The 512,550-nt window shown below is 38.3% G+C and overlaps 29 protein-coding genes, 4 long non-coding RNA genes and 1 pseudogene across 42 annotated transcripts; 18 read left to right on the plus strand and 16 right to left on the minus strand.

The window, feature by feature from the left end:
• The first annotated feature begins 1,384 nt into the window (after nt 1-1,384).
• On the plus strand, nt 1,385-5,318 carry LOC119693362 (putative 1-phosphatidylinositol 3-phosphate 5-kinase). Its single transcript, XM_048631864.1, has 6 exons — nt 1,385-1,828; nt 1,966-2,134; nt 2,555-2,685; nt 2,998-3,161; nt 4,135-4,218; nt 4,727-5,318. The coding sequence occupies exons 1-6, from the start codon at nt 1,520-1,522 to the stop codon at nt 4,920-4,922; spliced, it is 1,053 nt and encodes a 350-aa protein (XP_048487821.1). The 5' UTR covers nt 1,385-1,519; the 3' UTR covers nt 4,923-5,318.
• Nucleotides 5,319-5,787: 469 nt separating this feature from the next.
• LOC105388239 (putative 1-phosphatidylinositol 3-phosphate 5-kinase) lies at nt 5,788-38,422 on the plus strand. The gene is made up of 8 exons (XM_048631748.1): nt 5,788-5,993; nt 19,522-19,626; nt 19,992-20,054; nt 27,815-27,976; nt 28,979-29,099; nt 30,804-30,912; nt 31,114-31,224; nt 38,276-38,422. The coding sequence occupies exons 1-8, from the start codon at nt 5,912-5,914 to the stop codon at nt 38,420-38,422; spliced, it is 900 nt and encodes a 299-aa protein (XP_048487705.1). The 5' UTR covers nt 5,788-5,911.
• A 740-nt stretch (nt 38,423-39,162) lies between these two features.
• LOC125488462 (putative 1-phosphatidylinositol 3-phosphate 5-kinase) lies at nt 39,163-63,684 on the plus strand. The gene is made up of 23 exons (XM_048631752.1): nt 39,163-39,406; nt 46,643-47,171; nt 47,520-47,715; nt 48,152-48,269; nt 50,330-50,531; nt 50,946-51,084; nt 51,834-51,950; nt 52,951-53,150; nt 53,918-54,036; nt 54,376-54,498; nt 54,985-55,101; nt 55,374-55,436; nt 55,544-55,576; nt 55,754-55,839; nt 56,276-56,397; nt 57,935-58,052; nt 58,672-58,834; nt 59,208-59,315; nt 59,718-59,837; nt 60,417-60,587; nt 60,904-61,035; nt 61,368-61,523; nt 63,428-63,684. The coding sequence occupies exons 2-23, from the start codon at nt 46,660-46,662 to the stop codon at nt 63,625-63,627; spliced, it is 3,315 nt and encodes a 1,104-aa protein (XP_048487709.1). The 5' UTR covers nt 39,163-39,406; nt 46,643-46,659; the 3' UTR covers nt 63,628-63,684.
• LOC125491027 (putative nuclease HARBI1) lies at nt 41,934-44,384 on the plus strand. Its single transcript, XM_048631863.1, has 6 exons — nt 41,934-42,236; nt 42,329-42,562; nt 42,826-43,022; nt 43,125-43,257; nt 43,637-43,778; nt 43,859-44,384. The coding sequence occupies exons 2-6, from the start codon at nt 42,329-42,331 to the stop codon at nt 44,290-44,292; spliced, it is 1,140 nt and encodes a 379-aa protein (XP_048487820.1). The 5' UTR covers nt 41,934-42,236; the 3' UTR covers nt 44,293-44,384.
• Nucleotides 43,289-46,267, minus strand: LOC105383566. Of its 3 annotated transcripts, XM_011553635.3 has the most exons (8): nt 46,088-46,267; nt 45,765-45,978; nt 45,462-45,674; nt 45,173-45,311; nt 45,019-45,084; nt 44,594-44,784; nt 44,379-44,415; nt 43,289-44,295 (listed from the first exon to the last, which is right to left on the minus strand). In XM_011553635.3, the coding sequence occupies exons 2-7, from the start codon at nt 45,972-45,974 to the stop codon at nt 44,386-44,388; spliced, it is 849 nt and encodes a 282-aa protein (XP_011551937.1). In that variant the 5' UTR covers nt 45,975-45,978; nt 46,088-46,267; the 3' UTR covers nt 43,289-44,295; nt 44,379-44,385. The 3 variants fall into 3 exon arrangements, with proteins under 3 accessions (XP_011551937.1, XP_011551936.1, XP_048487823.1); XM_011553634.3 differs by lacking the exon at nt 46,088-46,267 and having other exon boundaries at nt 45,765-46,062; XM_048631866.1 differs by lacking the exons at nt 43,289-44,295; nt 44,379-44,415; nt 46,088-46,267 and having other exon boundaries at nt 44,447-44,784; nt 45,765-46,062.
• A 1,055-nt stretch (nt 63,685-64,739) lies between the features above and the next one.
• LOC119694281 lies at nt 64,740-73,230 on the minus strand. The gene is made up of 7 exons (XM_048631857.1): nt 73,019-73,230; nt 72,145-72,942; nt 68,539-68,659; nt 67,457-67,592; nt 66,919-66,981; nt 65,611-65,717; nt 64,740-64,883 (listed from the first exon to the last, which is right to left on the minus strand). The coding sequence occupies exons 1-7, from the start codon at nt 73,197-73,199 to the stop codon at nt 64,823-64,825; spliced, it is 1,467 nt and encodes a 488-aa protein (XP_048487814.1). The 5' UTR covers nt 73,200-73,230; the 3' UTR covers nt 64,740-64,822.
• Nucleotides 73,231-73,545: 315 nt separating this feature from the next.
• On the plus strand, nt 73,546-76,871 carry LOC105394912 (ER membrane protein complex subunit 8/9 homolog). The gene is made up of 4 exons (XM_011566833.3): nt 73,546-73,837; nt 74,014-74,163; nt 74,322-74,427; nt 76,261-76,871. The coding sequence occupies exons 1-4, from the start codon at nt 73,622-73,624 to the stop codon at nt 76,440-76,442; spliced, it is 654 nt and encodes a 217-aa protein (XP_011565135.3). The 5' UTR covers nt 73,546-73,621; the 3' UTR covers nt 76,443-76,871.
• Nucleotides 76,656-83,154, minus strand: LOC105394913 (alanine--glyoxylate aminotransferase 2, mitochondrial). The gene is made up of 17 exons (XM_011566834.3): nt 83,003-83,154; nt 82,788-82,867; nt 82,395-82,579; nt 81,947-82,070; nt 81,652-81,840; nt 81,388-81,516; nt 81,128-81,280; nt 80,806-81,027; nt 80,433-80,678; nt 80,088-80,129; nt 79,133-79,261; nt 78,756-78,915; nt 78,310-78,524; nt 78,066-78,172; nt 77,849-77,989; nt 77,284-77,598; nt 76,656-77,192 (listed from the first exon to the last, which is right to left on the minus strand). Exons 1-17 carry the CDS (start codon nt 83,013-83,015, stop codon nt 77,066-77,068), a joined length of 2,577 nt encoding a protein of 858 aa, XP_011565136.3. The 5' UTR covers nt 83,016-83,154; the 3' UTR covers nt 76,656-77,065.
• A 1,110-nt stretch (nt 83,155-84,264) lies between these two features.
• On the plus strand, nt 84,265-87,167 carry LOC105394914 (translocon-associated protein subunit alpha). Its single transcript, XM_011566835.3, has 5 exons — nt 84,265-84,464; nt 85,147-85,341; nt 85,666-85,943; nt 86,335-86,575; nt 86,797-87,167. Exons 1-5 carry the CDS (start codon nt 84,404-84,406, stop codon nt 86,865-86,867), a joined length of 846 nt encoding a protein of 281 aa, XP_011565137.1. The 5' UTR covers nt 84,265-84,403; the 3' UTR covers nt 86,868-87,167.
• A 1,021-nt stretch (nt 87,168-88,188) lies between these two features.
• On the plus strand, nt 88,189-88,922 carry LOC105394915 (40S ribosomal protein S28). The gene is made up of 2 exons (XM_011566836.3): nt 88,189-88,475; nt 88,796-88,922. Exon 1 carries the CDS (start codon nt 88,275-88,277, stop codon nt 88,470-88,472), a length of 198 nt encoding a protein of 65 aa, XP_011565138.1. The 5' UTR covers nt 88,189-88,274; the 3' UTR covers nt 88,473-88,475; nt 88,796-88,922.
• Nucleotides 88,923-89,785: 863 nt separating this feature from the next.
• LOC105394916 (bladder cancer-associated protein) lies at nt 89,786-90,732 on the minus strand. Its single transcript, XM_011566837.3, has one exon. The coding sequence runs from the start codon at nt 90,519-90,521 to the stop codon at nt 90,282-90,284; it is 240 nt and encodes a 79-aa protein (XP_011565139.1). The 5' UTR covers nt 90,522-90,732; the 3' UTR covers nt 89,786-90,281.
• Nucleotides 90,733-92,628: 1,896 nt separating this feature from the next.
• Nucleotides 92,629-119,463, plus strand: LOC105394920 (sodium-dependent neutral amino acid transporter B(0)AT3). The gene is made up of 6 exons (XM_038117381.2): nt 92,629-93,731; nt 112,670-113,341; nt 114,265-114,626; nt 117,070-117,233; nt 117,692-117,791; nt 118,562-119,463. Exons 1-6 carry the CDS (start codon nt 93,051-93,053, stop codon nt 118,746-118,748), a joined length of 2,166 nt encoding a protein of 721 aa, XP_037973309.2. The 5' UTR covers nt 92,629-93,050; the 3' UTR covers nt 118,749-119,463.
• Nucleotides 119,464-122,005: 2,542 nt separating this feature from the next.
• LOC105394917 (sperm-associated antigen 7 homolog) lies at nt 122,006-125,694 on the minus strand. Of its 2 annotated transcripts, XM_011566839.3 has the most exons (4): nt 125,380-125,694; nt 125,182-125,292; nt 124,945-125,041; nt 122,006-124,760 (listed from the first exon to the last, which is right to left on the minus strand). In XM_011566839.3, the coding sequence occupies exon 4, from the start codon at nt 124,672-124,674 to the stop codon at nt 123,979-123,981; it is 696 nt and encodes a 231-aa protein (XP_011565141.3). In that variant the 5' UTR covers nt 124,675-124,760; nt 124,945-125,041; nt 125,182-125,292; nt 125,380-125,694; the 3' UTR covers nt 122,006-123,978. The 2 variants fall into 2 exon arrangements, with proteins under 2 accessions (XP_011565141.3, XP_011565140.3); XM_011566838.3 differs by having other exon boundaries at nt 122,006-125,041.
• A 245-nt stretch (nt 125,695-125,939) lies between these two features.
• Nucleotides 125,940-150,431, plus strand: LOC105394921 (lysophosphatidylcholine acyltransferase). Its single transcript, XM_048631681.1, has 11 exons — nt 125,940-126,508; nt 128,220-128,365; nt 131,906-132,132; nt 143,699-143,811; nt 144,728-144,882; nt 145,274-145,411; nt 145,671-145,796; nt 146,232-146,373; nt 146,846-146,947; nt 147,552-147,693; nt 149,268-150,431. Exons 1-11 carry the CDS (start codon nt 126,386-126,388, stop codon nt 149,357-149,359), a joined length of 1,506 nt encoding a protein of 501 aa, XP_048487638.1. The 5' UTR covers nt 125,940-126,385; the 3' UTR covers nt 149,360-150,431.
• An 11,849-nt stretch (nt 150,432-162,280) lies between these two features.
• Nucleotides 162,281-164,040, minus strand: LOC105382094. The gene is made up of 4 exons (XR_007268013.1): nt 163,899-164,040; nt 163,429-163,562; nt 162,938-162,997; nt 162,281-162,598 (listed from the first exon to the last, which is right to left on the minus strand). It is a non-coding gene; the product is annotated as an uncharacterized LOC105382094 (long non-coding RNA).
• LOC105384198 lies at nt 162,598-163,719 on the plus strand. Of its 2 annotated transcripts, none has more exons than XR_005254368.2 (2): nt 162,598-163,207; nt 163,607-163,719. It is a non-coding gene; the product is annotated as an uncharacterized LOC105384198 (long non-coding RNA). The 2 variants fall into 2 exon arrangements; XR_005254369.2 differs by having other exon boundaries at nt 162,598-163,072.
• Nucleotides 164,041-177,956: 13,916 nt separating the features above from the next.
• Nucleotides 177,957-384,433, plus strand: LOC105385314. The gene is made up of 31 exons (XM_048631541.1): nt 177,957-178,211; nt 213,628-214,140; nt 248,895-249,405; nt 283,141-283,208; nt 286,328-287,207; nt 287,817-287,917; nt 295,644-295,829; nt 308,709-308,904; nt 342,992-343,100; nt 345,926-346,148; nt 367,351-367,445; nt 369,610-369,867; nt 370,414-370,555; nt 371,829-371,980; nt 372,375-372,484; nt 373,004-373,164; nt 373,479-373,745; nt 373,929-374,146; nt 374,332-374,515; nt 374,614-374,754; nt 374,847-375,087; nt 375,323-375,513; nt 376,192-376,359; nt 377,561-378,116; nt 378,259-378,499; nt 378,582-378,911; nt 379,057-380,187; nt 380,273-380,464; nt 380,775-380,837; nt 381,723-381,820; nt 382,131-384,433. The coding sequence occupies exons 2-31, from the start codon at nt 213,687-213,689 to the stop codon at nt 382,393-382,395; spliced, it is 7,932 nt and encodes a 2,643-aa protein (XP_048487498.1). The 5' UTR covers nt 177,957-178,211; nt 213,628-213,686; the 3' UTR covers nt 382,396-384,433.
• LOC125490968 lies at nt 249,793-256,481 on the minus strand (annotated as a pseudogene).
• A 1,957-nt stretch (nt 384,434-386,390) lies between the features above and the next one.
• On the minus strand, nt 386,391-397,804 carry LOC105385315 (N-acetylneuraminate 9-O-acetyltransferase). Its single transcript, XM_048631500.1, has 13 exons — nt 397,484-397,804; nt 397,306-397,402; nt 396,986-397,089; nt 396,121-396,277; nt 394,522-394,783; nt 393,910-394,139; nt 393,252-393,539; nt 392,983-393,049; nt 392,245-392,372; nt 389,931-390,045; nt 388,823-388,963; nt 387,978-388,078; nt 386,391-387,519 (listed from the first exon to the last, which is right to left on the minus strand). Exons 1-13 carry the CDS (start codon nt 397,614-397,616, stop codon nt 386,952-386,954), a joined length of 2,391 nt encoding a protein of 796 aa, XP_048487457.1. The 5' UTR covers nt 397,617-397,804; the 3' UTR covers nt 386,391-386,951.
• A 215-nt stretch (nt 397,805-398,019) lies between these two features.
• On the plus strand, nt 398,020-399,501 carry LOC105381929. Of its 3 annotated transcripts, none has more exons than XR_007268000.1 (2): nt 398,020-398,366; nt 398,770-399,501. It is a non-coding gene; the product is annotated as an uncharacterized LOC105381929 (long non-coding RNA). The 3 variants fall into 3 exon arrangements; XR_007268002.1 differs by lacking the exon at nt 398,020-398,366 and adding an exon at nt 398,510-398,521; XR_007268001.1 differs by lacking the exon at nt 398,020-398,366 and adding an exon at nt 398,581-398,672.
• On the minus strand, nt 399,230-399,841 carry LOC125490955. The gene is made up of 2 exons (XR_007268003.1): nt 399,686-399,841; nt 399,230-399,585 (listed from the first exon to the last, which is right to left on the minus strand). It is a non-coding gene; the product is annotated as an uncharacterized LOC125490955 (long non-coding RNA).
• An 848-nt stretch (nt 399,842-400,689) lies between these two features.
• Nucleotides 400,690-407,333, plus strand: LOC105396699 (ubiquitin-conjugating enzyme E2 W). Of its 2 annotated transcripts, XM_048631499.1 has the most exons (7): nt 400,691-400,814; nt 401,037-401,128; nt 402,178-402,280; nt 404,196-404,252; nt 404,703-404,801; nt 405,356-405,431; nt 405,557-407,333. In XM_048631499.1, exons 1-7 carry the CDS (start codon nt 400,791-400,793, stop codon nt 405,568-405,570), a joined length of 465 nt encoding a protein of 154 aa, XP_048487456.1. In that variant the 5' UTR covers nt 400,691-400,790; the 3' UTR covers nt 405,571-407,333. The 2 variants fall into 2 exon arrangements, with proteins under 2 accessions (XP_048487455.1, XP_048487456.1); XM_048631498.1 differs by lacking the exons at nt 404,703-404,801; nt 405,356-405,431; nt 405,557-407,333 and having other exon boundaries at nt 400,690-400,814; nt 404,196-404,570.
• A 62-nt stretch (nt 407,334-407,395) lies between these two features.
• Nucleotides 407,396-409,568, minus strand: LOC105396700 (inositol monophosphatase 3). The gene is made up of 3 exons (XM_011568707.3): nt 408,986-409,568; nt 408,588-408,736; nt 407,396-408,255 (listed from the first exon to the last, which is right to left on the minus strand). The coding sequence occupies exons 1-3, from the start codon at nt 409,485-409,487 to the stop codon at nt 407,878-407,880; spliced, it is 1,029 nt and encodes a 342-aa protein (XP_011567009.3). The 5' UTR covers nt 409,488-409,568; the 3' UTR covers nt 407,396-407,877.
• A 114-nt stretch (nt 409,569-409,682) lies between these two features.
• Nucleotides 409,683-414,816, plus strand: LOC105385317 (serine palmitoyltransferase 1). Its single transcript, XM_038115958.2, has 6 exons — nt 409,683-409,878; nt 409,960-410,414; nt 410,531-410,798; nt 411,722-411,881; nt 412,277-412,400; nt 413,144-414,816. The coding sequence occupies exons 1-6, from the start codon at nt 409,852-409,854 to the stop codon at nt 413,460-413,462; spliced, it is 1,353 nt and encodes a 450-aa protein (XP_037971886.2). The 5' UTR covers nt 409,683-409,851; the 3' UTR covers nt 413,463-414,816.
• Nucleotides 414,817-414,963: 147 nt separating this feature from the next.
• Nucleotides 414,964-419,190, minus strand: LOC105385318 (tektin-2). The gene is made up of 6 exons (XM_048631753.1): nt 419,035-419,190; nt 417,548-417,709; nt 416,869-417,083; nt 416,337-416,559; nt 415,870-416,093; nt 414,964-415,519 (listed from the first exon to the last, which is right to left on the minus strand). The coding sequence occupies exons 1-6, from the start codon at nt 419,188-419,190 to the stop codon at nt 415,333-415,335; spliced, it is 1,167 nt and encodes a 388-aa protein (XP_048487710.1). The 3' UTR covers nt 414,964-415,332.
• Nucleotides 419,191-419,418: 228 nt separating this feature from the next.
• LOC125491001 (tektin-2-like) lies at nt 419,419-420,160 on the minus strand. Its single transcript, XM_048631754.1, has 2 exons — nt 419,952-420,160; nt 419,419-419,650 (listed from the first exon to the last, which is right to left on the minus strand). Exons 1-2 carry the CDS (start codon nt 420,158-420,160, stop codon nt 419,419-419,421), a joined length of 441 nt encoding a protein of 146 aa, XP_048487711.1.
• Nucleotides 420,161-420,702: 542 nt separating this feature from the next.
• LOC105385285 (ATP-dependent RNA helicase dbp2) lies at nt 420,703-431,356 on the plus strand. 2 transcript variants are annotated; one of them, XM_048631660.1, is made up of 11 exons: nt 420,703-420,883; nt 420,963-421,641; nt 421,826-421,888; nt 422,307-422,454; nt 422,595-422,713; nt 423,006-423,242; nt 424,962-425,118; nt 427,772-427,911; nt 428,439-428,538; nt 429,003-429,170; nt 430,109-431,356. In XM_048631660.1, coding segments are annotated over exons 1-11 (2,058 nt in total). In that variant the 5' UTR covers nt 420,703-420,881; the 3' UTR covers nt 430,354-431,356. The 2 variants fall into 2 exon arrangements, with proteins under 2 accessions (XP_048487617.1, XP_048487618.1); XM_048631661.1 differs by lacking the exon at nt 421,826-421,888 and having other exon boundaries at nt 420,704-420,883.
• A 717-nt stretch (nt 431,357-432,073) lies between these two features.
• Nucleotides 432,074-433,047, minus strand: LOC105385286 (ATP synthase subunit d, mitochondrial). The gene is given in 3 exon segments (NM_001305492.1): nt 432,074-432,419; nt 432,546-432,764; nt 432,841-433,047. Coding segments are annotated over 3 exon segments (525 nt in total). The 5' UTR covers nt 432,960-433,047; the 3' UTR covers nt 432,074-432,232.
• Nucleotides 433,048-435,861: 2,814 nt separating this feature from the next.
• On the minus strand, nt 435,862-455,086 carry LOC105385287 (protein trapped in endoderm-1). Of its 2 annotated transcripts, none has more exons than XM_038119421.2 (6): nt 454,943-455,086; nt 448,281-448,542; nt 441,221-441,467; nt 438,246-438,348; nt 436,773-436,975; nt 435,862-436,359 (listed from the first exon to the last, which is right to left on the minus strand). In XM_038119421.2, exons 2-6 carry the CDS (start codon nt 448,378-448,380, stop codon nt 435,978-435,980), a joined length of 1,035 nt encoding a protein of 344 aa, XP_037975349.2. In that variant the 5' UTR covers nt 448,381-448,542; nt 454,943-455,086; the 3' UTR covers nt 435,862-435,977. The 2 variants fall into 2 exon arrangements, with proteins under 2 accessions (XP_037975349.2, XP_037975343.2); XM_038119415.2 differs by having other exon boundaries at nt 436,761-436,975.
• A 2,799-nt stretch (nt 455,087-457,885) lies between these two features.
• Nucleotides 457,886-459,492, plus strand: LOC105385319 (lipase 3-like). The gene has a single exon (XM_011555680.3). It carries the CDS (start codon nt 458,070-458,072, stop codon nt 459,345-459,347), a length of 1,278 nt encoding a protein of 425 aa, XP_011553982.3. The 5' UTR covers nt 457,886-458,069; the 3' UTR covers nt 459,348-459,492.
• A 442-nt stretch (nt 459,493-459,934) lies between these two features.
• Nucleotides 459,935-462,174, minus strand: LOC105385288. Its single transcript, XM_011555646.3, has 5 exons — nt 461,866-462,174; nt 461,594-461,794; nt 461,028-461,174; nt 460,694-460,805; nt 459,935-460,538 (listed from the first exon to the last, which is right to left on the minus strand). The coding sequence occupies exons 1-5, from the start codon at nt 462,022-462,024 to the stop codon at nt 460,162-460,164; spliced, it is 996 nt and encodes a 331-aa protein (XP_011553948.3). The 5' UTR covers nt 462,025-462,174; the 3' UTR covers nt 459,935-460,161.
• A 145-nt stretch (nt 462,175-462,319) lies between these two features.
• On the plus strand, nt 462,320-471,690 carry LOC105385289 (threonylcarbamoyladenosine tRNA methylthiotransferase). The gene is made up of 8 exons (XM_048631560.1): nt 462,320-462,534; nt 462,720-462,894; nt 463,392-463,549; nt 463,798-464,064; nt 464,302-464,467; nt 466,784-466,891; nt 468,420-468,585; nt 471,272-471,690. Exons 1-8 carry the CDS (start codon nt 462,360-462,362, stop codon nt 471,683-471,685), a joined length of 1,629 nt encoding a protein of 542 aa, XP_048487517.1. The 5' UTR covers nt 462,320-462,359; the 3' UTR covers nt 471,686-471,690.
• A 131-nt stretch (nt 471,691-471,821) lies between these two features.
• On the plus strand, nt 471,822-477,486 carry LOC105385290 (xylose isomerase). Its single transcript, XM_011555648.3, has 8 exons — nt 471,822-472,267; nt 472,605-472,748; nt 473,237-473,516; nt 474,210-474,644; nt 474,963-475,056; nt 475,337-475,504; nt 476,762-476,847; nt 477,072-477,486. The coding sequence occupies exons 1-8, from the start codon at nt 472,183-472,185 to the stop codon at nt 477,166-477,168; spliced, it is 1,389 nt and encodes a 462-aa protein (XP_011553950.3). The 5' UTR covers nt 471,822-472,182; the 3' UTR covers nt 477,169-477,486.
• A 1,543-nt stretch (nt 477,487-479,029) lies between these two features.
• Nucleotides 479,030-490,642, minus strand: LOC105385291 (uridine-cytidine kinase-like 1). Its single transcript, XM_048631561.1, has 13 exons — nt 490,469-490,642; nt 488,347-488,474; nt 486,244-486,423; nt 485,513-485,619; nt 485,008-485,178; nt 484,275-484,411; nt 483,493-483,631; nt 483,213-483,260; nt 482,923-483,012; nt 482,455-482,614; nt 481,787-481,932; nt 481,016-481,213; nt 479,030-480,371 (listed from the first exon to the last, which is right to left on the minus strand). The coding sequence occupies exons 1-13, from the start codon at nt 490,519-490,521 to the stop codon at nt 480,255-480,257; spliced, it is 1,674 nt and encodes a 557-aa protein (XP_048487518.1). The 5' UTR covers nt 490,522-490,642; the 3' UTR covers nt 479,030-480,254.
• Between the last annotated feature and the right edge of the window lie 21,908 nt (nt 490,643-512,550).

Genomic DNA, 512,550 nt, shown 5'->3' on the forward strand with positions numbered 1-512,550 from the left:
CTAAGTATAATACCTGCTAATAATAGAGGGTAGGTCATCATACTCATCATTGAAGTAACTAGTTAATTAAGTAGGTATGTAAGTAATGTTACTTATGAGGTAGGCATAGACAAGTAAACCACTATCTCTGGAGGTAGGCAGTGCAGTACGAGAGTACACTGATTGAAGACTTTTCCGAGGTGAATGTGTGGAGCCATAGAACAATGCGGACTCGGCATGTGTGTGGAGCCGACACCCAAGTCCCATATAATATTGTTAATAAGATATTTTTTATTTCTACCTAGTTACTTTCGAAGATATAGTTTCAGAACTAAAGGTCAGGTGGTCGCGTCGTGTGTGTGAGTTGTGAGATGTCCCTGTTGGTCTTAAGGGCCCGTACAGGGTGACGTGCCGCGCCAATTTTGGGTTTTCAATGCTCTTCACACAGCACACGCAGTGACACGCACACATGTAAGTTTGCACAGTGGGTCGATAAACTTTTACTCGCCAACTTTATTGACAATTATGTTCAAGTACATTTTGGGTGATTTTAGGGTAAGTAAGTATAATTCTTACTTACACTGGTAGGCACCAGGAAAGAGTAGAAATTAATAGGGGTGCCACTTTACTCTATACTCGGAACCCGCTTAGCTTTCTCAAACAAATGTGGTATTTACTTGTAGAAAGGTAACTACAAGTATTAAAGTGTAGATAATAAGTTTCGGGCATTCTCCAGCCAACTGAACCCCGACGACAAAGCAAAGTAAATACATAGTGTCGCAAAAGGGCTATACTAAGCCAAAAGGGGATGACTCAAGGTGTCATTATGAACAACTTTTGTTCTACGAGATTTGCAAATTCGCGAAAAAAAATATTCGTATTGAAGGTATTTAAATAACAACACCAAAATTATTGAAATAAAAAATGATCATGAACTACTGACGTAAAATTTCATAAAATAAAAACAACTAAAAAGTTACAAATAAAAAAATACAATTATAAACAAACGAAAAACCCGACTGTACCCCCTTAAACTCCGGCTGAAGCAGTTTCTTCCAGAATGATTTGGGGGCTTTTACACGACATAGCTCACCGATAAATAATGTACTCTGTGGTTAGTAAGCTTAAATGGCAGTGAGCTGGTCACATCTGTCAAAGAACCGATAACCGATGGGGTAATAGGGTAATAGTGTTCTGGAGTGGAGACCGCGACTAGGCATATGTAGTGGTGGAGCGCCCTCGACGGGTGGCGACTTGCGAAAGGAGGCTGTTTATGATTGGATGCGAAAAGCTATGTATAAAACCTATAAGCTGATGATGATGATGACACGACGATGGACTAGGTCCAATTATTATTCTGAGTTTTCATAGCCAAGTTTGACGTTTGACAGTTGTTTGGGTCTGCGACACTTTTGACAGGTGTCAGATATAAGTTTTGTTATTGTAAAATCTGCGAATTTTGTTAGTATTTTCTTCAATTTCTCTATTTAATGAATCTTTTACAAGGAAAATAAGCTACGGTGCTGTACTGTACATCAAGATGGACAAGTACGATACATCCCAGCTCACAGAGTTCCCGCGCTTCGAGTCCGAATCGTCACAAAGTGGAGTTTCAACTTTCTTCAACAAAATCTGGAAGCTGCCTCTGTTTTCGCCCAGTGAAAGCAGTGAGAATCTTCAAACTAAGGCCCAGGGTGAGGGCAAGGGGCAAAGCCAGCCGGCGGATGATCAGAATAGCCAAGAATATGAGGAAAAGACCGAGACTGGAACTTACGCGGTTGAGTTTGAAGGGCGGAGTTTGCCTAATGTTTTGAAGAGAATCAGCAGCCTGGTGGCACTAGGGTCAGGGGTAAGAATGTTCTCTCATTACCTATCTAATTGATTCTCAAAGAATTTATCATGTGAAAGATTAAATATGAATCAAACTTCCCTAAGCTAACAAAAAGGATGAATTCATGTTTTGTGACTTCATGTTTACCTCACCAGGGTGGCACCCGCTATGCGGACACCGAGTTGGCTCGCTACTGGATGCCGGACGACATCTCCCGCGAGTGCTACGAGTGTGCAGCGAGGTTCTCCACTCTGCGTCGCCGCCACCACTGCCGAGTCTGCGGACAGATCTTCTGCTCCCGCTGCTGTAGCCAGAGAGTGCCTGGTACGTTAAACTCATCAGTATCAAGCCATGAGGATCCCTAATCCTGGACAGATAGTCTTTCTCTGGTCCACTGATTAACATTCTTTCATTAATGTGCACTGACCGATAGTATGGTAGTTTTCCTCGTTGCATTTGCTATAAAGTTTATAATAAAAAAGGGAAACCTTTTATGAGCCACTGCTGTGATGAGCAGACCCAGAGTTTTTGTCTTTTGCAAAGCTGTTTTCTACTGTTCAGAAATGTTATACATATACATGTATAACATTAACAATATCTATCATTTCTTGGATATGCATCTGTTCCATTTGTCTGTTGCACGCAGCCAAGGTCCTTAAGGCTTATTTCTTCATCATCATCAGGTTCTGGGATCCCTAATCAGGGACATAGGGCTCGAAGTGTAGAAGGCTTATTTGGTTGCAGGTCAAATATTTGGTTGTGCGGGTGGGCTGCGGGTCTGCACATACTGCTGCAACATCGTGCTCAGCTACCTGCGCGAGAACGACATGTGTGGAGACTCACCTGATCTTAGGACTCTGCAAGAAAATCTGCAGGTATTTTTCAACAATATAAACATGGACATGTTTTGTGTTTGTATGTTTATGATGGCATACTCTTACACTAGAGACTAATTATAATAAATTTTAACTAACTTAGTGAGAGTAATATCTCATATTTTAAACTATGAATGTTAATTAACTAAGACTCCCAAGGCATTTAAGTGTGTACACAATAACTGTGAGAGCTCAGCAAATTATAGTCTTTATTTCCCTACCCTATAACAATGTAACCCTTTTCATTTGTAACCTGTGTACCAGCCATAACAACAACCAACCAAATTAATCTCACCTATTTTCTTCACCAAGGGAAAGTTCCAAGACAACAAGTCCACCAGCCAGACCAACACTCGAGACAACTTCATGTTCGCTACGGACCAGGAGGATCGCTGCGAGTCACGCACCTCCTCGAAGGAGGCGCTACAGGATGTGTTCAAGCAGCTGGTGTTCACGCTGCCCACTCAGCAACACAGGTGGGGTTGAGTGTGATGTGTGCGGTAATGGATTTGTAGCAAGTGTTAAGTTTGGAGTTTATATGTATTTTGTCTTGGAATGTCTTTAAAGAGCTTTTGTAATAGTGATATCATAGTGTGAATGTTATATGTCCAGAAATGGATTTATGGGCAGTGTTTGGTGTTGATTCGTAATTAATTTTGACTTGGAATGACATGATAAAGCTTTCTTACTAATATATTATAATAATTATAGTATTGATAGCGTAATAATGTTAAACCATATAAGAAAGCAACATGTTTGACAAAAGTTATCAAATCACTTAACAAAGTTAACTAAGCTAACTTAAAGCAGTCAGTACATTTCGAAATGGTTTCAGGTCTTTGAAGAAGATTTGGGAGAGAATGGCGTGAGTCTTTCATGTCACGCCTCGATGTTACATTCACTAGATAAAGTCTAACCTCAGATTTGAATAAGAAATAAGTGTTTTCAAATTGTTATATCACATCTCTGGTTATAAATATAAATGCCAGTTCATTCACATCACATGAAATATGAGGAAAGACAGAGAAATAAATATCTTAATCATAAAAAACTGGCTAACTGTTAGTCTAAAGTAAAAGTAGTCACTCAACTGTAAATAACTAATAATAATGTTTTAAATTTTTTTTTTATTTTCACGTTGACACACATTACACTTGCTAGTCAAGTAGATGCAATTCCTTTTTAATTCAATACTAAATTTTATGATAAATACAAAATTAAGATAATGCTACACTTTGACAAATCAGTTAAATGCCATCGTATCCTCATACTTGTATGCTACATACATAAAGTTTACATTCCTTGAATAAACTTATAATATGCTCTCGGTGTTTCATTAAATCAATAGTCTGCCGGTGCTATTTATACATCATGTAATGTATGTATTTACTTAAAAAATAAATTAGTATTATAACAATAACATAAACTTACCTCTATTTTATGTTGCAGATACCGTTTAGTGAGATACAACGGAGTATGGCGGGGCTGCGACGTATTGCAATGGGTCATGGATAACACTAAGAACAAAACCAGGTACATAATTGCTTATTGTTTTCGTCCTTTTAAATTGTATATTTAGTTACCTGCAGCGGTTTATCATGCCAAGTATCATTTATAGGAAATGGGTTTTTACAGTTAACTTTAATCACGAATTGTTTTACACGAACACTCACACATTGCAGTGCCCTGGGCAGTCAGCTAATGACAACTTATCTGACTGGCTCACCCTTTCACCATAAATACCAGTCCAGCTGCAGTATTTGTCACAGATATGCTAAGTGGAAGGGGATCAGAACCCAGCTAGGGTACTCGGCACAACAGTCCGAGTCACTATCCTCCGACTATCCCGTCACCCGCACACAATTTTTGTAATCAGTTATTTTTACTCACATTAGTGTAGCTTCACCGACCGTCAGTGCGTACGTCATGTATGGAAAATCATAAACCGTACAGTGCTACACCAACCATACGCACGCGTATTTTGCTACGCCCCGCGTACGAGGACCGTCCTTATTATATTTTTATTTTTTTCCCCCACCAGGGTGCAGGCGACAGCGGTGTGCCAGCAGCTGCTGACAGCCGGCTACATGGAGTGCAGCACGGAGCTGCCGCACTTCGCCGACTACGCGCTGTACAAGCCGAGCCCGCCCGCCGACTACCCTAGTGAAGGTGTGACTACCGTGACTACCTACTCCCCACCAGGGTGCAGGCGACAGCGGTGTGCCAGCAGCTGCTGACAGCCGGCTACATGGAGTGCAGCACGGAGCTGCCGCACTTCGCCGACTACGCGCTGTACAAGCCGAGCCCGCCCGCCGACTACCCTAGTGAAGGTGTGACTACCGTGACTACCTACTCCCCACCAGGGTGCAGGCGACAGCGGTGTGCCAGCAGCTGCTGACAGCCGGCTACATGGAGTGCAGCACGGAGCTGCCGCACTTCGCCGACTACGCGCTGTACAAGCCGAGCCCGCCCGCCGACTACCCTAGTGAAGGTGTGACTACCGTGACTACCTACTCCCCACCAGGGTGCAGGCGACAGCGGTGTGCCAGCAGCTGCTGACAGCCGGCTACATGGAGTGCAGCACGGAGCTGCCGCACTTCGCCGACTACGCGCTGTACAAGCCGAGCCCTCCCGCCGACTACCCTAGTGAAGGTGTGACTACCATGACTACCTAAGTACCTACTACCCCACCAGGGTGCAGGCGACAGCGGTGTGCCAGCAGCTGCTGACAGCCGGCTACATGGAGTGCAGCACGGAGCTGCCGCACTTCGCCGACTACGCGCTGTACAAGCCGAGCCCTCCCGCCGACTACCCTAGTGAAGGTGTGACTACCATGACTACCTAAGTACCTACTACCCCACCAGGGTGCAGGCGACAGCGGTGTGCCAGCAGCTGCTGACAGCCGGCTACATGGAGTGCAGCACGGAGCTGCCGCACTTCGCCGACTACGCGCTGTACAAGCCGAGCCCTCCCGCCGACTACCCTAGTGAAGGTGTGACTACCATGACTACCTAAGTACCTACTACCCCACCAGGGTGCAGGCGACAGCGGTGTGCCAGCAGCTGCTGACAGCCGGCTACATGGAGTGCAGCACGGAGCTGCCGCACTTCGCCGACTACTTGCTGTACAAGCCGAGCCCGCCCGCCGACTACCCTAGTGAAGGTGTGACTACCATGACTACCTACTCCCGACAGCGGTGTGCCAGCAGCTGCTGACAGCCGGCTACATGGAGTGCAGCACGGAGCTGCCGCACTTCGCCGACTACGCGCTGTACAAGCCGAGCCCGCCCGCCGACTACCCTAGTGAAGGTGTGACTAACGTGACTACCTACTCCCGACTAGGTGGTGTGCCAGCAGCCGCCGACTACCCTAGTGAAGGTGTGACTACCATGACTACCTACTTACTCACCACCAGGGTGCAAGCAGCCGCCGACTACCCTGGTGAAGGTGTGACTACCTAGTACAGGCGACATCAGAGTGCCAGTAGCCGCCGACTACCCTAGTGAAGGTGTGACTACCATGACTACCTACTCCCCACCAGGGTGCCAGACTGCCAGCAGTCGCCGACTACCCTAGTGAAGGTGTGACTACCATGTCTACCTACTCCCCAGCAGCCGCCGAGTACCCTAGTGAAGGTTTGACTACCATGACTACCTACTCCCAAGCAGCCGCCGCGCCGACTACCCTAGTGAAGGTGTGACTACCGTGACTACCTACTCCCCACCAGGGTGCAGGCGACAGCGGTGTGCCAGCAGCGTCTAACTACCCTAGTGAAGGTGTGACTACCATGACTACCTACTCCCCACCAGCGTGCAGGTGACAGCGGTGTGCCAGCAGCGTCTAACTACCCTAGTGAAGGTGTGACTACCATGACTACCTACTCCCCACCAGCGTGCAGGCGACAGCGGTGTGCCAGCAGCGTCTAACTACCCTAGTGAAGGTGTGACTACCATGACTACCTACTCCCCACCAGCGTGCAGGCGACAGCGGTGTGCCAGCAGCGTCTAACTACCCTAGTGAAGGTGTGACTACCATGACTACCTACTCCCCACCAGGGTGCAGGCGACAGCGGTGTGCCGGAAGCCTCTGACTACCCTAGTGAAGGTGTGACTACCATGACTACCTACTCCCCACCAGGGTGCAGGCGACAGCGGTGTGCCAGCAGCGTCTAACTACCCTAGTGAAGGTGTGACTACCATGACTACCTACTCCCCACCAGGGTGCAGGCGACAGCGGTGTGCCGGAAGCCTCTGACTACCCTAGTTCACTAGGGTCTGGTATGACTGAATAAAGAAATATAATGTTAATGGCGGCCGTTACTGAAGTAGGTGAATAGAACGTGCGAGATTTAGGCACATGTTTACTACTAGCTACATTGTGGCATGCCGCAAAGGTTTATGTAAGTAACTAGATAGCCTATATTTATATGCCCTTTGAAAAATCCATTATAATCATCATCGTCGCCCTTTGTACACTTATTTATATGTATGTTTGTGGAATAAACAAATAAATAAATATATACGTTTATGGAGTGTTTCTATAATCGTTTGCAATAGAATCCAAAAATCATGTAAACAAAACAAATTTTCACGATTACTCCGTAATAGGGTTTCTGATTTCTCGACCTGTTTTCGTTCTCGAGCTTCGAGAATTCTCGAGCCCAAATTCTCGAGTCTTCTCGAGTCTCGAGCCTTTCTAAGAAGACCTTAAAAAAAAGCCTTAATTTAAATAAAAAGACACATAATCTCTTTTTTTTACTTTGTCAACTAAATCACAAAGAAAATACTCTACTAATACTAATAATTAGCTGTCTAACTAGCTACTTATTACTAGTACTTACAAGGTGGGCCAAAAGTAACCACCTTGTTGGAAGTTGCTCTCATTTGTGCAAATGGCCGCCAATTTGAAATCAGTTTTGATATTGGTGGACTAGATAAATGCAGAATACAAGTTCAGAAGCCGTGGAGTGATATACTCCCCAAGAACGTGGAATAATTTTGATTATTCAGTTTTCGAGTCGCCTTTTTTTCGTTTTATCTGTAATTTTTCCCAGCAATATTTAACCGTTTCAAACAGTTTTTCTGGGGTTTTTTGGAATCCCTGTTTATGTGAATAAGCTTATGTCTCTGGAAGCCCTTAAGGGCAACATTCGACACGAGTGCGAGAATATCTCGCCCGAAGTTCTCGCTCAAGTGATGAGAAATGCCATAAAACGAGCCCGTATGGCAATCAATTGTGACGGCGCCCATTTGGCCGAAATCATCTTCTCGACTTTACCAATAAAATTGTAAAGGTTCAAATAAACATAATCAAGAAACAGAATCGAAGTATTACATTTAGAAAAAAAATGAGAGCCAAACCACATCGGATGACTTCTTTTGGTCCACCTGAACTAAGAAACAGTACGTAACTATTACTACGTTATCTTTTAATCATTCATGGGTATTATCAGTACAGCACTAGCTTAAATGGATAATTAAACATAATACACGCGCATGGTATGCGTGTGTGTTGTAAAACGGCGCAGGAAAATTCGAATTTAATATTCTTAATTTTTATCTCAAGGCTCGAGAAATTCTCGAGTCTTCAGATTTTTTTCTCGTCTCGAAATAAGCCAAATTTCTCGAATCTTCTCGAGCTCGAGAATTCTCGAGCAGAAACCCTACTCCGTAATCACATACATTTGACGATCAATTATGAACATAGTCTGATTTCAACGAACGCACCATTGTTTTCGCATTATCTTCAACACGATTTAACTTGTATTTATAAGTTAAATTTGTTAAAACATTTGCAACGTAAAAATTTCGAAGTATTTGACAAGCTGTCATCTTAGTTTTTTACTCATCGAACTCTATAAGTCATTGAAAAGTTAGTGTTGTTCGTAATCTGAAGTTATCTTTTATTTTTAATTTAATATTATTTGAATACAATTATATTTTTTTTCAAGAGCTTAATATAATTAACCAAAACGAAAAAAGGAAGAGGAAGAAATGAAAAAGCTCGACGGCATTTTAGACACGGCAAGCGATGACACAGTGGTTCCATTTATAATTACGGTCACCGGCGACACTTCTGATAGTGATGATGACGAAGACAAAGATTTAAATTTGTTTTAATAAACACTTTTTTTATATTATTATACCTATAATCAGTTTTATTTTATAGTCTATGGCTTATATACTTAATCTAATTAGAATACTATGACATCACTATGGGCATAAACAATACGCTGTCAATGTCAGTCCGCCATATTTGTTTACATGATTGTTGGATTCTATTGCAAACGATTATAGGCTATCTACTTGATTGGGATAAACGGGATAAATTATAACGATTTATGGCTTATCAAGTAACTTAAGTAATAACCGCAATACTGCACAGTTTTGCACCGGTATAATGTAGCCTTTTGTAGACTGTAATGCTCAAAATAATGTAATTCTATGTCACGATGTAACTTTTAATTACGTTCTGTTAAGGGTCGGCAAGGGGGAATCGAGGGTTGGCATTGTCATAGAATTATGTAGTAAACGATGCTCTACAACCTTGAAAAAAATCACACAGGTAGTCGAAGAGTCTATCTAGGTGCTGAATGATTCGAATTTAAGTAAATAATTATGGATAACTGTAAATAAAATTCAGAATATCACGAAAAACCAGAAAATCACACTCCCGTATTGTAACAACTGTTTCGTAATTATTAAGAATTTTCATATGATTATTATCATATTATAAAGTTAAAGGCTTGGACTAGGCGCTAAATACCTTGTTTTTTAATAAACACACACTTATTTTGTGTAAATTAATCCCAGGCTTGAGCAATTTTTTTCCCTCAAATCTTCATACAAATATCTATGGCGGCTTTCTGTGTTATAAAATCATAAACACAAGTGACGTTTGACTCAGTTGGCCGCTGGCCTCCAAAGAAGGGTCACGTCGGTTTAGGCAGCACTGACAGCTCGCGATCTTATCGTGTACAGATACAAAATCACTGCACATTGGTTGTCATTGCACTTTTTCAACTTTTATGACACCAACAGAATTTGAATTGAAATTGAGGAACCATAATTCATCCAGTATATTCAATGTTGTTGTTGCTGTCCTATGGTACCCCGGTGGTACAGAGGGCCTTTACAAGCGTGCGCCACGCCGTTCTGTCCTCAGCAACCGATCTGGCCTCCGTCCAGCTCAGGCCTTGCGCTCGCAGCTCGCCGTCCACTGTGCGCCGCCATGTGTGCACGGGGCGACCGCGTCTGCGGTGGCCGCCAGGCGGTTTCCATTCGAAGGCAATGCTCGCTTTGCTCTCGGCTCCTTTTCTGATTGTGTGGCCAATCCATCTCCATTTTCGCAATGCGATTTCTTGTTCGATGGAGGTCTGCTTACACACGTTCCACAGGTCAACGTTCCGGATTGTGTTCGGCCAGAAGATGCGGAGGATCGACCTCAGGGATTTGTTGACGAACACTTGTAGTTTGTTCATCAATCCCTTAGTCACTCTCCACGTTTCACAACCGAACAGCAGAACCGATTTGACGACGGAGTTGAAAAGGGAGATTTTCACGCGACGCTTGAGCACGTTGGAGTCCCACACTGGTCTTAGTTGTGCGAAGGCAGCTTTCGCCTTATTTATTCTTGCTGCAACGTCTTCGTCCGTCCCACCTTGGTTGGTGACTGTACTGCCGAGATACACAAAACGGGATACTGTCTGTAGGCTTTCATTTTCCAGTACAAGTGGGCCGGTGACAGTCGACTTTACGCGCATGTCCACTGTTTTTCGACGGTTAATTCGCAGGCCCATCTGGTCAGCAGTGTCTCGCAGTTTCTCCAACTTTGCTTCCAGTTGGGCTAATGTTGGCGATATCAGTACAATGTCATCCGCGTAGTCGAGGTCCTCCAGAACTCTTGTACCCCAACTGATGCCTTGGACATTTGTTGTCACCTCGCGCATGACGTCATCCAGCACAATAATAAATAGTAGCGGGGACAAGAGGCAACCCTGTTTTACACCGGCGGTGATATTTATTGGTAAGCCCGGCTCTTTTTCATGTATCACCCTACACGTGCTTCCCTCGTACAGGGACTGGACAATTCGGACTATGGCGCTCGGTATCCCTCTTCGGTACAGGCTGGACCACAGCGCGCTCCACTTCACGGTGTCGAAGGCTTTCTCAAAATCTACGAACGCGAGATATAGTTCGGATTGCCATTCGACACACTGTTCTATCAGGATGCGCAGGGTGTTGGTGTGGTCAGCGCAGGAGCGGCCGGGGCGGAATCCGGCTTGCTCTTCTCTGAGCGTGGGAGATACTTTGTCCAGTATGCGGTTGAGCAATATTTTTGCTAACACTTTAGCGGCAGAAGGAAGCAGGGTGATGCCGCGCCAGTTGTCGCACTGGGATAAATCACCTTTCTTAGGGACTTTCACTAAAAGGCCTTGCTTCCATTCGGCAGGCACCAGTCCAGTTTCCCAGATTCGGGTCAGAAGGGGGTAGAGTAGTGAAGCAGTTGTCGGGGCGTCAGCTTTCAGCATGTCCACATGGATATTGTCTATGCCTGGAGCTTTACCGCTCTTCAGCTGCTTAACTGCTACGACTATTTCGGTAAAACTAGGCGGAGTCGTAGCAATATCCAGTAGTTTATCCCCTCCGCTGACGTCCCCTCCAGGTGATGGCTCTGTCTGGGTGCGGTCCAATACTGTTTTAAAGTGCTCTGTCCACCGGCTCAGTTGCTCTCCAGAAGTGCACAGGAGTCTGCCATTTCGGTCCTTGAGCGGCTTTTTCGGTGTTCGGGAACCTTGGCCACTGATGCGTTTGGTGATTCCGTAGAGTTCACGCATGTCTTTCCTGTAGTGTGGCAACACTTCCCCCTACCAATAAACGTCATTCTAACATCATACTTGGGTTTGATTGCGCGCGTCCTTACATGGCGATCCTGCCAGCCGGCCTGCCTCCGTGGCAGTGCCGGCGGACCACATAATAAATTAAAAATATATAAAAATAAAAATGAACTAAAGTGGTAAAAAGTGATAATGTGGAAAATGGACAATGAAAATACGTAAAGGACTAAATATAATATAAGTACCTATAATCATGAGTTAATTATATCAATATACCAAGAAAATAAACATACCTACATAATTATAAATTTAAAAAACCAAATTCGATCTACAAAATAAATAAAAATGGATGGCGCCGGGAGAAAAATTGGCTGCTGAGGAGAAGGCGCTGGGAGTGTGCGAGTCGGGTAGCAGAGGATGTTCTCCGAGCTACAGCTGCGAGGCTGGAGGAGGATGCTGCTGCCTGATGCTGCCCAGAGGGACGCGAGGAGCTGGACGCGCCCACAGTTGGACCCCCGCATGTTCTGCCGCCGCGCCACCCAGATGAGAAATTTATATTCTTTCGGAACATTACTTATTTCCACAATCAAAAAACTATTGTATTTTATCAGTATAATTACATATTTTTAAAATAACGTAACGTTATCATTATAAGGATTTTTCTTGTATTAGATTATTTAGATTTTACCTCGTGCAGTCATAAAGAGATATACTTACCTATATATGCCATAGTTTCGTAACGCTAAAATATATTTCTTTCCATTTACCCCATTATCTTAAACGAATATCCCATAGAAAAGATAGCAATGGGTGTACTTATCATACCTATTCTTATAAACACGTACCTATCAAAGTTCAATTACAGATTTGGAGCGATGTTTAGCTTTATTCTTTGAATCCATATAACAAAAACATACTTCTCAGTTCATCTACTAAAATGGTCACACGCTCGACAGATATCGTATTTCGATCCGCCGCGCATGCAGTGAGGAATCTGATGATCATGCATATTGGGAAACCATGTCATGTCTCGATGCAACATTTAAGCTATAGTTATAACAGGTCTAAATTAAAGTTATTATTTTTGAATTTTATTATGTTTAGGACATCATTCATTGGTAGTATAAAATAGAATCACAAAATAGAAACAGAAATATGCAGTAGTCAAAAATTCAACGCGTGAGATAATTAAATTTAATATATAAAAATAAAAACTGATGATAAAAATACATACGTGCTTAAGTACAGTTAGATTCAGAGAAACCTGACCACCTGTTCAAATTTCAAAAAATAAAATAATTTAGAAGTCGGCATTTGTAATTTTTTAATTAAATATCTCAATAGTTTAATGAAGTTCCAGTATCAACATAAATTTCAACACGTATTATTAAAATGTACAGTATCTCGAAAAGACACGTACGTCACTACAGAATATAGATAAATAAATAATAAATAAATTTAGTAAACTAATAAAAATATAACTACATACCAGATTTAGATTACGAAAAATTATTTTGAAAAATAGTTACTGATTTTAAACTTAGGTACCCATAAATAAAAATTATGACGTTTGGAATGTAAATAATAAAAATATAATAAATAAATATTAGATATTGTTACGTAAACATTATGGTTTAAAAAGAAAACAAAATCGTAATAGAAGAAAGATAAGTAAAATATAAAGTTTATTTTGCGAGCAAAGACACGGCTAGATGTAGTATTAAAGATCTTTTTGTCGTTCCTAGAAATGATGATTAGGTACGAATCGTCTTGTCGTCGTCGTATGTAGATAAGCGAAGGGTATAGGTATCGATGTTTATGTATAAAGCTTGGTTAGTACTCGTTTGAGACTAGGGATTGATTAGTTTTGTTAATTGAATGAAGATGCATGTATTATAGTGAAAATGATTATGAGTAAGCAATGATAAATAATATTAGGTAATGTATGAAAGTTCAGTAGCTCATGTGCACGTGAGAAATGTATGGTTGAGGATACTTTGGTCTCTAAGACGTTGATAAACAATTGGACTGATCACCCAAGCGTTAACAATATTTTATTGGCCGAAGGATTCTAAAGGACATGAGTAATATAAAGAAGGTAATACGAGTAAGGGACATACAGAGCGCAATTACCAAGATAATTAGCGATTACGTATGGTCAGAGGACTAAAATAGATAAAAAAGTAAATAGCAAAGTCATCGAAGGTACATATGGTAGGGTACAACAAGGTGTCACGTCCTTATTTCTGATCATAGTGCGGTCGAGAACCCTCCGTGAAGAATTTTGGAATTGCCTAAGAGTAGAGCTAGTTTAAATGTGCCCTTGTAATATTTATGGAACATGTGTTTTTTTATATTATAATTATTAAAGAGTCGACTCTCGTTGTTTTGCGTACCCTACAGATAAATATATAAATAAATAATGAAGACCAGCGCTGGCCCACCAAAGAGTGGAAATAATTATATGTACCTTTCGTAAATGTATGTGTGTGAAATGAAATAAAAGTATAAATAAATAATAAAAAGATGACTTTGAAAATAAAAGAATATGAATGATGAAATATATACGCAAAATAAATGAAATAAAGTATAAATAAATGATTAAAGGTAATTTTGAAAATAAACGAATATGAATGATGATAAATATACGCAAAATAAATAAAATATAGTAAATGTCAAAAGAAGTATTTAAAAAAGGAAATATGTATAGGAAGAAACATTATAATTATTTGAATTAATAAAACTTTATCTTATCTTCTTTTTTATATATTAAACTGACGTAGTTTAATATATAAAAAAGAAGATAAGATAAAGTTTTAATCATAATGTAGTAAATAAATCATATAAACTAATAATTTACATTTAAATATATTTACAAGTACAGTCAAGGACAAATCCTTCTATAATCATTAGATAATTTTGAATTTTAGTTGGACACAACTTGTGTTAAATGAGTTTCTTGTAGAACAAGTTTTAATAATATTGAAACTAAATAACTTGAAATAATTAATATAAATACTTATTGAAATTTTATTATGAAATCTAATAATATGTTTGGAGTATACATTTTAAGGGTACCTATACAGCTATAAAGATGTAATAAAATAAAAGATTTTTAAATAATAAATACATTAATTAATTATATTTGGGTAATAAATTATCAATAAGCGAGTCGTCAACAATGCGTCAACATTACGTTATAAGTAGTTCTAAGTTACAAATGTATAATCATTCGTATATTTTATATATTCTTAATTAGATGATGTTTTAAGCTGTGCTTGCTTCTGATTATGACTTCCTTCATTCAACATGATGAATATCTAATAATAATAACATACATATTTTTAAATATTTTTCATTTATTGGTTTCAAATGTCATACGAAAATAGGTACTGTTGAGGTACTGTGTATCACCTAATTTGAGTTGTTAAAAGATAAAGTAGCAGATAAATATTTGACTACGAAAGTAGTACAAACTTAATCATCCTATAGTGCCTAAGTACATATCTATAGATAAAATATATTAAAGTTATCAATATATTAAAAAAAAAAAAAACTTATGATGTCAAGATTGTCAAGTATAGGTAAAATTGTTTTGTGTCTTCAGTGCTACAAAAACCGAACTTCTCTATCTTTATTATTATAAATTTTAGGTTTTCTGAATATTATACAATTCATAAGTAAGTATTTCTGTATAAGCAATAGATATTAGTTACCTTGGTGAAAGAACGAAATTTAAATTAAACTTGGTATGCATTAGGATATAAATAACTAAAATTGTATTCAAAATAAAATATTCATCCTCAGAAAATTATACTATACTTGTTACTATATTGCATACTTAAATTCATTATAATATTATGTAAACTTTTAGCAAAATTATAGTTTCTTGTTGTTTTGGCTCTATATAATGGTATACCTACTATAAAATATTTTAAATTACCACAGTGTTATCGATATGTATGAAATCATAGTTATTTTGGTAATAATATTGTATTAACTTGTACACTATAAATATAACTAAAATTATCTTGACGTTATTCACACTTAAATGCATCATATATATACTTTTAATAACCTTTAATGTTTAAGCCATGAATATTGCTGTAAGTAAATTTAACTATAACCATGTTTGTCTATGTATATTATTTTAAATTTGGTTTTTTTTTCACAAGACTTAAGTAGTAGAACAAATTTTTAAATAGAAAATTAAAAAATGATTTATGTAACATTTTTTTTCGAAAAGGGGGAAGGTGTAGTGTGGCAACACTTCCCCCTACCAATAAACGTCATTCTAACATCATACTTGGGTTTGATTGCGCGCGTCCTTACATTCCGATTTGCAGCAGAGTTCGCTCGATCGGCCAGTTCATCGTAAGCTCTTCTGCGGTCTCGTCGTGCCAATTTTCGTATCGATGAGCGCAGTGATCGATACCGTTCTAGCAGCTCTGTAGGACATGCTCCAGGATGGGGCAGCATTTGGGCTTTGATGAGCGTTCTGGTGTTAATGGCTTGCCATAACTCTGCAGACATCCACTCCTCTCTCCTCCGGTTTGAGTAACCAAGCACTTCTTCGCCAGCTTTGGTGAACGCCGTGCGGATGCGGCTCCAAGACTCTTCCATCTGTTCGTCTTCGAGTTCCTCTAGTAATTCGAATTGGTTCCGAAGGGATAGACGAAACTCCTCCCTGTATACCGGGTCTCTTAGTTTTTCCACTTCGAAACGTCTGGCGGTTTTTTCAGACTTTCGCGACGGGATAGCCAGTCTCAGGCGCACCTCACCCAGAACAAGATGGTGGTCGCTGTCGATTTCAGCTCCTCGGCGGTTACGAACATCCAACAGAGATGATCTCCAGGTGCGGCTGATCGCAATATGATCAATCTGATTGCGTGTTACACCGTCTGGAGATATCCAGGTGACTTTGTGACACTCCTTGTGTTGGAACAGCGTTCCGCCGATAACAAGCCCGTGATTTGAACATAGCTCACCGAAGAGTTCTCCGTTCTCGTTTATTTCTCCGATGGCTCCAAAAGGACCCATGTAGTGTGTCCGATCGACACAGTTTGAGCCCATTTTCGCGTTCATATCACCCATGACAATAACAATATCCTGCTTGCGAACACACTTCAGGGTCGCTTCTAGTGAGTCGTAAAATTTAGACTTGGTTTCGTCTGCAGCTGCGTTGGTAGGGGCATAGCACTGGACAACCGTCACCTTGCGAACGCGCGAGGCAAATCGTGCCACTATGATGTGTTCTGATATGGGCTTCCAATCCAGCAGACTATTCTTCGCACTGCGGCTAAGGAGTAGACCCACTCCATACTCCTTGCTCGCGCCCTCGTCTTCCTTGCCGCTGTACAGAAGTGTGGTTCCATAGTCTGCAGACTCTTCTCCGAAGCCGTTCCATCTCGTCTCGCTTAAACCTAAGATTTGAATGTTGTAGTCCCTCATGATTTTTGCCACTTGTGGTAGTGCTTCAGGGCGAGTCATGGTTCTGACATTCCAACATCCAATCCGTGTCCGTTGTTTCATGCCAAAAGTCGTCGTTGAGGGAGTCCGGTTATTTTCGCTTCTTGTGAAAGGTTTCATAATCGGTTGAAGTTTAAGGGTGTGCAGGTGATTAGCCCACAGCACCCCGATCACGACGATGGGGCTGCCATCTGTGCGTCCGTGCCCGCAGAGCCAGTCTGTTTAGGGGGTACCCCAAGGCTTCTGGCAGCCTGAGTGGTTTCATACGGAGTGTCCTTCTCCGGCCTGTTGGTCCGCGGGAACTATTTTATTTCATTCCTACCCTGCTACAGAAGTAGACGGGCGTGCCCCTATCCGCCACCTGGGGACGCGTCTCCTAGGAGTGAGGCTCTCCCGAAGATAGATCTCTATATTCAATACATTAAATTAAATTAGATAGTGTGCAATATTCTCGTGACATTACAGTCTCGTAAAGGTCTGATGAGGAGCAGGAATATAGCGAATGGATCTAAGTGGTGACAATACGCACGAACATTAGGTTAGGGATCAAAAATACAGTCTCTTGGTGCTGGTTGAGGTATGGTCTCGTGAGGATCTGATGAGGGCAGTAACACGGTGGTGGCTCAATTTTATTTCAAAGATGTTTATAGCTAAAAGCATCGAGTTTGGGCTATTAAGTATGTTTTTCAGAGAGAGAGAAAGAGATTTTATTTTTCCTCTGGATGTGTTAGGTTTACTGGGTTTACTAAGTTCATTCTGTTAATGGCATCAAGTTGTTATGTGTTCATAAGTAATAATTATTTATTAACAAAATGCTGTTGGTTCTCCACGAAAATGTAAAAATAAAAATAAAATAAATAAAAATAAATTCGTAACGTAAAATTCTCAGTGACGGAATTTCTTCTATAGACAGTAGCCACAAAAAAAACAAACGATAGATGGCGTGATTTGAAGATAAAGATACATTTATTCGACACATAGACAGCAACAACAAAAAAATACAGATTTAAAGATTAGAAACACATACTTATACAAAACAACAAAGAAAAAAAGGATAGGTACACATCAAAATAACTGGAAAAAATATAAGCCCCAATTTACTTGTGTGGGACAGGGAGTACCATGATATTTTTTTTGGGGTACTCCCCATCTATGCGAAATATCAGCTTGATATCTTTACCCGTTTCTGAGAAAAAGGGCGGTGACAGACAGTCAGTCAGACAGACGGACAACAAAGAGATCCTATAACGGTTGCTTTTTTCAATAAAAATATTATGCTGCTACCAAAAAATGTACTTACAGGAATTGAAAAAGCGGTATATAGTACTAATCAAATTATAAACAAACAAAAAACCCGACTGCACGCTAAAAAGATGAAAACAAGTCCCAATGTTAATGAAAAGTATCGTAGGCGGGGACCAGCAGAGGGTTCACCATTTAGCTGAATGTTACTTAGAAAACGGCCTTGAGTGGCGGTCAAGTTTTTTTATTTGTAACTTTTTAGTTGTTTTTATTTTATGAAATTTTACGTCAGTAGTTCATGATCATTTTTTATTTCAATAATTTTGGTGTTGTTATTTAAATACCTTCAATATGCATATTTTTGTAATGTGAAAATCAAGCCTTTTCATTTGATACCTTACACGGCAAAGTTGAATAATTTTTTCGATCATCACGTTATGTCCTCTATGAGGGCGCTATGTACGTACATTTTAATGGAACGTCACATAGCCTATAACCATTGCGCCATCAATACGCTTCTAACAATACCTCATACATCAAAATCTATCAAGCCGTTTAGGCTACAGGAGGGAACAAAGAAACAGACAAACATACATACATACAATCAAAAAACATTACCCTCCTCCTTCGGCAGTCGGGTAAAAAGGAGTAAGACAGGGGGTCATTCTGAACTTTTGCTGTACGAGTTTTGGAAATTAACAAAAAAAAACCTTTTTCATAGAAACTTTGTTGGACATGTGACTTTTTACCATGGAAAACGAATATATTTTTTCGCGAATTTGCAAATCTGGTAGAACAAAAGTTGTTCAGAATGAGCCCTTGAGTCATCCCCTTTTGGCTTAGTATAGCCCTTTTGCGACACTATGTATTTACTTTGCTTTGTCGTCGGGGTTCAGTTGGCTGGAGGATGTCCGAAACTTATTATCTACACTTTAATACTTTTAGTTACCTTTCTACAAGTAAATACCACATTTGTTTGAGAAAGCTAATCGGGTACCGAGTATAGAGTAAAGTGGCACCTCTATTAATTTCTACTCTTTCCTGGTGCCTACCAGTGTAAGTAAGAATTATACTTACTTACCCTAAAATCACCCAAAATGTACTTGAACATAATTGTCAATAAAGTTGGCGAGTAAAAGTTTATCGACCCACTGTGCAAACTTACATGTGTGCGTGTCACTGCGTGTGCTGTGTGAAGAGCATTGAAAACCCAAAATTGGCGCGGCACGTCACCCTGTACGGGCCCTTAATATAATGTAAATAATTAAATTTGTTGTTTCTTATCTACAGCGGAGTCAGAAGAACGCACCCGTCTCACCGAGAGCGTGTCGTCGTACTGCCTCGACCTCAACCTGGGGGAGAGCTCGGCCAGGCTCACCAGGACGCAGAAAACTGGTAAAGTTACTATATAGGATATAGAATTATAATAAGTATAAGGGCCTGTTTCACAATGAGTGACAGCATGTCTTTTATAACACGGGTAGCCACTATCCAGACACTGTGAAACTGGCCCTAAGCATAAGCAAGCAAAAGAGATGAGTTTCCATAGTGCATATACTGAAATTGATATGATCGATACTATACTAATAGTCGCTTTATAAATATTCCTAAATTGTATACAATAAAGATCAACACAGTTTCAAATCCTTTTAAAAGTATTTCAGATTATGGAACAGATAACATCCCAGAAACGTTCATTTTAAATGAATAGATGCATTGTGTAAGTTACACAAGTAATAACAACGTGTTTGTAATTGCAGAAACTAAGCCATCCGCGTCACCGACCAGTGAAGAAGAAAACCCGATTTTAGATGAAGCCGAAGGTAAGAACCCTTTTCTAAACTAAATATTTACTTATCACACTCACAGTTAAAGGACCTATTTGAAAATGACGGACGCACCCATGCTATCACGTCCTATTCGCATAACTGTCAAAATTTATGGCAGCCATTTTCATAACACTTGAAAATGCTTTTAATTGATTGTACATTATTACTAGTGTAAATTATGCAATAAAGTATTAATAAAATAAAATAAACACTTATCTGCGCGCGTTATGTACATAGGTACCTATCAAGAATTCTTAGTATAATAAACAAAACGCATAATAAAGAGGTCAGTTCATCACTTTCCAATGGGGACTACCGTTTTTTTGCTCACCAGTTGGCGCCACTGTCGACTGAGGTAAAGAGGTACCATAGCTGTCAAATTTATCAAAGGCGACTTTATCAAATTGGCGCCAAATAAAGTTTTTAAATCTTGAATCTTATAAGCTTATTAATTATAAAATAACTATCATCATATCGAGTTACTATGCTGCAATGTTGTTCAGATCCGTTATATTGGGAAAGAAAAGGAGGACATATGTTACCAAGTGATAAAACTGTTCTAAAACAGTGGCTTGTGAAATAATTATTATCCGATAATCTCGTGTTTGTGAAAATCATTATAACCAATTTCAGAAAGAACATAATGTAAATAAGGATTAGGCATTTAATAAATACACTAAAAATAAAAGAATTACACACTGATTTAACTTTTATTTATCCTCTCCGTTTAAACACACTGCTATACAAAAAATATAACACATTAGTAATCCACACAATGAATGCTGGTTGAGTTGTTAGTTGAAACTTAATAATGGTAGTATAGTATACTAAGTATTCTATTATTTGTGGGGGTGTCAGTACCTGCACCTAGCTCACTCGAATGGAGCCTTTGTCCATGTCCGCCTTAAGGTCTAAACTCCACTCCTAAGCTTGGACCATTTCCTACCACACTGGTCCTCTGCAGGTTGGTGGGTTCGAAAATTTAGATATGCAGGTTTTATCACGATGTTTTCATTCACCGTAAGAGCGATGGTATGTACGGTGGCCTGCGCCTAAAAGTATACAGGCGGCGATTTTAAAATAGCGATCTCAAGCTCACATGCTGCTCAAGCACATCCACATAAACACCACTGCTACACACATCACACACAACACATCCCCGGATTTATAACAGATGTAGCTGGTCCCTTCATCATCAGGGATCGCTATTTTAAAAACTCCGCCTGTATACTTTTAGGCGCAGGCCACCGTACACTGTACATAAATTCCAAAGTAGTTACTCATTGGTGACAATATCTAGATCTGGAGTTTCATTTTTAGTGTTTACACTGCTATACAAAGTTTCTTAAGGCCACTCAACAGTATACACTGAATCATTTTGTTGTATGATGCTGTCCTCTACGTTAACAACCAAGTTACTGTTACGGTCATAGTCTTGGTGTCTGTAAAAAGCAAAAACATAGCTGTTACCTAAGCAAACAAAAATTCAAATTCAAATTCAAATTCAAATGGTTTAATCGACGTAAAATTTTACAATTATTTGTCGATAGTCATCTACCACCATTTCACAAAGGCCCCGTCATTGAGAAGGAAAGAAATGGCGAAAGAAACTCCTCGAGCATCTTTTCAACTTTTTCCTTATATCTATTACAATTTTTACTTATATCTAGTACCTACAATTTTACTTAAGTACCTATATCCATTTCATTTTTTCAATAGCCTTAGCTGAGGTGGACAAGACCACGCGTTTTTGTCGTTTAAATAATCATTTATACTATAGTAAGCTTTACTACATAATGTAGCTTTAACATAATTCTTAAATTTTTGCTCAGTAAGATTTATTGCTTCATTTGATAATTTATTATAAAAACGTATACAGTTCCCCATGAATGATGTGTTTGTTTTCGAAAGTCTGAGTGTGGGGAAAAGCAACTTATTTTTGTTTCTGGTCTCAATACCGTGAGTGGCTCCTACTTTACTAAATGAATTTAAGTTTTTACGAACATACATAATATTTTCATAGATATATTGGCATGGAACAGTTAGTATACCTATTTCCTTAAACGTATCTCTTAATGAAATTCTAGACCCTAATACATATATGGCTCGAATTGCTCGTTTTTGCAGAACAAAGATTTGATTAATGTCAGCCGCTCGTCCCCACAATAGAATTCCGTAAGACATAACACTATGAAAATAACTAAAATACACAAGCCTGGCTGTATCTACATCTGTTAACTGTCTAATGGTTCTAACCGCATAAGCTGCAGAACTCAATCTACCGGCTATCCTCTCAATATGGGGTCCCCATTGCAACTTTGAGTCAATTGTAATACCCAGGAATACCGTTTCATTTACTAACTCTAGCTTATCGTTATTCAATGTCAAATATGTATCTACTTGTCTTACATTAGGCAAAGTGAATTTAATACATTTTGTTTTCTTGGAGTTAAGAGCTAAATTATTTACAGTGAACCAATTAGCAACTATGGAAAGAGCACTGTTTGCATTGTCAAAATTGACTTCTTGTCGCTTCAACTTAAATATAAGTGAAGTATCATCAGCAAACAGTACTATCTCACATAATTTATCTACCAAAAACGGTAAATCGTTAACATATACAAGAAACAAGAATGGTCCTAAAATCGAGCCTTGGGGAACACCCATACTGACAGGACAGCCAGCCGAACGCACTCCATTTATGTCAACTAGTTGAGTTCTGTTGCTCAAGTATGATTCCAATAATGTAAGAGCTTTGCCAGTTAGCCCATAATATTTAAGTTTCATAAGTAGAGTGGCATGATCCACACAATCAAATGCTTTCGATAGATCGCAAAATACACCCACAGCATCAAGACGCTCCTCCCAAGCACTAAATATGTGTTTGACCAACGCGACACCAGCGTCAGTTGTAGATCGACCTTTGGTGAAACCAAACTGTTGGTTATGGAGAAGGCCGTGAATACTAAAGTGCGAAAGCATTTGATGCAGCATAATTTTTTCAAATATTTTACTCAGTACTGGCAAAACTGATACAGGCCTAAAATTATTGGGATCATTTTTCTCACCAGATTTAAAAAGCGGTATTAGTTTACTAAGTTTCATCAAATCGGGGAATACACCGACCTCAATGCATCTGTTAAAAAGATTAGCCAAGTGGGGTGCTAGGATATCAATAACATGACTAATAACTTTAACGGACATGCCCCATAAATCTTCGGTCATTTTTAAATTTAATTCTTTATAAGTGCTAATTATAGTCTGTGTATTTATACCATGAAATTGAAAGTCGAGATCGCAAGGCGGTGCATTCCCTCTTAGCAAACGTTCAGCTTCAGCGCAAGATGAATCAAGGTTCTCAGTTGTAGCTATCGGTATACTACGGAAAAAATCTTCAAAGACGGAAGCCACTTCTTCACTAGATGAAACAATTTTATCATTAATTTTAAGTTCAAAATTTAAATCACGTGGTTTATTCTTCCCGGTTTCAGTATTAATGATATTCCATACGGTTTTAATCTTGTTATTAGAGTTTTTAATCTTTCTATTTATATAATCTGATTTAGCTTGGTGGCAAACGGCTTTGAATATCTTTGTATATTTCTTTACATAATCTCTAAAGTTATCGTCATGAGTAAATGTACGCTGTTCATAGAGATCATATAATTTACGTCTGCTCTTATAAATTCCCGATGTTGCCCAGTCATTAAGACTTAGTTTACAATTAACATCTACTTCTTTCTTAGTGAACACGTTTTCAAATTCTCGAGACAAACCTTGAAATATTTCCTTAAAGGCATCATTGGGATTTCTTTCAGAGCTTCTACAGTAGTCAAGTTTACTGTTCAATCGAGATTTAAACTTATCAATTCTGTATGATGTTACTGGTCTGAACTTGAAAGTGGCTGACTTACGTTCAAAAGTACAAGGAAACGTAATAATTTGCCCACTGTGGTCGGATGGTAAACAATTGATTACAGAATTATTAGTAAAATCACAATTACAGTAAATATTATCAATACAAGTCGCTGAGGTGGGAGTAATTCTGGTTGGTTCCAGGAAAACATTACTTAAATTAAATGACTTAAACAAGTTAACTATAGAACATTTCATAGAAGTCTCAACTAATAAATCAATATTAAAATCTCCCACCACGACCACTTGTTTTGAGCTCCTAGATAAGATGGTAAGACTATCCTCCATCACTTTCTCAAATACTTTATAGTCAGTAGATGGGGGCCTGTACACGCTTACAATTATATACTTGTCCATCTCAACACAGGCTAGTTCAGCTATTCTTTCGACTGATAATTTTACAATATCTTTCCTTTCCTTACATTTTAAATTGTTCTTTACAAATATTAATGATCCTCCTTTGTCTAACGATTTCCTATTAAATGAGCTAATAACATTGTAATTTTTTACATTAAAATTCATGTCATCATTTTTTAGGTGATGTTCAGTAATACAAATTATGTCTACGTCGTATTGTTCTAAAAATAATTCTAACATTAGAAGTTTGCGAGAAAGCCCCTGAATGTTCTGGTGTACAACTCTCAGTTGCTCATCTCTTGTCGTACCTGGCAGTTTAAATTTACATTAGTATTACTACTAACTATCGTATCAGTTGGTCCTACTTCTGTTATACAACTTATAACAGGGTCATAAATATTGTAAGCTAACAACTTAGCTATCTGTCGCTTATAAAATTTAGGTACAAATAATGTACTCCTGGTCAAAATAAAATTATTAATAAATTTATTTGTATCGAAATACATCGTTTTCTCTCGGTCACCAAAGGTCATGTTAAATAATAACATATTTAAATCATGAATATAGCTGTTCTGCTTTGTGGTCCGTGAAGCGGAGTAGGGGAACGCACAAATTATGGTTTTCGTAACATTCATGTCAGAAAGTGCGTCATAACACTGAATTAGGTCCTCCTTCGTTACATCTATGCTATTTCCTACTAGTACTACTATTGTAGTGTTCAAGCTGTATTGCCCTGATACTATCCTATCCACAATTTGCTTAAATGTGGCGCCTGGCATACATATGTTAACTACATTTTGCCTGAGATAGTCATTCAGCATATGACCCATCTTGCTACCTAGCTTATCAGAGAAAACAATTGTCTCATAAGGAGCTTCTCGAAGCAGGCCGGTACACGGTGTTGAAGATAGGGCAATCTCGGGCTGGTCACACGGTGACGGGCTGGTCGTTTGGACGGCTGTCTCGTCGTTGCAGACTGTAGTAGGCTGGTTCTCATGAAGATTGCAGGCTGGTGGCAGCTGAGCGTCAGGTGGTAGGACACTACTCGTCTCGACGACGGACTCGTCGTTGCAGATTGTGGTAGTTGGATGGACATCAGCAGGGGGGCAGGCTGGTGGCAGCTGAGCGTCAGGTGGTAGGACACTACTCGTCTCGACGACGGACTCGTCGTTGCAGATTGTGGTAGTTGGATGGACATCAGCAGGGGGGCAGGCTGGTGGCAGCTGAGCGTCAGGTGGTAGGACACTACTCGTCTCGACGACGGACTCGTCGTTGCAGATTGTGGTAGTTGGATGGACATCAGCAGGGGGGCAGGCAGGTGGCAGCTGAGCGTCTGTTGGTAGGACACTGTCTGCTGGCTGCTCAGGTGATGCTGACATCTGGGGACTGGTGGTTATATCCCCAGAATATGGCACCCGGGTACTGTTAAGGGCAGACTCTAAGTTGACTAGTCTGCGTTGCAACATTGCCATGTTCATCTCATAATAAGTGTTGCATTCTGAAAGCTCCTGCCTATGGACTAAGATTTCATTTTCGTACTTATGGACCAGTAGTCCAAGTCTAACATTTTCTTCATTAATGGACTTCATATGGTGATGTGAGCTTTTTTGGATCTTTCTCACTGTATGTTGGCTTCTCTTTATAAATCTGTTGATTTTACAGTATTTTTTCCGTTTATTCGCACCAATAATCTTAGTTGTCACTTTGTGTTCGCAGGGCTCTTTGCAAGGTGTAGTGAGGTCTATGGTAGGTACTGCTTTACATTGTGAGTTGACCAGTTCCTCATACAAAGCGATGGTTTTGTCATTTTCATCCCGCTCTTTCTCCTCATTCCGTCTTTGGAGGTCTCCGTTGGCTTCAGCCAGCTGTTGTTCCAGGCTGTGGATCTGAGACAAAGCAGCTTCATGGATGTTCTGGCACTGATGATATGACCTCAGTAGACCATTGAGCTCATCACACTTGCCTTGCAGGTCTTGGTACAGGATATCCTGTTCGCACATTTCATTCTTTAGCACTGTGTTCTTTTGTAATAGGCACTCAAATTCTTTTTCATTTTCCTCCCGTTCCTTCATGAGTTGGTCTGTCAGTTCACGGGATGCTTTGAGGTCCTCCAAGGTTGTCCTCAGTCGGAGTTCCAAGTCACGGGTCTGTGCCTTGCTTCGGGACATCATCTTGGTTTTGTCTGAAAAAACACGGGGTGCTACGGTAGTATATCGGTATAGGATAAGGGGTGAATAGTCAGAGAACCTCAGATAGGCTTCTTATCAAGTTTAGATACAAAACAGTAAAGACTCTTTAACTACTAAAAATACTGATAATTTGAAGTTTAATTAAGTAGTATATTTTAAATTATAACCTATTTTCACTAAAGAAATATTACTCTATTCATTTATAAAAAAAAAAAAAAAAAACTTAGTAAATAATAAATAAATAATAGTTTCAATAAGCTAAAGATACAATGAAAGGTTGTTTTGTTAGTTATCTATGTAACAAGTACAGGCATTCAAATTCACTTCCACATATAAGTCAAGTGAACCGAGCACACGAGTCATAGAAGGATTTAATTCCCTATTCCTAAACCAGGACTACCTACAAGACTACAGGGATGGGGAACAGGTTATGTTAGAAGGGAATTACTGAATAAAATTTGTTGTTTTTTACTATTAAACCTAGTGTGTATTGTGGTAAAATTTGAAATTAAACGATGAGAGGGGACAGGGAGACTACAGTTTTTGTATAGGATAAGTAAAGTTACTAGATTTGTGGAATAAATTGGGGTTGAAAAGAAAAGAAAACAAAGTCAAATATATTACCTACTTATTAGAGCAAAGGGAAAGTAAAACGGCAAAGAAAGTTAGAATATTTAGATAGTTATGGCTTAAGGCTGAAAGGGAGGGAAGTCTAGATAATTTAACACAATACTCGCCTGATAATTCGTTGGAAATTTGAAGTTTGACAGGTTACAGGTGGGTCCAATTTCAACCTCATCAATTTGTTTAAAACCAAGTCGTGAGGCTCAAACTTCACTTTTTACACAATTATTGGAACTATATCTATACAATTACACTAATTTTAAGCTAATTAACTAGTATTTAATCAATTAAATGTATTTAAAACTAAGCAGCTGTTTCATTGACAGCTATTCGTCAGGGTTGCCAGACGAAAAAACAAGCATACATTTCGTAAAAAATAAGTTTGTAAACAGTAAACAACCTCTGAATTAGCTGCTCTTTGAGACCGCTTATTTATGCGCCTCTTTTCCTTAATTCAGCTTTCAAAGCGTGCACATTCATCGATAAATAATCCATATTTGCGATAATTTCGCGAAAAGAGATCACTTTTCAACAGGGAAATGAACGAAAATATAATTTATCACGAAGCCCGCCAAACAAATTATATGAAAAGTAAAATGTCACTTAACCTCAGTCGACACCAGCGCCCCTAGCGGCAAATTCACACGCGTTACTCCCCATTATCCGCAGGTTCCCCCGAAGCGACAAACATCAACCCCTTGCTCTCGACCCTCGGCTCGGAACACCTGGTGCTGCTAGCACGGCAGTGCCTCGCGCGCGCGGGGCTGGCGGCCGCGTGGCTGCCCGTGCTGTGCCCGCTGTGCCGCCGCGCCGCCGACACCATCGTGCCCGGTGAGACTAGATAAAGATGAAGATGAAAATTCTTTATTTGGTGTCTTGCACCACACACCAAAAATACACAAGAAAATACAAAACAAAAAAAACTTATGTAGTGTAAACTTATTAGTAACTAGCTGTTCCCGCGCGCTTCGCTTCGCCTTAAAAAGTTTTCCCGTGGGAATTCCGGGATAAAAAGTAGCCTATGTTCTTTCCCAGGGTCTAGACCGTATATATACCAAATTTCATTCAAATCCGTTCCGTAGTTTTGGCGTGAAAGAGTAACAGACAGACAGACAGACACAGTTACTTTCGCATTTATAATATTAGTTAGGATAAATAGTATTTTCCACCAACATCAACCCCTTGCTATCTACCCTCGGTTCGGAACACCTGGTGCTGCTAGCACGGCAGTGCCTCGCGCGCGCGGGGCTGGCGGCCGCGTGGCTGCCCGTGCTGGGCCCGCTGTGCCGCCGCCGACACCATCGTGCCCGGTGAGACTAGATAAAGATAAAGATTCTTTATTCGGTGTCCAGCACCACACACCAAAAATAGACAGATATCTAGGTGTACAATCTACATACTAGCGACTAGCGGCCGCCGATACCATCGTGCCCGGTGAGACTACACTGGTGGTCATGATAGCAAACTAATGACAACAAATCACATCAAAATAGCTGCGCTCATGTCTACAGGGTGTTGCATAAAGGGTATAGTTACTAAGTCGAACCCTGCATGTGCAGCATGTTATATCTAAGCCCGAAAATGAAATCAGAATTTTCATAGAAACTTTGTTGGTCACGTGACTTTTTACTATGGGGAATAATAAATTTTTTCGCGAATTTTGAAATTCTGATTTAATTTTCGAGCTTAGATATAACATGCTGCACATGTAGGTTTCCGTTTAGTATACCCATTTTCCTACACCCTGTATAGCGGCTATCTTAGAACACGTATATATATCACATCAACCCTATCAGCTAGAATTGTATTTAATTGTTATCTATCTATTTACAGACGTGTTCAGCAACGACATAGACATCCGCAACTACGTGCAAGTGAAGCGGCTGCCGGGCGGCGTCGCCGGCGACAGTCGCGTGCTGCCCGGCGTCGTCACCGGCAAGAACGTCGCTCACAGGTACAGTCAGCAAGAACGTCGCTCACAGGTACAGTCAGCAAGAATGTCGCTCACAGGTACAGTCAGCAAGAACGTCGCTCACAGGTACAGTCAGCAAGAACGTCGCTCACAGGTACAGTCAGCAAGAACGTCGCTCACAGGTACAGTCAGCAAGAACGTCGCTCACAGGTACAGTCAGCAAGAACGTCGCTCACAGGTACAGTCAGCAAGAACGTCGCTCACAGGTACAGTCAGCAAGAACGTCGCTCACAGGTACAGTCAGCAAGAACGTCGCTCACAGGTACAGTCAGCAAGAATGTCGCTCACAGGTACAGTCAGCAAGAACGTCGCTCACAGGTACAGTCAGCAAGAACGTCGCTCACAGGTACAGTCAGCAAGAACGTCGCTCACAGGTACAGTCAGCAAGAACGTCGCTACAGGTGCAGTCAGCAACGACATAGACATGTGCAAGTGAAGCGGCGACGCCACAGGTACAGTCAGCAACGACATAGACATGTGCAAGTGAAGCGGCGACAGTCGCGTGCTGCCCGGCGTCGTCACCGGCAAGAACGTCGCTCACAGGTACAGTCAGCAAGAACGTCGCTCACAGGTACAGTTAGCAAGAATGTCGCTCACAGGTACAGTCAGCAAGAACGTCGCTCACAGGTACAGTCAGCAAGAACGTCGCTCACAGGTACAGTCAGCAAGAACGTCGCTACAGGTGCAGTCAGCAACGACATAGACATGTGCAAGTGAAGCGGCGACAGTCGCGTGCTGCCCGGCGTCGTCACCGGCAAGAACGTCGCTCACAGGTACAGTCAGCAAGAACGTCGCGCACAGGTACAGTTAGCAAGAATGTCGCTCACAGGTACAGTCAGCAAGAACGTCGCTCACAGGTACAGTCAGCAAGAACGTCGCTACAGGTGCAGTCAGCAACGACATAGACATGTGCAAGTGAAGCGGCGACGCCACAGGTACAGTCAGCAACGACATAGACATGTGCAAGTGAAGCGGCGACAGTCGCGTGCTGCCCGGCGTCGTCACCGGCAAGAACGTCGCTCACAGGTACAGTCAGCAAGAACGTCGCTCACAGGTACAGTTAGCAAGAATGTCGCTCACAGGTACAGTCAGCAAGAACGTCGCTCACAGGTACAGTCAGCAAGAACGTCGCTCACCGGTACAGTCAGCAAGAACGTCGCTCACAGGTACAGTCAGCAAGAACGTCGCTCACAGGTACAGTCAGCAAGAACGTCGCTCACAGGTACAGTCAGCAAGAACGTCGCTACAGGTGCAGTCAGCAACGACATAGACATGTGCAAGTGAAGCGGCGACAGTCGCGTGCTGCCCGGCGTCGTCACCGGCAAGAACGTCGCTCACAGGTACAGTCAGCAAGAACGTCGCGCACAGGTAGACTGTACCTACTTAATAATACGAGTAGTAGTACACTTTGAACCTTGTCACACTCACAAACTCCCTTTTAGCGCTTCTACAATCATGCACAATATGATGCCGCAACCAAGCCGTGAAAGTATAATGCTGCCGTTCCACTATACTGGAGTCAGTAAGATCGTATGTGACACACAAGCAAAGAAAATTTAAATTACGCAGCATTTCACATTGATATGTACATTTTTTATTTCATTGCGAGTTATACCATGTATAACACTGACAATCGTTTTTTTTTTTTTTTGTGGGCACATCTCACTCAATCGTTTTATTTCACAGGGGCATGCCACAAGAGATAGCCAACCCGTCGATATTGCTTCTGGACTGTTCTATAGCGTACCAGAGAGTTGAAGGAAAACTCACCAGTTTAGAACCGGTGCTGTTACAGGTAAGTTCTTATTGACTTCATTGTATAATTTTCGATTTGTTGCATTTACTTATCTACTTCTACACTAATATTATAAAGAGAGATATAGAAAGAGAATAGGCTTCGAAAGTACTTCACTGATTTAAAAGCGGAGCTGTTATTATTCTGAGGAATAACATTATTTGTCTTTGAATTTTACCCTTGTAATAATTTTTTTCCCAGGAGAAAGAGTACCTCCTCCGTTGCGCGGCGCGGATCACCGCTCTCCGTCCGAAGGTGGTGCTGGTGAGAGGGACGGCCGCGCGGGCCGTGCAGGATGTCTTGAGGAATGAGGTGAGGAGGGAAGATAGATAGATAGATTATTCTTTATTTGTACACACACACACATAAAAGAGCCTTACATAACTTAAATACTATAAACTATGTACAAAAATGGCGGTCCTATCGCTTAAAGCGATTTTTTCAAGACAACCTTAGGGTGGAAGGATATTTTGATTAAAGTGAAGAGTTTATAGTTATGTCTATCGTCTGATGTGTTTTGAGGTGATCAATGCATGAAGATATTGAGTGGAGGGGATGTCGTGTACGGTAACCTACATGTCTAGCTCTAGGAACCATGTAACTTGACAAATGTGCTCGCGAGACACTTTTAAGCTCCAATGGAATGTGTCAAAACCGCGCAACGCCATTGGTACGAGCTATGCCGCTCGGCTGCTATTCGTCTATTAGGCATAATATGTGCTCTGAATCCTCTCTTATATTTTTTCCAAATATGCAACAAGCAATCGCTGCCATTTTGATCTTCTTATTACTCATCCTCTCTTGACGACCGAATGGCGTAGTGGTTAGTGACCTGACTACTGAGCCGATGGTCCCGGGTTCGATTCCCGGCTGGGGCAGATATTTGTTTAAACACAGATATTTGTTCTCGGGTCTTGGATGTGCCCGAAAAATGGCAATAGGCCCGCCCCCTATTACATTGGGACTAACATAACACTCTGGCGAAAAGTGGGTGCAGCAATGCACCTCTGCCTACCCCGCAAGGGAGTACATTAGTACAAGGCGTGAGTGCGTGTTTTTTTTTTTTTTTTTTTTTTTTTCATCCTCTCTTATAATTGGTCTAAATTACCAATGCCATTTTGTTCTTCTTATTACTGATATCTAAACCTAACACGTAGAGAGGGCGCTGGTGTGCTCATGTAAACAAACTCTCAGTGCAAAAATTACAGTTTTTCTAAGTTTTATTGGAGATTCCTACTCAAAAAAGTATCCAATCCGTCTAGAAAGTGCCAAAACAAAAGGATTATTGTTAGCAGCCGATTACATTGGGAATTAAGTACGAAAAGTGCAAATAAATGTGAAAAGACCGTTATAGACCGTTACTTTGAATGCAGTCATCTTTTTCAAAGAATTCGTGCTGGACGAGGATAAAAAGGTTAGTCTGTTGATTAGTACTCAAATAAGTGTCTGAAAACCAACTATTTTCAACATTTGTTGTTTTTATAACCTACAAAGAATTACTCAGCAAGTACACGAAACCATACATTTAACAGCGCCATCTAATAACAAGTAGCCAAACTACATCAACAACATAAAAGAGTTCTAACTAGCTAATCAAGAAGTGCAGCTACTCAACGCTAGAGGGCACTAAAACCTACAAAATGGATGAAATGATGAAAATACTTAAAAAAATCCAAGAAGACCTAGCAACATAAAAATTAGAAATGAAGAATATGGAGGAGAACATAAAACAGGCTATTACTCACAAAATAGACGAAAAATTTAACGCTATGGAATCGAAAACCATTGAACTTGAGAAAAAAATTGAATTGCAAGAAATAACTATTGAGCAAATGAATAGGCAGATGCGGCGAAAGAACTTAATTATCTTTGGACTCAATGAGTCGGAGCACAGCTACGAAGAACTACAAGATATGATTCTGGAAATTATAAACTCTTCTATGAAAGTTCCCTGTAATAAATCGGAAATCGAATCCGTGCGCCGACTGGGGAAAAAAAGCGATAAAATAAGACCTGTTATTCTGTCAGTTACAACATTGGGGAAAAAAATTGAAATACTTAAGCACAAAAAATACCTAAAAGACTCACAGATATACATTAATGAAGATTATACTCAAAAGGCACTCCAAGAACGTCAAGTACTAAAAAAGGAATTAGACCGTCAAAGAGAGCTAGGTAATAGAGCCATTATCCGATCTGGAAAAATAATTACTCTACCAAAGAAACCAAATGAAGACCAAATGCGACAGGATGGGCAAATCAGAAATAAAAGGACCTTATCGCAGTCCCCGGAGATAGTAAATAGCTCGGACACTGATTCTGAAAGACAACAAGAAGGAAAAGAAAAGAAAATCCAACCTAAAAAGAAAAACAGACCAGATATTAAAAGCTATTTAACACCGAACTCTAAACAAAAGACAAACGAAGATTAACAATCATTGGCCACCTCCTCTCAACCCAATAACCATATTAAAACAGCAAAAACCATGGCAGATACCTCTCCCAATACGGCTGGTCACCGCGGGAGTAGTAGACCAAAACCCTCCACCATAATTTCTACGAAATCAAAGGAAAGTGACTTGTACCTGGGAACCTTCAACGTAAGAAGTTTAGTTGATCCGCACCGAAATTACCTGTTAGATCATGCCTTAAATAACATTAAGTGGGACATTCTAGGATTGTCGGAAGTAAAAAAGAAGGATACACATATACTAGAAAAAGAAGAGTACATATTTATGTATCATGGAGAGAAAAGCGGAACAAATGGAATAGGATTCATGATCAAAAAGAAACTGAAGGAAAATATAATTGATTTTAAACCAATCTCAGATAGAGTCGCGAGACTAAGTCTTAAAATCGGAGCGTCTCAAAATATGAACTTAATTCAAGTATATTTTCCTACCGGCCGAGCCCCTTTAGAAGAGATAGAGAATATTTACACTGAAATAACAAGCGCTATGGAGGAATGCGAAGGGTCAGTAATAATTTTGGGTGATTTTAATGCCAAGATAGGGTTCCCAATGGCAGAAGATAAAAATACTATGGGCCCATGGGGCTACGGGAAAAGAAATGAAAGAGGCACTCGGCTACTTGAATTTTGTAGAGAAAACCAACTATACATCTGGAACACACATTTCAAAAAGAACCCAAAGCAAAGATGGACCTGGAGGTCTCCAGATCAAGTTACACGTAACGAGATAGATTTTGTCATAGCTAAGAAAAACGAAGAAATTCAAAACATACAAGTCATGAATACCCTCTACCCGAGCGACCACAGACTACTACGATGTAGATACTCAATAAACATGAAGCAAAATAAAAAAAGTAGAAAATCATTCACAACGAAAAAGTCTAAGTTCTCACCACTAGAAGCAGAGTCCATGAAAAATATTTTCCGTCTCCTGACAGAAAATATTGATAAATCTACTACAATACAACAACGCTACGATGAAATCATTTCAAAAATCACGAAAGCACTATCAATGTTACCAAAGGTGTCAAGCGAAAACGTCAAATTACACTTTATAACAACCGAGATCGAAAACTTAATTCAGGAAAGGGTTGAACTGCAAAACAAACAAGGTAAAACCAAGCATGAAAAACAGCAACTAAGTAAGCTCTACATCGAAATTAAGAATAAAGTAAAGAAGAATATAAGACAATACAAACTAAATATTTTAGAAGAAAATTTAGAGAAGAGAGGATCAACTAAGCAAGCGAGGAAACAACTACAAACATTCAGATCATGGATACCGGCACTCAGAAATAAAGAGGGGTGCAGCTCTACTAATCGGGTTGACCTAGTAGAAATAGCGTCAGAATTCTACAAACAACTGTATAAAAGCACAGATAGGACACTGCCCCACTTAGTACTATCAAACTCGGCAGATGATGACGCACCACCACCCTTTTTACAGCGAGAAGTTAATCATGCCATACTTTCACTTGCATCTTCAAAGAGTCCAGGGGAAGATGGAATCACAAACGAAATGTTGAAAGCAGTTGTAGAGCCAATAACACCATTATTAACCTCCTTGTTCAATGATATAATAACACAAAAGTTAGTGCCTGAGCAATGGGAAACAGCGATGATTAGCCTGCTCTATAAGAAAGGTGATCCGAAAGAAATCGGTAACTATAGGCCAATTAGCCTTCTTCAGACTATGTACAAGTTATTTACCCAGTTAATACTTAGAAGAATTACACCAACACTTGACTTTAATCAACCAAGAGAGCAGGCAGGATTCAGAGCTCATTTTTCGACAGTCGATCACATGTTCACATTGACTCAAATAATTGAAAAATACTCAGAGTTCAACAAAACAATATACATCGCATTTGTTGATTACTTAAGGCGTTTGATTCGGTACTGCATGCTCCCTTATGGGCGGCTCTTAAAGAACAAGGAGTTTGCCGACAATACATAGATATCCTCAAAGAAATCTACAGTAAGAGCAAGGCCACATTGAAATTAGAAAGGAAGAGTGACCCATTTAGTATCGAACGAGGAGTGAGACAAGGAGATCCCGTCTCACCAAAACTCTTTACGGCTCTACTTGAACACATCTTTAGAAAGTTAGAATGGGACTCTATTGGCTTGAACATCAATGGAGAGCGGCTAAGCAACCTGAGATTCGCAGATGATATTGTTCTACTAAGTGAAAATCATGATGAGTTACAATACATGCTTCGTACCTTAGATGAACAAAGTAGAGAGTGCGGTCTAGCAATGAACCCCGAAAAGACTTGTATACTCACAAACGGAGAACAGAAAGACATAGTGATTCAAGGAACTAAAATGAGCTATGTCAGTGACTATATATACCTTGGCCAAAATATTACTATGCAAGGCTGGGCCATCAAAGAAGTGGAAAGAAGGGTAGCAAAAGCTTGGAACAAATACTGGTCGCTAAAAGATGTTTTTAAATCAAAATTACCACTGAGGCTAAAAAAGAAAGCTTTCGACTCTGTGGTTCTCCCTACACTGCTCTACGGCTGCCAGACTTGGCCGTTAACAAAGCTTATCATCAACAAGTTGAAAGTATTTCAAAGATCCGCAGAACGAAGCATGTTGGGGTTAAAACTAACAGACAGAGTAAGAGCTGTAGACATCAGACGAAAAACCAATTTAATTGACGCCGTAAAGATGGCATGTAGTCTGAAATGGAGATGGGCCGGACACATATCACGAGTACGCGACGGACGCTGGAGCGAGAGGGTGCTGCACTGGCAGGTGCGAGACGCGCGGCGCGGGCGCGGCCGGCCGCGGCGGCGCTGGGCGGACGACCTGGTGCAGCTGGCGGGCAGCACCTGGACGCGGCTGGCGGGAGACAGGGACAAATGGAAACGGATGGAGGAGGCCTACGTCCAACTATGGACGTCCCAAACCATAGAATTGTAAATATATATTTAATAGATATAGAAAAATACATAGTCATAATATTTAGGAAATGAAATCTATACAGGGTGTTAACTAGAATGCGTTTAAGCGGGAAATGGGGGTTAGTATTAGTCTAACCAAGCACGTTTCTAAGAAAAAAAACATCAGAATCTTGAATATTTATGTTTAAAGTCTAAAGTAAAGTGGAAAGTTTTACCTTAATCAAAAACATGGTCACCCTACACAAACACATAACCAATGAGACATTCGATTGCAAAAGAACACACACTGTAAATTTGTTATCAACTTCACTTTTCATAATTTATTTGATGTAACTATGATTGTAATTAATTACACAGTAGGTAATAACAATTATTAAATAAAATTGAAATTATTCATGGTGATTAATGACATACTAATCAACAATTAAACAGCTGATGTGCATAAAGTTTCATAGATCGTACAGAATATAATTTATGACTTTCTAGGAGCTCAGAACAATAATTAAACCTTTTTACTCAGAATAAGGTAAGCGTTTAGTATTCACCCTTGATACTCACCACGTTTTATTTTTCTTTTATTACCTAAAGATGCGTACAGACCCAACGGACGCCCACCGATGGACATTTATCATACATAATACAGGGGCAGATTGAGCAACGAAGGTCAACAAAACCCGTTCGTTGGCGTTCGTTTGGCCGGTCTGTACGCAGCTAAAGATAAAAGACCACAATGCATAACAGGATGATAACAGGGTCTACTTCAATGACGAATTGGTTTACTTACACTCGCTCATCTCGATTTGTGTTGTGTACTTGCGATTGAGACGTCTTTGATGACGAATAGTACGGAAATCCTCATAATAAGTATGGCCTCACTTTGAATACCAGTAGAATAATAACAATCTCGCGTATCATAACCATCGAGTATTTATGATAGTCATTACCTTCTCTGTGGATCTAGTCTGTCAGTCAGTCATTGTTGTTTACTTGTTTACAATCATTTTTTACAATTAAGTATTACCTAAAAGGGAAAAGGTACCTACAATTCTATCTTTTGATTACCAAGCCTTGTTCCTCATTTCGTTTTATGTTGTGCTGTGCTGTGAATACGTGTGACCTATGTTATGAAGCATAAAATGAAAATGTTCTGTATTCATAAAAGATAATTGTGTATCAATAAAGTGATACTTATGGAGTAAAATGAAATGTCTACAATGGATTGGTTGGGTACTTTGAGTACCCAAAATCTCGGTAGGTACCTTGACGATGTAGCTCCACGAGTGTGGTGCAGATGCACGCATACTTTTTTATTGACCTTGGCTTTGAATTGTTTGGCCTTGATCTTGGCTTTCAAGTTCATGGTCATTCTGTCAAACGTACCTAAACCTGAATAGGGTGACTATGAAATTTTAAAATGTACTAAATAAAACTGTTTTATGTTGGTCAGCTTAAAGCAAATAAAATACGTTTTTTAATGTCTTATCGTGTTCAGTATCATCAGCTGTATCTACCATTTCCCGCTCCAACGCAATTAAGTTAACACCCTGTATAAATTATTAATGAAATTGAAGTTATTATTAGGTATATGAATGAAATGTAATTATTAATAAGTAGTAATATGATTAAGAACTAAGCTAGGCTAATTAAATTTATATTGATTTAATTTATTATTTATTAATGAAATGTGATTTAAATATTTAAATGATTAGAAATTAGTAATTATGAATAAGTAGTAATATGATTAAGAACTAAGCTAGGTATTTATAAAGAAGATTGATATGTTGAAATTTATATTGATTTAATTTATTATTTATTAATGAAATGTTATTTAAAATATTTAAATGATTAGAAATTATTATTAGGTTGCATGAAATGTCTATGTAAAATTATGTCATGTTTATGTAAACAGTTATTTCAATTTGGGAAATAAAGGCTATAATAATAATAATAATAATAAAACCTAACACAATCTCATCTACAGGGTGTAGCGCTAGCCACGTGCGTGCGCGAGCGTGCGCTCGCGCGCACAGCGCGGTGCACGGGCGCGGACATCGCGACCAGCATCGACGCGCGCATCGTGCGCCCTCGCTTGGGGACCTGCCGGTCGTTCCGGGTTGAGACACGTTAGTATACCACGACTATAATAAACATAAAGATAAAATACTCTTTATTGCACACAAAGCTAGATTCACATAGGTACATAGAACAGAAAATAAACAGCATAATCAGCGGTCTTATTAGGTACTTAAAGTAATCTTTACCAGACAACCACACAGATAGGTTAAATAAAGTTTAGAAAATGAACAAGTATGTACATATAATAGTACAGTCCGTAAAAGGTATGAATGCCACCCGAGCGCAAACAGTTTGATCCAAAAGCAGATGAATCAAATAATACTTATTGCAAAATACAATCTCTGTAGTATCTGTATTGTCCATGTCGTGTCCGAATCTAGGTATACTTAAGGTTAGTATCGCGTATAGACACAGTCTGACTGAGTGGTCTACTCGCGCGCACAGCGCGTTGCACGGGCGCGGACATCGCGACCAGCATCGACGCGCGCATCGTGCGCCCTCGTCTGGGGACCTGTCGGTCGTTCCGCGTTGAGACACGTTAGTACACCACAACTATATCCCATTCCACGGAGAAAGAGATCTGATACAAACAAAAACTACCCTTATTCGAATGTAATGAGGGTTCTGTCAGTCAGGAAAATATATGTGTGCCATCCCAAGATAAACAGTTTGATCCTAAGGCTGCGTCCACGATGCCAGCGGGCAAAGCGGCGTCACCGACTACATTATTTACTCTATGGCGGAAATTTGTATGTGATTCTCCGCCATAGAGTAAATTCTACAGCGGCCTAAGGCTTATGGGTGGACGATAAAAGAATCGAAGAATATTTTATCGCTACATTCAATCCGTTTTTCATGTAATTTCCTGTAAGAATCTAGGTATACTTAAGGTTAGTATCGCGTATAGACACAGTCTGACTGAGTGGTCGACTCGCGCGCACAGCGCGGTGCACGGGCGCGGACATCGCGACCAGCATCGACGCGCGCATCGTGCTCCCTCGTCTGGGGACCTGCCGGTCGTTCCGCGTTGAGACACGTTAGTATACGTACCACTGTAATAGTATAGTCGGTGAAATATATGTGTGCCATCCCAGGACAAACAATTTTTTTTTTTTTTTTTCAAGATTTTATTATCACTCCACAGACTTTATGTCCGTGCCTTTTTGAGAGATCAATATATTGTGAGAGTTTGGTTGTTTTTTGTCTTCATCTTTTAACTACTCACTACTCAATGTGGAAGCTTATAATATATATATTTTATCTTTTATATATATATACCTATATATTATTAATATTTTTTTTTTATTTTTATTTTTTGCACTCCTGGAGGAAAATCTACACAGACACCTGGGAAGGGGACCCAGGTAGTGTCGGCCTTTAACCGACTAAAAACCCCCAGTTGTGCATTTCTTGTTTTTTTTTTCTTTGTTTCACACAGTCACACTTACAATTATAATGGCAACAAACATTTGAAGGGTAGGGCCAGTGTCAGCTGTCTTCAGAGAACTTAACAGACGCCTGTCAGTGGCCACACACTCCTTTTGTCATCGCTGTTGTTTTGCCTGGTGTTAATGTGTGACAGTGTTCTTAAAACTATCTTAATTTTATTGGTTAGTTCTTATACAGATAATATTAATTCATGATATACTATACAATACCTACATATCAAAACTATACAATACATGCTATATACTATACATAACAAAACTATAAAATACATGCAACACGGTTTGGCCGTCAATATAAAATTAAAATCAAAATTCTCCTATTCCGCTCCATTTTGCGTTGCCAAAAGCCTTGATTGCTGGGCAACGACCTCTTTGTCCCGATTTTTTATTGCCATCTTTAGGTTGTACTCGAGGATCCGTTTCTTCGGTGCTGTTATTGCCGTTCTAGCGAGGTTGCCGATAGCGTCCTCGGTGTCATCCGCATAGTAGGTGCAGGCGGAGGTGTGCCTCGACAGCGCCACTACTGCGTGAGGTATGCTATCGTGCAACTTTATTTTATCTTTTGTTTTTATGATAATGACGGATTCGTACGTCACTGTGCTTCGTGTATGGTTAAGACGCGTGATCCCGTTCCTTCTCCAAACCCTTGGCTGGTCAGGGTCTCTTTTTCTTCCTGTGTATGCGTCAGGAATAGAGTGTTGGTTTGGGATTTTGGAATTGCTGCGTCTGTAAACCTTTTCAGCTGCAGGGATTGGATACGCGTTGTGGCTGCGTATATGCCTGAGTATACTTCTCTTAGGGCGTATGCAACATCCATGGGGTTTCTGTATGAGCACAACAGCTCCTGGGTGATGTTTGCTACCAGTGTTGGGCGACTGTACCTTAGTTCGAATAGGTTCTCTCTGTCTATGTACGGTAGCTGGTTGATGTCTCCGATTAGAGCAATATCACTGGCACGGGACAGGCGGGCGGCAATTACGATTGCCCCGAAATGGTTCATCAGGGCCTCGTCAATTATCAGGCGTTGGCATCCGACATGTTCTCTAAAGCCGTTTACTAGGACTGATGCCATCGTACGTACCCTAGTTCTAACCATGTCCCCGATCCTATGCGCTAGCCTGTTTCGTATATCGACGGCCGCCTCAGTTGTCGTGGTGATAATGGTGTCTTTGCTCACATCGAAGTTATTTACCACCCAGGTTGTCTTCCCACATCCAGGTACCCCGTTCACCCAAGCGATGGTGGGCATCGTCCAGCTATTCCAGGTAGCGTTAATGGTTTCCGCTTTTGCTAGGATTTTGTCTTGGACAAACAATTTGATCCTTAGGATCCCCGATGCCAGAGGGCGGAGCGGCGTCACCGACGTGATTCTCCGCCATAGAGTACTAGTTCGTGGCGATTAAAGTTGATAATACTAAGTGCCAATTTCTCCATAGTCGATTAGAGATAGGTTGACTTTTGACACATCTGTCAAGATTTTCCCTGGTTACGATCTAACCGACTATGGAGAGATTGGCGCTAAGGCTTATAGGTGGAAGATAGAACAATCAAAAATATTTTATTGCTACATACATCTCCATTCCATAGGATCAGTATTGTTCATGTAATTTCCGTAAGCGCTCGCGCGCACAGCGCGTTGCACGGGCGCGGTCATCGCGACCAGCATCGACGCGCGCATCGTGCGCCCGCGCTTGGGGACCTGCCGGTCGTTCCGCGTTGAGACACGTTAGTATAGTGATACACCCTTTACATCATCGGTAGGTTTATTAACGATCTTGACCTTGAGACTGTTATTTGACCTATAATCTGTTTAATGTTTACTCATTCAAGAGAGTCAGAGTGGCATCTACAGATGTTTAAGGTCGCAGTGACAAATTGGCACTGGTTGGCCTCCCCTTTTCATTAACTATTGATGTCTGAATCTACCTCGTCTGTTGAAGAATATAATTTTATAATGCCACTACAATTAAACTTACAAAAACATACTTACTAACACAAACGAACAAAAAGTAGCCTAGTTATGTCATCCTAATTTAGCCGTGTTCCACATGATATCTGGAGCGTGATTCGTGTCACAAAAAACCCCGTCGCTTTCATCTCGTTTTCAGATTTTTACGAACGAGGTATCAAATTGCGATTCACATGGCACTAAAACCCAAGCTACATAGTAAGATCGTTTTGAGTTCGCAAAATGAATGAACGGAATGGAGAATGACGCGATTCATGTCATTTTTGTTGAACTTTTTGATATCGCTTATCTGTCATATTTTGACGTTTATGCGATTTTAAACTTTCGAAGAAAAGGGTGAAATTGTTAGATCGTTTTCAGAAAAAATACTGCAAAAAACTGTGAAATTGACCTTGTTATCTCTCCAAGATCTTCAAGCCATTTTTCAGCCGGACAGCCGTCCCTACGAGGTACGTTTCCATCTTTACCGAATTCGTAATTTTCCCTTATGTATTTGTTATATATTGCGAAATAATTAATGTAACCATTTTATTCATTTAAGATGTGGCGGATTCAAAGAATCCTGCGTCTTCTGGATGCAGCTCACCGGGTGGATGTCGATAATCGCCGCCGTCAGCTGCGCCATATGAGAGAGAGGAATGACCCCTTCGATGTGCCCGATGCGGAGTTTGTCGCCACATACAGGCTTCCGAAGGAGACTGTCCTCTCTCTTATAGAGGAGTTAACTCCCTTTTTAAACCGCCCCGACCCAAGAGATATATCAGTGGCAAGAAAGGTAAATATTTTGTATATAAACTTATAACTTCTTGTGGCATAACGGATAAGGTCCCAAGGTCCAGTCCAATCCTGGCATGTGCCAATGTTTTTTTTCAACTAACATGTGAGGAAATCTGCACATTTAGATGTGTACAGTGAAAAGTCGGTGACTGTCTGACTATCCCCTCTGGGATTATAGTCATGACTATATATGTTTATGTAATGGATGGATATATGTTTTTGTTATGAAGTAAATAAGCATTAATAACGTTCATGTTTTAGGTCTTAATTGCGCTTGGCTTTTTTGCTGCTGGGTCATACCAGAGAGGAGTCGGGCAAGGTGCTACACACGGTGTGTGCCAGCCCACTGTGTCGAGGGCTATAGCTGAAGTGACGGATGCACTTAACCATCCTCAAATATTAACCAAATATATTGTGTTTCCTAGAACACCAGAAGCTAGGAACACTGTAAAACGAAGGTAAGCATTAAGCATATAATAAATTTTACCGTCTGGGTATGTCCCTACCCTTGTGCTTTAGGCTTATCTGGATATGTTGCTGAAGTGGTTTTTTTATTACAGATTTTTTGAGGTATATAATTTCCCCGGGATTGTGGGCTGCATAGATGGCACTCATGTCTGCATCCTGAGGCCCGCGCAGAATGAGGAAGAATATTTCAACCGAAAACATACACATTCCCTCAATGTGCAAATTGTAAGTTACTAATGAATTAAACACATTGTAATACATGTATTTTTTATTTATTGATAGAATAAATTCTATGAATTATGACTAATACAAAAAAATATAGGTAGTAATTAGGTCCCTTTACCACTTAATAAAGCTACAGATAATGGCAATCAAAGAGTAAAGTCTTATTTTCTCTCCTATAGGTTGACTGGTACAAAATGCTTTTAGCCTTTTGTATAATTATTAATACTTATATAATACAATATTTTGTTAACAATTATTAAACTATGAATGGAAATAGGAACTTAGGTAATCACAGTTAGTAATTATTTTAATTAAGTACTTATATTAAATATAGTCTATAAAAACATAACAATTTAGGAACTATATTGGTTTGTTACAGATATGTGACGCAGATCTTATTATTTTAAGTGTCGATGCCAGCCACGGCGGGGCTACTCACGACTCCGCTGTTTGGAATGGTCACCCTCTGAAAGAATACCTGCAGGGTCTATACGACCAAGGGGAAGCTGTGTGGCTCTTAGGTAACAATAACACAATACAAACATAATCATTCTTATTACAATTAAACTAAAAAATAATGCAACTAAATTGTTTGTTCAAGGTGACTCAGGATATGCTCAGCGGGTGATAATGATGACCCCTATTGTGGATGCCACCCCAGGAACTCGCGAGGCCTTATACACCGACATGCACGTCAAGACACGTAACTGTGTTGAGCGGTGCATCGGTGTATTGAAGGCACGTTGGCGGTGCTTGCTTGCAGCTCGAATGTTGCACTACAAGCCGGAGAAGGCGGCCCGCATAGTCAACGCATGTGTGGTGTTGCACAATGTGGCGCGCAAAACAGGTGCTCCTCTGTTGGAATTGACGCCTGAAGAAGAGGAAGAAGAGAGGCGTGAGGCCATTGAAGGCCAGGCGCATGCGCAGGGACGGGATCCTCCCGCGCAGCAGCCGCAGCAGCGCCGCGTGGACCGCGCGCTCCACGCCGGGCGCGAAGCCAGAGCTTCACTGGTCGCGCAACTGCGTCGCCGCTAAAATCTGTGGATCAATTTATAGTAAAAACATATACAAAAATTGTTTTTATTCCGATATAAATTATGTTTGTATGTATTATACCTTACCTTTACTTTAAGTGTCTTCATTGCTCCTTTCATTAGCCTAGAAAAGACAAAATAAAAAGTTCAGTATGATATTGGTCTAAAAAATTACAGACAGACACTAACAAAACTACACAGTAACATAAATATTCAACACCAGTTTTCCTAACACATTATTGGGGTAACAATAAAGTTAAATTCTATTCTATTATTTAGCCAAACATTTAGGAATAACCTACCTTTTTCCATATGAGGAGCCCCTCCTCAAGAAGCCTGCATTGCCTCTCATTCACTGCAGCCTGACGGTTCATGGCTTCAGCTATCATTGTGAGGGCTGAAGCCGTGGCCCTCTCACAGCGCAGTTGTTCTTGTTGCAAGTTGAGTACATCGGCTTTGGCTTCAGCCAATGCACTTCTGGGTGTTGAAATACCTGAAATTATAAAGGAAATAACTATACATATTTAATAGCACTCAGACACAAGAGTTAGCACTTGGATCACTTGACCATCTGTTTCTTTCATTAAAAGACTTATTGGCCTTTAAAAACACACACACACACGCCTTGTCCTAATGGACTCCCTTGTGGGGTAAGCAGATGTGCATTGCTGCTCCCACTTTTCGCCAGTGTTGTGGTTTATATAAATATTGTAAAGTAAATACTCACGCTGCCGTTTCATTTTGATCCTTTTGATAGGTGTAGAGCTTCCATGCTCATCATTATCAGTGGCATCTGAATTAAAAAAAAACATAGTTCTATGTTTAGCCAAAGACTGATGGAGTATAACACTTTCATACATTTAATCAATATACACACTTACATGAAATATTAGGCTCAGGTTTTTCATATAAGCCACTATGACTAGTAGTAGCAGTATTGCCACCACTAGTCACAGTGGCTGTTGTGGCAGGTGGCGGTGGTGGTGGTGGCGGACAGTTTTCGTCTCCAAAGGGAAGCACCTGTAATTTATTATATTATATATTTTTCTAAAAAATACTGGTATTCTTACTTTATTTAACTGTTTCATTGTGTGTTGTGTATAAAATATAGAGTTAAAATCAATAAATAAATAAAATAGAAAGTCTTAGTATAAACAATTAGATACTTACCACACAACAACCTTCATTTAAATTGAGAGGGGGCAGCGGGTCAACCTGTACATTTTTTATGTTTTTTCCAAATTGGGGACCCATTATCCCCACTGCCCGCTCCTCTATTGCAGACAGAGGAGGGCCTAGTGCTCCCCCTCCTCCAGTCCCAGTGTGGGACTTGTTGAGGGACCTCACCCGCGCCTTCAATTTATTCTTATAGTCGCTCCAGTACTACAAAATATACAAATCAAATAAATATGCATACATCTTGTAAACTGATAGCAAAACTAAATATTTTTTTTATAGACATTGTTTTCATACTTTAGACCACCCTTTCGCGGTCTTAATTGACCCCCCGCCTATGCAGTTGAGAGTGATCCCGAGTTCCTCCCATAGCTTTTGGCTTTTGTGCCGGGCTTCCGTTGATCTTAGGAACCCGGCAGCCAGTTCCCGGTGCTCCTCCATAAAAGCAAGCAGAGCCTCCAACTGCGAGTAGGAGACTCTGCTGCTGCTAGTATTCGTCTCGTTCATGATTCTAAAACAATTCAAAACAGAAATTGGATACATCGTAAATTACAATACCTTCTTGACTACAACCGGTAACATTTATATTTAAAAAAATAGGTTAATACATTGATACTTACATGTCTCAGTCGTTTTTCTCTAAATTAATTTCCTTTCTTCTTATTTCCTAGGTACGTTGACTCGAAACCCACAAAGAAAATCAAAGTTTTTATGAATTAAACATGGCGGCTGTCAAAAGTGCCACAGGTTATGAATTTCTTCAACGTTGAATTAAAAAGCAGTTTCTTGATACTTGCTATCTACACTAATTCCAACAAAATATATTGTAGGAACATAATTATTTAAAACAATTAGTGGTAGTATTTATTATTTTTGCATGGCAATTAAAAAATTATAGTTTCATTCATTTCACTCAAGCGATCCAAATACGAACTAGCGATATGAAAACGAGGTCAAAGTATGTGTGTTATGAATCGCGTTTTTGAACATTGCGGATTTCATCTCGTAACTCGTTCGTATCGCTTTACAAATATTTCGGTTGAGATGTGAATCGCGCCCCTGCAACTATTTATCTGTACTAAATACTAACTATCTCATACAAATTTTCAATGTATGGCTGTTTGTCTTCCCTAATAAATAAAAATAAAATAAAATAACTATTCATCTTGTTACAGACGCCAACAAAACTCTAATGATACTAGAGAACTGCGCCGAACCCAACTTAGGCTGCTGCATACTCTTGCGCGGGGGCTCCCTAGCAGAACTAACCAAAGTGAAGAAAGTCGTCAAATTCCTCCTCCTAGCCTATTACAACTGGAAACTAGAGAGGGCATTCCTACACGACATCGAAACTGTCCTCCCTGAGCCAGGGATGAACTTTGATGACCTTGACGATGAAGAAACAAAAGATAAAACAACCAATGATGAAGATAACAAATCTGCCAAACTAGAAACTGATAATCAGAATGATCCTACGGAGAAAAAATCTGTGAAACTAGAAACTGATCAGAAAGTTGAAGACAAAGATGATCCGTTGCAAAAGAAACCGTTTGTGAGGAAAGTGGAAAGTGATAAGAATTTAAGTTGTGGCGTCCCGATTAGAGACTTCAGTGATCCGTTGAGAGCTTCGCAGATGGGTAGTGATGATGAGGTTTTTGCGCCAGTTGAAGAGGCCTCTCTGAAGGCTGATAGTCTAAATGACAGGTAATTATTGTTAAGCCATTTTAGTAGGTCACTTTTCACAGTTGTGAAAAATGTAATAATCACTTTGAAATTTTAAAATTATTCTTCCATTGAATCCAATGCCAAGTTTTTAATAAAATCAGGACACGTTTGACAACTTGACGCAATATCACTTGTATTAATTACCTCCAATTCTCAAATACATGACCTAATGATGCGATTGCGTGCAAAAAATAAACTTTTGTTCAGCCAAAATTAATGAAACTTAAGTTATCGCTGGGCAAAAATTCGCATGTGTAGAATAGATTAATCGTTAGTAGGTTCTGGTCAAAGTGTCCATTAAGTTAATCTCCTTTTCAACACCCCCAGATGGTCAACAGACGACGTAGTCCTCTCCATGTCGCCCAACATCGTGGTGAACCCGCCCTACCTACAGACAGAAGTGGGACGCGCGTGCCCGCTGCGGCGCTACTACCCCGAACAGCTGTTCCCGCCGCCGCCCGCCCTCGCGCCGCCGCCCGCCCACGCGCAGCCGGTGGTGCAAGCTGACGAGCTGAGGCTTAAGGTGATAATTATAATGACAAACAGCGCATGCTTTAAAGGACAACGATGTTGCTTTCGACTATTAAATAGTTACGATTGAACCTCACATACTTTTATATTACTTACTATGTATATTTAGAATGACACATAGCACATTCATAGTATTGCCGTCCCCGTCGGCCATATCAGCAGAAAAACACATGCCATGGTTACATTCATTTGGCATTACAAGTCAGCTTACAGTTAACAAGTCGTATTTTAAGTTAGCACAGCGTATTTACTGAAAGCTCTCATGCTTTCATTATTGATAATGACAAACAGTGCACCTATCCTGAAGATCTCTAAGTTTTACACTGGAGAAAACCGGTACCACCACTGTACCTACGTCCTGCGTTCCATTCCTATTACGACAACTATAGTATTAAACAACAATAAACCCTCTTTCCTTTCATCACCAGGAGCTCCACCCGTTCCTCACACAAACCATCACAGCGCCGGCGGACGACAACACACTCCGGGCCTCGCTCGCTCACTACCGCGCCACGGGCTGCCGGCTCGCCGACAACGATCATACACGTGAGTAACTGAGTATATACAGGATGTTGCAAAATTGGTATACTAAGCCAGCGAACAAGCGAACAATTATAATATAACAATTTTGTTTTCACGAATTTCCAAATTCTGATTTTAGTTTCGGGCTTAGATATAACATGCTGCACATGTAGGTTTCGGCTAAGTATACCCTTTTTGCAACACCCTGTATAGACAAAGATTATACACGTGAGTCACAGAGTATATAGACAACGATCATACACGAGAGTCACAGAGTTGACTATACCGTATTCTTGGTGAATGAACGACTATACAGGGTATTGAACGTCTATAAACGTGACCAACAAAGTTTCCATGGAAAACGATATATTTTTTTCGCGAATTTTGAAATTCTGATTTAATTTTCGGGCCTATATGTAACATGATGCACATGTAGGTTTCGGTTTAGTATATATACCCGTTACAGAGTATATAGACGTTCATCACTCAGACCATAACCGCGCCGGCGGACGACAACACACTTCGGGCCTCGCTCGCGCACTACCGCGCCACGGGCTGCCGGCTCGCCGACAACGATCATACACGTGAGTATAGGCGGCAAAAGAGATATGTGTCCACCCCAGCGCAAATACGTAAATTTTACATTCTAGTCACGAGTAGGTCACATGAAAATTTTTAAATAAGTAGGGGTTTTATATAAAGGGTTTTTCAATAAGGGCGGGTAGATTTTGAAACGAAATAAAACAAGCTGCGTATGAGGTATCAACAATTTTTTTTATTTATTTAAAAGGCCCATATATGCCATTAAGTATGGAAGATGACATCATTCAAATGCCCGTCTCGGCTTCTCACAGTGGCACGGATCCGAGTGGTCTAATTTTCAATGACTTTTCCGCCATCCTGCTGAAACCACACAGGTGTGGGTTGATCGATTAACGAACCGGTTGTTTCAAATTTGGCCACCAAACGCTGAAGAGTCGACTGTGAAGGGCCACCACGTCTACCGTTAAATGGGCGCAATGCACGCAACGTTTGCACTAACGAACACTTATTTTGATAATAAAGTTTTATCATTTGTACGCGCTGTTCAATCGTGTAACCTGCCATGGTGATTTGGCATAAGCAACTGAATAATAAGCAAAAGATTTGACAATTGTCACCAAAACCAAATGGCCGCCACGGGCCGCCAAAATCTACCCGCGCCAATTGAAAAACCCTTTACGTTGGTATGGATGTTATACTAAGCCATACTTTTAACAGTATGAGTGTATGAATAATATACTCAAGGATACAATACAGGGTGTTGCAAAAAGGGTATACTAAGCCGAAACCTACATGTGCAGCATGGTATATCTAAGCCCGAAACTGAAATCAGAATTTGAAAATTCGCGATTTTTTTTTTCATTTTCCATAGAAACTTTGTTGGTCACGTGACTTTTACTATGGAAAAAAATTTTTTTTTCGCGAATTTCCTAATTCTGATTTTAGTTTTGGGCTTAGATATACCATGCTGCACATGTAGGTTTCGGCTTAGTATACCCTTTTTGCAACACCCTGTATAGACAACGATTATACACGTGAGTCACAGAGTATATAGACAACGATCATACACGTGAGTATAGGCGGCAAAAGAGAAATGTGACGAGTAGGTCACATGAAAAATATTTAATAAGTATAGCTTTTTTTTCTGAACGTTAAGCCGTGGGTCCCGGTTGCTGCTTCGGCGGCAGTATTGAAGCTAGCAAGAGGGTCGAGAGTCGCATTCGGGCAGCTTGAAAATCAGTGGGCTACCCGACTGACAGTCGGGTAGCCCACCGATTACTCTCTCAGCACAAACTTCACAAGCTTGCTTGTGTTGGGGTCCACAAACCTGCACTAGGCCAGCGTGGTGGACTAGTCCTAAAATCCTTACAATCCTTACAACCTTATAATCCTTACAACCTTAAAATTTCAATATACTCAAGTGTGCAACTTGTATGAATGTGTCCACTTTCCAGATCTATTTGAACCAAATTTCTATAATATTAGAAATTTAACATTTTTAGCCATATTACTTGAAATTAAACCGCCTATTTGTATTACAGTAAGCTGCCCAATGTTCAACCCGTCTATACTGAAGAAAGAGGCGCAGAAAGAGACACAAGTAGACACTACCAGTGAGAAAGACAAGGACAAGAGTACCTACCTCGACCCACTTGCACCGGAAAACCACCAAGTTCTGAGTCTGCTGTTCTACAGTTTCAGCAACAAGTCCGCTAATGTGCCCGACTTTTGTGTCAACCCTTGGTAATTATACAAGTTTTGTGTCAACCTTTGGTAATTATACAACTTTTGTGTCAACCCTTGGTAATTATATGACTTTTGTGTCAACCCTTGACAATTATGCGACTTTTGTGGCAACCCTTGGTAACTGTATGAGTGGAGGCCTTCATCTTTATATTCTTTCTTTATGAGCATGCGTTATACCCACCAATACACCGACCGATGTGTACATACATCGTAACATTATGTGGCATTTATTAACAAATGATAAAAAACAATCAGCTACCTAGCTAATTGATGACTTAGCGGACGCGGTTTTGTCAAATTTCACATTCTAATCGCGCACCACCCCTTTCAAAAAAATATTCTATACAAATTAGTCAAGTTACGTGGCATGTAGGTACACTACGTTTATATTAAAATGTTATTTCCCTCCAGGATAATGAACATAGACCTGTACGGCCGGCGAGACATCACTCTGGGAGCGTTTCTGGAGAAGTATTGCTTCAACGGGGAGACCAAGTGTCCGTCGACTAACTGCCAAGTGCCGATGAACCAACATGTGCGAAGGTACTGTGTATTTTTGCGGCTATTCTTGTTTGTTAATCTAAATTATGATTTCTTGTTGAAGTAACTAGAATAAATAACTATTGATTGATACTTTAAGACTGAGTCCGTAAATCTCATTTTCAATATTCAATATTCTAAATTGAAGTTAATAACAAAAACCGGCCAAGTGCGAGTCGGGCTCGCGCACAAAGGGTTCCGTAGCAGCAAATCAAAATTACAGTTAAATCAACCTATCTCAAAAACTATAAGAGATACTTTGATCAAACCAAAAATCGTTGAAAGAGTTAATTAGCATGCATCACCTCTATTTTTTTTAGAATTTTATACCCCGTAGTTATAAAAATAGAGGGGGGGGGACATACTTTTTACGACTTTGAGAGCTGATATCTCAAAAACCGTTCACTTTAAGAAAAATGTTTTTTAGAAAACTTTATATCATTTTAAAAGACCTTTCCATTGATACCCCACACGGGTATGTACATCGAAAAAAAAAATTTCATCCCTCAGTTACATGTATGGGGGGCCCCACCCCCAATTCTTTTTTTTACTATTTAGTGTCATATTTTTGTAGCGGTTTATACAACACATATTCCCATCAAATTTCATCACTGTAGTACTTATAGTTTCCGAGTAAATCGGCTGTGACAGACGGACAGACGGACAGACGGACAGACGGACATGACGAAACTATAAGGGTTCCGTTTTTGCCATTTTGGCTACGGAACCCTAAAAATGTGCCTTTGTGAATACTGTGAGTATACACATATCTGTTTTACTTGCAGATTCGTCCATGAGGATGTGTGTATACAAATCACTTGCAACACCATCGGTCACAGCAACGTCGATAAAGTCACCGATGACAAGAATAATCAGGTATACTTTAACCAATTTGGTACCTACATCATCTTATAACGAATAATTAATCGTAGATCAATTCAAACTCTAAAAGATTTCTCTACCATCTCGCTTACTCTGACCAGAAGTGTAGAACATTCGACTCTTACTCTGATCGTCTTCGGTACTACAAAATGTCGCCACTAAATACTCGTCGAAAGTTATTGGACATATGCTTTCTTTTTAAAATAATTCATGGGCATTTTAATTGTCCTGAATTACTACAGAGAGTAAATTTTTCAATTCCTCGCTCAAGCAGCCGCCTCCAAAACCGCAAAACATTCAGCCTCCCTCATTATACGATAGACGTAGTGCAAATACATTTTAGTCCCCAGAGTGAAAGATAGGGCTCCCTAAGGACCGCTGGGGCCAAGTGCATATGTCATGTCCTTAGCGTCAATTCACACGTACCACAACCACACCACGTCGCAGCGACATAATGTGGTCAAGCTGTGGTTACGTGTGAATAGTGTGACAGCGGCTTTTTGCAGTTGCGTTGTGGCAGCGACAAAATGTCGATGTGGTTGCGTTGTCGCTGTCATTGCGATGCGGTAACCACGTCGTCGTGTGCAGTTAATACGGAGAACAGGTTGCCGCGGCGTTGCCGTTGCGATGTGGTTGCGATGTGGTCGTATTACACAGGTGGTCGATAACAACGGCAAAATGTGGCACGTGTGAATTGGATTATTCATTGTCAATACAAAATATACGCCCGACCACACGGCGTGGTTGTGGCTGTGGTGTGGTTGTGGTACGTCTGAATTGACCCTTACTGGAATGTTATCGTAAAGATTCTATGTTAATGTAAGGGTTGGATATTTCATTCTATTCTAAGAGGGGGCGAAGTTCCTAACGTGTCTCTCTCGAGTTTCCTTTGTACATATCCCCTTAATTTCAGCTCAGCCAGCCTAGCTCTCGAGTCAACTGGAGCAGCAAGCCTGGATATTTCATTCCTAACCCTGATGTTACACCGTTACAGGTGATGTTCTGGTCGCGTTGCACGTCCTGCGGGCGGGCGGCGCGCGCGCGGCGTCTCTCCTCACTAGCTCGTTCCCTCTCGCTCGCTCAGTACATATCGTTACGCGCGCGCGCCCCGCGCCTGCTGCGCGCCGCCTGCGAGCATCCCGCGCAACGACACGACCATTACTTCGCTACGAGGCTCACTACTGCGTGTTTCAAGTGAGTGTTTTTTAGATTATAAACCATTTGGTAACAAAATTTACATAAAAGTTTGCCGCGTGTCCTGAAAATCGTCTCATAAGCCATGCTTACTCTTTTCACTCATTGAGGGTATGCAGAAAAAACGCATGTCTAAACTATGTCGATAAATAGCGACAACCGCGCCTCACTGGCTCTATACATATTACTATGAATGCGAGACCCTACAGCTATCTCGCTTGCTCTCGCTCGCTCAGTACATATCGTTACGCGCGCGCCCCGCGCCTGCTGCGCGCCGCCTGCGAGCATCCCGCGCAACGACACGATCATTACTTCGCTACGAGGCTCACTACTGCTTGTTTCAAGTGAGACTTTATAGATTATTTACTTTATGTTGGATCTAAATCGGATCTCCTATTGTAAACATTGGTGTTATAAGTTTTACATACATAAATACACACATACATATTATTATGCTCACGACTCCTCGAGGGGGTAGTCGGAGGTAACTAACAAGCGAGTCACTCACGTGATAGGTTTATTGTTTGTTTATTGTTCATTTATTTATAATAATTCTTAATAATACATGCAGTGCTCTTAAACCTATTAAGGTTTGAATGGGCACTCATCACTCGATTGCGAGCCGTATCGCCATTTTTGAATGAATACAATGTACTTCACAGATTCTAGATGTGTATCCTAAGTGCATTGTATAAGTTTTAAGTGTGTATCAGTGTGTCTAAAGAACCGATTCGAATAATAATATTGAATAATGCTCTTATTCACAGATATAGCAAGATCACAATGTGGGACATCTCGCTGCCGCCCGCCGTGGTCTCGACGCGCTACGACACGCGAGTCATGCGGGACGCGTTGGTGGGCCAACTCAACGAACTCATGCTGAAAGGTATACTTCTTAAATAATTAATTATGTATTTTTATTTACTTTTGTAGATGCTGCATTGACGAGGGACGTCATTGACTCGCTATAGGCTTGAAACCAAAACTACGATTCAACATGGCATCGCAAACACGGGCATCACGTGACGTTGTACACGTGCCGATTCACTGTTGTACTTACGGACTCTATGCCGTTCGGTCATCTCTTGTCATTGATTACTTATGTAGGAATTCTCTTTACCTTGAATTTACCTCTTATCTTTTACCTTTTTCATACATTCATAACGCAGATTGAAACAGAAGAGACTGATTAATTTTGTTACTAACGTTACTGCTTTTTCTCCAGCTCACGAAACATTCAGCGCACTGCCAGCCGGCGCGGCGGCCGAACTGGGCGGGTTCAAGCAACTCACCGAGACGCTGCAACTGTCGCTGGCCTCGCCCAGTCTGCACCCGCTGACCACGCCCGGTGAGCGAACAAACATTAAGATGTGTACTGACCAACGTTACGGACTGTAATGTAACATTCCCAGCGAGCATTTTACGCAATGGTGGGTTCTAAAATGCGGCTCGTTGCTCGCTGGTTTCCCCGTAACACTACGTGCTGACTGCACAAATGCTCGCTGTGTAACATGTTACATTACACCTCGTAACGTTGGTCAGTATGCACCTTTATACGAATGATGTAGGGTTTAGTAACTCTGACTCCTTGCCAAATGTAGGCCGAATAATAATGTATGAACGGCTTATTTACTACACAACTTTACTTTTAATATAATCTATTGCTGTTAGCTAATCTCGCTAAAACTTGAAAACGGCTAACTATTTGTGGACTCCAGGGAAGTTTTCACAGGTTTTTGATTTGATTCCGAAAATTCTAGGCGTAAATCTTGAACCATCAAGCGCAAAACTTTACGAATAACTTTATCAAATAACAAACCCTTCTCCTCCCCAGGCGTAGTGCGCCATCTGTGGAGCGTGTCGGACAAGATCATAGCGGGCGAGAAGATGGTGCGGGACCTGCAGGAGAAGTGGGCCAGCCCCGCCAAGCCTGTCAAGGCTCAGGATATAGGTGAGAATGAGAAAAAATATGTCACTGACACTTTACTGCATAGTATAGTAAATGGTCGCTTCCTGCCTCTGTCTGTATCTATGTATGCTTAGGTGTTTAGAACTACACAAAAGATTTTGATGATGTAATTGTTTTTGAAAGAATGATTTAAGATTATGGTCTTAATTTCTTTTTATACCTGGTTCCCACGGGGAAACCTTCTATGGCGCAGCGAAGCTTGTTAATAAAATACGGTTATTTCTTGAATTTCAACATGTCATTGTGTTTTTCAGTGGATGAAAAGTCATCGGATCTAGAAGACTCGGGTGCCGGCGAGACCAGCCATGAAAAAACTGGTGAGTGTCCATTACCTTATCATTAAGTAGAACTTATTTTATTTGAAATACTAATTATAACTTTATAATATTAAATTAAACAAACATAATTTCATCGTGTGTTGCAGATTTAGTGGCCAAAGATGAAACAGATCGACCAGGTAAAACTTTTTTATTTCTTTATATAATGTATGTCCTATTTTACAAATTCTAAATAAGGCTGCCTAATCTGCCTATCCACCAGTGAGTTTTGAGATTGGACAGAACTTTTATCTCCAAGATATTTTATCACCAGCTCTTTATATTCGCAATACTTGAATTATATTTGTGTTTACCAGGTGAAGAAGATGAAGAGAAAGGAGATAAGAAAACTGTGAGACAAATCCTAGCGCAGCTTCTGTCGAACAACCAACCCTGCAATCAGGTAATTAATAAAATTGATCATATTTCTACAGCTCTCTAATTTTCCTGCAATGACTGTGTTAGAATCTGCTGCTCTAAAATATTGCATCACCTAGTCTGTTACCAATATAATGTCTTAGTCAATGAATCAACGCTTTTAATACGCGTAGAGTCCAGTAACGATAACCTATATTTATTTCATCATCATCAGCCAATAAACGCACCATCTAACCAATAAATGCTTATAAAATTTGGCATGTAGTAAGCAAACACACTGGATTAACAAAAACTTTACTTTTTATACCGGAATTCCCTTGGGTAGGTACACCTTTAAAGGCGAGGCAAAGCTCGGGGGCAACCGTCAGCAATATTATCTCATATCTTCTTTTTTCTTTTTCTTATTTAGGTTCGGCTTTGTGCGTCATGTCATTTTATAACATAACGTGTGTATATTCCAGGCGGGCATGATAATATCCCACGGGCTGCTGCCGGTGGTGGTGTTCGCGGGGGAGATCGGCTCCGTGATCGCGGCCGCGCTCGCCTCCGTCACCTACCAGCGCTCGCTGCACACTGCGCTCAGGTGACTACATGCAACAACACGTACCTATTGCGCAGGCCACATGATAATAATATAATAATATGTAGGGACATGTCACACACGGCCTCCGACCCCAAGCTAGGCAGAACCTGTGTTATGGGTGTCGGACAGCTGATATATCTACACAAATACATAGATATATTCTAGTGTTTAACAATATAGATATTAAACAAAATTAAACTGTCCTCATTGTCTTTCGCACTACCTATCACTTTCTCCACAACGCCCAAGGTTAACTGGTAGAGAATGCTTTTAGCATTAAGTTCGCCTATGTACAAAATTAATTTATGTGCAATAAAGAATTTAATAATAATAATAATAATAGATAGATAGATACTAAATATAAATATCAACACCCAAGACCCGAGTACAAATATCTGCCTTTAAACAAATATCTGCCCCAGCCGGGAATCGAACCCGGAACCTTCGGCATAGCAGTCAGGGCCACTAACCACTACGCCATTCGGTCGTCGATCTCACGGGCTGCTGCCGGTGGTGGTGTTACATCATCACGACCCATCACGTCCCCACTGCTGGGGCACGGGTCTCCTTCCAATGAAGGAAGGGTTTTTAGGCCTAGTCCACCACGCTGGCCTAGTGCGGGTTGGTGGACCCCAACACAAGCAAGCTTGTGCTCCAAGAGTTGTCAGGTAAGTGGGCAACCCGACTGTCAGATGTTTTCAAGCTGCCCGAAGGCCTCTGACTAGGCTAGGTAACTGCATACATCATCACAACATGTACCTATTGCGCAGGCCACATGATAATATCCCACGGGCTGCTGCCGGTGGTGGTGTTCGCGGGAGAGATCGTACCTCATCATGCTATGTACAAATCCAAGCCGTTAAGTTTGGTCGAAGTGATACGCAATGCCTACGCCGTCGAAACGTCGTTGATTGATACTATTAGTCAATAATAATGGTTATAATTGCTTGCTGAACCTACGACCTGAGACGGGTAGCCGCTAATGGATCGATAAGACTACATACATCATCACGACCCACCACGTCCCCACTGCTGGGGCACGGGTCTCCTTCCAATGAAGGAAGGGTTTAATCCTAGTCCATCACGCTGGCCTAGTGCGGATTGGTGGACCCCAACACAAGCAAGCTTGTACTGAGATAGTTGTCGGGTAAGAGGGTAACGCGACAGTCAGATGTTTTCAAGCTGCCCGAAGGCCTCTGACTAGTCTAGGTAACTACGTACATCAACACAACATGTACCTATTGCGCAGGCCACATGATAATAACTCACGGGTTCTACACGTAACATCTTCATGCTAAAGATTAGTATATACTGCGCTCAGATATGTACAGCCTGTAAATAAACCCAGCGAAAGTGTCAATACTACTAAAAGGGTGAGAGAGAGACGGCTATTTAAGCGAATACACATAGAAAGATTGCTACCAGCGCTGATAAGCTCGTAATAAGTATATAATTACTGCCAGCACGTGCATATAATAAGCCCTAAAGTCATTGAAGAAGTTCACTAAATAATGACCCAAGAATTTTCTATTTATAGTCAACACCCAGATCAAGAGGAGTCTGACGTGACCAGCTCCGGGAAAGAAGACAAGAAGACCGACAGCGAGAAGACCAAGGCGGCCAAGACCAACGACCACATCGAAGTGCAGTTGAAGGTAAAATTAATTATCTTCTTATTTTATAGTTATACATTTTAAAATACCTAGGCAGATAAATGCTAATTATATCTGTGATGGAACGTGCATTAGACTAGTTTATCTAGTTACATAGATAAAGATGCCATGTCACAAGCGTCCCATATTTACAAAAAAAAACGCAACCTTCTTCACGTTTGACTATCCTTACAATATTCAAACCCCTAACCTATGCCAGGACAGTCCCACAAGCTGCGCCACATGCTACTAGCGCCACTGACTAGCAACCCGGATATCGCGGACCAGTTCTCCCGTCATTATTTATGTACTTGTAGATAAAATATACTATATTGCATTGTTCTTTATAGACGAAGGTGTGATTGGTGGCGCGAGCATTAGACGAGTTTATCTAAGTATGTAAATATGGTGTGCCTCGGGCTAAATCGTGCCATATTTACTGAAATTCTTGCAACCTACGTCACGTAACCACATAATTCCAAAACTTCCACAATCAAACCATTATCTTCTGACAGGAAGGTCGGTTTTGCAGTATGTAGGTACTGCTCGATGGAATTCCAAAATCTACAATATTTAAAAAAAACCTAGTCCTCAATCAAAACTAGCCCGTTTTTTCTCACAGGACGGTCTCCTCTGCCGCGTGTACTACGCGAAGCAGTTCCACAAGCTGCGCCACATGCTACTAGCGCCGCTCACTAGCAACCCGGACATTGTGGACGAGTTCTCGCGCGCCCCGCCGAGCAAGGCAGAAGTGGAGAGGTGTTGCACCGATGAGGCGAAAGAGGGTGAGTTGTCCTCCAAAAGTTTAGTGGTAGACATTGCTATAAGCGTAGGTGTATTGTATTGTAAGTTTTATATTGTCACTAGCTGTTCTTTCTCAGGGTCTCTAGACCATATGTATACCAAACATTCAAATCCGTTCAGTAGTTTTGGCGTAAAAGAGTAACAGACAGACAAAATGGGGAGAAAAAGTAAAAGCTAATTACAGATGGCGCCTTAGGCGACTGTGCCCGATTCCCTAGTTCTAATTGGTTGGTTCAGTCGCAATTTTTTCTCCCTAATAATGTAAATGGTCAAAACCTGAAAGGCCCACTCGATTGTGCCAAACTTGGTTTTCTTCCCCATTGTACCGTCTATGTTGTGTATTTCCTGTTGCAGTGAAGACGCTATGCGACATAGAAGAGGGTTTCATCAGGTCACTGGCTCACTGCGTGCCGTGGGCCGCGCTCGGGGGCAAGTCGGGGTCTACATTCTGTAAAACTAAAGGTCAGTAACAGAAGCTTGTACCCCATTGCTACATTATATTATGGAGAAAGTGGCGCCATCTAACCCTCTACCGGACCAGACATAAACGCTGTACGCTCGCAAGCAATTAAAAAGCTCCACATGTCATTAGGTCATTACAGTTCCATATGTGGCTGGAACTGTTGAATTGCTCGCGAGTATACCTATAATCTGAAAACCAGCGCTGTAACGTTGGCCACAACTTACAGCAGATGCTGAGATTGTTCCATTTTGCCATTTTTTTATTCAAATATACTTTTAATTTTGTTGCATGATTTTTTTTGGCAAATAAATGAATTTTCTTTCTTTCTTTCTACTTCTAATGACGAAAATAAACACAATCCACTCTAAGTAATAAAGTATATGTATTGTGTATGATTCCAGATGACCGATACGTATTGAAAGAGATGACGAAACCAGAGTGGCAACAGTTCCTGGAGTTCGCACCGCACTACTTCAACCACGTCATACACGCGCACCAGAACACGCTGCCTACCCTGCTAGGTGAGTCATTCACACTGCCTACCCTGCTAGGGATATCACTCATATTGCCATGCCGCGCACCAGAACACGCTACCTACCCTGCTAGGAGAGTCACTCATACTGTCTACCCTGCTAGGTGAGTCATTCATATTGCGTACCCTGCTAGGTGAGTCATTCGTACTGCCTACCCTGCTAGGTGAGACCACTCATGCTGCCTACCCTGCTAGGGGAGTCACTCGTACCGCCTACCCTGTTAGGGAAATAGTACTAGGTTATATCGTTTTCGCCATGAAAAATGAGTCATGATCATAATCAGCTTTTATACTCGTAATAGGAGACCTCCCCAAAAAAGCGTCACAGCAGTCTTACTTCAGAGTTACAACTAAAACGGTGATCGAATTTCATAGCATCGTAAAACGGCACTGCGACTTTTATTAGTCCCAGAAGAAGCAATAGCTGTCATTTGTTTATTTCACTTTTTTTAATTCTTATCTATTTGGCTCTCTAATTACACTCTTTCTCAGCCCAAGCGATGGCTGCCATTTCAGAATTCACCGTTTTTTTAAATTCTCATCCTAAATTATTCCACTCTTTCCTCAGCCCGAATCCTCGGAGTATTCAGCGTCGGCGGCGCCGGCAACGGAGTCCTCGTAATGGAGAACCTTCTCTATGGTTGTCCACCTCAAACCCGCCGCTTCGACCTGAAGGGGTCGTCGCGGCCGCAGCGCGAGCCCGAGCCCGCCGTCATGCAGGACCACTATCTGCTGCGAGGTGAGTAGCAAACCTCGTTTTGCCGCCATCTAGCCTCGTTTAAGTAGTGTGGAGGGACGCCGCTAGATGGCGGTAAATCAAGTTTTGATAAAATCGTGCTGTTTTTTATACTAACACACCAGAACCGAGCATAATTACAATGAATACGAGTACGCTGGTTATTCCAGCCATACTTTTTGAATACCTACAGGTTTTTTACATAATTTGGATGCGAAATCAATAAGTATTCAAATACCAATAATCACCGATTGTAGATTCTAGAGCGTGTAGACGCCTAGTGAGTACAAGCTCTTAGTAGGTTAAGGATCCGGTCAAGACACTAGTAATATCCACTCGTGTGTACTCTATGGTTGTCCGCCTCAAACCCGCCGCTTCGACCTGAAGGGGTCGTCGCGGCCGCAGCGGGAGCCCGAGCCCGCTGTGATGCAGGACCACTATCTGCTGCGAGGTGAGAAGTTAAGACGGGTTCCGCTAGATGGCGCTAAAACGAGTTTTGTTAGAAACTAGCCGCTAGATGGCGGTAAAACGAGTTTTGTTAATAACGATTTTTAGGCGAGCGGATAGATTTGGGCATACCTATTACAATGAAAACGCTGGTTAATTCAGCTAGACTTTTTAAAATACCTATGCTGTGTTTGATCTACGCTTCGAGAGTGCAGACCGATTACGATTGTTGTCCATTGTTCAAAATGTAAGGAAAGCTATCTTTGCCCAAACGTCGCAACTCCAACCCAATTTGTAACAACTAAAAGCATAATCCCTCATATTTCCTATCCGCAGTCCGCTGGGAAACCCAATTCTACGTGTACACGCACGCGGCCCGCGTCCTTTTCGCGTGCATCGAGCGAGACGCCGCCTTCCTCGCCACGCACTGCGTGATGGACTACTCCTTGCTGCTTGGAGTCACGCACAGCGAGCTGCTGCTCGGACTCATCGGTAACTAAAGCAAGCACAGAGAAAATCGAACGTTGACCCTTGCGTATAGATGCCTGCCGCCGGCCATCATGTTGGTAATATAATATATATGTGGGGACATCTCACACACGGCCATCCGACCCCAAGCTAGGCAGAGCCTGTGTTATGGGTATCGGACAGCTGATATATCTACACAAATACATAGATAGATAGATACTAAATATAAATATCAACACCCAAGACCCGAGTACAAATATTTGTCTTTAAACAAATATCTGCCCCAGCCGGGAATCGAACCCGGGACCTTCGGCATAGCAGTCAGGGCAACTAACCACTACGCCATTCGACCGTCATCGGTAACTATACTGTGTACTCTTGCTCACTATACTGTGTACAGCCTTCCTCGCGTCGCACAACATCGGTAACTAAAGGCCGGTCGGCAAGCACAGAGAAAATCGAACGTTGACCTTTGCATGTAGAATTGTAGATGCCTGCCGCCGGCCATCATGGTTACTGTGCGGGCGTGAGGGCACTATTACTGTGCGCGTACGACAGATTAATTAAAAGGTCAATGCCCGGTTTTCGCTGTGTTTAGAGACCGTGCTTTATACTGTGTACTCTTGCTCACTATACTGTGTACAGCCTTCCTCGCGACCCACTGCGTCATGGACTACTCAATGTAAAGGGGCAGTCTGAAAACCAGCGTTGTGTTGTTGTTACACAACTCGCAACATGTCTGAGACTGTTCCTTTTGTCACTATATGCCTAGATTACTAATTAGTTAAGTAACCTAATTTAATTTTGTATTATTGTATTTCGGTGTGCATTTAGTGGCAATAAATACCTTTTGAATTTGAAAAAAAATTGAATTTGAATGTTGCTCGGAGTCACGCACAGCGAGCTGCTGCTCGGACTCATCGGTAACTATACAGGGTGTTGCAAAATTGGTATACTAAGCCGAAACCTACATGTGCAGCATGTTATATCTAAGCCCGAAACTGAAATCAGAATTTGGAAATTCGCGAAAAAAATAATTAATTTTCCATAGTAAAAAGTCACGTGACCAATAAAGTTTCTATGGAAATTGAATTTTTTTTTTCGCGAATTTTCAATTTCTGATTTCAGTTTCAGGCTTAGATATACCATGCTGCACATGTAGGTTTCGGCTTAGTATACCCTTTTTGCAACACCCTGTACTGTGTACTCTTGCTCACTATACTGTGTACAGCCTTCCTCGCGACGTAACTAACGTCGGTAACTAAAGGCCGGTCGGCAGGCACAGAGAAAATCGAACGTTCAACTTTGCATGTAGATTAACTGCCACTTTCTATAACTCTATCTATCTATAACTGGTAGTTACTTTCATACGATTTTGACAGATTGTTACTTTTGATTATATCAAAATCGTATGAAAGTAACGACCAGTTATGGATAGATAGAGATATATAAACTGGCAGTTAGTAGATGCCTGCCGCCGGCCATCATGGTAACTGTGCGGGCGTGAGGGCACTATTACTGTGCGTGTGCGACAGAGACAATGAGACAAATTTAAAAAGGCCAATGCCCGTTTTTCGCTGTGTTTAGCGACCATGCTTTATACTGTGTTGTGTACACTTGCTCACTATACAGGGTGTTGCAAAAAAAAGTTATTCTTCATAGTTAAAAGTCACGTGACCGTACGTAGTTTTGATTTTTGATTTTAATAATTATTTTTTTTGCGAATTTAGAAATTCTGATTTCAGTTTCGGGCTTATACCTATAAATACTATGCTACACATGTAGGTTTCGGCTTAGTATACCCTTTTTGCAACACCTTGTATAATATCTGTAATAAATGAAAGGACCGTCTCCATGTCACCATCTCACAGATCAATCAATCACAACAAATTTATTTTTTAACTATTTCCGTATTAATTTGTTTGCAGACTACATCCGAACGTTCACGTGGGACAAAAAGCTCGAGCATTACGTCAAGAAAAACCTCCGCTCCGGACAGCCTACAGTGGTGTCCCCCGAGCAGTACCGGCGGAGGTTCCTCGCCGCCATGCGCAAGTACTTCATGCAGTGCCCCGACCACTGGGACCGGTTCTACACTCAGCCCGTGATTGACTCCGTTTCATTTTAAATAGCAGTGCGAAGAAGGAAGAAAGAGTAGATATTATTACATAATCAACGTTGAAAACCGCCGTCATATGATCCAACACTATTTTTTAGACAGTGTTTAACAGATGTTTAGCGGTGTCAAACGCTTAATCTACCATACGCCGTTTTAAACACTTCTTAAACAGCTTTTTAAGTTTTTTGTGGTTAAGAACACTTGAGGTGTGTAATGTCACCTATATGACCCTAAAAAACGAAATTAAAATCAGTTTAGCCGTTTAGAAGCTACGACAGATACACAGACACGTTAAACTCATAGCACCCTTCTTCCGTCGTGGGTTAAAAAGGCACTAGGAGAAGGCTCGCCTCGCTCCGGACAGCCTACAGTGGTGTCCCCCGAGCAGTACCGGCGGAGGTTCCTCGCCGCCATGCGCAAGTACTTCATGCAGTGCCCCGACCACTGGGACCGGTTCTACACTCAGCCCGTGATTGACTCCGTTTCATTTTAAATTAATGTTTAATTGGCGGTTTAGATACCAGTACCGTATACGGTATGTGTACATTGATTGAACTCCATACTGCCGAATCAAAGCATAGGACTAAACGGACTACTGTGTAAAAGAGCTGTTAGTAAAAATTACTATAAAATGGACCACTAATCAATCGGATCGGACTGTTAAGATACAGGCTGGCCGTTTCTTCACAGTTATTCAAAATTATTTACCTAAAATTAATAATAAAATTATATAGTTTATATCACAAGTATTATTTTAAGAACTGAATTATGTTTTAAGTTTTGTAATCTCACAATTCATACCATTCCTATTACAAGTTGTATACTTATGTAAAATTGTATATTTATGTAAATAACATAGTTTAAATAAAGATTTATGAAATCAATTTACTTGTATCGCAGCTTTTATTCTATTCCTCCACTTAAAATCCAAAACAAATATCATCAATATTTATTTAAGTTTAACTCGTAACCGGCCATGGTTACTCAAATATTTTTTACTGATTTTCGCCCTTAAGTCCCCTTGACTTAAAGTCAAAAACAAGGTGGGATCCATGTATTAATTTATAGCCCATTATTAGCCCAAAGACCAACCAAACAAAGGTTAAAATAAAATGAACGTGAAAGGCGTACATATAGGAATAATATATTATCGATAAAAAACGCGAGATTTCATTTAAAACAACACAAAAGCTCTTCCTCATCGTCACGGCGGGTCCAGGGCCGAGCTCAGGGACTTCAGTTGTTCTAGACCGGATAGCAGCTCTCTGGAATTAGATACAAGAGAGATTAGTAGCGGTTTTTACCCGACTACGGCGAGGCAAAAGAGGTTTATGCACTTTTGTAGTTGAAAACGGCGGAAAAATGTTTATAATTTGATTTGATTTAATCATACACGCAGGACTGCCGGCATGCGTGACATCCTCCAGTGTTCTTTTGATACATGTATTACTTAATAAAATTGTAATGAGTCGAATATACACGCAGGACCCAAGAAAATGGCGCGCAATCCGCGAGCGTAATCAAATCCGCACGTTATTAAAAACATCCTTACAGATGAAAGCTTAGAGGCCTTAGATCCATTCGTTCGGTAATTGCGTTCAGTAATGTAGGCAGTAAATACACTCACGGACAATGAAAAGGTTCCACAGAGAAAAGCACCAAATTACGTCTGAACGGAAAAGGCTAGATTAATGCCGTCTTCTGCAACATAGAAGTACATTTATCAGAGCATCAGGATATTACCAACTAAAATCGGTAATATTGTGTTCCAATTTTAATTGAAATCTTTGAAAAAATTGGGGTCGTTTGTTGTCGGCAATTTTGTGATTGAAACTTTTTCATTGCCCGGCAGTGTATTATATAAAGTGTGTATACCTAAGCGAGGTCTCAGCCACGGCGGAGGCCTGGCGCAGGTCGCGCGCCGCCCGCGCCTGCGACGCCGCCAGCTCCTCCTGAGAATACTATACATAATAAAGTATATAATGTGCATACCTAAGCGAGGTCTCGGCCACGGCGGAGGCCTGCCGCAGGTCGCGCGCCGCCCGCGCCTGCCCGCCGCGCAGCGCGCGCGCCTCCGCCTGCGAGGCTGCTAGCTCTTCCTGAGAATAATGACAGTGTTGTGTGAGATTTGTAATCTGTTTATTTGTTGGAAAACAGACACACTTAATAAATAGAATAAAGAATATATGACCACCAGACGGCATGGCAAGGTATTTTAATTTTTACTAATGGACATTCAACCAATGTTACATAAATAGGGGAACCCGGGGTAAGACGGGGTCGCTAAGGGAAAATTAAAAAAACAACAGGTATTTATAACCACAACGTTATCAATTATTTATGGCTCATTAGGAACTTAATGACGAACACTTTGGCACAGCTTTTGCCAAAAAAGTAATCATGACAATTGACTTATTTTAAGAAATGTAAAAAATGGGAAATAAACCATCTTGCCTCATGTACGGGGTATGATGGGGTACGTATACTATGTGGGGCACAAAACAGACAAACAACACTCCTTCTGTGATTGTATTGTCAACACCAGCACCTGCAGTGTGAGCCCAACGCCTGCACCTTTGAAATCCGACCCACTTTTCCTTAGATTTAAAGTAGGACTGTTGATATCCTCAAGTAGAGGTAGACACAGTCATCTTCGTTGTTATTCTTCTTCGTAGGCAGTATCTGCTTTGTCTTTTTAGCCACCTTCCCTGTAGCCCTTTTAGAGCCCTTCTACAATGTCAAATATCGGGTTGGAGAAAAAAATAACTTAACCAAGCTAGATCCGTACCCTATCTTGCCCCTCCAAAAATACCCCGTCTTGCCTCACGTTATATTTTTTATAAAAATAATTCATAAAAAAAATATTATCAATATTAAAGTGATTTTGCACATATTTAGACAAAGCGTACCAAACCTTAAATAAAAAGACACAATTACCAAAAATGCCACTGTTTTACTTACTGTGTTGTGACGTTGTTTCTACCGGTCAAAAATAACATGGACACTACGCAAAAACAAACAATTGAGCTTACACAAAAAACGCATGCGCTCACACCTGCTGTCACTGGCGCACTAAAGGTCAATCATTTAAGCCTTTCTATTGGCTCATTACTCAGATTCCTAAGATGTATAGTTTTGCATATATGTGGGGGGACCCGTCTTACCCCGTGACCCCATCTTACCCCGGGTTCCCCTACGACATAAATTGCTATGCGTTAAAATGGTGCCGTGGCATTGAAAGGGATTTTTCACCTTATACGTCCGGATAAAATGAAGTTGAGTTATTCATAAAGTTCTTACCTTTAATTTTTTTATTTGGTTCTTTAATCTACTGATTGTTGATTCTGCTTCGGACGCTCCAACCTGCAAAGAAACAGTAAATTTTAAATAATTTAAATTATTGAAATTCACAAAACACTAATGGAATCAGTTTTTATCGATATCTCCGCGTGGGGCCGAAGCCATGAAATGTGACACTAACCGACGATTTTCCCTGTGAAAACTATTATTATTATTACCTGTGCGGTGTCGTGTCCCCCCTCCGCCCCCCGCTGCCGCCGCCGCCTCGCCCAGCGAGAGCGGGCCCGCGCGGCGCCCGCGCTCTATGAACAGCTGATCTGTAGTGTAGAGGCTATGTGACGTCACCTGTGCAGCGTCGTGTCCCCCCGCTGCCGGCGCAGATTGTGATTGGTTGTAGATGCAAAGGTCAACGTTCGATTTTCGCTTGCCGACCAGCCTTTAGTAACTGACACGCTAAGAACTAAGCTGCCTATAAGCCGTTGGCATACAATGCTTAGCCGCCGGCATGTGTGTATGCTTAAGAATTAATGCAGTATACCTGTGCAGCGTCGTGTCCCCCCTCCGCCCCCCGCTGCCGGCGCAGCTCGGCCCGCAGCGCGGCCGCCGCGTCGCGCGCCGCCGCCGCCTCGCCCTCCAGCCGCGAGCGACGCCCGCGCTCTATGAATAGCTCTGATCTGTGGGGTAGAGGGGATTGGATGTTAGTGTTAGACAGAAAGAGCCCCTTATCCAAACGGAGACTAGGTAGTTTGTAAAAATTTACGTTAATAAGAAAAAAAAATATTTATACGATGAATAAAAACATTTTACTTTGACTTTGATGGTTAAAGTTAACGTGATAACAGTGTGAGAGATCGGACGCTAGTTGTAACGTTCATAGACGTGATAGAGGACCAATCAGTTAAACTTTATTCGATTCTATGAGCATATCTCTTACAATTTACTGCGTCGACTTCGTTCTACATATAAATCCTATCCAACTTGCGTTGCGTTGCCGTCCGTTACTTCAATGGATCGTGTGGTAAGTCTTTCAGATTTAGGGTGCTTTTCCACCAGAGATGTGCTATGCTACGATGCTATGGATGCGTTTGATATCCACCAATCATATTAATTGGTGCACATAGCTTAGCACTGGTGGAAACGGATTCAACTAAGATATGTTTTTTGTATGGAATGATGCGTGTTATGGATATGTGCTATGGATGCGTGCTATGGATATGTGCTATGGACCATCGCAAGTGGTGTAGCTATGTATGTGCAGAGCAGACCTACAGTATGCCCGCGTTTTTCTCGCATCTTTCTCGCACAGCTACTTTGCGGCGGCGCATCTTCGTAGCGCATCTTCCTCGCACAGCTACCTAGCGTAGTATTGGTGGAAACGGTCACATATTTTCGTAGCGTAGATATCACATCTTCGCAGCATAGCTGCATAGCACATCTCTGGTGGAAAAGCACCCTTAAAAGTACAACAACAGAGCTCAGTGCATAAGACTATCAACCCAAATTCTATTCCATTCTCAATGGACTTTTATTATTAGTGCCTGCACCTTTTCACTGAAATGGGAACCTTATACAGATCCTTCTTAGACCTAAACTGCCTTGTGTAGTGTATAACCACAGTACCTGGCCTGCTCCAACTCCTCAAGCAGTTGCTCGTGCTGGTCGCGCGGGGAGGCGCGGCCGGCGGGCGAGCTGCGGCCCCCGTGCAGCGGCAGGAAGTCCGGCAGCCGCATCGCCTCCGCCGCTGCGAGTGGAAGATGAGGGTGTTAGGGTACTGACATGACAATGGGATACGGAGATGACAATGGGGTAAAGACATGCCAACGGGGTATAGATATGAAAACGGGGTTTCGGAAAAAAGTTGAGTAAAAAGATATGTTTAGCCCCAGTTTCAGCATACTCGGTGAGATCATAACAAGGGATTAGTTCATCAATTATATGTCATCTTCATTATAATTCTTGACAGATGTGTCAAAAGTCAACAACTAATCCCTGGTTATGATCTAACTGACAATGATGAAACGGGGGCTTAGTGCTGTTATGCATCAGTTAAACTGCTACATCTATACACTTAACATAGGGTGCAAAGCGCGCAGGGCAATATGTGGCCAAATATAATGAAAGTAATGATGATGATGATGATGATGAAATCCTCTTATCCCTCATCAGGGACATAGGGCTCGAAGGAAGGATTTCCACTTCTCCCGATCCTGCGCGGCCGCTTCCAGGTCGTCCCAGTCGAGACCAGTTGATGCAGCCTCCTTTTCAACTGACCGCCTCCAGGTGGTACGGGGGCGGCCCGGCCTTCTCTTCCCCTTCGCTTGCCATTTCAACCCTTGTTTGGACAGGTGATTGTCTGGTCTCCGCAGCACATGCCCAATCCAGCGCCATTTCCTGAGTAGGATCTCCTTGTCAATGGGTGTCTGGTCAGTCATCTCCCACAGTCTTGCGTTAGATATGGTTCGTGGCCAGTAGATCCCCAGTATGCGCCTCAGACATTTGTTCACGAACACCTGAAGTCTACTGGTTACTTCATTCTTAACGAGCCATGTCTCGCACCCGTACAGGAGGACCGACTTGACATTGGAGTTAAAAACTCTGATCTTGGTACGCCCAGTGATGATGCGAGACGTCCAAACAGGCTTCAGTTGCGCATATGCAGCTCGGGCTTTGTTGATGCGTGCTTCTACATCCGCCTCCGCTCCGCCCAGTGGGTCCACGACGCTCCCCAGGTAGGTAAAACGCTGCACTTGTTCGACAATGTCGCCGTGAAAGTAATGGATTTTAAATTTCTTTTGTGAAGGCATAAATTATATAATTGATTTATCTTTAAATATGCATGCAATATCTGTTGATAAAGATTCTAGTCATTTAGTGATCCAAAATGGAAGCACAAAAAACTATACAAATACAATAAAACTAGAAGTAATTCAATGAACCAATGACCCCTTCTCGCATTCCTAGGCCATTTACATAAGTACAAACTCTGACAACAATTGCTTTTCATGTTAATAAGTCATAGTCCCATTTTTTATAGCCTAGAAAAACTCCAAAGAATAGGACTCATGGACATAGGAGGTGTCATCACATAAAAAAACAACACTAATGCTTTAAAACCTTTTCTTATGTGGTAGAACAGTGAATACAATTTCCCATTACCTGAAAATTTGTTTCAAGTGCATGTACATGTAGTACATGGTAGTGATGTAACGAATATTCGCATTCGCATTCGCATTCGCGAATATTCGCACTTTTTTAGATATTCGCATTCGCATTCGCATTCGCAAAATTTTGTGCGAATATTTTGCGAATGTCAGTATTAGTTAGAAAAAAACTATTTGAAAATAATGGTACGTTAACAAAATCAAAATCCATTCGTTTATAACCTTTTTATTACAAGTAACCTTCTTAATCACATTATCTGATATTTATAATGAAAAATCTGTCGGATGAGATTCGTATCCGCTCGGCAAATCTCGGAATAAAATTGAGACTGCGTTCCGATACGCACTGAAATCTATTAAATCACCCGTAGGTAATCGTGTTCAGTGTCTTATTATTATATTTTGTGAGAACCGTTACACACTCAGAAACTGTAAGTACCGCTCACAGTCGCAATATGTTGTAACAATTACGGGGCTAAATAAAGTGTCAACAACATCTTCAACACGACCCATCATGTCCCCGGCCACGGGTCTCCTTCCAATGAAGGAAGGGGTTTAGGCCTAGTATACCACGCTGGCCTAGTGCGGGTTGGTGGACCCCAGCACAACAAGCTTGTGCTGAGAAAGTTGTCGGGTGTAAGTATAGTATGTAAGTGGGCAACCCGACTGTCAGATGTTTTCAAGCTGCCCGAAGGCCTCTGACAAGGCTTAACGACTGCTGCCGAAGCAGCAACCTGGACCCACGGCCTAATGTGCCGTCCGAAGCAAAAAAACGTTAAGAAAAAAAACACTTGAAATCGGTCACCCATCCAATCACTGACCGTGCCATGTGTTGCTTAACCTCAGTGATCAGTTACAATCACTGAAGCTAGTTCGACTACGGAATCTTCAAAAAGTGTAACTACTTAAAAAAACTGCGTCTAGTATTGGCTGGGAGTGGCCAAAATACTTAGGTTGTACGATCACTGACACAAACACAAGGGAGCATCGACATCCGAGTACAAAACACCCTCCGATGCAGCGCTGCTCTTCATAAAGTGCTAGTGTCAAAGCTTCTCAGCAGGAAAACCAAGATCCGAATTTATAAAACCGTAATCCGGCCGATCTTGATGTATGGCTCTGAGGCTTGGACACTCACTCTCAAGGAAGAGACTAAACTTCTGGTTGCGGAAAGAAAGGTGATGAGGAAAATGCTTGGACCAACGAGGAGGGAAGATGGTAGCTGGAGAGTACGGAAGAAATAGGAAATCGAAGACCTGATTTCCGAGCCAAACATCATTGGTCAAATTAAATCCCAGCGACTCCGTTGGCTTGGTCATCTGCAAAGGATGGGGGAGGATCGCGCTGCCAAGAGGGCCTACCTTGGAGTACCAAGCGGTCGTAGACCAGTTGGCCGTCCCAAATATCACTGGAGCGATGAAGTCGGCAAGGACCTGCGCCAACTACAGGCAGGCGACTGGAGAGCGACTGCGCAGGATAGAGACCAGCGGCGACTTCTTGTGTCTGAGGCCAAGATCCACTTCGGGTCGCTGAGCCAGCGGAGTAAGTAAGTAAGTATTGGCTAGTCTGATTCGGAATGCGCCTAGAACAGCAAACCATACAAATGGCGCCAAATTTGAACACAAACTGAATATTCGCATTCGCATTCGCATTCGCGAATATCGATATCAGATATTCGCATTCGCATTCGCATTCGCGAATGTTCAAAAACACACATTCGTTACATCACTAGTACATGGTCATATATTTTCACCAGTTCATAATTATGTTTCTAAACACACAATTACTACTAGCAAGGCCTACTATTAACATTGTTATGCTGCATAGATGTAGCTGCATTACATCATGCTTATTGAAACCTAATTAGTTATTACCGATGCCACTTTCTACCTACACACATTTCAAATACATAGCAATTTCTGATTATATTTATTGATGATATTAGGAGCTAAGAAGGATACTGTTGGCAAAGCAAAATGTATTTCTCTTTGTCATTAGATGGCACATTACAATTTAATTATTTTCATTCAAATGTAAAAGTAAGGAATTCATTACAATTATATACCTGCATTCGGTGGGAGGTCCAATGGATGATCCATGGGATTTCTAGGTGAGTTGTTCCTTCTGTCGGCCGGGTTCACAGACTCGGTGAGGTCGAGGTTGAGGTGCGGGGGCAGGTCCAGGGGCAGCGGCGCCGCGGCCGCCTCCAGCCCCTCCGACAGCCGTCCGGAGGGACCCGACTCTGATGTCGAAGCTGCACCATACGCATCATAGTCATAATTCCTACTACCACTATATCCACTATTATTACGACGCCCCAAACTTGAGGAACCCGAATTGAAATTTGTGTTAAACGTAAAATCTGGTAAATTGTCCAAATCAAGGGATATAGGACCATTAGAGTTCAGGTAAGCTTGCTCCACTAGAATATGGTCTTGCACAAAATCTGGTAAAGATGGCATCCCTAGCGGTTCCGAGGCCAAATTAGGTCTATGATAAAATGATGACTCTGAATTGTCAATAAACAAGTTTTGCTTTGAATCAGAACTGTCCACTACACTAAACGGTGCTTCGGTTGAACTACTGGAGGCGGCGGTATCACTTATTTGATGGCTGTCGCCATCTCTATTCTTTTCTTTGGTTTGCGAGAGTGAGCGCGCCTTGTCGCGGCGCGGGTCGGGCGCGGCGGCCCCGGCTGGCGGCGCGGCGGCCCGGGACGGTGAGTGCTGCACGGTGCTAGCATAGACCTTGGGCCGCGCGCCCGTGTTCTCATATGTTGAGTTGCTCGGCAACGACAAATCTCTCTTCAGGAAGTGGCGAAACGAGAACGGATTCTCCTCTTTACGGACCGCACCACTTGCCTCTGAAAGAAAAACAAGCATACAATCAGGAATGTCTTTATATTTAGCCGACAAAAAACAACTTCCTAAAACACTTACTGGACGCTGAACTTTTCGCTTCTTCGGACGAACTGTGGTGATTTTCACTAATATTATAGTTTGCTTCTTCTATACCTAAGTCTGGTTTTTGAGTATTTTGTTCGGAGTCTTCGGAAATCCCTTCATTATTGGGTTTTTCATAAGATTTTCTATTCGAAACACCATCTTCGTCCTCCGCCATGATCGTCAAATTGACATTTGTGATAGCGTTCGGAAAATCTAAATTTATTTAGAGTTATATAGCGTGTTCGTCCGGTACCTTCGATGGTATTCTAGGAGACAGCGCAGAGTTCCTGGCTAGTAGCATCTCGAGGTTAGCAGAAAAAGATCTTGAATATGATTATTGAGTATGATTATTATTTTATTATGCTTACAAAGTATTTTGTTACATTTTATAAAATCCTTCTGAATTTATTATTCTGATAATTACTGAATGACTTGCCTCACAGAATAAAAATACTGTGGTGCCATTTTCAAATTTTACAGGATAGGACTGTCACGGCTGTCAGTGTCAATTTTAATTTCTTAAATTCTTAGCCAATTTAGTCCATGGTATACAAGAAAATTTAAATTATTTCAAATTAATACGCTTTTCTATTGAATATGAGTGATACGGTTACAATAGAAACCAAGGCTTTTGCTAAGTTGGTCTTACATGCTGCAAAGTATCCCCACTGCGCTGTAAACGGGGTGCTTATTGCGGACGCATCCAAAATCAAAGACGGCAACAGGAACCAGGACCTGGAGGTTGTGGACGCAATCCCACTCTTCCACCACAGCCACTATGTCACTCCGATGGCTGAGGTTGCGTTGACCCAGGTATTACCATTCTTTATTTTAAAAAAATACCTTTTGTTCTTTAGAAAAACATAACCCTGCTAGCTGAAGTAACCAGTCAATTTCAACAGCTCTTAAATGATCCACTATTTAAAGTTCACATAAATAGTGTTTGATTTTTTTTCAAGTTTTGTATTTATGAGTGTTCTGTATTGCAGATTGACAATATGGTACAAGCAGAAAACCAAGTAGTGGTTGGATACTATGCAGCCTGTGAGAACTTCAATGACAACAGCATTGAAGACTGTCCCGGACAAAAAATTGCTGAGAAAATAGCAGAAATGTTCCCTGGTGCAATATTTATAGTGGTAAATTCTATAAGAATACATTTATTAAACATGCTCAATTTACATTCATACTAGCTGTTCCCATTTATAATATTAGTTAAGTTTGTTAGGATATAGTTAGGATGCTCAATTTATATTCATTAATATGTATAGCAGCTAATTAATTATTATTTTGGTAGATTGACAACAAGAAGTTGGTCCAGCAATTGGACTCCGCACCGGTGAAGCTGCACAAGTGGAATGATGGCAAATGGAAACCCAAGCCTGCTAACAGTATAGATTTCCGTAAGTTTACTCAGGGCCTCCATAATACAACCATGTGTTAAAGCTTTTTATACTTACTATTTTCACAGACGTCTGATGCCTAGCCAGGGTGTCCACTCGGAATGCTCCAAAAAATTCCCTGACTTTTCCCTGACTTTCCCTGACCGTTTAGAAAATTTCCCTGACCAAATATCAAGAAATAAACCAAATTTAAGTAATTTGAAGACAAAATCTTGATTTCAAAGTTTTACATTCATTTGTTTCACACTTATTATAAGTTGACTGCGTAAAATATGTATACAGGGTCGGCAAAAATGGTATATTAATAGGGAAGTAAAGCACTTAACACACACTAACGTTGTTCTACTTCTAAATATTATCTAATCTCCATGATTTTTTAGGATATTAACGACACAATAAATTAGTAGGTTTATAGTTATTTCTGTTCTCTAAATTTGCTATAGATTCAAACTTATAGGCACCTCAAGCATCAAGCAACGCAATTTTTGTGATCAAAACTGCGCCGAATCATGCCGTTGTTAAACAAAAACGATGTATTTTTTAAAGGCGAAACCTACCTTCTAGAATATATTATGCTGAAACGATTAACATCAAAATCAAAAAAAATTGTTGATATTTACTTGGTGATACGATTTCCCCTGAAATTTTATCAAGGAAAGTACCTATGTTTGTCACGAGCTACATTTATCTCTATAGCACCCGAGCCCCGGGGCATGAGTGCACAAACGATAGCAAACGTTTTCCTAAATACCTATTTCTCGAGGTTCCCTCTTGAGCCTTAGGAGGTCATTCTAAACAACTTTTGCTGTGTGAGTATTGAAAATTTCAGAAAAAAATCATCATCCGCATCCGCTTTGCAGCTTCCTTAGTCCAAGCTGCTATATTGCCTAGTTTAATAGTCTGACCAAAATTTGACTGATTACCTACCATAAAAGTAGAAATTGAAATCTAAATAGAAATTGAAACAGAACCATTTTTTGTATGGCTCTCTCCTGCCTGAGTTGTTACTTAGTTGTGTTTTATGAACTTTGATTATAAACATGTAGTACAAAATAGAATAAATTTTTGCTCTGCTAAATTAGTAAAAAAATAGATTATTGATTAATAGACGCAGCGAGGAGGCAGCGTATGCGATCTCGCTGACGTATAAAATAATTAGCGAATTGAGAACCTCCTCCTTTTTTCCAAGTCAGTTAATGGCTGCAGCACGTCTGCACCAACAAAATGACGTTTTTATCACAAACTTCTAAAAGTCTTTAAACCAAATTTATTTTGAATGGTGAGATGACCCTCTTTTGCATCAACCTGTATATATACGAGCTGAGTCTGGGATCTAGCTAATCTTTTAGAATTCCTACTATTTTTTACAACTCATATTTTATTAAATGACGTAGATTTAAAAAACATAATTGTATAAGTAATTATTATAGTATAATAGTAAGGATCAGTCAAAAATATTCCAAAACAAAACAAGATTTTATTTTATGACTTATGTATTTCGCGTAAAAAAGAAGTATTACTACTAAAGGAAAGTACCTACTAACCATTTTGCTAGAAAAAGGTCATTTTTCCCTGACCACCTAGAGCTTCCCTGACTTTTCCCTGACTTTCCCTGACCACCTAGAGCTTCCCTGACTTTTCCCTGACTTTCCAGATAGTGGACACCCTGCTAGCATATCATTAAACTAGCTACTATTAAACTTTAATGTTTTACACATATTATAATAAAATTGTATTCTGTATTACTAATGAACTAGAATAGTACAGTACAGAATATTGACCTGAAAACTTACATATGTAGTTTACCTGCTCAAAGTATTATTATCATTCCAGAAACTCCATATGCTTTGGAGACTGTCTCCCATCTGCTTCAGCGAGGGGTTCAGAAAGACTTGGTGGACTTTGACAACTATCTGGATGACCTTACAATGGACTGGACCAACCTCGGAATTGAGAAGTTAGTGGCTAGTCTCAATGCATCCAACTCTGTTGACTTTATGGATAAGAATTTCTAGGATGGTTAACATGGGGATGGTAAGTATTGATTGTATTTTAAGAATGGTAAGGTGTAAAACTATGAAATAATTTATTGTGAGTGTGAGGTGTACCTCAAAACTAAATGCAACTTTGTATAATACATATGGATAGTAAATTATGTATTGATATGTGTAATATATGATGATATAAATCTTAACAAGTGGATTGTTGCAGATAAAAGATTAGGAGTTTGAATGTAATTAATATATTCATGAACCAAAGTGCATTTTTAAAACTATTCTATGAACTCAAAATATAACTTGTTTTGTTCTAGAATAAACAAATATCATTTTTTTTGTTGTGATTTAAGTATATCATTGATTATTTATGTTTATGTTAATAATCACTATAGATTACTTGTATGTGTACCTATCTATAAATTACAGACTTATTTAACAAATACAAAACTGGTTTTTATGAATATCATTATCACACAGCACCACAATTCAAACAAGTGCAATATTGCACATATTGCAAAAGAAGCAAGATGGTAACAAAATATATTACAAAAAAAAATGCCAAGGTTCTAATGCCCTATAATAAAATCTGTAACTATAAATAACTTATTTGTAGAAGCAAAGAAATATAACTGAAGATGTTTTTATTGCAAATTATTGAAGTAGTCTTCAATCAGCTTCTTGCATTTATTGATACCACTCAAATCTCCAGCTTTTCCTTGGAATTTCCCATTTTTGAATGCACCTTTTCCTTTTAATACTTCTGTAATCCTGGAAATGCAAAAAAAAAACTTAAGTAAACGAATTCTGATATATAAATAATTAATGACTTTCTACCATATTTTGGTAAATTGATACTCACTGGCTTCCTAAAGCATTGCAGTGTGCCTCTGGCCCTTGAATGATAATCTGACCTTCTTTAGGCTTGTCTTGTTCCTCTGAAGCCAGGAATAGGAAGATTCCCTCTCCATCTAGACCTTTACATATCGCCCTGTTGAAGTCTGGTGTAGCTTCTTTTTTAAACATGAACACATATTTTGGTTTTTCAGCCATGTTTTTTATCTTCTCTATTTCATACTGTGCCAACTCATTCAGGGTGTTTTGTAAGTTTTTATTGGTTAATTTAAGGTTCTTCTGTAGTTTTTGAACAAGGTCTTCATGTTTACTTGGCTCATTTCTGTAAAAAAAAGAAACTACTATTACATTTATGTTGTTGAGACATTTTAATACTATAAAAAAATATAATATTTACAATTATTTGATCTTGATGAAGATCTCAAACTGAGTTGCTGAAAGGTACTTTAAGCTAATATCAACATTAAATCTCTGTCTACCTCTTTCTGTCCTAATACTGCCAATGCAAGACAGCAAGATTTAATGCGGACATTAGCTTAAAGTTCCTTTGTGCAAGTGTTATTCTCACTTACTTCAGTAAACCAGTCAATGCCTTTTCTCTTTCCAACATTGTTTGCAGTGTCTTTGTCACTCTGTTTCCTACGAGAAACCTGAGGTTGGTTTTACCTTTCTTGCCAGGCTCTGCTCCTAATAACTTTATTACTTGTAACTGGCTGTAAAATAAAAACCCATTAAGTACCACAATTTAATTATATCATTAAACATATTGTGATATTATGAATTAGTTACCTCAGATTTGAAACATGTGTGCCACAACACATATTCTCATCAACGCCTTTTATATTGATCACTCTTAATATTTCTGTACAATCCTTTGGCAATCCTCTAGTGTGGGCCTAAAACAATGAAATCATAATGTGAAAAGTATAAGATAAATGTTATTATTCCCAAATATACATACTTAGAAACGATTATACATGCATTTAATTTCAAACAATAATAATAGAATGACAAGTACTGTTGGCACACATACCTCATTCAAATCTGGATCATCAGCCTTACAGAACTTGACAGTGACAGGCAGAGCTTGCCGGATGAGGTCATTGCATCTGTCCTCAACCCTCTGGACCACATCATCAGCCACCTTCACGGAGTCCAGCTCCACAAAGGACTCATCAGCACCGAGCCACCAGCTTGTCGTTGGCAGGTTGTATTCATTCTCCAATATTGCTGAGAGCAGATGCTGACCTGAAAGAATATTAAAGTTTTTTTTACTATCTGTCTCCTGCAAGCTTGACTTTGCCATAAATTGTTTTCCTACAAAGTAGCTTAGAGATGTAATACCATGTGTCAGCTTCTTACACACAAAAATCATATATTATCATAATTTTTTGTGTGATAGACTTTAGATTTTATAATGTCAGTTAATACCTTTTTAGCTACTACTTGAAATTGTGAAGTGTTATTTGGAGATTATACCTGAATGCTGCTGCATGTGGTCGAATCTCCTCTCCCAGTTGATTGTTTGTGACACCACGGAGCCAACTTCCAGGGGCACCTTCACGAAGTGTAGAGCCTCAGACCCTTTACGGAGGACCTGCAGCACCGGCTCATCGTTCAAGTAGCCTGTGTCATGAGGCTGAAAGTGGAGAAAATAGTGTTGTAAGCTACATCATAGCTTATATATACAAAAACAAATAAGAGCTCAGTGGTATAAGAGGGGTGTTATTTGTCGAGACTTGTCTTTGGCAATGACACTCCATTTTGTTTGTAAATTGTTAATCTACGAATTTAATTAAGTTAATCTACGTGTACAAAGTTTTGTTTTAAACAACAACTTGAAACAATTACCTTACCTGTCCCCCGCCGGCGGGGAAAAGTATTGTGTTCTCAAGAACTACTTGGAATCCTTCAAAGGGTGATACTTTGCCATATTCAACAATAGGTTCCTTGGTTTCTTCGCATCTTAAAACTTTTGATTCAAACTGTGAACAGGGTTAGGTTATTTTTGGTACAATAATAAAATATGTACAAAGTATATAGATTTAAAGATCGGTAAATATACCATCATGTACCTGTTTTAAAAAGCTGTTTTCTTGGCATTTAAACACCATTTCGACGAGTAAAATTGTAAATAGATCTCCTTCCTTTGCGGTATATGAAAATGACAGGAGTGACAGTTTGAGTAGTCTGACAGTGACAGTTGAAGATATGAGATGACAGTTGACCGTGCACAGACACAGACCTACGCTACGGTCACAGTAATGAACACGCGCGTGAGGCTGTTAATATTCTGAGCCTCAGTTTCATCTTTCAAATATATTAACCGGTTTTTACCGCATATTATAAAAAAAAAAAACAAAAATTATAGAATTTTATTTTATCGTAATGTAGGTTGGAAAAAAAGTGAGCCTTATCCGTAAAAAGGAAGAAAATCTACCATAATAAAAGACAGTACCTACAGTTCAACTATAAAGTCCTGATATTAAAGAGTGCTTTTTTAAAAGACTATCATTATCAGTTATTTACTTAAAATACATTTAAAAAATAAAATACCGTTTGGCCATGGATTTTTAACGGATTTGTCCTTTAATAAATAAAATACATCGATTAAATACGGTAGGATCGACTCCGTTTTCAGGACTTTATAGTTTTACTTTACTTACTTATATATTTTTTCCAATTATGTATAATTTACTACCTGCATATTAAAATAATACATTGCATATTAGTAACAACAATAGTATGAATTTATTTGGTTTGTGAATACATTTTAATTGCTTTGTCCAGAACATGAATGGTGAAGTCAACGTCCTCTTTACATATGCACATCGGTGGCTTGATACGCAGCACCTGGGAAAGATTAATAAAAATAAGTATTAGGTAGGTACCTATACTTTTTTTTTTTATGCAGCCTGTATAGGTGTATAGTGTCCCACTGCTGGGCAAAGGCCTCCTTATGAATTGACCACCGTTCCCGATCATGTGCTTCCTTCGGCCATTGAGGCAAAAACCTGCCGAGGTCATCCCGCCATCTCCGTCTGGGTCTTCCGCGACGCCGACGTCCATCACTGGGCATATGGGCAGTGATGGACTTATACTTAGTACTATAAAATGACCACATGACTCATATAGTGAAACTGAAGTAATAATTACATTGTTTCTCTTGCCGCCACGACCTATAAGAATTCCCATGTCCTTTATTAGCTCATGTATCTCAGATACATCAGCAACCGAAAGCGGAGTCTTTGTTCCGGGAACTACAAATTCTATGCCAAGCATAAGCCCTTTGCCACGAACATCTCCAATAAATGAGTGTGTGGATTGCAACTGCTTCAGTTGCTGCACAAAGTATTCACCCATATGTTTGCTGTTTTCTTGAAGTTTTTCTTCCTCTATTACCTAAAATGTATTATAATCCGTTAAAATTATATACATATGATCTCTCTTTAAGAATATCGTATCAATAATATCAATCGGTCATGCATAATGTCGTAGCATTGTATATGTAAGAAAATTTGGAACTCACTTCTAATACGGCCTTCCCCACAGCTGATGCCAAAGGATTGCCCCCAAACGTATTGAAATATGTGGCTCGCATATGAGCGTCTGCAATTTCCTTCGTTGTTACAACTGCTGCTAGAGGGAATCCGTTTCCGATACCTTTAGCCATCGTCACAATATCTGGGATAACACCATGTCCTTCAAAGCCCCAGAAATGATCACCGGTACGACCAAATCCTGTTTGTACCTAAAATGTGATTTATGTAATAGCGGGTAATTCAGGTACTTAACTACAATAATATGAGCCTCAGGATGTTGTCATCTCAGTAATACGTAGACATACTTACCTCATCTGCAACATAAATGCCTCCATTTTTCTTTATCAACGCTTGAGCTTTTTTTAAATAACCCTTTGGAAATTGCACTGCCCCATTGACTCCTTGAATTGACTCTGCAAAAAACGCTGCTACCTTTCCGGCGGGAATTGAATTTTGTAGTAGCTGGAAAAGCACAGGATATTTAAATAAAGATAATATATATTATGTAATACTTAATGATTATAAAAATATTCAAATGTACTCATAAAAAAGTGGCAAAAAATAAATACGTCGTCCAGTAGCTCGATGTATTTGTCTGAAGATACACAGTCTTCAGGGCATTCACAGGATCCTGGTACTTGGGACAATGAGTCCCTGCAACCTCCAAAAATTCCTCTCATAGGATCTGGTAGACAAGCCTGTGAAACAAAATGGGACAAAATATTATGCACTTTAACAATGGGGAACATCGTTTACAGACTTGTTATCGGTGTTAGCAGAACCAAAATAAGCTAATGCACCGACTTCACTTCTATGTGTAAACAGTAACTTACATGAAGAAATCCAGCCGGTACGGGCATTGGCATACGATAGCACTGAGAAGCTGTAAGACCCATCAAGGAGCTGGAATAACCATGATAACTTCCTTGTAGGGAAATAATTTCATGGTTCCCAGTATACGCTTTGGCCAATAAACAGGCTAGGTCATTTGCTTCGCTGCCGCTATTTACTAAGTATACAACCTGGAAAAAATATTAAGAATACGTAAAGGTGTGACCTTTAAATGGGTACCTAATTACTACCTATTAACTGTAAAGTATTAGGTACTGCCAAATAATTAAATCCAACCTTTAAATCACCGGGCATTTTAGAGGTCAATTTCTCGACATATTCGTATATTTTAGGATGTCTGTATATATTTGTCGTATGCCACAATAAATTGGATTGTTCGTTTAGTGCCGAAACAACTTTTCTGGAAAATATAGATATAATTTTAGTTTTGTTGAATTGAGAACTACAGTCAAAGTATAAAGTCCTGACTCCTGACGATATAGAGTGCGATTTTGCTAAGACTTTTATCTTTGTCAGTTATTTACTTACTTTTAGATAGGTACATTTAAAAAACAAAATGCTGATTGACAATGGCTTTTTAACGATTTTGTCCTTAAATAAATATAAAGGTTCGTTTAAATAAGAATTTTAACAGTTAGTTAGAATCCACTTCCGTTTGCAGGACTTTATAGTTTTACTGTACCTACATGGATTTAAGAGATAGGTACTGTAGATTATAACTTACGGATGACAGTGCCCAACAGAAACAGTAACTATTCCTCCAAATAAATCAAGGAATCTTTGTCCATTTGCATCGTAGAGCCATTGCATGTGCCCTTGATGTAGAAGGATAGGCTTCTTATAAATATTGTACACTGCTGGAGCTATGTGATTAGATTTTATTTGATCTGTATCTTTAAACGATGGTCCCTGAAATAAATAACAAAAAATAATTACCTCTTTACAATGTTATTTCATATTTAAATAATATACTAAAATTTTGAAAAAAAATGTTGTTATCTAAGTAATTAGATTTTGCGTGAATAAATTTCTTTGGGATGGTACACACAACTTTTACTGGCTGTACTTATCATTCCGTCCCAACTCCCATACAAAAGAGTAACTACCGGGCGCTTACCGAATATTTATTTGGTGTAAAACTGCAATCAGGCAGTTTCGAAACACTACTATATTTCCTCCTTACGGAGCACATAAGCACTGAAACAAAATACTTTTTTAAAGTAAGTATACCTACTTTCTTTTCATATTTTACTTAAGTATACAAAATATTATGTTTTCCTAAGGTCCTACAAGGTTAGTTTATTTATTGATAATATGGTCCTAACTATATACCTCTGTATGCCATCTTAACGGCAGGCGTCGGTGGCGGTACGAATACTCAGGAGACACACCCAATACTGAATATTGTGTTAATTCCTGTGCATAATCAGGTTGACCATTGACATCAGACAGAATAAATAATTAATTAGGACCACCAATATTATGGTTTCTTATACTTACTTACTAAGTATGTATTTAATTTTCACGTTTTCTTGTAAGCATCGTGTATGTAGACACTTATATAGGTACTTACCTAACATATTTATAATGTTACCATCTGTATTAGGTAGGTCAAGTTAACGTCCGGTGTTTCAAATATTCGCGCCATTTTTATTATTTGATCGTGGATGGCATAGAGAAAATATGGAGCATTAAAGAGAGCATTACAGTGCCACAAACTTATCTGTTTATATATGTCGCAGGCAACTGGTTTAATCTCCTGTTTGATTGAACCACTAGCCCGTTCATTGGATGGCGCTATTCAGTTGTATGACTAAAGGACAACTCGTCAAGTCGTTGATTGAAACGTTCGACGTCTTGACTGAACGTCATTCAGCGAAGTCGTTGAATGGGATATAGTATAGCAACTTTGTAATGTCTGGTTAGGGTGAACATAACCAGACAAGAGTCAACAAAAAGACTATGTTACAAAGCTCTTATCTCACAAATGAACTAAACATTAACAATAAACGTACCTTCATATTGTTGTTCATAATAATCCAGTTTCACCACTTTTTTTCTTTGAAACTATCCGCCCGCGGCGTAATAATAGGTAAATCCATGTTGTCACACTACTTTAACACAAATAACGCACTTTAAAGCTAATTTATTTGCAAAAAACTAACAATATAGGTGCTTTTTGTATCAGCTGTTAGCTGTTAGACGCCATATTTGTTTTATTCACCACCTGACTGATTTTAAGTCAGCTAACTAGTTGGACGTTTTGTGACGCTTGTACAATCAACGTTCGGCCTAGTCATACAACTGAACAGCGCCATCCAATGAACGGGCTAGTGGTTCAATCAAACAGAAGATTAAACCAGTTGCCTGCGACATATATACATCTGTGGCACTGTACTGTGATGTGAGCTGCTTGAGTAAGTTATTTTTTTTTAGAGGATATTCATGTATACCTGTAGATACAAGATTTTGATAAATAAAAAATCATAATATGACAAGTCCACAAGTTCACATGAAATGCGAATCGGTAATTTGTAAAACGAAATGATTGTATCCCCATCACTAGTGACAAAATTCTCCACGTCAATCGAGTTGGAAAGCAAATTGGCATTTTGGCCGGAATTTCTTCAAGTGTTGAGCCGTCTGCCGGACAAAAGTGAATGGCCTATATTCTGCTGTGACATTCGTCTTCTTATTTTCAAGAATTAATCATAGTTTAATTTATAAATCAAAATGAAACTCATCTATTTAACCCTACTGGTACTTCCAGCGGCACTCCTCTGCTTTCAAAATGGTAAGTTTCGCCGCTAATATATATTTATTTCTTAGATAACTGTTCAGCACTGGGACGTGGCATGATTGTTTATCCAAATCCTCAGGGTTTAATAAAGGTTAAAGTTAAGGAATACGTATATTCTTAGAGTTTCCACTGTGTAAATTTCCGTATAGGTTGTCGCCTATTCTTATTGAGATTTTGTAGTCAAATCCCTGATTGAATCTATTTATAAATAGCGATTTAGATCCTTGCTTGCAAGATATTAATGCAACACAGTTTTGTATTTCATTTACCCATAATTATACAAATAATGTTCTGCAAATTTGTGTAAATTCTGCTTTACTCTCTGCAGATAAGGGAGAATTATCCTTTCTCTTAGTTTATCATTATTATTTATCATAAATTTTGTATTTGACTGATGAATACTATGTATTATACATTGCCTGATAAGATAAAGCTTTGGAAATAATTAAAACATTATTTATAGTCTAGTGTAGGTCCCCATATGGTAAACATCCAATTAGGTTAATAGAACCCAAGTGATGCATATAACTTACAATAAGAATAATCTAAAGTCAATATTACTAGGCAAAATTTTATTTTTACCATCCATATTTTTCCATAGTTTCTTAGATTGCTTACACATAATCTTTTTATCATCTGTAAAAGAGATTAAACATTTCAAAAAACCTGTTCACAGCCAACTCAATCCTAGCCCGTGCTGAAGAAGACGAGCTAGATGATGATGTAGTGGACATTGAAGGAGAAGACAACCAGGTGGTCGGTGATGATGCACTCGGAGACGATGACGAAGGTGTCGTGAAGTCCTCACAAGATGTAGACACTACCATTCTGTTCACCAAGCCCGTCACTAGCCTAGGAGATGCTGTTTTCGGTAATTAAATTATTTATGCATTTTGTCTTTTAATATTTGTAGGAAGTAGCTTGCCTCTAGATGTCATTGTCAACTTTTCTACATACATCTTGGTATTAAGTTATTTTAAATTCTTATAAAGTACCCAGTTGTTTGATTTGGGATTTTACTATCCATGCATACTTGTAATAATGGCATCTTTAATCACTTTCAAATTGGTATTGTAATGACTAATTACTTCATCAGATAATGATTATGAGCTTAAAATGCAAATATTTTTTTAATTTAAAATTACAGTGAACACTTAGAAACTATACTAAACAACTTTTAACATGCATTTTCCAGACCTGCTAGCCGGCAGCCCTGTGGAATTCCTCGTTGGTTTCATCAACAAGGGTGCTGAAGATTATGTTGTGGAATCCATGGAGGCTTCCTTCCGTTACCCAATGGACTACACCTACTACATCCAGAACTTCACCGCGCTGCCTTACAACAAGGAGGTCAAGCCCAAGCAGGAGGCCACCTTCGCATACTCCTTCATCCCCAACGAGGCCTTCGCTGGCAGACCCTTCGGACTCAACATCCAGCTTAACTACAGGGATGCCAGCGGCAACTACTACCAGGTACGGTTCAGCTTGCAACAGTGTTCTCTATACCCGCTTTCTTATCTGCCATAGATATTCAATCTTTTTCAGATGTTATATTCTTTTTATCCCTTAGTTGTATGTATCCCTTTGGGGGATGGTCCAGGTAACTTGTAATAGTGGCTATAATCATATCATACCATAAAAATATTATTTGTTTGCTGATTGTTGGAATGTGACTTTAAAGTACTAGTGTAGTAATGAAGCTAGCAATTAGCAATCCCATAAAGAATACAAGTATTAATCCAACTAGAAACTATTAAGGCTAGGTCAAAAAAGCACTCCCAAAAACAAGTATTCCATAAAGAAAAAATATCAAAGAAGCTATCATCAGAGTCAAAATACTAACCAACAACCTTCCCACCTCCAGGAGGCCGTGTACAACCAAACCATCAACATCGTAGAAATCTCCGAAGGCCTCGACGGAGAGACGTTCTTCCTCTACGTGTTCCTCGGAGCCGCCTGTGTGTTGGCACTCGTTCTGGGCCAACAGGCGCTGGCGTCGCTCGCCCGCCGCCGCTCCCCGCGGTCCGCGCCCAAGCCCCTCGAGACTGGCACGGCCAATGATGTCGACTACGACTGGCTGCCTAAGGAAGTTGTCGCGCAGCTTAGTAAGTTTAGCTAGTTAAAAGATATTAAATTTGATATGTTGAATAGAATAGTTAATATGTAGGTGGACTGTGATTTGTTTAATTGAATTCCAATTTATTTAGTAAGCTCATTAATCTAGGCAATCTAATTTACTATATCTGTACACCTGAATTTATGATAGTTAAGTTTGATAATATTAGTAAACAGTACAATATATTAACCCTATGATTGTTTTTTACAGAGAAATCTCCCAAGACGCCCAAACAGTCTCCTCGCTTGAGGAAAGCAAAGAGATCAGCTGGAGACGATTAAATATAAGTTAGAATTTCAAACAGAGAACATCAAGCACAAGAAGTGTGCGTGCGCCGTGAAACACTAAAGTAAGAATAGGCCGTTACAAAACGCCCAAGAAAAAAATGCTCAAGAGTCCAGTTCTATGCCAGTTCGCGCGCTTATTCTTAATTTAGTCGGGACAATACTGAATGTGTGTTGTTTTTAGTTGCTAAGAGTGTTGTGAGAGTAAATTATGGAACAAACAGTGTGAGAGAATTTTTCATTTCGCGCGCGATTAAGAAAATGAAGACATTTATTTAATAAAATGTTATCTTTTTAGATTTTGTATTTTTTATAGCCTTGGTTTTATTATATTTAGCCCTATTTACTCAACATCTAGGTATTATCTAGAATGTACGAAAGAAGCCTGCTTGAGTGACAGTATCACACAACTGGCGCGCTCTGGGTAATCGGCGACTGACTTATCTGCCTGGCCAATCCATTCTTCACTGAGATAGAGGGTTTGTCCCTTAGCATATGAAAATAGGCTAGTAGCTACCGAGACTATACACTATACTGTTTTCTTACTGTTTTACATGACGCAACCCTCCATATTCAAGAATCAATATCAAAACCCAAAAACCATATTCAACCCCAAGATCCTAGGTAAAACCATAGAATAATTATTCGGCCGGCTGGTGTAGTGGTTAGTGGCCCTGACTGCTAAGCCGATGTTCCCGGGTTCGATTCCCGGCTGGGACAGATATTTGTTTAAAAACAGATATTTGTACTCGGGTCTTGGGTGTCGATATTTATATTTAATATGTATCTATCTACGTATTTGTGTAGATATATCAGCTGTCCGATACCTATAATATGCAGAGCTTGGGGTCGGTTGGATGGCCGTGTGTGAGATGTCTCCACATATTTATTATTATTTTTATTTATTAGGTTGGGTCAAATGAGTTTTAACTTAAAATAATGATTATAGTACACAGTGTTATTATCGCTACCGCCAACTAAAGTTAATATCGCAACATTCGCAACGCATCCTTTTACCGATTCAAAGATATTTGAGACATCACTATTTTCCGGTAGAAAATGTTAGTGCTGCCAGTCTACACTAGGCATACACTAGGTACTTGTATCGTAGTTTATATTTTCTCTATGGGTACTTGTTATTCATGGATTCAAAACCTATTTCGAATCCTTATTTATATTGATGAGAAATGGTTTCAAAAATGTCATATTGTCATGGATTTGTTAAAATGTTAAGCAAAATGGGAGAATTACGATAGTGTTAGTGGGATATGGTAGAAAATCTTTATTCATGATAGCAACACCAAAATCTAATATCCGGTAGCCCATCTGTCAAAATTCTTTCCCGTGCACGCTATTTTGCGATACACGTGTATTAGCGTTTTTCGCTTCTAAAACTCAGCCAAAATGGACAAACCCAACGTACTCGCCCGCGTCGTCAAGGTTTTGGGCCGCACCGGCTCCCAGGGACAGTGTACCCAGGTGAAGGTGGAGTTCATCGGAGAGACCAGCCGTCAGATCATCAGGAACGTGAAGGGACCCGTGAGGGACGGAGACATCCTGACCCTGCTCGAGTCTGAGCGTGAAGCCAGGAGGCTGAGATAAATGGTGAGTCTTTTGTCATGTAGCGTCTAAATAACTTGATGAAACAGTCGTTGTATCGTTTGTTGTGGTGTCATTTCCGAAGCCGATTGTAACCTCAAAATATTAGAAAACAAGAGTGATACTGTTAAGGAAGCCTATTCCAGTTATATGAAAGGACCGAATAGACCTGTGTATGATGCTGAATTTTATGATTAAAGCAGCAAGGTCTGTCAAAATGATTATAATCTGGAAGGAGTATGGATGAGCATGATTGCTCTATAATTTTCATATTCTAATGAATTTAAATAACATGTTACTTATATTATTTTGTTTTATTGTTTCAGGTCAAGCTCGATGTAACTTAGGTTTAAGATTTGTGGAAGAACATCATCCAAAGTCAGTGTATTTACTTTACTACAACAACCGTCAAAGTACTATCTCCATTTAACAATAAACTACTTGTAAAACCAATATTTTGTTCTTATTTTGCCTATTACCTTTCAGTTTATCATTAAGCCACTGCTTATAGCCTGTATATCAGTTTTTGATGTGCAATAGAGGAACATGCTCAAGTGACATGTATGTATGCATCCTTTGTAGTCAGCAGCTGAGCACTAATCCTTAAGCTGCAGTGGCAAATTATAGTCCAAAAGCTCTATACATTTGGTCATGTAAGAAGAAGAATAATAGAGTTATTATGAGGTAAACTACAGGATATTTAACTGATGCTACCCAATTTAGACTTTGTTAGTTTGAACACAATAAAATTATACACAATATTATGTTAAATAGATCAGTAATGTAAGTAACATACCTTTGACTAGAGTATGTATAGCCTTTGTGGTACAATAGTCTATAGTTGATTCCAAATATTATATTCATAGTTTTCCCGTAGGAATTCTGGATAGAAAGTAACTCATGTTCTTTCACAGGGTCTAGAACTAGAATGTCTGTATACCAAATTTCATTCAAATTGGTTCAGTAGTTTTGGCGTGAAAGATTAACAGACAGACACAGTTACTTTCGCATTTATAATATTAGGATTAGGATGAAGTCCAAGGGTAGGTGTTCAATGTGTATCAGAGCCACATGAATTACTCAGTAGCAGTAAGTTTTTTAAAACTTATTACTGAACATAGGATAGGATAGCATCAATATGCTATATCTCTAATTCAATTCAAGTTTAGTTGTATAGTTAGTTGAAAAAAAGTATCTTGTTATTGCAGTAAAAAAGCTTAAAGTTTGATGTTATTTTGAGCACATCCTAATGTTGGTATTTTTATAACAAGAAACTGACAAAAATAAACTAAAACTAAATTCAAATAACAAAACACTTATATTCCCAAATTATATTTCACAAAATGTAATATTTATAATTAATCACTAACAATAACTGTACAATCATATCAATTCATCACATATAAACAGTAAAACATAACAATTAAAATACATAAGTACAGATCGGCACTAATGTTTCATTTCATTCAGGACATTTTTCCCAATCTACTATGCCTACTTAAAATAGCAAAACAAACCGTTGTATTTACAAAAATGTACATAAAAATTATTTGGCTAGATGATAATGATAACATTACAGTCTAATATAAAAACGCCTCACTCTTGGGTTTCTGGTGTGATCACACTTGAGCAGTCTAGACGCTGTGTCAGGTAACTTCAGGAAGCGCCGCGGCGGGGACTAGGGGCCCATACACAAAACTGCGAACTGGCGCGATGCGAGCTCGTAATGCGCGTCCCGCTCTCTCCTATGGAACACCTGCGAGTTAGAAGAAGACGTTGCGATGCGATGCGAACCCGCAGTTATGTTGAGCCCTAGGTGTCGTACTTGTCGGTCTCGCACTGACTGCCCCAGAACAGGCAGTTGCCAATGCCGCTATAACAGATGAGGAACACGGCCGCTAGGAACACGAAGCTGCAGACTGTGCACGGCTTGCGCTCCAGGAAGAAGCCGATCAGGTACAGCACCATGAACATGACCTGCGTGTTCACCAGCGCCGGGTTCACGGGCTTCGGGATCAACAACACGGGGATCAGCCATTGCAAACAATACATTTCGACTCCGACACGCACTATTGACCACCCGTTTACGGCAAGAAACACTCATTTACGATCAACACGTACACCGTAATCGACATAGCTTGTACGATATCATGTTATCTCGTTGATTGCGTGCTGGAAATTAAGTTGGGAGTTGTTTTACTCGTCGAAATAATATCGTCACAGAGAGGATTTGCGAACTAAAATTTGACACGCACGTCACGCACGGTCAAGTCACAGACTCACGTTGACAGATGACAGTACAAACAGAGTAGAGATAAAGTTTGAGAGTGTGTGTGGTGATGGTGTGGTGCGACACTGTGAAGTTATTATTCTGAGGAAATGCTTTATTTACGTAATACTTCAGGCATCTTCCAAGATAAATAATCAAGGAACATGCGTAATTATCATCACGTTCAGCGAGTAAATATTAATCGTTGTAGGATCTCTCACTGGAAGCGCTACAACGGCAACCCGAGTCCTCGGCCGGCCCTCCTTCAAGCATCCAGCCACGTACCTACCTGCAGGGTCACTTATTAATAACACAAAGGACTACATACATAGGGGTAATTTACTCTATGATAAATTAAATTATAAGATTAGGTACTTATAGGTAAACCTGTACTTTACCACGAATACCTACTGCAATGTTTTTGCTCTACTTTCTTATGAGTTAAATTATGAGTAGGTACAGTGGTGGTCGACCCTGCCCCCGTATCCTAGATGTAGCTAACTAAATACCTACAGGAGTTACTAAAAGTATAGATCAAACAAAACAGGGTGATACCTAACTACAGAATTATTTTCAGCACCCGATTCTACTACAGCCCAGCATCAGCTAAACCACAAAAAATACTTAATAAAATAAAATAAATGTGGTTTTCTCTTGTGTTACTTGTAAAGTTTTCCAAAAAAAATATTTAAAAAAATTGAATTTTACATCGCGATCATTTACAACTTACCGTTTCCGAAGACCCTGTATGGTGGTATTTTCCACTTCTACGTAATGCCCGTGGTAATACCAACCTATATACGGTGCCTGCATGCATACCTATATACATAGGCAGATACATATTAAACCAACGTAGGATTAGAACTGTGGTGTACCCTCTGAATATGTACTTCTCTCCGAGAGGAGTGTGGGGTAACAGAAATACCGTCTGTAAGCTGGCTCCGAGCCAAGACAGCTGAAAGTGTCAAGGTTCTTTTCCCCCGAACAACCCTTTAACGGCTTTACCCCACTGACCTTAATGAAATGTTTAAAATGTGCGTGGGTCGTAAGACTCGTAAGTACTGAGTGTATATTTGGATTAGCTCATTGTATTTAAGTATCTAGGGAGGCTGTTACGTGCTGTATTTAGAATTTACTTTGATTTAAAGCTTTTAAATAACTACAAATTCCCTTTTGGTATGGCGTGGTGCATCTCTTGATTTTCTTGCTAAAGTTGTACCTAAGTATACTAAGCCAAAAGAGGGTGACTCAGGGGGTCAATATGAACAACTTTTTAATCTACTTACAACTTTTGAAAATGCGTAAAAAAAGGAACAAACGGTTACTCAAAAACTTTTGCCTTTACAACAGCTCTATTCGAAACTATTAATTATGTGCCCCGCCCGGGAATCGAAGGCGGGACCTTCAGCAGTTTTGCAGAGTCAGCGTTAGCGTTATTAACTGTAAGTAAATTCCTAGACCATAGGCTAATCTCAGACCTTTATTATCGTGAACGTTAATTTAATAACACCTGAGACATTAGCTTAAACCTACTGATACTGTTACTCTTCATTGTCTTCATATTTCGATAGACCATTCATAGAGCATCGATATTATGTGGTAGTAAATTATATACCTATTTACTTTCATTAAAAAACATCAGTATGTCTTGTATTATTATGTAGTAGGTACGATAAAAGTGCTCAGGGAACACTTATTTATTTAGAATGTGGATGGATGTGACGTGCTATAATCGCTCACTTCGGGATTACATAACCCAACAATTTTACACAGTACCTTTTTGCAAGCGTATTTGGTCTCAAAAACTATCCCTATACGGTTGGGCCCGCACGGGAAGGCTCCTTGGGATCGAAAGGTTCGATATACGCATGCGCAGTGGGTCGGCTGTTCCCCCCATTTCGGGACGTTTTCCCGCCAGTGTGCACCGCCACCGCCGCGGCAGCCGTCGCCGCCCACACCCTTCCAACACAAATAAAAAAGGGCATCTTTTTGGGCACTCAATAATTATAACAAAAAACTAATCATATAATTTTGAGAGATCTTTAATATTAATGATTAAATAAATAAGAAGTGTTGCCGTGAAAATTGAAACAAGAAAATGAATAGTCAATCGATAGGAATATCATTAAGGTCGGCTTTAAACATAATGAGAGCGGTGTCAATATCATTCACGTGTTACCTATTGACGCTCATATCATGCCACGACGCTGAGGACGACTCGCGCTAAAAGCTCTTCCATCTACACGGAGACAATAAATAGTTACCGAGACAATAATTTAGGATAATTAAATAGACTAAGAAAACGGTGCAAAATGGCGAACACAGCTCACTTGATGCGTAGACAGAGCTCGCGGGACCTCTACGCCCAGCGCAGCATCGACCGAATGGAGATGAAGGAGCTCCGCGGCCGGCTGGTGACCCTCGAGAACGGGCTGCCCTCGGCGCGCGCGCCCATCATGTACGGAGCCACCAACGAGGCCTTCGAGGACACCAGCCCCAACCGCCGCTCCTCCGACACGCCCACCAGCAAGGCCAGTACCGTCGAAGACCGCGCCGCGAAGCCAGAAGGCGTGGAAAGAGAATCCTGGGATAGCAAGCTGACTTTTCTGTTAGCGACCGTCGGCTACGCTGTCGGGCTAGGAAACGTGTGGAGGTTTCCTTACCTAGCGCAAAAAAACGGGGGCGGAGCGTTTCTGATTCCTTACTTCGTCATGTTGGCGATTGAGGGGATCCCGATATTCTACTTGGAGCTGGCGATCGGGCAGCGTCTGCGGAAGGGAGCTATCGGCGTGTGGCACCAGGTGTCGCCGTACCTGGGCGGTATCGGCATCAGCTCGGCCGTGGTGTCGTTCAACGTGGCGTTGTACTACAACTCCATCATCGCGTGGTGCCTGTTCTACTTCGCTCAGAGCTTCCAGGCGGAGCTGCCGTGGGCCGAGTGCCCCAAGAAGTATTTCCCGAACGGATCCTACACCACTGAGCCGGAATGTGCCGTGAGTAACCTATACACTATAGTTTAAAGTTCTCATAGATGGCTTATAGTTTAGTATGTTCATGAAAAGCCCCATTTAATGATCTATCGATAGCACATACTTAGTACGGTGATTTATGTGAAAGCATGCACCTTCTTGATTACATTTTAGGAAATGTAATAGTTACGCGAAACCACATACTCGTAGTAAAACATAAACTTAACTACGAAAAAACTGTGATTGCAATTGCAAGGCATACAGTTTCTCTACGTAAGTATCGAACGTCTGTGTGCTAGAGGTATAAATGTTCTTCAGTGGGGTATAATAGATGACCCTCCTAGAAACGGTCACTTTCATTAATTTCACCGACTTTTATTACGCAACTTGCTTCGATTATTTCCTTTCATGACCGTAAATAGAACAAGATTTCAGCGTTCCTTTGTTATGTTACAATCAAAGTTGGTACACAATCACTTCAGCTATGTCTTTGACGAACGGATTAAGTTATTCGAACTTGGTTGATACTTACATAGTTGATAGATACCAGTAGTTTTTAATACTTTGCCTATATCTAGGCATTGAAATAGCTGCATAGGTTTATAGACTTCGGTCATCATGAAAATCTGTCTAAACTATCTTCTCAGACCAACTAAATGTTGATCTGAGCGTATCTACCTATATATTTTGTAACCACTGACTCAAGAAATGGTGTTGACTGTGAAGCTGTAAATATAATGCTGTAAAATCGGCTTAAATAATTGTACCAATCCGTTTTGCTGTATTATTATCATATCAGTACCTAAGTATCTAAGGAGTATCTAAGATATTATATTTTCTAGCATATAGCAGGTACGCACATGATATGTCCGTAATTACTCCTCATTCAATCATGGCGAACATTGTTGATTCAATTTAGATGATAGTGGGTACGACATGCTTGTTGCATAACAATGCCCGGCCATAGGTAGGTACAGAATATAATACAAAGTTATGTAAAGGCAGTAAGTAGGAACAGTAAAAAAACACTGCGACAAACAAAATTTCCATAGAAAAGCCATGGCAGTAATAAGTACTTACTGTACAACACGTAAGTAGATACATAGATAGAATATTCTTTATGTAAGTACTTCTTACTTCCATGAGAAAAGCCTATTTTATAGTCGTGTCCATATGCATGTATAATAAGAATAGATATACAGATAGGTACTAGTAATTTCCATACTTTAGAAACGTGTGATGTCATTCTAGATCCATTAATCATTCGATATACAAAATGGTGTAGTGGGGCGTCTTGCAGCTACGTCTCTATGTTTCTGCCAGTCGACTCTTTAAGGCTTAAGGGTGGTAGTCACTATCAGCTGCATGCGGCCCACAATCTCTCACCAGTGGCTCCAAGTAGCTGTAGTGCATACAGCGGCCACACTCCGGCAAACCGCGTCGACTCGCGGGCTAAACCTGGTTGAGGGGACCTGATGCTTTAGCAGATGGGTTAATCCGCGGACACCTCCCGCGCTATGCACTAAGTCTGCTTCGGCGAGAAAGGCAACCCACCGCAGATATGCAAGAGGGCATGGCTGTCTCGGCGAGGTAGCAAGGCAAGGTGGATGGCCTAGGGCGACGGTAGAGGGCATTAGCAATCGTCGGCCAGACACATCATCCAAACCTCTCCCCGGTCGTAGCGGTTCTCCGTTCCATCGGATACAGAGAGGGGGGGACGAGTGTGTGCACTTGTGTTTGCGCGTACATCTGTGCACCTTAATATATCCTGCGTACCTGACTGCTTCCATATAAAAGGACTCCGTTTACGTCTGAAAGTCCTGTGGCGATGGACCGAGGTAGAGAGGTCCGGTTTGATGCAAATCGGGCTTTGTCTGAAGTCTGCACACAGGCGGCTCTGGGGGTGTCTATAACGCCGTGGTCGCTTTTGCACTGCATTGGGGTGACAGTGCGAATTCGGCAGCACCCAGAGTGACAGAGCAGCCCTATTCAGGGAGGCCCTGCTCTCTCCACATGGGGAAGGGGCTAGAAAAGGTGCCCTAAAAAAGGCTTACCCCTAAATTCAGGATGGTAGCAACCGCGGCTGCCTCCGCATCAACAAAAATCGCGGTCGAAGTAACAAAAATAAACTGTACCAAAAAAAAACACCGGTTATGACTTTTGGGGCGTGGAATGTGAGGACGCTTCTTGATCGCAATGACAACGCCTGTCCAGAGCGTAAGACCGCTATTGTAGCAAGAGAACTCCGGCGCTTCAACATCGATGTAGCGGCCCTCAGTGAAACACATCTTGCTGATGAGGGGGAGCTTACGGAACACGGCGGGGGTTACACTTTCTTTTGGAAAGGTACCACAGCCGCTGAACCTAGACGGTCAGGCGTTGGATTTGCGATCAAAAATCATCTTGTCAGGAAACTGGGGGAGTTCCCAGTCCATATCTCTGACCGCATCACCACATTACGCTTGCACCTATTAAACAACAACTTCCTTAATATCATCAGTGTCTATGCACCTACGCTGGATAAAGCTGATGATATTAAGGACCAATTCTACGAGGAATTGACACAGTGTCTCAATGGCGTGCGCCCTAGAGACCAAGTCCTTCTCATGGGCGATTTCAATGCCAGAGTAGGACAGGACTACGAGGCATGGCCTGGGGTCTTGGGTAGACACGGAGTCGGTAACATGAACAACAATGGACAGTTGCTGCTGAGTCTTTGTGCCCAGTTTGACCTTGCGATAACGAACACCATGTTCAGACTTCCCGCTAAGCACAAGACTACGTGGATGCACCCAAGATCCAAGCACTGGCACCTGATTGACTACGCTATCGTTAGACGAAGCGACGTTTCCCGTTTCCTGTGTCCAGATAACTCGCGTCATGCGCAGTGCACACTGTTGGACCGACCACCGCCTGGTTGTCACCAAGATGCATATCCGTCTCTCTCCTCCACGAAGGTCTCAGAAAGCGAAATGCTCACGTCTTAACGTAGACAAACTGACCAGTCTTCAAGTGAGAAAGAGTTACAGCGAAGCCTTAGCTAAGAAACTACCGTCACCGCGTGAACAGACAGGTGACATTGATGCTGACTGGAGTGTTTTGACATCTCGTATCCTGGATTCAGCTACTACCGTCTTGGGTCTAAAGGTTCGAAAGAACGAGGATTGGTATGACGAGAACGACGGAATGCTCACAGAAGCGATCGATAAACACCGACACCTGTTGCGGAACCAAAAGGATCGAAATTCGGCGGAAATAAAAGAGAGTAGCCAGGCACTCAGAAGAATATCTCGGGAAACTAAAGATAGGTGGTGGCTCAAAAAAGCCAACTATATCCAGTGGCTTTCTGAAACAAAACAGCTCGGGGAGTTCCACGCCGAGGTACGTAAGCTGGTCGGCACATCGTCTCACATAAAGGTACCATTGCGATCCTTAGATGGGCAACACCTTCTTACAAGTAGAGATGATGTGTTAAACAGATGGGCACAACATTTTGAAACACTGTTGAATGTAGATCGAACAGCCGATCTACGACATATTAGCTTACTGCCGCAACTTCCAGTCTGTGAGAAGCTGAATAGGCCACTGGCACGCGAGGAAGTTGTCCTTGCTATTAAACAGCTCCACAACAAGCGCGCGGTGGGCATCGACTGCATACCAGCGGAGTTGTTGAGGTACGGCGGTGAGGAGTTACACACGCAGGTATGGGAGCTCTTTGTTCGTATGTGGGAGCTGAGGCGAGTCCCAAATGACTTTCTAGTGTCACGCATCAGCACTCTCTACAAGAGCAAGGGCGATCGCTCTGACCATGACTCTTATCGCGGTATCTCTCTTCTCTCAGTCTGTGGAAAAGTCTTTGCCCGAATACTTTTAAACCGCCTTATGACATTATCCGAACAATTCCTGCCAGAAACCCAGTTCGGCTTCCGACCAGACCGAGGGACGTGCGAGGCAATTTTTGCAATCCGCCAACTACAGGAGAAGAGCAGGGAACAGGGTCAAAACCTATACCTTTGCTTCGTAGACCTGGAGAAGGCCTTTGACAGTGTCCCTCGTGAAGCCCTCTGGCTGGTGTTGCAGAAGGTGGGATGCACGGAGGATTTCGTAGAGCTTCTCAGACTACTACATGACAACATGCAATGCTGTGTCACAGTGGATGGCGAGCAGTCAAATTTCTTTCCCGTCACCTGTGGGGTGAAACAAGGTTGTGTTATTGCACCCACACTGTTCGCCATATACTTTGCCGTAGTTGTCCAGGAGGTTCTGCGGAGTTGTTCCCAAGGTGTCCATATAAGGTTCCGCACAGACGGGAAATTGTTCAACCTGGCTAGACTCAAGGCATCTACGAAAGTGTCGTACGCTATGGTTACTGAGGTCATGTATGCAGACGATCTTAGCTTTGCAGCAGATTCCCCAGATGGCCTGCAACAACTAATGACTGCTTTCCACTCTTCGTGCAGTAAATTCGGCCTGAAAGTCAGTGTTAAAAAGACAGAAGTGATGTCCTTGGACATGCACGGTCACGAAACACTGGCAATACATATCGGCGAAGATTTGTTGAAGCAGGTCGATAAATTTCGTTATCTGGGGAGCACTATTTCATCCAAGTGCGACCTTGACGCTGAAATTAACAGTAGGATCGGGGCTGCTGCCGCAGCATTCGGCAAGCTGAGTTCCAGGGTCTTCTGCTCACATGACTTGAGACTGGCCACAAAAATTTCGGTGTACATGGCTATCGTGCTGCCGAATCTGCTGTACTCCTCCGAGACGTGGTGCGTGTATCGTCACCACATTCGCACGCTAGATCGATTCCACCTTAAATGTCTAAGAAGTATTATGAACATCCAATGGTCTGATCGCGTGCGAAACACCGAAGTACTGCGCCGAGCTAATGTTGGTGGCTTGGAGTCGTACCTAATGCGGCGACAACTTCGGTGGTGTGGCCACGTGGCACGTATGGCGGAGGAGCGGGTCGCGAAACGCATCTTGTACTCGGAGCTGAAAGAGGGCAAACGTAAGGTCGGTGGTCAGCTCTTGAGGTACAAGGATGTCCTGAAAAGGCACCTCAAAAGATGCGATATCGAACCCGCACATTGGGAGAGTTTGGCAGCACGACGTCCCGAGTGGAGACGATTGGTGAAGGCTAGGGTGGCTGGTTACGAGGAGCGCCGCAAAAAAGAATTAAATGCAAAGCGTGATGCACTGCGAGACCGGCCACCTGCGGCCATCATCTACAATTATGAACGCGGTGTTCTTACTTGTCCACACTGTGCGAGGAAGTTCACCGCCAAAATTGGCTATATTAGCCATCTTAAGGTGCACCAGCGCCAGAATTAGGTCTTGGCGCTGGTGCGCCTCAGGCGTCACAGTAAGTTAGGAGTCGATGGCAGTCGCCATGGCCGAAATCGGTCGGAAGGTCATCATACAAAATGGTAAAGCTCTGTGATTCTAAAAGTTTTTGGTTCGTAAATGGATTTTGCTTATCAAGGGACAATATTTCGCTACAAATTATAAATTACAAGAGTAGGTATATTTATAAAAATAAAATAATAATCGTTTCGCTTTCTTCCGTCTAATGCAGGTTTCCTCACGATGTTTTCCTTCACCATAAGAGCGATGGTATACCTACATTGTACTTAAATTTAAAGAACTCATTGGATCCGTGCATAGTAAATCGTTATTTAACTGACTTCGAAAAAAGGAGGAGGTTCTCAAATTGTCTAATTGTTTTGTACCAACATCGAACCAATAAACTATACAGCTTAGCTTATGGCTAGGCCAGAGAGGCTATAAGCTTTCCTTGCCATTTCTGCGACATAAATAACCTAATATGTCCGCGAACAACCATTCTAACCATTTTTTCTGCTCTTGACCTTTAAAAGGGCAGCTGGGACCTAGAATATACATTTTATCACAAACATTTTCCAGATGGTAAGATTGCGTCGAGATGCGATTAGGGGTTGACGACAAAGGCGGTCGGGTTCCCGCCCGTCCGCTGCGGGGTTAATGCCGAGGGCAATCTCAGGGGCAGACGGGCACACTTCCAAACATTAAATAAATGGTTTCACGGACCGAAACTTCAAAGCTAAACCACTATCTTTTTGCTCACTCGTCTGAAATATTAGATAAGATCTGTCTAAAAGGTTTCGTTAATGACTTTCTAGAATTACTCAAATAGACTCCTATTATTAAATTCTTCCATTTGTCACCGACGTTTCTACTATTGATTCAATTGAATTGTTCTCGTTTAATTATGTAGGCATTAACGAAGTTACCAGTACTATTAGCTATTGTTCTATTCGACAGAAACCAACAATTGGCAGTTTTAATTAACTCCACCAATATCGTAGTTTTACTAGTACACGTGTGACTTTCTACCTAGTAGAAAATAGCCCGAGACTTACAATGAGCTAAAATCGTAGGAGAGAAAAGCAATGCCACTCAAGCGTTGTAAGTGCGTTACAAGGCGGTAAGTACCGGCGACTCTGAAAAACATTCTACACGATACCTACGTTGCGTTATTTCTACTTCAACTGCCATTGAAGTATTGAAGGTCAAAAGTCGTTGCTCCCACCCTCTGCCTACGCTATTGCAAAGGTTGCAACAGTGGCATCAATTTCCTATCCTGCACTAATTTAGTCGTGACCTATGACCTTTAATTACAAAACATTAAAGCTGATAATCCAGTAAGCTGTTCGGCACGTACCAAACATAGTCAAGCGTATAATTTTACACAAACTGCTTGGAAATTACTGTCTGTGTCTGCAACTCTGTAACAGACGTGAAGCTTGGATTTTAACTCTTATGAAGTTCATATTAAGAACGATCCTTAGAATACTGCGTGGGCAGTCAGCTACGGTCAACCTTGTTTGGGTTTAAAGGAAAATTATTTATAGATAGACTGGGAAAAGGGACGCAATATGCCAGAACGGGATGTATAAATGATATTGGAATAGCGGGACACATCAATATCGAATGCCTACTCGTGCAGGGACCATTGAAAGGGTTTTGCCAACTTGCTTTGAGACTCGGACGTTATAGGTATGAAATGTTATTAGATTGCTACACCTGAAAAAGGTTACTAAGTTGTAAGTGCCTAGTGTTAAGAATATTCACACTTAGTATGCAATAAATCATTTGAATTTGAATTAGATAGAATCTACATCTTGAAAATGTTTATATATTTTCAGAATCATGGCTCCATGTGCTTTTCTACTTAAAATAGAATTGATCGGAAAATTGGAAACAAAACGTATAAGTAAGTAATGTTCAAGCGCAACTAGGACGAGTGCTACAAAATAAAAGGCAAAGAACTTAACATAAAAATGTACTTATTATCGTTCAGTTTTTAAATCTTGGTGAAAAATCTCATCCGAAAACACACAGTTTTCTCATTCTGAATTTATTAAAAGGGTTTTAAATAGCTCTCCACTTACTACATTAAGCAAAACAAGCCATTAAAGAAACCATTAAAACCTAACTTACTTTTCCCAAAAAACATTCGAGTTGGAAACATAAATGAATCTCATGTTTTTTCTGAGTTCCTAAAAACAATATGACGAAGGCCAGCCCTTTTTGACAAAGTATTTAGAGACGAAGTTTTAAGAATTTTGCGAAAGTTACAGCTTCAGAACATTTCATGAAACTTTTTTTATTGGTAAATTGAGTAGAAGCGGAAAATCGAGGCGCGAACGAGCTGTGAAGAACGTTTTTATTGCATTTTCACTGAATGTTCTGATCTGAAAGCCGCGCCATTCGAGTGACGGAGATACCACTTTGATCCGTTGGGTAAGTTTGAAAGACTTGGTACACTCCAATAGGTACGTATTTTTGTTATTTAGTTCTTTATAAACATAAAAGATTACTGTTGGTAAAAATCATTTTGCATGTTACAGCATATTAAAATATTATTGTTTACGAATAAGTACCAGTATCACCATCTGTAAGTAGTATGATGTAGAACTAAGAACTAAGTAGAAGACAACAGATAACCAAACATATTTATTTAATATTAATTAATACAGTATAATGTTGTATGTTTCTACACAGCTGTGCTTCATACAATACCGTTACATACTATATAACAAGACTACGCCGCGCCGTAGCCACCTCGTAGCATGCCTACGCCGCTTCGTAGCCACTTCGTAGCGTGCTACGCCGCGTCGTAGCCTCCTCGTAGCATGCCTACGCCGCGGCGTAGCACGCCTACGTAATCCGTAGCCGTAGTTTCAATTTGTATCGATAGAATTTAAGTTGTGTGTCTCATGTAAGGTTCCATTTAACACGAATATACTTACTGGAGAATGTAAGAAGTACAACACGCTCAAGTTATTTTCGTTAGCGTCGTCAGATAAGCGCTAATGCCATTATCTTGTTATTGTCGAAAGCTAATATCCACTGAAGCTCCTGTTGTTTGCCTGATCGATGAACCTAACTCGATAACGTGTATCGAGCATGTTACGTGTCTTGTATAATAGGATTTTAGCTGATTCTACCAGATTTCATATTTTTAGTTTACGTTAAAGTTTGCTGCCTTTAGTTACTAGCTAATCATTTTTTGAAGTTTATACGATGTTTATTTATACTATGTGATTCCACTTAACTTATGTAAATTCAGATGAATATTGAATATATATAAGTACCCAAACTACCTCTATTCATGTCTTCTCAATATTATTTTATAGTAGATAGGTATTTCCTATCCATGACTGAAAATTTACTTCAAAATGTATGTGGAAACGGTAATTAAATTAAAGCCCAATATTTCCTTGTAACATAATATTTAGTAATTCTCACTTTATTTCCTACACAACAAGGTTCTAATTTCAACGAATACGATCCGGGCTCACCAATATTGTGTCTATAAATGGCACTGAAATACATTTTAATCTAAAATGGACTATATTCCCGGTCGTTAGAAGCTGACATTGGAAAGCAGCGTCCTATGAATGTTGATCACTGCGAGCGTACCGTGCTTTGAATATGAAACATTTTAGTTTTTTTGCTCTAAATGTTAAATAAAAAGTAAATAAAAACCAACTAATGAAAAAATTTGCTCTGCTTAAAAAGTAATAAAAACCAACTGAAAAGGTCAACCATCAGAGTGATTATTTTATTCTATTTTTATACACCTTATACGGAGTGTTGCAAAAATTCGCGAATTTTGAAATTCTGCTTTCAGTTTCGGGCTTAGATATACCAAAGCCCGAAAATGCTGCACATGTAGGTTTCGGCTTAGTATAGCCCTTTTTGCAACACCCTGTATACATTTAGAATAATGAGAATCCGATCTAGTTACTGCTTAGCAACATACATCCTGATCCTCTAATTTTGATAAAAAAAAAAAAAAAATTTAAACTGTTTATTTCAAGAAAATAAGTAATTTTTGAATTACAAGATCCAAGGACTTAATCTACTTACTAGGTGAGATTATAATAGCCTTAGATTGTTACCCTAGAACAGCGTATAAGTAAAAAAAAAAATTATAAATTAACATTATACTTAGTTATAAAAAGTTATTTCAGTAGCAGCGTTAAGTGCAAAAAACAAAAACAATACCAGAAAACAACCTAGTTATGCACCTACACACACCATGCAAGTTAGTATTACGTTGGTAGATGTATGCAGGTACATACGGTAAGTTTAGCTAAGGATTGTACATACATAAATGTTTTAAGTAAACATTTATGTATGTATAAGTAGGTAAGTACAAGTACAAGTACCTAGGAACACTTATTAATTTAGACATCAAGATCCGTCATGACGTAGACAAACATACAAACAACAGAAGAAAGAATGCGTGGAATTCTCTTTCTTTGAGATCTCTGTTGTGAAATAATTTTTCCGTCAACGAAGGGATTTGCTTATTTAAATATTTAGCCATCAAAGAGATGGAATTTTCGTCGATATTTCATTCCTTGCCAATTCATATTCATCTCGAAGTAAATAAAAAAGCAATTTCAAAATACATTTATGCCTCGGAAGTGTGATTTATTTTGTGACATTTTCAGTGGATGGTACAGATTTATTTCAAGAGAATATAGGTGCTTTCTCCATTTTCACCAGAGAATTCGTACTTATGTAATAAAAATAACATGCATAAAATTTTACCTACTTTTGATCTGAAGTGGTTGGGGACCGGTTATGGTCTTAGGACCGCATATCGTTAGGGTAGGGTTAGGACCACAGGCAGGCACATACACAAGTAGTGTAGGACGTCCTTCAGAATGCTGATCCGAAAACAGGTACCCGGTGGTGTAGGGTGTTCAAAAATTCGCGAAAAACTTTTATCATTTTCCATAGAAACTATGTTGGTCACGTGACTTTTTAATATGGAGAATGACTTTTTTTTCGCAAATTTTGATATTCTGATTTCATTTTCGGGCTTAGATATACCATGCTGCACATGTAGGTTTCGGCTTAGTATTACCCTTTTTGCAACAACCTGCAGCTGGAAACGCCCTAGGACAAAGTCATGCGGCGCTCCTTGGGAGAGGAATAATGTCCAGCTATTCTACTAACTTAACAGCTAAGTGGGAAAACATTTCCACTGGTCATGAGCACGAAACCAAATCTCAATATTATCTCCGGTATAGCCAGATTTGAGCCCTCTCCGCCTCTCCATATCTTTGTGTCCCGCCTTCCGTTTCCTCGTACGGTCGAGAACGTTCTTGACTCAATCAGCACAATATCCGGTGAGTCTCGTCCGTTTCCGATTTTCTTCCGACCGGCGTATTGTAAAAATATTTCAAAAGGAACGCTTTGATTGCGCCGCTTACTTAGGGTGGGTTGCATCAACATCCCGGTTATCGTAATAGTTAAGGTTAAACTTAGCAATGACAGAGTCGTTACAGTTAACATTTTACTCCAACGTGTTGCACCATCAAATCGTCGGTCATTGTTAATGTTATTAGGGTTGCTAATCGTTTGAGACATAATTTTCCCCAAAGTTATTGTGGGAAACGTTTTTATGTAAGGCAATACCAAATCTAGCTGTCGGACTGAAGCCGTCACAGAGTACATTGTAGCCGTCATTCTCTGTCAAAGCACTCAAAGTCAACATGTCATAGGACCTAAGTCGTTGTTCCTCCAAATATTGACCAAAAGATTCATATACCAAAAGATCATCAATAAAACCCGCGACAAAGTAGACTCTAATAAGCCTTTATTAAGAGCGGTGGTAGCTCAGTCGGGTAAGCGCCCGCTTCTCACGCCAGAGATGCGGGTTCGATCCCGGCGCTAACATGTACCAATGAGTTCTTTTAACATAAGTACCTACAATGTATACCATCGCTCTTACGGTGAGGAAAACATCGTGAGGAAACCTGCATATCTAGATTTAGCACATCTAGATATGTGAACCCACCAACCCGCAGTGTACCAGCGTGGTGGAGAAATGGTCCAAGCTTTGGAAGGCAGTTTAGCCCTTGGGGATATGCACAAAGGTTCCATTCGAGAGAGCCAGGTGCAGGTACTTACACCCCCAGAAAATAGAATAGAATAGAAGCCTTTATTATTAATTATCTTATTAATTAATTCTTAACAAGTTGAAATTAAAACTAACGATGTAATCTATTAAAATAATAATTTATTGACATCCTTCGATCATGCTCATCATTCCTGTTAACTGCATAGACAGGTTCCTCTTCATCAGATGATGAATCATCATAAAAAACCTAGCTGGTGGTATAGGACAGGGTCTTTATTTTGTTAACATAATATATTATGCAGGTATGCCGTAGCCACTATAATGGGTGCAGTCTTCTTAGTTCTGTCCTTATTTTCATTGATATATTTCTGTATTTGAGTGATTGCAAAATTTCTGAAAACAAGTTTATTCAATTAAAGAGTTACGTAGGTTACTTTGATATTAGATTGCTGCGCTGGACCGGCAACCGGCAGGTAGCCGGTAGTGGCTGGATAAGGAAGGCCGAGGGCACAGTGTTGTTTCGCTCCTTGGAAGAGCCCATGGCTAGAAGTGGACGCTTATTTGGTGGTGAAGATGATCATTACACCTACAACATAATAATAGGTGCACTTACTTCGTCATTGGAGGCAGTAAGAAAGGTTCTAGTTTTAAAGCCAACACACGAGCCACATTTTTGAGACCTGGAACCTGCGAATCAGTTCTCTGAAAGTACACCTTTCTCTTCATATTTCGTAAGTTCCGTACTTACTGCACCTCAATCTCAATTTCTGAGGAACTTGTTTCAAGCGCTATTTCACGTAGAAGCCACATGATAAGAATTATTTAATATTAATATTTGTACGTAATACTGTTATTTTGAGGTTATACAATACGTTTGACAGCTACCTGACTTTAACAAAAGCAGTAACCGGCCAACATTGGGTGGTTATGGTTATCGTTAAAGTTATGACGTCATTTTAACCATAGTTGAATGGTGCAACCAATTTTTCGCTTAACCGATGCTTTGACAGATGATGTGACGTTTGTAATAGTTAAAGTTAAATGGTGCAACGCACCCTTAGGGTGGGTTGCATCAACATCCCGGTTATCGTAATAGTTAAGGTTAAACTTAGCAATGACAGAGTCGTTACAGTTAACATTTTACTGCAACGTGTTGCACCATCAAATCGTCGGTCATTGTTAATGTTATTAGGGTTGCTATTCGTTTGAGACATAATTATCCCCAAAGTTATTGTGGGAAACGTTTTTATGTAAGGCAATACCAAATCTAGCTGTCGGACTGAAGCCGTCACAGAGTACATTGTAGCCGTCATTCTCTGTCAAAGCACTCAAAGTCAACATGTCATAGGAACTAAGTCTGTTGTTCCTCCAAATATTGACCAAAAGAATATCATCAATAAAACCCGCGACAAAGTAGACTCTAATAAGCCTTTATTAAGAGCGGTGGTAGCTCAGTCGGGTAAGCGCCCGCTTCTCACGCCAGAGATGCGGGTCCGATCCCGGCGCTGACATGTGCCAATGAGTTCTTTTAACATAAGTACAATGTATACCATCGCTCTTACGGTGAGGAAAACATATCTAGATTTAGCACATCTAGATATGTGAACCCACCAACCCGCAGTGTACCAGCGTAGTGGAGAAATGGTCCAAGCTTTGGAAGGCAGTTTAGACCTTGGGGATATGCACAAAGGTTCCATTCGAGAGAGCCAGGTGCAGGTACTTACACCCCCAGAGAATAGAATAGAAGCCTTTATTGTTAATTATCTTATTAATTAATTCTTAACAAGTTGAAATAAAAACTAACGATGTAATCTATTAAAATAATTATTTATTGACATCCTTCGATTATGCTCATCATTCCTGTTAACTGCATAGACAGGTTCCTCTTCATCAGATGATGAATCATCATAAAAAACCTAGCTGGTGGTACAGCACAGGGTCTTTATTTTTTTTACATAATGTATTATGCAGCTATGCCGTAGCCACAATAATGGGCTGCACTCTTCTTAGTTCTGTCCTTATTTTCATTGATATATTTCTGTATTTGAGTGATTGCAAAATTTCTGAAAACAAGGTAAAAAGAGTAAACTCAATTAAAGAGTTACGTAGGTTACTTTGATATTAGATTGCTGCGCTGGACCGGCAACCGGCAGGTAGCCGGTAGTGGCTGGATAAGGAAGGCCGAGGGCACAGTGTTGTTTCGCTCCTTGGAAGAGCCCATGGCTAGAAGTGGACGCTTATTTGGTGGTGAAGATGATCATTACACCTACAACATAATAATAGGTGCACTTACTTCGTCGTTGGAGGCAGTAAGAAAGGTTCTAGTTTTAAAGCCAACACACGAGCCACATTTTTGAGACCTGGAACCTGCGAATCAGTTCTCTGAAAGTACAACTTTCTCTTCATATTTCGTAAGTTCCGTACTTACTCCACCTCAATCTCAATTTCTGAGGAACTTTTTTCAAGCGCTTTTTCACGTAGAAGCGACATGATAAGAATTATTGAATATTAATATTTGTACGTAATACTGTTACTTTGAGGTTATACAACGGGTTTGACAGCTACCTGACTTTAACTTTAACAGTAACCGGCCAACATGGGGTGGTTATGGTTATCGTTAAAGTTATGACGTCATTTTAACCATAGTTGAATGGTGCAACCAATTTTTCGCTTAACCGATGCTTTGACAGACGATGTGACGTTTGTAATAGTTAAAGTTAAATGGTGCAACGCACCCTTAGACTCGTTTTTTTAATCAGACCAAGATGATAATGATGAGATTTTTAGGAATAATATTAATAATTTTTGCGTTTCGTTGGCTTTGGCTACTTACATTTTGTATCTTTTATTACATATTCTTGACAATATGTATTTCCAAAATACACTCACCGGCAATGAAAACTCTCAAAATTCCGACACCAAAAGAACCCAATTTTTTCAAAGACTTAATTAAAAAAATTAACAAAATATTATCGTTTTTCGTTGGTAATATCCTGATGATCTGTTAAATGTACTTTAATGTTGCAGAAGGCGTTATTAAGCTAGCCTTTTTTTCAGTGGAACCATTTCATTGCCCGTGAGTTTATTTTTTTACCAATGCATGCAGCATTTACCATATAGGTAGTTACTAAATTTTAAATACGCATTCTTGTACAAAACCTTACCTACAATATAATCTTATCTTGGGGAACTTAACAACAAGTTTCAAGCCGTGGCTGACAATATGATAATACTGTATGGTAATGAATGAGTCAAAGTTTGATAGTTTCAAATAATGAAGTCTAAAGTTATGATCTTATACCGTCCTTCGATACTGATAATGAGATTTGTGGGGTGCAGGGGCGTATTTACCCTAGGGCTAAAAGGGCTACAGCCCGGGGCGGCAGGCGGCGAAGGGCGCCCCAGGGGCGGCCGGTAGGCCGCCCTTGGGCTTTAGGTTGGCGGATTAAAAAAGTATTGATCGTATTCACGTAAAAAAAAAGGTTTTTTCTGGATAGACGAGTACACTTTAGAACGTTTATAAATAAACTTGTGCAGGGCGACAGACATTTTTTTTTCTTTAGATTTCCTTCAAAAAATACCGAAGCGGAAAAATATTAGACTATTCCACCGGTTCAGAAAAGAACAAGGGCGGCTTTTATACTTTAAATTAAATTTCTTAAGACTTGAAATCAACATGTGGAAAGATGACTCAGGGCGGTTCTAGGCTTACGTTCTAAAATATTGTTCTGTACTTTTTTAATCCGCCAACCTAAAGCCCAGGGGCGGCAGGCAGCGAAGGGCGGCCCAGGGGCGGCCGGCAGGCAGGCAATGTCTATGGTTTTGGTAAGAGGGTATCTTAAAAAGTTGAACAGCCAAAAAAATGGGCATCACCGTTTTCGTTATATCTTTTGAAATATCGTAATTAATTTATACCACTGGAAAGCTAAGATTCCAAAGAACAGATTTAAATGAAGATTAAGAGATTAGATTTCAAAGAACAGTATGACATTGTGGGGGTAAGAGGGGGGCTATCGCCATTTTGAGATCATTTTGCCGACCCAGATTTGTAATCAGTGTAACTTTTGACACGGATAAAGTATTGATGTAGGTTTTAATCGTGAGCTGTAGTCAAAATCTATCGACTACAATAAAAAAAATACTAAAAAATACCAAAAATGAAAAAAAACGGTTTAAAGTATTGAAAAACAAGTGCGTATTTTTAAATCCGCCTATTACGATATTAAAAACTCAAGTAGAAATTGAAATTCAATGGATTGTTAGAACGCCTATTTCAAGGAGAATCGAATGGTATACAGAGTGCTTGCAACAACCTGTAGATAGCTGAGTGAAACGATGCAATACAAACCTAACCGGTATTTCCCTAACGGTAAAGAGCGTAAAAGCCATTACATCTCCAAGCTTTAGGAAATAGCTTGGAGAGCCGAGCGTAGCGAGTCAATCCTAACCTTACCGGCATTTTCTAAACCCTAAAAAGCGAAGCGAGGCCACATAAACCAACCCTGCATTTCCTTAACCCTTGAGAGCCGAGCGAAGCGAGGCAATACAAACTTAACCGTAAAGAGCCGAGCGAAGGGAGGCCATACACTTCAACCCAGCATTCCCCAAAGCCTAACCTTATTGGCATTTCCTTAACCCTAAAGAACCGAGCGAAGCGAGGCCATTCAAACCAACCCTGTATATCCTAAAACCTAGAGAGACGAGCGAAGCGAGGCAGCGTAAACATAACCAGGATTCCCTAAAGTGTAAAGTGCCGAGCGAAGCGATGCCATACATTCCAACCCTGCATACCCTCATGTTTTGACAACCGAGCGAAGCGAGGCAATACAAAGTTAACCGGTATTTTCTAAACCGTAAAGAGCCGAGTGAAGCGAAGCCATACATCTCATGCCAGCATTCCCTAAAGCCTAACCTTATCGGCATTTTCTAAACTCTAAAGAGCCGAGCGAAGCGAGGTCATACATACTTAACTGGAATTTCCTCAACAATAAAGAACCGAGCGAAGCGAGGCCATTCATCTCAATCCAGCATTCTCTAAAGCCTAACCTTATCGGCATTTTCTAAATCCTAAAGAGCCGAGCGAAGCGAGGTCATTCACACCAACCCCGTATTTCTAAAACCTAGAGTGACGAGCGAAGCGAGGTAGCGCAAACCTAACTGGGATTCCCTAAAGTGTAAAAAGTCGAGCGAAGCGAGGCCATACATCTCAATACTGCTTACTAGGGAATGCAATCTCGTCTCGCCGAGATCTCGATCTCGAGATACGAGATCGAGAAATGCAGCGTGACGACGTGTTTTTCATGCAAAATATGTGTTTTTTGACAAGCCATTTTCAGACAAACTAACTTGCCTTTCCGTACCTTGATAACTTCATCTTCTACTTTAAACTTATTGTATTTGATTAATACGATCTCAAAACATTTATTTCAAACTTGTGAAGTTAAATTTTTGTTTTTATTTATTAACAGTAATGTTGTATTACTCTTAATTATTGAAACTAAAGCAATACTTAATATAGATCATTATTTTGTTACCAATATTGTATGAATTTGAACTTATTAGCTACAGTAGGGACTTATAGTAATTAGGTATAGACATAAACAAATGTTATTAGAGTTAGAGAAAAATAATAAGTACTCTGCTGTTTATTTTTAAAAGAAACTTACATTATTTTAATAACTAACAACGAAGTTACTATTTAATTACAAATCATGTCAGTTACTAGTTCCTAATACAAGCATTTGCATAATGTTTTTATTCACATTCTCCCAATCTCGCGAGATCTCGCTAGGTGGAAATCTCGTACGAGATTGCATTCCCTACGGCCTACTGCATACCCTGAAGCTTAGAAAATAGACTGAAGCGAAGAAATAACGAAATTGCGAAGCGTATACAGTAAAACTATAAAGTCGTGAAAACGGAAGTGGATTCTAACTAATTGTTAAAGACCGTATGAAACTATTATATTTATTTAAGGACAAATCCGTTAAAAAGCCATTATCAATCGGTATTTTATTTTTAAAACATATGTACATAGGTAAGTAAATATCTGATGATTTTGCTAAAAAGTCTCAGCAAAATCACACTCTTTATTGTCATGACTTTATAGTTGGACTGTAATTCTTAGAACTGCAGTGCAGAACGCTCATTTTCAGTTTTAAAAAGAATAAAAAACTATTTAAGATCGAGTCTTATCAAAGAATGGCTGAATAATTTGGCAATTTTTAACATTGAAGCTGATTTAACTAATAAAATTGATTACGTACCTAATGATGTAATAATCAAGTTGTTACAAATTTTGTACACAGAAAAAAAAAATGAAAAATATACATTTTTGTTTTCTTTTATTGCTTGATGGGGCGGAAAACTACAGGAGCCCAGGGCGCGCAATTTTTAAATACGCCCCTGGTGGGGTGGTTATACCTACGACGATAGATATACGACTATAGAATCTTAACAATAAGCAAGGATTATTTTATGTAGGTACTTTAATATTTCTGTTAAATTACAGGAGAAAACTATAGGTATGTATCCAACCGCTTGCCACAAACGTGCAAGAAACGAGTGCTTAGCCTTTGTTCCAAGCTTTGTGACAGTAGAAAGAATTTTTGCAGAAAGCTCAAAGAATAGGTATTGTGTTTATGTGTATATTTACGTAAGTTGTAGACGAACACAGCAACGAAGCATTCTTATTGTATATGTAACACTTAGCTACATATAGAGGTCTTAAATATTGTAGGATTGTAGCTTAAGGATTAGCTTTCAATACATCTTCGAACTAAGATTATCTTGGTTCCACATACATATAAACAGGGTTTGTGTTAGAAAATCCCATTTGGTTTCCAAAACAAATTACCTTTAACGATCGCTATTTTATCACCGGGGATAAATCGCTAGGGAATTTTTATACAAAATGCGTAGGCTGATTTTATTTATACGTATATTTTAACGTACGACGGATATAGCCTAGGGACCACTTTTTCGAGTCAATTCGAGATTTCGCCAATACCCTATTGAGCTAAAATTTTAGGATGTGTGTTAGTTTTTATTTTTAACTGTATTTAACTGTACGAAACTAAATGGATTTTAAACCAAACTTTATTCTTCCTACCTTTACTATAATATTATGTAGTTTCCAATTCACTCGGGAGCTAGGCTGGTTGACCTGAAATTAAGGGGATATGTAAAAAGGTTCCACTCGAGAGAGCCACGTACAAGAACTTCACCCCCTGTCAGAATAGAATAGAATAAAATACACTCACAGGCAATGAAAAAGTTCCACTCACAAAATGCTGACACCAAACCCAATTTTTTCAAACATTCAATTTAAAATTTGAATTAAGTATTTTCGTTTTGGGTGGTGATATTCTGATTCTCTGTTATATGTAGGTTCTTCAATGTAGCAGAAGGCGTCATTACGCTAGTCTTTTCCGTTTAGGAGTAAATTGGTGCTTTTCTTAGTGGAACCTTTTTATTGCCCGTGACTGTAGTATCGATTCTCAGCGCGACTAAACCCTCCACATCCTTGTTGCAGGTGAGCAGCCCCACGCAGTACTTCTGGTACCGCACCACATTGCAGATCTCCGAGGACATCAACTACCCCGAGACCTTCAACTACAAGATCGCCATGGCGCTGGTGGTGGCCTGGATCCTCGTCTACATGTGCATGATCAAGGGCATCGCCTCCTCCGGCAAGGTGGTCTATGTCACGGCCACCTTCCCCTACATCGTGCTCGTCATCTTCTTCTTCAGAGGGATAACCCTCAAAGGCATGGGCGACGGTTTAGCTCACTTATTCACCCCCAAGTGGCACACAATCCTCGACCCGGTCGTCTGGCTTGAAGCCGGAACGCAGATATTCTTCTCCCTCGGCTTAGCGTTCGGCGGTCTCATAGCGTTCTCCTCCTACAACCCTGTCGACAACAACTGCTACAGAGACGCCATAATGGTCTCCATGACGAACTGTTTAACATCAATGTTCGCTGGGATAGTGGTGTTCTCGATCATAGGGTTCAAAGCCACGATGGTGTATGAGAAATGCCTGGAGGAGCGAAACGCGACGCTTCTGGCGGTGTTCGGGTCGTCGTACCGCTCGCTGGTGCTGCCTGAAGCGGGGGAACAAGTGGACGTGAACCTCCACGGCAACTGGACCAAGATCATTATGCCGCTGCTGCCGGAGTGTGATCTACAGAAGGAGTTGGATAATGTGAGTGATGAATTTGTTTACTAGCTCTTTGTTTGCACTGAAGCCTCGTATAGTGCCACAAACTTATCTGTTCCGGTGACAGCTCACGTAAATGTGTAATATTTCTTCATTTTATAAGATTTTAAGTTTGCCAGTAGTGGTAATTCGCTCTTGCGGTGTTAATAAACCCATCTTATCTTTTACAATATACAATTCATTAGTAAGTAATGAGATATGGATCAATTTAGTTCGCTCTCACCGGAACAGATAAGTTTGTCGCACTGTACAAAGTACAATCGATCATTATCTATGAAAATGACCAAAATTGATTTAGTCGTTACATAGTACGAAAGTGTGTAGGTTTTTGAGACGATAGATTAGAAAGTGACTTAATTAAGCCGCTATAGAAATACTAGGCAGATACAGAAAAATCCACGTTCGAAGCAAAACTAGCAGGAAAAGCTAGGCACAATAGTAAAATAAGCTGGAGAGTTAGATATATTTCTGACAGAGTTGTAAAACACCAAGATTCCCGAACCTTTTAATATAAATATGCGAGGAGGAAATGGGAATTTTATATGGCAGATTCTTTATTCGATATTCTCGCGCTCGCACTTCTCGGAAATCTAATTGAACGGGGAAAACAATTTATGAAAACAGTGAGACTTCACACTTCACTGAGGCTGTAATTGGCAATAAAATATTTTGGTTAAATGATTGTAAGAGATATTTCATTTATCGAATTCAATGAATACTTATATTTCAATAAAACAGTCCTTAGGTTAGCACATCCGGATGTGCACCAACGCGCAGTGAACCAGCGTTGTGCGTTTAGACCTTTGGCTTTGGGATATGGGGTTTCATTCAAGACAGCCAGGTACTTACATCGCCACAGATAATAGAGTAGTCCTTAGATGAGTAAACTATCGTATCCTCCTTTCCAGACTGCCTCAGGCACCGGCCTAGCCTTCATCATCTTCACGGAAGCTATCAACCAGTTCCCCGGGGCGCAATTCTGGTCGGTGCTATTCTTCCTGATGCTGTTCACCCTCGGAATAGACTCCCAGTTCGGGACCTTGGAAGGAGTCGTCACCTCTATAGTGGACATGAAGTTATTTCCGAACTTGAGGAAGGAGTATTTGACCGGAGGTCTATGCCTGATGTGCTGCGTGTTGTCTATGGCCTTCGCTCACGGCGCGGGAAGCTATATTTTTCTGCTGTTTGACATGTACAGTGGCAATTTCCCACTTCTGATTATTGCGTTGATGGAGTGCATTGGGATCTCTTACGTCTACGGTGTTAAAAGGTGAGTGAATTCATAAGTAATATCTATCTATTAATAGATAGTAGGTTAAAATCACGGTATACAATTTAGTCTAAAAGTTTTTCAACTGGGGACGCAGTCGTAGACACTAGACAAGACAGCTGAAATTCTTAAAAAAATATGTTCTAATCTGTTAAAGCAATAATATAAAGATATATAAAATTTTATTAAATTATGTATCCATTTTAGGAACGAGCTATCCTTCGCTTATAGCTCCTATCCTTTCACGATACAAAAAGCTCTAAACTGCAGTGCTAGGAAAATCTCTTACAGAGTATGAAATCTTAATCTCAAAGAATCTCGCTCCACGGCTAAATCGAGCAGGCTCCGACCGACGGCAGATGGTGTCTATCAGATATTCATAAGCGCATAAAATGTTCCATGGATGAAACACAATATCCTGGAAACGTGAAAGCTGAAGAATATAAAGTTGTGTAGAAAAAACCTTAATATTGGGATGTTTTAAATTACTTAATTTACTTATGTATTTAACTATAGCGATAATGTGCTCGTATTTAACGATCCCTTTAAAATTAACTTCTTTCATTTGTTGGTTACTAACGAAATATAAATATTTTGACTGCAAAATCCTCCTTTATTTGTGAATACAGAACCGAGCCTGTTAACGATAACGTATAGGAACGAATGCCAATAAAAAGACAATGTATTTTTAACGAGCAACAAACAGATGAAACTGGATACTGCGAATTATCACGAGCACCAGGAGAGTACTCTAGCTTAACAAAAAACGAACAAACGAGAACTAAAATGCAATCGGAAAAAGTACTTTTAATACAACAGAGATACAGTCGTGGTTAGCGCAAAGGCGCCCCAAAACTTCGATTTACAAATGCTAAAGTGACCCCTATGGACCGCCTTTATGGACGGGCGGAGGATATTATCGTAAAATCATGTTCTTAAACGAGAGATAAATTATTTAATTTACCTAGTAGTACCTACTCATATTTTTCTTAATTGCCGTAGGAATAAGTGTGGTTTAGAATCGATGAGAATATTGTTAGTAGCGTTAAGCATTAGATATAGGTACCTACCTATCTAATGCTTAACACTAGATATAGGTATCTAAAATCGAATATGCCACCAAGGGGCTTTCCGGTCACTGGGCAGATGGGACGCGTTGACCTCACGCTTTTGATATCCTAACCAATTCAATTTCCCTCCATAAATCACTCTAGGTATGGGCGTAAGACGTGACAATATACCCACCTTATTCTCAGATCCATATAATGTTATTTACATATGTATAAGGGCTGATTTTTCAATAGTCGTGTAGTATTATCTGAGGAATAAAATTGTTGCTGTTGCATCTGAATGTTTGTATAACAGTGACAGCAACAATTTTATTCTTCAGACAACACTTATCTGACTATTGAAAAATCAGCCCTAAGTATATAATACTACATTATATACTTAGAGAGAGCTTCGTACATTAATTTTATTAGAAGGAATAGATTTTTTCATGTAGAAAAGACTTATCTATTTTCGGTCTGACCTAACCGAATTGGGTAAATAGATATTTCCTAATAAGAAAATATCCAGTCGTATTTAGGTATCACAAGCTTTTATTCAACACAAAAGGTTCTTATCTTCGAGAGGATCACAAACAAGAACCTTAGTATTGATGTTGAAATGGATTTGATCAAGGGTATTAGTGCCCTCTGAGGCATAAGCTGTCCTGACATATTTTCTGTCGCCCAAAACCTAACATTCGTGGATTAATCTTGGAAGCTGGAACACTAATTACTTAGTAACAAAACAACGAGTCTCAGAGATATTACTGAAAGCGTGGGAGGATGATTTGTAGGAGCTATAACGTATCTATAGTTAGGCCTCTAGATGTATCAACTACTGGCAACTACTTTTGTAAGCCGTCTTTGTTGATTGCGAAACAAATAATGATTCTCTACGAAGTTTTTAGTTTGTGTAGAAAAGACTTTGAGAATCTTCGAATCAGAACTAAGCAATTTCATTTAGACAGGAAATTAAATCAAAGTTTTTAATTTTTAATACCCTGTATAGTTTACAGTAAAAGACCAGACTTTACAGGATAGTCAATAGTGAAAACAAAGGCAGGTCTTCCAAATTGGAGTCTTACAATATACATGCATTGTAAATGACCCCACTGTTTTCACATATTTTTTAAGGTAACGACACTTCTGTGCTTCTACCGAGTAGTGATAGAAGCAAGTGTTATATGAAAAAAACAATGACGATTGGAAAAAACAATTCGATATGGTTCAATTTCTTATGATTTGTATTTAGAACAACATTACGGTGGTGGGGTTACCAAAAAAAATATTATGTGAACTACACCACAGTGTGGTTTAGTGGTGTCGTTTATAATACATGTTCCAATAATCCTTCCAAAACAATACGTTCAAACTCCACTCACCCGTCATTCCAGGTTCGCGGACGACATAGAGCTGATGACGGGTCAGCGGCCGGGCATCTACTGGCTGATCTGCTGGAAGTACCTGTCGCCCCTCGCCATGATCTCCATCCTGGTGGCCTCGTTCATAGAGATCGCTGTGGACGGCTCTGGCTATGACGCGTGGATACCCTCGGAAGGTATTGTGTTTGTTGCTTGACGTAGTCTTTTGTTGTGTTCGAGAACCTTTGTACCCTAAACCACTATCTTAGACTTATAAGTTTATAAAACATGCGTTACTCCATTAGAAATTATACTCACGCGGTCTTACCAAAACTATTTTTCAGCCACACTAATTATTGTTCCAAATGAAGCAACAACTCCAGATTTTCATTAAAATACACTCACGAGTCACGAGCAATGAAAAAGTTCACTCCCACAATGTCTACTTGTGGAATTTGATAAAAATATTGATGTTTGTAGTTGGTAATATTCTTTTGCTTCAATAAGTATTGCAGACGGCGTCATTACCTTGTAGTTTTTATCGTTTCGGAGTGATTTGGTGTTATTGTCACTGCAACTTTTTCATTGCTCGTAAGAGTCGTAAGTGAGTGTATTAATAAATAAATATGCTTATAACCCCGGTTTCCGTTTCCAGGAGACACGGAGAAGAAGTCGTGGCCGGCGTGGTCGGTGATCCTGATGCTGGTGCTGATCCTGGCCTCCGTGCTGTGGATCCCGGGCGTCGCCATCGCTAGGTGAGCACATCATCATCATCAGCCAATAATCACCCACTGCTGGACATAGGCCTCTACCAAGGTCGTCAGTCCAGCGGGCAGGAGGGCGTCCTCGAGAACGACCGGATCGCAGTGTGACGCATTAAAACATAAGTACTTTTAAATGAACAGTCGTATCGGTAACATATTAACTACTACGTAACTTATTACGTACGTAAGTAACTACTTTGCGTCATTGACTCATAAATAGCAAAAGTAAATTTCAGTTTCCATTGATTACGAAGTTACCGCTGCCGTACACATACCTATACGTATAAAGGTGCCCTTAGAGCTAGATTCAATGTAGGCCGACGTAACTGTAACTTCATTTACAGTGTGGGTTTAACTTTGAAGGGTCGCAAAGTTCTGTTTGCTCTACTCGCCACAGGGTTAGAGTTTCAGAGTTAGTTTCTCCTATCGATATTTGTCAGTGACTAGCATATGTGCTTGTTATTAATTGCGTGCTCGCTTTGTGAATGGAACTTTAGGTATTCGGTAACACAGCTACGTAATCAAAGTTCTACATTCAATAATTATGACAAAATGAGCGGATAACATAGATTTCGAATTTTGAAAGCTAATAAATCATTTTTTTGTCTCAAAACATTAATTCTGGAATCTGTAATTCCAACTATAAGTTTATTTAAGCTTACATAACACCCCAAATTTTCACAACGCCAAACAACCAGGGAACCCTGACCATAAACAACATTACCTACGTCCTTGTAAAAACCCATCTCCCGTCTCCGCAGATACTTCGGCATCCCCATAGTAGAGGACGAGGAGCGAGCGTGGTTCCCGGCCGATGACCTCCGTGACTTCCACGGCATAGAGCCGCGAGCAGTATCCAAGGCAGAGACACTGCTGTTCTGCACCCGGCCCGATGGAAGCGAGGGCTGCTGCTGGCCCGGCTGCTGCGAAACCGACGACGAGGAGTAAGGAGGTCGCGATTAAAAAGTATAAACTGGTACGGAACTCTTCGCAGGAACCGGAACTTTTTGTTGGTTGCCAATCTTCGCGGTTGAAACCTTTTTGGAGACCGCGTGTGAGTCTATTTTCAAAAATGGAACGGGGATAAAGAATCATTTGTTTTTGTTCAGTTTTCGCTAAGTTATTTCAAATTTAAAGGAAGAACGATTTTTTTCTTTCTTTTCGCAGTGGAAAGACTGATGAAGAGAGATCAAGTAGTTTTTGTTACATGTTACCAGCGAAACAGAAGTTATTATGCGAATCTCTAGAGGCAGTTAGTTACAGTCAGAGGATTTAACTAAGTATCAATAATGTAGAGTCCGATTTCTATTACTACTGAGCCCAAAAAGAGACATAATATGACAATAAATAATAGATGAATGAATTGACTAAGTCACATCCGAGATTTATATTTATCTCGTCTACTTGTAGGCTATAGGAAAAATAAGATATTGATGAATGATAGAAAAACATTTTTGATTATATCCAAGCTTTCATAATCAGCTTTTTGTAGAGGAAAAGCTATGTATATTCGTTGAAATTTGTAACGATGACTGTACTGGTCATAAGAATATAGAAATAATACTACTGTACAAAACATATTGATTTTACATATCTTGAATTGAAACAGTAAATATCATTAAAAAAACTAATTGTGAAATTGTTGCAAAATAAGTAGTTTTTATCTTTTTAATAAAATTATATTGAAGACAGGTCTTACTAGTTGACCAGAAAATATACCTAGCACTATCTAGGTAGGTAAACTAGAGTAATACCTACAAAAAGGACTTCAGTACCTATATACCTACCTAGTTGGTGGGAAAGTTAAACGTCCAAGAAATATATACTTAGAACGAAGAAATGTAATTGGCCTTTTATGGTGGAAATAAGCTTAGTGAACAGGTCCGTATCTCTGTAAGTCTTTAAAAGGTCAAGGGCAAATTAAAGGCAGCTATTTTATCAGTAGATGTAGTATTCAGTTTGAGTTGCTTGAGAGTATACTCTGCTACGGATTATTTACAGTTTTACTAATTTTATCTTTGATATTAAACCTTTATATATTTTTAAAATATCTAAATATGTTTTTAAATGTGTAACTAAAGACTCTACAGTAAACAATCAATGACAATAAATGAAAACCCTATGAAGGTATACTTGACAATAATAAGTACCTACGTTATAAGGTTTAGTTTAACTAAAATTCATAAATATAAAGTTATACAAAATAATAACATTAAGTAATTCATTTATTATATGTACTATATCGTATTTTGTATGATTCGATGTGATAAATATAGAAAGAGTTGTAATTGTTGTTAACTTTTATAAATAACTATTCCTGTTTTAGATTGTATCGTCTATATACCTAATAGTATACATATATCTTGTTGTTATTTATAACGCTAGTTGTTAAACCATGTAAGATAAATAATTTAAATCAAATGAAGTATTAACGTAATGTGGTAACGAAATAAAAATAACGTAACGTGGAAATAACAACGCACACAGCTGGTTTACTGTTGGATAAATGGCAAAGGGGAAAATATATTTCCACTGAAAGACAGCATATCTACACTACAGTTAGTGGCCCTATATAGATCCTCGGTTTTATACTAAAACCCATAGAGAAGTAAGCCACGGAAATGACCCATTATCTAACGTATATGTATACTTAGATACAGTTTTTAGTAATAAATGGACTGGTTGCTAAGGTAGTTTGCTGCATAAAACATATTTTAAATAATCTTTTTTTGTCCGACTCGCGTATGCAACTGCATTTCAGAACAGCTCTTAAATTTATTTAAGATGTGATAAGATTTTCTCTTCCACTATTCGAATGACACCCAGTGCCTACAAAAATCTGTAGGTATCTAATATGTATAATACTGACATGATTATGAATATTAATTAGTGATTAAAAAAAAAAAAAACACGCACTCACGCCTTGTACTAATGTACTCCCTTGCGGGGTAGGCAGAATTAGTGATTAGTTTATTACAAATAATAATACTTATACCTATGTATAACATGCTACTGTACGCACATAATTTTAATAGACAATGATAGATTTGCTATGATAGGAACTTGATATCTCACTTTCTTCAGTTTCTATTGTGTACAAATTAAGGTCAATTAAAATCATCATCCGTCGAAGTTTTCGGAAAACATCTCATTTTGCATTTAACTTTACAACATTCTCCCTAAAGTGGACTTACATCAATTTTAAACATGTTTAGCCGCGTCCTTCCTGTCTTGTTTAATTTTTATCGAAAATGAATTAACCCATATCATAAATGAAGTAAAACATATCACACTTCTGCGTATCTGCAATTTCATGAACATATCCGAAAGAAAATTATGGTTTGTAATAAGTAGTTTCAGAAATAAAACACCAATATCTTTGTTGTATCTTACTTAGAATTAAATTGCGATGAGTGATATTATTATCGATTATTAAAGTTTTTGCTATAGACTGATTTATGTTTACTTTGGTTAAACAGCACATTTTAGAGAATAAGTAGCTACTTACATCTATATGTATAAGACAATAATAAAATCAGAACAATAAAGTTACAAATATTATTTATCAAAGTCATTTTGTGACCTAGGTAGTTTCTTAGGTTTAGAAAAAAAACACCTTTATAAATGGTGCGCAGTGTGTGAACCGCTAGGTGGCCACTCATTCGTTTTGCAAAAAGATCTTCCTACATCTGACGCAAGTACTTAAATGTATCTAGGTTTGTATTGACAATATTCATTATTATTGTGACAATTTTGTGGCCTAAGAATGTAAGAATTCGATATTAAGTTTTACTCGTATCGTAATTAAGTTTTTATTATGAGGGTTTAAATTTTACTTTTATAATGGTTTGATTTAAGCATGATTGAAGACAATAGTATTCTGACATGGCTGAAAATACTCTAGACAATAATGAAATTGATGAATCATGTTCCGTAATCGATAACTGACTTGTTGTTTCTATGTATAAATATCTATACTTACTTATTAACGTGTTGATGGTAATAAATTCTTAAAAATTATAACATGTTTTTAATTTTTTTATCCAACACTTTATGAAAATGAATGAATTTTTTTCTTTAACTATTTAATTACCTACCTATGTAGAATTTAAATTTAATAAAGGTTAAGATTATAATTTCTATAACTATCCTTTCAAATAAGTAAGGTGTAGTAGGGTAGTAAGGTAAGTAAGTATAAAAAAGGGTTTGTTTTTTATGAAGTCCTTTATTTTGTACCATGAAAATTAAAAGTTATTTCACATATGTTCGTATGATTTACATTGTTTAATGTGAAAAACACATGAAGAAACCTAGCCAATAATATAGCGACCCTAAGTACTTAACCGAGGTTTACAATGGCAATGAAAATTATAGATATCGTCTAATTAAAAAAAACTTTCAGAGATATGCTTGCCACTGTTGCCACACATGTTTACACCCTTGCACTATATGGGTATATAACGCTTAAGAACTTAGGATTAACAAATAAGTCAAAGGTACATTTGTACACAAGGTGAGATAGTTAATTGATACCTACACAAAAACCATAGCCAATATGGTAACAAAAACATGAACCTAAAGGCACTCTCAGAATCCAAAGTAGGTACAGCTAAATATACAAACATTTCATACATTCAAGGATGATTTGATTATAATTTACATATTGCTAGAAAGTTAGCAGAAAAGTGGTATAGTAGTAAGCGGAAAGGCGGTGTCAGAGGCTCATTCTGAACAACTTTTGGGGAATTCACGTTTTTTTTGCTTCTCCATACAATATTAAATTTGATGGTCACGTGACTTTGAGTATGAGAATACACCTTCTTTCGGCTTACTTACTACTTATCCCAATTTTGCAACAGTGTATTTCGATAACATGATTCGACTTATTTCGTTATTCCTAATACAGTAGGGTCGTTATTGCTATATTTTTGCGATTTAACAATAAAACATAGCACACTAGTAAATATTAAAGCTCTTTGTATTTGTTTTTTGTTGTAGCGATACTGCAGACAGGTCTGTGAATGCCCTGCGTAGATCTGGCATCTTGGCAGCAACAACCAAACGTCACCGCTTAGGGTGCTTACATAGAGACTCGGGTTCCGTGTATATGTAACCTGATTATGCGAAAGCGCTCACTCACGGAGCATTTCCCGGATTTTTAAATGTCATGAGCGCTTTCGCATAATCAGGTTACCGGTACAGGTAGATACACAGGGAACCCGATTGTCTATGTAAGCACTCGTAGGTCCGACCACCGCCCAAATGCGGTGGAATCACCAGAGCTGAAAGACATCTCGCTCTTCTCATCTCTGCTTAGCACATGTCGGAATCGTATGATTGTCGTGAAATCATTGTATATTATCAGCTATGTTTTCATCACTAACCTGAACAGCCATAGTGTACAGAGGGGTGCTATCGTTGATTTAGGACATAAGTGCCTACACACATACCTACATGAGTTATAGAAAATATACAAACTAATCTGAAAACCTAACATCTTTACACCAGTCTTGTCTTCAGTATCTATTCTAACTAAGCTTAGCAGTTCATTTAAAATTAACTATTAAGTAGGTATTGCTATTTGAATATTGATAGTTACTCTGAAGGCACTCATTTGAAACTTAGCATTGGCAAAACGTAAAATTACTCGTTCGAAATTTAACTTTATGATTGTCTGCCTCTAATCTTATTTTCCATATTACAAGTTTAAGTTTTGACACTGCTAAAATTTACTTCAGAATCGCCTCGATTTTATTGGTATGCTAGCCTAGAAGTCAAAAAAACTAATTCATTTTTATAATAAAGAAGAAGAAGGTATACCGGTATACGTAATGGTTTGTTCGTTGTGATAAATGTATCACAACCGAATACTTACATAATTTCAGTTTTATTTGAGTCAGCTAAATCAATTTCATATAAAAAATATGTAGCAATAGTTACAGCAAAATTCCTGAACTCAAAGGACAAACAACTTCATTCAAGAAAAAAAAACATATTCTTGTAGTACATTGTAAAAGTATGTAGGTAGTATCAGTATTTATATCAGTTTACACTTTACAGACTCAAATAAAAAGATACCTTTCATGTATTTAATTGATGATTACAAAGTATTCTAGGCATAGTTACAACCAACAGATATGGTTGCTGGAGTATTAAAATTAATTACAAGAAACTTATACTATGTTTGAACACTCTCAACATCTTCCTCAGTTTTCTTCAGCTTTTTTGCTTTTATATCAGCCATTGTTTGTTCTATCGAACGCAAATCCTTTTTATTTTCACTTGAAACTTCTCCATAGCTTTTATTCATGATAGTTTTCTGTGCAGCATCAATAGCTGCTTCTTGTCCAATCAGATGAGCATATTTCTGCTTGTAGAACGTTCCACTAAGTTCCTCGGGGCCTCGTTTGCGTTTCCTGTTCTCTTCCTCAGAATCTAGAACCGCTTGTCTTTTGTTTTCAATACGCTGCAATGCCATTTCTACAGCTTTTTCTTCATCCCACACGCCGCCCGCGCGCCGGACGGCCAGCTCGTCCTCCGAGGGCCCCTGGTCTTTGCTGTATACAACTGCATAGCGGTCAATACCTTCTTGGCCAAAGGAGAACACCTGAGCCCCAGCAGTCTCAGCCACATCTCGGATGATGGCTCTGTACATATGGTCCATTGGGTCAAACTGGAGGTATGGCAGCGTTCCATCTTTGATGAAGTCACTAACTTTATCTTCAACTTTCTTTCGGAAACGGTTCAGCATCTCTTTCTCTTGTTTATGTTTCTTTTCAATTGCCTCTTTCTGCTTTTTGATGGCATTCTTTTGAGCTTCGCTTGCTGATGGTGGTTTTTGCATTGAATTCAAAATGTTGTCAAGAAAATCCATGGTGGAAAAGGTTTTTGCAATTTATGGTCAAGTTTATTTTTTTGTGTCTCTAGTAAAACTAGATGTGTATGTCACTATCTCCTTAGCTGAAAGAGTTATAACCCGCGGTATAACAAAGCTATCTGCTGGTAGCTCACAGTCCGTACCAAACAGAGCAAATGAGTTTAGAGATGTTTCAAATATTGAACAGATGTGGGCACCAAATTTAATTGTATAATTAGCATAAACCAGAAGTGTTTTTAGAGCTGGTTGGAAGGGGGATCCTCTTACCAAGGGTGTGTTTGCGCTGAAGTCAATATCCTTGCACTTTAAAATTAAATCTTTCTTTTTGGTGTAGAGCTCTTCAAACAGAGTTGATAGTTGTAAACTGTAAAATAAAATATTTTATAGTTTAGTACAGTCGAATATGGAGTTTGCTCTAATAAAGATGAGATAAAATTAAATCTTCAGGTAATAAGTACCTACCTATAGTATTTTTTGATAACAAAACTGATGGTTAGTACTTACGAATATTGTTGAATTGTCACTACTCTATCCGAGATACGATCATGTAGTTTAGATAGTAGCTTCGATTGTATATCTTTGTATTCTTCTAAAGGGGTCCTACTAATGTCAGCCCTGGTGAAACACAAAATAGGTTAGTAAAATTAAACAAAATTTAATACTTACTAAAGTACCTTACAGTAAGTATAAATATTAACTAACGCTGCTATTTCTCTGCATGTGCTGATATTGCTATTGATAGAATCGGCTATTGCTCGACACTGTAACAAGTTTTTGGTAGCAGCTCGATAAAATTCCTCGAAATCACAAAAATAATCAACGATTTGTTTTTGCAGTTTAGTTTCCATCATCGGAACTTCAGTATAGGCGACATTTCACTTATTTTGAAAATCTTTAATTTTATTTATTTACGGTTAACGGCGTGTTTTACTTTCAGAATAGAAGTCAATTTTATTCCAAACAACAAAAATTAGTCGCAACTCGCATTGAAAACTCGAAAGGACACAGACAGAAATAGAAATGTCAATGTGAACTAGATGTCAAATTTGACATAAGCGGTACGTCTGTTGTGCGTATTAAATTAAATAACGTTTGTTTTATTAGTATAATACTTGAGAGAAATCTAATTAGATTATTAATATATTAATTATGTGTCATGGCCAAATTTTAATAAATATTATTAGTTTTTACTATACGGCACTACAATCATTAACATTCTTTGTAAATGTTCTCTATGACAAGTGTTCGATAGTGACAGTTAGTGATGTCCTTTTGATCTTAACAAAAAACCGAAACTTTTTTGTTTATTTTATAAATGTGGTGTAAATTAAAATTAAAACACTTTCTTCTTATAAAGAATATAATATTGTAGAATCTTGGTAGAACCCGAATACATAATTTACTTAAAGAACGCATTCACAGCGTTAACGAACAGCTGTCAAATGATGCTGACCTATACGATTGCATTAAAATGAACGGTATAAACTACAACTCTCTCCCTTTCAATATTGCGGTTAGTTTAGCTCAGACGAGTGTGCTATGTAAACGTATTGATGTGGCGCATTTTTTATTTGGATGTAAACACGTCGCAGATTGTTAAAAAACGTGAAGTGAATACTTAGTAATTATGTGTTCCGATGAAAATGTTATGTGTTTAAAGTGTGCTGTAATTTAATGGGTCAACCAAATCTTTCACTTCTGTGTGAAAATGAATGGTAAAATGCATAGTGAGACCGGCAGTGGCGCTTTCACATCCGACGGCATGCGCGCCGAAATATTGAACCCCTTCGTCCACAAATTGGAATTAGATAACACATATGACAAAATAAAGGTACAGTTTTTGGGAACATAATAATATGAATATTATAATTTTGATAAAATAAGCGAAGACATCGAGATAATTGCAGGATTAGGTAACTTTGCCCAGGTTCCTATATAAAAAAATATATTAGGGTATTATCCATCTATTTTTTGACAATGATAGATAGATTTTCAGTGTTTACACAATATTTTATCTCACATCCTACATCAAACCTACCGACTTCCATATTTGAATAATTATTTTAATTATGTTGGTACTAAAGCAGGTACCTACCTACTTTTTCTTATTTTAATTATATAAAAAAAAGACATTCAAGTAGTATTCCCATAGATTATTAATTTACCTGCTTACACGCAGGTAAAAAAATAAAAACGATGCTGCAGTAGTATTTAATGCATTATACTTAACGTTTTCCAAAGATCCTAATTGCTTATTAAGTAGGTATAATGTGTCCCTTGTTGGGCGCCATAAAAATGTCATGTGCATTGTAAAACATTATGCCACAAACTTATCTGTTCTATAGCCTGTAGGGGTAATTCAACCTTGCAGTTTACTAATAATCTAAGTATATGAATATTTAATTCATAGGTAAGTTATGAGACATGGATCAATTGAGTTCGCTCTCACCGGAAAAGATAAGTTTGTCGCACTATACCTATTGTTATAATTAAATACCTAACTATCAAAACAATGAATATTTATAGTAATAACTTGTTACAATATTCTTAGATAAAAAAAAAATTATCATGAAAAAATATACTTATTTAAACAATACAGTTTGACTTATTAATTTGAAATTAGGATGATGTTTATTTTTTATATTTTATTCATAAACTGTACTAACATAAGGTACCTACTTATAAATCAAAGATACAGTTTACATACACTTAGGGCTAAAAAAACCTATCACCAAATAAATATATGAAACTGAAAGCAGTGTTTGTATACACAATTTTGGAGTTATAATTCTCATATAGGTTGGTACCATATAAATTATAATGTAAGCCCCGAATTCAATTAAAAAAGTGGTATTATTTAATTTCTATTGCATGTCATCGCTTTGTCTCTTTCATCTGCTTCTTCTCTGGCATAGATGATTTAATGTTGTACTTATGTACCTCGGAAGAGTATGGTTTTATAATAACATCGTATCAGTACCGAAAACATTTAGTAGTCTTCAGATAGTTGTTGTAGACAATAGTCAGTAAGTACCAAAATTATCTTCTTGCTTAATGTATTAAGCAAATATTGCAATGAGAAGATATTTTATAAAAATCTTAACTAGGTTAAAATACCTATGAACTTATAGTACCGAGTAGTGCATGGCACAATAAGCGAAATATTGGTCTAAGCAGTGAGTGACTGCAATAAAACCATCACAGTTTCATCATGAGACATGTTGAGATTACAATAAGTAGCACGGCACTTACCTCACAAATGGTTTACCAACACTGTAGTAGGTACCTACCAAAACTAATAGAAACTTTATCTCGTGCACTGTAAAGGACTTGTAGCTTGCTTAGATTCTGTAAAAAATGTTAACTATTTACATATTTATATTTAACTAGTCCTCTAAGTCTTGGTGTAGCAAAATTTTTAAAATAAACATAATGTTATAAAATAATTATGAAATTGATGAAATGTAAAACCATTTTTTTTACGATACGACAGTGACAATTAAATTAACCGTAAATTAAATGTTGTATTTTCTTTGTTACAGACCGCCATATTCACCATAATATTGTTGCCTTTTCGAGTAATAGTTATATGTTACTTGATCGTCACAGCGTGGTTCCTGGCGTGTATAGGACTTTATGGTCTAACTGAAGATGATCTCAGAAGAGCACCTATGACAGGATGGAGAAGGTATGCTATAATTAAATAATATATGGTGCCTATAACGGAAAACTTGAAAAAACTAATTAAGTTCAAAAAAATAATAGAAATTCAACAGTAACTCCCTACCTATTTCATTTGAAAATCACATGAATAGAAGCTTTCAAAGAAGCAGTGTAAGCAAAGGCAGGTGTAAAATAGTAAAGAATAGATTCGATAGGTACCTACCTACCCATTGAAAAACATTGAAGGTTATGCCTTTGTTAGGCTTTAGGTTTTCAAGTTTAGAACATCGGTATGACTGATTTACCATGAAGGCTACGGCTTTTCATTACTGAATGTGACACGGTCTTCAAAAATAATCGTCTTTGCCCCAGTTTTTTTTTGTTCATTAACATTCAGTTTATTTCATTAGCAAATTATAATATTAGTCGTACCTACGTATTATAGTAATAACCAATTGAAAAAAACAAGATAATACGAATTTACATAACTACTTACCATACATCATTTTATATTTTATTGTGAGATTTAAAAAGCGAACGCAAATAAATAGGTCACGTTTGGGCGGATACATAGGTACCATGTCTTTTTCCCGGTCTCTGACCTTGATGACGTTCCGTGATTCCGCCGAGGCCGTAGAGCAGTGAAGCCAGGCTAATGTTGACATCGATTGGACACGGTGTCTGCTAATAATTGACATCTTCATGCTTTCTCTACAAACAGTAATACGTACTATACATTAGGCGTACTTAATATCTATGAATATTAGAGTCTTTTAGAGTCTACTCTATTAAAAAATTATAATGTACAAGTTGGTACAATTTCAACACACTAAACTATGGCATAGCCGTACACATAAGAATAATACTACAGTATAATAAAAAATAATAATAGTTACTAATAAGGATATATAAAAAAATATATCTGATTTTGGCAAATTTCGGTAATAACCGGTTTTAATAGGGAAGCCCTAATCGATTTGCGTGTGCGCCTTTTTTAAAATATTTTTTCCCTTTGTTTTTCTTTATCTCTTTCTCTTTTGATTTTTCTGATTCTTATCAATGGTGTTGTTGGTTTTGAATAACTACGTTTTGGTTTTAATGAAATAGGATAGGTACTTAAGTACCTGCTATAAATGGCGGAGTTTTATGTAAGTTTTACTTGTTTTAATTTACTTTCAGTCAGTTTATATAGGTATTAAAATTAATTTAATAATAATGACATCAGCAATGATTTCAAAAGGAAGGATAGGCCCTTCAGAACATTTTACTCAAACCTTCTTCATACAAGCAAAATAACTTTTATCTGTCATAATTTTTTTGAACTATGTCAGTGCCTAGCAACTATCTTGACGACGTAACCTTGTACGTGCGTTAATAATTTACCATCCCGGACATTGTTTTATTATTTACAGGCGCCATATCAATCATTTAAGACAAATCCAACTACTAAAATTAAAACTGTTTTGGGCTGTAGACCTGTAGAGCGTCCCGTACAAATGGACTAAAAATCACGCTCCATAACGTAAGTGTGTGCAACAAGAAAATGTTCTCGGGGGATAGTCAACAAAAAATGACGTCCGCACAAGGTTACAGCGCGCGGCCATTGTAGACTTTGGTAGTAAAATAATTATCACTTTATAATGTGTTTATTACTTAATTTAATGGTAATTACCGATGATACGATATTCGGTGTTTCTTTTTGACCTTCGTATAATGGTTTTTGCAGCCTTTCAGAACACAACTACATATTTATCACAAGATTCACAAGACCATCTCTCGGCCACAGACAACTGTCGACTGAGGAGCGTTGGCCCTAAAATTACGATTTTAGGGCCAACGCGCGGGTGCCATTTTTTTTAGTGGGAGGCCCTGTCCTTACGCTAGTAATATATATGTCAATGGACATCAGTTAGTTTATATAGTTATCTAAAAGTCTAATGTAGTTATGAATTAGGTCTAAAACTAAAAGATTATTTCGTTTCTTATACTTATCCAGATCACTAACGAATTAACTAAGTACCTACTTATCTTATTCATCACTATAAATTCATCATTATTCTTACTTATAAGTATATTAATTAGTAGGCTATCTATCTACATAGACATTCTGATAAGGTAGCTGAATGTGTATAGGAGGTACAGAGATTACAGAGTTACACACATGAACACATTACACCTAAGTTGCAGAAATATCCAACAATGTAAGAAGAATATAACACTGCAGATAAATATTTCACAACTCAGTGTCGAGGCAATAAACAACGATTCACATGAAGATGTTTTTATTAGGTACCTATGTGCAGCCAGCGGCCGCCTAGCGGTACTCAGGTCAACCATCTAGAAAGCCTAGAAAGTAACACTTTATAACTTCGCCCGCAGAGATAAACTTTAGTCATAAATCGCTTAAAATCTGAAGACAACAGTAAGTTATAGGGTGATAATTTATGAATGAGTCAGCAGTATCTAGTAACGGTTATGTTCGTATGTATGCCAGTTTTGCGTCAAAGATCTGTTGACCTACTGTCTCATTTTTACTGGTCATTCAACTTTTAGAGATGTGTTTATTTTAGCATTCTTGTTTTTTTTGCTACCTATTGTTGTTGTTTTTAATCATGTGGAGAAAGATAACGATGATTTTAAGTTAGAAGCCTAATAGTCTTATTTTTTTATTAGATAAATGATCGTTATTATATTCGCCAGCTAATTTCAATGGATATTATGTTAGAGTAAGGATTCCCTAACATTGCCCAGTCAGCCTAGCAAACTAACGCGACTTTCTGAGGCGTCGAAAACAAATTGCAATGGATGGAAGGGCGTCACAAAGATAGTACGGTTAGCTACATAAGTATCTATCTATCTACGAAGTAGTTCGTAGTAGCTATAAACTTTTACACCTTGTCAAACTAACCAACTGTAAATTTTGATTTCAAATAAATAGGCGGTTTGTGAGTATGATAACATAGTGATCATTAAGTTATAGATACTAATGAAGCTGACTATACATAGTACCTACACTATTTACACATCACTGTAACCTGTGTTCTCTTGCTTGGGTATTTGTACTACCAAGTTGAGATTGTTATTAAAACTAGATGCGTACCTACCTTACTAGAAAATTTTACAATAACGATTTACTTATCGCCGTTTCATAGTGTAGATTAAGTGCCAATTTCACCATTCTCGGTTATCTAACCGACAGGGATTGATTTATAAATTAAACGTCATCTCCATATAAAATTCATGACAGATGTGTCAAAAGTTAACCACTACTCCCTGGTTATGCTCTAACCGAGAATGGAGAAATTGGCACTAAACTAGGTACTAGGTATTTGCCAATCAACCGAGAAAGCTCAATTAGCAAAGTAATCAAAACCAAACTGTATTCAGATTGATCACAAAATGAGCTATTCCTAAACAGCTAACAACCTCATTTCAACACAATACTCTTACGTACTTTCATTACAAGTACAAAGCATAAAAATGGCGCCTGGTAGATTCCAATCCAGTCCAGGCATGGCGACATATTGCCACGTATTTTGACACAGGCGCTCTCCACACTCCACAGCAAGCTTCGCCACTCCATCCTATGGTGCGTGCGGCTTGTGGTCCTCGCGTCTGGTTTCCACCGGGTGAAGATCAAGGGGAAGAAGAACATGGTGGGCAGCTCCCGGGAAGCCCCGGTGCTGGTGATAGCCCCCCACTCGTCGTTCTTCGACGCGGTGGCGATAGTCTGTCTGGGCGCGCCCAGCGTGGTCGCCAGGGCTGATACAGCGAAGATACCGTTTATAGGACGTATGTGGTTGAGTTGGCGTTTGGCTTGTTTGTAGAGCTTGCGTAGGAGTCTGGTCACTAGACCGCTGAATTTAAGTATTTATAGCTTAGTTTCCAATTATTTTACGATTTCTTTAATATAAGTTATTTCATCTGTATGACGATATGTATGCTAATTATAATTTTACTATGAATGGTATTGTTCATTTTAACGTTCAAGAGCTTTGAATTTAGGTTAGAGTGTGTATCTATTTGAACAGAATTCCCACAATAGTGTCAACGGAACTTTTTGCAAATTAAAGTCACGTTGTTATGACGTTTGAATATTTTCTCATTAATTATTTATGGATTTGGTTGTCCAGTTACCAGATAAGCTAGATTTAAAAAAAAGTATAATAATACTCCCCGCAAGGGAGTACATTAGTACAAGGCGTGAGTGCGTGTATGTGTGTGTGTATATGAATGACAGTAATTGTCAGGGGCGTATTTAAAGATTGCGCGCCCTGGGCTCCTGTAGTTTTCCGCCCCATCAAGGAATGAAAGAAAAAATAAAAAACCGACTTTAAAAAACCACCAAAAAGTAAGAAATAATTTAAGGTTTAGACCAATCCTAGGTGATAGTACAAATAGACCTAAGCAGGTACTGCCACCTAAGATTGGTTTTAACCTTAAATTATTTCTTACTTTTTGGTGGTTTTTTGAAGTCGGTTTTTTTATTTTTTTTTAATTATTATTTTATTTTATTATTTTTAGATTATTTGCAATAATTATCAATCAAAAGAAAGAAAGAAAGAAAGAAAGAAAGAAACATTTATTTGACGCACTGAACAATAAAAACAGAAACAAAAAGAACAAAAGAATACAACAAAAAATATATAAGAAAAAACACAAAATAATACAATATAAACAAACAAGGTTGCTGTCCAGAGCGTCAAAAAGGCACCAGCTCAGCGTGTGCTATGGCCAGAGAGGCCACAGCGCTGGTTTTCAGCTGGCCCTTAGTGTTGTGACCTCAGTCACGAACGCGAGGTATATTAACTAGGATGGGTTGTGTTGTGTTGTGTTGTGTGTATGTGTGTATGTGTGTATGTGTGTATGTGTGGAATGTGTGTATATTTGAGTAAGCTAGGTAGGTGTATAAGTAGATATAAGTAAGTAGGTACATTAAGCCCCTGTTTCACAATGTCTGGCTAGTCAAAAGTAAGATGCAAATGACACCAATAAGTCCTACTTCTCAATACGCATCATTCAAGCCTAAACACGAGGTAGTTGCTATATACCGTTGAGGAGTTCCCTTGACTGCCGTCCGTTTCCATCATCAGATCAGCTCAAGGTCACCATGATACTTTTTTTGTTATAAGAACTATATTTACGTTCTAAATTTCATTAGAATCGGTTGATAAGTGCTTAAAACGGAAATTTATACCCCTGTTTTACACCTTTACCTTGTTTTTTTGTTTTACCCTTGGGGGTGGAATAAAATTCTGAAAAAAATGGGACCACCCCTGAGCTCAACCCAATACATCAAAAAAAGAATTTTCAAAATCGGTCCATAAATGGCTGAGTAATCGATGAACATACATAAAAAATACATACATACAGACGAATTGAGAACCTCATCCTTTTTTCGAAGTCGGTTAAAAAAAAAAGAGCAGTCTAGTATGTGTATAGTACCTAGTACCTACCGACCTACATAATATGTATAAGAACATTGTGGTGATACATTTACATAGATAATAATATCTTCCGAAAAAATAAAGATTTTTCTGGATAGACGAGAACATTTTAGAACGTTTAGAAATAAACTTTGGCAACTGAGTGAGGCAATTTTTTTTTCTTTAGATTTCCGTAAAAAAATACAGAGGTTGAAAAAAATATGATTATTCCACCGGCACCGGTTCAGAAAAGAAGAGGCCGGCTTTCATACTTAAAAAATCCAGCACTGCTCGTCACCAAAATACCTCAAAGTGACCCTGGATAGATCTCTCACGTACAAAACTCACTTCCAAAACACCAAGATGAAAAGCTCCCGAAACAACCTTCTGCGACGGCTTACGTCTACCAGCTGGGGCGCCTCTCCGCAAGTTCTACGAATAAGTAACTTAGCACTCTGCTTCTCAGCCGAATTTGCCTGCCCTATATGGGTAAGATTTCCATTCCTCAGAGCCAGAAGACAAAAGTCTTCAACCAGTGCGTCCTGACAGTGATGACGTATGGTGCAGAGACGTGGACACTGACGGTAGGACTGGTCTACCGATTTAAAGTCGCTCAGCTTGCTATGGAGACAGCTATGCTTGGGGTTTCTCTGCTGCATCATATCAGAAATGAGGTTATCTGTCAGAGGACAACAAAAATAAGCAAGCTGAAGTGGCAGTGGGCTGGTCATATCTGCCAAAGTACCGATAACCGTTGGGGTAGACGAGTTCTCGAGTGCAGACCACGAACGAGGCAAACGCAGCGTGGGACGCCCTCCTGCCCGCTGGACTGACGACCTTTGGAGCCGGTATTGGTTGGATGAGGAAGGCCGAGGACCGAGTGTTGTGGCGCTCCTTGGATGATTATTGCCTGATGATGATATGGGCAAGGTCCGCGCATGCTAGAGAAGTAGATTTTGCTCTTAACGACACAGTTCGTATAGTAACGGGATGCCTCAAACCGACACCGCTCTACAAAGTCTACTCTCTGGCTGGGATAGCACCCCCTAGCATACGGCGAAAAGTGGCATGTTCTGTTGAGAAGGGCAAACAAAGACTCCAGACATACACTTTACTCACATACTGCAGCACCTTCCCGCCTTAAGAGCCGCAAAGCGTTCCTAAATAGTGAGGTGTCCTTAACGGATGAAAACCCACAAAACGCAAGGCTAAGGCTCTGGGAAGAAAAGAAGCCTCAGGATCCTTTCCTACCTCAGGATTCTTGCTCCCATCAGTCTCCCCTGGCACATTTCGAATACACTAAATCGGTTGCGAGCAGAGGTAGGCTGCTGCAAGGACAATCTTTGCAAGTGGGACTATACTGTTGGTACCAACCTATGCGACTGTGGTAGGTACCGCCCCCCTGACTATGGAGCATTTACTCTAAAAAAATAGACTATTCACCGACCGGTTCAGCAAAAAAAAGGAAGGCGGCTCTCATAATTTAAATAATATTTCTTAAGACATGAAATCAACATTTGGAAAGATGGCTCAGGGCCGTTCTAGGCTTACGTCCTAAAATATTGTTCTGTACTTTTTTACTCCTCTAACCTAAAGCCCAAGGGCGGCCTGCCGGCCGCCCCTGGGCCGCCCTTCGGCGCCTTCCACCCCGGGCTGTAGCCCTTTTAGCCCTAGGGTAAATACGCCCCTGGTAATTGTGCATAAATAAAAGGTAAGCAAGTAAGCAAATATCTATTGGTTAGTTGCTTCTATGTTTTTTTTTTGTTTTTGTATATTGTGTTAGAAACTAGGAAGAACACCTAATAAGCTAGGAATAGGAACACAAATTTATGATGTAAGTAATAAGTATTATTTTTGTAGTTAGTAGCTCGTTAGCAGTGATCCACTATTTGCATATTATGCATTTAAATTTTGCACGTTTTTGCGAATTTACGTAGACATAAGGAAGCGATGATTCTTGATCAAGTTTATTTCTGTACGATTTTTGCTTGTATTTTTTACTTGTTATTCAGGAAGTCTGTAAGTTACATCATTTTATTGGTGAATATGATACCTACTTATTATGTTCTTCTATAAGTACTATATAAAACTCTTTGTTGGTATTAAATTAGGTATATTACGGATAAGGTTACGAGTGATGTGAAGATAAGGTTAGGATTAACCGACTTAAATTAAGTTTAACCGGGAGCAGAAGTTTTGATGATGGTCAAGAGTTTATCTCAACAACTTTTTAATGTCCTGGATAGGAACATCTAACATTACAAAAAGTTAAACATAAAAAAATATTCAACTTAAATGATGAAGTTAACATGTTTATAAATAAATTATACGAATGTATACGGCTACGTATGTTGATATATTTTCATAAGTACCTACCTACCTATTTCAGGTTAGGATCTTCGATTCTAACTAGAAATTGATAACGTGGTAATATCAAAATCTCTACCATTTGAAGTGTGTTGCTTCACTCTACATAGTGTAGTGCTATTATTTGCATAATTACATAAATACACGTAACATACTTAGGAAGGTACCACTTTCTTTTTTATACTTACTTATGTTGTTCTACATAGGTTAGGCTAGGTTAGGTATACCGTATACCGCATACAAAAGCGGTTTGCGTGGCTGCTATAATAAAACTTGGCGTTCTTTAAATACACTGAACCGCGAATAAAAGGCCTCGCTTATAGCTATGAGTTGCGAGCTATGTACTCGAGCTACGTACGAGTACATTTTTCCTAGTCTGTTCACAACATAGAATTTGTACACCACCTCCACCTACTATCACATACAATACATAATGTAATTACATAAAAACTTTTTAGATGGTATTTCTGCGCATTTTTAAATAGTTTAATAAAGCTATAAAAGTTATCCAATTAAAATAGGTAAACTTACTGATTTAGGAAACTTTATTCGTTAAGTATAAGTGTACACTGTACAGTGTACGTAAAATGGTCTTACATAATTCGTGTTACTCAGCTGTTAGCTTGAACTAACTGTAAAAGTTTGTTGGAGATAGGAGGTAATTTCATTTTGAATGAATAATAGAGGCAATTACTACGATGCCGGCATTTTTGTTGTATACCTAGTAAAGGTATATCTATGTATTTAATTGATATTGTTACGTTATATTATACGTACTTATACTTACGTATTATATTGTATGTCCTTCCCTTTTTTTACGATATGCATAGGTAAAATCTATAGTTTTGAAAAAATCATTCTTCTAACTCTACGATAAACAGTAAAATTCTAGTCATAGATTAAACCTTGTTATTCTACGTAACTAGAGTGTCCAAAGTTACATTCTACTATATCCTTTTGAAACACTGCACGATTTATCAGTCTATGTTATAGGAATGTCAGATCAACCACTGGTCGATTTTTACTCACATCATCATCAGCCAATAATCTCTTCTGGATATAGACTCTCTCCTATGGAGAAAACAACACTGCAACAACTCTATCCACACTCACTACCTCTATCCACCACGACCACCACTACTGGCTATCTATCAAAGGCCATCTGTCCACCTAAGGTTTAGTAATAGCTTCTTCTTACCCCATTTCTAAAGTGCGATTCTCTGCTCGCAGGTCTCTCAAACCGCTCATATGTTTCATCGGTAAGATGTCATACCTAGCCGGGGGCATGGCGATCTCGGTGCGAGGCAGACAGGCCTCCCGCAGCGAAGCCCCGATACTCGTGGTAGCCCCACACTCGTCGTTCCTCGACAGTTGCATAGTCTATGCCACTAGGATGTCCTCAGTTATCGTGCGGAAGGAAAGCATGGATAACTATGTCGGAAGTTAGTTTCAGATTGTTTTGGTTTATCGGTGGTGGTTTGGCTGGGTTGAGGGTGCTCTGTGCATGTCTAATCTAATCTAATAATACCTAATAACAGGTGGTGGCGGAATGAGTTTTGTTTGGTGTTTTGGGTTGACGTTACTAACAATATTACTAAGGCCTTGGTCTCCTATTTACGCCGTAGATCGCGTCCAGCGTCACGCCGTAGGCCGCGTCATGATGCTCACTATAGAAATGTACTGATGCGGTCTCCCTCACACGCCGACGTTGGCGCGTAGACATAATGAGCATTGTGACGCGGTCTACGGCGGTGACACTTGACGCGACCTACGGAGTAAATAGGAGACCCGGGCCTAAGGTACTAACAATGTTTGGAATTAAAGTGAAAGCGTAGCGTGAAATTAAAAAGGCGTATGTTGCGTGCGTAAACGTAACCACACAAGGCGTACATAGGCCGTTTTTCGAAATTTTATGCTTGAATAGATAAGTGCCTGTACAATAACACTTAAGTACGTGATTCTGCCTACGTTGCAGAATTAATTTACACTCTTGAGCTTTAAATCGTGAATTGCATTATGTCTTTATTTGTTACCTACTTGCAAATTAACTTCGAGAATTACTGACATTGACGGTACTATGCTAAATTCATGTTTTGGTAGTGCAAGTGCATAATATTATTTCGACAAGGCTGTGGGTTGTCAGTTTGTCAGTCATCATTATCCATAGCGAAAGCCTTGCTATTGTCGTTCATACCTACATATGTTTTGAAGGTGAATATACTGCGATTTTGTTTTGAACTAAATTACAAACTCCATGAACATTTAAGTAAGTGCTACACCTATTTTGTTGAGATCAGTCATATGCTTGCAGGAAGTAAAGTTGAAACAGATCTTCTACTATATTAGACCATAGAAGCAGTTGCAGATAGAGATATTTTATTATGTAGGTAACTATATGTAACCTAAATTATAAAATATATCGCATATTTTATAGTCCATCCAAAGTATTCCAAAGGTTATCAAGAGGACCACCATTTTTAGATTAAAATTTCTATAGGCTTTCTATAGCTATTTATTTTCCACTTACGATGAGCTTACAAGTACAGCAGTGTTCTCACAATTCGGTATTCTTGGTATAGTGCTTACCTATTCCGTCATTAATAACATCACATACAATCTCTAACACTTCGAAGTGATAATGAATTCATACAAAAGCCATTGATAATGCGTTTTCTTTGGCCCATTGTTGGGCTGAGTTGAATAGTCGGTATGTTCAGTCTTCACTGTTCACGCATGACTTTTGAGTATTTTCTCGCATTACTCTATAATAGAATACAATTTGAGGTTTAACTAATATACCTACTGTACCTACAGTTTTTTTAAAGACTATTTTTATTTGGATACAATGTCGTAAACGCATCTGACCTTTATTATAATAACTAAGAATGATTCAAAGAAGTTTCGAATTCATTATATACCTACTAAAGATAATAGATACGTACTTGCATACAATGCTTTTGTGTTGATGGCATTTGATGGGGTCAAGAAGATTTTCTAATGAAATATTTCTCTTGTTCACCATATAATAATGTACCAATCTTCTAACGTGAATTGCAAACAACGTACCTAGAAACTAATTAATTATACATCCTAAAACTAATATTATAAATGCGAAAGTAACTGTGTCTGTCTGTCTGTTAGTCTTTCACGCCAAAACTACTAAACGGATTTGAATGAAATTTGGTACACAAATGGTCTAGACCCTGGGAAAGAACATAGGCTACTTTTTATCCCGGAATTCCCACGGGAAAACTTTTTATGGCGAAGCGAAGCTTGCGGGAACAGCTAGTTAAGTATAAAACATACAGTAAAACTTTACTGCACTCTATAGGTACTACCTATACGATTACTTTTCCAATAATAAACTGATTAAAAATGATTTATTAATTACTTAAGATCCTATATGAAACTTAATCCAATGTTTATTTATTATAGGTTCATTGACCCTTACACAACCATCATTTAAACCCTAATTAATTACTTAAGTATGATTTTAAAATTACAGAAATTCACCTTCAACAATATAATTAAAATCCGGAACAAAAACTGAGTGCTTTAAAAGTTAAAGGAAGTAGGAAGAGAGAATCAATTAACTTTCAGTTTTATTTTTAAACATAAGTAAGTAGGTATTATTTATTATATTCACTACCGTTTAAAAAAAAACAGACCAAAAAGATAAATAGAAGCACTTACCTACTAAATAACATTACACTACATAAGTAGAAGTCGCGAGAATCCATATAAACGCTTTGCAACACCTTCAGGTTTTCAGCCACAGAAACTAGGCCTTAGTACACATCTAAATACCTAAACCTAATCTAATCGAAGGTCTGGTCGATCACGAAAGTCTATACCTACATATTATGTCATGCCATTGGTTATGTTGGTAAACCAGTTTCTTTGACCTTGAACTTGAAACCTTATTTTGAGTAGGACATTGCTGCGGTTTTGGTACAGCTAGTAAGGTCAGCTAACTGGTTTCAGATTTTATAACATACCTACTTTATTGTATCCTGCACCTGGCTCTCTCGAATGGAACCTTTGTGCAACCTTAAGGTTTAAACTGCATTCTTATATTAGACCATTTCCCACCACGCTGGTCCACTGCGGATTGGTGGGTTCACACATCCAGATGTGCTAAATCTATGTTACTTAGGATGATAGGATCCATCACCATCTCCACAGAGTTAAGCACAGTCCATTAAGCTATGATTATAATCATTCGTTGCAACAACACACAATATCGAAAAAGATTGGTAGCAAAACCGCGAAAGCACCGTTGATTGACAAGCTTTTAGTCTCATTCAATCGTAAACAGTTATTAACTAACTCTTTGGTCGGCCACCCGGTGTGAACAGTCACTCATGTGTGGGTAATTGTAATCGAGTATAGGATATGGCTTTTAGACATGATAAAGTAGGTCTAATCGATTAATTAACAGTTAGTAACTATAGCTTGTTTCGAGAATCAGTTTTGTGATTGTTTTTTACTGACAGTTGTTTCTTTAGAGCTTTATTTTGAAAGCGGAATTCACAGGCATAAAAATAATATTTCTTTTCATTTCACTATTTATCTACAGTTTATTCACACTATTTAGGTACTCGTACATCTACCGTTGAGTTTAATGTAGTTAGTAAGTACTTCTTACTAAACTCAATGAGGAAAACAAGACACAGCAACATAATTGTGTCTGGTCAGCATTAGGACCATCTGGTTTCCGTCAGACCGCATTAGAGAGAGTAACATGAATAGGTACTTTAATTATAGTCCAATAATTGAATATATATAGATAGATGGAATATTTTTTATTTGAACAGACATAAGAAAGTAAGTCGTTAAGTTACAAGGCGTATTTTTGTATCTATGTGTACTCGTATACACATAAACATAGATACAAAAATGGCGGTCTTATAACTAAAAGCGATAGAATTATACTTATTGTGGCGACGACAAATTCCATGCACACAGTTATGCAAGAGAATGGTCACTAAACCGCTTTGCTGCTATGCCAGTTGCCTCGTAATGTTTACCTTTACTGTTAGCGCGATGAGTTTACATTTCGTAGATAAAATACACACCAACTTGAGCAGGTTCCGTGTTTATTTAATAAAGTTTTCTTTGCGAAGAGATTTTGAGTTTGAGTTTCACTCGTAATTTAGTCAAATAATAAAATAGCTTCAGGTACGTAAGTACTTCTGGTTGCGAACACAGATCTGTTCTTTAGAGATTCCAGATCATACAGAAGTGTTGATCTAATGTTGAGTGGGATTTTACCGTTCAGTATGTAGAGAGAGATGCAGTGCGAACGACAGAGTAAATGCACGACATTGTGAGTGGGCTCAACCGCGTCATTGCAACAGTCGATTTCTATTTATTTATTTATTGGCATCACACAACAGGTACATAACACAGCATTCATAAGAACATATAAATTCAAGCTTAAAACTAGTAATGCACCCTAATGTTATTTTGGCAGCATTCTAAGTCATGAAGTTATTATAATATTCTATGGTTGATATTGCCTGATAGACCTGTTAAAGGCAAAAAATACAAGTCGCCTTTTGATACCTACAAAAAATTTACCATCGTAGTAGTTTCAATTCTTTTCTTTTGACTTGGAAATTGAAAAAGCAGGTTGATGATACGACCAATATTTTACCGGAATTTATTGCTAAAATATGTAAGTACTAACTTATAGGTACCTACCTACTTAAGACAAATTAAGTTGTTTTTATAACCGAAGTTACATTTACCTCTATTAATTCCATACATTGAAATTATTATTAAAAAGTACAGTGGCGGTCAATGCTAAAATTATCTGCAATAAAAACTCGAGAGATTTATTACAATGCCGCTAAAAATAAGTGGGACCTTTGAACTATTGTCTATTTTTTAAATGAAGTATTCAAAACTTGTGTATTGTGTTTGTTAGGTAATACTGGCTACCTACGTAGAACTTATGCTTAGATTTTACGTGCAAAATTGTTCTTAATTTTTACTTTCAAGACTAACGACTCTCGCATACAGCCATAATGATGGTCAGTTCCATGAACGTACAGTCAGCAAAATAATTCAGTATCAACTTTCCCCTTTGCATTCGTATTAAAATCTATTGATTGAAGCTGAATCAAAGAGCTGCCATTTCCTAGATCTTATGACCATGTAGCCAGAGTATATAATCTAATAGTTGTTTTTCAACTGAATTTTAATTTGAGAAATATATTTTTTGTTGACTGTACCTTCAAGTGTGTAGTAACTATATAGGGCGCCTATTGGTAGATATTGCTGATGTAAAGATGATGACTTAATAGGAATAGCTACATATTTCCATATTTCAATAAAAACATCTGAAATCTTGTAGGTATGTACGCTAGGGTCATATATGTTTTAAAATTTAACAGCAGCAACAACGTAAATCAGGTTTAGTGAAACAATTTGTTTCTAAATAGGTACATGTACGCTAATTAAATTATGGATGCTGATATCTTTTTCTTCTTCAAGTGCCTCTCCACTATTGGAGGTTGGCAGTCAGCTCCGTATACTATTTTCTTTCTCTTGTCCATTCCCTGATCACTTTCGGAGCCACGACTTCCTTCTCCTTCCAGCACTCCTTTTACCCTCCATGCTGATATAAGAATACAAATTGAAATATGTAGTAAAACTAATAAAGTCATAGAATTAGGTAATAAAGTAATAAACTGAGGTAAAGTACATAGGTACTTTCGTAAACATTCCACTTTCTATTCACATAAAGTGTACCTAGTGCTCATATTGCATCTATACATCTGTAGAACAACGCGGACTCGGGTGTACCCACTTATATATTGTCTTTCAGTCTGTCAACAGAAAGTGAGAGACGAATTAGCCATGGGCTGCTAAAGTTGCTAAAATAGCGTGTGTCTATTTATACTCGAATTACACCACGAGTTGGGTTCCCGCCTAATATACGAAAATGACTAACACTGTGGCCGCACCTTTACAATTACTTTGACCATCGATCGCTAGAATCACACATGTATGGCATGTTTAAGGCTTTGCACTGCACTGCGCAATTCTTAGTTATACATATTTTTATTTACATTTGTAGTCGCGTCACGCTTTTTGTGTAATGTGAATAAATGAGTGTATAGCCATGCTTTCTCTGCGATGTTATACGTTATACTATAGCTATAGGTACAGTGTAATGAGTGTACAGTATCTAAGAAGAAATGCATGCGCTAGGTTAGAAATAGAAATGTTAGTTTGAATTAATTTGGTTACTGTTTTACCAGTGTGTATACCAAGGTATTAATTTAAGGTACTTACTTATGCGTTAGGTTTTTGATAGCGCTGATATCTGTGTGTGAAAACTTTAAACAACTTCTAACGGAGGTGTTTAGAATGATATTTAACGGATTTATAAGCCACTTGACTGCGATAGACATCTGTCGATAGCCTTCCTTACTAAACGCAGCCTATCAAGAGGTTTTCGCCTTCCGAATTTGTAATATTTAAAGAAACACCCCCTAAACTGGCCACTACATAATGTATGTATTCTAATCTGTATATCTCTGCAACAATTCCAGAGTTAATAAACTACACGCAGCCGGTGTACGTGTGGCGAGATGACCCCAACTCACGACAGAACACCATCAAGGAGATCATCGCCAGAGCCACGTCGAAGGAAGACTGGCCACAGGTAAGTGTGTGTTCATCACAACCCATCAGGTCCCCACTACTGGGGCACGGGTCTCCTTCCAATAATGAAGGAAGGGTTTTAGGGCTAGTCCACCCCACTGGCATGGGTCAGATTTGGTCATTCTTCTTTATTCGGAATGTTATTTGTGCCTATACTTACTAATATATTTTATGTTGAGTGCAGGTTGAGTGTTATGGAAACATTGTTTTACATTATTAGCAAAGATATATATTTTAAGTCACATAACGGCAAAACGATTTTCAAACGATAAGTAGTTTGATGTTGTTGTATGAAACAAGTGAAAGCAATTCGTTACAAAAGTGGACACTTATTTTTCAATCATATTTTACGTAAGTAATTGATTGTTTGTTAAGTACATGCCTATTAAGTATACTATCTAAACGTTATTATAACCAAGTGGCCATCGTGATGACCGCTATCTATAATAGATACATCGGTTAAATGAGTAGATGCTTATTGTGAAAAAATATATATAATATAATATGGCCTTTATTTGTCTATTGCGGTAATAGAACGCGGTCCGAATGCAACATATGTAGATGTTCACTATTTTCATGATACTATGTACTAAGTGGGCTGTATCAGGCAAGTGAAAGAGAGGGCGGACAATAACCGCATGTTGTACTGTAATGCAGGAGGCATTTGCCCTCAACATGAGCTAGCACGAAGTCAAAAGCGTGACACAGAATCGGAAATCTACTCTTCGTCCCCTGTATCCCTGATTAGGGGATCCCAGGCAGGGCCCGATAATTATGTACTAACCAATATTCTTCTTTCAAGCCTTATTCTTATTTGGCTTTATACGTCACGGCATTTTTGATGTGACGATGCATCAACCAATCTGCCAATTATATTCAAATAAAAACATTTCAAATCAAATAATCCTTCATTCCAGGTGCTAATCTTCCCCGAAGGCACGTGCACGAACCGCTCCTGTCTCATCACGTTCAAGCCGGGCGGGTTCTACCCGGGCGTGCCCGTGCAGCCCGTCACCATCCGCTACCCGAACTCGCTGGACACCGTCACGTGGACCTGGGAGGGGCCTGGCGCGTGAGTGCTATTGTACCCTGTGTGTATGTGTGTAGAGTTCAATTCATGTTGGTGAAGGTGAAGGCATTTATATGTCCTCTTGAAGGTGCGATGTCGTTGGCGCGCGCTATGTCGCACGGATACGATTGTGAGCCTATGAACGGGCCAATGTTCATGGGCCGCTCTTCAGCCATCGCTGGAACTATGACCTTAGACAAGCTTGGTAGTATGAGGAAGGCCGAGGACTCCTTACGAGAAGCGTATGTCGTTCAGTGAAATTTACGAGCTGACAGTATAAATTCACAATTAATTATGGTATCGAAAGTACCCATCGCAATTTAGTAACGAATTTATTTTCAGCTCAGTATGAGTCCTACTTAAACCTAAATCAACATACCATTTCTTCTTCCAGCCTCAAGCTGCTATGGCTGACGCTGACCCAGGTGCACAGCGCGTGTGAGATCGAGTTCCTGCCGGTGTACCACCCCAGTGAAGAGGAGAAGAGGGATCCCAAGCTATATGCCAGGAACGTCAGAGATGTTATGGCTAAGTGAGTGATACTGTAGCAGGAGATATTGCCACAAATATATTTGGTTTCGGTCTTAGTGCTGTTTGATAGCATTATCAACGAAACCAGGTAATGATGTCGATTCTGAAGATACCAATTCTTATTTTAACGCAGAATCTTAAATTCTTTTTTTTATGGTGTGAGTGTTATTATAGCTGGATTGATTCGAAGGTGAATTTACTAACTATAGTATTTGTAAGGTTACTTTAAAATATAAAAAGTCATTTCCTTCCCCTTCCAGAGCTTTAGGCGTGCCAGTCCTAGACTACACATACGACGACTGCCGCCTCATAGCGCGGGCCAAGCAGCTGGGCATCCCCGCGGCACCCGCCTGCCGTGAGGTGCAGCAGATTAGGCAGGCTCTAGGGTGAGTTACGTAGGAGTCACTACATGACACTACTGTCATACATCATTTACGATACTATCAGCTCTAAACCATTTAGCTGAAAAGTCCTGACAATGTGTGTTATTCGCGAAACAACTGTCGTAAAATAGTGCCTTCAGCGAGTCGCCGCAAAACACGAAACAAGGGATGGAAAAAGGTTTATTCACTATATCAAAGCCGCGTCTCTTGTGCCGTTTAGTGCCCCTGTGTTACTAGGAACCCCTTTTATTGTGAGTATGAAGTTTTCTACTTATTGCATAGTCTCATGCTGCTGTAATGATGAATTGCCATTGTCTATTGACAAGGCAGATTGTTAAACACTCCAGACTGTTGTGAGATCACAAACTTTCTAAAAGTTCTCCCCTTTGATTGAAACTTAAAGATTTGTTATTAATAAAAACTTTCAAAATGTTCCAGGCTGGAGAAGTCTCAACTAGAGCTGCACATCTGCGGCTCTGTGGGCGCGGACCGCTGGGTGGACGCAGCTCAGTTCACACGCAGGCTCGGCGTCCAGCCCGCATCCAGCCACGCCGCGCGCCTGTACCAGATATTCCAACAGGTGCGTACTATCTGCACTAGTGTAATAGGGCTAATTTAGGCCATGATTGACTTATATTATGATCACGACTGTAATCCCCGAAGTATCCCTTCGCTGTACTAACATAATTAATTGTACTCACGTGATAGGTCGCGAGTGGCGTCGTCTTTTTTGGAATGAGCAAATGAGCAATGCTATCTATAAATTTATAAAGCCACCCCGTTTCGGCTAGTGTTTTGCAACATACTGTTGATGTGCAGGTTACCTCACGATGTTTTCCTTCACTGTAAGATACGTAGATAACCAGTTACATAATGAACCGACTTATATGAGAATAACCTAAAAGCTCCTCTCAGAATATCAAGCCATAGGTACTGTAGTGTCGTGCCTGATACCACAATATTGCCCGTGGTACCTTCAATACCCTTACAAACAAAAAAGTACTCTCTCTGCATTATAGTTACCATTATTTATGCAATGCCGTTTGTTTCAGAAGTCGAGCGGGCTAGTCTACTTCCCCGACTACCTGCTGTGTGCCGCCTTCCTGTCGCTGCAGCACGAGCCGCTCTCTCACTTGCTAGCTTATGCGTATAAAGTAAGTGTCCTCTTTAGGGTTAACATTATTATGGCCGAAAAAGTGGGGGTTAAGTTTGACGAGTGTGTCTTCGCGTGTGGCCTCTAAAAAGGAAGCATATGAAAAATCACCATCATTTCATAAGTCATTACAGCCTGAATTGAACAATTATGAAAAATTTAAGGAAGCCCGAAGAGCTTTTCGAATGTTGGTTCTTAGATTTTGAACCCGTTGCACAGCATAGGTATTTATCTAGTAGGTAGGGCTATAGTAAGGCTGGTACGGGGCGCATTTAAGACGTGACAAAAGTTCTCCATCGCACTCGCTCTTGAGGCTGGGCGATGTGAGTGAGCGCCATGCAAAACTTATGTCACTTCTTAAATGCGCCCCGTGCTACTAGAGCTGTAGAGCTAGCTTGTGCCCAGGTACAAGAGCTGTAGGTACATTATCTTGCACGTCCAGCTATCACTAAAGTTAGACTTTGTCGATCTACGTAATATGCTTTTCTACATAAAAGAAAACCTCCAGAGAGTGAGCGCGACGGAAAACTTTTGCGACCTCACGTCGTCATCCGTGCTTTGTAAACTGTTTATATTATAACCTATCAAACTACTTCTCCTTCCAGTTATACTCCTCCAACGGCTCAGGCCGGCTAACCCAAGCGCAGTTCGTGGAGGCGGCGGGCAAGTGCCTCGCGCTGTGCCAGGAGGACGCCGCCAACACCTTCCAGCAAGCTGACGTGGAGGAGAGAGGAACACTCAGCTACGGTACCACTCTTTACTAACAGTTACTATATACCCAGTTACATTCTATGTAAACCTGACGTCAATATAGTCATGTCAGCGCTCTATACCCGCTGCGCGGGACTGTTATGGACGTAGATAAACGTCACTATATCGCCATTCGCCATAAATACGGCTCTTACATTTATGGTCGGTTATGCATGTTTTGCATACCATACTAGAGCGCCGACATGACGGTAGGCTCCGTGGCATTTGTATATTATCGACGTCGATAAACTAGTCTAATGATCTTTTCACTTATCCCACCGCCTTATTTATGGCGAATTGCGATATAGTGTCGTTTAACCGTGCAATGAGGGCTGATATGGTGTGCAAAACAGGCAACACGCAGCCAAAGATGCTGACCTTAGAACCTCACTGGTCTAAAGACACCGGGTAGTATAGTCCACTAGGGGTCGGGTCGCCTCACGCAAGCGCAGTTCGTGGAGGCGGCGGGCAAGTGCCTCGCGCTGTGCCAGGAGGACGCCGCCAACACCTTCCAGCAAGCTGACGTGGAGGAGAGAGGGACACTCACCTACGGTACCTTTACTTACTGTTTAATTCTAGATAGATATATAGATGGCATAAATAACGTCCTATATGTGCTCTATCCCCGCTGCACGGATCCGCTATCGATGTGTCTAAATGTTACTATATCGCGATTTGCCATAAATACGGCGCTGTGATTGGTGGAACGTTTATTTAACGAGTTTATTGAAGCCAATAAAATTATTATATCGCGATTCACCAACAGACGTGGAGGAGAGAGGGACGCTCAACTATGGTGAGATAAGTTACTTTGCAGTACATTAGGACGAGGCCCCATTGGTGCATAGCACTGCGTGGCGTCTTCGTAGCGTCGGCGCAGCACACATTTTTTATGGTTCCATTAGACTCTGCGTCCTCGCAGCACAATGAACTAGGGTAGTCTTACCATTAAGACGGCGACTGACCTGTTACATTTTATCGTAACGTAACGTTACGTACATTACGCACGATTTTCACAGGTCAGTAGAGCGAGCCGATCCTATCGCCGAAAAAATGGTGTTAAAATAAATATACGGCAAATTCTCAAGTCATCATGATCATCATAGTCATCATGTGCGGTGATGAGTGATCATGAGGATGTTTCGCACTGTGCCAGTGTATTTATCTACCCTACGTGATTCGTATTATATATATATATGAAGAGCTTTGATGACTATTATTATTAAATACTTTATTGCACAATACTAAATATGTACATAGGCGAACTTAATGCTAACAGCATTCTCTTCCAGCTAACCTTGGGTGTTGTGGAGAAAGTTATAGGTAGTGCGAAAGACTGAGAGGAAAAAGACAATTTGTTAAAATACCTATAAACACTAGAATATACTTGTATATAATACATATATAATAAATATATACCTATAAGTTACATACATATACAATAAATAAACCTAATACATATATTATCATCGTCACACTTACATACTACTTACAACAAAACATGTGTATTATATCGCAGTTAAGCTGATATGACTATCAACGCTAACTAACATATTATATTTATCTTGCAGATGAATTCATGCAATTCGCATCCAAGAAGGCTGAGTTTGCGTTCTTATCGACCACCGACGGCGCCGTGGGGACCAAACCGAAGAGCCAGTGAGACGAGCCCATTCACATCCCCACCGTCAGCAGCCGTGTTTGAGATTCATCCAAATCAGTCTATCAGTCATACCCATGAAAATCATTCTTAGTGCCCGCGGCACGAATCCGTTATCGACGTAGAAAAAAGTATGTAACTTTATCGAGATTCGCCATAAATACGCGGTGATTGGTGGCGGTGACGAGTTTATTGACGTCGATAATTGACCCGTGCAGCGAGGACAGGTGTCGTTATAAGTCATGTTTAGATGTGTCGACTAGTTATCATCTTTTATGGTAGATAAAATTCAAAGATACTGAGATAGTTTTGTTAAAAAACACACTTTAAGCTAGATGCTTTTTGACACAACAAAATACGAAAGTAAATTACAAAATATTTTTGAAGCTGAAGGTACTAAAGTTGATTTGCTAAAATCAATAGAAAGCTGCGGAAAGAGGATTGTGAATGTGAATGCTTGCAATTTGTACATTTCTGTGAATAAACATTATTTATGCTTCGTATTTTATAAGTGTGATAACGCTATATTACATAGTATTTTGTCATATAAGTACTTTAAGTATTTACCTACTAGTAAATAGTGTATCCGCACGTACGGTCAGCTGCATAAGTAGCTATACACTTTTGTACCTTGTCAAACTACCTACATCAACCAAATTTCAATGTTTGAATAGACAGTTTGTGAGTTCGATAAGGTACAAATGTGTAGTATGTGTACGGCTACTTATGCAGCTGACTGTAAATTTGTAAAAATTGTGCGGTTAGGGACAAATGACTCCATAATTTCCACGTCTCACCCATGTACAATGAAACATTCCTTTTGGCTTTTATTAATTAAGTATACGTAATCTTGTCTTCTTGTATAGAATAATTGTAGATTACTCTTGTAGGCAGCGTATTCTGAAGTGCACTTTCAATTACGCGATCTCTGAAGTTAAGCATATACCTTTTAGCATCGTACGTAACGGACGCATCTTTTCATTCTTTGTATAGTATGAATTTACACAAGTGCGTCCACTTCAGCGCCATTTCCCCATACCCCTATAAAAATGCGTTTCTCCCGTGCGACCTTAACTATTTCTGGGCACAGTCGATTAACATACGCAATATCCTTTACTGTAATCTAATTAAGTATTATTTCAGATTAAAAAGCAAGAAGATTCTCTATGAGAGACCTGATGAATTCATGATGTGTTTTATCCAGATAAGTACAAAAAACATGTAGATCTTTCTTTAAGTTTCATTATTATGAGATTATCTTTTAGTTTTTATTAATGTTGCAATATGAATAAATACATAAGTACAATGTGTGACTAGTAAAAAATTAACTATGTAAAAAGAAAAAAAAACAACACGGACCAATTTTGTGTTAATCTTTTTTTTACATTTTAAATCATTCCCATAAAATCGGCAATAAGTAATAAAGCTAATTACTTAGAACCGGTGTATTACCAATCTAATAGTACTGATACATTATGTATAGCATAGGTACTTTGTTCGGTATTCTTTTATCAGTGAGCGGGCATTGATAAACTCTGACCCCGACTGGTAAACTCATAATATTAAGCTTGCATAACATACAGGACGACTTTTTGGCATACATATATTCTTAGAACTTAGCAGCCACTTCACCATAACGAAACAAAATATATTTCATTGGAAAATTATTTTTGCACTACACCTACCTAACACTTTTATAATGGTGCATGGTCAACTATTGGTCGACCCTGTAAATAAAATATTGACAAGGCACTGGCTAGTGGCTAAATATTTCATACTATTATTGGTTATTAAGCTATTATATTAGAACTGAACTACTTTATCTTTATTGCTTAAATTGTTATACTATGTATTTTATTTATTGTATCGTTTCAGATTAGCTACCGTTATAACTAGTTTTTACAGTGATTTTGAAGATTTTAGACTATGTAGAATAACTAAACTACTATCTATGTCTGCTGAAGTGGCTTCATACTTTATATATTTCATAAATTAACTCCTCGAATGGTATCCATAATTAATAATAATGTAATAAGTACTTGTAATAATTTACCTATTTCCATTGTGAAAATGTGTGTAGACCTATGTATGGCTATACATATAACATGTACTTACATAGTTATTAATATTATATATTTATTTTCTTCCATTTTTAAATAACCTATGACGTGTAGAATAAATTTCATTTTTTAATAGGCGGTTTTCACACCTGTCCTGTATCTTGCTGCGTGAATTCTATTAACGCATAACGCACGTAGATGCGTTTTCTGTGTCTGATTGCGGGTGTTTTCTATACAAAACGGAGATACTCACAAGCAACGTTTAGACACGCATTAACGCAACATACGGAGTGATCAGTGGCAATGGGGAAGAAAAGCAAGTGAAACTTTGGCAGCACCAGCGAGTGTGCCTTTCTGATTCTGATTCTGACGTTGTAGGGGAGAAATTATTGCGAGTGAACCAACCAATTAGAACTGTGGAATTAGGCACAGTCGCCTAAGGCGCCATCTGTAATTAGCTTTTAGTTTTTCTCCCCATTCTCTCACTGAGAGATCTACCATACTCAGTAAAGATCTTCTAGAATCTTCTTCCATGGAAACAAGTCTTACCTCTCTATTCATTTTCATAGTTCAGAATATATATTTTACTTTATTTGTAGAATAATATTTATATTTTTTATGGCACATGGAGCTTTTTCGCCATAAATGACTTTATTGAATTAACGTTTGTGATAATACTCACACAGTATTTTTTTGTTAAATATTTTTAATTATAATATAATAGTTTTATTGGAGCTTTCAAAGCGTAACATCGTGTACAAAGGTTTTATTTAAGGAAATAAGTTATTAAGTTGAAATTTTATTACATATTAATTTTGCTAGGATGTTTACGTTTTAAAATAGTTTACATATTAATTTCCGTAAATTCATTATTATGTAGTCTGAGCCTATCTGAAACCTAGTTAAACATTGTGAGATATGGCGTTTCGACTTTCTCCGTGTTCGGCATCATAAGGGTCACAGTGACAGTTAAATAAAGTCCATTTTTCTCTCCACCTTTAATTTGCAAGGTGCGGGTGCCTATATAAATAGAGTGAGTCGCCCGCGCGCCTCAGTTGGTTTTTGATTTTTGAAGTGAACACTTCGGCAAAATGGCTCAATGTAGCCACGGTTCTCGTCGGCTTCGCTCCGACGGGGAAAAATATAATATTGAATTTGCGGAGTCCTCGCTGCCGGGAGCTGTAGCGTGATGCGGACCAGGCGGCGCGGGGCCTGCCGGCTGCTGCGCACGCAGCCATTGCTGAGGATTTCGCAACGAAGGTTTGAGTTGATAAGCCGTGAGTAAAATGCTATTATTTACTGCTTTTAAAAGCTCAGCCACTGGTCATAATGCTCCGGCGCTTGGGGTTTTTATCCCACGCAGTAGGGTCCGATTCAATAGTCGTGGTCATGATTGATCACATATTCCGGTCCTACTAGTGGCGCTTGAGCTAGATACTTACATTAATTACCGCTTTAAGTAAAGCATATGTTAATTTTATACAGGAAAAAATAATAAAAATATATTTTTCTACCCTCAATTTCTAATATTTTTAGAAAACAGTTGATAAAAACTTTGCTATTACAATAATGCACTTGATTATAGCTTATGTAAGGCTTTACAAACAGGAGCTTTCCAGGAACGTCATAGGATTTTTTACAGGAAGCACGTGGCTCCGAGTTTCAGTATGTTGGGACATTGTGGCATGTGCGGCGAGTAATGTGATTCGGTGAAATTGAAGTTTCGTGTAACCTGCACCCGGCCCTGTGCTGCGCTGGCCGCCGTCTTGTGGCACCTGCATCGCAGCGTACACCCGGCCCTGCGCTCCTGCCCTGGCCACCGGTTCGTGCCACCTGCATCGAAGCATACACCCGGCCCTGTGTCCTGCGCTGGCCGCCGTCTCGTGCCACCTGCATCGCAGCGTACACCCGGTCCTGGCCCTGGCCACCGGTTTGTGGTACCTGCATCGCTGCATAGACCCAGCCATGCACTCCTGCCCTGGCGGCTGTACACCCGGTCCTGGCCCTGGCCACCGTTTTGTGCCACCTGCATCGCAGCGTACACCCGGTCCTGGCCCTGGCCACCGGTTTGTGCTACCTGCATCGCTGCATAGATCCAGCCATGCACTCCTGCCCTGGCGGCTGTGTTGTCCCACCTGCATCGCTGCGCACACCTGGCACTCCTGTTCTGGTTGCCAGATCCAAACGCCCCCTGTCTGGGACGAGATTTTATGCTCAGTGGAACCGCCTGCACTATTGCTAGTACGGTCATCATCATCATCAGCCATCATTATGAGTGACTTATTTAGAAGGTATCGAGTAACGTGCGCTATTCATCAGTGATTTTGGCATATGCAGACGAACGTTTACTGCCAAGGTTGGTCATGTTAGCCATACAAGGGCACACCAAGGAAGCCTGAGTAACCACCTGCAGTCGCCGTAGCCGCGTCGGCATGGCTGACGACAAATCGGGTAACGTGCACCGCTTCTAAAAGTGTTATAGCACTTCAATTTGATGCCTCCGCTGAGGTAGGGTATTCTATTAAAGCAGCTTTCTTCTGAACTGCCCAAAGTGACCTGTAGACTGCTCCTTGGGATAGTTGTGCAATCATTTTTTTATTTCGATGTCTCTGCTGAAGAAACTGTCTAATGCAGCTTTTGTTCTAAACTGCCTAAAGATCATTGGACTGCTCATGGGAATGGTGACGCACGGTAAGTACAGGAGCGTTACTCTATACTGATGAGAAACGAACGAACGAGAGCTGTCGTGCAATCGGCACGTTTAATACATATAAACAGATAGAGCGGCTGGCGCCGCAGTGCACTGAAAGTTCGTTTTTCGTCATATAAAGTGACCCCCCAGACACTACCTTAAGTGTCATGACACATCGGCAGATTCCAGCTTTGAGTCTTTTCTTTTCTCGGCTGTGAGCAAAGTGACTCCCACCGGCGAGTGTTCAACCTAAAAGCACTGAGCTAATTCCTGATTTCGTGAAAGTCGCTGTTGCTATACCATACCGCTTCACAAGTTACCAAATTTATTATGATCCTACTGTCGGGTGATCATGATCGGAGTGTCATCGCGGTTTCTGAGTGGCACCATATTAGCTGTCTTCCTTATGTCCCAGTGGATTGTGAGTGTGTATCCGAGCTCTTTGTTGAAAAATGCGTGAACCTCCTACGCAGCAGCTGTCTACTAGTTGTGTATCGAATAAATCGAGTAACAGTGCTCTTGCACGAGACGACTACCTTTTGGTAAAATTATAACTTCCACTATTCTGGGAACATGCATATACCTACTGTGTACTGTGTAACACATCACGTGTAGCCGCAGCCCTACTCAATGTACGGGGCTAGATAATAAACAATGGCAGTCGTCATTAAATTTCTATGAATTTCGAAGGTCATCATTTGGAGCACAATCCAAAGGGTGAAAGTACCTATTCACGCCTAAACGGCTTCTCTAATGAAAATGTATTTTTAATTCGATTCTGGCGCAAACGTTTCATAACTATTTTTCAACACTGTATCTGCTGAAACTACTTAGACTGACTGGTTAAGATGCAGACGTGCCGTTTTCACAATTCCATTTTGAGTAATCCTCAACTGTTTTATGGATCTTTCAGTTAGTTACGTAACTAGTTACCAAGTAAAAAAAAAAAAAAAAAAAAAATAATACTTGTGTCATGCTCGTACTCGCATCTCATTTAGGAGCTCTCTGGCCTCTAGCTGAAGGCTAAAACTGGTATATATATCTACTAAGCTAGTACAGAGTTATAACCGGGCAGCGGTGACATGGTAGCTGCTTGATTTATTAGAGTTTGCTGAAAACTTTCTAAATAAGTAATAATTATTAGTCATAATATTAACTCTTCGCAGTTCTTTCAGAATGCAATACCAGGTCGCTGAAGTAGGTAACCTTCCTTAGCTGGACAACAACAAGCCTTTTTGTTTTAAAGAGTGTCACAGTTATTCGCCGTTCCACTGTCATATCGATGTCCAAGGACTTTTTCTTGGGTAAGTATAGCTAACTACCTAAGTTTACCTATAGATAGCCGCAAGCTATCTGCTGTTGGCGAACTGTCAGTTCTGATTGATAAGTCAGGCTCGAGGTGGCTCGTCCAACTGTCCATGTTCCCGCCACCATGATTGTTGCTTCCACAGATTAGAGAGTCTATGTTGGGCATGTTGGCTGTCGTTGTCAGGTCTGATCAGGTACAACTAACATCTTTACGTACCATCTTTATTTAATCGAGCTATTTTATTTTGTTTTATCTAGGTTGACTTAATGGTTTTAAAATCGAACCTACAACAATGTAAGTAGGTACCTATCTACGTACCTTTGAAGTTGCAACAAGGCGAAGCCTTAAGGTTTTGGCCGAGACCTGCCCTTAGTGTTGACGAACATACCTAAAGGTAACCTTGTTAATGTTTTTCATATGAAGTAGGTACTGAACATTTTACTTATCCTGGTGGCATGACTGATCATTTACTTACCCAGCTAAGACATGTTAGCCGGGTTTCATTTGTCAACTATTACAATTGTTATTGTTGTGTTAATCAATCTTTATTAATTGATGTCATCTACCAAGGAATGCTGCCAGAGCTCATAATATTCACACATGATGATACAGAATGATAGTAGCCCACAAAATCGGTGCAAAGGCTTATAAAATAACTTTCCTTCCTAGTAGGAACACTTCACAGGAACTCGTTAACCGCCGAGTTAGTTAGAATACAAAATTAGACTGTGTGTTACTTGTCAATCTAGAATATGAATATAGTGACCTGCATCATGTTTTGAAAAACTGAATACTTAGTTATCCGCCAGTGTCACAGCCTTCATCTAATCTTTTCCAGTAGCTGATGAGGCTGAGATATTTAGTAAAATTATCTTCCCTTCAAGCACCACTCCTCGTTCCAAGGACTAGATGCCGCGCCAGGTGTTGCAGGCCTTGTCGTCGTACAGGGCTGACTGAGCAGGTCCTCGAGGCTCCAGGGTCGGCTGCTGATTTTCTGAGGTCAGTCCAGAATTACATACCCTAGTCAGCATGTGTTGACCTGAGCCCCAGCGGCCTGGATCGATATTCTACATTTTACAGCTTTTAAATATTGTTGCAAAGTATTTCACTGGTTCCATCCATTCGGCTAGTGTATGTTAAAAATATTGCCTTGACAATAACAAGATTTTGATCAATAATTACTTATAAGTATTGCTTTCGAAGAGGCACTGTGTGTGTCCATATGTATAAATACCTACCTATATGTATAGGTACATACCTTCCATAACTTTCTGACAAGTCAGGAATAATAAGGAAGTACTTAAGTCTTATGTATACTTATACCTTTCTTTTTAGTATATCTATTACCTAGAAATCTATGCATTATAAATTTATAGATTCAAATATTTATCTACTGATATACTCATCAGTAGCTTATGGGTCACAGTTGGTTTTCTCTCCACCATGCGATAATAAACACATCTCACAATGTTTAACTAGGTTTCAGATAGGCTCAGACTACATAATAGACGCATTTTTCCTGAAATAAAAATGACATATTATGTATCTAGCCTATCTGAAACCTAGTCATTTCTGCATGGTGATATTACAACTGAGGCGCGCGGGCGACTCACTCTATTTATATAGGCACCCGCACCTTGCAAATTAAAGGTGGAGAGAAAAATGGACTTTATTTAACTGTCACTGTGACCCTTATGATGCCGAACACGGAGAAAGTCGAAACGCCATATCTCACAATGTTTAACTAGGTTTCAGATAGGCTAGATACATAATATGTCATTTTTATTTCAGGAAAAATGCGTCTATTGTTATGTTTATAATATTCATTTCCGTAAAATTAAACATACATAGAATGTCAATTTGTACTTATAATAAACAATACAACAATTAAATCTACTTGTGTTGATGTTATTTACCAAAACATTCCTGTCCTATCTATCTTATTTTTATGGGGTATGTACATTTTAGGTCTTTACTTGGCATACCCATGCATACCTAACTATGTGCAAAACACTTAAATACCTACATATAAGGATTTAAGTTCACAGTCATACATAATTAATTCTAGCTGTAGCTTCACAATTAATTATCGTTTAATTACAAATACGACCACTCGAAGTAACAAGTAAAAACCAGTACAGTATAAAGTATTATTTTAAAGTTAAATTCAATTGGTAAATAAATGTAAATTGAAAGTCTACAGCATACTTATAAACGCTTTGAAAGTTCAAAAAGAGTATTGACAAAGACAAATAAAACTACAAACTTAAACATAAAGTAAACCTACTTAATTTGAAATTAATGATGGAAATTCTCGCCGGCGATCGAGTTCGGATTTACTTTAAGTACCTACTTGCTACAGGGTGTTGCAAATATGCACGAAAGAGTCTCTTGTAAACTTTGCCACACAAAACTACACTCGCGAAAAATGAAAAAGTGACATAATGGAACGGCGATGGCAGGTGGATTTTTTTAATTGCTCGCGAGTTTATTAGTCCAGTCAAGGAATGAGGTGTAGAGTGCGCGAGCAGGTAACTCAGCGATTCCTTCAGAAACTTGTTCAGGGGGCTTAGGTTGTTAACATACCAAAAGTCCTGACTCCTAGGTGATGAGCGGGGGGAGGAGGGGGGGATAAAGATACGAATTTTTGGTTTTTTGCTTATATCTCAAAAACGGTGCATCGGAGACAAATATTATAAACTACTAAAATGGAGGTCTTAAAATTATCTAAAACTTTTATATCATATGTTTTTTTCTAATTACTAACCGTTTTCGAGCTATTACCCTCGGAAAAAATTGAAATTTACAAGAAAAAGTATTCATGTCAAAAAATTCATAAACATTGCATCATATTGTCTTAACCAATTCATAAACGAAAAAAATGAAGAGGAAAGAAGTTGTAGATTTTTTTATTCCCTTTTAGAATATATTACATATGCTGGTCAATGTCCAACCCGCCTAAAGTTAGAGCTATTTTAAACTTGCATTTTGGTAAAGTCACTGACATAGCTCACCGAATTAGTAAGGTTAAGTGTGAGTAAAATAGCTGTACCTTTAGGTGGGTTGGACATTAACCAGCATATGTATATATATATTCTAAAAGGGAATTTAAAAATCTACAACTTCTTTTCCATTAATTTTTTTCATTTATCAATAGGTTTAGACAATATGATGCAATGTTTATGAATGTTTTGACATGAATACATTTTTCTTGAAAATTTCAACTTATTCCGAGGGTAATAGCTCGAAAACGGTTAGGAAATAGAAAAAAAAATGATATAAAAGTTTTAGATAATTTTAAGAACTTTATTTCATTAGTTGAAAATATTTCTCTCCGATGCACCGTTTTCGAGATATAAGCTAAAAACCAAAAATTCGTACCTTTATCCCCCCCTCCTCCCCCCCGCTCATCACCTAGGAGTCAGGACTTTTGGTATGTTAACAACCTAAGCCCCCTGAACAAGTTTCTGAAGGAATCGCTTAGTTACCTGCTCACGCACTCTACACCTAATTTTGAGACATTTATTGACTGGACTATATGTGGTTCTTTTCAAATATTATGTCAGTTACTATTTAAAGTCGGTAAGTAGTTTTTATCTCTAAAATAACTGCTATGACTATATTTTGTAGTAATGCTAGACGAAGAAGAAATATAAGACTTAAGTACTGAATAACATCTGCTTGTGGATCACTGATAAAGTGATATAATTAGAGGCTGTTAAAATAAGGGCAAGCTGAAAGAAGTTGACCCTATCCCATAGGGTCATTCTGGACATCTATTGTTATCATTATATTTAAAGTATATTTTATTTCTATGTTTCAATTATATTTATCGTGCACATTTTTATAGTCTCGTGAAAAAAGCACAATGATTTCAGCTTACTTTACCTTTAAAACTACCTTTACAACCCCTTTTATATATTTTACTAGATATTTTATTAATATTCCCATCCTGTAGAGAAAGGTAAGTATACTCAGACTACGTAGCAGGTATACATAAGTTCAATATAATTTAAAGTTACCTTCGAAGCTGGTAAAAGTTGCTCAGTAACAGTATGAATTCTTTAGCAATTTTTCTTGGCAAAGTCGAGCTTCCGACGTAAACTTTCACAACAAAGTATAATGTGAAACGTGCTATGACAGTACCTGTAGATACCGATACGTGTGTAGAAATACCTGCCCCCGTATTTTGTAACTTTTTGAGAGTTAGCAACCGGTGATAATTGGTATCAACTTAGAGACTTATTAACCGAAAACACCAAAAATCTTAGTGAAAGAAATATGCAAGAAGCCTACCAATATATCCTTACATTCAACATAAACGTTTGTGAAATGAGATAAGTCAGTAAAAAGTTATTAATTAATAATGTTCTAAGTTGTCAGCCATTTTATACCAGCCAACCCCACTCGGAGTTACATAATACGGGGGCTGAAGTTAGTACCTATACAGTTTACAAAACGCGTTACTTGTCAGCTTGCTACCCTCAGAGTGAGTAAATATAGAGTACATGCATGTTTTCATATTGGTGGTACTAAAATTAAATTATGAAATACTGTTTCCATTTTCGGGCTTAGATATAAAATGTTGCACGTGTAGGTTTCGGTTTAGTATACCCTTTTTGCAACACCCTGTTGAGTATTACTAATATTGCTGCTACGTTCCTGCTACCGCCGTGAACATAGCAGCAGAAGCAAATTTTTTGTATGAGTGAATTTGTTTTCATGATCATGAAGAAATAAGAAAAAGTAGCAAAATTCTGTTATCACTACATGCTAGGGGATGCTGCAATGAACCTATATACATATTACACATTTAACAGTGTGCTCGAAATTAGTCAAAATTATTAATTATAAGGACACTCAATACGGCCAAATATTATTCATGATTATGAAGAAATAAGAAAAAGTAGCAAAATTCTGTTATCACTACATGCTAGGGGATGCTGCAATTAACTTACTAACTACTATTACACCATTCAGAGTGCTCCGGCAGATTAATTACATTACAAGTTAACGTCACTCATTAAAAAAAAAATTACAACTAAATCTACCCACATGAGTGTGTAAATAACGGATAGACGATGGTAAATACATTATAAATCTATATATGTCATCTTTGTGTTTGCTCAATTGACTTCAAAATAATCAATCAAAGAGAAAGCGCCTGAATACATTGTACAGCAAATTGCGCAAAGAAGCCGTAAATTTATCGTGGTGTAATTAATCTCTCGGAGCACGTTGGTAAATGTGATATATGTCTATAAGTTCATTGAAATATTCTCTAGCATCTAGTGCTAACAGAATTTGGGTAGATTTGCTTGTTCTTCAAAATCATGAAAAAATTGTCGCTATATTATGTTATGTTAATCAAGTTAAACCTTGATAAGAACTAAATCTACCACTCATCGAGTGTATGTAATGGATAGACGATGGTATATAGATCGTAGCAATAACTACTTTATGTACGTATATGGTCAAGGGACTTCAAAATAATGAAAAGTGTAAGCATCTGAAATATGTATTAAGTAAGTTGTCGGCTAGGGAAGAAAGTGAAGGAATTTTTCACTAAAACAATTATCAGCACCTCAGCCCAGTTGGTTACAGCCTCGAACTAGATCCTTGTGGTCTGTGGATCGAATCTAACTAAAGCAACTAAAGATCTTTTTTCTTTTTTTTATTTTAATGATGGTTACTTTTAAAAATACATACAGTAATGAATGTAACCAGTTATATTACAGACTTATTTTGGGTTCTTAATATGTAGGTAAATAAAAGATGCCAAGACAAATTTATTTTATTTTAAGTATACAAATCCACATTAGAAACTACATCAACACAATCATGTTAAATTATTTTATATTGTTATAAGTAGGTATGATTAAAATCACAATGATATTTCTAAATTTATTATTTATCAATCAGAATATGGATACAACAGTTAAAATCGATAGCTTGAATTATATCATAGCTCTTTTAAGTAAGAGCATACTTTATTAAATAAAACCGAATAAAATGTGATCTACTAATAAACCTAAACTTAAATAGAACCTATAAATATTAAAATATATATAAATAATATAATTGTTACGTTCACTTCACTCTCACTGCACTAACTCATTGTTACTACTACTCGACAACAGGTGTCGCTATTATTACCGCTACTCGGCAACAGATGGCGCCATGTGTCCAAAGAGTTAAAATAAATACAGCTGTTTTCATTTTTATAAACATACGTATTCTTTAGGGTTTTAATTTCTGTCTTGTTAAATATTCTGCTAATTCAATTATTAAACTACAATATTGGAAATAATTAGTGCACATGGCATTAATGAAGGTCAATGCGCATAGTCAAAACATTGCGCATTCGCATTCGAGTCGATCGACCTGCGAACGGAACGGAACTGTCAGTGCTAACAAGAGCCTCTTCGTTTCGTTGTGCTGTTTTTGGTGCTGAGTGTTTGTAAAAAGTTACTAGCTTTTGGTTTTGTTTTGGTGCTTGTGTACAATAGAATTACAGGTAAGTCAATACAAAACTTAATAGATAATATCCAATTTTTACATAGCATTGATAAGATCTTTGTAATTTCCCCCGGTTTAATTTTTGAGAAATGCCACATCAGTTTCGGCTATTGTGGTTATAAACAGTCATTCCCTTTCTTATATGACTGTCTCTGAATATGTAGGACTTGAGATATGTGTAGGAATTTGTTTACCTACGTTGTAAATGCTCCATCAATTCTGACTGTCCCTTTTAATTCCGTGCCTTATCATTAGCAAGCAATTTGTTCACCAACTATAAATACAGGCTACTCCCACTATTGTACCCATAGGTAGAAATACATTATAACAATAACATGCAATGATAAAAGATAGATAAATTATTTTTCATTATTACTTGCCTTATCTGGTAACCTGTATGATATATTTTGTTGATTATGTTTCTACCATTTCTTTTGGGATAGGTGTTGGTTTGTTTTATTTAACATGCTCTCGGTTTTATTTTCTAGTAACTGTTAAAATAAAACTTAGAGCTAAAAAGTTTTCTGGTAGTGATTCTAGGATTTTTAAAAAGTTGCCTATCCAGGTTGTCTGTTGATCAAAATCCATTTAGTAGTTTTGTCGTCACATTCGCTGGGTACTTCGACATGTCGATGTTGCATCGTCATCTTCACCCAGGTGATCTGTTGGCAAGAAACGATACATTAATAAATAGGCGTGCCAAATAAATAACATTGCTGTGTGAACTAAAAACTATAAAAGTTTCAGTTTTCTCGCATACAAAGTGGCGCCTCTAGCGGAAACTATCATGAAACTTTTGACAGATAATCTATGCAGGTGACAGAAGAAAACAAAAAAATTTTCGTTTACGTAAATTGCAAAACCCGTACTAGAGGCCCTGATACAGGATGTGCTGCACCATGATTTTATTTATTTGGCTTTCCTATGCATTATGCTGGTCTTCAGTTTCAATATCATTTAAATGACTTTATTGTTTTAAAATAATGTATTTCTACACTTACCTTCTCATTATAGAGGCATGGCCCGGGGGCAGCGGCGGTATTCCCGAAAAAATAGGAAAGCTGAAATTTAGAAGAAAAAAAATATTAAATAAAGATATAAGAAGAGATGTAAGAAGGCAAGCTGACAATGGGATGGTATGTCTGCAAAGCCAATCATAAAGAACCAAATAAACTGCTTATGGGCTTATGGTTATATTAAACCGATTGCATGTATCTATATACTCTAAGCATGTATCATATTTGTTTTCTCAGCCTCACACTTTAACTCAGGTAAGTTCTGAAGCACATTTACTGATTCTACACTATGTTTGAATTCAGTTTCATGAAATTGATTATTCAGTAGACTGTGAGGATCTACACCTCTTGACAGACAGTCAGCTGGATTTAATTCAGTAGGAATATAGTTCCCTTTTTCAGGTACCTGCTCACATTCCCAGAACATATCTATTTTCCTATTTAAAGACTCTGTTGAGACAGCCTCAGATACTGACTTGCAAAAGTTACTTGGTAGTGATGAACATCCCTCGCTGTTCAATGGTGCAGTGCCAGCAACAATGTAGCTGAACTGAGTGTTGTGTAGAAACAGCTGACCTGGTATCACTGGCAGTCTCTCACGCAGTAGGATCTGAAACATGATGTCACACCCAAGTAAAATATCTATATTTCTAGGTTCGCTGAAGCATCGGCAAGCTGAATGTGAGATGGTATGTTGATGTCCTGTACATTGACACGGAAATGAGGCATTGAAGATGTTATGTTGGGGACAATGCATGATAGAACAGTGAGTTTATAATCACTGTTGGCTGACTGGATAGCAAATCCAAAGTTTGAAATGTGATGAATTGATGATTAGAGATGAGAAAGCGTTTAAACTGAATAATGGTTAATTGATAAAGGATAATATGAAATATTATAATCATTATATCAAGATTTATAGTCATCAACAAAAACTAGGAAATACCTGGATCCTCCAATCTCCGTTGGCCCACAGACATCGGCATGTTTATTACATCCAGGGGTCCACTGCTCCTTGCACCGTTGTGACCAAATGGCAGACGAGACTGCTTTCCTTCACAGAATACAGGCATAATAATAAGGCATTAGTTTTCTTCACTTGATGCCAACTGATGATCTGCTTCGCCGCCATCTTGCCGCTATGATGGCATTTTTATGGCAATCTGTCGGGTGTGCCAACAATTTCTGCCAGTATCATGTAATGACATTGCATGTGTATTTATTTATATTGTAAATATTGATACCCCTGTTCTTGAAAACTTTACGAAATGTTATATTTAAGCTGTGAATTTTATTCTTAGCAGTGCTGCAAACCTTATATTGTTGACTGTGCTACTCTCTGCTCAAAAAAGCACTTCCTAGCTCGGTACTATTGTAGTTTACTGCAAGATCTATCAACTTTGTCTTCACTACGTCATAATGTACTCTGTAACTACGTCACCCGTAATGGTGATTCCCGAATTTTCTATTACCATTATCATAGGGAAGTATTTTTTGGCAAACCCGCTAGTATTAGGCATCCAATCCACTCGTCATCCACTTTAAAACCTGTTCCAGACAATTTCTACGCCGCGCCGTTTCCATTATTAGATTAGCGTCACATAACTAATTCATAATTAATAAATAAGGTTGTCTGGTAGAGATTGCTATAAGCAATAAGGCCGCCTTTTTAATCTGTTTTTATTTTTAAGTTTAATTTTGTATGTTGATCTATTTTGGTGCAAATAAAGAGTATTGTATTGTATTGTATAATTCGTCATTGACTCGCTGGTGTCCAGACGAATTGATTTCAGGTTTCGCTTCGCAATAAAGTTATTCTTCGAGAGAATCCGGAATCGTCGAACATAGTTCTCGACATCAGAACCATTAGGGCCGATGTAAAATTTTTGCGAAAATCACTTTTTTAAAGATCCTTCTTTCTTTTAGTCTAACACACGTATCTCTATCTCTTTTTGTTCAAAACTTCATTTTCCTAAAAGTGGTCGCATATCCACAGTACACTGGAACCATACGGACTTTTTATAATTTCAGACGTTATGGCTGTACAAATATGAAAATAATGTTATTTTATATACGGTCGGTTGTAAACAACAGTTCAAAAATACCTGCAAATAGTTCGTCCCATATCAATAACGTACCCTTTTGTCCAACTAAATATTACTTATATGCGGTCAAATTTTCACGTCAGACCTTATGGTTCGAAACACATTCAGTTAAGTTCATACAACCCCGAACGGCCCTCAGAGTCAGGTTCTGCTGTAGCTGGAGCTTCTTGCAGTTGGTCATCGAGCATAGTGCGTACCACGCCGGAGCAGCGTAGGTAATACGGAAACGCATGTATGTTTTAAAGATCCTCAGCTTCTTGCGCAGGGGGAGTCGGGAAGCCAACATGGGACAGAGCATAGCCCGTGCGGCCTTCGCCTAGTAGACTGAGTTGACCGCTTGCACACTCATGGTGAGCGTGCGCTCGATCGCCACCCCCAGGTACTTGACTGAGACGAAATGACTTCGGAGTTGCAGCTTCTTAGCCAGGTGCGGCGGACAACATCTCGGTGCCCACGTTGCCCACCACTTTTCCAGCCATTCCGGCAGGTGATCCAGTTTTGATACGGCCAGGTTTTCGCCGCCTTCTTGTTTTCCGAGTTTCGCATTAAAGTCTCCCATCACCACCGTGAAATTAGTAGTGAACTTACGCAGGGCAGACGATACGTCTTCATACGCAAGTTCGACCTCATCATCGGTGTGCTTAGATGTGGGTGCGTAAACCTGTATGACCTTCATTGAGTATCGTTTAGATATTCTCAGGATGAGGTACGCAACCCGTGTCGACACACTTCCGATTTCAACGATGTTGTTGACGAGGGACTTGTTGACGATGAACCCGACACCCCCCTGGGACAGTTGGTCGCCCTCCCGGTGGTACAGCACGTTTCCGGACTGGAGAATTTCCGTATCCTCTCCCTCTCGTCGGACTTCGGATAACCCTATAATGTCCCATTTTAATTTGCTGATTACCTCTTCCAGCTCCTCTATCTTCACGTCTTCCCTCAGTGTCCGTGCGTTATATGTTGCCTGCAAGGGTCGGTTGGGCTGGTAGCCGACTCTCTGCCGGAGATTCTTCGCACCCCCTGCCCCGCCGTTACCGTAACCGCTACCGGAGTCCGGGATAGCGGGGCTGCCGGAGACTGGGGGCCGGGGCTTTGTTTGTTCCATCATAAGGAGGTGTGTTTGCCATAATCACCGCGCTTGGCAGGCGTGTTGGTGATTCTCCTTTTTTACGGCGGGAGATCGCCGCCTCTGCTAGGAGAGGAGGTCGGGTCGATTTACCGCCGCCCGACATTCGGCGTTGTCACTCGTTAGCACCACCCAGGGGACACGTGTAGGGTAACTAGGGTTTGTACCTACGGACGTGAGCGACAAGCCCCCCTATGTAGACATACACAAGCCAAAATTCAACTTGAATACTATTTTCCCCGAACCATACAGTCTGTTGTTATAATAGGTATACGCATTTTTTAAAGTTAATTTTATTTTCTTGACCAAAAGGTCCGATGTTAACAAAAGCCTTGCCTTTTAGTCTAAAATCTATACAGCCGTAAAGTCTTTTATTGACGTGAGCCTCTAAGTTACTATTTATATTTATAGTCGAAAAATGGGGCTGATATCCATACTCAAAGATACAAAACTAGATTTTTTCGCTAATATTGCATAAATATTGTCTTCAAATGAAACGATTTTGTATTTTCATTAACTAGCCGAGCGAAATAATGTAGGTATTTCGACTCCATAACAAACATCTTTGTTTGTTTTAACGGTGGTAAAAGTTTATTTTGGCTCTACTGAAAAGTTTCAAAAATGGACATCGGCCCTCTTGGTTCTGATGTCAAGAGTTTGTAGTTTCTTTCACAAATCCTTCCCTTCGTACTCGTAGCACTTTTGATGTGGATATACAATGACGGGTCGATCATTAAAATTAACTTGGCGTTGGTGTAGGTATAGGTACAATGTACAATGGGGGTCGCTAAACTTATCACTTTGGACTTATTTCGTTCGTTAAATAAATAGATCACCAATCGCATCACAAGATTTTTTATATATTATATACCTATGAATATGGTCACTACAAGCTTATGTTGAGTTAAGGTTTTTTCATTACTTAAAATAGGAGAACCCTTTAGTAGGTAGAAACAGAAAAAAGAAACCGACTTTTTTACGTTTGGGAGACTTGGCATTTTTTACAAGTTAGGTATGTTTTTGTTTTGATGGCATTATGCTTTGTCCCGCTCATACTCTGTGGCCGTCTCTTTTTAACTCGGTTACCGCGCTATCGTTGTGTAAGTGAGCCTGACTATGTGTGCGTGGGCTGCGTGGCTATCGCGCGCCGCCGCCGCCGCCGCCACCACCGCGCCGCGCCGCCGCGCAGACAATGTATTTTGCCGAAATACCTACCTACCTACTTTGTAGTTGGTCTGAGCTTCCTACCTATTTGATTTCGAGAAATTTGACAGTAAGAGAGTGAAAAGTAATATATGTTTGATTTTGTTTTAATTATAATATGACCTACGTAAGTACCGAAGTTCAGCAATTTCGTGAAAAAATATTCAGCTCATCCCTACTTTCAATAGTACTCACATATCTACCTACCTGTAAATTAATAGGTTCCTTCATTAACATACCTACTTAACTAGAATAGAACCGTAAGTATTTATTTTAAAGTAGGTACATCAGCATGGTCATTATGTATGTCGTTGATAACTCTTTTCACCGTAAGCAGACTGTCAAAAAGCAAATTTTGATACTATTTGCATTATGTAAGTCCGGTTGGTTGCCAATAATGACGTCATCATGGGTATAGACTTCAATCCCCACCGGCCGCCATCTTGTTAAAATTATATAACGACTGCAGCAATTAACATCGTCGTAAGTGAAAAATCGCTACTTTACAGTAGAGCCGTTTAAAGTTTTAAATATGACTAAAATAGTTCTAAATTTAACATTACTCCATCTATCTTAACAAAATTCGGCATGGTGACTTAGTTTTAAATGTGCCACAAGGTAGTAAGATCAAAAGTTAGTATTTTTAATAGGAAAGGTGAAAAAAGGCACATGTGACTTTATTAACCGTCAAATCCCAGATTAACTTTGTCGGAAGAGTTAGATCCAACAATGTTAACTGGACTTAGTATTGTAAATTTTGTTGGTAGTGGGAGATTCAACAATGTTCACTGAACTTAGTACTGTAGATTTTGTCGGAAGTGGGAAATCCTGCTATTTTAAGTGGACTTCATAGTCTTTACGATGTCGTATTTATGCTTTCCTGAATCAATTTTTCTATGAAAATTGTAAGTTTCCATTATTTTGTTTCTATTTTACTAAGATTAATTTTAGTTATCAATTATAATAATGCAAAGATCATCTGATTATAGTTTTGATGAACGGGAAATTCGGGAAACTTCGTCACATATTCTCCTCGGCCATTCCTCAGAGTCTGAAGACAAAAGGTCCATCAGTCCGTCCTGCCAGTGATGACGTATAGTGCAGACACGTGGACACTGACGGTAGGACTGGTCCACCGATTTAAAGACTCTCAGCGTGCTACGGAGAAAGCTATGCTTGGGGTTTCTCTGATGGATCGTATCAGAAATGAGGTTATCCGTCAGAAGACTAAGGTCACCGACATAGTGGTCAAAATATGGAAGCTGAAGTGGCAGTGGGCTGGTCATATCTGCCGAAGAACCGATAACCGATGGGGTAGAGACGCCTTCCTGTCCGCTGGACTGACGACCTTAGGCGGGTAGGTGGTAGTGGTTGGATGAGGAAGGCCGAGGACCGAGTGTTGTGGTGCTCCTTGGGAGAGGATGCAACGGAGATTTACCAACTCCTCAATGAGTGCTGGTGTTGCGGTACAGTGCCAGGTGACTGGAGCGGAGCGGTCATAGTTCCTTTGCATAAAGACAAAGGCTCTCTCCAGGTCCGCAATATTCACCGTGGCATCAGACTCTTAAGTATTGTTGATTCTGTATGCAAAAATATTGATTGAAAGGGTAGATAGGGGGACAGAGAAGAAAAAATCTTGGATGTGTGGGAATGGTATTTGAAGAAAGGGAATGGGATTTGTGGATCACGATCTGAAGGGCTAGTACGGGGCGCATTTAAGACGTGACAAGAGTTTTGCATCGCGCGCACTCACATCGCGCAGCCTCAAGAGCGAGCGCGACGGAGAACTTTTGTCACGTCTTAATAGCGCCCCGTACTAGCCCTCCTGTTCACTACGAAATATCACAGAAAGGTCTTGGCTTAAGAGTTCTGTGTCTTCTTAGATTTAGGAAAGGCTTTTATAGTAAAGAGGAATGATTTGTGGGACACAATGTCCGTTTATGGAGTGGACAGCCAATTGATGCGGTGACTGGGATCCCTTTAGGGACTTATGCTTGCGTTAGGATAAAAAGAGCCTACACTGACTGGTTTAGCATCCATAGGGGTGTTAAGCCCTGCTTCATGTGTGCTTCGCCTTGGTTGTTTAATCTATTTACTTGCTTGACAGTTGTAGGGTATGTTAGGGATATGAAAGATGATAAAAGAGGATTGTGAATGGGAAAATTACTTCTTAATTGTACGCTATATGCTGACAATTAAGGCTTACTATCATCGTCGGCAGAACAGCTGCAACAATAAGTAACTCTCCGGTATGGTTGTTTAAAAATGAAGGAAATGAAAGACGAAAGTAATGATGTTTGAAAGAGTAGAAAAAGTGGGAAATCAGATAAATTTATTGGAGCCCAGAACTCTGTCATGAGGAGTCAGAAAGTGTCTCAAAAAGCTCGTTTAGATGTTCATGAGAGAGTGTTGTTCCCTACGCTGATGTAATTTATTATTTTTATCACTAAGGATCTAGCATATCTTGCAGCTGTACAGTAAGAGGCCTGCAGCTTACAGTGCACGTGTCTGCACTAGTTCATCTTCAAATCCATTAGGAATTTTATTGACGGTTGTTATCCGAAAAACAACAAATAAATAATAAAATGTTGGTACCTATAAACATATAGAATGGTCCTGAAATCCTTAACAAAGTGGTAAACTTTTTCAGTTGGACTGAAGCCAACTGAAAAAGTTTGACTAAGGGACATATCTTTGCAAATAAACTTTTTTTTCAGTTTACCATACTGAATTGATACTCTGGAATGTTATGTATGGGATATCGAAAGATGTGAGTGTTAAATTAAAGTAAAATATTTTTGCAGATACCAGAGCTTTTAACTGTTTTTGAAAAATCTGCCTTTTACTGTAAAGTTATTAAACTTTACAGTCAGAGGCCGGTATCCAAGCAGTTCATATGGATATGTATGGTATTAGCGACGATGCAATACCGTCGCCAAGTGAGTTAGGTACCATACATTTCAATGCTTACAGCTTGGATAAATTGCTGGTAATGCGATCAATGAGGTTCTAGTGAGGCTGGGCTCTAACTTTTACAGAGGGCCTATGGGGATTTTACAACGTTTACAGAAAATAATGTTACATTGTACCACATCCAACTCAACTGTTTAACATTATGTACAAATAACAAGGTTGGTTCTTCCATATCCGACAATCACAAGGGAAAGAAGAACAAATAATAAAGTCGGTAATACCATATACAACAGTAGTACTTGAAACGCAAGCAAGTAATAATGTGGGATGTGGTACATCCGACTCAAAATTAAAATTATGCGCCGTTAATACTGTTGGATGTGCCATTTGCTACAATGTTACCTGTTCAGTACAGTTTATACACCTTCCATACGAAAATTTTATTAAAATATTAAATTTTAGAAAAATACACTGTATTAAGCAAGCATGTTAATGTGAGATAATATAAAAATATATATTTGTTATTAAAAGCATTCTATCGTTACCTTAATCGACTTTAGATTTGAATATGTCATTTTAAAGCTTATAAATTGAATATGTTTTTAAGCTGTAGTGCCTGAAAAATTTTCAGATAAAATTCTTTTTTAATTTAGCATTTTTGTTTTCACCTTTCGCTACATTTTCTTAATGTTTCAACTATTTTGAAGCACTTTGTCTTAATTAAGTTGAATATTCCGCATTTAATGATTATAATTAGTTGGCTAAGGTGTCACCAATGCAAAACAATAAAAAAAGTATTAAAAAAATGGTTAGTTTTTTTAAATATTTTGCTTTTAAACATACATTTTGGCAAAAACCTAAAAAAACTTAAAACTTAAATAACTCAGAAATGGTTGACTTTCGGATAATGCATTATGGGGTTCAATCGACTGGAAATGCCTTCGTCTATAACCCATTTGAAGGAATACATTGACTTACCAATCACCCTGTATAATAAATGTCCCAGAGCATGCCCCGGCCTACATAGCTGAAAAATTTTGGGGTATATTATATTTATTTTAAAATAGTAATATATTATGAATTCAATTATGCTTGACTTTAATGCTTAGTAAAAATATTATTTCATGATAAGTATTTTTTTATCATCAGAAATATCAATGTCACACTTTTTTGTCATTTGAAAATGACCCATTTGTTGGTTGGCACGTAAACAAAGTTTATGTCACTTGTCAGTTGTCAGTGTCATTAATGTTTTTTTTTTCGAGACTAAGGCAAAGGACTAAAATCGAAATTGAGCCTAAAATGCCTACGTCACTTCCGGTTTTAAAATAATAAAGTTTAAAGTTAAATATAACATGGAAAAATAAATGTACATGAAAAATAAAAAAATACAGGTCCTCTAATTTTTAACAAACTTTCCGAATAGCTAATAAAAATATAGGGTAAAAAATGAAATGTTGTCCATTGAAATAAAATAATAACACAATTATTGATTGTGTGTTATACTTATTTATCAATTCATTATGACTGACAAGATATTTATCAACTATCTACCTACACACAAAATCTACACATCCGCAGTGAATTAACTATGATCAACACATAACTGTCAGCGGTCAACATTTATTATTTTCAACATTTATTCGCCATTTCTAACTAAATAATGCGGCAAATTAAAAAGCCCTAATGTCAGTACTTGTAGTTTGAAGTGAAATGAAGTTGTCATTTAGTCGGTTAACCAAATCACAGAATATTTTCATAAAAATTTTTCAACCTCTAGTCTAGTGTATCGATAAATCTCATACCTATTATTCGTTTAGTGATCATGACCGAGATAGCCGATGCCAAAAAATGGTTAGAAACCCATCATAGATTTATACGGTTAGTAATCGCGAATCTTTGACACCCGAGTTACATAATGGCCCGGCTGTTACCTATTATTCGTTTAGTGATCATGACCGAGTTAGCCGATACCAAAAGACGGTTAGAAATCCATCATAGATTTATACGGCAAGTATTCGAGAATAGTTGACACCCGAGTTAGATAATGTGGGTGCAGGCATAGGCACGTTGAAATGAAATCTCATCATAAAAATTGCCATGCGTAAAAAATCAATATCTACCATTAATTTTATCGCATTTTATGATTATAAAAGCAGTTCTTTACGAATCATTGGGTTTTATTTTTATTGATAAATAGGTACGAGAATTTTATCGATATTATAATAAATAAATGAAAATTTCAATAAACCAATTTATTCCAACAACTTATTTTGTGGGATTTAAAATCGATATTAATCTTATCAAGTATCGAGGAACGACTTTTTTATTCAACGTTGAAGAAAAAAACCATGTATGTGTGTAAGTCTTGTCACTTTTGACAGTTACTATTTTCTTTTTTCTGTTGAAAACTTTAGCCTGAACTGTTTGAACTTTTGAACTGAAAAAGTCTCAAGAAGTTTCTTTTAAGTATCCAAAGTAAGAAAAATGTTGAGGATAAGTTGGGTCCATAAAGTGACGAACGAAGAAGTTCTGCGACGCGTCGGAAGATCCCGAGAACTCACCTTGACCATAAAACTGAAGAAGACAAGCTATCTTGGACATGTGCTCAGACACGATCGATACAGACTTCTTCAGGTCATTGTGATGGGCAAGGTAGAGGGGAAAAGACGTGTGGGCAGAAGGAGAAAGTCGTGGCTCCGTAACGTAAGAGAATGGACGGGAGTGGCCAGCGTAGAACAGCTGATGCGCTTGGCGAAGAATAGAGAGGAGTATGCAGAGCTGACTGCCAACCTCCAGTAGTGGAGAGGCACTAAAAGAAGAAGAAGATCCAAAGTAAGTATCAATATACCTAGATGGTTTGAATATAAAGATTGCAATACTCAGAAGGTATTGTACCTAATATGAAATTTATTTATCTATATTCATAGAAATTAAAAAGTACATTATAGAATACCTATATCCATTAAACATCTTTCAAAATTTCAGGAACTCCCAGCGCAGAGGCTGAAGCCAAAGGAGACATGATGGTTTTGCAGCGCGAGCAGATACAATGCGATAGCAAGAAGGCGGACACCATGGAAATGGTAGCTGCAGCAAGAAATACACAAACTGCTGTAAATTAGGCCCACAATGCCAGATGAATGGCATTCATAGAAGCAGGACTTGAGTTGTGGAAAAATGTAGATAGTATTCCTAATCGTAATTCATTAATGAATCCTACTTAATATAACAAAAACATGTCTTTAAATGCATCAATATGGTACCTAAGTTATATACTTTTTTCTAGGCTCTTGAGAAAAAGGAGGAATAGTTCTAATTATGTAATAACTTGATTGTTACTGAATGATTATGAGAATACTCAAAGACTTATATGGGAAATAAGGCTTTTATCATTAATATTATTAGTTTTATTAAAGCTTTGTTGTTTTCCAAGATGATTTAGTCAGCAGTGGATATCTGACTTTAGAGAACATATACTTAGGTAATTTGGTTATTCTAGGAAAGAGACTTAAATAAACAAACTGTGATTAATTTGTTGTTTAAATAAATATAAAGTGAATGTGTATAAAATGTGTTTAATTTAACAACTTACAATTTGAGGGATGTTGAAGGAATGTGCAAGTATATGTTTGCTTTCGATTCATCATGCAATACACCCTTATATCTCTGACTACACTTAGGGTGGGTTGCACGTCAACTCAAATCCCTTGAAGATTGGTCTCTCTCGTCGAGAAGTAAATATCTCTAAATACACCATTTACGATACCAGTAACGCCATCTGTTGGTCAGTAGCGTGCAACAACACTCATCGCAATAAAATAAAAATAATTTAATATGCTGATGTAGTTTCTAATGTGGATTTGAACAATATAAAAACATTTTGTCTCGGTAACTTTTATTTACATACACTGATAAATAAAATTATTTTAACTAGCTACTGGATCAAAGTAAGTTGTCATTCGGTATAGTTGATTTATGATGTTTATTGATACACTTAGTAGTTCATAGCATCATGATGCGTCATCAATTCATAATCAAATACGTAGGTTAGGCCTAATGCTAATTATCATTGCGTCTGCGTCATTTTACACACAATATGTATTAAAGAGTACAAGATAGTTAATTAAAATGTATATAGATGGCGCTTTTATGAGATGTGTCACCTATAAGTTATACTTAATATATAATTATGTTTGTACACACCCAGCTTGCTGATTTTTATTCTTATCAAGGTTTAACTTTATTTACAAAACATAATATATTTTCCTATCTGCACCCATTAGCAAAATTAAATTTAATGTTGAGCAGTTTAACATGTCGAACATCCATCAAAAACATTAAACGTTAAATCCCAAAACACTGCACACTATCAAAATAAAATAAAAGAAGAAAAACGCTTTACACTATCAAAATAAATAAAATACAAAAAGAAAAACGCTTCACACTAATAACATAAAACAAAAGAAAGATCCGCGGTGTGTCGCGAACCAACGACTGTTAAGGACAAACGTATAGATCTCTTAACCAACTAGACCACGGTACTGATAATTGATTCAGTGAAAAACTCCTTGACATTCTTTCCTAGCCTGACTATTTTTCAGTTACTTACAATTTAATTCATTATTTTGAAGTCCCTTGACCATGTACGTATGTAAAGTAGTTATTGCTACGATCTATATACCATCGTCTATCCATTACATACACTCGGTGAGTGGTAGATTTAGTTCTTATCAAGTTTTAACTTGATTAACATAAAATTTTCCTATATGGGCGACTATTTTTTCATAATTATTAAGAAAAATACCAATTCTACACGATACGCTTAGCACTACATGATAGAGGACACTGCAATGAACTTATGGGCATACAAAACATTTAACAGCGTGCTCCCGGAGATTAATTACATTACAATTACTTCGGCGTTATTAAAATCGCTGCCAGCCAGCAGCGATTTTGGATGACATGACGTCATCGTCACACACCCGCGCCTTAGGACACGCAGCTAGCAGTTTAGCAAAACTGGTAACTGCTGCTAGCTGCACTTTATAAGGCGCACGCCACGCCGTAAAGTAATTGTGACGTAATTAATCTCCCGGAGCACGTTGGTAAATGTGATATATGTCTATAAGTTCATTGATATATTCTCTAGCATGTAGTGCTAACAGAATTCTGCTAAAATTGCCTTTTTTTGGCCATACAAAAATTGCTGCTAGTTTCTGCTGCTAAATTCACAGACCTCGTTCCTGCTATGACACGGCTACGTCGCTACGTCCCTGCTACGACGCCGCTACGAGGTCGCTACGACGATGCTACGTGTAGGGAAAGTTGTGTACTTATGTTGTGTGTTATATACTTACCTAAAGTAGGTGTATAAAGAAAGTTAATCAGAAGACCTTTTCATGTTAGAATAATAATAATTACTTTTTTCCGGGTGGGGGCGGTTTTATAGCAGCCCCCTTAACAGTTGGCGAACTCCTTTTATTGTACAAGTATTGTGTTATTATCGCAATAACCGAACATTCATGCACAACTGGACATACGCTTCTCAAAGCTGAACCGATGGAGCGCCACTTCTCCACAGAACTCTGACCTCGGTTTTCTTAATATATTGGCTATCTAACTAATGCCACTGGACTAGAGCATCCCACGGCGTCCCATACCACGCTATGTTATTCTCGTCGGTAAAAAATATTGTTTGTTCAAAGTCTCTGGGTGGATATTTCTACAAAGAAAATAGAGTTTAAAGTCTCAATTTTACTGTTTTCATCCCACCGTTACTTGCGAGCTCGACTGTCCAATACGAAATTTTGTTGTCTTTTCATTCAGAGAGCGGACATCTTAAAATAGCAATGGCGAGCGGCGCGCAAACAAGTTGACTGGCGAAGTTCAGAGATAACAATGTTATGTCGTACTGTTTTCCATCAGCGGTCCGTTGACCGCTGATGGAAAACAGTACGAAAAAAAAGTTCAAACTTTTTCGTTTTAACTTTTTGTTATATAAGATCAAAAATGAAAAATAGTAAGTTTTGTCATCAAGAAACGATATGCAACATGTAAAGTATATTTTTTTTGGCAAGAGTGTATTTATTCCTCTATCTCCATGACCCATTTACCTGAGGATTTTGATTGCAAGTACAGTCAAACTATAAAGTCATGAAAACGGAAGTGGATCGTAACTAATTGTTAAAGACCGTAGGTATTTAATAGACCTATTAAAAGTATGTAAATTATGTAAAAGTAAGTAAATAACTGTTATTGTTGTTGTTCCTATGGCACCCTAGAGGTGAAGAGGGTCTCCACTAACGTCCGCCACTTCTGCTGGTAAATAACTGACAGTGATAAAATGTCTTACTGCCGGTTTCTATAACTCTATCTATCCATAACTGGTAGTTACTTTCATACGATTTTGACATAATGAACAGTTACAATCTGTCAAAATCGTATGAAAGTAACTACCAGTTATAGATGGATAGAGTTATAGAAACTGGCAGTTAGTAAAATCGCACTATTTATTGTCAGGACTTTATAGTTCGACTGTATGTATCAACATTAACTCATTAATCTACAATCGTCCTCTGCTGGAAGAAGGTCTTCTCTCCCAAGGAGTTTCAACGTCAACCCTCAGCTTACCGCAAGTTAGATCAAAGATAAAAAGTCATCAGAGATTTATTGCTTTAGATGTTAAATAAATTTTGAGCCAACTACCTAATACGTTGTGTACACAAGGTGCGCCATTTCTAAAATTCTAACAGTCAGCTTTTCCTTATATAAAAATAGCATTTACAGGATAAAGCAATATTGTATGAGATTACATTTACCGATAAGTTTCTAGTTTGTATCTAGGCATAAATAACTGTCTTATATTGTGTAACTTTTAAAGAAACGGCACAATAAAGTACGAGTAACTAAACATTTTTTTAAGAATATTCAATTGTAGCCATGTTATTTATCATATGAAATATTAGGTATATAAGGGACCCAGTTGTACAAGGTACCAAAACCACCTATATCATACAGAATTCCAACTGAAAGAAAACTTGGGCAAACACGGCGCCCGTCGATAGGTTTGTAACCCCGTCTCGCTCAAAGCCTACTTTTATCTTCCGTCCCGCTCGCACCTTTCAGGCTTCAGGCTTGCACGGGCAAAGATTAGCTGAGGGTAGAAATGTTTCAGTTAACAGTTTAGAAATGTATTTTAGATTTAAGTAAAGTTGATTATAGAGTAAAGTCTGGGTCTCGACAAACATAGCGTGGGAAGTTTAACCGACGATCACAGAAAGGTAGCCTGTAGTGTTTGGACGAGGAAAGGCAATTAAGAGCGAAGTGTTGAAGCTATACTTGCGAGAGGTTTATGTTTAGAAGTGTAAAGTTAGTTTGACCCACTGATACGATTCGATTTGATACAACGTAGTGTAAATATAGGTACAGTATACCTATTACCTAGTATACTCACTAATTTTCAAACCTAAAAAGGCATTAGTTTCCATTTACTAATCAATTTACAATACGGCGGTATTTGTACCAATTCAATACAATACAATTGTACTTATAGAAACACCACCGAGTGATCTTTGAAAAGAAAATACAGCTGAAAACCTTTTCAGGTGTTCTTAATCTTTGGCTACAACTCGCATAGGAGTGTAGGGGTTTACTACCCGGCCGCAGTGAAGCGAGGTACGCAGACCCGACACGTCGCAGCCCCGGACACAAACAAATACGTGAAAAATGTAGGCGAGTCATCAGGCGGCGTGATATCCGAACGCACGCAATGTCATGCCCCCAAAGTTCTCGTTTTATTGTCCCGGATTCATAATGACAGTTTGTGCATAAGTTCGCCGTTGTGTGTGTTTGTTAGACACCTGTATCGAGCCTCTCAGTGCAGGGAGTGTGAACACATTTAAACGGGGTAAGTATTTTTAAATTGGTTTGTTAATTTGTGTAAGTCCCAGAGGTGTTCTTTTCAGGCAGAGGTACCTTTTTATAAAATATTTATTTAATGATCACGTCGTCGGCAGTTCTGTAGCGCTTTAAAACGAAATATATAATTGTGTAGCTTTATTTTTAGTGTGTCTTAAAAGGTTTGTCGTGTTTTTATCAAGGAAAGGACAGGTATACCTACCTACCTTCTATGTGTTTACTACACTTAACTACTTAACGAAGGCATGGTACTAAATAATTGGGATTATTAATACGTAGATACATAAACTACTGTTTAGATTTTTCAGGGAAGTTTGCTTCTTACAGTTTTAATGAAGGTTAACATAATTATTGTAAATACACACAAAAGCGTCCGTAGTCGAGCGGGCCTCAGTCATCGTAACTGATCGCTGAGGTTAAGCAACAACTGACACGGTCAGCCATTGGATGGGTGACCAATTTCAAGTGGTGCTTTTCTGGACGCTTCCGTGCTTCGGACGGCACGTTAAGCCGTGGGTCCCGGTTGCTGCTTCGGCAGCAGTCGTTAAGCCTAGTCAGAGGCCTTCGGGCGGCTTGAAAACATCTGACAGTCGGGTTGCCCACTTACCCGACCACTCTCTCAGCACAAGCTTGCTTGTGTTGGGGTCCACCAACCCGCACTTGGCCAGCGTGGTGGACTAGGCCTAAACCCTTCCTTCATTGGAAGGAGACCCGTGCCCCAGCAGTGGGGACGTAATGGGTCGTGATGACACACAAAAACCATTACTAATACTTGTACCTGACCCTTTGTTTTGAAAAATACCTAACTTAGTAATATATTTTATTAAGTACATCAATGGCCGAGCATTTACGGGCAGTTCCCATGCCACAGAGTAAGTAATTTAAACTCAATATTGCAATCGAATCGTTGGCTTGCCTCGAATAAAGCAACACCCGTACTAGTCTATTGTACACTGTACAGTTTCCCTCCACTTCATTCCTCCCGAATTAGTTTTCCTTCCTGTATATGCTTCATCATGGATGGCAAAGATGCCATTCCTACAAGACTAGAATGGAAAAGAATAGAATACTACTTTAATGACTAATTAGAATACAAAAAACAATTTATAGTGGATATAACGCAGTAGGCGGCCTTATCGCTAAAAGCGAGCTCTTCCAGGCAACCTTTAGGTGGAGGAAAAGTGACTTAAAGAATTAAGAACTACAAGGGCAGTCAAATCCATAAATTATACTTAACTTTGTCTATTTTTAACTTATTTTATACTTTGTAGCTTTTGGCACCAGGCCAACAAATGAATTGACAATATTTGCATATAATACCCACTTTATTTTACTCGCCATTACTTATTTATTTCGCTAAGTAAACTAATTCCAGCAAAAGACTTAGCTCTGAAAAAGTGATACCAAGTAAGCATTCCCCAAACAACTACGAAATTCTTCTCGAAAACATAAACCGATATTTAACCTAGATAATATAAACCTATAAACACATAAAAGGTAATGTTCCTTGAAGGAATGGCCCCTCGAAGTTAATAGAGACTAGAAACGGCTTCCAATTATCAGATCTCGCTTGATACAAACCCATTTAACTGTTCCATTATGTATACTGTGGTGAAAACGCAATGAACTAGGTTTCTTCAAATAATATGATAAATTCTGCCTGAAGTAGTCTAATTTATTAACATAATACTTAAAGTACTTAAGCGGCAGGAAGTATTATTATGACAAAGAGGCTTATGGCAGCGAAAATCTTGTGAAAAATGAGCGTAGTTTAGCAGGTACGTATTAAATATCCACAATTGATGGGGAAATTTACTTAGGACTTAGGTATAAATTCAAATGTATTTATAAAATGTTGGAAGTTAGTTAGTTCTTACAGAAATAGCTTTTCAACCTGGATATTTTTACGCTATTCCAAGGAATCGAGCATTTTTATTTTAGGCCCGTTAAGCAATTAATTGAAGTTACCGTACTGTTCCAAGTTCACGTGAATAATACTGAAAATAAGTGAATGCTAATGTTATTTCCAGTTTAAGCCTTTAGTAAATAGATATACAAACCGTGAGCTTTTAATATATGACTCTGCAGTTGTCGGGTAAAATATTGATCACGGTGTTCCTATAATAATAATATGTATAAGAAAGAAAATCTTTGTAAAAGTATAAATAATTACAAAAGCTAATGTACGTAATATAAAGTCTATCTGTGGAATCATTGTTTTAAAATAAATGAATCATTTATCTTTCATCATCGGTTAATTAAACTCTTTATAAACTATATATCTAATTGGTATAAAAACGTTATTCACACTGGTTGGGGGTTCAAAAGTTAAGCAAGACGTACTTAATAATTGGTATACAGGTGTATTTGTATTAATATGTGTACGTCTACACAACTGAGGTAGTACACGACACATACATTATAAAATTATAATATACCAACTGAAGCCGAGGCAAGGAACCAACGTGATTGGCACGTGGCAAGCTACCCGAAACTTTCAGACTTAAGCTTTCTGTGTACGCACGGCAGTGAGCATATTGGAACTTGCCGTTTTTCCGAGCTTGTTTTTTATACATTGTGAAAACGATCTTAGGATCGGCTTTTTGATCCCTAGTTCATTCAACTATTGGCCAGTCACGCACGTGAAGCAAACATATGAATCAAAGCATATGAATTTTGTTGGTTTTTAATTAGTACCATTTAGTTCCATGGTTTCTAAGCCCTTAGCCGGTGAAAGCAAGAAGCCTCAATATTTCTTACTACGGCTGTACTTTATTACCTTTATTTCTTCCTATAGTAAGCTTTTCCTTTTTAATTTTTGACATAAAATAAACTTTTGTTTTGGGCGTGGAGGTAGTCACAAGCAAAACTTATGGATATAATTTTTTGCACAGGTTAGGGGTGAACTGGATTGTTGCTACACTAGTTACTTTAGTGCTTAGTTACGATAATGATTTAGGTATATGAGTATTATCAATTAATAAGGTCGATTATTTACTGGTGAGGCGAGTAAGAGCACGCAGAGAAATATCTGGCTACCTAAACGAGAAAAAAACCGGCCAAGTGCGAGTCGGGCTCGCGCACAAAGGGTTCCGTAGTAAGCACAATAACTTAACCAAAATTACAGTTAAATCAACCTATCTCAAAAACTATAAGAGATACTTTGATCAAACCAAAAATCGTTGAAAGAGTTAATTAGCATGCATCACCTCTATTTTTTTTAGAATTTTATACCCCGTAGTTATAAAAATAGAGGGGGGGGGACATACTTTTTACGACTTTGAGAGCTGATATCTCAAAAACCGTTCACTTTAAGAAAAATGTTTTTTAGAAAACTTTATATCATTTTAAAAGACCTTTCCATTGATACCCCACACGGGTATGTACATTGAAAAAAAAAATTTCATCCCTCAGTTACATGTATGGGGGGCCCCACCCCCAATTCTTTTTTTTACTATTTAGTGTCATATTTTTGTAGCGGTTCATACAACACATATTCCCATCAAATTTCATCACTGTAGTACTTATAGTTTCCGAGTAAATCGGCTGTGACAGACGGACAGACGGACAGACGGACAGACGGACATGACGAAACTATAAGGGTTCCGTTTTTGCCATTTTGGCTACGGAACCCTAAAAACGCTACTGTAACTAGAACTTCTGTTTGCAAACGTGACAGCAAGACTCGCGAAGTTAACTTTACAAAAACGATTCTGTTATTATTTTACCTGTCGGTTTATTAATAACAACTAGATGTTTAGTGTAACCGACCAAACAATTTAATACTAACTACAAGTTAACTTACGCTCCTGTTACAATACCAATGTAATTGTAACCATACGTCAAGTAAAGATTACTAGATCGATTGTTAGGACTACTATGCAATCTGGTAACCATTAACACTTTTTTTCTTTGGGTTTACTAAATACTTTGCTGTATCTACTAATGAATTTGTGTAATATAACTACTCGAACTTTAATGATTACTGTTCGTATTGCAACGCTAGCTGTATGTTTATTGTAACAAGTACAATACACATAGTAATACTAGCATCCTAGATATTGTTACAGCTACTATTTTGTATGCAGTACCTACTGGTTGAGGGGTCGGCGCAGACAGACAACGGAAAGATCACACACACACACACACGCACTCACGCCTTGTACTAATGTACTCCCTTGCGGGGTAGGCAGAGGTGCATTGCTGCACCCACTTTTCGCCAGAGTGTTATGTTAGTCCCAATGTAATAGGGGGCGGGCCTATTGCCATTTTACGGGCACATCCAAGACCTGAGAACAAATATCTGTGTTTAAACAAATATCTGCCCCAGCCGGGAATCGAACCCGGGACCATCGGCTCAGTAGTCAGGCCGGAAAGATCCTCGCGGAAATTATTGCGATCATTGAAAAAAACCATGTCACCATAGCTTAAATTACAAAATATATCTAAAAATGGTGACATAGTTAATTTTCAATTACCTCGAAATTTCCGCGGGGATTTTTCCGTTGTCTGTCTGCACCGACCCCTAAACCAGTAGGTACAGGCATACGAAATAGTAGCTCTCTGGAATCAAAAATAAAAATATGGAGTACATAGAAAAATGACATTTATTTTATATTCTTAATTCTTCTCAATAGAATCATCTGGGTTGTATTGTAATTGTAACCACTTGATTTATTATAATTATCTTAAAATGAGATCAATTAAATATCCTTTTTTTCTTAGCTTTGGATGGTCGCCATAATTGTTTTTTCGTCCTGCATGTTTCCCAGAAACCATTATTATATTGACTCCATTTCCTCGTAATATAATACATACCTTATAATATAACCATAATGTAGTCATAATGTAGTGTAATGAAGTCGTACATTTTATTACCACACACACACACACACACACACTCACGCCTTGTACTAATGTACTCCCTTGCGGGGTAGGCAGAGGTGCATTGCTGCACCCACTTTTCGCCAGAGTGTTAAGTATGTTAGTCCCAATGTAATAGGGGGCGGGCCTATTGTCATTTTACGGGCACATCCAAAACCTGAGAACAAATATCTGTGTTTAAACAAATATCTGCCCCAGCCGGGAATCGAACCCGGGACCTTCGGCTCAGTAGTCAGGGTCACTAACCACTACGCCATTCGGTTGTCCTGATTTTATTACCAATCAAAAAAATACAATCAAATCACTAATATTTATAAGTAGAGGTACAAACTTACTTTGAAACGTATCAATATACTGAGGTAAACCCCACTGCTGCAACAGCTGTGGGATATCTCCGTCAACGTCATCGGACATCACGCACAAAATCACGTCAAATTTAGCGTAAAATACACAAAAAAAAAAAAATTATAATCAGTGAGCGCTAGGTGAGCGTGGTCAAAAACACAATGGCGGCCAAACAGTATTTATGATGGCTTATATGATGATTTACAAAACATAATATAAACAGATCAAGATACTTAGCTATGAATACCACCTCGATTGTTATTGTAACATTATTATTTTAAATAATCTAAAACAAGCTAACAGAATAGCACGCATTAATACATACATTGTACCGTTTACTATTTCCGGGGTGGTTTTTACTATAATATTCTTGTTAGGCAAAACCACTACATAAAAAGTAAACCAAATTAAACACAAATTATACGACACTTAGAACGATTATGTACTGCAAACAATAAGTTAGTTGTAATAAAAAGATTATTGTTTTGATTACAGACACACTCGTAGTCCACCAGTAACATTCTAAATCATTAACCGGAACTAGATCATTCAGTGACTGTGAATCCCTGTTTCTTAATACACACAATTAATTATTATACATACTAACATAATTATTGTTTAGGATGCAATAATTATTGATGTTTTAGTTCAATAATATTTTTTGTGTGCTACATAAATGAAATAATATAACGAAACATACCATTAGTAAGAGTGAATAATTAGTCGTAGAGATAACAAGGACACAGTATTTCAAACTAGAAAAGTTGTAACCTAATTCAACTAATCGATTTAGTAGTTCTGTTTGTCACCAATTTCTCTGCGTGAGATATCACTCAACACAAACATTCAACGTAGCGTTGTTTGTAATATTCTGATTCGCGGGTTTGCCTTTAAACAAATACTAACACGGCACAGCGTATACTTAAATTACTATAGTATATGGGCACAAGGGTCATCGGATAAGGAATGGAGGGCCACAATAGCAATTTAAATGTTATTCGCTGAGTCATCACATCAATAGGCACTATGGGCGCAAAAACCTGACCCAAATAACTGCAAAAACAGGGTTTAACTCGAAACTCAGAGCTCGCGCCTGCGGACAGCCGATGCGGATGTTTTGGCAGCACCCTGTAGTTACGCAGGTATATGTTAATGATTTTGGGACACCCTGTGCGTGTTTGTTAATGTTTATTTATTCGGTTGTGGTTAATGGTTATGTCTGTCCGCTTAATGAAAGTGCAACGTTAAATAAGAGAGATACTTTTTATTCAATAATGGACAAACAGAAACATCGAGTTAAATTTTATATTTGAAATAAAACGACAGATTAATATGTTTATTCTCACACAAAAGCATTGGAAAATTAGCGTTTATTCTGTAAATTATATTCAAAAGAAAAAACAAGAGCGACCGTATCTGCAAATTGCTAAATTGACATCCATTAAATAACTCTCTGCATATGAAATTGGAGCAATTTTCGCAGCGTCCATATTTTATATATTGAAATTTTCACAAATTTTCTTTTGAATATATTTATTTTTATCTGATGCTTGTGATGGATGCAAAATATGGACAAATGCTTTTCGCGAGGAAGACTTTTTAATAAGGTTTATTTAACAAAGAACTTTACTAAAACCACGGTACCAGTATAACTATTTCAAATCAAATGAATACACCAAACACTGTGATAACATAAAATTTAAACTATCATGCTATAGTCTGCATTTGCAGTAGGTATCACGAACAATCCAATGAAATAGAAATGTCCAGAACCAACCTACCGGCTAGTTTGCATACACATTACACAGCTGCATTCTGAAGTACTTTACACAACTCAACATGTGAACTCGAGTAGTGAAACTATTAGAGTAGGTTTATTTTAATTGTTGTAACTGGTTGAAACTGCTAGTTAGCGTAACTATGCGCCTGATTGCAGAGAATAGGTAAAGAAGTCTGTGATTACGCAGTTACGTATGACAAAAATAAATGCTAAAAAAAATTATTTGTCATTGATATTCAAGATTGGCATTTTTTTATATCGACTTTCTCGCCAAAAGCAAAACTTTCGCACAAAAGCCTACAAAATGTTGCAAATGTGAACTACGATATCTGAAACCCGTATATTCAGTCTCCTCGAAATGCTTTCAGTCAGTGTCCACATCCAAATGAAAATACTAAATATTAGTATTTCAGATGTGTTTGTTATTCAGATTGTATTCGTACATCGCAGTGTGTGCGGTGTATTTCGTTACGTACGAAACAATTAGTGACGGATAATCCAGTAATATATTACTCATGGGTTCAGATTGATGAGTGGATTAACGGTATTAGCTAGAATTTACAGCATATTAACACTACACTTAAGCCGTAACTTCATAGTCACGTTATAATCGATTAGTTTTTACGTGGTTTTTACAACAGTTGATATTATGATAATATATGTATCTGTAGTTTTTTGCTCAGTTGTTATACGAATAGGTATTATAATAGACATAGAGATATATAATAAATTACATTTTTAACGGTATCGAAACATTATATTTTTGACGTAAACAACGTAACGTTTCGGAAACGTAAAAAAACTACGAAAAATATAACCATTTTTGAGCCAACTCTTGTGGCACGTGCAGCTAATGCTATAAACAACATCGGATGTCACCATTCATTTAACAAGATCCTATAAAAAAACCTTCTTACATTCAACACCCGACATCACCACGTGACTTATTCTCAGAACCCACCGTTTACATAAGCACAAAACTTAGCGGTATGTTTCGGAATTAACATTTCAACCTATACATTTGCTGAACGACGAAACAGTACACCGTATATTATAGACAATACTACACATCATCCATAGGTTTACACTGAATTATTTGCGGTGTAGCCTTGTCGAGTAATCAGGGCTTGATATAATGGGCGAAGTTTGCCGGGACACATTTGTAATTTATGCGGAAAGTTGCTATAATCGAGTGGAATGTTGTATTGTGAACTCGCGTGACGAAGTTACTTCGAGGGCACGGATTTTTACCGACAAGGCGGAAACAGGGAGGAAAATCCAAGGCTATATAATATACTATAAGGTAGATACTCCATAATCCTGCAGGAAAATAATAATAAATAATAATAATAATATGTGGGGACACCTTCACACACGGCCATCCGACCCCAAGCTAGGCAGAGCCTGTGTTATGGGTATCGGAAAGCTGATATATATACACAAATACATAGATAGATAGATATTAAATATAAATATCAACACCCAAGACCCGAGTACAAATATTTGTCTTTAAACAAATATCTGCCCCAGCCGGGAATCGACCTCTGGACCTTCGGCATAGCAGTCAGGGCCACTAACCACTACGCCATTCGACCGTCCAAATTGAAATAATATATTTGTAAGCCTACAAGTCCTAAGGTTAACTTAAGTAAACATTGGAAACTATAAAAAGCAGTTATACATATTCTATAATAGAAATACTATTCTCTTTTTATTATCCGAGGAAAACCTTAGCCATCTAAGAGCCAGTTTGATATTCGTATAGTATATTATGAAGTCAATATTCTAACAGACATACACTGCCGGGCAATGAAATAGTTCCACTGATATAACATCAAATTACTCCTAAACGGTAAATGCTAGCTTAATGACGCCTTCTGCAATATTGAAGAATATTTAATTGCGCATCAGAATATTCCCATGTAAAAACTTAAATATTGTAATAAAAATTTAAATTAAATGTTTTTCAAAAAATGGGGCATTTGGCAAATAAAACAAAATCTCTAATTATGCGTTTATTCGGTGTAAACGTGGTATTTTGATAACTCAGTACTTGGTGTTACCTCCATGTGCTCTCAATACAGCTTCTACGCGATTGGGCATGCTGAATACCAGATTCCTCAGCATATGCTGAGGAATGTTCTCCCATTCTTTGATGAGCGCGTCTTTCAAGCCACGAAGTGTAATTGGAGGTGGAACTCGGTCTCTCACAGTTCTATCGAGCTCGTCCCAAGCAAGCTCAATGGGATTCAAACCGGGGCTCCTTGCAGGCCACTCCATTTTGTGGATTCCTACGTCATGAAGATACTCATTTACAACTTGAGCAGTGTGCGCCCGTGTATTATCGTTCATGAACATTGCATTCTCGCCCATATTGGCCAAAAACGGACCAGCATGTTCATTGAGGACCTCATTGATGTATCTCACAGTAGTTAGGTTCCCGTTCTCGATTGGAACTAACGCTGTTGGACCCTCTGCAGAGATGCCCGCCCGCACGCGAAAGCTGCTTCCGACGTGTGCCACTTTTTCTTCAAAACATACTTGTGAAAAATGTTCTCCTGGTTGTCGGTATACTCTTTTCCTCCCATCACGATGGTATAGCATGAATTATGACTCATCTGAGAACATCACTCTGCCCCATTCGTCCTCACCTCATTCTGTATGATTACGGGCGTATCGCAATCGGGCAACTTTATGATGCCGTTCCAGTTTTGGGCCATTTGCTGGCTTGTAATGCTTTAATCTTCTTTCGGCAAGACGTCTCCTGACTGTCCACTCGCTTATTGGCTCCCTTCGAGCTTGTAGAAGTTGTTGTTGAACGGCTACTCCCGTCTGATGTCGATTTCTTAACATGATTTCCGCAGTGAATCGATCTTTTCGGACTGTTGTGCACCTTGGCATGCCAGTACCTGGTCTTCTCAGGTTTAGTCCAGTCTCCCTAAACCTTTAGATCACTCGTCGTACAGTAGTATGAGTCACGCCCATTATTCTGGCCGCATTTCTTTGGCTGGTTCCCATGTCCACCATGGTGATGATTTTCGCACAATCCTTGCGTGATACAGGCATGATTTATGGGTACGAGAGCCGCAAGACTTAACAATTTCATAATTATTTCACAACGACAAAAAAAAGAATGAAATAAAAAGCAAAACTAAAAACGAAGCAAATGTTTTCCTAAACTTTCAAACCCGAAAATTTTGCTTCTTATCTTTTTTTATCCATGGCTTCGAAAATAACACTATTAAAAAGAGTTTGCATTTAAAAATGTTTGCATAATAAACTATATTTCATTAAACTTTTTAATTCATGAAGCTAGGTTCTATATCTTGGGAGATATTAAGGTGTTTGTCGGCATTTTGTGGGTGGAACTATTTCATTGCCCGGCAGTGTATTTATGTATTTCAAATTGCATTTTAGTATTCTAGAACTTTCCATGTATTGTATCGAATTACTGAATTTGATATAGTCGCTAGTCGTCTAAAATACGGTACAATGGATAAATGTTTTCTTATCCCAAAGTAATATATCGGTTGGACGAAAGCATTTGTTAAAATGGGGTATCAAATGACTGTGAAGTTTGAACTGATGCATGCCCGCCTCCGAGGGTCACTGGAGATTGGATCATTTGTCTAAGATTTTTACACATAAATTCTGAATTGTATTTTTTTGCGATTTCAGCTAACGACTTCAAATAAAAACTGGTAATGCGGCGTATCATTTCTAATGTTAAGATTTTACTTTGGATAAAAATAACGTTGTTAGTACGATTAAGACCCAGTTTCTGCCTTGAGTAAATCTACCGAAGCGAGAAATGACATGGGATCGCAGCCACTACTCACTTGATATGATCCTCAGGGTTCCTTTCGTGCACCCCCGATATTGTATAATTACTTAGTTATTCTCGTTGATATCATTTTGTATCTACTTAATTCTTTTCTCACCAAAAAATCACTGGAAAGTCTTTAGCACAAAGGACCCTTTTCGCTTGTAATTCCCAAGGCGAAACCTTTTAAAGCAAAGCGAAGCTCAGTGCCGCGATAAGAAAATGACTCGTACAATATTACAAAATACTTTAAGCGTGGGACGCCCTACACTCAATTCCACAGGCTGCACAATAGGTAACACTAATTACATGAAGCTTCTACCTTTTATACGGTTTTTTGCCGGAGCACTCTGCATTGTAAGCACTAATGGATTTCCGTGAGTCGCCGTCCGGTCCGGCGGCAAACAGATGCCGATCGGTGTGTCGGGTCGAGACTACATTATTGTGAAATCTTCGTAACACAGTTTTCATTTTTCCAAAAACAAATAAATTGTTTAGTTGTTGGGTCAAAATTGAGGGTGTTTAACTTTGTACATTAAACAATAGATACATCTACGCATGAGGGAAGGGACTATAGGACAATAAGCTATTCTTTTAAAATATTCTGTCCTTGAATGTGCTAAACTGTGCTACATTAACGTTGCCTGTACAGTATACTATATCGTGTAATATTTCACTGCGAAAAGCTTACAGCATGCACTTAAGAAATCTGCCAAGACAAATGCGATCCGATGTCGGGCCAAGATAGACAAAGAATTACTGCCAAGAAAGCTATAATGTATCTTATACCACCATCAACCATTTTTTAAATGCAAAATTTTAGTTTTTAAGTACCTTACATATAAAAATTATTTTTGCAGGAGTTTTGTAATCAAACCGTTCTAAGTCATGGAGTAGAAATAATGTAAAAAAATGGTGGCAAGAATTTATTACAGTTACTTTAAACCAGCAGCCAACCAGCCTTTTAAGTCGACTATTGTTAGAATTGATAGAAAAATTTACACTATTATATTTGGATTAGTCACATAGCCAGCGTGACCCATCAGAGCCGCTGGTTCTCAAACTTTTTCAACTACAGATAGTTTATGTTACCTGCTTGTTGAACTGTGGCCTGTGACACGGTACGAATTGAAAACAGAAGGCTGAAAGTGGGCTGGTTCACGAAGTAGTTATTGCAGCGAGGGTTGGTCGCGTTGATATTGAAACTTCAGGAGCGCATCCACACTGAAATTCTGTAAAACTTAGTACCCATACAGCCTGTTGCAATTCAACTTGCACAGGTATTTTGTTGGTAGCTTCTGTTGAGCAGTGACAAACTATAGATATTTTATACTGTCTGATTGAATTTAAAATATAATCGTGTTTTTTTTGTACACCGACGTTAGATAAGCGGATTGGAAAAGGCCAAACATAAATATGCATTATTATTATTATCACCATTATAAGCGTAATAATTACTTAACCAGTAACTTTAAATACATTCTTCCTTAATCCCATTACATCTAAATTATGTAAACATTATAAACATAACGTATAATATTTATTTTATAGGTAGCAAAATATTACTTGTTCGCAGTATTTTGCTGGTGAGACTTGAGAGGTCATGGACCCGTATTTGATACTTTAGCATCGATGTCACGTTCGTAGCTATCGTTACACGGAATGTACCCACACGAACCTATATGTTCCCTAATGTAGCCCACATGACCAGTTTGACCTGACGTGTGGGTATTACTACCCTATGAATATAGGTAACTTATATTTTCAATTGAAGTTTTTATGGGTGCTACTCGTGTTTACTTTTTTTTCTTTCATACGTACTTATTAAGCTTTGTTGTATTGTTAATTCAACGAATCGAGGTAAATACCCGTTCACAATCTTTAAAAAAAACAATTCTATATGCATATGTTTTATTCACTTTTTAGTCATAAGTATTGCAGCATATCATATACATTCTGTGTAAAAAGTATCGGGACTTTATCAATAAAACACAAAATGTTTGTTATTCATCCAAATTTATTTTATTACCTTCAAAGTATGCTATTTTAGAATCGATACATATATGCATACAAATTATCCAATCGTCACATTTTTTTTTATAAGCTGTTTCCAGAGTTATGTTTAGCGCATGTTACATAAATGTATTCTTTTTCTTTCTTCTTGACATGGTTGTTTTTATGAAAACAAAAAAATAACTAACACAACAAGTAAGTTGACAAAAATAAATGCAAGTCAACAAAAAGGTGGCAAAGCGCTGGAGGAAAAAGAACCTTTTCGTAATTTGGGTCAATTTAGAATGTATTTAATTACCGAACAAAATTGGCACTGCACCAGTTTTTTATTGTGACCCGGACTGCTACTTACAATGTTTAAAATTCAATGCACGCCTTTTTTACAGTATTCTAGTAGTTATTATCTCCAACCCGCCTACCAACTCATGGTTTATTACTGGCTTTGTGTATTTAATTTTTTTTTAGTTTATTGTTCTAGATTGATATCTGATCAGCTTTCAGAGGGAATTTTAAAATGTATGAATTTCGTGACGTTCACTTTTAAAACTCCACCCTGTGTGAGTATTAATACGCACAGAATATATCCATTTATTCTTCTGACTCTACGTCGTTCTGGGTAAAGTGGTTTGTTCCACTTAACGTTTACATTAATGTAAATGTTGCAGGGTGTCCCACAATAAGTACAATTAGGTCAGGAGCTGTCCATGATATACGGTAATGGCATGCATCCTGTCCCTCCCTTAATTATGGAGGATTATTCCACCCTTTTTAGTCCACCGATGTGTTTGACCTCATTACAATAAATACGAAGCTAAGAAAGTATCATCGGTGATATTTGTCTGTGGGACATAGGCGACATAGCGCACCTTGAGTATCATCATCATCATCATCATCATCCACTGCTGGCCATAGGTTTCCCAAGGAGCGCCACAAAATTCGGTCTTCGGCCTTCCTCATCCAGCCACTACCGGCTACCCGCCTAAGGCCGTCGGTCTAGCGGGTAGGAGGGCGTCACACGCTGCGTTTACCTGTTCGTGGTCTCCACTCGAAAACTAGTCCTTCGTTGTCGTCCAGAACCTTGAGTATATTTCAACTAAATAGTTTGGGAAAGTTTGGTTTTAAACCAACTACAGCGGCTAAATACTACATCCTCAGACTTCCTCACTCAACTGATACTACCGGTAGTTCGTTGAAATCGCTTATTGTACGCAGTTTTTATGATTAAAGTATTTTAAAAAGGTTATCATAAGACGTAACCTAGAGTCCGCGGTGTTCTATGGTAACCTATAACCTTTTAATCTAGAGCAGACTTCAAACGACTTATTATGCAACTAAAATAACGCGATCAATTTAGTTATTTTCGACTCTGGCTACATTCAACCAAAGGTTAACCCATATAATTGTAACTGTTCTATGTGTTTTCTATAGATTTAAAATGAACTGGAAAATAAGTAAGTATATTCTGATTTGGTTCGGTATTTAATTATAATATAAACTTGGTTTTTGTCGAGCCTCAGCCGACGCCTCAGAGAGCGAGGCCAAGACCGACGCTCGGGATCGTATCTGGCTCAAAGAGTCTCTCTGGCTATACAGCGAGGCAATGCAGCCAGCATTATGGGAACCTTTGAGCCAGGTACGATAAGAGGAGGTCTTTTTGATTAGGTTAAGTAGTTTGTAATTTGCATGTTTATTTATTTGTTACTAAATATTTTGATATAAACTTTTCTACTTTTCATAATCCACAGTGCCTTGTCATTAATAACCTAACATATTATTCTATACAATAAGACTTATGTTTGTTTGTGTGTGGTGTTATCAATTACTTATATCGATTTCAAGTAAACAACCGCTATTATATGACCTGAAATGAACCGCTGTCCATTACATAAGTACTTTCGTAGCCTACTACGCCGTAGCCGCGGGCTACGAGGCGGCGTAGCACTTTCCCGGAATCGGCTACGAAGGTAAATTATAACGGAATACTCGTAATTTTCATAGATTTCAGGCTAATGCTTGTCATTATGGGCGTCTATGATGGATTGTAGACGCGGGTTGGTGCCTCGCTTCTTCAGTATTATAACCATTTCAAAAAAAAGTTGTAATTTCTCAGATATGGTGTGTTACTGAAGTTGCTATTCTTTTTGAATAATAATTGTAAACGTTTAAAATAGAGACTTAGTTCAATTTTTTTTTACATGTAATCAATTTCTACACGCGCATGTAGAAACAAATATAATAATCCATATGCGCTTATGGATTATTATACTGGGTATTTGCAAAGCAGTATACCATGACGAAGGGTGGTGGTCGAAATTATCTCTCGTGGCGGAGATAAAAATTTAAAGTGTTACAATATATTTTTTCGCTTTGCTTGTATTAACTGTAAATTGTGATCTATTTGACATTTGTCAACCATGATAATTTTACTTTATACACTCACGGGCAATGAAAAAGTTCCACTCACAAAATGCCGGCACCGAACAACCCCAATTTTTTCAAACATTTCAAACTTAAAATTTAAGGAAAACACTATCGTTTTTAGTCGGTTACATCTACTGTACCCGTATCATGAAAATTCGAGCTAACGTATAGAATCGAATGCGAGTGCGACAACTGTCAATTTTATAGGTAAAAAGTGTTCGAAAGTGCTGTCAAGTTGCCACTATAATGTGGCAAGTTACTTGGCGACCTCCTTGCGGGGTGAAAGAAGTGGCGGGGGCGAGGTTGCACGACATGCTACACACGTAGAAAAGTGTGCCCGGATTAATCTCGCGATAGCTTGTAACTATTTCTGACGTAAGTAAAATTTTATTCTATGAGTGTTCCCGTAAATGTCATATTTAGCTTAAAATTTATAGTTTGACAGCATTAAAATTTGTGTTAACCTTCAGAATATCTACCAATTTGAATTTATTTATGTAAAAGTGTTTTATTTTATAAATCAATTTCCATGTCACTTTCATGTTCACTCTCTGTTTGAACTTGTTCATCGTCGTCGTCATCCCCATCTTCATTATCGTTTTCATTAACTTCAATTATAAATCTAAGACAAAAACCAAAAAACATTATACCTACTTTGAAGTATAATGTACTAGAGTACGCCAGTCATATTAGTTCAGTGTACACCTATAATATTTTATGTTTAATTTAAATTAAATTATAAATAAACAATAACATACCTGTCCAATACATCGTCAAATACTCTATCAGATCTATAATATTCGTCTTAATTTTTTATGACAAGTGGAAGTGGAGAAATTGTGACGACCAGTCACAATTTCTCCACTTTTCAGGCGAATAATTAGAGAAAAGCAACTCTATGTCTTTTATCTCTTTATCTAAGTTAGAGTCAATCGACGTTCTTGCGAGCTCGCCTTTCACGTACCGCGACACAAGTTCAATAGGATTTAATTCCGGGTGGTATGGGGGTAGGCGAAGCACGATATGACCATTTTCTTTCAAAATTTCATCAATTTTGTAATTTTTCTCTGTGTTTTGCTCATTAATTACTTTCATTAAATCACATAAATTATGGTCGCTTACCTAGTTAAAAGAACCGACAACTGACGCACTGTCATATGGACTCTACGTCTTTGTTGTTTACTTTTTCGTATCTGACTGCGCAGTACCAACCTTTAGCCGCGTAGCGTGACTGATCCGGTACGCTGTTCTACAAGAAGCCCCTATATTGAGACATTATACGAATTGTTGTTTTTAACGTTATTTTGTTGACGAATTATAGATACCTAATAATAATGTTATGATAATATTAAAAAGGCCTCAACACTCATCCTAAGACTAATGGTCTCAGGATCAATGATCTCATGTGGGTCGCACTCAAATTATGACAGACTATATAAGACATGTGGCCGCCTCGGCTGCGCGGCCGAGACTGCCGTAACAATGACATGCAGTGCACGCGTTGCCCTTCCCCGCTACCCTCCCGCTACCCGCTGTCGTCTTGGGTACCTCGTCCCCTCCGCGTCTTTCACCCCGCAAGGAGGGTCGCCAAGCAACTTGCCAATCTATAGTCGCACTCGCATTCGATTCTATATTGTTCGTGATCGCCCTGCAGCTCTGTTAAATGTACTTCAATGTTGCGGAAGGCGTCATTAAGCTAGCCTTTTCCGTTAAGGAGTAATTTGGTGTTTTTCTCAGTGGAACCTTTTCATTGCCCGTGAGTGTACTTCGTCATTATGTCTCACAACACCTTCACACATTCCTAGTCGAGTGATTCACGCGCGCTACTCCACTTGCAGATATTCGCAATATGAAGCGGGTTCCAGCTCGCTCGTGAATTTACAAACCATTGTTAGATTCGGGATCGTGACATTTGCCAGTAATGGCCGACGGTGCCGGTGACATAGAGTACAGTTGGGTGACTACCATCGACACGTTAACTAATTACCCATCATAAGCAACGCTTATCTGTCAATCACCTGTAAGATCTATAGAAATTATGTTAGTTTTGTCAGATAGGCAATATTACCGCAAAGGTAGAAGGCCAGCTACTTTATTCAGTCCCCGTTGCGATCTGATAACAACCGGTTGTGCGTGTGCGACATTAGCGGTGTCTCGCGGCTAGTCCGCTGTGCGCTATGGCTAATATAATAATAAACGAATTTCTGACTTTCGTGCAAAATAAAATTCACGACTTGGATGAGCTCAGCATCATTCAAATATGTAGCTCTAATTTCAATGACAAGGAGATCGAAGACGGAAAATCTCTGCTGTTTACCTCTGTTCCTGGTGGAGCCCGCCTGATCTCGAGGAAAGGTGAGGATAAAAAGAAAAATAATATAAGGGACGTCATCAAAAGGTTAAAGGAGACCGAACTGACTGAACAACCTACTTTTGTTGCGAGGGACCTGGACAAATTACCGCCCGTATCATTTGACCATGTAGACGTGTGCCGTCTACTAAAAGACATAGCCGAACTTAAGGCGGAAATACATTCTATTCGGTCCACCTGTGTCTCCAAGACGGAAATACAAGAATTTCAATCGAATCTGCACAGTGAGATAGCTGAATTACGCACATCAGTTAATCAAGCGGTAACTGTAGTATCAAATAAAGACAAAAGTAATGAGTCTAAAAACATGAGCAAGCGTAAACAAATCAATAAGGATTCGTTGGACAAATTAAATAAATACGGTAACATTGCGGCAGTAAACATCGGCTGCGATCGCACTCCAACCGGTTCTCAAGCGAGCATCGCCACGGCAGCGGCGAGTGATAGCGCGGCCCCGCTGGTGTCCGATACCTACGCGGGCGGTGACGTCACACGCCGGCCCAGCTACAGGGACATCACACTGACGATCCCCGCAGCGCGGCCTACGAGTGATGATTATGACAACAGGAGCGTCATTGATGACTTTACTTTAGTCACAAAAAAAAGGAAATCGACTAAACTGAGAAATACACGGGGTACTTTAGATTATAAGGGCAGCCGAATTGAAGTGGCCGAATCATTTTCGTCAATTTATGTATCGCGTTTTAAGAAACATACAACCGTAGACGATATAAAATCATACATAGAAGAAATGAATGAGTCATGCACCAGTGTTGAGTTATTGGAGCAAAGCAAACCGACTACATTTAACTCCTACAAGATTATTATTCCCTCCTCGAAAGTTGGTAGGTTTTTGAGCGGTGACTTTTGGCCGGTAGGTCTGGTGTTCCGCCGGTACCGTGAGCGCCGTGGCGCGCCCGTCGAAACGCAACCTAAACAACTTTAATGGATAATACACCCGTACGGATAACAATGGTATCGTTTAATTGTAAATCGATTAAACGATCTGTCAATCATATACGATCATTGTGTAAAGATGCCGACATTATAGCACTGCAGGAGACTTGGCTGCTACCTCATGACCTACACTTTATGAACGGAATACATGAAGATTTTGCTTCATTTGCGAAGTCTTCGGTGGACACCTCGGCGGGAGTGCTCCGAGGCCGGCCATTCGGTGGTTTATCTATAATGTGGAGAAAGTCCCTGTTCACGAGAGTGTCTGTGGTTGACTGTACTAGCGATCGACTGGCGGCTGTGCGAATTGAGTTCGGACAGCGGCAGTTCCTTGTGATAAATACCTACATGCCTACGGACTCGATCGAGAACCTGCCTGATTTTACGGATATTCTCGCGAGTATTTACGCTATAATAGATGATAGCGACACCGAAGTGACCTATGTGCTTGGTGATTTTAACTCCCATCCGGGTGAGACTTTTTGTGATGAATTGGTTACGTTTTGTGACGATCAGCAAATGGTGTGTGCGGACTTTAGTTATTTAGGTATTGAGTCTGATAGTTATACATTTTTAAGTGATGCTCACGGCACGACAAGGTGGTTAGACCACTGCATTACTACTAAAGCTGCGTACGCCACGATACTATCGATAAAAATTAACTATGATGTACAGTGGTCCGACCATCTACCGTTGTATGTATATTGTAGCTGGCAGGGTACTGTAAATAAGCAATATGTAAATAATAGCTGTGATAATACTAATAAGATACGTTGGGGAACAAGGAATCTCGAACAGATTAATGAGTATGGACATTATTGTAATTCCAAACTTATTCAACTGAAAAATAAAATCGACTTAGACTATTGTGACACTGTGATAAAACCAAAAGACTGTATAATTAGATGTAATGTATGTTTAGATGTTAAATGTAGATGCAATTTGTACCTAATAGACAATTTATATACAGAATTAATCTAAATTTTACAAGAAGGGGCAATTTTAAGTTTTAAGTCCCAACACGATGCACAGAAAAAACGTAGGTATGTTCCGGGGTGGAACTATCATGTACAGAGTAGCCACCAGGTAGCGAGGATGCACTATAGGCATTGGTTAGAATGTGGTAGACCTAGGTCTGGTCCTTCTTATGACCTAATGTGTACATCTCGGCGAAATTTCAAGAATAAATTAAAGTGGTGTCAGTCAAATGAGGACAAAATTAAGATGGACATTCTAGCCGTTAGCAGGAAAAGTAAAAACTTCTCACAGTTTTGGACAGCCACAAAGAAAATGAGTCACAGATCATCTGTCCCGGTAAGTGTAGACAAGTGTGATAGTCCCAGTGAAATAGCTCAACTGTTCGCAGATCACTTCAAGGTAAATCCGTTACCAACGAAGAGCGTGGAGAGTGTGCCCGACACTGAGAGCCGAAGTGATCAACCGAACATCAGTTTTACTAGTAAGGAGATAGCACTAGTGGTAAGGAACATGGTCCGTGGAAAATCACCCGGGATAGACGGGCTCAGTGTTGAGCACATCCTCTACGCAGGTGATCACATCTACACTGTACTGAGTGCGCTGTTCAACAGATGCATTGCCAACGGCTATCTCCCGGAGCAGTTGATGAAAACTGTCGTAGTGCCGGTGCCTAAAAATAAAACTGGAGACCTTTCAAGTATCAGTAACTACAGGCCGATATCACTGGGTACTATCCTCGGCAAGGTGCTGGAGCGGCTTCTGCAGCCTGAGCTGGTGGGCCAGTTAAGAATAGATGATTCTCAGTTTGGTTTCCGTCCCGGTCTCTCAACGGATTCTGCCATCCTGGCATTAAAACATACAGTAAAATACTATACGGAACGTGAAACAACCGTCTACGCATGTTTTCTGGACTTAAGCCGGGCTTTTGACTTAGTAAATTACAATTTACTATGGAGAAAACTTTACGAGGCAAATGTCAACAGTCAAGTGGTGGATCTGTTGAGATACTGGTACGGAAACCAAACGAATCACATTAGATGGGGCGACACCATGTCTAGCGAGTATAGGCTAGAATGTGGTGTGCGTCAGGGTGGACTTACTTCTCCCGATCTGTTCAACCTTTATGTGAATGACTTGATTGTGGAGCTGAGGAGCACCAGAATTGGCTGCCACATAGGTGATGTTTACATAAACAACCTGAGTTATGCTGATGATATGGTGCTCCTCAGCCCCTCAATTGAGGGTCTTCGTAGGCTTTTGGACACATGTGCTCGTTATGCTGAAGCGCATGGTCTAAGGTATAACGAGAAGAAAACGGAGATGATGGTATTCAGATCGGGGAAGGGTCCTGAGAGAGTACTTCCACTCTTTTTAAGGGGGGCGCCAGTTCGGGTTGTGGAGACATTCAGATACCTGGGACACGTGCTCACGTCAGATCTACGTGATGATGCAGACCTGGAGAGGGAGCGCAGGGCCCTGGCCGTCCGCTGCAACATGCTCGCGAGGCGGTTTGCTCGTTGTACTGAGCAAGTAAAAGTAACTCTGTTTAGAGCGTACTGCCAGAGCTTTTATACTTGTCAGCTCTGGCTAAACTACTCGAAACGCGCATACTCGACTCTTAGGGTTCAGTACAACGATGCATTCCGTATACTTCTAAAGCATCCTCGTTTCTGCAGTGCGTCAGGCATGTTTGCGGAGGCTGGGGTCCCTGACTTTTTTGCAATAATGAGGTCACGTGTTGCGGGCTTCTGGGACCGAGTGCGCTCCTCCAGCAATACCATACTGCAAGTGGTGAGTGACGACTTGAATGGTCCATTCTTTAGGCACTGGCTAGCTGTGCATCGTGGTGGGAACGTTAAATGACATGAACTTTATCCAAAGTGAAATCTTATTATATACATATATATTAATATTGTCTTTAAACTTAAACTTTAACTTTAATGATATTTACTTTTGTATCTTTTAATTTTAATTTTATAAATGTAAATGTAATTAGGATATGATATGGGCTTTTTACACCTGAAATAAAGATATATTATTATTATTATTATTATTATTATTATTATTATTTTTTTTTCTTTTTGTTGTTGTGCTGTCTATGTGTCGAAAAAATGTATCCTTATCTTTATTTTTAATTGCTTCTTCTTGTAAATAGTTTGACAAAATAGGGCTTTAATGATATAAAATATAAGTAAAGTGACCAAGAAAATATTTGAGATTATTATTTAAAGTTGTATCAACGTAATACTGACATAATTATGTATTTTATATTTCTTCGTACGGTGGAGCTTTGTTACTGCACTCTCGTTATTTAGTGACCTTACCTCGAAATATTAGCGCCGCCATAACGACAACTATACCATGTCAAATCGATCGCTACCTTACATTCAAGGAAACTATGCAGGTTTGCAACATAAATGAAAATATACAGGTTGTTGTACACATAGCAAAAGTTAACCCGAAACTGTTGTACTGTTTCAGCTCATAATTTTAAACAAATTTGGTGTACGAGTTTTAGAAATTCACGAAAAATACCCATGGCTAATACTTCTTCATAGTCTATTCTATTCTATTCGCTGTAGGGGTGTAAGTACCTGCACCTGACTCTCTCGAGTGGAACCTTTGTGCATATCCCCAAGGTCTAAACTGCCTTCCTAAGCTTGGACCATTTCCCACCACGCTGGTCCGCTGCGGGTTGGTGGGTTCACATACCTAGATGTTCTAAATCTAGATATGCAGGTTTCCTCACGATGTTTCCCTTCACCGTAAGAGCGATGGTATACATTGTACTTAAATTCAAAGAACTCATTGGTACATGTCAGCGCCGGGATTCGAACGATTCACATAAACGAGGCGCTTACCCGACTGAGCTACCACCGCTCTGATATCTTCTCTTATTCATATTCTGACGAACAAAGTTTCTATGGGGAAGTAACATTATTATTCGTGAACATTTAAAAGGCGTACAACAAAAGCTGCCCAATGGCTCTCTTAGTCCTCCTCCTTTATAATCTGTAGGTGGCGCCGGATATTGGCACTATCGGCGGCCAGTCGTTTAAAACGCGCTTTTATAAACGCAAAGAGACTAGAGAAGCAGCATAAATGTTATGGTCCCCCTGTTTATGGGTAGCTTTACTTAGTTACGTTTACATGTTGTTTTGCATTGTGTATTATCTGTGTCTTTTTTTTTAAATCTTAATAAAGTATGTAAATAAATATTTTACAATAATTAGTATTGATTTATTTCTTAAGATAGCTAATGCTTTTATTCAATTCGAGTTTGCATCAATTTAATTCCTTTTTTGATAATGTCTCTTTATACTCCTACAAGTTACAATAGTTATCTTTACCTACCCCTTACTTTGGTGGCGGTGAGATGTTCCTACTCTCGACTCTGCTCTAGTGAAGGGTTCTCGAGAGGCTTTCAGGCTGAAGTTTCACTCGATGTGGCCCTCAAGGGCTACTGAGCAAATGAGCGTTTTCTAAATAAGTTACGTTTTATCAGCCGACTCGACTGGCGCGACGGACGTCTTCGCTGAGTTTCTTGAAGTAAACCGTGTAAATATTTTAACCAGAACCGCTACATAATAATGTAACTGTAATTACCGTTTATGGCTTTTTAGATCAAGATTTATAGGGATTTTGACAGCCTCTAGCGCTTAGCAATTGAGGTATTAGTCAATCCGCGTCGGTGTTTTAGAATAATCATTCAAAAAAATGTAGGTAATTTAAGTACCTACCGCTTGCAAGTGGTACTGTGTCAAAATATCTTTTATCGTGACTTATTTGAATACATAATTACATTATACAATTATTACTAGATTCTTCAGTACGAACGCGCAAGTTTGTAAAGGGCCATACACATTTAATACTTTATCAATAGCGATGAGTGATAAACCTTATAGTTACGATAATTTTTAACCCAAATACGTACTTACAAAATACTTGCTTCTCGTGAAATTTTGGAATAAAAAATATCTAGATTTCCATTGACAAAATTGATTCTGTAACAAAAAAAAACAAATAAAATAATCGATTTAGGTTTTACGAGTTATCTTTAGAATTCAATTAAATATTCCTTACTCCTGTTAAAGAGGTAAGTAATTTTGTACAAAGTTTGTGCCAAGTTGGCATTGAAACAATAGTAAAGTGATAAAACTTCAGCTCAAAAAGTTTCGTCGTTGCCGGTGAAATTCTGAACGCTAAGAATTCATCCGCTTTTCGTAACATCTTTATAAAAGGATCAATATCTGATAAAATATACTTTTTACTCATTTTTTGATACTTATCAAAAAACGATTTTTATTTCCCTTTAGTAGAAGTTGATAGTTCACTTTTCCTTGTTATGTTCCAGTTTATATAACACTTTAATGATATTTTTTATTCAAAACAAGTTCATTAATGTTGAAAACTCGACTGTATAAACTATCAACGATCAGATACGTGTGTGAATGCGACACATCTATTATTTATAATACGTATAGCATACCTAGTTACTCACTAGAATATGTATATACCGTTCGTCAATTATTTCCACTCATTTCACAATTGCCCAATCCCGCCCAGCTTTTCTTAGGTTCATACAGCTAATATCCAATCAGGCGTTTATAAATAAAAGATGAAGTGAAATGGGGCCCGGTAGGAACCAAATAAATTGAAATTGATTTCGGTGCGCGAAGACACCGCGTGTCCTGATTGGCTGCTCCAGGCTCCAGCACAACCTGGCGCGGCTATTTAACTTTAACTAAGACCCAGTGTCGAGAAATTACTTTCGAAACTTGGAATAAAATGCATTTTGTGGCTGGCGAGTATAGAAAATACAGAAAATGGAAGCTATTTAACATACGACTATGCTGCAAATTTACCAACACGCAAACTTTTCTACTTGGAAGAGTGAATGCTATATGTACAGTTTTTCTACAAGGAAATTTTAAACAAATGACAGTTGTCACTCAATCGGGACATTTAATGCAAATTTAGTTTTCGCTAAATATCGGAGTCCTGCTGTGCTTCTGTGCTAACCACGACTCTATCTAATTGTATTAAGCGTACCGATTGCATGACAGATCACGTCCGTCCGTGCGTTCGTTCGATTTCATTTACATATCACCGATTCCCCAGTGTACTTACAAAATACTAAAGTAATCCTTACTTTATATTAATATTATAAATGCGAAATTAACTGTGTCTGTCTGTCTGTTACTCTTTCACGCAAAAACTACTGAACGGATTTGAATGAAATTTGGTATACATATGGTCTAGACACTGAGAAAGAACATAGGCTACTTTTTATCCCGGGATTCCCACGGGAAAACTTTTTAAGGCGAAGCGAAGCTTGCGGAAACTGCTAGTTGTATATAAACAAACATTGGGAATGACAACTCTCGAAATAACACAAACACTCAACGCTGAGTGGCCATTGTAATGCCAATTATTGTCAAAAGCGTTTTTAATTAATGAAGGCCTTGAAAAATATGAAGTGCTTAACGTTGCTAATGCCTTCGGTAATTAAAATTAGGGCCTCGTTTCTAAGAAATACGATATTGTTCTCTCGCTTTGATGCCAGCATTCACGTGTCTATCATATTATTGTTCTTACAGTTAAAGTTTACACTTTTATGTGATGTTTGTAGCAAAAGATGCGTGTGTGTGGGTGCTACGGGTTGATAATGATGAAAGGAACAGAGCTAACGATTGCATTTTCATGGATCGTGCTATGATTGGAGTTTCTCTAGTGGGTTATCTATTATACAGGGTGTTGCAAAATTGGTATACTAAGCCGAAACCTACATGTGCAGCATGTTATATCTAAGCCCGAAACTGAAATCAGAATTTGGAAATTCGCGAAAAAAAATAATTTTATTTTATTATAGTAGTTCCATAGTCACGTGACCAACAAAGTTTCTATGGAAAATGAAATTTTTTTTTCGCGAATTTTCAAATTCTGATTTCAGTTTCGGGCTTAGATATAACATGCTGCACATGTAGGTTTCGGCTTAGTATACCCTTTTTGCAACACCCTGTATATATTATAATACACTCACGGGCAATGACTATCAAGGTGTCAGCAGGAGTAATGAAAAAGTTCCAGTGACATATGGAACGACAATGGCAGGTGGAACTTTTACATTGCTCACGAGTGTAAACATATAGTATTATACATACTAATGAACATTTCACTATATAGTAGGCTGGACCGACACCACAGCCTGTGTTATTTTAGTATTGCCTGCAAACTATAGCTACACACATCAGTCTTTTAAATATAGTTAAGTAACATAGTGAATATATCCTTTTCAAGAATGAAAGCCACTAATGTGCATTAATGATGGATGATGTAAAACCTTTGGTACCTCTATCGTATCTATACAAAATTATATATTTTTATGAGGTAGTTTATTCGAGGTTGTTCAGCGGCCTTGTCCCATAAAGACACTCTGAAATATAACAACTTCTGTTCCGTTGTCACAAGAGTGATGTATTGCTTGTTTTGTTTCTGAGCCATTTTTGCCCCAAATTGTTTAGGTGCGTTTTTTGTCATTAACTTTGTGAATTATACTAACTTTATTTATATTAAATTTACCTATTGTCTGCTTCCGATATTTGTATCCGATTAAATAATAAAATATCGGTTTATTAAACTAGGTTTAATTTTTACAGCGGAGCAATGTTTTACTAAAAACACCAACTTTAAAAAGGTTTTACTATAAGTAAATAATTAATCAGGTCGTCGAAATAGATAGGTAAGTATAATTTGTACACATGAAATAACTTTAGTGTAATTACAAAATACAAAAAAAACAAAAATATTTATTTCAGTACCACAAATTTCAAAAATAGGAGTTGGCTGACCTGTACCAGAAGACCCCTCTCCTTAACATCCATCGCGTAATGGTAAAATACTAAACATATTTAACTTATGGATAATACTAAAGATCTAGTAGTAGTTAGTATGAAACACTAAATTGACTAGAAGCACAAAAGCTAATGTTACCTTACCTGGTTTTTACCAGCAAGTAGGACTCTCAAAGGAAACACGAGTAAAACCGAAAGAGGGACTTGTCTAAACATTTGCCCACTACTTCCGCTAGCGAAAATATTATCTTACTGGCTCCGGCTTTACGTAAAACGGTCCTCCGTACCGCAAACATACCCCTGGAAATACATAATTGAAACTATCATTAATTTGTAACGGTTTAAACTTTTCAGTAATACACTCACGGGCAATGAAAAGGTTCCACTTAGAAAAGCACCAATTTACTCCTAAACAGAAAAGGCTAGCTTAATGACGGTTTCTGTAACATTTTAGAGCATCAGGATATTACCAACTAAAAACGGTAATATTTTGTTGAAATTTTAAATGAAATGTGTGTAAGACTTGAGGTCGTTTGGTGTCGGCATTTTGTGAGTGGAACTATTTCATTGCCCGCAAGTGTAAACTTATAACTGTATGTAACATACGTCTTTGAGTATAACTTCTGATTCTTCTCCACAGTGTGTATAGGATTGTTTGTAAAGAATTCGAGGAAATAAATAGAGAAACCTACTGTTAATACGTCACTCGGCGAGGTTCCGCCATAAATACTGCAACACTATCAACCAAAGCGTAAACTACAGTTTTAAAATTATATTTTTGTTTTAGTTTATTTACCTTATTAATGTTTGTTTTTTTACTAATCGTCCTCTTCGTCTATATGACCCCCAAGAGACCGCTGTTCTGAGCAACTTGGCGTGTAGTCAGAAACTTGGCTTGTCTCAAAAACTCTGGATTACGCCCTGAATAATGTATTTGGCGGTTAATTGCATATGTAAACTTCGTTGTTGCCAAGTTTGAGACAACGATAGGTGCAGCTCGGCTTTCTTGGAGTTTAAAGTTGTGTAATGCCTAAATTTTATTTTGGTATCAATGTACCCCTTCGGTATTAAATTAGTTGTTGCTAGCGATTATGCAAAGAATAATTTTAAAAAAATGTTAGTTTGATAAAAAAGTAACCTACTTCTATGAGTAACAAAAAGTAATTAACTTACTTTTATAAGTCTACGAGGTAGTAGACAGATAATTATTACAGTTAGATAGTATCTACTTGAAAATGTAACGTAGTATACATACAATATGCACTTCAATACCTAAAAATTCAAATACATCCATCCTCTGAAAGGCTTATGTTTATTATTGTCTGACAAAAGTCACTTTGTTTCAATGCCTCAATATCACTAAGGTCTATTTTCCGCTAATTCGCCTGAAACACTGCTAAAAGTTTCATCTGTTTTATATTCTAAAGGTCATTGTTGTACCTTTTAACTGAGCGGAGTGCCGGAGGGCATGACATTTAAATGGAAATGTTTTTATGAAAGTAATTGTATGATATGTTATTGCTAAAATTACATAATAATCTAGACTACTACTTATTCTGAATCATTATAAATAATCATTAGGTATCTAGTTATGATGAATTTACATAATTTATAAATTCAATACAATACGGGTACCTTACCGTCCTTGAGAATAGCATAATTATTTGCATGGTTTTATCTATCATAGCTCTCCAGATAAAACCATTAATATCAGGTAAATTGTGCTACAGTTTAATTAGTCTATTTACATTTTATGAAATCTTATGTAGTTACATAAAAACAAACTGGTTGCTTCGCTCTCCTTATTTTGCGAAAACATACGTTAGATTAGTGATTGGTCCATAAAAGCACTGCACATTACATTTAAGTGTCGTCATAAAACTGAGTACGAGCTTGCCCTGACATGAGTTTGAGTATCTAATCGAATCCGATCGTACACTTCCACGTTTTAAAGTCGACCTAATTGAGTTAAATTTAAAGTGTTTTATTCATTGTAGGTAGTTTAGTTTAGCGTGCGTTGATTTCGGTAGTGTTGGGTTTGAAGTAACCTTGGGCATATCGACCGGTTAGCTAACATTCTATGCTTGCTTTAGATATTACTGTTTTAAAGATAAAGTCATGTTTTCAATTAGAATTAGGGTTAGAATTTCATTACATATTTTAAGCGACGAGGACGGATAGTTATTTAGTACTTACCTATTACCTTACACATGAGTTAGATCACACAATATTATACTGACCTAATTTGAAGCAGATATACAGTTAAAATCTCAAACTCGGTTTGTTTGTTGGTTTATATATTTTAATGCAATTAAAATCGAAATAGAAAAATATTATTTAGCTGTCTGTCAACTGAGTGTGTGTTGGTGTGGCGAAGTTGGTTGTTTCGCTGTTCTTTTGAGAGATAAATGGCTAAATGATAGCTGGTATTACTATAAAGCACCTCGATCGATCTACGTTCGTGTTAGCACTATTTCCCCAGTGTGTGATAGAGTGTGTTTTAATATATTTCTGTTTCACTAATATTTCATGTAACAAATTTTTCACATATTCTACTACTAGTTACTATTAACATATTACTCTGAGTAACACGGATACGTAAGGTCGATTTAAGTGTTACGAATAATAAGGATTTTTTATACTCTTATCTCTATTCTTAATTGAAATCCTTTGTCCACCAGTGGGCAATTACTATAATATACTACCTATCGTCTTGTCGTGACTGTCCGGCCATCAGTCAAACCGCAACCAATGAGAGCTCTCCATTTAACGACCTCACTATACCATAGACTAGTCTATTTTACGACACGCAATAGATCTTTGCTCTTGTGAACGTTATGCTGAGTGACTATATGTAGGTGTGTATTGAACAAAAATGAGCCGTGTAGGTAATACCTTGTTTCACATGAAACATCCCAGACCTTTAGGAAAGTTCGTTTCTTTTCTCCATTAATACTTTGTTGGTCAGATGCCTTTATACTGTTTTATTTTACAAATTTTCTAAATTCGCAATACATAAGTTGTTTCAAATGAGTTTCGTCCCTTTCGTCTTACTATACCATTTTTGCAACACTCTGTATACAACACGCCTGAGTCAGAATACGTAGGTACATAGCTACAGTAAAAAGCTACCTCTTTCTCAGTGTGAAGTGCGTGCGGGCGGCACAAAGGTACCTACTCACAGGATGACCCGGGGGTGTGACGCGACGGTCGATCGCAACCTTCACACAACTGGTCATATATCACCATGTATATATATTTTTAGAATAGATTAAACTTTGCAGCTGCCTAAAGTCATTACCGGTTGTTTTCTGTCAAATTAAAACAATTGAAATCATTTTATTAAAACTATCTACTTGAATATACTATTTTATTGGCTTAGTCAGTTAAAACTATATACCTCTAGTATGAGTTCTTAATATCCTGCGCATCTTAAGACCTACCACAACAAACAACTTGTTTCTCTCTACTCAATTGCTGTAAATATTCATTTTACATGCAAGTGTGGTGAACCATTTCTCCGCTAGGTGGCAAACACCGGTGCACATAAAGAATGTACTTTACGATTGGCTAGCGAAAAAGCTCACACTCGGTATGCTGATCACGTAACCTATGGCTTGAACCCACAGACTTATAACATGAAAGACAGTGCATCAACAAACATCACTTACTAAAGTTAACTTGCACTAAATATTTAAATAACTCGCTGCCGGGCGGGGTGAGAGACAGGTAGTCTTGTTTTAATCAGATAGTTCAAAGTCTAATTTTTAAAGATCATAACTATCGAATATACCAAATGCAGTGTGCCGGGGGGCCACTCATATAGACATTAGACAATATAAATTTCGATAATGAGTGATACACATTGCTGAAATCAACGAATCTTTCCACGTCCGTAATTATTTTTTTTGGAAAATTAATCTCTCCTTTGACCGTTGATATGCTAAATAAAGCACAACATATTTACCCAACCTTACAGTCTCTATGCTAAATAAATTATATCTGTTCCAAAGCGCTGTCTATACAGGGTGTGGTCTGCGCTTGAACCCGGTGCCACGTGCAAGCGTCACCTCTGCCCTTCTGCCTGTCGCATGCGATGTAACCGCCCCCTAATCGCCACTGAAAACCGCAACCGAAAATTACTGAGTTTATTATGCAATATGAGTAATTGTAGCTTTGAAATTGACGCAATAATTTGAATCGGTTTCTGTTCGATAGTGAATAGTCAGGTGAGACTGAATTGTTATATTAATACGGAATCGGGTAGTTTAAGCGCATTGTTAGTAGAAGTTCAAAATTTACTGGTACTTACTGTTAATATTCCCGCAATATTATTTGTAAATGGATGCAGTCATATTTAAGACACATTCAAAACTGCAGATTTTTACTATTCATTTATTTCAGTTGGCTATAAATTAGGTAAGTTATTGCAAAGAATAAGTTTACACGACATGTTTTTTTGTAGGTTTTGTGCCAAGAGATAAAGCTCTGGGCCTACCGTGGCTTCACGGATGCGAAGTGTAGGGCCTAGACTATGCCAACCAGGACTCTATCACGTTATATTAGAAGTTACAGTTGTGTGGCAGAGCATCAAAACGTAGAATTTATAAAAGAGTAGTACCCCAGCTCTTTTATGGTACTATTACGTTATTCTATCATCTGATTTTCTTTACTAAATGGATACTTAGATACATCGTCACTTAGGAAAAAGAAGTTACCCCAATTTTGTGACAAAAGTTGTAGCTTAAGCAAAAAAAAAGATAAGAGGACTAAGTATTCATGCAAAAAGGTCAAAATGTATCCGTTTTATTGAAACTGTTAGGGTCCCATTATACAAATGGACCCTAGTACATTTCTTCAGTTATATAAATAACCTAAAATGTTTCCACATCTATTAAAATACATTGTTTCAATCTAATAATCAATTACATTGAAATTTACAGTGACGAAATTAACAAACACACCTAAATTATACTACCTAAATTATACATATACAGGGTGATAAAGAATGGTTATAGTATATTTTTCGTCTAGATATAGCACAAAATAATAACTGATATAAGCAGTAAGGAACTAAAAGTAAAAGACTCATCACGGGCTCACCATAAACCACTTTTGTTATCTAACTTAATTTAAAAAAAAAACATATACTGCTCTGGAATGCTCTTCCTGAGGACATAAGACGTGCACCTTCTGCAGCTTCCTTCAAAGAAAGGGTTAAGAGGCACTACCTAAATTCACTGCCTTAGTTGAATATATATTATTATTGCTGTATATCATTATGTATTATTGTATGTAAGTATAGGTATAATAATATATATTATGTATTTATTTATTTATTTTCTTGCTGTATTTATTTATTTAGTGTATGTAGTGTTTAAGTAGTGTATTATACACTTGCACCTCAGCTACCTCTAATTCTATTTCTATTTTCTTTTATAACTCTCTTCCATCCAAAGGTTGTCTGGTAGAGATTGCTATAAGCAATAAGGCCGCCTTTTTGTACTGTTTTTATTTTTAAGTTTTTTTTTGTATGTTCTATTTTGGTGCAAATAAAGAGTATTGTATTGTATTGTATATTTTTTCCTTTTTATACTATAAAATCTTGTATTTTCCACGACTCACCCCCTCCTTCCTACTAACCAATTCCTACTACAAATTATTAAGAACTGCGAGCCAAGTCAACAGACATAAACATTATTGTTTACATCACACAATTTTTCGTCACCACCGTTCGCTTACATATATGCAACATCCTGTATATTAGAAGTTCATATTTAGTTGTCTGGATAGCATCGACATTAGTATAATTGGTGAGAAACCAGCCATTAGAGCGCCAGAGCGCAGGGACATCCCTTTGGTACTTGTAATTCTATTTACTCGCATGTCCATACATTAAACTTTAATTGTTGCTAATTTGTTCTGTATAATTAATATGATAATAATATGTATTTTGTCTCTAATTCTTGTTTCACGTTAGTTGTTGACGTATTATGAAATATAAATGATTAAAATTACGCAACCTAAGTGAAAACAAAACGTGACGCGACTCAAAAGCTGAAAGTATCAGAGATAACGATGCAACAGTAACAGCAAGCTGACACATTTAAATGTAGATACTCTTACTTTACTTACTTATTCCTAGTTTAGGTTGAAAAGTAGTGTATTATTTATTATTAGGCTTAAGTTATTATATTTAGTATTTCATTAATTTGCCTACTTTGTATATTAAACATAATTTTCAAAACTCTTACTTACATAAAATTCGTTTTTAGGGTCCAATACCTGAATGAAAAAAAAAACTTATACGTATAATTATCATGTCTTTTTGTCAGTCTCTCAAATCGAAACTTAATGAATTAGGTATAATTACGGGTATTATGTAAGCTGCTAACTGTTTTCCATTTTTAATATAAAAAGGGTTGGCTGAAAATACTTTTTCATCACAGCTATATACCTACATATATTATAGTCGTGTGGGTTTAGTTCGTTTGCACTTAGCAGTCCTCCTTTCAATTGTAACCCTTACAGCACGGAGTTAAAAGCGTTAAACTATCGCAGTGTTACTCTTGATGGGGCCTCATTAGATCCGACTTAGATCTCGATTCTCGATTTTTAAATGCGTTAGCTTTTTTCTTTTTTTGAGCGCAAAAAATGTGGCCAGCAGCAAAAAACTGTGATTCGATAAAAAGCTTTCTAACGTGAATCCTTTTTGCTGCATGCACTGACCGTATCGCTTCTGGCCGGTGATAAATGTTGCGATACCGACACAAAATAGGTTTCTAGGACACCACTTAAGCCTCGGCGTTCAGGATGAGTGGGGGATGCTCTCGTGTGTTGTGAACTGCGCGAAATAAGATTTTCCACGTACAGTCAGATTCATTAGTTGCTTTTGTACCTTGTCAAACTCTCAAACCGTGTGTGTATTTATTGACTTTATTATAAAAATTGACTTTATAATAGTTTAAACAGTGTTCAAAGTGTATTTCATACATTATATGATGATTTTGAATCTGTTTAACAGCTTTGAACTACATCAGTTTTACTATTGTCTAGATTTGTATTAAAACCCTCACGGTTTGAGAGTTAGACGAGGTATGAAAGTGTATGATTTAGCAGCAGTTAAGAGGTTAAGGTTTCTATTAACTATCTATGACTATCGATGCATCGACTTACTAAAATGAACCAATAAAATAAAAGGACAACGATAAAAGTAAAGCCATTTTTTATCGCTCTCATAAAAATATAATCAAAAGTAGTTTACAACTTGATCCAACCCATTTATTTATTTGTATAAAGTTATATTTATTACGCAATAAATTTTTGATTTTATAAACGTTGTTTGCACATGGAAATGATTATTGGTTTTCATCGCTGGATATCACGTAGTATGTAGTACATGATAGATTATTGGTACTTAAATTGGTTCTAGGTTTATTTATAATTTATATGATTGCTTAATAATTAAAAGGCATGGATCGATTAAATCCTCTCATGTTAATATTTTATTTAAAAATCATAATTTATTCAAAAATAAAATGTGGATTCAAACATAGATATAGATACTCATATAAAATCATACGTTATCTCGCATTCAAATTTAAATGACCGAAACGTAATTACGAGTTTAACTGTAATAAATTGCACCTGCTGCCTCTTGCTATTTGGCGAAAAGCAGCAGATGTAACTTTTCTCGTCAAGATAGCACAGAGCAAAATTAACTGCCCGGAACTGCTTCAAAAGATACATCTGTCAATACCCCGTAGAAGTTTGCGTAAGTCTGTCCTCCTATATGTACCATTTGCTCGCACCGATTATAGGCAAAACTCATTTCTTCTGAGAGCATCCAGCGGTTTTAACGAGTTGTCAAATGCAAATGTTAATTTATAGGGTCACTTGCAGAAACATATTAAATCTAGATTTAGTATAAAATCTCGATTTAGTGTCAAATTTTATATGGACTGACGTTTCTTAAATCGAGATTTGACACTAAATCTAGATTTAATATGTTTCTTCAAGTGACCCTTAGATTTATTTTGTCAAGTCAAGTAGGGTTAATAAACTATAGTTTTACGGAGAGTTTTAGCTCATCTGTTTTGTTTAGAGAATAATTTGTGCGAGCTGTATTTTTGCTCAATAAGAACTTATTTTTACTAACATATGTGTGAAAACTTTTAATTCTCTATGTATTATTAATCGCATTTTCTTATGTATAATGTTTAGCTGTAAGTTTTCCTATGAATAAATAAATAAGAGAAGTTAATTAAATTTGTTTGAGTTAATTCGCGTGATCAGGAAAAAATATTATTTACAGAACTGAGGAAAACGTTTCCACCCTCGTCGAAAACATGTTTTTAAGAGATTTACTTTAGATGTAAGTACTTGCCAAAACTCCTATTATAAGGGAATAATACGCGAATAGGCTTAAGAAAAAACGATTCAAGTCAGTGATTAACAACACTTTCTGGGCGTTTTCCTAATGGTACTGCCACAACTTTTCCAAGGCCAGAACATTGACTTTATAAGCTGCTTTTCTATTTGATGTGTTGAGATTGTTTAAACGACGGTTTCCAATATTATTCCTTTCTTTTGTATTAGTTTATTCCTCGTATTAATAGAACTTAGAAAGGATTTGGTAAAATCGGCATTATCGGCAATAAACACACGTGTTTTTTAAATTTTGAACTCTTTGTGTTAGTCCAAAAAAACTAATTTCGGCATTACAAGCCTCTTCTAAACTGAAATCAGTTCAAGGAATACGAGAGTAAGCCGAACCGTGATCTGACCAACTCCTTCACTTCTGTGTCAAACCCCTGACCAAACGCTAAGAACTTTTTATTAGCTTCATAATGGCCAAAAAGAAAAAACCTCTACTAAAACTACATTATGTGTGTGTGTACAAATAAAGAATATTCCATCTATCTATCTATCTACATTGTAATAAAGAAGCATTTATTTATTACTGTTTGTTCGTTTCAGATGCCGAACCAAACACTGATCCCAACAATCACACTACCGATGGCAGACTAGACTCCACAATGCATCAACCCCTCGAGCGCTCCTTACCAACCACCAAAGATAAACCGACCAAAATGAAAACCCAGAGATTCTCAGTGCGTTTCATAACCAGCATCATCATTTTGGCTGCGTTGCCTTATAGCAAGTCTTTGAGCTTGCCTAGCGGGGACCCTGCGCCTGGCAGATCTCCGGGGCCACCCGAAATCGATCCCTACGACCTGAGTGATAAGGATGTCCTGATATCGGTGAATACGGATAGAAGTGTAGACTATGAAGAGACAACAAGTTCTAGTGTAGTGACGGAGTTGAGTACAGTCAGTGAAGTGAGTGGGGGGCCGGGGGGGGACGCGTGTGCGTACGCGCGCGCGGGGGAGGGGGTGGTCACGCTGGGGGTGAAGGAGAGCAATATCAACCTGTCTCTCTCGCACTCGGTGTTTGAGACCGAAGAGCTGGTGCGAGGCGTCGTTTATGAAGGTGAGTCATTAACATTTATTATATAATATGTAATATATATTATTTACCTATTATAAGAATTTGTTGGTTTTACACTCTGTGTACCTCTAAAGAAATGTTTTGATATTCAAAAGTAGACTGTACTTTTGAATATCAAATCTTTAAAACATTTATGTCACGAAATTCCTAACCTTCGTACTTCGAACATTATATCTATGTGAAACCTTAAATTAATTACAAAAATTAGTTTACAAACTCAACGTATAATAAAATATCCGTCTTTCACAAGGCAAACCCGTTGGGATATTTTCAATTACAGTCGCCGCCTGACACCGGCGGAGGCTGTCACGGCGACGTGTGGCGACGGCACTGGGGGGGGGGGGGGGGGTTACTCTACATGACGAAAAACCAAGTTTCGGAGCGCTTTAGCGCGACCCACGACTCTATCTCATTGTTAAACGTGCCAATTGCAAGATAGCTCCTGTTCGTACGTTTTTTTTAAAGTATAGAGTAACCCTCATGGCCTGGCTTCGCTAATGAAACCAACTATTCTGGCACTTTACCGATAATTTATGGCAGTGAAAAATACTCTGAAGAATTTAATATGCTACGTTTTATTGGACAAAAAAGTAGGTTTCATTGAACTACTTACGTTAAAAGATTAATTTAAGGCTTTCAAATCATTTCGCACAGAAACTTGTAGAAGGTAACTTTTAGTACCTAATATGGCGTATCATTTTATCCTGATAAAAGGAAGGCCAAGAAATTTCATACACTTATTTGAACCTTTTGCCAATAATGATTAAATCGTTCGTCAGAAATTATAACGTTCGGAACGAAAGTACAATTTAAAATAGGTACTTACTTACGTGTAGAGGTTTACCTGACTGACGATAAAATATTATACATATATGTCTATCAAACAACTCTTGGTCAGTTTGGTATACGAGTATAACTCCAAATGCGGCAATCCAGTGATAGAGAAGTGTGATGATATTAAAATAGCAGACTCACACCCAGTTCGTATGCCCATAACACCAAAATACACAATATTATAGAGAAAGTAGGAGTGGTGATATTTGATGGGTGGGCCGTAGCAAAAGTTAGAACAAAATGTGTGGCCTCGCAATTTGTTATAATTTAATTAGGTATCTGTTTAATCATTGTTTTTATGACACGATAGAATATGTTGTGCGATCTAGAGAATTTAAACCATATTTATATTGTGGATTCAAGAATGTAATAGTAACATATTCCATTTATCTTTGAGTCGAATTAACCTCATCCTTTCAGCCTAGTCGTACTTAATAAAAAATGGATTTTCGACCTTTTATCTTAGTCCTTAGGACTTTTAATGATTTCGCCAAAAGAGTATATTATTGTTTTGAAATTCAGTTTTGTGAATGGTATTTTCGCTCATATTATAAGCTACGGTATTGTAATACTTACCCGTCGTTTGTAAGGTCAAAGGTAACAAAAAAATAACACATCTAAATACCCGGGTATGCCAAATATGCGGGTAATGCTTTTGTCCGAGTGAAGTTGGAATGAAGGCAATGTGGCTGCTATGTCGCTGGCAACATTTACATTAAGTATACATAATTATGTACACATTACTAAAGCCCCCTGAGAATAACGAGGAATGGGTTGCCTGAGAATAACGAGGAATGGGTTGCCAAATATAAGAAAGTCCAAACGGAAGCTAGAACGATCATTAAGAGAGCCAAAAGACAGCATCTGGACAACATCGTAAGAGGGATGGAGACACTCCTCAGAGCTAACGAGTCACGGAAATTCTATAAGGAAGTAAGCTCCTGCAAGAAAGGCTACCAACCCACGGCTCAGTTCCTTGAAGACGATGATGGAAACCTGATATCGGACAGAGATACTATCATGACCTGCTGGCGCGACTATTTCCAGCAACTGCTCAACTGCCAACCACTCGAGGAACAAGTACCCCGCTCTATGGAACACAATAGCGAAATCGTGGAACCCCCGACCTTTGAAGAAGTCCGTGAAGCCATAATGAGACTCAAAAACCACAAAGCACCGGGCATTGACGATTTACCCTCCGAATTGTGGAAATACGGCGGGGGTCGAGTACAGTCGGAACTATTCCAGTTACTGTGCAAGATCTGGGAAGAGGAAAAGCAGCCAAAGGAATGGAACCTAGGAGTGATCTGCCCCGTACACAAAAAAGGGTCCAAAAAGAAGTGTACCAACTATCGTGGCATTGCGTTGCTCCCGACAGCGTATAAGGTCCTGTCCTACGTGTTGCTCAAGCGATTGGAGCCATACACGGAAAAAATCCTTGGTGATTATCAGTGTGGCTTTAGACGCAACCGTAGTACAGTCGATCAGATCTTCCTCCTGAAGCAGCTTATGGAGAAGAAATGGGAATACGCGCAGAGCATCCATTCACTTTTCGTGGACTTTACTAAGGCGTACGACAGCATTGATCGAGAAGCGCTGTTCACTATCCTACGCAACTTTAAAATACCGGCAAAAATAGTGAGCATGGTTGAGGTTGCCACAAAGGAGAGTAGGATGAAGGTTCGTGTTGGAGGAGAACTGACGGATGAGTTCGCGGTGGTCACCGGTCTAAAGCAGGGGGATGCCCTATCGCCTATGCTTTTCAACCTAGCCCTGGAGCATGTTCTCAGAGGAGTTTTAGAACTTGACTTCGGGCTACAACTCAATGGAAAGCACAAGGTGATTGGCTATGCCGATGACCTAGCGGTGCTGGGCAAAACAGCTGAAGAGGTTCGGAAAGCTGCGAAACTCCTTGATACAGAAGCCGGAAAAATTGGTTTAAGAATAAACCGCGGAAAATCCGAATATCTCCACATGAAGCGCTACAAGGACAAGTCCGTTCGCAGACAAGACCTGCATGTTGGAGATGTGACGTACAAAGGGGTCTCCCGGTTTAAATACCTAGGTTGCACTGTCACGGATACGAACACTCGCGACGAGGAAATCGATACCCGCATCCAAAGCTTCCTGCGCTGCAGTGCCGCTTTGCATAAAGTGTTGACGTCTAGGCTTCTGAGCAGAAACACCAAACTCAGAATTTACAAAACGGTAATAAGACCGATACTGATGTACGGGTGTGAGGCCTGGACGTTAACGCAGAAAGAAGAGAGCAAACTGCTGGTGGCGGAACGGAAGGTCCTAAGGAAGATCTTTGGCCCAAGACAGAGACCCGATGGAAGCTGGAGAGTCCTGAAAAACGCCGAACTGGAAGATCTGATGGCGGGGGCTAACATAGTGGGAGAAACAAAAGCCCACAGACTTCGCTGGCTAGGCCATCTCCAGAGAATGGGAGAAGATCGTAGCGCAAAAAGAGCCTACATGGGCCGTCCGACGGGGCGCCGACCGGTGGGCCGGCCCAGGTACCGCTGGAGTGACGCGGTGGAGGCGGACCTGCGCGAGCTACAAGTCGTTGACTGGCGGGAGACTGCACTGGACCGTCAGAAGTGGCGATCTCTTGTATCGGAGGCCAAGACTCACTTTGGGTCGCTGAGCCAGCGGAGTAAGTAAGTAAGTAACTAAAGCCCAGCTACCCTATTCACAGCACAAAAGTTCGCTCGTTTTGATATCGTTACGATCTAAATAAAATATTGCGATTGGTGTCAGAACTCGATTTCCCAACGTATTTTTAAAATATCAAGTGTAGAAAATAATAAATGTAATGAAAAAAATCGTAAAGATACCAAGCCGAGCGAACTTTTGTGATGTCAATTGGGTAGCAGTTGCCCGAGCACAGGATTCGAAACCTCCGTTTACGTTGCGTATCGTCAAATGTCACTGTCTAAATGTAAGGCAAATTTGTTAGTTCCAAAAGTGGCATTTGTTTTTTCCATGTTAGGTGCAATTTCACCAAACGATAAACGTATTTAGTAGCCTGTCATACGTCTGTCAGTTGGTACAAAATGTATTTAAAATTTGATTTAAATACGTTTCGCGCTTGGTAAAAGCGACCCTTCGTGTAGATTCGAAAATAGTATCGAATCCTATGCTCGCGCCTCTGGTTCCTTATACTTGATAACTTAGCGATTTGAAAGCGATACCAGTTGTTTTTGTCATCACACGATATTATTCTTATTTAGAAGAATCATGTTAAGTATTTCCTTGTGTACACCTATATCTTTTTGATATCTATTTGTCGTGTGTATAAATTAGTGATATTTTTTATGCTAGCTTTGTCGTAATCTTGACCTAGATTTTGAAAAGCTTGTTGATATTGACTTGACCTGGGTTAACTTACATACCTGTGACACAAAGGTCTGAGCTAGTGGGAAGCAACAGCTGGCTGACCTCTGAAACCCGAACTTCAAGTTCTCAGATACAGCCTTTATTAGGTTAAGGCGTGGCCTGAGAACAATATCTTATTTACCTTTATTGAGGTAACAAAATACGATATTATAATATAACTATATTCCTTCCGTATACAACCACCATAATTTAGCAACCAAATGTAAACCAGGTAAAACAAACTTAAATAATAATAAAAATTAAATAAAATTTCAAGTTTCACTACCTAGGTAACTCTGGGTAATGAATTAAGTACATCAATCAAAGTTTATCTGCAAATATCAAAATGTTGTTATTTATAAGCACTTAAGAACATGTTACTACTAAATTATTTAAATACTCTTAAATAAAAAAAAATAAGTTCTTTAGGAATCCCAAATACAACGGATAGACGTACGCAGTAACTTAATTTAGTCGGTATCAATTCATTTAATTATACAGGGTGTTTCAAAAGGGGTATACTAAGCCGAAACCTACATGTGCAGCATCGTATCTAAGCCCGAAACTGAAATGAGAATTTCAAAATTCGCGAAAAAAAAACCATATGTTTCGGCTTAGTATACCTTTTTGCAACACCCTATATAAGTATTTCAAATAATCATTTCATCCGTTGCTTATTGTTATACCAATATTAAATATAATTATGTCATAGATTAGCATTAATTTGAATAGCAGTGAATTAGGCATGTACAAATGATTTGATTTCAATTTGATTGTTCAACAGTCATGTTTTACACCAGCAGGTATTGATTTAGTTGTGCCAGCTTAATCATTTATTAATGCGGAAACATTAGGTATTATGTATGTATTATCGAGCTGGTTATATTAAACGGACTGAGTAAACTAACCCAGATAATGTGTATCTACAATATGCGCATTGATCTCTGTTGGATACATTAACCTGGATTCAAATAATAATTGACAAAAAAGTAACACAGGTAACAAAACTACCGTAAAACAATGTTAAAAGTAGGTCTAAAAAGAATAAATATATTTATAACATGAATAAGTACCTTAATAACAAAATCTTTCCTTTTGACCCGAAACCAATAATATTGAAACTGCCTCTTTGGGAAGTTCAAAACATTTGCCCTCTTGTTTTCCTTTGTAATAAATAACTTGTGTTCCCAACTATTTACTCTAACCGCCTTGTTGACAAGATTTAAAATACCACAAGAGAGAGCAAGATATTAATGTTTTGTCTCATGATTTAGGAGGGTGCTACGGCACTACGCCGTAGTAAATGCTACGAGATCTCGTAGCCATTGCGTAGCATATCAAATAACGGTAATCAAAATTTTATTGTTATCCTTAGAAAATTTCACTGGCAATTCAAGTATTAATAAACATATAATGTGTTATATTGCTTTATTAGTAATACCGAATCGCTTGATCGAACTTTTCCCGTAAATAATTCCTTTTAAACAATTAAGCTCCCTAAATCCCCAAGTTATCATCACTGGGTTACTAGAGGTAATAGTTTCAAAAACTTTTCACGGTACTATTCAACTAATCTACATTTCAATTCACATAATAAACTTAGCCGGATCAAAGCCGGTAAGTAATTCACTGTAAAGTGTTCAGTTGGCGGGAGAACGACATGAGTTAGGAATAGTCGACGACGTGTCATATCTCACAACGTGTCCATAGGGTAACGTATTAGACGACTTACCGTAATTAAATGAGAATGGCCAAATTTGACCCGCATTGCAGCCAACCTATTTTTATTCAATGATAAAGGTCTTCAAATGAGGGAAAAATAATTAATAAAATCTTAACCACTTAAAAAAAAACTTAGTATGACGGAATCATCAAATCTGTACAAAGACTTGATCTTTCAGCACCTATATCTTCGTTCTCCCATGCCTCATAATAATGACCGTTCTCCTTTATATGCGTTATATAACATTAAAAGATTACTGACATGGGCTCTTATCATGACCTCAGGGGCCGTCTCTTTTCCCCCCTCCCCCTGGTGATATTTGGTGAGGTTTGGGTTTGTTCCTTTATATTTATATCGACGTGTCTTTAAGCGTCATAGTGTCGCTAACCGCCAAATTAATTCCATAGAAAATACATAGGTACTATCTGCCGCACATTACGTCTGTCGCAACTTCATGTAGTCAGCCACCAATTGGCACCCTAATTTCGGTGTAAAGCGACCCATCTTGTTGTTTCACCGCGGGAGCGCTTGGGACGATCCACAAAGCTGTTTTGACAGTTAAAGGAGCGTAAAGGATGACTCGCTTACTCGCTTCATTGCATCTCGCTCAGTCTACATCAGCCGGCCTCAGTTTACGCCACTTTTCTCTTATAATAATATTATGTGAAATTTAGTAGTAGTGTCTAGATACACTGCTGTATTGCTGCATACACTTTTTTGATATTTTGGGTCCTGTTCTGGTGTATTTGGGTCAGTGAATGAGTTCCTACTATGCCATCGGCTAGATAACATTTGTAATATCAACATCAGCATGGTTATTACAACAGATCTGTAACAATATGTATATAATATGGGGTTACATTTCACCCCTCGTAACCCGACCCCAAACTAGGTTGATCCTGTAATATGTGTATTGAACAGCTGATCATCTACATAAACATATTATTATACATAGTCTTATCATGTATGCTCATACGAATATTGTCCTGAGCGGGATTCGAACCCGCGGCCCCCAGCTCTGGAAGCAACTTCACTTCATTTAGTAAACTCACTTTAGTCATTTATTATTCTAATCTTATCATGCAGATCATACTAGAGCCACATTTAATACAATACCTAACTTGGTTCCACGTCGTAACCGCCACTTTCATAATTAGTTTACTTTTGTTTAATTGTTTTACGTCTAAAACATATTAGGGTTAGAAATAATAATTTATAACCGAGATGAATTTACGGGTGCCTCGGGATTTTCATAACAATTTGCGGTGAAGCCGAATACAAGGATTATAGTTATGAAATATGGAATATTTTGCTGAAACTTCATGGAATATTTTACGAAAAATTAACTTAACTTTATTGAAGCTGACAAAGCTTTGAAGTTGAGATAAAATAATACCTGCTAAGATCAAGCCTGCTGTTTTCCTGAAATGATTGACATTATTGTTTAAAATATAAAAAAACCTAGTTGACGAACCATTTTTAAAGGCTGGCTTCTAAAATTCATTAATTTATTTCTTACAGTAAAATCAATGGAACCTTGTGACTTGAATTAGTAATTATAGGTTAGAATAGTCTTTGCCCTTCAGTCGGCGTATCGGCCTATCACAAAAGAGCTAATTAACTTGTTTTATTCATGAATGCTGACCTATGGCTTTATTAGAGCCTATTGAATCGGTTTTACATTTATACCGGGGTTTAAATAAGTTTTTGTAGTATACTAAATTATGTGAGTTCTCTTATGGATACCATTATAGTGTTAAGAGTTTTAAGATGATGATGATATTGATATTCGTTTTTTTGTCGTTGTAGATAAAAACTTCAGTCACTTTCAGAAATGAACCATTTACTCTTACAAGCACACAAGATATATCATAAATACGAAAAATATACAATAATAATATAATGTATCTTATTGTACAATATTGGACTCTCCTAGGCAATAAAATTAAGTATGTTTCGAGAGCGCCACTCAATCATCCATTCTATCGAATTGGCCAAACATTGGCCAAATTGGACAGACGTTGATACATTAAATAAACTTGCTTTCAGTGCTACAACTTGCTACTACACAATACGATACACATTAATTGCACCAAAATCAAAAATCACAAAACAAAAACAAAAAAAGAAAACAGTACAAAGAGCGTACGGCCTTATTGCTTACAGCAATCTCTACCTGACATTCATTAGATGGAAGAGAGTAAGTTTCCTTAAAAATCCTATACTGTCGTTATATTTAATTTGGAAATCACACACCTAAAAGCAGATAGGGTCACCTCTCACTAACATAACAGTCATGGTCAATATCATTATTGTCAAACAATCAAATTTTAATAGATCTATCGTCAGCAACAAAAAAATATATAAAGCAAAATGGGGAAGCGGGGATATTTAAATTTGTGTCCTATGTAGATTATGCAACATTTATTACGAAGCAAATTTCATGTCCCTAAAAGTACCTAATTTATGAACATTTCGAAGCTAGAGTGAAACTACTGCTATGAGTACACCGTTGCCAGCAAGTTGTTAGTAAGTGATCCATCTTCCAAAGCAAACGGATGGGGGTCGCCTCGGCTGTTGACGAAAATATCGATTTGTCGCGGTCACGACATTGTTTTTGCCGCCAAGTTACTAACCCGAGTAGAGCCTAATGACTGTACCTACTATATACTTTCACATACCTAGCTTTTCATTTTACTGAGAATATATTTGGTTCCCTGCTGAGGGACGTCAGGATGGATGTATGTATGTATGTATATTTGGTTTCAGATTATTTTATGAAGGTAATTTGTGATGTGTACTATCACAGATTATGCCAGTTAAAAACCAGGACGATTTGCCATCATACAGGAAACTTTTATACTTATTTTACAAATTAGATATGTTTGTAAAAGATACACACAAAATACTTAGAACAAATGGTCTATACGCTTATATATTTGGTACTTATATTTAGTTTTAAAATCGTACGCAAAATATAAATTAGGTGTACCTACTTAAAAGAAAACGGGAAAATTTAGTAAAAAGCAACATAGTACTTATTTTCAGTAGAAACATGGCGTGTTGCGTGCAAGAGCACACCACAACTACAAATAATAGCGGCCACGCTTATCACTGCTCGATAATCACGGCATTGTTAAAGTTAACTTTGCTTTATTATTTTTGAGAAATATCACGACGAGCTCAGACTATGGTTTTTTATGGTCGATAATGGAACAACCATGAATGTAGTCTTTCAATCATCACCATCATCACGACCCATTACGTCCCCACTGAGACCACTGAGAGTTGTCGGGTAAGTGGGCAACCCGACTGTCAGATGTTTTCAAGCCGCCCGAAGGCCTCTGACTAGGCTTAACGACTGCTGCCGAAGCAGCAACCGGGACCCACGGCTTAACGTGCCGTCCGAAGCACGGAAGCGTCCAGAAAAGCACCACTTGAAATTGGTCACCCATCCAATGGCTGACCGTGTCAGTTGTTGCTTAACCTCAGCGATCAGTTACGATCACTGAGGCCCGCTCGACTACGGACGCTTCCTAATAATCATTGAATGATGTCATTAATCTCTCCCAAGGGGAGCCACAAAACTATGTTCCAATCACGTAGTATTTTTTTTACTTAGTGTTCCAATCCTTCATCCAACCGCTGTCTACCAGCAACAAAACACATAAATAAACAGTAAGTGAAATCAATAGTTTTAATGCCGACATTAGTTTAAAGTCCTCTTAAAAGCTTTCTGCAATCTCGATGTAAGAGTAATGAAAACTGAAGCTACCAGCATATACGCTATACATAAAGGTATCGTAGATTAAATTCATGATTAAAATGAAGGCTGTATAAACAGAGTGTAATTTATAGCCGTCATATATTTTGGGCTCGTAATGAAAGAGCGGCACCGCGTATTATGTGAATAATCGAGTTTATATGTCGTCGTCATCTTGTGCTGAAATCGCAGCGCTAATGGCTTTTTAGTTCCGGGTGGCCGATTCTGGAGGCTGATCCTAACTTTAGGCGGTTTTAACATAGAAGAATCAAAATTACGAGGGCTCACCCGATTTCGATATACTTTATCATTGTAACTTTCGCGATTCATAGCTGACACATAGGTATTGATGGAAGAATAATGATCCGATATATTTGGTTTGACATTAACTCTACATGACTAGTGTGAACTCGTCTTTACCAAAATTAGGGTTTGCCGAGACATTAGCTTCAGATACCTGGCCATGAATATGAAATCACATTTTCACACTACATTTGACGAAATCTCTTCATGGAGTGTTTGTAGTTTGGTGTCAGCGACACACGTCAGCGATTTCGAGATATTTTAAAATATTCTAAGGAATATTTTTTTATTTATTTAATAAAACGTACTCCTATTAAGAAACATTGCACTTTTTTAATTTCACAAAATCAATTTAATAAATTTTACTTGGCGAAGTATCCATCTTTCGGCGGTTTTGCTACTTATTATACGTATGACAATAATATTCAAAGGTAAATGCATCGTACAGACGTAGGTATATTAAAGACCGTAGCTTTTACCTTGCGCCACCGCGTAGTCATAAGATTGAGGGCCTAACAAAGCCGCGTCTGATCGCGGCTTTATTCCTGTCTTTCAGTGAACATTGGTGTCGTGAGGGTTAGGGTGCCAATTGGCAGCTAGCGACATGTCGCTCGACTACACGCTGACTTGACTCTTCAGTAACCTCATGTCGTCTGCTACCAAATAACACCTTAAATCTTACTTGAAGAAATGCGAAGTTTCAGAAGCCTGTTAATCAATATGTACTTTTAATTCAATGAAATAGAGTCGTAGTTAGAGCAGCAGCGTCCCTATAATTTGTATTTCTTCAAGCATGAGAAACCCTCCTGTCCCTACTGTACTGTATAATAGAAAATGATATACCTTCAGAAGAGTGCCGTAAACTTATTATAAGAACCCTCCGACGCTAAAACACCGCGGTTTGCTCACGTTTCTTTTTGAAGTTTCAGTAAATCTTAAAGTGTAGATATAATATTTAAGCGAAAGGGTTTGTAAACATCTTTTGCTCTATGATTTAAATTATTAACATGTAACTAGAACTTTTATGAACGTATGCAATATGCATCAATTGTTGTCATTATCGTCAGCCCGCAATCATCTGCTGGATGCTGCTGGACATAGACATCTCCCAAGGAACTCCACGACCATATGTGATGATGTTGTCTCCGGCCTTCCTCATCCAGCCACCGCTATACTGGCCTCCTGTGGTCGTCCATTCATCGATCAAAAAAAAATTAATAGTTATAAGCAACGATATGACTTCTAAAAGATTTATACGTAAAAAGCTTTCACCTTCATCACGACCCATTCCCATTACGTCCCCACTGCTGGGGCACGGGTCTCCTTCCAATGAAGGAAGGGTTTAGGCCTAGTCCACCACGCTGGCCAAGTGCGGGTTGGTGGACCCCAACACAAGCAAGCTTGTGCTGAGAGAGTTGTCGGGTAAGTGGGCAACCCGACTGTCAGATGTTTTCAAGCCACCCAAAGGCCTCTGACTAGGTTTAACGACTGCTGCCGAAGCAGCAACCGGGACCCACGGCTTAACGTGCCGTCCGGAGCACGGATGCGTCCAGAAAAGCACCACTTGAAATTGGTCACCCATCCAATGGCTGACCGTGTCAGTTGTTGCTTAACCTCAGCGATCAGTTACGATCACTGAGGCCCGCTCGACTACGGACGCTTCACCGTAAAAAGCTTTCACCTTATGAAAACATTATTACGTGAATATTAAGAAGGGCCCACGCGAAGCATATTTCACACAATGTGAGTATTACGAGGGGAAATCTCGCACAATGAAGATTAGCTTTCGTTTTTCTTTTAAACATTATCACGTGGATTGTTACCTTGAGCACAGTGGGGCGATGTTACAGTGGAGTTACTACATGTCATAACTGAAAATTATCGTAGTTATTTTATAATAATACACTCACGAGCAAGGAAAAAGTTCCCATGACATTTAGACCCCCGCAGACTGCAGACTTTTAGTCCGCCGATAGTTTGGTCGGGCTCTTAATCAATATGGAGATGTATAGTAGTGCGCATATTCAACGATTATGTATCGGCCGATACTCCATACTGATTAAGAGCCTGACCAAACTATCGGCGGACTAAAAGTCTGCAGTCTGCGGGGGTCTTATGGAACGTCAAATGGCAGGTGGTTTCATTGCACGTGAGCTGTGGGGGTGTACCGTAGCACAGTGGTGGGATTACCTATCCATATGGATAGAAGCTATACATTTTTATTCTACCATAAAGTCAACTGAATGTGTAGAAACAATGACACATATAGTGCCACAAACTTATCTGTTCCGGTGACAGCTCTTGTAAATGTGTAATATTTCTTCATTCTATAAGATTTTCAGTTTGCCAGTAGTGGTAATTCGCTCTTGTGGTTTCAATAAACCCATCTAATCTATATCAATATATAATTCATTAGTAAATAATGAGATATGGATCAATTTAGTTCGCTCTCACCGGAACAGATAAGTTTGTGGCACTGTACATTGAACTACAGGGTACTTTCATTGAAAGGCGCGAACCATTTTGCGTCATAGTTTTCAGGTTCAACGAAAAATTCTTCGTTTCTACTGTAGTTCGTTAATTGAGGCTCGCAGCAGAAAATCAATTTACACCATCCATTGTCGGCCCTGAATCGTGAAGCATGCTCCATTGTCTGTCTGATGGATCGCTGTGCTCACTTAGGGTTCCGCGACACAACTTGAGAAACCAATACCTTTTCAGAATAAAAAAATATAATTATAAACAAACAAAAAACCCGACTGCGAATAGACCGCCACACAAGGTATCTACCTAGTTGTATCTAAGATTCAGCTAAATCTAAATGGTGAACCCTCTACTGGTCCCCGCCTACGATACTTTCCATTAACATTGGGGCTTGTTTTCATCTTTTTAGCGTGCAGTCCGGTTTTTTGTTTGTTTATAATTATATTTTTTTATTTTTAACTTTCAGAACAACAACAACAACAACCTTAATAAAAGACAATTTTCATGATTTTTGTTTCAATATACCCGACCGACCATCATCTCAAGAGCTGCCCCCCCCTAGCTGAAATCCTGGGTACGCCCTTGCTATGCCATGTGGGGTATCAAATGAAAGGGCTTGATATGCAAATTATAAAAATATGCATATTGTAGGTATTTAAATCACAACACTAATATTATTGAAATAAAAAATGTTCATAAACTAAAACCCGACTACTGACATAAAATTTCCTAAAACAAAAGCAACTAAAAAGTTAAAAATAAAAAAATATAATTATAAACAAACAAAAAACCCGACTGCGAATAGACCGCCACACAAGGTATCTACCTAGTTGTATCTAAGATTCAGCTAAATCTAAATGGTGAACCCTCTACTGGTCCCCGCCTACGATACTTTCCATTAACATTGGGGCTTGTTTTCATCTTTTTAGCGTGCAGTCCGGTTTTTTGTTTGTTTATAATTATATTTTTTTATTTTTAACTTTTTAGTTGCTTTTGTTTTAGGAAATTTTATGTCAGTAGTCGGGTTTTAGTTTATGAACATTTTTTATTTCAATAATATTAGTGTTGTGATTTAAATACCTACAATATGCATATTTTTATAATTTGCATATCAAGCCCTTTCATTTGATACCCCACATGGCATGGCATAGTTGGAAAAATATTATTTTTTCGATCATCACTTATTACTTCATCACTTATGTCCTCTAGAGGGCGCTATATACATTTTAATATAACGTCACATAGCCTATAACCATTGCGCAATCAATACTCTTCTAACGACACCTCATACATCAATATCTGTCAAGCCGTTTAGGCTACAGGAGGGAACAAAGAAACAGACAAACATACATACATACATACATACATACAAACATACAATCGAAAAACATTACCCTCCTCCTTCGGCAGTCGGGTAAAAATCATTTGTGATTGGTTTTATTTAGATTTGCCGCTGGAGTACTAGAGTTCGCACCACCACTGAATTTAATAGCCACGCACGGCGGCTGCGCTGTACTCATAGGGTCAACGCCTACTTTCGGCATAGGCAGGCATAAGGATTTTAGGATATAATACATAAAGTCATGGCAATATAGTAGAATTTTCTATGATAATATGGACGTAGTAACAATAATACCGCTTCAGCATGGATTAAGGCAATTTCTACTTTATTGTACGAAGTTAATGTATTCTGCTATTTATCACTTATTCCAAAAATCATGATTCCTGCCGATGCCGATAATGGATTTCAGAAAGGTGTGTGTTCTATGAATAAGTAGTTTAGATCCAGTGTTTATCGTAAGACTTCAGCGATGGCGCGCACTCTATCTACTAAGATTGAGAAGTGACAGTTTTAAGGTCTTCGCACATTATAACAACTCTCCGGCGACTCGACTCTATGCTAGACATTGATATTAAAGCCTGTGTCATATGTTCAAGGTTTAATTTTTAAAAAATGATTATAAAGTAGTGTACAACGAGTGGCCTACGCATCGTACACTAAATGTCATTTTTTATCAATGTCTAGCATAGAGTCGAGTCGCCGGTGAGTTGTTATAATGTGCGAAGACCTTTATGTCTAGGTGAAATCAAATACTTTCTGGGCGTACCTCAACCTGCCCTTTATTTTATTTGTGACTGTAGTGCCTTTCCGGGCTGAGGTCTCTCATGCCCAGCTGTAAATACTTTATACGACCGAATGGCGTAGTGCTTAGTGACCCTGACTACTGAGCCGATGGTCCCGGGTTCGATTCCCGGCTGGGGCAGATATTTGTTTAAACACAGATATTTGTTCTCGGGTCTTGGATGTGGCCGTAAAATGGAAATAGGCCCGCGACCTATTACATTGGGACTAACATAACGCTCTGGCGAAAAGTGGGTGCAGCAATGCACCTCTGCCTACCCCGCAAGGGAGTACATTAGTACAATGCGTGAGCGTTTGTTTATGTTGTTTTGTGTTGTGTTTGTGTGGAGAACTATACAAATTCTTGCCACCTACATTGTATGTGGAGGTTTGTAGCCAATACTACTCGTGAACTCATATAAATCTTCAGATAGCCCTTAAATATAGAATAAGTATATAAAATGTATTCCAATTCTTCTAGCGTATTTGAGTTCTACGAGTTGTCACCGTGGTGATAGAAATATTCATGTACATATGTAGTTAGATTAATTGTTATTCGCTGATTACCTATATAGGGTGGACTGGGCGTATACAATGTAAGTTGTTACGTCACTCAGAGTGGCTCCTCTCGTGCACCCTGTATTATTAGAAAAACCACTGTTCTAATGTGTTGCTACCACGACTCTAGGACGCATTGGGCAACAAAACCGTTGCGTAATATACGCGTCTTTACATGTTTCATGTCTTATTCCTGCCCCGACCTTGACAAAAAAATATCTGGCATGCATCCAAACTTGGGTATTGATTGGTGTACTGGATGTAGCTTTCAGTTTGTATGGTTATGTCCTCCCAGAAATATGTATATCTTCCTTTATTGCTTAGTTGGGATAATGTTGAGTTTGATATGTCTGGCCTGTGATGATGTGATGCCCTAGAATAAAAGGTTTTCAGAATGACCTCCTGAATCACTCCTTTTTGGGTTCTATACCCTTTTATAACATCCTTTATATGATTACAAATTTCATAACATGTCATTACATAACATTACCGGTTTACTGTTCATATTAAAATATAGTTTATGTGTTAAATAGGTATGCAGTTAAGTAATTAGGCTTAATATAATTCAAACATGTTTGATCACATAATATTAGCAATAGGTTTAATAGCATTTTACTTAATATTAATGTTTAATGCATTATCGAACAATGTCATTAATATTGAGATATTGCTAGCACAATTTCAGATAAGTACATTTAATGTGGTTTTCATTTTAATGAAATTTGCTACTTAGTGGAAATAATATAATATTCATATTGTTATACGTAAAACTACCTCAGACAAACGCAAAAATCAGAAAGTTTCAAAAATTTCCACATTCTTACGAGAAAAAATGGGAAAGCAATGCTTAAATTAAAAAAAAAATAACCATAGAATCAGGGTCAGTGTAAGAAAAAACAGACCGTAATACCTTAAAAGATTCAATAGGCACATATCAGGTCCCTGTTGACCCTTTCTAAGTGGACATTTCTGGTCTATTTCACCGCATATTTTAAGCCTCAATACTCAATAGTTAAATACGGAAATTTAGGTATGCAAAAGCCTGCGAATTTTTTGCAATCTAGATGTCTCTTTTCACTGTTTCTTGAATAAAAAGATTTTACACTCACGAGAGTCACGAGCAATGAAAGTGGCACTGACAAAATGTCGATACCAAATGACACCATTTAAAAAAAAAAAGTTTTTAGTTGGTGATTATGCGCTGTTAATGTACTTTAATATAGCAGACGGCGTCATTCAGCTAGTCTTTTCCGTTTAGGAATTTGTTGCTATTGTAACTGGAACTGTTTTTTTGCTGGTGAGTGTAGCATAATGATTCCACTATTTATAGGTTGCTGCAAAACTGTATTGCAGAAAGTTACAATTATACTTATACTTAGTTATCATTTTTGAAGATCATCTATAAATGAGCATAATAATGGGGTCATTTACATGTAGAATAAGGTCATCTAGATGGCACTATGGTCTACCCGGAACAACGATGGAGTGTCAGATAACATGTTGACAGTAAATAAAATGCGGATAGTTTTTCGTTATATTTTTGTGTACGACATTTCATCTTGTTCGCATATTTTTAATCTAAGGGTCATCTAGATAGCGCTATGGTCTGCCAGGAACCGTACGGAGCGAGTTGAACGACCCAAATAGAGTTAATACACCTCAAACTCAATCGATGCCGGGAGTGACGACCGAGCAAACGTGTTCACGAGGTAACTCTACACTGACGAAAAACGAACGAACGGCAGCTGTCGTGCAAACGGCACGTTTAAAGGTCACCGCATATAATATGTAATGTGTTAACGTTGGAAAGCTAATGAACAAAATGCGCCCGTTTGGTAGCCCAACATAATTTCTGTCGGGAAGGATTTATGCGACCGAAATTACGCGACTCACAACTCACAAAATTACGCTTGTGCGGCCTCACCCTTATAAGCGTAACGTAAAAGGATCGCCTCATTTTCTTCTGTCGTGCTGTAGAACGCGATAGATCACGAACGCCTGAAGAAAAAAGGTGATCTCTTAAAGGTGGGTACTGACCAACGTTACCTGGTGTTATGTAACATGTTACACAGCGAGCATTCGTGCAGTCTGTATGTAGTGTTACGGGGAAACCAGCGAGCAACGAGCCGATTTTAGAAAGCATCAACAGCGTAACATGCTCGCTGGGAATGTTACATTACAGTCCGTAACGTTGGTCAGTACCCACCTTTACGTTACGCTTATATGTGCTGAGACCCTAATACAAGGAAATAGAGTTGTGGCTCGCGTAGCAGCGCGATTGATTAACGAAAGTTGATTTTTCGTCATATAGAGTGCCCCCCCCAGGACTAAAATGTGCAAGTTATTTAGGTCGAGTATCGCGCCCTGTCTCTACGTGGATAAGGGTGTGTTTGCAATGACATATGGAGCTGGTAAAAACGTATTTCACGTGAGCACTTAAACGCTGGAGAGATAAATGTAGGTACTTAGCTGACAGGGTGATAGGTGATAGCTGTGTATTTTAATTTCTGGTATGGTATATTCAATGATTTCAAAAGGAAGGATAGGCCCTTCAGAACATTTTACTCAAACCTTCTTCATACAAGCAAAATAACTGTTATCTGTCATAATTTGTTTGAACTATGTCAGTGCCTAGCAACTATCTTGACGACGTAACCTTGTACGTGCGTTAATAATTTACCATCCCGGACATTGTTTTATTATTTGCAGGCGCCATATCAATAATTTAAGACAAATCCAACTACTAAAATTAAAACTGTTTTGGGCGGGTAAGTAATACGAGGTATAAAAACGCATGGTATAACATTCACAAGGTATACGCCCATATGATATAAATTTATTAAGTATAACGATCACTGTGCATAACAAACGAAAGGCATAATTACTAAATACATAATTTTGTAAAGAATAACGTTCAAAAAGTATAATTTCAATTGATATATCGATTAAAATATATAACGTTTATAACATATATTGTTCACCGTATATAATAACATTATATATAATGAACAAAAAAATATATTATTATTGGAGCTATGTTGGGAGACGCTCCGCTTTGCTTTTAACAAACATGTGCACCTAACACGCTCCTCCTCGCTTTGCTCGTCGTCGCACCTATCTTTAGGTTTTGGTACTAGGGGTTTTCACAGCATTATTATTATTGAAGCTATGTTGGGAGACGCTCCGCTCCGCTTCGCTGCGCTCCGCTTTGGTTTCGACGAACATGTGCACCTAACACGCTCCTCCTCGCTTTGCTCGTCGTCGCACCTATCTTTAGGTTTTGGTGCTAGGGGGTTTGACGGCGTTGGGTAATTAAACACAGATTATGCGATATGAGAAGAACTTTATACAAAATTATAGTATATATTTTAATTGATATACGTAATGTATGTTATACGAATCGATATTAGTCCTCGTGAGTGTTAGTTATTTTGATATTATATGAAATGTACGATATACCAATTGAATCTTATACCTTATGAAAATATAGATTTTGTTGTTATACGTAACGTTCATTATATGTTGTGAACGTTATTAATGTGAAATTATACATTTCGTTTTTATACGTCGCAATACGCACCCGTTTTGGGCTGTAGACCTGTAGAGCGTCCCGTACAAATGGACTTAAAGTCACGCTCCAAAACGTAAGTGTGTGCAACAAGAAAATGTTCTCGGAGGATAGTCAACAAAAAATGACGTCCGCACAAGGTTACAGCGCGCGGCCATTGTAGACTTTGGTATTAAAATAATTATCACTTTATAATGTGTTTATTACTTAATTTAATGGTAATTACCGATGATACGATATTCGATGTTTCTTTTTGACCTTCGTATAATGGTTTTTGCAGCCTTTCACAACACAACTACATATTTATCACAAGATTCACAAGACCATCTCTCGGCCACAGACAACTGTCGACTGAGGAGCGTTGCCCCAAAATTACGATTTTAGGGCCAACGCGCGGGTGCCATTTTTTTGAGTGGGAGGCCCTGTCCTTACGCTAGTAATATATATGTCAATGGGTATATTAGTTTTGGTTCAGGTAAGTTGTATAAAAAATTATTGGAGGGGCCTATCTTACCAATTTGATTAGCGACAGTGGCGAGAAGATAAATCGTGTCTCAAATCTAATCCTTTTTTGCTGCAAGGCTATGTTCACCATTAAATAGTTAATTTAATTAAATGATTATGTTTAAAGTAAATAAAGCAACGTAAAACTTATTTTACCATGACATAAACACATTCTTTTTTCTTAATAAATCTTGGAAACTTATTTATTCAACAGTTTGGAAACTAACGAAATTAACATCCAATTTAACAATCAATCATTCTGGACTGGTTCGATTACCAACTTTACCTATAAACAGATTACAGGGGAACGCCCGTAAACCAAACATCAGCTCTTTTTATTGGCAGCAAGCTGAAGAAAAGTTCTCGAATTTACGTCTAACTTTACAGGCCCGTAAGGGAACGTTGAAAAGGTTTTTTTCTAAAAACCAATATAGAAGTTCTGTCGATTTGATAAGAAGTTCTATTTGATTTAGCTCGGCCTTGAAACCCTCAAGAAAGGTCCATGCAAACTCTCTAGTCGGTACCTCGGTAATTCGTTTTCTATAACATGTCATAATTAATTCACAAAACTAGATCCAAGTTATAGTTATAATGAGTATGTTACGGACGAAATATGCACTATGGAAATTAATGTTATTCTTTTACAGTTTCGAAACTCATAAAAGGACGCAGACTCGGGTGTAATTCTACGAGAATTACTTGATAATTTATAATCACTAACCATTGCTAATTGAGGTTTGCAAAAACCGCGTTTCGCAGAGTTGTGATAATCATGAAACTTACAGGTACAAATCCTCACGCCGCGCCGTTGCTAACAAACGTAAATAAAATATTAAAATTGTTAGCAACGCGGCTTACAATGGGATTAAAGTAAAACAAAATGAAAAAGCATCTGGTTTTACAGTACGGCCATGACACAAGCGCATTATTAACCTAACTAAAGTTTTTCTCAACTTTTGAACGCTGGAATAAAGCATTTCGGTGAACCTTACGCTTCGGTGAACGTTTTACTTCGATTAAATTACTTCTTTAACACTCCCTTTTCGTCGTCCGAAAGTTAAAATAGCAAACCAAATAACGCAAGAAGTTAAATGTGTGAAACTTATATGAAATTCCAATAGATTTTATTTTACATAAAACTTAAAGCATTATAGTAATTATAATAAAGAATTATTTTATCTACGATTGCGTATATCTTATTTATGCGTCTTTCCCTTATTATAAACTTAAAACGTCGCGTATTTCCTGACCCGTTGTCCAGCCAGGTTGGTAAATTTCGTTTTATATTCAAAGGATTTCACAAAAACCCCAGCGTCATGCTGCAGTGACATCTGAATATTATGGAAATGTTGGTCCAACGGTGGCCATTGGACCTAGAATTAGGCGCTCAGCACACTACTAGAGTTGAGGCGGAGTCGCGGTAGCATATCCTCTATCCTAGTTCCTAAACGTCGTTCGTACGGAAAGTTTACAAACCGGGACAGAAATAACAGTGTTATATTTATAGAGGTACCTTGTATCTGACTGATTGGAATGCGTTACAAAGTTTATATTTTTTGTGATTTGCTTTCATCAAGCGTTTTTATGAACTACAACCATCTCTGTCTACTCTCTATGTATTGTAATGTTTTAAAGTAAGTAACTAGGTACTCTCATATCTGAGAGGAACACTGAACTAAATTCAAAATGGACGCTTACAACAGCCAGTAATTGAGCTGTCGAGAACAAACACGCTACCTCGAATGTTAATAAAATACAGGAAAATGAAACTTTTCAGAATTTCGGGGTATTTCTCATATTTATGTAGTTTAGTTGCTGACAGTTGGTTTCCGACATTTGGAAAATCATGTTTAATTAGCAACTTATCTCCTGGACCCACTAAAATGCAATTACGACCTAATTTACATGCCAGCGCTGGCTGGATATTTAAGCCATATAAACAGTTTTTAGCGTCGCTGACGATAATATTGCTACTACAGTCGTCAAAATATAATAGGCCCGTGACCCGTTTAGACAGCTACACAAATTTGCTATTTACTCTTGATTTACTTGATGTAATACATAAAAACACACATAATCTGGCTTATTATTTAACGGCCGAAAAAAAAACTTAAAGCACCAACAATTACTTATTGTATAGATTTTTCATGATTTACGTTTTGACACCAGCTGTCATCCCATACATTTTAAAGCTGTCCAAACGGGCCTATATTTCGACGACTGTACATAGACTGATATTATGTCTAAAGCAGGGTTCATACGAAGCCAGTAAACCAGTCACTGGCTAGATATATTTTTAGAGCCAGTGACTATGTATGTAGGTAGGCAGGTATCATGATCACAACCCATCACGTCGAAACTTCTGGGGCCGGGTCTCTTTCCAATGAAGGAAGGGTTTAGGCCTCGTCCACCACGCGGGCCCATTGCGAATTGGTGAACTTTGGATCCCAAATAAAATTTTCAGTAAAATAAAAATAAATGCATAACAATTTTTATTTCCGATTTGATGAAAATTGCAAATTGAAAAATACGAGTAGGTACTTCCCACAGTTGCACATTTCAAGTTTGAAATATTAATCCATTTTAAATTAAAATTCGTAGTCGAAGCGGCCATTTCGAATTTATTATGAATAGTATTTAAAAGTTGTGACCTGAATATCAATTAGCTACTTCAGTTTTAAATAAGATATTTTTGAGTTAAACTCATAGAAGTTATTAGTATATCTACTAAGGTTTACCAAGATAAAACATTTTTTTTTATGTAGCCTGTATCGTGTCCCACTGCTGGGCAAAGGCCTCCTTATAATATGACCACCGTTCCCGATTCTGTGCTTCTTTCGGCCATTGAGGCAAAAACCTGTCGAGGTCGTCCCGCCATCTCCGTCTGGGTCGACGACGTCCATCACTGGGCACCCACTCGGTGACAATTCTGTCACCGATAAAACAATACATCACAAAATAGAACGGAGGTTAGTAATTTGTATACTTACTGACTGACTAAAATGTTGAAGAGAAAAACTAATAACAATTTGGTGGCGTTGGTAAAAGATTCTATACTAAAAACACTTCTTCACTTTGCTTAATTTTTACACCTTTCAACGGCTGTTCCATTACTGTAATTCTTTTAAAACAGGGCCGTTGCACTCAAAGCAGGAAAACATTTGTATGCTAAGTACCGCTTTTCGTGACCACGTACTAGTTACAACTATTGCGGATACAAGGGTTGCCATTTTATTGTTTTTCTAGCTTTCCTGCATGAGCTTTTCTGCATCGTCTTATAGGTTGTTCAAAATTGCCTATAGAATCTACGGATAAAAAAATACTTTTGAAATCGGTTGGTTAAAGTTTGTGCTCATTCATAAGTCCATAAAAGAATTTTTGACAAGTCATATTTGACAGTCTTACAGAATCACAAAGCTGTGAAAATAACCCTTTTCTCGACACGCTATTTCAGTTCCACTCTCCTACCCTAGTACCTACTTACTCGGTGGTATTATGTAACTCACACCCGGGCAGGCAGCCCTAGATGTCACATTATACCGTGCAGCGGTCGGTCAGTGACCCCTCGTGAGGCGCCTTCAGTGCACTCGCGTTGCATTTTGTTCTACACAGTTGTTCTATGTTGCATTGTGCTAGGCGGCCTAACAATATGTTGATGGATTAAGGTTTTAAAATGCTTCTACTTCTATAAGAATAATTTATATAACCAATCCTGCAAGTTTCAGGTTCATGAAAGCTGCCTTAATTAGGTATATAATCGGTGCCCTGGACGGGCCTACAAAAACAATACAACATTGAAATAAACTCTTACAAATTAGCTTAGTAGGTATTTGTAATTTAACAAAGTTACTTAAACCATAACATGGACCTAACTGTAAACTCCACAGCAAGTAAAATGTCCTTTAACCACCGTTAACTACTTAACTTTTCCTATTACACAGTTTTACTATCGCCCACTATTGGAAAATGCTAATGCAATGTGCTTTAGAGCAAGTCACTGGAAGTTTGCATAACCTCACACTGCCAGACCAGCGGGGTATAATCATCTACCACATGCTTAGATTAAGTATAATATACGAACTAGATGAACTAGATATAGTTAATCACGACCCATCACGTCCCCACTGCTGAGGCACGGGTCTCCTTCCAAAGAAGTAAGGGTTTTAGGCCTAGTAGTAGTACTAGTAGTAGAACTACTAGATATAGGTAGTATCACATACAAAACAAAGCTTAAGTCCCAGTTTCACCATACTCTGTTAAATCATATTGATGACAATACAATGTAACAGGGGTGTTAATGATCTAACGGACTATGCTGAAGCTAGGCATAGGACTTTCCGTGTCCGCATTTTGTTTACTGTCAAACCGTTTTAAGTTCAACCTAATGACAACCATTGTACCAATGAATAAAGTAACAAATCTTCTAACCGAACTAAAAAATAAGACCGCAGAACTAGAAGTGAAGTGTAATTTTTCGAGACGTTTCTTTTGCATTGACACTCCATTTAGTTCGTATTCAAATATCGTTGACCTTCTTCTTCTTCTTCTTCTGGTGCCGTCTCCTATCGAAGGTTGGCAATCATCCTGCTGATTTCCGTCTTGGAGGCCGCCGCACGGAACAATTCTCCAGTGCTCAGCTGGAACCACTGGCGTAGATTTTGCAGCCATGATGTCATTGGCCGCCCAGGCCTCCTCCTGCCTTGTATCGTTGACCACTCGCCTTTAAATTCATCTGTCAGTGGCACTTTATAAACATAAATAAATATCGCATATAAATTAGATTAAAATGCACGCTAAGCAAAATTAGATACAATTCACCATATTTACTGACATCACTTTTTTTTATTATTATTTATTTATTTATAGGTAAAATACATAAGAAAAAGACAAGCTTAAGGATACTACAATAATCCTCGCAGGATTGTGCGCAGCACCTTCATTCTGCGTTATAATTTATATACAATTAACAACTTGTGTCTATTAGTAGGTATCTATTTGAAAGTTTGTATGTATAACATTTATGATTCACTATAGCTAAGTATGTAAGTAAAATTTTAAATACATTTTGTACCAACTGACAAACGTTTGACAGACTACTAAATACGTTTAGCGTTTGGTGAAATTCCACCTTAGTCTGACAGGAGCTGTCATTTCTTTAGATTGGAATCTGTTACTACTGTGTCTTAGTTACCTATTGATGTTGGTTTACTTTATACCAGCTTCAAAGCCATATCGATAGCAGGAGAATAAGACAATACAGGTCCAGTATAGGCCAACTTCGAACATATTGGAAAGCCATTCCGCACAGTTCGGAATTTAATACTGCTTCGTTCAAGGTCTTTTAAAACACAAAGTTGTAACAAAAAAAGTGTTTACTGAAGGCCTACAACTGTTTTAGCGTCTTCTAAGCCATAAGTGATATGGTAAATAATACAATATGGTATTATTTTGTACCTATCATTTGATGACCTCCCTGCACTCTCTAACCAGGTGATGCTGATTACTGTGACATCTACAAAGAACCATATCCATCTAAGCCTATCCATTTAAAACATCAATCGAAGAGCTATTTGTATTCACAAAGCCTTGTCCTATATTGGCACTGGTCCCGGCTGCAGAAAGGCATAAAAACGAACCAACCATTGGCCCGACAGCTCCCCTGGCGATATTGGACATGATTCTTCTACCGTTACGATAAAGGGTATATTTGTTTGACGTTCCGTAGTGTCACGGGACACATTAATGTGAATGATCTGTAGCAGTGGTACTGGAAAGCATCCAAAACGGTTACTTGGCTGATGTTCTAACGAATACCCGACTTGACGGTGAGATAACATTATACGAATGTTTGAAATTAACATGACAATATTTAAATGTAAATGATACGCTCACGATCAATTTAATCATAATATTATGTGATCAACTGAACAACATTTGATTAGAAGCCACATTTTTTTTTGTTTTTATTGGGGGTGCTTTATATCTCAGTTTATACCACTACTTGGCTTGATTACAAAATCAAAACAACATGTCTATTTTCATTAATAAATTATAATAAAATCATCCATATAGATAACTTACTGACTTGATTAAATTTACTTGTTTCACGTAAAACTTTAGCATACAAGACATTTATAACAAAAGTTTCAGAATTTAGATAGACTAGTTACAAACAATTTTCTGCGCCTTCCATTTAAGTTTGCAAAACAAACTGTTATATTGCGAGAACTTGGGTGCAGTAAAATGTACAATTACGTCCCTTATGTGGTGCATGCAGCAAGTTATAATAATAAAACCTGTTGTTTAGTAAGCCATGTATTTTATTAATGTTGAATCGGCTTCTATGTTTAAAAAAATAAAATTCTATCAAATCTCCACTCATCCAGTTTTATTGACCGATTATTGCCACACACACCCTTCTCTCAGGTGGACAGACGCCTTACGCACAGGCTACTTTTTATCCCAGAATTTTCACGGAAGGCCTATAAAGGCGAAGCGCAGCTCGTTAGAAAATCTAGATTAATATAATAAAGTCTCACCCGAATCGCTAACACCACCACGTGCATATCAACCGCACATAAATTTTGCAACACTACTAGCAATACAAACCGGTGGTATTTCACGTACCTAAATTAATTATTGTCGGTGCTGAGATGGCCACAACCCACCGTTGGTGCAGCGCAATAACTTGGAGCCGCTGCATAATATATGCAACCTTCTTGTTTAATTTAATCCCTTGCATAGTCGAGACGTTTTAGCATTTCTTTGTGCAGTGTCTGGAGTAATGAAGAACGTATGTAGCTGTTGGATTAAAGGTAGTTCGGGTTGTGGCGGCTAGATTGCTTGGCGGACGGCTTAGGCTAACTTTGATAATTGCATGACCTTTTCAGGAGAATAATATGAAAAACTATTGATATAAACAAATCATAAACAAAGGTCAAAGTTGTAATTCGCAATTATGACCTGTCATAAATTTATACATATGTGTACTACGTATGTTGAAAATATTTTGCTGCATTCAGCAACTTTCATTCAACTTTTTCTTGTGGTTTCCACAAGAAAAAGTTGACTGACTGAATTTTAAAACAGACAGTTGCTAGTTGTTAACTATATTAAACAATTCATAAACTAATAAAGTTATAACACTAATAACCTATGAATAATACTCAGAGAAATGTTTTTTTCTCATTTTCGTATTCGATTTCATTATACCCTATTTATTAATAATAATATGTACAATGTTTTGAGACCACGTTGAGTTATGAAGTTAGAAGCCAGTAGCCACCTGCTTAGCAACAATGCAAGGCTCGGCACAGAGTGAGACCTCAGATATTGTTGTCTTGCTCATCGCGTGGCTCTCTCGGCCTTGACATTTGTGGGTGAGCTAAACAGTCTCAGCTTTCAGCCACTCCCGTCCAATCACCGCTCATTTATTCACCACCGACGAAGGAAGCTTAGTAGAGAAACTTCTAGAAGCAGGTTTGTTTACTAAGTACTTACCTGTTATAGTTGTTAGTACACGAATAAAGGTAAGGGTTCACTTTTTGGCATCGCACGCAACGGACGCATCGAATTCAGTATTATTTTGTTTAGAAATTCACTCAAGTGCGTCCACTTCATCGACATTGCCCTCGCCGTTTGTCCATATACACTTATGAAAATCCGTTTGGTCCGATACTTTCGATACCGATAGATGGTCGCTAGTCTTAATAGGAGAGGATCTTCAACATACTACTTACTAAATACCATTATTTGTACACACGGAAGTAATAAGTACTGTTGTACTTAAGTACTTATTACTTCCATGTTTTTAAATGAACACTGAAAAAAATTGTGTAAATCCCATCATATACATTTAGCACAAAAAAACCTTAAAAAAGTATAAGACACTATTGATAATTAAGGTTGTCTGATAGAGATCGCTTTAAGCAATAAGACCGCCTTTTTTGTATTTTTTATATATAAGTTGTGATAATGTAATGTTTTCTTTAATGGTGGTAAATAAAGAGTATTCTATTCTATTTTATAACACAAAGTACAAGAAACGGTGTTACCGCAAAAATAAGTATATTTCAGCCCACTCCGAAGATAGTAGATCCAGCTGAATTTCAGCCCAGACAGGAGCAGGCCGAAACACCTTTGACAAAAGCGTCGTCAAAAGGCAGAGTGTGTCGGAAGCGTTCATTCGCTTTGCTGACACCTCCGTCACATTGTACCATTCTTTCACTTTCTATACGTGAGTGTGGGAGGAGCCCAAGAACCATTAGCATTGTCTAAGATTTCCTATTTTTCTTTTCCTTGAAGACTATTTCTATAATGTATACAGAGAGGAATTACCTTTGACTTTCTGTTGTTGGCTTGTTTAATATATTTAACGTATGGCTTTATTCACTGGTTACAAAAAATATATATTAAAATACAGTAAAATACCACCTCTGACTATGGGTGTCCAAATTTGCAAGTTACTGTCTCGCATCACATTAGCTGTTGGCTTGTGAGTACGCGACGTACAGAGCAACTCTCACTATCACTGGAGCTCTGAAAAGAGTACAAAGCAATAATTATCTTGCTATGTAAGTCAGATACTTTCAGCTGCAAACGGAAACCATTATATAGGTATAGTATGTACAGCTTAACAAGTATAAATTAAAGATAAAGTTTAGAATTAAATTAAAACTATGTACCTGTCCTCTAATCAACAACTGAAAACACTGGTGTATGCTACGAAACGTAGACGTCTACTACGAACCGCCTACTAGCTTGTTATGAAGTGCTACGTCGTAGTACGCGTGCTACGCCGCGACGTCGTAGCGAATCGTTTCGGTTTCGTTTGTAATAATAACATAAATGATTACTGTCGTTTTTAATTGAAATCTCTATTTTAATTTAAAACAAATACAGCACGTGATTGGAAGCAATATTAGTTAGAATAAATGTTTATTATGAAATATTTTGTAAATACATATTAGTTAAGTAGGTAATTAATAATAACACAAAATAATATTGTTATTTAAATACAAATAAATACACTAGACTGTAAGAATAAGTGCCACACTTTGGGTCTTAGCACAAAAACTTAGACAGTATTTAACAAATGTTTAGCGCTGTCAAGCGCCTACAAAATCTGTCAAATTTTGTTTTAAACACTGTTTACAGTGTTTAAAGTTTTTTTGTGTTAGCACAGTTTATGTTCAAAATATTATTAACAAAAACTTTTGTAGTATTGCATAATATTTGAATGTTCATGAACCCACCTACCCCAGTCTAATGCAACAGCTTATACCAACACGTAGTATAATGTTAGGACGTGACAACGTAAGTCTTGTCTAGGACTTAGTTCTGGTGCACGCCGGAAGCCTGGTATTAGAACCTAATTCTCACGAGCACCCTGTATCGTATTACTAAGAGCTCAATAGTCGTGACGGCAGTGGGTTCAGAGTAAATTCTGTGTGTGATGAAAACGAAGGAAGAAAGAAGTAAAGTAAAAAAGTGGTGAGGCCGTAACAAGTTTGTATTGTTTTTAAAATAAAAATAAAGACTCCTTTCAGTAAAATTCCAAAGTTTCAATATTTAAGGTTCCTCCTTCGTGATGCATCCTGTATACAGGGTGTTACAAAATGGGTAAACTAAGCCGAAACCTACATGAGCACCATGTTTTATCTAAGCCTAGTATACCCCTTTTGCAACACCCTGTATACCTGTTTTTTTTTGTTCCATAATCCCCTCTGCACCATTTATGGATAAAAGCCTAATCGTCGTGTTCAAACAACAAAATAGGAATGTAATAAAAGTTAAAAATTTAAAACAAATATTTTTAAAAAAGACTGCGTTGTTACCGGTTCGTTTTTCCAGGAAAATTTTTCAGTATGTACGTTGCGGCTTTAACCGTTAGTAGGATATTAAAAACACTATTCATGGGATTAAAAACTTTTATACAGGTTTGGGGCATGATGAAAATTACCTATATAGCACGTCAGTTTCTACTATACTTTTACTTATGGGCTAGATTTTTATACCTAATTCCAAAAGTCGTCGTCAATCTAGCTTTTGTAGTCGTAACTGATTACTGAGGTTCAGAAATACATGGCACCGATTTAAAGTGGTTGTTTACTGGACGCTTCCGTGCTTTGGACGGCACATTAAGCCGTGGGTCCCCCTTTCAGATTACTACACCACTTTTGACAACATCCTGTATATGTAGGAAGGTAACGTACGGTATACAAAAGCAGACAAGACATTTCTCCTCGACAACACAATGGCTCGTTCCAATCTCTCATTTATTCAACAGCCGGCCGAAGCCCGCTTGGCGTCAGGCCAATGACCATTTGTGCATGCTCTTTGCTGGTTATAAACTTTTTTTGATAATTAAGTTTCGAAAACCGTTTGTTGACCCCGGCTTCGCACTTGGGGTGGTCGTAATCGTTGACTTTAGTGTTGTTAGACCGCTTCGGTCGGTTAATAGTGGGTAAGTTGACGCGTCCTTATTACGAGAAATAACATTTGAAAGTAAGTAAGAAGAATAAGCATATGTGTACCTATTACTTCCATGGTGTGACCATCAATATTCGATAAAAAAATAGACTTTTTACTTTTTTTTTGTAATTATATTAAGTATAGACTGAAATAAAATTACATGAACAGTCATATTACTATTTCAATGGTTGTGCAATGCAAATTATGGCGAGACGTATTATTTTACGTAAAACGTTACGTTTACGTACGTAAAAAATAATACCAATCAGAAAAAGTAATAGTTTGTTAGTAACTAAAACATGCTTTAACACATACCCTTTTTGCAACTTACTGTATATAATTATGTAACAGTTCTTATAAATTGTGAATATTTATCTAAAAATGCTAAGAAAAAACAGCTTCTACAGATACTGACGTTACTAGTTTGAAAATAGGTCATACTAATTAACTTTTATTTTGAATTAATCCTTAAACTAACAACAGTTGCTCTAGATAACCAGGAGAACAAACATCAAATCGAAACGCGGCTATAAATTGTGCAAGGCTACAAAAAGTGTGTTTTTTTCGTTATTTTCTTTATTCAGAGTTGTTCGTTTTCTGGCGGTCTGCCAAACGATGCAGTTGTAACCAAGATATGGTAATATTTGCAGTTTAACTACCAGTATCTTCATAATGTCCTCTTTGTACAAATTTTAGTGTTCGAGCTATCGTTACGATTTTAAGTTTAGCTTTTTGGTAAATAAAATATCAATAGATATAAATACGTGTCTATTATTATGTGCAAGGCGATGACTATAAAAAAATTTAAAGACTGTAAATTCACAATAAGTATTTATTTTTATTAATAGGTATATAGGGCATAACATTTCCTTACTCCGTTATAGCGGTATTATAACTACAATTGTGTACGTTACGTAAGCGCCTCCTACCAATTTTTACCGCGCAAAGAAAATACGAGTACCTAAGTGGTACAATCTGGAACCATTCCAATGAACGCGAAGATACTTTAACACGAGTTACTAAAATAATGATGTACCGTGCCTTTTGTGTGAAGAGTGTCTTGTTTTTGCCTGAAGATAACACCTCGGAGATCTGTGAAGCCTAAAGGCAGATGCTAATCTGACTGGGCTATCCTTCCAACACAAAACCCAGCTCTTGTGCTTGTCACACAAGTGTATATGTTAGAAAAAATAAATATTGACTTCGGAGAGCCTATCACAGGATTCGATGCTATTATAAAAACTACACAAACATATGGAAAAAGATACCTGTTCTGCCAACTGTCACTATCAAAATGTAAGGCAAATTTGTTAGTTCCAAAAGTGACATTTGTTTTTTCCATATGTTTGTGTAGTTTCGAAAATAGTATCGAATCCTGGCTATGTAATCGATGTTCTATCGAAAAGCAGTATGATAAAATTCGTATCCCTTCGGATCAATCGTTGATAACATCCCTTCCTATTGTATAAATACAATCGCAGGCAATGAAAAGGCTCCAGTGACTATAGCATCAAATAACTGAAAATACTCCTAAACTTTGGTTAGCTAATGAGACCTTCTTCAATATTGAAGTACATTTAACAGCGCATCAGAATATTGTCAACTACAAACGTAATATTGTGTTAAATTTTTTAAATGAAACGTTTTAAAAATTCAGTCTGTTTGGTGTCGGCAGGTGAAACTTTATCATTGCTCGCGACTTTTTAATAATAACTCAATTAATTTACTTCACATCCTTTCACTTCGGAAATTCGAGGTCTTTCCCCGATCGGCGGAGTACGTGATGGAAATTCAGTATGGACTTGAGACAACTGGTGGAAGCTACTCCCGGGGAGTGTATCAATGTCGGCCGACGGAGGGGGGCATTGGGGGGGGGGGCCACTGAAACAACTCAATTGCCATAAACAAGAGCTGTTAGAATTATTTTTATTGGAATACATTTACAGTGTGCCTTTTTTCCGGAGCGATCAAAACCGATAAGAAACAATTAGGTATGTTTCATAAATTTTATGATTAGATTATGGAATACTGAACGACTCGTGATAAAATTCCTTTAAATACCTAATAGGATAAAATAATCAATCAATTAGAGCAATAATTTCAGCAATTCAATTAACATGCATGCAATTGAAATACAAAATTCATTTCCAAACAAATCATTGAAATTAAGTTATGCGATGAAATTGTGAACATTTTAATGATGAAACTCGGGCGTCCACACAAAATGACATATTTATTTACTCTCCCAGAGAAATATGGACGCAATTTGTCCTCCAAATTAAATTAATTGACACTCAAACAAAGAAAAACGGTTTTCGCCAGCAAAAATATCCATTTCGCTAATGAAAACTCAGGAGACATGAAGAGCAGTGATTAATGGTCAAGTGGTATCCAAATTCCCCCCAAGCTGGGAGCCGTTATAACTGGAGCTGGCAACACTAACAAATTGGATAGAACCTACTTTAGGACGGTAAAATAACTTTAGAGGCAGCAAGCTTCAAAGTTTTATTTAGTTCAGGACTGTGGCAGTCTCGGCGCCGTTTTATGTGTAGCGGCCAAGTTACTAGTTACTTCCAACACCTTTTTAAACAGTTATGAATTACTAGCTTTTCCCGCGAGCTTTGCGCTTTATAAGGTTATCCCGTGGATATTTCAGGTAAAAGCATACCTATGTGTTAGCCTGGTTTAACACATAGGTATGCTTTTACCTGAAATATCCACGGCCACAAGTCATCTTCTTTCATAACAAAAATCGAAATTGGTTTTGACATTTCCTAAAGGTGAGCACTGGGGATTTTTGTAGCATGACTTTTTGTGACTTGCTATTCATACAATTTCTCCGTGATTTTTTTATCGCAATGTAGGTACGTACCAATTTCGTACCGACATACAAACTTATATAATGTTATATTCTCTGTGGAGGTATATGGTAAGTAGGTATACCTGGCTCTATCGAATGAAACGTGTGTGCATATCCTCAAGGTCTAAACTGCCTTCCTAAGCTTAAAATCCATGTATCGAGAAACATACACAACAAATAAAACACTATACGGATTAAGAACATCCCAAAAAGAAAGATGTGAAAAGGTGACAAAAACGGGTTCTAGAACTCATGAAAAAAACACGAAATGCATTTACGGAGAGGTTTTCCATATTTCTGTGAAATCCGATACGTTCATCGCACGCCGGGTCAACACGCCGCCGCCACCGCCGCCGCCGGATTATGACATACGTTCGTATGCAAAAGGAACATTTGGAAGTGTATTTACTATGTAAATAGCATGTTTAAAGCGAGAGCGCCGCGTCGGCAACATTTTCATTTATTTCGTGTTGCCACAAAGAATTTCGCATAATCTGCCAATTTGCAGAGAGACCCAAAGGCTTTGAAACGCCAAATTTGGAAACACAAATTGTAGTTATTGAGTTCTTATATGGTGTCTTTGTGCTTTCTGCTTGTTAACAGTCATTTGCTTTCTTTTCATATAAACTTGGTTGTGCTTTTATCTTTTAAGCTGGATTATAGAATATTAAAACTACTTTTTACGGTTTTCTATTTTATAATTATAAGAAAACCGTAAAAAATTTACTGTCAAAGCTTAGCGAGAATATAAGTTTGTAATTTAAGTCAGCTTTCGCAAATTAGCCAAGAGTGTTATTAGCTAATTAAAAAGGGTTCATTAATCTTCATTACACGGAAGGCTTTCAAAATAGGCGCTGGAAAATTGCCTACCGTGTTATTAAGTAGAAAACTTTGTTTGTTTTTAAGTTCAACTAGATTATTCCAAAGATTTTCGTATATATATTGTTTTAGTTGTTAATTAATGACAGGGTGTTGTTTAAAGTACCACTAAGTAATAATAAATCGGAGTCTTTGTACACATGTATACATGGTTTCTTCTTAAGTAAATACATGGTTAAGCCGTAAAGTTTTTTCGTACAAATTACAAATAATTACATAGTATCATTAATAATTATTACAAAAAACAAACCTTTATAAATTTCAATAAGCTTTAAGTAGGTACTGCTAAGTTGGTTTGTTCTCGAAATAATGAAGGTTTCTGTACAAAAGTTAAATATAAAGTTTGAAAAAGTGAATGCTTGTTTCTAAACTCAATAGGCTGACTGATTTCATAAAAGAAAATTAACCTTTGTTCTTAATTTACAGTTACAGTTTCTTTTTTTTTAAATCAATAAATACAGTGAAGACTCGCCCCCAAGTTCATAGAGCTTTTTCAAACTTTACAATCGGTTTAAAATTGACGTTGTGATATACGAATTTTAACTTTTGGACTGACTGACTTTAACCTTGTTGTAAATTTAGAATACGGTCTATGAATTTGAGGGTTTGTTTCTGCATTATACATTTACTTCGCATCTCACTTCGATCTTCATTCTCCCTTCACCTTTCACTTCACTTTCGAACAGTAATGACATTATATCATCATCTCATACATTATTTGTCAAAATCTCGAAATTGCTTTAGTTCTACTCACTTCCAACCTTGTCTACGGAAATTACAGAATGCCAATTTGAAAACTCACTCCGGATTCAGAATCGAGTTTGGACAATTAGCTTTATAGAATCGCAATGCTGTAGTCATGAGTGACAGTTCACTGGTTTGTGTAATTTTGCGCGCAGTTCAGCTATAGGAAACCTACCATCTGTCCCCTTGGTCAACAAGTAACTTTTATAATAATATCAATCCATTTAACTGAGCCTTTCCTATTTTTATTCTAGTCTGATTTTGTTACAAGTAAAAATAATCTAAGAAAAAATATCAAAACAGAAACCGCGTCAAACGGAACCGGATATTGGCCCCCTCGCTACCTTCGCTTTGGGACGCGCCTTCGTTTCCGGGTCTGTCTATGACCCGACTTCCATTGCGACCGGAAGTCAGTTTGACGGATAGGCCTGCCCCTGTTTTCTTTTCAGAGGGAAAATGATACGTATTTTTTTTGGTTTTCAGCTATTCACATTTAAATTTAGCTGTTGAAAAATTAACGGTTTGTTTCTATCTTTACAGTGCACCTCGAAATGGACGACACAACCCTGCGTGACTACGTTCTCTACTCGACTGTAGATAGCTACATCCGAGGCAACTTCACGCCAACAGACTTCGCCGAGCGGCCGTGCCGGGACCAGGACCAACCACACTTCGTCCCCAAACACGCCCGCCCCCAAAAACGAAACAAAAACCAACCCTGGCCGCCAAGAGAAGAATCGCATTCGAAATTCAAAAGTGACAGTTCAAAATATAGCAGTGATTACCGAACCGACTACGACTATCGGACAGGCGGTGTAGATAGTGATTATAGTGAATTGACTGGTTATTATTTTCGGCCGCGTGTGAGTGGGAAGCGTAGTGTGCGGGCGTCGGGAAGAGTCAGGAGTAGGAAGTCTCTGAGGATGCGGAGGATCTTCTCTCCAGCCAGGATTGTGAGCGGCGTGCTGGGGGACAGGACTAGAGTGGTGTTGCTGTGGTCCGTCAGTGACTCGCTGCATGTGGAGGGGGACGAAGCTACCGTCGTTTTTAGGTGAGTTATATTACTATTATAGTACCTATGGTAGAGAACTTGATAGAATATAGACAGTGGTTCAGGATAGTGACAATACCTTTTACTATTTGGCAGCGATCGTAAGATGGCGCAATGAGTTCTCGTCATATAATTATTGCAAAAGCATGAAAATTACATTTCGCTCGCACAATAACTTGCGAAGTTTAAATATAATGTAGGACACTTTGAAGATATTTGTATGTTTGAACCTATCGCACGGCGAGAATGCATCGCGCCATCGTGCAATCACTGCCAATTAGATCGACGCCTTCGAATATGTAATGTGACATAATTACATAATACCTAACTTAAATAATACATATACATAGGCACCATTAATTCTACAATATTAACTCATGGTGGCGCAGGTATCTACTCAATGAGAACTAGGTTGGAGATCCGTTTTACAAGAAATATATTGACTTTATCAGCTTTTCAAAATCTAAGAAATATTGGTTATGTTGATCGAATGGCTTGCAGTCTCAGAATGGCGGCGCGTAGTCTGCGTCTGCGCCTGCTAGGGTGCGGGGCGCGGGGGGGCGCCGTCACTCGTCTAGTGATGGGGCGCACACGTAGTGTTGTGCTTCAACAAGCTGGGCCCCTTGGAGCTGGAGTATCCTGGTCCAACGTCATGGGTAGAGGGCAGAGCCGGTTGTAAGCCCGTCTCAAGGTCCCCGAAGTGGAGAGGACGTCTGCCACGCGGTTGATGCCGTCGGTGCCAGGGTAGACGGCCGTGATGCGACCGAGCAGCCATCTGTTGGGTGGGAGCCGGTCATCTTTGATGAGGACCATCTGCCCAAGCTGTAGTTGACCTCGATTGGTGTGCCACTTGCTGCGAATCTGTAATGCTGAAATATACTCCTTATAATAGCGATTCCAGAAGTGTGCTTTCAATGCTTGGACTCGTTTGTATCGAGAGAGTGTGTTGATTGGAGCGTTGTCGACCTGAGGTGCAGGTAGCATTGTGAGCGTTCGTCCAATCAGAAAATGTGCAGGAGTGAGAGCTACTAGATCAGATGGATCAGATGAAATAGGGGTTATGGGTCTGGAATTAAGAATTGCCTCTATTTGAACCAAGACAGTGTACATTTCTTCATAATCTAGGTGAGTCATTGATAAAACTCGTTTTAGGTGATGTTTGACTGACTTCACTGACGCTTCTGCTAACCCATTGAAGTGCGGACTGTATGGTGGAGAGAATTTGAATTCAATTTGAATCTTAGCTGCTTCATTAATTATGTTATTGGAATTTTGTTTCAAAAATTTAGGTAATTCATTAAAGGTACCAATAAAACATTTAGCATTATCGGATGTTATGGAGGCTGGCTTGCCCCTGCGGCAAATTAGACGATTAAGCATGGCCATGTAGCCCTGGGAAGTTAAGTCGGTGACGAGCTCTATGTGCACAGCTCGTACTGCCATACATACAAAAATGGCTATGTATGCTTTTTTCAGCTGACTGCCACGACCCTTTTTGTTCGCTATCAGGATTGGTCCCGCATAATCGACTGCTGTGTTTGCGAATGGATAGTCAGCTTGTAGCCTCTGCTTTGGGAGGTTACCCATGATGGGTTGGTAAGTTTTACCTGAAAATCTAAGACAAGTTATGCAAGTATGAGTTACTTTTCTAGTTAAATTACGCCCATTGATAATCCAAAACTTATGGCGTAATGTTGCCAATAATAGTTGTGGCCCTGGATGTAAAAGTATTTTGTGATAGTGTTGGGCTAAAAGTTTAGTGATGTGATGTGATGCATGTAGTAAGATGGGGTGTTTTGTGTCGTAGGCGTAGTTCGTGTTCGACAGTCTCCCTCCAACTCTGATTATACCTGCATCATCAACAAAGGGATTAAGACTTAAAAGTTTATCTTTAGACGGCAATGGTTTTTTGTTAATTAAAATGGATTTTTGTTTACAAAACATATCACTCTGCACTATTTTACATAAAACCTGCATAGCGTCTTCAAGTTCTGATGCTGTAATTAGACCTACTATTTTGTTATTACGATTGAAACAGTTATGTTTAAAACGTTTAATTTGTACTATTACACGTTGTAATAAACAAATATTAGAAAAGTTAAGTGCTAAATTATTTTCATGAGGTTCAGTAGTAGATAAATGACACTGAAACTTAATCTCTGGCAATTCCTCACTATTTGTGTTTTGCGGTTGAGTAGGCAACTGCATATCTGCTTGGTGTAGGAAGTGCGGACCTCCCCACCACAAAAGTGATGATTTAAGTTTTGCTGCATTTAAACCCCTTGACCCTATATCGGCAGGGTTCATATCTGTGGGAACATAATTCCATGACTGAGGGTTTGAATTCTTGGTGATTTCATTTATTCTGTTGAGTACAAATAGTTTTAGTTTTAGCTTACATGTTTTTATCCAGCTCAGCACGATAGTTGAGTCACACCAGAAGTACTGTGCGTCTATATGTAGACGTAATGATTCTATTGCCTTTTTTGCTAACTGAGTAGCCAGAAGAGAACCACACAGCTCAAGTCTGGGCATAGTAATTTTTTGTTTTAGAGGAGAAACTTTACTTTTTGCCAACAGTAAGTGGACACTTACGTTGCCATTGTTAGACAGTGAGCGTACATATACGCAAGCTGAATATGCTTTTATAGAAGCATCACTAAATGTATGTAATTCTACCTTGACGTAGAAATCACATAAAACTCGACGAGGAATTTGAATTTCGGTTACTTCCGGTAAATGTTTTACAAATGTGTTCCACTGTGACTCAACCTCGGCTGGTAACTGACTGTTCCAGTCAACATTTTTCGCCCATAAATTCTGAAGGAGAATTTTGGCCTGTAACATACAAGGATTAATTAATCCTAATGGGTCAAATACTTGTGCTATAGTTGATAAAATTATGCGTTTATTTATTTTGTGTTTTTGTTTGATTTGGTTATTGAAAACAGCAATAAATCCTTTGTGCAGGCCCAAAGTAAACCTAATGTTTTTGCATACTCGTCATTTTTTAGACATAATAGTTCATCATTGTTGTTTTCATTGTCTAGAGAGTTTAATACTGAGGCAGAGTTAGAACGCCATTTTCGTAACTGAAAATGAGCTCCTTGTAGTGTTTGTATGACGCCCTTACATGTTTGTATGAGGGTTTGCTCGTCATCATTACCTGAGATATAATCGTCGACGTAGAAGTCATGTAAGATTGTTTCACCTACATTTTTGTCTGTACACTCTTGCCCTAACTGCATTAGGCATCTGGTAGCTAGATATGGCGCGGATGCTGTACCGTACGCGACCCTATTTAACTTGTATAGTTTGATTGGCTCACTGGGATCTGATCGCCAGTAAATTTGTTGTAAGCTTCGCTGTTCCTCCTTTACATAAATTTGTCGGTACATTTTTTCTATGTCCGACGACACTACATACTTATGCTGACGGAATCTAATCAGTATGCTTAATAAATCATCTTGTACAGTGGGGCCTATGTACTGAATGTCATTAAATGACTTGCCTGAACTAGTTATACTCGATGCGTTAAAAACTGTTCTCAACTTTGTTGTGAGTTTATCTTCACGCAGAATGCCGTGATGTGGCATTATGTATGAAGTTTTGTCGTCTTGTGGGTTAGTGTTTTCTGACATATGACCTAAGGTCTGATATTCTTCAAGAAAATCTGTGTATTTTTGTTTAAACTCACTGTTGCGATTGAATTTGCGCTCTAATGATTTAAATTGAATTAATGCTTGTTGTGATGAGTCGCCTAAGCATTCAGGTGATTCTTTTAATGGTATTGTAACAATGAAATTGCCATCTGGGTGGCGTGTGGTTGTTTGTGTAAATATTTGTTCACACTCACTCTCACCTTTAGTTCGGGATTGTTGAGTGGTGGAAACTGATTCAAATTCAAAGAATTTATCGAGTTTTTCCTCAAGCTCAATGTTATTTAGAAAATGACAGTGGACTGTATTATAGGATTGCATTTTGTTGTGTTTAGAATAAGGAACTTGTATAGATCCTGAAACTATCCACCCTGGTGTTGTTTCAACTAAGGTTGGTTTATTTTTGCCTAGATTGATGCGGTTGTTAGATAGGACCGCCCAAAACAAATCCGCGCCTAACAGCATATGCACTTCCGCAGGAACTGAGAACGTCGGATCTGCTAGTTTGATATGCGAAGGAATATTGAGAGCCTCGCAATTTATTCTTGTAGTAGGTATCAACTGGGTGATTTGTGGAACAACGAAACAATTGACGTTTGTTGTATAACCACTATTGGTGAGTGACGATATAGTCACGTCACATCTTTGTGTTATTTTTGAAGACTGTTTATTTAGCCCTTGTACTGAAATTGAAGTTGAATAACTGGGTATTTGCAACTGTTTTTGTATTTTTTCTGTAATAAAACTAGACGTGCTGCCATTATCTAGAAGTGCACGAATTTTGTGATTGTTACCGTGGTGATCGGTTATGTTTATGATTGCAGTTGAAAGTAGAACTTGACTGTTATGAGTAGAGGACAATGTAATGTTGTCTGACTGTACTACCATACTGTTCTGACTACTCTGTGGTATTTGTGATTGATTTTGCCCTGCTATGGACGGTAAGACAACACAGTCACTTGACCCATGGCAGGGGGACTGCGAGCTACTTGATTTTGTTTGTGTTTGTGATTGTGTAGATGCAGAATCCGTTTTATGTAACATTGTATTGTGTCGTTTTGTGCAATACCTACATGAACTCAATCTACAACGTTGTTCGTCATGACCACTCCGTAAACAATTAGTGCAAAGGTTTAATTTATTTACCTTTTCAATGCGTGCCTCGATAGGCATTGATTTGAATTTTAGACATTGGTAAATGGAATGATTATTTTTACAAACAGGGCAATTATATTGTGATTGTTTTTGTGTTTGGTTATGATTTACGACAAAAGTTTTTGGACGATTGTGAGAGATGTCGCTGTGTCTGCGTGTGTGTTTTTGTGATTGTGCTTCCTCCATGGTCTCTAGTAAGTCTGCGCGGTTTTTGAGAAATGAGTTGAATTCTTCTAAAGTAGGTATAGACTTTATATGATTGCGTTCTGTTTCCCAGTCACGCATTGTGTGTGAATCCAGCTTACTAGTCACCATGTGGATGATGAGAATGTCCCAGTGTTCTGTAGGTAAATTAAGTGTTTTCAAGGCTCTTAGATTTTTATTAATGCTATCTATTGTGCTACGTAACGCCTTTGAGGATTCTTGAACAACTGGTTGTATGTTAAACAAAGCTTGTATGTGATTGTTTACTAGAATTCTATCATTATTGTATCGATCACACAGCAAATCCCATGCAACATCATAGTTTTCTGCTGAAAACTCTAATGATTTTATGATTATAGAAGCACTTTCCTTTAAAGTGTTCCGCAAATAGTGAAATTTATGGATTTTTGGTATTGAAGTGTTTGTGTGTATTAGTGACTTGTATGTGTCATGGTATTCTAACCAGTCCTGATAGCGACCAGAAAATGTCGGTAAATTAATTGTAGGTAATTTAAGGTTTGGCCCACCTGAGAATGCACTAGAACCCGTTACCGACTGATTGTCCCGCGCCGCAGAAGCCGCCGTGTGCTTATCGAGCGCCTCCTGCGCGGCAGCTACTGTGCTGAAGTAGCTGGTTTCGAAGCTCTCCCGTTCTAAATGCTCGTCACCTGGAATTTCAGATAAATTTTCTATTTCAGTTTGAGTTGAGTCATATTCATTGTACATTTCTTGTATTTTACTAGCTCTAATAGTTAATTCTCGAATTTGCAAGTTATTTAGCTCTTTACAAGGCAAAAGCGTGTCTAAATAAGTTTTAAATAAGCTTTGATTTAAATGATGCTCTTGACCTTTTTAATGATTTAATATCCATGTTTAATGAGTTGCGACTTAATGGAGTAGGCTAATAAATGAAGTTAAGCTAGGATAACTGGTGCCCAAGTCTCTCAGATGATTCTGAGACTGCAATCCATTCGATCAATGTTTATAGCTGTTTTACACTTTGTTTATAAAGTAAAATTTGTGAAAATAGTGAAACAAGCTCGAAGTGTATGAAGCGATACTTAAATTTTAACAGGCAGCTACTATGGGTCAGCAGAAGAGCTCACGCAAGCAATGCAAACATCGAAGCCACCTCAGCTTGCGTAACCGGTTAGAGGCGGTTCGGCGCACGCACCACCTGCGCGACAGCGATGCTGACGGATTCACTGGAATGTATGAGATAAAAACAATATGTTAAAAAACGAGAAAAAATATGCAATTTGTTAAAAATATACACTGTGTTGGGGAAAACAGCTGTTCATTGAAACAAATATGGCCTTTGAACTGAATAAACTTGAATGGATTGGCAGATGCAAATGGATTTCAATAATTTAATGACGTGGGTACGCAAACACGTAGGTTAAAATTGGGAATAGATTCGATTATTTATGAATAATATGCGCTTTCGATTGTGTAAAAATAGACAGGCGACGGGAGAAATGGGAGATAATTAGGTTATGACACCCAAAATGGTAATTTTAACAAAATGAATTGATGATTAAAACGGGATAATTATTATTGTTACGTGATTTTTACTAGGAAAAAAGATAGTGAATTGAATTGTGCACACAGGGGATAATTGAAATTGGAACGAACTCACAGCAATACCACACTGTAACCTCTTTTCCTGGTTTTTCGATTCTGGTCGTGGTTTCTGGTTTTTCTTGTGATTCTTGAGATTCGAGACTGGCCGTAGAATGTTGTATCTTGATTATTTTCGTGGAGTTCACGGCGAATAGCAGATTGGTGCCGCGTGGATCTTCTACCTTGCCCTTGAACGACCTCGCCGATACGTGCCTCGGGAATCCGATTTTCGTCTCGCCTGGTCTTCAGATCTTCCAAAAAGCCCGCATCCGGCTCGAATACTTGGTGGCGCAGGTATCTACTCAATGAGAACTAGGTTGGAGATCCGTTTTACAAGAAATATATTGACTTTATCAGCTTTTGAAAATCAAAGAAATATTGGTTATGTTGATCGAATGGCTTGCAGTCTCAGAATGGCGGCGCGTAGTCTGCGTCTGCGCCTGCTAGGGTGCGGGGCGCGGGGGGGCGCCGTCACTCGTCTAGTGATGGGGCGCACACGTAGTGTTGTGCTTCAACACTCATAAAACACGTATTCCTCAACTAAGCGCAACAAAAAGTTGCCGTTAGTTTAAGCTTAACATGTCACCCTGCGTAAGTTTAAATGAAATAGAATTACAGAGCGAACATTAATTTCATAATCCGACGCAAAAGTTAGCTTTGCAGTAAAATGCTAAAATAAACACGAGTAGCAAAGCAACCTAGCGGTGGTAGCTCAGTCGGGTAAGCGCCCGCTTCTCACGCAAGAGATGCGGGTTCGAATCCCGGCGCTGACATGAACCAATGATTTCTTTTAACTTAAGTACTATACATTGTACTCGCTCTTACGGTGAAGGAAAACATCGTGAGGAAACCCCAATATCTAGATTTAGCACATCTAAATATGTGAACCCACCAACCCGCAGGTGACCAGCGTGGTGGGAAATGGTCCAAGCTTAGGAAGGCAGTTAGACCTTGGGGATATGCACAAAGGTTCCACTCGAGAGAGCCAGGTGCAGGTACTTGCACCCCCACAGAGAATAGAATAGAATAGAAAAAGCAACCTAGCAACATTTTCATACTAAAAAGAGATACATTGGCGAGGCTTTAATAAACATTTTCCACATCTGCCGCTTCCATTGAAATCGTAATTTGAACAATTCGCGAGCGCCATCGGAATTTAGTAGCCAATCGCTTTTTCAGCGGCCGCGGTTGTAACTGCTGTGTGGAGTGAGTTCTCCTGGGACTACAATACGTAACAGATCTAGAATACTTTTTAATTATTTTTTAAATACCTACCTGAATCTGCTACCGGAACCAGTAGTCAACAAAAACTGAATCCACCGGACCGGATTGCAATCCCTTTGAAAAAGTGTTTTTGTCTAACTCTATCTCTATACTCTCTTCGGCTCACGAAATATGACTCGCTTGCGAGTCACCTCTGACTACCCCTTCGGGGATTACAGTCGTGAGCATATGTATGTATGTATTTAAAGCTCTATGTTCGTTTGTTGTAAATGGACATATCATATTTAGATCATGCTATATTTTAAGGTCTTTATAAAGCAACAAATTATATTTTTTTGTGTTCTTGAATTAATGTACTTAATTTATTTTATTTTACAACTTCGTCCGGGTATGATACGAGTAATATATATCACTTTAATCCGCGCTAACTTTGATTCATTGCAGTAGTTTGACCACTAATTTCCTTAGAGAACTTCTGCCTCGGTTTTATGTTTATGCATCACTTGATTAACGCAGCTTCCATGTTCTCCTAGTTACATCTTCAAAGGTTTAAATAATATATTAAATGTGGAATAAATAATAGAGATACTGCTTTAAATTAATTACTTACAATGTAGAAGGCAAGGTTATGTTTTTAGTAGAGATAGAAAGTCTGGTTCTAAACGTGAAGATTCCGGTAACCCCCTAGTTTTAAAAAGGTGCCTTGGTTTTCTGCCTAGAGTAGATTTCTTATGGGCAGTGTATGTATGTATATTACCATTTACACCGTGTATGAATACAATATATATTATGTATAATTACGTTCATGGTTACGGTCACCTTCACTGCAAGTAGAAATATTTGAAGCTGTCGTAACCACACTTCTTGGGGACATGCACAAAGGTTCCACTCGAGAGAGCCAGGTGCAGGTACTTATACCCCCACAGAGAAAAGAATAATATACAATAGAATACTGACTTATTCCCAATCTCCGCTGGGGAGCAAAGGGCCGAAGTGAAGCGCCGCCATTCTTTACGATCTTGGGCCAGCTCAGAGACATCCTCCCAAGACATCCCCGCCTGGCCCATTTCTTTTTTCACAGAGCGCTGCCATGTTTCTCGCGGTCTGCCGAGTCTTCGTTTACCGCCCTCGGGGTGCCATGTCAGTGCTTCCTTTGGGACGTCTTCAGTACGCCTGAGAACGTGTCCTATCCATCTCCATTTGCGTTCTTTTACGGTTTCTGCTACAGGTTTTTGATGTGTTCTGCGCCAAAGTTCCTCGTTGGAGACAAAGTCAAACCAACGAATCCCTAGGATATTGCGTAAGCATCTGTTTACGAAAACCTGTAGCTTGTTCGTGGTTTGAACCGTTTTCTTCCAAGTTTCGCAACCGTAGAGGAGAACGGTCTTTACGCACGCGTTGAACAGGCGGATCTTGGTTTGGAGACGGAATGCGGAAGACCTCCACACTGGGCTTAACATGGCAAAAGCTCCACGGGCTTTGTTAATGCGGTTCCCGATATCCTCGTCAGTTCCACCATTTGGTGTGATTTTGCTTCCCAGGTAGGTGAAGGTGTCAACATCTTCAATTGGTTGGCCGTTGATTTTAAATGGAGTACGGTCCGCAGTCATTACTCGCATTGACTTGGTCTTTTCTCTGTTGACATGCATGCCCACTCGGTTACCCAAATGGACGAGGTCATTGAGTTTCCTTTGCATATCAGCGCTATTTTCGGAGAAAAGACAAAGATCGTCCGCAAAAGCGAGATACTCCAGAGATGTTCCATCGGACCAATCCAGACCTCCTTTGCCATTCAGCTCCATCATATCCAAAATTACCTCGGTAATCATGATGAAGAGTAGTGAGGATAACATGCAGCCCTGCTTGACGCCAATATTGGGGCTTATTGGTTCGCTCAGCTTCCCTTCGTGGATTACTTGGCAAGTGTAGCCATTGTAGGCTTCCTTAATAAGGTTTCGCATTTTATTTGGAACGTGAAAATATTTCAGCGTATCCCAAATCGCTGACTGGTGTACCCTATCAAAGGCCTTCTCAAAATCCACAAATGTCAGGAAAAGGGCCTTTTGCCACTCTGTTGATGCTTCCAGAATTATGCGCAGTGTGTTTATTTGGTCCGTGCAATTTCTTCCCTTTCGGAATCCTGCCTGTTCACTCCTAAGATGTGCATCTACCCGGTTTTGGATTCTGTAGAGGATGATGGCATTCAGTATCTTGGACACTATAGGCAGTAAAGTGATCCCTCGCCAGTTTTTGCAGTCACTTAGGTCACCCTTCTTTGGGAGTTTGACGATTGCCCCCTTCTTCCACTCCTCGGGTATCTTCTCTGTCTCCCAAATCTTTTCGAGGACTGGTTTCAGAATGCCTACTGTTGCAAGCGGATCGGCTTTGAGCATTTCCGCTGAAATATTATCGAGTCCTGGTGCCTTGTGACTCTTGAGCTTCTTGACCGCAGCTAATATTTCAGCTATGGAAGGTGGACTAGCGTCGAACTCTATATTCTGAGTGTGCCTCGCGCAGTTCAGCTCGGCTTCTACCCCATCGTGTTGGTCGACTCTGAGTAACTCCTGAAAGTACTCCTTCCATCTTCGCAATACTTCGACAGGCTCACACAGTAGCTTTCCTGTCTTATCTTTAACAGGGCGAGAGGGTTTTCTTGGTTTCCGCGTGATTTCTTTTATGACTTGGTAGAGTGTACGGGTATCTCCCTTGTACGCTGCATCTTCGGCTTTTCTGGCCAAGTCCTCTCCCCACTTTCTTTTATCACGTCGTACTCCCCGTTTCACTTTTCTCTCCATGTCCCTGTACTGCGCCGCAGACGTGTTCCCGTGCAGCAGAGATTTGGCTTCTTTTCGCGCATCTATTAGTTGCCATGTTTCAGCTGTGATCCAAGGTTTGGTAGTTTTCCTTGTAGTGCCAAGAATAGTGTGTCCGGCTTCGAGATATCCCTCCTTGACCTTGCCCCACATAACATCTAGAGAATCCTCCTCATCGAAGTTGAGGTTCCTCAGGTTTTCTCGCACCGCTTCGCCGAATCGTTCCCGGGTCTCATCATCCTGAAGTTTCGCTACGTCATATCTTCTGGGTTGAGCTTCAACTCTTCTATGAACAGCGGCAAGCTTCAGTCTGATTTTGCCCACTACTAGATGGTGGTCACTGCCAACGTCAGCCCCTCTCTTGTTCCGTACATCTAGTAGTGAGCTCCTCCAGGTCTTGCTGATCGTGATGTGGTCGATCTGGTTTTGTGTGCGTCCGTCTGGTGATACCCAAGTTACCTTGTGGCACTCCTTGTGAGGAAACAAGGTTCCACCGATGACTAGGCCATGCATCCCGCAAGTTTCAATGAAACGCTCGCCATTGTCATTCATGGTTCCAACACCGTGTTTCCCCATGATCATTTCTAAGCTGCTATTCTGGCTCCCTACTTTGGCATTTAAGTCTCCCATCAGTACTACAATGTCTTTCCTCTTTATTTCGCGAAGGATCTCGTCGAGTTGCAGGTAGAAGTGGTCTTTCTTTTCGCACTCAGTATCTTCTGTTGGGGCGTAGCATTGTATAATGGAGACATTCCTAGCTCTTGTTTTGAAACGCGCGGTAAGTATACGCTCGTTGATTGGTTTCCAGTTGAGAAGGCACTGCTTTGCAGACTTGTTTAGGAGAAGGGCTACTCCATATTCGTGCTTATCCTCTTCATTTGGTTTTCCAGAGTATAGCAGTGTATAGCCATCGCCCACAGTTTCTTCACCAAAACCATTCCAACGAGCTTCGCTGATGCCGAGAATGTCAAGACTGTACCGTCTGGCCTCCCGAAGAACTTCTTTAAGTTTTCCATCTCTGTGCATTGTCCTAACATTCCAGCATCCAATTCGGGTGTCCGTTTTCATGCCAAAGGTCGTCGTTTTTTTAGCGGTCCGGTTTTTTTCTTCGTCTTCGGTTTCTGTGATAATGGTGTTTCAGGTAGATGAGTTATCAGCCCGTCGTACCCTAGTCTATTGGTGGGACTGCCACCTCAAAGCCTTAAGACCGGCTCGGTTTAGTACGGGTAACCTTCCCTGTGAGTAGATCCTGTTTTAAGGCGCAGGATACTCGCCCTTACAATAGAATAGAAGCACACTTATTGACAATTGAAGTGTGATTTATTTTTTCATTTATACAATACAATACAATAATCTTTATTTGCACACCATAAAAAAACTTATGTAACTTAAATAATAGAGATGCACAAATGGCGGTCTTATCACTAAAAGCGATCTCTTCCAGACAACCGTTGTAAGAAAAGAACTAAACATAGAAAAGGGCATTTAGGTGTACTTAAAAATAATACTTTAAAAAGAAAAATACATATCATACCATACTTAAAAGAGCGTTTTCAGTTTCGTTTTGAATCTCACAACCTGAAACTACGCTCTTCCCATAACCTCCGCCTCAATATCCCGCCTAATACCTCAAAATTCTACAGTTCTTCTTTCACAGTTCGCTCAGTCACTTTGTGGAATGATCTTCCGGAAACTATCCGGCAAGCACCTACGCTAACCTCGTTTAAAAGAATGGTAAAGGAACACTACATTAAATCCATGGTCTAAAACTGTAATTGAATCCACTTTAACACATTATTTTATATATTTTATTCTTTTATATATTGTATGTATGTTATATAATATATATGTATTATTATGTAATATAGTATGTACCTACCTCTGTTTAAGTATATTTGTAATATTTTAGTTAGTGTGTAGTATATTAAATAATCTACATACCTTTTTAACATGTAAACTGCACCCAATCTTAATCTCTGTTTCCCTCCATTTAAAGGTTGTCTGGCAGAGATCGCTTTTAGTGATAAGACCGCCTTTAGTACCCTAATTAAGTTACATTTTGTTAATTTTATTATTCTGGTTTGGTGTACAAATAAAGTGTATTCTATCTATCTATCTATCTATTATTAATTAAATACTCATATAAATACATACATAAATAAATAAAAGTATAATATAATATATAATATATATATATATATATATATTATATATATATTATATATATGTGGGATTGGTGGTCAAGAACAAACACTTTTGGATACAGTTTAAGGGGATCCCTAAAGCTAAAATGCTAAAGTCGGCTTGATATACTTGATTAGATTGGAAAAACGGTGGCTTCTATCACATTGATAAAAATATATTTTGTAGCAGAGGGTATACTGAACATGTTAGTTGCTTATAAATTGGTGCAGGATTATAATAAGTATGTTAAAAAAAATTGCAAACACACCATGTCTTTTGCCATTTTTTGACTTATTATGAAAAAACCCTCGAAATCAGAGGGCCCATTTTCATGGAATCTTATATGTATGTGTAGGTAATTAAATTCTTAACAAAGTTACCTTAAAGAGTTGGATTTAATGGACCAGAAGTCAACTTTTTTTGCAAAAAACTAATAAATTCCGGTTTAAAAATGATGACACCGTGACAGATTTCAGATTTCTTCAGTCGTCGCCCTGGTGGCGGCCTGTTAGGAGCGATACCCACGCCATTTTATTTTTTATCAAATATTTCACAAAAACTGATTAAATCAACAAATTATGACTACAAGTATTATAATACATATGCATTTGCTATGGAAAGTTAATTTTCTAATCATTTTAGATGCAGAAAAGCCGAAAATTCTTAGAAAACATTTCGCCTTTTCGATTTGTTTACATTTTTTACTATAGAGTTACAGATGCATAGATAAAGGTAAACATTGCACATAATGACACTTATTAGATTCTCCGAATAAGAACTATACGGTCAATGCAGTATGCCAAAGCGCGAGCCTGTTTATATTCTGAGGGGTAATTTATTTTATTTTAACGGTTGTGTATGGTAGGTAAGCTACACAATATACAGGGTGTTGAAAAGTAAGTTCATAATTTGTTTTATTTGAAACCAAAAACCGTAGTTAATTAAAAATATATATATTTTAAGATGTGGTAGTCTGTACACTACAGGTTGTTAAAAATAAGTAAGTATTTTTAAAAATTGAAGATCTAAAATTTACATAATTTTTTAAATCTATTTAACAAGCTTTGCAAAAAAGCGGTTAAGTGCGACTGTATCTCGCCATGAAAAAAATGAAATGTTTACTGTAGCTATGAATTTTATGCGTTACAAGTGGAATAAAATACCGCATAATATTATGTACAACTATGTAAGAGCCTAGTTTTAAAAAAAAAACTCATAAGAAAATATTAAATACACAGGTTTTTTAACCCCTGAAGGAAATAGAGGGGTGTTATAAGTTTAAAGTAAGGGCTGAATTTTTTTTTTAAATTAGGGTGATAGGTAATGTATATTTTTAATGATTTTTTCAAATAGATAAATGTTATACCATTTTTAAATTGCCATAAAATTACCTATAGTTATAGTTATAGAAAAGGGCAGGGCTACCAGTGCCCATTCGCCACTGCAACCTAAAAGATCTATAAATTATGACTCCCCATGCCGAGTCTCACTCTACAGGCCCAGGTCTTTTATAAACCTGATATTACCTATACAGGATGTTGCAAAAAGGGTATACTGTGCCGAAAGGGTTTGACTCAGGGGTTATTCTGAACAACTTTTGTTCTCCAAGTTTTGGAAATTCTCGAAAAATAAATTCGGTCTCTATAGTAAAAAGTCACGTGATCGAATAAGTTTCTATGTAAAAGGTTTTGTTACGTGAATTTTCAAAATTGTAGAAGAAAAGTGGATCAGAATGGCACCTAAATCCACTTTTGGCTAAGCTTTATACCCTTTTTTCAATACCTTGTATAAAATATCGTCAGCGTCACCTTAGATCGTAATCATCGTAACTCCTCGTGACCAAATTTTAGAGGAGACAAAAATACTGTTTTATTTGTAGTTCTAGTTGGCATACTACCCACCTAAAGTTTTTTTTAACTAGCCTAAAAATGATTTGTTTAGACAGTCTATCTTCCTGTTCAACCGCAGCCTGAGTGCCAGTGACTCAATGACTGAAAGGAGGCCATTAGTGCTCCTAAATAAATAAAGCAGGCCTGTAGATTATCTTTCAGTGTACCGACACATCTGATTGCTGTAAGAGCCTGATAAGCTCTTCGAACGAGTCATACCTCTGTGGTGGTACGGTTTCGACCTTTCGGACAGTCAGTTTGGCATCCGAAATGCGGATTCGAATAGTGGGTACAATACTTTGCGTTCGTTCACTGTCGGAGCAGGATAAGAACCACAGGCGAGTTGTTGCGCTGGCTGTTTGCTTAAAAATAGTAACCGCGTTCAACTCTATCCCCTAGAGGGCGAACCTTTAGGGCGGCTCTTGTATACCATCACTTGTCTTCTTATCTGCAGAAAATTGACAGAGGTCATACGTGTCTAACAAGTACATTAAGGATGCGAAAAGAGAGGGTTTGTTTTCACTGAAGAAGTTCAGTTGCGGAGTTCCTCAGCGGTAGGTCTTGGACCCCTCTGCTGTGGAACTTGGCATACAACGCGGTCCTGCAAATCAAGCTCGCAAACGGTGTTAGCACAGTGCATTTTTCTAATGTCACACAGGTCGTGAGGTAGGCTGAGAGCCTCCTTCAGGGATGACATCCCAATGATTCATTACGAAAAAATTGCTGCAGCTGTGCTCGCCATGCAGTGCATGGGCTAATTCCGAATCTGGGGGGCTGTTGCAAAGGAGTCCGTTGCCTCTATACGGTACGGGTTCCGTGCGATCTATGATCCTTCCGGGAGCACCTGTCTTGTCAAGTCGAAGAGAATGGCTCGTATTCGACGCAACCTGCAGTACTGGTGGGATTGGTTGGAGGACAGGACAGCAGGAAGCTGCAGCAGCCGTCATGCTGTGATTCGACGCATAGATGCAAAAAAAAGTTGAAAGTAACTTCATGTTAATAAAATATTAGATCTTAATTTAACAACATAACATTGCAAAAGAAAAATTAACATTGTTGAGTATGTTATTGTAATTTACTAAAGTAGTAATAAAAACAAAGGCTTATTGCGTAGTTTTCGTTCACGTTCGCCTACATCGCACGTTGTATATGAGAATAAAGGGTATAATTACTAAGTTTTCTTGTTTAAAAATCACGGTTTGGGGTTTAGAGGAAAACAAATGGTAAAATGCGGAATACAGTTTTTTTTTTTTCGAATAAAGAGGAAAACATGTGAATTCAAAAAACGTTTCTATTGACACCAAAGAGTACTTTTCGCCGAGAAAAGTGGAGTTACAATGTTTGCGATCTAAAGTGATGATAGAACTAGAACTTATTTTTTCAGTTCACCTGCTGTTGAGTGAAATCGTAATTAGGTAAATGACTCCTTGACATGAAAATAACTTTTTTTTTATAATCGTTATAACAAAACCGTTTTTTTTAATACAGCAATATTTGTAGGTGTACTTACAGTGAGCAAAAGAGCGCAGCAAGGTGTAAATTTTTTGGTTTTTAAGAAACAAAAATATTATTTCTATCATATCCCAAATACACATAAGTACTTAAAAAAAAATACACACTCTCGCCTTGTACTAATGTACCCCCTTGCGGGGGTACTTACATGTTATTATTTTTCTGGTGACCTCCCCATATCCCTTTGCCAGCTACGTAACCTTTTGTGACACCCTGTATATGCAGAGTTCTGCAAACTACTGTTCTGCTTTTGAAACACCAAAAAAAAACAGGTCGTCTAACTAAAAGGTCACGTGACCAAAAAAAAATTATATGAAGAAGCGTTTTTTTCATGAATATAAAAAATTACGTAGGATAAAAGTTTTTCAGAGTGACGCCTGAGTAACGCCCTTTCGGCTAACTATACTTTTTTTATTACACGGGGGCAGAGTTTAATACAACACCCTGAACTATTAAACTCTGATAATATTTTCGCGATTTTTTTACATTCTGATTTCATTTCCTGGCTTAGAAATAACATCAATAACATGCTGCACACGTAGGTTTCGGCATAGTATTAAACCCTTTTTGCAACAACCTGTATAAATATCGGCACGGGTACGACTTTATATATAATTAATTATTAAATATTAAAAATACTTTCAAATAAAAATAAATATTTTCGTATCACAAAACAATATTACTTACTTAGTATATTTTTAACAAAGTGGCATGTCTTCACTTTTATGTTTTCGAGTACTATGTTAAAATTTCATGTCATTGTCCGTAGAACGCCCCGCATACCTCAACCCCCCCTCACTAGATTTGACAGATTCTGATTTTCTTCCAGCTTTAGTGACAGCCTTAAGTACCGAAGCTTTATTTTAACTCTTTTTAAAATATTATTAAATAGCAACGCGCCTAATCAGTCTTCCATCTTTTTTTCGTCTCCTTCATTCTGTCTCGCTCTTCCGGTCCTTTCACTCACTCACCTTACGTTCCTTTCTACTCAAAAAGTCATAACGTTCCATTCTCACATCCCACACTCGGCCATCCTGAAGCAAAGGCTGCCCTCAGCCTTTCATACTTTAACAGTCATATAACGTTACAGAAAACAGTCTTATAAATTTATAGAACACAGTCTTATACAGTAATAGAAAACAGTCTTTTACAATAACAAAAACAATGATACCTTTAAACATAACATGTTAAAACATATTTTACTCTTAATAAAACAAAACAAAATTAACTTTGTGTAATATAAGTTACACTTGAACATAAAAGTTACAACATAACAGTTACTTAAACATACCTTGAACTTGTAAACCTTAAAGTTACACATCCTATTCTTATTCTAATAATACTATCCTATCATACATCAACTCAACTTATACTTTACTTGCATACTTAAATCTTTACTTCTTTCATTCATCTCTGTAAAACAACCTTACTCACCAAGACCTTCCTCCGAGTCATTAGTAGGCCATGGCTTCATGTAGTCACTACTACTACTAGTATTTATTGGACCCTCTTTTGATAAATCTATCTTTTCCACATTGTAACGGTCGTTTCGTTTCACTTTTGTTACTCGATATGGTCCTAGATACTTCGGCTTGAGCTTCATACTGGTACCAAATTGTGTCCTCTTTATGGCCACAATGTCACCTTCCTTATATTTATTACTTTCTTTCCTTTTCTTATTATACTGTTGTTGGTTTTCTCGTTGAACCTTTAATATTTGCTGTTTCGCTTGCTGCCGGAGGTCTTCTCTTTCTTGGTTAAAATTTTCTCTTTCTTCTTGCAATATTAAGTCGTAGATTTCTATATCTTCTTTGCATCTCATCTTTGTGCCAACAAGCAATTCAAATGGGCTGGTATTGATACTTCTTTGGAATGTGCTGTTCAGAGCCATCTGTACACGGCTTACATGCTTATACCATAGTCCTGGCTCTGCGATAGACATCTTTGTAAGAACAGCTATCAGAGTTCGGTGAACTCTCTCGACTTGTCCGTTCGCCCGTGGAACTCAGTGGTTATCAACACATGCTGTATCTCTTCTCTTTCACAGTATTCTTTGAAGTCATGACTGGTGAAGCAGGATCCTCTGTCTGTAATATAACGACGTGGATTTCCAAATGTCTGCTGCAGAATGAGTAGCTTATCAATCGTCTCAGCACTTGTTGTTCCTTTGGTTGGAAATAGCCATACAAACTTGGTGAAACCGTCTATGACAGTTAATATGTAGTTATACTTCTTCTTAGTCTCCAGGAATGGTCCAATATGGTCACAGTGCAGAGTGTCCAATGGTAGACCGCCTTTTTCAATGCTGTTCAGAAATCCTTCCTGTTTACCTTCCTTCTTTGTTGCTAAAAGGCAGGGAATACAACTCACAATGAAATCCTCAATCTTCTTGTTAACATTCTTCATGTAATAGTCTTTATTTAGCAACTCTAGCATTTTCCTCTTCCCAAAATGTCCTCGCTCATGTATTTTCTTAATGATGTCATGCTCCATACTTCTGGGTATTACTAAACATTTATCTTCTCCTTTATACAGCATACCGTTATCTAACATGTAGTCCTCGTATGGTTTTTCTTTCAGAATGTTCATGACTGCATTCAGTCCATCGTCTTGTTGCTGTGCTTGTCTTATCTGTTCGCTGACATTTGTCACACATGCTATGCGGCTCAATGCATCTGTGTGCCTCATCTTGCTGCCTGGTCGGTGCTCAATCTCATATTCATATTCATCCAATAGCAAGACCCATCTTGCCACTCTGGTTGTCAAATCCTTCTTCTTTAAGGTTAGTTCGAACGCCTGACAATCTGTAACAATCTTAAAGTGTGATCCATACAAGTAGTGCCTGAACTTCTTTACTCCTTCTACTATGGCTAGAGCCTCCAACTCATAGCTTGAGTATTTCTTCTCTGCGTCATTCGTCTTTTTGCTCATATAGTGAACTGGGTGAAGTCCATCGTCATATCTTTGCAGAAGAATTGCTGAGTATGCAATACAGGAAGCGTCCGTGTGCAGTTCTATTGGTAATGTTGGGTTAAATATCTTTAGAACTGGTTGGCTACTCAGTTTTCCCTTCAGCACGTTGAATGCCACTCTCTGCTCTTCACCAAATTCAAATTCTTTGTCCTTCTTTAACAACTCTGTTAGCGGCATGGCAATCTGAGCATAGTTTTCTATGTACTTGCGGAAATACGACGTCAGTCCCACAAAGCTATGCAACTGCTTTACGGTTCGAGGTTCTGGATACTTCATAACAGCATCAGTCTTGTCAGGTGAAGGTCGCACTTCTCCATTTCCAATCACATGACCAAGATACTCCACTTCACGGCATAACAGCTTTGCCTTCTTCCAGTTGATTTGGAGTCCATACTCCTCGGCTACAGCTAGTACTTCTTTAAGTCTTTCGATACCCTCTTTCTCATCAGAAGCTGGAATTAACAAATCGTCAATAAATATCACAACTTTATTCTCGGCTATCAGTTTCATGAAGATGATTGACACAAATCGCATGAAATACTTTGGGCATATTGACAATCCAAAGGGAGCACGCAAGAATTCATACTGTCCTTGATGAGTTACAAATGCTGTGTACTTCACCGATGATGGCTCGACCTTTAAATGAAAAAATCCATCCTTTAAGTCAATCACACTGTATACTCTTGCCGGCTGCAGCTTGTCTATCAAGTCTTCTATGATCGGTAGAGGATACTCGTCTCTAACAATCTTCCTGTTAATCAGCCTGTCGTCAACACATAGTCTTAAACGTCCGTCTTTCCTCTTTACCAACACTACTGGACTGGAATAGTCTGAAAAACTCACCTGAATGATATCGTCTTGTAACCATTCAGTTACCTGTTGTTCCACTAGTTTCTGCTCGGCCAATGACAATCTCCTTGGTCGTTGAGACACTGGAATGTCATCCTTCAAAACAATTTTAAGTTGTAGTGGCACATCCTTGATTTGTTTAGGGTTATACTGGTCCACTATGTCCAACAACTCTTGTTCATACTCATGGCTGCCAATTGTATCTATAACAGAAGAAACACACATTATTTTACCCAACCATTCTTCTCCTTTCGAACAGAAAAACACACTTCCCTCATTCATCACCAAAGTCACATCTTTCAAAAACTCTTGCCCAATTATCACATCATACGGCATACTTTCATTCGGCATAACATGAAAAGTAACACTATAATACTGTCCATCCATAGAAACATTGATTAAAACTTTTCCACGACTTTGAATGTTTACAAGTCCAAGTCCACACAACAATAACTTTTCGCAGGTTAATTCAGGGCTTCCTATCTTCTTGTATGCGTCTTCCGTCATGAGATTTACTTCTGCACCCGTGTCGATTAATACTTCGAACCATTCATCGTTTATTTTCAACTTTTTCGTCGGTTTGTTGACGTTCGACTTCCATGCTTGTTTGTTTACGTCTTGAAATTGTAGTCTTTGGCTTTGGTCTTCATCTGTCAAATCTGTCAATGTCATGTCCGCTTCCTTCGTAAACATGGCGCGTTTCCGTATGTCCTGTGACGCCGCCAGATGTCGCTCGGGTCTCTCGCCTCCAGTGCTGCCAACTTGACCAACTTGCGCTGGAAATTGTGATTCCCGCCGCCGGAAGTTCGGTTGAGTTTGATGCCATGTTGAATGACCGCACGCCGACGAAATATGGCCGAACTCATTGCACTTGAAGCACTTCATGCCACGATTCTTATATGGACACTCTCGCGATGCATGGTTCATTTCTCCACAGTTGAAGCATCTTATAGCAGGACTTCTCTGGGATGGCTGGACTGCTGCAGGCTGCCTCCTTGTCCGCTCGCTCGTCGTCGTCTCTCTTGAAGATGCTGCCGCTGTTGCCGCCTTTTCCTTCATCTGCTCGTATAGTTTAAGTTTTTCTTTCAGGACAGGATACGTGGTAGAGCCGTACAAGATTGTTTTATTCACCTCCGCGTCCTTGATGCCTTCTATTATGTATTGTATTGATACATAATCAGGGAACTTTGCTCTCTTACTGTGATATTTAGGGAAATAATATACGAGTTTGTTGTTCACCATTCTTCTATTCGGTAATAGACAACCTAAACATATAAACAAACTTCTATATCAAAAAGGTCCAAACACCACATTCCTCCCCTACTATTTACAAAACAATATAAGCAACTTAAAAATTAATACATCCTTTCACATTAATCCAACTAAAGTAATAAATCATTAACAAAACAAAATCAAATAATTATTCACATAAAATATTTCCTTTTTATTATACTTTACTTATATATCGGATTCGGATTCCTAGTGGAACGTACTGGCCGACCACTGTCACCCACTGGTGGCTGAGGAGCAACCTCGCCTCTACTCTCCTCCCCCTCTATAGAAGTGCCAGCAGTAACATCGGTGCAGTCATAGTATGGCACATCATCATCATCTTCCACAAAACCCTTATATTTCAGGAGGTGATCAACATGCTTTCTAACTTTCACATCTAAATCTCCTATGTACACTATATACATCATGGCCCCTATCTTCTCTTCAACTTTGCCCAGTTTCCATTCAGTCCTATTACCATTATTAAAAAAACATTTAGCCAAAACATAGTCACCGATACAAAAGTTGGCTCGCCTATGGCCACCGTACTGTCTACATTGAGAGTCTTGCTGAGCAGAAACATTTCTCTGAGCTTCAGCCGACAGCGACACTGTAGCCGGCGCATTCTGCGGAGCTGGCGGTGGTGGTGAGCCTCGCAATAGATCGAAACGACCGCGCAACGTGCGACCGAACATTAACTGCGCAGGAGAAAAACCTGTCGTCAAATGAACCGAGTTCCTGTAGTCAAATAAATATCTATTTACACCACTCTGACAAGCTGTTTGACTATCTGCCGGTTTTAGTATCACCTTCAAAGCCCTTTTTACCGTCTTAACGCTATTTTCTGCCTGGCCATTTGATGCCGGATGGTACGGTGCGCTGGTGATGTGGCTTATACCATTGTGCTCACAAAAACGCTCAAACTCAGCTGACACAAAATTGGGCCCATTATCACTCACTAGGGTCTCCACCAATCCAAATCTGCTAAAAAGCTCTTCTAATTTTTCTAACACACTTTTAGTGTCCGTTTTGCTCATCACATAGCATTCTACCCATTTTGTATGTGCATCTACAGCAATTAGGAACTGCTTGTCGTGCAGTGAAAACATATCTATGTGCATGCGCTGCCACGGCCGCTCCGGGTATGTCCAGACAGCGAGCGGCGCGCGCGGCGGCGCGGGCCTCAGCGCGGCGCACGCGGAGCACGAGCCGACTGTCTCCTCGATGTGCCGGTCGATGCCGGGCCACCACGCCCACCACATACGTGCTCTAGCCTCTGTTTTACTTTTCACTACACCAAAATGAGAGCTATGCAGTTCATCTAGTAACTGTTTACGAAATTTACTAGGTATAACCAATTTATGGCCCCTAATAATGCAATCGTTCTCTCGAGACAGTTCTAATCTACACCTATAGTATGGCCACAAATCATCATCATTACATTTGGCAGGCCATCCATTCCTAATACAGTTCGACACTTTAATCAAAACTGGGTCTCGGCTGGTTTCAATTTTTACATCGGCAATTGTTATCGGTTTCAATAAAGAATCCGACATAAAATGTATATACAGTCCCGTTTCATTATTTTCGGAATTATCATCTCTGTAGCTACCTATTGCTCGAGAGAGAAAATCAGCAACATTATCCTGACTTCTAACGTACTCTATCTCGAAATTGTAAGCCGTCAAGAACAATGCGTACCGCTGCAACCTGTTCGCCGCTAATTCCGGTACGCCCTTTTTGTTACCGAATATGGTGATCAACGGTTTGTGATCAGTCCTCAGAATAAACGGCACTCCACGTCCATAAAGGTAATGGTGAAACTTTTTCACTGCGAACACTATGGCTGTTGCTTCCTTCTGAATCTGGGCATAGTTACACTCCGCTTTAGAAAGCGAACGCGAAGCGTAAGCAACGACCCTCTCCGTGCCGTCCGGCTGCCGCTGCGCCAACACCGCGCCCAGCCCGTGCGGACTCGCGTCTGACGTCACTATGGTCGGTAATTCGGGGTTGTAATGAGCAAGAACTTGATCCGATGCTAATTCAGTTTTAATCCTTTGAAATGCATCTTCTTGTTCATTCCCCCATACCCATTTGACCCCTTTTTGTAACAGCGCGTGCAACGGACTCAGAACACTTGAAGTGTTCGGCACAAAGCAACGGTAATAGTTCACCATACCTAGGAATGACTTCAATTCACTCTCATTCCTGGGACATTTAGAGTTCAAAATGGCTTCTACCTTTTTCGGAGACTTGTGTAAGCCATGTCTGTCAATCACGAATCCCAAATACTCTACAGACTCTTTGAATAACTCACATTTGTCCTGCTTCAAACGCAACCCTGCCTGTTCTAGTCTTTTCATCACTTCCTCCAGTCTTTTAAGGTGAATGTTCTTGTTTTCCCCAGTTACCAGAATGTCATCTAAGAAGATGCAAACACCCTCAATATCACCTAAAAGATTCTCCATCGTCCTTTGGAAGATGAACGGGGCATTGCTTAAACCAAACACCAATCTGTTGAAACAAAACAACCCTTTATGTGTGTTAATGCACGTCAAATATTTTGAATCGTCTAGAACCAGTTGGTTATACGCTCGAGACAAATCAAGTTTCGAAAATTCTTGACCACCGTGCAACTTTGCAAATAAGTCCTCAATGCGAGGAATAGGATAATTATCCATGCAAACCATTTTATTCAGCGTTACCGAATAGTCAGCACACAGGCGTATATTTCCACCGGGCCGCAACACCGGCACAATAGGAGTAGCGATCTCGGAATGCTCAACCTTTTCCAGAATCCCTAACTCCACGAGGCGATTCAGCTCCTCTTCGACCTTTGCCTTCAAGGCAAGAGGAACGGGCCGCGGCTTGAAATACTTAAACTGTGAACCTTCTTTAATCTTAATTTCTATTTTATGCTTATTGAACGTACCTAATTCGTCCCTAAACAATTTTTCATATTTCTCTTTTAAGTACGTTTCATAGTCACCCCTTTGAATGTTAAGGCAGTTCTCAGAACATAACTTCAAATTGAATGCGCCAATAAAATCCCGCCCTAGTAACACTGGTTGTCTTTCATCTGTGTCAATGACGTACATGCCAATCGTTTTGACAGAATTGTCAAATGATATTGGCAGATGTAAACAGCCCATCGGTGTTATTTTGGTGCCGTTGTAACAATTCAGTATCATATGACACGGCTTCAATGGACAACATTTCATTTTCTTTACCCTATATTTTTATTAGCTATTCGGAAAGGTTATAAAAAATTAGAGGACCCGTATTTTTTATTTTGTATATACATTAATTTTTGCATGTTATTTTTAACTTTAAAGTTAATTATTTTAAAACCGGAAGTGACATCACATATTAGGCTCAATTTTTATTTTTGTCTATTGCCTTAGTCTCGAAAAAAACATAAATGACACTGACAAGTGACATTTAAACTTTGTTTACATGCCAACCAATAAATTGGTCATTTTCAAATGACATTGATATTTCTGATGATACAAAGTAGGTACTTATCATGTAAAAAAATAAACAGAAGCATTTTTTCAGCTGTGTAGGCGGTGGCATGCTCTGGGACATATTAAATAGAGGTCATCTCTTAATAAGCACTAACCATTTTATATGATAAATTAAAAAAATAGTCAGAAAGTGTCAGAACAGAATTTATGAAAATGACCCAAATAAACAACAACGACTCGATAAAACGTCAACGCCAATCAAAAATGAAAGTGACAGTTACTTTGTTTTTAAATCTATAGGCTTTGATCATCAAAATGCATCGCACCTGATGCATGACGTCATCAGCACTTTTTTACTATTTTATGATTTTCTCGAAAATGATACATCCCAAAAATACAAAAACATTTTTTTTGTGGCCTTGAGAGCTAAATCTCGAAATGGTTTTCGATTTATAGCAGCTTAAGTTTTTTGAAATGTTGTCCATTTATATTTATGTTTGAAATGCTTATCATACATCCCTTTAGGTAACACAGAAACAGCGCTTCCACTATCTACTTCGCACGAAATCTGTTCACTCGCTATCGCTACGATCTGTCGCATAGGCTCACCATTATAAGTTTTGATGTGAAACAATTCGCAATATTTACCGTCTACAATGTCGCTGTCGCTGTCCTCCGGCTGTAGGTGATTGTTCCGCCTAGACTTGCACATTCTTCGGAGATGGCCCTTCTTATTGCAATTCTGACACATCAAGTTACTAAATCTACACTGGTCCGTCGTGTGGTTCCGGTAGCCGCACACCTTACACCTGCCTGCTCGTGTCTGCGCGGCGTGTGACGGCGCGGCCGCCGGCGTGGCGCGGCCCGCGCCGCTGCCCGCTCGCATCTCGAGCAGTTGCGGCGGCTCCACGGCGCCCCGCGCGCCGCGCAGCGCCTGCCGCGCGCCGCGCAGCGCCTGCCGCGCGCACCGCACGCCCTGCGCCAGCTCCAGTGCCTTGTTCATAGTGAGCGTGTCCACGCTCTCCGCGAACAGTCGCTCCTCCTCCTTCGCGTCCTCCAGTCCGAGGACGAATCGGTCGCGCAGCGCCGTGTCGAGCTCCGTTCCGAACCCGCAGTACTGCGCCGCCCTCCGCACTCGAGCCGCCCACTCGGCCAGTCCCGCTCCTGCCCGCTGCTCCGCCTTGTAGAAAGCGCACCTTTCTGCGAAGCTGCACCTCTTTGGCTCCAGGTGCCGGTCTAGCAATGCTACAAGCGCCTTGTACTCCACATTGTCTAGTAAGGTCGGGAAGGCCAAGTCTTTTACGACCCGGTATGTGTCATCAACCAGCGCCGTCAGCAGCAAGGCTCTCCTTTTAAGGCCTGCTGCATCGTTTTCTTCGGTAATGTCGTTTGCTATGCAGAACTGTACAAACCGGTCTTTGAAAATTTGCCATTCTTGACAGGCGTGGTCGAAATTTAGGTTACCACCGAATATACATGTGCTAGAACTCATAATGTATACCTTCCGCTCTTGCTATGTGTATTAATTTACTATTTACACTTCGCGTGGGGTCTTATTCGTCGCCAATGTGATATTTAGGGAAATAATATACGAGTTTGTTGTTCACCATTCTTCTATTCGGTAATAGACAACCTAAACATATAAACAAACTTCTATATCAAAAAGGTCCAAACACCACACTTACCCATTTCTTTCATGACGAGCATGTACTGGTGATAGGTCTCACTGGGCTGCTTCTTACGAGCTGACATTAACTCATGCATTTCTTTGGTGTTGATGCTGTCGGGGAATTCCTTTTGGAGGGCCGTCTTCAGTTCCTCAAACGTCTTGAAAACTTTCTCTGTCTTCAGCCACAGTGCTGCGGTACCTGATAGTGATCTTCTGGCTATAATAAGTTTTTGTTGCGGCGTCCAACTGAATATTTCAGAGTTGTCTTCGATGTCCTCGGCCCATTTTGTTGACGAGTAGGTGTCGTCTTCGCCGTCGAATTTATTCAGACTCAACATCCCGTCGAGGTACGTAGCCGTCGGATCCGTGGTGGTCGTCGTCGTGGTCGTCCTTTCTCTGCCGGTCATTTTGGTTTTGTCGTCGTAAAAACACAAAATGAAAAATTTTCGTCTTCGTCTTGTTGGTTAGGGCACGTGCTTCGTCGTTGCGTCGTCCGTCGTTTTCCTGTTTTTGACCAAATCCCGGACGAGCCCCCAAAATTTGTGGGATTGGTGGTCAAGAACAAACACTTTTGGATACAGTTTAAGTACCGAAGCTTTATTTTAACTCTTTTTAAAATATTATTAAATAGCAACGCGCCTATAGATTGGCAAGTTGCTTGGCGACCCTCCTTGCGGGGTGAAAGACGCGGAGGGGACGAGGTACCCAAGACGACAGCGGGTAGCGGGAGGGTAGCGGGGAAGGGCAACGCGTGCACTGCATGTCATTGTTACGGCAGTCTCGGCCGCGCAGCCGAGGCGGCCACATGTCTTATATAGTCTGTCATAATTTCAGTGCGACCCACATGAGATCATTGATCCTGAGACCATTAGTCTTAGGATGAGTGTTGAGGCCTTTTTAATATTATCATTATATTATTATTAGGTATCTATAATTCGTCAACAAAATAACGTTAAAAATAACAAATCGTATAATGTCTCAATATAGGGGCTTCTTGTAGAACAGCGTACCGGATCAGTCATGCTACGCGGCTAAAGGTTGGTACTGCGCAGTCAGATACGAAAAAGTAAACAACAAAGACGAAGAGTCCATATGACAGTGCGTCAGTTGTCAGTTCTTGTAACTAGAAAAGCAACCAAAATTTATGTGATTTAATTAAAGTTATTAATGAGCAAAACACAGAGAAAAATTACAAAATTGATGAAATTTTGAAAGAAAATGGTCATATCGTGCTTCGCCTACCCCCATACCACCCGGAATTAAATCCTATTGAACTTGTGTGGCGGTACGTGAAAGGCGAGCTCGCAAGAACGTCGATTGACTCTAACTTAGATAAAGAGATAAAAGACTTAGGGTGTCTTGCACAACGAATTTAATCAAAATTAAATGTAGGTATGACCTCTTGCTCGGACATTATACTGTCAGAGCAGGAGACAAACTATTTAATTTTATTTAACTTTGTTATGCTAGTCACCCTTAGAGTTGCTTTTCTCTAATTATTCGCCTGAAAAGTGGAGAAATTGTGACGACCATGTCATAAAAAATTAAGACGAATATTATAAATCTGATAGAGTATTTGACGATGTATTGGACAGGTATGTTATTGTTTATTTATAATTTAATTTAAATTAAACATAAAATATTATAGGTGTACACTGAACTAATATGACTGGCGTAGTCTAGTACATTATACTTCAAAGTAGGTATAATGTTTTTTGGTTTTTGTCTTAGATTTATAATTGAAGTTAATGAAAACGATGATGAAGATGAGGATGACGACGACGATGAACAAGTTCAAACAGAGAGTGAACATGAAAGTGACATGGAAATTGATTTATAAAATAAAACACTTTTACATAAATAAATTCAAATTGGTAAATATTCTGAAGGTAAACATCCAAATTTTAATGCTGTCAAACTATAAATTTTAAGTTAAATATGACATTTTACGGGAACACTCATAGAATAAAATTTTACTTACGTCAGAAATAGTTACAAGCTATCGCGAGATTAATCCGGGCACACCTTTCTACGTGTGTAGCATGTCGTGCTACCTCGCCCCCGCCACTTCTTTCACCCCGCAAGGAGGGTCGCCAAGTAACTTGCCACATTATAATCAGTCTTCCATCTTTTTTTCGTCTCCTTCATTCTGTCTCGCTCTTCCGGTCCTTTCACTCACTCACCTTACGTTCCTTTCTACTCAAAAAGTCATAACGTTCCATTCTCACATCCCACATATATATATATATATATATATATATATATATATACATATATAGTATGGATAAATATACAATATACCTATATCAGCTCAAAGTACGCTTAATACAACAAAAAATATATTAGATAAATAGAATTTAACATATAGTAATAAAATAATATATTTATTCTTGAAGATAATGGTTTTTTACCATGCGTTTGAAAGATGCAGGTGATGGGGCTTATTGTCTAGGTAAGTTTATGATGGGTTGGTAACAGCTATAGTAATATATCATTTAAAGTTTCTGAACGATTCATCTGCTTCATCAATCTCAACTCAGGGTGCCGTCAGAATTTACCTTCATTTAATTTATTAACTCGCTGAGACAGCCAAGTTAGTTTCAATTAAAATTGGAATTAGACTTGACTTTAATGAGATAAGATACTACTTAGTAGTTTGCGTTAATATGCAAAAATATGAAAGTAATTTTATAGCAACCATAAAATTATACAGGATGTTTCAAAACTAATAAAGTTTCTAAGCTTACGGCTAGTACAAAATCAAAGATCTAAATCGGTTAAGAACAAAATCAATTCAAAGCCAATATTGCTTATTGAGACACAACACTTTCCACGGTTATGAATAAATGTAACACTCCAGAACCTTCTATTTGAATACGTTACAGTGATCCAGCGCTATAGAACCCGTAGCTCTGCTGCAAACCGGTAAATTGAGAGTTACGAGACGAGAGCCGATATTGAACAAGTTGGATTGATTTTGTAACTGGCTGAATGCAGTTTATATACAGGGGGTCCGTCAAATTATATAGGGTGTTGCAAAATTGGTAAAGTTAACAGAAATTGGGTTACTCGGGGGGTAATTTTGAACAAATAGTGTTTTACGACTTTTATAAATTCCAATAATTCAGTAGTCACTCCTAAGCGTTATAAAAATACCTCTTAGTAAAATATTAAAGTACCTAGTCTAGCATTAAAACATTTATTTGGCAGAAGTTTTACTCTTTCAACATTAAATTTATTGGCAAGATAAAAAATAAATAAGCAAAGTAAATCTTGACACATTTTTACAAACCAAAATCCCATTACTCTACAGTCAAACCGCGATAAGACTTGACACAGCAATTCCTTCGGGTTCTCTTAGTCGAGAAAATACGACACCAACCCTATCTATTCACCAATATTGTAAAAGTGAAAGTTTGATTCGCTTCAGATAAAACCAATGAAACTGTATTTTGTGTTTATAATGCGTTTTATACTTTGCTATAGGCATAATGACAAATACTAGAGTTAGATTAGGGACTATCACTGTGGTGTAAAGTTGGATCAGACCGATTAGCGTCAATTGCCGACTGCCCAAATTGCACCGGAAATATTATATAAGGCTGGTATACCTGTTTTTCATAATCTTATCAAAACAAATAAAGCTATTTATTTCCAACACAAAGAAGCTTACATTTACTGACAGTTCTGCAATTTTCGTGTCAAAAGGGCTCCTCGCCTGAGGCCACAAACCCGTTGTGACGTGTCCGTTTGCCGTTTTTCCTTTGTTTTTTCCGGCTACGCTACGGTAGGTGTAGGTAGTTATAGGATACATAGTGGGCTTTTATGTGACGTCGACGTCAGTATTGTACGGGAAATGCAAACATTGCATGTGTGTATGTAGGTGCCTCTACTAGGTACATGTAGGTAGGTACATACCTATTTTAGTTATGGCTGGAAAAAAAACACAAATATTTTACTGCTCCTTCGTAACTATTACATAAGTACATATAGGTATATATGAATTATGAGAACTACAACTAAGAAAGTAATCATCCTTGTCTTCTTAAAAGTAAAAAAATAGTAACATTCATGTTTCAATAAGAAGAGGCTAGATCTTATTACAACAACTAAATCTACATAAGTGGCTAACAAAAAAAAACCTTATTCAGGTCAAAGGTAAAGTTTGATGAATAGTAAAAGTTGGTACCTACCCAATTAAAAATTGTTATTGTAAGCGTAAAACCCGCCAATTCAATTTATATTTTTCCATTCATTTGTTTTAAATAAAATGTCAGGATTTCGAACAAAGTTAACGAACTATTAACTTTGTTATTAAAAATGTGTGTTGTTAAAACAAAGTTTTTTATTTGCATCCATTTTATATTTACAGGGTTCGATAACTATGTTTAACAGGGTATAGTTTATCTGATACGTTATTTATGACCATTCCGAACAACTTTTAAACAACAACTCAATTTTGCCGTGTTCCTTTTAGTAGGTATAAGTAATTTAGATTTACTTCTCGAATATAATTAGAAAAAATGAGCTTACTTTTATTTGCCTAGAAAGATGTTATACATAAAGTCACAGTCAATATAAGAAATCCGTCATTGTACACAATTCCCTAATTTCATAAATTTCCTGTATTATAAAGAATATACAACCATATTAATAAATAACACACATATCTCAATTATTTCCTGATCACCAGCAAACAAGTTGAGTGGAAACTCGTTTGCGCCGAAGCGGGCGTCAGTGAGTAGGTGTTCTGTGTCAAAGTTAGGGAATGGGCAAAGTTTTTATGTTTCACTTGAGTATCTTATACTCACATTCTGAGGCGTGGGTGCCAAATTACTGAGACAAAGTTGCTTATGGGGGTAATCTTGCGTACGGGGTAAATACGCATACATGTAGTCCGCGGAACATTACCTATGTAAACAAATTATTGCAAAAAAGGTATACTAAAATGGATAACGTTTTTTTTTTCGCCAATTTCCAATTTACAATAGCTGTTCAGAATGACCCCCTGAGTCACCCCCTTTCAGCTTAGTATACCCTTTGTGCAACATCCTGTAGACATCATTATTATTATTGTCGGCGAATGCTTTCATTAAGTATCTCATGAATCTCCATTCTTTTCAATAGGTAGTTAGGCCTAGTAGCAAGCTTAAGTTACTCCGTTTAATACATACATCATATATTTTAGTAGGTATAGAAGGAAAATCATTCTTTGTCCCATGTCATAATACGATGTGAATGTGTCTCGTGGATGAGAGGACAAGACTTCGATAACAAGAGGATAACTTTTATTCGTAACGCTTAGGTCACGTTCACCGCGAGCTTATTTCAGTATTTATATTGTGTATAATACCTATATTAAATGTCATGGTTTTATCAGGTTTAGTTATGTATGCTTATTGCTTATATTAACTATTACAAAACTAGACAGTACCTAAATCAGCAAAATAAATTTGCTGAAATGTAGGTACCTACAAATACATATTATACCATAATTTAACACATATAAACATCACTACTACTCGTATAACAAACAATTTTAGTTCGCAATTTTTCAAATTTTTTCAAAATAAGCACTACAAGAGAAAAAGGTTTTAGTGCAATCAAACAAAAATGGGTACAACTTAAAGTATTAAATTAATGTGGCTTTATAAACATAGCCTTACATTAACACAATTCATAGAAATGAGCTTTGTCGTCCGAAGCTCGACCGGCGGGCCGGTGGCGGCGTGACCTAGCACAAAGTCTCACAGGCATGGATCCAGAGATACTAAATAGGTGCTAAATAATAATATAAGTAATAGGTACTAGGACGGGTTCCCCTCATCACGCCTAATCTTTATTACCCTAAATTCGTTTCGCATAACTCGTAAGGTCTAAACTTTTTTGGTAGAATCATCACTTCGCCAAGACTTATGTGTCATAAGACTCGTTTCGTCTAAAACTCTTTTGGCACAAACTTGAAACACCTAAGTCTCGTTTGCTCAAATTGTTCGTATTGGTATAATCTTGTTTCTCCTAATATTATCTTAATAAATACTATATTACGCATGTTTTAAATGTACAAATTGTGGTATTTTTCTCCTACATCCCGAAAATCACGATATTGAATGATCAAAATATCGAAAGTGAATGACCATTATAATGATTACAAACGCCATTAAACCCCATGGGATGGAAACCTTAAGATAGTTGCGACGACGAGCAAAGCGAGGAGGAGCAAGTTAGGTGCACATGTTCGTCGAAAGCAAAGCACCAGTTTGCGCTATGTAGGGAGACGCTTCGTCAAAGTTAAAGCCAAATGAATATTAGTAGTTTGTATAAGACAACACACACCGCTATTACTAATAAGTTTATATTATATAAGGTTTTTTATTTTTTATTTAATTTTTTAGTTTTGTTTTACCTATTTGTTATTTTCCTTTTTTTGTTTTTGTGTATTTTTGGTGTGTGGTGCTGGACACCGAATAAATAATTTTAATCTTATCTTTTTTTTATCTTAAGCTATGCCATAGTACTGTTTGGTTATTTGAGATTTGGCCATACCATTATTATGCTAAACAAGACTATGCGAAATAACTTTTTACTAAACGAGATTTATACCATACGATTTTCGGCGAAACGAGACTTTGACCAAACGTTACTATGCAATACGAGATTAGGCAAATAAATCTTAGGCCAAAAAAGGTAGAACCCTTTTCTATCTGGGTGGAGGGCGTCCGTATATACCAAATGCCATGCGGGCAGATAGAACATATTATTTTACAGCCCTTCCCCTTTTAAAGACTTCTGGAGCCGGCCCTGGACCTGGCAATCCCTATTCTTTGTAATGATATCAGACATTTCTTTTCTTGCGCTGACAAGTATAATTTCATAAGCTGATTTCATCCTTTTTGTACAAACGAAATAGGATTATGGTGTTTTCAATGAAATAGAGTTATAATTTACGATTAAATTACCGTCAAAAGAATAATATTTTTCTTTAACTAAAGATAGCGTTATAAAGTAAGCGATATAAGCCGAAAAGTAGTTACATGAGTTCATATACTAGGTATGGAATACTCTCCGCGCTCACACTTTATTTCTTGCGAATTTTCGAAAGTTGTTTAGTAACTGAGGCACCCCATTCCGCGTAACTAGGATTCATTTGGGATTAAATACTTTTTTCTTTGAGATATTAAAAATACTTTTCACGAAATCACAAATTGGTTAAATTGCTAACCTTTTTTTATTTTGTTTCAGGTTACGATATAGAAAAACAACGAGTGCCACCATATACCAAGTGTTCTTTACTAAAATTTTAAGATTAGGTGAGTAATTTGAAACTTTATATTTACATTAACAGCTTTATTTTAATAGCAGCTTTCCGATACCCATATCGTTATAACTCTGCCTAGATTTTGACCGGATAGCTGTGTGTCCATGCCAGTTCTCCACATATATTTTGGACCGCTTTATAAATGCATATAATTTTCATATGAATAGAAAATTTATCTGTTAGACAACTCCTTTAGTACAAAATTAATTACTCAAATTAAAAATTTCCCGAGTATAGTACAACATTAGGACACAAGTCGATCACGTTTGCGGTTTAACAAACGACATTGTCCATCGCCCACACCGTGACCGCAGCCAGCTACCGTGTGTCAGCCACCGCTCTAATTACCAGGCGTTACCAAATGGACTTGTGGTAGTCTCGTTCACTTGTTTAGGCTCGTTTACACTCAATTTTAGATAGGGTAGATTGTTTTCAGTGACTTTCATTTACTGCTGGAACGTAACTGGTTAAATGCTACCCTGTATAGTAGAAAAGTAATTATGACTGTTGGCCCATTTTACACCGTACTTCGGTTCATAGGAATGCTACTTTGATAATTATTATTTGACCATTTGGAACTCAGAAAAACTTTGGGGATCGGTCCTGTGTCACAGTCCGCATTTGCATCTCAATCAGATTGGCAGCCGTGGTCGAAATTTGGCCAGGAGAAATAGTAGTTTATCTTCTCTATGGTACCTACGTATCGTAACAAGCTGAAGCAATATATACTGTAGTGATCTTAAAACCTCTACGTGATACCCAGAGGTAAATTTTCTAACACCAAATGTTTGCATTATTAGTGATTGATTACTTCTGTCCAATCGTTTGAATGAGATGGCCTCTGTGGTGGAATGAGTAGGTCCTTAACTAAAACACACATGTAAACAAAGTTTATGGAGAATAAAATATTATAGCTCGCCACTATCTATTGAGTTTGGTTAGTGTTATTGTGTGTTTCCTGTGTTCCGTGAAAGTTACTATCCCTTATTTTGCTGACTTTTGTTGAAGGGAAAGTTTATATGAGCAATTGTCATTTATTTAGCTTTAGTTGAGGAAGAAACTATGCGCAAACTCGGTCTTGTTTCTAATACATGATCTTGTTTTGAGGAAAAGATGGTAAATTTTATAACTTTGTAAATGCGGATTAAATTGGATTAGGTAACTTTAAATGAAATTTCATACTTCAGATACTTTTAACATATTCTACCTGGTTGGTATATTGTGGTAGGTATTGTAAAGGAAATACAGGGAATGTATTTGACGTATCCATTTATCAGAAAGTCTGGAATACATTGTATCGTGTAAGCAAGGTTCCGCTCCAGGCTCTAACCTGTAAAGGCAGAAACTCGAAGCTTTTCAATACGTTCCCTTTTGTGGAAAATAACCTATGCATGTTTATGTTGTACCTATTGAATAATGGATCCGTCCGATTGAATAGAGTCAGCACAATATAGTACGAGCTTACTAGATGTGTTCGAATATTTATACATACCGTGGTGGAGTTATTTACGACACTGGAAATGGTATGCGAATGTATGACCATGGCGGCCAATCCCCCATTTTATACTTAACGTAGACTAAGCTTAACTTATAGTTTAGATAATCGTGGCTGAATGTGTGCGCAGCTCGAGCAGTACAAACACTACACACCAGCTCTCTCTGTTCAGTCACTCTCATAATGATAACGTAACGTAAGGGACGCATGAGAGAATAGACCGGAAAGACCTAGGGACCGACTACTTTATATACCGCCTTTTCTGTAAGAAGTGGATATGTTATGATTACTTATGACATGAAAGAGTTGGAGAATTCTTTATGTTTGCCTATTATACTAAACCATTACTAAACCTAATTTAAAACGTCTACAGAACTCACACATGTTCTTGTAGGTATGTTTTACGTCCGCCATTTTTCTGCTGTGTTATTTACTCTTGTCATAAGCTATACATCTGCGCAGTTCTTGTGAATGCCTTGTTCCGCTCTTACAAATGATGTTATTAAATATGAATGAAGAGATACATTCCCCTGCGCGGCCAACAGATGTTGTGTTTGGATGAAGCTGGCTGCTTTTATTCAAATAAGACTTTGCATTAGAAACGCGCTGTTATACTCTTTATGTTACGTGATTAATGGCTAGTTTTATTTTTCAAAAAAGTAAATACGGAAGTAAATTTGTTATCCTCATCTTCATTTAACTAAATTTTGATATTATGAATGACTTTATTTATAATTTCTTCACAAGTTCACAGTCATGGCACGTAGAAAAATAATATTCTATCGTCTGTCTGTATCTATAGTAGTTTGCAATAGAATCCAACAATCATGTAAACAAACCAAATTGTCACGATTACTCCGTAATCACATACATTTGACGATCAATTATGAACATAGTCTGATTTCAACGAACGCACCATTGTTTTCACATTATCTTCAACACGATCTAACTTGTATTTATAAGTTAAATTTGTTAAAACATTTTCAACGTAAAAATTTCGAAGTATTTGACAAGCTGTCATCTTAGTTTTTTACTCATCGAACTCTATAAGTCATTGAAAAGTTAGTGTTGTTCGTAATCTGAAGTTATCTTTTATTTTTAAATTAATAAATTATTTTAATTTAATATTATTTGAATACAATAATATTTTTTTTCAAGAGCTTAATATAATTAACCAAAACGAAAAAAGGAAGAGAAAAAAATGAAAAAGCTAGATGGCATTTTAGACACGGCAAGCGATGACACAGTGGTTCCATTTATAATTACGGTCACCGGCGACACTTCTGATAGTGATGATGACGAAGACGAAGATTTAAATATGTTTTACACTTTTTTATATATAATCAGTTTTATTTTATAGTCTATGGCTTATATATTTAATCTAATTAGAACACTATGACATCACTATGGGCATAAACAATACGCTGTCAATGTCAGTCCGCCATATTTGTTTACATGATTGTTGGATTCTATTGCAAACGACTATATAGGTATACCTACTATGGCCAAATTTCTGTGAAAGGGTGGCTATATTTCATGAACTACATCCGACTTTTTCTAACTTCCTTTTACAAAAGACCTGAATCTGTTTACCAAAGCTTTGAACGTTGTTACAGAATGCGCACTACGCTTGCGCTCCATGCGCGCGGGCCGCGTGCACTCCGGGCAGCTGCCCCGCGCCCGTGGCTGCCGGCTGCTGCCCCCGCCCCCCGCGCCCCCGCACGCACTGCTGCTCGAGCTGCACAAGCTCAACGTACCCTGCGCCGCTGGCTTCGTCCGCTTCGCCCCCAACACGCCCCAGCTGTGCGGCAAGTGGGAGCAGATACCCGCCCCCAACAGAAAGTTTATTTACTACTCGGAGTCTAAAAACTCCGCAGTGGAACTCCACGGGCGACCCATGTTCGCCGCCACCTACCGCCTCGTCGACCACTGCCACGACATCCAACTGACCAATCGAAATGGCTCGTTCGAAATCGGACCAACTGACCGTCTGTTCTGCTCCTACACCATCCACCTGCCGTACGGGAGCCGCGTCGCGCTCCGACTGCAGATGGGCACGGGACCAATGATCAACAAGGAAGTAACCACAAAACCCATCCACGAAGACCACCAGATCCTGTGCAAGGGCATGTCGCTCGTGCTAGAAGACGGGGATTCAAAATGGCGGCACTGCTCGCAGCAGGGTGACCCTTTGCGGAGTGTTCAAATAGTGTCGGAAGGGAACTTAGTGCGGTTGAATATAAGTGTGTTAGTGAAGCGTGGTGTCGGCTCGTCCATGTGGCTGAAGGTGTGGTGGATGGAGAAGGCGGTGGACGAGCTGGTGGGCCGCTGCGAGTACGGGTGGGTGTCGCTGGGGGACTTCTGTGTGGCCGCGTTCAGGGAGGCGAAGCGCGCGTGGCGCCAAGCCGAGGCCGAGTGCGTGCGGCTTGGCGGCCATCTTGTCAGCATCATGAACGAGAGGCAACAACATACGTTGGATCAGTTACTCATACACACGTAAGTATTTTAAATTAGAGATTATTTAGTATTTACCATCTGCAACAATATGAAATAGGAAGTCATTTATTAAACCCATATTGAGTAGCGGGACAGCAGAATAAGATAAATCCCAACATACCTATAGTTATGTATTAGTGTTATCGGATCATTGAAAGTAATTTTCACAGTATTTCAGGTAACTAAGTGAGATGTATATAGTATATACTTACGTATAATAAACTGTCCACATTTGATCATGCGTGCTCATCTTAAATACCTGATAAAATGGGTGGCTACGCGAGCCACGCAACCCTCCAGTTGTGATTCAAGCTTTGTTCAACAGATGATAATACTGAAGTGTATGGATAGACCAGCATAATATTATTCAGTCAGACAAATTATCCTTTGTATTCGGCAGTCACGATATTAACCACCATTGTCCACCAGAGCTAAGACGGCTAGCAAAGCGGTGTGCAAGGTAAAAATTAACCAATGAGATGGCATAAAAAGTCCGCTAATGCAATTTGCGCTCCGCTCATTAGATGATTTTGGCCTCGCACACCGCTCCGCTACCCGCTCCGTAGTGGTGGACAGGTACGTGAAAACCTATAAATGTATCTCCGTCAGGCCGGGCGCGGGCGTGGACGACGTGTACTGGGTGGGCGCGACGGACGCGCTGCACGAGGGCGAGTTCCGCTGGTCCAACGGACTCTCCTTCTCCTACGCACGTGAGTAAACTCTATTTGTCTTAACATACACCCTTTTTTGCCTACTGAGTAGAGTGACGAGACAGTATCCTCAGCCGATCCTCAATCAATGAATGGCTAGCAATTGACCGAGTGCTCTGTACACTGTCTCTAGAGTGGCTACGGCGTCACTGACTCAGCTAAAGGGGTAAGTAATACGAGGTATAAAAACGAATGGTATAACATTCACAAGGTATACGCCCATATTATATAAATTTATTAAGTATAACGATCACTGTGCATAACAAACGAAAGGCATAATTACTAAATACATAATTTCGTAAAGAATAACGTTCAAAAAGTATAATTTCAATTGATATAACGATTAAAATGCATAACGTTCATAATATATAACGTTTATAACATATATTCTACAACGGATATAATTATCATAATGTATAATGCACAAAAAGTATAAAAGATTGTCGTATCGTATTTTCATTATTATTGACATTATGTGGGGGAACGCTCCGCTCCGCTTCGCTGCGCTCCGCTTTAGTTTCGACGAACATGTGCACCTAACACGCTCCTCCTCGCTTTGCTCGTCGTCGCACCTATCTTTAGGTTTTGGTACTAGGGGTTTTGACATTATTATTATTATTGGCGCTATGTGGGGAGACGCTCCGCTTTAGTTTCGACGAACATGTGCACCTAACACGCTCCTCCTCGCTTTGCTCGTCGTCGCACCTATCTTTAGGTTTTGGTACTAGGGGTTTTGACATTATTATTATTATTGGCGCTATGTGGGGAGACGCTCCGCTCCGCTTCGCTGCGCTCCGCTCCGCTTCGCTGCGCTCCGCTTTGGTTTCGACGAACATGTGCACCTAACACGCTCCTCCTCGCTTTGCTCGTCGTCGCACCTATCTTTAGGTTTTGGTGCTAGGGGGTTTGACGGCGTTGGGTAATTAGAAACAGATTAGGTTATGTGTTAGTATGTTTTATGAACTTTATACTAAATGATAGTATATATTTTAAACGATATACGTAATGTATGTTATACGAATTGATATTAGTCCTCGTAAGTATTATATATTTTGATTTTATATAAAATGTACATTATACCAATTGAATCTTATACCTTATGAAAATATAGATTTTGTTGTTATACGTAACGTTCATTATATGTTGTGAACGTTATTAATGTGAAATTATACATTTCGTTTTTATACGTCGCAATACGCACCCCAGCTAAAGTAGCTGGCACACCGTCACAATCCGGTCTCTTAAGCCTGATTATACCAACCTAGTAAAGTGGCCGAGACAGTATCCTCGGCCGATCACTCTTTCAATTGCTAGGTGTTCGTTGGCCGATGATCGGCGAGGATACTGTCTCGCCACTCTACAGGTGTAATCAGGTTATACCTATGCGTTGGAACGTGACGCATCAGTCTTTAATGGTATTTAATTTTCATCCAAACGTGAGTATTCCTTATTCACTTTTATAATGCGGATATTTCTACGCTGTGAAATACCGTACCTATTTTACAAGCACCAATGGAATTTGATGATAAGCTAATTTGGCTGTAAAACCTTCTGCAAATTACATGGATATTAGGCATTTCACTTTTATTACTCGACTCGAATTCATCTAGCGATGAACAGTCGGTTTATGTTAATCATCTAGATTATATATAAAAGATAAAGATAAAAATTCTTTATTCGGTGTCCAGCACCACACGCCAACAATACACAAGAAAATACACAAAAACAAAAAAAAAGAAAGGAAAATAACAAATAGGTAAAACAAAACAAACAAAAAAAAATATTATACATAAATATATATGATACTTAAATACCATTAGTAAATACATATCATAAGTATATATACATAATGTAATAATATTGGATTTAAGTAGTATACATTTTTTTATAAATAAAATTAGAGAGAAATTGTGGGTATGAATAGAAAAGAACTCCTGACCCCCCTCAGAAGCATTGTTACTATGTGAGGGGGGTCAGGTTTCTCTGCACCTGACCGTACAACAACCAAGTCTCCGTTCGATAAAATCACCGTGGCCCTGTTTAGGCACTTAACTACGAGTACTGAAATAAATCCGCGTTCAAAACATCAAATAAAACAAATCCCGTAGGTAATGGCACTATAATGCTGTAACGTGTGAATAATAATCGTAAATATCTGGAGATGTTTCTCGTTCACTTTATAGCTGTAACCGAAAGTGAACCGCGGGACGCCCCTATATCTGCCGCAATTGCTATTAACGCAAGTTATGTACTCCGAGATTTAGGAGTTAATCCTTGAGTCTACCGTGAATGGCTGTTTCATTTATTACCATCTTGCGAAACAGAGGGTTTTAGATTGACGTGAGTGTTTGTTCTTCAATATTTTTTTTATTATTGAGTCTGCAACCGCATGGAAGGCGCTGTCAATAGAAAAGAATCTCCCGCTAAGTACTTATATAGCCTCTCTTTCAGCTTTAATTAATAAATACTACCTATCTATAAATAATACAAAAATACGAGTATTGATTTTTTCTACGAAGAGGAAAATAAATTCCATTATGAAATCTTTCAGTAAATGAGGAAATGAAATAATATGTGAGCTTGGCCTTCATTGCACTCAAATTACTCAGGGGAATGGGTAGAAGGCGGCTTAAATATTTCATCACCATTTATATGTGATTTTCAGTGGATGACCATTTTACAATGAATAACAATAACAAAGTGGTATTTGACATTGACATCCACCTATTATGTTAACGATCGATGGTTTTCAGAATAGTTAATTTAGTTTCATGCATTTTGTCGTTTGTAAACGACTGTCGTTTGTTACTGACAACAAATACGTGTATCTTTTATGGAGCGAAAAATGGAAAAGTTCCATAATAGCACCAAATTTCTCCTAAACGGATAAGGTTAGCTTAATGACGCCGTCTCTTTTATGCCGTTACCTACTTTTAAATGAAATCTTTAAAAAACTTCGGGCTTTTTGGTGTAGGAATTTTTTTAAATAAACTTTTTTATTGCTTGCGAGTACATAATTCGTCATATTCGCTCAATTTCTGATTTAACTACTTGTGTATGGCGCTCTGCTACCTCAAACGTAGGTATTCACGGAGTGTATTGTATGAATCAGGGCTTTGTACGCCAGATGAATACAAAATAAGTTTGCGAAAACCACTGCGGGGCTAAAAGTCGCTAAAGAGTATTGCTTTGTGGTTCCTCAGGTAAAATTATCATACATAAGAGGTTAAAAAAAATTGGATATAGTTAAGTATAGACATAGTTTGTTTACATCTTAATAGTTATGATTAAAAACAAACCGATAGGTATACACATTATTCGATAGGTATATAAACTTTCTAAAGAAAGCTGTTTACAAAACAAGGTTTCACGTTGCCCATCAAAATGAGACATTTACTCTACGGAACCCCGTCGCGTGATCTTCAATTGTTTATGTTATTTTGTTAACGTTTCGCTGAGCGAGCTCACGAGGGATCCACATTGTAATGCAACCTTCATGGAGCTGGCAAATTCGCTAACTATTTATTATACAGTTGGGACTCGTTTGCGCTAAAGTAAAAGAAATGAAAGCTAAGCTAATGTAATGTTATAAAGCACAATACTTATTGGTTTCTTCTTTTCGTATTCTCTACAATAACGTGACTTTATAAGTTTATATTAAGTACTTTAGTGTAGATGTAAAAAGTTTTTTATTTAAATAAAATTTAAGTATTTAAGTATCATTAAAGATAAATTTGATAAATTTCCACGTCATCGAACCAAAGACTGTTAAGAATGGCGATCTGACTCACCATCTTTCGGCTTTTAATATAACTTTTGATGTATAAGTTATTGTCAGCAGCAGACCTATGCATACGACTAGCTTTACCGCGATCCTGCTGTCAAGTTGCCTGTCTGTCAGTTGCTGTCAGTTTCAACCCCGCTCGGTTGGTACCGCTGAAGTTTTTAACGATCTCGTTAATCTTACGAGAGTTTTGTTTCTCACAATCCGCTTAGCTACAAAAGATTAATTTACAAGATATAATTAATTACTTTCTCTGATGATAAAGTACGGTATAGATAATTGCTGCGTAATTTTGTTAGTTAAAGAGTTGTTTTAGTTTAGTTTTGGTTTGGTTGTCTTTGAGAAAATTATTTGAGTTTGTGTTGATTTAAGATTCGTCTCACGTTTTTACTTCTTCTACGCGCGTACAGTCCAATTTGAAGCGTATATTAGCGTGAAAACCCAAATTATTTAATAATTTAGATGAACGTTACAAAATATTCTTACATAAGGCGAGAATACAAGCTATGTCTGACTTGCACATTACTTAGTAAGGAATAAAACTGAACATGTAATTCATATCTGTATTATGTACATATATGTACATATAATACCTATTTATTTAAAAAGCAAGTGAATGAAACTATTACTTACTAAATATTTTTAAATCCCAGTAGTTATAAACTATACCACATATTCTATTATAACTAACTACTTCAAAAAAAACATTATACACAGGCCGATCTAGCTAAAGCAGTTATTATTCTTAGTTCTTTACCCATAATTCCTCAAGTATTTCCCTCAACTCCATTAGCTGTAGTTCTCAAGACGGCCTCGTCGGTACCGGACTCGCTTTAATTACTTTCTTGTTTAAACAGATGACTGGCTCGCCATTCATTTCACAAGCAAAAGTTTCTAGTTACAGGTAATGTTGGTACTCTAATATTAACTTATAATTAGTATCTGTAGAGGCGGTAGCTTAGTCGGGTAACGCGAGAGAGTATAGGTTCAAATCATCAAAAAAAAAAACATTTTCCATAGAAACTTTGTTAGTCACGTGACTTTTTTACTATGGAAAATTAATTTTATTTTTCGCGAATTTCCAAATTCTGATTTCAGTTTCTTTTTTCTCTTATATATACAATGCTGCACATATAGGTTTCGGCTTAGTATATCAATTTTGCAACACCCTGTATATTACGGCCTCTTTATAATATACACTGCCATCCGAGTGTTGTAGCGCTGCTTGGGAGAGGCCTATGTGACGTGCGTAGTGGACTATTACGGACTGATGATACGATCTACGTCTTACGGTGAGAAAAAATATTGCTTGGAAACCAGCGTAGTAGTGTAAATAAATAAGAAGAGTACGACCAGTGATACTTGCTGTAGGAAAACATAAGTTCTTGTTTGGACCGGGTATTACATATGTATTTATGGAGCTGCCACACAGAAAAGATAGAAACAGGAATTATGGGTCAAGTTGCAAAATATGTAAATGTTAATTAAAAATTATATCATATTACTTCCACCGTAGATTTGAAGTATACCTCATTTAACAAAATAAGAAGTTTTTGCATTTGGTATCTTATTTGAATCAGAATTAAAATCTTTATGGAGAGAACTTAAAAATATTGAAGTTATTTTGTATTTCACTGTAGTCTATTTTGTTATAAAAAGTTTTAATTTAGTCTAGACAACCGTCTGCCGTGTGCCGTCAGCACAATAAATGAGAAACAACAAGATAAGCCATAAAGAAATAATAGGTCATGAAACTTTACATTTTCATAAACTTAACAAAATGTTCATTTGGAAAATATACAACTTCCATAAATGATACCTACACGTTCTGAGTCAATTTTGTATATTTATTTGTATAAAGGTATATTCTATCAGTTGAAACTTCGTTTATTATACTATATTTTTTCTATTGTTTATTTTATTGAAAACTTAGACTAACGTGAATCCCTGGAGCAACAGATGTTTGTTTCTAGCCCGGATAGTTGTATTCCGTCCTGTGGGATAGAACGAGGTACAAACAAGTGGAATGAAAACAAAGGATTTTCATATGCAATTGGTTCAGCAATTTTTCATAAATTTCAAACGGGATTTTAACAGCAAAATGCAAGACACAGGCTATATCTGGATTTTATGGTAGTCAGATGATCTTAGGTTGATGGATATTCAAACTCCAAAAACCTATTCACGCAAAAAATCTAAACGTATTAAGATAAAACTTTACAGATTAACGACTAAAAGCCACTTATTATTTTGAAATATTCATTGTAAGTGAGTCATACAATAAGATACATCCTAGTGATGACCTGAATAATGCATAGCATATGACTATTTAAGTTTTTTCATAAAATACTATCTAAAAAGCCGATCAAAATAGATTCCATTTAGTCCTAAACTAATAATATAATAATAAAAAATAATTCAGTTCTTTCAATAATTTTAATGGACTAAGTACCAATAAGTTATATGTAGGTAACAAGAGTAATATTGCTACCACACATTCACCGCCTACCATTCATATTGTTGGAAATTCGATTACTCATTTACCTTTCAACAGATAATGTTCGAGGCCCGAGTCGGTGTGGGTAATTTATTTAATTTATTTCTGTCTGAGCACTTTATGTATAAGATAAATGAGTCTGGTTTAGGTTACTATCAAGATCGCTTGCGACGTTTGTAATCAAATTACGAGATAGGCAAAATGAAACGCTGTTTTATGCAGGGTTTGTCGACTTTCTAGCATCCGATGAATGATTTTCTAGAATAAAGCTTATTTAAAACTGAACATGACGGGCGATTATTGAAAAAAAAATATCACCCCATGAATGTGGCTGACCCTCTGACCAGCAGCGATATTCTCAATCGCCAAAAAAGATGAACTACTAACTATAAGTATTCAATTTGACTAGATGAAAAAAACACATTTTGATTAACTGATGTATTTTTGCGCTAACTATGTACCTACTTACAATGCAGCTGCTTAGTTTTATAGTTTTAATAATGTGGGCTAAAAGTTATTAAAGCTAAAATCCAAACAAAGCTTGTAAGACTACTTACTGGCAACTTATTATCAGTCTGTGTTACTTGTTTATTTTAAACTTTAGCAGGCTTTGGATACAGGAGTTTATGTAGCTGCTCTGTTCCAACCCCTGCTCTATTTAAGCATGTGTCCCTATTGTCTATGATCTATTCCAGGAGTGGGAATATCCATGGATAAATTATTACATCTAACAAATGAACATCTATCTACCTTTCGTAGCGGTTCATCCGTGAACGTTTCAGGAAAGCGTGTAACCCGTCGCAAGTGCCTTCTTGGAACTCGGGTTTAGGTGAACCTCTTATACCCTACTTAACTACCCAAAGCGGGTGCATCAGGTGGTTTTACTACATTAAGTTCCAATTTCTCCATTCTCGGTTAGAGCATAACCAGGGAGTAGTGGTTAACTTTTGACACATATGTCATGAATTTTATATGGAGATGACGTTTAATTTATAAATCAATCCCTGTCGGTTAGATAACCGACAATGGAGAAATTGGCACTTAAGATATTGTGTTATACGGTTATGTTAATCTGGTTTCTTCATACAAATTTGTCAATTTTATTATTTTTTACTTCAAGAACGTACAACTGATTGTGTCATGAATTACCACCACCACTCACGGTGAAGGAAAACATCGTGAGGAAACCTTCCTATCTAAATTTAGTACATCTAGATGAACCCACCAACCTACAGTGGACCAAAGTAGTGGGAAATGATTTTCACAGCTTTAAAATTTGTTAAGTATATTATTGTAAGGTAAGCACCGCTGGTTAGTCGAATAGAGGCATTCAACTCTAATGGTTATTTCTCTTGTCCCCCACTACCTCGTCCCAACACACCGTAGCTTACAAAATTAGAATTTGTTTCTTCAGAATCGACATCAATATTTACTTCTCTTCACAGACTGGTACCCGGGCTGGCGCAAGCACAGCAGTCAACCCAACGACGACGGCATGTCGGGGCAGGACTGCGTGGAGGCGCGGCGCGAGTTCCCCCCGCGCCCCGCGCCCGCCGCGCCCACCTTCATGTGGAACGACCGCGGCTGCCGAGAGCATAACTACTATGTGTGCGAGAAGCCGAGTGTTGACGGTGAGTTGGTTTGTAGCTATAGCTTAAACCATCTGTGGCTAAATATTGCGCGGCATTTAAGCGCAGCGGTAGAATTTAAGCGGTAGTTTTTGCTGAATAACAATCTCCTAACGAAAGTATAGTCACTTATATAAATACGAGTACTATTGACATTTACATAAATAACAGAGTTAATTATTATATTATTATAAACAATATAAAGAATCCTATTCGCCTCTATTAACCCTAAATAATTTATTTATTAATCCCTAACTCTAAAACTAACTAATATAAAATTAAACTAAAAAGAAGATGCTGGCCAGATCGCTGCCACTGTCGGGTAGGGTACTTTTTACTTTGCGGCGCCGTAATAAACCATGGGTTTCCGCACATAGCGCTTCAGTTATAAACACTAGAGCTAGACTAGGTTTTGTCACCGTGGAGAAAGAAATATGCAGTAAGTTAGTTGTCAGTCGCGAGACAATACACACACGCATATTACCTATAGGACACCCCTCATGCAATATGGCAAATAATAGAGGTGATAAGTTATGTGCAGTAATAAACATGGAAATAATATATACATATATATGGAAATAATAGACAAGAACAGGCAAAAATTAGTTTAAAAAAAATATGTAGCATCAAAAGTCCACCACCAAACCAAAACACTCATAACAAGATAACATTACCCTCCTCCTTCGGCAGTCGGGTAAAAAAATGCTTAATATTTCCTTAAGTCTTTAAGATCCATCTTCTGCCACAGGGTTTCTGTAGAGCTCTATTCGTTTGTTAAAGCAATGGTTGTTAAAAGGTTAAAACGTCACAGCATGGCCCAGTGACTTTGTGCATAGGGAAATAGCACTAGAACCTAGAGCTTGCACAATTTGCTTCACTTTAGGTGCACTGAGCTGGGAATGCAAATGTCTTTTGAGGGTTAACTGTTGAATCAAAAAGAGCTACAACCAAGCTGTTGAATATTTTTAAATTAGGAATATTTGTTTTCATTTCCGGCTAATATTGAAGATACAATGGCTGAAAAGTCTTCAAAGACTTTACTCAATTCGTTTTTTTTACTATTCATATTTGATCATGAAAGGTTCCAATGCTATGGAGTGAGCCAGGTGCAAGCACTATAACAATGGAACAACTTTTTACTTTGCTACGAAGGCTGGTCTACGCCGCGCCGTAGCATTTTACTACGAGCTACGATGCTACGGCGTCGTAGCACCTTGCTACGAAACATTTGTAGGGTTTTAAAATACCGACTTATCTAATTGTACTAATTATCAACACTACATACGTTATTATAATAGTTTCGATTACGTACATGGATTCATTGTTTCCATGTTGTGATATTTTCGTAATCGATATTTTGTTTTTTACTTACTTTTTGTAACCTATAACTGACATTGAAGACTAATAAACTTATGTACATAGCCACATTTTCTATTAAACAACATTTTCCCTATTATTATATACCAAATTCATATAGTAAATTACACCAGCGCAGTACCCACCCACCAAAAACCAACCGCAATCATTTTAAATTTGAACGCTAAATCCTCGTCTAACTCGTCGCAGTAATCATCATTTCAACCCCGAATAAGATAGGCCTACTCCGGTTTTACAAAAAAGTATGCATTCAAAGCTTTCCTTGACTTAAGTGATATCAATGTAAGCGGTAACGATGCGTATTCGATACCGTATGCGGTCAACTTAGGTCAGAATAGGTCTTGCCAATTTCCTTCGTCATGTAAATTACAATGACTATACACAGATCGGGGTTAAACGAAAGAGATACAAACACTAACCATCATATAGTAATTTTTTGTACGTTATGTATTTAAAGTAGCTTTAACCCTTTCATAGCTGGTGGTGGGACCCAAGGCCGGGTTTACAAACCCCGCCCACGCCGAGTGGTCTGTCAGACAACATTGTCATGAGGACGTGATTAAACGGTTTACGAGTCGTGCAACTATGCAATCTTCTTTTTTAGGGTTAATCGGGGTGCCGGCGGGATAACGTTATAACGAGACCGCTGTAGGTCTCCTTAATGAAGTTCATGAAAAGGAAAATCGGTAGTACGCGGGTATGTTATGTTTTTCTAATATTTTGATACAAAATAAAGATTGTATCGAAAATTGATTTCAAAAAATGATTTCTTTCTATAACTGTGGCCACAGCCACTAAAGATAAATAACATTCTAAATGATGAACTGATTTAAATGTATTTTGTTTTGAATCAGATTATATGAATTCATTTTAATAGGTTAAGTGCCAATTTCTCCATTGTTGGTTATCTAACCGACAGGGATTGATTTATAAATTAAACGTCATCTCAATATAAAATTCATGACAGATGTGTCAAAAGTTAACCACTACTCCCTGGTTATGCTCTAATCGAGCATGGAGAAATTGGCACTAATCATGGTCAATGGGATTTTCCAGGACTTCCGAAGGATTACCCAACATATTGCAAGACTGAACAATACAATATCATGGTATCTATAGGTGTAATACCCCGTAAAGGGTCTGATATCCCTCGGTCGAAGGTCAACGTCTGAGAACCCTATATTATTCTTGGTAATAGCGTATTTAAGTCGACTATGCATTTCATAATGGCCGGCGTAATGGCCACCCTGGGTGCCGGTATACACGTGCAGAAAGTAAAAACTTTTACGTTGACAATGCAATATTATGAGAAAATACAGTGCAACCGGGACATTTGTGTTTTTTTAATGCTTAGAATAAACATAGGTATTATAGGTAGGATTTACAAAGTATGTTTTGTTTCATTCGCTTCAAATAATTAACCCACACTCGCGGGATAAAAAGCAGCATATTATGTGGTAATCTGATTATACTACGGTATTTATTGGTTTCTGTAATTTTGGTCTATGCAAATCAGCTTAGTAATCTTTGCGAGAAAGGGTCTGCGGACTTCTTCTTCCAGCCACTACCGGCTACCTGTCTGAGGTCGTCGATCCTTTGACATGGAGAGAATATCACAATACATTTGCTTGTTGGTGGACTCCATTCAAAAACTCGTCTACCCCAATGCCTTGGACAGCAACATCAAATTGTTTATGAAAATAATTAAGGCATGTTGTCGAAACATAATTTCAATTTCCCAGTAGCATTGAAACTGAAAACCCAATTTCAATCTCTAATTAAAGCAATAAGTTACTGTGATAGAGTTCCACATAAACCAACATCGCCGTAAAGTTTACCCCCTTGGCAAAGTTAACCTGTAAACTGAATTAGCCCGTTCCGTGGCTCTTTCATGAGCGAGTACCTTTTCATTGGATTTTGAAATTTAAACTTGGATTCACTCGACGCCAGGCGCCCCGCTAACGACCAATAAGGGAAATCTCTATTGTGAAATACATGAATAGACTACGTATGTATTAGATAGTTTTAGCTACGAGTATACTTTGATTTTAAAGTGCTTTTATAAAGTCTTGGCATCTTAGCTTTAATGCCTCACTGAAAAATCTGTGTAATGGTTTGTAACTCTGTTTTAAATGCCAAGCGATCTGTTTTTTTATTTGCTCAACTCAGTTAAAATAATATCACACTACCTTATAAAATAATTAACCCGACTGTGCAGTCCGTAACTAGGTCACTCTACACCTACAAGTAGGTACTCCCGGAGTCAAAGTGATGTGACTGGATCCGTGCGCTGTTTGCAATTATCGAAATTGGATTTATATTGTGTGTATAAGTACAGCCTCATTTTAGGGTTAAATAAAGGTGTGGCAGTAAATGCTGTTTAGTTTAAAGAATAGGAAACTTTACACCACGTTAATATTAAGGTTTTTTTTAATTGGTTAGTTTTTTATGAGATGTTGAAGTTTGAATATTTTTAAAAGATAAATACTGTAATTCTAATACTTTTTACGATTTATAATCATTAATTTTACAATTAAAACACAGTCATGATTATTATTGCTAAGTTAACAAATTAGTAAGTTCGTTAGAATTTTATACTCAAAATTATAAAAATCCTTTTTTGTGCTAACTTTTAAAACGTGAGACTTAATTACTCGACTTAAAAAGTGACTGCATATTTTGCTCTAACTAGCTTTGTTCCTAAAATATTTATGCTTTAGAGGCTTTATTTATGGACGGACTTATAATAAGTATGTTTACTATATACACTTTTTCATGTTAAACTTATTTTCTAAATAATAGGTTTGTTTCATGTCCATCGTAAAGAGGGCAATATAAGTTCCGAAGTAACCTTCATTAGAACAATAATCACTTTGAAACAAACTAACAACAACATTTCCAACTTATTTATTTTTCCACTTATAACCACTGAAACAATGTTTGGTACGCCTACTCGAAATAATTCTTCATGATTTTTCAGAAGACATTTCCAAATACTAAACAAAACTTTCAAAGAAACTATGTATTGGTATTTTCAGCCAGATTGTGAAGATATTCTAGAAACTCTAGTTTCTAAGAATTGATAAGTCAGGTAGGTACTTATCAAAAGTTGTTAGTTCTAATCCTGTATGTATTAGGGCCTGAACATAAACATATTTTTCTGTAAAGGCAGTAAGAAATTCTTATTTTACAAATTATTTCTTTTTTTTACTAAAGGGGCTAATTACATTTTTATGTTAGCTCTTTCCCAATTGATACTTGCTTATAGTATGTATTTATCCATAATTATAATAATAATAATGTCCTCCTAGCCGAATTTCGACCACGGCGGCCAATCTCATTTGAGATCAGCCATCTACGCAGGAGTAGATTATAGTGCCCAAGTGTGTGCGCAGTACACAGGAGCACTCTCTGTTCCGTCACTCCCATAACCCAATGGGACGGATTGACCGACACGACTGGAGAGAGCTAGGCGCAGGACCGACTGCTTTACATGCCCATCCGACAGCATAGATCGTTTCACTGTTTCGGACATCAGGTGATCAGCCTTCTATCCATAATTATGCTACTATACTAATAGTTAGTCCTTGTGTTATCCGTCATGTCATAAATACTCAACGGACTACACCATACCCTCTTGTTCATAAAAAAAAGTTATAGGACGTTTTAGCAATTGAACTGTTTTGTCACTCTGTGACAGAGAACAATTTGTTCCTATAACTTTTTATGAATAAGGGTAAGGGGTTAATCTCTTTGTCTGAAATCGAAGACAACATACTCGAAACAGTTTAAATTGATAAACGCGAGGCGTTATTTAATTAAGAGAGCTTCAATCAGCGTTTTCACTTGGTTCACAAAGCTTGTAGTTATAGTATGTGTAGTGTATACTGATTAATATAACAATATACCTCTAGTATATCAATTAAGTAATAAGGTCGCCAATTGTACCATAATATAATATGTTTTGTCTATCTCCTTATTTGTAATTTATATGTGTGTGCAATAAAGAATTATTATATATATCTTTTTCTGGCGTGTACCACAGGTAGTTAATGATATGTTGTGTGATTATAACGAAATAGACATTTTCACCAACAGTTTACCTTCAATATGCAACCGGTTGGCTCGTGGCTATTTTGTTTCTCAAACCCGTGTATTAGTTTAAGTATTAGTTAATTACACTCACGGGCAATGAAAAGGTTCCACTGAGAAAAGCACCAAATTACTTCTAAGCGGAAAAGGCTAGCTTAATGCCGTCTTCTGCAAAATTGGAGTACAATTAACAGAGCATCAGGATATCAACAACTAAAATCGGTAATATTTGTTTAAATTTGAAATTAAATCTTTGAAAAAATTGGGTTCGTTTGTTGTCGACATTTTGTGAGTGGAACTTTTTCATTGCCCGGCTGTGTATAACCATTTTTAAAATAAGTATTCTATAACTAATTTGTTAAATATACCGTTACGTACGTTAAATACGTTAATAATGTTTTACCTAAAGGTGGAAGCTTGTTAGACCTATGTTATCTTTAGTTTATTTTTAGATTATTATATTTACTTAGTTAAGTTTTCCTAAAAAAATAAAAAATAAAAAAAAAAAAAAAAATACCGTAATGTCATTAAATATATGAGATTTTGTGGGTTTCAGAACGGGAAGTTTTGTTCAATTAAACCAGTGAAATCCTAACTGATCATAGCAACTAAGATCCGTTGGCACAAATCCCGCAGTGAACAGCCCATCCCGTCGCACATATCCCGCTAATCCTCCAGTTTGGATTTGAAATCAGAACACGATTGGAACTCATTTGTTTTGCTGGCAAGCTACAGCGATTATGGCCATTTGGGACTACGCGTTTCAGTCGAGACTGACAACAGCTTACTGCTAACGACTCCGGTTGATGACTGTGCTTGATGTATGTGGCTTAAATATTCATAGTGCTTAATGTTGTATCGTTTAAAAAATGTGTTATATGAGTCGGGCCAGTTCTGAAACAAAAAAATTACATGTGTTGAAACTGAAAATGATTTACGGAATAATAAGACAGTGAAATAAATACGTAATGATTAATATTACTCTTCTGTTAAGACAGGTCTGAATAAAAAAATATCTTTTGGATTGGAACTGGTTATTTCTTTAATGCATAATAATTATATTGCTGCTCACATGATATCGTGGATGTATTTTGGTTTAATGATGAAAACGATATGGGATTAATAATAATGTAGGCTTGTTGTAAAATTCTGTAATTTAAAAATAAATTTTTCTTTATCAAATTGGAACCAAACTGAATATAAATTAACTGAGGCAAGATACAAATATAAAGGTTTTCCGCCCTTTCATACTGTCCAAGCCTATTTCAAGCTTCGTTTGGCGCGGTCCCTATTGTTGACGAAAGCCATGGATGTTTTGTCTTCAGAAAGAAAAATATAATATTATATTATACTAGCTGTTCCCGCGAGCTTAGCTTCGACTTAAAAAGTTTTTCCGTGGGAATTCCGGGATAAAAAGAAGCCTATGTTCTTTCTCAGGGTCTACACCATATGAATACCAAATTTCATTCAAATCCGTCCAGTAGTTTTGGCGTGAAAGAGTAACAGACAGACAGACAGACAGACACAGAGACTTTCGCATTTATAATATTAGTTAGGATTTATTCATTGGATATTTTCAATGGCAATGATTTTGTTAGTACTTATAGAAAAATCATTTGATTCTGGAAATTAATACGGGTATCTCAAAGTATAATATAAAAATAGAGTATAGACATATACTATGAAATAAACTAGCAAAACACATATTATACACTTGTATACTTACATACAAATTTGTCTTGTTTCTTGCGGGATATTATATTGCCGTGCACACTTTTTGGTCGTTTATGTTAGTCCCAATGTAACTATGTCATTGCGTCAGAATCAGACATTCTATCTGTGCGTGCGGAAAGCTAACTGGATTAAATCTACGCAATAATTTCCTAGTTTACTTGAATTAACCCAAATTTAACCGCACCGTAATTACGTAGGTAACCTGAAAGCTAAAAACTTAATGGTTCAGCAATTTTGCATTTTATGTACTGCACCTGTGAAATTCAATCATGCTTTAAGTGCGGTCATAAAATTACCCATTAACCGAATTAAAACTAATATAACCCGAGTCGCTTTCCCATATCTTAGATTGCCAATTAATCGGCTTATGCATTACGTATGTAGTATGTAAAACCAAAGAAAACTCACTGAACCGGAATAAAAATCAGCCATTGTTGTATGAGGAAATATCACACGGGTCCCTATGAATTATTAATGTACTGGCGAAATCATTTTACCCTACGCTATGTAGCTCTTATTGTAATGAAAATAAGGTTCTGAAAAGGAGGTAGATGTGTCAGTCTTTATGGAAAAATGGCTTTGAAATATTATTTCTATTGAAAGCTTTGGGAAGACGGAACAGATTTCTATTTCTATTATGAGCCCTGAATATCATGAATAAAACATGGGAATGCAAGAAGTTACTTTGACTTTTCTATGTAGATATGCAGAGCCATTACTTACGTTAACTGCTATACAAATTAATTCACTTTCTTAAAACCTTTTTCGACCGTAAATTCAAAGTTAATCATTTTCATTATTAGTATCCTTTCCAATCGCATTCATTATGATCACTTTATATTATACAGCCTTCTACTGATAAACATCTCCCGTAAATTAGGTATATTGAAGGCTGTGTGACTCACAATTGCTGAGGTTGATCTCATATTCTTGAAGCTTATCTCATACATAAAGCTCTGCTCTCATCACGAATAACGTGCGGCGTGGGACCCCCTCAGGATAAACGTATTCAACCTATGTCTTGCTTATCATATTATACAGACAGTCCGGGAGCTCAATTCCTAATATTTTTACAACTGGTTTTTCTTTTATAGGATTATTAGAGTTTTCTGCTATTTTCATATGGTCCTTAGCAAATTCTAGTGTAAAAAGTTGTTTACTGTACGACTTATTGTAGATACTTACCTATAGTTATTTCTGTGATAGTCGTACTCCTTTAGAAATGTTTGTACAAATCATAGTTTATCAAATTCCATATTTGAGCTTTGCAATATACTTAGGTTCCCTTTTTGCCCGTTGTCCGGTTCTGTGGTCCGGTCAACCGGACCACGGGAAAAAAATATTTTCTGTAGTACAGTTGGCCGGACTACGGAAGAATAAACCGGACTACAGAAGATCTAGTTTAAAATTTTTATCGAGTTGACCTTTTTGTTTAAAATATTGTACTTAATTATTTTTTTTATTCTGACCGTTGTTTTCCTGAAAAACGATAGAAATGTTTACTGTTTCTTATGTTGGTTGCTATCTATTATCTATCTATACGGCTAATACGGCTTTGGAAATAATACTGAATTATGTCTCAATGTTTACACTACATTTCAAGGAAAGGTGCTGTGAAAGGCATCATATTACAAAAATTGTAGTTACAAAGATGGCTCGTTACTGTGGAGATGTAGCCCTTTTAAAAAACTGAAATGCAAAGGATGATAAGCAAACACTAATCAGAGTTACAAAATGAAATAAACAAAATGTTTATATTAAACGCAAAAGGGACGATATACTAAAAGACGATACAATAACGCATATTCAATTGCAACTTTTAAACGAAGAAATTGATTTAGGCTATGCTTTGGAGAAGCTAGCAAATACCTATAAGATAATTAGTAGGTAATACTTATAAACGCAATTTCCGTACCACGGGCATAGAGGGAATTTAAATAGTTACTGGGGCTTTTTTTATTTCAATAAACCTAATATTATTTAAAGTCGCCTTTATGTTTTTTTTCTTATTTGATTATACTTTCCATTGTTATTTTAAATCTCCTTTGATTGTATAGGAACCTATACTTATATTAAAAGGCAACCGGACCATGTAAAACATTATTTTTCAGAATGGTCACACTGGGTTTATAATTTTTTGGTTGCAAAACTACGGAAAATATTTTTTTCCCGTGGTCCGGTTGACCGGACAACAGAACCGTACCACGGGCAAAGAGGGACTTAGGTTTACGTTGTTTTTTATACTAGGTACTTACGTAAAAACATACGTAACTGCCGGCAATGTTTCGGCTGGAAGCCTTAAAAATCACACGAAGCAAACGTTTTCCAAAAGTATTGTTAATAGCAACAGTGGGTTTTGTGGAATTCTGTATTTTTAAGGCCGTATCCCGGACTATACGACACAACTGTATTTGAATAACAACCGTTCAACGGAATGGAACAATACGTTCGATGCATGCCTCAATCGTTGTACAATTTCAACATGGATTTGGATCCTCACTAGGAATATGAATTATTATGCATAGCCTCTCAGAGGCAATATATCCAATTTTCCAGCTGTGGACGATTACTGGCTGATGATGATACCTACATAAAGAGTAGATTTTTGACAAATCCAAATGCCACGAAAAAAAAAGTCAAAATCAACGTTGATTGATAAAAAAAAATTCAACCCGATGTTGCTGGCTTCGTATTACGGAAATAAATACCAACGTAACTGAAAACTGAACAAGTTATATATATATATATAAGTTATATAAAGAAAGTTCAAAAACTCAAGGTAAGCGTCCACCTCTCTGCATCGCACGCAATGGACACAATATTCAGTATTCAGTAGTATTCAGTATTCTTTGGTGCGTTGACGCCGTTTCTCCATACATTTATGACAATCCGTTTGGTGCGATAGGGTGCTTACATAAAGAATCGAGTTCCCTGTAGCAACCTAATTATGTGAAAGCGCTCATGACATTTAAAAATCCGGGAAATCACTCACGGAGCATTTCCCGGATTTTTAAATGTCATAATCAAGTTACCGGTACAGGTAGATACAGGGGACCCGATTCTCTATGTAAGCACCCATACGTACGCTGTCTACAGGTGTACGCTTACCTTCAACCAGCGTTAACAGTAATGCGTCAGTTAATCGCAAATGCACCGAAACACATAATGGAGCTGTCATGCGGACAAATTTTAGCACACATGCGGCATGCGGGGCGATCTGGCGAGCTCAAACTGATTACTGTAGTACAAAGTCAATTTAGTGGGCTCGGCTAACCGGATTACTGCTATACGCCGGCTAGTTCAGGAATCACTTGGACGTGCTTCGCTATTTTCCGGTGAGAATATTTTGACGTTTCTAGTTTGTGTTGTAGGTTTATGGACTGCAGAGTAGATTTCTTGCTGGATACTTTTAATGACATATTTAATGAGGTGCAGCTCCCACGTCGTTTTGGATTTACCGTTGGAAAAGTACTGAAATGAGGTAACTCAGGGGTACTTGAGCTACGGCTTAGGAAAATTCGCAAAAAAAACTATAAGTACCGACAGGAATTAAATACATTGAATAGAATAATAATTGTTGAACACTTATCATACGGAGATACTGACAAGTGAATTACATCCTAGACTAGGAAATACTGTAATAAAAAATACCATACCTGTGGGTACATACTATACATACTATTATTATATTACTATACCTACACAAATATCTCATTTCTAATCAACACAGCAATTAACAGATAGGCGTGTTCTAAAAAGATTTATGTCGGAACTTCAGCCTTAACTCTTATCGCTGGCCATCACTGAACCCACTGTATCACTAACTGCTCTGGCGGCCATTAGACTGTGCATAAACAAGCACATGATCTATGTCGACGCGCGAAAAGCTCAGTCGCTTCTGGATACACTGAGCTAGTTTATGATCTATGTACCTATATGGAATTATTTCTGGTGTACATGAAAGGAGACTCGAGTGACGTATCACCTGTTCCTTATACATATACAGGGTGTTAAGTAGAATGCGTTTGAGCGGGAAATGGGGGTTAGTACTAGTCTAACCAAGCACGTTTCTAAGAAAAAAAACATCAGAATCTCGAATATTTATGTTTAAAGTCTAAAGTAAAGTGGAATGTTTTACCTTAATCAAAAACATGGTCACCCTACACAAACACATAACCAATGAGACATTCGATTGCAAAAGAACACACACTGTAATTTTGTTATCAACTTCACTTTTCATAATTTATTTTAAGTAACTATGATTGTAATTAATTATACAGTAGGTAATAACAATTATTAAATAAAATTGAAATTATTCATGGTGATTAATGACATTTTAATCAACAATTAAACAGCTGATGTGCATAAAGTTTGATAGATCGTACAGAATATGATATATGACTTTCTAGGAGCTCAGAACAATAATTAAACCTTTTTACTCAGAATAACGTTTTATTTTTCTTTTATTACCTAAAGATGCGTACAGACCGGCCCAACGAACGCCCACCGATGGACATTTATCACATAATACAGGGGCAGATTGAGCAACGAAGGTCAACAAAACCCGTTCGTTGGCGACCTGAGACCACAATGCATAACAGGATGATAACAGGGTCTACTTCAATGATGAATTGTTTTACTTACACTCGCTCATCTCGATTTGTGTTGTGTACTTGCGATTGAGACGTCTTTGATGACGAATAGTACGGAAATCCTTATAATAAGTATGGCCTCACTTTGAATACCAGTAGAATAATAACAATCTCGCGTATCTCATTGAGTATTTATGATAGTCATTACCTTCTCTGTGGATCTAGTCTGTCAGTCAGTCATTATTGTTTACTTGTTTACAATCATTTTCTACAATAATTATTACCTAAAAGGGAAAAGGTACCTACAATTCTATCTTTTGATTACCAAGCCTTGTTCCTCATCTCGTTTTATGTTGTGCTGTGCGGTGAATACGTGTGACCTATGTTATGAAGCATAAAATGAAATTGTTCTGTATTCATAAAAGATTGAAGAATTGTGTATCAATAAAGTGATACTTATGGAGTAAAATGAAATGTCTACAATGGATTGGGTACTTTGAGTAGCCAAAATCTCGGTAGGTACCTTGACGATATGGCTCCATAAGTGTGGTGCTGATGCACGCATACTTTTTTATTGACCTTGGCTTTGAATTGTTTGGCCTTGACCTTGGCTTTCAAGTTCATGGTCATTCTGTCAAACGTACCTAAACATGAATAGGGTGACTATGAAATTTTAAAATGTACTAAATAAAACTGTTTTATGTTGGTCAGCTTAAAGCAAATAATATATGTTTTTTAATGTCTTATCGTGTTCAGTATCATCAGCTGTATCTACCATTTCCCGCTCCAACGCAATCAAGTTAACACCCTGTATACGTCCAGCTCACCTGAATCTAAGCTAACTGAAAAATCCTTACACTACAGCACACTACAGTGACAAACCTGAGTAGAAAGCTCTAGTAGTTGTCATTGACATGCTAAGAAGAAGGATTCTGTGCTACCGATCCAACCTTGATCCACCCAATTTTTTCGTTTCTCAACGATTCTATGCCAAACGTCATCAGACTCATTAGCATCAACCTCAGAACTGATTCCTTCAAGAGTCTTCGGCCAATATCTCCCACCAATCTCTACCTCCTTGTTGCAGACCCCTACAGCTCCACCATCCTGCAGTGCAACGAGACGATCCAACTGTCTCGCTCGCACGCGCACGCCACGGTCAGCAGCCCGGGGTTCCCTCGAGCCTACCCGGACGACGTGAGCTGTGCCAGCAACGTGCGCGCGCCGCCCGGGCACACCCTGCTGTTGCACTTTGAAGAGCTGCTCACGGAGTATGAACCGCAGTGAGTGGCTTTTTTTTATTCAACCTCTTTGGTGCCAGTTCCGCTAGAGGACTCGGAAGAAGAACGAATTTAAAATGAGAACTATTTTTCATGTTTTCTTTTTTATTCGGCCTCCTTGCTGCCACTTGGCAGACCACTACAGGGCTCGGAAGAAGAACGAAAGGGACAATTTAAAAAATGTTTTTGGAGTCAGCATGTTCTTGTTCTTCACGGCTCTTCGATCCATACTCAAATTCTCTTCAACTTTATACCGTCTGGAGTGAAATTGAAATCTTTAACCACAGATTATAGAGCCTATTTACTAACTAACCTGCAAGTCAGTAGGATATTCCATTTATTTTGACTGGCTTAATTATACAAAGCACATGTCCCTATCCAACAAAAACACTAAACATTTTATTTGCCGCCATAACTTGCAATATTTACCACGAGACTCCCACTCGCACCGCCATGGCTCGCACATAACAACATAAAACAAAATTTACGATACCATAAGCATGTCGGGGAATCCCCCGGGATGATTCATCGGTCGCGGACCGACGAGCAAGTCGATATATTGTTTCTCAAGGACCTACGTCACTGAGCAGGCATATTCTGGGATATATTGCGATTCTAAAGCAATCGTCAGTAATGGTATAGCAAAATTTGCTTTTTTTTTGCTGATTTTGGAGTTGGCCCCGTAGTGAAATTTGCGAGGAAGTGAAGAGATAGAATTATTTGTTCTGCAACTAGTTTCCCTACGCGCAACTCAAAAGTACGGCGATGTACAACAGAGTCGCGAGCACAAGTTTCGAACCTCCGTTAACGTTGCGTATCGTCAACTGTCACTGTCAAAATGTAAGGCAAAGTTGGTTCCAAAAGTGACATTTGATTTTTCCATATGTTAGGTGGAATTTCACCAAACGCTAAACGTATTTAGTAGCCTGTCATACGTCTGTCAGTTAGTAGAAAATGTATTTAAAATTTGATTTAATTCCGTTTAGCGTTTGGTAAAAGTGACCCTTCGTGTAGATTCGAAAATAGTATCGAATCCTATGCTCGCTGCACAGGTTCGGACTTGACATAATATATTAACAGTAACTCTGAATTATATGACGACCGAATGGTGTAGTGGTTAGTGATCCTGACTACTGAGCCGATGGTCCCGGGTTCGATTCCCGGCTCGGGCAGATATTTGTTTAAACACAGATATTTGTTCTCGGGTCTTGGATGTGCCCGTAAAATGGCAATAGGCTCGCCCCTATTACATTGGGACTAACATAACACTCTGGTGAAAAGTGGGTGCAGCAATGCACCTCTGCCTACCCCGCAAGGGAGTACATTAGTACAAGGCGTGAGTGCATGTGTGTGTCTGAATTATATTCAGCTGCAAAAGTCGTTAAACGGATGCAACTGCTTCAAACTATTGATAAACTGCTATAATTCGTGTAAGTACAAGTGAATAACTTCTGGAAATGTCTATTTGTATAACGACTTTAGCAGCTGACTGTACGAGTTTTCTATACGATACGATAAGTAGACTATTAGCTTTTTCTGAAATACTTTTTGTCTACTCACATAACAACGTAATGTATTTCGCTTTTTTACCGACAAATAAGGTGCAAGAAATATAGGTGTTCCCGAGCGATATTTCCCCGCGCTGTATTCCCACCGGCCGACCCACCACTTGTACAAGTGTCTCACGTATTTCACGACTCTCTACAGGTAAATTTTACTCAAAAGATTCAAAGAATCGAAAATTTGAACCTTTATGAAAATAAATTATAGTTATGGATAGGTCTAATTAACAATTTTAGACTATTACGAAACATGGAATAAACTTAGACCCAGATTTAGGGCCTGTTTCTCAATGCCTGTTGCATACTGTCACTGTCAAAAAATAACAACAGAGTGTGACAGCATGATTTTTATCTTACAGGTAGCCACTAACCAGATATTGTGAAATAGGGCCTTACTGCCAGTTTCTATAACTCTATCTATCTATAACTGGTAGTTACTTTCATACGATTTTGACAGATTGTTACTTTTGATTATGTCAAAATCGTATGAAAGCAACTACCAGTTATGGACAGATTGAGATATAGAAACTGGCAGTTAGTGTGTCGGTGACAAACAGTAGAACGGTATGTTTAATGAAAATGACGTCTATGCAATGGGCCTAGCGCGAAGTCAAAACGAAGTAACATTTACGTAGTTAGTTTCAAATCATATATTATTTGAAATCGTCGTCAAAACAAGTTATAAGTTATAAGGGTATGGTATAGTCCCTGACTGCCGCACTTAATAGGTGATACGTCCTCGATGTGAATTCTTTCCTGCATCCCTATACAAAGTATAAATTTAATAAACGAAACCTTGCGTTGTTGCACTAACGCCAAGCAAGCAAGTGTAGTTTATTATGAGCTAAGTCAGTGGATGATAAGATCTAAATTGAAAGGAGATTGCTTCATAAGTCAAGCATGAATTGCATGATCGAGGCACGGATCTAAACAACGCTTTAGAAAGCACGCTCCATAAAAATATAGAGCAAAGGGTAAGGTTATCTAAACGTTAAAGCTGCTGGTAAAGTTCCTTTGCAGACTCAAAATAATTATGTTTTTAAATTGCAGAAATCATCATAAGCCTTTGAATAACAAAAAATCATATAATATGCAACAACATATATATCGTAATGAATTAATATCCCCAATATCTTATGTATAATTTCTCTGAATGACCTTAATTAAATTCAATCCACTTACAACTGGTGTCTTTCTCCTTAATAATATTTCGAGAAAAATGTCTCGACATTTGTCACGGTCCCTGTTTCTCCATTTCTGCAATTATAAATTTAATTTCAAATAATCTGCCTCATTCGCAAGGACTTTTCCAAGGGAAAATGTTAAACATTTAAACGAATTTTCTGCACTTTGTCCTTTTAATATACAGTCTGTGTTGTGTTGCTTCTACTCTGTGAATTTAAACTCGGTTTAACCAAGCAATTGCAAGACAAAGATTCTGCACGTGACCAAAATACAGAATACACTAATGGGGCTTAATTTAAATTATAAACTGCTCAACGTAAGTACAGTCAACAAAACAGATACGTATCGAAGCGGCGAAGTGCAATGACTGTTATTCTTAGTCTTATATAAAACTTAAATAAATAAAACTTTATTTAAATATTTTTAGTAAAAAAAAGTTATTTATTCACACTGAAATGAACACTCACATCGAATACAAAAACTTGAAGAATCTATCGAACACTGCTTTACATGTCAGTAAAGAATAATAAAGAATAAAGAAATTTATTGTGTAACTTACTTAACTTAACTTAACATTTTTATCTTAGTAAGCTAAGGTAGGCTATTATAAATACTTAATTTATATACTCGCATTAGGCTTACTGTAATTAGGTGTATCGTAACTTTATTTTATTTAATAAGTATAATAAGACACGCCGAGTAACCAAACTAGGAAAGCCCTGTACTATGGCACTCGGCGCCTCCCTTCAGATAACATGCAGAGTTACATATATTATAATTACGAGTAAATTTACTTAGGTATAGCTAGAAACTACCAATTTTACAATTTTATATGAAATAGGTACAATAACTTACGTACATTTTTTTTTTAACCAGCGATAACATTTAAAAGATAAGTTAGGTACAAGAACGTAATACAAGTTCAACCAATATAATGTTAGCGTTGAGGTGGGTAAGTGTGAAACAAGTGTATGATACATGATTCATATTTGCTATTATGAATTTGACACTTATAGCTATGGTGGTAAGGTAAGTTAATACTTTTGTAGCAGGTTAGTGAATCGTAAGACCACATAAAGTTTAGACTTGTGTTAAGTTTTGTCAATTCAAACAGTAATAACCAAAAGGGATTCGGTATTGGCGTAGTCATACGTCATAAGCCAGTTTCTAATATCTATCTTACATTGATGGGTAGTTTTTGTATATAATTTAAGAATGCGATTTATTTTTTTGTACAAGTACGGGGCAATAAATTTAGAGTGGCGTCTGGCAAAGTCCGTTCTGACTTTGGGGGGTTTACAGATAAGATCGTTACGTCGTTTATTTTTGTAAATGTTAGGATCAAATGGAATTTTTCTATGGTAGATTAAAATGATTTTTTCTATAAAAAGTTGTCTTATAGATAACACCTCGGTTTCAGATAAAAGGGAAAAGGTGGGAAACCTGTAGGGTTTTAAATATAGGACTTTCAGTAGAGAACGCTGAGCTCGCTCTAATTTTAATATTTTTGTTTTACATGCACCACCCCATACTGAGATACAATACGATAAAATAGATTGGCCCATAGCAAGATATAATGTTTTCTTTAACTTAGGTGACGCAATGTGACGAAGTTTTTTAAAAAGATATATTAGTTTACGTGTGCGTGTAGTGACATAGTCTAAATGATAGGACCATGATAGTCTATCATCGAGAATCACACCTAGATATTTGATGGATGAAACTTTGGCTAGCTGAGTACAGTTGCAAGTAGATGTGTTAGGAAAATTGCAAGAGTGGGCTTTTATAGACATTTCGTGTAAATTTGGTGACCTTATGGAGAATGACATGTATTTGGTTTTAGTCAGATTTAGTGAGAGCAAATTATTTTGGAGCCATATCATTACCTTTTGAAGTCCGGTTTCGGCATTGTTTCGAGCTTCCATCCAAGTCTCTCCCTCGTATACTAACGCTGTGTCGTCGGCGAAGGAAAATATTCTGCCATTAACCGGTGTATGTAGGCACAGTTCATTGATGTATATGAGGAAGAGGCTCGGACCTAAAACACTGCCTTGTGGCACTCCGAAAGTCATCGGTAGATCAGATGATGTAAGATTACCTATTTTTACTCTTTGGGTACGGTTAGTTAAGTAGTCGCTAAAGATTTCAAGAGATTGGCCACGAATTCCAATATTTTCCATTTTGGATAAGAGGATAGGAATAGAGACGGTGTCGAAGGCCTTTGCCAAGTCTAAGAATATACCTATACACTTCCTTTTATTGTCAAGTAGGTCAACAATGTACTCAGTTAGACTGGAAACCGCGTCTTCTGTAGATCTGCCGGCTCTGAATCCAAACTGTGAATTGGAGATCAGATTTTCTTTTTCAAGATAGTTTGTTAGACGCGAGTTCATAAGTTTTTCTAGTATTTTAGACAGAGCCGGCAGGACTGAGATTGGCCTATAATTTCCGACAACATCTCTATTCCCTCCCTTATGTATTGGGTGAATAAGTGACTTTTTGAACAGGTCAGGGAAGACCCCATTTTTGAAGCACATATTAAATATGTGTGTTAGGTAAGGAATAATAATATGTTTAGTCATTTTAATAAATTTTATAGCAATACCATCTAATCCAGCGGCTGAATCAGATTTTAGGTTGTTGATGACTTTATGGACTTCATTATCATCAGTGTCTAGTAAGACAAATGATCTAGTATGTATATGTTTAGGGATACCGGAATCCCTAGTTATATCATGGTTTTGTAATATTTGTTTTGCTAGTGATTGGCCTATGTCAGAGAAGTACGCATTCACTTCGTTTATTGCATTAATTTCATCAGTTGCGTTAGATTTAAGTAATTCTGTTGGTGGTTTTTTATATTGTTGAAGATGAGTTATGTCCTTGATGATATTCCATGTTTTTTTAGGATTATTGGCTGCTTTTTCTAATTCTATCTTTTCATATGATGTTTTTAGTTTTTTTAATAGACTGTTGCAAAAGTTCCGATATCTGCGGTATGTTAAACTAACGATTTGATTTCCAGGTTGTTGTTTGGTTTTAGCGTGTAGTTTGTCTCTGGTTTTTGTACACTTTAGTAAACCCGTTGTCATCCAGGGTTTGAACACCCGATATCGTCTTGGGATATGAAGCGTTGACGTATTTTCAACTAGAGCTCTTGTAATTTTGTTTACCAATAGGTCTGCGGCTTTATTTGGATCATTAAAGCTAAGAATTGGTTCAAGATCTGATGTTTCAAGGAAGGAAATGGCTTTAGGGTAGTTTATTTTATTGCGTAATGTGTTAACGGATGTGTTTTCATTCTGTTTAATACAGTCAAGTGAAATTGTGACTGGTCTATGGTCTGTTACTTGGGTTTTCAGAACATAGGTTTGAGCACGAAATTGTGATTTTAAATTAATATGGTCAAGGCAGTTATCCTCCCTTGTTGGATACGTATGAGCGGGCAGCAGTCCATGTTCTGCCATAAGATTAAGGTAACTATTAGAAGAACGATCTAGATTATTGGGTTTTATGTCGATATTTACGTCGCCGATGAAGAATATATTCGTAAAAGATTTCATAGATGTTAACACCACATCAATAGAGCTTAGGAACTTATCGGTATTTGAGAATGATGGTGACCTGTAAATTGCTACTATAGCAGTATCCTCTTTGATCTTGACAGTAAGGCAATTAGTTTCATCGCATACTGGTTCATCTACTGTGCATGTTATATTGTCTCTTACGTAGATGACTATGCCGTCGTTCTGGTTCAGGAGATTCGAAGTAGCGAATGAATTGTAGCCGCGTATTTGCGGAATTGGTTTGATAGCATCAAGCCAGCACTCTGTTAGTACCAAAATATCAATGTCAACTTTTGTTCTTTTAAGAAGTAAGCAGAAAGAGTCGAGATTAGCGTTAATGCTCCGTATGTTTTGTGTCATAATCTTTAATGATGTGGTGCCTCTACAAGTTTTTGAGTATTCCTCTGGGTCTAACAAAAAACTATCGGATACACTGAAAGAGTCTATTTCATCTTGAATAGAAATAATATCAACCATTTGTATTAATTAAATAAGTAGAGTAACTACTTCGTAGTGGTGATGATAAGCAGAGGTGCAATAAGGGCATAACTTTATAGCAATTTGGCTGGGTAGAAATTGTATTGGTTTGGGTGTGTTGGTCAATTGTTGGTAGTTGGGGTTTGGATAGATAGTATTCCTTATTTCTAGACATAGTAAATAACAAGAAGAAAGAGCTAGTTCACTTAATTGTAACATGCAAAATAAAAGAGTAATGAATACGAAAAATTTACTAGGAATGCAGACAGATAGTCACTTTGACTTTAGTTCTAGTAGTTGTTCTTCGTTTTTGATCAATATTGCTGGGGTATCATCACTTTTCTTTATAAATACCTTGCCCATTGATGACCAGCTGTATTTGTAGAGATTAGACTTAGTTAAGTCACGAGCCAAGAAGAAAAGTCGGTTTGCATAGGGAGTTAAATGGTCGGACACATATATAGGAGATGTTTGTTTGAAACCCAGGTGAGAAGCATTCAGTTTTGAAGTTTTATGTTGCATATTGTAGATTTTTGATGTTTTGAGGATGCTTAGCTTCTTTTCTTTGGTTGAGAGCTCTACAATCACGGGTTTGTTGGCGTCGCGCTTTCCTGGAATCCTGTAAATATCCCGTATATCGGCTGGAGAAACTTCAACGTTTATTGTCTTGCATAGGGTGACAACGGATGTGGTAAGTGTTTGCTTTGTTTCATTGGTCTCTGCTGGTACATTTCGGATCTCCAGATATGACTTCTTAGGTTCACGGTGTAGATTCTCAATCTCAGATCTGAGGGTGGAAATCATTTCATCCTGCATTTTGGTTTTTTGTTCTAGTCCGTTGATTTTTATTGACATTTCTTCATATTGTGACGATATGAAGTCCATCGATTTTTCTAATTCCTGTGTAGAATTTTTTTATCTCCTTAAGTATCTCGTCCCTTTGGTTTTGTTTGCAATCATCTTCTTGCTTCCAAGTTGTAAGCATAGCCATTATTTCAGTTTAAAATGATTTTAACTCATTTTCAATAGTCGCGGCTAGATCTTCATCGGTGCGTTTGCGTTTGCTTCGTGTTGATATGGTATGCAAAAAATCTTGGTTGGTATCCTTATCCTTACCGAGGAGATTTGTGTCTGATCCCGATTTTGAGGGGGAGTGAGTGAGAGGCATTATGAATGGTAGTTTCGATGAACGTCCAAGTTCGCAGTTTATGTGGTATCAGTGTCGCACCTTATCTCAACCAGTATACGTTGGTCTCCGCGCACAGGTGGCGATTCTGATATTGAGGAGCTTGATAAACTGGACAAAGCACGCTATTCACTGAGTTTACTTGTTAGAATTTATTTAAATTTTAAAATTTAGGAGCGAAACGCGACAGCAAATTACACGTCTATCGCAAGCGCGGTCCGAAGGGAAGGTCAGTGAGTTGAAGAACAATTATTCGATACATGAATATTGAAAAAGTGCTCTCGTGCCACCTCTCACTAGTTCGTGAATCTTAATGTGAATTTATTCGCGCTGGAAATGAATATATTTATTTATTTTGTAGACTGTACATGCTGGTCAGAGTATACTAATTCATATTTTAACAAATGCGCCACTTACATTTGCAGATAGTTATAACTCTACGTAGCGAGCTACTGTTTAAATACCTCTTATTTAAGCATAAGCTTAAATACATAAATTATGTATTAAATAGGTTGAGTAACATCAATATTTTAGTTTATTTGTTGCACATTTTATTCAGCCAAACGCCCACTGAGCCTACATGAATCGTAAACATTACATGCTAGCTCTCGTAAATTTTACTCCTAGAATGTTTATAATCACATATGTGGTTCCACACAATGGCACTTAAGTAGATAGCGAATAGCGATGTTGTTCCCCTACATGTAAAATATATAACTTACAGTTTATTGCTGTAACGGAGGGTTAAAATAGTGGAGAATTAAATTTAATGTTACTCCAGTATTTACTTATACAGGGTGTCCCAAAAGTCAACGTCATCCCTTAAAGGGCTGATAGGTCAGCTCATGAGAGGCCAGAATATCACAATATGACCTGAGTAAAAACTCGATAATTTTCGAGATACTGGCACTTTTATAAATTTGCTGAAAATCGACACCTTGGATCAGTTTTTTGCGTGCCGCCGGTACAAATATCCATATTAATAGAATTTAATTGGTGTTGCATCACCCTGTATAGCCCTGCTATTGATCGCAGTAAAAATAAATATCGAGTTATGCTGTATGTTTAAAAAAAACACGGTTTTCAAAGTCATAAAAGGTAATCGTATTTTTTTATAAACAACTTTGACTCTACATACTGTAAAAAAAATACACCACGTAAACCTGGCACTTTATTTGAAAAGATTGCTCATTTAATGCAGTTTCCAAAATGGTATGAAATGTTGCTATTGTTTTAATTAACAAAAAAGTTATTGCTATTTTAGTACAAAGCGACCTCGATGTAAAATTGTTTGAAGGAAATTTATCTGACTGAATTTATTAATGGTAAGTCATGTTGGAATGAGTAAAAGTAAAATAGGTGGTGTGGCCGGGAGTGGGGAAAGAGACAACGTTGTCACAGTTAATAAAAAACGCATTTTTAGTATCTTTCTCGAAAAAAGTGGACTATAGCAACTCCACATTCCCCATAAATGTAGCGCATGGTAACGTACATTCCTGAGTAGTGATAATGTGTGATATTGTACAAGTAAAACGCTTCCTCATGTACATTGTACACCCACAGTATCCAAAAAAGGGACAGATCAGTTTGTCATTAACATTACCTCTAATTACTTGTTATTTATTTTAAAGTTATTGTTAAACAAAACCAAACTCTCAAAATTATGATTATAACCATTAATGAGTATTATTTTTTGCTGATTATGTACTTAATATAATAATGTGGTGATATAATTTTGAGAAATAAAAATAAAAGTCAATAAATGTTTGTTTTTTTTAAATAAGGTGTAAAACACGCAAAATATGTTTAATAAGAGTTTGGTAAGTTTTTTCTTAGCTATTTTTGCGTCATCTATGTTGCCACGGCTGACCCCACCACCTATTTTACTTTTACTCATTCCAACATGACTTACCCTTAATAAATTCAGTCAGATAAATTTCCTTCAAATAATTTTACATCGAGGTCGTTTTGTACTAAAATAGCAATAACTTTTTTGTTAATTGAAACAGTAGCAACGTTTCATACCATTTTGGAAACTGCATTAAATGAGCAATCTTTTCAAATAAGGTGCCAGGTTTGCGTGGTGTATTTTTTTTAAAGTATGTAGAGTCAAAGTTGTTTATAAAAAAATACGATTACCTTTTATGACTTTGAAAACCGTGTTTTTTTTAAACATACAGGATTACTCGATATTTATTTTGACTGCGATCAATAGCACGACTATACAGGGTGTTGCAACACCAAACAAATTCCTACAATATGGATTTTTGTACCGGCGGCACGCAAAAAACTGATCCAAGGTGTCGATTTTCAGCAAATTTATAAAAGTGTCAATATCTCGAAAATTATCGAGTTTTTACTAAAGTCATATTATGATATTCATGTGCTGACCTATCAGCCCTTTAAGGGATGACGTTGACTTTTGGGACACCCTGTATACTACGCAATTGTAATTAAATTAATAAATAAGTACCAATGTAAATAATCATGAATTGTTTTAAATGCAGGGATAAGGTGTTGTTATAATTTCTAAATCACTGACGTATCTACATAGGTACACATAGAAAGTCAGCGGTTAACGCAATTCTGATGTGACTGACTATTCTCTCCACCACAGTGGCCAAGTTTTATACATTTATTTATTTATTTTTTAGTTAGATATTTTGGGGTTTCTATTTTTAAAACTAGTCGTAGTTGTAATCCTCGGTATTTATGTTATAATATGGAAACCAAAATTGCCGTAAATATTACGAATTATCCTTGAATTAGTCTCTTATTTATAAGACAATTCTACGTATTTTATCACCACTTCCCTCATATTACTGGGTGTTAACGACAAAGGTAATTCAGTTAAAGTAGTAGACTAACGACCTTAAGGGTAACGACTTAAGTGCTGTTTTACAGTAAGCTCACCATTAAGCTCAACAATTGGCTTTAGGATGTCTATAAAATGAGTCTGGGCTGTCTAGAAAAGATTCTACTCGTACATCATTGTGAAATTAAGTACCTAATGGATGCTCACTTAACTTTATATCTTCTTATAAAGTGAGTTTATTCGAAACTAAAAACGTAAAAGAGTTGAAAGTAGGATGTTGACAGACTTTTAATATGGTATTTTGAAAGGGGTCGTCGCCTCAGGGTCTGGGATATCTGGAGGGTCATTTTAAACAACTTTTGCGAAGTAGTTTAGAAAAAATCTATTTCCCATAGTAAAATGTCGCGACTTAAAATTTCAATTTCCTTTTTTTTCAAATTTTGTACTGTGGTAGGACGAAAGTTACTAACCAAGACCCTCAGGGTGACCAGCTTTCGGCTTACTGTACCACTTTTGCAACATTATGTATGTGCAATTAGCTTTTTACAGTAGAAATAAATGATATTTCGCTGTAAGAAACTTGTATGTAACTAATTTGACATTAGTTGGATACAGAGTTTTAAACTATATTAAGTACTTCAGCCCCTGTGAGCCATATTTAGAACAAAATTCAGTTTATGCAGTCGGTAAGCTAGACTTAACTTTAAATGAAGTTTTGTATGCGGCGGAGTACAATTTCCAGTACGAGTAATATCTACTACTACTAGTATGTGCATGTATATAATATACTTAATATCACATATATACATCGTGGCTACTTGCTGTACGGTACTGATCTCAAAGAGCTTGTGAACATCAAGTGATTTAAGAGCTGCATAATAACATCCATCGAAGTGTATACAACCAAGTCTGACACAGTTGACAATACCCTTGCATCACCCACCCGTGACCCGTGACAATGATACTACTTTAGACATTATAATTATGATCATTAAACTTGCATTAAACAATAACTAGCTGTAAGCTTAGTACAAGTTGAGCTATTCCCTCAAGATGTAAACCTAATCTCTAAGCAATAACTATTCGGGAATAAACGGTGATTACAATTTCTGAAGGCCTAGCACGAGTCAAAACATGACAAAAAATTTCCGTCGCACTCGCTCTCGAAGCCACGCGACGTGAGTGAGAGCGATGCAAAACTTTTGTCACGTACAGTGCCACAAACCACGTATCTGTTCCGGTGAGAGCTCACGTAAATGTCTAATATTTTTTCATTCTTTAAGATGTTAAGTTTTCCCGTGATGGTAATTTACCCTTGCCGTTTTAATAAACCCATTTAATCTATATCGACATATAATTTATTAGGAAATAATGAGATATGGACCAATTTAGTTAACTGTGACCGGGACAGATAAGTTTGTCGCACTGTACGCGTCTTTGCGCCCCATGAGGCCTTCTGGAAATCATAGTTGAAAGCTGATATTATTATGTTGCAACCATATTACCTCTATACTGCGGCTGATAGCTGCAAGGACTGTAGCTGCAGACATAGCCCGATAGGATTGACAAACAGTCGGCCGCTTAGTCCAAACTCACTGATTGCTCGGCACTAGTTGGCTTCACGGCGTGTTTATTTGGCATAGACTTGTTAGTGACGTTCATTCAATTACAGTTCTATTGTACAACTGAATTGCAAACATGCTACAGCAGCAGTTAAGATTATAATAATGCTTTGACAAATTTGATAAAATTTCAATTTATGTGATGTGAAATTTGATTTAGCCTCGCTTTGCGTTGTGTAAAAAAATCATACTGCGTGCTTGCGTGCTTTTTTTTCTTCAATCGGTATATGCCTTAAGCCTACTGCGTGACTTAACTAATCTTTTGTGTGTAATTTACATGGTTTTATGAACCTTGAACCTTTTAACTTCCGATATTATCTACGAGTATAATTATAGTAAGTTTTAACGTAAGATACCTCTATCATCGCTCAATGTAACAAAGTAGTACTAAGGATAGCTAAATAACATATTAACAACATTGTATTGTATTGAAGTACTCAACCTTTACAGCTCTTATACGATCGCTATAAAGGTAAGCGTAGCATAAACAAATGACAATGTAAGCTAAAATTATCCACTATTAAACTTATCAACAAATACCACTTTTCCACATGAATAAGAAGTGAAAATACTTTGTAGTGAGGTAAAAGGATTATACAGGTGTTGCAAAAACGATTATAAAGAGTATACTAAGCCGAAAACTAAAATAAAAACTTAAGCCTTTAAAAACTCGGAGATAATATTCAGCCAACGAACTTGTCAAGAAGAGTAAAACAAAAATATATTTCTTGGACATTCGTGCGCGGTGCTGGGGACAGGCGGAGAAATGAGCTTAGACAGCCCCGGCCGGTCCCAATGCTTTATAGAGGTGACAGTTTGTTTCTTTACTGTCTATTTTTTTGTATGAGCGTCTTAGATTAAGGATATATGAACAAGATGGTGAATCGCATACAAAAACGAAGCAAACTGTCTGCATTTTGTCATGAAAAACCGTTTTAAGTTCAACCTAACGACAAATATTGTACCAATGAATACTCACAAGTCACAAATCTTCTAACCGACCTAATTTAAAATAGCTCAGTGGTGTATAATAGAGAGTATGTGTGGAGACGTTTCTTTTGCACTGACACTCCATCTAGTCCGTATTATAATATCGTTGATGAATGTCCTTACTTAGCCCACCTTGTGTCCGTGTTGTTCTGAGCAAAGTAGGAATTTTTACGCAATCTTATATTTGTGATAAGAATTTAACTGTTACAGATATCACACATCCTTGGCATGAATTTTCATCGCGAACGTGAAGTAGAATTCATCGAGTAATTTTGTATGAAAATATGAAAAGAGCCCCTGGCAGTCGGTAGCAGAACTAAAATTTTCCTACAAAATTTATCGTTTAATTTCACTTCACGTTCACGATGAAAATTATTCATGCTAAGGCGTCAGATAACCGGATGAACAGGATGACAGATAGAAATAACAAATCGTTATGTTTAATATTTGATGAATCTGAAATTGTATTGCATAAGACACGTACCTATCTATAATTTTAATAGTACGTGTAACAGAAGTGCTGAAAACCGCTAGACTATTCATATTTCATGCCGACACTTGCAAGTGTTTGGACCTTTATAAATGATGGCCATTTGTCCAGAATCAAACTTCCCGATGTACAATTTGTTACAACTAAAGTAAGTTATTATTTTCGAGATGGCGCAAGAAACTTTAAACGTTATTGAAAATTTCAATTACTCTCAGTCTTGAAATCTTTTTCACTAAAATATAAAATAACTGGGGAAATTGATGGAATTTTAATGATCTTAAAAATTAAATGAGAAGTTTATCTCACTGAAATTGCATTGTTTAAATGTTAGACAGTTCAAATTGCATATCGTGAATAACTATTCCGCCGCAGATGTTTTAATAAAGATCATTCTGAAAGAACAAATTTTAATTTAGCATTGGAAATCTTAAATTTGGCATGTAGAAAATCGGATTTATGTAGCGAACAAAGTACATTACTGAAAAACTAAATTTACGTTTTAGCATTGTAAATTAAAATTTTATATAAATCGGCTACCAGATCTTAAGTTTAATATTCACACCCAAAAAAATAATTAATTCATGTTTATACCTGGCCATAGCCATGCCATAGCACTTCGACATATTGCGATGAGAACACGGCCACAACAATGCTCTTCCATAGCTAAACAAATAGAGTTATAAATGGAGATAATAAATAATCGTTGTCCCGTCACGCGGCGTGTCCAGATAGCAGTGGATAATACCGCCGCCGGAGACAAGCTGCAACATGCCTGATTTATTGGTTTTTCTATGAGAATATATGATACGAGAGAAGTGTTATGTTTAAGTCATCAAATATATATCATATGATGTGCTATCGCGAGCTAAGATTGTCCCCGACTCCGCTACTGAATTTCGAAGTACGAAATTTCGGTGATTGTTATTTATAAAGTTTATGATTCCGATGTACGTTAGTCCGACACATAGTAGGGCGTATGATACGAGTATCATACTTTAACATGATTCACTTTCAAATTCTCTCTTAAATCTTGTGATAATATTAAGGTACATTGTCGTATCGTATCGAAATATGCAATATATGAAGCAACAACAAGAGGGCTCTTCAGAGACTTAGATGGCGGCAACTGGTCAGCTAAATATTATGACATCAATAAAAAAACAGACTTCGGGCCTAGTAAGAGTAATTGTAGCACTTCACCCTTACTCCTGTCCAGATGTTTCTCCATTGTGTCTCGCTGATGAGGCGGAAAGCGGTGTTTCATCACTGTTCGAAAGCTTTTTATTGTATCCTCCGCCTTGCTTGAGATGTCATTGTTCCTTTGCGGAGATTATTGTGTTCAACTGTTTCAATTGACACAGTTGGATGTTGGCTCAATAATCGCTTGCTTTGTGAAATTCCAATCGTTGGAAGAATATTTTTTATTGATGTAACAGGCTTTTTTCACAGCCTTAGCGCCGGCGAAACAAAAATGTATGAAACCGGGCCGTCGTCGATGAGTGAAAAAGCGATACCATACAAAATCCCATACTCTTGCGAACCCAGCACTGTGGAAAGCACCCGGCTAATGGAAAAAGATAGCAGATATTAAAAACGGTGTATATGAATTTTAACTACAGCATTTTTTACACCTTCCTCCTTTATTTTTTAAGTGTCTCCTCCACGCAAAGGTTCCCTGGAAGAGATCGCTTTTAGCAATAAGGCCGCCTGTTTAGTCAATAACGTAGTATTCTATTCTTTTCATTTCTATATCATGTCTTATCATTAAACGTATTTCTACGAGGAGTAGCATTGTCGTAGACAAATTGCTACGCGGGCGTACCATAGAAATTTTATGTTCCGTGGGGATAATTATGATAAGTGTTGTATTATTATTATTAAATTCTTTTTTGCACAATTATAAATATGTACATAGGCGAACTTAATGCTAACAGCATTCTCTACACTCAAAATACAAAGTTATAATTTTTTTTACTACTAGTACCTACTACTACTAGTATGCACAACGGCATTGTAACGACGTTAAAGTAGCTTAGCGACATCGCCATCCGTTATTCCCGGACTTTAACATTGATGAATGAGAAACTATACTAAGGAAAGTAAATGCAGTCGCTGAAAATTTCAAATTTTACGGATAGATACAATATATTTTTTTAAATGCATAGGTGTAAAATAAACAACTTAAGTATTATAATAAAGTACCTAACTTTTTATATTAAAATGTAAGTACTATGTATAATTTTGTTATTCAAATAAAATTTTAAGGAAAAGACTGTTTTATCAGTAAAATTTCCAAAGACTAGCCTATACACCTACACCACCTACTGAACCACTTTGATTATTGAATTAAGAGAAGCATAACACACTTAAGAACACCTACCCATTCGTTTCAGTTTAGTAGGTAACTTCAGTATGTAGTAGCGTAAATGTTCGGTAAGGATTCTGTACACACACATATGAAAAAGATATTCTATAATAAAGAGTATTCTATTCTATTCTATATGTTGCATTTATGAGCGTGTAACGTGTATGCTGCATTCTTGCCTAATTTTTTCAATTATTTTCCTACTATGATATTAAATTTTTCTCCTGGCTGAGTAACACACTCTCCCTACAGTCTAGACAAGAACAAAAAACTAAAAAACTATGTCTAGCCGGTTTTTATGAAGAGTGTTGGAGAAATTGTAAAATCAGTCACGAAGCCACTGAATCGAATGTATAACTTGAATACTGATATGAAGTTATCGTGAAGTATGTAATAAATCTATCTCAATTCAATGATAAAGATAGAATCGAATGATTAATGTTTTCAAAACAGTTGATTAGAAACTGGCTCTTAAAATCCCGTACAATCATGCCATTGTGATAGTTTTATAACAAAAAAAACCTTTGAAGTTAAAAGAAAAAGCAACTTATGAGAAAAAAATATAAATCTAATAAGATTATAATGATTGACTTTCTATCGCTAAAGTTTTGGTTAGGTATATTTCAATAATGGCTCCAACTTACTGAACAAAACAAGTCAATAAGTAATTTAATTTACATAACAAGTTTTATTGTTGCAATAAACCAATAAAAATCTTCAAAAGCATTAACTTGCTTAAAGAAACTGTTCGAAGGAGAAAAATCTTTTATAGCTTGCAAACTGAATTTGCAAACCAAAAAACATAACGAAACTTAAAAAGACTTAGGGTAAATCGTGGTATAACTGGCATGCGTCAGTAACTGGCACTATGACTATAAAAGTAAATATATTAAGCTTTTGGATATAGTAAGACCATCTTTGATGTGTTTACAGCAATCTCCAATTATTCATTGATATTATAGTTTAATTTTACGCCGCTAGGTGGGTATTTTCCGGCGCTGGAAATTATCTCAGTCAAAGCGGCGAAGATCGCCAAAAAAATGCACGTGCGTTAAGTTTTTCTTAAGGAGACACCAAAATTTGTATGGCCTGTTTTCGCGAAAATAAATAAGTTTTTGATAGTGTGACAATAACAAGGAAGTAGGGGAAGGTCTAAACAATATCATAATAGAATAAAATAATCTAATAAAATAAAATAAAATAGCCCGATTCACTGTGATTTTAGTTGCTTTTGAGTTATATTTTAGAGTGCTAGTTACTGAAATGCAATTTATATCTTCACTTAGTAACTGGCACCCCCCTGCCAGTTACTAATATTTTGGGTTTTGTGATTTTAAGCTATTTTATACCTTCTATCGACAGAAAATACGATTTAAAGTGCACTGCAAAAACCCCCAGTGTCTAGGCAGCTTGGTTTCAATAACTGGCACGGGGCTGCCAGTTACTAATCTGCATACGTTTTTTTACGCACCAATAACTGGCACTTACTGGTGCGGTAAACATTTCTTTCATGTTTCTTTTCAGAAAAATGACTATAAAATCAAGGCAATCTACAGTAGTCTGTAATTGTCCACTGCTGGACCTCTCATCACCAGTGACACTGCACTCAGTTCTCGATCTTCCTCATCCAGCCACTACCGGTCAGCTTTATAAGGTCGTTGGTCCAGCTGGCCCGAAGGTATCCGCCGCTACCCTTGCCTGTTCGTGGTCTCCACTCTAGAGCGCGTTTACCCCACTGGTCATCGGTTCTTCGGCAGCTATGGCCGGCCTAATGCCACTTGAGCATACAGAATTTAAGAGCTATATTGGTTACTCATGTTCTCTCACGGATTACCTTATTTCTGATATGGTCCTTCAAAGAACCACCAATCTTTCCAATGCCCGCTGATCGATTTTGAATCGGTGGACCAGTCCAACCGTCAGTGTCCACGTCTATGATCCATACGTCATCACCAGTGAGACGCATTGACTGAAGACCTTTGCCTTCAGGCATTTATGTGAAAATTTGTCAAATCTTTCCCTATGCAGTCCAATCCAGTAATATTTTGTTTTATGCACCTTACAGCTTAGTTTTCGAAGTTCCTTCTGCCTAGTCGAATAGTCTGTCCAAGGTAGAGATAATATACTGTTGCTGCATTAAGGCCGCTATGCATGTTACAACGAGGGAATTCCAGAACTGCCTACCTAACTGCAGGTCTAAATGGAATCAAAGGCTTTCTTATAGTCCTTGAAGAACTTGATAGAAACACGGTTCGTGATGACCTTATAAAACAGCTTGAAAACATGACTTATAAACAAAATTGGTTAAAGAGCTTCTGAAGCTGTTCGAGGATAGTAATAGCTTTCAGAAGAGCTGTACTAATTCTGTCTTTACCCAGAGCATGTGAAGCTGAAAGCCGTAGAAACCTTCAATTTCCGCAAGAAATTTCAGCTTAGAGGCAACTATACTGCCGTCAGCAGTCTTCAACTTAGCAAGGTGACTTCTCCCAAGCTGCTGAATGAATACATCAAGGTTCACAAGCATTTGCTTTCTCCATTTCCGTTTCCAAATCCAAGGGTTTCCCGATTTGTTGCATTCATATGGACCCACAATTCGTCGCATACTTGTACTGTCATTTTGTCGTAGAAGTCGACCATTACAACGGTGATTTTGAGTCTTACCGGTACAGAACCTAGACAGGTAATTGTACATTACCTAATATCAAATATTTTCTTGATTTTAGAGTACTTATTGACGTAATTGCATGATTTTTTAAAAGGTGCCAGTTACTGAAACATCATGTGACAGTTACTAATTTTTACTGCCAGTTACTAGGTTTTTTGGGGGTAGTTGATATAAACTTCATTAAAATCGAATATTAATCATATATCTTTACCATTTATGCCTATAATTGTTCGTTATCTTATTGCCAGTAATTCAAGCCTACCAGTGCTTAAATCAGGTCAATACTTTATTTTTAATATATTTTTTTGTGTTGCTAGTCGCTTAAACTGCCAGTTACTAGTACTTTTACCTACGTTTGAATTACTTTTCTATCTAACTATCCCACAGTATAATCATAATATAGAGTAAGAAAACATAAACTTACGTACCTACTTATTCAGCCAAATTCAATCCATGAAAAAAGACATAACTAACTCTAATAACATAACATTAGAATTGATTTTGAAAGAGCAGACTTAACAAGTAGTACGTGAGGCGACGTCGCTAACAAATGGCCGGTCACGAGGCCACAGTTACTGGATAAGTGAATGTGCCGTAATCTACTTGGCACGTAATCCGATGTACATGTTTTTAAAGTTCATTTTGTTAAGTGGACATAACTATACTCGGTGGAATCCAGTAATATATAGAAGAAATGTATTATTATACAGGGCGTTGCCAAAAGGGTATACTGAGCCGAAAGGGGGTGAGTTAGTGCACCCTTATTGCAACACCCTGAATAAAGTTGATTCTAAGTTTTAGAATAATATACTAATGATGATAAGCTAGTCGGAGCAACTTTGACTACGTTGTATAAAATTGTATCCAAATGATGATAAAAAGTACCATGATGTCAGAGGACAAAGACATAGTTCTATATACTTACGTTCATGTAGAAGTGCAAATAACTTTTTTACCGTAAAATCGGACACAAATAAAACTCTATGGTCATTTTCGGTTCAAAGGCTGCAAATACTAAATAGCATATAGCATGTAGAAACCCTAAGAATAAGATGACACAGCACTTTTCCGTAATAACAGCAATAGACGCGACAAGAATGGCCGTGCTTCTTATAACACTCGACTGCGCTCGAAGTGCTCCAGTCGTTGGGCTATTCTGCAACTGCACTGACGACGGGGAGATGGCATTAAGAATGTACCTACGTAATTTGAGGTTTTTTTTCAGAAAAGCTGGATTAGTCTCTTTATAATCGTCTGTTTACATCATATCATAATAAATCTTGCTTTAGGTACCTTTATTTTAAGAATGCATGTTTTATCGTAGTGTCGAGAATTTCATAAGCTTAACTAACATAAAAATAACGACGTACGCTTCTGTAGGTCGTTATTTTTACGCTACGCTACAATTGATTCCTAATTATTAGTTCTTTTTTTCACTATGATCAGGTTATGAATGGCTAACAGGTCCAAATACGAGTACTTCGTATATCCATGGGTTCGAGACTACGACTACGATGCGAAACGAAATTATAGACCAAGTGAATAAAAATATACTAACTGCTTATATCTAGATTATCTAGGCAATATGGGCTTTGCTGGAGACTTTACAAAATAGCACAGCAGATGCTAAGTGGTGGTGAGGAAATGTACCCCATTTCCGCAGCCGTCGCGGGCATGCGAGCTGCATTCAGTCAGCTGGAGCAAGCTGCGCTTTGCAACGCACTCCGTAAATGCACTCGGGAGCTATAAAAAAAATCCTGTGACTTAATATTATAGCACAAAATTACTGCTAAACGGAAAAAAAATGGCATGACTACCCCGTCTGCTATATTGAAGTATATTATGACACAGCTCAGTAAAATATTACCTTCTTCCCTTTTGGATTTTGATTTTATAACTGAGCAGTGAAAAAGTTCCAGGGATATAATACCAAATTACTACTAAAAGGAAAAGGCTAGCTTAACTACGCCGTCTGTATCATTGAAGTATATTAGACAGTGCAACAAAATATTACCTTCTTCCCTTTTAGACTTACTGATTTTATAATTCTTTGATCTTCTTAAGATATTTATTAATAGGTATAATATATTTCATAATAGGTATAATACAAATTACACCGGCTTTCCCTAGAAGAAATTAATCCTTCGCCTCTCATTATATCATAGTAAGTGGCAACTAGGTGGCAACAGTGAAGTAAGCCAAACAAAATTATGCTACGTGGATTAAGCCAATTTAACAAAAACATATGAAAACCGAAATTCCAACAATAATAGTGTCAAAGGACGGAGAGATTGGACTTCCTGTATGTTAATAAGCAAATGTATAACGCCTGAAGCAAATAAACATTGCTTGTGTACCTTACAAATGTATAAAGGTTCTGCTCGAGAGTGCCACAGGAACTTTGCCCTCTCTCAGAATAGAATATAATACTCGTAGAATAGAACACCTTAGATGGTGACCCGTGGACAACATAATATATGCAGCCACAAAGCCAAAGCAACAGATAGTTACTCTGTAAATAATATAGTTACAACGAAGAGTAAAGTTTAAAGTATAAAATACAATGTAGACCGAACCGTTCCTAACTCGAAGTGCAAATTCTTCTTGAGAAAACTTGGAACGTTGGTGTTTTAGCACTTCGGGCCCAAGCATAGCGTGGATCCTGGGGGGTCACTTTATGTGACGAAAAACAAAGTTTAGGAGCGCTGCTGCGCGAGCCACGACTCTATCTCGTTGTATTAGAGTACCGATTGCACGACAACTCTCATGAGGTCGTTTTTCGTCAGTATAGAGTAACCCTCCTGGACGTTGAATAAACAGACAGATGATAAAACTTACTGCACATTTTATTTCAGACCCATTTCTTCTAAATTACAATAGTTACATTATTTGGTCATAGAGATGGACATCATGCAGCAGTTCGCCGCATGATATACGAGTAACTATAGATTTATTTATTTTAACACTATAAGTGGATGGTCACCGGACCTGAAACATCTATTGTTAAATTACTTAAGCTGATTTTTAATGTAATGTGTACCATCCGTTGGTGATCATTAAATAAATAAACTTACACATACATACATTAGGACAATGATAGATGTTACAAAACAGTTCTTAACTATGTACATAGTTAGCTACAAGAACTATAAATATTTTGCCCTATTCTACACTAGTTTATTTTCTACTTTTCAAGAATTCTGCCACTTTCCAACGAAGAAAGTTTGTTTCTTTATATTTTATGGCTTATTAAAAATTAACTACTATGTTAAACATTTTACCAGAAACGTGCCCTGTAATGGCCAGGTAATTCTAAACCATACATAGTTAACAGGCGAGCCACTATTGCTTATTTCAGAGTAGTGCAGAAGAGGTACGGATACAACGAATATCAACTGCTTCCGAAGGTAAAACGGGTTACACTTGATAATGGTCTACGTGGCCTTTCTATGCATAAATAATATTTATGTATCCTTGTTTTTTTTAGAATGCTATATAACTCCCACATACTTGCAATGCGTAAACGTAAGGGGTAGGCAGAGATGCATTGCTGCACCCTCTGTTCACAAATTTTATTGTACGTCAATATACCTAATGAGTTCTTTCGGCAATTTCGGGCACAAGCAAGGCCTGATAGCAAATATCAGTGTTTAGACAAGTATCTGTCCCGGCCGAGACCATCGCCACAGCAAACACTTACTAACCACTGCACCATCCGGTAAAAGATACATCTATAAAATGCAATACTTATAGGCATGACTAAAATATAAAACTGGTCATAACAACAACAGCAGTTTCTTTCAGAACTGAAATAGTTATCCTTATCACAACCTAAGTGCGACGTGCCAACACTGCACAATTCTTTCCTGCACGTGTTGAGTACAAGTAGACAACCTATCCAGGTACTCTCGGGGAATCGGCCAGCCTCTTGCAATCTACCTTAGGCCTTATACAGAAAGAAATCTGGAATAAGCACTTACTTTACAATGGATATTTTTTACCCGCCCTTATTTAGCGCTAGTTCGGCAAACTATGTAAAAGTGAGCGCTTATAATTTTTCTTTTTTTTTATGTATACGGCTTTAAAGGATAGATTTGCTTGACGCCTGCGCGCGTTTTCTCTACAAACATACTGATTGGCTCACGGGATTGTTTTGAAATCGGGCCAGCATGGATTCTTTCTCCCTGGTACAGTTAATAAAAGAGACATGTATACTTATCCATCATAGACAGTCCTAAGAACAGGGGGGACAAATTAGTTAACAAGTCTGACACCATGAAAACTTACGACACATGGTAAACGCTGCCAAAAGACTGTCAAATGCCTCATTCTGTGATATGTATATCTTAGCATTAAGTCCATCCTTTGTACTTTTACAGAGAGTTAAATAAATTAATAAATAAATATATTTTAAAATAAAAACTTAAAAAAAAAACATTTTTATGGCTTTATAGTAAGTGTTTTGCGATGGTTGGCGGACACATATCTCTTTAGCCGACTGTACCTAATACCTGCACGGGCATCGGCCACCTCGGGTCAACACAGCTGGGACCGCAAGCTTCAAGCTCCTTATTATTTTTGATTGAATAACAAAATAAACAGTTCAAGGAAAAATACGGTAAACTTCTGTGAAATTCATTCCTCGCTTTTGTACAGGCGAGGTCACGTGTAAAACTTTTTAATTTTTGTGGGCAAAGTTAGTTTGAAACTTTACATTACGTTTATGTCCGACAGGCATATAAACTTTCTAGTTTTCGAGGCGAAAAAAGGATTCTAACCAGTTACGCTGCTGTGCAGTGTGGTATCTACAGTATGTAATAACTTTTCTACTACTGATACCTACTGATTATGTACTTAGAAAACTACTTTTCAGTGTCAAAAGGCATGACGTCACAATGTGCACAAAGACGGAAGAGGCTTGCAAATTTCTGCGCAAGTGTGAGCCGGACATCCGCTTCCGATTCCCGGATATCGAATCGGAATCGCGCCGTCATCGATACTTTTTGCACTCGATACAATGTTGGCAGTGAGAAGTCTTTGTTCTGAGAACGCCAACGCTGCCAATTTTTCAGTTAGCTTTTTTAAAACTAACTTGGAATTGGATAAGTAAGTGTATTTTTAAGTTGTGTTTGTAGTGTCGACGTGTTTCATATGTCTCTAGCTGACGTGAATTTTTCGGATTTTGCAACATTAATCCACTATTTTAAGTTAAAACGTATCACTTCCTTTCAGCATCCATAAATACTTTTAGAGATTTTCATGTTTTAGAATTCTGCACTTTAAATTCGAAGTCGACGTCCCATTTGTCTCAATCAAAGCCTCTTTAGCGATGTGTTGCAGTCCCCGGTGCATCCTCCGTCTTAGCTAAACGATCGTGCAACGATAAGAGGGGCGAGGAATATACAGCACGCTAGGGCGACATTCATTAATATTGTGAAACATTCTGGACTTAAGGAGGACCTACAATAATATTGTGCAAATCAAATCAAATCAAAAATCAAATCAAATATATTTATTTGTAAACATGGGTGGTTACAATAAAGGTCTTATACTAAATGCATATAGTGTGCTCCATGCTTTGCTCAAATTAATGGCGTACAAATTTATATACAAATATATTACACAGACACACCTATTTACAAGTAAGTTAGTTAGTAGTTTGTGCAGTCAATTGAATAAATTTTCACATAAGTTCATTAATTAATTATAGTGATAAAATACAAAATAAAATTAGTAATCATTAAAATAGTCCTGAACTGAATAATAGCATTTAAGTCAAAGTCAAGTCAAAATTTTTTTATTCATCGTACAAATATAAAATTTTCTGATGAACGTCAATTTTTACAAATTACTCTCCGTTCGGATAAGGGGGGGCTCTTTCTGTCTAAGGAAAAGAACGGAGGCAAGAAACTCCTGAGCCATCTTTTCAAAAAAAAGACTTAAAACTAGTTGGTATACAATAGGTACTTATAAGCTTAATAATGATTATTATAATAATATGAGCAGAGCTAACTACTTATCACAGCCATGCATTAACGTCCTCTAAGTAATCATCAATTTTATAATAAGCTTTTTTACAGAGTTTCTCTTTAATGTAACACTTAAACTTATTCTCTGGCATTTGAGCAACTTCTGTTGGAAGCTTATTATAAAATCTAATACAGTACCCTAAAAACGATTTATTAACTTTCGCCAGACGCATCGCTGGAAAAGCCAGCTTATGCTTGTTCCTAGTATTAATGTCATGATTACTGCCAATTGTATCAAAAGTTGAAATATTCTTTCGTACATACATTAAATTGGAAAAAATGAACTGACATGGAACTGTAAGGATGTTAATTTCTTTAAATAGTTCTCTCAATGAATCCCTGGAACCTAGTTTGTATATAGAGCGGATGGCTCTTTTCTGTAATACAAATATAGTTTCAATATCAGCGGCTCTACCCCAAAGCAAAATGCCATACGACAATAAGCTGTGGAAATAACTAAAGTAAACTAATCTGGCGGTTTCAACGTCGGTCAGTTGTCTAATTTTCCGTACAGCAAAAGCTGCGGAGCTCAACCTTCCAGCCAATTTTTCAATGTGAGGTCCCCACTGTAACTTTGAATCTATAGTCATCCCAAGAAAAACAGTATCATTAACTAGGTCCAATTTATTCCCATCTAGAATAATGTTAGTATCGCATTGTCTAACATTCGGCAGTGTAAATTTAATACATTTCGTTTTCTTAGAATTCAGTAGAAGATTATTAACGGTAAACCAATCGTGTATGTCAGATAGAATAGAATTAATTTCATTAAAATTATTTTCACTTCTTTTAACTTTAAAAAGCAAAGAAGTATCATCAGCAAATAAAACTATATTAGTCAATTTTTCAACCATAAAAGGCAAGTCATTAATATAAATGAGGAATAAAAATGGTCCTAGAATAGATCCTTGAGGGACGCCTATCTTTACATGAGCCCCCTGTGATTTAGTATTGTTAATATCGACCCTTTGTTGCCTCTTGTCTAAATATGAAACTATCAAATCTAAAGCCTTTCCTCCTATTCCATAGTATCTCAGTTTCGAAATTAAAGTCTGATGGTCTACACAATCAAACGCCTTCGATAGATCACAGAAGACTCCAATAGCATCGTGATGGTCTTCCCAGGCGTCAAATATGTGCTTAATTAACGCAGTACCGGCATCGGTTGTTGATTTGCCTTTTGTAAAACCATACTGTTGGCTATGAAACAATCGAGCTTCATTGAAATGCAAAAGCATCTGATTGAGTATGACCCTCTCAAATATTTTACTCAAAACTGGAAGAACCGAGACAGGCCTGAAATTTGCAGGGTCCTCCATATCCCCACTCTTGAACAGAGGTATAATTTTACTCAATTTCATAAGATCTGGGAACACACCTTCAGCGATACATTTATTAAAAATGTTAGCCAAAATTGGGGCGATTTTATTAATAATAGAAAGAACAAATTTAACTGACATTCCCCACAAGTCTTCAGTTTTCTTCATATTTAAAGACTTAAATGTTTTTATAATAGTTAATGTATTAATATATCTGAATTTAAATTCCTTATCGGTTGAAGGTGCGTTCTCCTTCGCCAGGGTTTCAGCTAATGTAGCTGAAGAATCTAGGTTGCAAGTAGTCTCTAAAGGAATGTTCGTAAAAAACTCTTCAAAGACTCTCGCCACCTCGTCATTTGATGTTATTATGTCATTGCCTACCTTTAAAGATAAATTAGTCTCGCGTGTTCGATTCTTCCCCGTTTCGTTATTAATTATATTCCAAATGGCCTTAGATTTGTTAGCCGAGTCTTTAATCTTGTTATTAATAAAAATTGTCTTCGCACAGTGACAGACACATTTGTACATTTTGCTATATTTCTTCACATAAGATTGAAAGTCAGGGCGGAGTATGAATGTTTTCATCTCATACAGATCATATAATGTCGCCCTGCTTTTGCGAATACCATCTGTAGCCCAGTCACAAAATTTAATTTTATTGTCTATCAAAACTTCCTTCGTTTTAAAATTACTCTCAAACTCATCAGCTATTATCTTAAATAAGTTAGTATACATCTCATTAGAATTGCAATCTACTTTAACCTTCGGAAGTTTTTCGTCTAGTTTCTTCAAGTAATTGTCAATTTTCTTTGTAGTAATCGGTCTGCATCTCACCTTAGTTTTATTTGTCTTGTCAGTGTTTACTAAGGTAATGGTCTGCCCACTGTGGTCTGACCTCAGACAATTTATCACACTACTGTCTTTAAACTCACAGTTACAGAATATGTTATCTAGACAAGTGGCAGACGTGGATGTAATTCTAGTTGGTTCCAGAAAGACATTAAAAAGATTAAATGATTTAAAAAGTAACAGTAATTTCGACCTATTAGGAGAGTCACCTAATAGGTCAACATTAAAGTCACCACACACTATTACTTCCTTTTTACTATTGGAAGCTAACCTTAGAACATCCTCCATGACAGTCTCAAAGGTAATGAAATCACCAGTAGGTGGCCTGTAGGTACATACTATTATATACTTGTTTAGCTCTGCACATGAAATTTCTATATGGTGTTTAACAGAAAGAGCAACTATGTCCTTTCGTTCTTTACATTTACAATTTTCTTTAAGAAATATAAGTGACCCGCCATGCTCGTTGCACTTTCTGTTAAAACAGCTTATAAGTTTGTAATTTTTCAATTGGAACATCATTTGATTCTCGTCTAACCAATGTTCTGTGATACATAAACAATCAATGTTAAATTTTTCCGAAAATAGTTCTATTTCTAACAATTTAGAAGAAAGACTCTGAATATTCTGATGTACCAATTTAAATTCATTCTTAAATGTCTTGTCCTTTAATAGTTTTGAGCCGAGAGAGCAGTGAACTGAATCAATCTTTATATCAACGCTATGATGCTCTCCCGTTGTCTGGGAATCTAATTTAAATCTACTGTACTATTACTATTATCAGTATTACTACTGACGGTGTCAATAGGGACACAAGTTTTCTTCGTTATAATGCTTATAACTGAGTTAATAAGATGAGCTACTTCTGTAGCTAGACGTCGTTTCTGATTTGAGGACAAAAATAAACTGGCCCAAGTCAATTTAAAATTATCTACGTACAAATTAGTATCAAAGAAATTGATACAGTCGGATTTACAACATGCATTGTACATTATTTTATTTAGGCTACATGTCATATAATTGCATTTGTCGGGCAGTGTGCATGAGTAAGGAAATGCACAAACAAATACATGTTTAGCAGGAAGGCCTTCTAATATAGCAAAACTTCTATGTATGTCAGACTTTGACACCCCTAAACTATTTCCCACCATAATAAATATAGTTGTTTTGTCAGTGTGTGACCTCTCTGAAATCAATTTAACTATTTGTCCGAATGTAAGTTCTGGGTAACAATAATTAACAACTTTTCCATTTACATGATTACCCAACATGTGCCCAAAATCCTTGCCAAGCCTATCGGAATATACAACTGTGCTGTAATCCTCGCTTGAACTGCTACTACTTGTAGTAAGCCTTGTCAAGGAAGTGGGTGCCATCTTAGGTAACTGCTTATTGCCTACTATTCTACTAGCTGCCTGAGCATTTGTCAAGCAACATTGATGTTAGAGCATTCTTAAATTTAGGTATGTCAAGGTTTCTTAAATGATTAGGTAGTTTATTGTAAATCTTAGGTCCCATGCAGATTAAACTCTTTTGTAGCAGTGTGGTATGTGAAGGTTCTGTGTAGGTATAGTTTATCTCTATTTCGGCCTGCCCTATTAGTTACACATCCCTTTGTTTTGAAAAGATCTGGATTACATTTTATGAACATTGCAACTTCAAAAATGTACATACATGGCAGAGTTAATAATCGAAATTTAGTGAAGTAGGGTTTACACGAGTCAGTCTGTTTGAGTCTATACATCGCTCTTATACATTTTTTTTGGGCCTTAAAGGCTTTCTCTTTGTCGGTTGAGTTGCCCCAAAATATAATTCCATATCTAATGATCGAGGACACATATCCGTGATATGCTATGACTGTTGTGCTTATATCGACAACTTCTGACAGTTTTCTAAGAGCATATGCGGAGCGACTTAACTTTTTACATATATGGTCTATTTGAGCTTTCCATGTTAGACCGCTATCGATCATTAACCCTAGGAAACGAGTGACCGACACAGTTTCAATTGGTTCTCCTAGACAAGCAACATTTATAGAGGCTGGTGCTATCCTTTGGTAAAAATGCATTAATTTAGTTTTTTCTATGCTAATAATAAGGTCATTCTTAGTTAGCCATTCTGTAATAGATACAAGTGATTGATTTATGTCTCTTTCATAATCTATTGGATTGTTACATTCAACGATAAGAGTGCTGTCGTCGGCAAATAAAACCATGGGATATTCTACGCACAGCGGGAGATCATTTATATATAAAAGAAATAAAAGTGGCCCCAATACGCTACCCTGCGGAACTCCACGATTATTACTTCTAAGTTTAGAGTGATATTTTATTTCAGATTTTGATAATAAGTCAATTTTTGATATTTCTACTAGTTGGTTTCTGTCGCTAAGGTAAGATTGTATAAGTTTTAATATATTTCCGCGTATTCCGTAACATTCGAGTTTATTTAAAAGAAGCTTGTGGTTTACAAGATCAAAGGCTTTTTTCATATCCATGAAAATAGCACATGTGCTTTTTTTGATGTCCATATTGTGTATTGTATTTTTTAAAAGTTGATAGAATATATTTTTATTGTGCAATAAGTTTTTAATCCAGATGAAGTTTGCGCAATCTTCAACATTAACCCTAGATATTGCACAATTGGCAATATTATATACTACTATTATATAATACTTGGCCGCCTTTAGTTTTAGAACTCACTCACTCACTCACTCTCACTCACTCTCGATGGCTCGTTGACCCGAAGTGGATCTTGGCCTCCGCTACCAAAAGACGCCACTTCTCTCTGTTCTGCGCAAGTTCTCGCCAGTTGTCCGCTTTGAGCTCGCGCAGATCCTTCTCCACCTCATCTCTCCAGCGATACTTGGGGCGACCGACTGGCCTACGCCCAACGGGTCGCGCTTCGTATGCCATCCTAGCCGCCCGATCCTCTCCCATTCTTTCTACGTGCCCGAGCCAGCGAAGTCTTGCAGCTTTAGTCTCTCCAATTATGTTGGGCTCGGCCATTAGGTTTTCGAGTTCAGCATTTCTACGGATCCTCCAGGTGCCATCATCGCGTTTCGTGGGGCCAAAGAGCTTACGTAAGATTTTACGCTCTGTGACCAGGAGTTTATTCTGTTCACTTTGAGTCAACGTCCAAACTTCGCACCCGTACATAAGGATTGGCCTTACGACTGTTTTATAGATGCGCAGTTTTGTAGTTCTTGATAGAAGTTTGGACGTGAGTACTTTGTGGAGGGCAGCCGAGCATCTCAGCGCATTTTGGACCCTAACCTCGATCTCTCCTTCTCGGGTATTGGCATCCGTTATTGTACACCCTAGGTACTTAAACCTTGCGATACCCTTGTAGGTCGTGTTTCCTACTTGGAGGTCTTTTCTTGGGTTATTTGGGTCGTTGCGTCTTGTCATGTGGAGATACTCTGTCTTCTCCTGGCTTATTCTAAGCCCCACTTTGGTCGCCTCCTCTTCAAGGACTTGTGCCATCTTTACCACCTCTTCCTCAGTCTGACCGATTAGGGCAAGGTCATCAGCGTAGCCAATTACCTTGTGCTGTCCTCCTAGTGGGATGCCCACATCTAGCGCCAGTACTCTTTGGATGGTATGTTCGAGTACTAGGTTGAACAGCACGGGTGACAGCGCATCTCCTTGTTTCAGCCCAGTAATTACCTCGAACTCGTCTGTCAGTTCGTTGCCCACTTTCACCCGCATCTTGCTCTTTCTCGTAGCCACTTCGATCATTTGGACTAGTTTCTCAGGAATTCCATAATTCCTAAGGATGGTGTACAATGCCTTTTTATCAATACTGTCGTATGCCTTGGTGAAATCTACGAAAAGCGAGTGAATATCTTTTGCGTACTCCCACCTTTTCTCCATGAGTTGTTTTAAGAGAAAAAGTTGGTCAGTTGTGCTGCAGTTTTAGAACTGTTATACCGTATTATGCAGGGTAGAATTTTGTAATGCCATGTGAATGGGAAGTACTCTTATACTCTTAATAAACTATAAAATACGTTTAAATTTTAGCCCTTCCTTTAAAAATTATTTGCAAAAGCTTTAAAAATTTGTTTTCTTAGATGGTTCGCTGTTTGTCTCAATCAAATGATCTTTAACGGAATCGGAAATGGAGGTAGAGAGAAGTGCATTCATGCCTTAATATTGAGAGGAAAGAAGTTATTAGATCCGAGGAATTCTCGTTTTTATGCCGAAGAGAATAAAAGCTATTCAGAGTTAAGTATTAGTCTGAAATACTTCGCATTGCAGTTCCGCCGTTAACATTTTTATTGCTTTATTCAATAGATTTTAATTTTATTTACCAATAACAAGCACCCTATGTATCTACCTTTATGGTTTTAAATAAAATGTTCAAATCTCTGCCTTTTTTACCAATAACAAACTCCGCTATTTTTTCGTCACTCATCCTGGATGAAGCTAAATTTAAATAATTCGAACCAGTGAACCTGCTTCAAAATAAACATAAGGGCTTTATATATTCCATGCAGAATGCTTGCATACGTGCAAACGGGTTAAAATTCATTTTAGTTGATAGAGCTTTTTCTAGCATTTTCTATACGGGTCGAATTGGCATTTGTTTCATCATAAAAAAGATTGATTTAGTATAAAACATGGCTCAATGTTTTTATACATAATAGAAGTTTAACAATTTACCAACATAATAAAAATATAGGTTGTGTGTACGAGTAGGTATGAGATTTTAGCAATAAGATCACCATTTATCATATTGGTCCATGCATGCATTACAGTTTTGCTGTCATAATGTTGGTGATAACTGTTATGTGTTGTTAGATGGTTGTTAGTGATAATTAAGCCCAAGTTTCGACTTTAAAATGAAACATATTTGTGAAATTCCACGAAATTACAGCTAGGTACATTTTATTTCTATGTTAATCCGCATTGTGGCTGGGCTTAAACCCATCACAATTTTATTGCACTCGCATAAACATGTAGATGTGTGCGAGCATAAAACATTGAATATGACTTCATTTGGTTCCAACGAAATGCATGGAACCTTTCACGTGCGGCTTTCAGAATTCACATAACCATCTCTTTACATAAAATTTAGAATAGAATATATCCGTCTTCCATCCCAACTCGAACCACCAAGTTGTGTTCAGTGTGAAGTTCGCTTTATATGTACAGATACCGCGTCTAGACTTGCGATATGCCATTTCAACTTCGTCTTATTGATCGATTCCAAAAGCCAGTGTCTGCGATGCAAATTGCATTTCCTAGCGAGTCGACACGTATTTATTAGCTGGGTATATTTGATCTGGCAGAGGAATGCTAATATTGTTTATTGGAAGGAATATTTACCTACCTGTGTTGCGAAATATATAAGCTTAGTTGTGTATCGGTTATACGACACTTCTACACTGCGGTCATTACGTTGCGTAATGCGTAAATGGTATGAACGCAAGAACACGTGCAGATGTGTTGTCTTGTTTTCTGCTTGTTGGCCTGTGCTTGTTTTCTATACAAATGGACATACTCACAAGCAAGGAGCACACATTCACACAACATACCTGCAGACTCAGTGGTGTCTGGCACGTTATAAATAAAGGTGATGTCTACAACAACTTTATCTGCCAATTTCCTAAAAAAAACGGAAAACTTTAGTTTACTTTAAACTCTCCAAAGAAAATCCGATTGCATTTGAAGTTTGGCCAAGTCAGCTCGCGGCTTGCTCGTGTTTCCCGGACGTGGTTTGCTCACCGACAACTCCACTCGGTCTGAGCGCCAAGTAACTGCTGATTTATAGCCTCGCCCACTGGCCATTTACCTGGGCGTCTCTGCTGAAAACTTGGCTATACATAGATTGACTTGATAGGAATGACACGATTTTATGTTCAAGGTACCACGAAATTATGTATACACACGAACTGTCGAAAGTGCTTGCCCCGAAAGCAAATAGATAATATTATTATGACGTATGTATTGTTTCTGTTGTTGCTTCAGCACAGCGCTTACGTAACAAAACATCTAATCACTGTCTCACGTAAAGATCCGTGGAACCATAAATATGGAGTTGAAACCACACGTCCCGCCGCTTGCCAGCTACTACGAATTTATTGCAGACATTTGCTGCCCTGTCGCAGATTATTAATGCCCCGTTTCTTTTGCCACATAAATCTAAAATACTAGCCAACTATTGTTATGTAATCGGAGAATTATTTCGGTTGTACAGAATAATTTATTGAACTGGAGGCTGGTGCTTTTCCCTGAACCCTACCCAATAACCTATTATATGTGTAAACACGAACCCCAGACCCAAGTTATGTTTAATTGTGTACACACGGGGGGCTGAATTATCCAACACCGGAATTGGGTCTTAAATTTCATAACTATAATATCATATTATTTGAAAGTGTACACTAATCGCACTCACTGGTATAATCCGATCCGATCCAGTGTCCACCTATTAACTAATTGAGCTCGACTAATGACCGAGCTATCCGTCGATCAAATTATCTAATGAGTGTGTTCAGGCTTACCAGTGTTATCCCTACATCGGACTACCGGTCGCCATTGTCATTAACTCATTATGTAACAGTAAATTGACAATTATGTACTGGTATTCTTGTCTAAAAATGGAGGGTACAAATAGTGAAATTGTAGGTCGTAGTCATCTCCGTAAGAAAAAGCTACATAACTTTCTTTGGTCCTAAGGTGAAATGGGTAAGGACGTATAGGGGTGCACAAAGATATGTGGTGCCTTTTATGGCCCACTGCTAGACATAGGCTTCTCCCAAGAAACGCCACACCCCTATAATTATTCTTGGCCTTTCTAATCCAGCCTCTACCCGCAACTTGTCTAAAATGTAGTCTGCCTCTACTTATGCATACGCCCTTACAACACATAATTATAATCACTCAACAACAACAAACCTCACCATCAATCGATATCAAACCACACCTATAACTCAGCCATTAACCCCAACATTCTTTGTCCACAGCTGCAGTTACGACTACCTGGAGATCGAGGAGATCGGGGCGGTTAACGCGACGGACGAGGGCTGGCCCGCGGAGCTGCGGCATCGAGACCACTACAGTGTCGAGAATGAGGTGAGAACCACGGTGTTGTAATGAGAAAAGTCGATAATTAAGTAATAATGAGAGTAATTTAAAAATAAACTTATATCACACATTCGAAATTCGTTGTACAGCTTTTGGGATTCTCAAAAATTCGTAAGCTTTATGTGCTAGACTGGCCATATAACTACTCATCCCATAAAACAGCTCTAAAATATAATTTAACGTAACGTAATTACATAAGTAGCATTATTATTTAACACTTTATTTCACCCATAAATCGCACAGATGAAAAATTAACGATTATTACATGAATTTTTCTTTAAAAAACTATTATTTCAATAATAATAAGAAGGTTTTACGAAACAGAAGATGCAACAAATGAATTATAGATAGAAACACCATTTATCGTTTAACCGACTAATGAGTCTAGACTATTTACCCACTTGACCTAGATGTTAGTGTGACTCAGGTCTCAGACAGCGAAGTAATAATCCTATTACTGGCACGGCGAGGAGCCAAAACTGGCTTCATTAAGGTCGTTAAAGATGCCAGAAATGGCTCGTGGTGCATCTACTGTGAGTCTAAGGATTACCCACAATCAGTGTTTAGATGTTAGTTAAGGTTAAGACAAAGATTTTAGGGTCAGATGGGAAGGATTAGACTTAAAAAGTCAAGGATATGTGTGTTTGTATTATTTTTGTCTCTTACCTTTCCATGTCGGAACAACAGGGAATCTATACTTTTAATTTCATATTCAGCCAGTACTCGTCCAACTCTCGATGCCATTCTCTCCCAAAGAATGCTCGGCCTTCCTCATCCAACTGCTGCCGACTTCATGTCTAAATCCACCAGTCCAGCGTACCGGAGCGCGTCCCTTTTGTCAGATTTTGATTGATTTAATAAAGAAAAAAAAACTGCGTCAAAAAACATATGACTTTGTTTGTGTACGTCGTTATTTTATGCGCTAAATACATTTGCGGTGATCTGTCACTGAGACATTATCCTCATCCCTGAAGGATACATTATTCTTTGTCCTCCTACGTATGAACTTTGACCTTCAAAGGTTCTGGAAATTCATCCTGAACGTATATAGTACACACGTAATACGGATGAGATATTTTAAATAATTTACATACTTATTTTTAAAAAAAAACCTTTCTTTCATTGGAAGGAGACCCGTGCCCCAGCAGTGGGGACGTGATGGGTCGTGATGTTATTTTTTTCGACAATTTGGGCCTTACCATTAAAACGTAAACTTACACATGTTAGACAAGAGGATATCAGACTTTGTAAACCTTATAGGTAAATATATAAATAAATTCCGTTTAACGAAGAACGTGGTTTTTTATGGTACTTTTTTTAAATGTTCATTACTTTTTTCCAAACTTTCATAGTGTCAGTTGAATTGGGACGCGTTGGCAGTTGGCGGGGACAGCTATTAGCTCGGCCTCACCGGACAGTATCAGCTTTTCCCTGCTGGAAGACGAAATTTATAGTCTCTTCCACTGTAGTAATATTGAATTATTACCAGTAGTGTTCGCATATGTTATGGTCATACTGTACTTGTATAATTAAATGACTAGCTTTTCCCGCAAGCTTGTAAAATTTCAGCTTTCTACATATAAAATTTAATTGAAATTAATTCGGCCATTTTTCACTGAAAGATTTATCAATCATTCTACATGCTTATGTACACTTACAATATTAGTAAGATATATAGGATATGGGTAACATATTTCTAAAATAAATCATGTATCTTTACTTATAATTAACTAGTTGTTCCCGCGAGCTTTGCTTCGCCTTAAAAAGTTTTCCCGTGGGAATTCCGGGATAAAAAAATAGTCTATGCTTTCCCAGGGTCTAGACCATCTGTATACCAAATTTCATTCAAATCCGTTCAGTACTATTGGCGTGAAAGCGTAACAGACAGACACATTAAATTTCGCATTTATAATATTATAGTTAGGATGTACCGACCACTTTCATATTTCAATCACTGAAAGATAGCTTTACCTAATGAAAGGATGGTGAAGGTTTCACCAAACTTCAGCTTATCAAAGTAAATATCTCACTAAATTGAGTTTTGAAAGAACCCAAATGATTCAGATAAGGAAGTTGCTGAGTTAAGGGATGTAAGATCAATAAAAGATAATATGGGTTAGTAATATAAATGAGAAAGCTACATATTATGCTATGCTTCTGTCCTTTATTAAGCAAATACAACTTTCCCGTACGTATCTCTCCAAGTTTTTTTGTGAAGAAAAGTTTAATCAAACAATGCGTTAGTTGAAAAAAATTAGTTACAGAGCTGGCGGAATAAAAAAAGGACGATGTTTGACTTCAACTTGTATCCTCCAGACTGCGTCAATTAATGGCTCTGTTGAGGAACTTAGTCGAAAGTAGGTCGATAACAAACAGTTCATTAAGAGCTCTTAGCTCGAGACCAGCATAGACGTGATATTAAAGTTTTTCAGACGTTCATTACACCGCGTTTGTTCAACTCAAGTTAATTGTAACGCTGTTGTAACTGTGGCCTAATTACTGACGGTTTGATACATAAATAATACGAATATAGGGTCTATAGCAGCACCTGAATTGATACCATCTGGTTTATATTTTTTCAATAACCCTCCCAACCCAAATAGAGTTTTTAAGTTGACGATAAAATTAACTGTAGGTACTTTTTTCAAATTTCAATCGAAAAATCTAGGTGTGTGTCCTCATGATTTTAAACCAAATTTCTAGATATGAGTATTTTGAAAAATCCTTACACTTTATTTATTTCATAGTTTAATACGACAGCATGTAAATTGTACACTGGCAGCAAATATTAACCCCATTTATCCTCTCTGCAGGTGTGGGAAGACCCAGAATACCTTCTTCCGGAGTCGGACTCCATCAGTGCCGGATGGGCGCGCAACATAACCGACCTCCCGTCACGGCGCCTCTGCGGCGATTGGAGCGGCAAGCTCAAGCTGCTGCGGTACCAGTCGACGACCAATGGCGTGCGACTGCGCTTCCGGGCCGACCACTCACGGCACTTCGCCGGGTACCGCGCGCGCGTCACTATGCCGCACGGTAAGTGGCTATTTCTTATATTTATAGATATTATACGGCTTTGTTCTTTTATAAAAATTCACACTACGGACTTAACATATTATATACTTTCCTTACCATAATTATTTTGACATGAAAACAAATACTCAATCTAGAATCAGCTATTCATTTTCTTCTGATGTTGTTGTACGTAAAAGTTGGGCAAAGCTGATTATCATCTCTAGCTAATGAAATCACAATAACCGCCTAATTCGGCTGAAAAGAAAAAAGATAAATAATAATAAATATGTGGGGACATCTCACACACGGCCATCCGACCCCAAGCTAGGCAGAACCTGTGTTATGGGTGTCGGACAGCTGATATATCTACACAAATACATAGATAGATAGATACTAAATATAAATATCAACACCCAAGACCCGAGTACAAATATCTGTCTTTAAACAAATATCTGCCCCAGCCGGGAATCGAACCCGGGACCATCGGCTCAGTAGTCAGGTCACTAACCACTACGCCATTCGGTCGTCGTAGATACTCAGAAACATTTATAAAGGAATTCTAACTAAGCCCAAAACGATTACAATCTGTCCAATCAAGGAATTTGGGAAAGAAAGAAGGTATTACGATGACCCTAACCCTGGGATCTGGGGGTATTCATTAGGTCTCCCCAGGGGTCAGACATAATCATCTTACTTCGATTCGTCACTTTGGCTAAGCATTATAGGTTTCATTTACGGGCAATTAGATATGGATTGGTCCCTTGGGGTGATATGTTAAGACGATCCTGTCTTTGTAATACAACTGTTAAGGCCGTTAAGGCGCAGCTTTAGATTGAATATTGGAACTTGGGTTACAGGCTTAAGATGATAGCGTTTAGCATTTAGCGTCTTGTCTTTAGTATTTGTGTTTATATGTCATCTTAAAAAAGCAAATACACTATACTTATATTGTGTTGGGCCCATGAAAACAGTAAAATTGGGCTAGCACCGTTGTAAATTTGTAATATATACAGAACCGATAACCTTTGGGTCGGGTGCGTCCTGGGGCGGGCTATTTGTATAATATCTAATTATGTTTTTCTATGTCTTTTAATTATTATGAATAAATCCAATATCTACATATTTAATTTCAAAAATAAAAACGAAAACCAACTTTAAAAAAAATCTTTGAAAAACATGTATTCAACTGAAGGTAATTAGGATATGAGTTGAATCAGAAAATGATTTTACAGTCAGCAATTGTTTATTTCATGTTCCTTCCATCAAAGGCCTTGCTCGTAGCTTGTTCCTTTGGTCAAAGAGCGGGTATGGCTCGTCTGTACATCGCAGTATTTGAGTCGCTATTCAGTGGCGCCATGTTGTAAGCATAATGAGGTCCTTTGAGCCACGGCGGATCAAAATAAGGAATTAAATATTTGTACCTTCGGCATTAATACAGTGGATAAGCTTTTAAAGTCTGCGCCAGGCTGTATCTTAATATTTTGGTCAGTTATTAATACTTATTAAGAAAAATTGGAATGATAATATTCTGTAAGTAATTATATTTTTTGTTAAATACGTATAGTATCACAACATTTCTTAGTATGCACCTACATGAATTATATGAGAAGTATCGTAAACCTCCCGCTACGAATTTGATTTACAAAGACGTCAGAATACTGCAAGAACTTCCGTAAACTTCATAAAAGCTAAGACAAAAACTTGGACTCGGACACGACTCGAAGACTAACAGAACTGATGACAAACTTTTCTATGCGTTGCGGTCAATGGAAAATCTTGTTTGCACGCTCAACTTTAAGAGTTATCTGAAGGAAATAAACCATTATTTTTTATAGGGTTACTGACTGCGAAAAGAAATAGACAAACAACTTAGTGCCAATTTCTCCATAGTCGGTTATCTAACCGACAGCGATTGATTTATAAATGTTAAGTCATCTCCATATAAAATTCATAACAGATGTGTCAAAAATCAACCACTACTCCCTATGGTTATGCTCTAACCGACTATGGAGAAATTGGCACTAAAGCTGCCTAGTTTGCAGCGTTATTGGAAAATAACCTAAACTTTTTTATTTTCTAATGAAGTAATGGTTCAAAAGTGCTGAATTTAACAAAAAAAAAATACACGGATAAGTTAGTGAGAATCTTTTTGGAAATGTACGTATTATATGAACTGTACTGTAACTTGAGAACCAGTGCCCAGCAGTGGACGATTATGGGTTGATGCTGATGTATTAATATAGTTATACCTATCTTGTACCTAAACTTGCCATTTGTCATTGCAATAAGAAATTAAACTATTATTTGCAAATGAAAAACGTTCAAGTAGAAATAAAAAATGATTGCGATAACAAAGTAAAATACCATCCTCAATAGTTTAAACTCTTCTTCAGTCTATGAACGTATTGTGGCAGCCCTGATTCCAGCTCACTTGACTTTGAAACAACGTGCTCAAACGAACACAAACTTTGTACCTTTGTCATACAGTCTCAAATACAATACGCCAACTTTGTTTGGAACTGGCTACTCGGATGTAAGCATCCGTTCGCGAGTTTTTTCTTTTAACGGAACGTAGTGGAGTTGTCATTGAAAAGTTGACTCTATTGTCTTGTTTAATTAAATTCTTTTTGTTTTGTGTCGCGGCGCAGCGGGAATATTTTCCAGTGGTGCCATAGCCGTTCAATTAATTTAATTTTCATATTTTTTAATAAGTACTTCGGCGGATTTTAAGATATTTTTGCATTAGGTTTTCATAATACTTAGGGTGCTTTTCCACCAGAGATGTGCTATGCTACGATGCTGTGGATGCGTTTGATATCCACCAATCATAATTATTGGTGCACATAGCTTAGCACTGGTGGAAACGGATTCAACTAAGATATGTTTTTTGTATGGAATTATGCATGCTATGGATGTGTGCTATGGATGCGTGCTATGGATATGTGCTATGGACCATCGCGAGTGGTGTAGCTATGTATGTGCAGAGCAGACCTACAGTATGCCCGCGTTTTTCACTGAAAGTAGACATGCCATCGTGGAAGCAAACAATCGATACATAGCATAGCTCAAGATGCGCCGGCGCATCTTCGTAGTGCATCTTCCTCGCACAGCTACCTAGCGTAGTATTGGTGGAAACGGTCACATATTTTCGTAGCGTAGATATCACATCTTCGCAGCATAGCTGCATAGCACATCTCTGGTGGAAAAGCACCCTGACTAGTTACTTAATAATTCTGTTTAGTGTTATGATAAAATAAAAAATTAAGTTACAGAATAAACTATCGAAGTTTGCACCTAACCTTGACAAATAATTGAACAGCTTAGGGGGTTTCCCAAAGCGACACTCACCATCGGCTTTCCTCATCCAGCCACTGTGTACCACCTGCCTCACTTTGCCAACAATCACGTACGACACGCAATACATTTACTTTTATAGTTTACCTAATACAAACAAAACAAAACCGTTATAAAAAGCCACTTTCGTTTAATTCCCTTAAACCAAGAGCTCGGAAGGTTTTATTCGCTTGTTTTATTTGTCCATTTCCTCATGTAAACGTCGAATAAAAGGGAAAAATGTACTTTTACGAGCGACGACGCAACCGCCGGAGAACCGTTACAACGACGCCAGGCTTCGCACCGAACACACAGTAGGGAGAAGGCATGAAGCAATACTTAATTATAATTATTATCATAATTGCATAATGTAGTTATGGTTATCACCGAATCGTTTCAATATTTATAAATTACGCTGGCTTAGATTTTGTAATTGATCATACGTAACAAAATCCGGTGAGGTTAAAAACATGTCTTTAAAAAGACTCGAATACTCTTCAGTTCGAGTCCATCATGTGAAATTTCAGTTCACTAGTAAAAAGACTAATGTACAGCACAGTCGGCAATATAAGAGTAACCCACGTAAAGAGATTCCAATATAGGCTTGTAATAGTTTAGATCTTATCACTCAGCTGTATAGCTTTGAAGTTTCGTCCGCAATTCTATGTCCATTAGAAGAGTGCACTAAAGTCATGAAACAAAACATTAATCCGTTTAATATTATTCATCTAAATATCCGTAGTATTAGTAAAAATATAAATGAATTAAACACTATATTATCTCTTTATAAACTGGATTGTGATGTCATAGCTCTAACCGAATGTTGGCTCCTAGCGGAAACTAACTCAATAATTCCTCAATTAGACGGCTAAAAAACACATGCATCAAAAAATCTGCTTAACCAAAATGATGGTATTGTAATTTATATAAAAGAGAATTTGGAATGTTCCTTTACAGAACCTTCTTTCGTGGAGGGTAGTGGAGTTGTTTTAAAAATAGGCTCAACCCTGGCAATGATATTTATATCTAGATCACCATCTTTCAAGAGCACAGATGGTTTCATATTATGTCTAGACAATATTCTTAACAGTCTAAAATTGCTCTTGGGAAACCGAGGCTGAAGATATTTGGCTGACAGTTACCCTTGGCCACTCTAAAATACATATCTGTCTTGTTTATCTCCCCCCCGACATAAACATGAGTACATTGGAATCTTTTTTTAACAAGTGCTATGACATAGTTACAAATAAAAATGATCAATTTATTATTTTGGGTGATTTTAATATGCCCTATTTATCTTGGGTTCCTGTAACAAACCATAACACTCTTTCTGTATCTGAGATTCATAAAGATAAAAAACATCCTTTATTAATAGACCTTCTGGCACTCGGAGCTCTACAACAGTTAAACAACATTGCAAAACCAAATGGAACAATCTTAGACTTATTTTTAACCAATCTACTTGATTGCAAAATTTCACCATGTGACCCGATCAGTAAACAAGACAGACATCATCCGCCATTTTCAGTAATAATTGAGGATCACATGGCCTATACCATTCGGCCTAATATAAATAATAAAATATTTAACTTCAAAAAATGCAACTTAGCAAAATGTAAAAAAGCTCTAGCATTCGTGGACTGGGAAAATGAGTTATCTGATTCAGACATCAACATTTGTATTTCCGTATTTTACGAAATTTTAAATACTATCATACAAGACTCAACACCTTACAAGAAAAATGATTCCCACAAATATCCAATTTGGTTTTCAGAAAGCCTAAAAAAAACGCTATTAGAAAAAAATAAATACCATCGCAAATATAAAAAATTTAAAAATCCTCGTGATTACGACACATATGCCATGCTTCGAACAAGAGTCAAAAATATGATTGACGATTGTTATAAAAAATTTGTGAATAATGTTGAGGACTCACTACGCTCAGGCAGCAGTAAGCTGTTTTGGACATTTATTAAAAGTAAAAAATCACATAGCTCTATACCGCAAACAATGACTCATAACAATATTTCTTCCTCGGATACAAAGGAGATATGTGAACATTTTTCAATGTTTTTTGGCTCTGTCTTTGAAAACAATAAAGTAAATCCAGAACACCTTCATGCGGACAGTCCTGGTTCCAATTACGCACTTCACAAAATAGAATTGTCACTTAGTCAGATTCATAATAAACTAAAACATCTAGATCCCAATAAGGGTGCTGGGCCCGATTTATTACCATCACATTTTATACGTGACTGTGCAGAGGAACTCTCGATTCCTTTGCATATTATTTACAATAAATCACTTCACTCTGGTATTTTTCCAGATTTCTGGAAACGTGCATACATTATACCAATATTGAAAAGTGGTGACGCCAGTATTTGCAGTAATTATAGGCCCATTAGTATTTTGTCATGCTTGGCAAAGTTATTCGAGTGCCTCATATTTGACTATATTTACGCGCATGTGAAACCACTGTTATCGGACAAACAACACGGCTTCGTAAGGAATAAATCAACTGTGACTAACCTACTAGAATACGTCACTTATATACACGAGTCTTTTAATAATAAACAGTCAGTTCACAGTGTATATACTGATTTCAAGAAGGCGTTCGATAAAGTGGATCACACTATTTTAATCTTTAAGCTAAAATCACAATTTGGGATTCATGGAAGCCTTCTTAGATGGATCTCATCTTATCTCTCTAATAGATCTCAACTCGTAGCGATTAAAGGACACCATTCTGCTCCATTAAACATAACATCAGGCGTACCGCAGGGCAGTCATCTCGGCCCTCTATTTTTTGTTTTGTTTATTAATGACCTAACACAGAAATTTAAATCCCAATGCATACTATATGCTGACGATCTCAAAATTTTTAATAGAATTGTTACCATAACCGACTGCCAAAACATTCAAACTGACTTGAATTCACTGTCTAATTGGTGTTCAGTTAACAAAATGCAGTTAAATGTTGCAAAATGCTTTGTTATGAGATTTTCAACGAGACGAGATGACCTAAAAGATTATGTATTTAATATAGGCGGTCAAGAGCTTGAAGATGTAAACTCTATACGAGACTTAGGAGTCATTCTTGATAACGAATTAAATTTCAGAAAGCATTACGAGTACCTTATCTCGTCATGCAACAAGCTTCTTGGTTTTTTATCTCGTTTCAGTACTGATTTCAGAGATCCCCGGTCCTTGATCACTCTATTTAATAGTTTTATTCGCAGTAAGTTAGAATATTGCTCTGTAGTTTGGAATCCGTATTATAGTATCCACACTAAATCATTAGAAAATATTCAGGCTAGATTTTTAAGAATTATATCTTACCGATTTAAACTAAAGTACATTTGTAACTCATACCAATCAAGACTTCAACACTTTAAATTAACCTCCCTCGAATATCGCCGAATCTCAACTTGCCTATTTACTCTACATAAGATATTACATGGACAAATAAACACGACTCTTTTAGAACAAATAAAAATCAGTATTCCTCGCAGTACACAACGCAGACAAGTAAAAAAACTCAAAACCTTCGAATTACCGGTTTGTCGAACTCAGAGGGCATTTCATGAACCTTTCCTTAATATGTGTCGTCTATATAATGAGAAAATAAATCATGGGCCACTAGATATATTTGCAAACCTCCACACCTTTAAAAAACAACTATTTACATTAAATTTAAAAGATAAGTAAGTAACGTATTTATTTATAATTGTTTTCTTTACAACTTAAAGTATAGACTGTTTATAATATATATATTAATATATTTTATAAGATAGCTTTAAATCTCCTTCCAATAAATATATAGGTATTTAGAAAAAACATATTAACATATTAGCTAGAACTAAGACTTTAATATAAATAACGTATAGCATGCTGTCATCATATCCTTAAGGGTTAGTCACTAGATTGTTTGTTAAATAACATATTTACTTAGAAATGTATTGTGTCTGACCTGTTTTATGATGCTTTAAAATAAAATAAAAAATAAATAAAAATAAATAAAAATCATATAAAAACCTCGTTTTAATGGGAGACATCAATATCAATATTGGAAGTAATAGTTTCGATCCACTTTCCGTATCCTATCTCAATCTAACCGCATCACATGGTCTTCTTCCTGCCCACACATACCCTACAAGAGATAATAACTGCCTAGATCATGTTATGCTGAGGACAACAAAATCCTCCCTTACACTTGTCATTGAGACAAACATAACTGACCACGCACCGGTTATACTTAGCATAGATAATGCAAATCTAAATGCGAGAAATGATTGTAGCAGAAAACATATTAAATACGAGCTGATACAAAAAGAGCTCCTGTTATGTGATTTCTCAGATGTTTGTAATTCCTCTGATGCTAATGAGGCTACTGATCTATTTATAAATAAAGTATCATCAATAATACAAAATAACACATATATCTCATCTCCTCCAAAGAAACAGCGACTCTTAAAACCGTGGATGAGTTTAGGCTTATTACGCTGTATACGCAATAGGGATAAAATGCATAAAAACCAAAAAAAGGATCCGGATAATATTATTTTAAAAATTACGTATAAAAGGTACCGCAATTTTTGCAATGAACTTCTAAGCAGGCTGAAAACGAATTATGAGAAAAACGAGCTATATAAATGCAAAAATAACTCTAAAGCACTCTGGAAGACCATTCGATCAATATCAAACACCAAAAAAACACTATCACCGTCAAATGTATTGCTTAAACTCAATCATGATCCGACTATTTCAGTAAATACGGTAAATAAACACTTTGCAAACGTTGGGGAAAACCTAGCAGCCAAAATTGTTCCACCTCGCACAATGGTATATACTCACCCCCACTCATCTCCTAAAGATTCTCTGGCTATCCTTGAGCTTGATTATAATGACATAGCTATGCTTATTCGTGGCTTGCGAGATGATTGTGCAGTGGGGTGGGATGGCATTTCCTCTAAAATTCTAAAGGCCGCTCTAGAAGTCATTGTTCCACCCATCACACACATCTGCAATCTAGCAATTGCTACTGGAGTTTTCCCTCGGGCATTCAAAAAGGCGGTGGTTCATCCAATCTATAAAGCAGGGGACAGAGACAGTGTTAATAACTATAGGCCTATTTCCGTACTGACTGCCCTTTCAAAAGTACTAGAAAGAATCCTTAATAGCTCTCTCGTCTTTTTTATGGACCGCAATAAAATTATTTCAGACAAACAGTTCGGATTTAGGTCAAATATCTCAGCTGAAGATGCTGTTACCGCGCTCACGACCTCTATTGTTGATCATATAGAGAAAAAACACAAATGTTTGGCTATATTTTTAGATCTCTCTAAGGCATTCGACACTGTCTCTGTCCCTCGCCTGGAAAAAAAGCTTGAACAGATCGGTATAAGAGGACTTCACATTTATAACGATTATCTACACCAAAGAAGACAATCTATTAAAATAAGTAACTTTATAAGTGATGAGGAATTCATTAAATATGGCATTCCGCAAGGTAGTATTCTGGGGCCTACACTGTTCCAGATTTATGTCAACGAACTTTGCCAAATGAGTATGCCCAACTGCGAAATATTTGCATATGCAGATGATACCGCTCTACTCATTCATGGATCTGACTGGTCTAAAGTAAAGTCACATGCCGAAAACAGTTTGAGACACGTCATGACATGGCTGTCATCCAACCTCTTAACCCTAAATATAGCAAAAACCCAATACGTTTCCTTCAGCCTGAACAGACTATATCAACCACCACCAGAGTTCAAAATATTTGCACATCAATGTACGGAGGAAGAGCTAAGCTGCTCTTGCAATCAGCTGACGAGGGTGACCTCCGCTAAATACCTAGGTGTACATATCGATGAAAGGCTCGACTGGCACACACACATTGAAGCGTTAACTGTCAGGGTGAGAAAATTAATGGCGGTTTTTATGAACCTTCGTCGGTCGGCCGATGTGACTACCTTGATAATGGTGTACAAGGCGATGGTCGAATCTATACTCACGTATTGTATTAACGTTTGGGGGGGTGCCGGTAAAACCATCTTCCTAAAATTGGAAAGGGCCCAGCGAGCTGTGCTCAAGGTGATGCTCTCGAAGCCTTTCCGGCATCCAACCACACAACTTTACTCAGAGTGCAAAATGTTGACAGTCAGGCAGCTGTACATATTGAAAGCTATTTTAAGAATTCACCGTTCCCTTTCTGCAGAACAAATAGCCAAATACTCTAAATCCAGGCCAAATAAAAATGTGCTTCCAACAGTAAAACTTAGAACCCGATTCGCTGGTCAAAACTATGTAGCCTTAAGCACGCGCCTCTACAATAAAATAAATAGGAAACTATCCATCTACTGCCTAAATAGGAATGAGTGCAAAACTGCCGTTACAGCCTTTCTGCTTAAGCTTAATTACAGTGACACAGAATGCTTGCTCGAAACCCTATTGTAAACGCACAGTAGTGTTCCCTTTCACAGTGTTTATGTAAATTTTTAGACTGTATACAACATAATAGCAACTTTTTTTCTTTCTAAATCACTTTCCCATGGCATAATTTGTTAAACTTTAAATTTATTTCATAAATATAATCTAAAATACTTTCTTAATTATCATGTACTTAACAATTTAAAATCAACGTTTTAATGTATAAAGCAACTGGCCACAAATAATGCCTAATTTAAGTATATATTTAACTTCTAAAATACAGGTTTTTACCTAGTTTAGAAGTTATAAAAATACATAATAAACTACTGCATTATTTGTTACCACCAAAAACTCAAAACAGATATTTTTTTTTGTATAAGTCTAAAGTTAAGTTAATTTTAGGCCATATTAATATTAAGTTACTTTTTGTGTGTTTTTTTTGGTCAAAATAAACATTCTAATAGGTTATTTTAATCCGGATTACAGCCTGCGCGCCCTGCGATGTTTGATAGTGTGTCTACTGTTATAAACGATTTTAAATCGCGCTATTCCTCTGCAGATTTCTGCGCAACGCCTAAAAGACAACAACACCAGTCAAAATACTTATTTTCAAAGATAGTTTTTTTTTTCATAATCAGATCAAAAATGTGTGGAGCCTAAAATTTCTTCTCTCATCCATATTTTTTATCTAACCCTTCATGGCAAGAATGTTTCACATAATAACCTGTTCCGAGGTCCCTGATCTCAGTACTGTTTGGTAATATTTCGGTGAAAGTACTTATAGCGGCAGGTCAGGGGTTTTTGAACTGAGAGGGCGAAAAAGTTCAGCGTAAAGCTTTCGTATTTTCAGAGACTTTCTTTTGTCGATACAGATTGGAATAAATATTTTAAATTTAAACTTTTCATTTATGTTTTCTGAAAAGCTATTTGTTATTGTCTTGTTTTTATCCTAAAATCTTTACTTATTACCTTTGTTTGAGACGTCAAATTGTATTCATATTTAAATTAGTCTTGGAGCATTATTCACTTTAGTACAAACACAAATTATTTCAATAAGATCTGCTAGATTCATACAGAATCATATTTTCTCTAATGATAAAAGAAATGACATTGTATTTGTGAAATTCTATTGCGAGATAAGTATTTTATTAAACCTAACGATTCCCAAAAAAGATTTAAAAGTTACTGGAGATCTCCTGGCATGAGGTCAGTAAGTCCTACTTACAATAAAAGATGTTGAGTCTCCCAAGGCTACGCCCGTTAGTGCAGCCGGCGAACGCTTCAATATTGTCATAGCATACGGTTAACTTTGGTCTACTAAACTGAACGGAGATTTACCAGAAAAAAATACTGATGTACGGTCAGCTTCATAAGTTAACACTACTGTACCTTGTCAAACTGACGATGACGGACCGCCAATGTTTCAATGAATGGATAAACGGTATGTTAGATTGACATGGTACAGAAGTGTATAGCTACTTATGCAGCTGACCGTACATTTTACTCGTAGCAGATTGGCGTAGCAACGTCGTAGCGGGTGCTACGGCGCTACGGCGTAGTGCATCGATGCTACGAGACGGCATAGCTGAGTTTTTTTTTACACGTTCAATGTTAATACTGATCCACTTTTGAAATAATGTATATTTACTGTATTGCTATAAGTTCTTCACACCAAAAGAGTGTACGGCAGAGTTACATTTTATTGCAAAACATTTATAAGTACCTACATTTATAATTTTTTCAACATGACGACACGAAAAGTAACTGACTATCCCTAAAATACACCCAGAAATATAAATATTAATAAAAGCCTTACTACAACGTAGTAACGGTCTTATTAATATGCTATTTAAACGCTATTAACAAAATTGAAATACTTAATTTCTTGAAGAGACTGAAACAAAGGAATTCATTATGAAAGAAGAATGCTCTTTTGTCTTTATAATATTTATGGCGTAAAAATGTCGACTATAAAAGTTTCTTATTGTTTAGTGTTCAGTGGATTTATGAGATCGTCAAGAACTCATTAGTTGTTATGACCTAGCACCAGTCTAGTATTAGTACTGTGGTTGTTCGTATGTTATGACTAGCGCAATTTCTTCAAAGTAGGTAATTAAAAAATAATATATCTTTCTTTCTTTATCTTTTTTCTTTATTTCATATCATCAAACAAAATTAAATTCTACTATCAATATCAAAAACGTAATACACACCATCAGCATAAGCCACTATTGACTCACATCGCACACTAAAACTCGACTTTATTAAAGTTTTCATAATTTTCTTTTACAACTTGTTAATAGTTCGTATCTTAGACAAGTTGGGATGCATCTTGTGATAAAACGGTACATTTGGGAGACGCAATTCTGCTAAGAGCCCGGAATACTGCATCTAACTGTCACTGCGCGGGTTAATGTAGCTTTGCAATTTAACTACTTACTGCACTACAATATAAATGTTGGGTACAATGTAGGAACGAAGCTAATAACCTAGAGGTATTTCGAAACTACATACAGGGTGTTGCAAAAAGGGTATACTAAGCCGAAACCAGCATGTGCAGCATGATATATCTAAGCCCGAAACTGAAATCAGAATTTCGAAATTCGCGAACAAAAAACATTCTCCATAGTAAAAAATCACGTGACCAACTAAGTTTCTATGGAAAATGATATTTTTTTTCACAGTTTATGGATAGATATTGCAAGTTAACACAATTTACACGAATGGAGAAGTAATTTTTTATTTATTTTTTATTTTATTTATTTAATATGGCACATCAACAGTACATGTTATAATACACTTACAAAATAGGTTAGATGGGTACTTTTCTGTAACATGTACCAATTACAGATATGCTCAGCACTTATAAGGCACATAAGAAAACATAAAAACAATCACAAATTAACAGAGTTTAAAAATTCAGAAAGGAAACGGTAACTGAAAGTAACACTATACCTAAGTTTAAACATGCTTGTAGTGTAAGTAATGATTATTTTGATTGGTTTAACCAAATGGTTTAATATATTTGATGAAAGCAAAATTCGGACATGAATTTCAGTTGAAGCACCAGCAAATGTATACGTAGATCATGACACGTATGCTACCTGCATGGCGCAATATACTACACAGCGTTTTATGGGCCATTCCACTGCAAATTTACGTTAAATTTATGCTGCTATAACATTGCACTCAAGTGTGTTTCGATGTTCTTTCTGAAACAATAACTACGGATACAACTTTTCCAACTAATAAACAACATGGCACATTAAATTATTAATAATATTCTACCGAATAAGTTATATTTTATGTTGATGCCAATCGAGTTTTAGGGACTGTCACATATTCTGCTTGGCTCTACCTCAAGACTTCAACAAGTGCATCTTCTGATGCTATTGCGACTTACTAAAAATGGATTGCTAGATAGACATATATATAATCACACAAAAATCGTATAACACCCCTTTTTGGTCGAGGTTTCAAATCGTCACATCAGAATTCCCCACTGAATCTCTCACGTCAGTTTGCAGACCATTCGACGGCAAACGAGCGAAATGGAATTACAAAGCGGTATCGGTTACCAAGTGAAATCAGATCAGAACAGGCTTACCAATGCTTATTACCGATGTTTGGTTTCATGTTAAGTGCTTCCAGGTAAGACTGTTGGATTCAATTATTATTTATTTAATACAAAGGCTCTAAATCTATTAATGTCATAAAATATGATTATGTTTGAACTCTATATTCTCATCTTCTATCCTTGTGGGATCTGTGCTCTTCAAAACAAAATTTAATATTAGGTTTGCCTGAAGTTGGTAATATATTTACGTCGTCGTTTATAATATCACACTTACTTACAGTCAAGATTTATTTATTTATTTTATTTATTTATTTATTTTATAAAACTTTACTATCATTACAGAGTAACCTAATTCGATAGCAAGCTCAATTTATTATAATTATAATTAATTTTAACAATGGCAAATCACATACACAATAATACAATAAAAATTACATGTAATCAATAAAATAAATCTAAAATCAACATAAAAGCAATTTTCACACAAACATTTCATTACATATTATAAAAATTATTTTTCCTTAATTTATCATTGTAGCATAAAGCCGACTGTGCAGTTTTAGTAAATTCGTTCAGAGAACAACAAAATATGTCAACTGTCTCTGAGATACAGTTGAGAACGCGGAGGGCGCGGGTGAAAGGGGCGTCCCGCAGCAGGTTGGTGCGCGCGCGCGGCACGGCCAGCAGCCCCGCGCGCCGCCGCCGCCCCACCATGCGGTCCGGCACGTTCAGACTCACCATGCGGAGCACCCCTGGGTTGCACTGCGTACCTCGCAACAACTGCATAACGTACGTGGCTAGTGCAAGCTCCCTTCTAACCTCCAGTTGGGTGTACCCGACCATGCCCAAGACGAACAAGGTAGGGTACATGAGGGGATAAAATGGATATACCCCGTACATTTTTAAATAGATGGCTCTAACAAATTTATTTTGTATACGCTCCAACATAAGTCTATATTTTTCCTCATGTGGGCTCCAGATGACTGAGTTACATTCAAGATGACTTTTAACAATTGCCTCGTACAGAGCCCGAATGGCTGTGATGTTAGTAAAATTATACGATTGACGCATTATAAAGCCAAGGTGTCTAAAAGCTTTTTTACACACGCTTCTAATGTGATCGCGAAATGATAAGTCGGCGGAGAATCGAATGCCGAGGTCACGCACCTCCGTAACGCGCTGCATAGTGACTCCATCCACACGGTAATCATAGTGATGCGGCGATTGCCTACGGCTAAAAGAGATGACCTGACACTTGGTTACATTAAAAAAGAGCTGGTTTGCGTTACTCCAGGCCACTACCCTATCAATGTCAGCCTGCAGTTCGAGACAGTCTGACTCTTCCCTAATTTCTTTTACAAGTTTAAGGTCATCAGCGAAAAGTAGGCAGATCGAGTTAGCTACTTCTTGCGGCAGATCATTTATCATAATGATAAATTCTAAAGGCCCTAGGTTACTGCCTTGACTTGATTGACTTGATTGCCTGCAGCAGTGTATTATGTTGTTTGTATTCTTGTACTTTTTAGAAACAACGGTGGAGTTTGCGAGCAAACTTGTATCCCGAAGTTATCCATTGAATTTCATACTCCTCCGTCTTTAAATCTTCATTTCTCGTATTTTGGCCTTGTTTAAATATGTATATTGGACAAATGAAAGCGGGTGGCGTGGAATAGTGCTTAAATAAATATAGTCCAAGGATAGTGGGCTTGCTCTTGTGCTGTCGGGTTAAATCTGTTTGCACTCGTAAACTGGCGGCCATATAACTTGGTGAGAACTATAAAATATTAATCCTTGTACGTGTGGGGTTTTGGAGTTTTATGCGTTTTGTGTGTAAATTTTAATAAAAAAAATTACTCACATAAATATGAGTGCGGTAATTTATATAAAGTATAGTACTTAAGTAGTTTAATTATGTATATATAATGTACCAAATCTGAAAATGCATCGGCGGATGTTTTTGACGGTTCACGTTTGACTTTTAACTTTTATTTATTCTTATCTCGTGTATTAAACAAAACAGTCTAACTACAAAAAAGTTAAGCAGCCATCCCCGCAGCCACCCTTTGGATGGGTGAACACCTGCTCACCTGCAGCTCGATCAGCTCCAGCACATTGTCCTGTACCCTATAATTTTAGGAATACAATTCAATGTTAAAATTAGGCTGATGTTTTGGAAGTCGATTTAAACTGTAATTAGAATTTTAATAGGCCTCTTTCGACGGATATTCAGTATTTTATGAAAATGTACATTTTGGGATCGCGTTCATGTTGACGGAATTAAAACGAGGGTAGCCAGCTATTTAGTATTTAACATTTCAAAGGGATTTATGTATTAGGTTCCTGAATGATTAATTACTCGACCAAACAGCTGGTAAAACTAGACATCAATTATTATAATAATCATGAAAGCTGAAGTCTGAATTAATATAGGAACATTACATAATACAGAGTGTCGCAAAAGAGGTATACTAAGCCGATAGAGGATGACTATCAGGGGGTCATTATGATTATTCGTACTTTTATTCTATACTAGCTGTTCCCGCGCGCTTCGCTTCGCCTTAAAAAGTTTTCCCGTGGGAATTCCGGGATAAAAAGTAGCCTATGTTCTTTCCCATGGTCTAGACCGTATGACGTAGACCGTATACCAAATTTCATTCAAATCCGTTCAGTAGTTTTGGCGTGAAAGAGTAACAGACAGACAGACAGACAGACAGACACAGTTACTTTCGCATTTATAATATTAGTTAGGATTTCAAAATCCCATAGTAAAAAAGCACGTGACCAACACAGTTTCTACGGAGATGCAAAATTATATTTGCGATGTTTTAAAAGTCGTATAGTTGCTGAGAATGATATTGATTACCCCTGTATAATAAATACCAAATTTAAGTTTTTTTTTTTAAGTTGTTCTTCTAGATAAAAACTTAAACAATAAAAGAAATCAAACTTAATTTAAAAGGTGTTTGTCGGCTAGATCACTGATAAAATGCGGCCTAGTATTTTGATCAGACACAATCGGTAAAAAAGGGATGTAACGTGATTTATCCAGCCAACCCAATACCTACTACGTACATAAGTATATCACAGGTACTCGCAAGTGGGTTCCGTAAGTTCATGCTATCGTATACGGTTTCCTCTTCGTACATTTAATGATAATTTACATTATTAACCACTTCAGCGAAGATATTGCTAGAAAACTATAAATGGAAAGTGCCTCACTTTATTACGCTGTATAAATATTTATGTGCCTTCAATCCGGCTGCGGCTTGATTAAACTGTGACAGTTGAAAATCATTAAAAATCAGTTGAACAGTTCGAAACTATTTCAGATTTATTACTATGCATACCGGGCCGGTATTACCGGCTTACTAGACATACAGAATGAACTTAGTGTTTAGAAAAAAAGAAACCCATAGAAACATCAAATCACACTAAACCTCTATCCAACCCCGATAGCCTGACACCCATGTCCCTGCAATAAAACACGCAATAGCATTATTATTACGGATCCCTAAATCGGAAAGAAAAGTCCAGAAGTTCGAATGGCATTTCGGTCGATTGCGCGCGTTCACTCGATTTGGCCGAAACGAGTCATTCTTCGGAGATCTTCCGCGAACATCGCTAGTTATGACCTACATGAACGTAGCCACCTACTTCCATTTCTTAGGGTAGGTTTGGGAAGGTTACGTAATGTATAAAGTTTGTTGGTGTAGGCCTCTCCCAAAGCACGCCACTGGATGCAGTATAGAGCTATCCGCATCCCATCATTACCAGCCACCTTTCGCAAGTCGTCATCTCAACTAGCCGGGGGCGTCCTACACTACGTTTGACTTGCTAAGCTATAATTAGGTACATAAGTAAATGAAGTTAATGAAAACTAAAAAAAACAACTCAGTCACCCAAAGAAAAAGCTTTAAAAATCTCCAAAGATTACAAAGAAAACTGTCGTTGACATTACACGGCACGGCGGCATTCAGCGGCCATATTGTCATTACGTGGTCGTCGGGAGAAATGGAAGGAGGCTAGACGTCGTCATTGCAGCCATTGTGGCCTCTTTTGTGAGACAATATTTGTACCGTCTCGCGCTCCCGAGGACTGCAGCGGAGCAATATGACGCCGAGTTATTGGTTGGCGAGATGTTCTTATTTTGAAATTTGGTGCACGATGTCAAAGGTAGTAACGGCCATTATTACCGTTCAAAGTGTATGACAACCGTGAGTGAACCAGGTCCTATTCAAACCTGATTCTTACGGAAAATTATGAAATGATTATATTAATATTTTTAGTAAACTACATTATTTGTTTTTATTACATGTATTGGTATTTTTAGGTCTTTTATTCAATAAAAATGGCGTTTGAAGTATTACCTATGCAAACAGCCCAACCACACATTTGCTCAACTCAAAATGCGACATCAATCATTCTTAATTTCATCCACGATAGACCAAATTGCCACCACTTAATTTGTCACTGTTGCAAAATTGAGTGGGAGATTATTGGGCAATTGCGATGATGCATCGCTCCTGACCACCAGGTAAATGCATAAAAAAAGAGAGCCCTACGACAACGATACCACAGTTTGTGTTTGTAATGTTTTGAATAGACTGATTGAAGACACTGCCGTATTTTCTTCATTTAATTAGCTACCAATTCTTTATCTTCCCAGAACAGTATAAGTATAGGGTGCTTGAAATCAGAAGGCTTGAGGTTTTCAGATGAAGACATCGTCCTAACAGAATGCGAACTACGCAGTATTTGTGTGGAAAAATATACTTTGATGAAAATTCGTTCCGATGCCTACGCCTACGATAGTGTATATTTCTGCTCGTGTCAAGTATCCAATTACGAACGGGAGAAATACACGCGCATGAAACAGATGAGATCAGTGAGCGCGAGTGTAGAAGTCGACCCACAGAGTGCCCAGAAGGGTTACTCTATACTGAGGCAAAACGAACGAACGAGAGCAGTTGTCATGACATCGGCACGTTTAATACAACGAGATAGAGTCGTGGCTCGCGCAGCAGCGCTCCAAAACTTAGTTTTTCGAAATATAGAGTGACCCCCTGCGCCCGTATTACCAGTTAACCATAGAACATTTTTATCTTGTACAGGTAGAGTATTGATGGTACTTCCCCTCCATGTGGCATCGCCGATGTCCCAAATACAAATATAAGTACAATATTTGTTGTGACTTATATACATAGGTATTATTAATCTGTGCCAAAACGAGGTGTAGCAAACATGGTATGGTGTCGGTAAGATTTTAAAAAATCCATGCTAATTTCAGCTACGCTACGTAATCAGGACGCTGGTTTAATCTCATTCGGCTGCGTTCATGTAGACGCTAATGCGAGCCAACAAGCACACTGAGGCACCTTTGTTGCACGGGTCTCGTGTTAAATTAAATAGCATTGGGTTAAAAAACGTTGGGTAGTTGCATTGAATTTAAAATAGATTTTGAACAAAAGTGCAATCTTTGATATAGGTGTTTATGAACTGATAATGGTTTTCCGTCTATTTTCAGTTTTTAGATAATCTAGCGTAGGTATAAGGTACCAAACATGCTGTAATTATTATTATTTATTAAATTGTGTGTACTGTAATATCATAATGTCACATTTATGATATTACAGTACATTTATGTAAGTATAAAACATACATTTATAAGTACCAAAATAATGCATCAATATTTTATATCATATTTATTTTCCGCAGTTGGTATAATCATTGAGCCATTTCCCGACAGAATCGCCAATCACCATTTCGATAAATTCGCGAGCGTTATTTCTTGATGCGTAAAAAATGTCTCGCATTTAAACCAGTATTTCATCAGGCTCCGATTTATTAACATTTACGATACAATACATGCGCTCTACGTATTTTATTGTACTCGTATTACCTAACAAACATGTTACCGAACATTACATCTCTGAACCTTTGCCTCATTTCTCATATGACTCATTCTACGACCATTTTTGTGTATAATCAAAGGACTCATTATATGAGCCATCGGAGACAAATAAAATGTCGACTCTCCGTAAATCAGGAGACAGTTTCATGCCTCCCCTCTGGGACAGTTGACGGTATAACCATAGGTACAGTGCCACAAACTAATCTGTTCCGGTGAGAGCTCACGTAAATGCCTAATATTTCTTAATTCTATAAGATTTTAAGTTTGCAAGTAGTGGTAATTCGCTCTTGTGGTTTTAATAAACCCATCTAATCTATATCAATATAATTATAATTCATTAGTAAGTAATGAGATATGGATCAATTTAGTTCGCTATCGCCGGAACAGATAAGTTTGTCGCACTGTACTTATATGTATTTTATATCTACATTTTTATTTATATACTGGTTGTCATTTTTTTGAGTGTCTCACCTGAATATAGGTCTGTCTGTTGTATTGTTGTCGGTTGTACGCGAAACCCATTGTAAAGTTCTGCACTATTTTTAGGTTTTGTCATTCTCCAACTCCACGTATATAGCCTTGGGTTTTGTTTTTCTGAATATCGCGTAGATACTATATGACTATATGAGCATATATGTATTATAATACTCTATGCTTAGAATCGCATAGAGGACTGGAACATTAATACACAACATACGATTTTATAAAAATAGGTCAGTAGATACGTATAGTATGTGACGTAGAAACATAATAACATAGATGTCTTACCCCCTTATTCATAAAAGAGTTATAGGACGCTTTAGCTTTTGAACTGTTTTGTCCCTCTCTGTCAAAGAACAAATTGTGCTCTATTTAAGAGTGACCAAACAGTTCAAAAGCTAAAGCGTCCTATAACTTTTTATGAATAAGGGGGTTAAAATATAGTTAAACAAACGTTCCTATTGTAATTTAAAAACTTATCTACATAGTTCATTAGTTCTCTAATGCCTATATATACAAATATGCCTATGTATATTATACCTAATAGAGTTTTGTTGAGTTTTCCACTGTCATTATCATTCCCAGGATGAAATGAGATCCCTAGTAGGTAAGTATATAAGTATGTATATAGCTACCGTGTGGCGGCGTACTCGATTGGAACTATTGTGGAAATGTCGCTAAATAGGGCGCACCGTTTATGCCAACTAAATGGACCTCGGTATTTGCTTACGATGTGTATTTACACAGAGGCCTGATTCCGAGAAGGTAGAAATATTGTTTTCTACCGGTATTTAGAGTTTTATGAAATACTTACGTAGGTAGGTATACTACAAGACAGGTAGGTAGGTATATTAGTACCTACCTACTTATCAAAATCACCAAACACCATACATAGGTAATAAAGAGAATGTTCGTGAAATTTGACTCTTTTAAATTATATAAATAGTACTATTGCTTTGTATGGTATAGCTTTACATTTCAGTAAAGCTAAAGAGCTTTATTTCTATTTTTAGGAACTTACATATTTATTCTATTTATCTATCTATTTTCGAATGTCCGATACTTATATTCTGACGCGGCGTTTCACTCGAAAGAAAACGCATCAGTGACCGTTAGAAACTCGAAGAGAGATTCTTTATGCAAAGAGGCTTTCAGAAACAGTGCATCTATCTTTGGTAAGACAGGAAATACCTAGTAAGTAATAGGTACTTAGAATTTAGTTGGCTAGATGCTAGAAAATCTTTATGTGGTTCAGAACACAAACAGTCTGAATAAAAATAGGTCACGGAACCTACAAAATTTTCAATTACTAAGTAAAGCTAATTCTATCTTCCTCAAAAAATACTAATTAGGTATTACCACCTTGTCCGATCGGAGGCGGCCTGTCCATCTCGCGGGCGGAATAAAACAATGCCTCCCTGAATGCCTGCACTGTTGCATATATCATGCGTGAGTTCGTAATTAACGTTCTGTCTGTCTGTTTGTTGCAGCCCAGTCGTGTGCGGACGCCAAGCAGGTGCTGTTCCGCGGCCACTGCTACCTGTTCACCAGCCACCCGCGCGCCTCCTGGGCCACCGCCAAGCAGGTATACTGGCAGAAACACCACTATAAATAGTGACACATCATTAAGGGCCTGTTTCACAATATCTGAATAATGGCTTCCTATGGGATAAAAGTCATGCAGCCACTGTCTAAAACATAATAACAGAGAGTGACAGCATGTATTTTATCCCACAGGTAACCATTATCCAGACATTGTGAAACAGGCCCTTACTATCATTATTGTTAGGAAATGAGCGTCCTAGCGTGACCCTCTCTGGGAAGACAGCGTCGGAGCATGTCTCGTATCAGAATGGCTCCGTTTCACGATTATTAACAAATTCGTGCTTATATGAAGGAGTTTATTATCTGCCCATAATAGTCCATTGCCAGATATAGGTCTCTCCCAAGGAGCGCCATAACACTATGTATCATCATCGGCCTTCCTCATGCTCATTTTAAAATAACTCGTACTCATCAGCTTTCCACTCATCGGTAACACAATTTCATGCATTTTGAAATTAACTGTACATTTTCTGTTTTATATGCAAACTCGGTATTACATTATTAAAATTAAAGCTACGTCCAGATACAAAATTGGATGTAATAAACAGTTGTTTCTGTTGTTAAACATTGTTGGAAAATGCATCGCTGAGTTTCAACAAATAATACGTTCATCAGTTGGATGAAACGTTATTGCTGTTGTTTAATATATTAATTTTTTTGTTTGATATTTGGAATGTTATTTATGATGCATAAATACAATTACACATCAAACGTAAAGTTTAACTAAAATTCTAGTATATGGACTGCTATTAAATCAAAATACCTCAATGGATGTGCTCCGAAGCTTGCCGCATCCAAACCTTAGCATCCACCTTTTGCAAGTTTATATCGTAACAAGGCTACCGTCCTATCATTCTCATCATTCATTAGATTCAATCTCGTTTGCAGAAACGCGCCTGCCATAATAAAACGTAGGTAATTAGCGTCTTTGTTACAAAAATATCTAAACAACAGTGAAGATTGATTATCGCTATGATGTATATTTTATTCATAGCCCATGGTAAATAGGGCTGAATGGAAAGGTCATCAATTTTAATAAGCCACAGGCCACTGCTCTGCCGCTCTGAATGAATGATGTTGGATGCGACACACAAACAGAAACTGATGGAAATAAATATAAGGTCGTGCTGAAAAACGACCATTATTTATTCTCCCAAACGGGGAAATATGTAGTGAAGCCGATAAATATTAAAGTTTTGTACGGACGCAACCACTACACATTTACAACGCTATATATGTATAAAGCAGCTGTTAGGATGGTAAAACTAAAACGCTCCGTTCTGCAATGCATCAATATGCTAGTCGCGAAATTGTTTAAAAATAATGACATGTTCTATATTTCGGAGGCCGTGGCTGTTGAATGTAGGTACCCCTGAAGTTTCAGCAGCAGATATTTCAGTCGTGATCATACAACACAACGCATACAAAATACCAAAATGTTTCTACAGTACAACGATGAAAAAATGCAATTTAAGTCAAACGTCTCGCATGTCAACCTGCTATTAAAGACTCCTTCCTTAATCAAGCCCAAACAAAGGAATATAAAAAGTTACATTTCGGTCGTTATTAAAATACTAAACAAAAGTTGCCTGTTATTATGAAAAAAGTAATTTCTTTTTTACAGACCCGAAGCTTTCGGGTCCCACGTAATGGAATGAAAATATTGTGGTAACGTTTAGAATCGGGATAAACTTTTATTTAGGTTAAATACTTTACTTCCGGCGACACTTAAAACGTCAGCAAGGGCGGGAAACTTTCATTTGTTTTATTAAGTATTCTTTAAATAGAACGATATTCAAAAGAGGGCATATTGCTGTAGGTAACGCACCTTGTGACAGATCTATTACTATTTACCTGATCTTCTTCTTATCGTGTCGGTGACAATCACAGGAACTACACACTAGAGTTTGCCACTATGCTATATTCATACTGCACTACCTCAAAAAAAAACTGCTTAGCCAGTGTTTAAAACGAAATTTGACAGACTTTGTAGGCGTTTGACAGCGCTAAACACCTGTTAAATACTGTCTAAGTTTTTGTGGTAAGGCCCTTAGTGTTTACATTATTTGGTTTCAGTTACATGAACTCCTGCAATCTTCATGCATTTCGTACATTTTAAAATAATTTCTTTGCTTCAATTCCAGGTGTGCGAAGGTCTAAACATGCATCTAACCTCCGTGCATTCTGCCGAAGAGGAACGGTTCGTTTCAAGCGGCATCCGCCAATCCAGCGACTACAGCGCTGCGTCGGTCTACTGGCTGGGGGCGCGTTTAGCTGCGCAAAGCGCTGACAGCTTCCTCTGGGTGGACGGCAGCGCTGCGACCTACCAGGGCTGGCCTCCGTACAATGACACAGAGGAGGTGGCTGATGCTACGGATGAACAGAAGTGCTTGGGTGTGCAGGTATGTTTAAATAAGATACCGTTAATTTAAACTCCAGTGAAGTTACAGAGCTGCGGGTAACTTAAGCCCTAGTTTCACCAAACTCTGTTAGATCATAACAAGGGATTGTTGACTTTTTGACATATGTATCTGTCAAGAATTTAATATTGATTTTATTTTGATGACGTATGTATAATTGATGACATTACAATGTAACAGGCGTGTTAATGATCTAACAGACTATGAAAATAGGCATAAGTTTAGTTTTAGAAGTGTCAAAATCGTATTATATTATACAGGAAAGAATTATGTAATGCCTCACATCAGAAGTCTACATCTAAAATGCATAGCGTACCTAACAAAACACATCATTTATTTAAAAGTGATAATGAGGCCCCGCTTGGGCCTTGCTAGCCTCACCCTGGAACTTCTTTATTTAGCGGTATTTTCATGCGGCATAATCTTCACTTCAGAGTTCAGTAACGACTAGCATATGTCCCCCAAAACAAACAAACTACAATTAGGTACATTTGACACAACCATAATAATACCCCTCTAACATTCCAGTGGAAGTCATCACCGGTGCCGTCGCAGCCGAGCGGGCTGTACTGGGTGGCCCACAAGTGCACCACTACCGGGGGATACGTGTGCAAGCGCCGGCTCACGTCTGAGCACATTGTTACTAACCAGACCGTGGAGGGGAGCTCAGGTAATGAGGGCTTCTGGCATTGATTGGTTTAATATTTGCTTTGTGGTTTAATCAGTTGAATACCGTAGTGTTAGACACAATACAAATCTATTGTTTTGCGACTACCGGACGCAAAATGTTAACGTGACAAAATAAAAATGAGGTAGCATCGCAATAACGCCCCCCGTATGCCCCTTTCAAACCAGGGCATTGTGAATGCACGAATGTTAACGAAGAGAATGACAAACATGCCGTACTTACCACAAAATATAATTTCATCCTACCCCACATAGTAAACCTTACCGAGCTAAGAATACCATTTACAATAACCGCACTGAATACCCAATACCTCGGCGATTAACAAAACGCAATTTTCTTCCACAAACATCCGCGGCACAGAAAGTAAACAACTCTGGCAAGAACCACATAATCCAATTAATTATGAAAGTGGTCCGGTTAATCCCCGGTATTATTGGTCCGTGTCTTGTCGTGTCAGCGTGTAAGCCCGGTTTGTTCGGTTCCGAGAGACATATAGACGTGATTTCGGTGTAATTATCTATCGGTATGGTTGATTAACAGATCTGATTTCGATTATTTATGTAGGGTCTGAGCGTATACATTATGTAAGTCCTTACAATATAATTAAACAGGATGTAGAGACTATATTATGAGACATCTAGGAGAGATTCGTGAAAAACACGATGCTTCCTATACACTTCCCCTACCTATACTTATTACCTACCTATGCTTCAAACATAAAAACAGGTAATGTGCTAAGATAACCGTACATTATACCTACCCGAGATTACAATAATTCCTCCTACACGGGTCATTTCGCCTGTATCGTATTGTAATTATTTCGAACCTCATTTGCCGGGTAGGTGTATAAAGGAACATTAAGCTAACATCGGCATTAAATCTATGTCTGTCTCTTTCTGACCGTATACTGTGAAAGCAAGGGATTAGCTTAAAGTTCCTTTGTGCACTAATGTCAAATACAACAACGCAGTCTCGGGTATGGTAACAAACAAGCAAACAAGCGATTGTAATTTTAATGGAGCATAGTGGTTCTGTCAGAAGTTTGAGTTTTTAACAGCATGCGGATTTGATCACGCATGCGGAATTGCCCCGCATGCGTTCATACAAGTATTCATTGTAAAGCGAAGAATATGCACGCGTGAGACGCGGGAAAATGGCATGCCATCCCGCATGCGTGGTCAAATCCGCATGCTGTTAAAAATACCCTAACTCCTTTTTCCGTGACTACCTGATTCTCATTCTCACCTCTCCCTAGGCTCACTAACCAGCCCCAACTACCCGGCCGTGTACGACAACGACCTCGACTACTGGGTGCACGTGCGCGGTCCACCGGGCACGAGGCTGGTCTTCAGCTTCGATAAACTGGATCTGGAGCCGCAGAGGGATTGCCTGTATGATTATGTTGAGGTGAGATCAGAAATTATAGAATAATACTCTTCATTTGCACCAAAAGGAAACAATACAAAACACATTTTATAAACTTAAAAAAAAAACAGTACCAAAAGGCGATGCGTTTGCCTGATCGTAGTCTTCAGTCTCCACATGAAAAGCTGTAATCAAAAGTTATTCGACAGAAGAATATTTCTGTAAAAAAAATTAAAACATTTAATTTAGATTTAAATTTTGATCAAAATATTTACGATTTTCGCTGATAATATTTTGATACGCGGTCAAAATAAGCAAGTCTCTTCCGTGAGTAATTTGGTGCTATTGTCGCTGAAACTTTTGAATTGTTCGTGAGTAGTTGTGAGTGTACTTTTATTAGGAGGTGTTAGCTGAAATATTTGTTGATTGTTTCCAGCTACGCGACGGCGCGGACGGGCGGTCGCAGCGCTACTGCGGCTCCGTCGCCGCCGCGCGCTGGGTGGCCACCAGCAACCGAGCTGTACTGCACTTCCACTCCGATTACAAGTCAGTACTTCTTTTGAAGCGTCCGTAGTCGAGCTAGCTTCAGTGATCGTAACTGATTAATGAACTTGAGCAACACATGACCGATTTCGGATGGCACTTTAGGCCGTGGTCTCATGGTTATGCCACCAGTGTTTTCCACAAGACCATCTTGAGGCGTTTGATCTACTGAAAATATATAGCTAAAGTGAATATGTAAATCAATCATAGGCAGGGTATAAACCGTGTTTACATGTATGTAAACACGGTTAGACTGTATAGTCTACAAATCTAATATGTTTAGGCTCCTGTATTATCGATAAAATATTTTCCAGCTATCTTCCACCAGCGACTCTTAGGGTCAAATGATTTTACTCGGGTACCTAGGTACCTAACGTTTAACAAATTTATCCGGTTCGTCCAAAGAAATTGAACATTACATTAATTACGAGGCACCTCATAATTCCATGGGTCCGTCAAAGACAAAACACCAATACCATGAATAATATTTAATTCTTCTGACAATCTGCATTCCTTCCCCAGCACACAAAGCCTGGGGTTCTCCCTGACGTGGAAGGCCGTGTCGATGTCGGGCTGCCCCTCGCAGACGTTCACTTCCAAGGAGGGCGTCGTCAGCAGCCCCAATTACCCCGACTTCCTGCTGCCCGGCCTCGACTGTACCTTCGACATACTCGCGCCTGCTGGTAAGAGGTTACAGTAAGGATACAGATTAGTTTTAATTAAACTCTGAAAATTAAAAATATCTGGTATAGTTCAATGCACTAAACTTGTAAATTTTTTCCAAGTCAGTGTAGTTTCCTGACAAAAGAAACAATGTAAATAAATTTTAAGTTGCCTGAAACATCAAAATCTATTCGGCTTACGAGCTGCTATTATATTTTGTGGTAATCTTTTGGGAAACAAAGTACATAGGTACTGCAAACGACACAATTTCTTAAGTTCTTTAGATTCAACATCTATGTACCTACAATGTTTTAATATCTATCTTTATCACTAGGAAAGCGGGTTTTCCTCAATATCAGCCATTTTGACTTCGGCTACGGCAGTTTTGAAAATGGAGTCCCAGTCAATGTGACAGAAGTAACAAATGAAGAATCAATACTAGAAATACAAATTGACTTGCAAAGTGGACTTATCAGACCGTTTCGGAACACAAACATACTAACAAATGGACTGTTCATATCGGAGTCGGAAATGTTGAGAATACGATTGAGAACTGGAGAAAACTCCACAGGAAAAGGATTCTTGGCGCATTTTAAAAGTGGTAAGTTTTTTTATTAAGTATTCTCATGCTGCTCATTTGATCTCTTATAATTTATTAATGATCATAGAAAGCCGCCATTTTGATCAATGCTTGTAGGTAGGTATAACTGTAGGAACAGTTACTAAAAAATCCAAAATATTAGCTACTTATCTTGCGTAATGTAATAGTAAAACTCTTCACCAGTGTCATACCTGAACACAACGCACGTGATCGACCTCCACTCGGCCCGCTCCGGGCAGCTGGCTCCCCTCAACTGGCCGGCGCCCGCCCCGCGCCAGACCACACTGCACACCCTGGTGGTGGCTCCCCATCACTACACCCTGTCAGCCGCCTTCGCCAGGACGAAGTTGGTGAAGAGCGGTGGGGAATGGCCTTGCGGCGGAAGGAACGGCTGGATTGAGGTACGGGATTGAGTTTTGTTATTTATGATGTACCTATCATTAGAGTTGATGTTTATGCTATCACTTGTCAGCAGCATTTACGGTCGTACCACTTTCCTCTACAGATTAATTTATTTCATTTCCTTTTAAAATATTGGCACTCTTAATACTTCTATATATACTGATCTGCGATATCCTAACTCCAGGTGAAAGACAGCTACACAGACCACAACGGCACTCAGTGGACGCTCTGTGACGTGGACCGAACCCGGAGAAAGGTGGAGCAGGGAGCGCCGCTCGTTATCAACTCTTACCTGCATTCACTGATTGTGACCCAACATTCCGGAGAGCTGGGAGTCGATATGGATGTTACAATTATTGTTAATAAAGGTTTGAACTTTCGATATTCAGCATCCTAATATTTCCAAAACAACAAGTTTGATTTTGATCACACAACAATATTTACTCACAACAATATTTATTTTTAGATCCTGGATATCACAACAAACTGCTGCTATTGTCAGAGGATACAAACTTGGAATCATGCTATCCAAACCCTTGTCAACACGGAGGAAAATGCATTAACGATGCTACAAAAAACTTTTGTTCTTGCAGAAGTTTTTATACTGGTGAGTTTTTTTTATTTCGCAGCTTTTTTTTCAATAACCGCATTAAAGGAAGAATTTGTTGTGATTTGATGTATTTTATTTCTGTATTCTAGGAGTATTTTGCCTTTTAACTGCCTGCGACCGAGCGCCATGTGCCTTGGGGAACTGTTCCCTGACATCTACTCGACTCGGCGCTGAAGGCTTTGAATGCGCTTGTCCAACTGGTTGGAAGGGAAGGAGATGCAACGAAAAGATCCGGCCTTGTGCGTCAAGACCTTGCAACAACAGAGGAGCTTGTCTAGAAAAGGATGGAGGGTTTCTTTGCCAGTGCAATCCTTCGTGGGTTGGAAAGAGGTAAAGAATACTACCATGTCGAAATCTTAATAAAATTAGTGAAACCATGTTAGAATGATAGTTTAGCATATCATTTTTTATATTATTATTTTCAAATCGAGTTTTTTAAACGAACTCACAATAGTTTTATTCACTCATCAGTTCTATTTCAGCATATATTTTTGTAGGTTTTGGTTTATTTATTTAGATGATAGTATCATTTCGTAGTTTGTAGAATCAGCTTTTGTTTCGACAGGTGTGAGGCTCCGAACCCGACGCCGAGGATAGTAAGTTTGGGTACTCGCATGCTGCAGGAGCCGTTCTGGCTGGGCCTGATCGCCGTGTTCGTGGTGCTCGGCATCATCGGCCTCGTGTGGTGCGGCAAGAGACACTTCCCCGAGAAGATTGAGAAACTCCTGGCCGAGGAGGCCGACAGATGTGCCAGACGTAAGTTCAATCATATTTGAAAAGAGAACATAATGATTTCAAAGCTTGCAATCGGCAATATGAGCTTTCTTGAACCAACTCTAATGCTTTTTACATCCAACTTTAACAGTCGGAATGAGTTTTCGAGCACTATTTTCCCAATTACGCAGGCTGGTCACGAATAAAGTAATATTGCTGATAGGTGTAAAGGCTTAACTGATTTCAGTCATCTTTGTATCAAAAGCTTTAGGTAACTCTGTAATGGCAGTACCATACTTCTAACACCTATCGAGTATTTCTCATGTTTCTAGATCTATTTAACTTTTCCTTATTCACACTGACACCGGGACGGTAAGCGACACGCTTAGATGCGTTATTTCGAACTGTTATCTACCTATTCTTTACACTGTATTTGCGGGTCCAGAAACACTTCATAAAACCATTGGCGATAAATTATAGTATAATTTTAGTTGCAAAATTTTGGAGAAGTTTTATTTTCTGGTAGAGTAGTTGTCATTTTATCCATCGGCTTGAATAGCTAATTGCTGGTCGAGTCTGACAGTTTCTGGATCCGTGCGGTGTTGTGTGTGGGGGTAGCGGTGAAGCGGCGGGCGGGCGGCGCGCGCTACGTGGCGGTGCCGCCGCGGGAGCCGGCGCCGGCGCGGCAGTGACCCGGCGTGACGCGGCGTTTGTCCACAGCGGCGGCGCTGCGCTGCGCGACGGCGGCGGGCGCGGGGGACGCGCCGCACCGCACGCTCCTCACGCGGCTCGGTATCCGCAAGGCGTCGGTCTCGGGGCTCGCGGCCGGAACGCCGCGGGCCGCGCGCACCTTTAGCTTGGACGATCTGTTAAAGCCGCCGCCGAGACGTAAGGAGTGGAGCGCTCGATGTGCACGGACGAGGCGAGGCCGCGCTCCGCATGCCCACACCACCTTCTGTCACGCCCATAGTTTCAAACACTTTCAATACGTTATAAAGTCACTATCATTCCCCATAATTAACATATAATTCATAAATATAATTCATAAACATAATTCCTCAGTATACACATATTTCTCCCATTGCCATTACATGAAATTTATATTCAATCAACCTACACAGTCACGACAAATTCACAATTGATATCATCCCACCCTGTTATCGCTGTTGATCTCATGAAGCTGCGGAGCGCGGTGTGCCGCAGGGCACCGCCTCGATGTGAACCCGCTACTACCCGAATGGCGATCGATGTGGAATGCTTCCCTTCTGGTCTCGCTTCTCTTAGACCAAGTCTGCGGTCGTCCGCAGACCAACTACTAAGGTCGATGTGTGCACCCTTTAAAATTCTTCCGCACAGTTTTCTAAAGTTTTCTAACCGTAGACGCTCCTTCCTTCGTTAGCACCTTTTTAGATCGTCCAACCTTTCTACTGTGACTATTATATTAGTGGCTTAGCATGCTTGTTAGGACAGTTTTCTGCAATACTAGTAGTTAAATTATACCCTTACCTTCCTGTGGAATTGTTACATCTATAAGGAATAAAGTCATCCTTTTTATTAAGTACGTTTGCAGGTATTGTGAAACCCTGTCCTGTTGAATGTCATGGGAACTAGCCTTAATATAAAATGCATTATTTTACTTAAAGCATTATAATTATCTTAAAAATATGTTTCTTAACGTATATTACTGTATGTACATAACTTTATAGTTCCAATGATGTTTGCCTTCTACCATTTTCATTGTCCAATTCATTATTGTTGTGGTGTGTTAAATAGCTACCAAATTACTACTAATCAAAGAATAAATTTGTATCGGCACAAAATGTAATTTACAATATTTTCCAAATTCCGCTTTATCCAAATTGGCTTCCGTATGAGCACATTTTTTAAACTACCTACTAAATTAGAATGCATGATAATAATCAAACTCAATTTTATAAAAGACTACAATTTTAATATACCTATCAGTGTTGTAAAATTTAATGTTGTCAAAGTCAATGTTTCACAACGTACTCATTCAACGCTTCATCTAGATTGAGAAATAAGTAAATACCTACTTCATCTTTTACCTCAACTGTAATTATCTGACCAGGTACACCTTCCCCAAGAAAAAAACGCAACAACTCTACACCCACAAAGAAGAACGCCGCGGAAAAGAAACAAATACTTCAACAACTCATCAGTCCAGCTTCAGCCAACGACCACTCGAAGAAGATAACAATGGGGGAACTCATACAGATGTCTGAAAAACGATCCCTTAGTACCGTTGAAAGTGCTCCGGCTTTCATTGAATACGGATTTGACAATAAAGAAACATCATTTGCGAGTGAAGCCTCTTCACCTTCGACTTCACCCTCAATGAGGCACATATCTGACCCGAAACTAGAAAAAAAAGTCACGTTTGCCAGATTACTAAACAAAGTATCTGCTGAAATGAGCTCTAGTTCTGAAGTTGATATGGTGAATACAATAGCTATTCCTATGGCGGTTATAGCTGATAGAGGAATGAGGGCCAAAGCTTCAAGTACGCCACCTTCTCCAAATGTTGAAGTGAGATCTCCACATAGCACTTCAAGCAATCAAGGAAGTGACTCAATGTCCAGTCTTGATTTGACTTTGGCCCATGCAGCTTTGAAGAAGTATTCCAGGTATGACTCATTTTGATCACCTTTTTTATACGAAGTTGGCTGCATAGGTTGATATTTGAAATAAATCCATCCATTCATTTCAGCTGACCCAAAAATGCGCTTATGTTAGTTTGACACTGAATTGGCTTTCTTCTATTACCAGGCAACCCAAAATCTCCAGCGCAGATTCAATCTTAGCGATGTTCCGGAATTTTTCATCATCTTCGGCTGCTATGGTATCGCGGGCGTCGTCTGGGGGAATATCAGCTTCCAGCACGCCTAGTGCTTCATCCCCGCAAGATGACACGGTTGATGGCGATGACGCTTCGATAGCATCCTCAGTGGTACCATCGTTAGCACCTGACTCACCTGTTGCGAGACCCCATAACACAATTGAAATTCAGGTTAGTACGATGGATTATGTATATACTTGTTATGACTGAAGCTATTCCGGCCTAACACTAATACGTTCGTATGTACTTTCAGGTTCTTGATCATCTGAGTGGGCATAAGTCATCACAGGGCTCTGGCAATAGCTTGCTCCATCCACCATCTATTCTCCTAGAAGTCCCGAGCAGTATTAACAAATGCCTATCCCCGATCAGAGAGCTCCCCACCCCTCTTCCAACTCCACTCCCTACTCCTCTACCAACGCCGCTGCCATCACCACGGTTCCCGAGGGCTAGAGACCCAAAACACGAAATGGACATTCAAAATGATTCCGTAATTACGTTTGCCTCACCAAGCGATGATGAGTTGGATGAAATCAGACCTGAAACAAAGAATGACAGGAACACTTCTGGTCTCCGTTTAAAGGTAACTGCGTTATTGATTTTAGGTACTTAAATGAGTGATATACGTACAAACAAGTTTTCTGTCCAGCACGAACCTGACACACTTGTCCCACATTTCTTGTGTTACTTTAAATTCATTCATTCAACCCCTTGATGTTTCGTTGCAGCTTCGTCAACCAGCAACATGCACAGAAACGCCGACACCTTCTACACACGTCACTGACTCCCCCAGCCCAAGCTTCACACACAGCCAAGATTCAGAGCGGGAAATGTCATCACCCTCTCCAGCTCCCGTCCTGTGTGTTCCAGTTCTCACGATAGAAAGACCTTCACCGGGATCGCCTCCTCCGCGACGAACACCACCGCACTTGGAACTTCATCCACCGCCATTGATAACGATTACTTATAATCCAAGTGAAGAATCAGACGAGCCTCTATCACCCAGGCCCCCACCAGCTGCAGCGAACATGTGCTATCTCAGCCCATTCTCTATGTCAGCTAGAGGGGAACGAGCTCCATCCGAATCTAATCTTTCATCCTCAGGGTATAGCTCCATGGCAAGTCCAGGGCCATCACGATGTGGCTCGAGCAACCCACTGTGTCCATCAGAAATGGAAGACCCTGGATCGGGAGGTGGTCCATCATGCTTTCAATCTAGAAGACGACCACTAATGAAAACGAATTCAAGTCCGGCAGGATCTAACGAGGAGTCCAAAGAAAGAAGACGGGGGAGATCTGATTCAGAAACTTTATCAGATGATCCTTTATTGGAGTCTAATGATGAGGGTATTGGAACAGATGAGAGGGTGGATGACGTGCCGTCCAGTGCGAAAGAGATGGAGACCATGGTAGCTCTAAAAGAAAGTTTAGAAATACCACAGACTGCGTTGACTTTGTGCCCTCCTAGTGGAGTGACCAAGTGTTCTATTGTTAGATGTATTAGTGTTGAAAGAGGTTTAGATGAGAAAGCTAGTTTGAAACCGCCTAATTTAGATGTTAGCAGACCGCTTAGTCCAGTAAGTTCAAGAAGTGAAAGTCCTCTGAGTGATAAGACGGGGCTAGGAAGATTTTCACCCCAATTTTATGGGCGACAGCTACCATTCACGGATTCGGATGGATTGTACGATTTCCCAAGTTCTGAATTTGTTAAAGGGACCAGTAGCAAGTCAGTTCTAGCTCAAAGAAAACCTGGGAAGAAGAGGGACAGGAAAACAACTCGGACGGTGTCTCACGAGGTGGCCGGCGCCGCCAAGTCGACGCTGCCGCACATGCCTCACTCCATGCACAACTTGCTCGAGGTGAGAAATATATTCCAAGATCTATACCCCACTGAATTCCTTTGGGGGCATATTTCTTACGCATCATTCTTGACGTATGGTGCAGGTGCCAGGGGCTCGCGACAGCACGGCGGCTGTGAGCGCGCGCGGGCGCAAGCTCGGCCGCCGCCGCTCCCGGTCGCAGGCGCCAACTGTACTGGCAACGTCGTCGTCCTCTGAAGACTCCGTGTCAGCTGCGTCGGTGGCATCCGTCGCGTCAGCGCGGGAGTTCAGAGTAGCACCGGATATTGAGATGCAGGTGAGGTGGAAAAATACCCACCTACATTAATTATATTTTGAAGATGTTTATTTTTTAGGATCTGAGTCAATTGAGTGTCTTAGCAGCACGCATGTTATCATGTCTTTTGACATAATAAATATTCTTACACTTTATTTTTAGTGACTGTCTTCAGCAGTTGTGTGAAGGGAGCCGTTTAATCAATGCTCGAGCATTGTTGTATGATCATTACATAAAACTATAGCTAATTACAATATTATTATCACTGTTTCTAAGTGACTTTCAACCTTTTAAGTTTTTCATTTTTTGTTGGTGTTAACAAAACTTTCAGTCGAGTGAGCCGGGTCGCCTAAAGAAGCCCATGTTAAAGCGACAGAAGTGCCGAAGCTCCGAGGTGACGCAACTACCCGACAACATCATTATTTTCCTAATACTCTACGCTACCTACTATACCTACTCATAATAATGTAGCAAGAAAGCAACATGGCATGATATAATCAGAAAACCCAGATATTTTTTTATGCAGACTTAAATTTTAAGACATAGTTGTATCTACTTACATTAAAGCGTTAATAGGTTTTCTGATCAGTACCATACCACATTCTATATTTGTGCTGTGCTCGGTATCCTAGTTCCACAGATCGTATGAAACCGTAACCTTATAAACTGTGATAATGAGGACGTTATAAATATGTTGATATATTTATGTTGATATAATAAAATATCATAGCCTCAGTGCCTAAATGTAGCAACTTATCGGTTGTAAAATTGAGAAGTCATATTCGAATATTAATAACTCTTTATTTGAACAAATTCCGTCCAAAAATTCAGAAATAAGCTAGTTTATCTAACCTACGCTGAAATATAATAATAGTTACTTCTCAATTTGTACACCGATTAAAGTTTTCCCAGAGTATAAGATTGATATGAACGTAGGTAGTACATTAATTTCATATCATGTATTGTATTTAACATTATTAAAGATATCTGCGCCAAGAAAAATCATTGTTCGTCTGATTGGCTTTCATTTTTCAAAATTATTTCAATTAAATATAGATTGGTGCATCTGGCTGCTAATTAAATATGCTAATTTACGTTCATGATCATGTATCCATCCATAACATAGTCAAAGTAGTCATTTCATCCTGGATCAATTGTAATTTTCAGAAAACATAGAACACATTGTTCAATATATTATACATATATAGCATGGGTATGAAGTATGTTGAGGCAAATAATTACAAATGGCATAATGATTAAAGACTACTTTCGTCTACAGGACACGACATCGAAGATATCTTCCAGTTTGGATCTGACTGAAGACTCGAGAAGACCAGTCAAAGTGAACAAGTTGAGGACAATTAGCAACCAAATCAGGTAACAGAGCTTGTCTTTTAAATTGTTCATAGGGTTTATGCGAGATAACATTTTAAAAGTTCCTCCATCCATGTTTGTGAAAACCTAGACAAAATCGTAGCTATTCGATTTTCAGCAGATATACAATCCAACACCGCTGTGACTACAATCATATTCTAACATTTGCTAAATAACATAGAATGTAGCCGTTTCGTAGCATATCGTAGCAAGTGCTACGAGTGCTACGACGTAGCCACATCGTAGCAAGCGCTACGACGTCGGCGTAGCCACATCGTAGTAGCTGTGATTAAATAATGACAAACTATTCTAGGTTTCTAAGAAGACTAGAACGCAGCCTGAAAATGAAAGAGAGTTACCCGGCGCTGTCGGATGATGAGGGGGACGAGTCGTCCAGTGTGACGTCACCGCTACTACAGGGACGGAAGGACACCCGCGTGCCCAGCCACGCGATATCAGCCCCTCTCCTCGGCGCCGCTAGGCCCAGAATAGCGCGGCAACGTCGATACGATAGGTCTTTTTTAGGCGAAGAAACTAGGACGTTAAATCCGGCTACGGCCAACGAGAATTCAGATTGATGTTGCAGTGAATGTGACGGCGGGACAGTTGTGCAAAAGACCGGTTCGACGGTCGACAAGCTACTTGTCAACTTGGCAGTCCACAAGATTCTAATTGTAATGTGATATAATGATATAAGAAAAAATACCGTTTATGTAGACAGCGCAATTTAAATATATTTTGTTTTTCTTAAGTTTCGTTTTGATGTCTGTAGACTAATCCATAACGTATATATTTATAGTTTTATGTATAAAAAATCTTATAGCAATAATATGGTTTAAGCACATAGGTTACGAGTTTTGACGTGGCTTCTTGCAAATTGTAAATAATTGCCCAAATGCAAGTTCTTTTTTAACGTTTTGCCTGTACATAGCTATTCTTAATGTTTTAAAATACTTACTGTTTAAATTTATTAATATTGCTCAAATGCATATTTTGTGAATCGTTTTTGTGCACTCTTTTGCTAATATTGTAAATATACAAGTATAACTCTGTAAATATGCGACTTCGAGAGAGATCTTTGTGAAATATGGAATTACAAGTGTCTTTAAGTGTAAATATACATGTTTAAATTGATAAGAAAATAAAAGGCCCAAAAAAATGTTTAAACAAGTGCACAAATAAGTACAACCATGCTGTATATTTATTATTGCGTATATATTTATGATGCACAGTACATATAACTCTTTCCTGTACTTAGTAACCGAGCATTTGTGTAAAATAACGAATATAATCCAAAGCACCATAGCTTAGGTACTGCATTCTAGTCTAAAGCCTACGGTAGACTTTTAAAAAGTAGGCCACACAATTATTTTCTAAAACCTATAAAATAATTCTGTGTAGAATTATAGTATTTCTGTGCCTATATCACATAAAAATCACAAATCATAATCATTCGGTAATATTACAGCGTAGTGTTATTACCTTATGGATGCAAATAGATTAGCTACCGGCTGATAACTATGAGTAATAACGAAAAATATACATCATAAAGAGTAATGTAAACTTTGTTTGTATTCAAGATGAATCAGAATATTTATAATGGACTAGTTTCGATATCCTAGTTTAGATTTTATTTAAAGTAAGCCCAGTTTTGTCATAATTGTACCTATAGGTAGTTGTGTCGGTAAATGGTTAGTGAGTAAAAACATGCCCTCGATTATTATCTAGTCACTTGTGTGTTTTGTTATAGAAACTCAAGCTACTTAATCTAATACTATTTTATAGTCAACTCAGTGTTATTATTAGATTCAGTCCCAGCAATAATTATTTGTGATTCGACTGTTTAAAGACTGACAACCTTGTGTGAAAGAACCAATTTAGGTAAATTGGATGTTGTTTACGTTCATGTTATATGTATGTATTCACTATACTTATAAATATTTAAGGAAGTTACACACATTTACAAGAAACTGCCAGGTCCAATGCCACTGAATATTGAATGCAAAGTATAACTTAATTTCAACCGAACCCTACAACGACCGATAGATTAATGATTGTAGCAATAACAGTCATTAAATGCGTGTAACTCAAATATAACAGCTAAGCTATAACTATTTATTCGTTTGAAAACTATGCAACGCCTTCATATAGTTACTATTATTTCAGAAAAGTATGGTTTACTTCTCCACAACAAATTAAATGTTGATAGTTTCAAAACAACTAGACCATTCAAGTAACAACTTATAAAATGCAGCTTAACTGCAACATACCTAATAAATACCTTAGATCAACCTTAGGTACCCCCAAACGAGATCCTTAACTGTTAATTAACTGTTTGATCAGTACTTAAATGTGTAATATAAAATTAATGTTTAAAAAAAGTATATGAAAATAATGGCCTGTTGTTTGAGACTGATTTTCTAAAACTTAACTCTTAAATCGCTAAATGTTCATTTTTGCTTAATCGTGGTGTGAATGGGTGTTTCTAAAATACTTATAGAATCTAAACCATCTCACATGAATTCTTTATACATCTGTATGAATAATATTTTATACGTAAAGCAAAGTATTATTTAATAATTTATGTATCATGTTATGTTTTTGTTTAAAATGCGATACTGAATGGCGAAAACCTCCCATTGACTTGCTGACAAGTCATTTACAGTAAAAGAATTAAAGACAAATTTATTATGTCTGAAAAATAATTCTTTAACGTTTGATACGATAGTATGATGATTACATTACACAAAATTTCCATACTTTGTAATTATTTTTCGAAAAGGCAGTTAGGTACGTATCTACCTACACGTAAGTTTTTTGTCGTGAGAACACAATTACACTAAGCAATAAGTACACAGAAGTGGACGGTATTTACACAAATAATGTAATTTAAAGTGTCGTGTGTTGTAATGTAAACGTCTTGTAATGGATTCAATAGTTCTAAAATATATATTACTTAATTAATACTTAATAAAAACTGTGATTTAACGTGAGAGGCTCAACTTTTTTATGCAAATGATATAAAACGTGCGAAGGAAACCTAATGTGAAACTAGACAAGTTTTTGAATCATTGAAATGTAACTTTACCGCAACCTGAGACGTGCCTCTACGATACAAATTCGGCGTTTTATAATATTTGTCTAAGCACGACTTTCTGTAGACCTTATAATATTGTAAATAATTAAACTAAACTTTGTATAACACAATTCACATTTGCACAAGGCCCACACATCACAAATCTTGTGATGAGATTTGAATACCACTTGTTATGAATCCGAAATGAACTCTTATAACAATATTGTAAGGTCTGTTGAAATGAGGTATTTTGTCAAATAGGACCAGCATAAGTAGATTGTAACCTATACCTAACGATATCATATAAGATGCACCTTCATTAACAGATTTTTTTATTTATTTATGCAAGTATAACAATCGTTCTATCGGACTGGGTTAATACCGTGGTATTGAATGATTATTGGATTTGATTATTATAATTATCTTAACGCATTGCGTTCGCATGATGACCTAAGTTAGTTGAGAGTAGGAGACGCAATGGTCTAAAGTTTTTCTAAAGTCGTGACAGAAAAATAGGTTGCCGCAGTCTTAATTTCTCTAATAACAATAAAACTTCTATGATCTCAAAACGTTGGATTTTTATCAGTGACGTTCCAGTTGCCATGTCAATAAACCCGAATTCAGAGTTGGTCCCATAATAAAAGTTGCTAAATATGTCGGGTACCACAATCCTCCCTGTATATCGTCAGCTCAGCCAATCGTACACTAACGGACCTCTTCAAGGGATAAAGATAATATAGTACTCAACTGCTCTTGGGCTCTTGGTTTTCTTCATCCAGCCACTACCGGCTACTTTAACAAAGTTTGTAAAAAGAGTGCCTCTTCATCTGTTTATTAAAAATAATTGTGTTCAGTAGAAGAATCATCACTTAATGCTACTAGATCCTTGTTATGTAGGTGTCACTCGCGAATTGGCCATAAATGGCTCTTTATAGGTATACTATAGGAAACGTGTAAATATATTTTACACTCTACGCATTTACAATATAAGGTGTATATTACATATTCATTTATTATTATATAAAAGTCTAATTCACCATCAATGTAAAGAATGAAAGTAAAATAAACTTTGCTTGTTAAATTCCCTTGTTTCATTGGGTACTTATGCCCAGTTCTAATTTTCGTAAATCTACCCTAAGCATGAACTGTTTTGCTAATATGACAATGTATGCAACCACAACACTGCATTTTTAACTTCTTCATAACATTAGTTATTTATTTCCTAAGTTAATTGAATGGATCACTAACAACAGTCAGTATGGTGGGCTCAATAGAGCCATACACGGACTGCACGTCTAGTGTCTACAGGTTTGATAGTTTGTCGAATACCTACGTTAAAAGTATACGTTTTTTCGAATATAAAGTGGCGCCTCTAGCGGAAGCTTAAAGCAGTCAGGATCTTCTGCTTCAACCTGTGACGCGGTTCGTGTATGTACGCGCCTAGAAGTCTACAGGTACACAAAAAGTATGTTTTAGTTATAAATAAAATGAAGAATGCATTTCGTAAGTACTAATAGCTTTATTTTCTTTTAAAAACGATATGTAACTTACACTGCTTCAACTTAAAGTTATTCACAAATATTATATGTATTTACAATAAATAATCATCGACGAATCTTTTGAAATGACTTACTTATAAATGCACTTAGCTTAATATCACACCGCAACGTTTTAAAATATTATGAACAAAGCCTCTTCGTCCATCATCGCCACTAAAATGTCCACCAGTAAAATAGGAATTGCTATGCAAGCTTAGCATAGCATTAAATTGTGCTGAGCGATACAAGGAGAACAAAAATATTTGTGCTGTATTTTTTGCGTAAAATGGTCTGTTACATAAGGTTACTACTGCACACCTCCATTGACATCATAATAAAATTATGTATACAAATTGGACTAGAAAATAGGTACATAAATAGTTCGTTCATTGAACGGCTATCTTTTTTATAATTTCAGCTTCTCTCCTTTCCACATTTCTAAATACGGAATACGTAACATAACTTAATTCAAATAATACTATTTACAAATAAATACCACTTCTATACACACACATTCCGATTAGAACATGCCATCATGGATGCCGATCGGAATCAAAATCGCTAGAAAAATTGCGAAATTTCTCAAAACCAACCGCCAATCATCTGGCACAGCGTGCGGCAAAATGATCCGAGTCAACCGGTTCAACTCGTGCGCAGTACAAATAAATATATACGAAGTCAGGATTAGATTTAATACCGGCGCGCTAGGAATAAGTACCAGGACACCATGAGTATCAGCAGCCAACCAAATGTGGGACTGGCTGGCAAACAGTTCCAAAGTGAACGTACCGATCCACGCTAACAGAGTCGAATGCCTCGTACGCAACGCTCCACTGACATTCCTCAACAGAATATAGCTCACTATCGGGACAAACGCCACGTAGCTATGAATCTCGTTGCAGTCAAAAGTGTTATTGCAGAAGAAGGTAAAAGTGACGTAACTGCCCATGCCGATGAAGGCTAGCAAAGTGGCACTTAAGGAAAGGCCCGGAGTGAACAGATTGCTGTGGTTGTTGTCGTCGAGAAGGTTGTAGCGTTGCGCGAGCAGGTAGGCCGTGCCGAATATGATGCCGTATGTCATTGAGTACCTGTGGGAGAAAGACGGGTATAGTTTTGTTAGCTAGGTCAACAGAGCTGTTCATGACCAAAGTTGTCAAGGACACATTAGATATTAAAATATTCATTTATCACGATAGTGATAAATGAATATTTTAATATATAGTATCTACGATTGCCCTGTGTAGCTTTTATGAGTAGCCTTAGTTTTGGCAACGAATAAAAGTGACAGTTTAGTTACATACAATGTGGCGCCTCTAGCGGTAGTTATCGCAAACCATTGGACAAAAAATGTAGATAGATTAAACAAGGGTAAATTGGGCCACTTCAGATCTTTGTGGGTGTGAAAGAGATAAGAGGAAAAGAGATAGTGTGTGTAATATTGTCTTTGTGTTTGAAAGAGACAAGAGTAAAAGAGATAGTAGTAATATACCTGTCTTTGTGAGTGTGAAAGAGATAAGAGTAAAAGAGATAGTGTGTGTAGATATACCTGTCCTGCTTCCACCGCAGCCACCACTGGTGTATGTCGTCGTCCGAGTTGACGAAGAGCGCCTTCCACGGCCGCGTCACGAAGATCTTTTGGAAGAATACCTGGCGACAATACCGGACACATGTTTGAAACTGTCTATATAATGTGAGTTTATCTTTAAAAAAAGTGTGAGTCAGGTGGAGTGGCAAAGGGCCGGACATTACAAAATTACATATGCCAAAACAGGGACTCTAGCCCACTGAACCAAAGACCTTAGACAGGTAGCCAGTGTGGCTGGATGAGGGAAGCATGAGTCTAGCAGTGGACAATTACGAATTTATGAAGATGATGATGTGTCTCTATTTAACTTTACAGCTATACAGCTGTTATGCACAATCATGTTGTAGGTATGTTTTACTGTGACAAATAAAATGTTTCCTGTAGAATCCTAACTAATATTATAAATGCGAAAGTAACTGTGTCTGTCTGTGTGTTACTCTTTCACGCCAAACCTACAGAACGGATTTGAATAAAATTTGGTATAGATATTGTCTAGACCCTGAGAAAGAACATAGGCTAAACTTTTTAAGGCGAAACGAAACTCGCGGGAATTTCTTTCGTTACTACTTATTTACCTCGCTCATATACAGCACGGTGACGATGCTGAGCAGGCCGAGGATCTTGAGCGCGATGTAGCAGTACTGAAGTGCTAGTACAGGGCGCTATTAAGACGTGACAAAAGTTCTCCGTCGCGCTCGCTCTTGAGGCTGCGCGATGTGAGTGCGCGCGATGCAAAACTCTTGTCACGTCGTAAATGCGCCCCGTACTAGCCCTTCTGGTAGGGCTTGGACTCGTTCCTTACATACCTCGCTCATATAGAGCACGGTGACGATGCTGAGCAGGCCGAGGATCTTGAGCGCGATGTAGCAGTACTGGTAGGGCTTGGACTCGGGCGTGTGCGCCGACGCCGGGATCAGGTGCGGCGGCAGCGCCAGGATCACGAACATCTGCAAGTTTACACGGTAAAGTGGCTTCATTTTCAAGAGAACACAATGTATGGTGGAAAGGTAGAAGGACCCTGGTAACTACCTTAAATCTTTAATTTAGCTGTAAAATTAACTAACTAGTAAATTTTATGTGATTTAGATACACATTTAAAAGGAAACATTCCAATTTCGACGTTGTCCGGCAATTTCATTTATTTAGCAGTGTTTTATTGTGATGACTGCAAATATGATGAAGATAGAAATCATTTTTAGGGTTCCGTAGCCAAAATGGCAAAAACGGAACCCTTATAGTTTCGTCATGTCCGTCTGTCCGTCTGTCCGTCTGTCACAGCCGATTTACTGGGAAACTATAAGTACTACAGTGATGAAATTTGATGGGAATATGTGTTGAATGAACCGCTACAAAAATATGACACTAAATAGTAAAAAAAAGAATTGGGGGTGGGGCCCCCCATACATGTAACTGAGGGATGAATTTTTTTTTTTCGATGTACATACCCGTGTGGGCTATCAATGGAAAGGTCTTTTAAAATGATATAAAGTTTTCTAAAAAACATTTTTCTTAAAGTGAACGGTTTTTGAGATATCAGCTCTCAAAGTCGTAAAAAGTATGTCCCCCCCCCTCTATTTTTATAACTACGGGGTATAAAATTCTAAAAAAAATAGAGGTGATGCATGCTAATTAACTCTTTCAACGATTTTTGGTTTGATCAAAGTATCTCTTATAGTTTTTGAGATAGGTTGATTTAAGCTACGGAACCCTTTGTGCGCGAGCCCGACTCGCACTTGGCCGGTTTTTCTTTTTCATGTTCAATTTCCTTCCTTCCAATAAAGTTTTAAGTTTAATAAAATTATAAAATGTTGCGGTAATTTCGTTTTTGTAGCCAATAGAAACTTTTGATACAAGTCAGTGACAATAGTATGGGTAAATTAGTTTTTTGTATATTTATAAATATAATATACATACCAAAGTGAACCAGAAGGAGACGAGCGGTATGAAGCTGTAGAACTGGTAGGGGCGGTTCATGGTGAGGCACAGCACCACCGTCAGGAAGTTGAGACGGAAGATCACGCGGAAGTATCTGGAACAAGAGAATAAAACATTATAGGCCTTCCAAAAGGTCCCAATGGTTCAATCGAAGGCGCTATGGCTTCACAGAAGACCTAAGACAGGATATCAGGAATCGGACCTTTTGTAAATCACAAATTGTAAAAGTATAGGTTTGTATAGTCTCCTCAGTCCACCTTTGCAGATTGCAGCTGTAACTATAGAGGGTGTTGCCAAAGTTATCTGGTAAAGCTGCGTAGAGACCGGCCAAACGAACGCCAATGAACGGGTTTCGTTGACCTTCGTTGTTGCAATCTGCCCTGTATTATGAATGATAAATATCCATCGTTGGCCGTCCGTTGGGCGTTTGTTGGACCGGTCTGTTAGCAGCTTAAGCTTTCTTAACCTCGTAAAAAATATATTTACATATTCATAGAAACTTTGTCGGTCACGTGCCTACTAGAGTTTTACATTCACGAATTTCAATATTGTATAACAAAATATATCAGAATGATAAGCTGAGTCACCTCCTCTTGCCTAACTATACCACTTTCGCAGCACCCTGTATAGTTGCTCACCTGACGAGCCCCACGTCGCCGCTGCTCCACGTGTAGTGCAGGTGTCCGGTAATAATACAAAACAAACAAAGTTTGCTGTACAAAGCGTCAAAACGTCCCCAGCTCAGCATGTGCTTACCGGACGAGCCCCACGTCGCCGCTGCTCCAAGTATAATACAGATGTCCGAAGCCCGTGAGCAACAGGTACGCGCTGAGCATCGCGCGCACCAGCATGTAGATGGGGCCAGAACACAGAAAATAATACAAAACAAACAAAGTTTGCTGTCCAAAGCGTCAAAAGCCCACCAGCTCAGCATATGCTCACCGGACGAGCCCCACGTCGCCGCTGCTCCACGTGTAGTAGAAATGTCCGTAAATAATACAAAACAAACAAAGTTTGCTATCCAGAGCGTGAAAACGTCCCCAGCTCAGCATGTGCTCACCGGACGAGCCCCACGTCGCCGCTGCTCCACGTATAATAAAGATGTCCGAAGCCCGTGAGGAACAAGTAGGCGCTGAGCATCGCGCGGACTAGCATGTAGATGGGGCCAGAGCACATAAATAATACAAAAAAAACAAAGGTGGCTGGCAAAACGTCCCCAGCTCAGCATATGCTCACCGGACGAGCCCCACGTCGCCGCTGCTCCAAGTATAATACAGATGTCCGAAGCCCGTGAGGAACAGGTAGGCGCTGAGCATCGCGCGCACCAGCATGTAGATGGGGCCAGAACACAGATAATAATACAAAACAAACAAAGGTTGCTTTCAAAAGAGCGCCAGCTCAGCATGTGCTCACCGGACGAGCCCCACGTCGCCGCTGCTCCAAGTATAATAGAGGTGTCCGAAGCCCGTGAGGAACAGGTAGGCGCTGAGCATCGCGCGCACCAGCATGTAGATGGGGCCAGAACACAGAAAATAACCCAAAAAAACAAAGCTTGCTGTCATCAGCGCACCAGCTCAGCATATGCTCACCTGACGAGCCCCACGTCTCCGCTGCTCCACGTGTAGTAGAGGTGTCCGAAGCCGGTGAGGAACAGGTACGCGCTGAGCATCGCGCGGACCAGCATGTAGATGGGGCCAGAACACAGAAAATAACCCAAAAAAACAAAGCTTGCTGTCATCAGCGCACCAGCTCAGCATATGCTCACCTGACGAGCCCCACGTCTCCGCTGCTCCACGTGTAGTAGAGGTGTCCGAAGCCGGTGAGGAACAGGTACGCGCTGAGCATCGCGCGGACCAGCATGTAGATGGGGCCAGAACACAGAAAATAACCCAAAAAAACAAAGCTTGCTGTCATCAGCGCACCAGCTCAGCATATGCTCACCTGACGAGCCCCACGTCTCCGCTGCTCCACGTGTAGTAGAGGTGTCCGAAGCCGGTGAGGAACAGGTACGCGCTGAGCATCGCGCGGACCAGCATGTAGATGGGGCCAGAACACAGAAAATAACCCAAAAAAACAAAGCTTGCTGTCATCAGCGCACCAGCTCAGCATATGCTCACCTGACGAGCCCCACGTCTCCGCTGCTCCACGTGTAGTAGAGGTGTCCGAAGCCGGTGAGGAACAGGTACGCGCTGAGCATCGCGCGGACCAGCATGTAGATGGGGCCAGAACACAGAAAATAACCCAAAAAAACAAAGCTTGCTGTCATCAGCGCACCAGCTCAGCATATGCTCACCTGACGAGCCCCACGTCTCCGCTGCTCCACGTGTAGTAGAGGTGTCCGAAGCCGGTGAGGAACAGGTACGCGCTGAGCATCGCGCGGACCAGCATGTAAATGGGGAGCACCTTGTGGGCGCCTGTCACCTGCGAATAAAGTGAGATTTATACAGGGTGTTAAAGTAAAGGTGGGTACTGGCCAACGTTACGAGGTGTAATGTAATATGTTATACAGCGAGCATTCGTGCAGTCGGCACGCTGGTTTCCCCTTACGTACTGACTGCACGAATGCTTGCTGTGTAACATGTTACATTACACCTCGTAACGTTGGTCAGTACCCACTTTAGGCTGAAAGAGGGGCGGACGAAAGTAGGGGAACCATTATGTATGTACAGTCAGCTGCTTTAATAGCTATACACTTTTGTACCTTGTCAAATTACCTACTAAACAAAACGTAAATGTTTGAATAAATGAATAGGCAGTTAGTGAGTTTGACAAGGTTCAAAAGTGTATAGCTACTAAAGCAGCTGACTGTACGTCCGATGCACCTCGGGAAGTCAGTGACTGATAACTTATCTGACTGGCTAGTCATTTCACCACTGTGAAATCGCTGACTACGCTATGGTGTTTATTTCACAGTCTGAATAATAGCTACCATTTTTGTAAGGTAAAATAGTATACTTTATAGTCGGATGGAATATATTTAACCGGTGCCAATAAGTATTTTATTCTAAAATAAACATATTTTTTTAGTAACCTGATATATCAGAATAACAGCTTGCATCCACCCCTTCCATTCATTTGTTTGTTCCCTGTGCAGAACTCTGAAAGTCAAAATTCAAGATATAATACATACATATATACGACACAGGGCAACCTAATGTAGAAGCAGTGCATCATAAAATTTGTAACAATTGTATAAGTAATAAAGAATTTTTTTATTTCATTTTTTCATATTTAATTAAAAAGATAAATTCATAACAATTTACAAAAATTTAACGTATAAGAAACTTTAAATCCACATACCGATTATGCCTAGAATCCTCCGTAAAGAACAATCCTAACGCCAACACATAACCGACCGGCAGCCAGAAGCTCCACTCCGAGTAATACTTATTCTCCTTCATAAAAAAATTAGTCCTGTCACACAGATAGAAGTAGCACATGATAGTGCCTAGTTTGGCCAGGGCGGTGATGAGACAGGGCTGCGCGGGGGCGGCGGAGGCGGGGGGGGCGACGGGGGCGTAGCCCTGCGAAAGCGGCTGGAAGGTTTGAGACCATTGGTAGACGGCTTTTATTGAGGCTAATATGGCACTGTAAAGAAATAAGTTTAGTTGTATTGTATGTGATTCAAAGTGCGCTCTTGAGAAGCCAATGTCCAGCAGTGAACGAATTTTGGCTAACTATGATTACTTAAAGGATATTCAATCATGGTTTGGGTGCAGACTAAGCAAGATTATGGCATGGCAGGTTCATACCTAACTAACACATGTATTAAGGCATGTATTAATATTGAAGTATTTTCTTTTACTGTGCTTAGAAACTAAAATAAAGGGATTGACACAAAACTGCGACATCGCATCGCAAAAATCTGCGACTGTTTTGAAAGTTTCCCATACAATGCTTAATTACTGTCGCATTTTTGTGTACAAAACCTAAAGTAAAATTAATGGCCCAAACTCACCACCACAAAAACATCGCGAACGTGACCATCTGCAGCGTAGTATACGACTCAGGCTGCGCGCAACACGACCCGTCATTGAAGTTCATGTGATCATTGCAGTACATGTTCAGTAGTATCTGTGCGGAATGCCTCAACGCTGTGTCGCTGAGTGTGACCCCGTCGGTAGGGGGAGCCCCGGCCGAGACCAGGCGCGGGGCGCCCCAGATCTTGGCTGAGCTGTGGGTTAGGATCTGGAAAGGAGGGAAGGTGTGTTTTGTTTAATAAAATTTTTGGCGAATGACGCACAAAGCCGACCCAAAATAAGGAAATGGCTAGGAAGAAGACAATTTTGGGAGAGTGAGAACTATACTTGAGCCATAACAAACATGTAAACGATCTTATAAGACTACTCACTCGTGATTATTCGTGTTCCGATACATATGCCTTTAAGTGCACGGTAGAGGTCTGATAAGATGGGTCGCATATTTGTAATGGTTATAGTATAATGGGAAAATTATAGGTTCCATATAGAAAGTCTATGCAAGTAACCAGCCATACAAATACGAATTTAGTGCATATTCTATGTAAATGCAACATGAATACTATGGTTGCTATCTCATATACCAGTCTCACCTCAATAGCCGCCTTATTATAAAGCTCAATATCATTATTATTAATATTCTTGTACTCATTCTTCACTTTACTCCCATCAACAGACTCCAATAGTTTCCAGAGCACATGAGTTTGACGCGCTGCGAGCGAATCTATGGCTTGTACCAACTGGGTAAGGTTCCTTTTGTAATCTTCAATGAGTAGGTCTGTTGTATTGTGATCTTTAAGGAGTTCTAGGCCTGAGCTGGCCACAATCAATGATGGTGGCTTGTCTGAGCGTTGCCTGTGAGCAAAATTACAATAATACATTAACAAAAACTTTAACCTTTAGCAACTTATTTTATGTGTTTTATGAATATTACTACTGAATTTATAAAGAGTGTAAAATATAGATGATGAAGCAAGTAAAGGTGCCATTATTTATTATTAAATTCTTTATTGCACAAAGTAAATTGGTACAAAGGCGAACTTAATGCTAGCAGCATTTTCTACCAGTTAACCTTTGGTGATGTTGAAAAAGTGATTGGTAGTGCTTATGGCTTTGAAGAAAGAAGATGGTTTATATTGAGTACTTAACCGAAATATTAATATCTTAATATATAACTATCTATACAATATAAATATACACATGATACCTAAATAAATACATTACATACATACATAAATACATACATAAAATTACTATCATCATCATCATCACATAGATAGGGATCAGTTAGGCAAAATGTTCTGCTCTTGGAGGTAGTGGAGACGAACTTTACATTTAAAAAGATCTATAGACTTAGTTTGTCTTATATCCAGTGGTAACTTGTTCCACAAGCGAACCGCTGTCACAGTGAAAGAATCAGAATACCCTGCCGCATTATGCTCTGGGGTACGAAAGAGAAGATTGCGACTTGACCGTTGAGGACGGTCAGAAAAGTCGAAGAACGTGAAGCGTTCTGTTAGGTAGGATGGGGCACAAGCATTGTAGACTATACTATGAACGAGAGAGAGAATATGAGCATTCCTTCGGTGACGGATATTGAGCCACTTGAGTTTGTTACGAAAATCGGAGACATGATCATACTTACGCAGGCCAAAAATATAGCGAATGCATAAGTTGAGCAGACGGTCGAGTTTATCAAGTAGCTCTTCGGTGAGATCAGGATAGCACACATCTGCATAATCAATAATTGGGAGCAACAATGAGTTGACTAGCGTAACTTTGGTCGAGTACGGCAGGAAGTTCTGAAGGCGTTTAAGTCCATGCATGGATGCATAGATCTTACGGCTGACCTCAGAAACCTGCAGCTCCCAAGACAAATTGCTCTGTATGTGGAGACCAAGACATCTACCATCTACAAGGTGTTGCATAAAATGTATACTAAACCAAAACCTACAAATGCAGCATGTTATATCTAATCCAGAAAATGAATTTAGAAATTCTTATTAGGCTAGCTCGGCTTAGTATACCATTTTTGCAAAACCCCATATACCCATAGTAGCTATTGAGAAAAAAAACAGAAAACAATCTATTTTGGATTAATATTAAATGAAGTTTTCTTCTAGCAGTAGTATTTATGGTATCTGACCTAACTTTTCTAAAAACTTTGTGTGAAAATAAAGAGTAATCATTACCAAGCTCGGAACTGGTCAACCATGGTTTTGGACACATCAGGGCTCCAAACAAATTGTATAGACATCTTGAGTTTGTTATCTACATAGGTGTGGTTTGGTGTGTGATGCTCAGTCATCGAGTATGACTTGTCCAAATTGTATTTAGTTTTCAAAACATCTGAAATCATATTTTTTCAATGTTAATAGTTTATATTATCATTGTCATAACAGGTTTTAATGGTATTATTATTAACACATTGATGGACACTAGATTAACGGTGAAACTCATAAAAACGCACAACATATTTATATGGGAGTTGAGTGATGGTTTGCTGGTGCACATGCCGGCACACTGCCTAGGCGCAGTAAAGAAAACACGACATCAGTGACCGTTGTGTGCGTGAGTGCACACTTTTTTCTGTATGAAAACTTATTGCTGTGTGAAAAAAAGGTGCTCTGGGTGCACATATAACTTTGAAATCCTGCCAAATAAAGCACAACAAGATGGTCTTCATACAAACTCTAGGTAAAGCAGGACTGCATTGACCGTTGTTGAAATATTTAGAAAAAGAGCGAGGACTGCATTCAACTTGTGATTTTTTTATAAAAGTGTGGAGGACGTCAAATGCAGTCAGTGTCCATCAGTGGGTTAAAAACATGACCAATACTGCTGGTACAACAGGTAACATAGTAATAGAGTTATCAGTTTCATATCAATGGAAAGATATTATCTTTCAATAAAATTGATACCCTTGAACAATTCTAAGAATTGTAATATTTTTACTATTTCCCAGAATCTTGTAGTAAAGCAAGAAGGAATAACTACAGTGCTCAATATTTTTCATATTTAAATAATATAATAATATGTAAGAACTTTACTACTTACCTATAAAGTACTCATATAGTTGTTGCACTCTTGAATCTCCGATGAAGGCGAATGAGTTATATTTCCCCCAGAATGCAAGATACCGGAGACACCTCCTAGCATCACTGAAATTGAGAATAAACATTATATGTAGATCAGTAATATAAATTCTCATACTGACAATATTATAAATTAAACAATAAGATGACTTATTTTAAAACTTTGGATTGAAACCACCTATTCACTGAATATTTTAACTTTCATTATATTTGAACCTTATGCACTTTACGTAGTAGTCTAAAAAAATTCAACATTTATTTTACATGGGTATTCAAGCTTACGTTTTGGAATATCTATGTAGCATACAGCCATATGGCTGCCATTCATGGTCACCCTTGTAGCGACCTGAAGAGAGCAGCCATGTGCACGAATCTGGCCCTGAAATTTACAAAATCAATTAAAGTATATTAAAGTCAAATTCTAGCAATCTTGAGTGGCTATTATACCGTTCAAACTTACCATATCTGAGATGGAGAATCCCGTGATACGCAATAAAACCCAGAACAATAGCAAAAGCAGCTAGTTTTGCATTGTTAACGTTAAACTGGTCAATAATACACTCTGCAGAAGACTTTTTAGAATACGATGGCATGATTGATACGAGTGATACCGGTATCACTACTTGGTGCTTCCAGTAATATTCACATTATAGTAAATGGTAAAGCGAACCTATCGGAAACAGTGATATAGAAAGCTTATAACTAATTTACAATCCAACAAGAAACCTAATACAAAACAAATCGAATCGTGCGAGCAAACACCGACTAACAATAACTTTAATGTCACTATTGATTGTCATTTGTCAATGTCAACCGTCGGGATGTTCTGTGTTTATCAGTTGTCAATGTCAGATTCAATATACATTCTTACTGTCCTTGTTACTGTCTTTTCTATGCACCACCGTAAAGACAGCTAAAAACATTGTGTGTATCTTAACACTATCGTAATTGGCCGGATTTGTTGTGTTAGTCACACACGACTTTCTATGCCCAGCCGGTCCATTTTCTATCTCGGGTGTCATGGATTCGCGATTTCCAACCGTCTAAATCTATTATGGGTTTCTGACCATCTTTTGGCATCGGCTATCTCGGTCATGATCACTAAACGAATAGTGGGTATGAGATTTATCGATACACTAGAGGTTGCAAAATTTTTGTGAAAATATTCTGTGATTTGGTTAGCCGACTAAATGAAAACTTCATTTCACTTCAAACTACGACTACTGTATTTATCAAATCTTTAATTTGCCGCATTATTTAGAAAAATGGCGATACTGGAAGCTATTGTCAAATGATTGTCAAAACAAACTGCAAGGAACCATCCAAAACAGAGATTGATTTTGGTGTGTGTTTTTTTATAATTACCTGAATCCTGTGTTTTAATTGTTCATTATATCTAGGGTAAGTACATAATTAACGTATTAAAATTTTAAACTTAGTCATACACAGAACGAAATATGGGAAATTTTTACAAAGTCGTGAAAAATGAACATTTATTGTTCTTAATAAAAGCATTGAGATCAATGATTTCTAGTACGATTCGCTAGTAATGTTAGTCGATGATTGAGATCTAACACTTGGTACTGGGAACTCAGTTATTAAAAGTAGATTGATCACTGAGCCATTAAATAATCTTCACATTTGTGCAGGTTGTGCTTGTTAGTAATATTTTTGTGAGGCATAACTATCATGTGCCAAGAAAAAAGATTGAATAGGACATTAATACCTATTGTATTTTATTTCCAGGATGGCGCCTTTAAGAAAAGTCTCAGATCGACAAATGGACATTTTGTTGGAGTTCGTTGAAAGACATAAAGAGCTTGCTGTTGGCCGGTACCCTCCCGGCCCACTAGGCATACAATCAGCACGTTGGCTATGGGACAGTGCAGCATTACAAATACCTATATGAATTATATTCAATTGGGTCTGGAGTTACAAAAACTGGTAAAAAATTCTGACGGGCATTCACATGAAAAGTGACAATGTGCAATCATAACTTAAAGGTTAAAGTAGAAAAATTATTTTAATAATGATTATAGTAAGACTGGTAGAAGCAAAATGTGATAAGAAGTTATGTGATTTAAAATCAAAAATAAAAGCCATTAATATAAATTGTGTTTTTTATTACTAAATTATACATATACAGCAAAAATCAGCCTATCAGTCATGTTATTTTAGTTCCTTGAAATTCACAGCCTCTGGACAAGGTTGGCCCTCATGCGCCCTGCATCTGCATCAGCAGCACCATAAGCCACGTTACCAATATGCTGCACCCGAATGTTACCAGCAGCAGGCAAGTTGTCGTCACTGGTATATTGTGTGCATTTGCTATATTGTGTAGTATACAGCAGTCATTTACTATTTTCGCAGCTTTGGTGGGCTCATAGTGAAGCACACGGTGTGCCAGCAAACATCTCCAGCGTGTTTTAAGGGCCCCAATGCACCGCTCCACAGTATTTCTGACACGGCAATGTAGATCAGTGTAGTGTTCTTCTGGGGATCCTACAGCTGCATAGAGGATAGGTGTTAACATCCATGGCCGTAGAGCATAACCAGAGTCCCCTGAAACCAATTTTAAAACAACAGTTAGGTACCTATACTTACTGAAAAAAAAAACAAATACCTACTGAAATAATTTCCTCCTAACTGATTAGGTACTTACTATTTACTAATTATAGAAGACCAAAAATTTGCAAGATTCACAAAACAAACATCAAAGAAATATTATTTTGTTCAAGATCATAAGAACAAGAAGACTTCAGCGTCACAATTAAAAAAAAAAATGTTATTTTCTACATTCTATGGTGACTCTATGGTTTAAAAGATACTACAGTGCGACAAACTTATCTGTTCCGGTGAGAGCGAACTAAATTGATCCATATCTCATTATTTACTATTGAATTATATATTGATATAGATTAGATGGGTTTACTGAAACCACAAGAGTGAATTACCACTACTGGCAAACTTAAAATCTTATAGAATGAAGAAATATTACACATTTACGTGAGCTGTCACCGGAACAGATAAGTTTGTGGCACTATATTTACTAGTTGCCCAAGACAAGACGGTTGGCCAACCCAAATTAGTACTTATGATTCCAACTATCCGATACAAAATACCAATCTCGGGTTTCGATAAAATATTCGCATACAAAATTTTAACAAGATGGCGGCCGGTGGGTATTGAAGCCCATACCAACTATGACGTCATTATTCGACCCCAACCGAACATACACAATACGAATAGTGTCAAAATTTGCTTTTTGACAGTAAGATCACTTCCTAATATCCTTCCACCCTAAGGTTGTCTTGAAAAAATCGCTTTAAGCGATAAGACCGCCATTTTTGTACATAGTTTATAGTATTTAAGTTATATAAGTTTCTTTTATGTGTGTGTGTACAAATAAAGAATATTCTATCTATCTATCTATCACGGTGAAGAGAGTTATCAACGAGATAGAAAATAACCCCGCTGGTCCCTGTGGGAGGGTTCCCAACACGCTGGCGACATTGCCCCGCTGGATCATTATATAAACTTTCTTGAACTTGTTTCATTGATACGCAGGTACGCCCACTAGACATATCTCAGTTGGAAGAAACAGCAGCGGGGCATTTACCTTCAGTCTTCACAAATAAAGCTCAGTTTTTCCGTTATTATTCCAAGGCTTTAACATTTTTTTATCGATTCGACAATGTTTTTTTATTGACATTTGTTTTTATAATTCATTTTTAAACTGGCAACATTGCAACAAAATTGGATTACAAATGGCCGCTATGTCCCCGTCTGAGGTTTGTAAAAATAAATAATTCCGTATTTCAGGCTTCTTTTTTACCATATATTCGATATATTCTTACTGCCGTAGCTCGTTTTAATAATTACAAAGAATGTTGTTACACCCTGACTTCCATTTTTTGTCGTGTGTTGTGACAGTTTTTGTTGAGGTTTCTTGTTGTGATACTTATTTCGTCTGATAAATGATCGTGATTTGAATATGGATTGGTTGTTTTTAGCGAAGACTACAGAAAGAACTCATGTCCTTGATGAAGGAGCCTCCACCAGGAGTTACTGTCGACGGAGAGCAGGCCAGCCAAAATCTTACACTGTAAGTGAATCTTGTAATGCTTTCTAATTTCTTCCTATTTCCTTAAGTAAATACTATTTACATTACATTTTTTGTGTTTAAACTTGAGAGAGACTAAACCTCATTCAAAATTTCACCAAGATGACATGGAAAATCTCTTAAATTAGCACTACTAAAATCAATTACCAAGGCCCTGTACTCAACATTCAAGTATGGTTCTAAACTCTTCAAAATGCAAATGTTTAAAGTCCTTTGAGTGTATTATACTTACCATTTTTTTAAGACATGCTTAAGAGTTAATTAGATATGAAATCATCAAGTGAAGATATAAAAATGTTGTTGAATTTGATTTTTTCTAAGAATTTTCCCATAAACAACGTAATTCAAAAAATGTGTTAAGTAATTATAAAATAATAGGGTTGTTCAAAACTATGTCAAAAATAATATCAAAGACACAAAATTGGTTTAAATATTCAATATTTAATAGCATTGATTAGTTTCAAAGGGGTTACAAATCATTATAAATATTTACAGGTGTTTGTGGTAATATAAGTAGCATGCATCGATGCATTCAATAACACTGTTATATGAGTCACATTGCAGTAATAGGATATGTAAAACATTGACTAATATGATTATAATAGGATTGCCTTGAACTTGATTAAATAAATTCAAGAATTATTCAAATTAAACCTTTTCAATAGTATCCAAAGTATAATATCCACTTTTCTACTACTTACAACATTATTAAAAAAGAGTACACTCCAGGATCACTTTAATGGAATCTTACCCAATATCCTCTCAATTAGTTTTCTATCCTATGTTTAGATAATTTCCAACCATTTGTAGTCTTCAGTCATGACTTAAAATCAACCTGTTAGCTGCCTATAAGTGTGGATCCTACCAACATAGTAAAATTTTGATTGTGTTGATTTCCCTACAAACAAGCATTTATATTCAAGCATACAAGCATATTATTATGTCAGATATTCTGAAAGAAAAGTTACAGTACAGATAGATTATAATTGAAATTTGATTATTTTTTTATCAATATATTTTACAACTTTCAGGTGGACAGTACATATGGAAGGAGTTCCCGGGACGCTGTATGAAGGTGAAAAATTCGTACTGCAGTTTAAATTTACTAACAAATACCCTTTCGATTCTCCAGAGGTAAGATTTTCTTGCATATTTATTCAATTAATACTTATGTTGCAATTTCACTATTACTTCTATCTATTTATATGGGATTCATTTGGCAACTAGTGACTTAGCACTCAATCACATGTTTATAGAATCATGTCATCACCATTATCACAACCCATCACATCCTTACTGCTGGAGCAGGGGTTTCTTTCCAATGAAGGATTCTAGTGCGGGTTGGTGGATCCCAACACAAGCAACCTTGTGCTGAGATAAATATGGACATACTTACATAGAAACCAATAGTCTGCAACCTCATGTTGTTGGTGACCAAATAAACCAACTTTAAGAAAAATACAAAGTGCCTACACAGCTCTTCTCATTGCTTAGACCTAAATACAGGATGGTTATCAACAATTTTGTAGGTCAAGACAAATTTACTCTCATAAGTATGTTATCTAATAGCTCTGCTCACACATTTATTCCTATCTCATTGTTAACTAGCTGTTGTCAGCCAAATTTGCATACACTTGAGAATACCGGAACTTAAAGAATAGGTACCTTCACATTTACATACTTACCTTATTCCATTGAAATCTTCTTGAAATCTATCTCATACACGCAAGGGCTTCTTATCATCAACTAGATATTCAATGGTTGGTTCTCCATACAGGTGGTCAAGACACTGAATGGTTGGTTCTCCATACAGGTGGTCAAGTCACATGGCTTTTTGGTTTAGGTTCTTGATGTGGCCCTTGATTTGAACAGTCAACGATTCAAAAAACGCATAGTTATGTATTTAGATTTAGTGTTATATTGTAGCCACATATCACACCCAGCACCTACCACTTACATCATAATTGATGCTAATATCTTTTGTCTACAGCTACGCCCATATTTTTTTTTTTTTTTTTTTTAAGATTTTCTTATCACTCCACAGACTTTATGTCCGTGCCTTTTTGAGAGATCAATATATTGTGAGAGTTTGGTTGTTTTTTGTCTTCATCTTTCTACGCCCATATCAATTAGATTCTGTCTTTCAAAATATGCATCTATTCTTTACAATGTAGTATATTCTGTACTAAGAATAAAAAGTGAATAGGTATTGATAAAGTCCATAATATATCCATGGTGTTGGTCCATGATCCACTGGTGGATATTTGGATTAGATAAGGAAGCAAGAGATCAGTGATCCGATTTACAAAGGATTCTAGTCAAAATTCCAATTTAACTGTTCAAGCTCAGATGTAAACATACTTTCGTCCAATAATGGCGTGTAATACTTAGATAAGAATGTTTATTCTTTTATCTTTTTATTTAGGCTATTGTACAGATAGTATTTTTAGCAAATGATAAGAGTTTCAATACGTACATATTAACATAAACCCTCCTATGCCAGTGGTCTAGATTTGGCTGTAACTCTTAATGTTAGCTTGGCAAAACAAGCCAAATTTTGCTCTATACAATCAGATTGCCTTGCATTTTATTCGTAACTATAAAATCATCAATAACTTCCTTAAATTATGTTAAAATGCCTCTTCCATCCAAATATATATGTGGGGACATCTCACACACGGCCATCCGACCCCAAGCTAGGCAGAGCCTGTGTTATGGGTATCAGGCAGCTGATATATCTACACAAATACATAGATAGATAGATATTAAATATAAATATAAATATCAACACCCATGACCCGAGACAAATATCTGTCTTTAAACAAATATCTGCCCCAGCCGGGAATCGAACACGGGACCTTCGGCGTAGCAGTCAGGGCCACTAACCACTACGCCATTCGACCGTCCAAAGGTTGTCTAGAATAAATAAGCAATAAACCTTTTACTTATTTACTACTTTCCTTTTTATTTGATATTGATATTTTTCTAATACTTTCATGGTGCAAAATACAGTACTCTATTCTACATCTCCCTATCCTCTCCATTCCAGGTGACATTCATAGGCAGCAACATCCCGGTGCACCCGCACGTCTACTCCAACGGGCACATCTGCCTGTCCATCCTGACGGACGACTGGTCGCCGGCGCTGTCCGTGCAGTCCGTGTGCCTCTCCATCGTGTCCATGCTCAGTAGCTGTAAGGAGAAGGTCAGTGTTGCCACCTCCTTGTTGCAAACCATAGACAATAGACCAGCGGATTGTTCATATTCCATAGCTGTAAGGAGAAGGTCAGTGTTGCCAGCTGTTTGTCGTGATGATGGTGGAAACCACAGACAATATAGATCAGCTGTATGGGAAAGGTCAGTGTTGCCAGCTGTTTGTTGTGACAATGGTGGAATCCATAGACAATAGAGATCTGCTGTAAGGAGAAGGTCTGTGTTGCCAGGTAACCAACACACCATAGACAATAGAGCAGCGAAAGCAGAGTCATTATTCCGAGAAGTATTATTGCTCATGGATGATATTACATAAGACCTCCACATGCACTCCAACGGGCACATCTGCCTGTCCATCCTGACGGACGACTGGTCGCCGGCGCTGTCCGTGCAGTCCGTGTGCCTCTCCATCGTGTCCATGCTCAGTAGCTGTAAGGAGAAGGTCAGTGTTGCCAGCTGTTTGGTGTGATGATTACGTTATTGGTGGTGCAAACCATAGATAGATGAGCTCAGAGTTGTTAAGATTTATGGTATGGATGATCTACAACCTACGACAGAAAACCGAAATGACGGTGTGACTCTCTGATGTGTGTTGCATTAAAAGATAATAATATGTGCTTCCGACGCTTCCGTGCTTCGGACGGCACGTTAAGCCGTGGGTCCCGGTTGCTGCTTCGGCAGCAGTCGTTAAGCCTAGTCAGAGGCCTTCGGGCGGCTTGAAAACATCTGACAGTCGGGTTGCCCACTTACCCGACAACTCTCTCATCACAAGCTTGCTTGTGTTGGGGTCCACCAACCCGCACTTGGCCAGCGTGGTGGACTAGGCCTAAACCCTTCCTTCATTGGAAGGAGACCCGTGCCCCAGCAGTGGGGACGTGATGGGTCGTGATGAATATGTGACACTGTCCGTCCAGACTTACGTACAAGTTATGCTAATTGTTTTTTTTTTCTATTGATAGAACATCTATTTTATATTTCTTACTTTCTATGTTTCAGAAAAGGCCACCTGATAATTCTTTTTACGTTAAAACCTGCAGCAAAAATCCTAAGAAAACTAAATGGTGGTACCACGGTGAGTAACACATTGACATAAAGCCCCCCGGCAATACTGTTGCTTATATTAATTCCCATCTGATTAGTAGAAATATATTTTTACAAATTATACTGTAGGCTTTACCGAAACCGTTTTGTCCACAGATGACTCCGTCTAACCTCACAGTGTGTGCTAAATCGAGCAAGGACGATAAAATCTCAGTATGTGTAGTGCGCGGGCGCATCGCGTCACGCGGCGTGCGGTCAGTGCGAGACAGTGCCGGGCCCCGGCCCGGGAGCTTATGGTGTCTAAATTTACAAGTTTTTGAGTTAGGCCCCTCTATGGCAGAGGGTCACAGGTTTTTATAGTTTGCAAAATGGAAAAGTTATGATTTTTTTGCTGTACAAATTGGTGCCTCTAGCGGAAACTGTAATGAAACTTTATACAGATAAAATGGGAAGGTTTTTGTTTTTGTAAACAATAAAAATCTGCTCTAGGCGTACAATTTAATCAGATGGGGCGCTTTGTATTTTTTTGGACTTTGTTCTTTTTATTACGGACTTCGCAAAACACGAGTATAAAAATAGAAAACTTCCGAAATACGCGATCGAAAAATAAGACTGATATTCCTGATGCTGCCACATGCAATAAATTTGTTTACGTTGCATCGTAACTTTACAAGTGTTGCCGAATGGATTGTTTACAAGGCGTTGTTGTAGCTAAAGTAGTTTCAAAACTTTACATTGAACGTAATAATAAAAATATAATTATAAATGTTGGTCGGTTTTGCGAAGTTCCTTCTATGTATTACTTTTTTAAAGACTTATGTTCAGATGTTATGTTCTTATATTCATGCCATCATCAAATTCATAATTATATTGAATTCTTAATAAGACAACCATTTTTGCAATATCTGTCTGGTTATGGATACGTTAGATATAAATAAAGATATTTCTAAGTAGTGTAATAGGTTATGAAATGTATGGGCTTATGAAAATATTAAATTTTCCAATTGATTTACTTTTGGCTACTATTCCATAAAATGTTCGTAACTTTTATACTAAGCAATGTTAGCAAGTACAAAAATACTTAACATGTTATATTTATCTAATCAAATGGTGATTACATTACAAATATAATATTATTTTTCTTGACAACCATTACGTTTTTAAAATAGTAGCCTCATCATTGTGTATATTTATTTTTAAATTTGGTACTAACTATGTGTTAGATATTTATTTTGAAACTATTTAAAATAATCTACAGACAGCTTTTGATGTCAATATCATTGAATAATTTACATAGTCCTCAAAGTCAATTTGTGTGTATTGATAAATTAATATATCCTTTAATGAAGTCCCACTTCTAGAATGTTATTTGCTCATAAACAAAGGAGTATAATTTGTACAATATTACGTCTTGGGTTAGGTTGGCTGTACAAATAAATTATCTCAGGTTTGATGAATCTGATTGATGTATGATTAGTTTGGTGATGCAATGAAATATTACGATTTTGTGATAAATTTGGCTACCACATCATGAGCCAACCATGCTTCATTAAAGTATGTGCTGGCGACTGCAAACACTAGTTTGTTTCACTCTAGCGATGTCGTGACATCACTAGCTATTATGCAACATGATAAAGTCGAGATTATCGTAATCTTGATCGGGAATTTCGTAATAAAACATACAAGCGTAGCTCGCGATCTATCCTATCCTATCCATGAATACATGTATATCGATGAGTATGTACAGTTACTTTCATAATGTATTAATTTGTAAAGCACACTTGATGTTATTATGTTTACATTTGTTGTTACATTCACAATCGTAGCATTCAAAATTCATTATTGCATTGTTTTATCATACAAGCATCTTCGATTGTGTAAAATTCAAAGTGAACCTGCTTAATTTATTGAAATAAACATATAGTTACACGAACTTTTCTTTTTGTGTTTCCAAGTATTTAGGTAGTTGGTATTTAAGTAGAATTAACAAAATCATTAATTGGAAAACAGTTTTTATTATAAATTAACTTATGTTTGTAGAATATTTACAACTGCATCATAAAACGGATTAAGTACAAACAATTTGATACATAATAAGGTACCTAATAGGCAACAACCAGTCATTTATCAATAATTCATAATAACAAACATTGCCTTTTCCCAATTTGCCTTATAAATAAACCAACCAAATTGTATTATAGATATCTCACAGCCTTTCTAAAAGGCAATTTATGTTATCTCATACAAATAGTCAAATTCAAAATTAATTGTCATGTATTGCTTTCTGTGAAGATATGTAGGAATTTATTTAATCTAATTGACTTTTTTATGCCGCTTGCCTACTATACATAACTAGCATGTTTGTCTAAAATGAAATCCACCACATAAAGGAACATTATGATGGACTACACAGTGTAAACACCTCTCCTCATTTGTACAAACGAAAACCATTTATCCATTCCCATTTTGGCACATTACTAATGATCTCCAGACATAAACTCTGGCATTTTTTGCAAATAAAATTTGTGGTGCGACCTCGTCGCCAAAATACCATCTGAAACTTTAAACGCACTGTTATGTGAGTAGTCTATGGTTTCTCCCTTCATCGTCGTCATTTTCCCGCTAATGTATCTCAAGATGGCGTCTCCCGCGCATATGTCCCACTTCTTGATGGCGGTGACGTGGAGGTAGACGTCGAAGGTGTTGTTGATGAGTCCCATGACCTTGTAGCCGGCGCCCCCGGCCGGGGTCACGGTGGAGTCTGGACCGAAGGCCTTCGTTGCCACGTTGGCGACGTCGCCAGCGTGCGAGCGAGACACTACTACTCTTGGATGCGTTGGCTCTAGCTCATCCATCTGAAATAGGTAAGTATTGACACTGAGTTAACAGGTCTGAGATATTGTACTAAGCTCATGAAAATTTATACTGGTACTTTGAAGTGTCAATGTTGTGATGATAATATCAATAAAGTTTGATATTTTTACTAGATTAGATTAGCTTACAATAATTTCTTGGTATGATAAACCTGAATACAGAGACCTAAATGTAGTTGAGCAGTTCAACATAACTGTCATATTTGTTTATTGGAAGTTTGCCTATTTTTTAATTAAATATTTACATCCAATTTATTTTTACACGTTATTGGCTCAACTAGATATAGCCCATATTAAGCACCTAGAATACTTACCATTGGTACCAAGTGTATATTGCTGGACATTTCCTTGGTGATCCACGCCCAGTATGTTTGAGCTGCAAACGGCTGATGGATCACTCCAATTATTGGCACTCCCTTGATTGCCACACACACCATTGTTGTCACGTAGTTGTGGAGTCCCTCTGAAAATAATTATAAAGTAGATTATGTTCTTGGGAGAGGCCTATGACCATGAATGTATGCATATGGACTGATTATTAATAAGATAAGCAATGTAACAATATTATCCCTGTGTATATTATATTTTTATCTATCTATCTTTAAATAAGTAAGTACTACCTCATTTCTCAGTCACTTGGAAGGTACCAACCAGAGGTTAGTGAGATAGTTTGGCAGTAGTCATTTGACTAGTACAAAATAAATAAAAGTACCTGTATATTCTTGAGTAGCATCCAATGGATCAATCCAAACAGTGACATCTTTTGACAAAACCTTTTCATCATACAAGTTATATATAAGTGGGTCTCTTGGCAAGTCTTCTACATCTATGGCTTCCTGGTTCTCACAGGCCGGGTCATCGCTCGAGTGCTCTTCAGAGACTACGGCTACTCCGGGGAAAGTCTTCTTGAGGCTGTAGTACATGGCACAGTGGGAAGCGTAGTCGGCATCAGTTACTGGGTCGTTAGCACCCTCTTTGGTCTTGCCCTTACTCTTGATGTTCAAGGCGTGCTGCTTGCCGTCAACCACCTTCTTCCCGCCACGCTCGGCGGCCTGAATAGCGGCTCTCAACAGCTCCTTTAGATTCACCATATTAAGTTTGTCAATCTCTGTACTTTGGGCACCACTGTTTTTCCAATAAATTATTAGGAACATTAGAAAAAATAAACAAATACAAGCGCACTTGTTTATTTTTAATGAACCTCCCATATTCATTTTGATTTGGACGATTTAATACATCTAAAATTAAATAAATAACAAAAAATCGAGGTATTTATTTGTTTGTTTTGACAAGTTTGACAACTCATTTGTCTTCGCAACTCAGCTGTTATCGAAGCCGTTATTATTCTGAGCAGCTGATCATTCATGACGTTGACAGACGGTACGGCTCACTCTGTGGGTTTATTGGTGTTGCTGTCAAATTGACAGTTCGGATTCACGGTTCGGTCGGTTTCTTGGTTTCTAATTTCTATTTATTTTCCATTTTTTAAAGGAAAGTGTAAGGAAAATTGTATATATATTTACAAAACCTTTGTATCTCACGTTAGTTCTCAGTATAAAAGAGGTAGAAAGCAATATCATGATTCTTATCGATATTTACGACATGGTAAGTACCGGAGAAACTCTTGGCCTTGTAATGCCTATTATTTATTTATTGCTCTATAAATTAAATCTGTAATACTTGCAGGCCGGTTGGTGGACATTACTCATCACTCTGCAAGTAATATTGGGTTCCGCGTATTTTTTGTGGAGCAAGAAGTCAAAAAAGCAGTATGACCCGCTTTGTAACGGCACTGCCGTGGAGTGGAAGCCACGGCCGCTGATTGAGGAAGACGTGATAGTGGAAGAGCCACCAACTGTTGGTAAAATTGATGAGAATGTCCTTAATGTTGGAGCTACTAGTTTCCTCTGCTTGGAGAAAGAGGAGTCAATTATGAACAGTGCCTTAAATTCCCTGAGCAAGTACGGGGTCGGGTCCTGCGGCCCACGAGGGTTCTACGGAACTATTGATGTGCATTTGGAACTGGAGGAGAGACTGGCTAAGTTCCTAGAGGTTGAGGAAACTTGTGTGTATTCATATGGGTTCTCAACAATAGCAAGTGCTATTCCTGCTTATGCTAAAAAGGGAGATATAATTTTTGCGTGAGTACCTATGTTTTCTAGATGCAGTACATTTTTAGAATAGAATTAAACATATTAATATCTACTAGTAAAGGATAATTATTGCTTAACAAACAAGGCTATATTCACCCTTTCAGAGATGAAAAAGTCTGGTTCGCCATACAAAAGGGGTTTGATGCAGCTAGAAGCACAGTCAGATACTTCAAACACAATGACATGGAGAACCTGGAGGAGATGCTCAGTGCTGCCACCAGGAAGAAGGAACTGAACCCGAGACGGAGAGCATTCCTCGTAGCAGAGGCCATTTACTACAACACAGGAGAAATGTGCCCTTTGAAGAGAATTGTAGAACTTGCTAGAAAGTATAAGCTGAGAATCATTTTGGATGAAAGCTTGAGTATTGGTGTAAGTACTTTAGTCCAATTCAAACTAGTGTTGCCACGAATAGTGATTTGGCCGAATACCGAATACCGAATATTCGGCCAGTGCTCTCAGCCGAATACCGAATATTCGGCCACCGAATATTCGGCAGGTGATCCTGTATAATTCAATAACTTAAAGTTTTATTTAAAGAGTGTTCTTCTTAATCTTACGGCAGATCTATTATATACAGGTTGACCACCAGTTGTACCAACTCGAATCAGTAGCCAAACCTTATATATTTTGTTAAAAAATACCTGTGTCTCAGTAACAGGTATTGTATATTTTATGAAGAAAAGCGCAACTGTCGCAAGCGCGATGTTGTATTCAGGTTTTCGCAATTAATTATTGTTTGATAGTTAAATGTTTCCATTAAATTGTTTTTTTTATTCCTTTTTGTAAGATATTTGCTACTTTTTTAAGTATTCGGTATTCGGCCGAATACTACTTACTATTCGGCCGAATACCGAATACTGAAAAAACTGGCCGAATAGGCCGAATACCGAATAGTTGCCGAATATTCGTGGCATCTCTAATTCAAACCAATCTACTTTATTGATTGACCCATTTTTATAGGTATATAATTATGGACTTACTTATAACAGGGTATACATGAGAAGCTTAGTAATGAAGTAATGAAACTACCCAAATACTATACTGTTAACAATATTGATATGTGATGTTTTTGATTATCTAGCACTAATATTTGGGTGCTAAGGCCTCAGATTCTTAGGATCAGAAGCTCCCATTTAAAATAAATAAATTTTCATTGTTCAATCAATTTAGATGTTCAGTCTATACTGATACACTTAAAATACATTGGCCCAATTCCAGTGCCACAAAACAATTTATTTCTTTACACTCACAATACCTATACAGTACATACATTATTGCACTTGCTTACTCAGGTCCTTGGCAAGCATGGGCGAGGCATCACAGAACATCTGAATGTTCCTCGAGAGGAGATAGACCTGATTGTGGGTTCTCTGGAGCACTCCTTTGCCACCATTGGAGGATTCTGTGCCGGCACGCACTACATTGTGGAACACCAACGACTTTCCGGCTTAGGTAAGAAAACTAAATTAATAACTTTTACTACACTACTACTATGGTTAGGTACTAAACACTGGAATAAAAAAGTATGCCAACATAATTAGAACTAATAAACCCATTTAAATGCATAGCACTTTAAATGGTTGGACAGTCTGTATAATCTTGCACTTATACACTTTTGTAGTTTAAATACCTAACTTCACCAACAACCAATTTGTATATTAACAAAGGTACAGAAGTGCAGAATCTAGTATAGTAGAGTTTACAATGCTAACTTTACGACAGAAAGCAGTGCCACAAATAAAAAAATATATAGGACAATTATTTTTCGTATTTTTTGACACTGTACACCTGCTTCTTCCATCTAGGTTTTCACATTTTATTGGTTTTAACACCCACAATCCCTCCAGGCTACTGCTTCAGCGCGTCCCTGCCTCCCATGCTGACGCAGGCCGCGATCAGCGCGCTGGACGTGCTGGAGGCGCGGCCCGCCATGCTGCGAGAACTCGAGGCATGCTCGAGAAAGTTGCACGCGTGAGTGTAATCAGCTGTGTAGATTAGTTATTAACATAGAATAGCGCGGACTCGGGTGTACCTACGAGGGTACCTCAATGGTTATTAATGAGTATAGATTCACAAAGATATGTTACGTAGTAAACAATGAAAAAAGAAAGAATGATAAGAGATGTTACTGCGCCTCATTGCTGTAATAGATTAATAGCAACAATTTGTCCAGTTACGTTGTTTCTTCTGTATTCAACGTTATTTGAGTGTGTGTCTGTCTGTAGCCGTATATTTTAGAAACGGATTTACTGCTGCAATTTTTTTTGCAGATCTTAATTCATCTCAACATTAGTTTGTTTAATACTACCCTTGAAAAAATCTTACTTTTAGGGCGCCTTCAAATTAGTCGCTAATTGTCGCGCGGCTGCAGCTTTTAAATTACAAAATTTATATGGATTTTGACTGCAGCGCTGCAGCCGCGCGACAATTAGCGACTAATTTGAAGGCGCCCTTAATGTTCCGCTATCAATATCTTATCAACACAGCACGCACCTATCGGAAATACAGTCATGACTGATAAGAGAATACTCGAAATTGTTCATGACTAATACCTACTTCCCTACATAAGTGTAGGTACACATAGAAATCCAACACAAGTACCATTATGTAACTAGGTCACCCTAATGCTCTTAATTAACACGTACATAGTTACATACATACAACAAACCAAGCACTGATTACCAACTATTAACACTTAAACAATCTTATTCCAGGGCCCTCTCAAAACTGAAACACTTCTCCGTGCGAGGCGACGAGCTATCTCCCGTCAAACACCTGTATCTCAAGAAAGAGGACCTGACCGACCGCTTGAAGCACAGCTACCTACGAAACGTAACCAACTATTGCATGGAAAAAGGCATAGCTATGTCTCTAGCCGCATACTTACGCGATGTAGAACACAGCTGCCCGGAACCGTCGATAAGAATGGCTTCGAGTAGGAAACTCAATGATGAAAATATATCTCTCATCTGTAACCTTTTGGACGAGGCGTATGAAAACGTTGGACCGAAACCAGAATTGCAAGCTATTTGATTGAGGTAAGGTTCCTTTTTTTCAATGGTCTCTAAAGACCCGATTTACACTTGACCAGAATACTGTACCTGCTATACTTATTCTAGAAAGGTTAGTTACTTCACGAGTTCCAATGTCATATCGAGATTTTAACTTTAAAATATGGAATAACATAGTTTTAGGACCGCATTGCATTTTAAAAGATACCTAAAAATAATTACTTTGTTTTTAATATTGTTAAGCTTGTTATTGTTATGATAGCTTAGATATTGTTATCCATCTTGTTATGATGACACCAATCAGCCTGATAACTACAATTATATAACTGTCGCATGCTACACTATCAGACATTACAAAAAAATATTGCATTTGTGCGAAAAGCCTGTGAAGTTGCTTCTTTTTTAGTGTTAAGGCTTGTTCATGAATCGAATACCTAGTATTACATATTTACACAAGTTACTCTCAGATTTTACATATCAAGTTAAGTACATAGCTTTTATAACAGCCTACATGTAATATTAACTAGATAATAGGTAATTCATGTTACAATGGAAAACAATGCATTTCATATTTTTTTAAAGAGATAGGTACTTACAAGAGTTTTTCAATACATTCCTAGCAATTGCTTTGTACCAAAGGCGTTTAAGTCTGCGAATCTAACTAGGTATAAACACTAAAAACTAAAATTACTTACGGCCTTCGTATAAGTACAACATACATACATACATAATATGCTCACGACTGTAATACCCGAAGGGGTAGTCAGAGCGAGAGTCGCGAGCCGTATTGCCGTATAAGTATTTACAACTAGTTTGAAAATAGCATTGTTATAAATAATATTATACTCGTATGCGCGGATTATCTATCTAATTTACGTTAATAATTTTCTATAAGGAGAAAGACAACAATCTGATAGATATCTGCTTAGTCACAAAGTAAATCGGCTTAGTGTTCTTTTTTTTACTTAAGATCTTATCTTTAATCATAGAAAATATTTGTTATATTGCAAAACACTTAAACCTGAGTACAGCAGTATACCATAATGTTAATTGTTTTTTTTAAGTATAACTATTAATTTAACGGTTATTAAAGTGCCTTTTAATAATACAAAATTTAAATGACTACAGATTTATGTAAGTCAGAGTCGAAAATAAGTTCTAGAATATATTTTTTATTGAATTTGTTAAATAAGTACAGTAAAAATCAAGCAACGTTCATTATGTTTACAATGTGCTTATGTGTTATAAACTTTACTTATGGAACACCACTCGAAATATTATGTTTTACATTATTATGAATCATGCCAGCACACTACTAGGATTAAGTACATTGTTATATTGTCCTATGAATAAATGTATTAATATTTTATCAAATAGTGCATGTATTATTTATTTTTAATCAAGTTTAAGTTTGTCTAAAATAGGTAGGCTGTACGTATTTACTTATACTTACCAATATACTATGAATACATAGGTATCAAACTTAATCTTACTCTACTGAGCTAAGTAAAATGAACACATTATTTGAACAACACTGGGAGGATAAAGTCTTGTTATACTTCTAAAATTATCAGTAGGTATGCCAAGTATTCATAGTTTACTATAGTTTTGCGATCACTGCTCTACGCGTGCCTAGTAACGAGCGAACAATTTGCCTACTGGGAACGCAACAGCCTATTACCTAATAAACTTTAGTGATGTGTCTCACTAGGACACCACAGCGACGGTATCCAAGCAGTTAGTAATAGTTAGTATTGAAAAGTATGCTGATAAATCCCTTTCTTGGCGACCTTATGATGTTATTCTATACAGTTTGACTAGCAACGACGCATCGCTATGGCGTCCTAGTGAGTAGTGAGGCAAGGCTGTTACTCCCAACAGTCCTAACACTCTCACTCCGGAGCCAGCTCATCGCTCATATGACAGTACCCCACATTTCTCTTGAACTCCGTCTGATCGGGCTCGTGTATGGGCTTCCTGATGTCGACGAGTCGGCGGTCGGTCTCCAGAGCCTGGTTCTTGTATTGTAGGCCTTTGGTCACCCGCTGCAGGTGGCTTTGCATGCCGTGGTAGGTTTTCCTGGATAAATTGAGTTATCCTTAATAACGCTTTAAAAGGTGTGCCGACATTATCCTATGTATAGCAAGTCCGAAAAGCTGAGGACCTATGCCAGCGCAGCGCAACCACCGATGAATAGCCCGATGCAGTTACTAGTCGGTATCATACATATATTAGCTATGCCCATGTCCATGAACAACATTTGCGCAGCAGTCTGCTAGAAAAGCCACATTTGATATTACACATCACCCATTACCATCACCGCCTTCGCATCTACATAAAAGGTTCGAGAAAATGCCGCAAATATTGTCTTATTCCTACCATGATTGTAGGCATTTACCGTTAACAATATAGAAACAAAATGAACTCACAAAGCATCCTCAAGCTTCTGCTCCAAATGCTTGCTGCTAGTGTGGACTCTCTCATACTCCTCAGTCAACCCTCTCATGGGCTTGTCGTTGACTCGCTCAAGTACTGGCCGCCTGGTTCGCATCTCCAAACGGGTTTCCACTAGCTTTGTAGGGTTGATTTTGTCAGCTATTGCTGCACGGAGGGACTCTATTTCGCGGTCCACTTTGACGAGGTTTTGCTCTAGCTGTAACGCGATTGAATATTTTATATAGGGGCTTTTTACATTAAATTTATAAGTAGTTGCAACTCTCCATTCAATCAAGGCATTCCCGAGATAAGTTGTGACGTCTGACAGAGAAAGATGGTAGCCACAAACTCCTCGGAAGAAAAGCTTAGTCATTCCTAAATATAAGAGGGTGTAGGTATTATATGCGTTAGTTACAAATAAATAGGTAAGTAAGTATAATATAGAAGCATAAACACCCACCTTATGTTTCTGCCACTCCATCTCATTCCTAGCCCTTTGCACATCAAACACGCGTCTCCTCATGATCATCTCAACCGCATCACTCTGGGCTCGCATCTGGTTCCGGGCGGTCTCTCGGCTACGGAACATCTGTTCTCGAAGGTTCTTCGACTCGAACATGAGACGCTCCGCGATGTCTATCGTGTTCTTTATGCAGTCTATGTAGGCTTCTTCGGACATTGTTCTGGGTGGGATGAATTGTATTTTATACACGTAAAGTAGAATGTAATATCTGATAGTAAATAAAGCTAAAGCTAAGGGACTGAGTTAGTTAAGTACATGATTTGACTTCTTATAAGGATGTGATCTTGATATGGAATTGACCCCAAAATATTAAATGGAAGATCTTCGCATCGATAGACTCCTGGAAACCGTTTTGCATATAAGAATATTAGTTAGGTCGGTAGACTCATTTATGATTATACCTAAGTCCCTGATTATATTATTAATACAGCACTTGGTGATGATGATAGGCAAAACAAAGAAGACTCACTCAGCAGGAATCCTAGTAGGATCCAATTTATAAGATATATTGGAGCAGTTCCTGTCCAGATGCCTGACGCTGCTCTCCAAGTCGATAGTCTCGTCCTTATTCTTGATCTCTCTCTCCAGGCGACAATGCACGTTGGTGAGTTCCTTGATCTTCTCCCAGCCGGAGTGGCACAAGTTTGTCAGAGTGCGCTTACTGTTCTCGATTATGTGGAGCTCCTGGAAAAGTATTCTGGTGTTGTACTCGTAGGACTGATTATGGAACATAGAATACAATAAGTATTATTTGCACCAAGAACAAAACATTACTAAACAACAACTTAAAAATAAAACAGTAGTAGGTACAAAGAGGCGGCCTTATTGCTTATAGCAATCTCTACCTTACTACTCCTACTTTGGATAGAAGAGAGTGAATTTATACTGGGTACTCTCTGTAGATTCAATTACAAGTTATAATCATCAAACTGTGGAATCAATATAAGTACCTAGTTATTATACCTTTACCTTATTGAGCTCCTCCCCCAACTGATCCTCATTCTTACCCCAATGTCGTCCATTAAGTAACTATATTAGTTATAGCATCTAAGAAACCCGTCATAGCTCCACTGCTAAAAGTTGCCGTGGATTTCTACATAGAAACCAAGGAACATAAGTATTTCTCTGAGGAGAAGCAAGAAACCTACCTTATTCAGCTCATCCCCTAACTGATCCCTAGTCAGCTCCGGCGGCACCCTCTGGTCGCGCTGGGCATGACACTGCGCCGCTACCAACAGCGGCATTTGCAGCCACTCCAGCACGAGTTTGGTACTGTTCTTCTGCTCCCTCAGGGCTTGCGCCATGCATACCTTACCTTAGTCACGCGACAGTATAGTTACAGTTGCGCTTCTGTCCTCTGTCGCTCACGCCTAGCTTTGTCCACATCGAAGATATAAGGGGTGCGAAACTGCCGCGAATCGCTTCGAGAAAAGATGGTACGGCCGTGCCCGTTTTTCGAGACTTGGCTGGGGCACTGTCGTGCCCCCATACTAGTTTTACCCGACTGCATGGAAGGTAATGTTTTTCAACCATATGTATACAGGGTTATTGGTAAGTAGAGCTGACCCTTTTACGAGGTTATAGAGAAAAGAATTTTCATACGAAACCCTATAATGTATGATCCAAAACTTAACAATTTCTGTGATTTTAAAGATTAAAAAAACTAGCCAAATAACTTTTTTAGTTCTTTTGCATTAAATATGACCTTTACAATTCAATTATAATCATTTACAAGTACGCATTTTATTTACCGCATATTTTTTATATCCGGATAACTTTTTGTCTTCATCCGGTTTGTGAGTGACAACCCTAAAAAAAATAAACAAATAATAATAACTTCTGAATAACGCGGTATTAGATGCTGGTATTAATAATGATGATAGAGGCATACCGGGACTACCTATGTACTGAAAATCTCGATCTAATACGCGGTTATTCGGGTTTTAAAACACAAAAATGAAAAGAGAGAATAATACGAATATTTCAGTAACTATTTAGATTTGATGTATGAAATTTTGCTATAATGTATGTCTTAATATGTGTATTCCATGCATGCTATTGAAATTTAATTGTATCGCATAGTTATATTTTAATAATATATTTTGTGATTTTCGGAACCCGGATAAAGTGAAACTTTAGGATTTTTAAAAAAATAAACTAGAAGTGATAGAAACTTCGGAGTTTTACTAAAGTGTTTAAAATGACGAAAACTATAAGATTTTGCAAAAAAACCGAGATGACACAAAAATAGGGTTCATAAAACACTGTGCGCCAGAGGAACCTGGAGCCACAGCGGCAGCCTCAGAGCTTGCGTCTCGTCGCGCAAGCAATAAGTAAGTACATACCTTAGTAGTGCGAAGGCATTGATACAGTTAACTTTTTGTCATCAGCTGATACTAACGCGATTCTCCACTCACCCGCAACCTTCCCTCCCCATGTCATAGGACACGTTCGTGCGTTTGTATCTATACAGTCGCGTTGCTGTAGCGCGTTAGTTACCTATGCGTTGTTATCGCTTGTGTCGATTCTGAAGCTCCTTATAGTTCCGATGCTGTCGAGTATCCACATGGACGAGGGCTTTTAGACTATAGGCAAGCACCTCCGTACACCTACAAACCTAGGTATAAGTACCTACCTTATTCAGCTCCTCCCCCAGCTGATCTCTAGTCAGCTCCGGCGGCACCCTCTGGTTGCGCTGGGCATGACACTGCGCCGCTACCAACAGCGGCATTTGCAGCCACTCCAGCACGAGTTTGGTACTGTTCTTCTGCTCCCTCAGGGCTTGCGCCATGCATACCTTACCTTAGTCACGCGACAGTATAGTTACAGTTGCGCTTCTGTCCTCTGTCGCTCATACAAACGCGATTCTCCACTCACGCACCACCTTTCCTCCCCATTCTTACCCTGATGTCGTCCGACACGGTCGCGCTATTTTATTGATACATTCGCGATGCTGTATAGCGCGTTTCGGTCGTGCATCTAAGAAACCCGTAAAAATAGTAACCGTGGGCCAGGGCTCTTAAACTAAACCTACCTTATTCAGCTCTTCCCCCAGCTGGTCTCTAGTCAGTTCCGGCGGCACCCTCTGGTCGCGCTGGCCGCGGCACTGCGCCGCCACTGCCAGTGGAACCTGGAGCCACTCCAGCATGAGCTCGGTACTGTTCTTCTGCTCCCTCAGGGCCTGGGTCTCGTCGCGCACGCACTCGCGTGTGAAGCGCTGCTTCTCGCGCCAGGATTCCACGTCGAAGATTCTGGATTGGTAAGTAAAGAAATAAAGTAAATAACAATACTTGGTACAGTGTTAGGTATATTATGGTTATAATTAGTAACTCACAGGGCTTCGAAATTGGTCTGTCAACCTAACTAGGCACCATTAGGTAAGATAGGTAGAGGAAAAAACATAATATTGGTACAAATAAGGAAGTTAGGTAATACAAAAGTGGTAATTTTTTTGTAAGGAGTTGACTGATTATTTTTATGCCTTTCCATATGGAGCTACAGTTCTATACATGTCACGTTACATAACTTTACTACTAAGTATACTAATCTCACCTATCCCTCAACAACTCATTGTTGATGAAGTTATCCCAAACTGTAGTTACTGCGGTCTCATTCCTGAGCTGGTTGGCTCTCTGCCTCAACTCGTAAGACTCGAAACGACGAATCCGGGCTTCGTTTTGTAAAGTCTGTATGTTCCGTGTCCAATCCAACACGGACAAGCGGGGATGTGGCTTTTCGAAAACAGGAATTGAAGCATCCATAGCTATGAACTTGTGAACTATAATACGATTAGGATGGATAGGGGATAGGGACTCTAAAATTTACTTCACCTTACCTAACTTATTACTGTTAAGAAGTTTGATCAATATTACATTTCTGGATTATATTGTATTTAGGTCACTAGGTCAATACGTAAGATCAGTAAGTATTCGATACGCTTTTATTTTTTAATATCAGTAAGTTTTATTTAGTTTATATGAATAAATATAAGATTTTTTAATCGAAAACAATAATAAAACAAAATAGCGGGAAATCAAAGGAAGCGGAAGTGAGAGTGAGGTCTTTATGGATGCAGTCAAATGTCGTTCCTTTCACCGAAATGTAGTCAAGTCACGGGACAGTGGAGTGGACAGTGGTCCATTTTCACAAAATTTACACCCAAGTCAGCGTCGGCGTCGTCGAGTTCGTTTTGTTTATCATATTTATAGCTGACCTCTATAAAATAGCGTAGTGAAATTGGCATACACACACTTGTCTTTTCGGATTGGAGCGAGTCCGTTATTATTCCGAGGATGGAATCAAAAGTTAGAAAAGAAAACAAATTTAAAATGGCTGCCGGCTTTTGATGACGCTAAATTATTGTCCTATTTTCTATTTTGTGTTATAATTGGCTAAACGTTTAAGCTTTGCAGCTTATTCATATTTGTGAATACGTGAAAATACTTTAAGAAATCCGGAACTCTTACCAGAAGCTCTGTAATTATGTAAGTTTTGAGTCTATTACTAAAACTTGGCAATCAATCTGGCTGGCTTGGCTTTGATGTCTTAACTCTTTGGCTACAGGTACGACGATAGGCGTGGTGGAGGTCGAGGTGGCGGCCGTGGTGCTCCCAGGGGCCGCGGCGGCGGCGGGCGAGGCGGTCCCCGGAGGTCTGATGACCGCTCGGAGGACCGCGGTGGGAGCCGCTTCGGCGGCGGTGGCCGGGGCGGCCGCGATGGTGGGCGAGGGTTCGGCGGGCGGGGTGGGCGCGGCGGGCGCGACGACCGCGGCGGCGGCTTCGGCAAGAACGACCAGCCCGGCGGCAACCTGCGCAAGATCCGCTGGGATAACGTCCAACTTACCCCCTTCCAGAAGAACTTCTACATCCCACACGACAACACTCAGAGACGCTCGCCAGCTGAAATCGAAGCTTACAGGAGCCAACACCAGATCACAGTCAAAGGCAGGGATGTCCCCGCTCCAGCCATCTATTTTGATGAAGGAGGATTCCCAGACTATGCTATGAGGGAAATTTTGAAACAAGGCTTCCCTAACCCTACACCCATTCAAGCTCAAGGCTGGCCCATAGCTCTGTCTGGACGTGACATGGTTGGAATTGCTCAGACTGGTTCTGGAAAGACCCTGGCATACATCTTGCCTGCCATTGTCCACATCATTAACCAGCCGAGGTTGCTGAGGGATGACGGTCCCATAGTATTGGTTTTGGCACCCACCAGAGAGTTGGCCCAGCAAATTCAGCAGGTAAGATATAGCTATAATGGTACATTTAAGTCTATGTTCAGTCTTTAGTCTTTTATGTTACTTGATTGGGCCAAGATTGGTTGATACAGCTAGGGTGATCACATAACATAAAGATTAATTGATCAGTGCTATTATAATGAAATTTGAAGTCTAATGTATGTTTTTATTGTGCCCGCCTCATCAGGGTTTATGTGCCATGAATGGCATTGCTGCGGAAACTCTGGACAGCGACGCCAACCAGCACATTGTAAATTTTCATTTTTCTAATGTAGATGTTTAGCTTATATGAGACGGGCTATGTTCGAAAACCTATATCACTGGTTTTGGCCAAAAGTATTACTTGTAGTCTTTTCCAAATTACATTGAAATTGTTAGGTGAGGTTTCTGAACGTAACCTTTTGTTTTTTGTAGCCTAATAGCACTGCATTATTGTATTACAGCAATTTCTATTTATTATTTTGCAGAATGTTGCAACTCATTTATGGTTCTTCCAGTATATTATGTATTTTTTCAATGTATCTTTGATCATTCAGTGTATCAATGTGTAAACCATTCTCATTACTGTATAATTATTGTATTTCATTAAACAATTTTATATTTACATTGTTTTTGGTTAGCAGCAGAGGCTCATGAGACTCATAAACTAATGAGTGGATATGTTTCAGGTGGCTAATGACTTTGGTCAGAATGTGCAAGTGCGGAACACTTGTATCTTCGGAGGGGCTCCCAAGGGGCCGCAGGGGAGGTGCCTGGAGCGCGGGGTGGAGATTGTCATTGCTACACCGGGGAGGCTCATTGACTTCTTGGAGAAAGGTAACATGCAATCTTTGTAAAATGTTGTGGTCAAAATTGTAACAGCTATTCCTGTGTTATAAAATATTTTAGTTAGGAAATCTCTTTTGTATGTTGATTTGGTTTCTACTCATACTAAACTAAGGCTTGGTCTCTAACAGGCACAACTACCCTGAAGCGGTGCACTTACCTGGTGCTGGATGAAGCTGACAGAATGCTGGACATGGGCTTCGAGCCGCAGATCAGGAAAATCATTGAACAGATCCGACCAGACAGACAGGTAAATTTGTAAAATTATTGTTTATCCATTTACAACCATACACTAAAATAATCTTTATTGATAACTTAAAACTAACTTTAAAAAATATACTTATATACCACTATCGCTATGTGGTTATTGTATTTTAGGCTACAAGCCCATCACACCACTTTTCATCTAAAGATCTTGCAAACTGCCTAAAATATTTCCCATTGCATTGGAGTATTGCTTGTGTGAATTTTAAATACCTGCACCTTTTGCAATAAAAATGCTCAGTAAGTTTTTATAATTAATAACTCTTATAAACTTCCAGGTCCTCATGTGGTCGGCAACCTGGCCGAAGGAGGTAAAGAACTTGGCCGAAGAGTTCCTCCATGACTACATCCAGATCAACATCGGCTCTCTGTCCCTATCGGCCAATCACAACATCTTGCAGATAGTTGATGTCTGCGAAGAGTGGGAGAAGAATGATAAGCTTATAACATTGCTTACTGAGATCTCGTCTGAGGAGGAAACTAAGACTATTATCTTTGCTGAGACTAAGAGAAAGGTAAGTGAAACAACTTATTATGCTGTAATAATAGCTTCATTGTAAAAATGAAAGCACTAAGGTACCTCTTGAGTGACAATTGTTACAGATTCCAGAATAGAATTTTCAGATAGCTAAGTTGTGAGTTCGTAAAATTTTATAGTTATAGCTGCATTGAGAGTATACACAGAGTGTCGTTGGTCAAGGCTAGTAATTAGCAGATTCAGCCACAGATATTGCTCCTCAGGTTATGTAGGTGCTGATAACCTTGGAACTAACATAACACAGTGTATGCAGCAATGAACCTCTGCTTTCTCACCTCCTGCAGGGCGATCACGAACAATATAGAATCGAATGCGAGTGCGACAAGTGGCAACTTGACAGCACTTTCGAACACTTTTTAACCGACTTCAAAAAAAGGAGGAGGTTCTCAATTCGTCGGGATCTTTTTTTTTTTTTTTTTTTTTTTATATTTTTTTTTATGTATGTTCACCGATTACTCCGCCGTTTATGAACCGATTTTGAAAATTCTTTTTTTGTTGTATTGGGTTGAGCTCCCAGGTGGTCCCATTTTTTTTTCAGAATTTTATCTCACCCCCAAGGGTGGGTAAAGGGGTAAAAACAGGGTATGAATTTCCATTTTGGGCACACATTAACCGATTCTAATGAAATTAAGAACGTAAATATAGTTCTTATAACAAAAAAATATGATGGTGACCTTGAGCTGATCTGATGATGGAAACGGAAGGCAGTCAGGGGAACTCCTCAACGGTATATAGCAACTACTTCGTGTTTAGGCTTGAATGATTCGTATTGATTAGTAGGACTTTTTGGTATCATTTGCACCTTACTTTTGATTGAAAATTATTACAAATAAACTAAAAACTATTAAATAAAATAATAATTAAAAAAATTAAAAAACCGACTTCAAAAAAACACAAAAATGTAAGAAATAATTTAAGGTTTACACAAATTCTACTCGTATGAGATAGTACAAATATACCTAAGCAGGAACTGTTCTTTTTTGAAGTTGGTGCCATATTTACCTATAAAATTGACAGTTGTCGCACTCGCATTCGATTCTATACGTTAGCTCGAATTTTCGTGATACGGGTACTGAGTCGTGAGCACAAGTTTCGAACCTCCGTTAACGTTGCGTATCGTCAACTGTCACTGTCAAAATGTAAAGCAAAGTTAGTTCCAAAAGTGACATTTGTTTTTTCCATATGTTAGGTGGAATTTCACCAAACGCTAAACGTATTTAGTAGCCTGTCATGCGTCTGTCAGTATAGTACAAAATGTATTTAAAATTTTATTTAATTACGTTTAGCGTTTGGTAAAAGTGACCCTTCGTGTAGATTCGAAAATAGTATCGAATCCTATGCTCGCTGTTGCCCGAGCACAGGATTCGAAACCTCCGTTTACGTTGCGTATTGGTTGCGTATCGTCAAATGTCACTGTCAAAATGTAAGGCAAATTTGTTAGTTCCAAAAGTGGCATTTGTTTTTTCCATGTTAGGTGGAATTTCACCAAACGCTAAACGTATTTAGTAGCCTGTCATACGTCTGTCAGTTAGTACAAAATGTATTTAAAATTTATTTAAATACGTTTAGCGTTTGGTAAAAGCGACCCTTCGTGTAGATTCGAAAATAGTATCGAATCCTATGCTCGCGCCTCTGCACTGTAGTACAGTGCCAAGTTTAAAACTATATTTTGACATTATCCAATAACTAATTCCAGGTGGACGACATAACAAAGACCATAAACCGCGCGGGGTGGCGCGCGCTCGCCATCCACGGGGACAAGAACCAGCAGGACCGGGACTACGTGCTGGGCCAGTTCCGCAACATGGCCGGCGCCATCTTAGTGGCCACTGACGTCGCCGCGCGCGGGCTTGGTAAGCAGGGGGGCTGATGAGAAGAGAAGACTGCAGATGACAGGATTTTACGCTAGTTCAGTAATGACGGGAACCGCGTGATTTCAGAATCACATGGAAATACATGCGATTCTAAAATCGCGCGGTTCCCAACATGTCTGACCGAGGGCTTTGGAGTTGTATGATGTTATTGGGGGATATGCTGGTAGGGTGGTTTTAGTGTCGTGCCGATTTGGTCACGCTCGTAGCATTATGTGCCATTTTACGCGTGCGTGATAAAATTAGCTCGATACTAAAGTCATTCCTTAACAGACCCAGCCACCTAAAATCTGGTTCCAATAATGGGGTTCAATTTACCTTCTATGGTGTTTCCAAAAGTTCTATGGCACAACTATCTCAATGCACATGTTTGATGGAAACAAATATATAACTATCAGATACTGATACCAAGTGGCACCATCTTACGCAGCTTATAATGATGATGTAGGTCTCAGACTGAAATCCAAACTAGTAATTTTGCCGTTTTGGTGACCTCCAATCATTATTATGGGGATGTGTATGAGAATCGCCCCCGTATGACGCTGTAGGTTGCCCAGAAGTTGTTCATCTTATGTTTGTGCCACTTTTTATTTCATTACAAAATCATCGGGATTCTAAATCTCGAAATAAATCAAAATGGTGGTGAGCTATTCCCGCCGATCGATGCGACAAATAAATACCGGCACCAAACAAAAGATTTTGCTGCGAAAAACAGTTGCGAGGTTCTTTACAGGGTGATCGACACGAGATAGCAATAATGCGATAAAATCGTACACAAAAAAATCATGTATCTTGACCGTAATTATGGCAATATGAACGAACGATAATAGAGGATTCGTAATACATAGAAGACCGAGATGCATAGCGGCCGTTTTGACATAATTTTATTATTCCTACAGATCGGCCCTGCACCCCAAATGGCACCTAAAAGTGTCTTCTGGTCAAGATGCATAATTTCTAATATACCAATCATTGCAGGCAAACTTATTACCACTTGCACCATGACTTGCGGTATGTTTGGTAGAGAAGCGTGTCATTACCGCATATAGTTATTGAATGAAATAACCATATAGAACTAAACTATCTCGCACTGTTAAAGTACCGGGGTGTTAGAACGGTCTAAGAGATATGTCAGGAGCGTAGTGGAGGTGAAACAGAATGTTGATGCCATTGCTGAACAATTTTATGATTTATATGTGGTTGCTAAAGATGAATTTCCAGTATTCACAACTATGATTTTAGAATAATGCGTAATAGGTAGGGGGGAGAATTATTGGCAATACTGGCAAATTTTATAGGCATACTTCAAAATCATAAAGATTTATAACTTTGCCGTTGTCAGGAAGTAGATCGAAAGTATTAGTGGTGATATTTCGCTATATATGTACTTACAAACCAAGTAACTGTCGCGGCGCTTCAAGGGCTAATAAAGAACACGGTCAAGTAGGTTGGATGATGGTGCATGTTAGATGGTATACCTACGCTGAAGACCATCAATAACGTACAAGGGCCCTCCATTAGTAGGCACGGTGTCCAGTGGTGGACACTTCAAAATATGTCTGGATGAAATCGTAAAAATACAAAAAATTTATACTTTACCTAAAAGTAGGCGACATTTAGCGTGAAAAATTACTGCTTAGTATAACTATTTATCTTTATTTCTTCGAGAAACAAGACTAGTTTTACAAAATAGGTTCAAGTTTTCAAATCAGGAAATATCATCATAGTTTATGTTGTAGTAGGAAAAATACGACAGATACAGCTCAATTGTAACTATCGATATGTGAATATTGGAACACAGCACCGCAACAAGCAATGGCTCGCTAGTGGTGCGTCTAAACCATAATTTCCATGACCGACTCGGCATTATTCTGGTATGTTTCCCTTTCAGAGGCGCATGTGTCCAGAAACACGGGCTAGTCTAGCGGTGTGCTGCTGTACTCAAACGTACTCACGTGTACTCAACTGTACTCAGATACTGAATGAAATAAGCTACAGTCGAACTCTCAGCGCACACTGTTTGCTATAACATGCCGCCTCTCCGCATTTCAAGGTTGTTGCGATGGTCTTATCATGCAGGTCTTGCAAAATAAATCAGGATAATCAATGACCCATTAACTTTCAAACGTAACCAACGACTAGACACTTATATTTTGTACAAAACATCCATCGCAAACATACAAAACAGACCTAGAATTACAAGCAGAAATGCTCGGTTGAATGTCATGAGAGATTATCGTGTCCAGGCCTGCCCTACGCCACCTGACAGCTAATAACGAAGTGGGGTTTCCTCGCCTCAAGTAACAGTCAGCTAGACAGCACACCGTAAGACTCTTGGCCTGCCTACACTCCGGCGACCGATGGGCATAATACAGTTATTTACAGCAGCCGTCCCAGCTTGGAACACTTAAACCAGGTAAATCAATATTTGCAACTTTTCCTAACAAGGGGAAATCATTCTTTGGTCACTAACTTGAAACATGTTGGTTCAAACTTCTTTTAAGGCAGAAGGTGAAGCATTATTTCCCTAACTTTTCTTATCCGTATTGTATTTTGTGCCTTGCAAATGTTTGTGCTTATTCATTGACCTCTAAACCTTACGTGACGGTACCTAATGCTTGTGTTTAACGTACAGATGTGGAGGACGTGAAGTTTGTGATAAACTACGACTATCCGAACAATTCGGAGGACTACGTGCACCGCATCGGGCGCACGGGCCGCTCGCAGAACACCGGCACGGCTTACACGCTGTTTACGCCTAACAACTCGGCTAAGGTCAGTATTGTAGTTCAGAATACCTATAAATAATGTTTTAGAATATCTAATAAAAAAGCACTTTACAAGCTAGGAATGATGTACTATAGACGGTCTCGTCGCTTACAGGCAACTTTCATGTAAGAAACAAAGTAAAGTTACTATAGGACTGATAATATTATGTTAAAATAAATACCCATAGAGTTATATGCTATAAGTATCTAAATATTATCCTAACAGTCACAGTATGTATAGATTTGCGCTCTAAAGAAATTAATAAAAATACCTACTTACTTCCAAGTCCTTTAGGTATGCGTCGTATATCGCTATTTTAGGGTCTCTTATAGCATAGAATACTCCTTAATTGATTTTCCAGAACACAAATATGACAATTTATACAGTGTCAGTGGATATTACCTACTCAATAATCCTGTGGTTGGTTTGTCGGAAGCCCCGTCTCGCTTCAAAGTTCAAGTGTGCATGAAAGGAGTTTTATCTTCCTATATGATAATACCAGTTACAAAACAACGTATTCTCTCACATTTCAGGCTAAAGACCTGATGTCGGTGCTGCAAGAGGCGAACCAGGTGGTGAACCCGAGACTTCTGGAGCTCGCGCAGTGCGGGATGGGCTTCAAGGGGAAGTATGGTGAGTGCTGGCTCTTTTGTAGTGGACACAATCCTCGGGTGGTTCAACGTAGGTGACGAATTGTGTGGAAGATAATGTGCATTGAGGAAATTCAATACAAGAGGCAAACATCTTTTTTTTCTCTCTCTTCCATTCTACGCGCATTGACAGGCGGATTTAGGCTTCCACTACCTGCTTTGTTTGCCTCACACACAGCATCCACTTAACGACCAACGTCAAGCCATTATGTGCAGGAAAATATTTAGGCTAATATTAATAAAAATATGTTTGCACTCACAAACTCACGTTACTGCATATTTAAATAATTGTACTTTTTAGTGACCTGTAAGTATGCCTTTATTTTTTTATGTAACCAGTGAAGAAAGCCATACGATAAATAAAATAATAATGTTTGCACTAAGTCCGTGATTATTATTATTATTTGTTTGAATGTATAACCAAACCAATATAATGTATGTTCCCAGGTCGCGGTCGCTACGGCGGCGGCGGCGGGCGTGACCGGGACGACGACTCGCGCGGCGGGCGCGGGGGCCGCGACTACGGGGGGCGCGGGGGGCGCGGCGGCCGGGACATGCGCGGGGGCGGCCGCGGGGGAGGCAGCAGATTTGGAGGCGGCGGCGGTGGGGAGAGGAGTAAGTTGGCTGTTTGATTATAACGTTGTATAGGCGTGCTGCTATTGAGGTTTCTTACACATCACTGGTGTGACAACGAAATGAGGTTGGTTTCTGCGTAAAAGGATTTCCAGTAATTGAAGTTTTTTAAAAACCATCCCGACAACAGACCAATGAGATCCTCACAAATGCGTTTATTAGATTTCCCATCGCATACTACTGAGTTTTACAGTAACTCATTTACTGTGACAGCTATAAGACTGTGGAATGCATTACCTGTAAATATCCGTTTTGCGAAGACAGCTATAGGTTTCAAAAATCAGGTAAAAGAACATTATCTTTCCTCCATCTTGCAATAGTACCTACCTATATTATATAAATCTATATAACGTTGATTACATTATGTATGTATGTATGTATTTAAGTATTTATTATTAAAAATGAATGTTTACTACATTTTGTACACCTTCCTCATTTATTCTTTAAGTCTCTCCTCCACCCAAAGGTTGCCTGGAAGAGATCGCTTTTAGCGATAAGGCCGCCTATTGCGTTATATTCTAAATTGTTATTTGTGAAACTTGTTTTTAAGTCAATAAAGTAGTATTCTATTCTATTCCGCCTCCTCATATTTATCTATGTTCGGTCACCCTGGTCTCGGCTGGGACGACCTGGAAGCTGACGCGCGAGATCGAGAGGATCGGGAAAAGTGGAAAGCCTTTCTTCGAGCCCTATGTCCCTGGTGAGGGATAACAGGATTTCATCATCATCATCATCACCCTGGGCAGTCAAAAACTGAAAACTAATCCTTTCACCATTTTTACATACCCTAGTCTAGCTCCAAGTCACCGAAAAGCAGAGAAAAAGAACGTCTAATTTGTCCTATGACAAAAATAGCCACGACTCCCCCTATTGTGTAGGCATGAAATAACTCATTTTCTTATTTAAAACTTTATTTCCAGGCTCCCGCTGGGACGACAGCAACAACGACCGCGACACGTCCTCGTACAACAACGGCTCGAGCTACCGGCCCAGCGGCGACGGGTACCGCGGGCGGGGCGGCGCGCGCGGCCGCGGCGGATTTACCGCCCCCGCGCCTGCGCAGTCCTACGCGGCGCCCGCCCCCGCGCAGCAGCAGTACAGCATGCCGCCCCCGACTAGCTACTATAATATGTACGCGCAGCCGCCGCCACCGCCTATGCAGTAGAGTGGAGGTGGAATTGCGAGAGAGTATGCACAGGGGTTTCGAAAGTGGTGTTGAAGTGAAGGTGACTGTAAAGTTGTAGAACAAAGGTTGTTTTGAATGATGAGCTGAGTCAGTCCTTCGAGGCTTGTTATACCACTTTCGCAACAGCCTGTAGATCCGTAGGCGACAAAGGTAATTTCTTTCGCATGGTACTGATTCGGCATTAACACAATATCAGTCGCATGTGCTGTCTGTAAGTGTTCAGCCTGCAAGGTGGATGGTACTCTCTCGGTTTTGTATTTGAGGGTAGTGAGATGAAATAATTGAGGTATACTGTGAAGCCTACAGTTAGTAGGTGGTGATACGGATAGTGTAATCTGGGATCACACGGATAGCATATTTGAAGCAGTAATTTGGAGCAGTAATTTGGATTACTTGCCTTCATGGTATATAAGAATTTAAATATTTTAATTAGGTTGTAATGTAACTGAAATATGTCTGCATTCAGGATAAGTAAATGATATATTATGTTAGTTAATGTGAAATGTCCATGAATGATAGAACTTACGACCCTTCAAAAACTTGTTTGCTTGAGTTGAGTTTCTTCCTGCTACATAGTTTATATTTCAACAATCGTTGCTGGTTCCAACATCAATTAATTATGTAAAATCTAATAAAGAAAACTGTGCCTCTTCGTTAACAGTATATTCCGTGGTATGGTATGCTATTTATTTTGTGTTGCGGTTCTCATAGAAACATGTTAAATAACATTGTGAATGTCTATAGAGATTGTATTGTAGATTATTAATAACTAATATTTAACTTCAGAGTAGTAGCAACCTTAAAAATATGTCGGTTTGAAGCTCTATCTATGTAGGTATCGTGTTTTGTTAAATTCACATTTTATTGTCCAACACATATCTCGATTTTCCTAATATTGAATAAGTACATTCCCGGTTAGCGACGGATTACAAACAATTTATTACTTGTGCAATTCCACAATAAAAATATACAATAAATACAAGTTTTGGTGTTTACTTAATTCTACATGTTCGTTGTTCATCCTCCTACATAGAATAATAGTCAGGTACCTATGAAATGCTCTACTATGCATGGGTGGGTTGCACCATTTAACTTTAACTATTACAGACGTCAAATCTCTTGAAGATTTATCTGTCTCGCCAAGAGATTTGACGTCTGTAATAGTTAAAGTTAAAGTGGGTGCAACCCACCCTAAAATGTCTACTAGGAACAAGTGTAAAATTGTTTATGAATCTCTGACCCAACTAGCTGGTGAAAGCCTCAATGTGCTCTTGATATGGACAGTGGTTGCTTGTATAACGTAGTGTTTTTTTCCCTCAGTGATTGCTTGTGGCCCTTACTACTGAGGCTACATGGATACAGCTAATAAAAAAAAATTACTTATATTTAAGATATCACTATCCTAAAGAAAACTGCAGGTAGGGATTAGCTGTGACATCTGAAAACCTCAACGAGCGATGCTCATTTTCTTCTACTACCACCCGTCTCGTCACTCAATCCGCGTACCTAGCCCTTCGCCGCGTCCAAGGACGACCAGCACATCGACTTGGCCAATATGAGTGGAAAATCAAAGAACAAACGAATTTTCCAGCCCGACAGCGATTCCTGCCAGATTAGTTTCCTCCTTCCTCTTCTCCACCATTTCTTGGTTAGACTAGGTACTATACCTTGGTTTACAAGACAAAATGAAAACAGCAAATAAATATTATACTTTATTCCTACAACATAATATTTTTAGTTTCACTGAACAATGGTATTGATTTGGATCTTGTTCTTTTATACATTTTGATTCACTGAAAGTCCATTTTGGCCAACTGAAAATGTTGAGTGATATTGAAATGTTAATTAGCTAGTAAAGTTAGTGGGCGGGAGCGTGGCTCTTCTCGGGGTCGACATAGTCCAGCTGCTCCTCGGCGTCGTGGGGCCAGAAGGTAGGCTTGTTGAGCGGGTCCAGGGCCTCCTCGGGGTATGCATCGCGGAAGTCCTCCATGGTCATCTGATCGTAAGGCAGCAGTGCCTTGGTCACTGCAATTTCTTTTTCATAGCTGTAATCAGAAATTTAAGAGTTATTTCAGGTATGTAACGTAATTGGTAAGCAAGAAATTTCATGGAGGAATTCTCACAAGACATAATGATAACTATTAATCTAGTAGTAAGTGGTTAAAACATACTTTGCAATATGGTTGTTGGATTCGGCGATGAAAGCGTCGACGGCCTTCTTGACCTCGGCCCACTGCGCGTCCACCTTGGCGGTCATGGTGTCGGCCGGGTAGGGGATCTTCAGCGCCTCGTACTGCTTCTGGAAGGAGTCCACCATGCCGGGGATAGGCACCACATTCTTGTACTGGGCCCAGTTGATCTTTGGCGGCTCAGCAGGGTTAGCCAAAACCCTAAACAGAACAACAGAAACCTTTAGTTACCATAAATAAATTATGTAATCGATCATACAGTTGACATGAAACTAACCTTCGGAGGTAGGTATCGGATTTGAGTTTGAATGCTGATAGGTTGACCTTCTGTTCAGCGGGCACCCTCTCGGCTAGGGCACTCCAGTTTACAGAGCTCTGAGCAATCCTTTTCGCCATTTTTCGGCGGTTTTCTATAAATTACAGCAAATAGGCGAGGTGACCAAAGAAGACGACGATACACACACAGATTAAATAAATCGAAATGACATTGACATTTCATGTATTATCTGTGATTGCAGTGTTACCATTTTCCTCACATTTTCCTCAATTTTCTCAAGGTTATCGGTTTACTCTATGGTATTTATGTGAAGCTGAGATGTGAAGTTAAAGGCGCCGACACATTAGCGGACGCGGCTTACGGACGCGGCTGTCAGCCGCGACTTATCAGTCACGTATCACTATCGTGTGCACGATCTATTGGGACAGTTCGTGCCAGATCGCTCTCGGACGTCTTTGTCGTTCAGATTTCAGACGTCCGTAAGCCGCGTCCGCTAATGTGTTGCCGCCTTTAAAGTCTGTTTTATAATCTCAGATACGAATTTGACAGATTCTGAACGGTTCATCAACGATTGCACTTACCCCTCACTCAACATGCAAATGGGACACTATAACTTGACTCAGAATAATAACGGTCACGCATTTTGTGTCTTTGGTCTGAGTGTCTGACAAAGCGCGGCAAATTTAAAATCCAGTGCTGCGGCTGTAGGCTGTAGGTACAGTGAAACTATAAAGTCCTGAAATTAATGTTTGAGGAACTAAAATTTTCAGGAGCCTGGCACCATTAGAAAAGAAACATAAAAGTCATAACAATTGTTTATGTCAATAGGCGGTTGGCTGTTTTTTTTAATTTTCTTATTTATTATAAGGATAATCTAGATAAAAGCAACAATTTACGCTTGGTTGCAATTAGGAAGATGAAGAAAAATATTCGTAGTCAAGCTAGTGAAGTTATTTATCGAGTTTTAATACAATGTTTAGCGGAACATCAAGCTGGACACATTTTGTCGAATTTGGAGGATGTTTACGCTCGTAGAGCGTCTATGACGGGTATGTAGCATTGTACAAATTGTAATATCTAATTTTTTATTAGTACCAACGCTTCATTTATCGATAAACCTAGGTTTAGAGCCCAAGTCGAACATTGTTTACATACCACTGATGTAGGTTTCATCAATCTGGTTTCAGTTGAGTCAAACCTTAACATTTTGATACTTGAAGATATATGTTTGTTTACTTACTAAATTCACATTGTGTGAATTTGGGGGGCATTGTGTAACTCAAAAAGATTTTTTTATTTTATTTTATAGTTATATCGGACCAGCGTGCCAAAGAAGGCAAAATATGGAATATTTCTAACTCCTGGAAGAAACAGAACTGGCCGTCCAAAAAGAGAAATTGATGTCTTTACTATGTGTGCCCTTCGTCAACAGATCCAGTTTTTTATACAGTTGTAATAACGTTATCTAAATAAATATTTATTGGTTTCACTATTAGCCTTCATATTAACACCTGCTAGCTTGTATAAGAGCTTTTTTGTGGATGGTAAGTTGTTTTTAAAATACATAAATAGGCAGGAAGTTAACTGGCAAAATTTCAAGTATCAAAGTCAGTTATGTTTCGCTATATAGGGTTGCTACATGAAAGATAACAGTGCCCTCATTTAATTTCAGGACTTTATAGTTTCACTGTAGGTACCCTCGAAGTTATAATTATTTAATAATTATACCTTGTAATCCTTGCATTGAACCTAGTACGTACCTATGTACCTACCTATGTAGACTTTCCAAAAGTCGGGTTGTAAATGGTATTAGGGTACTTACTTAGTAAATCTAGTAATAGTAATAAAGTGGATGGTAAAGTTCTATCAAAAGGTAGGTATTTAACGACAACAAGCTTATGTCTTTATTCATTTAATTACTTTGGTCTTGATACGAGATACATTAAGAATAATTATTTATAAAATAGATATTCAATTATAGATATAATATATATAACGATACATAAAGTTTACAGGCTGACCAACTTAGATAATATTCAGAGTATGCACTTAATAAAGTAATGCATGGTATTACCTACATAGGTAGGTACCTAGATGTGATGGGAGGTTTTATGACAAGGAGTAAAGCTAAAGATGCATAAATTATACCATATTATTAAAAACTTATAAATTAAATACCAATTTCTGAGAAGGTACTAATGACAAAACACTGAAATGCTTACATAATAAATAAATTAAAAACATTACTTATTACAAATTATGATTTGAGAATTGGTACAGGGATACCTCCTGGGAATCATCAATCGATATCTCTATCCTGAAAACGGTCACCTTTGAAACATAATATGTACCTAATTATTTAAATATTATGTATGTAGATCGAGTAGTTATAATTACTTAAGTATTTACATGATAAAATAACTTTAATTGACTCTATTTCAGTCTTTGCAATGCTAAACCTATTTTGGTTAAACTGTATGATGTGTTTGCTCAATATAAATTACAGTAGGTAGTTAGGTAAAAAATATAACAATATACCTTTTTACTTAATTCTATTAAAATGCTTTCATTTATTATTTTAATGCACTTGTAGGAATGTAACAAAAGTTCAATAAACATTTGAGATTCTTTTTATAAATAAAGTTTTGAGATATGTTGAGTATATCTGAGAGCTTTGAAGTAGATCACTGTAGATTTCCTAACTTTACATTTACACCTTCAAAGAAGGAATAGCCTTCTTATTTTTATTAACGATATAAATTAAACTTAACTGTGATCTACGACTTACTTTAGTAATTAAATATAAATAATTGATCATTACAATAATTAGCATGGTGTGTTTTTAACTTTGGTAATCATTGCTGAGGAAATATAAATTTTAATTTATTTACAAAACTAATTCTATCACTACTAATGGTTTTATTTACAGGCCTTCTCTTTCCAATGATTTAAAAAATCATCACTGGTATAGTACTCATAACCCATCACTAGGTATACTTATAGGTATCTAATAAGTACTACTTGTATACCATTGTCATAATTTAGTTAAGGATTTTCTCAATAAATTGTTCGGCCAACTTTGGATTCAAACTGAGATCACCCAACAAGAACTTAATCCCCTCTCCAACGTTCTATTTTCATAATTTCGTCGGCATATCCGGCTTCAGCGGATTTCTCTTTTCAGCATAATGGGGGGAATTAGACGAGTGCCCCACCGTCCTGCTACCCCAAGTGGTCCTTCTGGTCACTGGATTATTCTGACAGAACTTAAGAAGGTTACCATACGCTGCTCTATATTGTCTATTGGTCGCCGCGTAGATCAACGGGTTGATGACGGAGGAGGCCCACGCTAAGATGGACGCTATGATGTGGAGCCAAGGGTACTTGATGCCATCGTCGGCGACGTTCATGATCATCAGAGGCAGGAAGCAGGCGAGGAAGCAGAGGAAGATGGTCAGCATCAGGGTCGTCAGGCGAGAGTCCTCTTCTTTCTCTTTCGCTGTTTGCCCGCTCAGTTTGCTGTGGGAGAAGGAAAGAAGACATGTTTAATTGTACGCTAGAGAATGAAATGATAGGTAAGTACCTAAGTATTTCTTGCAATCAACTGCTGGTTGTTGCTGGAAATGGGACCCCCTCCCTATCTTCTAAGGAACGGTTCTGGAATGAGTGGAATGACCTACTTACAAGTCGAAGCTAGAGTTAAACAGTGCGAAACCATAATCTACTGCTGGACATAGGCCTATCCCAAGGAACGCCACAACACAACACCATGTCCTCGGCCTGACACATTCAACCTCTTTCGGCTACCAGCCTTAAAACCGGTCCGGTGGGTTAGATAGAGAATGACCAGAATCCCATGGTGAGTTTGCCTATACCTTTTACCTTGGAAAAAATCTTGTCAAATTAAGATGGATTCTCACCCACATACACACCTTCTGCCCTCAAGTTTCCGCTTGCTCTGCCGCACCTTCCAATAGATGCACGAGTAGGACACGATGATCACGACACACGGCAGCGCGAACCCGAACACAAAGAGGTACTTCTTGGGCGAGCGGCCGTGGTTCCGCAGGATGGTACAGGAGAAGGTCTCCGTGTCCAGCCCCAGGCGGCCCCAGATGCCTAGTAGTGGCGGTACCTGGGAGAGGGAAAGTGTTTCAATATGAGTAAGTACTAAAAAAAACATTGGTTTTCGTCCTTAACTGAATGGGATAGTGTTCAAAACGATGTACAGTCCAACTATAAAGTCGTGAAAACGGAAGTGGATCCTAACTAATTGTTTAAGATCGTATTTAATCGATCTGTTATATTTATTAAAGGACAAATCCGTTAAAAATCCACAATCAATTGGTTTTTTATTTTTAAAATTTACCTATGTATAAGTAAGTAAATAACTGATGATCATAAAAAGTCTTAGCAAAATCACACTCTTTGATGTCAGGACTTTATACAGTTTTACTGTAAGTACCATAATCATTTTGCCCAATATTATATATCGGCGTATCTGTAAAGACAAGTTTAGTGTGGTAGAAGTTTCATGGGGCCCTAGGCTGCAAGCTGTTATGGTCTTGTATGTTTCAGCCATCAGCAGATACTTAACTAATCTACCCATGTTTGTTACGATACATTCATTTTGTTTATGTCAAGTTTATGTTTGCTAAACTAACTATTAGACAAGTTTTTGTGTTTTAAGCACATCATTTATGAAAATGATAATAATGATTGAAGCCGTGATGAGTTACTTTATTCTTTTATGTGAATTCTAATAACGGAAGAGGACGTTCAAAGTTAACTACTCGCTGCATACATTGTTCAAATTGACTGTAACGACTCTTTTCTACATTTTGTAACTATTACCATAAACAATACCGCCCACATGATAGTCAATTAACACCATTTTAAAAGTTTAACGCAACATAGACAAAATATCTCTCATACAGAAACATAGCATTTTGAACCTTATTTTGCTTAGCATTAAGAAACTGTAAAGTTTCACATTAAAGGGAGGATCAGGGAGGATGTTTAGTAATTTAGGGCAATTATACAGAAAGATGGAAGTGCAATGAACTAATATTTGACTTCCCTTTATAATCTCAGTTGATTATTTTACTAGTTATACGGTTTAGCGCTTTTTATTTGTTGTTCTTTTATTGTGTAATAAAGGGATGGTGTGCATCTGGTGCCTAGCATTTATGATATTAATTACTGGATACATTGTAAAATATACAGTCGGTATAAAGTAAACATTAAAAAGAAGAGTTTTAGCAATAAGGTTGCCTAGTTCTACAACCCTCTGTCTATAACTACCTAACTATGTATAATTATTAGTGCATTTTTGAAGAACGGAATCTTTTTAATATGCTTACCCTTCACCTAATATTTTACTTATATTAAAAATTAGAACTTACCATAAGGCCAAATGACACAAGCCAGACTAGGAACAACTGCACCCATATCTTGGTCGTCGTGTATATTTGTGAGTACATATCGTAGTACGCGATTAGTATGTATCTGTAACAAACAAAAATAAATATAAAGTACCTACTTACTTAAATAAAATAACAGACTAACCAAATGGTAAAAAAAAATCTATGGGTTTAAACCAGTAAAAATATTTAAGTAGGTAGGTATACTCGTGAACAATTAAAAAGTTCCATCTGCCATTACTTTTTCATTACTCGTGAGTATTATAACTACATTAACTTACTTAGTTTAAAAAATATTTAATTTCTCGCTACCTATTTTCTTAACCTTAGCTCCAGAGATTATAGCTCCCATTCTATAGGCACGCCTTAAAACGTACACGTTGTCCTCACAAAATAGGGATGGGTAAGATAATATCGATAGTATATTGTATAGTATAATAGCACAGAATAATAAATAGTCTAAACTTAACACTGTACTACCACCTCTTCCCTAACCGGTTTCTTGATATCGATCGGAAAATATATTTTATCCCATCCTATTTACAAACTTAAATTAATAAAATAAGTAATTAACCAGATTAATGTATGTTTTCCAATTATTTTTCCCGGATTTTCCTGTTGTTGACAGTTTATCTTATCCAGACCATAGACAAACACGCTTGCTTTTCCCACGGGCTGATAGTGTCGGAGTGCTTTTTAAACGGCGATAAAATACCACTCAAGTAAATTGCTCCACAGGACATGGCAAGTGAATGTGATAACCAAATTAAATAGATAAGTGTATGTAAGTAGTAGATTCATTTTACTACTTGCTAGGTATAGGCATAGGTAATTAAAGAGCAAAAACACAGAATATCCAGAAGGTTTAAAATCTAGAAATTGGGCTCTTTATACTACCTATATACCTAACTAGGACTCAATAAATTGACCTCAAAATTTATGAGGTCAGTAATCAGTACATCAGGCCTTAGGTAATCAGGAACAAATAGACAGTAAAGTTTCAAACTAAATCAGGTTGCTTCACCGAAAACCGATCGCATGAGCAAACAGTGGGTTCTTTCTTGACTGGCTGCTGACCCCATCGCGATCGTTTTATTTAAATTATGCATGCACTACAAACCAACTTTGAATGACACTTTGTGGTAACTAAAACCTTATTTAAGACCATGGAATAAGGACTACAGCGGCTGCTAAGGATTTATGTAAGGAGGTCGAGTTAAGCGTTGCATTCGATTTTTAATGTTGCCGCGTAATTTTGTTATGGATATGGGTGCGTCTGCGCAGGCGGCCTATGTTTGTCAAATGTAAAGCGATTCGATATTCGATTGGGACGTAGCTTGTACTTATGTAGTACGGAGAAACACAATAAAATTTAAGTACAAAAACAGGGAAAATTATCTAGAAAATATAATCACAACCTTTCATGCGTTTACGCGTGCACGAAGCGTAACTAAAATCCACTGTTTCACTATGGTGGCGTGCCGTTTTTATTCTAAAAAATCTATCGCACAGTTAATCATTAACCTATCTATTGAATCCATTATCAAGATTACCATAGTTAACGGAGAAAGATGGTACTCGGTCTGTACATAATAGTACAGATACCGTATTATATTATCTGTGGTACAGAGCGGTATGTGCGGCGCGTACGCACGCATAGAGAATATAGATTAGCTTCATAACATCATGCAAGTCGGGATAGGCGGGCATCTCACGCGATAACAATGACAAATTAGCTTGCATTCAATTTTAATGCTTCTCTAGAAATAGGTCAAACATTTATTTATTATTTTATTGCACAATATACAAATGTAATTACGTACAATCTGGACTTAATGCTAAAAGCATTTTCTACCAGTCAACCTGCAGGCGGTACAGGGAGGAAATTGTAATTAATAACTAAATAAGTACATACGTTCTAATGTTTATCAGTGTTTCAAAAAGAGAGGAGTGATTTTAAGTTATCATAAAATATTTTTTTTAAATGAGATCAAAACTTTAATAATATTTAGATCAAAATTGGTTCAGTATTTCATAAAAGTTATGCATTCATTATTATCAATATCATGTCTGTGAATTAGTATTTCCCGAAGATATCAATTGTATCATCAAATTTACAACCCTAACTTATCGACCGAGGACGGATAACAATGTTCAAGACTACAAGCTACCCTCTTTCGTACTTATCTGTGTCGCAATGATTTACAACATAATGGCCAGTGCCGAGTCATAGATTGAAGAGCGTCGAAAGCTCCACATCATATTCATGGGAGTGCATGGGCGATGAGTGAGGATACGGGCATTTTAATTGAAGGGCTGCCTGCATTAATATTAATGTCTTCGGTCGAGATGAATTAATGAGATATTGTGCTACGGTTATTGAACCGTGGTTGTTTAGTTGCTAAGATTTAGACGTAGGTTGATGCATAGTTTTAGCAAAAAATACATGGGATCTTCGTATTTAGTTAGTTACAGATGAATGTTAGCATAACAATTTTTTAAGTACCCTTGCTGCTGAATTTACCTTGGCCTTCATTTTATAACCATGCACAGATTTACGTCACTAGGTAAGTATATAAAGAATTCACGGAAGCATAACAGAGAGAGAGATTTTATTACACCTGGTTCAAGGAATACCATGCATAAAAGTAGGTTGATGCAAATGAAAATAAGTGATGCTGAAAGCATTTTTATTGAATTCGTACGAAAGAATACTTCGAGAATTCGACTGAAAATCAAGAGAGGACGGAAGGGGATGATAAGTAGGGATGGTAAATATGAATTCCTGCAATCCCTATTATATCGATAAAATCAATAAAAGGGTATCAGCCATCACTTAATTTTGAAAATTAATTTCATTATAATCGATAAGTCGCGCCATTATATTATTATATTATTTAAGCCCTACTACAACCTCATAGCCAAAATAATTTTACAGCAACCGCGACCAAACTCACCTATTAATGGTAATCGCGACCATAGACAGCAGACTGACAGCCTCGTTGCCGTAGAACACGAAGGCGAACATCTGACACAGCTGGTCCCCGAAGTCCCAGCGCTCCTTGACGTAGCGGCTGGCGGTCAGTGGCAGGTTGATGCTGCAGAACAGCAGGTCTGACACGCAGAGGGAGAGCACGAACATGGTGGTCACGTGCCCGCGCAGCTTCGGGTGCATGAGTAGCGCGACTGTCGTGATGAAGTTGCCTGGAATTTAAGGAGGTCGTGGTAAGGATTTTTTTTGATGCTTTGTTTTGGTTATTATTCTGATGATAAATTTCCTGTAGTCCCGCTGTCCCCGTAATTCTTGTCCCCGTTAAGCGGGGACAACGGTACTTTCAGAAAATAAATAAAATCAGGCCCGTTGTCCCCGTTGGACGTGAGCTCCTCAACGGGGACAGCGGCACTTAATAAAAAAATAAAAAATCAGACCCGTTGTCCCCGTTCTCAAAGTAAACTTTAAAAAACACAAGTATATTTTTTATTTCATGAATTTTATATAATATCTTCACATCAAATCGCTTTTTTAGCTTAGATCAATTCATAACTAACCTGGGTGATAATTTGGCAAATTTGATGAACGTGTGAATTTTAAAGGATGCGCTAACGGCACGACGAAATACTGCCGCGAAACAAAAGCACAGATAAGATTGTTGTTTGTAAAACTCTCATTGGCTTATTCTAAATAAGTCAACCAATGAGAGATTCCGTAACTACACTACCCATTTGAACAGTCATACCTGTCATATATTTTTTTATTGCTCATCGAGACGATGGAAAAAGTCCTAAAGTCCGTAGAATCCCCGTTTTGTGAAACTTGAAATGTTTTTATTTTTATAAAATTACTAACGCATAGGAAAAATCTGAGATTTTTTTAGGATGATACGAAGGGTTATTCCTATCATCAGAAAAATTATGAGCGTTGTCGAAGTTTTTCGGACATTGCCCATTACTTAGGTAAGCCGATCATGTAACATTTTGTTTCATTTTATTTTGTCCTTTTCGTGCTAATTGAATTCGGAAGGGACAACGACACGTAAAATTTTGACGGCCCGTTGTCCCCGTTCACTATTGCCCGCAAAGGGGACAACGGAACGAAAATATAATGACGTCCCGTTGTCCCCGTAACGGGGACACAGTTACGGGGACAACGGGACTACAGGATAAATTTGTCAGTTTCACGAAGGAACTCTACCTAGTTTTTTGAGCGTGTCAGTGAGAAACATTAGAGGTATAATAGACTAGGGTTTATCACTGTGGTCACGCACAGAACTTAATACTAAGGTCAACCTACGATGGCTATTTCACATTTTGTACGGCATCGCCAATTAATTGAGTAATAGGTTTTATAAAATGGATCTCTGTACCTATTGATCGAGTATCAAGTAGGTACTTGACTGATACACACACCACTCAGCCAAATTGAATCAATAACTAATTTGGGATATACTCTGGCACAATTATACTCGTTTATATCGGCAAATTATTATAGGTCATCAAAATAATAGTTCTAGGTAGACGAGCAACGTACGCAAGCAATAATATCAATTAATTTATTGAAATTTTAATGAGTTATGTTATAATTTATTGCAAACTGATATGGTATCCATGATAAATAACAATGTTTACGTTTAAAAAAGTTACTTAATGAGGTTGCAAAATATCGATTTAAATATTATCTGTTTGATTTATTTTTCCGTTCCCGATGCAAAACTCATGCACCTTGTATAAGTACGAGGGATGCTTGTGACTGGCGATATAATCGATCGATTTCGTTAGAAGGCTCATAAAGTCCGGCACATGGCGTATTTGACCACCCATCTCTGTCCACTGTGTACACCCGGGGACGATCGCCCTTGCTCGAAAACCGATAAATTGACCATTTGATTGATTTGCCGGGGAGCGAGTTGACACCGTCTGTTTGCCGATATAAAAATAGATTTTTACTATTTTTGCTGTTAGTAACAGTAGGTATATTGATAATTTTCTAAATATAACATGCGTTTATAATATACAATAGTGATGTACCGTACTATTTAGCTATTTACTTACTAAAGAAATATTATAGTAATCGAAGTACGTAGTTGCTGGTTGCTAACGATTTATTTTATATTTGCATACTGCATATTTACATTGGTATTTAATTTACACTGGTGCTATCGTCGTAGTGAGTTAAGATGGGGTAACAACTAGTAACAAGAAGAAGCATGTATAATATAGGTAAGTACATTCTGTAGGTCATTATTAGACTGTTCTGAGTTTCGATTCAAAGCAAGCCTATCGATTAAGGTTATGTGGCGCCCCCTAGGGTATGTTAATTGCTTCCAATAATAACAACACGTGATATCCGAGCTCGTTAACAAGAATGTCCCTTGCCTGATGCCTCACTGTGTCAACAACACGTATATAATTCCGTGTGCAATATACAGTGTTTGTATAGAATGGGTCTGCAATTTCCGGATGGGACAGAAATAACATAGGGTAGTTCGTTTTATAATAATATCCGAACGAAAAAATTCGCTCTAGGGTGATTCTACAAAAGCGGCTCCAAAAGCATAATTTCTTTGGCGCATTTTTTTTTTCATGTTGTTTGAATATTATACCCCACATATTGTAGAGGCTTTAGACCTCTTTAGTTATCTCTTATTGGCCCTGAAATCTATCGAGCCGATTCAAAGTTACAGCGATTTTAAACAATTTTGGGCCAATGAAATTAGATTGGCACCAATGAAATTAGAAAACACACCAAAGAAATTATAAAAGGTCCCAAAGAAGTTAGTTTTAAGAACAAAGAAATTAGAAATTACTTTAAAGAAATTAGTTTTATACGTAGATTGCAAATAATACACAACAAAACTAAAAATCACGCATATCTTTATTTGTTTTTAACATAATTACCTGATCACGTAAGGGTGCAGGGGTTCTCAACATCCGAATGAACCAATTGCCAACCTCACCTGCCCGTGGTGCACTCTGCTAAATAACAGATGAGGCTCTGGCGACCGGATGATGGTGGTATAACCATCCAAAAACAGCTACACCAAATCCCATAGGCCGGCGATGGGCAGCAGCGTCACCGGTATGAAAAAGTGTAAAGAGGACGAGGACACGATAACCCTGGAGTCCGGCCACATGTTCTACCATCAGGAGGGCGACCAACTGTCCCAAGGTGGCGTAGGATTCCTCGTCAACAAGACCCTTGTCAACAACGTAGTGGAGATCATCAGTGTGTCAAATCGGGTAGCGTACCTAGTACTTAAACTAACGGAGAGGTAGGTATATATTCCTTGAAGGTCGTACAGGTATATGCACCAACCTCGGGACACTCTGACACAGAAGTCGAAGTAATATGCGAGTATATCTCAAGGGCATCACGTGTACTGCTAGGACCCAATACACCGTTATGATGGGGGACTTCAACGCCAAAGTGGGAGTACAAGAATGCGACGAATCGAGGGTAGGACATCATGGCTTTGGTATCAGAAACTAGAGAGGGCAAATGCTTGTAGACTTCATGGAAAGGGAGGGGCTTTCTTTCTGATTAATTCTTTCTTTGAGAATCGGCCCCAGAGGAAGTGGACATGGGCAAGCCCCGATGGTAGGACGAAAAACGAAAAAGACTTCATTATGACTGACAAGCGGCACATATTCAGAGATGTCCCAGTGATCAATAGGTTTAAAACTGGGAGTGATCACCGACTTCTCCGAGGCACTTTGAATTTCAACTTCAAGCTGGAGAGGAGATGTCTGGTGAAGTCGACCCTACGTCCTACACTGCACCAAATTGGAGCTGTCAACACCAGCTTCTAGAGAGAACTACAGTTCTTCAGAAGGGTGACCAAACCCTTCTGAAGAACTATAGACCGATCTCGCTTTTAAGCCATGTATACAAGCTGTTCTCAAGGGTTATCACGAATGGTCTTGCCCAAAAGTTAGACGAGTTTCAGCACCCGGAGCAGGCTGGGTTTCAAAAAGGCTTTAGTACAATAGACCACATCCACACAGTAAGGTAGATTATACAGAAGACCGAAGAGTATAATCAGCCTCTGTATCTAGCCTTTGTGGACTATGAAAAAGCCTTCGATCGAGACCTAAGCAGTTTTGGAATCCTGCAAGATGCCAAATTGACTGGCGCTATTTCGAGGTGTTGAGGTGTCTGACAATGCCGCTACTATGACTGTCCATGTACAGGACCACAAGACAAGACCTATCCAACTGAAACATGGAGTGAGACAGGGGGATGTGATATCTCCGAAACTGTTCACCAATTCACTGGATGTCTTTAAGACGTTGGACTGGAGATGACATGGCATATGTATAAATGGCGAGTACATGTCACACCTCCGCTTCGCGGACGATATCGTTATTATGGCAGCATCTCTGCAGGAACTTAGCTGGATGCTAAGTGGCCTAAATGCTGCTTCCCGACGTGTAGGCCTCGGTATGAACTTGGACAAGACGAAAGTCATGTACAATGCTCACATGAAACCGGAGCCGGTCGTCGTTGGTGAGGCAACAATCGAAGTTGTGCATGAATATGTCTACCTTGGGCAGACTATTCGGCTAGGCAGAAGCAACTTGGACAAGGAGGCTGCAAGGCACATCCAACTGGGTTGGGCAGCATTCGGGAAACTTCGTCACATATTCTCCTCATCCATTCCTCAGAGCCTGAAGACTAGCTAGCTAGAAGCTAGTGATGATGTATGGTGCTGAGACGTGGAAACTGACGGTAGGACTGGTCCACCGATTTAAATTCACTCAGCGTGCTATGGCTCTCCATAGAAACATGATGGATCGTATCAGAAATTAGGTTATCCGTCAGAGGACTAAGGTTACCAAAATAGCTGTCAAAATATGAAACCGCAGCGTGGGACGCCCTCCTGCCCTCTGGACTGACGACCTTAGGCGGGTAGCCGGTAGTAGTTAGATGAGGAAGGCCGAGAACCGAGTGTTGTGGCGCTCCTTGGGAGAGGACTATGTCCATTGGATGATTATTGGCTGATGATGCTGATGAGAGAATTAACCATAATAGACATTGAATGCATAAAGTTAGCGTTATTAATGGTGTTTCATACTCAATACTAATTTCTTTGTATCAAAACTAATTTCGTTGGCGCAGAATGCCAAAGAAATCCAAAGAAATTATTGCCAACGAAATTAGAAATCATCACTTAAAAATTATTTTAACAGAAAGCTGATGTACAATTGGAACCTCTTAGTGACACGTGCATACTGTTTGAATAGACATACGTGGACAAAAATATGTATGCAACAAAAACAAATAATAGCATGAAAATAACAATCAAAGAAATTAGGCACATACCTGACCAAAACCCGTTATGGCGCAAAAAAAAAAATTTTTCGTCATACTCCGTAAACTTACGCTCCTCTACTCCTGGTCGAAGATAGTGGGGGACTGAAGGGTGAGGGACGCATGGTGATTATGTCCGGTGATCGTTTAAACGCAGAGTAGGAAGACGGTATCGTTACGCCAAAGAAGTTAGTTTTTTTTCTCGGACAAAATTGAATGCGTTATATTTTTGAAAACTAAACCTAAGAGTGAATAGAAACCTAATTTACAGTTACCATAAGTATCTGTTATAATGATAACATATAAATCATAAGCTTATTTTGCTTTAAAAAGTGATTTTTTCTTGACCTAAAAATAAAATCAAGTGAAGGACGCGCCAAAGAACTTATGATATTGAGTTTTAAAAAATCATTGTCGCTTTCTTTATAAATTTATGCATTACATTACTAATGTATAAAAACGGTCACAAGATACATTATTAAAAAAAATACATCCTGGTATAAAACTATCAATTTCATGTATTTTATGGCTTGGACATACCTAAATCGCGTCCTTTGAGAATCACCCTCTACGTTATTTTTAACTGATGTTTAAGTTGCACATAAACACTCATATAAACCTTGCCATCTTAGGTATTCGTATTGGTACCTAACAAAATGATTAGAAAACTTAACATTTATTTATAAAAAATAGCAAGCCTAGAATATGTTTATGTAAAAAGTTACTAAACCCTGAATAAAAGGAACATACTTATTATTACTTATATTAAAAAGCTTAGTCACGCATGTGCATGTCTCTGATCTGAATAGGTCCTTTCATTAGATCGGGCGTTGGCTTCATGGTTGATGGAACATACGTCTTTGAACAAGTAACACGAAATGACTAGGATAACATTTTAGTTTAAGACTCAACAAAAAACGGCTTTATTGGTTATCATTATAAATAAGTCATATTTTTTGGTGGTAAAAAGTTCAATCATATAATTTTTTCAAGAACACAATTCTGTGATCAATATTTACAAGCTAATAAACATATTAAAAGCTCTACCGTCCATGCTACATGTCACGTTTACGCATTTATTATAATAATTTGTCAACACAGCTGGACTGGGTTAGTTATTAGATTTTAAACCTTATTTTACTGAACTTCAGAACTCATCCACTTATTATAAACACACTGTTTTGAAACTTTTATTATATTTATTAATCTGTGCTTTGATGTTTCAAGTCCTTTCATTACATGTACATATACTATATGTATAGGTATCATTTTATTTTTTAGACAAGAAACTTTTAAACTTATTCAATATTTTTTATATAATTAAGAAATATTATAACATACAATGTATGATTCATCTCAACATGATCTATTGATGAGTAATGTTTGAACAAGGCACGAAGACTTCTAAATCATTAAAGCTTTTCTCTGGATGTATCGCCTAAAATTATCTTTATTGTGACTTTAGGGATCACATTTATTTCCTCTGAGAGTGGATACGTTCCTCTTTTGTTGACTGCACTTACCTCACTTTATACACGTAACTCATTAAAAATGAAAGCTGAACTTAAAAGCATTGTGAGCTTGTGCGTGATATTATGACACCTTGTTCTCACAACCGATCAGGATTGTAAACAAAATGCTTTACGAGGGTACACACATTATGCTATCATCGTTGTAAATGTAGTTTGATGTAAGAAATATTCACTTACCTAAAACACCAATTATACTAAAAATTATAGCGCACACTGCAGCCATAATAGTGGCTTCTCTTGGGTATATTGTGGCTAATGTTGAATTATGAGATTCCATTTTGTATGCACTGTATGTCGCACTTTTTTATCGATAACTATTTTCAACAGCAGACTTTGGGCACATCACTAGTTAGTAACTGTCATTTTAACTTAATATTTCACATTCACACACAACTGTTAGTTTTTTTCGCGCCATTTGGAGGATTCTTGGACGTGTTACCTGTAACAAAAACAAAGTATTTATTATTTTTAAAATTGAATTTATGTCACTAACTGATACTATAGGTAGGTACTTACTACTTACAGAGTAGTGCAAACAATTTTAGAACGGCCTACACACATTGACATATATATTACTGCGTAAGGACAGGCCAAACCACTCAAGAAAATGGCACCCGCGCGTTGGCCCTAAAATGTATATTTTAGGGCCAACGGTCCTCAGTCGACAGTTGTCTGTGACGGAGAGATGAGTCTTTGTTTCTTGTGATAAATATGCCTATATGTTATATGATAATTTATTTTACTACCAAAGTCTACAATGGCCGCACGATGTAACCTTGTACGGACGTCCGCATGCAACTCACTCATATTATTATGTACCTACTGTCCGGTGACTGTAAAATATGAACGCACGTACAAGGTTGCGTCGTCAGGATAAGTAGCTCGGCTCTGACATAGTTCCAACAAATTATGATAGATGGCAGTTATTTTGCTTGTATGAAGAAGGTTTGAGTAAAATGTTCTGAAGGGCGTATCCTTCCTTTTGAAATCATTGCCTACACAGTTTTGCCACATAAATGCTATCTGATTTTATTGTTTGTTTTAAATTACACAATTGTGAGATGCATCATAAATCATGTGTGAGTAACTAATAGTCCATCTGTGGCGATAGGTACTTCATACGGCTAAACAACTGTTTATTGTGTGTTTAGTTTACGGTAATCAACTACCTAGGTAAACTTGTTACCTTCTCGTCGGATGCAACTAAGCACCACTAGCTCTAACTCTAATAAAAACCTAGAATATTCCTGCGAACACTGTTTATAAGTAAGTATATAAAATAGGGGAAAAACTTTAGCAAACAAAAACAATGTTAAATATGTACATATGTAAGTACGTATTCATTGAAGAATGACAGGAAAGTAACATCCTTTCAATACAGAGCCGCTCTAGTAACATAAATGCATATAATTATTTTTTAAATAAGACAAGAAAAGATAGAAAACTGTACAGTAATTGGTTATTATCATCGTCATGCTTAAGAGCAAACCTAGCTAGAGAGAGCGGGCTAGTACGGGGCGCATTTAAGACGTGACAAGAGTTTTGCATCGCGCTCACTCACATCGCGCAGCCTCAAGAGCGAGCGCGAAGGAGAAATGTTGTCACGTCTTAATAGCGCCCCGTGCTACAGGGCCTGGAGTCGGTATAAATTTCACGCTTCTTATGTTATGAGTGATGACTTGATGAGTAAATACCTAAGATGTGTTGCTATTTCTAAATAATAATACACTCGCGAGCAAATGACAACATTCCAGTGACATAGCACCAAATTAGTTCTAAACGGAAAATTAAAAAATAAAGATTCAATTAAATATTCATCTACATTTATCAGCGCGTTAGAAAAGAATATTACCAACTTAAAAAGTTTATAGTGTTAGAATTTTCGATTAAATGTTTCAAAAATTGGAGCCGTTTGGTGTCGGCCGTGGGTGGATTTTTTTCATTTCTCGCTAGTTTAAAGAATTTCATTCATTCAAAGTAAGTAGTAAATGGGTCTATTTTTACTTAATCGTAAACATATAAGTGCTTAACATAAGTAGTAAATTAAATGCTCTACAAGCAGCTTAGTACCTACTTACACTAGGTACACCCTTCAGAATTGCAGATACAATCGGATACTCGCCTCGATGTCACCAATCGTGAATCGATTGTGAATACAAACGACATTTAATAATAGCAATAACACTGGCCTCTTAAGTAGTGGGATACTTCACTTGATTACCTCACATCCTTATTAGACTGTTAGAGAACATACTTAGTAAGTAATAAAAATAAGAATTACTTACTTACATAACAAATCAAACATTGGAAATTCTATAGAATTAAATATAATTATAGGCACTGGTAGTTATTTTTTGTGTCTTCCTACTAGTGATGTTCTATTTCTATAGTGAGTGATAGACTCTCGACAGTATCACGATACCATCGATAGTCTATCTAGGACTATCGAAACTATTCACAACCTTCGATATTATCTACAGTGTGTTGTTTTTCGGACCCGACAAACTTTAAGGGTGGATTCTACGAGTAATTTCATCGAGAAAAAACCCCCATATGTTGGGTAAATCTCAAAGTTCAAAGCCACTTTAAAATGGCCGCCATTTCTAGAATATTGGGGGTTTTTTCTCGATGAAATGACTCGTAGAATCCACCCTTAAAGTTTGTCGGGTCCGAAAAACAACACACTGTACATATGTAGATTGATTGAACTGATTTTCCAAGACAACTATTGCTATCGAAATTATCGATATCACATAATTGCTTCCTAACGACCTACTGATGCTGACAATGAGAGAGTGGTTAATTAAGATAGGGTGAAATTAAAAAACTGAATAAACGAAATTATAAAAAGGCTGTTATCGTGGTCGTATTGTGATCGGTCTGGTAAACCGATACATAAGGTAACGTACGTAAGACAATACGTCTGATTACGAATATTTATTGAGTTAGAGGTCACCAGTCGTAAATTTCAATCAAGTGGTCTGTTTATCTACCAACAATGACACATTCAACAAATGACCCTTTGGCGAGTAAAGGTTTGTAATAATATTAATATACCTATCTAATTGAATAACTAATAATGGTGATCTTCAATTTATACCTACTTAGATCATGGTTGGTTAGGTAATTTTAAAATTGGCTTTACTTATATTTTTTGTCGTGAATCATTTTAACATCCGTAAGTATCGTTCCAACCAACGTTTCACAACATTCCTGCTCAGCGGAGGCGCTGGCGTTGGTCTCTGTAAATATTCCCACTTGTGAGTCAGCGGGGCCCGGACCATCGACGTCCAGCGGTCTACCTTACGTCAGACGTGGGTTATTCCCAAACTCTACCAACAGCACCGAACATTGAGCTATACTTAGTAAAATATAGCAAAAGACCTATGACGTTTGATAGACAGATACTTTTGCCTGGCGAGAAATCCAACTTTAATTACAAATAAAATGTATGGATTTAGGACAGCGCAGCAGCGGTCAAAGGGTTCTTGCTATATTTAAGAAAGTATATACAAATAAATTTGTTGCTTATCAACAAATAAATATCAAGGAAATGCGCTGAGCATACAGTTTAATCCAAAAAAAATATATATAAGTAACATAAACACTGGCGAAAAGTGGGTGCAGCAATGCACCTCTGCCTACCACGCAAGGGAGTACATTAGTACAAGGTGTGTGTAAAGTAACTTATTGGAAGAAAAAAAATTAGTCTGATTATTAAAGAACTTCAGTTAGGTACTGGATACGAAACATAGACAGCAGCAGTGAAAAAGTCATCACTTCAGTAGGCATCGTAGGCATCCTTACAGGAATACACCATATTCACAAGTACAGCGAATGCATTATGCCTATCTACTCATATTATGAAACGAGTACGAAGATAAAGTTCTAAAAGCCATTGAACGTAAAATCTATTTCCGACACCAAGTCTAAAATAAACTGTAGAGAAAGGTATTGCAGGTACCTAGTTACCAATAAAATTGAATACACTAGCAAGGAAAAATAAATAAAATACTTACAAAAAATATGCTGTGCTACCACAAAAAACTTTAAACACTGTTTAACAAGTGTTTAAAACGAAATTTGACAGATTTTGTAGGCGTTTGACAGCGGTAAACACCTGTTAAATACTGTCTAAGTTTTTGTGGTAAGGCCCATGATGTCTACGATTTTGTTGTTTTAGCTTCAGCTTTCTTTGATCATTAATTTGTATTATAATTAATTTAGTAGCACCCTAGCTTAGCAAGTTAGTCATAAGTTTATCTTCACACCTAACATTTAGTCGTAGTTATAATTATATGTCTCGTCATAGGTCTGAGAGGTAGTCTACTCGGATGAATTACCAACAGCATTTATGGTTAGTTAGGTCTTAGGTCACATAATGAAGACCTAGATAAGTTAGTGCCTATGGCATAGGCAGGTACTGGAACAATTATACCATTTAACACGACGCCATATACTTAGTTACCTAAATGGCTGTATTAGGAATGGGTTAACTATGGTTCAATTAACGCATGTAGAATAATACATTTAATTTTAGCGTTACAAAAGTGTTAAACGATTTTTGTAACGTAACATAACAGAGTTACTTCACACAATATCGGGCGTAGTTTAGAGTAGATTTTCTAAATAAATTAAAATCGAATAACTAGGTATCTAAGTAAATATGATATACGCTCAGGATATACATAACCTTTCCTACATAATCATTAAACAAATATGTCAAAGCTGTAGATAAGATGATATTTTATGAGGCCACCTAAAATCTGTACTAGTGATTTTGTTATAATTTTATAACATAATTATATTATAGAGTTAGTACAATAAAATAAAAAGTTCTTCAAAAATATTCACCTAACTATATAATTAACTACAAAAACTGACCTATACTGAAACTGACTGTGTATTAGAAATTGAACACTAACTTTACTTACTACTACTTTTTATTGATCTAGACAATGGGTTTTCGTGAGCATTTTGTTTCTGAATTAGAATAAATCGTCATAAATCTTTAAGCAGTTAATGTTCTGTTGCATTTTTGCTAAGTAGGTACTCTCTTTAAGTCTATGCACTTGAGTTTCTTATACTTATTACTTCTCTTGTTACTCAAAAAACAATATCAATAAGTAATTTATATATATAAGATACAATTTTTTAAACTTACATATTATTTACTTACATTGGTACAAAGTCGCAAAGAAATCGTATCCCTCAGGTAGTATAGTCCTAGTATCTCTCTGACTGGGGGTTTAAAATCAAATAGCTAAACTAGTACAAAAAGTAGTACATAACTACATACCTACTTAAATAAATTAAATGGTTCCTCGTGGGATTTAAGTATTGTTGATTGCTATTTGCTATTGCTACCGTGTCGTTATTTGGTAGTAGGTACCGTAGCTGGTACAGTCGAACGTCGTTATTATTGTTATATTTAATCTTAGTATCGGTTGTGTTTATGTAGATACAAAGAGGTGAGGTTATCTGTATCACTCCAGATATTTTTGCAAATAAATTCATTTATTATTGAGGTCGCTTTATTTAATAAGTAAATATAAATTAATAGTATAAGATAAACTTAATAATATAGGGTAGGTACGTTATAAAATTCCTTTATCCTACGTCGAATTGATCTAGAGAACTTTTTGCTATTTTTTGTTTCAATTTGCAAGTACCTTCCCAAAATTAAACGCCGGAACCGGATATGACCCGACAAATAAATTAGGGTCAAAAACCTAGGAAGGTAACTTTTTTGTGATACTATACTACAGATATCAGATACCCCATGCACCATTCATCCCCAAAAAAACATAGAGATAGACAATAGACAGGTGTGCGCCAGCATTGCGATGCCACGCGCTTCACACACACTTCTACGATTATTTTTTAAACGCTGCATGGCTCGCAAAGCAAAGGGGGAAGCACAAACAGCCAGTCTGTTCTATCATGAGCGGAGCCATAACATACAAATATAAACCTTATTTGAATGAAGAACGCTTGGTAATGGACAGAAAGTTTTGGACTCTGGTGCTGTCAACTAAACCATGACGAATGAACGGCCTTGATCGCTATATTAATGTGTGTTTTACATTAACTACAATGATTTTAGGTGTCATAAAATAGATTGTAAAGAACCTGGGGATGTAGGGTAGGTAGTTTAGCTTAAATAATATTTATGTTTCTTTCTATCATGCATGTTTATTTACGATTATGAAGATTTGGGAGGAGGCGATGGACGACACTTTTTATTTTATGTCTTCTACCTTTATAGTGAGAAGGATTGAGAACGGCATCAGCCGCATCTGCACTCTGCAGTCATCACTTCTTTTAGGATCTAGGATTATAGGTTGTAGATCGAAAGGTAGGTTGATGATGAGTAGGTATAATAATGACCAAGGTAGGTAAGACTTTTCTACCTTCATCATCATTGAAGGATTAAATAATATAGCTTAGCTGAACTGCATGAGCTTTCGTTTCCAAATCATGTCCTGCTCAGGGGTTTTCAAGTCAATAGCGTGTAATTTTGGGAAGATACGTAGGTACTAGGTACTTCAGCCCAGCTAGCTAGTTACTTACAAATAACAAAGGGATTTAAAAAACAAACTTGCAGAGTCACATTTAACTTTTTTCAAACCTTTAAGGATTTAATTTTACATTCCGGAATCTATCAAGCAAGGTTTGATTAGATTGCTCCACTTCCCGAAACGATGAAATTCTTATGTTTAGTGAAATTACTACGTCAAAACGTGAGATAATTAATAGTAAAAGACAGATATTACTACTACTTACTAGTAAGTAAAAGTAATAACTTGTAAAAATGTAAACTGGCTACAGGTACTTACAAAAAATGTTTGCGGAAATTAAAAACTTAGAAAACCATAGATCACGAGAATCGAGAACACTTTTTAAATAACAACAGTCACAGGGTTTACTATTTGTGTGCCACATGCACGCACGCGCTCGATCCACACGAAACTGCAGCTGGGACGGCCGATGGCAATGTTGCCAGGGTGAGTCGAGTCATTGCCTACTTTTGTTAACCCTTAATCAAATATAGGGAAATTATTTCCCACTTGGTCTGAATCGAAAAAAATATTTTTATTTTTGTACTGGTTACTCTGATCAATATCAACATTAGAAACAAAATAATCTTGATTAAGTTTTAAATTTTATTAATGCCATCACTTTTAAAAAAACCGCAAGCTGTCATCGTACGTCAATGTCAAAATCACGATTTCAATTTTTCTGTGTCAAAAACCGGTTCTCGTGACGATATTTCAAAATTTTTGGAGAAAAAAATCTGCTAAGTACCTAACCACAATACTATTGTAAACTTAACTTGTTTTACAAATGGATTTAATGGTGATTGGCACGGCAAAACTGGTGTTTCTTGCTTTTTCGTAGGTTCAAATAAGTGGGAAATTATTTCCCACTGTTTGTTCCTGCAGTAAAAATATACTAAATTTATCTATACATAAAATATAATGTTACTTTATTGAACGAACTAATATGTATGGTTTTTGATAAGTATAAGCGGTTTACTACTCCAGATTCTTCTTATTTATTTGCAGCATTTTGAAGCAATTATTAAAAAGAAACGTAATATTGCTTACTACTAAGAATTTAGAAGAGACTGTCGAAAACATAGCTGACATTTCTGATTTATCAAACACAGATTCGGAAGACGACTCATGCTATGTCAACAGTATTAATTCTCCTTCCGATAGTTACCTCAAACTACTTAACGACTGCATATTTCCTTATTAAAATATTGTTCTTAATACTATTGTATCATTTTATAGTTTTTTTTCTAAAACAAAAAAATATTTATAAAAAAACAAGCAAAGTAGCGGCAACTAGCTTGTATAGAAACTGTAGTAAATATTAATTAAAATTTGTGATCTGTACCGGATAGTGGGAAATAGTTTCCCACTTGATATTATTTTGCTTAGCAATCACGAATAGTGGGAAATTATTTCCCATAGCAAAACACCCCTTTCCCCCCACTAAAAAAAATTTAAAACATTTTTTTCGTAATCTACGGACCCAACTTACCTAAAAACCATACATGGTTTACATTTTTATCAAAAAAAATCATCCATTTGATTAAGGGTTAAACTGTACTTTGGTATTTGGGTGTAGGTATGGTAAATGCTAAAATGTATATGGTGTTCCATTGAATACTCACGTCCCGGCAAACCATTTACTGTAAGTACAATAGATTATTTACTGGCCTTAATTAACGGGAACTTGATTTAAGCTATAAGTACCCTTACTAGACACTAGGCTGGGTAGGACTTCTTGGACAAGATAGATAGATAGATAGAATATTCTTTATTTGTACACACACACATAAAAGAAACTTACATAACTTAAATACTATAAACTATGTACAAAAATGGCGGTCTTATCGCTTAAATCGATTTTTTCAAGACAACCTTAGGGTTAAACAAAGACATATATAAGTATTGAGCTTATAAGCATCTCTTATCAAAGTTTTTTTAAGTTGAAGAGCAGCTCACAGATAGAATATTATACCTATTATCTATTTAAGTATTATTTAGTTAATCTAAAATCATAAGCAAAATATTATTAAAATGTCTTCTAATCGGCTGCACCTATTAATAATTGTGTTAAATAGGCTCACACGACTGCAGAACAGAAGGTTAAATTCCCAATTTTCGGATAGATCAAGTCTAAAAGTTCTAAAACTACTTGGATTTATTATTTTGCGTACGAAAAATTCCAAAAAACAGGGGAATTTATTTTAATCTGGCAACAAACAAAAGCGCGCGCCGCGCCTTCGACAAGCGGGTAATTTCTAATTTATAACTTCAGAAACTTTTCTTCTTTCTTTTGCTGCATTTATTATTTTTAATTGTTTTCGTGCGTGATTATTCTATCTTTTGCGTGTAGTTTTGCTATTAAACACCGTAACGTACAATCTATGACATATTTGTGGTGTTTTTGCCTTGTTTACCAATTTGTAGAAAGGACTTTCGATAGATTACGTTTGGCCAATTCAACTTTTACTTTACCTGTTAGTTAGAATATTAATTTGCGTGATTGGTGCTGCTATTTGCATGTAAGTTATCAATGTTTATGTCGAAGAGAAATGATAGATTACTACACAGTGAAATAATAGCTACCCTGAAAAAAAATGGTAGGTAGTTACTTACCTACATCATTTTAATAAGTACTTACTTACCTAGGTATTAAATAAAAGTTGCTATCAAACTGACTCGACCCAAAGTAAACTCAATTACAAAATAAATGTGCAATAACTAAATAAGTAAGTATTTCAAATATCTGCTATGGTTCAGCCATAGGATTCGACATGAGTCTCGTACAATGAACATGCCAGCTGTAGCATCCATTGTTAACGGACCAATACAGAAAATAGTAATTTGCGATATGCTTTAAAATCATCTTTGTTGTAAAGATATAAGGGTGTAAATGTCCCTCAAATGTTTTTAAATGGACGCACTATTTGTACTAATCGGATGTGTGACGATGTCATTGGGGTGTTTCGTTGAAAAGATTATTTGCATTGTTATGCGGTATGGCACCACATGGCAACTGGTTTTACGAACGTTTACACTGAATCTAAGATAAGTGATTAATTATGATTTAGGTAGGTAAGTTGTACATTGTCATAAAATTCTCTGAATAAGTAAGTATACGTATAGTATAACAAAATATCAGTTTGTACGCAGAATAATATAAATTGACGGCATTAGCAAAGACTAGAATAAAACGTCATTCTATTAAACTTACCCCCTGCGCATTAAATGGTTATATTTCCTCAATAAAATCAATTAATACCTACCTACATACCATGGAATTATAAAGCGAATTGGATAATACCTCAATAATAAAAAGTTGGTTTATAATGAAATAACGATACGCAAATAACTAACGCCTTACCTTACCTATCATAAAATCAACGAAAAACCTTGGCACCACAGTATGAGATTTCTAGTTTCTGCATTTTTTACACTCTTTGTAATGTGCTTCAGCTACACCGGCACAGGAACAAACACATACGATTCTGATGATATCACGAACAGAAGTGCCTCTATATTGAACCACATACTAATGTACCACGACCTTTTATCATACCGAGCGATCCCAGACGACACCACTATACAAAACTTTACCCAGATGTCTGCGAGCCACGGGTACCCTTCCGAAGAACATACCGTGCAGACGGCAGACGGGTACATCCTGAAGCTGTTCCGTTTGAAGACCAGCGCGCGATGCTCTGGGCCTGTCCGCCCGCTGCCGCTGTTGCTACAGCACGGTATACTAGACAGCTGTGATACCTTCATAATATCCGGGGCGGATGAAGCCATGGCGTATCTCTTCTCGGATGAGTGCCACGACGTGTGGTGCTCCAACACTCGCGGCAACCACTACTCCAACAGACACGTCTCGCTCAGCCCGTGTCGGAGCGAGGAGTACTGGAACTTCAGTTTCCACGAGCAGGGGCTATACGACCTGCCAGCGGTCGTCGACTACGTGCTCGGCGTGACGCAAGCAAGCGCCATTAACTACGTGTCGCATTCGCAGGGGTCCACCAACTTCTTCGTGCTGTGTTCAACGCGGCCGGAGTACAACGCCAAGTTCAACGTGGTGGTTTGCATGGCACCGGTGGCTTGGTTAACGCATCTTTACAGCCCGCTGCTCAAGATGTTCATCTCGAGTTCCGGGTTCTTTGAGGATAGGTTCCGAGCGCTGGGCGTGTGGGAGCTGTTCGGGTGCAAGCGCAGTGCGGAGGAGGCTCTAAGACGCGCTTGCCGCATGTTCCCGGAAGTGTGTGTGTTCTGTATGTTCGTGTTCTCCGGGACGGATCCTGGGAAGATGCCGCTGCATATACTTTCAGCTGTATTCGCGCACTACCCGAGTGGGACGTCTATTCACAACATTTTCCACACGCTGCAGCATATAACGATAGACAGGTTCCAGCAGTTTGACTTCGGGTCTTCAGAGAGGAACCTTGTGGCTTACGGGGAGTCTTTACCGCCGCAGTATGAGGTGCGACTTGTCACAGCCCGAGTGGCCCTCATGTGTGGCGCGAGCGACTGGCTCGTCTCACTCCAGGACGTGGGGAGGCTGAGGGACACGTTGCCGAATGTGATAGACTTCTACATGATGCCGGACGAGCGCTGGGGCCACAGCAGCTTCGTGTGGGGACGCGGCGTCAAGGAGATACTTGTGCCGAAGCTACTTCGATATTTCCAATAATATTGGTAATGGTAGCTTCAGAGAATAATAGGTAATTAACTAGTAGTAGCGTTAAGTTTAGGAATAATAAAGATAAAGTGAGTTTAGGTAGGTGTAAATAAAATACGTGTCAACGATCGATACACATGCGTTTATTTTCACTTTTTAAGAAGTTAGATAGATTTGATCTTACAAAACTTATCAACGGCTTCGTAAACTTTTCAAGTGGTGTAAAAAATCAGACTCACAGTATCAGTAACAGCCTATTGGCAAGTATCCTTAAAATATAATTACTTTGGCGCTATCTTCAAAGTATAAGAAATATACCTACAGGTATTTTAACAAAATCTGCGGGCATTGACTAATATACCTATGGTATAGGGTTCTATGATGTAGAGAAAAACAAGGTTAACTCTAACTACTTATATCAAATATGTCATCAATCACATAAACCCGTAATTAACAAACAGACTACAATTTTTTGATAGTCGTTACTTAAAATCTAAGTAAAAAAATATATAATCAAAACAAAACAATCTTAGATAATATTTCAGACGAAGTAGGTATGAGACAAGTCAATAATATTTTTATCAAATTATAGCCCTTGCAATAAACTAATCATTACTTTCCCTTAATTAACGAACAGTCAAAATCAAATTATTCAGTCATACTGATTGGTATCCTTAATGTAAGTATTGGCACAGATTTATCTTAACGTAATACAAAATCAAAATACTGATAAGTATAAAAAAACTAGGAACTAAAAAAAACAGTCATAAAGTAAGCTTTGCAAAAACGCTATCTTAAACAAAAACAAAAATAAAAATATCTTTACTTAAAACCTATGTCTACTGTAGCCTCTTCCCATGGATTTGAGATCATGGTCGCAGTACCGCGCACAGTCGTTCATGTCCAACAGTTTGTTCCTCAAAGTGTTCAGCATATTGTACTCTCTGCCATTCAACTCGAAGTTCATGTGAGCGTACTGCTCTACCTCTTCTGCAGTGAGGGCTTTTGGCTTCTGTGCAAGCACAGTGCTGCCACCGTCGTTATCGAGTTGTTCCTGAACTACTTCGAACTTCGGCGTTTGCTCACAGATGGCGTTGTACTCGTCGAACGTGATGGCGGGAGATATTGAGGGTAGGTCGGGAATGTTGGGCTTGAGGGTACAGGCGCGGTGCCGGCGGCGGCCCGTGTAGCATTGTGGTAGGTCTGGAAAACGAAAAGAAGTTATTCTGCTGGGAAATAGGCCTGACCCATGGTGTGAAAGTCAAAACTTATGTTTCCATGTTCACTACTTAAATTAAGTCAAAACAATTTGGTGGTTGATGGTTCATAGTTCTTGTAGAAGAATTAAGTATACTCACTCTTTATGTAGGCTTCTTTATTCTTTTCAAGAAAAACAGGCCAGACATTCAGTTCATCAATGAGATTGACCACTCCAATCTCTGGTATTTCAAGATATAGGTCACCAAGTACCTAAAAAATGTTATATCTATTAATGAAAAATAAAGACTATTTAAATTACTTTGCTGGTCAATAGTCACAGTAACACTCGAGAATGGCTGAATTGATTTAGCTAATTTCGGCTTTGTGGACTCATCTTGAGTTTGATTCCGTAAATTCCATTGGAAAATCTTATAAGGCAAAGCATAACTGTCGATAGCTGCTAGTATGCATGAAAAATCAATTAAAACATACCACATCATTAATTTTCATAGAAAGTATACCAATAGGTACAAAGTATGTGTGTTTGGCTGAGTTAATCAGTTCCTGCGCCCGGAGGTTGGCACCCGGGTTCCACTTAGTAGAGATTGTGTTTAGTAATTCACACTGATCAGTAATTTCCTACAAAGAAGCAAAAGAAATTTTATTATAAAACACAGTAATGTGTACACAATTAAATTACATGTATGCATTTTTATCTAGTTTGTAAAATTGAATCCTGTGAAATGGATAATATATGGGTAGGTACTTACTTAAACCTACTTTTGTTAAGTGATGATAAAATTGACTAGTAGGGTTTGTTACTAGGTAGCATGAAAAAAATTTACTTGTCATAACCTGTAGATAAACATAATAGCAATAGGAATAAATGCAGTTGCCAGTAAAGTATATCTCTGGGTCCTAGGAATCCTAGGATGGATAACTGCAAGACACTGACATAGTATAGGTACTTTTTATCCCAAAATATCCATGTAAACTATTTTCATATTGAAGCTATAGGAAGCTGTAAAGTTTAACTAAAAAATATCAAATCTACCTACCTTTTCAATAGGCATGACCCCATGCACGCTGGCTTCAAAGATCTTTGTGGGGATGGTTTTTTGCTCTGGCCGCAGGTCGATGCACACGGTCTTGTCGTCAGCGCGCAGGAATATGCCGTAGTCCACCAGCCAAATCAAGAACTGGGATTCCATCGACACAATACCCCGAACCCATTTTCCTTTCCAAATTACAGCCACATACTTGAAAAAAATTAAGTAAATGAGTTATTTCCGTACGTTAGACTGTTTAGTTAACTAGGTTTAAGTCTCACCTGGCCGTGAAACACTTTGGAAGCTTCATTGAAACCGTGTGGCTTATAATGTTCAGCTTCGGCCCCATCGAATAGTTCAACATTCTGAACCGAAGTCTCAGCTTCAGAGGTACAAAAGAACGAAAACGGATTCGTGAAAGTGGTTATTGTTATGTTCATTATTATCTATTTTTACAAAAACCAAGGAACATAATACTCTAAACTCAGTTTTCTCGGAAAAATGTAATGCGAAGAGGCCGGCGCAAAAACGTAGGTAAACAAACAAAAACTTTTGCTGTCATATTGATTTCTATTTCGCGGTTTCGGTAGTGTCATAACTTAGAATAATAACATCCTCCTTGCTTGCAGCTTGCTTGTCACTTCATTTACCTTTCTAGGAACATCAATGAGAAGCAAGAGTGAAGAAAATGCATTATGTTACACAGAATACCTATTTTACGTTTTAAATCGAGCATAGTCTGTGGACCCATGTTTTTTTTCCCCATGTTTTGAAAATGTCTGGTGCTTGCAGTGAAATTATTGACGATATTGAGGATTTAATCTCATCCCAGGATATTACGCCTAAGGAAAGATATGCCAGTAGAAAGAATGTTAGCGTGCGGTCTCGGAAAAACAATACGAAGGAGTCTGAACCGGTGGAAAAAGTGATTTTACAAAGTGTTGTGCCAGGTAATATAACCTATAACTTTATTGTTATTCAAATAATATTATTCAAGGTATACCTACTGAAGACTTCTAATACCGTAATATAAGATACTAGATACCGCATTTAATTTAATTATAGTTAAAACCTACGGTCCCACAGCAGGTTTAACTCAATACACAACATTAAACATTTTCCACAACTACCGTAGGAACTCAAACCATCTACGTAAAGACATGGGGCTGCGCGCACAACAACTCGGACTCGGAGTACATGGCGGGGCTGCTGGCGGCGCAGGGCTACCAGCTGACCGACGACAAGTGGAGCGCCCAGCTCTGGCTGCTCAACTCTTGCACTGTGAAGAATCCCGCTGAAGAGCACTTCAGGTTTAATTTTTGGAGTTTTACGTTTTTACTGACTTCATAGTGTTTGTTGATAGTTAATCAGGCCTATACATCCACTGCTTTATACTACTCATATGAAAAGTGTATAGATGAAATAAACCTTTTACAATTTTACTTTTACCTAATTAATTATCTCTTTATTCAGTAAAAAATATAAATTAACATTCAACTTTTACCTAAGTATAAAAGAAAGCCTTATTCCATTGATCAATATTTTACATGATATACCAAGCTAAAGATTACTGGTGCCCTATGTCATGCATGCTTGTCTCCTAGACCTTCAAATACTAAAAATAATTTAGGAAATTTCTACTTGACCATAGCCTTATTCCATTAATCAATATCTTACATTACCTACTAAGCTAAATATCAGTGTGGACCTATGCTTATATACTGTGCAAGCTTGTTTCCTACACCTTGGCAAAGCCTACCACACAATAAATAATCATTAAATTCCTAAATAATTATAATAATTCCAGGAATGAGATAGAGCTGGGTCAAGCCCGCGGCATCCATGTGGTGGTGGCAGGGTGCGTACCGCAGGGAGCCCCGCGCGCCGGCTACCTCGCCGGGCTCAGCATTGTCGGAGTGCACCAAATTGACAGGATTGTGGAGATTGTTGAGGAGACTCTGAAGGGTGAGTTTAGTTGCTGAAACAAAAGCACAGTAACAGTGTTAAGCCACCCAAGGTCACGCAAGAAAGCCAGTAGACAAAATAGGTAACTTAAAACTAGAACCTAGTATTGTCTCCACGCCTTTGCAATGTAACAAGCCATGGGAGTGCAATGACACATGCCTGTTTCAATGGAAACAAGTTAAGAAAACTTGAAAATGAATTCATTACTTGGAATTCGTATTAAAAGTTTTTAACATTTCCATCCCCAGGCCACACCGTCCGCCTGTTCGGGCAGAAGAAAACAAACGACGGCAAGAAAGCAGGTGGTGCCTCTTTACAACTACCCAAAGTGCGCAAGAATCCTCTCATAGAGATCATAGCTATCAACACGGGGTGCCTGAATCAGTGCACATACTGTAAGACAAAGCATGCGAGGGGGGAGTTAGGGAGCTACCCGACTGAAGAGATCGTGGAGCGAGCGAGACAGTCGTTCAAGGAGGGCGTGTGTGAGATCTGGTTGACTAGTGAGGATACTGGTGAGTTATTAATTTTAGTATTGTTGTATTAGTTGGCAAGGATGATGAAAGTATCAGCATTCTTTTAAATGTTACATTTTGTATGCTGTATAAGAAACCTGAATTATTAGTTTTTTCAACATTTAAAAGTTTTTCAATAAGAAATGGCAAATTTTTGTCTTTTAAACAAAATGAGAAGCAATGTAGAAGTACTACATATTAACCAATCAACAACTCACAAAAACCCTCTAATTCCAGGCACATACGGCCGCGACATTGGCACCTCTCTCCCCGAGCTGTTAGACCAGCTGGTAGCAGTGATCCCCGCGGGCTGCCGGCTGCGGCTCGGCATGACCAACCCGCCCTACATGCTGGAGCACCTGCCCCGGGTCGCCGGGATCATGAGGCACAGCCGGGTCTACAAGTTAGTATCATTCTGCTGTTACAAACAAGTTCTAGTTACCATGTAGATTGGTCTTAATAGTGTCCTATCATGTTTCGTTTATGGAAGAAAAACACCAAAGTAGGATTAGGGTTGTGAAAACGAACTAATGGTAAGAGACGATTCGGAATGCTTACGACAATAGACGAGTAGCGGCCGAGCGGCATAATCCGCAACAATGGCGTCGCGCGGTTTAACACATCACCCGAAGGGGATCTAAAATCTGTCAAGCGTATTGGTCAAGTTAGACACATGATTGCTAATAGCTCCCTCGCGCCCTAAAAGAGTTTTCTTCGTCATTGGTCAAGACACTAGCTCCCTCGCGCAACTATGACTGCTGGAGCAGCTAGTGGCAGTGATCCCCGCGGGCTGCCGGCTGCGGCTCGGCATGACCAACCCGCCCTACATGCTGGAGCACCTGCCCCGGGGCGCCGGCATCATGAGGCACAGCCGGGTCTACAAGTTAGTATCATTCTGATGTTACAAATGAGCCATACTCTAGAACCATGCTGCATTTATAGACGACTATAGCATAGCCGAGTTAGTATAGTTCAACTGTTACAAACGAGTTATACACTAGAACCGTGTAACGGGATCAAAATAGCGTCCTATCATGTTGCATTTATGGACGAAGCTTCCTAGTGCGTCGGTGAAAAACACCAAAACAAGATTACGGTTGTGAAAACGAACGGATGGTAAGAGACGATTCAGAGCGCGTCCTTTCGATAATAGACGAATAGCGACCAAGCGGCATAAATAAAACGCACCAATAGCGTCGCGCGGTTAAACACCCGCACCGCGCACTAAAAAGTGTCTTCTTCGTCATTGGTCAAGACACAAGATTGCTACTAGCTCCGTCATTCTACAATGAATCCATAGAGCATACCAATCGCGGTTTAACCACCCGCACCGCGGCCTAAAAAGTGTCTTCTCCGTCATTGGTCAAGACACAAGATTGCTACTAGCTCCGTCATTCTACAATGACTCCATAGAGCACACCAATAGCGTCGTGTGTCATGAGTGCATCAATACCAATCGAATTGGCTTAGCTGTAATAAATAAATAGCGTCGCGCGGTTTAACCACACGCTCCGTGCCCTTAAGTGTCTTCTTCGTCATTGGTCAAGACACTAGCTCCCTCGTGCTACTATGACTGCTGGAGCAGCTAGTGGCAGTGATCCCCGCGGGCTGCCGGCTGCGGCTCGGCATGACCAACCCGCCCTACATGCTGGAGCACCTGCCCCGGGGCGCCGGCATCATGAGGCACAGCCGGGTCTACAAGTTAGTATAGTTGAGCTGTTATATAAAAACGTGCAATACACATGTAAACGTGCATAGTTACACTATGTCTCTTCATCAAAATAGTGTCACAAGTTAGTATAGTTCTGCTGTAACAAACGAGTAGTAGTTACTATGTAACTTGATTATAATAGCGTAATCATGTTGCATTTATGAACGATTCTTCTTAGTGCGTCGGTAAAAAAGCCCCAAAGCAGGATTAGGGTTGAGAAAACAAACGAATGGTAAGAGACGATTCGGAGCGCTTACGACAATAGACGAATAGCGGCCGAGCGGCATAAAACGCACCAATAGCGTCGCGCGGTTTAGCACACCACCCGAAGGGGTTCTAAAAACTGTCAAGCGTATTGGTCAAGCTAGACACAAGATTGCTAATAGCTCCCTCGCGCCCTAAAAAGTGTTTTCTTCGTCATTGGTCAAGACACTAGCTCCCTCGTGCTACTATGGCTGCTGGAGCAGCTAGTGGCAGTGATCCCCGCGGGCTGCCGGCTGCGGCTCGGCATGACCAACCCGCCCTACATGCTGGAGCACCTCCCCGGGGCGCCGGCATCATGAGGCACAGCCGGGTCTACAAGTTAGTACCTGTTTTAATGGAGCTGTATAAAATGGCGGATATCGCCGCATTTTGCAGCTATGAATGAATAATAAGAAGGAATTCGGAATGTATCCTAGCCGCAATTAGGTGCCCTTCTCAGTAGAGCGGTTCTGAAGACAGTGATCTTTGTATGATTTTGCTTTCTATTTACCACTTTGTCACTATTGTGTATGAGCCTCACCGATTGACGTCTCAACTTGAGAGAGAGGTGAGAGTTGAGACTCTCAACTATGCCTTAATACGTCCGGCGCACTCTGCACAGTCAGCGACTGACGATGACGCTGAAGCATTGAGTTACTGAAACCGCTCTAAAGTCTTGTGTTTGTCCCCAAATGCTAAATAAAGTACGTCATTGCAGTCTTACCACCTATCTACTATATAACACCCCCTCCCTCCCCCCCGCAGGTTCCTGCACGTGCCGGTGCAGTCGGGCAGCGACCAGGTGCTGGCGGACATGAAGCGGGAGTACACGAGGAAGGACTTCGAGCACGTCGTCGACTACTTGAGGAAAGAGTATGTATTAAGTTGATACTGTTAACTAACTAGCTGTTCCCGCGAGCTACGTGAGGAAAAAGGTTTCCCGTGGGATTTCCGGGATGAAAAGTAGCCTATGTGTTGGTTAGGGTCCAGCCAGACTCGTCCCATTCCACACTCGACCCGGCCACACTCGACCCGAATTTCTAAAATACGATAAGGTCTAGGTACTTTTGTTGAAATGTATGAAATGTACTGTCAGCCACAAGAGTTTTTTTACTGAAATTATAGTTAGGTGTTTTATGTGCTGATTAATTCAAACAAAAGTAATAATTTGTACTTTTAATCATTTATTTATCATTTTCTATAAACATTATTAGTAGGTAACACATGTTTTGAATTATAAACGTAATAAGTAATAATAAATATTAACAAAATAAGTAACTATTAATAATTTTGTGTGCTAAAATCACAGTTACACAAAATATCTTTACAATGAAATATGTATAAAATCCTTTTTATAAAATCCGTTTGCTGTTTATAAAATTATAATTACTTCGCAGTAGCCCTTGCTTATCAAATGCATAAATTACAATCCAAGTAAGTGCGCGAAAGAGATAATGGATGCAGGCCATCCAAATCTTGACCATTGTTATCGATAACCCGTTTATTTCAGGCTAAAACAATGAGAAGGGTAAACTACCTCTCTCTGTTACTGAGGTCAAACAGGCTAGTTTAGTCAACATATTTCATAATTTAAGTGATAATCACTTTATATGCAATCAATTAAGAAATCCATAAACATTTTCTGTCGACTGTACTTTGCGATAAGAAAAAAAATAGAAACAAAAATGAACCTTATCGAAATTATGAAATTCGGGTCGAGTGTGGCCGGGTCCAGTGTGGAATGGGACGAGTCTGGCTGGACCCGTTAATTTAGGGTGTCAGCCAACTCTATACGAAATTTCATTTGAATGGGTTCAGCCGTTTTGACGTGAAGAAATAACAAACATACACACACATACATACAACTTTCGCCTTTAGAATATTAGTAATACTGTTATTTAGAGTATTAGTAATTAGTTCGAACGATGGTCAGTAGATCAGAAGAGGTCTCGAGTGGAGACCACGTACCGGCGAGCGCAGCGTTGGGCGGCCCCCCGCGAGATGGACGGACGATATAGTCAAGTGCGCGGGGAAGCGATGGATGCGGGCCGCCTCCGATCAGACAAGGTGGAAAACATTGGGGGAAACCTATGTTCAGCAGTGGATGTTCTATGGCTAAGATGATGATGATGATGATACATGGGTGTTGCAAAAATTAAATCAGAATGTCAAAAAAATATTCTCCATAGTAAAAAGTCACGTGACCAAAAAAGTTTCTATGGAAAATGAAATATTATTTTCACGAATTTTGACATTCTGATTTAATTTTCGGGCTTAGATATAACATGCTGCACACGTAGGTTTCAGCTTAGCATACCCTTTTTGCAACACCATCTAGGAACTACAGGGTGTTGCAAAAAGGCTATACATTACAAGAGCTAACCCTAACTTCTCCCACCAGGGTCCCCGGCATCACAATAGCCACGGACATAATCTGCGGCTTCCCCACGGAGACGGCGGCGGACCACGAGTTGACGGTGTCTCTGTGTCGCCAGTACCGGTTCCCGAGCCTATTTATCAACCAGTTCTTCGCGCGCCCTGGGACCCCGGCTGCTAATATGACTAAGGTTAGTAAATGTTAATAAATTTTATGTGCTGAAAAAGCGATAGCTATTGCCGTTGGGATAGTATAGTATGTTGCTAAAGTGGTATACTAAGCCGAAACCAGAATGCCCGACACCCCAGCTGCTAATATGAGGTTAGTTAGCGCCGGTTTCACAATGTCTGGATAAAGACTACCTGTGGGATAAAAGACATGATGTCTAAAACATAATTACAAAAAGTGACAGTCTTTTATCTTTCAGGTAGCCACTATCTAGACATTGTGTAACGATAAGCGACGAAAAGGGACAGCTATTCCCGTTGGGGTAGTATTCAACAGGGTCTTTTTGCTAAAGTGTTATACTAAGGCGGAATCAGGGTCCCCGGCATCACAATAGCCACAGACATAATCTGCGGCTTCCCCACGGAGACGGCGGCGGACCACGAGCTGACCGTGTCTCTGTGTCGCCAGTACCGGTTCCCGAGCCTGTTTATCAACCAGTTCTTCGCGCGGCCCGGCACCCCAGCCGCTAATATGACTAAGGTTAGTTTATATAATATGTTATGTGCTGAAAAATCGATAGCATAACGTGTTTGCTAAAGTGGTATATACCAGAGAGCCCAAGCCTCTTCATCAACCTGTTATTAGCACGGTACGCCTGCTGCTAATATGACTAAGGTTAGCAGATATCATAATAATTTGCGCGGAAAAAGCGGTATCTATTCCCGTTGGGGTAGTATAAATATACAGGGTGACTAAAGTGGGGTGTGACAGGGTTGCTAAAGTGCTAGAGTAAGCCGATACTAGGGTCCCCGGCATTACAATAGCCACAGACATAATCTGCGGCTTCCCCACGGAGACGGCGGCGGACCACGAGCTGACCGTGTCTCTGTGTCGCCAGTACCGGTTCCCGAGCCTGTTTATTAACCAGTTCTTCGCAAGGCCCGGGACCCCAGCCGCTAATATGACTAAGGTTAGTAAGCATCTACCTATGGAAAAACCGATAACTGATGGGGTATTATACATTATATAGGGTGTGTCAGTATGTCGAAACCAGCGGCAGAGTGCCGCTGACGGTTAGTAAATAAATATCATCATTATGTGCCGATATATTCTCGTTGGGGTAGTATACATACACAGGGCGTGTTGCTGAAGTTGCACGCCGCCGGCCGCTAATATTTCTAAGGTTAGTAAATATACTAAGTATGTTCTGAAAAAGCAACAGCTATTCTCGATGGAGTAGTAAACATATACAGGTGTGTTGTTAAAGTGGTATATTAACTGCCAGTCTCAATAACTCTACCTACGGATAACTGTTGTAACTATGTGTCAAAAGTAGTAAAAAAGAAACTAAAAGTCATCGCTAGAGTTATTGGAAAATGGCAGTAAGCCTATGCCAGGGTCCCCGGCATCACAATAGCGACGGACATAATCTGCGGCTTCCCCACGGAGACGGCGGCGGACCACGAGTTGACCGTGTCTCTGTGTCGCCAGTACCGGTTCCCGAGCCTGTTTATCAACCAGTTCTTCGCGCGCCCTGGGACCCCAGCCGCTAATATGACTAAGATTAGTAAACATCTATCGTAGAACCGATAACCAATGGGGTTACTGTATACATATACAGGTGGTTACTAAAGTGGTATAATAAGCCGAAACCAGAAAGTCCAAGCCTCTTTATCAACCAGCTCTTTGCAAGGCACTCCTGCTGCTATATAATATCACTAAGGTTAGTAGATAATTTAATTAACTGCCAGTTTCAATAACTCTACCTACGGATAACTGTTGTAACTATGTGTCAAAATAGTATACAGTACCACAAACTTATCTGATCCGGTGAGAGCTCACGTAAATGTCTAATATTTCTTCATTCTTTAATATGTTAAGTTTTCCCGTAATGGTAATTTACCATTGCGGTTTTAATAAACCCGTCTAATCTATATCTATATATAATTTATTAGTAAATAATGAGATATGGACCCATTTAGTTAACTGTCACCGGAACAGATAAGTTTGTCGCACTGTAAAAGAAACTAAAAGTCATCGCTAGAGTTATTGGAAAATGGCAGTAAGCCAGGGTCCACGGCATCACAATAGCCACGGACATAATCTGCGGCTTCCCCACGGAGACGGCGGCGGACCACGAGCTGGCCGTGTCTCTGTGCCGCCAGTACCGGTTCCCGAGCCTGTTTATCAACCAGTTCTTCGCGCGACCTGGGACCCCCGCTGCTAGTATGACTAAGGTTAGTTATATTTTATGTGCTGAAAAAGCGGTAACTATTCCCGTTGGGATAGTAGTATAGTGTGTTGGAATGGCATGCCGGTCGCTAATATGATATATACGTTGGTTGAGTCGGCTAACCCATTTGTTACTGTTCAGGTGCACCGGGTATACGAATGAAACCTGCCCGGGTGTTATGGCGCATCTTCGTCAGCAACAGACGCTAATCTGACTTGGCATTCCTTTCACCTCGGTGACAAACCTTAAGCTATACCCATTTACTAAGAAGAAGAATAATTTACTGTTGGGTCTTTATTCTAGACTACCGGATCGTGTATTGGTTAGTGACCCCGACTGCCATACCGAAAGTCCCGGGTTCGATCCCCGCCCGTAGTAGATATTTGTAGAATATGTGACTATTTATAAATCCTGTAACGTTATGTAGGTATGACTTATGATATGCGTATCTCAAGATATATTTTCTCCTCACCAGGTGCCCGGGCAGGAGGTGAAAAAGCGCACGAAAGAGCTGTCAGAGTTGTTCCGTTCATACGAGCCGTACGGGCACAAGGTCGGCGAAACACAAGAAGTGCTCGTCACAGACATATCCCACGATAAGAAGTACTTCGTCGGACACAACGAGTTCTACGAACAAGTGTTGGTGCCGAAAGAAGAGAGATATATGGGAAAAATGCTCACGGTTAAGATCACAAGTGCCTCGAAATTCTCTATGATGGGAGAACCCATAGACAAGCCAAAGATGCCCGGTTTAACTGAACCGCTGAAGAAAGGGGCAGTTTCCGGTTTATATGAAGAGAAGAGCAATAATGCGGTATCTAAAGTACCCATGTCGGTATTTGTGTTGGCGTTCGTGCTATTCTTAAGGTTGATTTGGGTGTTGTTATAGTGATTTATTTATTTTTTATTTATACTTTTATTGCACAATATACAGAAGTAAATATGTACAATGAGGTGGACTTAATGCTAGAAGCATAGTGATTCTGTTTTAATATAGTTTTTAAACAAGTTGGTTGTTTTATTTGTCTCAAATAGATGTGATATAGGATATGGTAAAGACCGAAAATAGAGTTGCAACTTTGTAAACAAAAAGGTGTTGCTTTGCTTCGAAAACTTTTAAATCTACAATTTAATCTAGTATTTACATTCAGTTCTTTTACGTAGGTAATAAGATACAAATTCCTTTGCAAATAACGGAGTCCAGATTCAAATATCATGTTACGAAAAACAATAGCTCAATGTCCTATATTATGGTTGGGTGAGTCTTTTCATACAAATTGTTATATAACAATGTGAGGCCGTCTGGTCTGTTTGTCTGTCATCAAACGTTTAGGCGGGGAGTTGTGTGAAAACAATTGGTATTTTTATTTTGAAAATTAATAAAAAATGGCGTCCACATACGCTCAGCCGGGACCCAAGCGACAGAGAGTTAAGGATGTGAAGGCGACGGAAAACACTGATTACTTTCAAGGTAAGAATAATATTTACTAGTATTGAGCTATAGTGGACTCGCGAAAGTTATCTCTATACCGCAATGTTCTTCCTTTCTGTACGTCTAGTACAGGTTTGATAGTTTGTCGATTACTATAAAAGTTGTCTTTTTCTCGCATACAAAGTGGCGCTTTAGCAGAAATTATCATGCAACTTTTTACAGATAATGTGTGCAGATGACAGAAGAAAACAAAACTTTTTTAACTTTTGTAAATTGCAAATCCCGTACTAGAGCAATAAATATAATCTCGCGATTATCAGATAGTTTATATGGTATAAGATAAGAGTTATATATCCTTAAAATATCCCGTCGGCAGGCATAGACAAGGTAGAGTACAACAACATGGCGGGCCCACAAGAGGCCGGCTACCGACACTACCACGCCGGGGAGAGGGTCAACGGACGCGCCATGGAGGAGTGGCTCAAATACTCTGTGTCGCTGACTGAGTTTAGGAATAATGGTTAGTATTTATGTTAAAGGATATTAAGCACATACCTTACTATAAGTACTAAAACCAGGGGTATCGCTCTATAAATCGACGAACTAACGAACATGAATTGTCACGCAATCCGTACGGTTAATGTCCCGAGTCCGCATTGTTCTATGGGTTAATAATGCACTCGTTGTATTAAGTGACAGCTCTCGTTGGTTCGATCGATTTTCATATTGCCACCTAGCGGTACTCACGCTGCACTAGCTCCGTCATTGCTCGATCGTTTTGAAAAACCTACATAAGGTCCTCCTGATCGATAGAAGTTTCTAATATCTGTTCTGTTTTTGTTGTATGATAACCATTTCATCATCATCATCAGGCTATAATTTTGCCACCTAAGTTGTATAAGATTATATTTTTATTACTTACCTATTTAAAACAGAAAATTACTATGCAGGCGCAGACTATGTGAATCAAAGGTCCTTTACAAACGAACTCCACTATTAAACCCCCAGGTTCCGACAAGCATGGGCGTCCCACGTACCAGCGGGCGTGGGACGACCACACGTCTTCACTGGACAGCTACAAGCGCTGCATCAAGGCCTGCTTCGACTTCTGTTCGAAGCTGGGCGTGAAATACTTCACCGCATTCGACAGCGACCTAGTCCCGCCGGCCGATAGTTGGGAAGAGTATAAGAATAACTGGGAAGATGTGACGGAGTTTATTCAGGAGCATGTTCAGAGGACCCACGTGAAGCTGTTGTGGATAGCGCCGGACTTGCACTCTCATGCTAGGTGAGCGAAAAAATGATATCTACGAGTAGAGTCCGCATTGCAGCTGACGATGGTAAGTACTCTCTACTAGCTGAACGAAATGTGTTTCTTTTTGAAAGCACTTGCGAGAAAACGAGGAAATGATGGCTAGTGCATTGATCCAAAAAGAAACCAATTTTCATTCATGATTTTTTAATAATTATACTCTTCGTTGAGTAGATTCTGACTTGACCGTTTTTACATGGGTCCAACGTGTAGAGAATCCCCCATTGCGGGGGTGTATCCTCGTAGGGGGTACCGAATTTTCATTAGTTTTTCGATATCTCTTACGGTTTTCGAGAAAAACGAGGAAATGATGGCTATTGCATTGATCCAAAAGAAACCAATCTTTATTAATGTTTTTTTTAAAATGATACTTTTGGTTGTTTAGATTATGACTTAGCCATTTTTACATGGGTCCAACGTGTAGAAAATCCCCCATTGCGGGGGTGTATCCTCGTAGGGGGTACCGAATTTTCATTAGTTTTCGATATCTCTTACGGTTTTCGAGAAAAACGAGGAAACAGGTAATGACAAGTGCTTCACCTGACTTGATCGTTCATAATTTTTATGCTCATGCTCTTTGTAGTGAAGATTCTGTTTTACATTCATTGTGTAGGGGGTTGCAAATCCTCAAAACTTTTTCGATATACTTATCACTTACGGTTTTTCCAGATTCGCATCAGGCGCCATGACAAGCAACGACGCGATTACATTCGCCCACGCCGCGTCGCAAATCAAGAAATGCCTCGAGATATCTCAGCGTCTCAACTGCGAGTGTTTCCTTCTCTGGCCGCACAGGGAGGGCTACGAGTCTCTCTTCCAATCCGACATCGCACGGGAAATCAAACTGTTCTCCAAACTACTCAAAATCACCGCCGATTACAAAGAACGATTAGCGTACAGATGTCAAATGCTAATTATGCCGTATTATAGAAGCTCTTATGGTAGTGGTAATCAGGAGTATGATAGGAGTTTCAGGGAGGAAGAGAGGATACATAGGTACATGTGGGATGTGACGAGTTGTCTGTTCTTCCTGAAGAATTATAATTTGGAGCGGTTTTACAAAGTGTGCGCGCCGCCCGGACACCACATGTTTATGGCCAATGTGTAAGTATATGGTTGTACTTTGTTTTGGGTACCTTACTTATTTGTTTGATATTTAAGTATAAGTACCTAAGTGATTTTCATTTAAGTACCAATTTTATTTTATAAGCTTGAAAAAAGTATAACTCCAGCTATGACTCCAGCTGATAAAGAAACAAAATGAAAATGGCGGACGGACTCATGATGTGTTTCATTCTCATACTCCCCTTATGGAACGACTGTCATTTCAAAATTGCTTGTTTATCTATACTTGTTATCGTAGGAAACCTTTTGGATACTTAATTATTTGTTGCTTTTTTATAATTTATTTTGTTTTCCCAGCTACAATATGTTAGGAGGCGTATTTCTATCCGACGAATGGAACCAGTACGACAGTAGACGTCTCACTCTCATGATGAAATGCATCATTGATCAGGTAACATATTCTATTATTTATGTGCAGTTTCCCATTAAACCCCTTCGCATTTATAAGTGTTATACTGGTTTTACCTAAATACTCAACCTAACTAGTTATTTAGGCTAAGTCTAACAGTTCATAGGCTTATGAATCATTTGATTATTCTTCTTCTAGTGCCTCTCCACTACTGAAGGTTGGCCATTTGATAAGTCTTTTAATGAAGCGTTAAACGTTATACTCTTTATACTACCATATACTTCGTCCTATGTAATAATTTCCAACTTATTTCCCCGCCCAGGGTGCCTGCCCATCCGCCGGCATCAATCTCAAGCTGACCCCGCGGCGCGACGGCACAGAGCTCCGCGACCTGGTCTGTGCCTACTCACGCTGTGTGGACGCGGGGGCTCGCGCGTTGAGGGTGGCGTGTGGTGTTGGCAATGAGCAGGTGTTCAGCAAGCATTTGCAGGTGAGGAGAGAATAAACATCATCAGCCCGTAACCGTCCACTGCTGGACATAGGCCTTTTCCAAGGTGCATGACATTCTATCCTCGGCGTTCACCATCCAGCTAGTCATGAACATCTCAGCCATAGGACGTCCACTGCTGAACATAGGCCTCCCCTAGTGAGATAGCCATCATCATATTCATCATCCAGTACCATCATCAAGATCGTTGGACCAGAGGGATGGAGGGAACGCTATGTTTGCCTGTTTATGGTCTCGATTCGAGTACTCGTCTACTTACACTAACGTACGGTGGCCTGCGCCTAAAAGTAATCAGGCGAATTGGAAACAGTAATGCCATCTAGTAACCAGCTTGTAAATATAAGTTACGGGGCGGTGGCGGTAATAATAACTGATAGCATATTTCGAGAACGCTATCATGGTCGGTGATAGTCCCGAGTGGTTAAGCATTCATGAATTGATGCGGCGGCATGAGGTCCCTGTGTTCAAGTCCTCCACTAAATAGTAAAACTATTGGTTTTTATTTTTAAATGCCTTTTAACATTCTTGATATCAGTAGTAAGCACCGATAAGTAATATTTAGAAGCCAAAGCGATTTATAAAACGTTGAGTGGAACGCAAGTGTTGTATTGTCTCAAAGAACTTTGGGAGTCATGATCACATATACTTAATATATTATATAGTTATACCCTCAATCTTATGAGAACAACTCAATAAATAAAAAGAAGCAAGTTTTAGTTAGTCGTCCGCTACATTGCACCTGACTACTACTAACTATTGTTGATTATTGATCCCATCAAGTGTGTTATTGATTAACAATCAATTTTAATTTAGTTTTTTAAATACTAACAAACCCTTAATCGAATTAAAAAATTTAAAAATGAAAGTAAAGGAAACCTCTATCATATGATCTTTAAGTCACAAAAAACAATAACAGGATGCGAAGTAAGTATCAACAAATTCGTAATAACTCATGCGGCACCGCCGCGCCACGCCTTAACAACTACGCCACAGTCACTATGACGAAATTGTAAGAAATTAACTACCTAATATACACAGTAGTAAAAACAGCGAATACAAACAATATCGTACTGCTCAAACACTCTTACTTATAGAACAACAACATGCACTCATCAAAACACACGTCCAATACGTTGTAGTTACAAGGTTTTTACTAGATGGCATCACTGTGCGGACCGTGCCTGCATACTTTTAGGCGCAGGCCACTGTACATACATAGGTACATATTTTTATTTCCAGCAACGATACTCATCGTACCACAGCGGCTACGGAGCGAGGATAGTGAGCGGAGAGCTCTCTATGGAAGAATGCGAAGAGTATTACAAGTAAGTTTTACTTAGGTTCTATTCACACTGGCGCAAAGTCGGTGTTGCGCGGTTCAACAAGGGACAAATTATTGCGCGTCGCAATGTTTCGAGTGTGAATTGACCTCAAGAATTTTAAATTTTGCTCTTTGACATCAGCCTTTCTGTTTAATCATTATAAGAGAGATAAGTTGGAACCTAATGGCCACCGAACTAGAACTAAAGAAAATCTTCTTATTTTGCAGAAAGAACCAGCATCAGTCGCACGAGCAGTCCACCTCTAAGGCAGACCACATGGAAATGGTGTTCCAGCGGTACATTGACAGCTGCGAACAGATCTGACCACTCATCAACTAGCCATGTTCACGATCTAAAGTCTTTCTATACGAGTATGTCAGATACTGAATTGACAAATGCAATAATATTAATAAAATCTGGTAATATTTCACTACTTGTTATTTGCACTTGCCAATTTAGAATCTGAGATAAAAGAATAGACTTCATAACAAACATTACCATGAAAGAAGTACAGTCTTGGGCATAGAAAACTTACCCCTCTCAGAATTGTCATAATGTCAGGTTTCTTTACTCCAGACTGTACAAAGGAACTTATGTAAAACTTATTATGTAAGTAGAGTTTTAAATAAACCGTTTGAAATATATCATCATTTTATTTTGCAATTTAGGAATTACTTGCCTATACATTTATTTGTAGATACACAGAGAATCTTATATCTAATATACAGTTGTTTTACAGTATACACAATACTTCTTGTATGGAACATTTTATAGAAAATTCTACCGCTTTAAAACTTAAAATTACAGCAGAGGTAAAATTTCTAACAAATTAAGCACAAAACATGAGAAAATCTAAAAGTTGAAACACTAGGCAAAACTAAAATTAATCTAAAACTTTTTTAATATCAAACATACAGCTAAAACTTAACATTTAAAGACATTTACAAATGGCGAGGTCCATTTTACAGGAAGTGTATCAAAACCAATGTCCTAAATAATATAAACATTTAATTTCTTATTAGTTATTAATCTAAGCAAAAAATATATATTATATTGATATATATTTCGGGTTAGGTAAGACATAATAAATCCTATTAAATATGTAAGTAGGTGTCTAAGGGTCTGTTTCACAATGTCTGGTTAGTGGCTACCTGACGGATAAAATACATGCTGTCACTCTCTGTTATTATTTTTTAGACAGTGACAGCATGTATTTTATCCGACAGGTAGCGACTAACCAGACATTGTGGAACAGGGGCTAATACTGACAAAAGAAAAGTTTGATTAAACTGGCAGTAAGTAAAAATAGATATTCTCGTCTATTCGGAATGGAAAGTTTAAAAAGTATATAAGTAGGTAAGTATATATTAAAATTAGTCTATATATTTGTGGAACACATTACTTCTGTCGAAAGCACACCTTGGTATACCTAATTGACGAAACTTTGCATATACTATACCATATACAAAATACTTCGTATAGACATATACAGAATAGAAATGAATGAATACCTACGGGATTTTTATTATTATTTGTTCCATGTCAAAATACAAAATCCTGAAGTCGTGTTTAGTGCTCTGATCTAAACTGGATCTACAATGGTATGGCTCCTTGTTTGCCATTAGTTTCTGGTAATATTGTCAAAAAACGATTGCTGTGCTACCACAAAAAAACTTTAAACTCTATTTAACAAGTGTTTAAAACGAAATTTGACAGATTTCGCAGGTGTTTGACAGCGCTAAACATCTGTTAAATACTGTCTAAGTTTTTGTGGTAAGGCCCTTGGTTTTTAATATCTAAAATAAGTACCAAATAACAATCAGTAATATTTACATTGCATTTTTACGAAAACGCTATTTTATAAACTGTGCGTATCCTCAGACAAGCGTGATGTGGTAGCAGTCAAAAAGAACTCTTGTGTATGTACAAAGAAAGCACCATGGTATGTATCATTGTATCGGTTATAGAACTAGATAAGTACCTAAAGTATTATGCTACTAGTTATGTTGTTTGGCTATGCAGTTAGCTTTTTTATGATTTATGCAATAAACTTAAAATTCGAGTTTAAATATTTTATAAATAAGTTAAATAATTTGGGGCAATGTTTTTATAATTTAAGTGATGGGTATCCATTTAAGGTTCAATTTAAATAGTTTTGAAAACCTGTTTTAAAAAGCATACATTTGCAAAACATGTATTTATGTGTGAGTTGACAAAATTTTACTAACTAAAATATAAGTTTATGTGGAACTGTGTGCCTTCGTGTTAGTAATATGTATGTATTTAGTTCTTTATAGTAGCGATTAAAAAGGTTATTTTCAGTTATTCATTAATTCTACTCCCAAATAGGAACCACCTACTCTTTGGCTCTCCCTCTAATGATTTATTTGTGACTATTTAAATTTAATGAGGAATATAATTTAATAACTTAAGTAAATTAATTCAGTCAAAAGATCAATATCATAGTATAATTATATATTAACCCGGCCGAAATCTCACTGAATAAATAGAGACCGAAATTCAAATAAGTAAATAATATTTAAAGGATTATGTTTTAGTGGCAGACTAGATTTTCACTAACACATATAACATTGTTAAAACGAGGCATTCAAAACTAACTAAATTAATTATGTTAGCTAACTGCCAGTTTCTATATCTCTGTCTATCCATAACTGGTAGTTACTTTCATACGATTTTGACATAATCAAAGTAACAATCTGTCATAATCGTATGAAAGTAACTACCAGTTATGGATAGATCGAGTTACAGAAACTGGCAGTACCTATAAGCAGAACTTTCAGTTTCTGGAGCCTATTCAAGGTTAACGAATATTATTCAGTCATATGTAAAAGATTTTTAACGTTCATTTGGGTAGACTCCTTGACCTACAGTAATGTTTTTGAGAGTTTTTCAACTTTACAATACTTTATTCTTCTTCTAAATTCGTCTTAGCGTGACAAACACTGGAGTTGGACTAGTATTTCTCAGCTATACAAAATGTACTTGACTATGAGAGCACACAATTCCACAAAAACAGTCTATTTAACCAACTACATACTGAATGCATGTACTTGTCGTCAAAAAAATATTATAATCATCAAAATTATGATTACCATTTACGTGAGACCAATTTTAAGTTAAGAAATGTGCATTTAAGTAAATTTAGTTATACATAGTTATAAAATGTACCTTGACAATGAATTTGCCAACTTTATGATTTAGTTGAAACGTTGATATCAAACAATATTTTACGATCTTCACAACTAAGTAGGTACATAATATACCTAATCAAAAATATATACTTAAAACAAAACGTGCAAGGCGGCCGCATCTCTTCGCAAGACAATAAATAAATGAATACCGATAGTATTGACGTCTCTTTCACTCTCTCAGTCGTTGTTGATGCTGTCTCACTCTTCATCGACGGGCTCTGTGCCGAAGTATCGGTCCCCGAAGTTGCCGATGCCGGGAAGGACGTAGAATTTCTCGTTGATCTCTGGATCTAGGGCTGATGTCACGATTTTTACCTGGAAATAAAAATATAGAGTTAGTTTTATCCGTCCCTGATACAGTATTACGGAAGTGGCGGACATACTCGTGCTATCTCGTTCTAATCATAACTCTGTTCTTCTACCTTCCCTCAGACGCCATTCTCAAGTTGTTTCTTTATGTGCGCGCCCTATTTACACATTTTAGCTATCTTTTGCTTATTCCTCCCCATCGCAGTACCTACAACACACCAACTATTGACCAATCACCGCCATACCTTGGACTGACGACCTTAGGCGGGTAGCCGGTAGTGGTTGGATGAGGAAGGCCGAGGACCGAGTCTTGTGGCGCTCCTTGGGAGAGGCCAATGTCCAGCAATGGGTGATTATTAGGTGATGATGGATGGCCATACCTTCGGGAAGGCGTAAGCGATGCTGTGCACGCCGATCTCGGCATTATGTACCCGCTCTATTTAGACACTTATTAGCATGCAGCGGAGTTGGCAGCAGTACGTTTAGGGTATTTTTCTACTAAATGAAGTATCTATCTATGATTTACCTTATATAACAGCCGCCATTTTCATATTTTTTCTTTATGTGCGCTTCGTTCTAGACACATTTCAGCTACCTTTAGGTTATTTTCCTCCCATCACACTACCTATAACACACTAACTAACACATACCTTGGGGAAAGCGTAGGCGATGCTATGAACGCCGATCTCGGCCATCAGCAGCGACACGAGGCCGATGTGCTCCTCGGGCACGTCGTGGTCCAGCAGCACGCGGATGGCCATGATGGCCGCCGCGCCCGTCGCCACTGTCGCGTCCATCAGGATCACTCGGTAGTCCTTTATGTCTTTGGGGAGGCGGAGGTAGTATAGCTGTGGAGAGGATAATAGTCGGCGTTAGGTACAATTGGTTTATTGGGAGATAGTTAAGGCATCTTAAGTAAGCGAGCAAGCAATACGTTGCAAAGATGTTTTCTCGAGTAATGCGGCGCCGCCGCAGCGATGATATATCTCAACGGATTGCAATCCTATGATGTTTTAACAACTGAGCGTTGCAGCTACGACGCGTCCCATCGCTTTCAACTCTCCCCGCTTCGTCTGCACAGCAAGTTGACATGCTACTGATATATGTAGATGCTCAATGCCGCAACAATATCATGTTCTGCAACGTATCGTTAGCTCGCTAAGAAACTAAACAATGCTATTTTCGGCAGGTTAAAGAAATACACTTGTTATAATTCGTACGGTCGATGCGGTTAGTATTTATGTACATAGGGTTTAACAGGTGTTTTAGGTTTGACATTTGATGACATTACCCCATTGAATTTCTATATTTTCCTGGTAGGTATGAAAAAATACCAGAACTGAAAAGCTTAATGCAACAAAATAATGTATACTTGACGTAGGTAATAAGTGATTATCTTATTACAAAGTTAACCATCTCACCTCTGGTTCATCAGTGAGCTGATTCGTCTGTATCAATATCTTGCCGATCCTGATGTCCTTGCACACGTCGCACACGGCCTGCTCCATGGTCTCGCCTGCCCGTAGTATTGACACGCCACAGATTTTCTCCACTTCGCACTTGCGCCCTGGGAAATTAGAGTAATTTTTGCATTTTTGTTCGGTCTGTATTGACTGAAAGTTAAAAACTGTAAGGTAGAAGAGAAATTACGTCCCGCTTCATTTAGGTTTGCAAGACCTAATTTGTTATTACGATTAACCGCTAACCGCATTAATCCGTGCATAAAAAAGAGGCGTCTTATAAGTTCAATAAATTTGGACGTATTGACAAGGATATCATATTCCTTCATCTTCATGAACAGTTGTAGGAGACGAATCCTCAACGGTATTTTCTATAGACGACTATAGAAAATACCAACAAATTATCGAGATAGTAGTATAAGTCCGATCGGCTACTCTGAGAAGGTTTCTCTGGCATTCCTTATACATCAAGTCTCTGGCATTCCTTCAACATTTTATGACAATTAAAATGAAACTCATATAGAACGAAAGTAGTTATCCACACTGGTAGAGAAGACTCTAAATTTACTAACTTCTTACCACCAGACATTCTTCGTATACAGGTAATGTTGTGGTAAATTAGTACCTACCGTTATACTGGAACCCCTGCGGCGTGTCCACGCTGACTCTGGTGTACGGGAACAGAGACAAGGCGAACTCTATCACCAGCCGCATGAGGCGCTTCGAGTAGAAGATGAACTCGTCTCGCGGCGTGTCCTTGTTGCGGATGAATGTGTGCAGGCCTTTCACCTGGGAGGAAAATAAATGTTATTATATTCAATAAAAAATAAAATAAGCAAATGATTCTAGATTACTTAATTCAATATTATTTGACATATTTTTATACAAGAAATAGCAATGGGCCTAGAATTTTACCCTGAGGCACACCTATACTGGAAATTATGGATTACCTATATGGATATCTGCTTTCGTATCACCATTGAAACATTAGGATTAAACAATCCATAAGCAGCATAGCTTATCTGGAAAACATCTATGAGATTTACACAAGTACCTAACATGAGTCAATCAACGATGTTAGTAATTTTATTAATTACCTGTGGCGTTTCTTTGAGTACAAACAGCGAGTCTGGAACTGGCTGGCCGACGTGCGCGACCGCCAACTTTTCACGAACTTTGAACCCTCTCTGGAAATATAATTGAGTAATTTTTACTGCTGAAGTTCTTGGTGGATAATCCAGAATCTAGAAGATTGTCTAGTTTTTGTAGTAAGATCAACCGAGACAATATTTAGACCGACGTTAAGCGGTGCCAATTACCATGAAACAAAACATAACACTTATTTTAACTGCTACATAATAAAGCGTATTTTGAAAGAAATACTCACGAGTTGTAACTGTTTGTGGACGTGTTGAACGATTAAGTGTATCGCCACCTGAAATAAAATTCCAAATAAGTTTCAATTGCAAATGCTTCTAAACAGGTTGTCCCAACAAGTATGGTATGATATTATCCTCTTTCACCAGTTATATTAAAATTTCGACAATGGAGGCCATTATTGAAAACAGATTTCAGTCTTGCGATTCCTAATGTACGCCGGCTTAATGTGCGTCTGTTGACTGTTATTGGTACTAGTTAGTGGTCAACACACGTGGCCCGCACTGTACCTTGTTCTCGCCGCCGCGGGGCACGATGATGTCGGCGTGAGCCATGCAGGGCGCGATGTAGCTCTGGTAGGAGGGCTTCACGTGCGTCATGTACTGCTTCAGCACGCCTTCTAGGTCGCGCCCGCGCTGGACTATGTCTCTGGAAGGAGGATGAGATTGTTATAAAATATTGTAATGTGAAATATTGTATTGTAATTGTAATGTGAAGTGCTTCCATTTAAGTAGTAGGTACTAGAATGAGGAGGCAATAGACATAAATAGATGGAAGATCCAGAAAGAGACCATTGCCCAGCATGCAGCTGTGGGAGACAATAGGCTAAATAATAATAGTACCGAGTATACGGGTTACATTGTTCAATCTTGCCTCGACATCTTGTTTAATCCTATAATAGGCATTTCGTATAAATTAAATAACAATGGACCTAAAACAAAACCCTGAGGAACACAGCTATAAACCTCATATTCTTCAAACACCACAATTCACAGCGTACACCTAGATATCTACAAATGATGGAGATTACCTCCTCAATCTCCTGGCGAGGCTAATGTCGGATCTTACTCCTCAACAGTTACAAAACAAAATACAGCTTACACCTATACTTTGTAAAATATAGCATGATACCTATGACAGCTGTCAAATTCATAAATTTTATTTGAAATTTGCTTATTTACCAATTTTATGAACGATCTTTATTTACCAGGCATTAAGATCTGTCAATCAAACGTCATAGGGCTCACGCTATATTTTACAAAGTATAGATAGATACAAATCTCCTCATTACCTCCTCAATCTCCTGGCGAGGCGGATGTCGGCGTCGGTGTCCACAAACACTTTCATGTCCAGCATGGCCGTGACCGCCGCGTTGTAGAACGCGAGGATTCCCTCGAAGATTATCACGTTCGCTCCGTACATGGTTTTCTGGGGACAAGGATTAATAATAGTTATAAAGATAGAAAAAAAATATTTATTCGGTGTCCAGCACCACACACCAAAAATACACAAAGAAATACAAATTGCTTTGGTGGATTACAAAACAATAGTTTGATCGCAGGGAGGGTGACGGAGCCTTAGAAAAAGCAACAGAATATTCTTTCTACCTATATCTTGTTCTATTTATGAAAAACCCTATGGCAAGCGATTATGTATTTTAAATGCAGTATCTATAGAAAGGATTTTGCTCCTGTTATTTGAAAGAAGGTACACAACTGACACAGTTTTTTTTAACGATTAATTTCTTTCTACCACCGGCCATTTCCCGATAGTAAACAGGGTGTTACAAAAAGGCTATACTAAGCCGAAACCAACGTGTGCAGCATGTTATATCTAAGGCCGGAAATTAAACAACAATGAAAAAATTCGCAAAAAAAAAACATTTTCCATAGAAACTTTGTTGGTCACGTGTTTACTATGGAGAATGTTTGTTTTTCGCGAATATGGTTTCCGCTTAGTATACCTACCTTTTTTGCAACACCCTGTATAGTATAGTCAAGTCTCATACATCAGTATCTACTCACAGTCCGGTTCTCCCGGGAGTGCGTGACGTAGTTGTAGATGGGCACCTCCACCTTCTTGCCATCCCTCAGTCTGGTCAGCACCTCCGTCAGCAGTTCCATGTCGAACGCGTCCGGATGGTCGAAGTTGTATTCGTTGCGGGTTGCCGCTAGGTGCTGCTTCTCGTTGAGGACCTGGGGGCGGCAATGGAATGGAATATCAGTTTATTTGACTTAAAATTTTACAATCATGGTACATAGTATAAAACAAAGATACTTTCTCTATCTTTATGTATGCTTATTAAATGTTTCTTTTAATAGAGTGATTCAAGAGGAAGGTTTATGTATGATAACATCATTGTTTTTTGTGGTACATTTAGCATCAGCATTGCACCCGTGCGAATCCGGGGCAGGTCACTAGTTATTTCATAATACACTCAGGGGCAGTAAAATATGTGTGATCCCAGTTTTTTCAAACATTTTGGAAATTTAGCTACTTTGAACTGAATTAAAATATAATAATGCTAACCTTATAAAAGGAGTCCATACTGACGATGGTGACCCAGGGAATGTTGAGAGATTCTATTATTTTGGCCGCCACCGTCGTCTTTCCGGACGCGCTGGCTCCACATATTCCTGAAATACGAAAGAAATATTTAAATCACAACTAAAATTGCATATAATAATCCTTCTTGTACCCTCTTTTGAGTTTTCTACACCCACAAAAATGCTTTAGTGCACACGATGCATTGCGATGAGCATTTCATCACGTTTTGACTTCAAAATGACAAGACGAACACTATTAGGGAGCATGTATTTATTATGTAAGTATAAGTATTTAGGGAGTGGATAGCATGTTCGTATACTATGTAAAATACAAGAGTCCTATGAAGTTTCGTTGACCCTTTAAAACCCAAAAATACTGATAATATGAAGGGATGAGCCCTATGGAAGTTTTGATAGCTTTCATATGGCTCATGCTATATTTTACAAAGTCTAGTTAAGTTACATGGTAGTTACCTATGAGGAAGGGCTCGACCTCCTGGCCGCCCGTGCTGTTGTACCAGGGCGGGCGGCCGGCCGTGTAGATGCTGCGTCGGTGGTGTCATCCCTAGTGAACTGTACTGTGCATGTAGTCACCTATGAGGAAGGGCTCGACCTCCTGGCCGCCCGTGCAGTTGTACAAGGACGGGCGGCCGGCCGTGTAGATGGTGCGTCGGTGGTGTCATCCCTAGTGGACTGTACTGTGCATGTAGTCACCTATGAGGAAGGGCTCGACCTCCTGGCCGCCCGTGCAGTTGTACCAGGGCGGGCGGCCGGCCGTGTAGATGGTGCGTCGGTCCGCGTGCAGGATGCTCTCTGCCGTAGTTCGCTTGTTCGACTGCGACATGGAGGTGGTGCGGACGCGCCGCGCGCGAGGTGACTTGACGATGTTCGAGCCTGGAGGGCGAAGGTAATACAGGGTTAATAGGCTACTGAAATTATTTCATTGGTTTTCGGGGTCAACTCTAAAGTTTATAGATTAAAACATGGGATCAAGATGTCCCATGGCCAAACAGGAGTTAAGTTTTATTAAAGAACTTGTATGGGGATTGACCGTTAATAAGGTTATGGGATGTAGATCCCATATTCTTCTTTAGTTTGTCGATGTCTGTAGGATATATTTTAAGAGAGGTCTTCTATAGGGATTTAGAGTTAATAAGGCTATGAGACATTCTTCTTCAGAGTGTCTCGGTACCAAAACACTAGAGAAGTTCTAGGATTTGTCACCGTGCTGAAGTCAGAATAGCGTCAGTCGCTAACCATCCAGGGTTCGCCAGACGGCAGAGGTAAATAAGAAACAGTTGATACGTCACTCGTCAGCTCGTCACTCTTTATAGTTCCAGTATACCTATACCTGGCTATGCCATCTGCCTGCATAGATATATCTAAGCTATTTTATAATTATTAGACAGGTATACTCGCACAGCTTATCATGCCATTAGAAGTGAATATTTAATATATTCATTATAACAATCTAATCTTTATCAAGATTCTACTGATACAGTTTATTAAAATATTTATACTACCGTCTACCCCTCAACATGTTACAAATGAATAGGTAAAATATGTTTATATGTTATAATAGGTTTGGCTTACAAAAGTGTAAATAGGCATTTGTTTAAACATTCACTTAACGATCTGGACTGGAATCAACCGCTCAACACTAAACATATAAAAGACTGTCAAAAATAGGTACCTATATATTTCGGCTCTATTTCAGAATTAATAGGATTCACCTCATGAATTGCAAAATAGCCTTTATCTCAGAGGCAATAATGCTACAGAAACCTGATCAATTTATGATGATGATGATGATGATGACCATGTAATTTGTCGGTGTAATTACGTTTGGCTTCGTCACAGTCACAGTACGTTAAATATAAGTACTTTTTGCAACTCACTCTGACTACGACTATATATTAACTTATAAAAATGGCATTTAAATATATACGAACTCACCGAAAAAAGACTATTTAAAATAGGACTTTTGTTTAAATCTGTAGCTTTGAATTTTGAAGATATTCTTCTAACTAACTAAGAGCTACTGGTTCCTGGGATGATAACAACCGAGCCATTTACAAACACTACTGATTTATCACAATACTGATCACCTACCTGTTCCTTTTTACATGGAAATCGTGAATGACTACAGATAGGCATCGCCACTGTTACAGTTTGTATAATTCAACTCAACAGTAACAAATTAAAATATTCTTTGTTTTGTTTGTAAGCCAGCTAAGTAAGTATTAAGTATACTTAAATATAATATTTATAACTTTATTGTACATACTTAAAATACCTCACTGACTCCTAGAAGCGATATTTTCTATGATAACGTATACTTAAACGTTTGGACGGAGTGGCTCAGGGAAGCGTACTAATGAATGTTACACTTAGTCAGTGTCGAAATTGATTATGAATGGCATGAAGCACTAATACAAAAGTTTATTATGTAAAACAGAATTTATTTTTAAACCTTCTATAGGCCTTTGGTATATTTAGTTTGGTGGTTTCTAAGTCAAAGAATGTTACGGTATGTTTATAGGCTACAATTTTGTACCCGTATTCAAACGGATAAAAGTAATGCTAAAGTATACTATTACTTGGCGTGCAGATAACGAGTCCTATTTATTAAGAGGACACCACTTCCTCTCTGAAAATCCTATCCCTAAAGTATCAGACATGCAGACATACCGAGGAGTATAAAGCTCACATATTAGAAGAGGGCGGTCGGTAGGGTCTGTGGAATGACTGTTCTATGATAATGACAACTGAACTACCAGGCATGCAGACTCGGTAAGGAGTCTAGAGCTAACATACCAGTGGAGGGTGGTCGGTAGGGGCGCACATTGGGCACGGTGGTGGGCGACGCGGGCGCGCGGCTCGAGAACTCCTCATCGTCTATGAACACCTGCTCGCTGAAGTCCAGAGCTAGCTCCGTCACCTCACTGTGTGGAGATAGGCTTGGGGTTAGTGATGTATTTAATTTTTCAAACTCTGCCTTAGGCTGCCTGTTCACCAGAGTGGAGCAGGCTAGCAGAGCGATGTATGATGCGAGATAAAAATTGACCAATGAAATTGCTTAAAAACTCCACTCAAATTGCATAATTATTACCTTGCACTCCGCTAGCCAGCTCCACTCTGGTGGACAGGCAGCCTATTAAATAGCTTGGAAATGGATTCAGGACTGTTTGAGTTACTCCTTAGCCATTTGTTCTTAATCAGAGAAGACATTGAAAAGTTAGGCACTCAGATTATCTTTGTTTAAGCTGGTATGGTACATGTCTGTATTATGATTTGCAAGTTAAATGTTATTTGATTTGAGATGGATTTACTATTATTATATTAAATACAGTTTAGCAGCGGGATAAGTGAGATCTGTATTGAATAAATTGTTATTGACTTTCACTATGAGGAGTCTGTGGCTATACTCTATTATTATAGTAATATTTATACACTTTCACAACATATACATCTACAAACATTAAAACAATAATAATTAAGAACATAGTAAAATATGGTAACATTAAATATTTATATTTTTTACATGTTATAGAGCAATTTTAAATGTAAATTGCATACTAAATAAGTAGGTAGATCTTGTTTTAAATAATGAGACTGTGTCATTTTGTATGCTTCACTTAATTATGATAAATGCTCTGTAAGAATTGCAGTATTAAGAGTGTATTGAACTTCTTCAGGTTTATACTATATTATTGTAAAGATTCTACTAAATCTATTCAGTAGTTTTCATATGAAAGACTTAGATAGTGTAACTACATACTATTTTATATGACTCACAAACTGCAGCTTTCATAATATTACTGTGATGTGATTGTGTAAAGAAACTGATAAAATGTATAATTAATTTAAGCATGCTGTTGGGACAACTGCAATTTACCGAAACCTGTGTTATCTCATACATATTTTATGAGTTACTATTTGTATACTAATTATATAACAGGTTTATTAATAAATAAAATCAGAAAGTTTAGCTTCATGCTTAAGGATAAGTGAAAGGTCAAGCCTTTTATCTTTTAAATAATACTATGTATATGTATTCAAAGTAACGCTAGCTAGACTCCACATATATTATACTCTTTTGTTTGCGTTCACTGTTACAGAAAGGTGACATAGTTTTAATACTACAAATATTTACGTAATAAACTATCTCTTATATTGTGGAGAGAATGTAGGTTACTTCATTTGTTTAATGAAAGTTATCTTATCATTGGCCGTGGCTAGTGACATTCACAAACAAAATATAAATAATAATATTAAGTATAAACATCCTGAAACTATTCTTTCCCTATGTTTTTTCCCTAATTTATATGTGAAAATCTAATCTTATACTGATGTTTATCACTGTACCATGTGACTAGCTTTTGTTTATGTATTTATTTTTATCTTATCTACAAAGGAACACCATTAGAAGTATTTTGATTGTATCTTGTGATGCAAATGTTTGTCTACACAAAACAGGGATCATTGTGTGCTAATTTAGGTAACAAATTGGAATTAAAAACAAAAACAGGTCGCAAATAAACACGGTGAAGCACAACAAATACCCACGTCCACTAGGATATTGAGGAGAGCTTACGGATTGGCGATGAGCACGGAGCCCGGCTCCATGCCGCCGGCCTCGGGGCGACCCTCGCGCGAGCACGTGTCTGTTTCAGCCTGAAGCCACTCGCCAACGCTCTACATACAAGCTAAAAATAAACCGACGTGTGCGCGCTTAGGTTATGCTTATGCACACTGATGACTCGCGCAACTAGCTAAATGTTAACTCCTCGGTTCACAGGCACTAGCAACAATTAATAACACTGCAAACGTGAGTCAGCGACGCATCCGACGGTAAAGTCCTTTCCGCAGCGCAGTTTTTATTGACCTGACACAGCTGTACAAACAAACATCTGATATTAGGCCATGCACGGTTTACCTATCAGAGCTAGCAGAACTTGGCGTTTCAAATTTATTCAGCTTAGCCGACATCACTGAGGGACACGATATGAAGATTTCAAGAGAATATTACTTATCAGAATTAATTTTAAAAGCGTCGACAAAAACGCTGGCAAAAGTGGTCTTCGGATATTTTGTGTTGACTTCTGTCATCTGTCACTGTCTCATTGACGTTTTACTGACAGCTGACAGTGCTCAGTCAGAAAGTGCGTTTTGAAACTGCTCTAAATATTATATAATTATACTCTTGCACCACAACTACCTCTAATCCTATTTTTTAATTTATATAACTCTCTTCCATCCAAAGGTTGTCTGGTAGAGATTGCTATAAGCAATAAGGCCGCCTTTTTGTACTGTTGTTATTTTTAAGTTTTATTTTGTATTGATTCTGTTTTTTTTGGTGCAAATAAAGAGGATTGTATTGTATTGTATTGTATTGTATTGTAAATAATCTCAATATCTTACTTCAAATATGTGAAACTTTATTCTGAGGAATAGGATAGAATATTTCGTGTAGGTAGGTACTGAGTTTGCGGTGGTTGTTGGTGCTCATCAAGGAACATAAGTAGGTACCTACTATGATGTTCAAACAGCTGATCAGTTCCCCTACTCTTGAAGGTAATGTATTGCGTCGGTCTTGCGTTCTCAACATTAAATCAATCATAACTTTTCTTCAAAAGCGTTTTTACAAAAAGTACCAATACCATATGCATAGTTTGAATATACAAGATAGGTACTTTAAACTTACAAGACCCACCCTTTTCCGTCGGGGGTTAAGAAAAATATCAATTACTTTTTGTCCTTGACTATAAATAAATAAAAAGTTTTTTTGTAACGTGCAAGTTTTATTTTCTCACAAATTTACGATGTTATGTTTTGAGATATAGCTATTTGTTATATTCAGGCACAATGTGTTCGATGTATTACCTAAGTAGTTTTGTAGTTTAATTGTTTTACTTATATTCCAGATACTAAGATACTAAGATATACCTAAATTTTAATTCCCTTGTCCCATCTCTTGTGCAGAGATTCAGAGATAGGAGTTAGATTTGAAAAAAAGAGAGTCGGTTTGAAAAAGGAACGTAGGAAAAAAGACAGTCAATTCGTTACAGGATCGCAGACAGACAAATATCCGCGGCGCGGGAAACGAACACGGGTGCGGTGAGGGCCGGGAAAACAGCGGAATTGCGAAATTGACAAAATGACTTCCCCAGTGATAATTTTTTATATCAACTGATATCAACGAATGACTTTCAATCATGCCAAGGAAATAACGTTGGATTTCTCTTGAAAACTAACAAATGACAATGAAATGTATAAATTTGATAGGTTCCATAGGGCTCATGCTAGTTGAGCTATATTTTATAGTACCCGTAAGTATAGTACCACAATTGAAAAAACCACTAGATGTATACTTACTGTATTCATTTTTACTTGGCATAAAAGATAAACAATCTTTGTGTGTCTGTTTAATCAAAGGATTGTTAAAGAAATAAACATAAATAAATGTTTTAATTACGAAATTAATCATTTTTGCTAGTACGTGTTTCATTGGTTTTTATGTTTTATTTTAATTTAAAAACCTCGTTTTAGAATTAATTCAAATAAAAAGACACACTAAGATTGTTTACTTTTGTGCCAAGTAAGAATAAATAAGTACACTTTACGTCCAAACCTGAAAATCTGCTAATCACACAGTTAACTAACTTGAATTTGAATGGAGTACTTATAATACCTACGTAGTAAAGCTACAAAGATCCGCGATTTTCCTAGCCAAAGCGTTGCCGGGAAATTCATTGCGATTGAAAAGGACGAATTCGTTCCATTCGTCTGCTTTTCCAAACGTTCTTTTCGCGGCGGAAATGAGGACTTCAGATTTAAAACTGTATTTTTATCATTTTACTTAAGGCAAGTAAAATAAATAAACGAAATATTAGACATTTTACTAAACGAATTTTTCATAAATAAACAGCAAGAATTTAGGTAGAGAGACAAGTCCTAGAGACATTTATCAGATCTGGCTCACCACAAATCTTTTTGACTTCCGTTCAGCGTTCAGAAATGGCACCAAATCAACACCCGGCAGATGGAACACGTGCCTTGAATACGCACTCACTCGATTTTATTCGTTCCGAAACCGTTTTACATAAGAATGCGAATTCTCGATTCACTGACTCGGATAATAGTGAGAGCGGGCCTGAATTTTGGAGGATCTTCTCTCCTGGATGTACAGTATATATTCACAATTCACAACCTTTGCCCGGGAACTTTAAAAAAAAGAAACGACCGGGAAATCAAATCGGTAGTTGGATGAAAGAACAAAGAAGCAATCGAATTACCTATTCGAACTGGAATGGTTCACAAAATCATAATAATACTTATAAAGGGATGAGTGGATTAAAATGTTGGAAATGTTGTGGAAATGTACTTATAGTACTTAACTATCCTATTTCCTAGGTAGGTAGGTACCTCCTGTAACATTTTATTCACGTATATTATACGTATTTTAAGCGTTGATTAGGGTCTACCGAGGGTCTACCCTGCCTAACTGAGGAGTGCAGCTGATGCCCTTTATTTAATTTGACTACGGCAATATTGCTATTGAGTACAACATGCTGAAAAGCGTTCAATTATGCAATTAATGTAAGTAATTTCATATCTTTAATCTTGCCTCACACAACAAAACAAAAAGAGGAAGAATTTTTCAATAACCCAACCTGAACATAATATTTATTCTGTTCGATTTAATTAACTGTTCTCAGTTTGCCGCCACGCCAGCCAGGAGCGCGACAGTCTTGCAAGAAATTAGTCCAAACTTTCCCGATTTGCATGTTATGGGGAAAGTTTTCGAGGAGGCGGCAACCCTTGTGCAGCAAGAATTCCAAATTTGAAAAGAATTACTTTTTAATCCTATGAAGATAAGTACCAGTCTCAGTCTGGTCGCATTTGGGATGTAGATTTTGTGGCTGGCAGGTTTTAATATGAGGGTTTCTTTTCCTAATTTCAAACCTTTCAGATTTTTCTTTACTCGTAAGGAAACTCTTGAGAATATTCCGCCCTAGCTAAAAGTTGGAAGGTTAATAATTAATTGAAAAAGTTCATTGCATGTTTTCTAATTGAACATTAGTAGGTACCAAGTACAAGTGGTGATTACCAAACTACTTTAAACAATTAATGAAATGAACAGGAACAAAGAGAGTGTAACGAGCAACAAATGGAAATGCTAATTTCATTACTGCGAGTGTATTTCACTATTAGTCATTGTGTCGGCGACAGGATGCTTAGTGCTAAACGTCTTTCGGCTGCAAGAATGGATTATAGGGGTTGCTTTAATGTTTTGAATAGTAACAACATTTTTATCTGGTGATAAGAATCATTAACAGTACCTGTGTCTCGGCTTTCTCTAGTATACCGATGCCTAGAGTAGCGGGTTCTATTACTTCTATTATAGAGCTATAAAAAAGTTCCAGTGACTTTATAGCACCACCTGCAATATTGAAGAACATTAAACAGTGCATCAGAAGATTACCAACTAAAAGCGAACAGTGTATATTGTTTTCTTTGCAATAAATGTACAAAAATATAGGAGGCCTATTTGGAATCAGCATTTTGTGGGTGGAACCTTTTCATTGGTCGTGAATGTATTTATGTACCTAATTACTCCCATTATTTTTACACAATTTAGTGGGTAATAAGTTAACTCATGTGATTAAAATTAGGTTTTATGAAATGCATGTGGGTATCAGAATTAGATAGATACCTACTCCGATGGATGCCCCTCATCTATTGTGTTCCACCGTCTTTTGTTCGTGGAAATGACCAGCGTAGCGGGACCTGTGGAATTAAAGTGCAATAATATGAGCATTATGGAATAAATAATAAAATAATAATGTTCCTGAAAACACCGAAAGCTCCATAAAGTTGAATCTACCAACACAGATCAACACTACAGACACAGACTAAAAATATTCTAAAAAGTACCTACTAATTTAAGTAGTTTAGTATCTTTGGATTTTCAGAAAAGATTTATCTACCTATCTACCTAAAATAGTGTTATGTGGGGTCAGAGTTTTAAGGACCAGTGACCTGTTTACACAGCCACAACAACCTTGCTTTCCTGAAACACCTAAGTTTCCCTGAAAAAATCGCATTCCCCCGCAGGTCAAGTTAGGCTGGTTGATCGGGCGATCTCAGCGGCCTCTAGTGGCGACTGCTTCAGTCTTTGTAACCACACCGAGGAGCCCCCATTGCAGTTCTTTGTTCCCACCTTGTAGATAGTTACAGGGATTCAGTATGGTTGGAAATTTTCTTCTTTAATATAAGATTTAAGTATGATAGGTTTAGAGTTTTCTTTAAGTTCTGATTGTTTTCTTCAATTTCTGAGGGTCCTACACCCGGGTCCGCGTTTTTCTACGGTAGGTCAGATTAGCACAGATAACCTTAGTTACTTACTTCAAGATGGCTTCAGTTCAGTAACAGATGAATAGTAACTAAATGACTTGATGTTCGTCAGTAGATTTTAATAAAGAAAATCTAAGCGATAGGGCTGGATGTGGATACTTTTGCGCACTATCTAATTCAGTATACAGTAGGTATTTAATTACCTATAGCCTATAGGTGCATCGTGAAATAAGTATAGAAGGTCAAAGATCTAATTTCGTTCACTGGAAGAGGCCAAACATTAGACAAGTTGACTTACGACGGCAATATCCAAGCCCCCTCGTAGCCAATACTAGAGGGTCACTCTAGCTCACGAAAAACTACGTTATGTAGAAGTCATGCGATCGGCACGTTCAATGCAATGAGACAGAGGTATTGATTCCCGAAGTACGTTGAGGAAACAGGTAGGTAAGGTATTCTAATGCCGAGAAATCACCAAAATGGCATTTATCTCGGGTGAAAACAGAAAAATGCTTTTCAGGCGATCTTGCCGGAAAACGTCCAAACAAAATGTGTTTGAGGGTGGATTGTAACAAACTCTAAAATTTTATTTAAATCCTCCTTAATTGGAGATTTCAAGCGTACATAGTACGGGAGATTTTATACAGATACAGGTATGTAAGATACAGGTATGTACTTAGGTATTTTGAGATTAATCACCGAACCTTGGTTAATGCTAATATTCTTAACTTCGTATTTCGTCAAGCAAGAGTAACCCCAGTGCTACATCGTCTACGTAAGGACTGTGGTGTTTGTTTGTGTCCAAAGCCAACACAGCTATTATGTCCCTAGGGAAGAAAACAAGACGGGAATGTATCCTACTCCTTACTGTCTGTATTTGTATAAGTAGCTAGCTTAGATAAGTGGATTTATGTGGAGTGGGTTCTTAATTAATTAACTACCTATGTACCTATGTAACAATCTACTTAGGTAGCGAGTAGCTTGCAATGGTGATAAGAAATAGACAGAAAGCTTAACTTTATGATTTCCGATAAAATTATACCACAGATATACTGATGTTACAGGAATACTGTATTTATAAAGCTATGAGAAATGAGAACGAACCTACCGAGGTTCATAGCGAAGCTAAAGATTAAAACATTAAAACCATAAGGGTCACATTGCTGCTACAGTTACATGTACAATGTATGCCTCCGTACATGACATTGCGTAGTGCGTTGCATGCAGTTCTAGTCCGTATTAGCTGAGTCTGCATTTCTTCCCAGCAGCCGGCGGCATTGTTTTGTGACAAGCTAACGCACTTTGCGAACCAGCCGACTGCGGTACTAGCGGGTTCTAAAACTGCAGAATATACAAAAATACTTAAGTACTAACTATTATACTGAAATCAGCTCATTTTGATTTATCACCAGTTGGAACAGCTGTTGGACCAGCATAGGTAAGTGAAGGGCTTAGGGTGTATACCTCGTCACGGCCCATCACGTCCCCTCTGCTGGGGCATGGGTCTCTTTCCGATGAAGGAAGGCTTTTAGGCCTAGAGCCTATACCTACATATAAACCCTACAACCTACAATATACTTATCTACGAGACCTACTCTACTTTCGAAGCGTTAATATTGAAGGCTGAGAACAGAGGTCAAGAAGCAAGTTGGCCAACGATGATGGTTGTCTGATGTGATGATCATGATGGAAGAACTAATTAATTATTCGGAAAATCATGTTTTCAGCATCGTACGCAACGGACGCATCGCATCGCATTTACTTTGATAGAAAATCACAAAAGTGCGTCCACCTCATCGACAGTGCCGATGCCGTTTATCCATACATTTATGATAGTCCGTTTCCTCCGATATGTACGATACTGACAGGTGGACGATTGTAAGACTTTTGCAAGACCGTATCGTCTTCGAGTTTCATTCGAAATTGTAGAGCACGGTATCCCGCCTACAGGCAGCGGAGCCCGGGGCCGGCTGAGGGCAGAGTGCTATTGTTTTGCCTTTTTACAAGGACCTCGTATGGGGACGCGTATTTTGACTGCACCATTCAAATGTAAAGCGAATTTTAAGGACACGCGGCAAAAATGTTCGCTACGTCAAAGCTTTTGTAATTTCCCGTTAGATTTTCATTTCAATCTGTCCTTAGAGAATATTTAGTTAGCGTTAACTTAGATATGCTTACTTATATAGGGTTTACAAAATACCTAGATAGGTATAAGTTGTGCCTATGCCTCAAGGGGGTGGCTCAGAGGAACAGGTTTTTTTTCAAAATTTCAGGATCTTTTACGTAGTTAGTCGACATCGACAACCACTTTGTTTTGTAGCCGTGTTGAAAGGCTTGACCAGTCAGATTGGCGTCAGCTGTTGCTGACAGCCCAGGGTGCACCCAAAACGTAAAAAAAATATCCTCATAATTTTATTTATCGTATTCACTACGTCTGCCTAGGTAGTAATCACATAGGTCCAAACCCCTATTAGGGTAATTCTACCGTACGGATTAAAAAAATAAATAAAAACAAAATCAACTTTTACGCATATTGAAGTAGATTTTTAACTTTTACATAATGATGGGAACATTAAATAAAAAAATCAGAGATATAGTAGAATTATTTTGGGAAAAAATATGAACTTTTTGTTTTATTAAATAGACACGAGTGACTATGAAGTCGACATGGATGATACAATCCATGTTTTTTATCATAAAATAATCATTTAAGGTTCTCAACTTTATTCTATAATATTATTCTCATTACATATAAACCATAATATGTTTTTGTCTATTGAAATTATATTTTGAAAAAAGTTTAAAAAATATATTAAAAATTTCGACAAAAGTGTCTTCACAAATGTCGAAATTTTTTGATGGTGGAAATTTAGGTTTTATTAGGTGACCACAAAATAAATATGAATCAAGGTCATCGGAATCATATTAAATGAAAATAATACATTATTTGGGACTATTATTCCAAATATTTTATTTTTATTTAGATCAATAATCTCAGAATCGCTTTTTTCATCCTTGTCCTTTCCTTAGCACATTTTGTAATAAGTTTGATTTGATAATCGTAAACCTTTAATGGTCTAAAATAATCTGCATTAATCCTGGTGCCTCCTTTTTTTTTAAAAACTTTATTTTTTCAAAGTATTTTCCATAATTACTGTATTGTTTTTGTCAAATTTCTTGTTCTAGCATTAATTTACTCATTTTTAATATTTATTACTTAAACCGTGTATTTCTTGTGCTTTAACTTCGTCTTTACCCCTATTTTGGTAAAAACCCTAAACCTAGGTAAAAAGATCGGTACATTATATAGTATAATTAACAGAAATTTCACAACACACTACAAGCTACAGTCACAAATAAATCAAATAAAATCACAAGTGTCGACAAGACATATACTAACGCCTGCATCGCATGTTTGATACATCTGTTCACTTTTTTGATATATTTATCTCGGTAAACAATTATATTAGTGAATGCAATAAGCAATAGAAAAAAAAAAACACAGTTAATAGATATTTGACCAAAGTCCTAGAAGCATCTGTCACCTCGTGTCGAACAAAATCACAATTGTCGAACAATTTTTGGTCGATCGGTACTAAGTAAGTAGTACCGATTTCATTGATGCCACGCAATTTTTGGCTGCGGGAAATTCACCCACAAATGAGGAGGCTATAAAAAATAAATGGATCATTCAATTACAATTTTTGTTACTTGACTTAGTGAGTATGAGAGTACTTAGCACATTTTTAAAACATGCACAAGTTTAACATCATATTGAAGCTGATATGGCGTATTTTGTCGATGTTCTCACTAATGTCGATGTCACGCGTGATGAAAAACCAAGTTATAATTTTCTAATATTTTTTTCCGGTTAAGTGAAATAGTTATCTATGTGTAGCACTAAATATTGTATTAAAAGGATTAATGGATATTTAAAAAAAAAAGATTAAACCTCCAAATCTTTCATTGCCGTGTCTGTCCCCACGTCACCACGTTTTTTTGAAAAAATATTTAGTTTTGTATTATTCTTCATTGATGAAAAAATATTGAGTATTGATAGCTAAACTTAGTTTCATTTGATACATTAATAGTTAAAGTATTGTCACGGAAAACATTTATTGAAATATATAAAGAATATAACGAACGGTAAGTGAAAATTCATGTGTCCCAGAACTTCTGTTCATCGCCGTGTCCTAAACATGATCAAGGATATTGTTTTACCTATGAACTTGGGTGACCCCCTCAGTGCGCTAATCGTTTCTTACAAGTGTCGCCTAACTGCTCGACGTGGAAGGAGGTACATCGGTGCCCGCGTTTTTGCGTTATAGTGAAAATCAGTAAAAATTTTGGGGACTGGACATTTTTTCTTTCATTGCCGTGGATAGATATAACTTCTTTAAAATTAAGTTTGTCTTCTATAGTAAGCATTCAAAAGAAAGCTTTTTGAAAATATTTACCTTATAAAGTGTTTATTTCTTCGAATAGTTAATACTTTTTTAGTTATTTTTATTTAATGCCTTGGTTTTCATCGCCATGCTTTCATTTCCGTGGCTTCCGTGGTCAATATTTGTTATGGCAATGAAAAAAAAGCCACGGCAATGAAAAAAATTTCATTGCCATGTCTTGTAAAATAATTTGTATTCATTGCCGTGGTTAGGTTATTCATTTCCGTGGCCAGGTTATTCATTTCCGTGACTTATGTTTTCATCGCCGTGGTATGGATGATTAGGCAAAGTAACATATCTTTACCATCTTTTACCTGTAATACAGGTAATACCGATCACTGACATATTACCTATAGGACTAGTCAAATTACCTCTTATTGCAGTGCGTTAAAACGGGTGCGTATCTTTCTTGATGTATAAAAACGAAATATATAATATTACATAAATAATAACAATCACAACATAAATTATAATGAACGTTATGTATAAATAAGATCGGTGGTAGCTCAGTCGGGTAAGCGCCCACTTCCCACGCCAGTGATGCTGGTGCGAATTCCGGCGCTGACATGTACCAATGTGTTCCTTTGAATTTAAATACAATGTATACCATCGCTCTAACGGTGAAGGAAAACATCGTGATGAATCCTGCATATCTACCTATTGATTTAGCACATCTAGATAATATGTGAACCCACCAACCCCCTGTGGACCAGCGTGGTGGGAAATGGTCCAAGCTTAGAAAGGCAGCTTAGACCTTGGAATAGAATATTCACATTGCACAAAGGTCCCATTCGAGAGAGCCAGGTGCAGGTACTTACACCTCCCACAGATAGTAGAATAGAATATAATAGAACATACATCTCTGCAGGAACTCAGCTGGATGCTAAGTGGCCTTAATGCTGCTTGCAACGTGTAGGCCTCCGTATGAACTTTGGCATGACAAAAGTCATGTAGAATGTTCACATAAAACCGGAGCCGGTGATCGTTTGTGAGACAACCATCGAAGTTGTGCAATAATATGACTACCGGAGGCAGACTATTCGGCTAGGCAGAAGCATAGAATAACGAGACTAGCACTTGTACTTGTTATTCTATAGCAGAAGCAACTTCGACAAGGAAACTAAAAGGCGCATCCAACAGTCTTCAACCATTGCGCCCTGCCAGTTATGAAATATGGTGCAGAGACGTGGACACTGATGGTGGGACTGGTCCACCGATTTAAAGTTACTCAGCGTGCTATGGAGAGAGCTATGCTTGGGGATATCTCTAATGGATGGTACCTGTCAGAAAAGAGGTTATACGTCAGAGGACTAAGGTTACCAACATAGCTGTCAAAATATGCAAGCTTAGGCAGGTAGCCGGTAGTGGCTGGATTCGGAAGACCGAGGACCGAGTGTTATATGTATATTTTATGAATTTTACATAAAATGAACAGTACACAAATTGGATATTATACCTTATGAAAATATAGATGTTATAGGTAAGGTTTATGATCAAGGTTTGTGAACGTTATTAGTGTGAAATGAAACATTTTGTTTTATACGTCGCAATACGGACCCCACAATGCTACTTAGAGAATTCCATACTATATTCTTATTTTTTATACATACTGTCGTTCTTTCTTTGGTTCCAATATCTATCCAAATATTTCTGCCATACATACCTGTCTAAGTTTGCGTTTCCCTCACAGTCTTTTTAAAAAAATGCAGTGGATTGATTCTTTCATTTCAATTGTATAGAGTTCTTTCATTGCCGTGGAAGTTTGTTTCATTGCCGTGGGCCTTTGTTTCATTGCCGTGGACGCTTGTTTCATTGCCGTGAACGCATGTTTCATCGCCGTGGCACGAAATTTTTAATCATCCGTATCTCGTTAAGTTTTTAACTTATCTGCTACCCATTTAATAAGAACACTAACATTAACAAAAACTTTAATAAAAGCGTTTTTCTAATATAAAAAACCTTAAGGTAAAAAAGTCCACGGAAATGAAGATTTTTTAGGACTTGTTGAAATCCACCCTTGTGACAGGTCAACTTTGACACAGGTGTAGAACGTATATTGAATTTTGAATTACAAAAAAACTATTCAATTCAATTTTGTTTTTATGGCTCTCTGACTGTGTGTGACTAACACTGTCAATTCCGCCAATAACATGCGTTTGGAGATTGCACGGTATTTTACTTAACCTTATTTACAAGTTGATGTATTACAACCAGAGAATGAGTGGTCTGAAACAAAACACCACAAACAAAAGTTAGTAGGGTTAATGTTAGTAAAACAATCACATGTAGGTATTTACAGTATTGATTTCGGAGTTAAAGTGTAATGTTATTAGTTTTAAGAAAAGCGGACAAAATATTTACAAACGAGGAATGGACATAAGTTAGAAGACACTTCATATTAACAGGACGAGGAATTGAAGAAGGTAGGGAGTCGTATAACGAGGATTGGAGGTTCGGACAACTAAACAGTAGGTGTTCTACTGTGCCCTCGTCCGTCCCGCAGTCGCAAAATGAGTTATCACGGACTCGGATCTTGGCCAAATGAACTGGGCTACATACGTGACCTAATCGTAGTCGACAGATTGTAGACGTGGTGCGTTTGTCAACATGCTTGTACTTAAAAAACCACGGTCTGTTGGGGATTGTTGGTTGTATATCAGCATAATGCTTTCCTTTTATGGTTTTTGATAAATCCCAGGATTTTTGCCAAGATTTTTCAAGTCTTGGCTTGGCAAGTGAGGCGAGGTCATGGGCATAGTTAGTATAATGCGTAGACATTCCAGTTTGGACAGCATCCTTAGCATATGAGTCTACGCGCTCATTACCAACAATTCCGCTGTGGCCTGGAATCCAAACCACAGCTACATTGATGCCACGGGTAACGCAGCGGTGTAAACACTCTCGTATTTTGAATATAATAGGGAATTTGGATTTACTCCGAAAAGGAAATGAAATTATGGCGTGTAAGCAGCTCAATGAATCAGAAAATATTACAGATTTATGAAGATTATGAGAAAAAAAAAAAAAAAAAAAAAAAAAAAAAAAAAAAAAAAAAAACTATTCATTCCTCACGAAAATTTTAGACTTGGCAATGACAGGTGTGGTTTAGAGTTGCCAGTAATAAAAAAATATGTTCACAGAGTAAAATATTTACCTTCATAAAATCGTGATTTATGAACGTCGACATTTGTGACTATTTTTTTATAACGGTTGTAGAATGGTCTGTATTTTTTTAATTAATTGTTGGAAAAATATTATATTTAACTATGAATAAGTAAAAGTATTGTAATTTATTTTATTATGTGAAATATAATCCTATCTCTACACAATATTTTTTTATAGCTGCTCAAACCGTGCTAGCACGCTCGCGAACAATCGACACGACGTGACAAATCACATAGTGTCGATATGGTTTTTTCAATAAATAATGAAAATTTTCATTATATTTTATGGAGAACACATAGAACACGATCCCGGCTTGATTGTGATAGTACATTATTAACGTCTAGGTATTATATTTTAAGAGTTATTTCACGCGAACATAAAAATCGATGTTTGGTAGAATGACCCATTAATAACATGAGAAGTGTTATCATCAGGCATGTAGGTAGGTACATATGTGTAATTTAAGCCTATTTATCCGCATCAAGCACGGTTGCTGCGAAATGATGCATAATAAATTACAATTATGCGTGTAATTGCAGATAATAATTTAATATTTTATACGATTGTTGCCGCAGGGTAGCTCGCCATACTGCCTACCTCACCTACCTACCTTCGTAGCTACTATACATATGTAGAGGGATAGAGAACCAGATTATTATTAACAACACAGAGCATCAGTAGATTTCCCAACTATCTTCAACTTAAACTATAAAGTAAGACCTATCAAAGCTCATAACTCCGAACAATGGCCATTACTAAGCCAACAATGATATCATTTTCCACTGCAATCGTTTACTGGACACATAAATAGGCCATTTGAGCGGACAATGCGCCTGCGCCGGGATTAACGACACGTCGCGACATCTAGCGATAGTGCGGAGAACCATTTTATATGTCACTGGACAATGGCTGAATGCAATTTTGTTCCTTTGACATTTCAGTTCTGTGGCCTCAGATAAGGATGTCCCATTCAGCGATGGCTGTACCATAGAAGTGCTTACGGTTTTGTGGCAGACTGGTTAATATTAGAAAACCAGCAGAAAACACTGTTGTTCTGCGACGAATGGTTCACCGAAAGAAGGCTTCTCTAGTAACTAGCACTCTTTAACGTCAGTTACTTTAACAGTACGGCAAAATCAATAAAACGGTTAGCCGAAAACCTTCGGCGAAACGTGCTCTCAAAGGACCATTCTTTCGGCAAACCAACCGTCGTTCAATCGAGCCTTCGGCAAATTATGCTTTTATCGTTTATTAATTTATATATTGGTGGGTGTGAGGTGTGAGGGCTTCAGGGCTTCCTACCTGAAGCCCTGAAGTCCTTCAAAGTCAGCCCAATCCAAAAGTAACCTATTTCCTTTAATATTTAAAACGTGCACACCGTGTCCGTCCCTTCATCGGATGGTCACTTGACCCGCGAAAGGCAAACTCTTCCAATGCGCTGTCGTCCTTCGCAAATTGAATTTGGAAGCCGGAACCGTTAGACGGATTTATTGGCGTCCTCTCGAACCTTCTACATGTAAATCTGAAGGGCTCGTGTGAGATGGGCGATTGTTGAAACTCGTTACAAACCTACTCTGCGTTGATATTTTTTTTACAGATGTTTGTATGGCCAAATGGGTAGGTAACTAGGTAGTAGGTAGGTAGATACTTCAAGTATTGATTGAAATCTGCTGAAGTGAAGTGACCCCACGATATATCCACATGTACGGTCAGCTGCGTAAGTAGCTATACACTTTTGTTCCTTATCAAACTAGCTACATAACAAACTGTCAATGTTTTAATAGGCAGTTTGTGGGTTTGACAAGGTAAAAAAGTGTACAGCTACTTATGCAGCTGACTGTACCAACAAGTGCACGTTCATTTTAATTTCTAGATATAAAGATCTAATACTATGTCTAGCAGTGGAGAGGACCCACTTAAATAAAATTAATAAGTAAACCTCGATGCTTAATAATATAAAAAGTTGTAGCACTAACATATACGAGTTAGAATTTCAGCAATTATTTATCTAGCAAGCGCTCTGGTATTTCAGGATCTTCATAGAAAAGACTGTTAAAATATGACAAATATTTTGCGAGCACGGCACAAACATTTCCTTGTTTCTTCTGTTTAGGATGTAATAAAATATAATAAGGGTCCTTGAAGGGTCCCATGTAATTGGAGTAAATTATTCATATAGCCTCTGGACGGCCTATCAAGTGGCACTTAGGTCGTCACTGACCCCAATAAAATTAGGACCATCATTTATATTTTGAAAGGGAATTTAAATGATATGGCTCCATCCTGTTAAAATTAAAATACCTACCTCCTTATTCATAGAAAAGTTATAGCACGTTTTAACTATTGAACTGCTTTGTCCCTTTATGTCAAAGAAATTGTTCTATCCATGTTTGATTTTGTTCAAATTGAATTGTAAGACCTACCTACTACTATGACGTTATTCCAAAGCTGTTTCCAGTGTTACGTACAGTATCCTAACTAATATTATAAATGTGAAAGTAACTGTGTCTGTCTGTCTGTCTGTCTGTCTGTTACTCTTTCACGCCAAAACTACTGAACGGATTTGAATGAAATTTGGTATACATACGGTCTAGACCCTGGGAAAGAACATAGGCTACTTTTTATCCCGGAATTCCCACGGGAAAACTTTTTAAGGCGAAGCGAAGCGCGCGGGAACAGCTAGTTTGTAATAAGCTAACAAGGAATACAAAAGTTCCTATTTATATTGCGCTAATCATCGTAAAAGGCCTGAAGCTTATCGCGAAATGTTTTGTATATCCAAACGAAACATGGAATAGAGTTTCCTGGCTGGGGGTGTTATTCAATGTTTTATTTTATATTTTTACTGTAAGCAAACCTACTTATTGTAGGAATTGTTATTTTTATAAGTCGACATTCGTTATGAAATGGTAGCCCGCTCTTGTAATATAAACCTGAGCACCTGCATTGCTGCGTTTATGTCAAGTTTGAACATATTATGACTGTATTACTTATTTAAAGTAACTAATCCTGCGGAAGGGCTAGTACAAAAGTTCTCCGTCGTGCTCGCTCTTTAGCACATATTAGAGAGCCTCCTACTCTTGAGGCTGCGCGATGTGACTGAGCGCGATGCCAGCCCTGGTAAAAAAAATATTTAACGACACAGTCATAATCAAACTGTGCATAATACTGGCTGGGTTGGTAAATTTATAAAAAAAACAATATGTCAGTACTAGCCAGCCAGTAATTTCTACGCCTTACTTTTTAAACCTCCAGCCTCCTTGCCGAGTGGCGATGCAGGTTAATATTTTCTCTATGGTTAACAAAACACGAACAAACTGTTTGCGCAGTCACGGCATTGACACCGCCACTGTGGCGCGGGCACGTTCGGAACCCGTGTGTGGCACTTTATACACCACGGGCCAGTCTAGCTTATGAAAAACTTGGTTTCTGAACGATTCTGTGTTAACTATAATAATAATAATAAATATGTGGGGACATCTCAAACTCGGCCATCCGACCCTAAACTTGGATAGATCTACACAAACACATAGATAGATACAAATTGAATAGATAAGCGACAACCAGACACAAGGCAAGCACAAATGCTCGTGACACAAATGTTTGCCCTGGCCGGGATTTGAACCCGCGGCTCCAAGCTTCGGAAGCAGCTTCACGCCTTAGCTACGGTGCCGTTTACTCTACTCAACCTCTATGTCGTTGTAATAAAATTGCCGATTGCATGACAGCTCTCGTTCGATAGTTTTTGTGGAGCTAGAGTACCTACCCGTATCATTGCACTCAGAGAAAGTGACCATATTTACGTTCTATATGGTTACAACATCTACTTACTCGTACTAGACTTGGCAATCAGCATAGATTCTGTATGGAAATGCCTGTGAGGCATTTCATATAATATTTCACTACCATCTAGGTAAGTAAGCGCCTACCTTTCAGCATATTGTAAGTACTTATTCATTGTTTAGAAATTCACACGAGTTGGTCCACTTCATCGTACATTAATGAAAATCCGTAAGATACCGATAATTGGACGCTTAATTACCTTTAGGCTATACCTAGGCACCGTGCGTAGACATCGGCAAAGTCTAGACTGCACCGAACATGCATCCATAATATGAATGTCCTGCTGATATGCGTCATAGGACTCGATAAAGTCTAATAAGAGTAATAAGTCTGCAAAATATGAATTTGACAACCACAAAAAGTTCAAGATACAGCTTCGTAAAAAACAAATCCGTTAAAAAAACTTGCAATCTGTTCGATTGATCACACATCCGAGCCCGAATTCCGAGCAATAAATCTTTAATCCCAAAAAGGGTAAGAAAACAAGATAAGAGGCAGCACGTCACACAATCACGCAAATTCCTTTAAAATCCGTTCCCGCCTCCATATTATAACGGTTTGTGGATCATCACAGCCATTATAGTTATTATTATTTGTCTATGGCCTACACAATGCGTGATTAACATCGATATTTCAACACAAAGAAAGTTATTATCGACCATTGTTGGTGTACGCGCTTGATCACGGGAATGCTATGAGATGAAGCGACGAGCTATAAACTGCTACGGAGATACAATCCAACTATAAAGTCATGAAAACGGAAGTGGATCCTAACTAATTGTTTAAGATCGTATTTAATCGATCTGTTATATTTATTAAAGGAAAAATCCGTTAAAAATCCATAATCAATCGGTATTTTATTTTTAAAAGTAAGTAAATAACAGATGATCATAAAAAGTCTTAGCGAAATCGCACTTTTTGATGTCAGGACTTAGGTAATAGTTTGACTGTACCTACGTTCGTATTATCGTTAATCTAAGGAGGATACATGATTCCTACCTGCAGGATTCCTACCAATGAATACACGATTATTATTAAACCTTGTTCATACAGATTACGCATGATAAGAAAACTTACCCAATCCTTTTAATTTCAAAGTTTGCGGACAACATGGCAGAATCCCACAGTTAAAAACGGATTGAGATCTTATAATTCTAAGCCATTGACATATATATTACTGCGTAATCTGCGTATAAAACTGCGTATCCTTTTGAAATCATTGTTCTAAGCTAATTAATTTCAGGATTATAATTACTACACTCGCAACTCGCAAGAAAGAAAAACTTCTACCCACAAATGCCCATACCGTTATGGTTCGAACTGTACCTTATTTAAAACTCGAACTTTACCTTTTTTAGTGGGTTAGTATAATATTCTTATAATATTCTGTTAGTACTTACTTCAATATTGCAGACGGTTTTCGCGCGTCACGCTGCATCTTCCTTCTTCGTAGCATCGAGGCAAGGGCCGCGTCCACACTATTCCACTACAAAGCCGGGTCGTGATGCCCGGCAAGATCACTCGCGGCTTTCTTATTCCACGGACCCCTTAGAAAGTTGGCTGTATGCTGTATTTGCTTTTGCCTCGATATGTTATGCTTCGGCACGCAGGTATTGCAAGGTTGGTTGTAAAGGGTGGGATGAAAATAAGTAAATAGTTATACCAACAGGGTATTTCACAAAATAAAACTCTGGTCCAAGTTGTCATAACGTAGTTCTACATTACCATAGACTAATGTGTATTATTATAGTCTATGACATTACGAAAAAAACGCTTCGTATAGAGCGCGAACGACTTTATAAAATTAGCTAAAAAGTGTTTCTGATCTATTAATTTTTTTGGGTTATGTGACTTTTTATACGATAGTCAGTTGAATTTTTTTTCAAGAATTTAAAAAATCGTAGGACATAAATTATTCAGAGTTTGGACGACGTTAAATGATGAGCTGAATCACCCCCTTTTAGCTTACTATAACCTTTGCAACACTCTGTAGAAGGTACCTACCAACATCTTGATTCCACAAAGGGTTTGGTGACTTGCGAATATGGAACTTCTTTCACTTGACGTAGCGTGATGATGTGTGAAGGATGACCAACAGTTTTGTGCCTGAGGCTTGAGGTAGTTCAGATATTCTACTTTATGGTTGGGTCAACTTATAGATTGGAATAAGCTCTTGGGATTTAAAATAATGGTTCGGTAGTATCCTAACTATAATAATAATAATATTATAAATGCGAAAGTAACTGTGTCTGTCTGTCTGTCTGTCTGTTACTCTTTCACGCCAAAACTACTGAACGGATTTGAATGAAATTTGGTATACATACGGTGTAGACCCTGGGAAAGAACATAGGCTACTTTTTATCCCGGAATTCCCACGGGAAAACTTTTTAAGGCGAAGCGAAGCGCTGTCTGTCTGTTACTCTTTCACGCCAAAACTACTGAACGGATTTGAATGAAATTTGGTATACATACGGTCTAGGCCCTGGGAAAGAACATAGGCTACTTTTTATCCCGGAATTCCCACGGGAAAACTTTTTAAGGCGAAGCGAAGCGCTGTTTGTCTGTTACTCTTTCACGCCAAAACTACTGAACGGATTTGAATGAAATTTGGTATACATATGTTCTAGACCCTGAGAAAGAAGATAGGCTACTTTTTATCCCGGAATTCCCACGGGAAAACTTTTTAAGGCGAAGCGAAGCTCGCGGGAACAGCTAGTGTGAAATAAGTTCAACAGAGATTTCAAAACTGTACCTATGACTGAAACTTCAGGATTTTACTAATAAAGATCGTCCATAAAACAAAAGGTTTTCCAGATAGGTTAGCAAACTATAGTAACACAACTACCTATTTCGCGTACGCAACGCGTAGTCGTTTGTTTGCCACCACCTCAGATTAGGGTGGATTTCAACAAGTCCTAAAAAATCTTCATTTCCGTGGACTTTTTTATCTTAAGGTTTTTTATATTAGAACAACGCTTTTATTAAAGTTTTTGTTAATGTTAGTGTTCTTACTAAATGGGTAGCAGATAAGTTAAAAACTTAACGAGATACGGGTGATTAAAAATTTCGTGCCACGGCGATGAAACATGCGTTCACGGCAATGAAACAAGCGTCCACGGCAATGAAACAAAGGCCCACGGCAATGAAACAAACTTCCACGGCAATGAAAGAACTGTATACAATGTAAATGAAAGAATCAATCCACTGCAATTTTTTAAAAAGACTGTGAGGGAAACGCAAACTTAGACAGGTATCTATGGCAGAAATATTTGGATAGATATTGGAACGAAAGAAAGAACGACAGTATGTATAAAAAATAAGAATATAGTATGGAATGCTCTAAGTAGCATTGTGGGGTCCGTATTGCGACGTATAAAACAAAATGTTTCATTTCACACTAATAACGTTCACAAACCTTGATCATAAACCTTACCTATAACATCTATATTTTCATAAGGTATAATATCCAATTTGTATACTGTTCGTTTTATGTAAAATTCATAAAATATACTATATTATGACATAATCTGTGCAGAATTATACAACACCGGCTAAACACCTAGCACCAAAATATAAAGATAGGTGCGGTTAGGTGCACATGTTGGTCAGCTAATCGTCCCCCTACATAGCGCCAATAATAATAACGCAGTTAAAACTCCTTGCACCAAAACCTAAACATAGAGCGTCTCCCAATGTAGCCCCGCTTTGCTTTTGATGAACATGTGCACTTAACCGCTCCTCCTCGCTTTTCTCGTCATCGCACCTATCTTTAGGTTGTGGTGCTAGAGGTTTTGATGGTGTTGTGTAATTTAACACAGATTATGTGATATGATAGAATATTTTATCAACTTTATGCTTAATCATAGTATATTTTAATTGGTATAATAATATGAAATGTACATGTTATCATCATCAGCCTATAATCATCCAATGCAATGGACATAGGCCTCTCCCAAGGAGCGCCACAACACTCGGTCCTCGGTCTTCCGAATCCAGCCACTACCGGCTACCTGCCTAGTGCCTAAGCTTGCATATTTTGACAGCTATGTTGGTAACCTTAGTCCTCTGACGTATAACCTCTTTTCTGATAGGTACCATCCATTAGAGAAACCCCAAGCATAGCTCTCTCCATAGCACGCTGAGTGACTTTAAATCGGTGGACCAGTCCCACCATCATTGTCCACGTCTCTGCACCATATTTCATAACTGGCAGGGCGCAATAGTTGTAGACTGTTGGATGCGCCTTTCAGCCTCCTTGTCGAAGTTGCTTCTGCCATAGAATAACAAATACCTACAAGTGGTAGTCTCGTTATTCTATGCTTCTGCCTAGCCGAATAGTCTGCCTCCGGTAGTCATATTATTGCACAACTTCGATAGTTGTCTCACGAACGATCACCGACTCCGGTTTTATGTGAACATTCTACATGACTTTTGTCTTGCCCAAGTTCATACGGAGGCCTACACGGTGCAAAGAGCATTAAGGCCACTTAGCATCCAGCTGAGTTCCTTCAGAGATATTTATTCTATTCTACTATCTATTCTATCAGAGATATTTATTCTATTCTACGTTCTATTATATTCTATTCTACTATCTGTGGGAGGTGTAAGTACCTGCACCTGGCTCTCTCGAATGGGACCTTTGTGCAATGTGAATATTCTATTCCAAGGTCTAAGCTGCCTTTCTAAGCTTGGACCATTTCCCACCACGCTGGTCCACAGGGGGTTGGTGGGTTCACATATTATCTAGATGTGCTAAATCAATAGGTAGATATGCAGGATTCATCACGATGTTTTCCTTCACCGTAAGAGCGATGGTATACATTGTATTTAAATTCAAAGGAACACATTGGTACATGTCAGCGCCGGAATTCGCACCCGCATCACTGGCGTGGGAAGCGGGCGCTTGCCCGACTGAGCTACCACCGATCTTATTTATACATAACGTTCATTATAATTTATGTTGTGATTGTTATTATTAATGTAATATTATATATTTCGTTTTTATACATCGCGATACACACCCGTTTTAACGCACTGCAAAAAGAGGTAATTTGACTAGTCCTGTAGGTAATATGTCAGTGATCGGTATTACCTGTATTACAGGTAAAAGATGGTAAAGATATGTTACTTTGCCTAATCATCCATACCACGGCGATGAAAACATAAGTCACGGAAATGAATAACCTGGCCACGGAAATGAATAACCTAACCACGGCAATGAATACAAATTATTTTACAAGACATGGCAATGAAATTTTTTTCATTGCCGTGGCTTTTTTTTCATTGCCATAGCAAATATTGGCCACGGAAGCCACGGAAATGAAAGCATGGCGATGAAAACCAAGGCATTAAATATAAATAACTAAAAAAGTATTAACTATTCGAAGAAATAAACACTTTATAAGGTAAATATTTTCAAAATGCTTTCTTTTGAATGCTTACTCTAGAAGACAAACTTAATTTTAGAGAAGTTATATCTATCCACGGCAATGAAAGAAAAAATGTCCAGTCCCCAAAATTTTTACTGATTTTCACTATAGCGCAAAAACGCGGGCACCGATGTACCTCCTTCCACGTCGAGCAGTTAGGCGACACTTGTAAGAAACGATTAGCGCACTGAGGGGGGCACCCAAGATCATAGGTAAAACAATATCCTTGATCATGTTTAGGACACGGCGATGAACAGAAGTTCTGGGACACATGAATTTTCACTTACCGTTCGTTATATTCTTTATATATTTCAATAAATGTATTCCGTGACAATACTTTAACTATTAATGTATCAAATGAAACTATGTTTAACTATCAATACTCAATATTTTTTCATCAATGAAGAATAATACAAAACGTGGTGACGTGGGGACAGACACGGCAATGAAAGATTTGGAGGTTCAATCTTTTTTTTTTTTAATATCCATTAATCCTTTTAATACAATATTTAGGGCTACACATAGATAACTATTTCACTTAACCGGAAAAAAATATTAGAAAATTATAACTTGGTTTTTTAGTACCGATTTCATTGATGCCACGCAATTTTTGGCTCCGGGAAATTCACCCATTAGATCCAATAGGATACAATGTTTCGTCGCATTTCCCCACGCAAATAATTCCCGATGTCTTACGTACGAGGGTCCGATTCTCTCGGGAAATCATGGTGAAACGCGCTACGGTGCAGACAGCCCCATTAAATTTGTTTTATTGTCTT

This window comes from Plutella xylostella, chromosome 29 (assembly GCF_932276165.1).
Source record: "Plutella xylostella chromosome 29, ilPluXylo3.1, whole genome shotgun sequence".
Lineage (NCBI taxonomy): Eukaryota > Metazoa > Arthropoda > Insecta > Lepidoptera > Plutellidae > Plutella > Plutella xylostella.

Bases quoted from the DNA above. Each gene is read 5' to 3' on its own strand.
- LOC105394917 (XM_011566839.3), bottom strand. From the start codon at position 124,674: ATGGATTTTCTTGACAACATTTTGAATTCAATGCAAAAACCACCATCA.
- LOC105396700 (XM_011568707.3), bottom strand. From the start codon at position 409,487: ATGAATATGGGAGGTTCATTAAAAATAAACAAGTGCGCTTGTATTTGT. The intron at 408,737-408,985 runs GTACTTTTATTT...AATTATTTTCAG, and splicing joins TGCTACTCAAGAATATACAG to AGGGACTCCACAACTACGTG. The intron at 408,256-408,587 runs GTAAGTATTCTA...TACCTATTTCAG, and splicing joins ATATACACTTGGTACCAATG to ATGGATGAGCTAGAGCCAAC.
- LOC105388239 (XM_048631748.1), top strand. From the start codon at position 5,912: ATGGAGTGCAGCACGGAGCTGCCGCACTTCGCCGACTACGCGCTGTAC. The intron at 19,627-19,991 runs GTAAAGTTACTA...TTGTAATTGCAG, and splicing joins CACCAGGACGCAGAAAACTG to AAACTAAGCCATCCGCGTCA. The intron at 30,913-31,113 runs GTAAGTTCTTAT...TTTTTTTCCCAG, and splicing joins TAGAACCGGTGCTGTTACAG to GAGAAAGAGTACCTCCTCCG.
- LOC105396699 (XM_048631498.1), top strand. From the start codon at position 400,791: ATGGCCGCTATGTCCCCGTCTGAG. The intron at 400,815-401,036 runs GTTTGTAAAAAT...GGTTGTTTTTAG, and splicing joins CCGCTATGTCCCCGTCTGAG to CGAAGACTACAGAAAGAACT. The intron at 401,129-402,177 runs GTAAGTGAATCT...TACAACTTTCAG, and splicing joins GCCAGCCAAAATCTTACACT to GTGGACAGTACATATGGAAG.
- LOC105394913 (XM_011566834.3), bottom strand. The intron at 81,028-81,127 runs GTAAGTATGTCT...ATCACATTTTAG, and splicing joins GCATTTATGTTGCAGATGAG to GTACAAACAGGATTTGGTCG. The intron at 80,130-80,432 runs GTAATTATTACT...AATCTTTCCCAG, and splicing joins GTGGCGGCAAGAGAAACAAT to GTGCTGCGTATCAAGCCACC.
- LOC105385315 (XM_048631500.1), bottom strand. From the start codon at position 397,616: ATGCCATCGTATTCTAAAAAGTCTTCTGCAGAGTGTATTATTGACCAG. The intron at 393,540-393,909 runs GTGAGTTTGGGC...ATTTCTTTACAG, and splicing joins TTCGCGATGTTTTTGTGGTG to TGCCATATTAGCCTCAATAA. The intron at 387,520-387,977 runs GTATATCTACAC...TTTCTCCCACAG, and splicing joins CTGCGGTGGAAGCAGGACAG to GTACTCAATGACATACGGCA.
- LOC105394915 (XM_011566836.3), top strand. From the start codon at position 88,275: ATGGACAAACCCAACGTACTCGCCCGCGTCGTCAAGGTTTTGGGCCGC.
- LOC105385285 (XM_048631660.1), top strand. The intron at 421,642-421,825 runs GTAAGATATAGC...CCGCCTCATCAG, and splicing joins TGGCCCAGCAAATTCAGCAG to GGTTTATGTGCCATGAATGG. The intron at 421,889-422,306 runs GTAAATTTTCAT...GATATGTTTCAG, and splicing joins GCGACGCCAACCAGCACATT to GTGGCTAATGACTTTGGTCA.
- LOC105385291 (XM_048631561.1), bottom strand. From the start codon at position 490,521: ATGTCGGCTAAGCTGAATAAATTTGAAACGCCAAGTTCTGCTAGCTCT. The intron at 483,261-483,492 runs GTACAGTGCGGG...ATTTTATTTCAG, and splicing joins CCCGCGGCGGCGAGAACAAG to GTGGCGATACACTTAATCGT. The intron at 481,933-482,454 runs GTAGGTACTAAT...CTAATTTCCCAG, and splicing joins GCAGGGGTTCCAGTATAACG to GGCGCAAGTGCGAAGTGGAG.
- LOC105394914 (XM_011566835.3), top strand. From the start codon at position 84,404: ATGAAACTCATCTATTTAACCCTACTGGTACTTCCAGCGGCACTCCTC. The intron at 84,465-85,146 runs GTAAGTTTCGCC...ACCTGTTCACAG, and splicing joins ACTCCTCTGCTTTCAAAATG to CCAACTCAATCCTAGCCCGT. The intron at 85,342-85,665 runs GTAATTAAATTA...TGCATTTTCCAG, and splicing joins CCTAGGAGATGCTGTTTTCG to ACCTGCTAGCCGGCAGCCCT.
- LOC125491027 (XM_048631863.1), top strand. From the start codon at position 42,329: ATGTGGCGGATTCAAAGAATCCTGCGTCTTCTGGATGCAGCTCACCGG. The intron at 43,023-43,124 runs GTAAGCATTAAG...TTTTTATTACAG, and splicing joins AGGAACACTGTAAAACGAAG to ATTTTTTGAGGTATATAATT. The intron at 43,258-43,636 runs GTAAGTTACTAA...GGTTTGTTACAG, and splicing joins ATTCCCTCAATGTGCAAATT to ATATGTGACGCAGATCTTAT.
- LOC105394920 (XM_038117381.2), top strand. From the start codon at position 93,051: ATGGCGAACACAGCTCACTTGATGCGTAGACAGAGCTCGCGGGACCTC. The intron at 117,234-117,691 runs GTATTGTGTTTG...TTCCGTTTCCAG, and splicing joins CGCGTGGATACCCTCGGAAG to GAGACACGGAGAAGAAGTCG. The intron at 117,792-118,561 runs GTGAGCACATCA...CCGTCTCCGCAG, and splicing joins CCGGGCGTCGCCATCGCTAG to ATACTTCGGCATCCCCATAG.
- LOC105385289 (XM_048631560.1), top strand. From the start codon at position 462,360: ATGTCTGGTGCTTGCAGTGAAATTATTGACGATATTGAGGATTTAATC. The intron at 462,895-463,391 runs GTTTAATTTTTG...TAATAATTCCAG, and splicing joins CCCGCTGAAGAGCACTTCAG to GAATGAGATAGAGCTGGGTC. The intron at 463,550-463,797 runs GTGAGTTTAGTT...TTCCATCCCCAG, and splicing joins TGTTGAGGAGACTCTGAAGG to GCCACACCGTCCGCCTGTTC.
- LOC105383566 (XM_011553634.3), bottom strand. From the start codon at position 46,010: ATGTATCCAATTTCTGTTTTGAATTGTTTTAGAATCATGAACGAGACG. The intron at 44,785-45,018 runs GTGAGTATTTAC...TTATAATTTCAG, and splicing joins GATCAAAATGAAACGGCAGC to GTATTTCAACACCCAGAAGT. The intron at 44,416-44,593 runs GTAGGTTATTCC...TGTCTTTTCTAG, and splicing joins GGCTCCTCATATGGAAAAAG to GCTAATGAAAGGAGCAATGA.
- LOC105385317 (XM_038115958.2), top strand. From the start codon at position 409,852: ATGATTCTTATCGATATTTACGACATG. The intron at 410,415-410,530 runs GTGAGTACCTAT...TCACCCTTTCAG, and splicing joins AAGGGAGATATAATTTTTGC to AGATGAAAAAGTCTGGTTCG. The intron at 410,799-411,721 runs GTAAGTACTTTA...TTGCTTACTCAG, and splicing joins ATGAAAGCTTGAGTATTGGT to GTCCTTGGCAAGCATGGGCG.
- LOC105394916 (XM_011566837.3), bottom strand. From the start codon at position 90,521: ATGTATTGTTTGCAATGGCTGATCCCCGTGTTGTTGATCCCGAAGCCC.
- LOC105385290 (XM_011555648.3), top strand. From the start codon at position 472,183: ATGGCGTCCACATACGCTCAGCCGGGACCCAAGCGACAGAGAGTTAAG. The intron at 472,749-473,236 runs GTTAGTATTTAT...TTAAACCCCCAG, and splicing joins GACTGAGTTTAGGAATAATG to GTTCCGACAAGCATGGGCGT. The intron at 473,517-474,209 runs GTGAGCGAAAAA...CGGTTTTTCCAG, and splicing joins GACTTGCACTCTCATGCTAG to ATTCGCATCAGGCGCCATGA.
- LOC105394912 (XM_011566833.3), top strand. From the start codon at position 73,622: ATGAGTGATACGGTTACAATAGAAACCAAGGCTTTTGCTAAGTTGGTC. The intron at 73,838-74,013 runs GTATTACCATTC...TCTGTATTGCAG, and splicing joins CTGAGGTTGCGTTGACCCAG to ATTGACAATATGGTACAAGC. The intron at 74,164-74,321 runs GTAAATTCTATA...TTATTTTGGTAG, and splicing joins CTGGTGCAATATTTATAGTG to ATTGACAACAAGAAGTTGGT.
- LOC105385287 (XM_038119415.2), bottom strand. From the start codon at position 448,380: ATGGAATCTCATAATTCAACATTAGCCACAATATACCCAAGAGAAGCC. The intron at 438,349-441,220 runs GTGAGTTTGGTC...TGTTTGTTACAG, and splicing joins GTCGCGATTACCATTAATAG to ATACATACTAATCGCGTACT. The intron at 436,360-436,760 runs GTGAGAATCCAT...CTTCTCCCACAG, and splicing joins GGCAGAAGGTGTGTATGTGG to CAAACTGAGCGGGCAAACAG.
- LOC119694281 (XM_048631857.1), bottom strand. From the start codon at position 73,199: ATGGCGGAGGACGAAGATGGTGTTTCGAATAGAAAATCTTATGAAAAA. The intron at 67,593-68,538 runs GTACTGTGGTTA...TCTACCCCACAG, and splicing joins GAGGAGTTGGAGCAGGCCAG to ATCAGAGCTATTCATAGAGC. The intron at 66,982-67,456 runs GTATACTGCATT...GTTTCTTTGCAG, and splicing joins GGGGACACGACGCTGCACAG to GTTGGAGCGTCCGAAGCAGA.
- LOC105385319 (XM_011555680.3), top strand. From the start codon at position 458,070: ATGAGATTTCTAGTTTCTGCATTTTTTACACTCTTTGTAATGTGCTTC.
- LOC105385288 (XM_011555646.3), bottom strand. From the start codon at position 462,024: ATGAACATAACAATAACCACTTTCACGAATCCGTTTTCGTTCTTTTGT. The intron at 461,795-461,865 runs GTGAGACTTAAA...ATTTTTTTCAAG, and splicing joins CCAAAGTGTTTCACGGCCAG to TATGTGGCTGTAATTTGGAA. The intron at 460,539-460,693 runs GTGAGTATACTT...TTCGTTTTCCAG, and splicing joins TAAAGAAGCCTACATAAAGA to ACCTACCACAATGCTACACG.
- LOC105385318 (XM_048631753.1), bottom strand. From the start codon at position 419,190: ATGGCGCAAGCCCTGAGGGAGCAGAAGAACAGTACCAAACTCGTGCTG. The intron at 416,560-416,868 runs GTGAGTCTTCTT...CATCCCACCCAG, and splicing joins CCTACTAGGATTCCTGCTGA to AACAATGTCCGAAGAAGCCT. The intron at 416,094-416,336 runs GTGGGTGTTTAT...ATCGCGTTACAG, and splicing joins TGGAGTGGCAGAAACATAAG to CTAGAGCAAAACCTCGTCAA.
- LOC125488462 (XM_048631752.1), top strand. From the start codon at position 46,660: ATGATACTAGAGAACTGCGCCGAACCCAACTTAGGCTGCTGCATACTC. The intron at 50,532-50,945 runs GTAATTATACAA...ATTTCCCTCCAG, and splicing joins GACTTTTGTGTCAACCCTTG to GATAATGAACATAGACCTGT. The intron at 59,838-60,416 runs GTGAGTCATTCA...CTCTTTCCTCAG, and splicing joins CACGCTGCCTACCCTGCTAG to CCCGAATCCTCGGAGTATTC.
- LOC105385314 (XM_048631541.1), top strand. From the start codon at position 213,687: ATGCATCAACCCCTCGAGCGCTCCTTACCAACCACCAAAGATAAACCG. The intron at 373,165-373,478 runs GTAAGAGGTTAC...CTTTATCACTAG, and splicing joins CGACATACTCGCGCCTGCTG to GAAAGCGGGTTTTCCTCAAT. The intron at 375,514-376,191 runs GTAAGTTCAATC...GTTTGTCCACAG, and splicing joins GGCCGACAGATGTGCCAGAC to CGGCGGCGCTGCGCTGCGCG.
- LOC125491001 (XM_048631754.1), bottom strand. From the start codon at position 420,160: ATGGATGCTTCAATTCCTGTTTTCGAAAAGCCACATCCCCGCTTGTCC. The intron at 419,651-419,951 runs GTGAGATTAGTA...TTACCAATCCAG, and splicing joins AATGAGTTGTTGAGGGATAG to AATCTTCGACGTGGAATCCT.
- LOC105394921 (XM_048631681.1), top strand. From the start codon at position 126,386: ATGAATGGTAAAATGCATAGTGAGACCGGCAGTGGCGCTTTCACATCC. The intron at 144,883-145,273 runs GTGAGTGCTATT...TTCTTCTTCCAG, and splicing joins ACCTGGGAGGGGCCTGGCGC to CCTCAAGCTGCTATGGCTGA. The intron at 146,374-146,845 runs GTGCGTACTATC...CGTTTGTTTCAG, and splicing joins TGTACCAGATATTCCAACAG to AAGTCGAGCGGGCTAGTCTA.
- LOC119693362 (XM_048631864.1), top strand. From the start codon at position 1,520: ATGGACAAGTACGATACATCCCAGCTCACAGAGTTCCCGCGCTTCGAG. The intron at 1,829-1,965 runs GTAAGAATGTTC...TTACCTCACCAG, and splicing joins TGGTGGCACTAGGGTCAGGG to GGTGGCACCCGCTATGCGGA. The intron at 4,219-4,726 runs GTACATAATTGC...TTCCCCCACCAG, and splicing joins AACACTAAGAACAAAACCAG to GGTGCAGGCGACAGCGGTGT.